This window comes from Mobula birostris, chromosome 32, assembly GCF_030028105.1.
Source record: "Mobula birostris isolate sMobBir1 chromosome 32, sMobBir1.hap1, whole genome shotgun sequence".
Lineage (NCBI taxonomy): Eukaryota > Metazoa > Chordata > Chondrichthyes > Myliobatiformes > Myliobatidae > Mobula > Mobula birostris.
Window position 1 is genome coordinate 14,434,484 of NC_092401.1, and position 569,988 is coordinate 15,004,471.

Below are 569,988 nucleotides of genomic sequence, written 5' to 3' on the forward strand. Positions count from 1 at the left end.
TATGTCTACTGGAGTTCTTAATACTACATTGACAAATGTCAGATAACCAGCCTTTCCAGTCTGTGTCAAAACTGACAGGTTCTGGAGAAATATCGTCAAACAGTTGCATTATTTTTATCTCCACAGATATTGCCTGACCTTGTACTTTCAGTTTTCACTTTTTCTTCAGAGCTCAAGTTTATTTGTCTTGTTTCTTCTCAAACACCTCCAGACAGGAAAGCGATGATTTCATAAGTCTTCACCATCCTATCTCAACTAGCATCCCTAATGTTTGCATAATTTGTTTTTTCTCTTATTCCCCACCATATTGTAGAAGTTACCATTGTTCCAGCCACCTCTTCTCTACAACTTTAGATTTTTCAAAACAAAAATATCTTTTTTCTAGTTCTGATGACAAGCCGTAGACAAGAAATATTAATTTTGCTTTCCATTGTTCTGTTTCAACATTATCTAACATAGATGGAGGGAACTTGTGGGAGCTCAGTCATCCTTTGCACCCTACAATAATTGGTTAAAACTAAAATTTCCCTTGTCCACTAGCTTAATAGGGGGCATTGAAGGAAGCCACCAGGTAGAGTTTAGATGACTTGATCACTGTATGAGTTTCGGTTCTGTGACCTAAACAACTACATGTGACCTGTATCGTCTAATTATAAGAATGCACAGTAAAGAGGAGAATTTTCTTGACCAATGTACAAACATTTATCTGCATCTTCTTGGCCAATCAATGAGCCTGTACTCGATGGAGTTTAGAAGAATGACTGATTGGATACTGGAAGGTCTAAGTTCAGAGGCCTCAGTCTCAATAGGGGGATATCCGTTTAGAACAGAGATGAGAAGGAATTTCTTTAGCCAGAGGGTGGTGAATCTGTAGCGTTCATTGCTGTGGAGGTCAAGTTATCGAGTATGTTTAAAACAGAAGTTGATATGTTCTTGGCTAGTCAGGGCATCAAAGGTTACAGGGAGTAGGTAGGAGAATGGGGATAATAAATCTGTCCTGATGTAATGGTGGAACAGACTTGATGGGCTGAGTGGCCTAATTTTGCTTTATGTCTTAGTCTTCTGCCCAACTGGTACTCAATCATAATGAAGCGTTAACTCTTGTTTTTTTTCCCCATAGATGTAGGTTAACGAGTGCTTCAAAATGTTTTTTGAAGTGTCGGATTATCAAATTTATTTTTCTTAATGGTAGGAAATGGGCATCAAAAAGAAATAATTGTATGTTATACTTTTGCAGACATTAACAATTAACATTTTGATTTCTGAGTTTGAATTTAACCCAGATATTTAGGTAATTTAATCCATTTATGGTTTTGATAATTTTACCATGTGTTTGGAAGTTAACATTTTTGGCTTATTCGGGAGCTGTGGAAAACTTACATATCCATTGCAGTATTTCCTATAAACCCTATTTACCTGTTAAATGTAGTCCAGGTGAAGGATCTTGACATGAAATGTTTACCACTCACTTGCCACAGTAGGTGTTGCCTGACCTGCTGAATTCCTCCAGCACCTTGTACGTTGTAGTATCTGCAGTCTGTCTCTGAATAGCACAATCTTATTTACTCATTTCAAAACATCCAGAAATATCCATACATGTTCATTTTTCACATTCTTAACAAGACAACTTTTTGATGAACTGACAGGTTTGGTTAAAGTTCAACTGGATCAATTCTTTATTCCTTTAACACGTAGCAAAGTGCCAGAAGGTGCTTCTCTTTTGTTTGAAGAAGAAAAAAAAGTTGCCATGAATATTTAAGTATTCCCCTAGAGTTAAGGTAAATTTTTTTATGCACCTGTCCCAGAAAATACGAATCACTAATGTAAGACAACTCTTGACTGGAAAAGTGTTAAATTTGATGTGCTGCAGTTTATCAGATTAAGTGCTCAAATTCTTAAAAACTGCCAGACCTTTAGCAATGCAAAGCTCATCCACTTCAGAAAAAAAAATCCATTGTGGTTCATTTTAACAGCCTAGGTTTTTTAGTCATCTAATTAAAATTAAATAACTTGAATAGAAGAACTGCACATGGAAAGAGTTATATTCTCCACAGGTTTATCATTTCTGGCAATATTTCAATTTTTGATTAAGATGACAATAAGCCCGTTGGTTGTAATCTCTTAAGAATTTGAAGAATTATACAAGGTCTATGTTAAGGATCTAAAATTGAATAGAACCTCTGAAACTACAATTAGTACCCTTGTTAATCCAATGGAAGAAAACCTTTTAATAAGGACAGTTCAAATTGTTCAAGTGCCAATTTCTTAATAGATGAATATCTACTTTCTGAAACAGACAATATTCAGATAACTCCCAACATTCACCTGGCCTGCATGTGACAATCATGGAATCTGGATTTTATTCTAATATTGATTTAAGTCTATAGTTACTAACTGAAAAGTCATGAAAGAAAGGTAGATAATGTGTTTGTGAATTAAAATGCAACTTGCTGTTCTTTCTTCAGTTAACTTGAATAAAACTAAATAACAATTAGAAAGAAACTATTAGCATCTCTGCATGAGAAAGGTATAATGAACACTTCCAACAAAAGTAACACGATAGAGGGCTGAGAGCTTTCAGCTCTCAACATAACAGTGAGCCAAGAAAGTCTCGTAACAGAGGGCACTGCCTCAGAATAGAGGCACATCCATTTAGAACAGAGGTGAGGAGGAATTTCTTTAACCAGAGGGTGATGATTCTGAAAATTCATTGCTACAGATGGCTGAAGAGGCTAAGTCATTGGGTGTATTGAAAGCCGACATTGATAGGTACTTGATTAGTCAGGGCATCAATGGTTACTGGGAGAAGGAAGAAGAATGTGGTTGAGAGGATGGAATGGTGGGGCAGACTTGGCTGAATGGCCTAATTCTGCACCTATGTTTTATGGTCACAAAAGTTAATTGGATAAAATGGCTTAAGTCAAACACTGCACATCATCAAAAACATACCAACCCCCCCCCACCCCCCCATGAAGCATGGTGGTGATTGCATCATGCTGTGGGGATGTTTCACTGCAACAGGCCCTGGAAGGTTGGTGAAGGTAGAGGATAAAATGAATGCAGCAAAATACAGGGAAATCCTGGAGGAAAACCTGATGCAGTCTGCAAAAGAACTGCGACTTGAGCAGAGATTTGTTTTCTCGCAAGATAATGACCTCAAGCATAAAGCCAAAGCCACACAGGAATGGCTTAAAAACAACAAATTTAATGTACTAGAATGACCAAGTCAGAGTCCAGACCTCAATTCAATTGAGAATTTGTGGCTGGACTTTAAAAAGGGCTGTTCCCTCATGATCCCCATGCAATTTGACAAAGCTTGAGCAGTTTTGTAAAGAAGAATGGTGAGAAATTGCAGTGTCCAAAGGTGCAAAGCTGCATCTGCTAAATACTGATTTGACGGGGCTGAATACTTAAGCAATCAGTTATTTTGTGTTTTACATTGGTAATGAATTTAGATCTGTTTTTACTTTGACACAAAAGATTCTTTTTCTGTTGACCAAAAAAAGCCAAATTAAACCCACTATGATTCATTGTTGTAAAACAATAAAATATGAAAACCTCAAAGGGGGGTGAATACTTTTTATAAGCACTATAACTCCCCTTCACACTGCTTGTTTTGACTTCAGGTTTGTAGAGCACTATTTCATATCATTAAACCATATTGACTCTGCCTAATCATGCTAGTTTTTTTAAATACCCAATTCTGATTATCTTGACAGATTATGACATTTTGGTCATAACATATAATCAGGTTAACTTGGTCCATAGTTCTCCAACTAAATGCACCTTCTTAGGGCATCATGGTAGTGCAGTGGTTGTTGTAAAATGCTCTTACAGTGCCAGTGATTCAGGTTCAGTTCTGCTGCTGTCTGCAAAGAGTTTATACGTTCTCCCTGTGACTGCATAGGTTTGCTCCCACGTTCCAAAGGTGTATGGGTTAGTAGGTTAATTGGTCACTTGGATATCACTGGGTGGTGTGGGCTCGTTGGGCCAGAAGGGCCTGTTACTATGTTGTATCTCTAAATAAACATGAACATATACATTTGTGACATTTGCAACCATTCAGTCTGCTGGTATTATTGTGGAATTTAGAAAACACTGGAAGACTTTCCAGTTTCTTCATACCCACCTGTTTAGAATGCAGAAGATGCTCTTAGTTTTTCCAGTACAGGTACTCCATTGAGGGGATATTGATTTAAGTTCCTCACTGTCATTACACCTTTGGCTACCATCCATTTCACTGTATCTATAGCGCCCTCTGCAGGCTCACTCTATTCCTGACTCTTATCACTAGCTTCAGGTTGCCGCCATAACAAAATAGCCAGATATGATACTGATAGCTGATCTCTAAACACCAGGTTATAATCAATTAAATTATTGATAAAAAGGTATGAAGTGAAAACGGACTTATTGTTTATTTAAGTTTTGCTCATCAAAGCATTCGTCACAAATTAGTGGTACAAATGCAGCTTCTGAGGTGGAGAAACAGGCACATTGGGAAAGGAGCCCACATGGGATAAGTGGAGGTAATGTTTATTCATTGGGTCTCCTCAGGGCACTGGTCAGGGTTGGTTGGAGAACACTTGCTGCACTTGATTTGTCAGGCAAGATTTTCCTTTGAGGAAAGCATGCTGACTATGGCCTATTTTATCATGTGCCTCCAAGTACCCCAAAGCCACATCCTTAGCAATTACCTCCAACATATTCCCAACCACTGAGGTCAGACTAATTGGCCTATAATTTCCTTTCTTCTGCCTCTCTCCCTCCTTCGAATGACATTTGTAATTTTCCAGTTTTCCAAACCATTCTGGAATCTACCGATTCTTGAAAGATCATTAATAATGTATTCAAAATATCTTCAGCCACCTCTTTCAGAACCCTGGTGTGTACACCATCTGCTCCACGTGTCTTATCTACCTTCAGACCTGTCAGTTTCCCAAGAACCTTCACACACTTCATGCCCCCTGACACCTGGAACTTCCACCATACAGCTAGTGTCTTCCACAGTGAAGACATGCAAATTACCTATTCAGTTTGTCCACGATTTCCTTGACCCCATTACCACCTCTCCAGCATCAATTTCCAGTGGTCCAATATGCACTCTCACCTCTCTTTTCCACTTTATGTATCTGAAGAAACGTTTGGACTCCTCTGTAATATTATTGGCTAGCATACCTTCATATTCCATCTTTACCTTCTTATTAACTTTTTTAGTTGCCTTGTAGGTTTTTAATAGCTCCCAATCCTCTAACTTCCCCATTAATCTTTGCTCTATTATATGCCCTCTCTTTGGCTTTTATGTTGGAGTAGAGTTCCCTTGTTAGCCACGGTTGAGTCATCTTGCCTTTAGGATATTTCTTCCTCTTTGGAATGTATATGTCCTGTGCTTTCCGAATTGCTTCCAGAAATTCCAGCCATTGCTGCTCTGCTTCCTTCCTGTCCATGTTCTTTTCCAATCAATTCTGGCTAACCCTTCTCTCATGCGTCTGTAATTCCCTTTACTCCACCGTAATACTGATACATCTGACTTTAGCTTCTCCTTCACAAATTTCAGGGTGAATTTGATCGTATTATAATCACATTCCCCTAAGAGTTCTTTTACGTTAATCTCTCTAATCAATTCCATCTCATTGCACAGCACCCAATTCAGAATAGCTGATCCCCCCGTGGGCTCAACCACAAGCTGCTCTAATATAGGCATTCTATACATTCCCTCTTTTGGAATCCCACACCCACCTGATTTTTCCAATCTACTTGCAATTGGAAATCCCCCATGCCCTTTTGGTATGCATTTTCTATCTCTTGTAATTTGCAGACCACATCCCGACTACTGTTTGGGGGTCTGTATACAACTCCCGTCAGGGTCTTTTTACCCTTGCAGTTCCTTAGCTCCATCCACAATGCCTTCTGACCCTATGTCACCTCTTTCCAATGATTTAATTTCATTTTTTACCAACAGAGCCGTGCCGCACCCTCTGCCTTTCTGCCTGTCCTTTGTACATCCTTGAACATTAAGCTCCCAAATATAGTCTTCTTTCAGCTATGATGCCCACAACATCAGACCTGCCAATCTGTAACTGTGCCTCAAGTCCATAATATATTTGTGAAGGAAGCACATCAGCCTCTCTACTTCCTCAGGAGTCTGCGGAGATTTGGCATGTCATTATAAAGCTTGGCAAACTTCTACAGATGCGTGGTGGAAAGCTGCATTACAGCCTGGTATGGGAACACTAATACCTTTGAGTGGAAAAGTAGTGGATTTGGCCCAGTACATCACAGGTAAAACCCTCCCAACCATTGAGCACATCTACATGAAACATTACCATAGAAAGCAGCACCCATCATCAAAGATACTCACCACCCAGGCCATGCTCTTTTCTCGCTGCTGCCATCAGGTAGAAGGTACAAGAGTCTCAGGACTCGCACCACCAGGTTCAAGAACAGTTACTACCCCTCAACCATCAGGCTCTTGAACAAAATGGGATAGCTATATTCACTTAAAGACTCTTTCATCTTCTTATTTCATGCTCATTGTTTATTGTTATTTATTTATCTGCACTTGCTCAGTTTGTGTCCATTGTTGACAGTTACTGTTCTATGGATTTGCTAAGTATGCCTGCAGAGAAAGAAACTCAGTGTTGGATATATTATCAGGTACTCTGATAATAAATTTTACTTTGAACTTTGATAGGTACAGGAGGTTTCTAATAAAGTGGCCACTGAATATATGATGCCATGTACCTGTGACGTTGCTGCAAGTATGGACACGTACTCTGGAAAATTCGATAAACTTGGCCTTGACGTTGACAGTAAGAGCCCAGATACCCAGCACATGCTAGTCAATGCAGACATTGTGTTAACCTGGGACCTTGCTGCACTTTCTTGGTATCATCATCTTGACTTCTACGGCAGGCCTAAGGTTCTGTCCTGAGAAAAATCACACTTATTCATCGCTGAGTTAAAGATTTTAAATTACATTATTAGTTACCAAAGCATGTCAATGGTGAAAGGCACCAGGCAATTTACATAATATTGTAAATAATTAGTGGACTGTATAACTTAACATCTGTAGCTGATGGTTTTATTTTATGCATATAATAGTTGTTAGTTTGTATGGGTTGGTTAGACTTTTTTTTGAATGAAGGAGTATCTATGAGGGTTTGTATGCCTTTGAGAATTTTGTGTGTCACATGGTGTAACTTTCCTTAAGTTGTTGTGCTGGCATTGCAAACTATGTGGGTATCTCCACCTGTTTCTTGTGTCTGTAAATAGCTGTACCACCGAGTCCAAGGACTTTACATAATCAAGAGCAAACTTGGTACCAACAGTGAAGCCAACTCCCATCTTACATTGTAATGCACTCATTGTAAATGGGGATATCTTTATTATTAATGAAAATATATCATACACACATTTACAACTACGGAAACCTGAAATACAACAATTCTCTCATCCATCAGGACAGTGCTTACAAAACATTGTTGCACTGAGCTCAGGACTGAGCTACAGACAAAATAATGTTTCCCTGTGAACAGACGTAGATCTTCGCCATTGTCCAATGAGGTTCAGAGAAAGCACTGATCAGTGTTCATTGGTATTCCAGGTTAAGGCACTATTTACATCTTAACATTTTTGGAAAATACGTTAAAAAGACATTGCAGGGAGGTTGGCCTTGTTCTGATGGTTTTCCATCTGGACCAGAATGAAAGAAGGAACAGCATTCCCGGTACAATGGCCAGTCAAGCTGCAAACCATTGGCAAACCATCCCTGTACCAATTCCAAAAACATCTAGAACAGCTCATCAATTCTGGTTGAGTGGCAACAATGCCACTTTGATTCAGTTAGAGAAGAGGTTAATGGTACGGTACTTGTGATTGATTGGACTGGAGAGCAAGGACGTTGCCCTTTGGCTGTCTTCGGGACCAGTTCGCCATTCACCAGCTTAATCTCAGAGCGGGATTCACTCATTGGTTGAGTTAGAGAGCTGGGTTGTTGCTTACTGTCTGAAACAGAGAACTAGGATGCCTCACATGGGCTCAATTGCAGGGAATACTCCATTTGAACTATAAACCAGCTGAATTAAAATCAATATGTGTCTCTTGATGCCTCCGCAAGTCGACTTTCCGCTGAAATCCTTTCCCACAGTTGGAACACATGAAAGGCTTGAAGCCTGTATGCTTCCTGCTGTGGGTGATCAGGTTGGAGCTCTGACTGAAGGCCTTTCCACACACCTGGCATTTGTGAGGCTTCTCACCTGGAACAGAACATCAATAGTAATACTAATCCTCTCACGGCAAAGCTTCCAATGACAGTGCCACCTCCAGCTCGACTCCTCTGGAGTCAGAGATGGGCAGCAGAGTGATGCAGTTATTACCACAGTTCTAGAAACACAAGTTCAATCCTGACCTCTGGTAATACCTATATATAGTTCACACATTCTCACTGTCACTGTTTTGATTTCTCCGGGATGCTCCAAGTCCCTACCAGATTGGTAGGTTAATGGGCTGCTCTATGTTACTCTGATTGTGCAGGCAGGCAATAGAATTAATGGAAATCTGAGTTGAATAGGTTATAGGGAAAGTTAATGGAGGGGGGGTTGAGATTGCTTTGTGAGCTGGCATAGACCCATTAGGCCGAACGGCCTCCCTTTATATCGTAAGAAAAGATGGAATGTGGGAATTGAAACACAGATGTAACAAGGATAAGAAAAGATCAATGAAGGGGGTTGAACTGTCGGTTGGAAAACAGTAGCTCACATCACATAGCTTGTTACCAGCCCCAAAAATGGCCCAGTGGTGATAGAAAAGCATATTCTGGGGCAGGCGTTGGAGAACTGCCAGAACAGGATGGTATATCTACCAGTGAGTAGACCAGAAATAGAACAAAGAGAGTGAAATTCTTAGAATGCAGTTGGTGGAACTTGTGAAATCCATGTGTAAACTTGACAGAAGGGATAGGTTTGAACATAGTTTTAGATGATGAGGTAAACCCTTCGACCCTGGTAAAATGTACCCCAGGTTGTCAGTCAGGGAAGAAATAGAAGAGGATCTGATGATCACTTTCTAATCTAAGATGTCTGGACGGTTGCTGATATGATCTCCGATCCCATATGATGAAAAGGGAGCAAAGGGACAAACTGACTACTTATAGCACAGACTTTCTCATTTGGGGGAGAGAATTGTAGGTGATCCTGAAAGCTTTTTAACCTGTGCCAGCATCCAAATTAGCTCATGGGAGAATTTCACATCAATACTCAACTGATTTGGAGCCCAAAAATCTATTCATCTCAGTTGTCACAGTTGGGGATTCTAACTTCCCCAGTATTAATTGGAATTTCCTTAAGACAGTGCATCCAGGAAGGGTTCTTGAAACAGTATATTGAGTACAGGTATCCTGGACCTCAATTTGGGAGACAGGCCGGGTAACAGACTTGGTAGTGGTGTAATATTTTGGGAATAGTGACCAAAACTCGTTATGTTTTATAAACACAAGAGATTCTGCAGTTGCTGGAAATCAAGAGTAACACACACAAAATGCTGGAGGAGCTCAGCAGGTCAGGCAGCGTCTACGGAAATGAATCAACAGTCGACGTTTCGGGTAGAGACACTTCAACAGGACTGGAAAGGAAGGGAGAGGAATGCCGGAATAAGAAGGTGGGGGGAGGGTAAGGAGGGCAAGCTAGAAGATGATAGGTGAGGCCAGGTGGGTGGGAGATGGGGGGGGGGGGGGCGAAGGAAGAAGCTGGAGATGATAGATGAAAAAGGCAAAAGGTTGGAGAAGAAGGAATCTGATAGGAGAGGAGAATGAACCACGAAAGGGAAAGAGGAGGGGCAGCAGTGGGAGTTGATAGGTAGGCAGAAGAGAAGAGTGGGAAAATGAAGAAACGAGAGAGAAAAAGATTGCCAGAATGAGAAATCGATGTGCATGCCATCAGGTTGGAGGCTACCCAGACAGGGCATGAGGTGCTTTTCCAACCTGAGAGCAGCATCATTGTGGCAGGAGGAGAGCACTGACCAACATGTCGGAATGGGAAATGGGGTTAGGATTTAAAACGGTTGGCCATTTTTTTGTGGATGGAATGGAGGTGCTCGAAAAGTGGCCCCCCCCCCCCCCAATTTATGCTGGGCCTCACCAGTGTAGAGGAGGCCGCATCGGGAGTACCGGATACAGTAGATGACCCCCAACAGGCTGCCTCACCTGGAAGGACAATTTGGGGACCTGAATGGAGCTGAGGGAGGAGGTGAATGGGAAAGTGTAGCATTTCTGACACAGAGATACGTGCCGGGCGGGAGATTAGTGGGGAGGGGCGAATGGACAAGGGAATCTAGGAGGGAGCAATCCCTATGGAAAGCGGGGAGTGGAAGGGGGAAGGGGAGGTAAAGATATGTTTGGTGTGAGGTCCCGTTGAAGATGGCAGGAGTTGCAGAGAATGATGTGTTAAATGCAGAGGCTCGTGGAATGGTAGGTGAGGACAAGAGGAGCTCCAGCCCTGATGGGGGGGATGTTTTATGATCGTTGCCAATAAGGATAACATCAGATCTTGCAGGTATATACTCAATTGGGTGGAGGTATGTTACAGCAGGATAAGACAGGAGCTAAGGGGAGTTGATTGGGAGCAGCTGCTGTCAGAGAAGTATGTGCCTAATATTTGTGAGTTGCTCAAATTCAGGAACGTTATGTTCCTGTAAGGAGGAAGGACAAGGATGGTAAAGGAACCTTGGGTGACCTGAAAAGTCCTAAATTTAGCCAGGAAGTAAAAAGGAAACATATATAAGTTTTAGAAAACTAAAATCAGACTGGAACACTGGGGAATGTAATGTGCTCAGGTGACTAGGAAGGCCAAAAAATCTCCTTGGCAGTAGGATCAAGGAGAATTCCTTCATAGCCAGGATGCTAGCTGAGTGCACTGTAGTTGATCCCAGTGGTGTGAAGTGTGTGCTGGAGCAGATCCCAGCAGCCAAGGGGAGTGTACTGGTGCAGATCCCAGTAGCCAAGGGGAGTGTACTGGTGCAGATCCCAGTAGCCAAGGGAGTGTGCTGGAACAGATCCCAGCAGCCAAGGGGAGCGTACTGGTGCAGATCCCAGTAGCCAAGGGGAGTGTGCTGGTGCAGGTGTGTACCTGTGTGGATGAAGGTGTGTTTCTTCATGTCGGATTTCTGATGGAAGCACTTCCCACAGTACTGGCACGGATATGGCCGGGTATCCGAGTGGATCAGTAGGTGCGTGGACAATGTGGAGGAGCGTTTGAAATTCTTCCCACAAATCTTGCAGTTGAAACTCTTTTCCTGTAGATACAGAAGGAAGACTGTGAAATTACTCGTCTGTCAGACAGCTCCTCTCCTGGAGGGACTGACTTCAGCTCAGTCACATTCCAGATCTCCGGAGACCAGTCCTCACCCAATTATCCCATGGGGATAAAAGAGGATTTCTAGAAACCATCACACTATCCAAGAACATCACATTGCGAGCCCACTGTGGTTAATGTCGTGCTCTCTCTCCAAAATTAAATATCAACCAGATAAAAAACACTGACAGGACTCTTCTCTCCCCAAACCCAGGACCAATCCAAAACAAATATATAAATCTATTCTCTCTATGGTTCTGACAACGCTAAACCAATTCTACTGCTCCATTCTCTCCTCTTGCCTCTTCAGTATTCTCAGATTAACTCACTACCTCTTCTCTTAGCAACCTGTAAATGATCCCATTGGCTAATCCCAAACAAATCCTACTGTCTGACCCTACCCCATTATCCCAAAGCACTCACAACTCTCCACAGACCTGAGTAAATCCAAACCACAGATAGACTCTGATAATCCAGCGTCCTTAGGCCTTTGGCAGTGCTGGACTGGTAGATTTTCCAGGGTACAGGATATTAGTCCGATTAATAGCATAACATACTTCTATTTCACTATTTTTTACGTTACATTTCCATTGACTTCAGTGAGTTTAAAGGGATCCATTAATATACTGTGACTGCAAACCTCCACATGTTTCTGACGACTTGTGTACTGGTCTGCAATGATACTCTGGACCCCAACCTCAGCCTCGTGGCCTGAAATACTACCTCTCATTCCAGACTAATGAGTGAGCCCGATGCCGAATATCAGGATTTTAATCTATCTATATTATGGAATCCCACTGGCTGACACCAGACAGTATGCTCTACATTCTGTTACAATAAGAGATGACCAGGTGGACGGAGAAAAGGATTCTGGCACGTTCACAGTCTTGTTGAAAAGGAGGAACCTCCCCCAGTGATTTCTGAGGATCCCACCAGGGCACTCAACCTGGAGAGCAAGAACATAGAACAGTACAGGAGTGCACAGGCCCTCCAGCCCATGATGGGCCACCCTCTTAATCTTCTCTAAGATCAATGCAACCCTTCCCTCCCACATAGCCCTGCATTTCTCTTTCATCCATATACCTATCTAAGAGCTTCTACTGGACACTGAAACCTACTGTGCACTGAAAGGCCTGGGTCGAGTGGATGTGGTGAGGATACTCCCATTAGTAGGTGAGGGCAGGATCCAAGGAGACAGCCTTAGAATAAAGGAATTTCTCTGCAGGATTGAGATGGGGAGCAATTTCTTCACCCAGAGGGTAGTGAATTTGGAACTCGTTGCCACAGAGACAAAGTCATTGGATTAAGGCAGTGATTGATGAGTTCTTGATTGGTAAGGGGGTTAAGATGACAGCAGAAGGCGTGAGAATGCGGTTAAAGAATAATCAGCCATGATTGAACGGCAGAGCGGAATCAATGGGCCAAGTTACCCGATTTTGCTTCTATATCTTACACTCTAAATTGGAGAGGCAACCATGGAAGAAATCTCCTGGGCTTGGCTTTGTAATTCACTTTTTGTTCTTGAATCTCTCCCAGCAGGTCACCCTGTCCCTTTCTTATCTTGTTGCTCCTCGGATGGACCCCGGTGGCTGGACCATTCATCAGTATTCTATCTGGATGTGGTGACTGCTGAGATATGTCACAATGGATGTTACAGCCTGAAAGCAGCACTGTAGCCCAACTTCTTAGCCTCACAGCCTGTATTGCAGTACCTTCAAACGGTGGGCCTGGTCTCTGCAGAGTATAGTCCCCAGCCAGGAGTGTGCAGAAACTGGGCCCTTACCTTGGTCTGGGTGTGTGTGGCTTGATGCTGTTCCAGACTGGCAGAGTGGCCAAAGGCTTTGCCACACATCTCACAGGTGAAGAGCTGGCTGCCACTGTGTGATCTTCGGACGTGAACCTCCAACCCATGTGGAGTTGAGAAGCCCTACGTAAGAAGTATTCATGGTGAAGACTGCTGTATGGTCGGACCGCATTCTAGTTATCTGGGGGCTGATCACTAGTTAAGATTTTGAGAGTTTTAGACACAAATATAACTCAACTCACCCTGGCCATTAAGCATCCAATTTATGCCAATCCTACCCTAATCCGATGTATTTGTCTCACATTCCCATCAAGGAGAAAGAGGGCGTGTGGCACGTCGAGCTGTTGGGTGAACAGTGGTTTATGCTGGACTCTTTGGGGACTCTGCATGGTGGGCGAAGGGGAGGCTGATGCTTTTGCTGGAATGTGGGGAGGGGGAAGGGGGCTGATTTGATGCTTTGCTACTGATTATATGTGGAAGGGGGGAAGGGGGGGCTTTGGGGTTCTAATGTTTTTCCTGTCCTTTATTCTTTGGGGCTTTTCTTCTGTTTCGTGGATGTCTGTGAAGAGTAAGAATTTCATGTTGTAAATTGTATACAATCTGTGATATGAAATGGAACCCTTGATTCTACCTACTCTCCCCCACTGATTCTACAATCCCAGGGAAATTTACAGTGGCTTATTAAACTATCAGCCAGCATGTGGGGAACACCCAGAGGGAACACACGCATTCACAGGGAGGACGTGCAAACCTGACCAACAAACAGTGCTGTTTGGATCAGGAGGCACAGTTCTGCCCTCAGTGCCTTGAGCTCAGTACATTTCTGAGTGGTGCTGGAACCCAGGAGACCAGTTGAATCTGTTAGTTAAATTTTCCAGCTGGTGGCGTGCTGGCGCTGAGTCTCAGACTTCGCTCAAACAGGCGGTGCGGCACTGGGCTCTGTCACAAAGCAGAGCCGGGCCACAGAAACCATGGGGTTACAGCCCTGGCAACGGTCCGTTCGGACCAGCAATTGCGCTGTTGGGGGTGGAGGAGACGTCAGGGGGAGACGAAGTGGAACCTTCTCACAGGGACCCAGCAGGAGGTGGCCGAGTCTGCTAAGCCCAAAACCTGCCCCCGAACCAGTGTCACCCTGTCAGGGCCAGACAGGGACGGGAGGGCGAAGCTGGAGGATTGCCCTGCTGGTGAGGGGTTGACGTGTGGCACTGGTGCTGCGCCCATTGATCAAAGTTCGGTCCAGCATCTTACAACGGAGCCTGTCAGTGACAAGGTCCATGGGTTTGGTGGGAGGAGGACCAGGCCCAAGGTCTGTGACTTTAGCTTGCCATGGAATACAAGGAGGGCAGTGCCACCCACAGTGGGCCAGACTGGGGAGGGGGGGGGCCCTACATCACAGTTATCATTCCCTTTATCCAACCACTGCACTAGTACCTGTCCCACCACACATATGTAGTCAACGTTCAACTGATCAAAGATCTGCTCTTCAACTATCCACTGACCCAATCCCTATAGACACTGACCACTCACGTCATTCAGCAGCAGTGCTCCCATTCATGGCCAAACACTCTTCACTAAACACATGACCAGTAATATCCCTGTCCTACTGGGAAAGGGAACGCCATATCTTTGTGGAGGGTATGCTAGATGCGTGTGTGGTAAAGCAGCCGCTTTCCTTGAGTGATTGCTCTTTCCTGCCTGTCTTTCTTCTCCCCAGGACTCTGGGAGATTTCACCAGCACTACCTCCCACCAAACCTCCAAGTCCACTGCGAGAGAAGTGCGCCAATGTCAGCGTTCTCTCCCAGAGCCACTCTTCCACCAGTGGAGGCCTCATTACATTCAGCTCACTCTGACAAGGCGGCCTGACAGCAGACGTCCCAGGCAAACACTCCACCCTGATCCCTGTCCTTGGAAGGGATGACCAGCTAGCAGTCCAAAGATGTTTGAAAACTGCCCCTCCCACCACTAACTCAGAGATTCCCTGACTTGTGATCAGACCTGTTGGAATGTCACCAAGGACCAAGTCTATGGGAAGTGTGTAGAGGTTCGGTGTAAATAGAAGGCGGAAGATATCACTTGTCAAACCACCAACTCCTACCCCACCCTCTATCACACACCTCCTGCCCCACCTCTCGATAAGTCTATGATCTCACATCGGCCTCATCAGTCACCCCAGAACCTGGGACATGAGAGTGGAAGTGAGTCCTCCTAGATTTCAAGGTCTATTGTCTCACTCGTGCTTTGTAATTACAATGGTGTCTGTTTAGATATGAGGGAAATCTTTCTGGGGTTCTCTCACCTCTCACTTGGTGTGACCATGGTGTGCATGTGTGTCTCTCTCTCTCTCTCTTTCTGATTCCCTGATTTTCTCTGGGTGTACCTTGGCATTTTTGTACATGGATGTGTCTGGGTTTGAGAACCTGTGTATACCAGTCGTAACCGAGTGCGTGTACTTGGATGTGTCTGGATGTACCCTGCTTTGTATACTGGAATATGTGTACCTGGGTGTGACTGCGTCTGTCCCTGGATGTGTGTGCTTGGCTGTGTCTGAGTGTGTACTGTACCTAGGTGAGTCTGGGTGTACCTGAGTGCACCTGGGTGTAGCTGGTGTGTGTACTGGGGTGTGTGTGTTTGGCTGTATCTGAGTGTATACCTGAATGTGTCTGGGTGTACTTCTGTGTACTTGGGGGTATCTATCCGAGTACTTCTGGGTGTAGCTGGTGTGTGTGCTTAGGTGTGTCTGAGTGTGTGTACCTGGATGCATGCACCTAGGTGTATCTGGGTGTGTATCTGGTTTGGTTCTTGGATTACCTGGGAACGTGTACCTGGGTGACTATCTGGGTGTGTGTAGGTGTGTGTACCTGTGTATCTATCTGTATGTGTATAATTGTATGTACCTGGGAGTGTGTACATGTGTGTGCATAGGTGTATGTAGCTGTGTGTGTAGGTGTGTGTACCTGGGTGTATAAGCATGTGTATCTGGGTGTGTACAGGTGTGTGTACCTGTGTGCACAGACGCATACAGATGTGTGTACCTATGTGTACAAATGTATACAGGTGTGTTACCTGTGTTACAGGTGTATATAGGTGTGTGTACTTGTGTATACAGGTGCGTGTATCTAGATATGCACAGGTGTGTGTACCTGGCGAGTCTCACTCCATGTGAGGTGGTTTACCTTATCACATTTGGTGCAGTCGTACGGAGCTCTGTATCGGCTTCTCCGAGTGAAGAGGATGTGTCCATTATCCTCAATGGCTTGTGTGTTGACCTGCTTTTCGACAGTGGCTCTGGATTCCAGCAGTGGTGACAGGTAATCCACAACCAGGTGTTTGAGTCTGCCTGTGGCGTATCCAGTCCAGGGATACGGCCTGCACCGTAATCCCGGTGTCCCGGCTTCCGAAGGGAGAAACACTTTATCTGAACCTGAAACACATCAAATCATTCAAATCAAAATGTCAACTTTCAAAGTTCATTTATTATCAAAGTATGGATATAGTATACAACCCTGAGATTTGTCCTGCTACAGGCAGACAGAAAAAAGAAAAAAATCAAACACCCATCCTGCCAAAAACAAAGAACAAATTGTGGCAACAGCAAAAAGTGGGCAATTAACACACAGATTATCAAACATCAAACCACAGAGTCCTCGAAACAGTCCAGGAGAGTCAGCTCAGTTTAGCGCTGTGTCAATAACAGCAGGCCTCAGCCGCAGACCCAGTTCCACATCAAAGCACCTCAATTAAATTGCACAATTAGTGAAAAAGAGTAACCAGAAACCCATGGAACATGAATCGCAGAGTCCTCCACAAACGAGTTCACAACCACAGCGCTGAGGACATTAAACATCAAACTGCAAAGTCCCCTGACAAGAGTCCCACAGCCCTGAGACACACCGCCAAGGAGATCGAAGCTGCACCTTCTCCCAGCAGCAGCGGGAGGAAGATGCAAACGCAAGCAGATGGCGCTGAACACCCGCTCAATCTCCACTTCTGTTCTTGTAGATTTTAATCTTGTTTTGACACTTTAATTGGCGGGGAGTAGTGGAGCCGAACATGGGCTCATGCTCTGCCGCCAAGAAGGAGGACTGTAGTTATAAGCAGAGATTTTATAGGCTGCACTTGTCCTCCCGAACGTAGGAGGCCGAGGGGTGAATATGCAGAAGTTTATAAAATTACAAGGGGTATAGGTTTAACAGATAGCCAGAGGCCTTTCAGAAGACAGGGGATTCTAGAACTCAAGGGCGTAGGTTTAAGGAGTAAGGGGAGAAATTTAAAGAGCATCCGATGGTATGGTTTTCACACAGAGAGTGGAGATTATATGTAAGAGGATGTGGTGGAGGAAAATACAATTACAGGATTCATAAATGCACTTGGATAGGAAAGGTACAGGAAGGAGTGAGCCTGGTGGGATTAGCGTTGAGAAGCATCATGGTTGGTATTGACAACGTGGAGCAAAAGGTCCACTTCTTTGCTGAACAATCTGACACCCTATGTTTCCATGATCCATTCCTCTAAGAGCCATCAATTTCACTCTTGCTACACAGGTCCTCATTCCTCCTGACACCCTTGACCAAACCTGACTCACATCCCCAACCACATCCACATCACCAACACCATCTACATCCCCATCCATCATCCACATCCATCATCCCCATCCATCATCCCCATCCATCATATACATCCATCATCCCCATCCATCATCCCCAACCACATCCACCTCCATCATCCCCATCCATCATCCACATCCATCATCCCCATCCATCATCCCCATCCATCATCCCCATCCATCATCCCCATCCATCATCCCCAACCACATCCACATCCATCATCCCCATCCATCATCCACATCCCCATCCATCATCCATCATCCCCATCCCCATCCATCATCCACATCCATCATCCCCATCCATCATCCCCAACCATCATCCCCATCCATCATCCCCAACCATCATCCCCAACCATCATCCCCATCCATCATCCCCAACCATCATCCCCAACCACATCCACATCCATCATCCCCATCCATCATCCACATCCACATCCCCATCCATCATCCATATCCATCATCCCCAACCATCATCCACATCCACATCCCCAACCACATCCCCATCCATCATCCCCATCCATCATCCACAACCATCATCCACATCCCCAACCACATCCCCATCCATCATCCACATCCATCATCCCCATCCATCATCCCCAACCATCATCCCCAACCACATCCCCATCCATCATCCACATCCACAACCACATCCCCATCCATCATCCACATCCATCATCCTCATCCATCATCCTCATCCATCATCCCCATCCATCATCCTCATCCATCATCCCCAACCATCATCCCCAACCACATCCACATCCATCATCCTCATCCATCATCCACATCCCCAACCACATCCCCATCCATCATCCACATCCACATCCATCATCCCCATCCATCATCCACATCCATCAAACACATCCATTATCTCCATCCATCATCCCCAACCATCATCCCCAACCACATCGACATCCATCATCCCCATCCATCATCCACATCCATCATCCCCAACCACATTGACATCCATCATCCCCATCCATCATCCACATCCCCAACCATCATCCCCATCCATCATCCCCATCCATCATCCCCATCCATCATCCCCATCCACCATCCCCATCCACCATCCCCATCCACCATCCCCATCCACCATCCCCATCCCCATCCACCATCCCCATCCACCATCCCCATCCCCATCCCCATCCCCATCCCCATCCCCATCCCCATCCCCATCCAGTCCCACAAGGCTGCCTTCAGTTCCAAAGCCCCAACATCACAACCCTAATTAACCCTAACCTAATTACAGGACAATTTACAATGGCCAATTAACCCTAACCTAATCACAGGACAATTTACAATGGCCAATTAACCCTAACCTAATCACAGGCCAATTTACAATGATCAATTAACCCTAACCTAGTCACAGGATAATTTACAATGGCCAATTAACCGTAACTTAATCACTGGAAAATTTACAATGACTAATTAGCCCTAACCTAATCACAGGACAATTTACAATGGCCTATTATATTAACCTACTTGGGACAGCTTTGGACTTTGGGAGGAAATGGGAGGACCCTGGGAAAACCGATGCATTTTTCAAGACAGACGTACAGAGATTCCTTACAGAACAGTACCATTCCAGCCCAGCTGGTGGCAGTAATGCACCTTAAACTGGACTGCCAACCGCCATTAAAAGTCAGAAGAACAACACCAGAATTGAACTCTGAACTCTGAAACAGCCTGAGCCATAATGGCATCATTCTAACCGCTCCGCCGCTGATGTAGGTTCTGTTGTGTACTGAGAATAAGAAATGGACATGGATTAGAGGTTGATGAAACACAAAATGACTGTGGACTATATGTTCCCTCTAAAGGCCAATTTATACTTGTGTGGCAAATCGACGCCGTAGGTACGGTGTAGCCGTGTACCCTACACCGTACCCTACGCCATACTCTACCCCGTAGCCTGATGCGCACCTCCCCAAAAGTGTAACTACGTGTTGTGGTGACGCAGACCACAACAACCGTGATTGGTCTGCTTGGTAGCTTCACATTTCCTCCTGCGCTGTAATAGCTTTCCATTGGGCGACTGAAGGGCAGGGAAGGAACTCTGGCTGCAATACTTTCCATAAAGCTTTACAAACCTCCGAAATTATGGAGGACCCTGTGCTTGATGCCAGTTTGTATCTAGTTGCTACAGTCTGTTGACTTCCACCCGAAGCTGAAACTCGAATGGTGATTGCCAGTCTCTGAGTATACTGTGCGTACACTGATGCAAAATAAATGGTTGGAGACGATGAACCAAATCATCAAATCTACCTGCTGATATTTGAAATGCATTTCCTCGTCCATGTCTCTCAGTGGCCGGGCAAGCATAGAAAATTCACCCTCCTTCAGTTTCAGTCGCCATTGTTTGAAGTTTGAGTTTCAACACGAATAAACTCAACACAGTGGCATAGAAACCCCACCGCCAACTAGCATTTTGGCGATGAATTGCAGAGCGACGCAGACACACCAACGCACAAGTATAAATGCACAGAACGGCGTAGCCCACTTGCGTAGGCTGCAGCATAAGCTAGTATGCACAAGTATAAATCAGCCTTAAGGTGTGCGTGCACACACATTTTTTGCTACTAGTGCACAAAGGAATTTAACCTGTGCACAAAAGGTTGTCACCCTCTACCTCATTGGCATATTAAGTGTTTTTCACAATCGTACACAACCACATTTCCTCTTCCAGGTTTCTGATGCAGACGGTGTTGACAACGTGAGCTTGTGATGATTTGTCTGCAGATTTTAGAACTGGCTTACTTATACAGTTTTCATTGAAGAAATTATTCAGTGCGCCCAAATTAGAGGGAACATTGCGTGAACTGAAAGGGAAGCAAACAGGAAATGCTGGAAACCCTCAGCAGGTCAGGCAGCATCTGCAGAAGGAGAAGCAGTTAATGTTCTGGTCCTTATCAGTGAATTGAAACATTAACTCTTGTCCCTCTCACACATATGCTGTCTGAGCCGCTGAGTATTTCCAGCATCTGCAGTTTTCTGGTCCCGGTAGATAGGTTAGACGTGTACCTATTTTGATCTTTGAACTTTGAACTTTGACCATCAGCACTGTAGCTCCCTCTCAATACGGCACTGAATGCCAGATTGGATTATTGGAACCAGCCTTCAGGCAGAGGGCCACAGAGTCCTTCTCCACATTTTGAGGGGAGGTTATAATTATTGACCAACCTATTCTTCTCTCACCAAATGTCTTTCCGGGTTTCGATGTCGTACCTGAAGGGGAGCAAGGTCCCCAGAGGTCCTCACATTTGGGACTTCTCTCGCATGCTTCCTCCTCCGTTCCTGGAGAAACTGAGTGGCCGTCCTTTGTGTCTCCTGAGCTGGTGTGCGTCTGAGGGGCTCTCCAGCACTTTGACTTGGAGCTGCAGACTGAGGTGGAGTTTTCGATGGGTTTGAGGCTCCGTGAGGACTCCTCTAACTTAATTACAAGAGACGGCATTTCCTGAGCTGTGGTCTCCACTTGTCTAGTCACTGCAGAGAGAAGAAAGTAAGTCAGCAGTGGGTCCACGGGCACATCTAGATCATTGCACAGGGAGCTCTCACATTAGCATTTAGAGTTGGAGACCATTCAGCCCACTGAATGATGCTAGCTGTCAGAGCATTCCTACCAATCTTATTGATCTAATCATAGTCACGGATCCATTCAGCTCAGAAACAGATCTTTGGTCCCAACTAATCTGTGACCAACATGTCAACCTGACCTAGTCTTGTGGGTCCACGTTTGACCAATCCTCCTCTCAATCCTTCCTGTCCAAATGTTGACATTATATCCACTTCAACCAGTTCCCCTGGCAGCTCCATCCACATACATCACACACTCTTTGAAACAAAAAACAAAGGCTCCTCATTTTCCTATTAAATCTTTGCCCTCTCTTCTGGAACCTATGGCCTCTAGTTCTTGATCCCCCGGACTCTGGGAAAAAGACTGTGTGCATTTACCCTATCTGTGCCCCTCTATAAGATCACCCCCCACCCCTTCAGTCTTCTTTGTACAAAGGAACAAAATCCTGGCCTACCTAACCTCTCCCTATAATCCAGCCCAGCACCAAGATGGGAATCACCCAGAGGGCATTGGATGTTCAGAATTCCCATCCCACCAGGGTGTGGAGACTGGGATGGGAATTCCGGGATGGCTTGCTGAGTATATTTAAGACAGAGTCGGTCCTTCATCAGCATTGATGAATTGGGCTTGAGGGTCTGTTTCTGTGCCGTATCACTCCCTGATTCTAATAGCGTTTGGATATTCAGGACACTGAGGCGGATGTGGTAGGTGCAGGAAAGATGGGCTGAATGGCCTGCTGACGTATGTACACCACACGGTCAGGCGAAGGTGACATTGTTGGTTGCTCCTTACCTGAAGGGTTTGCCAGGCTGATCGCGTAATCATCTTCAACGAACCGCTGGCCCTGATAACTGTTGAACCGCTTACTCCTCACCAGAAAAGAACGAGGCATCGTGAAAGTGTCGCGCCTCAGGTCACCGCGTCCTGTGAAGGGGAACCCATCAGGTTATTGTCAGCTTGAGCCGGAAATGGGCTGGATGAAAGGGAGCACTGGATGTAGAGTGGCAAGGTAGAGGAAGCGAGGAAACAAAATGGTGTCAAGCTCTCAGCAACAGAGTGAAGCACCAAACTCTAAACACTGGGCACAAGGCATTGACCACAGGGCACAGGGCATTGACCACAGGGCACAGGGCATTGACCACAGGGCACAAGGCATTGACCACTAGATACAGGGTATTGACCATTGGGCACAGATCACTGACCACTGGACACACAGTACCAAACACAGTACAATCTCCACACCCCACCCCCACACTCCCTGCACCCTGAGCCACACCCGTGACACGACAGAGACACACATGCCATATTTAGTAGGTGATGAACCCATGCAGAGTGACCAAACTGAGAAATGAACATATTGTGTGAGAACATTAGAATTTGGACCAGGAGTCGTCCACGCTGTCCCTTCGAACTTGCACATGCGTTTAAGTCACAGGAGATCTCCAGCTTCCACACCAGGTCCCTCCATTACCCTCCTATCCCTCTATTTCCTCAATGTCCAGAAACATGTCCACCTCTGTACAGAATGGACATGACTGATCTTCCTTGGCAGTCCGGGGTAGAGAGTTCTCAAGCTCCCCCACTTTTGAGACAAGGAATATTTTTTCTTCTACCCCTTACTCTGGGAAATGCCTCCGACAGGGAAACGTTCCCTCTGCATCCATCGGTAGAGCTTTGAAACAACTTTGTATATTTCAATGCCATCTGCTTTCATCCTAATCTTCCCAAGCAACCGGCCCCACTTCACACAGTTTCTCCTCATGGACCAAATCCAAAAACCCTGGAATCAATTTGATGAACCTACACTTTGCTCCCTTTGCGGCTTAAGTGAAGTGTCTATAACTGCATGCATTGTTTCAGGTGAGGCCTCGCTAAAGCCCCGTATAACCAAAACCCTTGTGGAAAAAAGGTGACCAGACCATTTGTCTCCAGCAACTCAGTGCATGCTGGCCTTCAGTGGCCTGTGTATAAGCACACCCAGATCCCTATGGACATCAGTGTTGCCTAGTCCTCATTATTTTACTGATGATTAACTTTACTGTGATGTGCACCAGAGTGTGCGATCTCACGTTTTTCCAAGTGATCTTCGGTCCGCCTTGCTCTCATCCATTGAGTCATCTTGGCTGCGCCATCCTAGAGTCACTTGACGCCCTCCTCTGTGTTCACAGTCTCCGCTAGGTTTGCATCATTGGTCCACCGCGAAGTGTATGGCAGCAGGTCAGCGTAGTGGTTAGTATAGCACTCTACAGCACCGGCGATCAGAGTTCAATTCCCGCGGCTGTCTGTAAGGAGTTTGTACGTTCTCCTCATGTGGGTTTCCTCAGTTTCCTCTCACATTCCGAAGGTGTACATGCGAGGGTTACTAACAAACACGAGGCACAAGAAAATCTGTAGATGCTGGAAATCCAAGCAATGCACACAAAGTGCTTCTACCCTCTCCTATCTGATTCCCCCTCCTCCAGCCCAATCAACTTGCCAGCTCTTTACTTCACCCCTTGCCCCCTCTCCGTTCACCTATCACCTCCCACCTTGTACTTCTCCTGTCCCCTCACCTTCTTACTCTGACTTCTCATCTTTTTTTCCCAGGCCTGATGAAGGGTCTCAGCCCGAAATGTTGACTGTTCACTCTTTTCCACTGATGCTACCTGGCCTGCTGAGTTCCTCCAGCATTTTGTGTGCGTTGCTCGGGGTTACCAAGCTGTGGATGTGCCACGTTGGCTCCCGAAGCACAATGACACTTGTGGGCTGCCCCAGCACATTCTTGGACTGTGTAGGTTAGAAACATAGAAACATAGAAAACCTACAGCACAATACAGGCCCTTCGACCCACAGGACTGTGCCGAACATGTCCTTACCTTAGTATTTACCTAGGGTTACCCATAGCCCTCTATTTTTCTAAGCTCCATGTACTCATCCAGGAGCCTCTTAAAAGACCCTATTGTATCTGCCTTCACCACCGTTGCTGGCAGCCCATTCCACGCACTCACCACTCTCTGCGTAAAAAACTTACCCCTGACATCTCCTCTGTACCCACTTCCAAGCACCTTAAAACTATGCCCTCTCGTGTCAGCCATTTCAGCCCTGGGTTAAAGCCTCTGACTATCCACACGATCGATGCCTCTCATCATCTTGTACACCTCTTTCAGGTCACCTCTCATCCTCCATCGCTCCAAGGAGAAAAGGCCGAGTTCACTCAACCCGTTCTCATAAGGCATGCTCCCCAATCCAGGCAACATCCTTGTAGATCTCCTCTGCACCCTTTCTATGGTTTCCACATCCTTCCTGTAGTGAGGCGACCAGGACCGAGCACAGGTCGTTGGCACGAGTGACACATTTTGATGTTTCGATGCACATGTTAATCTATAATCTCTGTTGATGTTGAGTAAGTGATGAATAGCCAGATTTCCAGCACCCATCCTCACCCACGACACCCACTAGACTAGTTTGAGGACTAATTCTAAAGCTGGTGGTGTGAGTCCTGAGGTTCCTGATGGCAGTGAGAAGAGACAGCATGTAGGATTCTATGGATTTACCAAGTATGCCCACAAGGAAATGAATCTCGGGGTTGTATATGGTGACATACATATACTTTGATAATACCTTTACTTTGAACTTTGTTTTCTTGTAAATTTCTATTGTATTGTATTTCTTTTTCTTGTAAATGCCTGCAAGGAAATGAATCTTAAGATAGTATATGGTAACAAATGCCCACTTTGATAATTAATTTACTTCTAAGTTTGAATTTTTAAATTTACCTTGCGTTTTGCATATGGACCATACTGGATACGGTATTCTTACTGTATTTAATTGAATTGAATTGACTTTATTTCTTACATCCTTCACATACATGAAGAGTAAAAATCTTTACGTTCTGTCTCCATCTAAATGTGCAACGTGCAATCATAGTAATTTATAATAAATAGAGCAGTCAATGTAATATAGAGTACACTCAAGTCAGCATGAGTTCATCAATCTGATGGCCTGGTGGAAGACGCTGTCCCGGAGCCTGTTAGTCCTGGCTTTTATGCTGCGGTACCATTTCCTGGATGGTAGCAGATGGAATAGATTGTGGTTGGGATGACTTGGGTCCCCAATGATCCTTTGGGCCCTTTTTATACACCTGTCCTTGTAAATGTCCTGAATCACGGGAAGTTTACAACTACAGATGTGCTGGGCTGTCTGTACCACTCTCTGCAGAGTCCTGCAATTGAGGGAGGTACAGTTCCCATTCTGGGCACTGATGCAGCTAGTCAGCTCTCAATTGTGCCCCTGTAGAAAGTTCTTAGGATTTGGGGGCCCATAACAAACTTCCTCAACCGTCTGAGGTGAAAGAGGAGCTGTTGTGCCTTTTTCACCACACAGCTGGTGTGTATCGACCAAGTGAGGCACTCGGTGATGCTGACGAACTTGAAGCTGTTTGCCCTCTCAACCCCAGATCCATTGATATCATTGGGGGTTAGCCCGTCTCCATTCCTCCTGTAATCCACAACCAGCTCCTTTGTTTTTGCGGCATTGAGGGAGAGGTTGTTTTCTTGACACCACTGTGTCAGAGAGATGACTTCTTTCCTGTAGGCCACCTCATTATTGTTTGAGATAAGGCCAATCAATGTAGTGTCCTCGGCAAAGTTAATTAGCAGATTGGAGCTGTGGGTGGCGATACAGTCATGGGTATACAGGGAGTAAAGGAGGGGACTCAGTACACAGCCCTGAGGGGCATCTGATCTTGTTATACTGTGATCATGATACTGTGATCACCTTGTCTTGTAACTGTTCACATAATCGATGGAGATGTGCATCTTAATTGAGTACAGTGACTGTACTGTGCTCGTACAGGGAAACAGATCCCTCAGCCCATTGATTCTGTGGTGGCCACCAAACACCATTTACACCAATTCTACGTTAATTTCATTCTCTGTTTCTCCTCCCATTATCATCAGCTCTGCCCTCCCATCCAACCGCTCACCTACACACAGCTTATTGCAGCCAAGTAATCTTCCTGTGACATAGCATACAGCAAAAGCCCACGTGGCGACAAGTGGAAAACACAGGTTCCACATAGGCAGCACCAGAGGTCAGGATTGAACCAGATTCTGTGAGGCAGCGGATCTAGTAGCCCGGGCCACAGTACTGTCCTCAGAGTGGGTTGTGACTGCTTTGTGTGCTGAGAGCATGTCGCCTGATTCCCAAGCTGTATAACAACTCTGTTATCTACAGCGACTACACGAACCACTAATATTATTGTCTGAGCTGCCCCCCCTGTTAGTGGGAGAGAGAGCCTGCAGCATGTTGAAATGCTGGGCTATGGACTGCAGATCCTGGGCTATTTGAGGGCTTTGCAACTGCTTGCTTGGTGGTTGGGCACTGGCGCTTCCTGCTGGAACGCAGGGGGAGGGTTGATACTTTGCTGTCGTTTGTTCATGGGAGGGGGATTTTGTGCTTCTAACGTTTTCCTGTCTTTCATTCTTTGGGTTTTTCCCCCCTGTTTCGTGGACGTCTGTGAAGAGTAAGAATTTCAGGTCGTGTACTGTATACATTCTCTGACATTAAACGGAACCTTTGCACTTTGTATGTGATGGCCATGCTGTCAAAATGGTTGCTTGATCAGAAAGGGTGCAGGGGCCATTGGGGTGTCGCGGTACACGGAGTGGTGACCTAGTTGTTAAGTGAACAGATTCACCAGTGGCTATTCATGGTCACTTTTAAAGAGGCGGTGAAGATGCTGCGTAAAGTGAATGGGTCTGCAGGCTGATACATTCAGTTACTGAGTGTAAGGATAGCAGCTTCTGCAAAAAAATGATGATATTGTGTATAACCACCGTGCAGTTGCAACACCACCAAGGCCATTTTGCTTAAAATAACTGTGCTGAAAAAAGAAATGAAGTTGTGATCTGCACTACCTTGTACATCCGATGAAGGGTCTCAGCCAAAATGAGACCTATCGTAGATGCTGCCTGACTTGCTGAGTCCCTCTAGCATCTTGCATGCATTGCTCAAGATTTCCAGTACCTGCAGAATCCCTCCTATTTATATCTTGTATGGTGACTGCTTTGTCTGTAGGACCACTCAGACAATGACTGCAGTGGAACACTCACAATGCGCTGGAAGAACTCAGCAGGTCAGTCAGCATCAGGTTGGAGGAGCAACACCTCATATACCGTCCAGGTAGTCTCCAGCCCCTTGGTATGAACATAGAATTCTCCAACTTCTGGTAATTCCCTCCCCCTCCCTTCCTCTATCCCTATTTCACATCACCTCCCTGATAGTTCCGCCTCCTTCTACTACTGCGCATTGTTCTCCTGCCAATCACCTCCCTGCTTCCCCTCTCCCACCCCTTTATCTTTCACATTACTGTTTTTTTCAACTACCAGCATTCTTCAAACCCTCCCCAAAGTTCTTCCTTCAGTCCTGACGAAGGGTTTCGGCCTGAAACGTTGACTAATCTTTTCAACTGATGCTGACTGACCTGCTGAGTTCCTCCAGCGCATTGTGAGTGTTCCTTTGACAACAGCATCTGCAGATTATTTTGTGATTACAATGACTGCAGTGACCGCCATTATAGTGAGTACACATTGGACGGGGTGTTAGAGGGCTACGTGACAGCTTGTGGAGTGAGGATATGGAGAGGGAATGATGGCGTTGTAGGGATTGGGAGACTACAGTGAAATTTGAGATCATACACTGGGCTTCGGCAGATCAGGCAGAGGACTGAGATACGGAGGGGGCAGTGACCGACAAGGGATTGGGATTTGGAGTGGGAATCTTCAGGGTGCAGGATGAAGGAAACATAGGAAATGGTATCCTGTGTCTCTGAGTATTTATTTAGCCTAGCAGTTTGGGAAAGGGAAAGTGAACATGACAGTTGGCTGGGAAGGAAGCAACGTTGGAGAATTAAATCACAAACACAAGGGATTCTGCAGATGCTGGAAATTCAGAGCAACAGAAACAAAGTGCTGGAGGAACTCAGCAGGTCAGGCAGCATCTATGGAAATTAATAAATAGCCAATGTTACAGGGCCAGGACACTTCTTCAGCACTGGGAAGGAAGGGGGAAGATGCCCTGGTAAAAATGTGGGGGGGAGGGGAAAGAGGCTATCTTGGTGGAGCCAGGTGGGTGGGAAAGGTCAAGGGCTGGAGGAGAAAGAATCTGATAGGAGACGAGAGTGGACAATAGGAGAAAGGGGAGGCGGAGGGGATTCGGGGGGAGTGATGGGCAGGTGAGAAGAAGTGAAGGGGAGGAAATGGTGGAAAAAGTGCCTTCCTGCAGCAAGGTAGACCGGGGACCTCTCAGGCCGAGCAATAATCAGAATCAGGCCACAGGCTGCCGCAAAGCAGCTCCAAGTCTAAGGCCCATTCTGTTGAAATCCTCATACATGATGGACGCCTGATGGTAAACATCTGATGGACACTGTGATCCAGTGTGTCACACGCACAGAAGAGGCAGAAAGTGGTAAACACCAGACATTCTTCATTTGATGGAAATCTGCAGCAACACACACAACATGCTGGAGGAACTCAACAAGTCAAGCGGCTTCTGACCCCTTCCTTTCCAGTCCCAATGAAGGCTCTAGGCCTGAAACGTCAACTGTTTATTCCTACCCACTAATACTGCCACGCTTGCTGAGTTCCTCCAGCATTTTGTGCGCTTTGAGAAGCGAGGGCAACAAGTTTGCCATATGACAAGTAACAGGCCTAAGTACAAAGTGTCCGTGTTGTAGCCCTAGTGCCCCGCAAGCACTGAAACCACAATTTCCCTTCTCAAGCAACAGAACTGCATTAAGCAGGGAGGGGCTGTATATTCAGTGAGACTCACCCCCACAAAATCAGAACCAAATTAGCACAGGGCTTGACATGTTGCAATCTGACCCTGTGCATTAAGTTGACATTTCGAGCAAGTTTATCTCACACCAAGAGGTGGGAAGCTGTTGAAGATTCTGCTGTTGTCAGAGTCAACCCACCTAACACCAAAACCCAGAGCTAGAGCGCTGGGGAAAATCTTGCCGGGAAAGTGTCAGTAAGTTCACAGCCCCACATCCCTGTCAGTGTTAATGTCACAGCAGCTTCCCCGTGAGATGAACTGAGAGTTGCGAATCTCTAGATCTCGTTGGCTAATTAACACCATTCTGCCCTTGGTCTCACAGAGAAAGCCTCCCTGTTATTTTTAGGAGCCTGCTGTAGAGGGTTACAGTTGGTAAGTAACAGCAACAGTGCAAAAACATTTTTTTTAAATACCTTCCAGTTAATGTAACATCAGTTAATTAACATGGCTATAAAAGGAACAAATTAAACTGTTTAATCATTCCTGATAGAACTAACACTTCTAAGTCTTTTTCTCTGCAGCTGTTAAGCCTATCTCTTTTCCCTTTTCTCCATTTGTTTTTCCAGTCCTTAATTATGTCCAATCACTCTGTTACCCCTACAGTTGCAGTTATCAACATCCATTACCTGGAAACTCTAAAGCACCATGTCCAGACTGCGACAAACTCCTAGGCTAAATAAATACTCAGGGACGCAGGACACCCAGCCAGGTTGCAGGATACACACGTACACGGATCCCCTGACATAATCACACCTGAGTCTTAGGATACATATTTCTGGGTCTCAGGATACACACGTACTGCGCCTGGGTCCCAGGAGACACACACACACACGCCTGGCTATCTATAACCGCTACAGATCATGCCACAAACCATTTTTGAGGTGCTGCCTCTAAAAGGTGACATCCATCATTAAGGACCCCCACCACGCGGGACATCCCCTCTTCCCATTGCTACTGTCAGGAAGGAGGAAGACACACACTCAACGGTTCAGGAACAGCTTCTTCCCATCTGCTATCCGATTTCAGAATGGACATTGAACCCATGAACGCTACCTCACTACTTTTTATTTCGATTTTTGCACCTCTTATTTAATTTAACTAAATATATATATATATTTACTGTAATTCCATTTTTTCTATTATTATGTATTGCATTGTACTGCTGTTGCAAAGTTAACAAATTTTACAACATATGCTGATAATACTAAACCTGATTCTGATTCTAATACCTCTACGAAGTTATGATCTGTACTTCATATCTTAATTATTACAGCTTTATTTGAAGCAGTACCACAGGTCCCCCTTTACGGAATCATTCTAAAAGATATCCACTTCAGAGATACCCTGTCAATTGTCAGACGCTTTGGAAACTGCTGAAAAATGTAACATATGTACAAATCCTTGTCCAAGTTGGTCTCTCTGTGGTGTACTCCGGGTGGTTGGCACCATAGCCCTGGTGTGGCATCCTGTTTATTGGTGAGACCTGGCGAGAACTGGGAGACTGCGCTCTGTCTCCCAGATCTCCTGGTGGCAACCCATTTTAATTCCACTTCCCATTCCCATCCCGACATGACAGTCTGTAGTTTCCTCTACTGTCGCGATGAGGCCACACTCAGGTTGGAGGAGCAACATCTTATATTCTGTCTGGGTAGCCTCCAACTTGATGGCCTGAACACCAATTTCTTGAACTTCTGGTAACTGCCCCCTCCCCCTTCACCATTCCCCATTCCCGTTTCCCTCTCTCACCTTATCTGCTTACCTGTCCATCAGCTCCCTTGGGTGCTCCTCCCCCTTCCCCTTCTTCCGTGGTCTTCTGCCCTCTCCTGTCAGATACCCCTGTCTCCAGTCCTTTATCTCTTCCAGCAACCGACTTCCCAGCTCTCTCCTTCATCCCTCCCCCCTCACCTGGTTTCACCAATCACCTACCGCCTTGTACTTCTTCCTCCCCTCCCCCCATCGTCTTGCCGTAACCTCTCATTATTTATTCTCCAGTCCTGGTGAAGAGTCTCAGTCTGAAACGTTGACTGTTTACTCTTTTCCATTGACCTGCTGAGTTGCTCCATCGTTCGGTGTGCATTGCTTGGATTCCCAGCACCTGCAGATTTTCAAAGTTGCTGGTGAACGCAGCAGGCCAGGCAGCATCTCTAGGAGAGGTACAGTCGACCTTTCAGGCCGAGACCCTTCGTCAGGACTGTACCTCTTCCTAGAGATGCTGCCTGGCCTGCTGCGTTCACCAGCAACTTTGATGTGTGTTTGAATTTCCAGCATCTGCAGAATTCCTGTTGTTACCTGCAGATTTTGTTTGTTCTGAAAAGACTCAAGTTTTCCTGTATTAACCTCCCACTATAATTCCTTGGAAGATATTTATAATGAGATCAATAACCCAACATGGGCCTAGTGTGGGAACCTTGTCCATCCCATTCTGACTGGCAGATACTGTATTAAATTATGAGGAAGCAAGGCAGATAAAAGTAATTTTTGTAAGGGTTGCATGCTGATTGTCATCACTGTGGAAGCTGTGAGTGTGCGCTGTCACGGAAATGGAATTGGTTTATTATTGTCCCATGTACCGAGATACGGTGAAACGCCTGTCTTGCATACTGTTCATACAGATCTGACCATTTCACAGCGCATTCAGGTAAATAGTAACGGAGGGTGGCCAGAGTGAGGGTAGGACCGACCCGTGATAGAAAAGGAAATTATGTCTGGAGTCGAAGGAGGTAGGTGAGGTCCTTTATGAATACTTTGCTTCAGTATTCACCTTGCCGAAACTGAGGACAGTATAAAGCAGGTTGATACGCTGGAATAGTTTGATGTCATGAAAGAGGATAGGCTAGAAATTTTGGAAAACATCTGGAAAGATAAGTTGCTGGGCCGGACAGGATATACCCCAAGTTACTATGGAACGCGAGGGAAGAGATTGCTGTGCCTTTGGCGCTGATCTTTGCATTCTCACTGGGAACAGGAATCGTATCAGATGATTGGAGGGTCGCAAACGCCATTCCATTGTTCAAGGAAGGGAGTAGGGATAAGCCTGGGTTTTATAGACCTGTGAGTCTTACTTCAGTGGAGGGCAAAATATTGGAGAGTATCCGTGGAGATGGGATTTACGAGTAGTTGAAGAAGCCTAGTTTGATTAGGGATAGTCAGCATGGCTTTGTGATGGGTAGGTCATGCCTCATGATCCTCACTGAATTCTTCGAGGATGTGACAAAGCACATTGATAAAGCTAGAGCACTGAATGTGGTGCTTATGGATTTTAGTAAATTTGATAAGTTTTTCCCCATGATACGCTCATTCAGAAAGTCAGGAGGCATGGGATCTTGGAAGACTTGGCTGTGTGGACACAGAATTGGCTTGCCGATGGAAAACAGACGGTGGTAGCGATGGAGAGTATTCTGCCTGGAGCTCAGTGACCAATGGTGGGTCTGCTCTGTAACCCCTGCTCTTCGTGATTTTTATAAATGACTTAGATGAGGAAGTGGAAGGATGAGTTAGTAGGTTTGCAGATGACATGAAGATTGGCAGAGTTGTGGATGATTTGGAGGAACGTTGTAGGCTTCAACAGGATACAGAACTGGGCTAAGAAGTGGCAGATGGATTTCAATCCGAAAAATTAGAAGTGATCCATTTTGGAAAGTCAAATTTTGAAGGCATAATACAGACTCAATGGCAGGATTCTAGGCAGTGTGGAGGAACAGAGGGATCTTAGAGTAAACATCTATAGATCTCCCGAAGTTGCTGCACAAGTTGATAGGGTTGTTAGGAAGGTGTGTGATGTGTTGATCTTCATTAGCCACACTTGAAATATTGTGTTCAAGTCTGGTCGCCTCATTAGGAGGAAGGGTGTGGAAGCTTTAGAGAGGGCGTGGAGGAGATTTACTGGGACTAGGGCACATGTCTTATGAAGATAGGCTGAGTGAGCCAGGACTTCTCTCTTTGGAGTGAAGGAGGATGAGAGGTGATTTGTTAAAGGTGTACAGCATGATATGAGGCATAGACAGAGTACGTAGCCAGAGGCCTTTTACCAGGGTGGACGTAGCTAATACAAGGGGATGTAATTTTAAAGTGATTGAAGTATGGGGGGGGCGTAGTTTCAGAGGTAGATTCTTTACATAGTGGTGTGGGTGTGTGGAACACAATTCCAGGGAAGATAGTAGGGGCAGATACATTCAGAGTATTTGAGGAACTCTTTGATAGGCATGTGCTTGATAGAAAAATGGAGGGCTATATAGAGGAAAGAGTTAGATTGGTCTAAGAGAAGGTTAAAATGTTGGCACAACATTGAGGTCCTGGGGTCCTGTACTATGCTCTAATGTTCCATGTTCTAATGCAGAATGACGTGTAACAGCTGTAGAGATAGTGCAGTGCAGGTTAACAACAAAGTGCGAGATCATAATGAGGTTGATTGTGAGGTCGAGAGACCATCCAGAGACCTCAGATAGTCTGAATACATAACCGCTCTTCCCTCCCCATCATCCTCCACACACGTGCCAAGTGCCAAGGGCCATGTGCCCAGCCCGTTTCTGTACACTCCGCTCACACATGGTTCCACGGCCAAACACCCGAGAACACACATCGTTCAGTTTGTGAGTGACAGGGGAATAGCGGCGGCTCATCACCCAGCAACAATGAGACGGCCTACATAGAGGTGGTGGAAGAGCTCGAGGCCTGGCGCCAGGCGAATAACCTCTTCCTCACTGTCAACCCGATAAAGGGGATGGTTATTGACGTTAGGAGAACTTACCTCCCCTTTACATCAACTGCACAGCAGTGGAAACTGAGGAGCTTCAAACTCCTGGGAGTGCACATATTGCACGTTCCTCATGGTCCCAAAGCACATTCGACACAATGAGGAAAGCTCACCAATGTCTCTTCTTTCCGATGAGGGTGAAGGGAGATGGACTATGCACATCTATGCTCACATACTTTTACAGACGCACTGTAGTGAGTATCCTAGCGTACGGCATCACTGAATGGTACAGAGACCTCACTATGATGGACTGGAGAACTCTAGAATGGGTAGTCAGAACTGTCCAAAGTACCACCAGCAACAGCCTATGTGCCATCAAAGACATATAAACAGAGAGGTGTCGGACAAGGGTCAGCAACATGAAGGATCTCACCCACTCTGCTCACGGATTGTTTGTCCCACTCCCATCAGGGAGGAGGCTATGTAGCATCCACGCCAGCACCACGAGACCGAAACAGTTACTCTCCCCGAGCAGTAAGGCTAAACAACACCTCCACCCACTAACCCACCCCTCCACATTCCCAACCACCACTGCTTTATCATTTCCTGTCAGAGTCACCTTATGTACAGACACACCTGCGCCTAGCGTCACTTTATGCACGTACGATCAATCTATGAATATAAGCTACATAATGTATTTATATTTATTGTGATTTTTAAAAAAAACATTGTGGTCCTTATCTTATTACATTTTTTTTGTGTTCACTCGATCCAGAGTAACAATTATTTCATTCACCTTTACACTTCTGTGCTGGAAATGAAGTTAAACAATGTTGAATCTTATTGTACTTGCCTTTTCGGGCTTTTGCATCCTCTGCCCAATGGAAGCGGGGAAAAGGTGAAACGTTCTGGATGGGCGGGGTTTTGATTATGTTGGGTGTTTTACTGAGGTACCAGCAGCCACCTTAGCTGGTGGCTCTCTACACATGGACCTGAGAGCATGAAGCTTGGGAATCTTGCAGAAAATGAACCATTTTGTGCAGTTACTGCAGCCAAAATGATGTGCGGTCACTGAGCTGTGTCGCCGACAGTGACTGTGCTGTGCTGACTGATGGGGAGACGCACAGAACTGCAGATGCTGGAACGTGGGGCGACAAACGATCTGCTGGAGCAACCCAGTGGGCCAGGCTGCATCATCTGTGGGCGTGGGAGGGCGGAGAAGCAACTGTTGATGCTTCAGGGAAAATCAGACCCCAGGCCCCCATTCGGGGTTTGGATCTGAAGTGTCGACAACTGCTTTCCTCCCACAGGAGCTGTTTGACCTTCTATTCGAACCAGGGGCAGGTGTCAGTTACCAGGCGCTCATCACGGTCACAGCTGCTTGTCCACCTCAGTGATATTTTCCTGCTATTTCCCCTTTTCCCTTGGTTCCCTTCATCTCCACAAACGTGTGCCTCACTGCTTTAAGTGAAGTCAATGGCTGAGCCTGCAAAGAGACAGGGAGCACTCCAGCGATTCAGCGTTTGTGAAGAAATTCTTTACCTTAATTCTAAACCCTTTCGTACAAAAAGATGACTTCTGCCTCAGTCAGTCCAGACACGGTCAAGTCCACCATGAAAACCAGCCACCCCTCCTTAACTCCATTTACACACCCCACTGCCTTGGGAAAGCGGAAGACATAATCAAGAACTGCTCCCACTCCCGGTCATTCTCTCTTCACCCTTGAGCTTTCCCACTCTGTCACCATGAATGAGACCCTTCGCTTTTCCGCTTCACTTTCCGAGTGGGTGAGCCCACATTCCCCGCCCTCTTTTCCATCTGCCATATTCTCATTTTACTTTCCCCTGTCTCCCTGAAGCCCCTTCACATCTACCCCAACACACACTCGCAATCCCACCTCAGTCTGGGGCTCTTCAAAGTCTGCAAGTCTTAAATAATACTGACCCAACCCAGAAGTGACATCTACAGGCCCCAAGAAAGATTGACACAAAACCTCAGTATCATTATTGCCGTGTACGTTCAGCTAAGTGGAAAGGGAACATACTGAGGTCTTGTGTCAATGCAGATGATTGGGGAACTGAGCAGTAATTTGAAGCATTGAGCCAACAATCTGCAAAACAAGAGATTCTGCAGATGGTGGAAATCCAGAACAACAACACAAAAAGCTGGAGGAACTCTGCAAGTCAGGCAGCATCAACGGAGAGAAATAAACAGTCGATATTTTAGGGCAAGACCTTGACTGGAGAAGGGTCTCAGCCCACAACACTGACTGTTTATTCCTCTCCATAGATGCTGCCTGACCTGCTGAGTTCCTCCAGCATTTTGTGTGCGTTAATCAGGAATCAAGCAGTGTGCTCATCTGAACCCTAGGGGGGGATGGAGAGCCAGTTCTGTTGTAGAGTGAAAGGACTATCTTCTGATGAACAAACTATTCCTGCAGATAATCAGTATTTATACGAAAAAAAAGCCTCTTTGAACAGCTTATAATGGCAAAAACTGTCAGTACAGCATTGTCTCAAGACAGTGTCTCACTGAGAGTCAATGCCAGTGTCTTGCCTTCCAGAATCAGAATCAGTTTTAATATCACCGGCATCTGTCGTGAAATTTGTTGACTTTGCGGTAGCAACACAATGCATACTGAACAATAGAAAAAAAACATGAATTACAGTAAGTGCGTATATATAATAGTTAAATTAAATAATACAGTAGTGGAAAAATGGAAATAAAAAGTAGCGAGGCAGTGTTCACGGGTTCAATGTCCATTCAGGAATTGGATGGCAGAGGGGAAGAAGCCGTTCCTGAATCGTTGAGCGTCTGCCTTCAGGCTTCAGTGAGGGTCAACACCAGTGTCCCACCTCTCAGTGAGGGACAGCTCTGAACTCTGCTCTAGTGAGAATCATTACCCTTTTTCTGTGTCCATGATGATGTTAGCCATTAAAGAGCATGTGGTAAATGTGCAATGTTGTAACTGGTACATATAATGCCAGCATAGCTGCATGCACCAAGGAACTCTGATATATATATATGCTTTGGGGCTGTAGGCTGTCCTGGTGCTGTATTTGACCAGGTTATGGTTGCATTGTTTAATAGGAAACATGAGTTGCATTGATTTCCCTTTAAGTCAGCAAACTAGCTTATGGGTACAATGAATGTAGGGAGAAGTGTACCAATTGCACTGCAGTTTCTGAATGTATTTCTAAAAATTATGTATGTCTTTTTAAACAAGAGTGAGTTGGTACTCATGAACATCACTGTCCGTTACCATATCAGTTTGAGTATGGACTTCAGAAAGGGTGAGAAGAGGGAACACCCGCCAGTCCTCATAGCGGGATCAGAAGTGGAAAGAGCGAGCAGTTTCAAGTTCCTGGGCGTGAACATCTCTGAGGATCTAACCTGGACCCAACATATCGATGCAGCGACAAAGAAGGCGCGACAGCGGCTATATTTCATGAGGAGTTTGAGGAGACTTGGTATGTCACCTAAAACACTCGCAAATTTCTACAGGTGTACTGCGGAGAGCATTCTAACTGGCCGTGTCACCCTCTGGCATGGAGACTGGCGGGGCTACTCCACAAGATTGAAGTAAGCTGCAGAGAGTTGTAAACAGTCAGCTCCATTCCGGACACTAGCCTCTATAGTATCCAGGACATCGTCAAGGAGTGATGTCTCAAAAAGCGCGGTCCATCATTAAGGACCCCAATCATCCAGGCCTTGCCTTGTTCTCATTGCTACCATCAGGAAGGAGGTACAGGACTCTGAAGGCACATACTCAATGATTCAGGAACGGCTCCTTCCCCTCCACCATCTGATTTCTGAATGGACAATGAACCCATGAACATTACCTCACTACTTTTTTATTTCCATTTTTGCACTACTAATTTAATTTAGCTGTATATGTATTTACTGTAATTCATGTTTTCTCTATATTATTACGTATTGCATTGTACTGCTGCTGTAAAGTCTACAAATTGCACGACGTACGCTGGTGATATTAAACCTGGTTCTGATTCTGACTCATTGCCAGAGTTCTTCCCCCAGAGTCATTGTTCCAGTGTTGTAAGCCCCAGTGAAAGTGAGTGTCTGCGACTCCGTTGGTCTCTGCTCGTGCACTGATCTCTTACAAGGCAGTGCCTGTGTGCCGTATCCAGTGGGGGGGTACACCACTTTCCATTTGGGACCAGTGCCTCTGTACTGTTTCCAGTGCGAGTCAGTACACGTGCACAGTATTCATGTGGGTAAACCATACTCTCATGATCCCCTCATAAACAAGGACAGTGACATGAGCTTCACTGCACAATGCATACAACAAAAGGTGGAGAGCAGCTCCTACCACTGGGGAAAGTGTTTACCCACCCCACCAAACTCCAGTGGGCTGGTGGGGAATTGTAATCGCGCTCTGGGCTGATTTCTGTTCCCATTCTGCTGCCACTAGGCTGTGATCCTCACCAGCGTGTCCACCACCGGTCCGGGCACCGGGGAGACTCAGATCGAACGAGGCTGTGTCTGTGCTCCCACCGTCTCCGCAGCTGTGCCCACCGCAGGTCTGCAGCCCAGCTCCCTCTTGCTTCACCAACAGCGTGGACAGGGAACTAACTGTTCACTCTCTGTTATATCCACCCTGGATCCCAGAGCACCTTGCCCCCAGAAAGAGACGCAGAAGCCAAACTCCAACATTGTTGACTCCTTCGCCAAAGACCAAGACTTGAAATGAGTGCCCAAAAGGCAAAAGGTTCTTTCCTCCCCTTCCTCACAACAGGAGCCCAAAGGTCGATTTCTGCACCACTCGTGGAGTTTAGAAGAATGAGTGGGAGATCTAAGTGAAAGATACCAAATATTGAACGTCTAGATAGAGTGGAAGTACAGCAGACATTTCTAATTATGGGAGTGTCTAGGAGCAGAGAGCACAGTCTCAGAATTGGACATTCCTCTAGAACACTGATGGGGAAGAATTTGTTTAGCCAGTGTCAAATCCATTGCCACAGATGCCTGTGGATCCCAAGTCATTGGGTATATTTAAAGTGGAGGGTGATAGGCTCTTGCTTAGTCATGGCAGCAAAGATTATGGGGTTGATAGGAAAATTAAATCCTAAATGGCAGAGACTTGATGGGCCAAATGGCCTAATTCTCATCCTATATCTTATGGTTTTATGGTCTTCCTGTCACCCCCAGAACCCATGAACTTCTTTCCATTCCTCAGGAGCTACCCTCAGCAAAACCAAAACCTTTCACAAACACAAGAAAATCTGCAGATGCTGGAAATCCACGCAACACACACAAAATGCTGGAGGAACTCAGCAGGTCAGGCAGCATCTATGGAAAAGAGCAATGTGTTGATGTTTCGGGCCGAGACCCTTCTTCATTTCTGACAAAAACCCGTCATTTGCCTTCCCTGCACCACACAGCCACCTGCTGGAGACGACTGAGTTCAAACACTAAGACCTCAAACTTAATGACAGACTCACGGTAGTGGAGGTCCCTGGTGAGCATTTCGAGACACTGGAGAAAAATGACCGAGATGAACTGCCCTGCACGCAGACCCAAATCCCGTGAATGGACCACCTTGTCAGTGTGCGCAGGAGAGCAGTCTATGCCAGTCTCTGTCACTGTGGGGAGTTTCCCACGGCTTCTTCTCCTCGGGAAACATGTAACGTCCTGACTTGCCAAGGAGAGTTTAGTGTGAGTCTGTGACTGTGTACAAAGTCAAAGTCAAAGTCGAGTTTATTTTGAAATGCACGCATACGCACAGGTGTAATGAAAAACATACGTGCACCAGCAAGCGTCCCAGAGAGAATTAATAACAGTGTACAGTGTTCTAGAGAGAGTCAATCCTTCAGTAAATGTCAGAGTCTACACACCATGTCTGTGGGCAGTCAGTGACTGTGCACTGTGCCCCAGTGACGGCCAGTGTTCGTGTATGTGTCCCAGTGAGAGACAATCCTCTAGTGAATTGTGAGAATCCACATACCATGCCCCTTTGAGGATCAGTGACTACGCGCTGTGTCCCCGTGAGGGTTAGTGTCTATGCATCGCGTTCCAGTGTGAGCCTCTGTCTTTGCGCCGTGCCTGTTCTCGCCTCTAGCCTGATCACCGAACGAGCAGGCTGAGCCAGAGCAGACCATAAATAACGCAGCCTGTCGCATGTACACCAGTTCTCAGAAATACCTCAGACGCCAAACAAATTTTCGCGTGTACGTCTACTTACAGTGAAAGTGAACACCGTTCATCCTGGGTGAGGGAGGGAGTCCAGTTGGAATATAACGGGCGTTGTTGAGCAGCCTGAGCTGAGCTCTGTGCATTGGCCGCCGAGCAGGGAGAGGGGAAGACTGTTGCTCCCAGCGCCGGCCCTCTCTGAAACCACAGTTTCCCTTCTCAGTCAGTCACAGTGGGCCAACGCCGAGCAGAGGAGGGGCTGTTTCTATAGTGAGACTCACGCTCAGAAAATCAGAACCAAATTAGCACAGGCCTCAACACTTTGCGACTATGGCCTTATGCGCTAAGTTGACATTTTGAGTAAGTTTTTCTCAGACCAGGAGGTGGGAAGCTGTTGCAGGTTTTGGCATCATGAGTCAGCTGACCTAACACTGAAACCCAGAGTGAACGTGCTGGGGAAAATCTTGCTGGGAAAAAGTCATGCTCCACACCCCTGTTAGTGTTAAAGTCTCTGCAGCTTCCAGTGAGACATTCTGAGAGCTGTGAATCTCTAGATCTTTCTGGCTGATTAACCTTAGTTTCACAGATTGAACACTGAAGGCAATCTCCCTATTATTTCTGAGTTCACGTTAAATTCACTGCACGAGGTTGTGGCTTGATGTTAGCAGAGCAAATACATTTCTTTAACCAGCTTAGTATTAATGCAACATCATTTATTAGTGTGGCCCTGTAACAAGTTAAACTTTTGAGTCATTCCTGCTAGATGTGTTAAATTTAATCTCAGTCTATAATCTCTTTTAGTTTTTTACCTGCTGGTACATTCCCTGCCACCCTCAAGGCGCACAGTTATCAGCAGCTACTCTCTGCAGGTTGTAGAATACATTGTAGAGGACTGGGGCAATTACATTAGAGACATCGGACACCCATCTTGACCCAGGACCCAGGACCAGGAGTTGGGAGGGGTGAGGTGTAGTTTCGCTGCCATCACTTCAGGCTATTGTGATTTATTCCACTTGAGAAGTGACCACTCTGTCTTCCTATACTCTCCATCGGCATCGACTTTTCCCCACATTTCTCTGATCTTCTGGCAGAAGGTCAGACAGAAACGTGGGGAAACGCTGAGCAGGGTAAAGAGTTTAGAGAGCAAATAAATTTGAGAAAATGCTAACAGTCCTAGAGCAGGCACTTGATCAGAATTATGTAGATAAGAGTTAATGAGGAGGCTGGCAGAGAATTTGATTAGATGTTCGAGGCAGATAGAGTGGATTAGAGGTTGGAGAGTGAAAGTAAGGAATTGATCAGGAGAACAGAGGGAGAATAGGGAATTGTGTTTGGAAATTTGGACAGATTGTAGAGAGTTGCTAGAAAAGAGAATGAAAATAAGTCAGTGATACCAGCGGGAAATTGATGAGGTCTTCGAGATGGGGTTTTGGGATTTGCTGAGGACATTGATCAAAGAAGGTGGGAAGCTGGATACAGGGGTAAGGAACTGGCAAGATCAGTAAAAGAGTGCTGCAGGCACAAAATTTGGTAACAAAGAAAATGTTCAGAACCTGCAGATGGCTGGTCTCTGCTGACACCATTTCCTGTTGACTTGTATTCAGTTAGAAACCAATCCGCTTTGACTCACTGTTGGTAGCTTCTCCAGCTCTGGAGGTACCACAGCTTGACTCTATCATCACAGACTCCTGTGTCTGACACTTTCCAGCCTATGATCTGTTTTTTGTGAGGGAGGGAAACAGCACAGTGACAGACAAAGCAGCCCCCACGTCTGGATCGAGCTGCTACAAGGTGATGTTGTCTGGTTACCACTGCGTCTTCGTAAACTCTCCACATCAGACGAGGGACAAAACACAATGGTTTTAGCTTAGACTGTGTCAAAATCAATGTCAAAATCAAAGTAAATTTATTAACCAAATATGTATTTGTCACCGCGTACTACCTTGAGATTCATTCTCTTGAACGCGTTTACAAGAAGATAAAGAAATACGATAGAATTTATGAAAAGCTTTCCATACAGTTTAACATGAGGCTAAGAGATTGGTGTAGGAGGGAGGGTATCAAATTTTTGGGTCACTGGGCTCTCTTCAAGGGAAGGTGGGGCATGTACAGAGGTCATGGTTTGTTACTGGACTGGAGGGGGACTAATAACCTAGGGGAAATATTCGCTGGTGCTGCATGGGTTTGGGAGGAGGAGGTGGGGTTTAAACTAAACTTGCTGGGGGATGGGAACCAGAGTGCCAGAACAAGTGAGACTTGGTGGCAGGAGGAGCAGGACTTGCAGCTCGATATTCTGAGGTTCCGCTGTTTTGGACGTGACAGAGCGGGAGGATTTAAAGGGCAGGGGTGGCATTACTAGACGGGGAACATGTCACAGCAGTGCTCAGTCTGGACATGTTGAAGAACTCATCTAGCGAGGCTTTATGGTTGGAACTGAGGAATAAGAATGGTATGACTACGTTAAGGAGCTATATTTATAGAGCAACCAAACGTCTGTGAGATTTTAGAAGATCTGATTTGTAGAGAAATCGCAGACTGTTGTAAGAAATATAAGACCGTTGTAGGTGATTTTAACTTTCCACATTTGACTGGAACACCCATACGAGATGGGATAGAGTTTGACTAATGTGTTCAGGAAAGTTTCCTTAGTCAGTCCATAGAAGTCCCAATGAGATAGCATGCAATACTGGATCTCCTTTTAGGGAATTAGACAGGGCAGGAGACTGAAGTTTGCGTAGGGAGATATTTTGCATCTAATGATCATGATTCCATTAGTTTCAAAGTAATTATGCAAAAAGACAGGTCTGGTCCATGGGTTGAGATTCTAAATTTGAGAAAGGCCAGTTCTTATGGTATCAGAAAGCATCTGGCAAGTGTGGATTGGGAATGGCTTTTTCAGGTAAAGGTGTACTTGGGAAGGCAAGGGCTTCAAAAGTGAAATTTTGAGAGTACAGATCTTGTATATGCCTGTCAGAATAAAAAGAAAAGATAATAGCCTCTGGTTAAGAAAAGAATATAGGAGATGCATAGCAGATATAGACAGGTATGAACAAAAGAATTTTTATGGAATATAAAAAATGCAAGAGAACACGTAAGAAATCAGGAGGGCTAAAAGGAGGCATGAGGTTGCTCTAGCAGACAAGGTGAAGGAGAATCCTAAGGGATTCTACAGATATATTAAGAGCAAAAGGATTGCAAGGGACATAATCGATCCTCTGGATAATCAGAATGGTGCTCTATGCATGGAGCCGAAAGAGGTAGGGGAGATCCTAAATGGATTTTTTGCATCTTTATTTACTCGGGAAAAGCAGCAGCGAGATCATGAACCCTATACAGATTACAGTGAAGGAGGTGTTTGGCGTCTTGAGGCAAATTAGGGTGGATAAATCCCTAGGGCCTGTAAAGACATTCCCTCGGACCTTGTGGGAGGCAAGTGCAGAAATTGCAGGGGCCCTGGCACAGATTTTAAATTGTCCTTGTCGACAGGTGAGGTACCAGAGGATTGGAAGATAGCTAATGTTGTTCCGTTGTTTAAGAAAAGCTCCAAATATAAGCCAGGAAATTATAGGTCAGTGAGCCTGACATCAGTAGTGGAAAACTTACTGGGAGGTACTCTAAGGGACCGGATATATGAGTATCTGTATAGACAGGGACTGATTAAGGATAGTCAGCGTGACTTCGTGCGTAGTAGGTCATGTCTAACCAACCTTACAGAATTTTTCAAGGAAGTTACTGACAAAGTTGATAAAGGCAAGGCATTGGAAGTTGTCTGCATGGATCTTAGCAATACATTTGATGAGGTTCTGCATGGGAGATTGGTCAGGAAGGTTCAGTCACTCAGCATTCAAGGTGAGACGGTAAATTGGATTAGACATTGGGTTTGTGGGAGAAACCAGATTGTGGTAGTAGATGGTTGCCTCTCTGACTGGAGGCCAGTGACTCGTGGAGTGCCACAGGGATCTGTGCTGGGTCCATTGTTGTCTGCCATCTATATCAATGAATCGGATGATAATGTGGTTAACTGGATCAGCAAATTTGTGGCTGACCCCAAGACTGGGGCAAGTAAGACTATCAGAGTCCGCAACAGAATCTGCACCAACTGGAAAAATGAGCAGAAAATGGCAGACGGAACTCAATGCAGACAGGTATGAGGTGCTGCATTTTGGTTGGACCAACCAGGATAGGTCTTACACAGTGAATAGTAGGGCACTGAGGAGTGTGGTGGAACAAAGGGATCTTGGAATAGAAATCCATAATTCGTTGAAAGTTGCGTCACATGTAGATAGGGTCATAAAGAAAGCTTTTAGTACACTGGCATTCATAGATCAATGTATTGAATACAGGAGATGGGATGTTATGTTGAAGTTGTATAAGACATTGGTGAGGCTTAATTAGGAGTATTGTGTGTAGTTTTGATCACCTACTTCCAAGAAAAATGTAAACAAGGTTGAAAGAGTACAGAGAAAACTTACGTTTGTACATGGATGTTGCCAGGTCTGGAGAACCTGAGTTATAAGGAAAGATTGAACACGTTAGCACTGTATTGTACTCTTTAGAATGTAGAAGATTGAGAGGAGATTTGTCAGAGGTTTACAAAATTATGAGGGGTATAGATAGGGTAAATGCAAGCATGCTTTTTCCATTAAGGTTGTGTGGTTTACAATTAGGGTTCATGGGTTAAGAGTGAAAGGTGAAATGTTTAAGCGGAATATAAGACCATAAGATAGAGAAGCAGAATTAGGCCATTTGGCCCATTGAGTCTGCTCCAATATTTCATCATGGCCGATCCAATTTTCCTCTCAGCCCCAATCTCTTGCCTTCTCCCCATATCCCTTCAAGTATCTATCAACCTCCACCTTAAGTATACGTAAAGACTTGGTCTGCACAGTTGCCTGTAGTAAATAATTCAACAGATTCACCAAATCTCTGGCTAAAGAAATTCTTCCTCATCCCCGTGCTAAAAGGACAGCCCTCTATTCTGAGGCTGCATACTCTGGCCTTAAAGTCTCCTGTCATAGGAAACATCCCCTCTGTGAAGGGAAACCTTCACTCTGCGGGTGGTGAGAGTGCAGAATAAACTGCCAGCGCAAGTGGTGCATGTGAGCTGGGTTTCAATGTTTAAGAGAAGTTTGGATCGGTACATGGATGGTAGGGGTATGGAGAGCTGTGGTCCTGGTTCAGGCCGATGGGCTAGGCAGTTTAAATGGTTTGGCATAGACTATTGGTCCAAAGGGTCTGTTCTATGATTCTACGACTCTATAAACAAAGACTGACAAACAACCAATGTGCAAAAGAAGACAAACAGCACAAAGAATACTCAGCACATGAGTTGCTGAGTCTTTGGAAGTGAGTTGGTAGTCGGTGGAATAACTTCAGCGTTGAGATGAGTGAAGTTATCTGCTGGTTCAGGAGCCTGACGGTTGTAGGGTGATAACCGTTCTTGAACCTGGTGGCGTGGGACCTCGGGCTCCTGTACATCCTGCCCGACGGTAATAGTGAGAAGAGAGGATGGTGGGGGTCCTTGGTGATGGATGTTGCTTTCTTGTGGGATCCTTGAAAATGTGCTCAATGGAGCTGACGGCTTTACCCTTGATGGTCTGGGCTGTATCCACTATATTTTTGTAGGATTTTCTATTCCTGGACATTGATGTTTCCATACCAGGCTGTAACGCAACCAGTCAGGATACTCTCCGCTGTTCACCTATAGAAGTTTGTCCAAGTTTGTCAAATCAATGAAAACTTCTCAGAAAATACAGGTGCTGCGGTGCCTTCCTTGTGACCCAGGGCAGATCCTCCGATATGATAACCCCAAAGAATTGATAGCTACTGACTCTCTCTATCCCTGATCCCTGAGCAGGATTGAGCTCACGGACCTCTGGTTTCTTCCTCCTGTATAATCGGCTCTTTAGTTTTGCCGACATTGAGTGAGAGGTTGTTGTTGTGGCACCATTGAACCAGATTTTTAATCTCCCTCCTCTATGCTGATTCATCACCACCTTTGATTCAGCCAACTGCAGCGGTGTCGTCAGCAAACTGAAATATGGCATTGGAGTTTAACAGTCGTAGGTGTAAAGTGAGTATCACAGTGGGCTCAGCACGCAGCCTGCGATGCACTTCTGCTGGTGGTGATTGCGGAGGAGACTGTCTTGCCACACCGATCTGACCGCGCTCTGCAGGTGACGAGTCTGACGATCCAGTTGCTCAAGGAGGGTGAATATGTGAGAAGGAACCATATTCCCAACCCATACCAGAGGGGGTCATATCTTGCACTCGGAGGCTGGTGTTTCACGTTCTGTGGATTCCCAGCTGTAGGGAAGGACATACCATGTGTATAGATGCATTGCCACCCCCCCAAATAATACACTGAGCCTCCACAATGCACTGACTAGGCCAGAACAAAACACCAATATCCCTCAACGTAGCAGTGAACTCACCCCAACACCGAATCCCTTGACACCCACGACCTGACATGAATTTCTGCATCAACACACCAACAACAGCCACACAGCCCATTTAACAGAACCTTCCCCACCCCACCTTTGCTCCCAGTCCATCCAGCGTTGCAGCAAACCTACAATGCTGTTCCAACAGCCCAGTGCTATACTGGCCCAATATATCAATCACGGGCACAGCCCCCAGCATCGGTGGTAAATACATGAGATGCTGCCTCAACAAGCTAATATTCATCATCAAATGTCCCCACCATTCAGATTATGCCATCTTCCTGCAGTTACCTTTGGGCAGAAGGTACAGAAGCTGGAAGTTCCACACTACCAAGGCCACTTGCCTTCACCTGTTCGGTTCGGGAACAACTGGCACGACCCCAACCATTATCTCAGTATAGCAACATTATGATCACTTTGCATTACAATGGACTTTGATGCTTTTTTGTCCTAATTATGCTCTTTCTTGTAAAAATAGTGTACGATTTATACTTATATTCTCTTAGGGAAGTTGCATATTTGATGCTGTGTACATGTGATGCTGCTGCATGTAAGTTTTTCACTACATCTCTGGGTACCTGTACTTGTGCATATGACAGTGAACTTGGCTTTGACTGTGAACTCTACCTGGACCTGTCCACAACACGCCTACGTCGTCCCACCAGAGAACTGGCCCAGCACCCTTCAACTCTGCACCAGCAAGGGACTGATCCTGCCCACGGTGCTCCCATCTGCTGCTGCTGTCCCAGCCTGATCTGACATGGGATGGCCTCGAAGTCCCAACCCGGCATGAGACTGATCTACATGTATTCCACCAGCAACACACAAACACTCCCCCGCTGCAACACTGTTCTGACACGCCCCCCCCCTCCAAAACGCCCTGTCTTGTCTTCAGTGTGACAGCAACACTTCTACTCTGCTTCAATCTCCCAAATCTATTTATTTCAATACAAACCTCCCACTGGATCAACTCTCCCAAAGCTGCCTTGCATAACAATAGTTGAACTGCATCTGGGGTACTGTGTGCAGTTCTGGTCACTGCGCTATAGAAAGAATGTTATGTTGCTGGAGAAGCTGTAGAGGGAATTCACCTGCATGGTGTATTTTGCTTAAGGGGAGAGATTGGATCGGCTGGGTTTGTTTTCCCTGGTGCATGGGAGGCTGATGACTGACCTGATAGAAGAATATTTTTTATTTACTTTCTTACTTAGAGATGCAGTGCAGAACAGGTACTTCTGGCCCTTTGAGTCATGCGGCCCAGTAACCCACCGAGTTAACCCTAACCTGATCATGGGACAATTTACAGTAACCTATTAACCTACTAAACGGTATGACTTTAGACTGTGGGAGGAAACCCACAGGCAAACAGGAAGGAACGTACGGGTTACAGATTAAGTAGAAGATTATGAGAGGTACAAGTAAGTGGGTAGTCAAAATTCTTTTCCCATGACAGAGGTGTCAAAATGAGAACTTAGAACTTTTGTTCTTTTGTGGCAGCAGTACCTTTCAACACACAATACATGTTATCTGAAAAGCTTGAGGCTGGAAACGCTTTGGATTTTGTAATTTTCAGATTTTGGAATATATAATAAAATAGCTTGGGAATGTCATCATTTCTGACTCTAAATTCATGTGCTACCGGTAAGCAGTCTTTTTCTTGCATTTGTTCATCACACATATGTACTTAACAGTAACAATTATTACATACCATTAACATAATGAGAATATAATACATGCAGAGTAACAAAACCAGTTTTGCAGCATCGGAGAATACCTGAATCAGCTGTTTAACAACAAACAAGGATTTCAGACTCCTCCTATGATGTCATGTTTAGATTAACAGGTTGCAGTATTTAAGTTTCACTTTTTTAAAGTTTTATGTAAGATATAAAAACAATCAGCATTGTAGACTTGTTCTGGTGCTAGCTTTTCATCAGCAAATGCTTTAAAAATTTAATACCATTATGTAAGCTATAAAAAACAATCATCATTGTAGACTTGTTCTGGAGCTAGTTTTTCATGATCAGCAGACACTTTAAAAATTAATGCAGTGCCTTTTCTTAAATTTATGCAAGCAGCCTGCTGAATATTCACAATTACCCTCAATTTTCGGTTTGTCGTGATAAATCTTAGCTTATTTCATGTTAGCGTATTGTGAGGCAGCATATGTTCACTCTGGCGCTGATGAAACGCGATTGAGATCTTCATCTTTCAGTTTATGCAGTGTTTTTTTCTATTTTTATTAACTTCTGTTGATTACATATGTGAGGTCACTTCTCAGAACTGTCTGCGGTGCGCAGGGAGCCGTGCATCCTCTGGGAACCTTCCCAGTGCCTTGTGGAATTTTTCATTGGCGACATCATGTCAGCACTCAAATAAAATTAAATTTCGGAGGTTTTCAGATTTTGGATTTTCGGATAAGGGGTACTTAACCCATAACTTAAGAAAAAGCTATTTTAAAATAAGAAATATATTTAAAAAAATGAAATAAAAAAAGAAGAAAAAATTATTGAGGTAGTATTCATGGGACGGTTCATTGTCCATTTAGAAAGCTGGTGGAAGATCTAATGATCAGAGAAAATTACAACATTTAAGAGGCATTTAAGACAGACACCTGATTAGGCAAGGCATGGAAGGATAGAGTCCAATTATGATTCGTGTTTAAAGCTCTAAGTTCAAAGTAAATTTAAATCAAATTAAATATATGAAACATATGCAACCCTGAGATTAATTTTCACTAAATGCAGACATTTAGAGTAAATACAATTAAAATAATAATTATAAATGAATAAGCAGTAAATAAATATCAAAAACATGAGATGAAGAGTCCTTGAAAGTGAGTGCATAGGTTGCGGGACAGTTCAGTGTTGAGGCGAGGGAGGTTGAGTGAGGTTATCCCCTCTGGATCAAGAGACTGATGCTTGAGGGGTAATAATTGTTCCTGAACTTGGCGGTGTGAGTGCAGCAAGAAGAGAGCATGGCCTGGTTGGTGGGCGTCTCTGATGATGGATGCTGCGTCCCCGCGACAGCGCTCCATGTAGATGTGCTCAATGGTGGGGAGGGCTTTACCCATGATGGGCTGGGCTCTGTCCACTATTTTTTGTAGGTTTTTCCATTCAAGGGCATTGGTGTTTCCAATCAGAATGTTCTTTGTGGTGTACCTGTACAAATTCGCCAGAGTCTTTAGTGACATACCAAATCTCCTTAAAGACCATAAGACCATAAGATATAGGAGCAGAAGTAGGTCATTCGGCCTATCAAGTCTGCTCCACCAGGAAATACGGCTCCTACTCCTAATGAAATATGGCAGCTGGCATTCCTTCTTTATAATTACATCAGTGTGTAAAATACCTCAATATTGTCTCCCAGCCTCCTGGTCCAAGGAGGTTAACCTCAGGCTCTCCACTCCATCCAGAGAACTGGTCCCCTACCACTGGACTCATTTCAGCAGCAGCTTTGAATCTGTTGCATCTTTCCTGACCAAGATTTAAAGACAGTACTTCAGTACCACATCTTCCTTGTTCTTGTACTCCTTGCCTGGATCCCACACAATATTTCATCCACAGTTGTACACTGTACTGGCATTTATATTGAAACACAAAAACACACACCCATTCAACACATGTGCATAAACACACGTACACGCACCAGACCCATACACACATGCAACACACTTGCACACAAATTCAGGCACACGCGCACTCACACGCATGCACACACACTAGATCTTTTTTCAAAAATTGAGTTTTGTTTAATCTCTTTTTAAACTACATTTGGCTTTTTTTTGTGTTTCGTGTTGTCCTTCCTGAAGGGCCCTTGAGCTGACTGACGTGCTCAGTCATTTCCTATGGTTCAATGGCTCTGAAGTCACAAACAGGCCAGAGAGAGCAAGGATGTTGGATTTCACCTCAAAAGCACATGAATAAACATTATGGGTTTTTCTAACAACCTGGTTGTTTTACAATCAACATTCCTAATAACCTTGACAAATTCCAAATTAACTGAATTTGCATTTAAGGTTGCTGTGGTGAGATTGGAACTTGGGTCTCTGAATTAGTCTGCTCCTCTGGGTTAACAGTTTGGTCATTTACCTTACCCATTCTTATGCTGGCCATCAGGGAATTAAAATATGGAAAAAAAACATTGAACTCAAATGGGTGAAGGACAGTGGAAGAAGACAAACCATTTGTCTTTGTTCTTGCTATGAGGTCAAAAGAATGGAGGCTGCCATTTTGTGAAGCTGCTCTGCATCCTCTATTTAGTGAACTTGGTTTTTCTTGGCTGAATCAGTGTTTTAAAATAGACACGATGATGTTCCAAATCTGCCAGACTGGAGATCATTTTCAAATAAGGAGTTATTTATGAGGTGTTCTTTGGTATGATATGACCTGCAGGTTTGTGAATGGTGATGTCTGTGTCTGCCCTGAGTGGTTCAGGCTGGTTACTGGTTTACAATAAAGACCCATAAATTACCAGTTCTCACTTGAGGAAGAGGGCAATAAATGAATGCTGGCTTGGACAAGAGCTAATGAGAAAGTGATATAATTTTGTTAGATGATCTTGAGCTAACAGGAATGAAGTGCATCATTTAAGCTGGTAAGAAGGGTTTAAAAAAAGGAGCTTCAAATGCAAAAGCACAACAGCTCTGTGGATTAACCATTGTAAGGAAGAATGCCCATGCCAGGGGCTTGGAGAAGAAAGGATGAATTGTCTAGTCAATGAGAGATACCCCATCTTGGTAGATTACCAGTTCTAAGTTGTTGGCCTAGGGTCTACATAGTTATGTTGTTGTTTGTGCAGAGACAATAAAGTGCGATCTTTGATTAATTAAGAGTTGTGTAGTGAGTTTCCTAACCTGGTTACATTGATGAATGGTCAACAATTGGGTCTGCAGCCCTGAAGATGACATCTTTTCAAGTACTTGTCCAGGCCCATGTCAAATGTGTTCAGGATTTCTCTTACACCCAATCAGATTTCCAGATCCCTGAGCCCCTCTCTAATCCTTATAAGAATTACCTTAAATCTTCACCCCTCTCTGCCAAAGGAAATAGTGAGTCCTGTTCAGTCGTTGGGGCCTGTTAGCATTTTCTACATGTCAATCAAATCTCCCATCAGCCTTGTGTGTATTTCAAAGTAAACCCCAGTCTGGATCGTTTTCCTCACAGCTAAAACTATGCAGAACTGGCAAACCATGGTAGCCCCCTCATACCTTCCCAGTGTGTTGTCACATCTTTCTTGGACTGTTCTCTACCCGTGGCCTGTGTTGTGTAAAGTCTCACTGCTCTTCCATTTCAGGCTTCACGTGATAAAGTCCAGCATTCTGAACCACTTTTGTGACCAGAGTGCTGCCTTCAGTCTGATTGATGGAAGGCGAGGAAGCAGGAAGGTGCCAGCTGGAACATAAAAATGTACCAGATGGAATTCAGTCCAAAAATGGTGCAAAACTCACCGAGATCATCTTCTTCCAACACACTTATTCTGTATTTCGTTGCCTTCTCCAAATGCACCATCTTTGGACTGAATTCCTTTTGGTGCTTCCATGGCCAGCTGACACCTTCCTGCAGGCGAGAGTTGCTTTATCGCTGCGAACCACTCTGCCAGTCCTGCAGCAGACATCTTCAGTGGGTTTTCTCAGCTGAGCCCAAATCGTTTGGACATTCCTTTGGAATCATGGAGACCAAAAATGAGTTCTGCAGAACCACACTGCTTATGCTACGAGGAGGGTTACCATTCATGGGCAGGTACTGAGGAGGGGGGTTATGTACAGAAACAGTGAACGAGTGGAGGGAGGGAGGGAAAGAGAGAAGAGAGAGAGAAAGAGGAGAGAGGGGGAGAGAGAGGGGAGAGAAAAGGTATGAGAGAGAGAAAAAGAGAGAAGAGAGAGAGAGGAAAGAGGGTGAGAGGGAAAGAGAGGGGAATGGAGTGAGAGTGAGAGAGAGAATGATGAGTATGCATAGATGGGTGAAAGAGTGGGGTGGTCAGTGATGGGGCAGGTGAGAGAGAGGGAGTATTGGGGAGAGCATTGGTCAGAGGGAGGGAGTGTACAAGACGTGGTCAGTGATGGGACAACGAGGTTAGGAGGAGCAAGGTTCAATCAGGAAAACAGGAAATGAGCTCTCGCGGTGGAGCCAGTGGCTATGAACCCCGGCGAGAATAATACAGGAAATCAGGTTTCAATCACAGATGGAAGACAATTGGGAAGTGTGTCAATGAGAGAGCAGTTTGAAATTAAAAATTTTCTGAACACAGGCTGTTGAAAGACGGGAAAGCTATAAATAAATCCTATGTGATCAGTCAAGGGGAGGATCAGGGACATTTCTGGAGGGGCCGTGACAAGCAGTGATGCTTGCCTTTTGGGACAGTGAGTCTGCAGGAAGTTTGTTTTTTTTTAACACTGCGAGCTAGCTCATTACCCATGACATTTTCTAAGGCTTCTATGTCTCACCAAGATATTCTCAGCACTCATCAATCCTCTTCAGCTTCCTGGGGCTTGTTTTTGCACAGATTCATGTTCGTGACACTGATTTATCAAAAATAAAATGAGGTGATTAAGATCGGTGAGATCTGTACACTGACATACCTCCCAATGACTCAACGCGTTTGATCTGTTTAGATATAGCTGTGGTAGGATGTAGGCAGACATAAAATCATCTGTGGTACACTCTAACCACAAAACAAAGCTCACAGATTAGCAGTGTTCATTCTTTCCCCTCACTCAGTCTCTCCACCTTGCCTCCTTCCTTTTAAAAAATTAAATTGTGGTTTCATTTGCATGAAATTGGCTTTAATGCTCGGCACGGAGAACCAATGCTTTGATACCCGCCGAGCAATGGCCCCCGTCCCACATCTGCGGGACTTCAAAATGAAGCTTAGAAATAGGAGTCCATTCAGCCCTTCAAGTTTGTTCCATCATGCAGTGAGATCACAGGTGATATCTAACTTGCTTTTCTTGGCCCTGGTCTTTTGATGAACTCATTCACCCAAAGTGCTGCCTTGATATTTCCCTGTGCCCACACCCACCTTAACAGCTTCAATATCTACCCCAGTCATCCTGCAACTTCTTGCTGCAACACACGGTTTTGACTGAGCCACCCACACTGACATCACCAGCAAATTGAGGTATCAGCCTCACCATACGTTAGGTCTCTGGACAAATCCTGCTGATTATCCTGGCTCCCAGCTCAACCCCCTATCCGATTCCAGTCTAATCAATCCCATCGTCCAATCTGATCAGTAACTTGAGTGCATTTGGAATGGTTTCCTTTAATATTATATTCCTGACCTGTTGTTAGATTTGGGAATGAGCAATAGTTCAGCTTGGTTCCTATACCCACTCTGTGCAGATCGCTCTCTGATAAGAAGCTCACTGAAGCCTGAAGGGGTAAAATTTGAACATCTCTATGTATGGTAAAGGCTGGCTGGTGGTGTCGCAGCATCCACACCGGACTTCAAGATGAGCAGTCCCGGGTTCGAATCCGGCCGGCTCCTTGCTCACTTTCCACCCGTGCTGCGTTGAGCGTGCTCGGCCTTGTAAGAAACAGACAGAAATGTGAAAGAGATGGCAAGGTTTCTGCCCGATGCAGCGCAAGGCGTGGAGAGGAGCACCAACAACCTGTGGTGAAGCAGCCTGCAGTGTAATGAATGGAGATTGTCCACAGGAAACTACATGGGACCTGATGGCATGAAAATCGACTTCTCTAACTTCCGCTAATGCCCCACCTCCCCCTCGTACCCCATCCATTATTTATTTTTATACACATATTCTTTCTCTCACTCTCCTTTTTCTCCCTCTGTCCCTCTGAATATACCCCTTGCCCATCCTCTGGGTCCCCCCCGCCTTGTCTTTCTTCCCGGACCTCCTGTCCCATGATCCTCTCGTATCCCTTTTGCCTATCACCTGTCCAGCTCTTGGCTCCATCCCTCCCCCTCCTGTCTTCTCCTATCATTTTGGATCTCCCCCTCCCCCTCCAACTTTCAAATCTCTTACTCACTCTTCCTTCAGTTAGTCCTGACGAAGGATCCTGGCCTGAAACGTCGACTGTACCTCTTCCTAGAGTTGCTGCCTGGCCTGCTGCGTTCACCAGCAACTTTGATGTGTGTTGCTTGAATTTCCAGCATCTGCAGAATTCCTGTTGTTTGGGACAGAAAATGATAGTTCTTTAGAGTCCGTGTTTTTCACCCAATCTTTCTTGTGTTTTTTTTTTGTGCGGGGAGGGGGATTTGGCGGTCAATGTGCCTGTTCAGTTTTGTTTGTTTTTTGTGTGGGAGATGTTATTTGGGGGATAAGGTGCCTGTTCCATTTTTGTTTATTTTTTTGTGCAGGAGGAGGGATTTTGGGGTTGATGATCGTGCTATCTTTCCTTTCTTTCTAGATTTCATGGTTACCTGGAAAAGAAGAATTTCAAGAGACAATAATGAAGCAATTATGGTGGGATTTATTGTTACAGTTTAACTCGTGTTATACAGTTATGCGCGTACGTGTTTGTGATTCATCCAGACTGTAACCGGGTGTGTAGTAATCACCTCTCCCACCTATATGTGACCGAGTCGGTTCTCTCCCCAAATCATTGCACTTGGACTCTTTCTGTGCTTGTCACAATAAAGACGCCAGTTGAGATAAACGATCTTTTCTCATCTGTCGTTATGGACCGAATGCTTGCCATACTGGTGTCAGGATTGGGATTAGAAATTGACGGCGCGGTTGAAGAGCTACGATGTTGGATGGAGCGCCCTAAAACCCAGGGAATAAGTCAAGGGGCCGAGCAGTACGCCTCCCCCTGAGCCGGCCTCCCCAAGACGTGACGCCAATCTGAAGGGAACAGCATCGTGCCTTCCCAGGGAACCCCAACGGAGCGAGCGTACCCGGGGGCACTGACTGCGGAGTGCATCACCCACCTCCCTCGTGGCCCACCCAAGATACCACAGCCATGGAGGGGATGGGCAACATGGCAGGCAACAGGAACACCAAGGGGCCTCGGCAATTCAGGCCATAAAGTCCACCCTGAAGCTCCCCAGGTACAATGGTGCCAGCTGCCTGGAGCCTTACCTGCCACAAGGCACAATGATGTGGGGGGTGAGGGAGCCCCACCGAGATGGCGGTGTACCTTGCCCGGCGCTGGAGGAGGATGCCCTGTGGGCCTCCCTCGATCTGAGCAGCGTGACTACAGGGCCCACATAGTGACGCTGGAGCAATGCTTCGGGCAGAGGCCACTGGAGGAAGTAACGAGGGAAGAACTGGGAAGTGGGTCTCGCTGTGTGGGAGAAAGCCTGGGGGCGTTCACAGCAGATCTTTGCCACTGTGCTCGGTGCAGCTGCCCCCAGTTCCCCTCTGCGGCCCAGGCAGAGCTTGCCCTTTACCCCTTTGTAAAGACACTGGTGCAGGAGCGCCTTCGGCAGCACGTTCGCCTGACATCACCGTCCTTGATGGTTGAGGTGCTGGCCGAGATGGAGAAGGCAGAAGCAATTTTAGCCCCCCCCAAGGAGTTCCAGCTCCGCCCTGCACACCGAGCCCGGGCTTGTGTCGCCGGGGCGGGGGAGGAAACTGACGAGGAGGAGCCCATGAGACAGGCCCGACCAGCACCTCATCCGCCCTGCTGCGGAGAAATCTTTGCTACTGGAGTGGCGAGGCAGGCCGCGAGGCCTGGGACTGCCCCGTACCAGTGCCATGTCACAGCCTGGCGCAGCCAGCGGGCAACACCAAGTGGGTGGCACCGTCGAAGACCTCCAACAGAATTCCTCCGTCCTCGCCTCTGCGGGTGGGTCATTTGAGCGAAGAGCAAGGCTTATGTGTAGATTGCATGGCGGAGGGCAATGGACACCGGGCATTGGTGGACAAGGGGGTCAGCCATCACCACCATCCATCCGGGTGTCCTTCCCAGCACAGACCAGTCTTCTCTGCCTTGGTGGAGACTGACAGCGGCCCAGCTGCTACGGTCACTGGCGATGAGAGGGAATAGGAGGCCGCGCATCCCAGTGGGCAGAAACACGGAGGATCACCAGGTGTGGCCAGCCGACATCTGGGAGTCCCGCATCACTCGCCTGGACCTGCTGTCTCGCTGGGGGGCCCGCGTGGATGTACCGGGGGCGCGACACTCTACCTCGGTGCTGAAGCCGTGGCTCTCGGCAGGGCAGCTCCAGCAGGCGGACCCGGCGGGGGTGGCAAGAGCCACCACCAGTCTCACGGAGGCCCGCCGAATGGCAGCACATCCTGCAGCGGCCCAACGCAATGCAGCGGAACCAGGGCCAGCGGCGGTGGAGTTGCTTCAGGTGGATTTCCCGCCATTGACCTTAACGGTGCAGCCAGCAGGTGGGCCGTCCCGCGCCGACCCGGGTGGGGGATCAGCGTTGACCCGGGTGGGGGGATCCCGCGCCGACCCGGGTGGGGGATCCGCACTGACCCGGGTGGGGGGATCAGCGTTGACCCGGGTGGGCCGTCCCGCGCCGACCCGGGTGGGGGATCAGCGTTGACCCAGGTGGGGGGATCCCGCGCCGACCCGGGTGGGGGATCCGCACTGACCCGGGTGGGGGGATCAGCGTTGACCCGGGTGGGCCGTCCCGCGCCGACCCGGGTGGGGGGGATCAGCGCCGACCCGGGTGGGGGGATCCCGCGCCGACCCGGGTGGGGGATCCGCACTGACCCGGGTGGGGGGATCAGCGTTGACCCGGGTGGGCCGTCCCGCGCCGACCCGGGTGGGGGATCAGCGCCGACCCGGGTGGGGGATCAGCGCCGACCCGGGTGGGGGGATCCCGCGCCGACCCGGGTGGGGGGATCCGCGCCGACCCGGGTGAGGGGATCCCGCGCTGACCCGGGTGAGGGGATCAGCGCTGACCCGGGTGGATGATACCGCGCTGATCCGGGTGGATGATCCGCGCTGACCCGAGTGAGGGGATTCGCGCTGACCCAGGTGGGGGGATTCGCGCTGACCCAGGTGGGGGGATCCGCGCTGACCCGGGTGAGGGGATTCGCGCTGACCCGAGTGAGGGGATTCGCGCTGACCCAGGTGGGGGGATCCGCGCTGACCCGGGTGGGGGATCCGCGCTGACCCAGGTGGGGGGATCAGCGCTGACCCGGGTGGATGATCCCGCGCCGACCTGGGTGGGGGATCCGCGCCGACCCGGGTGGGGGGATCAGCGCCGACCCGGGTGGGGGATCCGCGCTGACCCGGGTGGGGGGATCAGCGCTGACCCGGGTGGATGATCCCGCGCTGACCTGGGTGGGGGATCCGCGCTGACCCGGGTGGGGGGATCAGCGCCGACCCGGGTGGGGGATCAGCGCTGACCCGGGTGGGGGGATCTCGCGCTGACCCGGGTGGGCCGTCCCGCGCCGACCCAGGTTGGGGGATCAGCGCTGACCCGGTTGGGGGATCCGCGCTGACCCGGGTGGGGCATCCCGCGCCGATCCGGGTGGGGAGATCAGCGGTGACCCGGGTGGGTCCGCCCCGAATCCAGAGACCAAAGCCCTATACCCTCAGTGGGGCATGCTGGAGATACACGATGGGCTACTGTTCTGGCGGTGGCCATTTTCCAGCAATGACAGTCATCTCCTGCAGCTGCTGGTCACCCAGGGGCTGCTGTCGGTGCATGGGTTTTCGGGGGGCTGGCCTTTTTGGGGTCACAAAGAAGTCGGGCAAGCTGTGTGAACGCTTCTATTGGCCTGGGTACAGGTAGGGCATGGAGCTGTTCCTGAGCTGCCGCGACATTGGCACGCCCCAGAAGGGGCTGGGCCACCATTCTAGGGCACCAATACAGCAGTACCTGGTGGGGGCCCAGTATGGCTCTACTCCCCACCCCGAAGAAGGGACTATCCCCCAAGCTTGCAAGTCATTGGAAGGGGCTGGGAGAGGTGCTCCACCACACCTCTGATGTGGCATACTGGGTGCAGGAGGCAGTTGTGCTGCACTGTGACCAGCAGGCACTGTCTTGGCCCTCGACTATCGACCCAGCGAGGCTGTAGGAAGGAAGTGACACCCTGGCTGCCCTGCCTCCAGCCTCACTAAACAGTGCATCTCCCTGGAGGGGCTACAACACCCCACAGTGCCCCCAGGCAGCGGCATCGACCACCTCTGGGGCTTTTGGACCTTGTGTGGACTCTGGGGTTGCTGGGGATGGCTGACGCCGCAGGGTGGGGGTCGTGTGGTTCTCCAGGGGGGTGGGGATGGTGTGGTCGACAGTCCGTCCCAGCATTCCTAGTGGCCAGCGCTATTTATTGTTCTTGTTTTAAAGTGCTTTTGTGGGATTATGGTGGGATGTTCAAGTTCATTTATTGTTACACTTTAGCTCTGGTTATACAGTGATTTGCATGTTTGCTTGTGAGTCACTCTGACCGTAACCAGGGTGTGTAAAAATCATCTTCCCTGTCTGTAAATGATTGAGTGAGTTCTCTCCCTGGGTCATAACACTTGGTCTGTTTTTGTGCTTGTCGTAATAAAGATGTCAGTAGAGATAAACGAGCTTTTCTTGTCCATTTTCAAGGACCGAGTGCTCGCCACAATATTATCAGACTGGAAAGAGTGCAGAATCACTTTACAAAGATATTGTTGGGACTTGTGGGACTCAGTGATAGGGAGAGGTCGGGCAGTTAGGACTTTATTCCTTAGAGTACAGGAGACTGAGAGGTGATTTTACAGTGGTGTATAATACTGTGGACATGAGGCCAAGTGGTTAAGGCACTCGACTAGCGACCTGAAGGTCGTGAGTTCGAGCCCCAGCCAAGGCAGTGTGCTGTTATCTTGAGCAAGGCACTTAACCACACAGTGCCCTGCGACGACACTGGTGCCAAGCTGTATCGGCCCTTACCCTTCCCTTGGACAACATCGGTGGTGTGGAGAGGGGAGACTCGCAGCATGGGCCACTGCCGGTCTTCCATACAACCTTGCCCAGGCCTGTGCCCTGGAGAGTGAAGACTTTCCAGGCGCAGATCCATGGTTTCGCAAGACTAACGGATGCCTTAGTACCGTGAGCAGCATAGATAGGGAGAACACAATCAGTCTTTTTCCCAGGGTTGGCGAATCAAGGGCAGAGGTTCAGGGAGAGGGAAAAGATTTAAGAAGGAATTTTTTCTGGTGCCCATTTGAATCAAGAGAAGACACGAAAGATTTAAAAAGGAGCTTTTGTGGACTTTAGACTTTTTCTGACAGCACAAATCGAATTGAGAGAGGAGGCTACACGTAGGTTGGGGCAAGAGATTTAAAAAGGAGTGATCACGGGATTTCGGCTTTTTCTGGCGGCAGAGGAGGCTGCACACAAGTCAGGGTGAGAGATTTAAAAGGGAGTTTTCATGGGCTTTCAGCTTCATCATTCTTTGTCTGTTAGTGCAGTGAGAGTGGCTTTAGGGGGTTTGTGTGAGACGTAAGAATTCTGGGGGATCCCCAGCTTCCCGGATAACCATATCTGCACAAAATGCATCGAGCTGCAGCTCCCCAGAGGAGATGACAAGGAAATGGAGCTGCAGCTCGATATTGCTCGGCTCAAACGGAAAACTGAGCAGGTGATAGATAGGAGCTACAGGGAAATAGTTACCCCTAAGTTGCAGGAGGCAGGGAACTGGGTGACTGTCTGGAGAGGGAAAGGAAATGAGCAGCCAGGGAAACATAGAAACATAGAAAGTAGGTGCAGGAGTAGGCCATTCGGCCCTTCGAGCCTGCACCGCCACTCAGTATGATCGTGGCTGATTATCCAACTCAGAACCCTGTACCAGCCTTCTCTCCATACCCCCGATCCCTTTAGCCACAAGGGCCTTATCTAACTCCCTCTTAAATATAGCCAATGAACTGGCCTCAACTGTTTCCTGTGGCAGAGAATTCCACAGATTCACCACTCTCTGTGTGAAGAAGTTTTTTCCTAATCTCGGTCCTAAAAGGCTTCCCCTTTATCCTTAAACTGTGACCTCTCGTTCTGGACTTCCCCAACATTGGAAACAATCTTCCTGCATCTAGCCTGTCTAATCCCTTTAGAGTTTTATACGTTTCAATATGATCCCCCCTCAATCTTCTAAATTCCGGCGAGTATAAGCCTAGTCGATCCAGTCTTTCATCATATGAAAGTCCTGCCATGCCAGGAATCAATCTGGAGAACCTCTTTTGTACTCCCTCAGATGCAAGAATGTCTTTCCTCAGATTAGGGGACCAAAACTGCACACAATACTCCAGGTGTGGTCTCACCAAGGCCTTGTACAACTGCAGTAGTACCCCCCTGCTCCTGTACTTGAATCCTCTTGCTATAAATGCCATCATACCATTCGCCTTTTTCACCGCCTGCTGTACCTGCATGCCCACTTCCAATGACTGGTGTATAATGACACCCAGGTCTCGTTGCACCTCCCCTTTTCCTAATCGGCCACCATTTAGATAATAATCTGTTTTCCTATTTTTGCCACCAAAGTGGATAACTTCACATTTATCCACATTAAATTGCATCTGCCATGAATTTGCCCACTCACCCAACCTATCCAAGTCACCCTGCATCCTCTTAGCATCCGCCTCACGGCTAACACAGGAAGAGTAGCCCCTTGGCCGTTCCCCTCAATAACAAGTAGACCGCTTAGGACACTGTCGAGGGGACGGAGCTGCAGCGACTGGGTCTCTGCCTCTATGGCTCAGGAGGGAAGGGAGGAGAAGAGGGCTGCGACAGTGATAGGGGATTCCATGGGTGGAGTAGTAGACACGGGCCTCTGTGGATGGTATGCTGCTTCTCAAGTGCCAGGCTCAGGTGTGTTTCGGATCCACAGCATTCTAAAGGAGGGTGAGTAGCGAGAAGTCTTGGTACATATTGGCACCAATGATAGGGGTAGGAAAGAGGAGAAGGTCCTGAGGAGAGAATAGACAGAAAGCTGGAAAGCAGGACCTCTGGTGTGGTAATCTCTGGATTGCTGCCTGTGCCACGTGTCAGTAAGGGTAAGAATAGGATGAGTTGTCAGATGAATGTGCGGCTGAGGAACTGGTACCGGGGCGGGGGTTCAGATTTCTGGGTCAAAGGGATCTCTTCTGGATAGGTATGTCCAATACAAAAGGGATGGGTTACACCTGGAACCCAGGGGATCCAATATTCCTGTGGGTGGGGTTTTCTAGAGCTGTCGGGAGTGTTTAAGTTAATTTGGTAGGGGGTTGGGAACTGGAGGGCTGGGGCTGAGGATGGGGCAGTGCAGAAATAACTAGGTGTTGTATGAAGTGGGAGTCACAAAGGACAGGCAGATGATGGGGCAAAATTGCAGCCATTGGGATGAGTTGCAGTGTAACATGGGGGTAAAATCGAAAAGGGTGAAGAATACAGGCCTGAAGGTGTTATATCTGAATGTATGCAGCATCTGGAATAAGGAATAAGAATAAGGAGAGGGTACAGAGAAGATTCACTAGAATGATTCCGGGAATGAGACGGTTAACATTTGAGGAACGCTTGTCCGCTCTTGGACCGTATTCCTCGGAGTTTAGAAGAATGAGGGGGGACCTCAAAGAAACATTTCGAAAGTTGAAAGGCATGGACAGAGTGGATGTGGCAAAGTTGTTTCCCATGATGGGGGAGTCTAGTACGAGAGGGCATGACTTAAGGATTGAAGGGCGCCCATTCAGAACAGAGATGCGAAGAAATTTTTTTAGTTAGAGGGTGGTGAATCTATGGAATTTGTTGCCACGGGCGGCAGTGGAGGCCAAGTCATTGGGTGTATTTAAGGCAGAGATTGATAGGTATCTGAGTAGCCAGGACATCAAAGGTTATGGTGAGAAGGCAGGGGAGTGGGACTAAATGGGAGAATAAAATCTTGTAGCACAGTTAAAGACTGGTAGATATGATGTTGGGGGCATCACTGAGTCATGGCTGAAAGAAGGCCATAGATGGGAGCTTAACATCCAAGGATACACATTCTATCAAAGGGACAGGCAGGTAGGCAGAGGGGATGGACAGCTCAGTTGGTAAAAAATGAAATTAAATCCTTAGAAAGAGGTGACATAGGATCGAAAGTTGTAGAATCCTTGTGGGTAGAAGAGGCTACAAAATACCCAGGACATCTTCAAGGAGTGGTGTCTCAGAAAGGCAGCATCCATTATTAAGGACCTCCAGCACCCAGGGCATGCCCTTTCCTCACTGTTACCATCAGGTAGGAGATACAGAAGCCTGAAGGCACACACTCAGCGATTCAGGAACAGCTTCTTCTCCTCTGCCATCTGATTCCTAAATGGACACTGAACCACTACCTCACTTTTTAAATACATATATATTATTTCTGTTTTTTGGACAATTTTTAATCTATTCAATATGTGTACACAGTACTTTATTTATTTATTATTATTATAATAATATATTTTTTTCTTCTATATTATATATTGCATTGAACTGCTGCTGCTAAGTTAACAAATTTCATGCCACATGCTGACGTTAATAAACCTGATTCTGATAGAATTGAGAAACTGCAAGGGTAAAAAGACTCCGATGGGAGTTATTTACTGGCCTCCAAACAGTATCCAGGAAATAGGCCACAAATTACAATGGGAGGTAGAAAACACTTGTCAAAAGAGTAATGTTATGTTGGTCACGGGGGGTTTCAATATGCAGATGGATTGGGGAAATCAGGTTGGTGCTGGATCCCAAGAGAATTAATAGAATGCCTACAAGATGGCTTTTCAGAGCAGCTTGTGGTTAAGCCTTTATAGGGCCCCTGCCCCTTCCCTCTACAGTCTTGACGAAGGGTTCCGGCCCGAAATGTCAACTGATCTTTTCCACGGATACTGCCCGACCTGCTGAGTTCCTCCAGTGTGTTGTGAGTGTAGTTAAGCCCACCGGGGATCAGCTATTCTGGATTGGGTGTTGTATGATCAACCAGATTTGATTAGGGAGCTGAAGGTAAAGGAACCCTTAAGAAACAGTGATCATAATATGATGGACTTCACCCTGCAATTTGAAAGGGAGAAGCAAAAGTCAGATGTATCAGTTTTACAGTGGAGTAACGGGAATTACAGAGGCAAGCGAGAGCAGTTGGCCAGAATTAGCAGAGATAACGGCAAAACAGCAAGGGCTAGAGGGATTCAAAAGTTGCAGGATAGATACATCCCAAAGAAGAAGAATATTCAAAAGGCAGGACAACACAACCGTGGCTGACAAAAGAAGTCAAAAATAATGTAAAAGCTAAAGAGAGGGCATATAATAGAGCAAAAAAGAGTTGGAAGTTAAAGGTTTAAGACACTTTTAGAAACCAACAGAAGGCAACTAAAATAGCCGTAAGGAGGGAAAAGATGAAATATGAAAGTAAGCTAACCAATAATTTCAAAAAGGATATATAGAGGTTAGAGAGTAATAGAGGTGCTGGTAGATATCAGGTTGCTGGAAAATGACACTGGAGAGGTAGTAGTGGGGGGACAAGAAAATACTGGTTTAACTAAATAAGTATTTTGTATCCATCTTCACTTTGGAAAACACTAGTAGTATTGTATGCCAGAACTTCCAGAGTGTAAGGGGGCAGAAGTGAGCGCAATTGTTGTTACTAGTAAGAAGGTGCTTGGGAAACTGAAAGGTCTGAAGGCAGAAAAGTCACTTGGATGGAGTACACCCCAGGGTTCTGAAAGAGGTGACTGAAGAGATTGTGGAGGGATTAGTGCGTTGTCGATACTGGACTACCTGACTGGCAGACCACAGTCTGTGCAGCTTCAGAGTTGTGTGTCAGACATGGCTCTAGGCAGCACTGGGGTCCCACAGGGGACTGTATTGGCTCCCTTTCTGTTTACCCTGTATACCTCGAACTTTAGATACAATACTGAGTCATGTCATCTGCAGAAATTCTCTGATGTCTCAGCAATAGTTGGGTGTATAAGGGGAGGACAGGAGGATGAATACAGGGCCCTGGTGGAGGACTTTGTCAAATGGTGCAAGCTGAATCATCTGCAGCTCATCATCACTAAGACAAAGGAGATGGTGATGGACTTTAGGAAGACTAAACCTGCACTGCTCCCTGTTACTAGTGATGGTGAGGATGTTGAAGTAGTGAGGACCTACAAGTTCCTGGGGCTGCACCAGGGTGACAGACTTGAATGGAGCACCAATACAGAGGAGACTGAGGTCCTTTGGAGTATGCAGACCTCTCCTTCGCATGTTCCACCAGTCTGTTGTTACCAGTACAATTTTCTAAGCAGTGGTGCGCTGAGGCAATGGCATCAACATATGGGTGTTTCCAACAGACTCAATAAACTGATTAGAAACAGGAGAAATTCTGTAGATACTGGAAATCCGAGCAACACACACAAAATGTTGGAGGAACTCAGCAGGCCAGGCAGCATCTATGAAGAGCGTACAGTCGACATTTTGGGCTGCAACTCTTCGACAGGACGACTGATGAAAACTGATTAGAAAGGCTGGCTCTGTTATAGGAGTCAAACTGGCCACACTGGAGGTTGTGGTAGAACAAAGAACTCTCTGGAAAATCCTGGTAATTCTGAAAACTGTTTCTCACTCTCTGCATGTCTCTGTATGCCACCTTGGCTGAACATAGGAGCACTTTCAGTAACAGACTAAGACAACTGCACTGCTGCAAAGAGTGCTATATGAGGTCATTCTTACTCTCGGCCATTAGGCTCTATAATGAGTCAAGCTATAGCTGGCGAAGTGGTGACCCCCTCCTGTTAGACAATAATTAACATCTGGTTACCAGAGTTTTGTTTAAGCTCTGCTTACACATCCTGTTATCGCGGCACCCTGTGCAATACTATGCAATACTCCCATCACTTCTTATCTGGACAGTGTGAATGCACACCCATTACTGTATAATATTATGGTAATTCTTGCAACATCTTCTTATCACTGTGAGCTTGGAAATCTTGTAATCTTGCGCACCTTATTTTTAAGGTAACATTTTTTATTCTTCCTTACTTCTTTTCTAATATTTGTATACCCGCACTTGTAATGCTAGTGTGACACTGCAATTTCCTTTGGGATCAATAAAGTATCCATCTATCTATTACAAATGATCTTTCAAGAATCACTAGGTTCTGGGATAGTTCCAGAGGATTGGAAAATTGCAAATGTCACTCCACACTTCAAGAAGGGAGAAAGGTAGAAGTAAGGAAATTACAGGCCTGTTAGCCTGACCCCAGTGGTTGGGAAGATGTTCGAGTACGTTGTTAAAGATGAGGTCTCAGAGTACTTGGAGGCACATGATAAAATAGGCCAAGGACAGCATGGTTTCCTTAAGGAAAATCTTGTCTGAAAAATCTGCTGGAATTCTTTGAGAAAATAACAAGCAGGATAGACAAAGGAGAGTTATTGGATGTTGCTTACTTTGATTTTCAGAAGGCCTTCGACAAAGTGCCGCACATGAGGCTACTTAACACGATAAGAGTCATGGTATTTACATGGATGTAATGTTGAGGCTTTATAAGTGGCTTCATTGCCACTTACAGCTGTGGAGGCTGACACTGGGTATATTTAGAGCAGACGTTGATAGGTTGTTGATTAGTCAGGGTGTGAAAGATTATGGGGAGAAGTCTGGAGAGGCATAATAAATCAGCCATGATGAAATGGCAGAGCAAACTTGGTGGGCCACATGACCTAATTCTGCTCCTTTCTCTTGTAGTCTCGTGGAATTTAGGGGCAACTTTTTCACATGGTTGGGGAATCAAGAGCTAAAGCACATTGGTTAAATGAGATGGGAGGGATTTAACAGGAATTTAAGGGGTAACTTTTTTCTTACAAAGAGGATGGTGTCTATTTGGAATGAGCTGCCAGAGGAAGTGGTTGAGGCAGGTATAAAAATAACTTTTCAAAGACAGTTGGACTGACAGTTGGACAGTTGGACCGATTGTAAACATTTAGAAGGCTACGGGCCAAATACAGGCAAATGGGACTAGCTTGGATGGGGCATCTCGTTCAGCATGGAGCACTGGGCCAAGTAGTCTGTTTCTCTGCAGTGTAACTCCCCGACTCAATAACTTAATGAGAAGGCAGCAAAGTGCAGAGGAGGAGCTCAACAAAGAAGGGAACTCTGCATCAACCTCGCACATCGTAGCTCAGGACTGACGACCAGGCAGCAAAGTGAAAGCTGAGTATTTCACAAGGAGCACACCTGGCAATTCTGGGCTGCAGTTGTGCAAGCGATCAAGAAAAGCTGAGCGTGGATTGGGTGTGCAAGTGTATGAAAGCCATCAGGCAGGTCCAACTAGTAGTTAAGACAGCAAGTAGACTGGGCCGTGTTCAAGGACTCATCCGTGGGTCTGAATGGATACACCATGGTCGTAATGGACTTTATTGAAATAGCTATTGGTGAGTGTGTCCCCACAAAGTAATTCAGAGTTTTCCCCAGTAAGAAACTCTGGATGAACCACGAGATCCTCAATCTGCTAAGGGCCAGATCAGGAGCATTCACAGCTGGTAACCAAGAAAGTTACAAGAGGTCCAGGCACAATCTCCAGAATGCCATCTCATGAGCCAAGTGGCAATTAACTTGAATCCATGAAGGATGCTCAACAGTTGTGGCAAGGGCTTGAATTCTATCGCCCCTTACCAAGTAAAATCAAGCCACGTACAACAGGGCTTTGCTCCCAGATTCAATTTAATTGTCATTCTGGTATACATGAATACGCATGAATACAGCCAAACAAAATGGTGTTACCTTGGGGTTAAGGTGCAAAACACAGTACCGACAGTCACACACAGCACAAAGCGCGTGCGCATGCACACACACACACGCGCGAGAGCAAGGACAATTGGCATCAACTCACACAATAGCAGAGTCCCAAACTCCAGCCATCAATCCATAGTCGACCACAATAGAGCCAGTCTCCTGCCAAGTGAATACAGTGGGGCAGCACTGACCCCAGCTTGGATGCCACGCCACCCTGCTGCCAGTGGAGTTCACAGACCCCAACAACATCCCCCTCTCCCCCCACACACAGACCACACCACGGCTTGAAGCTCAGTCTTCGCACACACAACACAGTAAGCCCACATAGAATATTAGTAAGCTGTAACCACGCAAAATATACATGTACAGTACACAGTCCAGACCCTCCTGTACATTAAAATGTTCAGACCACCACAAAAGAGCTTGGGAGCACTGACTCCAGCTTGGATGTTGTGCAGCACCATACCCAATGGAGGGCACCGGCCCCAACATGCATCCCACCCCACCACTGCCCCAGGCGACACTGCATCGTGAGGTCCAGTCCTCGCATATCCAGGATAGCAATCACATATAGAATATTAGTAAAGTACAATCATGCAAAATATACACGTATATAGCCCAGACGCCTCAGTCCATTGAAATCTTCAGTTGAACACTGAGCTTGTCTTCTGCCCAGCAAACACCAAGGGGACAGTGCTGATTCCGCCCTGCACGCTGCGCCACGCCGCCTGCGGAGCAGCACACCAGCTTCGACGCCTCTCTCCCGGTGGCCGCAAACAGGCGGCACCGTGGCTGGAGGTCTAGTCCTTGCTATGACTGGGACCATCTTATTTCCAGTCAAGACGGTGCCAGCGAGCAATGATTCCTCAGACGATACCTTCCAGATAGCCAATTATTTCACCTTTTCCACACTTTCCCCTTATTCTTTTTATGTCAATTGTGTTTTGGAAACTGTTGGAGCGTGTGATTTGCACTTTGGAGTTCAGTTGACTGATCTATTGCTCTACCGTCTCCAGGAAAATTCCAGGAGAGGACCGTGAGCACGAGCTACCTCAAGCAGAAGACCAGACACGGGTTGCGGGGCCAGGATCGACTCCACCTCTTGCCAATTGAAGCGTTGAGAAAGATTCACACATCAAGGTGAATGCGGAGGAGGCTGGGTTGGCGGTAGGGAGTTGCACTCCATGAAGGCCACGTTGGGTCAGTGGTTCGGAGACTGCATGTGGGCGGTTGCTCCCCATGGAAGGACGGAGTTCGAGCAGTCACTCTCCTGCTGAAAGGATGTTTTCCAGATTCTGAGACTTATGTGATTATTGGTGTGGACTGTAGTTTATATGGTCTCCAGGTTAGTTAGTTTTTTTGTGAGGAAAGGGTTGGGGATTTGGGGTCTGATTTTCTTGTTGGCATTTTTCTGTGTGGGCGATCAATCTATTTTTTTGTGTGATAGAGAGGGGGTTGGGGATTTGATGTTATTGTCACTGTTTTTTTGTGTGGAGGGGGTTGGGGTTAGGGGTTTGATGTTCCAGCTACTGCTTTCTGGGTGGGTGATCTGATAGTTTTGGGGCGAGGGAGGGTTTGGGGGGTTCGAGGCTTGTGAATTTTGTTTATTTTTATTTTTGTGTGTGTGTGGGAGGTGTACTTTGATGTCTTTTCTGTCAACGACCACCATGGTTTTTCTGTATTTCATGGCCAGCTGGAGAAGGTGGATCTCAGAGTTGTGTTCTGTATACATACTTTGATAATAAAATGTACCTTTGAACCTTTGATCTTGACGTCTAAGCTTGCTTTGACTGTCAAAACATGGAGGACCCATCAGGAGCCCTCAACCGTTGATGATCCTGCGATTCCAGTCTCTGCGGCCAACGTGAGGGCAGCCTTCAGGAAGGTGAACCTGTGAGAAGCTTCTGGCCCAGACAGGCTACCTGACAACTTACTAAAGACCCATGCTGATCAATTGGCTGGATGCCTTTTATCTCTTGCTTTGGCAGTGTGTGGTGCCCACCTACTTCAGGATTAGAATCAGAATCAGGTTTAATATCACCAGCATATGTTGTGAAATTTGTTAACTTCAAGCGGGCTTTAATTATTCTGGTGCCCAAGAGGAGCGCGGTGACCTGCCTGAATGACTATTGCCCAGTCGTACTTACATCCACAGTGATAAATTGTTTTGAGAGGTTGGTGATGAAATGTATTAACTAATGTCTAAGATGCGACTTGGATCCACTTCAATTTGCCTACTGGAGCAACGGGTCCACAGTGGATGCCATCTCATTGGTTCTTCACCCAGTTCTGGAAGCATTTGGTCAGCAAAGATGCAAACATCAGGATGTTCTTTATCGACTACAGCTCAGCATTCAATACCATCGTCCTCCCAAAATTAATCAATAGGAAGACCTTGGCCTCAATACCTCCTTGTGTAATTGGATCCTGGATCTCCTCACTTGTAGACCCCTAGCAGTCCGGATTGGCCACAACATCTCCTCCAAGATCTCTATCAGTGCAGTTGCACCAGAAGACCGTGTGCTTTGACCCCTGGTCTATGACTGCGTGCTGAGCACAGCTTCAATGCTATACTCAGGTTCGCTGATGACACCACTGTTGTGGGCGGAATCAAAGGTAGTGGTGAATCAGCGTACAGGAGGGAGTTTGAAATTCTGACTGAGTGGTGTCATAACAACCACCTCTCACTCAACATCAGCAGGACTGATTATAGATCTCAGGGGAGAGAGAGAGACCAGAGGTCCATGAGTCAGTCCTCATCAGAGGATCAGAGTGAAGAGGATTAGCAACTTTAAATTCCTGGGTGGTACCATTTCAGAGGATCTCTCCTAGATGCAGTGCATAGGGCAATTGTGAAGGAAGCATGGCTATGCTTCTACTTCCCTAGCAGTCTGGGGAAATTTGGCATGACATCTAAAACTTTGACAAACTTTTATAGTGGAGTGGAGTGTAATGGAGAGTATATTGATTCACTGCATCACGGCCTGGTCTGGGAACACCAATCCCCTTGAATGGAAAATTCTACAAGAAGTAGTGGACTTGGCCCAGTACATCATGGGTAAAGCCCTCCCAACCCCTCACTCAATGTCACCTACGTGAAACATTGTCATAGGAAAGCCCCATCTCTCATCAGAGATCCCCACCGCCATGCTCTCTTCTCACTGCTGCCATCAGGTAGAAGGTATAAGTGCCTCAGGACTCACACCACCAGGTTCAAGAACAGTTACCACCCCTCAACCATCAGGCTCTTGAATAAAAGGGGATAACTACACTCAACTTCACTTGTCCCATCATTAATACGTTCCCTCAACCAAAGATATCATTGTCAAGAACAGTTTTATCTCATTACCTCATGATCACGTTATTTATTGCTATTTCTTTACATTTGCATTTGCACATTTCATTGTCTTCTGCACGCTGGTTGATCTTTCAGTGATCCTGTTATAGTTACTATTCTATAGATTTGCTGATTGTGCCCACAAGAATATGTATATGCTGACAAATATGTACTTTGATAACAATTTTCTTTGATCTTTGAAAAGACATTTAGGCCTTCATTGCAAGTGAGTAGAGTTTAAAAACAGGGGAATTTTGTCTTGCAGCCAGTTGGTGAGGCTTCAACTGGAAAAGATTTTTGGACCCCTTATCTCAAATAGAGCAATATTTGAGGCACCAAAGAGAAGATCCAAATTCTGGGATCAGAGAGTTGTCCCCACCAAGAGCGATCATACAGTTTAGGTCTGTATTCCGTGGAGTTTAGAAGAATGACTGGAGACCTTATTCAATCATAGCAGATCCTAAGCAGATTTGGGATGCTTTCACCACTGGGATACATAAACAAGGGGACATGCGCAGAAGGTAAGAGTGTAGATGTTCCTTCCTGCAGAGGATGGAGAACCTCTGGAATTCTCTGCCTTACTGGGTGGAGGAATCTGAATTATTACAAATTTTTAAAGTTGAGGTAAATAAATATTTGATAGAGGAATAGGGGTGCATGGAGAAATGGCACAGAGATGCACAGTTGAGGCCAGCGTAGATCAGCCATGATCATATTAAATGATAAGGGTAGGTTTGAGAGGCCGAGTGCACATCTCCTGCTCCTATTTACTTGTATTCTGGTAAACCCCTAGGTTTCCAACCTTTCATATTGCAGCGTTGTGCAGTATTGATAGAAGTCCTCACTGCTGCAGGTATCTTCAAGTGCTCTTGATGCAGCTGAAACCTTTGATTGCTCCATCCACCACCATTCAGGTAAATGGTCTGCACTCTCCCAACCCCACTTGCATCCACCCACAAATCAGCAAGGAAGTACTTTCACTGGACCTCCCATTGAGCCCCATATATTGGCTTTATACATTATCAAGGAAATCTCACACCCCAAAAAGCAAAGAAACTGCAAACGAAACAGGGAACATTGCTGACAGAGTGGACAGGGAGACAGAGTTCAACTGCCTCTCATTGGAACCTGCCATCTCTAGCTGCAGCCAGTTTGATTGAGAATTTCGAGCACTCTCTTGGTTTGACATGCACCTCACAATCCCCAGCTCCTCTTCCATCACACGGCTCTCTCTGGTTGGTAACACTGTCTCTTCCACACTCAGCTAAGCCAACAACTAAACGGTGGAAGACCATTCTTTGTCTAAGCTCCATTTCTAGTGCATCAACAATTTGTTCCCTGGCAAGTGACTGTAAGGCTGAACCAGACAATTCAGAACTGCGTTTGGAACTCTTAACGTGGCCTCCTCTGCATCGGCGAGTAGACCAAGTGGCCATTTCGCAGAGTACGTGCTCTGTCTGCAGTGGCCATCCCGTACTTCCAGTTGCTGCAGTGTCAACTCTTTTGCCATCCCCACACTGACCTGTCGGTCCTCAGCCTCCTTCACTGTCAGCATTCGGTCAACTGCAACAGAGAACAGCAGCTGCTTATGTTCTCCCTGGGTAGTCTATACCATGAATATTGACTTTTCCAACTTCAGTTAACCTCACAATCCCTGCATTGCCTTCCCTCTCTCTCCTCCCACCACCCAATTTCATTCCCATCCCCTGACTGGTTCCAACTGCCTGGCTTCCAGCCTTACCTGTGTCTTTTATGTTACTACGGACACTAATTAAAATGGCTTCTTTGTTATGTTATACTTAGGAATGCTTCTTTGTTATGTTAAATGCTGAGAAATTTCTTCCCGCCAGCAGTTTGTTGAATCACATTACTGATAAGAAGATGTTATGAACCAATTGGGATAGTTGTTACGGTTTTGGTGTAGTTGAAGATACTGTATGCACGGGGTTTTGGGGGAGAAGGCGGGAGAGCGAGACAGAGGATGGACCAGGTGCTGTGATGTCCGCTAACGGGGTTGGACCCCGAGGAGGGCGCTCGGCGAGGAGACGGAGACGGACTCGTGTGGAGCGTCTGGTCGACCACCGTTGTTGGTCCCAGGCGGCCGGTCGAGTTGGTCCGAGGGGGTCGCAGGGTGAAGAAGAAGGTCCTTGAGCTCCAATTGTTTTGTGCACGAAGAGATTGAACTTTGATGTGTGGTGCCTTTTATATTTTGTTCTCTATTACTTATATAGTTCCAGTAATATCTATAAACTGTAAATCATTTAATCGTATCTGGTGTATTGTCTGTTATTTGGGCGGGGTGGGGTACATCACACAGTATCCACACAAACTATTACCCAGATTGGAGGGGCCGAGGGCTGTTTCCCTGGACGACAGCGAGCTGAGGCTGGCCGGGGGGCTAAACCTGGTTCCACTATCCACCTTCCTTGCCTATTGGATTCCAGCCCCTACTGTCTCCTGCATCTCTACTAATCATCCTGCAGTTTGTCTTTACCTCACCCTTTTCTTCCCCCTGACCTGGGTCCACCTGCCCCCTTTTATTTCTTTCCTTGTCAATCTCCACATATCACTCGCCAGCTCCTGACTCTTGATTCCACACGACACCCACTTCTCCCCCACCTGAGTCCTTCTGCCCATCGTCTCCCTCCACAGGTGTTGCCTGCCGTACCATCCTCTTACCTCATTTCACCCTCTGCACGTTCAGTCCTGCTGCAGGCTCTTAACCCAAACCATCAACTATCCCTCAGCTTCCATAGCTGCAGCTCGATCCACTGAGCACCTTTGATGATTTGTTCCTCATTTTATGTCTAGTATTATTTCCCTTTTTTTCATTCTCTGAGGATCGTCACCTTGTCATGATGTGGAGGCTTGTGAATTCCTGAGATCTAGAGAGCAATGCTGCCCAGAATTCAGCCCTCTGGTACTCAGACATTGGTAGGGTTACCGATGGTGGTGATAAGGACAAAGGGGGAAGTTTCTAGACAATGAGGAATCGAAGCAAGAGCTCAGTGATGGAGCTGACAGGAGGTGATGACACATCACGATGGCGGTGAAGGTGGAGGAAGGCTGCAAGAGTGAGGGGTCCCCGGTCATCTTGCATTCCATGCCACTGGACCCTGATACCGATTGGTCAAGGACTGTGCAGTGGCTGCCTGTGCTTCAGTCTCCCCACGTTAAAGTCACACATAGACATCCTCCATTAAGGGAATCTGCCATAACATACTGGATTAAGGTGTTTGGCAACCCCAGATCAGCGTCTACAGGCAACTGAGGACCCACCAAAGGAAAGTAAGTAAGTACATAAATAAGTAAATTTATAATCGAAGTACATATACCTTATACACACCTTAGATTCATGTTCTTGTGGGCGTTCATAGTAAATTAACACAATAGAATCAAGGAAAAACTATACAAAACACAGATGGACAAATGACCAATGTGCAAATGACAAAGAATTATGCAAATACAAAAAAGAAAAGCTAAATAATAGATAAATAAGTAATAAATAATATTGAGAAGATGAGTTATAGAGTCCTTGAAAGTGAGTCCATAGGTTGTGGAATCAGTTCATTGTGGGGGTGAGTGAGGTTATCCTCTCTGGTTCAGGAGCCTGATGGTTGCGTGATTGTTTCTGAACCTGGTGAACCAGGTTCAACCTCCCAGGAGAACATCACACTCAGCTCGAGTGCTCACACATACCACTACTGTTTCTAACCTAGAGGTGAGCTTCATGTCACTGAGGCTGTCTGCTTCAGTAACTTCAGCTGTCTGACTGCACACCTCAGCTCATCTGTTTGTGGAACTCTCATCAGCACTGTTTCGAGCTTGAAAGCTTTCCTGTCTGGACTCCCAAACTGCACCTTTCCAAAATCCTGCTGTCTTTATCCTAACCGAAGGAAGTTCCCTTTCACCCATCATCCCTATATTAGCATTCATCGCCTAGATTACAGTTTAGAGCTTATTGTCATGTGTGCATGTACAGTGAGGTCCAGGCACAATGAAAAGCTTGCTTACAGCAGAATTACAGGTATATAGGTACATAGGTTCAGACAACACACAGAAAATATACCATACCAAGGAAAACATATACAAAAGCAAAACCTTAGGGGGAAAATCAAAACAAAGACATTCAGAGACAAGTCCATGGTAGTGCAAGAGTTGGACCATTGTGATTCATTGCAGAGATAGGGTTGAAGAACATGATGGTTGTAGAAAAATAACTGCTCCCGAACTTGGTGGTTTGGGACTTCAGGCATCTGTACCTCTTGCTGGATGGTAGCAGCCAGAAGAGAGCATGACATGCATGGTGAGGGTCCTTTTGGATAAATATCACTTTCTTGGAGCAGTGCCTCCACTAGATGCTGGCAGTGGTAGAAGAGCTATGCCTGTGATGGACTGGGCTGTGTCAACTGCTCACTGCAGCCTGTTGTATTCCTGTGCATTTAAATTGCCATACCACACCATGGTGTAACCAGTCAGGATACTTTCAACAGTTCACCTGCAGAAGTTAAGAGTATTTAGTTAAGCCAAACTTCCTTAAGCTTTTAAGAAAGTAGAGGCACTGGTGTGCCTTCATGCAGCTATGTGCTGGGTCCAGGTAAGGTCATTTGAGATGCTGAAGTCCAGGAATTTGAAGCTGATGACTCTCTGACCTCTGACCCACCACTAAGAATTGGCATGTCATCCCCTAACTTCCCCTTCCTGAAGTCATCAATTAGCTCCTTGGCTTTGTTCACATTGAGCAGGAGGTTGTTATTGTGGCAGCACTCAGCCAGAAGTTTTATCTCAATCCTGTGCACTGACTCATCACCACCCATGAGTTGGCTGAATTTGTCATTGGTGAGTGTTTTTGGAGCTGTGCACAGACACACAGATGTTGGTGTAAAGGGAGTAAGGAAAGGTAGTTTAAATGATTTGGCCCAGACTTAGAAGGGCCAAAGGGCCTGTTCCTGTGCCATAGTTTTCTATGACCCTGTATCAGTCAGCTAAGCGTGCATCCATGAGATACACCTGTGTTGATGAATATTGAGGAGGAGATTCAAGAGCTGTGAGGGTTATGCAGGAGTGTCGTTATTCTCCCTTTCGAAGTGCTCATAAAAGGGATTGAGCACAAGTGATGCGTTGTTGCCACTTACTTCCAGTTTGTCAGATGTCATTGGTTCCCAGTGGAAAACCACAACTTTACCATCATCATTCCTGTTTTCAATTCACTTCAGGGCTTCATCCTATCTCCTTCTCCTGCTCTATAAACCTTTAATATATCTGCTTATCTCTATTTCTGACACTCCAGCAGGGCTGTGGTCTGAATATGGCAATTCATTCCTGAACCACCCCACCTTCTTTCATCTTTTAAGATTTTTCCAAAACTCACATCTATAATGGCATTTTTAAATGACTCGTGTAGCTTGAGATCCTTAAACCAAGCACAACAGTAGGTGCATGGGGACACTACCATCAGCAGGACACCAATCCCCTCCCCTCAGTTCCACTTGGGCCTACTGTAGGAATATGTCACCATTTTTACTGATCACTGGTTCCAAACTTTGGAATTCTTGACCCTACAGCACTGATGATTTCTTCACCAGGAGCAGTGCTTTAATGTGGCTCTCTTTTCCAGGATAAAATAACCAGTCCCAGAGATACAGGTCTACAGGATCTAAACTCACTTTCTTGCACTACGACTTCACAGGATCTAAACACAAGAGATTCTGCAGATGCTGGAAATCTTGAGCATCAAACTCAAAAAGCTGGCAAAACTCAACAGATCAGACAGCTTCAAGGAAGGGGACTAAACAGTCAACATTTCAGGCCAGAACAAGCCTTTCCAGTCTCGATGAAGTGACTATGCCCGAAATGTCAACTCTTTATTTCCTTCATAGGTGTTGCCTGACTTACTGAGTTCCTCCAGAATTCTGAGATGTTGCACAGGATCCTTTCCGTTCCTTTCCCCAAGGGAGAGAACTGGTTGTGGAATTCCTTGTGGGTAACAATTCTGCAGAGTTTTGAATCTCTGCTGAAGGCACATTTCCACAGCGTCTGCCTTCTCCTGAGGGCACAGTTCAATACAGTATGGTATTCTCTCTTCTTCTGGGGTTATCACCTCACAGGCTTTCTCTATTCAGGGGTCAATAGTACATGTGTGAGCAGCTTTAATATCATAAGACCATAAGACATAGAAGCAGAAAGACCATTTGGCCTGTTGAGTCTGCTTCACCATTCAATAGGGGAATATTTATTTTCCCTCTCAACCCCATTCTCCTGCCGTCTCCCCATAACTGTTGATGCCCTTACTAATTAAGCACCTATCAACTTCCACTTTAAGTATACCTAATGACAGCCTCCACCACTGTCTTTGGCAATTAATTTGACAGGTTCACCATATTCTACCTAACGAAATTCCTCTTCATCGATATTCTGAAGGGATGTCCTTGTATGTTGTGATTGTGCCCTCTGATCTGACGCTTCGCTCTTGGAGACACCCTCTGTGCATCCATTCCGTCTCGGCCTTCAATATCCAATAGATGTCCATGAGATCCCTCCTTATTCTTCTAAACTCCACTGAGCCCAGAGCCATCAACTGTTCCTCAAATGTTAATCCTCATAAACTGCCTCTGGATCCTCTCCAATGCCAGCACGTCCTTTCCTCATGTCTATATCTACTGGTAAGCCCTTTTGTTGCAGTCATAGAGCTGTACAGCATGAAAACAGCCTTTTAACCCAACTCATGCATGCCAAACAAGGTGGCACATATCCATCAAAACCTTTTCTGTCCATGGAAGAATACTTCAGGATTATGAACTTCTACCAGTTTGAAACCTTAATGCTGAGGCACTGCCATGAAATACAGCCCCGAGGATCAGACCTGGGCACTCACTACTTGAGCCATCATTATTTCAGCAATGAATTGGATCACCTTAACTAAAATTAGGTTTAAGTGCCTTGTACAGAGTACAGCAAAGAACAATTCTTATGAGGAACATTTGTACTTGTAAAGAATGATTTCCTGAGCATTGAATAGGAGTTGACCTCACTGAAATATATAAAACTCAAGAAGACTTAATGATGTAGATGCTGTTAGACTGTTTCTTATGGATGGAATGTTGAGAAGTTGGGATTGTTGATTCCAAAACAAGTTAGCCAATGGGACCTTATACAAGGAAAATTTTATTTCCTCAGTGTGACGTGGACCTTTTATAATTCTCTGTATGGGAAGGGTAAGAATGGTAGAACATAGAACAGCAGAACACAGGAGCTGGCCCTTTTGCCCACAATGTCATTCTGATCTAATTACATTAGTGATCAAAAGTCCAACTAATCGCTTCTGCCTACCCAATGCCCACATCCTTGCATTTCTAGCACATTCATGTGCCCAAGAGCCTCTTGAATTCCTCGTTTGTATTTGCATCCACTACTACCCTAGGAAGAGCATTCCAGACACCCACCACTGTGTGAAAACTTGCCTTGTACATCTCCTTTAAACCTACTACCTCCCTATATTAAGTGCACTCCTGCTGGTATCAGATATTTCAACCCTGGGAAAAAGATACTGGCTGTCTCCTCTATCTATGCCAGCTGGTGGTGCAGTGGCATCTGCACCGGACTTCGAGTCGAGTGGTCCCAGGTTCAAATCCAGCTGGCTCCTTGCACACTTTCCATCCGTGCTGGGCTGAGCATCGAGCTAGCAACTCAGCCTCAAAAAAAACCAGAAATGCTAAAGAAACAGCAAGGTTGCCACCCAATATGCCACAAGGCGTGGAAAGGAAGAGCAACAACTCTATCTTATAAATCTTTATCAGGTCTCTCCTCAGCCTTCAGCAAGCCCTCCAACCTCCCTTCATGGTATATTCTCTCTAATTCAGGCAGCACCAACAGAGCTGTTCTGCACCCTCTCCAAAGCTTCAAAAGCCATCTTATAATAGGGCAACCAGAACTCCACTTTCAGCCTAGCTAGTTTTATAAAGCTACAACATAACTTCCTAACTCTGGAACTCAGTCCCTTGACTAATAATGATGTTGACATTTTTTTAGGCACTGAGATGAGCTTCCATCTCATTAAGTGAGTGAATAGAGGGAGACATGGTCTTCTGCGTATTTGACTGCATATAAAGAATGTGATTAGTGAAGCTGTGAGTAATTTACTGAACTCCTGTAGAGGACCAATAAATGATCAGCAACAGTCGCAATCTGTGAGTTACAACGAGGTGAAACACGAGTTGAAAGGGCCAAATCAAGCTCAAGGAAACCCGCTTCATTTCGTCAACGTGCACAAACGCTTCTTAAACTAACTGCGTTGTCAGAGCTCGTTGCATGAGAACATCCATAAGAAATTAGATCCACAGTAATCCGATTTAATATCTCTGTATCACACTCACATCTTTATCAGGAAATCCTTCATTTTTACACAGTACACAAAAAAAGCATGTGCTACTTGTGAAAATACAATTACGGTTCAGTGTGCATCTGTAGTTCTTATTTACACAACTAGCAGCTACAAAATGGTTATGATTCAAGCAGCCATCAGCTTTACAAAACGCACTGTAGTTTGAATGTGACAATACAGACACTTAAAAAAACACTGAATATTTGCAACAAAAATTCATTTATAAATGGTATGCTACACAGTTTTGGCAATACATCATAGCAGAATATGTACAGTTCAGTAACAGCTCTGGAATTCTACCTAATCTTCTAGACTTCTGCTCACTAGTCATGTGAGTTCTCACTTCAACACATTGCGTGACAAATAACCTTCATTGCTAATACCACATGTCATGGAGTGCATGAGGAAAACCACGTTCATACAAGTAAGTGAGCTGGGACCCTGTGAAGTGGGTGAGACACCAAATATGAGACACAATGAAAAGCACCGAGTGAGCCCAGAGCCGATATGCACTTAAATCCACCTGGAACGCCAGGGAAGGGGCCCTGCATGCGAACCCAGTGATTATTATTATTGCACATACACATTAGTGGCAGCTGCCATTAGAACTCTACACAATTTCAATCTCTAATTATTGAAATTTATTTTAGAAGGATGCATATAACAGATTTCTCTCACACCAGTTTCTTTAGTCTAAATTTGACCTCAGTGATTTTGAGTATGAGTATTGCTCCAGACGGCAACTGCTTTCACACACAATTACCCTCCTCCATTCTCCACAAAATCCAAACTTTAAGTAAATCTCTATAGAGTGGAGTTGCAGTCCCTGGAACATTTACTGATTAATCAGCTTGCCATGGTCTGAGACCTTGCTAAGCAGCTATTCTCTCCCTTGGGCTGGGCTAGGATGTGCAGCCAATAGTGTTGTGATTTCCAGATTTTAAACCCTACATGTGACAGGTGAGGTGATGAGTTGCAGTTATATTTAGTCACGTGTTTAATTCCATTCAAGCCCAGCTCAAAGTCAACCAGCACTGCAGCAATCTGAGTCTGCAGTGTGGAGTTGAGAGTGAGACCAAAGAGACCAAATTAAAATACATTCACTGTATAAACTGTTCACAAGTCATCCATATACGAGGAGCATACATTACATGAAACTTGCCCATCCGACTCAATGTAGATGTTATAAAATGGCCAATTATAGGTCTAGTCAATACTGGAGTGGCCTTCTGTCAGCTATAACACACAGTGTTAGTTTGCATCTGGGATAAATAAACCTGCAGCAAAAACAAACCGGTTGTCTCTGTATAAACGACATTCACTCCCTCTTGGGGTGTGATTAATGGCACCAAACCCCACTCCCAAGTACATGTATTATTATGATGTGTTCAGTTATTTGCCTCCTGGGAGCAGGTACACTTATTGGCAACATTAGACTCAAATCAGCTCACAGAACTATAAAGGAAAACTTTGGAAATGAGCACTCTCGACAGAGCTATAAAGATATTTTGTAAACACACAGAGCACAGCCACCAGCTTCATTTGACCTCAACAGCTGAAGTGTTGCTATGCTGAAGGATCAATTCTGGATTACTCAAGTATCTTTCTAATTTAATACTTTGCCTCATATGAAGAGAGATAAATTTAATTAAAGACATTCCCATTGGTAAGGTTAATGGAAATTTAAGGATCTCATGGAGAGGGGCCTTGAGAGCAAAACCAAATCAATCTGGAGCATTGCTCCCACCTTCCTTGAAGAAACAGTGTCTTCTTAAATAGACATAAACCTGATCTGTTCATTGCATTTACAGAACGCTTGCAAAAACATGCAAAGCTCAACAAAAACTAGATCTTCTATTGTTTGGATCTAACCTTCCAAGCAGTGGTCGTGATAAAGTGATGAGGCAATTTTAACTAATGTGCCTGGACTTCCTATGTTAACCACATTCATATCGATGCCATATGACACAAGATCAATGGGAATCCACTTGCAGTGTCTGGACCATGGCATAATATCACTAGACCTGTTGATATCAGGCCAAGGAAGCAGTGGTGCTGTAGCAGGAGCAGAAGATGCAGCAGTGTGAACATCAGCTCTCTGAGGAAGAACTTCACTTTGCATCATCAGTTTATTGACTACAACTATCAAAGGGCTTGCAAATTCAATAACATTACCTAGGAAAGGCGATTTTTATTACTGTGCATATATATTGGTGGTTCAAACCCTCAATCAGTTAATTGGAAGTCATTTCATCATCTAGCAATGGGTATTTACAGTTAGGTAATTCTCAACATCTTCCTTAGGGTACAGGGTATTAAGAGGCATATGCATTCGTCTGTAAATGAAGGTTCAGACACTTACAAAATTCTTCCTCTCCTCCCATGCTCCTTAAGCAACACCAATTCCAATTTCTGGACTGTTTTAATCCAGTGTTGAGCACAGAAGCTGAGGATTGAAAAACTCATCGTACTGCAAGAGGGTCATCGTATTGACAGGCCACTAATGAATGACACAGCGGTTTACCTCCTCTTTCCTCAGCAGTGTTGCTGAACCCACAAAAATGCCATTTCTAATAGAGGTGCTAAAGAAAAATGATGAGAGATTGGCTTTGCATAACTGAGCAGGAGGACTGTTGTACAATTAGTAACAAATAATTTACAGAAGCAGCAGAATGCTTTCCTTGTCTTTATAGGAGATAATTTAATTTAGTGAAACAAATGGCACATGGAAGTGGGGGAATCACTAATATCCATGGTGTGTGATGTGCATCTCCTGTCATAGAATCCGAACTTGCTACTACTTATACCAAGTGTACTTTTACTTTTACTCCACTGCTTTTTATGACTAACAGGGTTAAAGGGTACCCTGTTAGGAAATACTGAAACTCAGCTCTTTATGTTTGGGACAATATATTTGGAAACATTGTAAGCTTAAGGCTCTACTGCAGACAATAGGATTATGTGCCAAGCAACTCAAACATTTAAAAATGAGGCAACAGAATAGCACATAGATTAATGTTTAAAAATATTACAGAAAAATATGAACATTTTCATAACTTCAGACACTAAACCAAATGAACAGTTTCTGGTTTAATTAAATGGACATCCAAGCAGTGAGAGATGAGAAAATTCAAGAGTGTTGCTTAGTTAAAATAACTTTTTTTTAAAACTGCATTGTGTTGACCTTAATTCCAACTGGTTAACAGAAAGTCACCTCAACATCTTGTGATGGGAAGTTATTGCATCACCAAGGCATACTTTCAATCACGGTACTAACTAAGTTCTGCAACAACCAGATATGTTGTGGATAAGATTCTGAAGCAATCAGGGGATTGGTCAGACCCTTGCCATTGCCATTAGGCTCCAAGTCAATCTTGTACCCTGTTAGAGCATTAAGTGCTCTAGATCAAATGGGGTGCCATTAAATGTCTGCCTGGTGCATTTTATCGTTTGACTACCATGGTATGCAAGGAATGGTCAGTTACTGCTGCAGGGATTCCGGAGAAGTGCAGAGTCCACAGCAAGGCTGTGAGAGATGAGAACAGAGCTTCCACAAATACCAGGCTGGTATCTTTAACCTTTAAGTGCCAACATTAGGTTTTTTTTTTGTGCTGTACATGGGACACATACATGGAAGACTGGTGGTCACTCCACAGAAACCGAGCACCACAGTGGAGCTACATTTCATCTATCAGGCATCTGGATTTCAGAAAACATATACCAGAGAAACTCAACAACTCTTTTAGAATTACCCGATTCCAGACCTACTTCCTTCGCTGGGAAGAAATGGCAGATTCTACAGCTTGATTAGAGAGCAAGACAGCTGATTTAAAAAAAAACTCCCTTACAAATACCATATGCTGTTGGGAAGTGAGTAGAATTTAATGTTAGACCCAAATCAGAGAAGGAGGGAGCAGCTCAGGAAGGCCTCACACACAGTAAGTTTCACCTAGTGGAATGAAGGACAGCTTCGATTACTGGTTCCCTATTAGACTGTTGTGGAGATGGATGGTGCTTTATTCGGACTGTCGGTGCACATTACATGATTCGCCATGTCTGCTTCAAGCTCCAGTGCAGAATTCCTGTCTTCCTGATCGCTGTCGGTGCTTCCATCACTGTCCTTTCCCGAGATCTCCAGCCCTCTGAGGAAGTGGCTGTTTCCGCGGGGAATTGGGTACAGTTCTCCCTGCAGACCACTCACTCCCATGGGGCTCGGTAAGAGATCCTCGTCAGAGGAATGAATGAATTCATCATCCTCCACCATGTGGTTCACAATGTGAATGCCGTCAAAACTCATGGGGGGTTGAAAGTGCCCTTGACCTTTGAAAAGCTGGATCTGTGTTTGGAAAAATACAAGGACAATAAAATCAGCAAGTGCACCAATGCATTCCAGTAACATAGAATAAACTAAAGGTTATTATAAGTCTGCCCCTAATTCATCCACAGGAAATGTCTTCTTCTATTGGACAAATCCACATCTTTGATATCTCACAGAAATTATCTCTGCTTTTGGTACATTTCAACACTGAGTCTTATTTCCTCCATGCTTTACATCAACACCAAAGCATATTACAGAAGGAATCATTTCAAGATTTCTTTTCTGAGCTCCATAGGAGTTTTAAATTTTTCAATTTAAAGGTTCGATATTATGACTGAGAGCATTTTCAAAATGCTTTTATTCTTTGTGGATAACTATGTACAATTTGTTCAGCTCCGTCTTTGCAAAATGTCGTAGATCTCCCTTATTATGAACAGAGAGAAATTACATATTCATGCACACACAAGCTTTATTGCTTTAATTAATTTTTTAACTTGATGATAATTTTTGGTCTATTGTAGTCTAGTGACTGATCTACGGGGATCTGATAATAATGATGAAATTAAGTAGATGGAATTGCGGGAAAATATTACCCTGAGGGATACCTATCAGCTTATGTTTGCGTGTCTGCCAAAGGGGAGTTATCCAATCTAATCTTCCAAGCCCTGAGCTGTAGCTTTGTTCATTACAGATTCTTGCACACATCTCAGTAATCTTAAAAACAGTGACAGTTGCTGCCTTGACTAATCTTTTAGGCGATTTTTCAGACTCACTTGGTAAAAATAATTACCTTCTAACTTCTACAGGTAAACCCATGGTCCCCCTTAAAGGGAATAGATCTTTCTTAACCTTGTTTAGCCCCCATCTTTATAACTATACCCTTCACTTCAAGTAAATCTTCCTCAACTCTGTTTCAGAACAAAATCTCAAATAATCCAGTTTTTTTTCTCAAGGCTGTAATACCCAGAAATTCCCATATACTTTCTTGTATAATACCATTCCTGTAATGTGACAACCAGGACTACACACAGGACTCTGTTTATGGCTGACCCAGCATAATATATTGCTCCATTGTAATCTCCATGCTCTTATAGCACAGGAATAAAAGTGTTGCTTACTGATCTTCACTAACACTGGACAACAAATTTTTCAAAAGAGTTGCTTCCTCAGAATTTTTTTTGTTTATGATAGACTGCTTGAGGATGAACACAAATATAATTTTAGACTACTTGTACCATGTAGGAATTTGGAGAAACAACAAATTAACTTTTATTGAATATAATGTGTTTAATTGCATAATGGTGCTGATGCTTTGCAATAGCTCAACTAAGTTAAAAATATTTTGTTAATGATTTTCATCTGTACTCAGTGTCTGAGGCTTCTCGCTTAAGTGTCCAACAATGATTCGCCAGCATTGATGGATTCCTGTTGCCTTGGTATCTTTTCTCCATGACCGCAATGTCCTGGTGAAACCTTTCACCATGCTCGTCACTAACAGCACCAAGATTTGCAGGGAAGAAGTCTAAATGGGAATGCAGAAAATGAATCTTTAGTGATATGTTGCATTTCATGGTTTTATATGCTTGAAGCATGCTTTCAACCAGCTGCATGTAGTTTGGTCCTCTGTAGATGCCCAGAAAAATTTCAGCAACTTCCTTGAATGCCTTCTGTGTGATTTTCTCCGGTCCCACTAGAAATTCCTCAAATTGCCTGTCATTGATGACCTGTTTGATTGTGGACCAACAAAAATGCTTTCCTTAATCTTGGCATCAGTTATTCTGGGAAGCATGTGTCTCAAATATCAAAATCCTTCATAGAAACTTTTGTGCCTGGTGATAGCAAATTCCATCCTTACAGTCCTGAACCTAATAATTATTACTAAAACCTCTCCTGCCATGAAGCAGCCGTGCCGCCTAAGCATGCCCAAACACGCCTGGACAAGATAGGAAACTTTCCAGCTTACATTGTGGGCAACATTTTAATTGACTTGAATTATGAATTGAAATAATAAACATAAGTGATTTCAAAAAATGGTGCGTGATAGGGAAATTTCATGGTGTTTTTCATGATCAGTAGCCCAAAATTCATAAGATACACCTAAAGGTATTCAGGAAGCAAAATCTTTGTTGTCCAGTGTAATTGTCCTCCCTCATTGATGAATTGTCTGAAAGATCAGCAATGAAGACAAAGTGGAGAATACATCTGGAAGCGGAACTTGAATGCCCTTCTCCAAGAGTGGTTCAGCATCATCAATTTCCATTGAACAGTTGAATCTTCAAGGCCACATTCCCCAGACTAAACCAAATGACGAACTAACCTGAGGGAAGATGCAATTTGCCCATTTCTTCACTAATCTACCAACTGGAGAAACATTTTTCCAAGACAATTTGTTGCCATAGGGTTGCACGATGGTGCAGCTAGTAGATCTACTATCTCATAGCTCCAGATTTTGGCAGATTTCACCACTGAGTCTTAATTTGTCCACACCAATGAACTTCATAGAAAGAATCATTTCAAGATTTCTCGAGTTCCATCCTGATCTCTGGAGCTGTATGGAGTTTGTACACTTTCCCAAGACCATATAGGTTTCTGTTGCTTTTGTCTCACACCCTAAAGATGAGCAGGTTGGTAGGTTAATTGCCCATGATAATTTGCACTTAGTGCAGTGTGGGTGGTACAATTGACGAAAATCTAGGGAGAATAGATTACAAGAAGAATTAGTGGGAAAATGGGATTGCTGAAGAAAATGATAAAAAGCAACAGCAGAAGTAAATAATGAATGGTGTGAAACTTGCCAAAGGAGAGAAGCTAACCATAGATAAGCAAGTAAGTTGTCTGGATGGCCCTCCCTAAAATCAGGGAAATTGCTAGGAATATGACAAAAGTAATTTGCTTGTTTAAGAAGGGGATGAGGATATGCCAAGCAATCACATGAATCTTGTTGTGGGAGGCATTTAGTAACAATAAATAGTAAAATTCAGTAATGACATTGAATACCTGACGATCAAATGATGTCCGTTCTATTTACCTAGGGAGATCTCATCCGTGATCCTCACCAGAGATTACAAACCAGTGGCTGACTATAATGAAGCACTTGAGATACTGCACGATGCTGTCTTCACAAAACAAACAGATCATCCCAATGCATTTCAAATCATAGTTGAGGACTTCAACTAGATTAGTTTGAAGAAATCCCTGCCCAATTACCATCATCATATAACCTAAGGTACCAGATCACTGTTGTACTAAGATAAGGAATGCCCACCATTCCATGTCCAGACTGCATTTCAGGAAATCTGATCACTTGGCTGTCCCTCTCCTGCCTGTATACAGGTAGAGGCTAAAGAGGAAGGCTCCGGAGATTAGGACAACAAACGGGTGATCGCGGGAGGCAGAGGAGTACCTATGGGACTGTTTTGAATTGGTGGACTAGGCCATGTTCAAGGACTCATCTGTGGATCTGAATGAATACACCATTTAGCAAAGTTGTAGACAAGTATTTCCTCTCAAAATTATTCAGAGTCTTCTCCAACCAGAAGCCATGGATGAACCATGAGATTCGCAATCTGCTGAGGGCCAGATCAGGCTGATGACCAAAAAGGTTACAAGAGGTCAGGTACAATCGGCGGAAAGCCATCTCATGGGTGAAGTGGCAATTCAAGGATGCTTTCAGCTGTGGCAAGCTTGAATGCTGTCTCGTCTTATGAAGTAAAATCGAGTGATGTAGGTGACAAAAGGGTTTTGCTTCCTGATGAGCCCAGTGCTTTCTCTGCTTGCTTTGGCTGTCAAAACATGGTGGAACTATCACAAACTCCCACAGCTCTCAATGATCTTGTGATGTTAGTCTCTGAGGCTGACATGCGAGCAGCCTTCAGGAGGGAGAACCCACGAAAAGCACCCAACCCAGACAGGGTACCTGGCCAAGTACTAAAGACCTGTGCTGATCAACTGACTGGACAGGTCACTGAGATCTTTAACCTCTCACTTTGGCAGTCTGAAGTACCCACGAGCTTTAAGGAAGCTTCACTTATACTGGTGCCTAAGAAGAATGTGGTGACCTGCTTCGATGACTATCATCCAGTAGCACTTACATCCGCTGTGATGAAGTGTTTTGAGAGGTTGGTAGTGAGGCATATCAACTCCTGCCTGAGAAGTGCCTTGGATCTGTTCCAGTTTGCCTACTGCTGCAACAGGCCTACAGCAGATGCCATCTCATTAGCTCTTCACTCAACACTGGAACACCTGGACAACAGGATGCTTTTTCTCAACTACATTCAATATCATCTCCACCTCAAAACTAATCAATAAGCTTCAAGACCATGGCCTCAATACCTTCTTGTGCAATTGGATTCTCAGTCAGTTCAGACTGGCAACATCTCATCCACAATCTCCAAAAGCGCAGGTGCTCCACAAGGTTGTGTGCTTAGCCCCCTGCTCTACTTACTTTATACTTAAGACCATGAGGTTAAGTACAGCTCTAATGCCATATTCAAGTTTGCTGACGACACCACTGCTGTAGGCTGAATCAGCTGTGGTAATGAATCAGACTGAAAATCTGGCTGAGTGGTGCCACAACAACAACCTTGTACTCAGTGTCAGCAAGACCGAGGAACTGATTATTGACTTCAGGAGAAGGAAACCAAGAGGTCCATGAGCCAGTCCTCATCAGAGGATCAGAGATGGAGAGGGTCAACAACCATAAATTCCTTGGCACTATCATTTCAGAGGGCCTGTTCTGGGCCCAACACGCAAGTGCAATTATAAAGGAAACACAATAGTACCTCTACTTCCTTATAAGTTGGTGAAGATTCAACATGACATCTGAAACTTTGACAAACTTCTATAGATGTTCAGTGGAGAGTATACTGACTGGCTGTATCACAGCCTGGTACCAATCCACTTGAATGGAAAGTCCTGCAAAAAGTAGTAGATATGGCCCAGTCCGTCAAAGGTAAAGCTCTCCCCACCATTGAGCATATCTATACGGAGTGTTATTGCAGGAAGGCAGCATCCATCATCGGGGACCCCACGACCCAGGTCATGCTCTTATCTTGCTGGTGCAATCAGGAAGAAGGTATAGGAGCCTCAGGACTCAGACCACCAAGTTTCAGGAACAGTTATTACCCCTCAATAATCAGGCTCTTGAAATAAAGGGGATAACTTCTCTCAACTCCACTAGCCCATCACTGAACTGTTCCCACAACTTATGCAATCACTTTCAAGGACATCATCTCATGTTCCCAATATTTATTGCTTATTTATTTATTATTATTATTTCTTTACTTTTGTATTTGCACCGTTTGATGTTTTTTGCATAATGGTTGAACACCCAGCTGGTGTGGTCTTTCATTAATTCTATTTTAGTTATTATTCTATTCTGGATTTATTGAATTTGCCCACAAGACAATGAATCTCATGATTGTATATGGTACTTTGATAATAAATTTACCTTAAACTTAAACAGTGCACAATTGGCTTGCTAAAGGCAGATCATATCTTACTAAATTGACTAAATATTTGCTGGGTTAAGAAAGATAACATGATCAAATTACATGCTTTCTACTTAAGATTCAGATGTTTGATGTTCCATCCAAGAGCAGAATTGAGGCCATGGAGTAGAAACCCCAGGAATAGACTGGGTAAGTGTTGTCTTAAAAACAAGCAGTCAGGCGTGGAGGGGGGTGGGCAGGGAAGGGTTGCATTTCAGCCTGGAGTTTGGAAGACAGAACAGTGCTGATGTATATTATTGCCTCAGATCTGGATCTGAAACTTGCTTCAACATCAAAACATCGATGGTATTAAAGTTCCAGACAGTAACTATGTGCCAAACGAGATATTCTAACTAGCTTCCTTTGATGTTCAATGGCACTACTTTCATTGAGACTGAAGTCATTAATATTCTGGTGGCTCACCATTGACCAGAAACTACATGCACCTTCCACCTACCGTTGCTGTGAGAACAAGACAAACAGTGGGTATCACAAGACAAGTGACTCACCTTCATTTCACTCCAACAATACTCTCTAAAATACTTGCAGCTTGAACCCAAAACCAGAGAGAAACTGGGATAAAGAATGAAATGGTTTAAACCGAAGTGCACTTGAAGTGGTCAGTTTCCTTCATCTGACACTCTGGGTTGGTCTGGTGCTCACGCTGCAGGGAGGCATTGCATTCAACTACACCGTGCAAACAACAAATCATATCCTGGAAACCAGCCTCACCTCGAATAATGAAAGCTGCTGGTTCCTGTCAGGGATCGAGAGCAAAACATTCAACACTCTCGGTAAACTATGGTTTAAGTTTCAAGGTATAGCTGTATGGTGTTGCTTTCATGGTAGTAGCTATGTGATCCCACAAACTGCAGCTACTCCTGTGAGCTCTGAGTCTAGAAACCTCATGGTGCAGTTCCACGCTATCTCATCACACCACAGACTCCTACACTTTACCACAACCACTCGAAATCAGACTTCCATGTGAGGAGAGCGCCCCTAAACATGCTCTCAGTCTGAATAATCTTCAGAGATCACCAACATTGCGTGCAAAGGGGGAAAATAAGAGAAGTATTTGAGCAAGAATGAAAGAAAGACCCTGAATGAAAACAGCCCAGGTAATTTTACATGGATACAAGAAATAAATTTGGATAGATACCTTGAAGTTCAATTAAAAATTGCTGCTATCTAACTCATTTCTCATTCAGCATATTTCTTCAGTGTTCTAAACTTCACCTTGTTCTGCCCTTAAGCGAGGTTTCCTTAGGAGTTAGTTGGACCTAATTATTTTAAATGCATTTTTGACTGTCACTTAGAAGAGAGTGTTCCTGGCTACATGTAGTATTGTAGTCTGCATGATGAAGGTAACCTATTGTACTGTGAGGCAGGGAGTTCCAGGATTTTGAACCTGTGACTGCAAAATAATAGCAACACTTTTTCAAGGCAGGATAAGGAATTGAAGACGATTCAGCTCCAAAACTGAGCATTCTTATTTCTAACACTGTCTTAAAATAAAAGGTCATTGGAGAAGTTGAGAACAGTTTTGCTGAAGATAGTCTTTGCTTCACCTCACACAATGTACCAATTTAACACAATTAGCAGAAAGATATTACAAAGAGAGGGGAGAAAAAAAATATTTTAAGTCATTGCACTGGGAAATACATTTCCGTACCTGGGATGAACTTCCAGATCAGCGGTGCATTAAGTTACAGTTCAGACCGATGATTCAGGGTATGGAGTATTTAGAAGAAAGAGAGCTGGTGCTGTGTGAAGTTACAGAAATGGGAAGAAAAAACTAGTGAACATAAACATGAGAATTATTTTAATTGTGTGAAGTATCATGGAGTATGCCTGCTTATCACGGATGAATGCCTCACAAAGTGTCCTCAGCCAGCTTGATTTCATTCAAAGAAAGGCCCTCAAGGTTATAAGTGTAGATGAAGCATCAGCTCGTGAGAAGCTAGCCAGCAGTAGCTTACACCATAGTCGACAGGTTGCTGCAGCTACTCTGCTATACAAAGTGCACACCAGCCACAGCCCTGCAGACCTTCGCGCCATGCTGCCTTCATCTTATGAGCGACGGCGCACCACACGATCAAGTTTGTCTATGCCTGCTCATGCTGTTTCTATGCCTGATGCGAGAACCTACATACTGGATAGAAGCTTCCTTCACTGTGCTATCAGAATTTGGAACAGCCTGCCAGATGCTGCGGTTGGAAACATCTGCGACGATGGGGTCCAAGCCTTCAAGAGTTGAGTGCACAAACACCTATCATCTCTGGGAGGGAAGTCATGTGCTTCTTCATAAGCTATCATGAAGGGGACCAGGATGGCAATGCTTGGTTGTTGGTAGGTAGGGTTAATACCTGGCTTTCAAGAGCATTTGTGAGCTATGTTCCAGCTGGACTTAGTCCTTAAACTGCTGGAGAACAGTGCGGAAAGAACAGGTGCTGTTTTCTCCCGGTCGGGATTAGTTTTTAGTTCCAAGTGCTCCTGCCGTGTTTTGTCACCCTGCAACCTTATCCTTCAATCTCTTTGAATTATGGAGGACAGCATGTGTATAAATGTCTCTCTCCAGCAGACTTCATCATGATCATCATGACTCCAGTATTTCTACCATTTTTTAATGTTTCTTAATTGTACATAAGATTTTTTGTGTTCTATCGCTGAGCAGCAGTGAACCATCTGATTGGCCTATCAGAGTTCTCTTTGGGAACTAGTTGACTTGATCAGCATTTCTGATCTGGCTATTATTCACAGTTACATTTAATAAAAAAAACCTATGGTGTAAGTCATTCAATGAACAATGGGCGATGATAATATGTGGGGCATGGCTTGGGTTTAGGCTTAGGAAACTGAGCTTTGGGTAAGCTTGTTCAGAAGTTGGGACAGATGCCAGGAACATGCTGGAGTAACATAACAAAGACATGGTGGGCTTCAGTTCAAAATTGGAGGTGAAGCAGATGAATGGATAAAAATCAAGAAAATTGTCCCAATGCAGGGTCTTGATATGAAACTTTGACTGTCCCTTTGCCTCCACAAATCTGTCTGAACCGCTGGGTTCCTCCAGCAGTTTCTCCTCCCCAGTTGATTAGATGGCTAGAAACTCAGTTCAAGGTTGGACACAAGATAAAGTTCACAATCTCTGATTCTGCGTATATCATAGTTCGAAGGAATAAAATCAGTGGGAAGGGTCCTATTTGAACATAATCTCTCTTCCTCTCTCCTCCCCAAAGCATTTACAATGATTGAGTTCATCCACAATTCATGTTAATGTGTCTTACGTTTCCTCGGCATCAGGTGTACATCTAACAACAGCAAAATTTGAGTAACGCCATTTCAGCATGTGCTAACATAAAATGGGACACAAAACTCTGCATTATGATTACTATGGTACAATCTTGGTAGAATTAGCAGCACTCTGCAACAGTTAGTTGTTTACTTATTTAATGGACACTCTGCTACTCTGTTAATGTTGAGAGATTTTACAGAACACTTCCAGAAATGAAAGCAGATTACTCAAATTAAAAATTTCCTTAAATGTTTTACAACTACTCTATAAGTGTGTCCTTCATCTCTTAGCTGCTATGATATTTATTCAAAGGGTGTGTTTGAGTCTTCCAGCCAAGAAGGAAGGACTTGCTCTTTGGCGAAGAATTATTCCCAGCATTGTCAAAGACACTACACTCCAACCTTAACATCAATCAATAACGAAAACTCAAGTCTGTAAGCACAATGCTGTCATAATGGAGACAGGTATAATTCTGCAGCATGCCTTCACTTGAACTGTTCTTTCAAAAGACACTAAGGTTACATTGGCTTTCACCTTCCTTGCTGTAAGATCCCCTACAACATGCCACAAATCTAGAGCCAGCCTTGTACAGCACTGAGAAAAGCCCTTTCGCCCTTCGACACAAGTCATATTTGGTCACGTTAGATCCAAGATAACAATCACTGTGTCAAATAAAAACTTTCATCCAGATTCCTTTTGAAACACCTTTCTCTAACATCAAAATCAATGTCCTCTTGTATTTTTGTAGGTCATCCATCATCCTCCTTCACTCCAGCAGGTAAGAAGAAAAAAAAACAGCCTATTCAATCTCTCCCATAAAGTCCTTCAATCCAGCCAACACCCCAGTAAATTCCTCAGCACTCCAGCGCAACCGCATCCTTCCTATAGTGTGGCAACTAGACACATTGGTCCAAATACCCTCTAAGTACTACTTTGTAAAGTTGGAATACAACTTCCTAACTCTTACATGCCCCGATCGATGAAGACAAGCATTTCTTACAGTTCTTCACTGTCCTATCTACCTGCGCTGCCACTTTCAAGATCTTCAACACCAGGGTCAGAATGTTCATTAGCATTCTTTACTGCCTTAATATTTATTGTATAGGTACCACCACAATTTGACTTCCCTAAACCAAATACTTGACAATTGTCAGGATTCTATTTGCCAACACTTAGCCCATCTCTTCATTTGCTTCACATCCAACCATAATCTTATTCAACCTTCCTTACCACCCACACTACGACCAAACTTTGTGTCATCCACAAACATCACATCTCCCACTGTGATGCTCACTGCTGTAACCAAGCTCTCTCCTCCTGAAGAAATTATTTGATCTATGTTGAAGGGATGGCATCTCAAACACTAGGAGTCACCAGCTTTACTAGTTATTGATTTCCCACAAGTGCAGGCGGCCATTGCCTGCATGTGTGTATATTAAGGGCTTTCCCTAATATGGCTGGATTTCTACTCTCTCAACATACAGGTTATTATGGATTGCAAGATCTTTGGTGGAGTGTTGAGGAAATGGGTAGGATGCAGAAGGACAGACAGATCAGGAGAATGGGCAAGAAAGTGGCAAATCAAATACAATGTTGGAAAATGCATGGTCATGTACTTTGGTAGTAGAAATAAATGTATGGACTATTTTCTAAACGGGGAGATAATCCAAAAATCTGGGATGCAAAGGGACTTGGGAGTCCTTGTACAGAACACCCTAAAGGTTAACTTGCAGGTCAAGTCGGTGGTGAGGAAGGCAAATGCCATGTTAGCATTTCAAGAGGTCTAGAATACAAGAGCAAGGATGTGATGCTGAGGGTTTATACACTGGTGAAGCCTCACCTTGAGTATTGCGAACAGTTTTGGGCCTCTCATCTTAGAAAAGATGTGCTGGCATTGGAGAGGGTCCAGAGGAGGTTCACAAGGATGATTCCAGGAACGAAAGGGTTATCATATGAGGAACGTTTCATGGCTCTGGGTCTGTACTCACTGGAATTCAGAAGGATGAGGAATGATCTCATTGAAACCTTTCGAATGTTGAAAGGCCTAGACAGGGTAGATGTGGAAAGGATGTTTCGCATGATGGGAGAGTCTAGGACAAGGGGGCAAAGCCTCAGGATAGAGGGGCGCCCTTTCAAAACAGAGATGCAGAGAAATTTCTTTAGCCAAACGGTGGTAAATTTGTGGAATTTGTTGCCAAGTGCAGCTGTGGAGGCCAGGTCATTGGGTGTATTTAAGGTAGAGATTGATAGGTTCTTGATTGGACATGGCATCAAAGGTTATGGGGAGAAGGCCGGGAACTGGGGTTGAGGAGGAGGGGGAAAAAGGGGTGAGCCATGATTGAATGGCGCAGCAGACTTGATGGGCCAGATGGCCTAATTCTGCTCCTATGTCTCATGGTCTTATATAGTCTAATATGTATGGGATGCACTGAGGGAGTCAACATGTCATCTACATGCACTGCAGATCAGGATCAAAGAATCTTATCTACTCCCTTACCTGCTTACATCAGTGTGTTCTCCTGCCATGCCAGCATACTAGAAGAGCTATGCAAGTACCAGGATCATAGTGGAAATCATCTACTGAAAAGGAAATTCCACTGTCTCCATAATTCATGGGGCATTCTTCAGTTCATGCCACGTTAGTGCTGAAGATACAACTGCCATCAGTTTTGAAGACTTTTCAATCAACATATCTGGTGCAGATGGAGGATGAGCAAGGTCTCCCAGAGCCTGAGAGATGCAGGAGTGTGAGGAAGGAGGTGACTACTGGGAATGTCTTTGCTCAGCATCCAGAGCCTTCACTTCCAGCTGAGCAGAGGAGGTAAGACACTAACCACATGACTTTACAGGGGGGTTCTCTTTAAAAGAGATGGCTTTGATAAGGAGCTCAAAATAATATTCCATAATACAAACCAGGTGATTCCCCTACTACAATCCTTAACACTAACATAGATAACTTCCAGGAAATGTGGCTTAGGTGTCTACCTGTTCTGGATAACACATGAATGATTTGATTCCGTCCTCCAATTACTTTAATGGCTACTGAAAAATCTCTCCATTTTCTGTTGGAGCTGCACCCTTACTTAGTAACTTAGACCCCTGGAAGAAATATATTTTCTTTGAGCATCTCCAGTTCACAAGTATGAACAGTGTTGCACAGCTTGTCTGGATGCCCGTTACAAGATGAATTTCCTTTGTCCCACTATGTGAAGATTCTCACTCCTAAAGGAGACTACATCAGGCACCTCTAACCAGGCCCTTCTTTATGGTGAGTCTGATAGTGAGTTACAAACAAATTGCAGGGGCAGGCTCTCTTCAAAATCGAGCAAGGGATATTTTATACCTAGTAGAACAATTGCCTTGTAGCTCCAACCACAGCGTTCAGTCCTGACCTCTGATGCTGTCTGTGTAGAGTTTGCATGTTCCCCCTGTAAGCGTCCTCCAGGTGCCCCAATTTCCTTGCACATTCAGAAAATGTGTGGGTTGGTTGGCTAATTGGCCACTGTAAATTGCCCCAGTAGGGAAGTAAGTGGGTGAGGTGGAGTGAGGGGAGCTGTTGGGTATAAGAGCATAAAATGGGACTGGGGTGAGATTAGCATTTAAAAAAATAACAGGTATTTGATGATCAGCACAGCATGGAAATAGCTCCTTGAACCCACCAAGTCTGTGCTGCTATAATAACATCTGTTATTTATTTACCTATCCACATTATTTTCCCTCTCTCTTTTTTGTCCCTCTCACTATACCCCTTGCCCATCCTCTGGGCTTCCCCCCACCCTTGTCTTTCTCCCCGGACCTCCTGTCCTGTGATCCCCTCATATCCCTTTTGCCTATCACCTGTCCAGCTCTTGGCTCCATCCCTCCCCCTCCTGTCTTCTCCTATCATTTTGGATCTCCCCCTCCCCCTCCCACTTTCAAATCTCTTACTAGCTCTTCTTTCAGTTAGTCCTGATGAAGGGTCTCGGCCCCAAACGTCAACTGTACCTCTTCCTAGAGATGCTGCCTGGCCTGCTGCGTTCACCAGCAACTTTCATGTGTGTTGCTTGAAATTCCAGCATCTGCAGATTTCCTCGTGTTTGCAATAAATGGGTCCTATTTTGGCTAAAGGGGTGTAACTACTGGTGTACTCCAGGGATCGATACTTTGCCCTCAGTTACTTACTACTTGCTTTAATTACTGTGGGTGCTATGGTAGCGTAGCACGTAGCACAATGCTATTGCAGCTCAGGGTGTTCCGGAATTTGGGAGTCCAATTCTGGTGCTGTTCTGTAGGGAGACTTTGTACGTCCTCCCCATGGAATGCGTGTGTTTTCCCCAGTGCTCTGGTTTCTTCCCACAGTCCAAAGACACACCGCGTAGGTTAACTGGTCATTGTAAACTGTCCCGTGATTATGTTAGGGTTAATCAGAGTTGTAGGGTTCCTGTCACGGCATGGCTCGAAGGGCCGAAGGGCCTACTCTGCACTGTAGTGCTAAGTAAATAAAATAAGTAATAACTTGGAGGTGGGAACAAAATGTAAGGCTTCCAAATTTACTAATGACACTGAAAATAGGTGGAAGGGCATATTATGGTGAGGACAGTGTGATTCTGCATTGGGATCTACAACCTGGCAATGGAGTGTCATGAACAAAACAGTCAAGTTGTGCCCTTCAGTAAGAGGAATCAGAAAGGAGATTATTATTATTTACATGCAGAAAGATTGCACAGGTGGATCCAGGAGTTCTAGTGCATGAATCATAAGAAGGTAGCAGGCAAGTTGAGGAGGCAAACATGTTGGCTTTTATCATGAAGGTGTTGAAGTCTGCACATGGGGACGTTTTCATACTGTTGTACAGGGTGTTAATGAGGCCACAACTGGAATATTGTGCACACTTTTGGTTCACTTACCTAAAATAGGATATACAGTAGTAACATTAGAGGCAATCAACAAGAGATTTCCCAGGCTAATTCCTGGGATCAGAAGGTAGATAATTATTTGTATTCCTTGCAGTTTGGAAGAACAACAGGTGACCTTACTCATAAGATATCCTAAGTGGGCTTGATAGGGTAGATGTGGAAATGTTTTCACAGATGGAAGAGTCATGAACAAGGGGGCATAGTTACAAAAATAAGGGGCCAATCCTTCAAAACTGAGGTGTGAAGACAATTCTTCTCTCAGAAGAGAGTGAATCTCCGGAATTCTTGACCCTGAGGCTGGTGGACGATCACTAAATGTACTCATGATAAATATAATAGTGAAAATATTAAAGACAAATGCCTTTGAAGAATTAGGGACTGCATGGACCTTAGTTCAGTCATGTTCATAATAACGCATTGGTAATTTTTTTTCTAATTTATTACTTGCTGCAGGTTTGACTGGCAGAAGGTAAATTAAAAAATGGATCTGCAGCGATACAATTGCCCCTATACCAAAATACTTTATGCCTAATTCCCTTCAAGATCCTACAACCAGCAATATTATGTTTCTGGTTATATTAATTGAGAAGCTCTCCATGGAAGCTCACCATTTCTTCTCCATCCATGGCATGGTTTGGCCCCCATTCACTGAAAGCATTGGAACAAGTACGATGGACTCTCGTTAAAGTTCATCCAAGGTGCAGATGATGGGCAGTTTTCGTTGGCACTCTTGTACTTCAACTGTTGGAAGGACAGAGTCCCCTAAAAGACTGATTTCTGATTCATCTTTATTTATTACTCAGCTTGTGTTGGGCACGTGGCCAATTGGCTAAGGCATTCGTCTAGTGATCTGAAGGTCGCTAATTCGAGCCTCAGCTGTGGCAGTGTGTTTGTGTCCTTGTGCAAAGTACTTAATCACACATTGCTCTAGTGTCTGTGCGAGGAGTGACACCCCACACAGACTTCCAATCTGTACCTTGTAAGGCATGAAAATGCCCGACGCAGGCCTCTCATGGTCTGAGTCGACGTTCCCTCCCCCTCCCTCGTACCATGAAGATTTGCAAGAGCTTTGGTGGTAGGCACACACAAACAGACAAAGAGTTTCCACAATTTCATACATAATCCGACGATAACCTGGTTTCCTGCCACAAGAAAGTAAAAAGCCCACACAGAGCACAAAGCATTGCAGAACACTTACTGGAGTGTTGTTTTTAAAGAAACCGTTTCACTAGAGATATCATCAACACCAGCAAACTAGCTACATGGCACCACTACAAACTGCACTTAGTTCAGTTTGATGTGACATCTATTGACAGACATTTTCCTAGAAGTTGGTTAAACAGTGCTCCCTCACACATGTGGTTTGATGAGTTCGGCCATAACCATCTTCACTGATTGAAGTAGGAACCTATGAACAAAGTTACATTTTCCACCCTGTCTGTCCAGTTGGATCAGGATAGAGTTTTGCTTGTATTGCCGAGTCCTGAGTTGAAGATGTAATTCCTATGGCTTCATCGCCAAATAACCAGCACTGCTCACTCATACGGCAATATTTTTGCAAGAATTCACATTCACAGAGCATTGACAGTATACTGACTAAATGGCCTTCATGGCTCTCCCTGTACCATTCCCTGTTGAGTCCCAGCCTCTCTAATTGAAAAGGAGAGGTGTCCGAGTCCCTAGTCATCATTTTGCTCTTGATGGTACAGTACTGTGCAAAAGTCTTGGGCACATATATAGAGCTAGGATGCTTAAGACTTTTGCACAGTACTTAAATATGTCAATGTGGAGCAGAATGCCAGTTTGAGACACCAGGCAAGGTCACTTCATTCCAAACAATTGGTTTATTGATCATTATGGAATCTCTCTGGTGCTTCCTACACCCTTCCTTCCCCTTTCTCCAAGCATGATTCTCCTCTTCCTTCCCCTTTCCCATTCTCAGTCCACAACAGAGACTCATATCAGATTTATTATCACTCACATGTCATGAAATATGATTTTTTTGCAGCTGCAAAATTACTACAGTACTGTGCAAATGTCTTAGACACGCTAGCTATATCTATGTGCCGAAGACTTTTGCACAGTACTGTATATTCAAATACTTTGAGATTCTCTTTAATCTTACTTGCTAAAGACTCTTCAAGGCCTCACCTGTCTCTTGAAATTTCCTTCCTGAATTCTTTCTGGCTTCTCTATAATCTTAAAACCCTCTCTTGACATTAGCTTCCTAAACCTTACTTATGCTCCCTTTTCCTTCTTGACTAAATTCACAACCTTTCTTGACATCCAAGGTTTTCATATTTTGGTATGCCTTTCCTTCCTTCTTATTGGAACATACCTGCCTGTACTCTGTTGAATTTGGTCTTTAAATACCCTGATGTCAGATTGGACTTGCTCAAAAACAGCTGTATCCATTCCAATCCCAAACAAGAGAAAGTCTGCAGATGCTGGAAATCTGAGCAACACACGCAAAATGCTGGAGCAACTCAGCAGGCCAGGCAACATCTAGGAGAAGAGTACAGTCAATGTTTTGGGCCGAAAAGTTTCCATTTCCATTCCAGCCACCTCTCCCCAGAATTTGCCTAATATTCTTGTATTTGTCCTCTCTCCCACAAGGTATAACTCATCTATAGATATCTTAAAATATAGGGAGAAGAGATTCTGCAGATCCTGGTAATCCAGAGCAACACACACAAAATGCTGGAGGAACTCAGCAGGTCAGCCAGTATCTATGGAAATGAATAGACAGTCATAAAATATAGAGTTGTGATCATGTTTCCTAACTGTTTTCCCATTGAAAGGTCAGTCATTTCCCAACACTGGGTCTAGTATGGCCCCTCCCCTTGTTGGATTATCTACATATTGACTTAAGAAACCCTCCTGGATACACCTCACAATTCTGCTCCATCTAAACCTCTTGCACTAAGGAGATCCTCCGAAAGGCATTATTACACCAGATGAACTTATAGCAATCCAGTAGTTACTTAGATAAACTTTATCTTTTAACTGCCAGTTTATTAAACTTAATTAAAACTCTCCCTCTGCCTGTTGAGATTTAAATTGTTGTTTGAAGGTTTGGGATGGCCAGCTGTTATGATAGTAAGGTCCTTTGCAGACACATAATGGGTACGAGAGATTAGGGTGTCAGAGTGTGAGGCTCAAGGGATGGGACCTGGGCTGCAGTGGAGGACCGAGTGAGGGAGACCAAAATGAAACAAGAAAAGTTAGGGACATTAGATAGCAGCTCCAGTTCAGCAATACACTACAAAGAACAGATTCCTACTGAGGCAGCCCAATGATTATCACTCTCAGGATAACATGGTCAAAGTTGGAATACAGTACTCAAATGCTATGTACTGTCTGGCATAGAAATCATGTTGGGCCACAATAGTAGTTCATGCATTAGGGGTCTGGTCAAGTTTCTGCAGTGGTGGGGGTTTCAAATGATATGGAAAATATCACTATTGCTTTTCGCTCCCATATTAAAAAAAAATTGATTTTGCCTCTGTGCTCAAAACCTAAGTGGAAAATTCTGCTTACTGAACATTGAACAAGCAGTGTCATAATTATGAGAAGTGCAGTAGGATGCATAATACTTTAAAATAATAGAATGCAAAATGACAACAGAAAGTGCATGGTCCAACACCAACAACCTGACAAAGGTCTGTTCCAGCATTAACCGGAGCAGCACAATCTATATGAATGTAGGCTGCAGTCCTCAGCTCCAGAAACACCAGCATCGTGTATCTTACAGTAGGCCGATGTTTCTGGAGCTGAGTTGTGACATCAGCTGACAGCATCACACTAATAACACTATCTTATGCTACCAGTCATGCTTGCGTGACTTGAGATTCATCAAAATGCCTTCCTGCAAGTACTTGCATGATGTGTGGTGAGTGAGTAAATCAAGTACTCCTGATTAGCAACCAACTATAAATCTCAGACCTGTTCAGTTTCAAAACCCTTTGATAAATGCATCACCAGTAATACTGATTTAAAAAATACTCTTATAACCTAATACCCGGAAGTTTCCAGGGCTAGATTGTAAAGGCTGTATTTCTAAAAGGCATTTCATGAAATGACACATAATCCCTTAAATGCTCATGACATTAAAATAATTTATTAGGGTGAACAGAGAACCGCAGGACCGTGCAAAAGTCTTAGGCACCCTAGATTTTTTAAATATGGTTTCAGATGGTATGATGAACATCATCAAGGCTTTCTGGGATTATCTGGAGAGAAAGAAGCAAGGAAGACAGCCAAAATCTGCAGAAGAACTGTGGCAAGTTCTCCTTGATGCTTGGAACCACCTACCAGCCAATTTCTTATAAAATTGCACGACAGTGTACCTAAGAGAACTGATGCAGTTTTAAAGACAAAGGATGGGCACACCAAATGTTGATTTGATTTAGTTTTTTACTGCTTTCTGCTCCTTATAGTAATTTGTTTGATAATTAGAAACCTTTCATTTCATTTTTTTTTGAAAGCTTCTTCACTTTACAGAATTGTTTTACATATGCCTAAGTCTTTTGCACAGTACTGTAGGTCCTACAGGGATCACCACTGGCTGTAAGCCCAGAGATCAGTCCATGGTTTGCTGGCTTATGCTGCTTACATCACATATGGTTGCTGTTTTTGTTACTTAGTAGACATAACATCCTGTGCTCTAGTTTCATCGAGTTGATAACTTATCTTTAGGTAAGCCCAGGGCTGTTGCTGGCTTGTCATGTTGCACTCATTGAATCAGACTTGATCTTTTGGTTTGATAGTAAAAGGGCAGCAAAGATGTATCAGACCTTGACGATATAGAAACTGGTGCTACACATTTCTGCTGCCATTGTTGGTCCACACAGTTGCCCATGATTCCAAATATATTCTTAGCTTATTCCATTGAGCACAAGTGCAGTGCCACACTACATGGCAAAGGCTCCTTGGTGTTAAACTGGGATTTTATAGTCCTGCTGAAGCTCTCAGGTCTTCTTCCACCAGTCTCTTAAACAATTTCCCCTCAAAAGATAATTGGCAGATCAGCTTTTTAAATGGTAGAATTCAGTACCTAAAACTATGAGGGATACAGACTCAGCTGACACTTTAAAATTCCAGCTCAAAACCTATTTATTTAACCTTGTGTTCAACTAATATCTTTTTGTCTTCTATTTTCATGTTTATTTTTATTTTATTTTCATATTTTACTATTGTCCCATTGTAAAGCACTTTGAATTGCATCATCTGTATGAAAAATGTTCTATAAATGAAGTTATCATTATCTTCATATGTACCATGCAATGCTGAAGTCCACCATTCTGTCAAGCACAGTTGTGTGTGTCACAGACAGTGTGAACGAGCAGAGGCAGGTTTGCTGGGTTTTGACTGACACAGTATCTGCCACAGAAACAGACTGATAGATTTTTTGGGGTTCGGCCATCTCGGATAGTCCTGCTGCTAACAAACCACTCTTAGTGATAAACACTGAGGACTTCCGATCAGAGTACATTTAGTGCCCTTTCAGTGCTTGTTTCAAATGCTGTTCCACATGGAGGAACACTGAAAAAGGTCAGTAGTCGGGAGGTGGTTTCTGTAAAGTCCAGAGTTAATGAGGAGGACTCTCGGAACACTCCTTCCTAACCAGATACCACTGTACTGTTCAGTCTTGTTAGTGAAACAGGATGATGATGATGATGGAGGAACTGGGTACGTTTGCTGTAAGGTTCTCCTATCTCAGAAAGGATACAGCAGAATCACAAGTTAATTCCTGGAGTGAGGGGATTGACCTATCAAGAAAGGCAAAGCACTTTGAGTCTGTGTTCCTTGAACTTAGAATAGCAGTGATCATATTCAAATATAGAAGATATTGGAAGGTTTGAATGGAAGGATGTATCTGCTTGTGGGAGAGTCACAAATAAAGGGGCGCAGCTACAAGGGGCTGATCACTAGAAATCTCTTCTCTGAAGGGTAGTGAATCTTTGAACTTCTCCACCCCTTAGAATGATGGAGGCCAGATCATTGTCTATCTTTAAGGTGGAGGTACTGTAAATATTTGAAAGATCAAGAACTTGGGGATTATGGGGAAGTGGGACAGAAGAGAAGGTGAGAACAACATAGGGTAGCCTACTATTGCTCCAATTTTTGTGTGTTCTTATGCATTCTTGTCATGGAGTAGCTGGTGGGACAATTTTCAAGGTCACAACTTTCAAGATATTTCTGAGGGCTGGAAGCAGCTTTGTCATGTCTGTATATGTCGCCTAGGCCAACACTTTTTGGTCCTGCTGAAGGTTCTCGGCCCAAAATGTCAACTGTACTCTTTTTCCATAGATGCTACCTAACCTGCTGAGTTCCTCCAGCATTTTGTGTGTGTTGTTTGGATTTCTAGCATCTGCAGATTTTCTCTTGTTTACTTTTTGGTCCTTCTAGTTTTATTCTTCCACAGGTTCAATGTACAGTATTGTACATTTCAGTGCCTACTATGACCAGAAAATAATCAAGTACATTGCTGCAACCTTTTTAACCAATGATATAGCTTTTTTGTTGTAACATGTTCCCTGTTTAAGTGAAACTGGGTGTGAAACTATTTCTTCAAACCTCTTCCAAATACTGGTTTTAGAATTGCAGTTGCTTTTCCCCCTAAGAATTCAGAGAGATGAACAATAGGCAAAATCTACTTTTCATGGAGAAAGGCTTATGTTGTGAATTTAAAATTTGAAAAAAGAAAGTAGGCTAGATACAGTCTTTTTCAAACACTGCTGGGATGGGGATATACAGTATAATACAACTTAGCATTACCTTGGTTCAGGATTCAACTTACCTGAATCAAAAATTATCATTATCCACAAGGTGTAAGTTAACTGTGCCGGCTGTTTACTACATTACACTTTGGGCATCGGTCAAGGTTAACGTAAGCATAGACATGTCACGAGAACACACACATACACAATGGCTGCAGCAGTTGTGATTGACAGCAAAGTGACCTATTTTATGGTTAGTTAGCAACTCTAAAGGGAAATGTCAAAGCTGGTTACTGGCATTTGATACAGACCTTTGAAAGATCATGTGACAGACTAATTGGAGGGAGTTATTACACCAGACTGTCTTGAGTGGTGAGTCTCTTAAGCATCACTATCAAGAACAACAGGGCAAATGTAGCCTGTGAGGACCAGTCAGTGGGCATCTCCCATTGATCAAGGTCACATTAGATTTTCACTTTACTAGTTTACTTGAGTTGTCTAATTCATTCAGGCTTGCTGCACAAACAGGTCTGAATGAATTAGGCTGAGCAAGCCAGAATTCTGAATTAAATTCTCATAAAAGTGCCAGTATATTATTCTACAATGCAATTTTGATATTAGTCTAAACATAGGCACTTCCAGCTATCCTGGATATAGGTCTGCTCAACGTTTAAGGGCCAGGAAGGGAAAAGCTGTAGCTCCTGAACAGATGTGAGAGAGTGATCAGGAGGAGGAATGGATTGCTGAGAAGAGTGTTTCACTTGAAAGTTTTGCCCACTGGCTGTAATAATAACTGTAAAAAGAATGGCTGAATTGATCACAACCTGAAATGGAAGCAAAAGTTTCTAGTTCTAGTAAGAAAATTCAGTGGAGGGAGTCTCCATTATGGAGCAATTGGCCCTGCTGATTATCATGTTAAAGTTAGGTTCAATGCTGCAAGATAACAAAGCATTAGATCATAATTGTCAGTTTCATTAATGGACCCAGGTCCATGCAAATTTTGGTAAGATAATTGACTGGACACCGGCTTACTGTGGTCCTCACTGACCTTGTGGAAAATGGAAACAAGTTGATGTGGTGTCGCTATACTTCCAAACCCATCTGTTGTGTATTCAATATTTCAGTAATGTCTGAGAGTGATCAGAAATTTGGCCTTCGAGCCAATGCAGCAAGGTTGATGCCACTTCTTACTTATTTTGCCATTTTAAAAAATAAATTGGTGACATGGGTTATAAACCAGCAGGGGAGAGTATAGTCAAAATTCAGGGCATTTGATTTCTTTTTGAGGATATCCAAATGCTAATGAGATCTCGCCTTTCTGGATGTCAGTCTGATCTGGCTGGATCCTTTCCCTAACAGACTACTTCTCAGCTAGCACATTGAATGGGCTTTCCATAAAAAGAGGACAATTGATGAACTGATTTGGAAAGCCTGCAGCTTTGGTCACTGTTACAAAGGTCAGGTATCTATCCCCTGATGGCAACTTCCTACTTTTGGATGCTGTAGAGATACCTGCATACAAGACTACCTCCCAGGTGGCTTCTGATTGGCAACGTGCTTTTCCTTGAGATATCTGACTTCAGGATGAGATGTAGCTTCCCGAGGCAGAGATCAGATGCTCTGGGAGAGCTGTCTGATTTTTACTGGGATCTTTCTGAAGCATGTAGGCCTCCAATCAGAGTGATCTACAAATAGTGGCAGAGCTGTATGGTTGCCTGAACAGATAGACATAGGCTTAGTGGAAGTAAACCACTTAGGCCAAACACTCAGAACCAGGTTTAGTATCACTGCCACATGATGGGAAATATGTTGTGTTGCAGCTACAGCACATTACAACATATAATAAAAATAAGAAACATATATACAGGGGATTCTGCATCTCTTTTACCTTTCATATATCCAAAAATACTTTTGGCATCCTCTTTTATATTATTGGCTAGCTTACCTTCAGATTTATTTTTTTCTCTCTTTATAGCTTTTTTAGTTTGTTTTTAAAAGCTTCCCAATCCTCTAACTTTCCACTAATTTTTGCAATATTAATGCTATGACAAAACTTTGGTCAGCTCATCTCTCATGCCTCTTTAACTCCCTTTACTCCACTATAGCACTGATACATGTGACTTCATTTTCTCCTTCTCAAACTGCGGGATGAATTCTATCATATAATGATTACTGTTGCCTAAGTGTTCCTTTATTTTAAGCCCTCTAATCAAATCGAGTTTATTACACAACACTCAATCCAGAATTACCTTTCCCCTAGAGGGCTTGACCATAAGCTGCTCTAAAAAGTCATCTTGCAGGCATTGTACAAATTCCCTCTCTTGGAATCCAGCATCACCCAGATTTTCCAAATCTACCACATATTGGAATCTCCCATCTGTTCTAACATTGCCCTTCCTACATGCTTTTTCTTTCTCCTATTGTAATTTGTATCCCACATCCTGGCTGCTATTTGAAGGCCAATATAATCGACATCTACGGGCAAAATGGACAATAAAACACAAACACACACAACTGACACTATTTAAACATGGTTCACTTCATCGTGTCTAATTTCTGCTTCCGGCATCTCGAAGCCTGAATGCTTGAGACCGTGGTGAGCAAAACAGTTTTGAATTGTCTTACTGGTTATTTCTTGCTAACTATCAGTGACAAAAATCACTGTTTTTTGAACACAAACACACACAACTGATTGCTAATTAAAACCCGTGTGCTCTAAGCATGGTGTAGAGCCTAACACAAATGCACGTGACTGGCGCTAGTTAAAAACTGTTTAACAACAGACTTCTGTCCCAATTAAACAAACAGAGTTCTGGCTGTTTTCTTGAATACCTTTTGTTCATAAAGAGTTGTGACAAATAAGTAGCTTCCCCAACTAACCAATGGCCCAATTAACTAGAATCCACTGTATGTGTGTGTGTGTGTGTGTGTGTGTGTGTGTGTGTGTGTATATATATATATATATATATATATATATAAAATGTGCAAAAAAAGAAAAAAATGGTGAGGTAGTGTGCATGGGTTCATTGTCTATTCAGAAATCTAATGACGGTGGGGAAGAAGCTGTTCCTAAAATGGTGAGTATGTGTTTTCAGGCTTTTGTACCTTCTCCTTGATGGCAGCAATGAGAAGAGATTATGTCGAGAGTGATGGAGGCCCTTAATGATGGATGCCACCTTTTTGAGGCATCGCCTTTTGAAGATGCCCTTGATGCCGGGGAGTCTAGTGTCCATGATAGAGCTGGCTGAGTATGAAACTTTCTGCCACTTTTTCCAATCCAGTGCAGTGACCCCTCCATATCAGACCTTGATGCAACCAGTTGACATGCTCTGCACAGTACATCTTTAGAAATATGCATGAGTCTTTGGAAACATATCAAGTGTCCTCAAACTTCAAATGAAATATAGCCACTATCACGCCTTATTTGTAACTGCGTCATGATGTTGGGCCCTGGAAATATCTTGACATATTGGCACCCAGGAACTTGAAACTGCTCATCCTTTCCACTGTGGATCCCTTGATAAGGACTGGTGTGTGTTTACTGGACTTTCCCTTCCTGAAGTCCACAATCAATTCTTTGAAGTTTAGAGCAAGGTTGTTGTTACGACACCACTCAACCAGCTTTTCTGCAAATTGGCAAATTTATAAATGGTGTTTGAGCTGTGCCTAGCCAAATAATTGTGGGTGTAGAGAGAGAGTAGAACAGTGTGCTAAGCAGGCATGCTTGAGGTGTGCCTCTGAGGAGGAGATGTTAATTCTAATCCCCACAGACAATGGTCTCCTGTGAAGAATTCAAGGACCCAGTTGCAGAGGGAAGTGCAGAGGCCCAGATTTTGGAGATTGTTGATTAGAATTGAGGGTATGATTGTGAAGAAAGCTCAGCTGTAATCAATAAACAGCAGCCCAACGTAGGTAATGCAATTGTCCAGAGGATCCAAGACTGGGTGGAGAGCCAGTGACATTGCATTCATTGCAAGAACTATTGTGAAGATAGGCAAGTTGTAGTGGGTTCAGGTCCTTGCTTAGGCAGTTGATTCTGGCCATGACCAATCTCTCAAAGCCCTTCATTACAGTAGATGTGAGTGCTACTGCGCAACAGTCATTGCGGCAGGTCACCCTGCTCTTTCTGGGACTGGTATAATTGTTATTCTTTTGAAGCAGATGGGAACTGCAGCAGTCCCATCCTAATGAACATCGCAGGGACTCACTGGTGTGGGGCAAACCCAACCAAACTCAATGCATTTGTCCAAAATTGCTTATTGGACCTAAGAACTTATCCCATGTAACTCGAACTGATGCATGCTATTCCACACTGAACAGGGGCATTTTCCTGTAGTCTGTACTCCGTGTCCTCCACTGTCATCCAAACAACTTATGGAGGGTCCATTCTGGTATTTAATCACAAGGGGTGTCTTCAGGGTACTCTCTTTATAGTGTATTTCCCTTTTCTATTGGGAACCTGGCTGGGGATGAAGAATGCTACACACACCAGTCTTGTGCAGTATTTTAAAATTCCTGGCTCCCTGCAATTTCTTGGAGAAGTGTTGCTGGTGGATATGAAGTTTCAGCCCCTGCTCCTCAAAGTTTGACTGAATTTCAGCCAGATGCTCCTGATTTTTGGGTACTTGGTGAGTAAGGTGAGGGGGTGCAAAGCGAATCAGTCCTGGGGCTTCCTGATTGTTCTCCTCCATTCCCTGTCTGAAGAGGCCATTCACAGGTCCAAGAAGCAAGCTTTTGAGGGATGTCATCCAGATTGCATTTGAATGAGGATAAAGTTTTAACAGAGAAGATTTGATATTGTAATTAAAGTCTTAAGACAAAGAGTACAAACAGTAAAGCAAACATGGATTATGGGTTTCAGGATCCCTGCTACCATTGAAAAAAGAACATTGGCTTCACAGTGTACTTTTACACTGCTAGAGTTGGAATGCACAGTATAATGCAATTTATCCTTGGTTCAGGATTCAACTTGCCTGAATCAGTTCCTGTCCATAAACTGTCCCTGTCCACAGGGTATACTGATTTGGGAAATTGCTTCTTTTCTGAGGCACACCAGCATGAAGTTGAAATCTTTCCTGCATTAAATATATTTAACCAACTGAGAAAGTGACTGCTGTAAAAAATATGGTAACTTTAAGTCACTTTCATGGTTTGCTCACAGATTGAAGACTGGATATCCTTTGTCCATGGGAGTACCCATTTTCAGAGGTAATAATAAAACTGTATCAGCTACTAATTCCAGATACAACAGTGAGCATTCCTAGTGGGAAAAATATATTACATTATTATACACCCTGAAAGTTAGTGAATATTTGAGCTGTAATTGAATCCACACAATTTGTAAGAATTTTGGACACAATATTGGCATTGTTGCCAAGGCAGAAACTCTGGCCTACAAGTTCAGTGTCAATTAAGTGTTGGTAATTACTCTATATATCAGTAGTAACAGCAAGGTTTAAGAAACTTCCAGCTGCAAATAGAGGCAGAGGCCACTACTGCAAAATGAGTTTATGTTGAATGCTGAATTTTGGAACATCTGTTCTTTAGTGATTCATTTACTACTGATGCAGCTAATGGCAGCAGATATTTGCAATAGCTACTGCAGATTCATTTCTTTACCTCCGCTTTTAATTCTGTGATCTGTTCCTTTAGTTCTCGAATAATCTGATTAGAATCGGAGCTGTTCAGTTGACCCTGGATTCTTCCTTCTTCTCTCTGAAATGCAAAGCAAGCAAGCTATTAGAACAGATTAAAGGAAAAATACCTTTTAGAATGCAATTGCTTTTCGGAATACTCAAGTGCAGAATTAGCCAGACTACTCTCTGTTGGGCGGCAGGGTGGTGATACATCTCTACCAAAGGAGGTGCAAGGTGCTCCTTCCCTCCACTAGCCACTGAGCAAGGTGTATCACCTGTTTAGCCTCCCATTCAGGGTCATGTGAAGCCACGGGAGCAGGTGGTGGATGGTCATATAAGTAGCTACTGCATATCATGTCCTGGTTATGTGTCTACTCAAGCCAGGTAGACAATCGCTAAAGAGTATTGATAATGGCTGGGGTCACCCATTTTATAAAGACTCTACCCAAAAGAAGGCAACAACAAACCACTCCTGTAGAAAAATTTGCCAAGAATAATCATGGTCACGAAACCATGTTCACCTACATCATATGATATGCTCCTATATAACACTAAAAATGTCTCTTTGATGTAGACCATAAGACCATAAGACATAGAAGCGGAATAGGCCATTTGGTCCATTGAGTCTGCTCCGCCACTCAATCATTGCTGATCCCTTTTTTCCCCTCCTCAACTCCATTTCCCAGCCTTCTCCCCAAAACCTTTGATGCCATGTCCAATCAAGAACGTATCAATTTCTGCCTTCAATACACCCAACGACCTGGCCTTCACAGCTGCATGTGGCAACAAATTCCACAAATTCACCATCCTCTGATGAAAGAAATTTCTCTGTTTCTCTATTTTGAAAGGGCGTCCTCTATTCTGAGGCTTTGCCCTCTTGTCCTAGACTCTCCCACCATGGGAAACATTCTTTCCACATCTACTCTGTCTAGGCCTTTCAACATTCGAAAGGTTTCAATGCGATCACCCCTCATCCTTTTAAATTCCAGCGAGTACAGACCAAGAGCCATCAAACATTCTCCATATCATAACTGCTTCATTCATGGAATCATCCTTGTGAACCTCCTCTGGACCCTCTCTAATGCCAGTACATCTCTTCTAAGATGAGGAGCCCAAAACTGTTCACAAAACTGAAGGTGAGGCCTCTCCAGTGCCTTATAAAGCCTCAGCATCACATCCTTGCTCTTGTATTCTAGATTTCTTGAAATGAATGCTAACATTGCATTTGTCTTCCTCATCAATGACTCAATCTGCAAGTTAACCTTTAGAGTGTTCTGCACAAGGACTCCCAAGTCCCTCTGCATCTCAGAGTTTTGGATTTTCAACCCATTTAAAAATAGTCCGCATATGTATTTCTACTACTTAAGTGCGTGACCATGCATTTTCCAACATAATATTTCATCTGCCCATTCTCTGAATCTGTTTAAGTCCTTCTGCATCCTACCTGTTTCCTCAACACTACCTGCCCCTCCACCAATCTTCATATCACCTGTAAACTTGTCAACAAAGCCATCTATCTCATCATCTAAATCACTTATATAGAGCATAAAAAGAAGTGGTCCCAATGTCAACCCCTGCGGAACACCACGTCACTGGCAGCCAACCAGACAGGGATCCTTTTATTCCCACTTGCTGCCTCCTACCAATCAGCCAATGCCCTAACCATGTTAGTAACTTTCCTGCAATACCACGGGCTCCTGACTTGGTAAGCAGCCTCATGTGCGGCACCTTGTCAAAGGCCTTCTGAAAGTCCAAATACACAACATACACTGCATCCCCTTTATCTATCCTACTTATAATCTCCTCAAAGAATTCCAACAGATTTGTCAGGCAGGATTTCCCCTGAAGGAAACCACGCTGACTTTGTCCTATCTGGTCCTGTGTCACCAAGTACACCATCACCTTATCCTTAACAATTGACTCTAACATCTTTCCAAACACCGAGGTCAGGCTAACTGGTTTATAATTTCCTTTCTGCTGCCTTCCTCCTTTCTTAAAGAATGGAATGACATTTGCAATTTTCCAGTCCTCTGGCACGATGCCAGAGTCCAATGATTTAAATGTAATGTCCCTAATGAAAATCAGAATAAAATGTGTAAGAGGTAACTGCAATTAAAGCAGATGAAGTGAATTATCAACGAGGGCAATTATCATTCTTGATCTCTGCAAAAATGCTATTTTACAGTCTTGGTCTCAACACACTCATGATTTCTGATACAATAAACCACTGTGAAAACACCTCCTCTAACTTCCTTCTTCATTCTTCCAGCAATGATCTTTGGTTTATGCCTTTGTTTTACTGATTTACAACCAGTAGAAACAATCGCAAAATATGATATGAATTAAAAAAAACATCAGCTTTTAACTTTCTCCCCCCATACTGGCAAAACCCCCTCACTTCCTACATCATTTGAGTGAGCCTAAATTCCCTTTATTCCCTTTTCTACTCCAGTGTGACCCAAGTGTAGCTAACCAAATGTTTTCAACTGTATTAATCCCGATAGTGCAGAGTAGTTTAACCTCATATCAGGAATCCCTGATTCAAACCAATACCAAAGTCATATTCCAACAGAAGTCCTGACGAAGGGTCTCGGCCTGAAACGTCGACTGTACCTCTTCCTAGAGATGCTGCCTGGTCTGCTGCGTTCACCAGCAACTTTGATGTGTGTTGCTTCCAATAGAAGCTCATTGGATTAATTACTCAGAAGAAAAACTGCAGCTTTTCTAGTAACACTGTCAGTTATACTGCAGACAGTATGGAATAATTACATATTAAACAAACAAACATTAAAGTCAAAACATATTCTTAAAATCATGTCACATTCTGCAATTATTGTTAAACTTGCGCAGATAATAGAGTTAAGCGAGTTCACTTTGCAAGGTTTCTTCAAATTGATTCACTGACATACGAAGGAATTGACTGATTGTTTAAATTAGCAATCAATTGCCACACAAACCTGGTTTTGTACTTACCTGGCTGGGCTGATCAGCCTTCCATTACTGACAATGAGTTTCTCAGACACCTTAAGCAGGCTGTTCAGGCTTTCAGTAACCTTTTTCAAAAATCAACTTTTTGCTCATTTGCAACATTGACCAGACTTTAATATACTCAAATACCAAGGCCAAAATGCCGGAATTCAGTCTTTAGTCATGAGGAACAAACACAGACAATACTTGACATCATGGTATAGTGCTGATGACAGACACATGAAACTCGACTCATTAAGAGGAGGGCCTGATATGAGGGACTGCAGTTCCTGCAGGTAACTAAGGCACATGCAGCTGGCAAGCCAGCAGATTGTCCAGCACTCTGTTAGTAAAATGTGCGAATTTTGTGGTTATGCTTCAGTAGTTACTCTCAGTCCAGTCAATGTGGGAATTGTTGGCTGGCTACAAAAGAGAAGTAAATTTAATGGACAGAAACAGAAAAGCGCAAGAGATAGCAGGAGTTGGGGAAACAGCACTCGAATTTTATCTGCCTTTCTGCAAGACTATAATTGGACTAATCTGATCAGTTCCACAGAACCCACCCCCAGTGGCAGGCACCTCAAATCGCCTCTAACAACTAAGTCCAGCTCCCGGCCTTCACATGCGGCTTATCTACAAAGCCCAGTGGAACCATTTCTATTGACGGGAGAAAGGGCAAAGGCAGATTACTAGCACGTTAAAGCCAGTTGCTCTGGGCTGATGGGGCTCGTCAGTCGTGGTTGGCAGTTCATCTCGGAGGAGGAAAACTCTGATCTCCAACCTCTGCTGCCTTGCAGCTCTACCCACTCATGGGGGGAGGCTTCGGGAGTAAATGTCAAGGAAAAATCTGGAGCTGAAGTCCCAAAGCCAGTCCTGTATTGAGTTCAAAGCTGACTGGCAACTCCTGTGATGCCAAACTGTATAGATCGTTGCCGTTCCGTTGGATTCATTAGCTAAGTGGAAGGGGGGAGCTTGCTGCATGAATAACAGCTTGCTCTCCTGACTTGTCCTGACTTGCACAAGAAAACTCTGAAGGCTCTGTGGAAAGAAATTCATCCTCATCACTACTTATCTGGTAAACATTCTTCCTACAGATGGATCACCCCATAATCTATTCTGACTGTTCTGTATGGGCTTGACATATCGTCATTATGGGAGTGGAGGATGCCATTTGACCCAACTAGTGCACTCTGTTTCTCTATAGAACAATCTAGCCAGTCCATCCTCTTACTCTTTCACCATGGCTACGCAATTATTTAGCTCAAATGCCCATCCAATTCCCTTTTGCAGTCAGTGGTCATCTTTACTTATCCAACTTGTAGACAGAAAATTACAGGGCATTACCTCTGACTGCATGTTGCTCAAATTTCTTTGGCATCTCTTGACCAAACCCTTTAACCTTAGTCACCTATCCTTTAAAAAAAGCAAATCTTTCCTTTTCCATAGTCTACAGCATCTTAATCAACTTTCCCTCCATTTTGTTTTTAAAGTTGCGCGGACCAACTATTGTTCCGAACAGGAAACTTTGACGTATCCTGAAAACTGCACGGCACTTTAATTTTTTTTGTAATATGCATACTATAAATATTTAGAATGGAAATTGGAAAATCACATACTTTTGGCTCTATTTTTTCACTGAAGTGTACCATTCCTGTAACTATTCTAGGTAAACTTCTGCACTGTCTCACCTTCCCATCTTTCTAGGACATTTGACAGACCAAAGATTAGCTTCATTCTGTTCCTCTCCTTTTCTTCAACAGCAGTATTACAGCGGCAGCTTTCCAACAAATTTAAAAAAAACCCAACACATCAGCTTTTTCTCATTTGTGAGAAACAACAATTAAGAAACAAAAGCAGAGAGCAGCACAGCAAGAGAAACAAGAGCCATTGTTTAACAAAGGCTCTAATAAGCCAGGAAATTATCGGCCGGGGAGCCTGACATCAGAAGTAGGAAAGGTATTCTAAGGGACTAGATTTGGAGAGTATTTAGTATTTGGAGAGACAGAGACTGATTAGGGATGGCCAAAGTGGTTTTAACTGTGGCAAGTCATGTCTAACTAATCTTAGAGTTTTGAGAAAGTTACTACCACAGTTGATGAAGGCAAAGCAGTGGATGTTGTCAACATGAACTTCAGCAAAACCTTTGACAAAGTCCCGCTTGGCAGGTTGGTCAAGATGGTTCAGTTGCTTGGCATTCAAGATGAGGAAGTACACTGGAATTGGCTTTGCAGAAGAAGCCAGAGAGTGGGTATAGATGGTTGACTTTCTCACTGGAGGCCTGAGACTAGTGGTATTGCTGCAGGAATTGGTGCTGGGCCCAATGCTGTTTGTCAATTATGTAAATGATCTGGATCATAATGTGGTAAACTGGATCAGCAAATTTGTCAATAACAACAACATTGGAGATGTAGTGGATAGTGAGGAAGACTATCAAAGCTTGCAGCAACTTCTGGACCAGTTGGAAAAGTGGGCTGAAAATGGCAGATGGAATTTAATGCAGACAAATGTGAGGTGTTGCACTTTGTCGTCATTAGGTTGCATTTGGAATCTCCAGTTGGCAGACGATTTCCCTCCACGCGGTTCTGTCCCGATACTTGTCCACAATATCCCTAGTCTTGTCCAGCTTGGTCCAATCCTTGATGTTATCCAGCCACGTTGTTCTTTGCCTTCCTCTTCCTTTCTTTCCCTCCACCTTTCCATATAGCAAGTCCAACAAGCTGTTACCTGTCTGCGTAACATGTCCACAATAAGCAACTTTTAACTTCATAATCTTCTCCAGCAATATCTGTGGTCTATCAACTTCGGACAAAACCCTCTCATCTGAAACTTTCTCTACCCAGCTGATCTTAAACGTTAGTCGATTGCACCACATTTCAAAAGCATTAATTTATTTCACGTCATCCTTCTTCAGGGTCCATGTTTCTGATCCATACCTCAGCACTGACCATACATAACACTCGAGGAAGCAGATTCTACTTTGGACGTCTACCTTCCGATTGCATAGTAGATCTTTTAGCTTCATGAACTGGGTCTTAGCCATACCTATTCTCTTCTGATCTCAACTTCACATCCCCCGTCATCTGTCAGACAACTGCCAAGATATTCAAACTTTTGCACCTGTTCAATGTCTTGTCCATTCACTTGTAACGATACCATCATGAATGAGTCTTTAGTGTTTGTTTTGCTTACCACCATTGATTTTGTTTTCTTAGGGTTGGTTTTAAGTCTGTAGTCAAGGCTTTTCTCATTCACTTTATTCAGCATAATTTGCAGTTCGCATTCGCTGTCAGCTAACAACGCAGTGTCGTCCGCATACCTGATGTTATCCTTCTTCTGGCCTCCGATTGGAATACCTGTCTCCTGATGGTCGCATTCCCGAAAAATCCATTCTCCGTAGAGGTTGAACAAATCCGGTGAACCAACACAGCCTTGCCTTATGCCTGGTTTAATACATGCCCTTGGTGATAGCTCATTTTCTACCCTGACTGCCGCTTTCTGTTTCCAATACAAGTTCCTTATTATCTGCATATTCTCCCATCCCAGATCGTATTTGTTCAGCACCTCTATTACTTTCTCGTGTCTTACTTTATCAAAAGCCTTTTCATAGTCAATAAAGCATAAGTAGATAGTCTTTTGTGCCTCAATGAATCTCTTCATGATGTTTCTCATTGCCAAATTCCTTCCCTTGTTCCTGAGTCAAACTGTGTTTCTCCAATTTCATCGCTGATTGTACCTTTCACTCTGTCGAACACTATTTTCAACAGTAGCTTGACACAATGAGGCATTATGCTTATCGTCCTGTGTTCGTTACATTTTATCATCCTTGGCTTTTTTGGTAAGGCAATAAATACTGATTTGAAAAAGTCCTCCGGAAGATTTCCTGTCATATAACTGTTGTTTAATATCGCTAAAAGGTTCGTTTTTCCCTTCGGACCAAGTGATTTCAGAATTTCAGTGGAAATCTTATCTTCACCGGCCGCCTTTTTGACTTTTAGACTCCAAATCACCCTTTCCATCTCTGACATCAATATTTCAGGTTGCACTTTGGGAGGACTAAACAGGGTAGGTCTTACACGGTGAACGATAGGGCACTGAGGAGTGTGGGTGAACAGAGCGATCTGGGAATACAAATTTATAATTCTTTGGAAGTGGCATCACAAGTAGATAGGGTCGTAAAGAAAGCTTTTGATACATTGGTATTCATAAATCAATTTATTCAGTATAGGGGTTTATATGTTATTTTGAAATGGTATAAGATGTTGCTGAGGCCTATTTCAGAGTACTATATCCAGTTCCGGTCATCTACCTACAAGAAAGATGTAGGTTAATAAGATCGAAAGACTGCAAAGAAAATTTACAAGGACGCTGTTGAGTCTGAAAGACCTGAGTTATAGGGAAAGGTAGAATAGGTTAGGACCTTATTTCCTAGAATCTAGAAGATTGAGGAGAAACCGCAACTGGAGGTCATGGGTTAAGGGTGAAAGGTGAAATGTTTAAGGGTAACTTATTCAGTCAGAGGATGGTGGGAGTGTGCAATCAGCTGCCAGTACAAGTGGTGTGAAGTCAATTTCAACACTGAAGACAAACTTGGATAGGTACATAGATGGGAGGAGTATAGAAGGTTGTGGTCTGGGTGCATGTTGGTGGAACTAGGTAGATTAATGACTCAGGACAGTCTAGATATGACAAAGTGTGTGTTTCTGTGCTATGACCTCTATGAGAAAGAAAAAATGTGAGAAAGTGAAGGACAGTGCACATAATCTTACAAATTTATGACATAACATCCGTTCCCTGAGACTACATCAAATCTGAAATACAAATTACTTCTCTTCAATTAGAGTGTTGATTTATGAATATAAAATGTCTGCAGCTTAATTAGTTTGGTGGGGAATTACAAAGGGAAATTAGCAATGGTAAGATAAATCACATTGCAATTAAACTTCCTCAGTTGACAAACAATAATTGAAAATTGACTCCCATAATAATGCAATAAACACTCACTTTCAGAAATAGTTAAATAGTTTTTAAACTATTCTGACATGCCAAATATCCAAAGGATTTCTTAGCTGGTGAGGATGGATGGGAATGATTTTTCTAGATGAAACTTTGCTTGGAGTATCTGAAAGTTTAGCTTCCAAAGGCTTTAAAGAAAATTCTATCCCTCTATTCAGTTCCATGATTGTAAGCTTTTTTTTGCAGGAAAGGCCAGCTTTACTACGTACACAATCTCAGAATCTGCAGAAGACAATTTTACAGAAATTTCCATCCATGGCAATTGCACCACATACTTCAATGCAAGGCAGTAAAAACTGGGACCAGATACCAATCAAGATACTGGTTGTGGTGCAGTTCACCATCTCAGGATCTGCTAAAGGAACCTCCCAATCTTCTTGAACTGTAGGCACTGTAGAAATGTAGATTGTCCTCAACGACTTTGCAGCAAGTACCCACAAAGGCCTAAGTGATAATGATCAAATTATCTGTGTTAGTGATGTTGAAACAAATGATGGTAGCAATGTCAGGATATATTCTCAACATTTTTTAAAGAGTTCTGTTGGCCCATTTGTTCAATAAGGAGGCTGTGCACGGCCTCAGATTAATTTCTTCAATTGACTGGACCTGCTTTGCTCCTCCATATAGCAAGCCCAGAAATTTTCTCATCTCTCTTCTAAAACCTTGAATCAGTCTATAAAATGGAGCAGAAAAATCTTGACTGGTGTATTTCCTACTTTATACTGGGGACTACACTTCAGAAGGTGCTTTATTTTCTGCAAAAAAGCACACAGGGACCACGGGACCTTTGTACAGAAATACAAGTTCATTCTTTCCAGTGTATTACTTCTCAGATCAAGAATAAATATCATCTGGGGGCACATGATGCTCCAGAGAAACAGATTTAATGAGAATGTTAAACTACTGCAATTTTTTTGGTATTTGGGAAATATTCATCTCCTCTGATATTTCTTTCAATTTGACTGCACAGCTCAGAAAGTTTCAGTGTGGTTAAGTTAACAGCACATACCGTGAAGCCTTCTGAAACAATTTCACACAAAACTTTTATACTCATTGACATCCAGATTTTCAACTCTTTAAAAAAAAATTTTAGAAATAAGCTCAACGCTACTTATTTGTGTGATGATCTCACCAAACCAACGGAATGCATGAGGTTTGGTTCCCTAGATGTGCAGCACATGCAATGTGTGATAAGCTAAAAAGCCTGTTCACCAAATGCAGCAATGTGGCAAATGACTTAACAACTCACATTAGAGTCAGATATTACAGAGATTCTAAGATTGTGCAGTGAAATGAGGAAGTTCATAGCAAAAAATTTAGATTGCAAATGCTTGCCAGTATATTGGTTGACATTTGAGGAAGCACAAAGCCTTGTTGCTCCAACCATGAGCATTTCGCCTGTTTGCTCTACACAGTTTCTCTTTAAAACTCAACTTTGCAAAGATTCAGTATTTCTCAGCCTTTAAACCACATCTTACTTCTTTGACAAAACTTGTTAGAACTGCAGTTAGAACACTGCTGAGGTTTGAGCATCTTACTTCAGAGTATCTAGAGCAGAGAGAAGAAATTCAAAAATATATTGTGTCAGAGGGTTCAGTTATGGTAAGGGAAGAAGGATTACTTTGCAGAGATAGATATTCAAAGATGCGATAAGGATCTTCAAAATTATGATGGATTTTGACGAAGAAAACGAGAAAAAAATCATAGAAAAAACATAGAAAATATCCTTTTTTAAATCAGTGAGCAAACAATGGCGGAAGGCATACAGGTCACTACAAAAACTACAAGTGATATTAGAACATTAAAATCGGGTAATTAATATGTGGAACTTTCTACAAAAACAATGATGCATCTTGTATCTTTCAAAGCTTTTCATGATGGAAAAAGCAAATATTTTCAAAAGAAAAATTTTAAATATATTACAATATAAATCAGCTAAACAATTCAAATAGTCTGCTCTGCCAGTGAGGTGTTGTTGCTCTTATCTTTGACCTTCACCTATCTATTTGATGCCTATAAATTTCAACTGCACGATGGACCAGAAAACTCTCTTGACATTGGATAAATCAATTACTTTGTATCTACAGTTTGGGGCTTGAGAGTTTCAAAGAACCATTATGTTAAAAAAAAAATCTTCCCCCTATCCTGAAACAATGTCTTCTAGTTCTAAACTCCCCTATGAATGGAATTATTCTCACAGCATCTACTGTACCAAAGGACCCAAGATCTTATATATTTCAATGATAAATTATCTCTCATTCTTCCAAACTCCAGAGTATCAACACACTTAGTTTAATCTTTTAATTGACGATAATCCCCTATGAAGATTCTGGTGGGTTAGTTCATCAGTTCCAGCCTGCTCATTACACTGACACTATCATCCGTACAGTTAAATAGCTCTGTTAAAGAATGCCTGATAGAAATCTTCCCTTCTGTTATATAAGATATGTTGTATGTCATTTCCTTCTTTTGCTTTATTAATCATTCTGTCAGCTTCCGGCTGACTGGTTTACTTTTGGTACCTCTTTCTTTTCACATGGAGATTTGATTTCCATACACTTTCACAATGTCTGCTAGGGAACACTACAACGGCCTAAATTGTTAAGTGTCACGCAACTGAGGCTAAACCGGTTAAATGTCATGGAACACAGCATTCAGCACAAAAGTCAAGTATCACGTTACACACATCTAGAAAGGCAAGTATTGGGCAGCACATATATGCATACATCACCAGTTCAACTGGCTGATGGTAATTTATAGTCCTGGTTATGAGTTAAATAACCATGAGACCAGTACAGACACATTGCAAGGACTGTAACAGCATCGTGAATACATCAATATGGCTACCTTTAGTACAGTGTTCACATACATTAAAACAAATCAGTTGAATGGACCAATCAAGTGGCTTAAACTGGAAACTCCTAAAGGCCTGGAAGATTATGTACTGGCTTTTAAGTAGAATATTTAACTAATTGTTTGGTTTATGTACTATTCCTAATACTTACATTGGGCACAATAACCCCCTGCCAGCAACACTGCCAATACCACCTTGTTTCACTGATTATAAAGGAAAAAAAACGAGTATTTATCTTCACAGACATACTTTAAGTAGCAAGTGATTGACCAGATGTGGTGAGCTTTTTGGTTCACTTCCTTGTTGAGTTAAAATAAAAGAAACCTCACTGATCCAATGCTGATGTTGAACTTTGTCAGCAATTAACTAAAATATGAACATACATTGTTGTCTAAAACTATACAAGACTTCAGAACATGAATCTGCAGAGCATGAAGAGTTAAACAGAACTCTCATACTACAGAGGAGTGAAATATTTATTAAATGCTAGACAGGAGGTAGGTGGAAGTTTGGAACAAATTGAGGATTGTCCATCTTAATACCACTGGCATTTAGCTTACATTCAACTCTCTACATCAGCAGTGAAAGACAAGGTGGAAAGCCTGTATTATCATCAGATGTACAGAATGCAATTGTACCGGAAACAAGAGGTAACAACTGGGACAAAACAAGCAGGACAGATTGATGCAAGTTCACAAAGACTAACCAAGATGGGGCAACACTGATGATCGATGCCAAGGAGTGTTGCAGCATGTCTTTTGACAGATGCATGCTGGTGATAGTGACCACAAGGCGACAAGTAACAAGATGCAGTTCAGACAGAACAACAATGGTCACAACACACATATACAATCAATTGTACCTGGATTTCCAGTTCAGCAATACGCTGGCGGAGTTCAGCAATGGCTGCAATGCTATCTGCTTCCCGAAACCGTATGGCCATAACCTCCTCCTTGTTCTAGTGTGGGCAGTGAGATATCACAGATTATTCCAGTGACAAAGACAGGAGGTAGTGCCAGTGTTAAATTACAAGCCATTTAAAGTACAGAGGAGACATTGAAGATCTTTCCTTTAAACAAGGAGTTCCATTCTTCATTGTGCGCTTACTCTCGTGTTTAAAAGAAACATGGCAAAATTGGAAGAATATTGACAATGGAAGCAACTGTTGCTTTGTACAGCAATTCATTTCTCCCAATAATACATAAACAAACTGGGAACTTTTTCTTTAGAGATTATTACACACAGTAGCAGATAGAACTTATGAGTTCTGATATTCCAATCAACCTCTTTTCCCCTACATGAACCATGCCCTGTGAAAACTTCTTCATTTGAGATCAATAGCAGACAACTTTCCAAGCAGTGTTCAACCACAGACACCAAAAATCCACTTTAATTTCCCCACTGAACACCCTGCCTCAAAAGAAATATCCAGAAAATTCAGACTCAGAACAAGACAAGGGGTTTTAAGTCAAACCAGTGACAGACAAATATAGGAGCAACAGTGAGATACATTTGTCCAAGCAAAGGACAATACACTTAATACTTTAAAATGTGGAATTACAAGTTAAAATTTGTATTAATTTGAAGAATTAATTACCTGTAGTGATGAGAAACATTTTCTTAATTAACAAACTCAGAAATGGCAATGGCTGACCTCAACTAAATTTACCATTATATCAATGACTACTTTCCTTTAATTTCCTTATTGGTACATGTGGCAATGCCTGATCTATGAATACAAGATGCCAAACAATGTACTTGAGTAATCTTTGCTTTCAACAGAAGAGCTCCAGCAACATTAAAAAAATGTACTGACTCTAATCAATGACCATCATAGAATATGGTTTCCATAGAAAATGTCTAAATCATACACACAGATTGCAAAGCACTATAATTGAAATTTCTTTTGGTGGAGTGGCCTTTGAAAATATTAATAGATGTAATCAATATTCAGGATATCACAGTCTGTAAATACAGTGTTTTGTAAATTTGTGATGCTGTATCGACATTTTACCATTGTTCATATATTTTTTTAAAAATCAGGTGATGCCTGCGGTGTGTGCTTCCCTTTTCTGATCCAGTTGCCAGCAGGAATCAGTTTGAAAGGATCCTTGAAGTCAAAAGCTGTAATATTTCAAACTGGCTGAGCATTCAAGCACATCACAGGATTGTCAGGTAGCAAAGCAGACTCAGCACTATTTCTAGCTAATGTTTTAAACATTTTATTAAGAGTTTAATACAAATTCTATCTCAAGCACAAGATTAACCAAAGAATAGAGAGCATAACTTTTTCTTAAAATCAATTTAATGTTTTAAAGGACAAAACTGATGTACACATATTTTTGAAGGAAAGGAATGAGTTCTGCAGTCAGTCAACCATGATTACGGCTTACAAGAAATGTACTTAAATCTCATGCAACTGTGCATAACATTTTTTTTCATGATTTATGCCAGACTATCTCAAATTCCCAAATTTTCAGTCCGACCAATTTCTCTCCGCTGTTAAGAAGGCAACAAAGCAATACAGCCTGTAGGAGGTTTACTCAATAGCTACTACTGGGATTTCTGTGATAAACTATGCATGCGCAAAGTCCAATGTTACTATCAGCTGAATGTTATGGTAATGACAATTGCAGATAGTTATGATGCTATCAAAAATACAAGATCTAATCCAAATGCATTAGGATATCAGAAAAATAGTTGAAGATTATGCAAAAGGAATAAAACTGGTGGAATTAGTGGGAATATAGAAAACAATCAAGAATTATTTACAAGAAAGAAAACAAGTGAACAATTGTACCCTTGGTGCGTTAAACTGAAGAAAAACTTATTTGATGTTCACCAGATTGATTCCTGGGATGGCAGGACTTTCATATGAAGAAAGACTGGATGAAATAGGCTTGTACTCGTTGGAATTTAGAAGATTGAGGGGGGCAGCTGATTGAAACGTATAAAATCCTAAAGGGATTGGACAGGCTAGATGCAGGAAGATTGTTCCCAATGTTGGGGAAGTCCAGAACGAGGGGTCACAGTTTGAGGATAAAGGGGAAGCCTTTTAGGACTGAGATTAGGAAAAACTTCTTCACACAGAGAGTGGTGAATCTGTGGAATTCTCTGCCACAGGAAACAGTTGAGGCCAGTTCATTGGCTATATTTAAGAGGGAGTTAGATATGGCCCTTGTGGCTACGGGGATCAGGGGATATGGAGGGAAGGCTGGTGCAGGGTTCTGAGTTGGATGATCAGCCATGATCATAATAAATGGCGGTGCAGGCTCGAAGGGCCGAATGGCCTACTCCTACACTTATTTTCTATGTGTCTATGTCTCAAGTATCTCTGAAGTGTGGGGGCATAAAAAAGCAGATTCAGCACAGCCTCTCATCTCAGACCAACCAAATGAGTTTTATTAAAACACTCTCAGACTCTGTATGAACTGCTATGGTCTGTTTTTATAGGACAACTCAAATTACAAAGTTCAAAGTGAATTTATTATCAAAATCCATATATGTCACCATATACAACCCCGAGATTTATTTTCTTTTGGGCATTCACAGTAAATGCAAAGAAACATACTAAAAGGCCACACACAACAAGATGAACAAATAACCAATGTAACAAAGACAACAGACTATACAAATACAAAAAGAAAAATTTAGACAATAGATAGAGAACGTGAGATGAAACTTCTTTGAAAGTGAATCTAAAGGTTGCGGGAATAGTTCAATGTTGGGATGAGTGAAGTCAAGAGAAGTTATCCCCTCTAGTTCAAGAGCCTAACGGCTGAGAGGTAAGTAATAACTGTTCCTGGCTTTGTGGTGTGGAACCTGGGACCTCCTTTCCGAATAGCAGCAGTGAGAAGAGAGCACGACCTGGGTGGCAGAGATCCTTGAGGATGGATGCTGCTTTCTTGCGTAGATGAGCTCAATAGTGGGGAGGGCTTTACCCGTGATACACTGGCTGTATCCACTACTTTTTGCAGGTTTCGCCTATTCAAGAGCATTGGTGTTTTTATAGCAGCCGTCATTCAATCAGTCATTATAATCTCTATCACACATCTATGGAATTTTCTCAAAGTTTTAGATGACATGCTGAATCTTCGTAAACTTCTGAGAAAGCAGAGGCACTGTTGTATGGTTTTTGGAATGGCATTTAATGCGCTGGGCCCAGGCCACATCCTCTGACATGATAACACAGAGGTATTTAAAGTTGCTGACCCTCTCCATCACTGATTGGCCAATGACAACCGGCTCTTGGACCTCCAAACTCCTCCTCCTGAAGTCAATAATCAGCTCCTTGTTCTCGCTGATATTGAGTGAGAGGTTGTTGCTGTGGCATCGCTCAGCCAGATTTTCAATCTCCCTCCTATCTGCTAATGCATCACCACCTTTGATTTGGCCAACAAAAGTGTGTCATCAGGAAACTTAAATATGCCACTGGAACTGTGCTTAGCCTCATAGTCAAAGGAAAAAGGTGTGTAAAGCAGAGAGCTAAGCACACAGCCTTGTGGTGCACATGTGCAGAAGGAGATTGAGAAGGATATGTTGTTGCCAATCCAAACTGACTGGGGTTCTGCAAGGAGGTATTGAAGCATAGGTCTGAGGTGCCTTGTACCTTGGCATGGTACGCCACTTGTTGCAGGATACCTGACATGTGAATAGCTCTTCATGCCATGATCCAGTTGAGGTTCTGCTCACTGGTGATCTGAGGTTGCTGAAAGCTACTGTAACCTTCTCACTGGGCTCGTATGCAAACTTGGCTTGATAGCCAAATCTGCTAAAGCCATGTGACTCAGAGGTGCGAAGGCCACCTCTATAACAATATACATCTAGTGTCTGTATGATTTGGGGTTCAACCAAACAGGAAAGTTGGGATGTTCCAATTAACAAAACTTGATTTGAGAAAATGCTGTGTAAATACTGTCCATACAGGATTCGCTAAGAAATGACAAATCATATACCAACATAAGACTGTAAAAAAACTATATATGCCAGTTTCAGTTTTATCAAACAGCTAAGAGAAAGAAAAGAAAAGAAAAACAAAAGGGCCCATTAAAGTTTGAGTTTGACCAGTCTAAATGTGCACATGACTGTTGGAGCTCATCTCTTCCTAAAGCTAGGTATAACGTTACTCAAGGTGCTGAATTCTCATCACCAGTCACCAGCAGAACTTCCCACTTTGGACTCCTTCATCTTGCAAAGCATGCCTTGCAATAGCGCCTTCACATCGGATCAAATCAGGTATTCCCGATCTTCTCTTCTCCGCGTCTCCCGTCAAAAGACCACAAACCCCACCACCGTCTGTCACAAATCACTCTCCACCCAGCTCTCTTAAAGCCTTCTCCCAGTCCCACCATCCTGACTGGCTGACACAGTATTCCTAAACTGAACAACATGGCTCCATATCTTGAGCTGAAACCAAAACATTCTACCAGCAGGACACATTGCTTTTACAGAAAACAACTAAAATGAAATACCTCACAGCATAGCAGTAGAGATCTTAACCAGGGCAGTACACTATTTGTTCTTGTTACAGATGGTCTTTGTTTAGTACAGGTGAGAGGCAAATATAGTGCCACCTCACCTCTTCTCTGAAGATTGATTAGGTCTTGTTATTAATCAACATTGAATTGCCCCATCAATGACACAATAAAGTCAAAGTTTAATAAATGATTTAATATGCAATTTGTAGGCACTAAACACAGCCAGAAGAAACAGAAACAGGCCCTTCGGCCCATTCGGTCCATACCAACAAAGCTTCTCATCTAAGCTTAAGCACAAGACATTCTACAGATGCTGGAAATCCACAGTAACACACACAAAATGCTGGAGGAAATCAACAAGTCAGGCAGCATCTACAGAGGGGAATAAATAGTTGACATTTCAAGCCGAGACCGTTCATCAGGACTGGAAAGGAAGGGAGAGGAAGCCAGAGTAAGGTGGTAGGGGAAGGAGGTAGGTGGGAGAGGAAGGATGAAGTGAGAAGCTGGCAGGTGACAGTTGGAAAAGGAAAAGGGCTGAAGAAGAAGGAATTTGATAGGAAAGTGGATCATGGGAGAAAAGGGAAGTAGGAAAGGCATGAGAAGGAAGCGACAGGCAAGTGAGGAGAAGACAAGGGGTAGATGGGGATCCAGGTCAGGGAATGGAAAAAGAGATGGGGAAGCTAAAGAAATTGATGCTCATGCTATCGAGATGGAGGCTACTCAGACAAAATACGAGGTGTTGCTCCTCTAATCTGCGAGAGGGCTCATCATGGCAGTGAAGGAGGCCATGGAACAGCATCTCAGAATGGGAATGGGAAGTAGAATTAAAATGAGTGGCTACCAGGAAGTCCTACCTGTTGCAGATGGGGTGAAAGCACTCAACAAAGTGGTCCCCTAATTTATTTTGGGTCTCACTGACGTAGAGCAAGCCACACCAGAAGGTCCAGATACAGTAGATGACTCTAGCAGGTGAAATGATGCTCTCCTGGAAAGACTCTATGGGGCCCTGAATGGTCATAAGGGAGGAGGTGAACGGACAGATGTAGCACTTGTACTGCTTGCAGGGATAAGTTCCAGGAGGGATATCACAGGGGAGGGATGAAAGGTATGAATGGACAACAAAGAGCATGATCCCTGTAGCGTAGAAATTGGAGAGTGGTAGGGGTAGGGAAAAGTGTGTTTACTGGTAGCATCCTGTTCAAGATGGTGGAGATTACAAAAAATAATGTGCAGAATGTGGAAGCTCATGGGGTGATGGTATAAGAGGAAATCTACCCCTGTCATTTTGGTTTCAGGGTACTTAATAAAACAGTCTGTAGTCAGCATGGTTTCCTTAAGGGAAAATCTTGCTTGACAAATCTTTTGGAATTCCTTGAAGAAATAACAAGCAAGATAGACAAAGAAAAAGAATTGGTGTATGTTGTGTACTTAGATTTTCAGAAGGCCTTTGACATGAGGCTGCTTAACAAGAGGTCATGGTATTACGGGAAAACTACTAGCAGGGATAAAGCAGTGGCTGACTGGCAGGAGGCAAAGAGTGGGAATAAAGGAGCCTTTTATGGTTGGCTGCCGGTGACTAGTGGTGTTCCACAGGGGTCTGTGTGGGGACCGATTCTTTTTACGTTATATGTCAATGACTTGGATGATGGAATTGATGATGACTTAGTAGCAAGGCTCGAGGACAATACGAAGATAGGTGGAGGGGCAGGTACTTTTGAGAAAGTAGAGAAGCTACAGAATGACTTAGACAAATTAGAATGGACAAATATGTGGCAGATGGAATACAGTGCTGGGAATGGTACAATCATCACTTTGGTAGAAGAAATTAAAGTGTAAACAATTTTCTAGATGGAGGGAAAATACAAAGATCTGAGGTGCAATTGGGCACAGGAGTACTTGTGTAGGATTCCCTAAAGGTTAATTTGAAGGTTGAGTTGGTGATGAAGAGGCAAGTGCAATGTTAGCATTCATTTCAAGAGGACCAGAATATAGAAGCAAGGATGTAATGGTGAGGCCTCACTTGGAGTATTGTGAGAAGTTTTGGGACCCTATCTGAGAAAGGATGTGCAGACAAAGGAGGTCCACAAAAATGATTCTACAACTGAGAAGTTTGTCATATGAAGAGCACTTGATGTCAGTGAGGTGCAGATGTTATTTCCAATCTGCACTCAGTTTGTGATCTTCCGGTTAACCAGCTGCAGTGGGAGGTACAGAGGCCCAGGTTCTGGAGATTTTCAATCAGAACTGTAGGAATGATTGTGTTAAACACTCAGCTGTAGTCAATAACCAGCATCATGAGATAGGTATTTGTATTGTTCAGGTGATCCAAGAGCCAGTGAGACCACATCTGCTGTAGACCAGATCTGGCAATAGACGTATTGCAGTGGGTCCAGGTCCTTGCTGAGACAGGAGTTAACTCCAGCCATAACCAACTGCTCAAAGCACTTCATCATTGCAGAGATGAGTGCTACTGGATGATAGTCATTAAGGCAGCTCATCCTGCTCTTCTTGGGCAATGGTTTAATTGTTGCCCTTTTGAAGTAGGTGGGAAATTTCAACTATGGCAATGAGAGATTGATTATGTCTTTGAACACCCATGTCAATTGGTTGGCACTGGTTTTCAGAGCCCCACCAGGTACTCCATCAGGGCCTTTTACCTTGCGAGGGTTCACCCTCATGAAAGATCTGACGTTGCCTCCGAGACAGAGATCACAGAGTCACCAGGTGCTGCAGGGACCCTCAGATCTGTAATTTTATTCTCTCTTTCAAGGTGAGCATGAAAGGTGTTGAGGTCATCTGGGAGTGAAACATCACTGCCATTCATGATGTTAGGTTACGCTTTGTAGGAGGTAATGGCCTGCAAACCCTGCCAGAGTTAACGTGCATCTGATTCCACCTCCAACCTCATTTGGAATTCCTCCTTTGTTCTTGAGATAACCCTCTGCAAGTCCTTAACAAATGCAAGTAGATCCTGTCCCTATAAATCATCTGCAGTGATTGTCCTACCACTGATGTAAGGCTCACTGTCCTATAGTTTCCCTGTTTGTCCCTGTTCCCCTTCCTAAACAAAGGAACAATTTTGACTACTCTCGTCCTTTGCAACCTTGCCTATGGCTAAAGAGGTTATAAAATTTTTGTTGAAACACCAGCAATCTCCTCCCATGCCTACTTCAGAATTCTGGGACAGACCCAATCAGGTCCTTGGGACATATTCACTTTAATGTTTTCTAGAAATCCAGCCATCCTCCTCTTTAATATTGACATGCTCCAGAATATCATCATACCATTCCCTAAACTCACCATAATCCACCGTTTACTTCTCCTTGGTGAATATCAATGTAAAATACACATTTAGAACCCCATGCATTTCCTCTGGTTCCAGGCATGAATTCTCTCCTTTGCCCTTGAGTGCAGGGATGTATCTATGGAAAATAGCACTTATGACAAGCACTGAAATTGCGCCCCTGTCCAAACATCTGACACCCATCTTTTAGGTAATTTTTCAATAATATCGGTTCAAAAATACAAGTCAAGCTCATTAATCTTTTAATTAACAAATTATGGCACTACATGAAAATTATAACTGCACCTTCCTTGCTTTCACTGATGCAAATTGGTCTATGATGTGATCAAAGTCAGTTTTTTCAGTTTCTTCTCTTTCTACACTCAGCAGAGCAAGAGCACAGAGTCTGCCTTGACCCATGCAGGCTCTCAAAAACGAAAGCATTATTTTTAACTTGCTGAATGATCTCTCACAGCTGACGATGGAAACTGCGATGAATAGCAATGCGAAGATTGGGGAAGACGCTCTCATCTTCATACTGAACAACAAATTCAAGAAGCTCTTCAGGTCTTGATATTTTCATGTTGACCTGCTTTGATAGCAACATTCTGCAATCCAAATTTTTTTCATATAGCTGCTGTCCATCAACATCAGAGCTGTACAATTCGCCCAAATTTTCGCACTTCTTTAGATCGTTACTGTCAGCGCCGTAACACAGTTCCTCGACATCGAGAAGGAACCCAAACTGGGCGTCAGTGTCATGCAAACGAGCAAACCTTTCGTCCATTTATTTGTGAAGACGGTCGAGTGTTCCCTTCATGACTCTTTCCATTTCCTCCTTAGCTATTAACCCAGCGTCTCTCGAGTTCTCATCAGCCATTCGTTTCTTTCGTCTCTGACGTCTCTTAACTTCAATATTCCCTTCTTGACAGAGACGGACTCCTTCTTTGATGCCTCACTGACCAACACTTCTCTCTTATCATAAAAATGATCTCGGCGGGCTTTCAAATCCAGGGCAGCATCGTGGAAGTTCATGCTAGGATCCTGCAGCCTCTTTTGAATACGGTCAATGCAAATGAGTACTTTGTTCCAAAATCCTAGTAAAATCAGAAAATCATAACTCAACATGTGGTTGTACAGCTGCCTTGCATCACTTTTTGTTTTACTGGTCTCATTTTCATTGTCTATCATGTATCTCCTCAAGGTACTTGTTGACAGGCTTCACTGCTTCTGTCCTTGCACTCCACCTGGTTATTGGACTCCGACTTAACAACCACAGGCACGGCGTTTTTGAGTTTTTCCCAGCGCTGTGTTGAACAAGAGAAAAACAAGTAGAGAGCTTCGATGGTTCCAAAAAACATGACCATCATTGTATCCTGCTTGGCTGCATGTACACCCAACAAGTTGAGTGAGTGACTGTCGCAATTCACAAACACTGCCAGGTTGTTTTTCCTCACTTTTCTTTGATGAACACCACTTCTGTGTCCAACCATCACAGCAGCATTGTCATAGCACTGTGACCAACAATCTTGTAGCTCCATTTCGTCCTTCTCTAGCTGTTTCAAGATGTCTTCAACCAAGCTCTGACAATCCTTCTGGCTTACTTGGATAAAACCAAGGCAGGACTCTCTAATACGGACTGCTTTCCTTTCAAAATCAACTTCCACATACCTCAGTACTTCTGACATCTGCTCACAATGTGCCTGACCAAGAGTTGAGTCGAACATGAGACCATAGTACTTGGCTTTACGAATGCTTCTCAGTAAACTCTGGCGAACAGTGGATGCCATCATGTGGATGAATTTGTTCTGGACACCCAGTGAAAGATAAGATGTGGATCCAGGGTGCCTTTCCAAATGAGTGAGGTGTTCTTTTATGACAGGGTCAAAGATGGCCAGTAGTTTCGGTAAGCCAAGGAAATTTACACATTGGAGTCATCGTCTAGCTGAAGTGACTCCCTGTGTCCTCGCAAAGCCAGGTTCTGAGTCGCAAGGAATTTTATGCAGTGAAGGATCCTCATCAAGATATCACACCACTTCTGCTTTTCCTTCTCAATCTGTGACTGAAATACTGAATCAATAGCTCCTGTTTCCAGCTAAATTTCTTTCCATTTCTTTCCACCGTGTGAAGCATTCCCGATGATTCTTGGCATTTTCATGAACACTAATCCTTTCAGGTGCTTTCCACTGGTTGAATCCAATTTCCTGCTCCAATAAGGATTGATGGTTTGACCAGGAATGGAGAAGACAACGGATACAAAATGCAGACTTTTTAAAAGGGGAATAGACCAGCTATGAGCGAGTCACTTCCTCACCACGACCATTTCCCAATTTTGTCTTGAACCAAGTTTTGTTTATTGAGCGGTTACTTGTTGGTAGGAAAAGCCCCTCACTGATCTGGAAATACTTTGAACCCAGCTTTATTATTTCTGTTCTCAATGTTTCAGGCAGAATTGCTTTTTCAGTATCCTTGTTGGACTTCAGGAGTCCAATGTCATGCTGTTCAATCACCTCTGGTATGACAGTTTGAGGCTCTTTGACACCATCCAGTTCACTAGGTTCAGTGTTGTCAGGTTCAATCTCGTCAGGTAAAATCTCGTCAATAAACTCAACATCACCACCATCGTCTTCCCTTCCTGTCATGCCTATGTTCTCTGTGGCAGCCTCACTCTTAATCTTGTCATACTCGGATTTATCTGACTTGACTTCCTCCTTGGCTTGTGACACATTCGTACTTAATCCACCTTTGGATTCTAACAAACTTGTAGCAGGTGCAGGTGACTCCATGGAGCGTGTCAAACTACTTGTTCCAGTCTTTTCAAAGAAGGTCATGAAGAACTTGCTTGACTTCTTGGCTTCCTTCGCCTCCAGCTTTTGTCTCTTCTGTCCTTCAGCTCTACTTTCCTTCTTCCTCGTGACACAATGCTCTGAAATAAGGCCATCCTAGTGCTTCTCACCCATGATAATCAAAGACAGATCATATATCTGAAGAAAATTCTTTTTTCACTATCCGAGGATGGCTTGTCTGACTTTAATAGAAACCGCGAGAAACCTACTGGCTGTTGATGGAGTAGCAGCATTTTTATAGTGCTCCTACTTTACTTAATTTACTGTTTCCAACTTGTTTTGAAAACTTACTTTTAAATGCAATATTGTTTTCGATGAGCCGTGCCAAAGCTACTAAAAAAGAGGACCCTCCTGTAACTTTGGAATCTATTGTGGAGACACTTCGGAAGGATAAAAATGAACTTTCAGAGGAGTTCCAGCAGAAGTTCCAGCAACCCAGTGCTGAATTTAAATGAATGGATGTAAAATTGGATTCTATTCAAAAAACTTTAAGTGAACACGATAAACAGATAAAAGAGAACGAAGACAATTTGATGGTGTTGGATGCGAAGACTGATGACCTGGAAAAGATCTGTGAAAGTCAAAGGTTAATGAAACATTAAGAGAGAAGATTATCAACTTAGAAAACAGAAATAGAAGAAATAATTTATGTATTCTGGGTTTTAAAGAGTTAATGGAAGGCAATCAGCCTTCGGAATTTTTTGCAAACCTTTTGGCTGATTTATTTCCGAATATTTTAAAATCTCCACCTAAAATAGACCAAGCTCATAGATTGCTAGTATCGAGACCTCCTCTAGGAGAACAACCCCATTAGTGATAATTTGTCTTCATGACTTTCAAACAAAGGAACTTTTAATTCGCGAATCTCGTCGGAAAGGTATGATTGATTATGAAGGCCAGAAGATCAGAATTGTGGAGGATTTTTCACCCGAGGTGTTGAATGAACGCTTCAAGTTTAAAAAAGTTATGTCGAAGTTGTATAATAAAGGTTTTAAACCCTCTCTTCGTTAACCCGCTCGTCTTAGAATCATTTTGAAAGATGCCTCTCAGAAATGGTTCCGTTCGACTCAGGAAGTGCAGGATTTCTTAATTTCGGAATCAGTATCAGAAGTTGAACTATTCAATAATTCCCTACATAAATTTATGTTGCGTCTGCCTGATGGATCCTTTTTTAAAGAATCAGCAGTTTAACTGTTCATTACTTTCTTTTATGAATAATTTTTTTTTACTTTAGGTATTCCTTAGTATCTAATTTTTTTGTGTACTTTTATTTCTTTGCTTAGAAAATTAAGGATTTAATGTTAGTAAGTTTTCATTGAGTTAATACTTTCCAAATTAATATGTTCTGATTTATTTTAGTTCTTTTTAATATTTTATACTATATTTTTTCATGAGGTTTTTTTTTAATAAGCTTAATTTTGCTCTATTTTTTGTTGTGTCTTGTTGGAATGCAGCTAGCCTTGGATTTTTTGGAGCTCAGCCAGTAGATTGTTTTGGGAGGGTAATGTTGGTAGGTTTAGCTGTCGACTGTCCTTTGGTCAACTTTCTTTCTTTGGGTGGGGGCGGGTTTTTTCTTTTCTATCAGCTGTTTGGTTCTCTTAGCTTCATTTGTTGCTTGGTTACTTTATCTTAAAGCTCATTGTTTGGATTTAATATACATTCCAGCAGTTTTTATTCTAACCTCTCTTTTAAGCAGTATTTAAAATGGACCATACTATTAATTTTCTTAGTTTTAATGTGAAAGGATTAAACCATCCTGTGAAATGTAATAAGATATTTAATTATATTGAGAAATTGAATGTCTCAATTATTTTTTTTACAAGAAACACATGTTCGTAAATGTGATAATTTACGTCTTTTCAGCCGTTGGAAGGGCTTATGGTTTCACTCCTCCTTTCAGGTGAGGCTAGCAGTGTTTCGATTCTTATAGACAATTCATTTTCTTTTGTTCAACATAATATAGTGTCTGATACCAATGGGCGTTCTGTTATAGTGTCAGGGAAATTAGATAATAAATTAATAGTATTTGCTAATTTGTATGCTCCGAATATAGATGATCCAGGTTTTTTTGAATGCTTTTTTCCCCTTTTACCAGATTTAAGTCTGCATTCTCTGGTTTCAGAAGGAGACTTCAACTTTTGTTTAGGCCCTGTTTTAGATCGCTCATCTTTTAAATGATTAACTTTTAGTAGATCTGCCTCCTTTATCCAATCTTTTTTAATGAAATGTGATATTGTTGATGTTGGGCACTTTTTGCATCCAACAGATACAGAGTACTCATTTTTTCACATGTTCATCATACGTATTCCAGGATTGATTATTTTTTTGTTGATAGTCAATTGATTCCATTCATTCAATCCTGTGAATATAAAGGAATTGCTGTTTCAGAACATGCTCCTGTGTTTTTATCTTTAAATCTTCCAGGTGTCTCCCAAATAAACAGATTCTGGCGTTTTAATCCATCCTCTGATAACGATTTTTTAATGGCCGGCTGGTGGCGCAATGGCATCAGTGCTGGACTCCGGAGCCAAGGCTCCCGAGTTCGAATCCAAGTCAGGCCACCCCCCGAGCACGCTTTCCATCTGTGCCGGGTTGAGCGCCAAGCTAGCCACTCGGCCTCGTAAAACAAAAAGGGTTGAGTTAGGAACGTTCATTTCGTGACCCGGTTAATCCGAAAGGAGACCAATCCTGACACCATGCGCCAGACCAGAATGGCTGACTGTCTGGTGCGACATGCAAAAAAAAAAGGATTAAAAAAAATTTTTCGAGAGACAAATTACTGTTTTTTTTGAAGAGAATATGCTAGAAGAGACTTCTAGTCTTATTTTATGGGATGCTTTTAAGGCTTATATTAGAGGACAAATTATTTCTTTTACTGCAAGTGTTAAGGAAAAAGCTAATAAGGGGAGGATTGAATTAGCCAATCAGTTGAAACGATTAGACCAAAAACATGCTTTAGCTCTAGATCCTGCTTTATATAAAAGACGTGTTGAAATTAAAACTAAATACGATCTGCTTTTAACTTACCCAATTAACACTCAACTCTTAAAAGGTAAAAGTCAGTTTTATGTTCATGGAGATAAAACAGGTAAACTACCGGCTAACCAATTAAAGACCTCTTTTTTAAACGCCAAATTAAAAAAATTTGTAAAGCTTATGGTGATAAATCATCTCATCATTTAGAAATAAACAATACTTTTAGAGAATTCTATTCTAAGCTTTAGTTCTGATCCTTCTAAAGATAATACTGTAATGAATAATTTCTTAGATCGATTAAACATTCCTACACTTTCTGATGATAATTGAAAATTGCTGGATCAACCCATTTCTTATGAGGAAATTGCCGAGGTTGTTCACTCTTTGCACTCCGGGAAGGCTCCAGGTCCTGATGGATTTTCAGGAGAGTTTTATAAGGCCTTTTCCTCTTTTCTTATTCCTCACTTATATTCAGTCCTTTCGGACTCTTAAATTAGATAGGTTGCCACAATCTTTTTATGAAGCCTCTATTTCGCTTATTCTTAAAAAGAATAAGGATCCAACTGAATGTTCTTCTTATAGACCAATCTCCTTACTTAATGTTGATACTAAAATTTTATCTAAGCTTTTGGCTCATAGGATTGAAAATATTTTGCCATTTATTATTTCTGATGTTCAGACTGGATTTATCAAAAATCGATATTCCCACTTTAATATTCGTCATTTATTGAATGTTATTTATTCTCCTTCTAAAGAGATATCAGAATGTGTGATACCTTTCGATGCTGAGAAAGCCTTTGATCGGGTTGAATGGAATTATTTATCTAAAACTTCAGAGAAATTTAACTTTGGGCCCGATTTTATTCAATGGATTAAATTACTTTATTTATCTCTCTCCGCTCAGGTTCTTACTAACTCTCAGAATTCTAAACCATTTAAACTTCAACGTGGAACCAGACAAGGTTCTCCTTTGAGTCCTTTGTTTTCTGATTTGATCTTAGAACCCTTTGCTATTGCTTTCTGGGAACCTGATGATATCACTGGTGTTTTAAGGAGGGGTATTACTCACAAAGTGTCGCTTTATGCTGATGACCTTTTGCTCTACATTTCTAATGTGGAGTCATCTTCACCTTCTGTACTTTCTTTACTCTCCTGCTTTAGTCAGTTTTCAGGATTTAAACCTAACTTTCATAAGAGTGAACTTTTTCCTTTGAATAATTTGGTATTACTTAATATTAACTTTTCTTTCAAACTTGTAAGAAATCAATTTACTTATCTGGATGTAACAATTACTAGGAATTATAAATTCCTTTTTAAAGAAAATTTTTTTACTCTTCTGAATTATGTTAAGAAGGCACTATCAAATTGGTCACCCCTCTCTTTATCGTTAATTGGCTGAATTAATTCTATTAAAATGAATATTTTGCCTAAATTTTTATATTTATTTCAGGCCGTACCTGTTTTTATTCCTAAATCCTTTTTTGATTCTCTGGATTCTATCATATCTTCTTATATATGGAAAAATAAAATTTCTCGATTAAATAAAGTTTATCTTCAAAAAGCTAAAAAGAATGGAGATTTAGCCTTACCCAATTTTAGGTTTTATTACTGGGCAGTCAATATACAGAATCTTATGTTTTAGTTATATTATATTAATCGAAAGGACTGTCCAGTCTGGGTTTCTTTAGAAGCTAATTCTGTTAATAAATTTTCTATCATTTCTCTTCTCAGATTGTCAATTCCTTTATCTTTAAGTAATTTTGTAGTTAAACACACGTTGAGGATTTGGGTACAAGGGTTTTTCACTTTCAAGTCCCATTTTTTCTAACTTTCTTTAAACCTATGACTGATGTAGTTTTTAAAGAGTGGAATAGATTTGGTATTAAATGTTTTCAGGATTTGTTTGTTGGAGATAGTCTCTCTTCATCTGAACAATTGTCAGCTAAGTATAGCCTACCCAAAACCCACTTTTTGCGATATTTACGAATTAGAGACTTTTTGCGTTTTCAAGTACATACATTTCCTAAAAGTCCAGATAAGAGTTTACTTGATATAATTTTAAATTTGAAACCCTTCCATAATGGATCTATATCTAATATTTATGGTATGTTGTTGGGAATGAGAAATATTCCTTTAGATAAAATTAAAAATCTCTGGGAACAAGATTTACAGATTCCAATTTCTGAGGACACTTGGAATGAAATTTTTAAATTGGTTAATACCTCATTGCTATGTGCCCGTCATTCCCTTCTACAATTTAAAGTGGTTCATAGGGCACACGACTAAAGATAAGCTCTCTCGTTTTTATTCGACATATCTCCCTATTGTGATAGATGTAACAATGGAGAAGCTTCACTAATCCATATGTTTTGGACTTGTCCGAGTATTGAAAAAATATTGGAAGGAAGTATTCCAAACTTTCTTGGTGCTTTTTAAAGTAAATTTTAAACCTAATCCTTTGACTGCCTTATTTGCTATTGTTGGAGGAAATGATATTACTTTGGAGTCACATGATTTACATACTTTGGCCTTTATTTCTCTTATAGCCAGGAGGGCATTGTTGCTTAAGTGGAACGATGTCACTCTGCCTACTCGTACTCATTGGTTAAATGATGTTATGTCATGCTTAAATTTGGAGAAGATTCGCTGTTCAATTTCTGAACCTAGACAAGAATTTTTTAACATTGTGGGGACCTTTTTTGAATTATTTTCAAAATCTTTGATTTGTTATTAAGCACAGATGTCGGCTAACAATATGTTTTATTACATGATAAGGATTTTTTTTTTCCTTTTTTTAAAACCAAACAGCTGTTTTTTATCCTGGTAGTGGGTTTAGATTTTTTTTTGTATAATAAAATTATCTCTTTTCAATATTATGTTTAAATTTAATGTATATGGATGTGGGGTAATGAGACTATATTTGTGATTCCAATATATTGTAACCGATATCTATTATATATCCTACTGTACTCCGTATTCTTTTATGTAAGAAATCAATGAAAATATTGAAAAAGAAAAGAAAAAGCAACAGCTCAGTGGCACCTCCCCTTCAAGTGGCCCCCAGGGCACGTGCCATACCTACCATGCCTTAGATATACCACTGTTTGAGTGGATCTCCCCTTTCCCCAGCTACACTCTTGTAAATAAATATATAAAATACTTAGGCATTATCCATAATGCTACTTGAAAAGACATTTCATGGCCCTTTTCAACCAGCTTAAATCCTGCTTCTTTTATCTTTCTCAAGGGCTTTACTCAGTTTGGGCTTCCAACACTTGACATATTCTTGCTTAGTCAGTTGTGCCTGTCAGATGCCAGATTCCTGAAAATAGAGGCACTGATCTGAGTTCTGCAATGGCAGGTGAACAGAAGAAAAGATTCAATCTCCTTGGAAAAAGTGCAACCTCCTCACCATCTCCTGGAAATCACTCAGTGTGGGCATGGAACATGTGAGACTGAGATTAAGCCCATCTATTGGAAGCAGGCAGAAGGCCAAGATAAATGACAAAAGTTGCACCACATGTTCCAAACTATCCATCTGTCAGCATCTCCTGTACCACCTTCAGGTCTGATATTGGCCTCACCACTTACATCAGAATGGAATGGCAGTCATCAGTCCCAAAAGGGCCTCCTACAAAGACCAACAGATACCATAATGCAAACAGTGATGGTGCTATCTGAAAGGCAGCAGTGAACGTGTATCCATTGCAAATGATTTGGAGAAGATGTGACTAGCAAGAGATGGATGAAACAGAGAGAATGCAAATTCCAATGAATGAAAACTAGAGAAGCCAGCAACAGCAGAGGCAAAGGCTAGATAAAATGAAATTGCTTAATTGAGCACAGAGTCCAGAGGTCTGTGAAGAACCCAGTTGGAAGATTAGGTGATGTCTTTGAGCTCACATTGGACTCTACCGGAACATTTTTTTTCAAGCTAAAGGCAGTGAAGTCAAAGAGTGGACTAAATAACTCAAGTCACAGACATCTGGAAGTTCAGGTTCTCCCACGCAGACTGAACGCCTTCTGCAAAATGGTAGCCCAATCTGTATTTAGTTTCTCCGTTGTAGAAAAGACTTCCTACACTTATTCTTCTCTTCATAAATGCTGCCTAACCTATTCAGAATTACCAACATTTTCTGCTTCTGTTTCAGATTTCCAACATCTACACTTTGGTTTTAAACCCACACTGTGTCTGGAAAAGGTACGGTAGCAACAGACACTACAATTCTAAATTTTGAAGCAGTAAATATACAAATAGTCCAGTAAAATGCCAAATGAAATAAAGCATTTAAAAGCAATAAATAAGTAAATCTAGAGACAACAATCAAGTTTGGTGCTTTCAGTAGAGTCAGTTTTTCCATCTAGCACTTCTTATCTGACACACATCACTGTTGAATATGTTGCTATTCTGGTAGTTCTCGACTCTAAGAGTAAGCCTTCACATTAACCAATAACTAACCAAGCTCTAATCTGCTAAAATTTTGCCCCTTCTCCCCTGGATAAGTTGCTTAGAGATAAAAAAGTTGCAGCTGTAACGCCTTTAGGGTGCAAGGCTCACATTAGATTGCCATCTCTCACTTCAGCATTAATGCATTTGTATCCTTCAGCAAATCACCACACAAACAGATTTTAACCAAACTATGAACAACTTTCTGCCTCTTTAAATAAAGACTAAAAAAACTGTGAAAATACACAAATGTCTGTCTTTAAAAATAATCTTGACTATTTTTTCAAAGCAGTAATGCTTATACTGTTAAAATTAAACTGTTATTTTAATGAGTTTTACCAGATTTTAGCTACAAAATCAGAAAAAATGCCTCATTGACTCAGTTGACTGTTTAGTTACAGCTTACCAATAATTGTTTTATTTATAAACATGTAAAGGAGGTGATTCTTTTCCCTATCGCTATACTAAGTCTTTAACAATTTTAAGCAGATTTGCCTGGAAATTTAATTGCATTAATATCTTCCCCATAAAATTATTTTACCAACTGAAGCTAACAGTTCCAGGGAATTTTGAAGTGGAAAATACAAAAGGCCAATGATTGCTGCTGCAAGTTATCCTTGTGACTTCAGAAGCAACTTCTGAATTGAGGGCCAACGTTTCTTTTAGACCTTTAACAGGGACTATTAACCATGTTTCTTTGGGTGCCCTTGACATTGATTTGTATCTGCAGATAACTGAAATACTTATCAACATCCCTTAATCACACTCCAGCCTTTAACCTACTCCCCCAACAGCTCCCCTTCAGTTTTTCTCCCAGAGTCTTCCTGACCCTTGATCTACATCTCCAATTGTAGGTAACCTCTGGCCTCCAATTCCATCATATCACCTCCATCTCCCATAATTGTGCTGAAAATCAGCCCATTCCATCTTTTTACAATGACTGCCACATTGTTGTGTCTGGGGCTTATTAATGAACTAAATGATGCAGTGAGCAAATATGTTGCATTTTTCTGTTGCGAAAAAAAGGTGGATTCCAGTGAATTGGGCCATCAGGCCAGCTGCTTATTTGGGACAACTCTTAAAGAGCAAAACACTAATCAAGAAAATTGCCAGGATTCCCTTTATTTACTTGGGACCCTGCATCACTTAATTGGAGCAGAAGACTACTGCAGAACAGTTTCTAACAAGGGATAGTATCAATTCTAAAGAAGAAGCATACAAATTAGCCAGAAAAAGCGGCTCACCTGAGGACTGGGAGAAATTCAGAATCCAGCAGAGGAGGACAAAGGGCTTAATTAGGAAAGGGAAAAAAAGATTATGAGAGAAAACTGGCAGGGAACATAAAAACTGACTGTAAAAGCTTTTATAGATATGTGAAAAGAAAAAGATTGGTTAAGACAAATGTAGGTCCCCTACAGACAGAAACAGGTGAATTGATTATGGGGAACAAGGACATGGCAGACCAATTGAATAACTACTTTGGTTCTGTCTTCACTAAGGAGGACATAAATAATCTTCCGGAAATAATAGGGGACAGAGGGTCTAGTGAGATGGAGGAACTGAGGGAAATACATGTTAGTAGGGAAGTGGTGTTAGGTAAATTGAAGGGATTAAAGGCAGATAAATCTCCAGGGCCAGATGGTCTGCATCACAGAGTGCTTAAGGAAGTAGCCCAAGAAATAGTGGATGCATTAGTGATAATTTTTCAAAACTCTTTAGATTCTGGACTAGTTCTTGAGGATAGGAGGGTGACTAATGTAACCCGACTTTTTAAAAAAGGAGTGAGAGAAACCAGGGAATTATAGACCGGTTAGCCTAACATCGGTGGTGGGGAAAATGCTAGTGTCAGTTATCAAAGATGTGATAACAGCACATTTGGAAAGCGGTGAAATCATCGGACAAAGTCAGCATGGATTTCTGAAAGGAAAATCATGTCTGATGAATCTCATAGAATTTTTTGAGGATGTAACTAGTAGAGTGGATAGGGGAGAACCAGTGGATGTGGTATATTTGGATTTTCAAAAGGCTTTTGACAAGGTCCTGAGGTCCCACACAGGAGATTAGTGTGCAAACTTAAAGCACACGGTATTGGGGGTAAGGTATTGGTGTGGGTGGAGAGTTGGTTAGCAGACAGGAAGCAAAGAGTGGGAATAAACGGGACCTTTTCAGAATGGCAGGCAGTGACTAGTGGGGTACCGCAAGGCTCAGTGCTGGGACTCCAGTTGTTTACAATATATATTAATGACTTAGATGAGGGAATTAAATGCAGCATCTCCAAGTCTGCAGATGACACGAAGCTGGGCGGCAGTGTTAGCTGTGAGGAGGATGCTCAGAGGATGCAGGGAGACTTGGATAGGTTAGGTGATCGGACAAATTCATGGCAGATGCAATTTAACGTGGATAAATGTGAGGTTATCCACTTTGGTGGCAAAAACAGGAAAACAGATTATTATCTGAATGGTGGCCGATTAGGAAAAGGGGAGGTGCAACGAGACCTGGGTGTCATTATACACCAGTCATTAAAAGTGGGCATGCAGGTACAGCAGGCGGTGAAAAAGGCGAATGGTATGCTGGCATTTATAGCGAGAGGATTCGAGTACAGGAGCAGGGAGGTACTACTGCAGTTGTACAAGGCCTTGGTGAGACCACACCTGGAGTATTATGTGCAGTTTTGGTCCCCTAATCTGAGGAAAGACATTCTTGCCATAGAGGGAGTACAAAGAAGGTTCACCAGATTGATTCCTGGGATGGCAGGACTTTCAAATGATGAAAGACTGGATCGACTAGGGTTATACTCTCTGGAATTTAGAAGATTGGGGGGGATCTTATTGAAACGTATAAAACTCTAAAAGGATTGGACAGGCTAGATGCAGGAAGATTGTTCCCGATGTTGGGGAAGTCCAGAACAAGGGGTCACAGTTTGAGGATAAAGGGGAAGCCTTTTAGTACAGAGATTAGGAAAAACTTCTTCACACAGAGAGTGATGAATCTGTGGAATTCTCTGCCACAGGAAACAGTTGAGGCCAGTTCATTGGCTATATTTAAGAGGGAGTTAGATATGGCCCTTGTGGCTAAAGGGATCAGGGGGTATGGAGAGAAGGCAGGTACAGGGTTCTGAGTTGGATGATCAGCCATGATCATACTGAATGGCAGTGCAGGCTCCAAGGGCCGAATGGCCTACTCCTGCACCTATTTTCTATGTTTCTATGTAAGCCTCAACCATGTGCACTTGTGTGTCCATTAGACAATATGTGGTACTTAGAGCAAACAGGTTTTAAATAGTGTCACTTGCATGTGTTTTGTGTTCAAAAAGCAGTGAGACTTGTCCCTGATAGTTGGTGAGAAATAAGCTGTAAGACAATTCAGAATCAAGAGATAATCTGCAGATGCTGGATTTCAAAGAATTAGACACAAAATGCTGTCGGACTTAGCAGGCCAGGCAGCATCAATGGAAAGGAGTCAACAGCTGATGGCTTGGGCTGAAACCCTTCAATCAGGACTGGAAAAAGAGATGAGGTCAGAGTAAGAACGTGGCGGGAAGGGAGGAGAATGTACAAGGTAGCAGGTGATAGGTAAAACCAGGAAAGGGGGAAGGGTGAAGTAAAGAGCTAGGAAGTCGATGGGTGAAAGAGATAAAGGGCCGGAGAAGGGGGGATCTGATAGAAGACAGAAGGCCACAGAGAATAGGGAAGGGAGAGAAGCACCAGAGAGAGGTGAGGGGCAGGTAAGGAGACAAGATGAGAGAGGAAAATAGGAATGGAGAATGTGGAAGCGGGGGGCAATTACTGGAAGCTTGAGAAATCGATACTCACGCCATCAGGTTAGAGGCTACTCAGACAGAATGCAAGGTGTTGCTCCTCCAATCTGAGTTTGGTCTTCTTACAGCAGTAGAGGAGGTCATGGACTGACATGTCAGAATGGGAATGGTAAGTAGAACTGAAATGGGTGGCCACCAGGAGATCCTGCTTTCACTGGTGGACAGAGTGTAGATGCTCGACGAAGAATTTGAAGGTATCGCCAATCATCTTTCATGTTACAATGGAAATGAAGGTTTGGAGAATGTAATTATCGAAAGCAGACCAATATCTGTACAAGGTGTCTGCACTGATTTTGCTCATTTCAAAGGCTGATTTATTATCAAAGTATGTATGCAATATACAACTCTGAGATTCTTCTTCTCCAGATAGCCACGAAACAAAGAAAAAACCATGGAAGTTAAGTTCAAAGAGAATCAGAAAACCCACACCCTCACACAAAACAAAGAATGCCAACACAATCATCAACCGCCCCCCCCACCCCACTAAATCCCCTCTCCGGCACGAAGTGGAACAAGAACACTGGCACCCAAACCTCCCCCTCACTCCACAAAAACATCAGCCCCCAAACCTCCCACCCCTGCACAAAAGCATAATAAGAACATTGACCCCCAAATCCCCCTCCCCCCACAAAAAAACTAACAAAAGTGCAACAAGAACATCAACCCCTAACTCAACCTCCCGCACTAAAAAAAACAAGAAAGAACAGGTGAAAACACAGAATATAAAACCCATAAGACTGGAAAAGTCCGTAGTCCAAATCTATAAACACAGAGCCTTGGTAACATCCTCCAACACTATGAATTTTCAGTCAATCAATAGAAAATGGCACTGTAGACTGGATGAATTCCTCTGTTGAAAACAATTAGGAACTTATTGGCAGTTTTGTAGAAATGTAATTGCATTTGTACAGTTCTAATTTATTCTGCAATTCATTTAAATGCATAACTTGTTGTTCAGCTTGTCTTTCTTTAATACCTTTTTAACTATTTCCATGAAACTGGCTATTTGGAGCAGCTGTTTAATCGGGCCAAAACGTACTTGTCCCTTTGTGTCCCAATTAACTGAAATCCACTGTATTTTGCTCTTACACGTAATTCTAAACTTTTCTGCTTTTTGCTATTCTTGACAGAGTTACTGGGGATAATATAAAAATCCACAAATGACAACATATCTATGCAGAGAAGAGTGAGAAAGATGGTGACAGACTGTAGGAGAATGGAGCAGGATTGGTGGAATGAAATAACTACAGAAAACTGTACTAGACTACAATACAAGAATGAGTAAAGAGAACATACTACCCGATGACGGTGATACATAAGGTCCACTGGAATTAGTTATGCAGCAGCAGTGCACATGGAACAGTGCTGCATTGTCAAAGAACTTCAAACAGGAAGAAAGACATTCAAATGTTAAAATGATCTCAAGTGGTTAGTTACCCTCTGATTTTGTATTACAATGGTCAGTGGCATGGTCAAACATCAGGGACAATGTATTTTATACAGGATCATGTCATATTTTATATATAGCTATCCATCAGACATCAGTCAGAATTTCCCCAATCTGAATGACATATTCTTAAATGTCATTAAAGTTCAAGCTCCTCTTGGTGATCTGACAAAGGATTCATAATGACTAAGTCATTGGCTCTGGACGATTAGGTGGTTTGGTTCTTTCATGAGGTGAAGAAGCAGAGTGGGGCAGAGCAGGAATGATAGAGGACATTTGTGCCCAAGATCTAGCCTCCCATTTTGGATAACTGCGAATATGTTACTGCATGAGGCAGAAGTTATACTGTAGCCCAGTGTCTACATGAAGTAAGCACAAGCTGTACAGTCTGAGAACAGAACAAAAACTCTGTCAAGTCAAATATCCACTGAAGTCAGCAATTCCACCTCCCCCCCCCCCCCAATAACAAGCAGTGGCTATTTAATCTCTAGGAAGTGGTACAGTCGATGTTTCGGGCCGAGAAAGTCCTGATGAAGGGTCTCGGCCCGAAACGTCGACTGTTCCTCTTCCTAGAGACGCTGTATTCACCAGCAACTTTGATGTGTGTTGCTTGAATTTCCAGCATCTGCAGAATTCCTCGTGTTTAGTGGCTATTTAATGCTTTTTCTTCCGAATTAGGCTGGTGATGGGGGCGGGGGGTGTTAAGACATTTTTTTCTTCTGACTATAATCTTTAAAATAGGTGCTGCTTCTTTATGTTAGCTTCATCTTGTAGCTCTGTTCAATCTCAGCATATAACCTCACCAGAATCTCCACAGGCTCCATTCATTGCAGATTTTAGCGCAGGGGGCAGATGAATCAAATATTTGAAAATATTTATAATTCTAGAATTAAATGCATTGTCAGCTTGTATAATTAAACACATTGATAACAGTTCTTTCATTAAGAACCATACAAGTTCCTTACTGAGAATTGAACCTGCAATATTCAATGCTCTAAATGTGTACTGATGTCTATTCACTCCTACAATATTCAAAAAATTAAAGACATTGATATCACAATGATCAAAGCTGGCTGCATTAAATCAACAGGCTTATGAAAGCTCACACTTTTATGAAGCAAAATATCACTGGTTAAGAATGCCTGATGACTCCAAACGCAGAGTGGATCAAGAAACAAAGAAATATTTGAAATAGAAGAAAGCTGGCTACTTGAAGATGATTGAATATCTAAAGGGCAAAGATCCTCAGAAAGCACTTCAATGCAGACACTAAAACCAGCACCTGCTCTTATCCCTCCAATCAAATTATTAACCCAAGCTAATTTCCCTCTGATTCTTTCCCTTCTGTCAGGCCTTGCTTGTCCTAATGTTCTTTGTGAATTCATGTCATTAAGGGCGGTGAATTGAAAATCCAATATGATACCAAACAACATCAATTTGCACTTTGTGAAAGTAGGCAGCAGCTATAAACTTTGGAGATCAATTTATTTTCTGTTCTCTTCTTCAGCCGAAGGGATCCATCAGTTGGCACTTTGCAAGTACACTAAGGTCAAGGGACTACCCACACAGAGGTTGCTAGGTAGAACATGAGAATTGTTAAGTCTGCCCAGGCAGCATAAGGGCAACATTCAATACTTACAATGTTTTTCTGTCTTAATCTTTGCTTGATTAAAACAATTGTTTAGCACACTGTTTACTTAAAGAACAAATTCTGCTATGTCACTAGATAGCAAAGGTTGCTGCTGGAATACAGGAGGGGAAATTTCTAAAGTGCCTACAGCAGCTCATGATTGAGCCCAGTAGAGGGTCAGCTATTCTCGAATGGATGTTGCGTAATGAACCAAAATTGATCAGAGAGCTTAAAGTAAAGGGACCCTGAGGAACAAGTGATCTTAATATAATCCAATCACCCTGAAATATTTTTTTTCCCTTTTTCATGATTTTTGTCTAGTTATTTCTCTTTGTTCTGTATTATTCATTGATATCCTTTATGATTGGGAGTTTTGTCAATCGTTTTTTTAGTTTGATAACTACTCATGTTAATTATAACAATGTATTCCCAATAACTTTGTATTGCTACTATGTCATGTTTATATTTTGTGAAACTAATAAAAAGATTGAAAAAGAAAAAAAAAACAGCTGATCAATGGTCAATTCTCAATACATGCATCTTCAATTACAGAAACGGGGTACTTGTGTCAACTACTAGTACTGTCAGAATTTATATGTACACAAGCCTCTTCTCCACATTCTTCTAGCTTTTAATCCTTCTGAGTATATTTAGTTTTCTATTAATTGCAGTTTGTGCAGATGGGAAATGGTATTTCATGCATTTCTTGTCACTGACTAACACACACATGTGATTCACACTAGCACAAATCATATCATACAGTGAATGCAATTTGATCATGAACACATTGTGACTCTTCTACATATCAGTAACACTCAGAATTTTTAGGTAATGTGCAAAAGGTTACACCTGAACTCAAAGGGAGACAATTATCCTTGCAGACAGGTTTGCCAGAGTTGTTCAGGAGGGTTTAAACTAGTTTGGCAGGCAGAAGGGAACTGAAGTGATAAGGCTGAGGATGGGTAGTTAGTTTACACATGAAGGCAATGTGTAGTGAGACTGCCAGCATGGAGAGGCTGATGACAGGGCAAGACTGGATGAGTGGCAATATCAAAGGGGGACAAAATCAAAAAGGTAGACAAATACAGGATGAAGGTGTTATATTTGAATGCACACAGTATACGAAATAAGATAGATGAACTTGCAGCACAGTAACAGATTGGTATGTGTGAAGTTGTGAGCATCACTGAACCATGGCAGAAAGAAGATTAAAGCTGGGAGCTTGACATCCAAGGGTAAAGATTGTATTAAAAGGGCAGGCAGGCAGGCAGATGGGGTGGGTGGCTCTGTTGGTAAAAAAATAAAACAGAATCTTTGGAAAGAGGTGACATAGAATGATTGCAAGTTTAGCTAACAAAATGCAAGGGTGAAAAGAACCTTATAGGAGTTATATACAGACCACCATACAGTGGCAAACGTGATCTACAAACTACAAAAGCAGATAGAAAATGCATGTCAAAAGGGCAATGTTATGATAGTCATAGGGGATTTCAACATACAGGTAGATTGGGTAAATTCCCAAGAGAGGGAATTTGTAGAACGCCTACAAGACGGCTTTTTAGAGCAGCTCATGGTAGAGGCCACGAGGGGATTAGCTATTCTGGATTGGATGTTGTGCAATGAACTGGAATTGAATAGAGAGCTTAAGGTAAAGGAACCCTTAGGGATATGTGATCATAATATGACAGAATTCACCTTGCAATTTAAGGAAGAGAAGTTAAACTCAGATGTATCAATATTATGGTGATATAAAGGGAATTACAGAGACATGAGAGAGGAAATGGCCAAAATTGATAAGAAGTAAACAATAGCTGAGATGAAGGCACAGTCGCAACGGTTGGAGTTTCTGGCAGCAATTCAGAAGATGCAGGATATATACGGAGGAAGAAATATTCTAAAGGTAGGATGATGCAACCGTGGCTGACAAGAGAAGTCAAAGCCAACATAAAAACCAAAGAGAGGGTATATAATAGAGCAAAAATTAGCAGGAAGTTAGAGGATTGGGAAACTTAAAAACCAACAGAAGGCGACTAAAAAGTCATAAAGAAGGAAAAGATGGAATACGAAGGTAAGCCAGTCAATAATATTAAAGAGGATGCCGAAAGTTTCATCAATGTATAAAGTATAAAAGAGAGGCGAAAGTTGATATCGGACAGCTGGAAAATGATGCTGCAGAGGTAGTAATGAGGTCAAGGAAATAGCGGACGAACTGAATAAGTATTTTGCATCAGTCTTCACTGTGGAGGACTCTAGCAGGCTGTTGCAAGTTCGAGAGTGTCAGGGGGTAGAAGTGAGTGAAGTTGTCATTCTAGGGAGAATGTTCCTGAAATACAGTAAGGTCAGAAGGTAGATGTCACCTGGACCAGGTGGTCTACACCCAAGGTTCTGAAAGGGCTAGCTGAGGCGATTGTGGAGGCATTAGTAATAATCTTCCAAGAATCAGTGGATTCTGGTATGGTTCCAGAGGACTGAAAAAATTGCAAATGTCATTCCACTTTTCAAGAGGGGAAGAGAGGCAGAAGAAAGGAAATTATAGGCCAGTTAGTGTGACCTCAGTGGTTGAGATGATGTTGGAATTGAATGTTAAGGATGTGGTTTTGGGGATACTTAGAGGCACATGATAAAATAGGTTTTCTTAAGAGAAAAGCTTGCCTGACAAATGTGTTGGAACTCTTTGAAAATGTAACAAGTAGAATATACAAAGGAGGATCAGTGGATGTTGTGGACTTGGAATTTCATGAAGGGTCTGACAAGATGCCATAAATGAGGCTGCTTAAAAAAAAAAGGGCCCATGGTATAACAGGAAAGATCCAAACATGGATAAAGCAGTGGCTGATGGGCAGGAGGGAAAGGGTGGGAATATAGGTAGCCTTTTCTGGTTGATTGTGTTAGGACCACTCCTTTCTGTATGATTTGGATGATGGAATTGATAGCTTCGTGGCCAAGTTTGCAGATGATACAAGGACAGGTGGAGTGGCAGGTAGTGTTGAAGAAGCAGAGAGGCTATAGAAGATCTTTGACAGGTCAGAAGAGTGGGCAAAGAAGTGACAGTTGGAAAACAGTGTTGGGAAGTGCATGTTTATGCACTTTAGTAGAAGAAATAAAAGCGCAGACTATTTTCTAAACGGAGAGAAAATTCAAAAACTGAGGTGCAAAGCGACTTGGGAGTTGTGTAGGATTTGCTAAAGGTTGATTTGCAGGTTGAGTCACTGGTGAGGAAGGCAAATGCATTGGTTGCAATCATTTTCAGAGGACTGGAATCTAAAAGCAAGAATGTAATGTTGAAGCTTCACAAGGCCCTGGCGAGGCTCATTGAGTATTTTGAGCAGGTTTGGGCCCTTTATCGAAGAAAGGATGTGCTAACATTGGAGAGGGTTTAAAGGATGCTCACAAAAATAACTCTGGGAATGAAAGGCTTATCATATGAAGAGCTTTTGATGGCTCTGGGCCTGTGTTCACTGGAATTCGGAAGAATGAGGAGGGATCTCATTGAAACCTGTCGAATGTTGAAAGACCTTGATAGAGTGGATGTGGAAAGGATATTTTCTATGGTGGGGGAGTATAAGCCCAGATGACACAGCCTCAGAATAGAGGGACTTCCACTTAGAATGGAGATGAAGAGGAATTTCTTTAGCCAGGAAGCAGTGAATATGTGGAATTCATTGCCACAGGCAGCCATGGACGCTAAGTCATTGGGTATATTTAAGGCAGTGATATTGTGGGGATGGAACTGGACTCTCTGATGGTGGTGTCTGAAAAGAGGATGCTGTCCAAGTTGCATGCCATCTTGGACAATGTCTCCCATCCACTACATAATGGACTGGTTGGGCACAGGAGTACATTCAGCCAGAGACTCATTCCACCGAGATGCAACACGGAGCGTCATAGGAAGTCATTCCTGCCTGTGGCCATCAAACTTTACAACTCCTCCCTTGGAGGGTCAGACACCCTGAGCCAATAGGCTGGTCCTGCACTTATTTCCTGGCGTAATTTACATATTACTATTTAACCATTTATGGTTTTATTACTACTTAATTATTTATGGTGCAACTGTAACGAAAACCAATTTCCCTCGGGATCAATAAAGTAAGACTATGACTATAGATTCTTGAGTAGACAGGGCATGAAGGGGTATGGGGAGAAGGGAGGAGATTAGGGCTGAGTGCGAATTGCATCAGCCGTGATGAAATGGCAGAGCAGACTCGACAAGCCAAATGGCCTAATTCTGCTCCTATATCTTATGGTCTAAATTATGGGTTTAAAGGGAAGATGGTGAGCAGAAAGCCAGAAAGAAAGAGATATGCACATTAATCCTAGGGTTGTGATACAAAATATAGTGTCGCATTTTCTTTTAATATCATTATATTGAGCCTTTGGAATTTTCTATGCAAGGTGTGCCCACCATTAAAGATTAGCTTTATTTATCACTTTTATTTCTCAATTACATGCTGCCCTTTGATGACAATGAGTGAAAGCACACCAGGTTTCAGCCTGGCATAGTCAAATCAGGTATGCTGAAACTTTCTCCCATTAAGTAGGAGGGAACTGGTTCTTTGTCATTCTTGACATAAGCTTATAATCTTGATAATGCGTTTGACACTGAAATGAATTTTGAACAATTATTACCCTCACTCTACACCTGTATCACTGCCTAACTCTGGCTCGGCCCACAACCATGAGTTCTCTACACAAGTCTTTGTTCATCCAAAGCAAACTGCTCTGATCAACTCGCTCCCGCACCTGTTCATGCATTACACCTAGGGTTGCTGACTTATAGTTTTCATGTTTTCAAATTTTTCCATGTCTCTGTAACACCCTTCAACACATTACTAACTTGAAGCCTTTACACTCCTCCAACTACACACTCTTGTGCACCCTACTTTAAATGGCTCATCATAAGCAGCTTTGCCTTTAGTTGCCTTTGTAGCTCAACATCAAAAACGGTTTCAGGTTATTGTTTATTTTTAACTGTAAAACACTAAGAGGCACGACACAAGTATTCATTACATTTGGGGTGCTCCATAAGAGTGATTAATACTTGCAACTGACGAGTTGCTCCAATAGTCGTGGTACAATTTTTGATGATTAATTCAGCCACTAAAATATTCCCTATACTTTCCTGATATACTGAGTACTCAGCTCTTCCAAGATGCTCAGAATTTCTCTACATTCCTCTTACAGGTCACATTTGTAAATTGCCAGATAGCAAACCACCTTTCATTGAACAGGCTGAACTTGGCGGGCAATGTTTCAAAGGGAGTTCAACTGATGCTCACCTTGCAGTCCACCTCAGCTTGCTTGCGTCTGGTCTCACTGAGCTGAGTCTGCAGTCCTTTGTTCTGTGCTGTTACGTACTGCAACTTGTCCTGCAGACCAGTGCAAGCCTGCTCCGTTCGGTTCAGAAGGCTGCTGTTAACCTGGTTCTGAGAGAAAAAAAACAATATTTTTACATTTAAAACAGATTTAAGCAAAGTGCATAAACTTTGTGCATGTTGCAGATCAAAATACAGTGGATTCCCTATTAATAGGACCATCGGTTAATTGGGGCAGCCACTTATTTGGGAGAACACTTAAAGAACAAAAACTAATCAAGAAAATAGCCATGGTTCCCTTTGTTTGTTATGGGACACTCTACCACTTAATTGGAACAGAACATTGTTGCTGAACAGTTTCCAATTACTGTCAGTCATGTGCACCTGATTGGTCATTGGACACTGCACCTTACTTACAGTGAACAGGTTACAAATATCGTCAGCTGTGTACGTTTATGTTCAAAAAGCAGTGAGTTTTGTCACTGATAGTTGGTGAGAATTAAGTAATACAACTCCACTCCATCATGGGCACTTGCCTCCACAGTATCCAGGACATCTTCAAGCAGCGATGCCACCAAGAGGTGCAGTCCATCATTAAGGACCTCCGTCACCCTTGTTCTCATTGCTACCATCAGCAAGGAGGTACAGAAGCCTGAAGGCACATACTCAATGATTTAGCAACAGCGTTTTCCCTTCTGTCATCTAATTTCTAAAGGGATATTGAACCCATGAATGCTACCTCCCTATATAAAAGTTGCTGGTGAACGCAGCAGTCCAGGCAGCATCTCTAGGAAGAGGTACAGTTGACGTTTCGGGCCGAGACCCTTCGTCAGGACTAACTGAAGGAAGAGCTAGTAAGAGGTTTGAAAGTGGGAGGGGGAGGGGGAGATCCGAAATGATAGGAGAAGACAGGAGGGGGAGGGATGAAGCCAAGAGCGGAACAGTTGATTGGCAAAAGGGATATGACAGGATCATAGGACAGGAGGCCTAGGGAGAAAGAAAAGGGGGAGAGGGGGATAAAGCCCAGAGGATGGGGAGGGGGTATAGTGAGGGGGACAGAGGGAGAAAAAGAATGTTTGTATATAAATAAAGAGGGGGAGGTGGGGCATTAGCGGAAGTTTGAGAAGTTAATGTTCCCTTTTGCCAATCAACTGTCCAGCTCTTGGCTCCATCTCTCCCCCTCCTCTTGGGTCCTCTACCAGAGGCCTGGAAACTTGAGGGTTTGGTGCAGTATCCTTGCCGTTACATCCTTGCATGCAACGAGAGCTGTGTAACTCATCTCCTTCTACCTTAGGCCACAAACTTATCAATCACCCCTGCTGTGGACCAGCTAGAGGGCCAAGATGCTCTCGTTACATGCACGTGCAGTTCAACTCTTTGAGTGATAACGCAGAAATTTGAAGTTAATAACTCATCTCCTCCTACCTTAGGCCGCAAAGTTATCAATCACCCCTGCTGTGGACCACTTCTACAAAGAAGGGATCCATATGCTCCATGACCACTGGACTAAGTGTGCACATTTAGGAGGGGACTATGTTGAAAAATAAATGTGCTAGGTTTTCTAAAATTGACTCCTTCTACCCTAAGCTACGAACTTATCAATCACCCCTCGTACAGTTTGATAGTAATGCAGTAGTATTGGTAACGTTCTAATTTGTACTGCATTTCATTTAAATACATAATTTATTATTCAGTTAATCTTCTTCATACCTTTCTCACTCTTTCCATGAAAGTCTGGCTAATTGGGGCAGCAGTTTAACTGGACCGAGATATACCGGAGCTGATGTGTCCCAATTATCAGAATCCACTGTACTGCTAAAACCTCAACCGTAGCAACCTGTGGTCACTTTCGATGATAATTTTGTCAGCATCTTTAGTAAACACTGATACAAGGCACACATTAAATATTCTAGAGTTGGTCATCCTTCGAAGCACAATCATTCATTCTGTCCCACCCAATTTTTAACTATCTGCTAACTATAAATCTGCTAGTCAAAGTAGTTTGGGTTCCTTTTTATGTTAACTATGATTCTAATCTTATTTTCTCCCCCTATTTTCCCTCTTTAGTCCCCGCTCAGATTATGGTATTTATCTCAGTTCTTGCTGGAAGGATTCATCTGATGTGTATCCTAATTACATCCCTCCTGTGTCATTGACCTTTCTCTCTCTCCTAACATCGAAGTTGCTCCTACTTTGGTTCTTTCACATGTGGACTTTGCTTGTGGCTGAAAACTTTCTCCTTCAAGGATAAACTATTTCTGGCATGATGTGCTTGTTAAGTCCATAAATTCATCAAGTGTGTTGTAACAGCCCACTGTTAGACACACTGCACAGTATAGTTGCTGGGGGTGGGGAGACAATGCTGTGGGGGAACATTATTATTTAGTCATGATGAATAGTATACTCAAAATTCATGCACTGTTTATATGTTATCGTGACATTTAAAGTGTACATAAGGGTGTGCAACAAAATTGTCGAAGTATTTGAGGTTGGTGACCAGTGGTGTTCTGTAGGAATCTATTCTGGGACCCCTCCTCTGTGATTTTTATAAATGACCAGGATGAAGAAGGGTGGGTTATTAAGTTTGCTGATGACATAAAGGGTTGGGGCATTGTGGATAGTCTGGAGGGCTGTCAGAGGTTACGGGATATTGATAGGATACAGAGCTGGGCTGAGAAGTGGCAGGTGAGATCAACCCAGGTTAAGTGCTACTTATTGGAAGCAGTAGTATACAGGCCTCCAAACAGCAGCCACGGTGTAGATTACATATCACAGCAGGAGGTAGAAAAGGTGTGTCAGAAGGGCAATGTCATGATAATCGTTGGGGATTTTAACATAAAAGTGGATTGGGAAAACCAGGCTAGTACTGGACCTCAAGAGAGAGAATTTGTAGAATGTCTAAGGGATGGCTTTTTAGAACAGCTTGCTGTTGAACCTACTAGGGAATCAGCTATGCTGGATTGGGTGTTGTGCAATAATTCAGAGGTGATAAGAGAGCTTAAGGTTAAGGAACCCTTAGGGAACAGTGATCACAATATGATCGAGTTCACTTTGAAATTTGAATTTTGAGAAGGAGAAACTAAATTCCAATGTGTCGGTAATTCAGTGGAATAAAGGAAATTACAATGGCATGAGAGGGGAACTGACCAAAATTGACTGGAAAGGGACACCAGCAGGAAGGACAGCAGACCAGCAAAGGTTGAAGTTTCTGCAAAAAATGAGGGAAGTGTAAGACAAATATATTCCAAATAAGAAGAAATTTTCAAATGGAAGAAGGACACTACTGTGGCTGACAAGCCCAGAGCCAAAGTAAAAGCAAAAAAGAGAGCATACAAGAAAGCCAAAGCTAGTGGGAAGATAGAGGATTGGGAAGCTTTTAAAAACTTGCAGAAGGAAACTAAGGTCACTAGGAAGGAGAAGATGAATTATGAAATGAAGCTTGCGACTAATATCAAAGAAGATACTAAAAGCTTTTTTAAGTATATATGGGTAAAAGAGAGTTGAGGGTAAATATAGGACCAATAGAAAAAGGACGCTGGAGATATTGTAATGAGAGATGCAGAAATGGCAGAGGAACTGAATGCATATTTTGCATCAGCCTTCACAGTGGAAGACATCTGCAGTATACTGGACATTCAAGAGCGTCAGGAAAGTGAAGTAGGTGCAGTGAAAATTATGACTGAGAAGGTGCTTGGGAAGCTTAATGGTCTGAGGGTGGATAAATCTCCTGGACCTGATGGTATGCACCCTCTGGTTCTAAAGAAAGTAGCTGGGGAGATTGCAGAGGCATTAACAATGATCTTTCAAGAATCGATAGATTCTGGCATTGTACCGGATGACTAGAAAATTACAAACATTACTCCGCTTTTTAAGAAGGGTGGGAAGCAGTAGAAAGGAAAGTAAGGACCTGTTAACATCAGTGGTTGGGAAGTTGTTGGAATCGATCGTTAGGGATGAGATTACGGAGTACCTGGACGCACATGACAAGATAGGCCAAAGCCAGTATGGTTTCCTGAACGGAAGATTCTGTTTGACTAACCTACTGTAATTTTTTGAGGAAATTACAAGCAGAGTAGACAAAGGAGATGCAGTAGATGTGATGTACTTGGAGTTTCAGAAGGCCTTTGACATGGTGCCGCACATGAGGCTGCTTAGCAAGATAAAAGCTCATGGAATTACAGGGAAGTTACTAGCATGGGTGGAGCATTGGCTGATCGGCAGAAAACATAGAGTGGGAATAAAGGGATCCTATTCTGACTGGCTACTGGTTACCAGTGGAGTTCCACAGGGGTCGGTGTTGGGACCGCTGCTTTTTTACGATGTATGTCAATGATTTGGACTATGGGATTAATAGATTTGTGGCTGAATTTGCCAATGATACAAAGATAGGTGGAGGAGCGAGTGGTGTTGAGGAAACAGAGAACCTGCAGAGATGCTTAGATAGTTTAGGGGAATGGGCAAAGAAGTGGCAAATGAAATACAGTGTTGGAAAGTGTATGGTCATGCACTTTGTGGAAGAAATAAACAGGCAGACTATTACTTAGATGGGGAGAGAACTCAATATGCAGAGATGCAAAGGGACTTAGGAGTCCTTGTACAGGATAACTTAAAGGTTAATCTCCAGGTTGAGTTGGTGGTGAAGAAGGTGAATACAATGTTGGCATTCATTTCTAGAGGTATAGAATATAAGTGCAGGGATGTAATGTTGAGGCTCTATAAGGCACTCGTATTGTGTGCAGTTTTGGGCTCCTTATTTTAGAAAGGATATACTGACATTGGAGAGGGTTCAAAGAAGACTCACAAGAAAGATTCCAGGAATGAAAGGAATACCGTATGAGGAACGTCTGGCAGCTCTTGGGCTGTATTCCCTGGAGTTCAGGAGAATGAGGGTGTATCTCATGGAAACACTCCGAATGTTAAAAGGCCTGAACAGATTAGATATGGCAAAGTTATTTCCCATGGTAGGGGTGTCTTCGACAAGAGGGCACAACCTCAGGATTGAAGGATGTCCATTTAGAACAGAGATGCGGAGAAATTACTTTAGTCAGAGGGTAATAAAGCTGTGGAATTTGTTGCTGCGAGCGGCTATGGAGGATAAGCGAGATCTTGGGGTCCATGTCCATAGGATGCTCAAAGTTGCTGGGCAGGTTGACAGTATTGTTAAGAAGACATACGGTGTGATGGCATTCATCAGCCATAGGATTGAGTTCAAGAGCTGTGAGGTAATGTTACAGTTATGTAAGACCTTGGTCAGACCCCATTTGGACTAATGTGTTCAGTTGTGTTCACCTCACTACAGGAAGGATGTGGATAATATGGAAAAAGTTCAGAGGAGATTTACAAGGATGTTGTCTGGATTGGGGAGCATGCCTTCTGAGAATAGGTTGAATGAACTTGGCCTTTTCTACTTGGAGCGACAGAGAATGAGAGGTAACCTGATAGAGGTGTATAAGATGATGAAAGGAATTGATCCTGTGGATAGCCAGAGGCTTTTCCCAGGGTTGAAATGGCTAACATGAGGGGGCATAGTTTTAAGGTGCTTGGAAGTAGGTACAGAGGGGATGTCAGAGGCAAGTTTTTCAAACAGAGAGTGGTGGGTGTGTGGAATGCACTGCTGGCAATGGTGGTGGAGGCGAATACAATAGTGTCTTTTAAGAGCCTCTTAGAAAGGTACATGGAGCTTAGAAAAATCAACAGCTATGTGTCGGTAGTTTCTAAAGTAGGTTACATGGTCGGCACAAAATTGTGGGCTGAAGGGCCTGTAATGTGCTGTAGATTTCTATGTTCTATGTTTGAAATATCAGCTCTTGTGTACTTTAATTTCCTGTAGTGAGTTAATCAGGGAGAATAATTTATAAAAGCTGTAAATACAACCAAAACATCAATTTTAGCCAAAATTATATTTGCATTTTAATAGATGCACAATGAAAGGCGATTAACAAGATCAATTTTGAATGCGAGAAAGCCACTGCACAATTACAATTCTAGTAGTTGTCCATGGTATAAGCAAGTTCTTTTTCTGGAGTCCATTCTAGTCACTGTCTCTGCCATTGAAGACACCAAAAGCCTTCATTGCCTGTTCATTGTGAGGAGGGTACTTCTACCTAAAACCTTAAACTTTATTTCTCTTTCCTGTGATACTGCCTAAATTTCTAAGCATTTACAATCTTTCAAGTTTTAATCTGATGGTTAGTTCTCTGACTAGTTCTCCGTAGCCTTCAGAGATTACGCATATGGAAAAAAAAGTTGGGCACTTACTTTGGCTGCTTCTCAACACTCACAGCAGTAACCTGAAACATTGTGTGCGCTCAGATACATAAAAGCTTTGGTATATACAGTACAAGTTCCCTAACTTGCACTTGCATTGATTTGCAACATACACAACCTCTGAACTTCAACAGAGAGCTAATCAGAGGACGAGAGGCTCTTTAGCTCATTGCTACTTAAATAGTGATCAAAAGTGGCATTTGAATCTACCTTTGTAAGCCTTCTTTCTGATTTTAATGCATTTAAATCAGAAAGATGGCTAACAAAACATCGTTTAATATCACTGACGTAGAATGCAATCAGTCCCTTGACATTTTTAATTGGTAACAAATAATCAGTTTACAGGATGGATTTGACGAATCCAGTAATTTTTGGGTTACAGCTGCAATACCCAGTCAATAATCTAAGGAACTGATATACCAGCATACTGTCTTTTGCAGACCCTTATTGGATTTGACATTAGCATGTCACTGTTAAATTATATTGTCGGACCATACCCTGGCTATTGAACCACATGTATATTTTAGGACAGCCAACTTTAACATTAATCACGCTGTGATAAAATCAGTAACCTGCCATCGTAATAATGCTTTGACAACTTATTACAGATTAATAACTTGGAAATAGCTTCTTCTGGATGCTGTTTCTAATCAGTTAATGAGCATCCAGTGCCAGTGGACTGAATGCCCGAGGTAGTTTTGTCATGTTTATTTCAGGTACCTGTGTCTCCAGTTCCAGCACTCTATGCCTCAGCTCTCGCAGTTCAGCTTGTGCCTGGGCTTCACTAAATCGCACGGTCATCAGCTCATTGTGTAGCTCATTTGTGGCATTCTTCTTTGGAGAATCCTTCCACCGACCGCCAGTTCGTGCAAGGTGCCGCTGAAAGCATTTCAGTTCAACGTGAGTACTACTCCAGGGCACATTTTAATACAACATGTCCTGTTGGCCTGGTGCTGTTTAGATCATCTGATTTAGAAACGCCAATTACATGTTAATTACTCTAAAATGTGTAACGCAAGACACAGGATGTTGGAAGCTCCCACTAGTAGGACCAGACCTCGCTTACCTGCCAGTGTTCATCCAAATCTTTCACCTGCTGGTGCAGCTCTTTCATAGAATTCACTGCCTCTGCCTCACGTAGTTTCAGTGCCTTTAACTCCTCTTGCAAACGTACTATGTTATTTTCATCAGGAAGCAAATTGTTCCTCTGAAATAGATCAAAAGGGTGGCTTACAAACACATAGCCTGGGCCAACGATAACCAATATCTTACACATTTTTGATAGTTTTGTTGAATCTCTCCTCCTGACTTACATACCGTGTACCAAACAGATCGCCAATGCTCCCAGTCTTACATCCACAGACTCAGGATGGCGCGAGGGAGACCTAGGCTCAGTTCTGACCTCTGGTGCTGTCTGTGTGGAGCTTACACACTCTCCCTCCGTCAGCATGGATCACATACTGGAAGCTCTGATTTCCGTCCACATCCCAAAGATACGTGGGTTGGTAGGTTGATTTGCTACTGCAAATTGCCCCCAGTGCACAGGTGAGAGTAGAATCTGAAGGTGTAGTGGTGTGTGTGTGTGTGTGTGTGTGTGTGTATGTGTGTGTTTGTGTGTGTGCATGCGCGTGTGTATGTGTGTGTGTGTGCGGGGGGGGGGAACATGCGACTTCTCTCTGCGAGTGCCTAATTATCTGTTCACAGACCCACAAGCTGTAGAACATTCAGATTTGATCTTGTACAAGTTTCTGCTTTGTAGCAAGGACTATGTAATGGAGCACAGCAGTTAATAGGCCTTGTCAATATCATTACAAAAAAAGGTAGGTTTTCTCCAGTTTTGTATTGATTTGCAGTTCAGTACATTGAATCCCCATCACTTTCTCTGATAATACTGAAATCCAATCTACTCTAATTATTGGATGGGTTAGTATCTATTCTAATATCTGAAGATCAAACTCATAGACAGTTTAAAAACGCAAACAACAGGAATTCCGCAGATGCTGGAAATTCAAGCAACACACATAAAAGTTGCTGGTGAACGCAGCAGGCCAGGCAGCATCTCTAGGAAGAGGTGCAGTCGACGTTTCAGGCCGAGACACTTCGTCAAGACTAACTGAAGGAAGAATGAGTAAGGGATTTGAAAGTTGGAGGGGGAGGGGGAGATCCAAAATAATAGGAGAAGACAGGAGGGGGAGGGATGGAGCCAAGAGCTGGACAGGTGATAGGCAAAAGGGATACGAGAGGATCATGAGACCACCGCATCTGCTCTCAGGATGAGGCTTTTCATTCTAGAACGAGGGAGATGTCTTCCTTTTTTAAAGAAAGGAACTTCCCTTCCTCCACTATCAACTCTGCTCTTAAATGCATCTCCCCAATTTCACGTACATCTGCTCTCACTCCATCCTCCCGCCACCCACTAGGAATAGGGTTCCCCTGGTCCTCACCTACCACCCCACCAGCCTCCGGGTCCAACATATTATTCTCCGTAACTTCCGCCACCTCCAACGGGATCCCACCACTAAGCACATCTTTCCCTCCCCCCCCCTCTGCATTCCGCAGGGATCGCTCCCTACGCGACTCCCTTGTCCATTCATCCCCCCCATCCCTCCCCACTGATCTCCCTCCTGGCACTTATCCGTGTAAGCGGAACAAGTGCTACACATGCCCTTACACTTCCTCCCTTACCACCATTCAGGGCCCCAAACAGTCCTTCCAGGTGAGGCAACACTTCACCTGTGAGTTGGCTGGGGTGATATACTGCGTCCGGTGCTCCCGATGTGGCCTTTTACATATTGGCGAGACCCGACGCAGACTGGGAGACCGCTTTGCTGAACACCTACGCTCTGTCCGCCAGAGAAAGCAGGATCTCCCAGTGGCCACACATTTTAATTCCACATCCCATTCCCATTCTGACATGTCTATCCACGGCCTCCTCTACTGTAAAGATGAAGCCACACTCAGGTTGGAGGAACAACGCCTTATATTCCGTCTGGGTAGCCTCCAACCTGATGGCATGAACATCGACTTCTCTAACTTCTGCTAATGCCCCACCTCCCCCTCGTACCCCATCTGTTCCTTATTTTTATACACACATTCTTTCTCTCACTCTCCTTTTTCTCCCTCTGTCCCTCTGAATATACCCCTTGCCCATCCTCTGGGTCCCCCCCCCCAACTTTCTTCCAGGACCTCCTGTCCCATGATCCTCTCGTATCCCTTTTGCCAATCACCTGTCCAGCTCTTGGCTCCATCCCTCCCCCTCCTGTCTTCTCCTGTCATTTTGGATCTCCCCCTCCCCCTCCAACTTTCAAATCCCTTACTAACTCTTCCTTCAGTTAGTCCTGATGAAGGGTCTCGGCCTGAAACGTCGACTGCACCTCTTCCTAGAGATGCTGCCTGGCCTGCTGGGTTCACCAGCAACTTTTATGTGTGTTGCTCATAGTCAGTTTTCCTAGTATCTGCAGAGCTCCACTGGGCCCTTCACCTGGGGAATTCTGATCAACCTAATTGAGAATTTTTGTTTCTGAAGCACATACTTCTTTTTTTCACAGTAAACTGGGATAATTCTAAAGCATGAAAAACTAAAAAATGATAAACTGAAATGTCTCCAATTCAAAGTTTTCATCCCCCTTTGCTCAGTACTTAATTGAACCACCCCTCGCAACTTACCCGAAAAGCCAGTAGTCTTTTTGGGTAAGTCTCCATTAGCTTTGCACAACTTGATGGAGCAAAATTTGACCATTCTTACTTGCAGACTTGCTCAAGCAATGCCAGGTTAGTTGGGGATCAGCAGTGGACGGCAATTCTGAGATCCTGCCAGAGATGTTCAATTGGGTTAAGGTTAACACCCTCACTGGGCCACTCAAGGACATGAATTTTCTTCATTTGAAGCCACCTCATGGATGCTCTGGCAGTGTGCTTCCGGTCGTCATCCTGCTGAAAGACAAACCTTCCACGCACCCCCCCCCACCCCCAGATTAAGCTTTCTGGCACAAGCTGGCAGGTTTTTATCCAGCATCTCTCTGTATTCAGCAGCATTCATCTCCCCATCAATTGCGACCATATTTCCTGTCCCTGATGCTGAAAATTATCTCCGTAGCATGATACTAACCCCGCCATTCTTTAAAGTAGGAATGGTGTTACTAGGCTGATGTGCAGTATTAGATTTACGCCACGGGTACCACTTAGTGTTGAGGCCAAAAAATTTTACTTTAGTCTCATCCGACCACAAGACCTTCTTCCACATCTTTTCAGTGCATTCTAAGTGACACTTTGCAAAGTGTTTATGGGTAAGGATATGCCTTTTATTTTTAGCCAGGGCTTCTTCCTTAGCACTCTTCCATAAATACCCTTTTCGTGCAAAGCCTTGAACGTTGGAAGCCATGAACTTCATCTCCAGTTGCAGCCACTGACTTCTGCAGCACACTCAGACTGACTGTTGGTGTCACAGTGGTCTCCTTTACAAGTGACATTATTCTCTGGTGACTAAGTTGAGAGAGGCAACCTGACCTAGACAGTGTGGCTGTGGCTTCATATTTTTTCATGAAAGAATGCACTGATCTCTGGGGTATGATCAGGGCCTTTGAGATGGTCCTGTATCCTCCCCCAGATTTCTGCTTCTCAGTTATCATTTCCCTGACTTGTCTTGAATAGTCTTGTCTTCATTTTGGTTTGGTCTTTTGAAAATGTACCACACTATTGGATTTTACCGAGAAAGGGGGTATTTACTCTTATGAATTCATTGAAAACAGGTGATGCACCAATATTCTACATCAACAAATTGGGTGAGTTGGTAAGGTAATATACATTATTGCATCTGAAGGAAGTTACTGCAGTAATTACAAAGGTGATGAATACTTTCTTAGCCTTACAATTTGGTTTTAATTTTTTTTTGTAAATTGTTGAGATTTTAGAATTTTACATTGATTTCACATTATGCACCATATTTTGTAGATTAGCTCAAAAATCCTACTACAATTTATTTTCAATTTAGAAAATGAGACAGTAAAATGTGAAAATAGCTCTGGGGGTTGAATACTTTTCCCAAGCACTGCATTTATCCTGCCTTGAGGATCATGGTGCAAGTTAGCCGTCTCAAAGGGTAATTCCAGCGTGTTGGGGGTGGGGGATCTCACTTTTACAATACATACATACATACCGATAAACGGCTTCTATCAGTTCATTCTAGCAGTTGGCTGACCCTTACTGCCTTGTCCTTGCACAAGAATGAAGACACCACTCCGTTTCAAAACAATCCACTGAATAATCAAAGACTGCACCAAAAATAGACTTGGCTTCAATAGATTTTGTTTAGCCACAAGTGTGTGCAACTTGATAATAGCACTTCAAACTTTGGTCTGCTGTGAGTGGCAAAATGCAAGAAGCCTTTTGTAGGAAATGGGTGCTTTTTGACACAGCCACAGACCAAATCCTCCTTCACATTTCTGGCTAATATTAAGTACATTTAACTTATTTGGTAAGGGCCAAGATCTGCTGTTTTTTTTGTTATTCAAGAACACAATGATTCACATTCGCTGAATTGGTATATTTTGGAGTGAGCTAGAATTGGATTTATCAGTCTTTAGTTACAATTAATTCTGAGCCACAAATTTGTGGAATTGCAACAGGACACCTAGGGCCCTCGTGAAACCAGGGACCAATGCTTGACTTACTTCATCAATGAAATATGCTGCTGTGAACCTTTGGAAAAACACGTGCAACAACCTGAGCATCTCATAATTGAAACAAACCGACTATGTTGCAGGCAGAAACCATATGTTAAAAAGGCAGATTGATATTTAATTCCTGTTACTGATAACTGAGGGAAGTTTCGACAACTATTCATAATGTGTCATCAAAGTCAAAGTTATACAGCAGAGAAACATGGCCCTTCAGTCTATCACATCTATGCTAATCAAGCTGCCTCCCAGAACTACAGTCATTTGTCTGATTTCAGCATATAACCCTCTAAACTGTTCCTATCCATGTACCTGTCTAAATACCATTCAACCATTGTAATTGTTCCTGCCTCTATCACCTTCTGTATGATTAACTGCCTCTATTACTAATCTGCCAGATGTCCGTGCATTGTGAAACAACTATGCCAACTTTCTGTTTCCTTGCAAGTCGAACAAAATAACACAAGTCACTCAGAAATCCGAGGTGACTTACAACTCACTGATTTGGCTCCCTCGGATGTACTGCATATTAAGGTACATTACATATTGTCTCCCCAAATAGTTCTTGATATTTAGTAAGAGAACTGCAAGAAAAAAGTATTTGGGGAGACAAGCAAGGCAAAAGAAATCAAGATGAAAGTTGAAATGCAACATAATGTAGAGGAACAGAAGTCCTTGAAATGTATGTTCATACATCCCTTGAGAATGTGTGAAATAGCAAAGAAGATACGTAAACATGAGAAAATCTACAGATGCTGGAAATCCAAAGCAACACACACAAAATGCTGGAGGAACTCAGCCGATCAGGCAGCATCTCTGGAAATGAATAAACAGCTGATGCTTCAGGCCCAGACCCTTCTTCAGAACTGGAAAGGAAGGGGAAAGACACCGGAATGAAATGTGGAGCTGGGGGTGGGGGTGGGGAAGGAGGCTAGCTAGAAGGTGACAGGTGAAGCCATGTGGTAGGAAAGGCAAAGGGCTGGCGAGGAAGGAATCTGACAGGAGAGTGAACCATGTGAAAAGGAAGGAGGAGGGGACCCAGGGGGAGGTGGTAGGCAGATGAGGTAAGAGGCCAGAGAGAGAATAGAAAAAGAGAGAAGGGGAGTGATTAATTTTTAAAATTGGAAGAAGTCCTTGATTTTCATGCTATCAGGTTGGAGGTTACCCAAGGTAAGGTGTTGCACTTCACCCGGAGGGTGGCTTCATTGTGGAACAAGAGGACATGTCAGAATAGGAATGGGAATGGGAATCAGAACTAAAATATTTGGCTTTTGGCAGATGGAGTGGAGGTGTTCAAGGAAATGGTCCCCTAATTTATGACGAGTCTCACCAAAGTAGAGAAGGCTGCATCGGGAGCACCAGACGCAATAGACGACACCAGGGGATTTGCAAATGAAGTGTTGCTTCACTTGGAAGGACAGTTTGGGGCCCTGAATGGAGGTGAGGGATGAGATGAATGGGCAGGTGCGGCACTCTGTCCATTTACAGGGATAAATGCCAGGAGGGAAATTAGTGGGATAAATGGACAAGGAGATCATGGAGAGAGTGATCCCTGTGGAAAGTGGAGAGAGGCAGGAGGTAAAGATATGTTTGGTGGTAGGATCCCTCTGGAGATGGTAGAAGTTGCGGAAATTGATGTGTTGGATGCAGAGGCTCGTGGGGTGGTAGGTAAGGACAAGAGGAACTCTATCATTGTTAAGGCGGTGGGAAGATGGGGTGCGGGCAGACATTTGGGAAATGGAGAAGATGTGAGAGACAGTAGCATCAATGGTGGAGTAAGGAAAACTGTTCTCTGAAGGAGGAGGATTTCTCTGTCATCTAGAAAGGAAAGCTGCATCCTGGAACAGATGTGCCAGAGACAAAGGAACTGAGAAAATGGAACAGCATTTTAACAGGAGACAGGGTGGGAAGGGGTACAGTCAAGATAACCACACGAATTGGGAGGTTTATAAATGATGTCGGTTGACAGATTACCTCCAGAGATGAAGACAGAGATTGAGAAAAGTGTTAAGAGCAGGGGGTGTCAGAAATGGACCATGAAGTTAAGGGGAGGGAGGAAGTTGGAGGCAAAGTTGATGAAATTGACGAGCTGAGCATGGATGCCTGAAGCAGCATCAATGCAGTCATCAACACACTGGAGGAAGAGTTGGGGAGCATTTCCCGGGAAGGCTTGAAACATTGACTGTTCCACATAGCCAACGAAAATGCAGGATACTTGTCTTCATTGCCTGAGATGTGAAAACAGAAGTCGCAGGGTAGTCAAGCTACAACCATATAAAACACTAGTTAGGCCACAGCTACAGTGCTGCACAATGTTTTGTGCACAACATTACAGGAAGGATGTGACTGCACCAGAGATGAGATTTATCAAGATATTGCTCAGGCTAGTGAAGCTTAGACTTGAGGGAAATTTGGTTAGATCTGTATTGTTTTCTGAAGAGGCCAAGGGTTTTATTTTGATGTGTACACATATATAAAGCTGGGATGCCCAAGACCTTTGCACAGAACTGTATTTGTCAGTACCTGTAAAAAGTATTCATGCTCCTTGCAAGTTTTCATGTTTTATTGTTTTACAACTTTGAATCAGTGGATTTAATTTGGCTTTTTTGACACCGATTACAGAAAAAGACATTTCATGTCAAAGTGAAAACAGATCTCGACAAAGTGATCTAAATTAATTACAAATATAAAATAAAATAATTGATTGCATATATACTCACACCATTCAAATCAGCTACAGTAGATACACTTTTGGCAGCAATTACAGCCTTGAGTCTGTGTGAATAGGCCTCTATCAGCTTTGCACATCTGGACACTGCAATTTTCCCCATATTCTTCTTTACAAAAGCACTCAAGCTCTGTCAGACTACATGGGAATCATGAGTGAACAGCTCTTTTCAAGTCCAGACACAAATTCTCAATTGGATTGAGGTCTGGTCTCTGACTTGGCCTCTTTAGGACATTAACTTTGCTATTTTGAAGCCATTCCTGTGTAGATTTGGCTTTATGCTTGGGGTCATTGTCTTGCAGGAAAACAAATCTTCTCCCAAGTCACTGTTCTTTTACAGACTGCATCAGGTTTTCCTCCAGGATTTCCCTGTATTTTGTTGCATTCATTCTACCCTCTACTTTCACAAGCCTTCCAGGGCCTGCTGCAGTGAAGTATCCCCACAGCATGACACAGCCACCACCATGCTTCACAGTTGGCTGGGTGTGTTTTTGATGATTGTGCAGTGTCTGGTTTAAGCCAAACATCATGTTTAGTGTGATGATCAAAAAGCTCAATTTTGCTTTCATCAGACTCTTCTTAACAGCTGATTTCAGAGTCTCCCACATGACTTCTGGCAAACTCTGTCTGAGAATTCATGAGTTATTTTCAACCTTGGCTTTCTCTTTGCCCCTTTCCCATAAACTATGACTGGTGAAGCACCTGGGCAACAGTTGTTGTATACACGGTCTCTCCCATCTCAGGCACTGAAGCTTGTAACCCCTCCAGAGTTGTCCTAGGTCTCACTTCTTACACAGTCACTCAGTTTTTGATGGCCTGCTCTAGCAGTCCCATATTCTTTCCATTTCTTGACCACTGACTTAACTGCACTCCAAGGGATATTCAGTGACTTGGAAATTTTCTTGTATTTATCTCCTGATACTTTTCAATAAACTTTTCACAGAGTTGCTTGGAGGGTTCTTTTGTCTTCATGGTGTAGCATTTACCAGGATACCAACTCACCAGCAGTTGGACCTTCCAGTTGGAGGTGTATTTTTACTACAACCAATTGAAACACCTTGACTGCACACAGGTGATCTCCATTTAACTAATTATGTGACTTCTCAAACCAACTGGCTGCACCAGTGATAATTTGGTGTGTCATATTAAAGGGGGTGAATACTTACGCAATCAATAATTTTGTGTTTTATATTTGCAATTAATTTAGATCACTCTGTAGCGATCTGTTTTCACTTTGACATGAAAGAGTCTTCTTCTGTTGATCATATCCCAGATATTCAAGACCCCATATGAGGATCAGGTTTACTGTCAGTCACATATATGAAGCTACTCTCCACTGTTCATCAATAGAAGTTTGTCAAGGTGTTTGGTGCCATGCTGAATCTACACAAACTTCTAAGAAAGTAGAGGCGCTGTCAGAAGTCATCACCTGATCATCATCTAGTCTTCCATGTCTAAACTGTAACTCACACTGTTGAACAATTTTGGAAAAGCACTGAGAGAAGCAAGGGCCCGGGTGCAGAGAGGCATAGGGTGCTTCATTACTCCCTGAAGTGGTTGGTAGCAGCATCAATCACTGAGGTGGTCAGGTTCTGAGGGATAAATTGCTTGACTTCATCGAGTTACCAGCAGCAAACACACCTGTCTGCCTTGGTATTCGTGACCACCTTATAGTTCTTGCGAACCGTTTCTGTGTTCTTTGGTATGTTCCTCGTGTTCCCTGGGATGAGCACTGCACTGAATAGATTAACTCAAGCAGATTTGAGAGCTCAAAACTTGACACCTATGAGGTGCTCCTGGCTAGTGGAAGCACGAGAATTGTGTTCAACCTCAACCTGGAACCTCCAGCCAGGAGATCTAAATCAATGAGGAGTGCAGAGTACCACTCCTCAGAGTATTAGGAGCAGAACCAGGAGAAAGTAAAGACGTAATCTCAGGCAAACGAAATGCAACCTAGAAATGTGTGGCTAGACCTGGACCTTCTGGGCAGGGTCCTAGAGAATATTGATGCTGATGATCTCACCTTCAATCTACAAACATGTGAGTGGGCAAAAACGAAAATTAAATACCTTGGCTACCAGCTCAAAGTTCAAAGTAAAATTTATTGTCAGGGTACATACACTTCACCACATACAACCCTGAGATTCTTTTACTGCGGGCATACTTAGCAAATGTAAGAACAGTGTCTGTAAACAGGATGGAGTGGTTCAAGCACAGGTGGACAAAATGGAAGCAATCCTCAACAGTCTTCAAGCTTACAGCAAGAAGGAAATGCAGTCTGGCAGGCTGGTGCTGCAGGCTCATTCCATAATTCCTCCCTGGCTGCACCTCTGACTAACCTTGCTGGGAAGCTTGTTACCAGCCAAATGATGTGGACAATGAGTGTGACAATGCCTTTCAAGCCCTTAGAGCACACATGTGCTCTTCACTTGTTCTTCAGAGCCCAGACTTTGACAGATGGTTTCTTGTCCAGGTGTGTGCATCAGGAGCAGTGACGGCCTCAGGATAACCTAGAGAAGAGCGACCTGTCCTTTACCTGAGCTGAAAGCTCCTCCCAAGAGAAACCAGCTATTGCTCCATTGAAAGGGAGTGTCTGGCCATTAAGTGGGCCCTTGACAGTCTCTGGTACTACCTCCTTGGCAGAGAGTTTGACCTTTACACAGACCACAGAACATTGATATGGATCCAGACAATGAAGGACCATAACGCCAGGTGGTACCTGGAGCTCCAACCCTTCAAATTCAGTGTTCACCGTAAGGCAGGGAAAGGTAATGTTACTGCAGACTACCTGTCTTAGCTGCTGAACATCATCGCTGCAGGACAGGAGGTTGGTAATGTGATGGAGAGCGCTTGGTAAATGCACTACACACACACACACCCAACCACCCTTATCATTCTGCTGTTACTGCACTGACTGTGCAGAACTTCAGTATCTTCCCTGCTATATTTTCATAATGGGTTGGCTTTATATTGCCTTTCTCACCATACACCATTACATACCTCATTTCTTTAGTGATGGGGATGTGTGAATGTGTTTATGTTGTTTGTATACTGTATTTAAGGTAGATATTTGTTTATTTCGTAATATAATTGCAACTGCATTGTGGGGTGCATCGTATTTTAATTCATGTGTAGTCTTAAGTTAACTTTGTAGGTAATTAAAGATGGTATGTCCTAGTGCCTAATAAACGAGGCAATTCAGTGGCAGAGATAGAAGCAGCCAGGAGTTCACATTGGACAAAGTGTGGCACTATTACTGTGTTTTCTAGTAGATAACTTTTTGTTAATATTGGTAATTTTCTTTTTGCTATTTTCACTAATTTTTGGATGCCTCTAATAAACACCCTTAAACTAAAATGTTAATCGACTCTAGCCTTTACCCTTCAGTCGAAACCAATGTATCTAACACACTGCAACCTTCAGATTGCATTTCAGGTAGAAAATCATTCTGATTTTCTAGTTTAACACACTTCCCATTGTTGCTGTTTCCTATAAATCGTGGATCCTAACAGCATAATATGAATACCTTCAGCAGATGGAAAACACCAACCTCTTAAAAACATAGAAATGGACCCTTATAGTCCATGTCAACCATGCTAACTGTGATGCCTATTAATGCAAATCCATTTGCACACATTATGCCTGTATCCCTCAATTCCATCCAGATCCAGGTACCTATTCACACTCCTTTTAAACATTGTAATTTTATCTGTTTCCATCCCTCTGCTGGAAGATCATTCAGGATGTTCATCACTCAGGGTGAAAAATTTATCTCAGATCTGTTTTAAATTTCTCCCTTCCCTCTCATATGAAACCTGTCCCCCCACTAATTTTAGATTGTCCTGCTCTGGATAAAAGATTCTGACTAAATATCCAACTCATGCCCCTCAATTTTTAAACTTTTATGAAGCGACTTCAACCTCTTACATTCAGATGAGAATAAACCCAAACTATTCAATCTCTCCCCATAACGATAGCTCTCCATTCCAGACAACATATTGGTCAATCTCTTCTGTACTTTCTCTATTGCTGTCACATCATTCCCATAGTGTTTTGGCCAGAACTGTACACAATACTGTGTGTGTTTATCAATGAGTTATATTTTTGAGACAAAAAAAATTACCCTATTCACCTGAAAGATGATAGTACCCACTAAAAATTCGAGCCAGGCCTTTCAAAAGTGAATTCACAAATGATCTTCCATGCAAATCCTCATGAAATGTGGAAAGGTCCACCCTGGAAGTAGCTAATTGCTATTGGCTTAATTTAATTTTACAACCCCAGTATTTAACAACAGAAACTGCTGGAAGTATCCATCAGATTGCTCAGCTCTCAAAAAGAAAATTAAAGTGCTGTGAGCACTCTCGTACTCAGATCTCATTAATTCTTAGTTTAAATGCCTTCAATGTGATTAACAGTTCAAGATGCTGCATAGGACCACTTTACCCTAATTTACTGAAATGCATGAAGTCCGTTTACTGCAGAACATGACAAAACAGAGAATAGGTGGAGACTTTAATAATGAGGTGGAGAAACTTTATTTTTGCAGTGTCTTGAGCATTTGAAGAAAAGGCAGTAAGCACAGATGCAATAATAATTTATAAAAAGAGAAACCCTGAGATTTTTAAAGGAAAAATAATTATTTTGCCATGTAACAGGAGCATATGCATTGGGCAATGATTTCAAGAAGATGATGTTAGTGGTTTTTGCAAACCTAGGTGACTTCTTCCGGTTTGTCCACAAAACAGTTTATTCTTTTTTTCTTATATCTTTTTTCTCTTTTCAAGGTGGCTGGGGTTCTGTCGGAGTCCATGATCTACAGTTATGATTCTCTGCAAGCGGTGGTTTTTTTCACCGGTCGCACAACCTGATATCTCACTGTCTCTAGGGGTGGCTTGGAAAACGTGTGCCTTCAGGGAGAGGCACCGTAGAAGACCTGATTCCTCGCCAATTGAAGTGTTGCGGGACACTGAAACATCGGGATAAGAGGCGGGTTGTGCTGCAATCGGAAGAAGACCCTGTACTCGAGCGATGACTTTCCCTCTCTCTCTCTTTTGATGGTGAGTGAAAGCCTGTCGGTCCTCATGTTGGGGGACTTGCAGAAGGAACATGGAAGATTCTAATATTGAAACAGTGAGCTGCCAGCCTCCCCTCTTGTTGTAGTAGAAGCCATCACTCTCTCCCTCGATGGTGAGAGACAGCCTGTCTGAGATATTGAAGTGCTGGGTTATGAACTGGTTCCTAAGGTTGTCATAGCTGGGGTGGTAGTGGGGATAAGCTCTCACTACCTATAAAGTGCTCCAAATAGCATGAGACTCTTAGCAGCCTCTGACAACCAAGTCCAACTCTCAGCCTTCACGTGTAGCTTAGCTGCTAGACCTGGTGGAACTGTTTCTACTGACAAGAGAAGGGGCAAAGGTGGACCACTGGTGCCTCAAAACCAGTTGCTTCAGGCAGGTGGGGCTCATCAGCCTTGGACAGCAGCCCGCCTAGGAGAAGAAAAACTCTGATTTTAAACCTCTGCAGCCTTGCAGCTATACCCACCCATTGGAAAGGCTTTGAGAGTAAACCCGAAGGAAGAAATCCAGAGCTGGGATCCTTAGGTCGGTTTGATGTTATTTAGAACTTCACTCTGGCACCCTCTGTGACGACACTGGTGCAAAGCTGTATCAGCGATTGCCCTTCCCTTGGACTACATCAGTGATGTGGAAAGGGGGACTTGCTGCATGGGCTGCAGCTGGTTCTACAAATCTTCCCACCCACGCTTGCACCCTAGAGAGGACACAGTCCACCAGAGGCACAAACCCATGATCCCCTGGGATCGAAGGCTGCCTACTACTGGGTTATGGACTGTAGTTTTTGATGGACAAAGCTCAAGGTCTCCTTTGGGGTTTTGCTATTCCTTGCATGGTGGTGAGGGCGTTCAGTGCTTCTGCTGTTGCAAGTGGGAGAAGGGTTGATGCTTCTACAGATGCTTGTGCATGGCAAGGAGGGCTTTGAGGTTCTGATGTTCCTATCATTCATTCTTCTGGGTTCTTGTTTTGTGGATGTCTCTGCGAAGAGTAAGAATTTCAGGTTGTATACTGCATACATTCTCTGATATAGAATTGTACCAGTTGAAGTTGAAGATAGAATAATATGGCAATATTCTACAGAGCAAGAATGTTCTCATCTTCATTTGCCCTTTTATCACTCACCCCAAATGCTAAGTGGATTTGGGGGGGGGCAAGGTATGATGGAAGCAAATGGTATTTGAGAATGCTGGATAAAAGGCTCATAGAACAGTACAGCACAGTACGGTCCCTTTGGCCCACAATGTTGCACCCATCTACATAAACCTACTCCACAATCAATATAAACCTTCCTTCCATGATCCATAATCCACCATTTTTCTTATATCCATGTGCATATATAAAAGACTTTTAAAACAACATCCACCCCACCCCTGCATGCACTCTCCATTCTGTGTTAAAAAAACTTATCTCTGACATTTCCCTGAACCACTCAGCCCAATACAATTCACAAATTCATCTTCCACATTATTACTGCTACTTTGGTTTAGCCATATATAAAGTCCTCCACATCAGTAGCTTGTTACACGCAACTCTGATTATATGCCCTTCATTAGTACTACTGCCTTGTCAGAAGTCTTTATATTGTGCTGCACGGAACTGCAATCAGTTAGCCTTATGTGGGAAATCCAGGCCCAGAAGTACAAGTGGTTTCTGCAACTTTCCCACAAACCTGTAGCTTTAGATGTTGTGGCAACGAGAACTCCCAGGTTTCTAGCTTTGGCTGGTCATTTTGTTTTTATCCTGAAATCAGGTACAGACACAGGCAAATACCAACACTCATTAACCCTCATCTGAACTCCCCCATGGTCGTCTTCAACCTTATTGCCCAGAATTGGATTGTAAAGTACACAAACAGAAATTGAAAAAGGAAGTATTGTGACAAACACATTTCAAAATGCTCTGAAAAATTAAATGTGTGTTGCCATATTCAGTAATTGATGAATGGAAGTCTGCACCACTCTGCAAAGTTCACTGATGACTTCTCTTTGTTTATTCTACTTGCATATTGCACATGTGTATAGTATATATTGCCGTCAGTCTCTGTAGTAGGCAGAAGTCACATCACGGATAAAGCCTTTCCAACCACTGAGCACATCTACATGAAACACTGTTATAGGAAAGCAACATCCATGATCAGAGATCCTCACCATCCAGGCCATGCTCTGTTCTTGCTGCTGGCATCAGGTACAAGGTAGAAGAGCCCCAGGACTCGCAACACCAGGTTCAAGAACAGTTACTACCCCTCAACCATCAGGGTCTTGAACAAAGGGATTAATTACACTCACTTGCCATCCATCAATCTCACTCTAAGAACTCTTTATTGTGTTATTTCATGTCTCATTATTTATTGCTATTAATTAATACTTGCATTTGCATAGTTTGTTGTCTATCACCATCCTTAGCTCATTCCAAATCGTTCATTCACAATGCTACATCTGTCCCTTCAGCCCACTGACAAACCAAGTGCCTCCCCCAATGGTATCCCAATTCATGGGCTTCAACTCCTACTATGATGTTTTGACTCATACCCACCATTCTACAAAGTATTCACCAGTGTACATATTAGCTTGACATTTCTTAAAACAATTATGCTCCCACCAACAATGGCCTTTGTGCCAGCTTTTCTTTTAACAGTCTGCACTGGTACAACTTAAGGCCGATCCTCATGATGCTGTCTCAATAGCAGACTCAGGACATTATATTATTGTCCTCCTATTGTAGTATATTGTGCATAATACAGCCAATATTTCCCCATCACAGAGTATGACGGAAACTTAACATGTTCAAATAATAGGCTGTGATAAAATCCACAGCTCCATTTTGCAGGACTTTTTTAAAACCCACTGCTGCTCCATCACAGGCTTTGTAAAATGCATCTTCTCTCCAACACGTAACCCACCCTCTGCGATCACATGGATTTGTAAATCTTGTTCCCATTTATAGAGCAGAGGAGCAGGGTCAAATAAAAATCAAACTCATTACATGCAACATTCCTTCTGTCATCTGAAAGGACGATCAGAATGGATTGAGCAATGTAGACTGAGTCCAGTACCAGGGCTGCAAAACTTAGCTAAAGGAAGATTTAACATTATAAAACTACTTCCATGAGAGCACAGCAGTAAGAGAATCACATAAACTTTATCCAGCTCTTAGCAAAACTTCACAGCTGTAAAAATCTGTCAGATGTCTTTATGAAGTTCTAATTGACTGTTTCTACCATCCATACAAATAAAAAAAATTCCTGACCATAAACACCCTGCTTAACTGTTTGGCTTTTCCTCTCATCATCCTTCTACCTTCTCACAAAGGCTGTAGAGTTGGGCTCCCTGATCCACGTACCATTTGCTTATGCGGAACAGATTTCCTCATTTCATCTAAATCAGTCACAATCTTACACGTCTTGCAACTTCCAGTACTCCAAGAACAACAAACCCAGACTTTCCAGTCTAACTCTATTGCTGGATTTCCTTATCCAGATCAATACCCTCTTTATTACCTTCACATTCTTGGCAAGGGGTAGTGACCAGAACACTGCCTAATCAATGTTCAATAAAGATGCAATGGAGGCTTTTGTACTCAATGCCTCTATTCAGAAAGCTTAGGATTCCGCGTGCTTCACTGACCTTGCTTAGCTGGCCATACTACTCTTAATTGCGTATGAGCATAAAAGAATGAGGAGAAATTTAATAGAGGTGCACAAAATTATGAGGGTTATAGGTAGGGTAAATGCAAGCAGGCTTTTTCCATTAGATTGGGGAAGACTAAAAACTAGAGGTCATGGCTTCAGAGTAAAAGATAAAATGTTTAAAGGGAACACGAGGGGAAGCTTCACTCAGAGTGGTGAGTGCCAGCAGAAGTGGTGATACGGGTTTGACTTAAACATTTAAGAGAAATTTGGATTGGTACATGGATGGAAGGTGTTATGGAGAGAGCTGTCGTCCAGCAGCAGGTCAGTGGAACTAAATGGGCTAAAGAGCTTGTTTCTGTGCAGTTGTGTAGTGTTCTAAGTACCCAGAACCTCTCTTCCTGTACAGCGTTTGGAACTGTGCTATTTATATTGTTACTTCTTAGTAGTAGTAGTAGTAGTCATACTTTATTGATCCCGCGGGAAATTGGTTTTCATTACAGTTGCTCCACAAATAATAAATAGTAATAGAACCATAAATAGTTAAATAGTAATATGTAAGTTATGCCAGTAAATTATGAAATAAGTCCAGGACCAGCCTATTGGTTCAGGGTGTCTGACCCTCCAAGGGAGGAGTTGTAAAGTTTGATGGCCACAGGCAGGAATGACTTCCTATGACGCTTAGTGCTGCATCTCGGAGGAATGAGTCTCTGGCTGAATGTACTCCTGTGCCCACCCAGTACATTATGTAGTGGATGGGAGACATTGACCAAGATGGCATGCAACTTAGACAGCATCCTCTTTTCAGACACCACCGTGAGAGAGTCCAGTTCCATCCCCACAACATCACTGGCCTTACGAATGAGTTTGTTGATTCTGTTGGTGTCGGCCACCCTCAGCCTGCTGCCCCAGCACACAACAGCAAACATGATAGCACTGGCCACCACAGACTCGTAGAACATCCTCAGCATCATCCGGCAGATGTTAAAGGACCTCAGTCTCCTCAGGAAATACAGACGGCTCTGACCCTTCTTGTAGACAGCCTCAGTGTTCTTTGACCAGCCCAGTTTACTGTCAATTCGTATCCCCAGGTATTTGTAATCCTCCACCATGTCCACACTTCTTGTTCTTTCTTCACACTGTGCTAAATGCCATTTCCCTCTTATAAATCTATTCACTCACAGTGTCTATTGTATATCATCTTGCTAATTAAAAATGTGAAAATTAAAATCTGAAGTAAAAGCAGAACATGCAGGAAGCACACAGCAGGCCAGATCTGCTGAGGATTTTCAACATCTCTACTTTTCTTCGGTCTCTGTGCAGCTCTTTGCTGATATCCTCAGGTTTACCACATTTGCAAGCTTTATATCTCTATAGATTTGAAATCATTACCTCATACACCCATGCCCAAATAAGTTACATACGTAAAAATAAAATCAATGACCCCAGGGAAGACCACTTATTAACCATCCTCCAGGCAGAAAAATCAAATGGTAACCCCGACTGCTTTACTGCTATCCATGATGCTGGTGAACCTTTCTCCCATTCTTTCCTCTATCCCCCGCCCCACAACCACAGGCCTCAGTTTCGCCAACCAGTCTTTAGTGCGGGACTTTATCACACGTTTTCTGAACATCCATGCAGGCAACTCCACTTCCTTCCTTCCTCAGCCATTGCTGTTAGGAAATGATAACGAATCAGAATCCAGGCAGGTTTAGTATCACCGGCATGTGTCATGAAATTTGTTAACTTAACAGCAGCGGTACAATGCAATGCATGATAATATAGGGAAAAAAAACAAGTAAGTCAATTACAGTAAGTATATATATGTATATTAAATAGTTAAATTAAAAATAGTGCAAAAACAGAATTAATAACAATGAGGCAGTGTTCATGAGTTCAAAATCCATTTAGGGATCGATTGGCAGAGGGGAAGAAGACGTTTGTGAATTGCTGAGTGTGTGCTTTCAGGCTTTGTTCCTCCTTCCTGACAGTAACAATGAGAAGGGTTCATGTCCTGAGTGATGGGGGTCCTTAATAATGGACACTGTATTTCTGAGATGTCTTGGATACTACAGAGACTGGCATCCATGATGGAGCTGACCAATTTTACAACATTCTGTAGTTCCATTCGATCCAGTGCAGTAGCACCCCACCCCCTCTCCAGACAGTGATGCAGCCTTTCAGAATGCTCTCCACTGTACATCTGCACATCCGTTGAAGTTTTTGAGTGTCTTAGGTGACAAACCAAATCTCCTCAAAGTCGTAATGAAACATAGCCACATCATGCCTTCTTTATTGCTGCATTGATAAGTTGGGACCAGGTTAGGCCCTCAGAGATCTTGACACTCAAGAACTTGAAATTGCTCACTCTCTCCACTTTTGATCCTTATGTCAAGATTGGTTTGTGTTTCCCTGTACTACCCTTTCTGAAGTCCACAACCTGCTCTTAGATCTTACTGACTTTGAGTGCAAGGTTGTTGATGCGACACTATTCATCTCGCTGGGATATGTTGCTCCTGTACACCTTCTCATCTCCATCTGAGATTCTGCCAACAATGGTTGTATCATCAGCAACTTTATAGATGGCATTTGAGCTATGTCTAGCCACACAGTCATGGGCATAGAGCAGGGGTCCCCAACCTTTTTTGCACTGCGGATCGGTTTAATATTGACAATTTTCTTGCGGACCGGCCGACCGGTGGGGTGGGTGGGCGGGAGGTAGGGTTGCCAACTGACAAGAGTAGCAGTCAAATATGTTGGGTTCACCCTGAGAAAGACTACAATGACCATGAAGCCTTGCACGGGCACCAGTGTGCATGCGTGTTGGACATGCCGATTTTTCCTGCAAATCATTTTTGGCGATTCTGTTCGGGGGGGGGGGGGTGTTGATCACGACCGGAATATAGGTGATAAATGGCTAATACACTCAATTTCGTTTCTGAAAGTGTTTATCTAACGAATTTAATATTAAACACACAGCGCATATTTTCCTCGCATGAATATAGCGATAAGTCAATTATCAGGGGAGGACAGGGGAGCTTGAAATACGTGTTGAACGAACTTCCAGTAGAAGTGGTAGAGGCAGGTTCGATATTATCATTTAAAGAAAAATTGGATAGATATATGGACAAGAAAGAAATGGAGGGTTATGGGCTGAGTGCAGGTCGGCAGGACTAGGTGAGAATAGCGTTCAGCACAGACTAGAAGAGCCGAGATGGCCTGTTTCCGTGCTGTAATTGTTATATGGTTATATAAGTAAGTCAATAGCATCATAACATTTTAAGTAACGTTTGGATATTAAACACACAGCACATATTTTCCCCGTATGAACATATAAAATCATTGCAACGCACCAATATCGCTGAATCAGTGGGAGCCCTGGGCTTGTTTCGTTGCAACAAGATGGTGCCGTCGAGGGGCGACGGGAGACAGCGATACTCGAAGAGGGTTCCTTATGTTCAGTCTATTCCGCAATTTAGTTTTCGTTGCATTCATTGCAGAGATATGTTGGAAATGGAAGCAACGTTTTCAGTGCCTTCGTAGCTATCTCAGGATATTCAGCCTTGACTTTGATCCAGAATGCCGGCAGAGATGTTATGTCAAACATACTTTTCAGCCCGCCGTCATTTGCAAACTCGAGGAGTTGATCTCCTTCCCACGCTGACATGGATGACGCGCGGGTAATGACCTCGCATGCATTCAAGCTCAACAGTGGGCGTGACAGGGAATGAGAAAAGGTGCAGCTGACTCATATCGCCAAATCATATCTTTTCCTCGAGGCCCGGTAGCGCATGCCTTGCGGCCCGGTACCGGTCCGCGGCCTGGTGGTTGGGGACCGCTGGTATAGACAGAGTAGAGCAGTGGGCTAAGCACACATCCCTGAGGTGCGCTAGTGCTCATGTCCTCTAGCTGGGGATAAACATCGGGTAATCAAATAATTTTAAAAAGTAATTAAGAGGAAAGGATGATATGATAACTGTACTTGCACAATCAATTGGTAGGGAATAGCATGCTCCACAAAGTGATTGAGGCTATCACTGGAGGCCAGATATTCAAAGCAGAAAATAACAGTCATTGTGAGTGTAAAGACTGATTCTGAATACCTTCAAGAACAAGCCATTAACTGGCACTCTACAGAAAAATAGTGGTTCTACCTCTACAGGTGGTGCAGGACTTAAGGGAAGGGGTAGTCCAGTGGCTCAGAATGGGAATTAGAGTAGGTTGGGAAGTGTTAAGCGCAGGTTAATCACAACACTTCATATTATATTTCACTGCTCTGTTAGCAGTGGTACAAACATCAATATGCCTTGCATAATTAAAAAAAACGTTTTGCAAGGTTATTGAATTACAGAATAGTCACAGCACAAGTTGCCACTCAGGCAATTTACTGGCAAAGTGACCTACAAGCCTGCACATCTTTGGTATAGGGAAGGAAATCGTATTGCCAGGAGGAAACCCATGTGGTCAAAGGGAGAATGCTTAAACTCCATGGAGACAATCATTGGAAATTGGGATTATCACAGTGTGGCAATGGCCGATGTGGGCACAGGGACAATAACTTCGCCACCTCTCTCTAATGCGCTCATATCCTTCCTGCAGTGTGGAAACAACTCCTCTTCTGAAGCTGGAACAGAGTTTTATAAAAATTCAACATAATTTCCCAGCATTGATAATCTAGGGCTCTATAGATAAAGACCACATTGTGTGTTAGAATTGCTTTCTAAAGTACCCTACAACCTTTAATAACTTGTGCAGCACTATTAGCTATAAGGAGATGCTGGACAAAGTAGATTGCTTTCTCTGGAGTACTGGAGGTGGAGGGGTGATCTGATACAAGTATATTTAATGATGCAAAGCATAGATAAGGTAAAGTCAATATCTTTTACTCAGGGTGGAAATCAAATAGTGAAGTCATATATTTAAACTGAGAGGGGGGATATTTCAAGGAGATGTGTCAGAGGTTTTATTTTTACAGAGTGGCAGGTGCCTAGAATGTGCTGCCTGGGAGGTGGTAGAAGCAGATACCAATGTAATGTTTAAGCGGAATTTAGCCAGCCACATGGCCAGGCAGTGAATAGAGGATAAAAGATACGTACAACTAGATGGGTTTATCTTAGACTAACATCAGAGTCAGTGCCGACATAGTTTGTGAAGGGCCTCTACTGTGCCCTACATTTTCACAGTTCCCTGCATTAAACGTCATCTGCCACCCTTCTGCCCATTCCATGAGCCTGTAAATATCCTGCTGTAATCTATCACTGTTACAGTTCACAATGCTGCGAGGTTTTGTATTAGACACAAATTTAGAAATTGTGGCTTGCATCCACTAGTCTTGGTCATTTACTAAAGCTCAAAATAAAGCAATGGCACAGATCTCTGGTGATCACTACTTTCCTCTTTCCTCCTGTTTCAAAATAACTATTCACCACGATGATGTATCGCTTTTAATTTGCTAACTTAGGTTGGAATCTCACGAGTCAGCTTTGCTTATAAAGTCAATTACATTGCACCTTAAATGAAGTCTTCTTCAAGTCCACATACTTCACATCCAGTGTATTACCCTCATCAACTCTGTCCATTACCTTATCTAAACCTGCTATCAGGTTGATAAACAATATTTATCCTCAATAATCTGTGCTGGCTTGCCTTATTTAACCCATGGACTTATAACTCCATGGTAACATATATAATGCAACTTATATATCAACCACCTTATTCTTCACTATTACTTTAAAAGCACCCTTTTCCTTAGTGAAGAAAAGTACAAAGTACTCATTTGGTTCCTTAACACTGTTTTCAGCATCCATGCGTCAATTCCCATTTGGCCCCTCTCCTCTAGGTACTATTACGAGCTCATAGTAAACTCTTGGATTCCAACCCATGTTTGCAGCTAACACACATCAAAGTTGCTGGTGAACGCAGAAGGCCAGGCAGCATCTCTAGGAAGAGGTACAGTCGATGTTTCAGGCCGAGACCCTTCGTCAGGACTGATCTTCGTCCTGACGAAGGGTCTCGGCCTGAAATGTCCACTGTATCTCTTCCTAGAGATGCTGCCTGGCCTGCTGCGTTCACCAGCAACTTTGATGTGTGTTGCTTGAATTTCCAGCATCTGCAGTATTCCTGTTGTTTCCATGTTTGCAGCTATTCATTTGCACATTCTCCGAGCCTCCGTATTTTAGTTTTCTCCTCCCTTGATTTTTTTGGCGATCACCTGATTCTTGTTTGCATTTGCAAATAGACTGTTTTTTCTGCTCCACAAGCGATCTTTTTTGCTCGCCTCCCACTGCATTTTTTTCACCAACCAGGCAGCTCTGGAATTGTTTATTCTTTCTTTGCTTCACTTGGGAATGTGCCACAACTATACCTGAGCCACCTCTTCTATAATGGAAACCATTGTTTTACTACACTTTGCCTGCCCCCTTTTGGCTTTAGTTTACCTGGGTCGGTTCACTCTCAGGTTGTGGAATGTACTTCTTCTATAAACACATACATATATTCCCGAACAGTTTGCAACTCTGAAATGTGGGTGTTAACAGAGTTCCTACACTGCACAACATGCCTGGAGCTCTGTTCCTCTTATTCTGTTCTGACTTTCAGATTTACAGGACTGCAGAAGAGATGATGAAATCCCATTGCAAAACAAAGAGCACTTGCAGCTTTCAGAACTGAAACCCGCAGTTGCACCATGGTGTTCTCACCTTTTCCATTTCCAGGACCTTATCTTGCATCTCCTTGAGTGCAGTCAATGCCTCTGCTTCTCTCAATCGTGACTGTTCCAGTTCCATCACATATTCCTCTTTATTACGATGTTCACACTGTGACATGTAAAAGAGAACATACGCATATTTAAAAAGCAGGTTTTGAAAACTAATGCCCAATCAAATGGCATTGCAAAGCAATTCAACTTTTACTTTCTATCCAAAAGGGGAAAAATAAACTAATGATCAACACAAGTATATTGTATTAGATTCCCAGCCTTTTGCCTCATGTCAGGAGGAAGTAACAGAAAGTGTTTTGAAGAATAAAAAAAATTCTTTTTGATTCACCAAGGCAAAGAAGCTTATGGGCTAAGAGCTGGCCAACAGGACTACCATTGCTGAGGTACTCAATGGTGGCCCAAAGACCTTGTTTCTGTGCTGTATGACACAATGACAGTGCTGGCAGTGGCTGCAATCTTTATGATTACAAAACAGATAGCTGCTTAACAACCAATGAGTAGTAAATGCATATTTAGAATCTGTCTAGAACAAAGAAAGAAGAAAAAAACTGCATTTACATAGCACTTTTCATGTCATCACACCATCCCGAATGTGTACAAGTAATATGCAAGTTGTAAAAGCTTTGACGGACCTCAGCTGCAGGACTGCGTTCAGTTTTGGGCACTGTGTCCAGGTAAAAGAGAAGAGCATTAACTCACTGGACTGATACTAGGGTTTGCAGTATTAAATAATCTGGATAGATTGTGAATATTTCCTTTATATTCCGGTCCGGTCTAAGCATTGATTTAAAAAGCATAATAAGGGTTGGTCTGTGCTGGGTGATCAATGAGAAGAAACATTACCAAAGAGAGGGGTAGCTAGGAGGAGGGTAATTTTATATCCTGGGAAAAACCACGAACATAGATCACGGTAGATATCTTGAGCACTCCTAGACTCTGGGGATGGCTGATATTTTTCACATCAAAGAGATAAAGGATATCAAGGGAAAAGGTCCAAAGGCAGATGAATGGAATTGAGCCACGAAAAAACTCTGAATTCTGACAGAATGAAAGCAAATTCAAATGAGTGGAACGGTAAATCTCGTCACTGCAGAAGGTTCGATGTGACTCTTAAATTTTCTGCTCAGGTGAGATGAGGCACTGGATAAGAATGCCCTTGTTTGAATAGTTAATGACGGCACTTCTACAGTTCCTTTCACATTCCTTTTAGTAGATTCTAGTGTGCTTTGCTTGCTAATGATGAAATAATTTTAAAGTGAAGCCACTATTGCAACTCAGGAAATGCAGCAGTCAATTTGCACACAGGAATCCCACACAAACAGAAATAATCTGCCTCCAAATGTAAGGTCCAATAACCTTATATTTTTACAACCTCATATCTATTGCTCCTCTTCTTTTCCATAATCCACCAAGTCAAACTTCTATTCTCCCCTCTGTTCTAATCCTAAATTTACATCTTTACCATTCCTCATGCCTTTTCCTCCTGAACTGCTGGACACACAATTTCTCTTCATTACCCTAACTTTGGCAAAGAATTGTCTCTTCCCGACTTAAACACTTCTTAACCTCTTCGACTTGTAATTAGCACTCTCATGTCCAAACATACTGAGAAGCAACATCCCCAAGTCAGACACTTTTGCTTGAAATTGCCCAATTAGATATTCACATTGTACTGAAATATTTGAATCTCATTGTACATCAACCATATGACTGTAAAAGGGCAAGCTTGCCCTCTATGTATTTCTCAGTCTCTTTGCAGCATCTAACACAACTGTCCAAACTACCTAACTCAATTGGAACTACCATCTATAAACCCGAAAACAAGTTTCCCCTTGCAATGATACATCCTAGAGTAACAAACCTCCGGTGTAAGGCTTGATTGGAATCCTTAAAGTGCTTTATTTGTAGTCTTTGAAGTTCTACTCAGTTATGTCATCTGTAATGTTTGAAAAAACCAGAATGAATCCAGTAGTTTCTTTTTGTTTTCAATCTTTTATTTTACAGTTTCTAAATTTAAAAAATCACTTTCTGTTTTATGTTCACATCCTTTATTTGAATCCACATACAAAACACTGGAGAAACTCAGTAAGTCATGGAGAATTTATGGAGAGAAATGGATTTTTGAAGTTTCAAATACCTGAAACTTCACTGTACCTCCCTGTGTGACAATAATAAACCATTTCCAATTCCCTTCATAGACGATATCTGACCCACTGAGTTTCTCCAGCATTATGTGCTGCCCCAGATTTCAGCATCTACAGTCTCTTGTGTCTCTTCTTTATCTAAAGTCAGCCACAATAGGTATCACCATTTTTGCAAAACTTCTCAACAGTTTAATCCACTAGCTGGCCAGACACTTGTATGACAATGATTGAAATAATACAAGAATCTCAACATCATCCAGGACTGCGTGTACTGCTTGAATGGTACTCCATTCACATTCACTTCTTCTACTCCCAGTGTGCTGTGGTTAAAGTGTGGATCATTTACAATGTGCACTGCATTTACTTGCCAAGGAAGCTTAACAACACCTCCTAAACCTACTAGTCTACCACTGAGAAGTAGAAGGACAGTGGGTGCTTGGGATGGCAACACCTGCAGAGACCCACCAAATCTCTCAGCTTCTTGTGTTGGAAATATATTTTTCATAATCATTAGGTTTACACTCTGGATCTGCCGAATCAACAACAAAGTAGGAACATCAGTAGGACTGCAATAGTTCAAGAATGCAGCTTATTAATGACAATTAAGAATGGACAATAAATACTGAGCTTGCTAGTGATGACCCAACTGAAAAATTAATTAAAAAATAATATTCCTGCAAAGGCCTGTATTTATTATACAACTGTAATTGCCCTTAAATTAAATTCAACCATCGGGCAAGCAAACTGGGATAGGATGAGAGTCACATACAGGTAATCCATACAAGGTGATCAATTTTTCTTTCTTTTAAAAGGTGAAGAATCAACCAGATTTTTACAATTGGTAGATTCATAGAGAATATTACTGATTACTACTTTGTCTTATAGTTATAGATTTATTTAAATAAATTAATATAAATTTCTCAGGTGCCCTGCTAGTGCTTAACAAATTTCCAGATCATTAGTCATTCTTTGTAGATAACTGCACCCCACTCACAGAAAATACTGAGGATTTACAATCCTGTCCCCAGTTCCATGGGACACTCATCCTGCTCCTCACAGTCTTCGCTGCTGACACTCCTTGCTTTTAAGTTTATAACCATGGCCCACCCTACTGACGGGAACACTCTGTCATTCTCCCAGTGCCCGATACTTTCACATTGCGGTGTGATGCCTAATTTTATCTTTTTCTTCAGGTTTGCAACACTGTATAGGCCCTAGTATCTCCCAATCAACTTTGATGTCCATGATCTATTTAAAGGAAATATGGCCAAATGATTCTAATGAATCACAGGAGATTATTTGCCTGACTGCTGCTTAACTTCCAGTAAGATGGCACCATGCTGAGATGCAGCAGCCACTCCAGGTCCATTCAAAGTTGCATTTGTTCATCTTGTTTTGCTGGATACTGAGAACATCAAGTACTGTTTGATGTTACCAAGTTGCTATCCTATTACTGAGTTGCTTGATAGCGACGGGGCTGAACTTATTGCATACCATTGTTACGTTGTTGCCTGAACTTGTTGTGTACTGTTGCAAGATGCAGAGAGCGAGTGATTCTGTTGGACAGTTTTACTATGATCGTGAGGCCCTCTTGGACATTGGTAATATAGAATATTGCAAGTTCGAATCACTGGTGAGATCGATAGTGAGGGAGCTGCGTTGCCTTGGTTGTGGTGAGGATTAGGCCTAGACCGTGGCGCTGCCTGTTGCAGCTGACCAGGAGAGGAAGAACAAAAGCGGTATGGGAAAACCTCTGTGGAGCACCCTTGGATCCATAATAGGTTGGGGACTTGTCCCTCCTGTGGGTGCTGCCCTCCAGTGTTCCCTTGGTGGATGTACTTGCTGGACCACTTACTATCTGTCTCGTCATGCCACACAGGGCTACGTTACTATTATTTTCTCTTTGTGGCTCTATGGTTTTCTGAGATTGTAACCATATGCGCTATTTGTGCTACCTACTATGTGCAGTGTTCTATATGTAGTTTGGCCCTGGAGGAGTGCTTTTCGTTTGGCTATACTCATGTATGGTTGAATAATAATTAAACTTCAACTTGAACAGAGATGCTGTCCACCTCTGACTATGATGTGACTGATGTTAATCTGCCTGGGCACTCCATGTATTTGTTGATAATACCAACAATTAAAAGCTTCTAGCCCTGTCTCATCATACAATGCAGTCACTGAGGTCTGGGTTCTAGGTCAGATCTGAGAGACTCAGACAGTTATACGTTGTGCATTTGGTTCAGATTCTGAACTTATATCATGGCTATATATCTCTGCATCTCAGGCTGAAATAGTTGAATTGAGGTGGTCTTTAAATCTGTCTCATGTGTTAAGTCTGAAGTATTTGCATGGTGACAGATGCCAAAAACCTAGGAAAGACACTGAAGACATTCAGGTGTTACAACATCTGCTGAGGTAATTGTTGGAATACCCCTCGAGGCAATGTAACTCAGGGATGGGATGATCACCATGCCTTCATAAATGTGCCTTAGTTTGGTTGGATGTGTCCACAATTATGATAAAAGATTAACTTGAGAGATAAAGGTAGTGTAAGGTGGCTGAGGCAGATACAGCAACAAGAACATTTCCTCTTAGCCTCTGTTTAACAAGTGGTAAATGACACGTAGCACACAATAGAAAACAAAACTTATGATAGTTTATACATCAGTTTGAAAAAACCATTTCACAGTGGCATTAAATTCACACAGAGCATATATTTCAGAGAAACAATGTGGATTACATTAAACAAACATCCAAAAGAAACATAAAATAATAGAACTTCCTGTAAGAAAAGTTCTCTAATTATTAAGATAGAGGCAACATTTGATGGCTCGGGGCCTCTACTCACTGGAATTCAGGAAAATGAGGGGTGACCTATCAAATGTTGAAAGACCTCCATAGAGTAGATATGGAGAGGATATTTCCTATGGCGGGGAAGTCTAAGACCAGAGGACACAGCCTCAAAATAGAGGGGTGTCCTTTTACAACAGGGATAAGGAGGAACTTCTTTAATCAGAGAGTAGTGAATCTGTGGAATTTGTTGCCACAGGCAGCTGTGCAGGCCAAGTCACTGGGTATATTTAAGGCAGAGGTTGACAGATTCTTGACTAGTCATGGCATGAAAGGACATGGGGAGAAGACAAGATTTTCGGGCTGAGAGGGAAAATAGATCAGCCATGATGAAATGGTGGAGCAGACTCAATGGGCAAATGACCTAATTCTGCTCCAATATCTTATGGTAACACTGCATTGATGGGCACACAATCCTAGTTTGGAACGATATTTACCAGGGTGAAGTATACATGTCAAGCTAGCACTAAAGGAGATGAGCATCATGATTAGTAGTCATGAGACAGTGCACCCGGATGCCTTCCCATTCATCGCAGGGGACTTTAGTCAGACCAGTTTGAAAAAGTCTCTAATAAACTACCACCACCAAGCCACTTGGTGAACTAGAGGAGCCAACATGTTCAACCATTGCCTCACCACTATTAAAAATGTTTGCATGTAGTTCTGGCCTGTACTTTGTCCAGTCTGATCACCTGGTTGTACTGCTACTCCCCACATATAGACAGACTGAAGACTGCAGCACCACTGGAAAGGACTGTGGAGGCATAGTCAAGGGAGGTGGAGGACTATTTGCAGGACTGCTTTGAATCAGTGGACTGGACCACATTTAGGGGTTCATCTTCAGTTCTGAATGAATTCGCCACAATCATCACAGACTTCAAGGAGTGGATGAGTTTGTGCCTTCAAGAACATACCTAGTTTTCCTAAACCAGAAATCCTGGATGAACCAGGGAATTTGCAGTCTTCTTAGGGCCATCTCTGTGGCATTCAAGATGCTTACAAGAAGTTCATGTATAACCTCAGTAATGTCATTGTGAAAGCAAAAAGGCAATTCCCCGTGAAATTTGAGATATAATCAGATGCACAACAGCTGTGGCAGGGTGTGCAAGCCAATATTTCCTATCAGGTGAAACCTAACATATTAAATGGAAATGATGCTTTACTCCCTGATGAGTTCAATGATTTATATGCATACTTTGAAAGGAGGGGTAACTCTACATCTACAGTACATGGATACTCACACCTTGTGATCTCTGTCCCAGCGACCAATGTCAGACATCCTTCAAGAGGGTGAAAAAGGTGTCAGGCCCTGATGATGCATCTGGCTGGATAATGAAAATCTGTGCTAACCAACTGGCTGGAATGTTCACAGACATCTTTAACCTCTCACTGGTGGAGGTTCCCACCTGTTGCAAACGGGCAGCAATTGTACTGCTGCCCAAAAAGAACTGCCTCAATCAATAACAAATAGAACACTCACATCTAATATAATAAAGTGTTTTGAGAAGTTGGTTATGGCTAGGATATCTCATGCCTGAGAAAGCACCTGGATCTGCCACAATTTGCCTACTGCTACAACCAGTCAGCTGGTTGAATGGTCAACCTTGCACTCAATGTCAACAAGATCATGAAACTGATTGGGGGCTTCAGGAAGGGGAAGTTGGGAGAACAGCACTGTCTTCAGTTGACGAGTCAGTGGTGGAAACGGTAAGCAACTTCAAGATCCTGGGTGTCAACATCTCCGAGGACCTGTCCTGGGTTCAATGCATTGATGCAATCATGAAGATGGCATGCCAGTAGCTCTACTTCATTAGGAGCTTGAGAAGATTTGGTATGTCACCAAAAGAATCTTGCAAACTTCTGCAAATGCATGTTAGAGAGCATTCTCACTGTAGGCATCACCGCCTGCTACGAAGGTGCCAGTGCACAAGAAAGATTGCAAGCGACTGCAGAGGGTTGTGGACTCAGCCACCTCTATCAAAGGCACAACCCTCCCCAACATTAAGAACATCTTCTCAATATCTCAAGCTGGCAGATCATGGGCAGACCCCCATGATCTGGGACATACCCTCTTCTCGTTACTACCATCAGAGAGGAAGTATAGGTGCCTGAATACCCCAACTAAATGTTTCAGGAACAGCTACATTCATAAGATTTCTGAACATCTAAGAATCCATGAACACCACCTTATTATTCCTTTTTTTTTGCAGTACATATTTATTTTTGTAGTTTATAGTGATTTTATGTCTTTGCTCTGTCCTGCTGCAAAACAACAGATCTCATATCATACAAATCAATGATAATAAAACCTGATTCTGACATAATTTAACTTTGACTTTCAACATCCATGGATCCATGGCGAGGAAGATATTAGAGCTCATTATTTTATTTTCTTAATATATATCTAAGGCTTAGAGTTGGGAGTGCCTGGCATATTTCCAATTTGCACTTGACGCACAGTTTAAAAGTGGACCCTTAGGAGGAAGTGACGGTCTTCATTTGGATGTAGGCAGAGTGGTGAAATGAATGGACTTTTGGCAGATGAAATGTAAGACACATGCAACAGCCAGGATCTGTTTTCATTGTTTCCCACTCCTATCAGATTCCTTCTTCTTCAGCTCTTTGCCTTTTCCATTCAGCACACTCACATCATTCTCCTTCTTTATACCCTCTGCCCACCTGCCCCACCCACCTTCCCCGTCAGCAGGAGTCACCTATTTCCTGCAGCTTATGCTTCTCCCCCTCTCATTCCCTGTCTTCTGTTGCCTTGCTTTACAATTCCAAAGAGTCTTAGTCTGAAATGGCCACTGTTAATTTCCCTCCACAGATGCTCTCTGACCTGCTGAGTCCCTCCAGCATTTTGTGCGTGTTGCTCAAATGTGAAGTGTTATATATTGACAAAAACAAAGTATAAACTGGACCCTGTATTCAATTCCAAAATAGGTTCTCCAACAGAGATCTAGGATATTTATGCATTAATTGTTCAAGGTGGCTGAACATAATGAAAATGATGTTTAAATAGTTTCAGGATCACAGGTTTTATACACGTTTGTACACGTTTCTACAGAGTAGTTAAGCCTTGATAGAACATTATGGGGAAAATGGTGCTTTGTTAAATATTGAGTACTGGGTTCAGTTCTGCACAGGTATAGTGAAATTATTTCAGGGATTAAGAACTTTATGCGGAAAAATTAGCTGGAGTTGTTTAGTTGGAACTTGGGATAGTTTCCTTGGAGGCTGCAAAAGAATTTGATGAAAATACTTAAATTAAAAAGGGATTAGACAGAAGGGAGAGAAACAGTTCCCAATGGCAGAAGGGTTATGAAGGTAATTGGCAAAAGAGCCAAACTGGGCTGGAGGAAAATATTTTCTTAAGCAGCAGGTGGTTAGAACGTGGAATGTATTGTTCAGGGAGGCAGTGGAGCGTTATCATAAAAGGATTAAATGAATAATTGAAAATAAATTAAAAGTCAGGTTCACTGTCATATGTGGAAATAGTTGCTTTGCTATAAGCTATGGAAGAAAGTTGGGGGAGACTGGGAGCATCAGGATGATTCATTGTTTTCACAGTATTGAATGTGAACAGAACACTGCCCAGGCCCTACACCTTGGAAGGTGGAAATTTTTACTTAGGGCAAGCCACAAATTAGAAGATGGAATCTGCCACCCAGCCAAAAAAACATCGCCTGTTCCTAATGACAAATGATTTCCAAAGGTATACAGGGACGAGTGAGAAAAATACTTCCCTTGGCAGTAGGTGATAAGATGGGATCCAATTTGAGTTGGCACTACAAATGAGTTCCAATATTGAGGGTGAATGAGGTTAACGGCAGATTTTTCAATTTTCTTTCTCAAAATAATATTTCAGGATAAATGTTGCCAAGGAAACCATTTTATCAAAAATGTGGTCTATAGTTGTTCTAAATCAAAAGATAACAAAGCTTCCTACAGTTTTGAAATCAAAATGAAAATTGAATTCAGAAACTGTAAGGCAGCATGACGGAATTTAAGTAAGAAACGCTGGCAATTTGGAAAGTTGGATGACTGATTGAAATCTTGAGCTACCCATGAGTTGGAAATTTTTTACTTTAGAAAAGAAATCTCACCCACTCCACCCAATCTGAGTAAATACTTGGTGTGACAAAGGTTGACAACCACAAACTCTGATGCAAAATTGTCAGATATTTTCACAGCTTTTTAAAAAATATCTGACGAACTGTCTTTTACCATAGTTTTTAGCCAGCTGGTTCTCAGACATGGGTGCTTTCTTTATGACAGCGCAGCATCTTCACACAAACCTGACGTTGTGGCAAATCAGCTTTGGACTTCACATTTGTAAAGTGAGGCATGGCACAGAAAATGTAAACTCAGAAAAACCAAGAGGAAAACAGACAGGACGTATGTAGACCATGAGATAAACTCCAGCCCCTATGGCTGTCATACAACCATAACCACATCCTGCCACTAGAATCCCATCACCAGCGCCCATTAAACCACGCTTCTATTTCTCTATTTTAAAACAGAGGGGTTTATTGGCCAACTCTCAATATCAATGGTGTGTGCAACTCAATGGTAACTTTTGCCTTGCTGTAATAAAGCAGATAATGGCAATAAAGTTGCCTTTCACCCTTACATTTAGATGTTTTTTTGTGGATCAGACTGGAACTTCAATCTAATAATGTAATACTGAGTAAGTTTCAGTACTGGAATCCAAGTGAACACATGAACCAACTGTGTGTCTCCTGAACCAAGGGTAACACAGTAGTGGAGCAGGTAATGCTGTTGCACAGCTCCAGAGGTTGAATGCCAATTTCAGGTGTTGACTATGTAGGGTTTGCATGTTTGGCCTTACACCTACAGCCCAAGCATGTTTCTGTCATCTAATTGGCTGCAGTAAATTAGCTCTTAGTGTAGGCGACTGCTGAGAGAATTGGAGAGAATTGATGGACGTGAAATAAGTGGGGGCTGCTCGGATGGGTAATATACACTCAATGGGTTGAATGATCTCCCACGTTATAGAAACAGAAGAGAAAGTGAGTTCAATATCAAAGCAGAATGAATGGAAGCGAGGACCAAAAATAAGTGGGGACGCAGGGAGGATGGAATGTGGGAAAAATAACTGGTTGAGAAGAGGAAACTTGGAGGAAAAGGAGCAGTGCACAGCATTTACCTGAGCTGGAACACAAAAATTTGAAACTGTCGGCAGCATTTTGAGTGGTTTATAAACTTGCACAGGAAAGGCTAAAAAGCAGCGCGGTTTGGTGAGCTGGAAGGGCCTGTTCCGTGCTGGATTGTTTGGGATGGGATGGAAAAATAAAAATAAAATATAGGTGCACTGAAGGCAGAAAAACCATGATGTGGAGATTAACCTATGCAAAACCAGTGGTACTGGCACCACAGAAGAATAATGTAGAGGAACTGAATGCTGGAATGACAGAATCGTGGTGGGCAATTTATTGAATAATAATGGAATTAACTAAAGTTATGATAGAGTTAGTGAAAAAAATTGCTACTGCGCAGCAATTCATAATGAAGAGAAAGAGATTGAGAATAAGATAAAGCCAAAATGTGGTGTTCAGAACAATACTTCCTTGCTGGAGGATTGACAGAGTTGGGATATACTGTGTCAGGACACTAAATTCCTTAAGTGCACCCTCAGAATTCTGAACAACTATATCCCATCACTCTTCAGCCTTCTTTGCTCTCAAGAAAAACACAAAGTCCTGGGCTGATCATCCTTACCATTTCTGCTATTAGCCTTGTGTTCACAGCTGGAAGCCCTGCAGAGGTGCAGCGCCTCTGCACCTTCTCCAGAGTCACTGCATCCTTTTATGTAAATCAAATAACTAAGATTAGTAAACAAGCCCACAGTTTGTTAGCAACAATATTCAAGAATGAAGCAGCTCAGGTGATTTTAATAAAAGTCACTGAAATAAAAATACTATATGTTTTCCATTTCCAAAGCCACGGAATCATCCAGAATGACTGCCAACATTGGAAGAGCAACAGTCATTATTCTTAGTGGACGAGCCAACCCTGTCAGTTAACAACAATGTGATGATTCAAAATGCATTAGCATAAACGAACAGAGTATTAGTGGAGTCACACATTGTTAAGAGCTGCTATATTCCAAATGAGACATGAAACAGAGGTCTCATTTTTTTGCAATGAATCAGATGAATCTAATTGAAAGAGAACAGTGGACTTCTCAGAGAAGCCAGGCCAACTAATGTCAACAACCAAATTTCTCAACTATTTTCCTTATTAGAATTACTATAACTGCTCTTTTAACAAGATACCCATCCATTTTCCTGGACATTTATTATTGCTCTTCCATGTAACTCACTGGCAAGGATATAAAAAGGTTGCATAGGAATACGATTTATTTCAGAACTAACAGGTTACATGTTAGCAATTTTGATGCAAGTCAGAAATCACCCACATTTCCTTTTACCCATAAGGCTGACAGAGTTGATTTTTCAGTGAAAAGCTATTTCCTTACTGAATCACATTGTAAACAGTTTTCTTTAATTGATAACAAAAAGTAACCAGACAAAATTCTAGAGTTTACATATAAAGCAACATTCCAACACTTAAGAGTCCAGTAATCCCAGGCATCAGAGCCTGTTGCAATAGACATTTTTAATAAATGCTTTTGAAATGCAAGATTCTGAAAGGACTGACAATGTAGATGCTAAAGCAGAATGCTTCACACCTGAAACTAAGCCCAGAAGTTTGATGAATTAAAGTCACCTACTGGAGACTGACCTGAGGGAGAATTTCTTCTTGTACATTACAAATTTTGGAATTCTTTGACCTCAACCCAGATGGTGCCATCACCGATTATTTCCAAGGCTAAAAGAGTGCAAAAAATGTTTCTACAGAGAAAATCAAAGATTATGGGAAACAAGCAGAAAATGGAACCCATTGACAAGAACAGATCAGGTGGCATTTTATTGAGTGGCCGAGAAAGCCTGAGGAATAACATGCCATATCCTTGTTCTTCTTTCTCATGGTATGTTCTTAAATTTACAGATTAGAACAGCCTATAATCAAGGGAGAGATGAACAGGAAATTCAGTGGCTAAAGACACAAGACCAGAGACCCAATATATTTGAATGCATATTTACAATGATGAGCAAAACATAAGAATGAACTATGAGACAACTAGTTGGAAGTTCAAAGTGGAAATTAAAAGGGTAGCAGGTATTAGAATCCGACCTTCATTGGTTCAATCTCTGTGAAACTAAAATTGCTCAATTCTCATGGTTAAAGATAGCCACTCGACTAGTTTTAATAAATGTTTTAATTTCATGGTCCAATTGATTTCAAAGATACTAGGATTTCCAGTTCTATTATTCTTTCAGCAGGTATGCTGATCAGTTCATGAGAACTAATGTTATCAACTTCAAATTTGCTTTTTACTGGATTAAGTCTCTGCTCAGTGCCCTACATATAAGTCACAACAAAATTCCAAACAAACATTTCATTTCCTGAACTATATATTATTCAACAAGATCACTTCCTGGACATCTCTATTCCAGCCTATAAAGTACAAATTCTTCAACCATCCTTTTCAAGTCAGACAACAAAAATTTGTCCTCGACTTCTCTCTGCAATTCTTCCAATCCAAAGAGTGGTCATATCCTGTTAGATACTTATCACTTGAGCTTGGCCCCTTTCAGATGCTTAAAGTTCGGCTGCATTGAAAGCCCGACTGCAGATCCCCACTCCATTGACCTGACTGAAAGTTGGGTTGCATGGATAGTCACTTATAATGCTATCATCTAAGCCACGTAGAACTTGGAATTGTGTTTAAAGTAGTGACGAAGGCATGAGCTGGCTATATGCATTTTGTTATTTCATTCAAGGATGTGTGCTTCACACAGACTGAGACAGCATTTAATTGTCTACTTAATTAATCCTCCAGCATTTTGTGTGTGTTGCTTAAGATTTCCAGCATCTGCAGATTTTTCTTGTTTATGATTTAATTGTCCATTCCTGATGTCCTTGAGATGGTGCTGGTAATCTCTCTTCATAGACACTGAAATCCTTGAGGTGTAAACAAATTCATTCTGCTGTTATGGAGGTAGCACCAGGATTTTGATCCAGTCGCTTCAGATCAGGAAGGCATGTAGCTTGGAGGGCAAATTCCAGGTAGTGATGTTCCTCTTGTCCTAGCTGGTTGAGGTCATAGGTTTGGAAGATGTTTTCAATGGAGCTTTGGCTAGTTGCTACATTGCACCCTGCAGACGGTACAGACAGTGGCTTTGTGTTTTGGCAGTGGAGTGAGTGATTGGTAGTGAATAGGGAGCCAATCAGTCAGCTTCTATACCCTGTATGGTGTCGAGTTTCTTCAGTGTTGAGCTGCATTTATCTAGGCAAGTGGAAAGCATTTCATCTCTCTCCTCAATGTAGATACTTGACAGTTTCAGGAGTTAGGAGGCATGTTACTTGCCACAGGATTTCAATCCTCCTATTTGCACTTGTGCAACTTTGTGAACTTGGCTACTTTGGGATAGTTTCAGAATGAAACTATTGCTCCCTTGGTCTGCGACAAAAGAAGAGTTGTTCTGCTTAAGAATCCTACAGGTTTAGTCACGAAATAAATTTGATTTTATGAGGCCCACAGAAACACTTAATGGCAGCATTTATCTCCTACTCTTATTGCAAGGATGAACAAAACACTGAGCTTCCCACTGGTGTCTCCGAATCCTGTTTAATATCACTGGCATATGTCATGAAATTTGTTCTTTAGAGGCAGCTGTACATTGCAACACAGAATAATAAAAGCTAAAAATTACAAGAAGAAATATATATTAAAAAATAAATTAAATTCGTGGAAAAATAGAGGGGAAAATACTGAGGTAATGTTCATCGCTTCATTTTCCATTTAGAAATGTGATGGTGGAGGGGAAGACTCTGTTTCTCAAATGCTGACTGTGTGCCTTCAGTCTCCTGTAACCCCTCCTTGACAGTAGCAATATGAAGAGGACATGTCCTGGGTGACGGGAGCCCTTATTGACGGATGCTGCCTTTTTGAGGCACCTCCATTTGAAAGTGTCCTGGATTATGGGGAGGTTAGTGCCTACAGTGGAGCTGTTGAGTTTACAACTTTCTGTAGCTTTTACTGATCTTGTGTAGTGGCCCCACCATACCAAATGGTAATGCATCCAATAAGAAAGCTCTACATGCTACATCTGTAGAAATACGCAAGTGTCTTTGGTGACCTATCAGTTCTCCTCAAACTGCTAATGAAATATAGTCTTTGTCATGCCTTCTCTTTAATAACACCAATACGCTGGGCCCAGGATAGATCAAAACTGTTGACACCTAAAAACCAGAAATTGCTCACTCTTTCCACTTCTGCTCCTTCGATGTAGACTGGTATGTGTTCCCTCAACAACACACAACCAGCTGATCTCTTGCTCCTGTACGCCTCCTCATCACCATCTGAAATTCTGCCAACAACGGTTGGGTCATCATTAAATTTATAGATGGCGTTTGAGCAGTTGGCTAAGCACACATCACTGAGGTGCGCCAGTGTTGATCATCAAGTTTAGATTTTTTTTTGATCCACACAGACTGTGGTCTCCTGGTGATGAAGTCAAGGATTCAGTTGCAAAGGGAGGTACAGGGGCCCAGGTTTTGGAGCTTGTTGATTAGAACTGAGGGGATGATTGGGTTGAACACTGAGCTGTAGTCAATAAACTGCAGCCTGATGTAGGCATTCACGAGGTGATGGAAGGCTGAGTGGAGAGCTAGTGAGATTGCATCCACTGTAGACATGTTGTAGGGGTAGGCGAGTTGCAGTGGGTCCAGGTCCTTGCTTAGGCCAAAGTTGGTCTAGCCATGACCAACCTCTCAAAGCACTTCATAACAATAGATGCAAGTGCCTTGGGCAATAGTTGTTGAGGCAGCTCACCCTGGTCTTCTTGGGCATTTGATATGACTGTTGCCCTTTTGAAGCAGATGGCAACATCTGACTGCAGCAGTGAGACTGAAGATGTTCTTGAGCACTCTCTCCAGTTTGTTGGCACAGGTTTTCAGAGCTCTACCTGGGTCAGATGTCTTGAAAGATTTTGTGATGCAGTTTCCAAGACAGAGATCACAGGTCACCAGATGCTGCAGGAATTTACACATATGTAGTTTTATTCTCCCTTTCAAAGCATGTATAAAAGGCATTGAGCTCACCTGGGAGTGAACTATCATGAAGTTAGGTTTTGCTTTGGAGGAAGTAATGCAAACCCTCCCAGACCTGACGTGTATTTGACCCTGAATTGTTTTGTTTTGCCCTTAAAATAGCCTTATATAGTTTGTACCTGGATGTTTTGTATAATTCTGGATCACTGGTCTTGAATGACACAGATCTAGCCCTTTAATAATTCCATTTAGCTAACTCAATTGAAAATAACAATTTTAGTTGAAAGATTTATTTATACCAATAAAAATCAAGTTTTATTTTCTTGGCTCAAACTTCATGAAACTAAGTGTAGTAATCTTGCATCTAGATTTCCACAAACAGATATTTCTGATTTGAGACTGAAGACTTCATGTAACATTAATATAAAGTATACCGTAGCGATACTGGGAATATAAAGGCATAGTTATCCATTTGATCACATAGATTTAAAGACATTCACATTTATTTTAAACAAACTTACTACTAGAATCTACAAGCCTGATGTTGATTGCTAAGGAAAGTATCTGAAGAAAATAATACATTTGCTTCTCCCATAATAAGAAAAAGAAGTTTTAAACTTATACCACAAAACTATTAAGTGAAGGGTGAAATTCAATTTGGAATGGTTCAAAGGATCTCAATCTGAAACTTTATCTTTCTGTTCTTTCCACAGAAGCTGGCTGACCTGCTAAGTGCTTCCAGCCATCGTAGATTAAAAGACAAGTCCAGTGTTGTATTTGTTCATGATGTGATATGGGGCCGTGAAAAAATAAACTCAAGCATGTGGTATCCAAAATGATTCAGCCACTAATAAACTGAGTTCAAACTATATTATTGAAATGAATCACACTCACTATACAATCATTAAACCCACATTCAGTATCACTCCAAAGCAATCATACAATGGAGTCTGTATGAAGAGTTCAGGAGAATCTCCAAACTTTGGATAAAAATCTTCACCATAGATCATCTGAACTTGTAAATTCTGCTTTCAACTCCACATAACTACTAAAATTTTTGCTCCACAGTAAACCATTATCAGTGAAGAAAAAGAGAAGAAAAAGATTCTTATTTTTCAGTTCCATTTTGCAAAATAGTTTAGGAAAAGAGAGATCAACAGAATCAGATGTGGAGGCTGAATTCAGCAAAGATTTTCTGAACAAGAATTTTCTTTAACCAGAAGGACTGCAGGCCAATGTCCACATCAACAGTCAGATTATTCAACATGGTGAGTGGGATATGAGCAAAATGAAAAGGTGCAGGAAGTGGATTGTACCAGTATTAATCAGGCCACAAACAGAGAGGGGTGAACAACTCTACAAGGAGAATACTGCTGCACCTCCACTCCAAAGCAGATTGGGCAGAATTTAGAAATTGCTGTGCATTTTGAAAGCTGTGGCTAGATAAAGCCCCACACCTAACAAGGCATTCAGAAGAGAGTGGTGTCTGACCACAGCAGCAGCTTGCTGCTGGTGCATTTAACCTCTCCCTATATCTGAACTGATAAATTTCACAGTGCAGATGCTGGCAAGTGCTGCAAGCACCCTGGCACCTGTTTAATTAAACTAAGGCTGTTTGGTCCCCATGAAGAGTGTAATGAAGCACAGTTAAACCGTCTGACAAGGAACACCTGTGCTTCACCCCAGTACGTATTGTCCGTTAGCACATATCTCTGGTGCTTACTTCAACACAAAGTACAAGATACAGCATGATTTCTCCCTTTGCTCACACAATGGAAAAACAATGCTGGATAAGTTTGCACACCGAACTCAATAAAAAATTGGCTACATACGAAAGGCAAAGTTTTGGCAGCAGACAGCAACAATCAAGGTGCTAGAACGACGCAAGAACCCCATGCTTTGCTTTAGTTCTTAGAAACTATGATTTCAAACCCAATTCTTACTGGTTTGATCTGTTAAAAAGGCTCTAGTTACCCTAGTGACAGTCCACGATATAATTACAAAGAAAAATGGAAAACAACTTGGCAAGCCACTTAGAATTTCACCATTGAGAATAGATGCCAGCCCACAAGATTAACACAACTGATTTGCTTTTGCTAAATTATACCAATTGCTACCTATCAGTAACTGGCAACCCACACTAATTCAATCTGACTGGTGCTACTGAGAGTAGTATTTGGTATTATTTGCATTGGGCTAATAACCTGCTGTGAAGTACTACACACAAAACAGTCAGAGATTAGTTTCACAGGATTTGAGAGCCAGTGTCACATAGGATCATCCAGGGTACAATAGAACTCAGGATTGTTTTGGTTACAAATCCTTAAACCATTTGTCTCACACCTGCCTTTCCTTACCCTGAGCTCCTTCAGCTCCTGAATGGTGCTCTGTGCTTGTTCTAGTTTCTCACTGGCTGTATTGAACTGTTGTTTTGCTACAGCCAGCTCTCGCTTGATGATGTAGTTCTCCTCGGCTTCCTGCGCCCTGGTTACTTGTCCCTGAAGACAAATCCATGAGGGAGAGAAAGATTAGCGACACAGATGGGCTTCCAAATCCCTGAAGAACTAATTCCACTCTTAATTTACCATTAAAACTTCGGAAAACAAACAAGCTTGGTTCCTGTTCAGGCCATTCATATCCCAGAGTGTAAAAACTAAACCCGAATTCTCCCAGTCCTGAACTAAATTGCACAAAGAGCACTCCCAGAGAGATCAGAGATCTAATGAACTGAGCAGAGTCACACACAAGGAAAACCTTCTGTCTTTGCTCAGCTAAAATGCCAGCACATCAGTTGTACATAGGAAAGAATACAAAAGAATTAGGCTAGGCTGTGAGTCAATCCTGGTGTAACAGCTTACATCATTTCACCACTAAATCTGTAAATCACCAAATAAAGAGGCATCAGCAGAGATTCTGGGAGCGTTCCCAGGCAAGGGGTTCATGCCTTCAAGATGTGAGAAAATGGGGGCTGGGGGAAAAACTAGGAGACAAAGAAACATTAAAGGTGCTGAAGGATTCCAACAGCCCCTTCACACAAAACCCGGTCAGTAAGTTTATTCTGTTCTATGCCCATCTTTCTGAACAAATCCTTAAGTGCATGAACATACCCTCAACAAAACATCAACAATTGAGCAGCCAGTCATCAAGAAAAAAGGGATACAATGTAACCAGGGGTCTGAGGAGTTCTGACTAATGGTAGGAGCTGCATGGCTTCCCAAGACAATACACTGAGGTTAAACTCTTCAGTTAAAATGGAAATACATTACAAAATAAGCAGACTTAAGCCAATGAATGCAAAGTCAATGTGGGATAGTGGGTAGTGCTGGAAGAGAAGAGACAGACAGAGGCAATGGGATGTGGGGTGAGGAAAGGAGACCCAAGTGAGTAGAGGGGTAAGGGATGAGGCTAGGGCTAAGGAGGGGTCTGCACAAATGTGGGAACTGGGGATGGACAATAGGAATGAGGAGAAATGGTACCAGAAGGCAGGAAAACCTCAAATGTTGCACCTTTGTTCAAAAAATGGATAAATCTAGTAATGATAAACCAGTCGGTATAAACACAGTTTTGAGGAAAGTTCAAAAAATTAAAAATCAAGTTCAGAACAGATAGTGACTCGAATAAATGTAGACTCATTACAGAAGGCCAGTGACAATCTATTAGAAGCAACCATGCCGGACTAAACTGACAGAATAGTTAGGGGAAGCAACAGAGAGAGGGATGTGGAAAGTATAATTGGTATACAAGACCTTCCAGAAGATGTTTGTTATGTGTGAGCTTGTCCTCAAAAGAAAGGCTTTGCAGCAGCATGGAGAGAAAATTAACCAAGTAACAGGAGACAGCAGAAGTGACAGATTCTAAGTTTATGGTCAATGAAAACCTCCCCAAAGGTCAATACCCAACATGCTATCTGTTAGTGACTTGAATTGGACATACAGGCACAATTTTCTAATTTGCAGATTGCACTTAACTTGAAGATACAGACCTGGGAGAAGGATAGTATTACATCAAACAGAAACAGACTAATAGCAAGACAACATACTGAGGTTAAACCCCAATCAGTTAGGATGGAAATAGACTCTAAAACAACCAGGCCTGAGCCAATGGATGCGGAGACAAGAGGTGGGCAGAGCTAGAAGGGAAGAGACAGATAGAAATGGTGGAGGGGGCAGATTGAGGTGATAAATTGGATTAGGCATTGGCTTTGTGGGTGAAGCCAGAGGGTGACAGTAGAGGGTTGCCTCTCTTGCTGTTGGCTGTGACCGGTAATGTGCCGCAAGTATAGGTGCTGTGTCCTTTGTTGTTTGTCATCTATGATCTGGATGATAATGTGGTTAACTGGATCAGCAAATTTGCGGATGACAACATGACTGGGGTCCAGTGGACAGTAAGGAAGGTTATCATGGATTGCAGGGTGATCTGCGACATCTGGAAAAAATGGGTGAAAAATGGCAGATGGAACTTACTGCATACAAGTGCCAGGTTTTGCACTTTGGTAGGACCAACCAGGGTAGATCTTACAAAGTGAACAGTTTAACGGAAACAAGAAGGGAAACTTCTTCATTCAGAGGGTTGGAAGAGTGTGGAATGAGCTGCCAGCACAAGTAGTGCATGCAAGCTTGATTTCAACGTTTGAGAGCAGTTTAGATAGGTACATCGATGGTCGGGGTATGGAGGGCTACAGTCCCGGTGCAGGTGGATAGGAGTAGGCAGTTTAAATAGTTTTGACACGGACTAGATGGGCCGAATGGCCTGTTTCTGCACTGTACTTTTCTATGACTCTATGATTCTAAATGTGAGGTGCTACATTTAGGTAGGAAGCGTGAGAAAAGGGAATGAATTGGAGGGCAGAATTGCTAAAAAGGGAACGGGGAGAGGGTGTAAAATGACACAAATTAGAGTGATTCATTTCATATTTTGTTGACACCACAGATCATAGAGTATAAGAGCAGGAGTATAAATCTTTATAAAACACTGCTGGAGTAATTACAGCTTGAGAATTGTGTTCAGGTCTGAGCACCAAATTTTAAACAGATATAAAGGTATTAGGAGAAGCTCCAGAAAAGACATTAAAAGTGATTTCAGTTGCACGGATAGACTGGAGAAACTGACGTTATCCTCTTCAGAACAGAGGATTAGGTGAGAGGATCAGATCGTGGTTCATAAAATGATGAAGTGCATGGTTAAGCATGAGCAAATATAGACCAACATTTAACTTTTAAGACAGCAACTAACTAAGACTTGAATGCACTGTCAAGGGTGGAATTATTCAAAAAGAGATCTTTTAAATTTCTGCAAGAGTTTGCAGGGCCAAGGGCAACGTGTATATAAAGGGAAAAGTGTGTATGAAGAGTTGTTATTGAGGATTTCTGTTATAAAGAACTCAGTGTAAGCTCAGATGGCAAATGGCTTCCTCATTTGAGATGCAAAGGGACAAGGCAGTCAGGAAAACCATACAGGAAACCATTCGGTTGTTGGTAGGGTAGGAGTAGGTGGAATAAACTTGCCCGTAGACAGGTCCAGAAGTTGGGTGTGGGGGGTGGGGGATTCCACATGTCCCATAGGGCGACGTTTTTAGCCTTGCTCAAGGTGGGGGTACCAAAGGAGCAGGTAGATGGGGATTGTACTCCTATCTTCTGTGCCATGTGGAGGGAGCACCACCAGGGGATGTTGAGCAAGGGAAAGGATTCGTCTTGTAAGCCCTCCCTGGGTGAGGGTTCGTTTGATTTCTCATTTAATTTCCTGCCTTGAGGATTCACTTGAAACTTAAAGGGTGTCACACCCCAGGGTCAAATAAAATTCCATGTAGGTTAGATTGACTTTTCTGTCTGGTGCTAATTAAAGTGAAAATAAGCACACAAAATGTGCATAAATTCTCCATACTTCTCTGGACAGTTCACCAAATTTAAAAAGGGCCATCAACTCTCAGGAAGTCCTTAAAGCATTCCTCTCCAACATGTGGTGCGTAATGAACACTTTGTGAGCTAAAAGCAACAACTTGTCCTCTTTCAATGAAAACAAGAGTGGAAATTTTAAACTTTTGACATTGTAAATGTTGGTAGATTCTTAGTACTATTGTTAGCTCTGCCTCATCCAGGAAACGCCAACCTATTTGTGGTAACCTCTATTCATTCTTTCTATGACTTGCCTTTGCTAAAACATTCTCAGTTCTCAGAATCCCAGTACTGCTGAACTTTCTTTCCACAAAACCACTTCTGTCCTACTTGACTACTGAATACCCCAGAGTCTAGGACTGAATACAGATCCCACTGCTAACCTCCAGGGATAACCACAGATGGGCATTTTCCACCAGCAGCCCACCTTATCACAGGGAAGGAAATAAGGCAGAGCTCAAAAGCCTCTATGGCCATTTGTGTTGTCTCCACCCACAGAAATGGACCTAGGTACCAGCAGCATGCCCTGGTGTGTTGTAGACCAGAAATCATACGGTAGCTCTAAACACAAGACAACTCACAGAAAGCTAACCCTTAAGAGCTAGAGGCTTAAACCCCAAAACAGTAATAGCACCAAAGATTTTCAACTTGGCTATAACTATAGATCTGCTACTCACTTCTAACAGGGTAGACTCCTAAAATGCAACAAAAATTTCCTGCTCATATCCACGAAGGTCTTTAATACAAACCACCTTGAACGTGACACTTCAAAGCTGATTAAATAATTGTTTGCATCTGGCAGGTGCACTGTATTAATAAACAGCTAATTTCTCCTTGAAATCCAAAAGGGACGGCTTATCCACTGACCTAATTCACAACACACATTTTACTGTGCCCTCCGATTCCACTGGGAGTTTTTTTTTTCCATTACTGTTCCATTTGTGGTTCATTCGATTGTTTCCATGTCTCATCAAAGTAATTGAACATTTTTCTCGCCTGGTATCTTTTATTACTTTCCTTCCATAGCGTCCGTATCTCTGCTGATGCTAATCATTATCTCCAGTTGTTATGCACCATGTTCAGTCTTCTTATACAGACATATTCACAACCTTACACTTGACCTTGACAGTCCACTACTCCAACAGCCTCAATCATAGATTGGGCTAACACTGATCATTGCTCATTTCTCCCTTCTCCCCAACAGTTCTTTTACATAAACTTCACTTACCCTTTCAGACCACATTTGGATGTTTGTTAAAAGAGAACAAAAAAACTCCAATTCACTTGCAACAGCACTCCTTAAACTCAATTACTCAAACCACTTCAAAAGTAATGCTATCAAGGTGCTTCATTATACTCTCAAAATCTATCATGTTCTGATCTTCGTTTTCACCTTGCCCCCATCCCAGGTCCAGCTTTATCTCCACTGGAGTTCAGGGGTTGCATTAAGAATAAATATGGCATGCTTTCATCATTTTCCACCAAATATGACTGGAGAACATCAAGCACATTGGACCTTGTGTTTCTCTCTCCTTTCCAGGATTATCCTGGAATGTAAGAATAGCTATCCCTCTTTTCTTGACTATAGTCTCATTTTTCTGTCTGCTCTGCCTGCATTTCCAACAGGTTTAAGCAGTTCGTGGGCATGCTGTCTCAACAACTTCACTTGTCTTCCCTAACCAGCAAGCCAACATAACATTCTCTTCCCTCATCCCCAGTAATGCCACGACTGAGAGTTTGGTAACTGGAGGTCCATTAAATCAATGCTGTGGCCGGGAAATGGAAGAGGCAGGGTGAATGGACCAATAGAGCTTACCAAGCTGGAACATGATGATGGATCAATGGGAAGGATTGGAAATGACAGACGAGGAGGGACAAAATTGGGGGCAGGCAACTTCCACGGATTGGCAAGCTGCAGAGGAAAACTGATGGAAGAAGATTACAGAATTGTCAAGTGCAGGTGAGAGAGGTGGTGGAGCTGGCTCGTTGCAGAAGAAGATGTTAGTTGGGAGTTTGTGTATCTCCAGAATGAAATAATTCACTTGCCTGGCAATGGTCCAGGAGGACCACATTATCCACGTATGCTAAGTGTAAAACCATCAGGACAAGATAGTCCATGTTCAACTGCAATGCTCCAAAGAGTGTGTAGAAAGAATGATGTTATCCTCACTCAAAAGTCACGTGAGGGATGACCCATATTGGGAGATTCTAAGTTACATTTTTCCCATATGATACAAACAGAACCAGAATTGTTATGACATTTCACTCCAGGTTCCAAGTTGCAAAATGGTGAAAAACAAATAGTAATTTCCAAATTTCTATGTAGACAATGTTGTTGCATAAACCTGATGTCATCCAAAATCCTTCCAACTTGCAACAACTCCCATTCTTCTATCACTTCTGAGCTTTATGGAGCTATTTTAACATCAGAGTAAGCAATGATTAGTTTTAACATTTTTACCTTGGTTTTCACTCCACTCCTTCCTTCCTCATCTCTAACATCTTCCAACTCATCAAGACACCTGTGCTCTTTTGAATCATCCTAAAAATTAATCATTCCTTCAAGGAGAACTCTGCTTTCAGCTGTTGAAGTTATGTACTTTAAAATTTTTCCTCCAAACTTTTCATATATATTACTTTCTTTATCAAACTATTTTTTGACCAAGGGTTTGGGTTAACTACTCAAATGTCCTCTTACATTGTTTAAAAGATTGTTCTTTGTTGCTCCTTGAAGTGCTTTGTGATGTTTCTTACAATACAAATAAAAGCTGTTATTAAACCAGGCCTGCAGACATGATTAGAGGACATGCTCACATACACCTATCTATTTACCCTGTGCCTGACTTGTGATGTAGTCTGCCTACTGCATGTTACTATTGCAGCTTAATGTGAAAAAGACTAAGGAGCTGGTGATAGACCTGAGGAGAGTTAAGGTACTGGTGACCCTTGTTTCCATCCAGGGGGTCAGTGTAGACATGGTGGAGGATTACAAATACCTGGGGATACGAATTGACAATAAACTGGACTGGTCAAAGAACACTGAGGCTGTCTACAAGAAGGGTCAGCGCCGTCTCTATTTCCTGATGAGACTGCGGTCCTTTAACATCTGCCGGACGATGCTGAGGATGTTCTACGAGTCTGTGGTGGCCAGCGCTATCATGTTTGCTTTTGTGTGCTGGGGCAGCAGGCTGAGGGTGGCCGACACCAACAAAATCAACAAACTCATTCATAAGGCCAGTGATGTTGTGGGGATGGAACTGGACTCTCTCACGGTGGTGTCTGAAAAGAGAATGCTGTCTAAGTTGCATGTCATCTTGGTCAATGTCTCCCATCCACTACATAATGTACTGGGTGGGCACAGGAGTACATTCAGCCAGAGACTCATTCCACCGAGATGCAACACTGAGCATCACAGGAAGTCATTCCTGCCTGTGGCCATCAAACTTTATAACTCCTCCTTTGGAGGGTCAGACATCCTGAGCCAATAGGCTGGTCCTGGACATTTCATAATTTACTGGCATAATTTACATATTACTATTTAACTATTTATGGTTCTATTACTATTTATTATTTATGGAGCAACTGTAACGAAAACCAATTTCCCCCCGGATTAATAAAGTATGACTATGACTTATTAATTATAACCCACAGGTATTTGTTCCTTGACTGTAACCAAGGAAAATAGTTAGACAAACTATAACAAATACATTTAATAAATCCAAGAATTCCAGCCACATGCATAGACAATTGCAATGTAGCAGAAAGAAAACACCCAATGGCAGTCACACATAGTAACTTGAGACAAAAAGGAGGAGAAAATATAAAGATGTTTTTTGTGGTCTACCAAACAATGACTATCTACAAACATACATTACATAAGGGAAAACGAAGAAAAATCCCAGAATTATATCTCTGCCAATTTACTATTTAGAAATTTTCCAATCAAGTAAGGCTTTGAGAAGCTCTGGCTTGTGATCTGATCACCAATGGCTCAGTGAAGGGGAGAAGGGCATGGCAGAATATAGAGCTGGGTGTGGCAAGAAATGATGTGGGTGTAGACAACAAACAGGTCATGCCCAGAGAATCCCCACGAACATGGACCTCAGCTGCATCCTTAACACTTCTGCTGGGAACAATTTTAGAACTTAATAGATTAATGTACTCTACGACACTACTGGCCCAGTTACCTAATTGAGCTCTAGAATACATACTCAAATGCATTCAACTTGCTTTTATCCTCTTCGAATCAAAGCTACTACAACCAGCTTACCTTGCTTCTTCAAATGCAAACATTCATCATCAAATAATCCATGTAATTCTTGTCCCAGCCTATTTATAGCTATTCTAGCATCTCTTGTACGTAGCATCAAACGGGATCAGTAGAATCTACGATCCACTGTCCACTCAAATAGAAAAAGGAGTATAGATACACAAAGTAAAAATTAAGGATTGGCCTACAAATATGTAACATAATGTATGGAGTTAACAGCATTAGATTAAACTAGGAACAGAACTGACTTACAGAGCAACAGAACAGCATATTTAAAAAAAACTCAAAACAATATTGTGACCTCTTCTACCACCTGAACTGCAGCAATAAACACTGCTGGACTGCAGCATGAGGATCCTTCCAGTGTACCTCTCTGAACAATCCATCAAAAAACATGCTTTGGAGAATCTTTTGACAAAAGCTCCTCTCAAATCTGAACAAGTGTTTCTACATGGGGATGACACAATAAGGTCTTGAAATATTGTTTTAAAAACATAAAAATTCAAATATTAGTATTTATTGAATCGGAATATATCAGGGGTGATTGATAAGTTCGTGGCTTAAGGTAGAAGGGGTCAATTTTCGGAAACCTAGCACATTTATTTTTCAACATAGTCCCCTCCTACATTCACACACTTAGTCCAGCGGTCATGGAGCATACGGATCCCTTCTTTGTAGAAGTTGGTGACTTGGACCTCCAGAATGTGGTCCACAGCAGGGGTGATTGATAAGTTCGTGGCCGAAGCTAGAAGGAGATGAGTTATACAGCTCTCGTTACATGGACATGCAGTTCAACTCTTTGAGTGATTATGCAGAAAGTTTGAAGTTAATAACTCATCTCCTTCTACTTTAGGACAAAAACTTATCAATCACCTCTGCTGTGGACCACTTTCTGGAGGTCCAAGACGCTGACTTCTACAAAGAAGGGATCCGTATGCTCCACGACTGCTGAACTAAGTGTGTAAATGTAGGAGAGGACTACGTTGAAAAATAAATGTGCTAGGTTTTCTAAAATTGACTCCTTCTACCTCAGGCCACGAACTTATCAATCACCCCTCGTATACTTCCGAGCATAAGATCTTACTGGTGTTCATATCTGGGAACATAACAATGGCAGGTACTTAGAAGTGATTATAGGGGCATAAATCTTTTCAAGAGAACATGGTAAAAACAAATAACAGCACATAACATGAATTCCAAGTTTGCAAATAATTTGTACAAGTGATACATGGAAATTATGAGATATGTGGGCACACGCCCAATCTGACTGAATAAAATGTCATGCTCACATTAAGCCTAAACAATATTAATACGAATAGTGATATTGGCAATGTTTAAACACTGTCCAATTCTAAGTTTAATACATGATTATTAATAAGTATGCAGCCTCCCCAGCCATAACACTCCTGCTTGCTATTATCCCTGAAACAAAAAAGAAATAAAATGCATGAAAGATTAAAGAGTATTCCTTTATAAAAAACTGGTTTCCAGAATCAACGTTGCTTAAAACGGAATTGGGATGATAATCTCAATGCTCCAGTGTTACATTGAGGCATTCAACAAAAGCTATGACAAAAAAAAAGAGAACTTGTCTTCCCAGTTATTCCAGCACCATGCCGAATAAAGCAGCTTCAAGGAACAGTCTGCACACTATTGGCTCACTGTGGCATCACAATTGTTCAGTCTCTCTCTCTCTTCTTTTTCTCCCTCTGTCCCTGGCCCCTTGCCCATCCTCTGGGTTTTTTCCCCCCTCCCCCTTTTCCTTCTCCCTGGACCTCCTGTCCCATGATCCTCTCATATCCCTTTTGCCAATCACCTGTCCAGCTCTTGGCTCCATCCCTCCCCCTCCTGTCTTCTCTTACCATTTTGGATCTCCCCCTCCCCCTCCCACTTTCAAATCTCTTACTAGCTCTTCCTTCAGTTAGTCCTGACGAAGGGTCTCGGCGCGAAACGTCGACTGTACCTCTTCCTAGAGATGCTGCCTGGCCTGCTGCGTTCACCAGCAACTTTGATGTTCAGTTTTATGTCCAATTTCCAGTTCAAAAGAAATACAATGAGCAAAATAGACTATTTTACAAAATTCAGTGTGCTTCATTAAGCTGCTTTACATCAAAGTTAAAGTAAATCAATGGAATACTACATACCTGATGACACTAATCAATGTTACATAGTCCTCACAACCCTTAGAAACATGTGAAATACCAGATTATGCTGTAATAACCATGGGTCAAAAGTACCAAAACAGAGCACGTAATGAGACTGTGAAACCAAACATTGCATATATAACTGGTTTATTGTGCTTGATCCTGCGTACCTTACTGTTGCAAGGAATACTCTTACGCACTTTGCATGCTTTAGTGAAGAGCAGCATTAGTATAATTACCTGATGGTTATGGTGGACCCTGCAGCATGCATTCAGTAAAATTTACAGGGCAAACCCACCAAGGTTACATTAACAACCCTCTGGATCGAGGGGATTAAATGCTCTGATTTGTGATACACACGACTATTTATATTTTTAGGAAAAACTGTCAACCTTTTAATTATGCACGTTATAGAACAATGTAAAGATGGTACTGCTACATGTACATGTACACAAGACACAGAGGGTCAATGGTTTTGCAGATATGCCGGACTTTCATCCAGCTTCCTTTTAAGTGGTGGCAACGTAGTCCAATTCTTTAGGTCTATGCAATGCACTGAATATACTTCATGTACATGCAGAATGGAGCAGTACAATGCAAAGGGGAATTATCAAAGACTGTTGTAACGTTATGATCTTGGGTTGGTTGTACTATACCCCCACGCCCCCCAACCCACCTCCCCGACCCCCCCCCCTCCCCTGGTGCCATTCAATAGGCTGCCCACACACTCCAAGTCCAGGCAGCAGTTCCTGTGCATCACTCATCATCACATTCGCTTGCCTCAGACGCCCACGTGAGCTAGGCCTGAAGCGCGGATTACAGTGAGTGCTACCACAGGGATATCATGCAACATGCAGGGGTGAGTTTCGCAGGGGTGAGTTTCACAGGAGGTTACCTCACCAGATGAGACATGGACAATGGCATTGCCTTGGTAGAGTTAGCAAGTGTGTATTATTGCCATGGAGGTAAGTGGGAAGTCATACCTGGATCAATCTATCTGCCAAGGCAGCACTTTCCTACAGGGGGAAATCCACAGAAATGAAAGGAAGAAAGAGCATTTCACAGAGAGGCACTACTAGTACAGTAATAGAAAGCTTATCATACATACTTCACAATCTGACAAAAGTACAGTTACGGCAAAGAATTTTAAAAAGTTGCATTTCCTGTGTTCTCTGTATCATATCTTTGTGTGTGGAGGAAAAAGGGCATTGGGGTGAAGGAAGAAAGAAGGCCCATTCAAAAATCAGTTCCAATAGAGGTTTCTAATTATATAGGGTCACATCAGCAAACACAGCAAATCTTACCAACCTAAGAAATGGAAATAAAATCACAAGCACATTTCCCACATCCTCAAACAGTCCTTGTTCCAATTTCTTCTTATAGATCTTTCAAACAAAGCAAGGAATTGCACCTTTAAATAATAGAAAATATCAACATTGTTCCTTTAACTATTCTATTCCACATGCATTAGCCAACAGATATACTTGAGCTAGTTCAATAAAGGTTTTGTGGGTCATTTGAATCAAGCCCAATAGCATACCTAAGTTATGGAGGTAATGGTTTTGTACTGAAGTTCTTAGTTTACAGGGCAAATCCACCAGTAGCGTGCAACGGAACTACATCCACTCTCAACATAAAACCGAAGTATCAATACAACAAAAGCATATCAAATGTGCAGTGTGCTAGAGGAAGGAAGAGTCTTTAGTTATTATCAAACTCACATTAATGCATCTGTTGAAGTGATTTACTCTGATTATATAAAAAGCTTTAATTTCCAAACAAGTATCAGCGATAATTTCTTTAGCAAATGACATATAGCGTTAAAAGATATTAGTGAAATTCCATGCCAAGACTAAAAGATTCCATGTCATAAGCTGAACAGTTATTTTGTACAAGAGATTTCTAATTTTAGAATGGAGAAGAGGTGCTAAATTAGGATCACTGTCTCCAGATTAGCTCTACCTAACAACCGCTAGAGAAGGAACTTCAGTGAATGAGAAAGGTTCTGGGGTTTGCTCCCCAGCAATACGCTTTCAGCACACTTCTTGTTTTTGTGTGAAATCTGGATAAATGCTGAATAGTTCCATCTCTACCTTGGGGGAAAATCAATTTTCAGTTAATCCTAAACTAGATGACTTAATAAAATGAATTCTGTTTTGAAAATGAATCACTTAATAGGAAGATGCTAGTTAGACTGTCAGGTTCATGACTACTGCACTTTGCAATAGAATAGACCAGTTAATCTGACTTCAGTGGTTGGGAAGATGTTGGAGACCATTGTTAAGGATGTGGTGTTCGAGAACTTGAGGGCACATGATAAAATAAGCTAAAGGGAGAATCTTGTCTGACATATCTGTTGGAATTTGAAGAAATAACAAGCAGGATAAACAAAGGAGAATCAGTCGATGTTGTGTACTTAGATTTTCTGGAGGCCTTTGATGAGGCGCTACACATGAGGGTGTGTAACAAGTTAAGAGCCCTTGGTATTACTGGGAAGATACTACTATGAATAGAGCATTTGTTGATCGGCAGGAGGCAAAGACTGGGATAAAGGGAACCTTTTCTAGTTGCCTTCCAGTGACTAGTGGTTTTCCACAGAGCTTAGTGTGGGGCACACTTCTTTTTACATTATATGTCAATTATTTGGGTGATGGAATTGATGGCTTTGCGTCCAAGTTTGCCGATGATATGAAGATAGATGGACGGGCAGGTAGTGTTGAGGAAGCAGAGAGGCTGCAGAAGGACTGGGACGGATTAAGAGAATGGACAAAGAAGTGACAAATGGAGTACAGTGTCAGGAGGTGTATGGTCATGCACTTTGGTACAAGAAATTAAAGCACACACTGTTTTCTAAATGGTGAGAAAATCCAAAAATCTGAGGTGCAAAGGGACTTGGGAGTCCTTGTCAAGGATTCCCTAAAGGTTAATTTACAGGCTGAGTTGGTGGTGAGGAAGGCAAATGCAATGTTAGCATTCATTTCAAGAGGACTAGAATATAAAGCAAGGATATAATTTTGAGGCTTTATAAGGTCCTGGTGAGGCCTCATTCGGAGTATTGTGAGCAGTTTTGGCTCGCTTAACTAAGAAAGGGTGTGCTGACATTGGAAAGGGTTCATAGGAGGTTCATGAAAATGATTTCAGGATTGAAAAGTTATGAGGAGCGTTTCATGGCTTTGGGCCTGTACTCACTAGAATTCAGAAGGTTGAGGGAGGAATCTCACTGAAACCTACCGAATGTTGTAAGGTCTCAATAGAGTAGATCCAGAGAGGATGTTCCCTATGGTGGGGGAGTCTAAGACCAGAGGACTCAGCCTCAGAATAAAGGAACGTCCATTTAGAATGGAGATAAGGAGGAATTTCTTTAGCCAGATGTTGTGAATCCCTGGAATTCATTGCTACAAGCAGCTGTGGAGGACAAATCATTGGCTTTATTTAAGGCAAAGTTTGGTAGAAAGGTTATAGGGAGAAGGCCAGAAAATGGGACTGAGAAGGAAAGGATCAGCCATATTGACATGACAGACAGATTCAAATGGCCAAATAGCCTAATTCTGCTCCAACATTTATGGTCTTATGGTCTAAGTTATTTGGCTAGATACTGTGAAATGAAGAGAAGGTTTCTTCTCCCGTTCAGCTATATTTCAAGTTCACCATAAAGAAGATTTGATGGAATTTGTGCCGGGTAAATAAAATGCAGTCACATTACCCAAGTGCAGGCATCATAAAGTCAATAGTAAAATTTATGGGGATAGTAGTATGGTCTCCTATACATTCCCTACCAGCAGAGCTGTTTGGAGAGTCACTGCTGACCACTGCTAGTGATGTAGCATTCACATAACACTTGCTACACTAATACCTTCAGAGATTCATTTCTTCAAAATTTAATCTAGTAAAAAGCTCTGTAGAGAGTAGATCACACTTGCTAGAGGAGGAAATTGGACAAATATTTCAGCCTCTATAAATAAGGAAAATAGACACCATGACTTAGACAAGATGAAGACAAAAATTGGCAGCAACCTGCTTGCAAACACAGGTGTCTGGTGATTTGTTTTTAACCTAGCCTTGGCAAACAAAACCTGCCAGCTGAAGAATTGCTATATACTTTACTAAAGTCATAAAGAGTGAGGTTTGCTAAAACCTCAAATTGAAAGAAACTCGTTAGATTTTTTCTAACATGTATAAAAAAATGTATGTTTTAGAATTTGTACATGTCTTATGTTATGCAATACCTTTGGTGACCAGTTATGTGAACACAGCATCCTCACTGCTGTATTTCCAAACATTACATATGTCTTTTACTAAATGCTTTTTATTTGATTATTCCAAAAAGGAAGAATTTGGGGTAACAGTATGAATTTAGAAAATTCTAATTGTACCATTTGTAATGCCAGCATGATATTTAATTTAGGATACAGCAAAATACATCAATACATCTAAAGATAACTCAGTATTAATTCAGTAAATTAAAATAAAATTGAATTAAAAATAAAATTAATATTTTAATTAACTTAAAATGAACATATCTGATTATTTCTTTAGTATGGATTTTACAACATTATTAATCTTTAAATAACTTTATATAAAGTGAGGCAGATTATTTACGACTGAAATGAGGAGAAATTTCTTCACATAGGAGGTGAGTCTTTGGAATTTTCTACCCTGGAGAGCTGTGGTTGCTCAGTCATTCATTCAAAATAGAAGTCAATGGATTTCTGGAGATCAAGGGAACAAAGGATGCGCAGGAAAATGAAGGAAGGAAACCCATGTAGTCACAGAGACAACATACAAATTTCATAAAGACTACACTGAAGGTTAGAAATCCAACCTGCACAGCTTGAACCACCAGCTGCTATGCCATTATGCCACCATGATATGGTCTAATTGTGAACACTATTTGAAATGTACTGTAAATGTTCTGTATAAATATGATGCTCAGTTTTTATTCAGATCATGTTCTGTATTACAAATGCTCACATTTTGGAGGCATTTTGCCTTAACACAATGCAGTTATATTTTCAGTGAATTTGATGTTTTTTCAGCAGTATCGACTGATGTCATTAAAAGCTAATTGAAAAATTCTGTAAAAATCCAGGTTATTCGGGGAAGAGATGACTTAAACCTGCATTGAAACTATTAAACAAATATTGGTTAGGAACATACCCATGAGTAAGAAAACCTCAGTAACTTGCGCGAATTGTGTGTAAAATATAGGAGTGAAAAGGAGATAGATAGAGCAGATTGAACCTGGGTTGTTACAGCCTAACATTTGAATATTGAGTAGGATTATGCAGGTGAGAAAAAGAAGGTCAAGGACCACTTCTTGGAGATCATCTCAGAGCAACTGGATTGTAAATAAATGCAGACTGGAACCTATCTAAAGTTGGGATCATTAGATAGGGCAATTACTAACAACAACTCTTTTCCTAATGAATGATAAACATCAAATGTGATGGTTACACATCATACCTTCTCCAGGGTTTCAATCCGCTGCTTTAGAAGTCGATTTTCTGTTCTGAGTCTCTGCGGAACAACAAAAAAGGTCAGATTAATCTTTGGTTACAATTTACATATCTCAGCCAGACTGCTGCCTTGCACTTTCATATATCTTTCCAACTGCTCTTGTGCAATCTATATGTTCAGCATTAAATACTTAATTAGGAGCTAGAGCAAGACACACTATACATCTGAGGATAGATTCAGCATAAATTCCAAATGCTTGGAGGAGTTCGTAAAGTAATCTCACTGTATTTGAATAATGGTTCACAGGAGGTACCAGGAATAATGCTTTCAAGCTGCAAGGAGTTTACTTAAAAATCTTTTGTACAGCTGTTTCTAATAAAACGTGGCAGAGAACCTTGCACAACAGATGAAACCTATGTTTCCATCCAAAGTTCAGAGTAAATGTATATATCACCATATGCAACCCTGAGATTCATTTTCTTGCAATCATAGTAAATACAAGAAACAGAATAGAATGACTGCACCCAACTGGACAGACAACAACCAATGTGCACAAACAAAAAAAAACAAACTGTGCAAATACAAAATGAAAAAGAGAAAAAAAAAGAAATAATAATAATAAAAATACAAACTCATAATAGTCACCATACCTCTCTATAAATACAATCTAGATTCAGTTTTAGAGACAGAGTCATACAAATTATATTATGACCAATCCATTATTACAGATTGGACAATCCATAATAACCACCTGGATATAATATTACAGGACAAACAAGCAGGAACAACTTACTTAATAGATACAATTGAAGTCAGAAGTTTACATACACCTTAGCCAAATACATTTAAACTCAGTTTTTCACAATTCCTGACATTTAATCCTCAAAAACATTCCCTGTCTTAGGTCAGTTAGGATCACTTCTTTATTTTAAGAATGTGAAATGTCAGAATAATAGTAGAGAGAATGATTTATTTCAGCTTTTATTTCTTTCATCACTTTCCCAGTGGGTCAGAAGCTTATATACACTTTGTTAGTATTTGGTAGCATTGCCTTTAAATTGTTTAACTTGGGTCAAATGTTTCGGGTAGCCTTCCACAAGCTTCTCATGGTAAGTTGCTGGAATTTTGTTCCATTCCTGCAGACAGAACTGGTGTAACTGAGTCAGGTTTATAGGTCTCCTTGCTCACACACGCTTTATCAGTTCTGCCCACAAATTTTCTATCGGATTGAGGTCAGGGCTTTGTGATGGCCACTCCAATACCTTGACTTTGTTGTCCTTAAGCAATTTTGCCACAACTTTTGAGGTATGCTTAGGGTCATTGTCCATTTGGAAGACCCATTTGTGACCGAGCTTTAACTTCTTGGCTGATGTCTTGAGAGGTTGTTTCAATATATCCACATAATTTTCCTTCCTCATGATGCCATCTATTTTGTGAAGTGCACCAGTCCCTCCTGCAGCAAAGCACCTCCACAACATGATGCTGCCACCTCCATGCTTCACAGTTCCAATGGTGTTCTTCGGCTTGCAAGCCTCACCCCTTTCCCTCCAAACATAACGATGGTTATTATGGCCAAAGAGTTCAATTTTTATTTTATCAGACCAGAGGACATTCCTTCAGAAAGTAAGATCTCTGTCCCCAAGTGTACTTGCAAACTGTAGACTGGCTTCTTTATGGTGGTTTTGGAGCAGTGGCTTCTTCCTTGCTGAGCAGCCTTCAGGTTATGTCGATATAGGACTCGTTTTACTGTGGGTATTGATACTTGTCTACCTGTTTCCTCCAGCATCTTTACAAGGTCCTTTGCTGTTGTTCTGGGATTGATTTGCACTTTTCGCGCCAAAGTACATTCATCTCTAGGAGACAGAATGCGTCTCCTTCCTGAGTGGTATGACGGCTGCGTGGTCCCATGGTGTTTATACTTGCATACTATTGCTTGTACAGATGAACGTGGTACCTTTGGGTGTTCGGAAATTGCTCCCAAGGATGAACCAGACTCGATATCATTTTCTGACCTCAATCCAATAGAAAATTTGTGGGCAGAACTGAAAAAGCATGTGCAAGCAAGGAGGCCTACAAACCTGACTAAGTTACACCAGTTCTGTCTGGAGAAATGGAACAAAATTCCAGCAACTTACCGTGAGAAGCTTGTGGAAGGCTATCCAAAACATTTGACCCAAGTTAAACAACTTAAAGGCAATGCTACCAAATACTAACAAAGTGTATGTAAACTTCTGACCCACTGGGAAAGTGATGAAAGAAATAAAAGCTGAAATAAATCATTCTCTCTACTATTATTCTGATATTTCACATTCTTAAAATAAAGTAGTGATCCTAACTGACCTAAGACAGGGAATGCTTTTGAGGATTAAATGTCAGGAATTGTTAAAAACTGAGTTTAAGTGTATTTGGCTAAGGTGTATGTAAATTTCTGACTTCAACTGTATAGCCATTCCAAACACACACAACATACAAAAATCAAGTGAAAAACACCAGAAATATGCAGAATTAAAAACGGAAATTGAAAGACTATGGAACCTGAACATGGTATACATTGTCCCAATTGTAATATCTACAGCTGATACCATTCCAAATTCACTACACAACAGCATTAACCAATTAGGCCTGCATAGCAATATTTATGTAATTCTCCACAAAGCCACTTGAATTGTCCAAAAGTTCCTAGCAATTAAGAAATTAGTTTACTTGACTATGCCATACCTCAGGTTTTACAAGCTTCAGCTGAGAAAAAATAAAAATACAACAATAATAATATTAATAATAAAAAAAATAAACAATAAATAACAAGAACATAAGATGAAGATAGCAAACCAAGGATTACCAGCAGTTACAGAATTCTCTGGATAGTTGTCTCAGGGTCTCTATAGCTTTAGGTCCTAGTTAAGGAATGCCCTTTAAGGGGGTTAACAGCACCAGTTACTGAGAAATATGATGGTGTTTATGGCAGGGACTTCATTCTTCCCAACACAAAGTTCTAGAAAAGTCTTGTTTATTTAGTACTTGATATCAGAAAAAGAGCATGAAAAATACTCGCTGTAGAAGTGATGGTATCAGAGTTGGAAGAGAATTCATTGCCGGCAATTCACTAGTTGTGACTGTGTAACTCGTTGAGGATAGTCCCACAATGGAAAGCGTAATTGACAGAATCAAAGGTTACAGTGAGGTTGACAATGACAAGTTGATGCATACACACTTCAGTCATTGAACATGCCTTTGATGACATGGCAGATATGAAGCTAAATGGAGACGACAAGACTGACGGACGATGTATTAAAGGAGAGGAAAGAAAATTTGCAATTGCAAGTAAATTAGAAGGACAAAGCAGCCAAAGTTATATTTTTTTCTTGAGAGGACTGATGAAACATGTGCAAAGAAATTCCAAAGACAAGATGACAATGGGTACTCTTGACATCAAGGTAGCACTTGATCAAAAGCAGCATCAAGAAGCCCCAGTAAATTTTAGGTCAATCAGAACACCCTATACCTAGAAGCACATTTTACACAAAGGAAAACGATGCATTTTTCTTACTCTGACAAACCTTTAACATCTACAGAAGGACCACAGGCAAGAGGGGACACTGTCATTTGCAAGTTCCTTTCCAACACTATTACACAGGATCAACCACGTGGCCACAATCTTACCTAAAGCAACACATATAAAATGCTGGAAAACTCAGCAGGTCAGACAGCAGCTATGGAAATGGATAAAGAATCGATGTTTTGGGCTGAGACTCTTCTTCAGGACTGAACTGGAAGGGGGAAGAAGCCCTCTCACCCAACAGATGAGGAGAAAATCAGGACTATTTAAACCTTGGACCTCAAGGAGGTAGCTCAAAGCTTTATTTAAAAGTAAAATACTTCAATTTTTCAGATCTCCAGTAACAGAAAATGTTGTCCAGACCAAGGTCAGGTAGCATCTGTGTTTAGATGTTAATCTTCTGCCAGGTGTTCTTGCTACATGCATGTTTTATACTGAGAAGAGCAATCATGCAACCAGGTGTTTCCCCTCAGTTTGTTTCATTCATCACTATGGGGAAGTCTGCTTATATGTAGCTCTCAGTGGTGTCATAATCTAAAATCCAACACAGCTGCAAAAAGTAGAAATGTGCTCCTGGTGCTTTTGTATCCTCGAGTTCAGGAAACTCCTAAGTAATTGGCCTATTAACAATGAAACTTGTCCATGCCTTAAATAAGCATTTGGAGGTTACAGTTCTGGCACTTGACATAGATGATTGCACCTAAAATCTGACGACCAAACCAATGTGATATCAAGGTATGCTGCTATTTCTTCTCTGCCTATTTGCAAAGATGCTGAAGCAGAACAGGGTCTTCAAGAGAGTCTCTGAGCCATCAGACTTGGCCTGGCAGCCTGTCTAGTAAAGACCACTCTTTATACCCAGCTGTGGCATGTCCCACATCTGACTACAACTTGTCTTGATGGAGCACTAACTCCGAATCAAGATTACACAATGGTTAGACCATAGAAAATGTTGTAAGCAATAGGTAGGCTGGTCTGTAAGGTTAAATCACATGAGATCCACAGGGTTATCTAACCAAATAGATAAAAAATTGGCTTGGTGACAGGTTGTAGAGATGACAGTGGAGGGTTGTTATTCAGACTGGAGGTCGATTGCAAGTTATGTGTCACAGTAATCAGTGCTAGGTCTCCTGTTGTTTGACATATATATCTTAACAATTTGGAATGGAATGTTCATGGCATTATTACTATGTTGGCAGATGACACCAAAACTGGTGGTATAGTGGACAGTGAGGAAAGTTGTGTACAGATACAACAGGATCTAGATCAACTGAAAAAATCGATAAAGGAATGGCAGATGGAATTTAACTCAGACAACTCAGAGATGAGAAGGAATTTGTTAAGCCAGACGGTGGTGAGTCTGTGGAATTCATCGCCATTGACTGCTGTGGAGGCCAAGGCATTTAAAGCAAAGATTGATAGATTCTTGGTTGGTCAGGGCATCCAAAGGTTACAGGGAGAAGGCAGGAAAATAGGGTTGAGAGGGATAATAAATTAGCCATGATGTGATGGTGGAGCAGACTTAAATGGCTGAATGGCCTAATTCTGCTCCTATGTCTTATGGTCTAAGTGCAAAGTGACGTATTTTGGGAAGTTATATCAGGCAGGGCCCGGGAAAGAGTATTAGAGAAGAAAGTGAGCAGGGATACAAATACATAGTTCCCTGAAAATGTCATATTGGATATTCAGGGTACTGAAGACACAAGGCATATTTGGCATTATTACTAAGTGCACTGAAACAGGAGTTGGGACTGATGTTATACTTGTATAATACTTTTTCAGGACAGCAATTAGCAGATTTTGTACCTTAGTGGTTGCCAGCTACGGAAGAATGATATAAAGGTGGAAAAGGTGCAGAAAAAAACTCACCAGGATGTTCCCGGGACAGGAGAGCTTGAGTTATACGGAGACTTTAGATAGGTTAGGATTGCTTAAACTGGAGCAAACGAGGTCAAAAGGTGTACACATAGTCACAGTCTTTATCCTAAGGTGGGAGAGTCTAAACTTTGAGGGTATAGGTTAGGGGTTCCCACCTTGAGGTCCAAAGATCCCTTGGTTAATAGTGGGGGCCCATGGCATTAAAAAAAATTGGGAATTCCCAGTTTAAAGTGATATGGCAAAGATTTAAAGAAGATTCATGGGGTAAGTTTTTCCATACAGAATGAGTGGGTGCATGCAACAATTACAGTATTTAAAAGGCATTTGGAAAGCACATGGATAGGAAATGTTGGGAGGAATTTTGCCAAATGCAGGCAAATGGGACTAGTTTAAGGAATAATGCACTCCATGGAATAAAGAATGACACCATGTAATATCTTAGGTACTCTAGTCCAGGCAGCATCCTCATAATCTCTTTTGCATCCTTTCCAGTTTAACAATGTCTTTCCTATAACAGCATGACCAAACCTATTCACAATACTTCAAGAGTAGTCTCATCAATTACTGATATAACTGTATCATAATATCTGTACTCCTAATCTCAATGCCCTGACTAATGTACACTAGCATGCTAAACACCTTCATCACCACCCTGTCTACCTGCACTGTTGCTTTCAGAAAACTGTGCACGTACTCCCAAGTCCCTCTGTTCCATAACATTTATCAATATCCTGGCGTTCACCGTATAGATCCTAATCAGGCTTGACTATCCAAAATCCAGCACCTCACACTTATCCAAGTTGATATGCATTTGCTATTCCCCAGCCTAACTCCTAACTGACCAAGATCTCCTTGCAATTTATTGCAAACCACTTCACCATTAACACGAATCCCTAATTTAGTACCGTCAAAAAATTTGATCATCATGCCATGTGTATTCATATCCAAATCATTTATGTAAATAATGAATAATAGTCAATTTAAGAAAATTATTGTAGGAATACATTATCAGAGGACTGTCGGTCCATCTAATTTCTGACAGGCCTAAGATATCAACTTCCAACCTTTTAATTTCATTTAATGTGTTGTCCATCTGTTACATCTGGTCAATATTGCTGTATGCTTCCAAACATGGACTATAACACCAGAACTCCAAAGAAACTGAGAAGCAACAGAAATGTGGTTTCTTAGAAGAATATTGAAAATATCATATAGAGATAGGGTAACTAATGATACAGTACTCCAATGTGCTCATACAAAAAGATCTTTAATGAGAACATTAAATGAGAGGAAACAAATTCCTGGGCCATGTCATCAGAAAGGGAGAAATAGAATGCCTTACATTACCAGGTTGTATGCCTGGGAAACGCGGAAGAGGAAGGTAAAGAAGAAAACATATGGACACTGTGAAAGAACTAACAGATCTAAGTGTGCGAGATATTATTGACGCTGCATGGGATCGTTTGATGCGGAAAGCCATGATCGCCCAAGCGTGTAATGCACAAGGCACATGAAGAAGGAGAAGAAGTTGTGGGAGTGAAACCCTCAATCCTCTTTCGCTGGAATTTCTCTTGGTGCAAAGGGTGCAGAGGTATACTGGCATCTCTCGTGATTCACTCACGATGGCTTGTTAATGTAGGACTCTGCTCTTTGCTCTGTTCTGCTCAATATCCACTATTGTTCTAGAAGGAATTATCTCTGATTGTGAAGTTAACTAGCTTACTTGCAGATCTAGAATGGGTCTGCTCTGGGACCTATAATTGGCATTTTGAATTAGACTACTGTGTAATCCCACTCCCATCAAGTTTGCTTGAAACAAATTCATGAGAGAAAACAGTCCAAAGTGTATACTTTTAAAGCAGCTGTTACAGGTATAACTAGGAACATATACATTGCTTAACTGTAAAACATTACTTGATATTGCAAAAGCCATAGAGAAAAAAAATGTACAAAGTTTTTAAGTTTGTAAAATAAAAATGTGGTGCAGCAAAGGGTTACATAAATAGATTTTTGGATTTTAAAAAATGAAATGTAATCTCATTAAAGATCAAGATGAGATCAACGTTGTAAATACTTTGGGGGTATTTCCCTTTCTGATCAGATCTAGAACTTGGAGTATAAATTCAGAAAGTGGCTCAGAATAGAGATGAGAAATTTCTTGTCAGAGAAATGCAGATTTTCATTCGTGTCCTCTCCAAAGCATTGTCGACACCCATTCACTTAGTAAATTTATGACTGTGACAGATTTTTGGACTCCAGAGGAAATGAAGATTATGAGGGTCAGACAGGAAAGTGAAGTTGAAGCCAAAGATCCGCTCAAGCGTTAGTTTGCTGAATAGTACAGCAAACCAGAGGCGCCAAAATAGTCTAATCCTGCTCCTAGTATTTGCTTAGGGGCTAGAGGATGTAGTTATGAGTTCTTCTTTCACTCCTGCCTCTGGCTCCTCTATATTGTCTGCATGTCCTTCACTGGAACCCCTGTTTGTGCTGATTTATCATTAGGAATGGATCATTCAAGGCATTATATTGGTGTTCAGCTGCTGTAAGCCTCCAAACTTGGGTTAAGTGGTTGAACAACACAGATGCTGTACACAGGCAGCTGCGAAATGATGATTCCCTGTAAGGGGCCCAAGCTGCTTGTTAATCAGTGAAACATAATACAATTTCAAGAGCATCTTCAGAAAGGTCACGATTGAGGAGGAGTGCATCATAAACATGCAAATGCCAACAGGAACTTGAACGCCTGGCTAAGGATGCCATTTTACCACAAGTACAAAATGAAGAAATCTTATCGCTTAATTGCACAAAAATTTTCATGTTAAATGGTATAACAGAACTTTTATCATGTAAATGACCGCATTTGAATGTAGTGATAGAGCTTTACTTCCTTGAAGGAGAACTCATGCAGCGTAGCTCAAAGGATACAATTAAATATTCCCATTTCAGCCTGATACAGCTGAGAATGATAACTGCTTCCAAGGCCTATACAGTTAATAAAGATGTTTTAATGCAATTGATCAATCTATTGCTGCTTAAAACCAATGGCAACAATGCTGATTGTGACTGTACTTCTCGTCAGACTCCTTGGAGGAAATACGGCTGCTGATCAGGGATACAGATATGTTTAAGAAAACGGGATTTCGATTCCCAATACCGACTACCTTGCTGGTAAATGTACAGTCTCTATTAACTAAAACCGAAGATCTCAGAGTTAGGGTGCTACATGAGTGCGGCATTAGGACCGCTTGCTTCCTTTGTTTCATGGAATCCTGGCTACCCCTCCCATACCAGGCGCAGCGATTCAGATTGACGGGTTCACTAAACACCGTCAGGATAGGACTGTTGAGTCTCTCGCAAACAGAGGTGAAGGTGTATGCCTCATGGTCAACTCCTCTTGTTGCACAAATGTATCAGTGCTGTCCCAGTTCTGCTCACTAGACCTGGAATATCTCGCAATCAAGTGCCGTCCGCTTTACCTGCCGTGGGAGATTTCAGAGATCATTTTGATAGCGGTGTACAGGCCAATGTCAAACAGGCTCTAGACGATCCAAGCAATGGGATCAACCTGCATGTCTTAACCATCATTTTCGGGGACTTTAACTAGGCCAGCTTGAAAAAGTCACTAAATAATTATATCAACAAATCACTCATAGTACCAGAGGAAACAACACGCTGGACGACTGCTACACCACCACCAAGAATACCTACCATGCTATTCCACAACCACACTTTGGAAAGTCTAATCACCTGGCTGTATTTCTACTCCCTGATTATAGGCAGACACTGAAGACTCCAGCACCAGTAGTATGGACAAGGGAAACACAGGAGAACTTACAGGACTACTTTGAATTGGTGGACTAGACTGCATTCAGAGATTCACCTTTCAATCTGGATAAGTATGTCGCAGTTGCTACCGACTTCGTTAAAACCTGTGTGGATGAGTGTGTGCCTACGAAAACTTCTGTACGATCCCAAACCAAGAGCCGTGGATGAACCAGAAAGTTCTTTCTTGACAGTATTTATTTATTGACATACAGCGCGGGATAGGCCCTTCGATCCACTCTGCCCAGCAAACCCCCAATTTAATCCTAGCCAGCTTAATCATGGGACAATTTACAATGACCAAATATCCTACCAAGCAGTACGGGTTTGGAATGTGGGAGGAAACCGAAGCTCCTGGAGGAAACCCACACGGTCACGGGCAGAATGTACAAACTTCTTAAAGGCAGTGGCAGGATCATTGTCTACTGAGGGCTACATCTGTGGCATTTAAGACTGGCGACCCAGGTCTGTACAAGAAACCCAGGTATGACTTGTGGAGGGCTATTTCATGAGAGAAAATTCCAAGCCAGGTTGGAGGTGACATCGGATGCACGTTAACTCTGGCAAGGTATGCAGGGTATTACTTCCTACAAAGCGAAACCCAATAGCATGAATGACAGCAATGCTTCACTACTATATGAGCTCAATGCTTTCAATGCCCACTTTGGAAGGGAGAATATAACTACAGCTGTGAAGATCCCTGCCGCACATGGTGACCCTGTGATCTCTGTCTCAGAGGCCAATGTCAGGCTCTCTTTCAAAAGGATGAATCAAGGCGGCAGGCTCTGATGGAGTGCGCGGTAAGGCTCTGAAGTCTTGTGCCAACCAACTGACAGAAGTATTCATGGACATTTTGAACCTCTCACTGCTACAGTCGAAAGTGCACACCTGCTTCAAAAAGGCAACAATTACAAGTGCCTAAGAAGAGTAGCATGCCTTGCCTTGATGACTATCACCCAGTAGCATTCACATCTACAGTGATGAATTGCTTTGAGAGGTTGATCATGGCTAGAATGAACTCCTGCATCAAGCAAGGACATGGATCTACTGCAATTTGCCTATCGCCACAATAGGTCTACAGCCGATGCAATCCCAATGGCTCTTCACATGGCCTTAGATCACCTGGATAATACAAACACCTCTGCCAGGATGCTGTTCATTGACTATAGCTTAGAGTTTGACACCGTCATTTCCACAGTCCTGGATGATAAGCTACAGAACCTGAGCCTCTGTATCTCCCTTTGCAATTGGACCCTCGACTTCCTAACAGGAAGACCACATTCTGTGCGGATTAGTGATAATATCTCCTCCTCACTGACGATCAACACTGGTGCACCTCAGTAGTGTGTGCTTAGACCCTCTATGCCTATGAATGTGTGGTTAGGTATAGCTCAAATGCCATCTATAAATTTGCTGATGACACAACCATTGTTGGTAGAATCTCTGATGGAGATGAGAGGGCATACAGGAGCAAGATATACCAGCTAGTTAAGTGGTGTTACAGTAACAGCATTGCACACAATGTCAGTAAGACGAAAGAGCTGATTGTGGACTTCAGGAAGGGTAAGACGAGGTAACATGAACCAATCCTCATAAAGAGATCAGAAGTGGAGAGAGTGAGCAATCTTGAGTTCCTGGGTGTCAAGATCTCTGAGGATCCAACCTGATTTCAACATATCGATGCACCCACAAAGGCAGCAAATCGGTGGCTATAATTCATTAGGAGTTTGAAGAGATTTGGTTTGTTACCTAAAACACTCAAAAACTTCTATATATGTACCTGATGTACCATGGACAGCATTCTGACAGGCCGCATCACTGCCTGGTATGGGGGGGGGGGTGTACTGTACAAGACTGAAATAAGCTACAGAAAGTTGTAAGATTAGTCAGCCCCATATGGGTATTAGCCTTCGTAGCATCCAAGACATCTTCAAGGAGCGGTGCCTCAGGAAGACATCGTCCATTATAAGGACCCCCATCACCCGGGATATGCTCTTTTCTCATTGTTACATCAGGGAAGGCACACACTCAGCGATTCAGGAACAGCTTCTTCCCCTCTACCATCCAATTCTTAAATGGACATCCAACTCATGAACACTACATCACTTTTTAAAAATGATATATATTATTTCTGCTTTGCGCTATGTTTAATCTAACTATTTAATACACCTACATATACTTACTGTAATTGATCTACTTATTTATTTTTTTCTATGTTATCATGGATTGCATTGTACTGCTGCTGTTAAGTTAATAAATTTCATGACACATGCCGGTGATGAACGCGACTCTGATTCTGATACAGAAGAGCACTGCACCACCTGGTGGAAAGACTGCACATGCCGTTGTTAAGACGATTAAGCAGTGAGCAACAATGACATATCTCTACAGCAGCTCCAACAGAAGAATATTTCGGGCTCTCCAAGGGAGTATTCAGAAAATGGCAACACCACACCTATTAAGTTCATATGAGAGAAGGGGATCAAAAGCTTAATCAAGAAGGTAGGTATCAAGTGGAATATTGGAAAAAAATTGGAGAGAAGCAGAAGGGTTTAGGGAGGAAATTTCTGTGGTTAAGACATTGGCAGGTGACAGGGGAGCCTATAAGTAAGACCATAAGACATAGGAGCAGAATTAGGCCACCCGGCCCATCGAGTCTGCTCAGACATTCAATCATGGCTGATTCTTTTTTCACTCCCCTCCTCAACCCCAGTTCCCGGCCTCTGACCCGTACCTTTTGATGCCATGTCCAATCAAGAACCGATCAATCTCTGCCTTAAATACGCCCAATGACCTGGCCTCCACAGCTGCATGTGGCAACAAATTCCACAAATTCACCACCCTTTGGCTAAAGTAAGTACCTAAATTCAAACCTGCCAGTACAATGGCGGCATGCTTGGTCGCAGTGGCCTCTCTGGGTCCAAAGAATGGTGCAAATATTTGTTTTAAATGATTTTATTATGATTGTAAGATCCTGGTGGACACTGTTCATGCAAAACACTGCAATTCTAGTTTACTGTGAGACTGACTGTAGGGAGGGCTGCATGGCCTCCTCAGTGGTTGTGTGGACCAGGCCCTCATGCTGTGGTGTCGCCACCCGGGGAGGAGGTGCAGGAGGAAGTTTGTACAGAACAGAGGCATGGTGGGTCTTGGAATCCGTGCTAGGTTTGGTCGGCTCTCCTGATGGTGCTGGTGTTTGCTCTCTGGAAGACATACTGGATTGTTTTCATCTGCAGCTGACCTAGTGTGAGAGGCTGTGTGCTTGTTCTTGCAGAAACGTGGCTTCAGGCCAACATCCCATGCACCATCAAGCTTGGGGCATGCCACTCAGGAACTTGTGGTAACATTATTTGTAGCTGTATGTGTAATGATGTGTGTGATTGTACCATGCTTTGCACTTTGACCCTGGAGGAACACTGTTTTGTGCAGCTGTATACCTGTGTATGGCTGAATGACAATTAAAATTGAACTTGATGTGCTCAACAGACCAGACTTACAGAAGTGCAGATATCTGGCAAATATACTCTACAAGATTAGAAATCAGGAGGTTGCACTATTAACAAATTTGAAAGCAAGAAAAGGTATGGCTCAACTAGGACAGAGGGATGGAGGTTGTAACAGGTGCAAAGGATAGCTTTGGCCTTCCTTATTCTCTGTTCATCCAGTATTCAGTAGTCAGAAACTTAAGAGGCAGAAGAGGTCAAGAGCGATGGCAGTGATGAAATGCATTTGGCAGTCGATTCTGTATTTTTGGTACTAGTAAATTAGAAACAGAAGCTGGAACAACATAGATCTTCTAAAGATCCCCAAGATAGTAGCCTGAAAAAAGAAAGCAATTGCCCACAAAAGGGTAGAAGAGAATGGAAAAAGCCAAATGTAATGCTGTGCAGCTGGACAATAGTGTGAAGCACTAGAGATATTGATCAGGTGGATCATGTCAAAGATGCAGACAGTTCAAGGAGGGAATGACAGATGCATTTGCTAGGTATGTGATAAGTAGTTTTGACCAGAGCTGCTTCCATTGGTTGTACAGTACTGAGACCTACACAGAGGGATTCAAAGGAAGAACATCGGGTCAATTGGGATAGTTTTGGAAAGGACTTGAGGGAATGTGTCATTTGAGACAATTACATTCATTTTTTAAACAAAGACAGAAGAGCTAAACGGTTTGATGAGGAGTAATGATAACCAGTTGGGAAGTATTGATAATGAACACTGGGCCAGAAAAGGAAGTTGAATAATCAGCATTTTGGGAAGAAGAGGGTTGAAAGAACAGGAGATGGGACTTATTTACTAGAGTTTGCAAAGGATGTGAGGGGCAATTGAAGTGCGCTTGGGCAAGGAGAACATTTAGGTTTTGGCCTGATTGACTCTTGGGAAGTGAAGCAACAGATTGAATGGTCTACCTCAGTAACAGTGTTCTACGGGTTTATTGAAGTCAAGTGTGGGGAAAAATGGGGGAAGAGGATTTTAAAACAACTGCCCAAAGTAACAGTCACACAAGAGTGGTCATGGAGTTCTGAGCAGATTTAGTAGGTAAAAGAAGGTCCAATAGAGCTTTATGCAGCTAGGTTAGATCTGATAGTTCATAATCATTGAAATAAATAGCATAAAAGAGGCAATGACAGGTCCATCAAATTCAAAATATGGGCCAGATTAATGCCATTTTGTCCACAACCTTTAACAGAACATGGCAGCAGCCACCAGGGTCGGAATAATGTTTTCAATCCTTGTGTAAAACAAGTAAACTGGCCTTTCTAGAGCCTAAAATCTAAGATAATTCTGTGTCAATTGGACTTTCCATCCATTAGAGGATGGTGAGCTTTAAAAATGTACAACTGGAGGTTATGGTGGCTTTATAATCGGATTGGGTGGTGGTGTGGAGATATGTCTCCACCAAAGGAGGTGTAAAGTGCTCCTTCTCTCCACTAGCCTGCAGGTCACCCTTGGGCAAGGTGTAGCATCTGCTTAGCACCCTGATCAGGGACATGTGAAGCCATGGGAGCAGGTGGTGGATGAGCAACTGGTGCATATCACAACTCCTGGTTATGCCACCGCTAACGCCAGGCAAACAATTTCTGAAGAGTACTGATAAGAGTATTGACAGTATGTGGTATCCACCTGCTTTGAGCAGAGTCCATTTATACCAGTGCCCAAGAAGAGTGTGGTGACCTGCCACAGTGACTAACACCCAGTAGCACATACATCCACGGTGATAAAGTGTTTTGAGAGGTTGGTGATGAAACATATGAACTCCTTCCTGAAATGTGACTTAGATCCACTCCAATTTGCATACTGGAGCAACATGTCCACAACAGATGCAATCTCATTGGCTCTTCACTCAACCCTGGAGCATCGAGACAGCAAATATGTATAAATCGGGATGCTCCTTTTTTGACTACAGCTTAGCATTCAATACCATCATTCCCTCAAAATTAATAAATAGGCTCCAAGACTTTGGTCTCAACCTTGTTCAGTTGGATCCTGGATTTGCTCTGTTGCAGACCCCAGTCAGTTCAGATGGCAATAGTCCTCCTGCACAACCTCCATCATCACAGATGTACCACAAGGCTCTGTGCTGATGACAACTCTGTCATAGTTCAAAGCAAAGCTGGTGATGGATCAGCATACAGGACGGAGACTGAAAATGCGGTAGAGTTGTGTCATAACAACAACCTCTTAATCAATGTCAGCATGACCAAGGTACTGATTATAGACTTCAGGAGAAGAAAACTAGAGATCTAGTTTCTACGCATGTGTAGTGTAGAGTATATTGACTGGCTGGATCACTGCTTGGTAAGGAAATATCAATGCCCTTGAATGAAAAATCCTACAAAAAGTGGTGGATTCGGCCCAGTCCGTCATGGGTAAAGCATTCCCAACCGTTGTGCACACCTACATGAAGCGTTGTCACAGGAAAGAAGTGTCCATCATCAGAGACCTCCACCACCCAGGACGTGCTCTCTTCTCGCTGCTGCCACCAGGAAGAAGGTACAATAGCCTCAGTACTCACACCATCAGGTTCAGGAACAGTTACTATCTCTCATCCAGCAGGCTCTTAAACCAAAGGGATGACTTTACTTACCCCAGCATTAAAATGTTCCCACAACGAATGGACTCACTTTCATTGTTATATATTGTTTATTTATTATTATATCTTCTTTTTGTATTTGCACAATTTGTTGTCTTCTACACTCTGGTTGAATGCCTTGGTTGAGTGGTCTTTCATCGATTCTGTTATGGTTGTTATTCTATAGATTTATTGAGTATCCCCACAAGAAAATGAATCTCAGGGTTGTATATGGTGACATAAATGTACTTTGATAATAAAATTTCTTTTGAATTTACTTTGAACCTTAATGGTTGGAGTCACCCATCTTATAAACAGAATGTCCAGAAGAAGGTAATGGCAAATGACTTCCGTAGAAAAATTTGCCAAGAACAATCATGGTCATGGGAAGACCATGATAGCACATGTCATATGACATGGCACCTAATGAATGCATGGTAATGGAAACACAAGGAAATCTGCAAATGCTGGAATTAAAAGCAACATACATAAAAGTTGCTGGTGAACACAGCAGGCCAGGCAGCATCTCTTGGAAGAGGTACAGTCGACGTTTCGGGCTGAGACCCTTTGTCAGGACTCTGTCAGACTCAGGAGTCCTGACAAAGGGTCTCGGCCCGAAATGTCGACTGTACCTCTTCCTAGAGATGCTGCCTGGCCTGCTGCGTTCACCAGCAACTTTTATGTGTGTTGCATGGTAATGGATGTGGTTAAAGAGTTTATCTCTCCCCCTCTTTAAAGAAAGATCAGGAAACTCAGGGCCATGGAGAGTGGGTACAGAAGACTTGATAGCCAGAATGTGATTGTGGGCCAAGTAATTTGCTCCTGCTTCAATTTTCTTATGGCCTTATGCTTATGGTTTTCGGTCGGGCGCTGGACGCTCGGAGAGATTCGGAGGGGGTATGGGTGCCCGGCGACTTGGGCCGGCTCCCCCACCGGACTTAGTCTGGTGAGGAGGGTGTGAGGACACCCAGCAGGACTAAAAACAACAAGACCTGACAAAGGGTGGATGAGCTCCTTGTAAGCCAACGGCCATCTTCCGTGGAAGAGATTAAAGCCTCACCACGTATCAACGAATCGTATGTTATGCACCGAGTTAGAAGAGACATGATGAACTTGGGCGCTGCACCGTGTGCCTGGACCTGCCCAAGGCCTCCACCTAAGGAAGGGCCGAGCTCAAAGAGGCGGCCGCGGCTGGAGGCCGACACGGCCTCGGGCTCGAGTTCGGCAGGGGCAGTGGCGGGCAGTGCCAAGGCAGCCAGCGAGAACAACCTGGAGAAGAGGTTGTACTTGGTGCTGTCACAAGATCGAAGAAGATGAAGGTACATAGCCGCCAATTCCGGATTCGGGACGGCACCCACTGACTGACTGATTGATGTTTAAGGTAGGCTAATCAAAATAGGAAGTGGCAAGTTCAATCCAAAAATGGCCCAGAGGCTGGGAACACAAGTTTTTATTTGGCTTGGTCTTTCTTACTTTCAGTTATCACCAGTTGGATTCTTTAGCGATTAGCACTCAGTGCATTACTTTTATCATCGATATTAATCATATAGACAGGTTAATAAACAACCTTGCAGAGAAGACAATTAAAAAAAACTGAGAAACTGACAGTGAGGAGTAAGCACTGGACAACAGGAAGGTGTAAGGTAATGGATGGCCTGGTCAGTGACACAAAAAAAATGGAAAGTGAAATTTAATCCAAACTAGTGTGAGGAAATGCTTTTTGGAACGTACAACAAGGCAAGAGAACAGCAGGCTGCTGAATGGTGTGGAGGGACTCGGGGGTGGATGTACATGCTCAGATCCAAAGGAACCAAGACAGAAAATAAAGGCCATGACAAGGTAAACAGGATGCTACTCTTAATTAGAAGATCAAATAGATTATACTAGATTGCCTACAACAGGAGTAAGAGTTCAGCTTCAATACAGTATGCATTTCTGGTCACCATTTGATAGTAAAGATTTGATACTACTGGAAAGGATAGAGAGAAATATCTGAAGAAGCTGCTGGGATTAGAAAAAACAACCCGATAAGAAACAATAGCTGTTTTCTTTGGAATGTAACTGGCAGAGATGGGAACAATGACAGAAACTACAAATAACAGGCCACTTAACAGTCCACTATCATGAAGTGCTGTGAGGTTAATCATGGCACACATCAATTACAGCTCCCAGACAACCTCAACCAACTGCAATTTGTCTATTGCTAAAACAGGTCCATGGCAGATACAATCTCCCTGGCCCTACAATCATATCTGGGATATCTGGATAACAAAAACACATACATTAAACACCTATTCACTGACTATATCATCGCTTTCAATACCATAATTCCAAACAAACTCATCTCTAAACTCCTAGACCTAGGACTCTGCAGTTGGATTATCATCTTCCTGACCAGCAGACCATAATCGGTAAGAATAGGGAGAAGCACATCTGCAACAATTATCATCAACACCAGTACCAACCCCCCCACTCCTCCCCCCACCAAAGCTGCATCCTCAGCCTTATATTTTACTCCCCATACACTTATGACTGTGTAGCCCGATTCTGGTCTAACTCTACCTACAGGTTTGCAGATGACATCACCACAGTAGGCTGGGTTTCAAATATCAATGAGATGGAGTAGAACAAGAAGATTGAGAGCCTACGGGCATGGTTCAAGGCAACAGCATTACTCTCAATGTCAGGAAAACAAAAGAGCTGGTCATTGATATCAGGAAGCGGGGTGGAGTACACACTCTGCATGTATCAATGTTGCTGAGGTTGAGATGTTTGAGTGCTTCAAACTCCTGGTTGTTAAGTAGCACCAACTGATTATCCTGGTCAAACTACATAGAAAAAATGGCCAAGATCGCACACCTGCACCTTTACTTCCTCAGAAAGATAAGGAAATTTGGCATCTTCACCAATTTATATATGCATATAGAACAGATCCTACCCAGATGTATCACTGTCTGGTGTGGAGGGGCTATTGCACAGGACCAAAAGAAGCTGCAGAAAGTTGTAAATCTAGTCAGCTCCATCTTGGGCCTACAAAGTACCCAGGACATCTTTCGGGAGCAGTGTCTCAGAAAGGCAGCGTCCATTATTAAAGGCCTCCAGCACCCACGGCATGCCCTTTGTTAACTGTTACCATCAGGTAGGAGGTACAGAAGCCTGAAGGCACACACTCAGCAATTCAGGAACAGCTTCTTCCCTTCTGCCATCCGATTCCTAAATGGACATTGAAGCTTTGGACACTACCTCACTTTTTAAAATATACAGTATTTCTGTTTTTGCACATTTTTTAAATAATGTATTCAATATATGTAATTTACTTGTTTATTTATTATTATGTTATATTTTATTTATTATTATTTTTTTCTCTCTCTCTGCTATATTATGTATTGCATTGAACTACTGCTGCTAAGTTAACATATTTCACGTCACATGCCGGTGATAATAAACCTGATTCTGATTCTGAACTGCTCTGCCGAAGACTACAAGAAATTTCAGAGTTGTGGACTCAGCCCAGTCTATCACAACATTAGCTTCCCCCTGCTGACTCTGTCTAACCCTGGTCATTGTGACTTCTCCCTCCTCTTTCCATCAGGCAGAAGACATACAGCTTCAAAACATGTACTAAACTGGAGGACAGCTTCAATCCTGCTGTTGTGAAATTCTTGAATGGATGTCTTGTATGTTAAGTTGAACTCTTGATCTCTCAATCTACCTCACAGTGACCCTTGCATGTTATTTGTCAACCTGCACTATACTTTCCCCATAACTCTAACACTACATTTCTGCATTCTGTTCTTGATTTTCCATTTGTACTAACTTGATTTCCGAATGAGGTTGGAGGCGGAATCAGATACATGCTAACTCTGGCAGGGTTTGCAGGCCATCACTTCCTACAAAATGAAACCTAACATCATGAATGGCAATAGTGGTGATCCTTCACTCCCTGATGATCTCAATGTCTTTTATGCACACTTTGAAAGGGAGAATAAAACTACAGCTAAAGAGGATCCCTCCAGCACCCAGTGACCCTGTGACCTCTGTCTTGGAGGCCGACGTCCATTGTCTTTCAAGGGGATGAACCCTCGTAACGTGAAAGGCCCCAGTGCTAGGGCTCTTAAAACCTGTGCCTACCAACTGCTGGGTGTGTCAAAAGACATTTTCAATCGCTCATTGCTACAGTTGGAAGTTCCCACCTGCTTCTAAAGGGCAAGAACCGTACCAGTATCCAGAAGGGCAGGGTGAGCTGCCTTAACAACTATCACTCACATCTACAGTGATGAAGTGCTTTGAGTGGTTGGTTACAACTTAATCTGCTCCTGTCTTAGCAAGAACCTGGACTCACTGCAGTTTGCCAATAACCACAGTGGATGCAATCTCATTGGCTCTTCATGTGGTCTTGGATCACATGGACAACACTAATACCAATGTCAGGAAGTTGTTTATTGACAGCTCAGCACTTAACACAATTATTCCTATAGCTCTTATTGTCTCTCCCTCTGCAACTGGATCCTTGACCTCCTCACCGGAAGACCACAGTCTGTGTGGATTGGAAATAAAATCTCCACCTCACTGTTGGTGCACCTCAAAGATGTATGCTTAGCCTATTGCTCTATTTTCTCTCCACCCATCATTGTGTGGCTAGGCACAGCTCAAATGGCATCTAAAAATTTGTTGATGACACAACCATTGTTGGCAGAATTTCAGATGGTGACGAGGAGGCGTACAGGACTGAGATACACCAGCTAGTTGAGTGATGTCGCAGCAACAAACTTGCACTCAGTATCAGTAAGACCAAAGAACCGATTGTGGACTTCAGAAAAGGTAAGACAAGGGAACACACCAGTCCTCACTAAGGATCAGTAGAGGAAAGAGTAAGCAATTTCAAGATCGTGGGTGTAAACATCTGAGGATCTAGTCTGTGCCCAAGATTTGATGCAGTTACAAAGACAGTGGCTACATTTCATAAGGAGTTTGAGGAGATTTGGTATGTCACCAAAGACACTTGCAAATTTCTACAGATGTATGGTGGAGAGCACTCTAACTAGTTAACTAGTTGCATCATTGTCTGGTTTGGGGGGGGGGTGGGGGCTACTGCACAGGACCAAAATAAACAGTAGAAAGTTGTAAACTAAGTCAGTTCCATCATGGGCACACCTTCCATAACATCTAGGACATCTTCAAGGAACAATGCATCAAACATTAAAGACACCCATCACCCAGGAAGACCATAATCTGTGTGGATAGGTAATAACATCTCCTCCTTGCTGTCGATCAATACTAGTGCACCTCAGGGATATGTGCTTAGCCCATTGCTCTACTGTCTCCATACCCATGATTGTGTGGCTAGGCATAGCACAAATGCCATCTATAAATTTGCTGATGAATTTTGGCAGAATCTCAGATGGTGCCGAGAGGGTGTACAGGAGCAAGATATTTCAGCTAGTTGAGTGGCGTCGCAGCAACCACCTTGCACTCAGCTGCAGTAAGACCAAACAGATGATTGTGGACTTCTGAAAGGGTAAGATGAGGGAACAGAAAACAATCCTCAGAGAGAGAATGGAAGTGGACACGGTAAGCAATTCCGAGCTCCTGGGTGCCAAAATATCCAAGGATCTAACCTGATCCCAACATATCGATGCAGCTATAAAAGAAGGCAAGACAACAGCTATATTTCATTAGGACTTTGACGAGATTTGGTTTGTTCAACTAAAACAGTTAAAAACTTCTACAGATGTACGGATGTACCACGGAGAGCATTCTGACAGGCTGTATCACCGTCTGGTATGTGGGGGAGGGGTGATATTGCACAGGACATTATAGACATCTTCAAGGAGCGGTAGCTCAGAAAGGCGGTGTCCATTATTAAGGACCCCATCACCCAAGACATGCCCTCTTTCTCATTGTTACTGTCAGGAAGGAGATACAGAATCCTGAAGGCACCCATTCAGTGATTCAGGAACAGCTTCTTCCCCTCTGCCATCCAATTTCTAAACGGACATTGTGCCCATGAGCACTACCTCACATTTTTATTATTTCTGTTTCTGCACTATTATTTTAATTTAATTATTTAATATACATCCATATGTACATATTTCTGTTATGTGTGTATATCTATATCTATATATATATATGTGCTTTATTCTGGTTGTCGAAAGTTGCTTTGCTGTGATTGGTTAGTTTAGGAACTGCAGCTGTTTTCCCATTGGTTAGCCACCTGGTGTCCAGTTTCAACTATCCTGGGTATATAGAGAGCAAGTGTGGGAGGTTCTCTCTCTTCCTTTGTTTTAGGTAAGCCGTGCACAGGACTATTGGGAAGTTATGCTTTCGGCACACTTTTAACTCAGTATGTTTGTTGAATATTCAGCTTTGTAGTTTCTGTAATTTGGGGAACATGAATGTTGGGTCAAATTTTTATTATTTGTAAATAAATGATTAATATGCCTATTCACTGTCTCACTTGCTGGACCTGCGAACTGATTCAACGTTAGAATATTAAACCTGATTCTGATGTACTTATGTTTGACAGTATCTATATGCAAAACAGCCCTTTTCATTGTATCTTGTGACAATAATAGAACTATTACCAACTTATTCTGACATCAATTGATGGACAAAGACGATATGCACCATTAGGAAGAGGATACAATAAATTCAGCTTTGCAAAAAAAATACAAAGGATACATAAATGACTGTTACTCAAGTGTTCATGGAGGTTATATGCTGACACAAACTGAAGATTGGTTACTGGACTGATGGGTTATCATACTTGAAGGTAGTCAACAGAGAAACTCAGTTAATTTGGGAGACCAGTTTGGAAAATTATGTCCTAGAATTGGATCTATTGTGTAATATTTCAGGGTTAAATAGTAATTCCATAAGAAGTAACAGATCTCAACAGGACAGAATTTTGTATACACACAATCAGAAGCAATGGCCTCATTTTAAATAAGGGCATTTTGTTGGCAAGAAGGGGAGTACTGACAATTATATGGGTATGAAGGGTAGTTTAGGTTTAAAAACGAGCATAAAAGATATAATGGCTGGCACTAAAAGAATATTTAAAATTTTCAACATTAATGATCTTCCAAGAAGTCAAGATTATCTCCTCCATTTCCGCTCACCCCACCTTCCCGTCACCTTAATAGCGATAGCGTTCCTCTTATTTACCACCCCATTAGCCTCCCAACACATCATCCTCCGCAACTTCTGCCATCTCCAAAAGGGTCCTACCACTAAACATATCTTTATTTTCTATTCCCTCCACTTTTCGTATGGATCGCTCCCTCCGTGATTCCCTTGTCCATTCATCCCTCCCCACTCATCTCCCTCCAGGCACTTAACCCTGCAAGTGACCTAACTGCTACACCTGCCTGTACACCTCCTCCCTCACCTCCATTCAGGGTCCCAAACAGTACTTCCAGGTGAGGCAGCACCTCACCTGTGAATCTGCTGGCCTCCTCTACATTGGTGAGACCCATCGTAGATTGGGGGACAGCTTTATTGAGCACCTCCACACCACCCACCGCAAGCAGGACTTCCTGGTGGCCAAACACTGCATTCTCACTCCCATTCTCACTCTGATATCAGTTCATGGACTCCTCTTGTGCCAAACTGAGGCCACGCTCAGGGTGGAGGAACAATACCTTGTGTTCCGTCTGGATAGCCTCCAACCTGATGGCAGGAATTTTGATTTCTCCTTCTGGTAAACAAATCTCCAAATACACCCCCCCTCCATTTCCCATTCTGACCTTTTACTTCTTCTCACCTGTCTGTCACTTCTCCCTGGATCTCTTCCTCCTTTCCTTTCTCCTATGGTCCACTCTCCTCACCTATCAGATTCTTTCTTCTCCTGCCCTTGACCTTTCCCACCCACCTGGCCTCAATATCACCTCCAGCTAGCATCTTTCTCCTCCCCACCTTTTTATTTTGGCATCTTCTCCCTTTCTTCTCAATCCTGTAAGAAAGGTCTTGGTTCGAAATGTTGACTGTTTATTCATTTCCACAGATGCTGCCTGACCTGCTGAGTTTCTCCAGCATTTTGTTTGTGTTGCTTTGGATTTAGAGCATCTGCAGACTTTCTCATGTTTAAGATTATGTAGCCTACTGCTCACTTATTTAGATAGTTCAAGTTTCATTGTGTGTACATGAATAGAGTCAAATGAAACAGCTTTCCTCCAGGGTCAAGGTAAAAAAATGCATTAGAAACTGCACACTGCACATAGCTAAAAATATCACATATGGTTACAATTTCAAAAAAAACCCATTTAGTCACAAAGAGAAAAATACAGCCCAAGTCCTGAAGTTGTACTGGTTCAACTTGTTCTTCCATCGAGCGAGCACCACAGGGCAGCAACAACGCGAGGGACATCCCCCAGCCCAGTATGAATTCCAGCAGCACACAGCCAGCTCCTTCACCGGCATCTCAGCACAATGGTACACAAGTCCAGGTGACATCACAACAACAGTATGCAATAAGTTCAGCCCATCAATATCAAACAACTCACTGATGATATAGTGGTGCAGTAGTGGAGGCTCCTCTTATCCAGCAGTGACTCACAACCATAAAAGAAACATACAAGATGAACAAATACACCTTTGATTGGAGTCTGAGTGGCTGCTGCATCTGAGTGCTCCACCATCTGACTGGAAAGAATTCAACAAAATGCTGCAATTTTGCTGTTAGCAAAATGCTGCAATTTAATGCTCAGTAGTACAGGTTAAAACTCTCTAATTTAGTACTTTTGGGACATAACGAATGCCAGAATACAGAAATGTCCCACTAATTACCTTCCTCTATATATTTAAGAGATATTCCCAGGAGAGAGAAAACAGCAAAGACACCCATCACTAACTACACCCCTTCTTGCATCTTTCAACTTCTCTTCACTTCCACTGCATTCAATCATCCTCAGAAAACAAATCATTACGAACACATAAGGCTTGGGGTTAGTTACCTGAAAAAGCAAAACTGCTCCACAAATGACTGCACTGCTCAGAATGTCTTGAATAAACCTTTTATCTTAATTTAAGCACATAAGCCTGCAGTCATATTCATGCGACTCAGTCCATTTATTTCTGTCTGTTTTCTATTACACACGTGCATCCATCATTTGTTCATCTACCATACAGATGAACAAGTGTTGTTAAAGCTTGTCAAAGGGTTTTCCAGAAATCAGTTGGTAGAGTGTACACATTTGTTTCATAAAATGGACTTCCGATGTTTAAAATCAGTGCGCTCAGTATGTTGTGGGCTTATTTTATAAAAATAACAATTCAGCCAGTCACCTCTTATGCAATAACAATATTTCAGAGATTCTTTTTGGCTATACCTAGTTAGACCTCACTATCGTTGTGATGGAACCCATGAATCTGACATGTTTCCTACTACCTTGTTGAGCTCATTTCATTATTCCAAGCATAAATGAGACCAGAAGAACATAAGGCATGGGAGCAGAATTAAGCCCTTTGGACCACCAGGTCTGTTCCACCATTCCATCATGGCTGATTTATTACCCCTCTCAACCCAATTCTCCTGCCTTCTCCTTTTACGCTTTGACATTCTTACTGATAAAGAACCTATCATTCTCCACGACTCGGCTTTCACAGTTGACTGTGACAACGGATTCCACTGATCTACCACCCTTTGGCTAAAGAAATTTCTCCTCATCTCTGTTCTAAAGGGACGTCCTTCTATTCTGAGGCTGTGCCCTCTGGTCCTGGTCACAAAATACTGCAGATACTGGAAGTCTCAAATAATTCAGAGAATTCTGTCTAAAAGGTAACATATCAGCTAGTGCCTGTGGAGCAAGAAACAGAGTTCACTTTTCTAATCAAAGACCTGGCCAACTCACCCCAGGTACTGTCAGACCTGCAGAATGATTCAAGCATTTTCAAAATGAGACTCCACCTTTTTAAGTAATACAGATAGGTAAGCATTTGTATATTCCCATCTCAAGATGCCCTTCATCTCTTCACACCTCAGAATGTCACTAATTATTGTAACTTAAGGATCATAGCATCTATGTATTACATTACTTTCCATATGTTAAATTTATGAGAGTCGGGAAAAAAATCGATTGAGCTTCACTGCTCTAAACTAGTTGTTTATGAAACCAGATTTCATTTTGCCTTTGACCTTTGAGAACCCAGCTGAGATGGCTTTTGAAAGCATCTGTATACTGCAAAAAACTGAAGTATGACCCCAAGTTTCGCAAGGACTGATCCTGGTTTCTTGAAAAATGGAACTGATCTAGTTTACCCCAAGGAAGAAAGGGCTGAGGTATGCTGCACTTTTCATGTACCTCCTGGTATTGCACACACAAAATGCCGGAGGAACTCAGCAAGCCAGGCAGCATCTATGGAGGGGAATAAGCAGTTAATATTTCAGGCCAAGACCCTGCATCAGTACTGGAAAGGGCAGAAGCTAGAATGAGATGGGGGCAGTGGAAGGTGTGCAAGCTGACAGGTGGTAGGTGAGACCAGGTGAGGGGTAAGGTGGGTGGGTAGGAGGAATTGAAAGTACAGGCTGGCAGGTGGTAGGTGAGACCAGGTGAGGGGTAGGGTGGGTGGGTAGGGGGAATTAGAAGGAATACAAGCTGGCAGGTGGTAGGGAGACCAGGTGAGGGGTAAGGTGAGTGGGTGATGGAGAGGGGTGAAGTAAGAAGCTGGAAGGGTGTTGGACTCCTTCCCCTCAGCTTCTTATTCTGGCTTCTGCCCCCTTTCCTTTCAGTCCTGATGAATGGTCTCGGCTCAAAAAATTGATAGCTTATTCCCCTCCGTGGGTGTAGACTGACTCGCTTAGTTCCTGCAGCAGTTACCTGTGTTGCAGAAGATTTAACTCATCTGCAGAACCTCATGTTTATGACCTAATTTTAATTGGTTATTAAAGTGTTTCAGAAGAGAGGTATATATTGCATTTTATACCAAGAAATTTTGTAGGTTGTTTATGGATTTCTTTTGGTTATACCACAGAGAGCTGAAGTCAATTTTATGTCAAAAAGCAGTTAAATGCAGCCAAAAAAGGCAGAAAACTTTCCATAGCCAGAAGGTGAGGCTTGGAATATTGAGAATAAAATATTAAATTGCTTGTTAGTCAGAGCACTCTACTACTTACTACTTCCACTTGAGACAAGAAAAGCCAATTCAAAGATTCTAAAATAACTTTCCTGCACAAGATATTACAATGATATTTCCAACACATGCAAGAAGATTTGGAATTAACTGCCAGGCAGGAGATTTAGTAATTATGCTATTGTGTAAGATTTAGCAATTATGTATTGTGCCTATTGTCTTGTTTATTATTCATGGTAATGCCTGCTCTGTTTTGTGCATTTTATGCAAACCTGGATAGGTCTGTCATCTAGTGTAATTTTGTGTTGTCTTACATAGTTCAGTGCAGTTTTTGTATTGTTCATGTAGCACCATGGCCCTGAAAAATGTTGTCTCATTTTTACTGTGTACTGTACCAGCAGTTATGGTCGAAATGACAATAAAAGGTGACTTGACTTGACTTGACTTGATGCTGACATGGCTTCAATCCTTCCAAGTTTGCAGGGAAATTCTAGTTTAATCAACTCTGCTGGCCAATTCCTCGTGTGCAGGAGGTGGAAAGGATCAAAGGCATTACTTTTGACTGATGTTACTGTGTCCTTTAGCTTGCCAATTGTAAAATTTGTTCATTTACATTGACCCTCAAGGTACTGGAAGACTGTATGGAGGCTAACATTATTGATTTAAGGGCTGCAAGGACAAGCCAAGGTAATACAGGCTGGTGAGCCTAACACTGGTAGCGTGGCAGGAAAGTTGCTTAAGGGGATTCCAGTAGACAAGATCTATCTGCAGTTTGAAAGGCAAGGACTGACTAGGAATAGTTAGCATGACTTTCTGAATGGGAAAATGCATCTCATAAATTTCATAATCTTGTTTTCGAAGAGGTGACCAGGGAGATCATTGATGGCAGGGCAGTAGCTGTTGTCCACATGGACTTCAGTCGGGTCATTAAGAATATCCTCACAGTAGGCTGGTCTGGAAGGTTAGATCATATGGGATCACAGTGTGCCCAACAATCTGATACAAACTTGGTTTGGTAGAAGGGAGCAGAGGGTGATAGGCAGGGTTGCTTCTTGGAATGGAGACTAGTGATCACTGAACTGCCGCAGGGATTAGTGCTGGGTTGCTTTTGTTTATTTGGATGGGAAGGTAGGTGGTATGATTAGTAAGGTCGCGAATGACACCAAAATTGGTGGTAAAATGGACAGCGAAGAAGGTTACTAAAAGTTACAACAGGAACTAGATCAATGGAGAAAGTGGGTAAGGGAATAGTAAATTGAATTTATCTCAGCTAAGTGATCTATTTCAGGAGATTAAACTAGGGTAGGACATGCACAGTGAATGGCAAGACCCTGGAGAGACTGAGGGATACTAGTACATCTTCCAAGGTCTTCTGTCCTTTCGTATTAGATTCCCCCTTCTCCAGTCCTGTATCTCTTCCACCAATCAACATCCCAGCTCTTTATTTCACCCCTCACTTCCTCCCAGTTTCACCTATCAACTTGTGTTTCGTCCCCCTCCCCCCACCTTCTAACTCTGATTCCTCATTTTTTTCTCCAGTCCTGCTGAAGGGTCTCGGCCCGAAACATTGACTGTACTCTTTTCCATAGATGCTGCCTGGCCTGCTCAGTTCCTTCAGCATTTTGTGAGTATTGCTTGGATTTCCAGCATCTGCTGATTTTCTCTTGTTTGATACTGATACATTGTTCCCTGAAACTGATACGCAGTTAGACAAGATGATGAAGGGAATATATGACACGCTTGCTGTCATCAGGTGGGATTTTGAGTGCAAGAGTTGGAATGCCACAATGTTGAGTGTGAACTTGAAGGACTTTGTGCAATTCTGGTTAACATGCTAGAGGAAAGATGTAATTCAGCTCGAGAGTGTGCAGAAAAGATTCGCATGGATGTTGGCAGGACTGGGAGATTTTCAGTTATAACAACAGACTGAAAAGGCTGGGATTATTTTCCCTGGAGTGAAGGGGGCTGAAGAGTGAACTAACAATGGTATACACATTCAGTGGCCACTTTATTAGGTACAACCTGAATTGCTGCTCACTGGATGTTTATTTTTTGCTTTTCACACTATTCTCTGTAAACTCTAGAGACTGTTGTGCATGATAATTTCGAGAGATATGCAGTTTCTGAGATACTCAAACCATCCTGTCTGGCACTAACAATTATTCCACAGTCAATGTCACTTAGATCACATTTCTTTCCCATTCTGATATTTGATCTGAACAACAACTGAAGCACCTGACCGTGTCTGCATGCCTTTTTGCATTGAGTTGCTGCCACGTGATTGGCTGATTAGATATTTGCATTGATGAGAAGGTGTTGCTAATAAAATGGCCACTGAGTGTAAAATCATGAGGGGGACAGATAGATTGTCACAGCTTTTTTCAAGGATTGGGAATTCTAGTTTTAGAGGACATAAACTTAAGGTGAGAGAGAAAGTTTTAAATGGGAATCCAAACAGAGAATGGCAAGCATATGAAATAAGCGGTAGAGGCAGGTACAACTACAATGTTTAAAAGGCTTATAGACAGCTATTTAGATAGGAAAGGTTCAGAGAAATATGAGCCAAACGCAGGCAGGTGGAACTAGCTGAGATAGGCAATCTTGTTAGTAGGGATGAGTTGGTCTGAAGGTCCTGTTTCTGTGCTATTTAACCCTATGACTAAAATGTTAAGCCAGAAATTGGAGAATCATCCATGCAGACAAGTGTGAAATTGAAACTAGCTCATCTCACAAAGATTACTTGGGTCATGCTATTGGACAACCAAATGCAATTTTGTTAGCAGGGACGAGTTGGACCAAAGGGTCTGTTACTCTGCTATATAACCCTATGACTAAAATGTTAAGCCAGAAATTGGAGAATCATCCATGCAGACAAGTGCGAGATTGAAGCACTAGCTCATCTAGCAAAGATTACTTGGGCCATGCTATTGAACAACCAAATGTAGGGCAACACAAGATAAATGGTTAATTACATAGGGTCTATGCTGTCCATTTACAGGAAGATGCCAATGATACTTACAGTGCAACTGTGAGTGTCATACCTCAAAAAGTGCCTGTGCAAACCTACCAACAGATGCAGTTGAACATCAAGCACAAATTACATTCTCTGAAAATCACAATTAACTCTATATTCTTACACTATCATTTGAGGAAATAGCATTTAATTATCACACCAGATTTCCAGTAATTACATCTTTCACTTTTTCAAAAGAAAATAAGCTAGTTAATCACAGTAATCTTTAAATACAATTATACATTGTTGTCCCCAGAATTATATATGGAGATGACTAGAAATGACATAGGCAATTAAAGCTAATATCTTAGACATATTGTAAAACTTACCTTAATTTCAATCTGCTCCTCCATTTCTTTGTTTTTGATTGTAGTGTATTCCTTTTCAAGTCTGTGGGAGAAACAAGTCACAACAGAACCCTTAAACATACATCTTTCTTCAGTAAAATTACAAATCTCATCATTCTGTCCACATACCCAGTTATTTTAAGATGATACAAGGTCACAATAGTATGTGAATTAAAGCAAAAATTTAAAGCCAACAGGGGACTTTCATCACAAAGTTGCTCATTACAAAATTTAAACCACAGCCAATAGAATCAGAAGGAAAAGTCCTCTGCTCAGTTTTTCTTATTCTGGTAGTTAAATAATAAGAGTACCATCTCCGATTTTATTTTCCATTGCATCTCTTCCAAGTTTCTGATGCTCTTCCTTGCTGTCATTCTCACATCCTCCAAACATTTCATTGCACTTCTCTTGCACGGTTCCAAGGTACATCTCTCCCAGAGCCTTTCGACTTGATGGTTTGGTAATTGCCCTTCTCCAGAACGGCCTACTCCATTTTCTCTTTCTCTCTCACCCACATTCTGATGCAGGACGGCTCACACTCTCACAGAATTGACTTGATAATACAAATAATATTGGGAATTCACTGCAGGTAACATGCAGGTATAATGAATAAACTCTTTTTGAGGTTCCAGCTGGGTACAGGTATCAATTTTAACTGGCGTTTCAATGACAAACTCTGCCATCTTCAGTAGGGATAATGCCTAGGCACGTCTAGTCCAGTGGTATATTTATCCCCTGTCATCCATCTCTCCTGACTGGATGAGGGCTAAACAATCAAGTTTCTGCTGTCCCACTTTGTTTAAAATTCATCCCTATATTAAGCCGCTAGCCGAATCGAGGGTTACAATTACAACCAAATTCCAGTTCTTACTTAGTGAAAGACCTTTGTCTTTGTGAAAATTCTTTTTCTCTAGTTTTATTTCAATGGCTTCCTTCACCAGACAGTCCCAAAAGCTATTGGCACGGTTCTGCACCGTCGATTTCTCTGGGTAACCCGAACAGATACATCTCCTGTGCTCCTTGAAGCGGGTTTCCACTGTGCATCCTGTCTGGCTGATATACAGGACAAAGATGACCTGGAACTCAGGACAGTTGGCATTTATAGGGTTCCTTGTGAATGCGGAACAGCGTACATCAGCCAGAGAGGGCACATGAGGAAACCCATATCAAGCAGCACAGGAGATGCTTCCGTTTGGATTACCCAGAGAAACTGGCAGTAGCAGAACATTACATTCACAATGGCTACAGGATTGCCTGTGATGGCTCAAAACTACCATGCCACGCCAATGACTTTTGGGATTGCCTGGTGAAAGAAGCCTTTTGAGATAAAAATAGAGAAAAAGAATTTTAACAAAGACGAAGTTCTCACTCTAAGCAAGAACTGGAATTTGATTGTAATCAAGGTGGGACAGTAGAAACCTGATTGGATGAGAATCAACCAATCAGGTGGGATGAATAATGGGGGCATATATACTGACCAGACTAGACATGCCTAGGCATCATCCCTGATGAAGATGGCAGAGTTTGTCATTGAAGTGTCGGTTAAAATCGATACTTATACCCGAGAAGCCCGAGAAGAGTTTATTCGTCATTTATGCTGGGAACGCACTAGATGCCTTTTCAATGCAGAAACAATTTAAAAAATAAAGCTGTGATCACTTGTCCAACCTGAAAGAGCAGATGGAAGATTATAAGTTCATACTTAATTTAACGGCTGTTTAAAACCAGTGAATAATTAATTTGAAACATTTAAAGGAAGTGAAGAAGAATCAAAATGATATTTTCAAAAGTTATAAACAGCTGGTTTTACTCCCAAGTAAATTTTCAAATATCGGATCAGATTTTTCACAAATTGTCTGTCCCCATAGCAGAACTTCAAAGAACCTTTCTTCATTAGTTCCTGCTGAAAGATATGATTAATTTTATTGATTCTACAATAGGCACATAATTAATCAGCTTTACTCAAATAGTGTGTGGGGGGGAGGGATGGTGCATATATGCATTTGGACATTAGTGATGTTTGCCTAGGGTTATGAATTGCCTTTCAAATTCATTTAGAATGCTATCAATTTAATGGTCATATAAGAATCTACTCTGAACTACCTTACAGTTAACAGTGATTTCAGGAAGATATCCTTAAACAGTATTAAAGAGTCCTGGGCAGAGATTAATTGACATTGTCTTCTGAAAGTTTCAAGATCACTACCTTTCTCATTACATTTCCTCTCACTATAAAGTTCATGCAGAATCTTCAATGGCTCAGATACAGTACATAAACAACTGAGAAGATTGACAAAGTTGTGGACTTATGGCTTCCTTTAATCATATTCTTTCTTCACTATTCCAAACATTGGTCACGATCTGCCACTTTCCATTGTTAGTTTGAGGTAGCGAAAACATGTGCCCCAATGCCACTCGACCCTGTGTCAGCTCCTTAAGTAAGTCATCCATCTCCCTGCTCAGTAGCAGTTAGATTGTTTTGGTAAATCTGATCAAGAAATATTTAGTAAGGTACTTTGAAATGGTCCTATACATAGTGACAAATTCAGAGCCATATTGTATGGAAGCAATTTATTCAGTCTACGGTGTGTGCCAGCCATCAAACATCCACTTATACCAATCCTGCAATAACTGTAATTTATTCTCCCAACATTTCCATCAAATCTCACAGATTCTATCATCTACTAATATAGGGTGACTAGAGGCAATTGAAGTTGTATAATTAGCCTACTAACATATATCATTAGGATGTGGGTGAAACCAGAACACCCAAAGGAATGTGACAGCCTCAGGAGTATGTGAAAGTTCAGAAAATATCAGAGGTCAGAGTTGTATCTGATTCAATGAAGCTGTGAGGAACTAGTCTATTAGCTAGGCCACCAAGTCACTCTTATGGAAAATCTAATCCAACATTGGAAAACACCTGTACTTCTAGAAATAAAATTCTCTTCAATTTGGTATACTTTCATTCAGACCAAGGAAGTCAAACCTTATTCCTGGACCTGAGAATACACTAAAATTCAACACTCAGAGCTGCAATGTAGCTGGTGAGCCTTAGGCATAAGAAAACTCCAATTATGTACTATCCAGTCACTACTTTACAGGAATGAGATGAGACCAGAGAGGATAATGGCAGAGATCCAAGGATGCAGCCAAGATGGAGAGTTTTAGCTAAGAGGAACAATTAAATAGGCTGAGAGCATCTTCTTTACAATAGAGGAATCAAAATAACTTGGATAGAGAGAGACAGCGAACAATAACTAGAAGACATAGATTTAAGGTAGAAGGAGATGAGATTATTTTTCAGCCAAGAATGGTGAGATTGCAATAATTATTTTCAAAATAATCAGTAAATAGAATTTGGCTTAATAATTATTAATCATGAAAGACCAAATATCTCCTCCAAGGCTTTATGATTCTACTACTCAAAATAGAACTCATCTGCATATTCTGATGGACAAGGACTAGGAAGCACTCTCTAACATTCATACTACAGTTAATTTCAAAAGGTATGATGTATTGGTTACATACTTCTTCATTTTCTTTGGGTTGTACTTGACCTGGTAAGCCTTCAGGATCAATTTGTCAGGACAGCTATCAAACTGTTGTGGGATCACCTTTTGAAAGTGCTGTGGGGGAAAAAAAAAGAAACACATGTGTTGCTTCCATACACGAAGCATCACAGACTTGCAGAATGATTACCATGTGAAAGGAGGTTATTGGGTTTGTCAAGCACATACTGGTTCCATACAGGAGCAATACAACTATTAACAGTCACTTATCCTGTCTCTCTAACCATACAAATGGTGATTCTCAACCATTAACAGTCACTTATCCTGTCTCTCTAACCATACAAATGGTGATTCTCAACCATCTCCCTTTTCAATTATACATTAAATCTGCTTCTCTGACTGCACATTCCAGGTCCCAAGTACTTGCTGCATAAAGAAATGCTTTCTTGATTTTGAATTGGTTTGCCAAACATTTTCATCTTGGTTCTAGACCTCTCCCCCAGTGACAGAAGTTTCCCTCCATTTACTCTACATGATTTATTATCTTAAATATCTTGCCTCCTCACAACCTCTGCTGCTTCACGGAGAACGATTCCAACTTTCCTGTCTATTCACAGGACTGAAGACCCTCATCTCTGGAACGTGGAGAACAGTTTTGCTGCCACAGATCTTTGTAGGATACCACTGGTCAGATGCAACCCATATGAGAACAGCTGCTTCATATGCTGCTTCTAAGCAGGACAATACTTTATCTTCAATGAGTATCAGATCTCCTGTGAGACTTTACCAAACACGTTTTGAAGGTCCAAAGAAGTAATAGCCATTTTATACATAATTAATACATTATCAGTGACTGGGTATGATTAAGCAACATCAACAAACTTAAAATTACTGAAGAAAACAATAACCCAGTTGTTAAAAGGGAACCTTTTTCAGTACTAGGGCAAGTCTCAACGTGGCCCATTCCACAGAACATGGAATGACTGATCTTGTAGTTGTTCTTATTTGAAGACTCTGCAAAATACTAACACCACACAGAAGTTTGTTTCAAAATCTGTTATGTAAACCCTACATATACGTACAGCATTTCCTTAACACACACTTGAACTTTACATTCAATAGTGCCATCAAGTGGTCCCAGTTTTCAGATTCTACTCTTCAATTCTACTTTTATTAAACGTATCTTAAAATAAGCCATAATTAATGGGAAGTATTTTTTCTGAAACTTGTTTTATCTCATTCAAATTCATGTAAAGTTATTCAAATGTCTTGACAAGGATTGGGAGAAGGTGGAAGAGCAAAATTATTCTCTTAGTAGTAATGAGATAACTAGAAATCTAGATTAGAAATAGCATGAGAATGTGTTTTCAGAACAGTACTCTTCAGCTAACAAAATTGCTGTTCAGACGCAAAAATGATAAAAGCCCAGAAATGGAAAGTGAGGCCTTCACTATCAGTTAACACTCAAAAAACCTGCCCGTTGTAAGAGCAGCACACTCCACTGCCAGCTCTCATGATTCCATGCTGGAACAATAGCTGCTATGTAACTGACAGGAAATCTAGCTTCCTCTGCCTACCATTAGATATTCAATCGGGGAAGTAATCTATAAAAAAACTCCATTGACAGCCCTCTGAACAGCTCACTTGCTTTAACCCTTCCTTCTCCATATGCCACAGGATAGTGGACAAGTCGGGGGAAGGAAATGGAGCCTGCCGGAAAACGGGGAGAAGTTAATGACAATATTTCTTTCTGTGATCGAATTGTCAATTAAAAGATTTTAGGATCTTTCACTGTGACTGAGTAAGCAAAAAAACAATCTTGCCTTTGTCAACCCTGAAGCTGAAGCTTTCCAGCAAGATGGAACTATGACAGATATAAGTGATCCCAGGATCAGAGAAAGCACATGTTTTCTGTGATCACATTTACCTGTGACATTCCTTCCATGTCAAGTTGCATCAGTTCCACTTGATTAAACTGAAGGATAGCCATTCCAATGCGAAAGACTACTTCCAAACCCTGCCAATACAGATGCAATATTACGTGAAACAATGAATCAACCAACGATTAAACCGAAAGAACAAAATGCAAGATGGAAGTGCCAATAATTCTTATAAATGACCTCTTTCATCTACTCCTGTTTCAGCAATAATAAATTTTTAAATTAGTTTTTTAATATTATTAAGTTAGTCATTCTACTCTTTTCTCAACCAATATGAAGTGGTATTATACACCTGATACTGTGAATATATGATAGCTTAATCAAACAGTAAAGTGTATTCATAAGGTTTTAAACCACCAACATCTCTAAACCAAATGATCCTGTGTTGCTTTTTGCCTGACTGAAAAGCTGTCATGAAATTATTTTCATCCAAAAGAACAGCACATTTAAACTCCGGCTTCAGTGTTCAAAGTCCAGGCACAGTGAAACAGTGTCATGCCTCCGACAACACTAGTTACTATGCTGGAAGTTGGCTGCCTGGGCAAAGATGGATTAGTCACAGGGGCAAGATTCTATAACAATAGACAAAAAGTCTCAGAGTTCCTTGCTGCAATTGTTATCAAACCTTCAGATAAGGCCTGACATTTGATATCTCAGCTCCTGGGTTGAGGGTAGATCAGGTGGGATGAGGGGGGTTACTGAGCACTATCTGGTGGAGAAGCAAATAAGAATTATATTGACATTTTATATTTCAGGGAACCCTGGCCCCAACATCTGATTGAAGGATGGAGAAAATGATGAATAGAGGTCACTCCAGAAAGACAACACACAAATATTCTGGAGTGAGTTCTTTCAAATTTCCCAATTGTGCTGACTCCTTTTTTCTTCTTGGGGGGGGGGTGGAGAGACAGAGACAGAGATAGATAGATATGGTGCTTCCAAGGTATATACATTTGGGAGGTGAGGAGAACACTACAGCACAATTCGGGCCTTCAGCACAACATAGTGTGCCAACCTTTTAACCGACTCAAAGATCAATCTAATCCTTCCCTCCTTCATAACAGACCACTTTTCTATCATCCAATTGTCTATCTAAGAGTTTCTTAAATGCCCACATGTATCTGCCTCTACTACCACCCCAGCAAGGTGCTCCATGCACTCACCACTCTCTATACAAAGAACTTACCTTGGACATCTCCCCTCTAAGTTCCTCAAATCACCTTAAAGTTATGCCTCCTCATATTAACTATTTTCCAGCCTGGGAAAAAAATCTCTGGCTATCCACTTGATCTACACCTCTTACACCTCTGTCAAGTCACTTTTCATCTTCCTTCGCTCTAGAGAGAAAAGCCTACACTGTAGCGGGTAGGAATCCAAGAGAAATGATATGGCATTAGGAACATTGCAACGCGTGGAAGGCTGGTAAAAAGACAAGGAGATTGGAACAGTTGCAATTATACATTAGTAATTTGAAATTACCAGCAGTGACTGCTAGAAATATCGATTGTTGAGTTCAGTGCTGAGCATGGAAAGCCAATTTAAAACACAAGGTGCTATTGAAAAAAACTGTTTACTTTTGTTGGAAAAGTGTCGGGAGGTGAGCATGAAGGGATCAGAATAGGAGTGAAATAGAATTCAAGTAACGAATGACTGGAAGTTCAGGGTGTGCTTGTGGACTTAACAGTGGTGTTCTGCACTACGGTCATTCATTCTGCATCTGGTCTTCATGAAGTAAAGAAGACCGTATTGTGAAATTCCTTGCCATAGTGTATTTGAGGCTAAGGACAGTAGAGAGAAGAGGTAAAAGGTCAGGATTTCTGTATACTGCTGTTTTGTGGAAAGGTACCATTGCAGATGCAACAGTGATTTTGCGAGGGACCTGGTGTCGATATCACATCAGAACTGTACATTTGTAGATTGTTGTGTGTAAATTTGTAGATGATTGTGTGCAGTTTTGGTCCCCTAATCTGAGGAAAGACATCTTGCCATAGAGGGAGTACAAAGGAGGTTCACCAGATTGATTCCTGGGATGGCAGGACTTTCATATGAAGAAAGACTGGATGAACTAGGCTTGTACTCGTTGGAATTTAGAAGATTGAGGGGGGATCTGATTGAAACGTATAAAATCCTAAAGGGATTGGACAGGCTAGATGCAGGAAGATTGTTCCCGATGTTGGGGAAGTCCAGAACGAGGGGTCACAGTTTGAGGATAAAGGCGAAGCCTTTTAGGACTGAGATTAGGAAAAACTTCTTCACACAGAGAGTGGTGAATCTGTGGAATTCTCTGCCACAGGAAACAGTTGAGGCCAGTTCATTGGCTATATTTAAGAGGGAGTTAGATATGGCCCTTGTGGCTAGGGGGATCAGAGGGTATGGAGGGAAGGCTGGTGCAGGGTTCTGAGTTGGATGATCAGCCATGATCATAATAAATGGCGGTGCAGGCTCGAAGGGCCGAATGGCCTACTCCTGCACCTATTTTCTATGTTTTCTATGTCTATGTTTTCTAAAGGATATAGGGGTGAAGATTGATGTCAGGAAAAGCACTCTTTCTCCATCCTTCAATCAGATGTTGAAGCCAGAGTCCCCTGAAATGAAAAATGTCAATATAATTCTTCCTTGCTTCTCCACCAGATAGTGCTCAGTCCTTTCAACCCTCGGCACTTGTACCTCAAAGAAGAACAAAATTTACCCTATCTGTGTCAGTCATTGGTTGGGAAAATACATAGATACTTATCTCAGTAAGGATTGTCAGCAAAATTGACCAGACCAATCAATCATTTGTCAATTGATAATAGTTTGAGGTGCTTACCTCATACATAAATATGTCAAATATTCTAGTGGCTAAAGGCAGGGAAAACGTAGTGAGAAAAATAGTGAGGAACCATGAGGAGGCATACATTGACGTATGGAAGCTCTGCGACCGAAAATGTACATTCAATTCAGGCAATTGGTCCTGAAAAACAAAAGATAAAGCACAGTAAAGCTTACATACAGTACAGGACTAATCAGACATCTCAATGCTTTTTAATAAATCGGTCCAACTATCGTTGGTTACCATACTATATACTGCATGTATTTCAATCACAGTTCCTAGAATTTCACATGAGACTTCAAGGAAATTTATAAAAATAATTAAAATGCATCATAAATCCCATCTGCAAACTTTTGGAGAGCAATGAGGAGACATTCTGATTTGTACAATTATGTCTACCCTTGTGGGTAGATATAGTAGTAATAGTATTGCAAATCAGAGTACACTAATAGATCAGCACCCCACAGGTCATGGGCTCAAATCATAATATGAATTTAATAAAGATTTCTTTGTTTGTTGTGTAGCACCAGAAAGCAGCCATAAATCAGAGAAACAATGAAAGATCACTTCATCCCTTTTACTTGATTTCCAAAAGAGCAATTGGGCTGTGTCAAACAATCCATGTTTGCTGTTCCTCCCTAGAATATCACCCACAAGTCCAATTCCCCTTTAGAATACTTTGTGGAATCAATTATCAGCTTTGTTCAGCAAAAAGCATTCACGGAGCTGTACAGAATAGAAACAGACCCTTCAGCCCACTTTCTATGCCTACCATCATGCTCATTTATACCGACCCTACTTGCCTACATTAATTTCATATTCCTCTATGTCATGTTCATTCAAGGTACCAGTCTAGGTGTCTCTTTAATGTTATTACTGTTCCTAACTCTTCCACCTCCTCTGGCAATTTGTTCCAGATAACGACTACTATGTGTGGAAACGCTTACTCTCATATCCTCTTTAAACCACTTCCCTCTCACCTTAAACAATCCTCTATTTTAGGGACCTCCTACAATATACTCACTTCATCTCTTCTATCTACGCCTCTCATTATTTTATAAAATTCTGTTACCTCTAGGACTCTGCTGCTCAAGGAAAACAGATCAGCTTATCCAATTTCTCCTTACCACTCAAACCTCCAATCCAAATAACATTCTTGTGAATCTTTTCTGAACCCACTGAGGCTTAACCATATGCTTTTTATGGTGAGGTGATTAGAATTGCACACAATACTCCAAGTTCAGCCTGCATAACAAAAGGTGATGCACCAATTATCAGTATTCAATCTGAAAAATTGTGGAAATATTGGAAATAGTACACGAGATTTACTAGAATGTTGCCTTTATTAGAAGGAGAGTTTGGACAAACATGGGTTGTTTTTCTCGAGCAGGCATTCCCAACCTTTTTTATGCCATGGACCTATACCATTAAGCAAGCGGTCCGTGGACCCCAGGTTGGGAAGCCCTACTCTCGAGTGTTAGAAGCTGAGGGGAGACCTCAAGATGAAAGTTCATAAAATTATCAGAAGCATAGATAGAGTGAACAGTCAAGATCTGCCCCTCACAGTAGAAATATCAAATACTATAGGACAAGTATTTAAGTGAGGAGGAAATGTGCCTGGAATGTGCTACCAGGGGCCATGAACACTACCTCACTTTTGGCACTACTTATTTATTTTTAATATTTCTTAATTTATAGTCATTTATAGTATAGTATCATACTGCACTGCCAGGGGTAGTAGAGGAAGCAGTGGTATTTTAGATAGACACATGAATATGCAGAGAATGGAGAGATGCCGATCACGCACAAAGAGAGGAGAGGTAGTTTAATTTGGCATAGTGTTTAGCACAGATAAATGGGCCTGTGCTGAACTGTTTTGAATCTCAGGGTTGATTCTATCTGTTTTGAATCTCCATTTCCACCCACTGCCTCCTACTACCAAGCCAATTTTGTATCCAATTAGCTAGCTCATCTTAGATACCGTGTTTTCTCATTTCCTGGACGAGCTGAATCAAATTTGTGCGACATGATTTCCCACACATAAAGCCAAACTGACTATCTCTAATTCAGATCCTAACAACTAGAGTTTTGAAAATCCTCACCTCTCCTCGACACTTTGACAATTGGAACATGGGGAGGTGTGAGTGTGGTAGAGGGAAGAAAATGGAAAAATAAAGGAACAGCAGAAGGTGAGTTACCCTGAGCCTTTTCCATTACACAATGAGATGAAATCTAAATCATGCTCCAAGCCATCTTCAACTTATACAGTGATGTATGTAAGGCAACGTGTTCTCATCAATTACTGCAGAATCATTTTAGATGGAGCTTCCTAACCTGAAAATAATTCTTTTATGCCTGTTCTGTTTCCTGTCTATTAACAATTCTCTGTCCATGGCTCACTTTGACAGACTCTTCATCTCATGTCCTCGATACTTGTTCATTATTTATTTATTATTATTATTTTTGTATTTGAACAGTTTGTTATCTTTTGCAAATAAGTTGGTTGTTTGTCAATCCTGTTGGGTGCAGTCTTCATCGATTCTATTATGGTTCTTGGATTTACTAAGTATGCCTGTAAAAATGAATCTCAGGGTTGTATAAGGTGACATATATGTACTTTGATAATAAATTTACTTTGAACTTATTTACTCCCATTTTGCTTGATAACCAAATTTGGACTTCTGAAAGTCCATATATACCTATCTCTACTTCCCCCTTACCTGTTCTGCTTGCTACTGCTCAGAGGTTCCACCTTGTAGTTCCTCATTAATTCTGCCTAAACCTACAAACCTATTAATAATTTTTTAAATGCTGTGCTACCCCTTACTAAATAGATTCTAAGAATTTCTTTACTATTGGGTAAAGGTAGCTGTCCCATTTTCCCTGCCTTCTTTCTTAAACAATGGTACCTTTCTACCTGTGGGAATCCATTTTAGAATCTGTAGACTTTTATAAAATGGCAGGTACATAGATCATCTTTTTTCATGATATCTTTCAAAACATTGGGAGAAAGATCATCAGGTCTTGCAGATTTATTGGCTTTCTGTCTCATTGAATTTGCCAATTGCTTTTATTCACTAACACTAATTTCACAACTATTTCTAGTTTGCAAAAATATGACTATGGAAAATTGCCAAGAAAGCAGGCTTAAAATTCAACAGTTCCTTATTATGGGCATATTAATACCAATATACATCACCCTCCAATGACTTTAAGTCTTATCTCATTTAGTTCAGATCTGTGATACACAGCTTGAAACCACTTCAGGCATTTATTACACACCATTTTGTGGATGAGTAAGTTATTCCATTTATTTCAAGTACAAGGTCTGACTGAATAAGATTCACCAAGTTACCTGTATTAAATACTCAAACTGGTAGATGCAGAGTCCCAGCTCTGCCATAGTGGGCTTGAACAGCTCCCTTAACCGGTACTCTTGCATCAAACGCACAAACACACAAAAGGCTTCTTCCTCTGGCATCTGTAAAGAAAAGAAAATGCTATAAGTATGGCTCTGGAGAACAAAGGTCTTTGCTAGTTTGTATGTAGCATATGTGTTGTATATAGTAATGAAAATTGTGGCTGAGAAATATTATATAACAGAAGTACAGAGTCAGAATGTACAAAGGAAACACTTTCTGCTTTCTGCAGGGATCGGTCCCTACGCGACTCCCTCGTCCATTCATCCCTCTCCACTGATCTTCCTCCTGGCACTTAACCTTGCAAGCGGAACAAGAGCTACTACACCTCTTCCCTCACTACCATTCAGGGCCCCAAACAGTCTTTCCAGGTGAGGCAACACTTCACCTGTGAGTTTGTTGGGGTCATATACTGTGTCCGGTGCTCCTGGTGTGGCCTCGTGTATATTGGTGAGACCCAACGTAGACTGGGAGAGCGTTTCACTGAGCACTTATGCTCCATCCACCAGAAGAAGCAGGATCTCTGCATGGCCACCCATTTTAATTCCACTCCCCATTCCGATATGGCAATCGATGGCCTCCTCTACTGTCGCGATGAGGCCACACTCAGATCGGAGGAGCAACACCTTATATTCCAACTGGGTAGCCACCACCCTGATGGCATGAACATCGATTTCTTGAACTCTCAGTAATCCACCCCGCCCCAGCCCTCTCCTTCACCACTCCCCATTCCCTTTTCCCTCTCTCACCTTATATCCTTGCCTGCCCACTGCATCCCACTGGTGCCCCTCCCCTGTTTTCTTTCGTCCATGGCCTTCTATCCCCACCTGTCAGACTCCTCCGTCGCCAGCTCTTTATCTTTTTCAACATTCAACTTCCCAGCTATTTACTTCATTCCCCCACCCTCCCGGTATCACCTAGTGTTTCTCTCTCCCTTCGCCCAGCATTTGAATTTACTCCTCATCTTTTTTCTTCCAGTCCTGCCAAAGGGTCTCGGCCCGAAACATCGACTGTACTTTTTTTTCCCCATAGATGCTGCCTGGCCTGATGCGCTCCTCCAGCATTTTGTGTGTGTTGCTTGGACTTCCAGCATCTGCAGAACCCCTTTTGTTTGTGAAAGGAGAAAGCTTTCTGCTCTTTGCCCCATTTTGTCAAGCCAAGGAAAATGACATGGAGGATATGGAGAACAGTGCCCGTAGTTTCTTAAAGAGCATTAATATGGATGAGATCCCAGAACCTGATGAGATGTATCATAGGGCACCTTTCTCAGGGAACCCCTGCATAAAAATTATTATACCTACAGCTCATGGTATATTAGCGTGATCAGTAAGTTGTAGGTATAATAACCAAAATAATTGTCAGTGCTCTTTTGAGTAATGAATAAACTTTTAGCCAACCCTTTTTGAAATAAAAAACAGGTAGTTAAGTTTAGCTTACCTTTCTTGAAATTAATTTTTTTTCTTTCTCTTTCATAAATTTTAAAAACTCATAAGGCAAACTTAAATTTCTGTTCAGTGACTGGCTTTAGCCAAAATGGGATTTAATTTTTCTAAAGGTAGGCCCAGTAGATTCAATTTAAATAAAGGCTGTAATTTGATTTTAATTAAAGCTATTTACAACACAAAAATGTACTAATAATGTTCAATAGTAAGGTTACTAAAAACCATAAGCCAAAGCAACATGAATAAAAATATAGCCCAAGACAACATTTTATAAAATATAAAATAAAACAGCATAATAAATAATAAATGAGAAAACCACAAAAATATGAATACTTCTCAAGAAAATTCACTTCTAACCTACACAATCCACCTTTTGCAACGTTTACAACAGCAGCAAAACACCAGGCCAGCAGCTGAGTCGTGGTGCAGAAAAAATCCTTGTTTTGAATGAAATTTCTCTCCAATTTTCTACTACACTGGTAGAGTTTGTTTGCTGCCAAAAGTCAGTTGGCTTTGCATAAGGGGAAGTTGGTGGAGGTAATTCAGGAGGGAGAGGCCAAATTGGGCAAGCCCATTCAGTGCTCATAAAACACACTCCACACTCATCAGCCTACTGTCCTCCCCTCTGTGCAATCAGCACTCACCAAAAATCAAAGGCCTTCCCTATCTCACGTGAAAAACTGAGAATGGACCCAACTAAATAAACACAGTCCTACTGTGTTCTGCCATACTGGGCTGAGAGACCTCTAATGAGATTGCTAATTCGATTACTGCCCACCACTGCGAGCGCTAGCATTGTGCGTCGGGCAAAGCTCAAAAACAATATTTTTTTAAAAATCACCTTGCCCTTATTAGTTGAGGCATGGAGGTCAAAAAGCAAGAAGTTATGATCCAGCTTAACAAAACTCTAGCTAAGCTACATCTGGAGTATTGTGTGCTTTTCTGGTTCCCCTGTTATAGGAAGGATGTCGAGGTTTTGGAGAGGATGAAGAAGAGGACACTGCCAGAATTAAGGGGCATCTGCTATCATGAGAGGTTGGACAAACTTGGGGTGTTTTCTCCCGAGCGTTGGAGACTAAGCAGAGATCTGATAGAGGTCTATAATATTATGAGAGGCATAGATAGATTTAAAGTATCTTTTTCCCCCAGAGTTAAAATTCACAGTATTAGATTTACACCATACTAATTGCTAAAAAAAGACAGCTCATTGTCTGTAAAGACTTTGCAAATCATCACCTAGAGATAATGTAAAGATGCGGAAGAAGGTCTTGTGGTTGGATGAAACTAAAGTGGAACTATTTGGTCTCAATACTAAGCAGTACATATGGTGCAAGTCTAATTATGTGCATCAGCCAGGTAACATCATTCCTACTGTAAAGTGTGATGGAGATAGCATCGTGCTGTGTGGATGCTTTTCAGCAGGAGGGACTGGAAATCTGGTCAGGATTGATAGGAAGATGAATGCTGCTAAATATAGAGGTATTCCGGGATAAAAACTTGCTAGCCTTTGCCAGAAAGCTTAAGCTGTCAAGGAAGTTAGTCTTTCAGCAGGACAACAGCCCAAAACTTGAAATTCAGCTACAGATTGACAAGTATGACATTGTGGCCATCCCTGAAACTTGGCTAAAGGATGGCTGCCATTAGGAGCTGAACGTCCAAAGATAGGTGGTGTATTGGAAAGATAGATAATAGGCAGAGGGGGTGGTGTGGCCCTGTGTATAAGAAATAATATTAAATCATTAGAAAGGGATGACATAGGATTGGAAGGTATAGAGTCTCTATGGGTTGAGTTAAGAAATGGCAAGGGTAAAAGGACCCTAATGGCAGTAGTATACAGGCCTCCAAACAGCAACCGGGATGTGGATTACAAATTACAGCAGAAGATAGAAAAGGTGTGTCAGAAGGGCAATGTCATGATAATCGCTGGGGATTTTAACATGGAAGTGGATTGGGAAAACCAGTCTAGTACTGGACCTCAAGAGAGAGAATATGTAGAATGTCTAAGGGATGGCTTTTTAGAACAGCTTGTTGTTGAGCCCACTAGGAGATCGGTTGTGCTGGACTGGGTGCTGTGCAATGATCCGGAGGTGATAAGAGAGCTTAACGTTAAGGAACCCTTATAAACAGTGATCACAATATGATCAAGTTCACTTTGAAATTTGAGAAGGAGGAACTCAAGTTCAATGTGTTGGTATTCCAGTGGAATAGAGGAAATTACAATGGTATGAGAGAGGAACTGGCCAAGGATGACTGGAAAGGGACACTAGCAGAAAGGACAGTAGAGCACCAATGGCTGGAGTTTCTACGAAAAATGAGGGAAGTGCAAGATAGATATATTCCAAATAAGACAAAATTTTCGAATGAAAGAAGGATAGTGGCTGACAAGTGAAGTCAGAACCAAAGTAAAAGCAAAAGGGAAGGGATACAAGGAAGCCAAAGCTAGAGGGAAGATAAGAGGATTGGGAAGCTTTCAGAAACTTGCAGAAGGAAACTAAGACGATTATTAGGAAGGAAAAGATGAATTATGAAAGGAAGCTTGTGACTAATATCAAAGAAGATACTAAAAGCTTTTTTAAGTATATAAAGGGTAAAACAGAGTCAAGGGTAGACGTAGGACAAATAGAAAATTATGCTGGAGATATTGTAATGAGAGACGCAGAGATGGCAGAGGAACTGAATGTGTATTTTGGATCAGTCTTCACAGTGGAAGACATCTGCAGTATACCGGACATTTAACAGTGTCAGGGAAGTGAAGTATGTGCAGTGAAAATTACGACTGAGAAGGCGCTCGGGAAGCTGCATGGTCTGAGGGTGAATAAATCTCCTGGAGCTGATGGAATGCACCCTCGGGTTCTGAAGGAAGTAGCTGGAGAGATTGCAGAGGCGTTAACAATGATCCGTCAAGAATCGATAGATTCTTGCATTGTACTGGATGACTGGAAAATTGCAAATGTTGCTCTGGTATACAAGATGGGTGGGAGGCAGAAGAAGGGAAACTATCGACCCGTAGCCTGACATCAGTGGTTGGGAAGTTATTGGAATTGATTGTTAGGAATGAGATTACAGAGTATCTGGAGGCACATGACAAGACAGGCCAAAGCCAGCACGGTTTCCTGAAAAGAAAATCCTGCCTGACAAACCTACTGCAATTTTTTGAGGAAATTACAATCAGGGTAGACAAAGGAGATGCAGTAGATGTGGTGTGCTTGGATTTCCAGAACACCGTTGACAAGGTGCCACACATGAGGCTGCTTAGCTAGGTAAGAGCCTGTGAAATTACAGGGAAGTTACTAGCATGGGTGGAGCATTGGCGGATCAGCAGAAAACAGAGTGGAATAAAGGGATCCTATTCTGGCTGGCTGCCAGTTACCAGTGGAGTTTCACAGGGGTCGATGTTGGGACCGCTGCGTTTTATGATGTATGTCAATGATTTGGACTATGGGATTAATGGATTTGTGGCTAAATTTGCCGATGATACAAAGATAGGTGGAGGAGCAGATAATGTTAAGGAAACAGAGCGCCTGCAGGGAGGAATGAGCAAAGCGGCAAATGAAATAAAATGTTGGAAAGTGTATGGTCATGCACTTTGGTAGAAGAAATAAATGGGCAGGCTATTATTTGGATGGGGAGAGAATTCAAAATGCAGAGATGCAAAGGGACTTGGGAGTCCATGTGCAGGATACCCTAAAGGTTAACCTCCAGGTTGAGTCGATGCTGAAGGAGGCGAATGCAATGTTGGCATTCATTTTTAGAGGTATAGCATATAAGAGCAGGGATGTGATGTTGAGGCTCAATAAGGCACTCTTGAGACCACACTTGGAGTATTGTGTGCAGTTTTGGGTTCCTTATTTTAGAACGGATATACTAACATTGGAGAGGGTTCACAGAAAATTCACGAGAATGATTCCAGGAATGAAAGGGTTACCACATGAGGAACGTCTGGCAGCTCTTGGTCTGTATTCCCTGGAGTTCAGGAAAATGAGGGCATCTCACAGAAACATTCTGAATGTTAAATGGCCTGAACAGATTAGATATGGCAAAGTTATTTCCCGTCGTAGGGGATTCTAGGACAAGAGGGCACGACTTCAGGATTGAAGGACGACCATTTAGAAGTGAAGTGTGGAGAAATTACTTTAGTCAGAGGGTGGTAAATCTGTGGAATTTGTTGCCATGACCGGCTGTGGAGGCCAAGTCATTGGGTGTATTTAAGGCAGAGATACATAGGTTCTTGATTGGCCAGGGCATCAAACGGTATGGGGTGAAGGCAGGGGAATGAGGATGACTGGAAGAATTGGATTAGCCCATGATTGAATGCCAGAGCAGACTCGATGGGCCGATTGGCCTCCTTCTTCTGCTCCTATATCTTATGGTCTATGGTCTTAAAACACGTTGCCAGAGCAACCATGGAGGGCCTTTAAATAAAGAAATTTGAAGTCCTTGAGTGATCCAGAGTCCTGACCTTAATCCGATCTTACATCTCTGGCAAGGGCAAGATGTCAAGATTGCTGTCCATCGTGGCTCCCCAATTAACCTGGCACAGCTTGAGCAATTTTGCAAGGAGGAATGGGCAAATCTTGCTCGATCATATAATTCAAAGCTAATAGAGACTTATCCAAAAAAGAAAACCACTGACTGTTATACAGGTTGACTTTCACTAACCCGGCACCATCGGGACCTGAGGAGTGCCGGATTAGTGAAAATGCCGAATTACAGAAGGATCACATTAAGCATAATCAGTGCCGGATTATCGAAGGAACCGGATTACAGGTAGTCGGATTAGTGAAGGTTGACCTGTACCTGCAAGTGGTGGTTCACTACAGAGAAAAGGGTTTGAATACTTTTGAACTGTTGGCATTTCAGTTTTTGAATTTTTAGTTTTACATGCTTTACAATTTTCCCTGTTCACTGTGGGGAAAAGAAAGGAGTATGTGATTCACAAATAAAAAATATCAGTTAAATTGATCAAAATTCCTGATGGTAATACTCATTTATGTGAACAAAGGGTTCGGGGCTAAATACTTTTTCAAGGCACTGTACATTAGAGACATTTAATGTGAGGAAAATGGAACGATGTGGACATTGTTTGGGTCATAGGATTACCAATTTAATTGGTTCAGCACAGCATTATGAGTGTGAACCGAAGTGCCTATTCCTGTGCTACGTTGTTCTATGTTCGATGTTTTAAAAGTGCACTAGAAAAGCTTTCCCTTAAACAGTCAGAAAGGTAGAATCAAAACATTACATTAAAATACAAAATAATTTATATGGAAGTATCACACCACTGCAGTTCTTCATGACTTCTAACCACTAATGGTGAAGTTCTTCACACTGACCTGCAGGAGGAGGAGGCCCACAATGAATGCACTTCCTTGGCAATATCCAACTTCACGGTCAACCAGAGAGTATGCCTGTCATGTAAGAAACAGACTCTAAGGCAAACTGTTTGAGAAATTTTAGATGCACAAGGCAATTAGAAGTTCAGTGACTGAAGTACAGACAAGACTATGTTGTTATTTAATTAACATAGGAAAATTAAAATAAATAAATTCAGAACAAGACTGGAAATTTTTGCTCATCTCACCCGAATTGGAACATTTCAACACAGACAGTTCTCTAAAATAGGGATATTCCTAGAATTATAAGAGGATAGAACATTGCCAGGTGAAAGTATGAACTAAGTATTCTTATATTTTTGATGCTGTTTGAGGACTACCTGTGTGTGCATGCTGCAAACATCCAGTCAATTATTCTAAGCCAATTGATAGGATAATTTTCCAGCCACCATTTTAAGATATCCTCAGAAACATGAGAAATTCATTGACAGGGATCATAGAAAATCTTTTACTACTCAAAATGATATTTCAATTGCAATCTACTAAACAGCAGATAGACATACAATAGGAAAATAATAGATGCTGGAAATTTGAAAACAATCCATTGCTAACAACAGCATCTGTGGAGAAACAAAGGTTAACATTTCAAATTGATGACCTTTCATCAGAACAGACGTGCCTCCTTAATCATCTTTGATATAATCTTAAGTGGTTTTTACAAGCTGTTTTTCCTTGGTCTCTGTGCAAAGTGCTTATTTTGAACATTTTATATTCTTATAACTCGCTGCTTCATCAGATTTAGTCAATTATGTACATATATCTCTGTGAAGTATTGACCTATATGCATGTTCTCTCATGATTAAGACCAGCTGATGGCCACAGCCACTTTATGAATCTCATCTTCCCATATTTTGCAAGTCAGTAACTGAAAGCATTTAAGAGCATGGAGTCATCTTTTTGTTCCAGAAGTACTCTGGACTAGTGGGGATTGTAAATTGTGTAAAATTGTGTAAACTACTAGTCCAAGAAAGCTGCCTGTAAGTACGACTGACATTGTATCCAAGACAGAAAAGTGTTGTAGTAGGTTTCAGGAACAGAACTGCAAATTTCAGACTGGTGGATATTACTATGATCAGTTAAGAGATCACTAGGCTAAATGGAAGGGTAACGATGGAGGGACACTGACCACTTATTCTAGACTTACAACAGACAGGAGAATGGATGAATATGAAATGATACAAATGATGTGAACCGATGATGTTTGAGCTTGTTCAAAGCACTGCCTTTAACATTTTGCAGGGATAGCTTGATCTATTATTCAACCATTTTTTTGGGGACACTTATGTAACATATTTTATTTTCGTCTCAGCCATTTGGAAAAATGCATACATCCAAGAGGAAGTTTCTTTTAAAAAATTAATTGTTCATGTTTTCTCTTCCACCTGCTACGTCAAGAAGTTTTCCTTCCTGCATACTATAAATTACCATCACAATACTTAATATTCGTACATATTCCTGTCCCTAAGATTAAGATCGAGTGAAGAGGCCAGGGAAGGGATGGGAATTCAAGAACTCCTGCAGCTTATTGCGCCTGTAATAGGTATTAAAACACCTCTTAGAAATTATTATATACACTGTATTACAATGTTAGATGATAATCAACCTGTATTCAAATAAACTAGACAAGTGTTACATGGTAATAAATATGAACCCAAGAGTAGAGTGCCCTACTGTTATACAATGACACAACTATGGCTACCTGGATTGTACACATGCAATAGTGACTGTCCAATGTAAGGCAACAACCTTTACCGATTGGTAGTGTATCCAAATATTAAATAGTAACAGGCCTCTTCCCACCAGTACTTGTACTTGTATACTAAAATATCCTAAAACACTTCATATAATAGTCAGTAATCAAAAAAGGAATTACACTGAGCCAAATGTGTCATTTAAATTGAGGCCAAAAGCTCGGAAGACAAGGCAAACTCTAAGAATGAGAAGAATAGCTGGCAGATTTAGTGGTGGGGGGGATTTCAGAGCATGTGATCTAGGTAGCTGACAGCATAGTCACCAATTGTGCGATAAAGAAAGGGGAGTACATGAGGAGCGAATTGGAGGAGCCAAAGGTTTGTACAGAACTACAGGACTAAAAGAGGTTACGGAGACAGAAAGGGTGAGTAGAGTGAGATTTGAAAAATGCAGATTTTGTGGCATTGCTGAATCTTTAAAGTCAGCAAGCAGTGGCTTCTGAATGGACCATGAGATGACCGTTCTTGAGGTACCAATGTCGTCCACACACTAACAGATGAGGCATATTCCTTAACGTCTGGGTCTTTGTCTGTGGTGGCCTCCTTGAACATCTGCCAGTCAGTCCGTTCAAAATAATCCTGAAGTATAGAGATTGCCTCATTAGGTCATACAATGATGGTCCTCTTGACTGGTTTCTCCATTTTCAGCAGTGGTCAGTATGCTTGGATTAACATTATGGAGATATGGTCAGAGAAGCCAAGATGAGAATCAGAATTGGGTTTATTATCACTGGCATGTGTTGTGAAATTTGTTAACTTAGCAGCAGCAGTTCAATTCAATATACAATATAGAAGAAAAAAATAATAATAAATAAGTAATCAATTACAGTATACGCATATTGAATAGATTAAAAAACATGCAAAAAGCAGAAATAATACATATATAAAAAAATGAGGTAGTGTTCAAGGGTTCAATATCCATTTAGAAATCGGGTGGCAGAGGGGAAGAAGCTGTTCCTAAAACACTGAGTGTGTGCCTTCAGGCTTCTGTACCTCCGACCTGATGGTAACAGTGAGGAAAGGGCATGTCCTGGGGGCTGGAGGTCCATAATAATGGATGCTGACTTTCTGACACACCACTCCTTGAAGATGTCCTGGGTACTTTGTAGGCTAGTACCCAAGATGGAGCCAACTAAATTTACAACCCTCTGCAGCTTCTTTCCGTCCTACGCAGTAGCAACACCAGCCCCCCCCCCCCCCCCGCCATTCTAGACAGTGATGCAGCCTGTCAGAATGCTCTCCACGGTACATCCATAGAAGCTATTGAGTGTATTTGTTGACATACCAAATCTCTTCAAACTCCTAATGAAGTATAGTCGCTGTCTTGCCTTCTTTATAATTGCATCAATATGTTGGGACCAGGTTAGGTCTTCAGAGATCTTGACACCCAGGAACTTGAAACTGCTCACTCTCTCCACTTCTGATCCCTCAATGAGGATTGGTCTGTGTTCCTTCGTCTTACCCTTTGTGAAGTCCACAATCAGCTCTTTCATCTTACTGACGTTGAGTGCCAGGTTGTTGCTGCAACACTACTAGTTGGCATACCTCACTCCTGTACGCCTTCTCTTCACCATCTGAGATTCTACCAACAATGTTTGTATCATGAACAAATTTATAGATGGTATTTGAGTTATGCCTAGCCACACAGTCATGGGTATAGAGAGAGTAGAGCAGTGGGCTAAGCACAGACCTCTCAGGTGCACCAGTGTTGATTGTCAGCAAGGAGGAGATGTTATCAGCAATCCGCACAGATTGTGGTCTTCCAGTTAGGAAACAGAGGGAGCTACAGAGGCCCAAGTTCTGTAACTTCTCAATCAGGATTGTGGGAATGATGGTATTAAATGCTGAGCTATAGTCAATGAACAGCATCCTGACATAGGTGTTTGTGTTGTCCAGGGGTCTGAAGCCGTGTGAAGAGCCATTGAGATTGCATCTGCCATTGGCCTGTTGTGGCGATAGGCAAGTTGTAATAGTCATGACCAAACTCTCAAAGCATTTCATCACTGTAGATGTGAGTGCTACCAGGTGACAGTTATTAAGGCAGCTCATATTATTCTTCTTAGGCACTGGTATAATTGTTGCCTTTTTGAAGCAAGTGAGAACTTCCACCCATAGCAGTGAGAGGTTGAAAGTGTCCTTGAATATTCCCGCCAGTTGGATGGCACAGGTTTTCAGAGCCTTACCAGGTACTCCATCGGGACCTTCAGCCTTGCGAGGGTTCACTCCCTTTTAAAGACCGCCTAACATCGGCCTCTGTGACAGAGATCACAGGGTCATCAGGTGCAGCAGGGATCTTCACAGCTGTAGTTATATTCTCCCTTTCAAAGCAGGCATAGAAGGCGTTGAGTTCATCTGGAAGTGCAGCATCGCTACCATTTATGCTATTGGGTTTCACTTTGTAGGAAGTAAAGCAAATCCTGCCTGAGTTGTCGTACATTCGATGTCGCCTCCAACCTCATTCGAAATTGTCTGTTCGCGCTTGAAATAGCCCTCCGCAAATCATACCTGGTTTTCTGGTTCAGGCCTGGGTCACCAGACTTTGTATTTACCATGTTTATTTCTATGAATGTGGTCCAGTCTGTATGTTCCCCGAGTGACCATGGTGACACATGGTAAATTTGGGTAAAATGGCAGAATAAGTATCAGGTTTAATATCACCAGCATATACATGAAATTTGTGACTTTGTGGAGCAATGTAATGCAATACATGATAATAGAGAGAAAAACTGAATGACTACCTATTAGTGCAAAAATAGAAATTAAAAAGTAGTGAAGTAGTGTTCATGGGTTCAATGCCCATTGAGAAATCAGATGGCAAATGGGAAGAAGCTATTCCTGAATCATTGAGTGTGTGCCTTCAGGCCTCAGTATCTCCTTCCTGATGATAGCAATGAAAACAAGGCATGACCTGGGTGACAGGGGTCCTTAATGATGGATGCCACCTTTTTGAGGCATTGCTCCTTAAATATTTCTTGGATACTATGGAGGCTAGTGCCCATGATGGAGCTGAATAAATTTACAACTCTCTGCAGCTTACTTCAATCCTGTGCAGGAGCCCTACCTGCCCAGGAATACCAGAGAGTGATGCAGCCAGTTAGAATGCTCTCCACGGTTCATCTGTAGAAAATTCTGAGTGTTTTTGGTAACATACCAAATCTACTCAAACTCCTAATGAAATATAGCTGCTGTTGCATCTTCTTTGTAGCTGCACTGATTACAGTGGATCCAGGTTAGCACTTCAGAGATATTGACATCCAGGACTAACATGAGGCAATTCCTTAGGCAAGAACTGATTCTGGCCATGAGCAACCACTCAATGCACTTCATCACAGTAGATATGAGTGCAACTGGGCAATAGCTACTGAGCAATACACACAAAGTCCTGGAAGAACTCAGCAGGTCAGGCATCATCTATGGAAATGAATAAACAGTTGATGTTTCGAACAGAGACCCTTCATCTGGACTGGAAAGGAAGGGGGAAGATGCCTGAATGAGGTTGTGGGGGGAGGGGAAGGAGGACAAGCTAGAAAGTGATGGGTAAACATGGGTAAAGCTAGGTGGCTGCAGAAACAGGATGAAGTAGGAAGCTGGGGGGTGACAAGTGGAAAATACAAAGGGCTGGAGATAAAGGAATCTGATGAGAAAAAGGGAAGAAGATGGGGCATTAGGGGGATGTTATAGGCAGGTGAGGAGAAGTAGTAAGAAGCTGAAGTAGGAAATTGAAGAAGAGGGAAGGTGAGGGGAAAACTCCCAAAAGTTGGAGAGATCTATGTTTATCTCATCAGGTTGGAGTTTATCTGGATGGAATATGAGATGCTGCTCCTCCATCCTGAGAGTGGCCTCATCATGGCAGAAGAGGAGACCATGTACCAACATATTGGAAATGGAAGGGAAATAGGAATTAAAATGGTCGGCCACCAGGAAATTCTTTTTTTTTCTAGATGGAGATGCTTGACATAGTGGTCCAGTCATTAAGTCATTGAACCCTGCTATGTTTGGGCACTGGTCGTCACCCTTTTGAAGCAGGTGGGAACCTCCCACTGCAGCAGTGAGAGATTGAAGATGTGCTTGAACATTCCCACCTGTAGGTTGGAACGGGTTTTCAGTGCCCTACCAGGTATACCATCAGGGCCTGACGCCTTGCGAGGGTTCATCCTCTTGAAAGATGTTCTGAGATGTTCTGATGTCGACATCCAAGACAGAGATCACAGGGTCACCATATGTTGCACGAATTTGCACGTGTTATTTACCCTCCCAAAGCAGTTGATACTTTTCTGGATGGCTATTGTGTTATTCATTAGAACAACAAGGTTCCTGTAGCTGGCAATGTTTTTCATCTCTATCAGTCACGTTCTATTCCTAAATCATAGACAACTTTCTTAACTGTAATCCCTTTATTTTGTTACACTCTACTTCAGTTTTGGGGGCAGAGGGCATTATCAGAGATTAGGGATGCCATTGATTGCAGAAACCTAAGAAAATTTAAACTTTACTTGGATGAGTACGTTATACTGTAACTTATTAGGCTAAAGTCTTATTTGGTACATCAGATTAGAGGGGATTGTTCTGTATAAGACAATATAACAAGTGGACTAAATGGCTGTCATTTGTACCCAAAATTTATATGTACCTACAAGCGATCTAGAGTAAATCCTGTCTCTCACCTTCATAACATTGAATAGCACCTCCTGTCCAAGACTGTCTTGTCCTTTAAAGAATTCGTGCTCTGGGTAGGTCCGTGCAATGTCTCTCCGGATCAGCTTCTCACAAGGCGAGGTCATCTTTAGCAGCTCTGAATACTGGTTTTTCACAGGCATATCAGTTGCATTGCATAGCAACTGCCAAACGATCCCACGGAAATGGTGTGGAATACCTTTCCGAATCAGTTCCTGAAAATAAGTGAAAATCTTTTAACTTCTCTCATTTAATGTTTCCCAGTACCACTGGTAGTGACACAAATACCTAGTCATACACCTGAGAATCCCAGTCGGAAGCAGCCGGAAAGATGATCACAGTTAGGCAAAATGTCTCTCAACGCTGACAGCTTTTGCTAACTCCAGTACAGGTTATTGGTTGACTTCATGAAGCGGAAAGCGTAGCCAATTAACCACAGTCTTAGAAACTTGGAAGATAGCTGCAGCATTCCGTGTCTGAAGAAAAGAACATTGCCATCAACTTCAGGATCAAGTACCCTTCCTATTAAGCAATTACTTATTTATTTAGTGATACAGTGCGGAGTCAGCCCTTCTGACCCTTCGAACCACACAGATCCCCATTTGCACTCTCTCAGCAATGTTCCGTTTAGTAAGGATATTTTCCATGGCAAAATACAATTCAGAGCTAATAATCCAGTTACTGAGGCCTTTCAGGGAAGGCTGTAGGGTGTATAAACTGCCTGCAGGTTAAAGAGTCTGCACAACATCATGGGCTGAAGGGACTCTGCTATACTCTGCTATACTGTACTGTTCTATTTTCTTTGTTCTAATCATCTTTGACCCATATCACAAACAACACTCTCATGCCATTTACTCTCTTCAACTTCAGCTCTTCTTGTTGCTGTAGTATGCATCCATCTAGCCTCCCCTAGCACATTCCCTGTAAAACAGATCACCCGAAACTCTTTCCATGCCACATCTTAATACTCACAGGTTGCATTCTCCCATTATTTGTGCTTGATGACCTTCACTAGCTCTTTGGTTAACCAATGCACTTAATTTTAAAATTCTCAACTAGGTTTTCAAACCCTTCTGTGCTTCAGCTCTCCATTACCAATTCTCTTCAATTGACCAGGGAGAATAATAGCTTAGCATGGATTAGATGGGCCAAAGGGCACGTTTCTGAGCTGCAGTACTCTATGACTCCATCTTTGAGAGTTATCAAAACCCCATCCAATTCTAACCTCATAAAAATATTCATAACTCCACCAGCTTCAGGTGCTAAGACTCCAAGCTCTAGATCTCCTTTCCCTCCAAGATGCTGCTAAAAAGCTCTCCATCTTGAGGGCCTGAATGTGAAGTAATATTATAAAAAGAATATTAAATTATCAAAGGGATAGATAAGATAGAGGCAAGAAAGTTGTTAGCACTGGTAGGTAAGATTAGAAATAGGGAACATAGCCTCAAGATTCGGGGGAGTACATTTAGGATGGAGATGAGGAGGAACTGCTTTTCCCAGAGAGTGGTGAATCTGTGGAATTCTCTGCCCAGTGAAGCAGTGGAGACTACCTCAGTAAATATATTTAAGTTAGTTAGATTTTTGCATAGTAGGGGAATTAGGGGCTATAGAGAAAAGACAGTTAGGTGGAGATGAGTCCATGGCCAGATCAGCCATGATCTTACTGAATGGTGGAGCAGGCTCGATGAGCCAGATAGCCTATTCCTGCTCCTGTTTCTTATGTTCTATAGTATCCCTAGGACAGCACCGGCAGAGAAACAAGGGCTAGAGCCTGCTGAATTGCATGCAGCAAGTTAACAATGTTTTTGCAACTGAATGAGGTCACCTTAAGAAAGGTAACAGCATAAAGTTGAAGTGTTGACAGCTATCAGAGCATACTCTGTTTAAGCCAGCTGTTTTGATTGCTCGGCATCCAGAAGCATTGAAGCAATCCAAAAATATTTTTGAAACATTTAATGTCATTTAAAAAATTGAAACAAAAATGCATAAAAATAGTCAAACTGTAAGAAAATATGACATTTTTGAATAATTACCCTACCAGTCCTTTAAGAAGGACCTCTATTCATGTCGTAATTACCATGAAAGTTTGCAGGGAATTGCCACAATTTCTATAAATATTCTGAAATTCAGCATTGGAATGTGTTAGAACAAACTTTTGAACTTGAGCATTTTTAGGATATCTGCAACAATGCGTATGATTATACAGGGAAATGTAGCCGGCTGCAGAATTGCACAATGTGCCACTATCCCACCGTAATCAGGGCAATATCTTCTTGGTGATAGTCAGCTTTTAACGTTTAATTTCTTTGAACATTTTTGCAATGAGACTAGCATTACTTGGAAAGAATAAAAACAGAGAACGGTGGAAACACGAGTGGGCCAGGCAGCATCTGCTTAGAGTGAAACAGAGTTTATGACGCAGGTCATGGACTATTCATTGGAATTGAGAAAAAAGCAGCAGGAAAGGGTAGGGGTTAGAGAGAACAGAGGGAATATTCATGGTAGGGTGAAGACCAAGGTCATTCAGTGAACAATTATTTTTGGTGTTGTCTAGTTAATAGGCGAGGCAGACAAAACAAACATGTTCAGGAACTGAGGGATTTACAACACATCAGTTGTTGGATATCTGAAAAAAAAACGAGTTCTGGAAACAATCAGATCTGGCACCAGTTTGCAGAGAAAAATGTTCAAGTTAGTTGGCATCAAAACTAGGTAATGTTGGGACAAAGAGAAGAGGCTGCCTGACCCACTGAGTATTTTTAGCATTTTCCACTTTTGTTTTATGATTTTTAGCACCAACTGTTTTTTTGACTTTCTATTCCATAAATAGAAGCATTATAATGCAGAGATGCTTAGACTGGAATTCCTATCTGAATGTGGATGATGCAAAATCCTTCCCCTGGTGCTCAGCCTAAGATGGTGAGAAATGTCAAACTTTTAACATTCATGTGCACATATAAGCAAAGCAGAGAATATACCATTTGTGGCATTTGAGAATAATATGGGACTCTTGAACTTTCATAGAATTTGAATATAGAATGGTTATAGCAGAAGAGGAAATTCAGCCCTGTTGACAGATCACATCGCATATAAGTAAAGATGTTTTACCCCTGTCCTCCAGGCACCTTCTGTACACAATTTTAAGCTATGAACTAGTTACAGCTGATGCTGGAATTTGGAGCAACAGGTACTCTGCTGCAGGAATGTGGGGGAGGGTGGGGGAGTAACATTTGCTGAGAAAAGTGAAGGAATTTGTGATGTTTTGGGTTTCACATCTAAAAGGGCAGCGGGGAGATGACCAATATAAGAAGAAGAGGGTGAGGAGTGACTCAAGGCCTAGTGCTGATTGGTGAATTGTGGAAGGGTAATGGATGACAGACAGAACAAGCCAGGAGGGTGACGGGAGAGGGAGAGGTGGAGATGGGAGACGGAGGCAAGCGAGTGCAGGTAGATGATAGCTGGAGGCAGGGGAAAAAGAGAAGCAGACGGATCAAGGAGAGAATGGGAGGATGAAGGTGGGGTACAGCTGCTGGAGAGAGATAAGCAGGCATACAAAAAGCTGGAACCTCGTAAGCAAGAAAGGTGATAACGGGAAGCATTAGGGGGGAGCTGAAAGGCAGATAGAACCAGGATCAGATGGGGGGGAGGGAGAAGAGAGTCAGTGGGTAGAATGTGTGGGTAGTATGTGGAAGGAAACAATGAGGGAGGGCATGAAAATAGGTGATTAAAATGGAAGGAGGATCAGGAGGAGAGAAACTGCAGGTGTGGGTTATCGGAAATTTCATGCTCTTACCATTGGTTTGTAGACTACATACGCAGAACATGAAGTGTTGTTTCTCTCTTTTGTGGTGGCCCTCACCCTGGCGGTGGAGAAGGCTGAGGATGGATAGGATGATGTGGCAATGCGAAGAGGAAATTAAATGCCAGGCAGCTGGGAGCTGGGGATGGATACTGTAGACAGAATGTAGGTGTTCTGCAAAATGGTTGCCCAGCCTGCACTTGGTCTGATCAATGACTTGAAGGCCACATTGTGAGAACCTAATGCTGCAAACAAGGTTTGCGGAGGAGCACGTGAATCTTTGTCTCACCTGGAAGGGCTGTCTGGGACCCTAGATGGTGTTGAAAGAGGTGGTGCAAGGACAAATGTTGCACCTCCTGAGGTAAAAGATGAAGTGCCTGAGGTCAGGGAAGGGTGGATGGGGCAGGATGAGCGGACCTGAGTCATGGAGGGAGGGATACCTATGCAAGGTGGAATGGGTTGAGGAGGAGAAAGTAAGGCTGCTGGTGGGATTTCACTGCAGCTGGATAAAAAATTGCGATGGAGCGTAGGTGATGATTAGGGGAAATCTGTTGTGTCCAAAGCAGGGGTTCCCAATTTTTTTTATACCATGGAGCCTTACCATTAACCATGGGAACAGAAGTCTCAGAGATAGAGGAAATGTGAAAGAAAGCTCCGTTAACCATAGTAGAAGGAAAGCACTGCTCTCTGGGGAAAAAAAAAGGACATTTCAGATATCCTAGAATGGAAGCCTCATCATGAGAGTAGATGCAGTGAATTTGGAGAAATTGGTGTCCTTCCAAGAGCCAGGGCGGGAAGAGGTGTTGTGTAGGTAGTTGTGGGAGTCAGTAATTTGTGCACATTCATTAAGACCTCCCTTCAGCCATCTTTGTTCTAAGGAGAAGGGCCCTAGCTTCACCATTCTGAGATTATAGCTGAAATCAGGATCTTCAAATTCAAAAGCAAGCTGTCTCTTTACAGCATGTTGTACTTACAATTAAAGGTGATGTAAATCGGTACTTCATGACAGAGCCTGATTATCTAACCCATACTATATGTGGCAGAATTAGTTCAGGTCTGACAATATATTCACATAAAACATTTAGCTTCTGGTCAACTTAATCAGGTCATGATTTTTGCTTTGCATTACTATGTGTTCTCTGACCTTGAAGAGTATATGGGGTTCCATCCATAAGTAAGATCAACAGCTTGCTTGAGATAGAGTTAAGGTGATTTTCAGGTTGAGTCAGAAAATAAAATGCAGCTATGACTGGGGTTGGCTTTTGACTGGTCTTGGTGTAGTGTTAATATTATAGCCAAATACAACTCCATCTCACAGTCACAATTCTCAACCAGCGGCAGGATGTTTTCATCCCCAAGGGTCACAACTTTGTTCTTATTGTTGAGGACAACAGAATGCAGACATATCCCGGGATATAAATACCTGCATCTCTGGTCGAGAAACAAGAAAGAATAGTGTTGGAGTTTGACTTTGATCCAAATGACAAACGATTTTACTGTCAATTCCTCATTAGATTTGGCACAAGTTGATAATCATTAAGAACAGGGTCAAATAAAATGAGTTTAAGTAACAAAGCCCCTATATTTTTCCTTCCACTTGAGAAAGGTATTGTAAATATAAGTAAGAGTACTAATTCAGATTCAAGCACTAATGTAACATTATTTGAAAAGCCATGTCTTTCCAGTACCCCTATGTCACTTATGTTAAATTTACAAACCAGAAGCAGGCTCTAAGCTTTTATCTGTATGTTAATCACGTCTGTATTTTGGCATACATTTGTCTGTCAGTGTGACAACTATTGGAAAGTAAATCCCACAGATCATCCAATTGGCATTTTTACAGCAAAATGACTGTTGCAGGAGCAGAACGGAAGGGAACAAACTGGAGATTGCTATGTGAAGGCAGGAAGTAGTGCTGAAATTCTAAATGTTTATTGAGGAAGGTGAACGTGATGAAGCTGTGGTGAACAAGGGCTTGCCAAATTACTGTTCATCTATAATGTGATATGTAATAGATAAATAGGAAACCCTGGAAAGAATGGGAGGTGTTAAAATCAAACAGGTACAGCACCATGGCCATAGTTACTTTTGCAATGAAATGGAGTTGGAAGTAAGGCCAAAGAGGATGATGAGTGGCTACGAGGAACAATCTTGAAAGTTAATAGTTGACAAAATTTGTAAGTGTGGCAAACAACAAAGGTGCTCCAGCAGGCATCAGAAGTTAGACATACAGAAGAAAATAATCCAAATAGAAATCTGAAGACCATATATTCTGATATAAAGAAAGATGACATTCATGCTAAGTTGTACCATTTAAAGTGAGTGCAGAAAATACAAGACTGAGATCTTTGCAGATGCCAGGACTCGTCAACAAAACCCTTAATCAAGAGACCCTGATTTATGGTCATCTTGTACAATAGCAGGGGTTCACCTGCAGTACTCCACTTCTTGGAAGTACTCTTCAAAAGTGTAAGTAAATTAAGGTTGAAAAAATGATTTACTGGAATGGTTTCAAGAATGCAGGATTGGAGAGGTGAATGACTGAACACACTCTCCTTATAGCAGCAAGGTATAACAGTTGATTTTGTAGAAGTTGTAAGTTCAGGAAGATTTTAAGTGCACCATTTACAATTAAAGAGTTAATAATAGGACAGATTAAGGTGAGTGGCACAAAAAGCAGGTGACAGAACAACCTACTTCTGTAATCTACCATCACATGGCTAAATAATCACTGTTTAACGTAAAACTGTAAAGTCTGCAACTTCTGCATATTTCTTATCTCGAGTATTCCACTTGAAATGTGGTTAAGCTAGGTTCAGCCCCTACGTTACAAGGAGAACTTTAAGTTTAAAGAAAACATGTCTTTCCTTTGAATTAAAAGTATATCCAAACACTGACAACCTAAAAAATAGAAACAGAAAATATTAGGATTCGAAAGCAGGATGGATCAGCGTTCTGCTGGGACCCACTCAAACTTGTAAGCCATTTCCTCTTCCTTTAACTGGCCAATATTAACTCAGTGTTTCTACGCAAGAAAAATCTCAGATTTGATGGGTCCTTTGGAAATGATAACTGGCTTTAAAAAGACTTTTCAATACCCCACTGATAAACTGCAGCAGTAACAAGCCCTGTCCATGTTCCTCACCCTCAGCAGCTTCTCTTTCTTTTTGCGCACTTCCTCCCATTCATTGATCAACCGACCCCACAGAATCCATGTGTCTTCCTCCAAGTGGCTCAAGTTGCTCGAAGCGGAGGAGCTTGACACAAGCGAGCCGCTGCTGTTCCGCCGCGATCCATTCACAGACCGCAATGACTTGCTGTCCGCTTCCAGCAACCTGGTAAACGTTAGAGATTTATAATTGAATTCAAAACATAATGGAAATTTAATGCTTATTAAATATTCAGAATACATCAATAATTACTCACTGTATTAAGGATGGACAGTATTTCAATATGAATGCTGCTTTGCGTTAACAATAGCAATTAAAAGTCAACAGTTTAAGTAAATCACAAAAGGCAAGTATCAATAATACAGAATAATGTATGACAAGTCCTTCCCTACATTTCCATCCTAGCATATCCCAAACAAAAACCTCTGAAGACCATTTCACTGGAACTCAGGAAACAGCTATTTTTGTCTTCACATCCTAACATTAACTTTTTTCTACATCATCAGATCTGAGTACGGAAACATGCCTGCTCAGTGGATCAAAAATCAAACACTCAAATACATCAACACACATAAAATACTGGAGGAACGATGACTGTACTTTTTTCTAGAGATGCTGCCTAGCCTGCTGAGTTCCTCCAGCATTTTGTGTGTGTTGCTCGGATTTCCAGCATCTGCAGATTTTCTCTTGCTTGTGACCTAAATACATCTCTACACTTCTACCACAGTGGCCCAGACTAAAGCAAACCATTACAGCAAACTAGCTGCAGCCAGCCTGAAATAAGGCTTCAAAGCTCATAACCACAGAACATTTACGCAAATCTCCTATGTTTTCCTTCAGTACCTGTGTCCTTGTATTATCCATTTGAGGAGAATATTTCACAAAATTAGTGGATCAATGGTGACACTGGTGCCATATGGCAACCTTTTGCAGCCAGCTCACAAATCCACTTGGTATACATCTTCTAAACTGTTATTGAAGCAATCTTCATCTTGTAATTTCCCTTTAAGAAACATACTCCTGAAGGACTTGGCAAATTTTTCCTCAGAAATGCTGGTACGCACCTGGAAGTGGACAGATGTCTACTACTATAGGAAAAGATCATACCCTGGAGGACTTTAGGCCAGACTGAACTGACAGGGAACATGACCACCAGTCTCTATCATCCTCCTGACCAATGTTTAGTTACTGGGGAATAAGTCAAAGGAGCTACAGGTAAAATTAGTGTATGGGAGGGAAATGCGGAATTGCTGAGCTCTCTGTTCTGCTGAAACGTGGCTCACACCCCACACTCCGGACATGGTGCTCTAGCCTGAGAAGTTCTCAATCTACCAGATAGATTGGACAATAAACTTGCCATGGTGCTCAGACGTAGCAGTCTTGTCTCACTCTTTTCTTTCCAGCTGGAGCATCTAATGATTAAATGCCAACTGTTCTACCTACCAAGAGTTCTCCACTGTGATCCTGACTGTAGTTTATATACCACCTAAGACAAATGTCAAGCAAGCATTGAGTGCCATGACTAACAAGCAATTAAGGGCCTACCCTGATGCCTTTCACATTCTTGTTGGAAACTTGAATCAGGCTAGCTGAAGAAATCTCTGCACAACTACTATCAGCACATCACCTGTAGCACGAGAGGACCCAACACACTTGGCCACAGCTATACTACCGTCAAGAATGACTACCATTCAATCCCTCGACTGCCTTTCGAAGAATCTTATCATTTGGATGTTCTCCTCCTACCTGCATGCAGGCAGAGACGAAAGAAAAAGACACCAGAGGTAAGGGCAATAAAGAGGTGGTACGGGAGGCAAAGCAGTGGCTACAGGACTGCTTCAAGTCGGCAGACTGAGCAATATTCAAGAACTCAACAGGGGACCTGAATGAATACAACAAGGTTGTCACCAACTTTACAAAAATGCTCGTAGACAAGTGTGCCTCCATAAAATCATTCAGAATCTTCCCCAACCAGAACCCCTAGATAAACCAACAGTTATGAAAACTGCTTAGGGCTAGACCAGTGGTGTTCAGGACTGGCGAACCAGAAAAGATCAAAGAGTCTGGGTATGACCTCCAGAAAGCCAGCTCACATGCAGAGTGGCAATTCCAGACCAAACTTCAAAGATGTTCGAAGGGTTTGACTGCCATTAGCTCCTACAAAACAAAACCAAGCAGCATATATGAAAACAAAGTTTTGCTCCCAGATGAGCTCAAAGCCTTTTATGCTCAATTTGACTGACAGAACATGGAGACACCTTCACAAGCCATTACAGCCTCCGATGCCCGTGTTTTCGTTCTCTGAGACCAACGTGAGAGCATCCTTTAGCAGGATGAATCCACTGAAAGCCTCTGGCTCAGGTGGTGTATCTGGCTGAGTACTGAAGACCTATGCTAGTCAACTGGCTGGAGTGTTTACAGACAGCTTCAATTTTTCACTTTGGCATTTGGAGGTATCCACCTACTTTAAGGAGACTTCAATCGTACCAGTGCTGAAGAAGAATACAGTACACTGCCTCAGTGATTATCATCCCGTAGCACTTACATGCACTGTGATGAAGTTCATTGAGAGGCTTATCAACTCTTGTCTAAGGAGTGACTTAGATTCACTCCAATTTGCCTACCATCACAACAGCTCAGTAGGAGATCCCATTTCATTTGCTCTTCACTCAACCCTGGAACATCTGGACAATGAAGATGCATATATCAGGATGCTCATCATTAACTGCAGCTCAGCATTCAACACTAGCATCCCCTTAAAACTCATCACCAAGCTCCGAGACCTGGTCTTCATTGACTCCATATGCAACTGGATCCTCAATTTCCTCACTTGCAGACCTCAGAGAGTACACATTGGCAACAACAGCTCTTCCACAATCACCATCAGCATAGCCGCACCATAAGGTTGTGCGCTTAGACCCCTGCTCTACTCACTTCACACCTAAACTTATGGGGCTAAGTACAGTTCCAATGCCTTTTGGAAGTTTGCTGATGATGCCAGTCTTGTTGGCCAAATCAAAGAACGTGATGAATCAGTGCACAGGATATCAAAAAACTGTTTAATTAGTGCCAAGACAACAACCTCTCACTCAATGTCAGCAAAAGCAAAGACCTGATTAGTGACTATCAGTAGGAGAAGCTAGAGGTCAATGAGCTAATCCTTATTAATTGGAAGTGGAAAGAGTCAGTAACTTTAAAGTCCTTGACCTTAGCATATTAGAGGATCTGTATTGGGACCAACATTTATGTGCCATCGCAATGAAGGCACAATGGTGCTTTTTCTTTTTTAGAACTTTATGTAGATTTGGCATGTTATCTACAACTTTGGCAAACTCTATAGATACACAGTGAAGAGTATTCTAACTAGTTGCATCGTGGCCTGATATGGAAGCAGCAATAGTGAGGATTGGAAAGGTCTATAGAAAGTGGTGGCTACAGCCCAGTCCACCACAGGAAAAGCCCTCTCCACTATTGTGCAATTATTAATACAGCACCACCACAAGAAAGCAACATCCGTCATCAAGGATACTGACCATCCAGGCCATGCTCTCTTCTCACCACTACCGTTGGGCAGGAGGTACAAGAGGCCTTAGGTCTCACACCACCAGGTTCATGAACCGTTATTACCCTACACCATCGGGCTCCTAAACTGGCGTGGATAATTTCACTCACCACAACCTTGCACTGATTCGAGTTGACAACTCACGTTGTCAGTTATTAATTATTTTTTAAAAAGTTGTTTTTTTTATTTGTAAAATTTTGTCTTCTTTTGCACATTGGTTATTTTTCAGACTGTTTATGCACAGCTTTTCATAAATTCCAGTGTATTTCTTTGTTTTCCTGGGAAGGCCTACAAGAAAATGAATCTTAAGTTGTATTTGGTAACAGAATACATACTTTGACAATTACTACATTTTAACTTTGAATCCACAATGTGTACCTTTCTCCAAGTCAAACCCCCACCATTACTGATATGATCCATTGCCATGACTGCAATTCCATTCAAAATTACGTTTCCCCTTCTCCACACTGCCAGGTAACAATAACCTCAAACATTTTGCCTCTGCAGTACTCTGCAGTACATCACAACTCCTAACTCATCCATCCATATCCAACATGAGCCCCAGCACCCACCTCCACATGACCTGTCCTCATTCCACCTCCACCTCCTATTTCTGCTGCATGCACCTATCACTCATACACAGACCTCTATCCCCCACAATGTCCACCATCCTTCACACCAAGTGTCCTCCCAAAGGAAATGCTCAGCACAACATCCTTACACACCCATGCAGTCCTGCTGCACACAATCCCACTGTCACCATGCTGGTATGTACTCTCTACTCCCTCCTGCATTTCTTCTATGACTAATTATATGTTAAATCTAAATATACATGTACGCGGCTACTCTTGCTGAAGGATTATAAAATTCCATTAGTTGGTTATTTTTCGACATTAGGTGCATGCTGTTCGACTTTCAGAGAACTTTCTGTCAAATGATTTGAAGTAATACAGGCAGTGCAGGAACTGTGCAATATCAATTTATATTTAGATTAGATTATATTTATGTGCTATAACGTGTGGTTGGACAAACTTGTGTAGTTTTCCCTAGAGTAGTGGAGGGCAAGGGGAGATCTAACAAAGGTTTATAAGATTATGAGAGGCATAGATAGAGTAGAGAAACACAAAATAATCTGCAGATGCTGTGATCAAAGCAACACTTACAGTACGCTGGATGAACTCAGCAGGTCGGGCAGTATCAGTGGAAACGACAGATAGAACGAAGGGTTCGGGCTTGAAACGTCGACTCATCGTTTCCACTGATGCTGCCCGACCTGCTGAGTTCATCCAGCGTACTGTAAGTGTTCCCTAGAGTACAGAAACTATCCTTTTCCCAAGAGTTGCAATAGCTAATACCAGGGGGCATGTACTTAAGGCGAGATGGGGTAATTTCAATGGGAGTGTGAGGGGCAAGTTGTTTTTTTTTTTGTTTTTACAGTGAAATGCTCTGCCTGGGGTGATGGTAGAGGCCAAAGCAATCGAGACTTCTAAGAAACATTTAAATAGGCACATGAATGTGAGGAGATTGGAAGGCTATGGATATTATGCAGATTATCGAGATTAGTTTAGTTAACCACTTGATCACTAATTGATTCGGCAGACAACGGTGGGCCAACAGGCCTGTTCCTGTGCTGTACCGTTCAATATTCTATATTTCATTGCATCTAGTAATATAATTAAGCCCTCAAGCTAGTAAAGAGGCCTCAAAAATAACCCATATGCAGATATAACCTTTCACTTGAGAGATCAAAAAGAGGTCTTTTTATTCCTAAATAAAAACAGAAAATAGTGGACCATTCTGCAGCTCAGGCAGAATCTGTGGGAAAAAGAAAGATGGGTAACATTTCACGTTGAACACTGATTATTAAAATGGTTTTAATGCAGGGTATTCAGCCTGAAGCATAGTTACTCTTTTTATAGATGCTAATCACCTTGCTGAATGTTTCCAGTATTTTCAGCATTATTTCAGATATCTAGTGCCTGCATTTAGTGTTTTCCAATTAAAATCAGTTCTCAGGCCAAAGCAAGGAAGACTCAAGTCCCAGAATATTAAAGAGTCTGGCTTACCTATAACAAGAAAAAGTAGTTCCAAATAAAGCATGGTATTTTGTAAGATCCCTGCTATAGTATTGATAAAAAAAACATTGCTTTACATTATGTTAAATGTTGCCCTCACCTGTTTTGCTCTTCTAACTTTGCCAGTAGTTCCAATTCATCTGGACTGAGGTTATCAGAAGAGGAAGAGTCGGGGCTGACTGCAGGACTTGCCATGGGAACAAGGGTTTGCAGTGTTAGGGTCTTCATCCATCAGAAGGTAAAGAACTGTATGGCAGCAAGATTTGTATTATCTAGAAGAGAAAGGGGTGAATGTTGGCAACAAATTGATGAAATGCATACTCAGGGACCAGCGAGTTCATTAAACTAGATACAGTAAAAAATGACAAATTACTTGAATTGACCACCCAAGTACCAGAGAAAAAAATCTGCCTTTCTGTATTACAGCTAGCATCTCAGAATCCAGCACTACTTCTTTAATTACACACACCAATCATCAAGCCAATAACTTTCTGAATGCCTGCTCACTGCTGGAGCAGACCCTTCATATTAGGAGCTGGTTCTTCCTGTGATTTAGGTCCACCAATGTTTTTTCAGCACATTGGATTATGCATCACAGAAGTAATTGCAAAGAAAGCACGACAGTGCCTCTACTTCCTCACGAGCCTGCGGAGATTCGGCACGGCATCAAAAACCTTGGCAAACTTCCATTGATGTGGTGGAAAGTGTGCTGACTGGCTGCATCACAGCCTGGTATGTGAACACCAAACCCTTTGAGCAGAAAATCCTACAAAAGGTAGTGGATTGTGGCCCACTACACCACAGGTAAAATCCCAACCACTGAGCACATTGACATGAAAAATTGACGTAGAAAAGCAGCAGCCACATTCCAAGATCCTCACCACCCAGGCCATGCTCTTTTCTCACTCCTGCCATCAGGTAGAAGGTACAGGAGCCTCAGGACTCGCACCACCAGGTTCAAGAACAGTTCTTACTCCTCAACCATCAGGCTCTTGAACAAAAGGGGATAACAAGACTCATTCTACTTCCAGTGTTCCCACAACTGATGGTCTCACTTTAAGGGCTCTTTATCTTGTTACTTCATGCTTGTTATTTATTGCTATTTACTTATATCTGCATTTGCGCAGTTTGTTGTCCATCGATCCTAGTTACATTTACTGTTCTATAAATTTGGTAAGAAAGCCCACAGAAAAAGAAACTGAGGGTTGTATGTGGTGACAAGTATATACTCTGATGACAAATTTTACCTTGGATTTCAAAATTTTGAACTTTGAACTTTGGATGGAGACAGAGCTCTCTCGCTGAGAGACCAACTCTGGGAGGAAATGGAGTCTCTCTTCCTGATGGTTGGGGGAGGAAATGGGGTAGGTGGGTGGGTTTATTTTTAAATCACACTTTATTCGTGTTTTCTGGGAAGTTTTGCCTTAACGTTAATGCTGCACCAATAATCTCAAATATATTATTCCTGGTTCAGTTTATCATTTATGCATTTTGTAGTTATTTCTTACTGGCGAGGTTTATTGCACATATTGGCTTTTTAGCCCTAAAGAGGAATGCTGTATTCTTGGAGCTCATCAACAATTAATAACTCACTATGTCTTCACTGTCAAAAAATCTAAATTAATATAGCATTCTATCACTATTGGGATTTGTAATACAGTTAATACACTGAATTGGCAATTGAATAGGTTTTGCTCTGTGCACATGGCCAGAGTTGAAAATTAGCCAATTACTTGAGCCATAGTAGCGTAGTGGTTAGCACGAGGTGATTTGTAGTTCAGAGTTCAATTACGGTGCCATTCTGTTAGGAGTCTCTGTACATCCTCCCTCTGTAAAAGATGTGGGTTTTCTCTAGGTCCTCCAGTTTCTTCCCACAGTCCAAAGATGTACCAAGGTTGCTGAATTGGTCATTGTAAACTGTCCCGTGATTAGGTTACGGTTAAGTACAGTTATGGAGTTGCTGGGGCGGCGTAGCTCAAAGGGCTGGAAGGACCTACTCCATGTTGTATCAGTCAATAAACAAATTAAACAAAATGCAGTCCCTGACTTCACTGTAACTATTAGACTAATATGGTTATTCATTGCACTTCATATCATAACTGCCATGTTATTAGAAACAGGGGTCCAGAACCACGGCTAGCTGGTTTCAGGGATTTGAAAACTGCAGGGAGAGGAAGACCTCCAGTTATCAGAATAATAATTTTTGCTGGTTTAAATGTGATCATAAAGAACCCAGAGAAAACTAAAACAAACAAGAGAAAATCTGCAGATGCTGGAAATCAAAGCAACACACATAAAATGCTGGAGGAACTCAGCAGGCCAGGCACCATCCATGGAAAAAAATAATTACAGTTGACGTTTCAGGCCAAGATCCTGCGGCAGGACTGGAGAAAAAACAGCTGAGGAGTAGGTTCAAAAGGTGGGGGGAGGTGAGAGAGAAACACTAGGTGAAACCAGGAGAGACAGGGATGAAGTAAAGAGCTGGGAAGTAGATTGATGAAAGAGAAACAGGGCTGGAGAATGGGGAGTCTGACAGGAGAGGACAGAAGGCCGTGGCAGACAGAAAAGGTGGGAGGAGCACCACAGGAAGGCGATAAGGTGAGAGGGCATCATATTAATCATCTTGAATTCAATTAAATTGAATTGACTTTATTTCTCACATCCGTCATATACGAGGAGTAAAAACCTTTACGTTACATCTCTGTCTAAACGTGCAACGTGCAATTTATAGTAAATTATAATAAATAGTATGTTTAACAGGACAGTCAATATTTCACAGAAATACAGTTGTGTCAGCATGAGTTAAGCAGTCTGATGGCCTGGTGGAAGAAGCTGTCCCGGAACCTGTTGGTCCTGGCTTTTATGCTGCGGAACCGTTTCCTGGATGGTAGCAGCTGGAACAGTGTGTGGCTGGGGTGACTTGGGTCCCCAATTATTTTTTGGGTCCTTTTCACACACCTGTCACTGTAAATGTCCTGAATAGTGGGAAATTCACATCTACAGATGCGCTGGGCTGTCCGCACCACTCTCTGTGGAGTCCTGCGAATGAGGGAAGTACAATTCCTATACCAGGCAGTTATACAGCCAGTCAGGATGCTGTCAATTGTGTCCCTATAGAAAGTTCTTAGGATTTGGGGGCCCACACCAAACTTCTTCAACTGTCTGTGGTGAAAGAGGTGCTGTTGTGCCGGTATGTACAGACCATGTGAGATCCTCAGTGATGTTCATCCTCTCAACCCGAGATCCATTGATGTCAATAGGGGTGTTCTTAAGGGGAAATCTTACCTGACAAATCTTTTGGGATTCTTTGAGGGAAATAACAAGGAGGATAAACAAAGGATGTTATTTACTTGGATCTTCAGAAGGCCTTTGATAAGGGGGGGGGGGAGAGGAGCTTTTGATAAGGTGCCACATGAGGCTAATTAGCGAGATAAAAACTCATGGGAACCAGAAAGGAACTAGCATGGATAGAGGATTATCTGACTAGCAGAAGGCAAATAGGGGAATAAATATAGCCTTTTCTGGTTGGGTGCTGGTGGCAAGGATTCATTGTTGGGACTGCTTCTTTTCACTTTTATGTCAAAGATTTGGATGAAGGAATTGATGGCTTTGTAGCATGCTTGCAGACGATATGAAAATAGGTGGTGGGGCAGGTAGTGTTGAGGAATCTGCCAAAGAATTTAGACAGATTGGTGAAATGGGCAAAGAAGTGGCAGATGGAATATAATACAGGGACGTGCACTTTGGCAGAAGGAATAAAGACTTGGACTAGTTTTGAAATGGGGAGAAAATTCAAAAAGCAGAAGTCCTTGTGCAGGATTTTCTAAAGGTTAACTTGCAGATTGAGTTAGTGGTAAGGAAGGCGAATGCAATGTTAGCATTCATTTTGAGAGGACTAGAATACAGAAGCAATGATGTAATGATCAGACTTTATAAGGCACTGGTCAGGCTGTACTTGTGAAGTATTGTGAGCAGTCTTGGGCCCCTTATCTAACAAAAGATATGCTGGCATTGGAGAGTGTTCAGAGGAGGTTCATAGGAGTGATGCCAGGTATGAAAAGGTTAACATATGAGGAGTGTTTGATAGCTCTGAGCCTGTACTCATTGGAGGTTAGGAAAATGAGGGGGGGCAGATTTCATTACAACCTTTTGAATATTGAAAGGTATGGATAAAGTGGATGTGGAGAGCATGTTTCCTTTAGTGGGGGAATCTAGGACCAGACAGCACAGACTCAGAATTGAGGGACATCTATTTAGAACAAATGAGGAAAAATGTCTTTAGCCTAAGGGTGGTGAATCTGGGGAGATCAATGCCGGAGATGGCTGTGCAGGCTAAATCATAGGGTATATTTAAGGCGGAGGTTAAGAGTTCTTGATTAATCAGAGAGTCAAAGGTTACAGGAGAAGGCAGGAGAATGGGGTTGACAGGAATAATAAATCAACCATGATGGAATGACAGAGCAGTCTCGGCAGGCCAAATGGACTAATTCTGCTCCTGTGTCCTATGACTCACTTGTCATAGCCAAACTGTCAGAGAAAAAATGGATCAGATGCTTTGTCACAAAGCTCAAGTGCAGGAAATACTGTGTGCACAGTGGCTGCTGCAAACTTACAGAGTTATCAATTACTGACCAGATATTTGTTTCTCAAAGTTATGTATTGGCCTGAGCAGCATTAGGGACACAATTCACGTCTTCATTTCACCTGTATCCATAACTTTGTGAACTAAACTTTACAAATTCTAGGTTTATAGAAGAATTCCAAAGTCCTCTTGTGTTCTACCTGCAGCACACACAAAATATTGGAGGAACTCAGCATGCCAGGCAGCATCTATGGAAACAAGTATACAGTCGGCACTTCAGGCCAAGGTCCTTCATCCTGATGAAGGGTCTCAGCCCAAACTGTTGACTGTTAACTCCTTTGAACAGATGCTGCCTGGCCTGCTTAGTTCCTCAAGCATTTTGCGTGTGCTGCTTGGATTTCCTCTATCTGCAGATGTTCCCTTGTTTCGGATTCTACAGGCAGGACTGTTTGCTAACTTCACTTTCAAAATGTCTGATTTATTTACTATCCCAACCAGGCTTGAAGTCCCCAACAAATCACCATTCAGCTTCCAATTTATTCAGGTTATCCATTCAGCAAACCTACGTGCCAATACAGCCCTTCCAAAATTGGGGTACTTCAAGCTCTTGTAGTCCTCCAGGCATTGCTAAATGGGGATTGTGCCCGAACCTCCATATAGTCTGAACCTGAGTTGACTGGAAACTTAGTGGAACAGTCTGTGAACAGAGGTAATGAGCTGACATGAGATAGCTGGAAATAATTTGAATCAACTTGACTTTGGGTTAAACAAAAAAAAAAGAATGACATTATGCACAAGTCTATTTGGTGAAAAAGCAATAGGGCAATGCTGCCTGTAGCCTTGGGTTAAATCTAAGGCTGGCCAGATGGGACAGAAACAATAAAATTAAAACAACAATTCAAACCAATGAGGAAAGAGAATAAGAATGGAGAATTCTGCATGTAACATCAGCAGAAAACTCAGACAGTGATCATTGTGGAAGTGGATGAGCATGTATCAGACGTGTGGAGATTAAGCCAGGATCAAGGGGGCATCTGGCAAGCATGAACTCCTCAACTTTTCTATTTTGATTGATAGTTCAGGAGGCATTAGGTAAATCTCATGGGTGTGCATATGGCTAGTTAATTATATATAAATTGTATGCTTATTTTTAACCAAGCTACATGAATCGCATGCTTATTTTAAATTGAACCAACAAAGAAAACCATTAGTTAACACAGATTCTCTCCATACCTAATCAATCATTGTTGTTGAAGATGGGAATCAGCTATATCTCTAGATGCTGTCCAAATTTCCAATTGTTATTTTGACTTTCTGCAGGTTGAGGGTCTGTATCTATGGAGACCCAATTCCCTTTGAATGTTTAATACTTATCATGATAGAGAAAGAACCATGTTCTTTTCCTTTTAGACCCAATTTGGAGAATCTTACCTAGATTGAAAACTATTTGCCAAAATTTTCACCAATTTTAATGTCTCCTCGTAATTTAATGATTTCATTTTACTGCTCACAAATGGATTGCCAATTGCCATATCAGCAGCAAGCTTTTTAATCTGACACTTTCCGCTAACTCACACAGATTTCCACTAGGCACCACTCAACACATCCTGCTAATTCAAGTACATATCCATTATTCTCTGCCTTTTACTTCTCAGCCAATTTCCTACTTAGATCAATAACTTACATTCATTTCCATATGCTTCAGCTTTAGCTAACATCCAAAGAGGATTTTTTTTTCTCATCTCTTCCAAAGGTTCAATCACATTGTTAGGTTAAGTTGCTCTCTGACCTTGACAATCCATTTGCAATTATTTCATCACCATACGAGGTGACATCATCAGTGCGCTGTTCACCTGTGGTGTGTCCTCCGAATGCTTAGCTTTAATATAATTATCAATCAGTTGATTGCTTGTCTTCACAGAAACTTAATTGTGACATAATATTGGTGACGAGCAAGTTTTAAAACAAACCCAAGGTGACTACCACCTGCTGAAGCACAGCACAATGTTTTTTCTTCACAAGAGGGAGAGAGACGTTCAAGATTTTTTAAAAAAGCACAGCAGGATGATCCAGCTTAAAAAAAGTGGAAAATGGACGAAATTCACAGGTTCATAAGCAATAAGTACTGGGTGATGATGATGATAATAATAATTTTTATAAAAATGCAGAAATGGCCAGCTACATCAGAAAGATAGATGCATTTGATTGCACAACAGGTAATTGGATGTTGTATACTGAACAGATTGAGTAGTATTTTAAAGCAAATGGAATAGACAATGAGAAACAAGCGCCAGTTTTGCTGAGTGCAATTGGTGGAAGAACATCCAGTTTGACTGCTCCAACCAAACCAGCTGAAATGAGCTTTGCTGATATCATGAAAGTAATGCATGAACATTTAGAACCAAAACCATTTTTGATCGCACAACTCTTTAGGTTTCATACGTGGTGTCAAAAGGAAAGGGAGTCCATTTCAGCATACACAGCTGAATTGAAGAGATTGTCCAAGCATTATTGGTTCAGTGATGAGCTGAAGAATGGACTGAGAGATTGTTTAGTTTGTGGAATCATATAAGAAATCGTTCAAAAATGACTCCTAACTGAAGCACAACTCACATTTGGAACAGCACTTGAAACCACTGTATCACTGGAATCCACAGCCAGAGATGCAATTGAGTTGCAGTGAAGAATGAAAGTGAATGTGAACAAAATTACAGCATCTAAACAGAAACTTGCCTGGCTGAACAAACCGTGTTACCACTATTGCAGGGGCTGACATACACCAGACCAATTCAAGTTTGAAGCTGAAACTTGCAGAAAATGAAACAAAGTAGAACGTATACAAAGAGCAGACAAAAATAAATGGACTGCACAGGGACTTGTTCTGCAACCACATTCTCTGGTGACTATATACATCACCTTTTGTGGAAAATGAAACTGCCCCTCATGTTTCAAAATTATTCACCTCTCAACCTCAGCCTTCTAGTTTTCGCTCTCCTTCAAGCCCGAGCAGTATATTTGTAAATCTTCTCTGCACTCTTGCCAGTTAATGATGCCTTTCTTACAGGTATTACCAATACTCCACGTGAGTTCTCACCAATGTTTTAAATAGCTATAAAATTATGTCCTAGTGTCTTGACTGATGAACATAGTATGCTAGCACTTTCTTCACCACCCTGTCTATTTGTGACATCAACAATGTATATCTACTCGGGAGATCTGTTTCACAACATACCCCAAGGCCCAACCATCCTACTGTACAAGTCCTGCCCTGGTTTGATTTTCCAAAATGCAACTTTGCATTTTGCATTTATCCAAACTGAAAGCCATTTACCAATCCTCAGTCCACTTACATATTTGATTATGAGCCCCCCCGAGTAATGTTTAATAGCTTTCTTCAGTGTCAATGATCCCATCTACTTCAGTAGAATTCCACAAACTTACTAACAATTCCTTATGATACACTTGCATCCAGTTAATGAAAAATGAACAACAATGGTCCTAACACCAGCAGTGTGTGGGGGCCAAATCCAATTAGCAATCTGACCTTCCAGAATAGACTACCATGTGGTACTTTGTCAAAGGCTTTGTTAAAGTCATATAAACAACATCTGTTGTTCTTCATCTTCATCTATCCTCTTGGTTATCTCTTTAAAAAACTCAAAAGAGATTCATTAGACACAATTTCTCACACACAAAACTTTAATCAGGCCTTTTCAATTCAAATGTTGATAGATTTTCTCCCTCAGAATCTCTGCCAGATACTGACCTACCATTGATATTAAGACTCACCAGCCTGTACTTGTCTTTGCTGCCTTTCTTAAATAATGGTACATTAGCCACCCTCTGGTTTTCTGGAATTTCACCTGCGGCTAAAGATGAAGCAAATGTCTCTGCAAGATTCTCTGCAATTTCTTCTCAAGCTTCTCACAAGATCAGAAGACACACTCACTGCCCTTTGAGGGGAAATAAAAATATGCCCCATCTCTATTTTAAATATGTTATAATATATTTTTAAGTAGTGACTCTGTTGTTTGTCAACGGTTGATAACATCCTCTCCTTATCTACTCTGTCAGAATCTCTCAGGGTACTGGGTGTTCTCACACATTCAGAATCCAGTAGATTCAAACCTACTCTGCTTTACCTTTTCTCATCAGACAATCAACTCATTCTAGGTAATAGTCATATGTCTTCTCTGAACTACCATCAGCACATTTACCTCCTTCTATTAATAACAAGCCAACATTCTGCATTCCAGCTATGGTCTCACCAATATTCAAAAGTACTGTAAGTGACATCTAACCTCTTATTCAGTTCCCCAAGCAAAAAAAAAGGACATTTTGTTAGCTTTCCTAATTACTGTACACTTTCTCACCTACTGTGCAGTGCAATAACCAGATATTCTGTAATGCATTGACAGCAAATAACGACTTTTCAACTGAAAGCACAAATAGAGTGCTATTTCTTCAACACCAATTAACAGACTACACTCAATTTAATAAGGAAACCAGGTGTCATTTTTAGGTTTCTTCTGCAAACTAAGACTTTTTGGTCAAATTGTGCAATTGCTACTCTCCCATCATGTGGGGGTGGACAGTTTCATACTAAGGGCAAGTACACAGTGAAACTATTTTGAATACCGATGTACTAAAGATTACATCTTCCATAAAATAAAACATTGTGTGCATAGCCCCAGCCCCTGGATACAATGGAAATTGTTGTGATCTGGTCTATTATACAAACGGAGAACAAATTTTCCTGCATTAACTATTGTATTGCCATTAAAGGGATATTCATTTGTAGGCTCCAGCTTTTTTTTTGCCATATTACGCTTGGAATGCTTACTGCATTAATCAGATAACTGCATGCTGATGAAAGCAGGCATTCAACAAATACTGCAGGGTAAAGCATGGATTTAAATGGTCTCAGCACCCTCCTCTGTACTTCATACTGACTACCTTCCCACTGACATATTTTTTCATTCCTCACATATGTTGCTTAACCTGCTGAGTCCCTTCAGCAAGCAATTTGTTGCTCCAGATTACAGGATTTACAATTCCTTTTGTCTTCACACTGGATTTAGGCTGTCCTCTCTCCCACAGTTTCACACACAGTCTCTTGTGTTTCCTCTTAAATAATTATGTGGTGAATCAAATGCTACAGCAACTAAGCACAAAATGTAGACTGAGAGCTATTGTTACATATGAAAGCTCAGGAAGACAAACCATGTGAAAGAGGATTGATTTGTGGGCCTTTATGACTAGAAGGAAGCAAAGAACACAGGTAAAGCAGCACTGGGTCAACCAATTCTAATTGGATAGAGAGAAATTGGAATGTTTCACTAAAGACAAGAAATTAAAACCGTATAAACCAAAGGATTTTACATAATTGAACAATTGTTGGGAATAAGAGAATATCAAAAATGACTAATGGAATGTAGGCCTAAAGGAGGCCTGAAATTCCACCGAGAGGACATGATGTTTCAGATGACCTTCTGATGCCAACCCACCATCTGTGAGGATACAAGTCTGGAACGTGATGTGATCCACTTACTTGAAAATCACTCAGAGAGCACAATACTACCTAGAGCAAAGTCTGCTGCACTGGCACCATCCAACAACCTAAACATTCACTGCCTCCAGTACCAGTGCTCTGAAGTTTCAAAATCAGGTTTAATATCATTGGCATGTGTCCTGAATTTTGTTGTTTTGCATAGGCAGTAGTTCAATTATAAGTATACATTCTGTATATTAAAAATATATTAAATAAGTAGTTCAAAAAGAGAGGAAGTAAAGATACTGAGGTAGTGTTCGTGAGTTCATTGCCCATTCAGAAATCTTTTGTGGAGGAGAATAAGTTTCTCCTGAAACGTTGAGTGTCTGTCTTCAAACTTCTGGATCTCCTCCTTGATGGTTGCAATGAGAAGAGGGCATATCCCGAGTGTTGGCGGTCCTTAATGATGGATGCTGCTTTTTTTGAGGCTTCACCTTTTGACAGTGTCCTTGATGCTGGGGAAACTAGAGCCCACAATAGAGCTGGCTGTGTTTACAACTTCCGGCAGCTTTTTTGGATCCTGTACAGTGGTCCCTCCATACCAGATGATAATGCCCTCAATCTCATCTCTTCCACTTCACGCATATCTGCTCTTACCCCATCTTCTTGCCACCCTACTGGGGATAGGGTTCCTCTTGTTTCCCCAAGATTTGCAGGATTTCTTTTGACATTTCTAGTCTAACCCTACATCCCAAATGCATGTACAGATGAGTGTTGGAATCTAAGGGAGCTGCCTGTACATGGATAGAATAAAATAAGTGTAGGATTTGTGCAAATGTGGATATGTTTGGTGATAGGATCCCTTTGGAGATTATGGAAATTGTGGAGGATGATGTATTGGAGTGGAGGCTCATGAGATGATAGGTAAGGACAAGAGGAAATCTATCACTGTAAGGGTGGCAGGAAGATCGGGTGAGCGCGGATGTTTTAAGGGAACGGAGGAGATGTGGGCAAGGGTAGCATCTAACGTGGAGGAAGGGAAACCCTGTTCTTTGAAGAAGGAGATGTCCTGGAAAGGAAAACTGCATCCCAGAAACAGATGCAGCAGAGACGAAGGAACTGAGAAAAGATAATAGCATTTTTACAGGAGACAGGGTAGGAAGAGGTATAGTCAAGATAACTGTAGGAATCAGTTGACTTATAAAAGATGTCGTTGCTAAGTTTATAAAAAATGTTCAAGTTATAAGTCTTTTCACACATCCAATTAATAGAACCAAAAGAGCAGCTGTTCTAGAATGTGATGTACTGTACCTGTGATACAGTTTGTGAAATGCAAACAACAGACGTGCAAGAGTCACTGTTTCAAAGTAGCAAGCACAGAAGTAATCAGCACATGACAAGCTTCTGCAAAAAGCCAATGTGATAATGACCATATAATGTAAAGTGATATTTTATGAGTGAAGAGTATCGTGTGAACACTAAATGATAACTACACTGCTCCTCCCTGAAATATTGTTCTCTTATCGATCAAGAGAAATGGTTATACAAACGTGGAAGCACACCAGGTTTTTAATGAATCCTCAGGACAGGTAATGCAGATATTGTAATTGAAAAGTAAACATTAATACTAAAAGTAAATATTATGATGTATTAAATACATCATCCTCTACAAAGAAAGAAATATCAAGAATTTAGAAAGCCTGAATTACATATTTTGCAGATCATTAAGCGTGATATTGGAGAAAGAAAGCATAAGATCTGACCATTATATTCCAATCTTCATTGGCAAAAGACACATTGCCCACGGACTAGAAAGCAGTTAATGTGAAAGCTTTGTTTAACAACGGAGAAAGAGGATAGAATGAGTAATTACTGGGCAGTTGGCCTAACACTGAATGTGGATAAAGTACTGGAAACAATTCCAAGGGACAGTATATCTGTCATTTAGAAAAGGCACAAATCAAATGGATTTGTTAAAGCAAGGTTGCATTGAGTAAATTAATGATTTTAAGCCATTAAAAGCATAATGGATGAGAATCGTGTTTGTTGTACATTGTTTTATTCAACCCTTAGAGAATTCATATAGCTTCTGAGAAGTAAACTGAACACATATGAGATCCATTGAAGCGTGTCAAGATGCGGGGAAGTATATATTGGTCGGGAGGTATTTTAGTAACTTTAAGGTACAATGTTCAATAAACAAGGCTCTTGCTTTAAGTAGTCATACACATATATATAAAATCAATGTTTAAACTTAAATCCAAGGTTAAAAATTAGATGAAAAAATATTTTTAAGAAGTTAGCAGAAACATAAAACTGCCATTTGACTGAGAGGTTTAGGTTATTAGAGGACTGCAAAAAGGACAGAACAGTGGTGATGAATTCAATCCAGAGAAGCGCATAATAATGCCTCTGGGACAGCAAACAACAAAGGGAATACACAATAAATTACACTACATTGAGAACCATATTAATATAGGACTGTCTGAGTACATCGCCAGAAATCACCGAGGGTGGAGGCGATTCAGGTCCCAATCAGGATACTTCCCTATTTTGATCAAGGCAAAGCAGTTGTGTCAGAACATTAAGCAAAAATGCAGTTCAAAAAAGGATGCACAGCATTGGAAGGGGTTCAGAGGAGAGTACCGTGGATTTTGTCAGAACTGAGGACATTGGATAGGCAGACATTGTTTTCTTTGAAAGAGAGAAGGCTCAGGAGATCTATAACTGAGATTTATAATAAATTGATCAGAGGGAAAAAAAGAATAATTTCGATCCCTCCAATTGATAGATCAAATAGATAATTGAGGAGATTTTTTTTCCCACCCAAAGGAGAGTTTAGGGTCTGGAATTCACTACCTGAAAATGTGGCAGAGGATCATAAACTAGAATATCTATATGAGCTTGGACATATGCAAAATGATGCCCAACACAGTATATTTCTATGAATCAGAACTCAGAAGTAAGTTCAGTAAAATAAAACATCGACATCCTATGAATCAACCTTATGAAATCTGTCTCTAATGCATATATATCCCTGCAAATTTGCCCAGAGTACTGCAGACCTAGTCTTACCAACCATCTGCATACTTTGGGTCTTGGTTTCAAACTTCTGTTTCATAATGCTTTTGTGAAGTACGGCAACTACTGATGGGAGAGGGAGAAAGAGGACGTTTCCAATTCAAGACCTGCTATGGCTCGAATTCACATAGCTGAATGGTGGCAGCTTAAGGGATCATCATTTGTTGCCTGAGCTTGGCTTATCAGGTAGCTCCAACTAAACCCAAACTTCCAAGACCAACTTGAAACTGTACTACATTGTAATTAGTTTCAGCTCACAAATTCAAAGGCAACAATTAGAGATGCCGGGATGTCACAAAGTCTTTTGAATGTCAGAAGTTGACTACATCTGAGCCAGTATTTCAATTTCTTTTAAACAGATGACCAGGACATTTTCACATTACTGCTTGCCATTTTTTAAACTTTAAGGTACTTAAAACAGCAAAATACTCAGCTGTAAGCAAGACACACAAAATGTCATCAGGCAGCATCAGTGGAAATGAATAAACAGTTGATGTTTTGGGCCAGGACCCTTCTTAGCTGCAGAGTCCTGAGGGATACTCTGAAGGAATCCAAAACGCACTATAAAAAAAATGCAACTTCTCCTTTTTAAACTGGCGAAGCAGTAACATTGATATCAAGTGACTTTAAACGGAAACAGTGGGTCTAAAACCTACCTTATTTCTTGGAAATATTGGTGATATTTCTTTCCAAAAAAGATAAACAGTTAATTGAAATTATCTGACTTGAGGCAACCCACTCATATGGGTGGAGGCATTGCTGTGTTCCTAGAAAACAGACCACATTGTGTCCTTACACAATGCAAGGCCACATCGGCATCCGTTAGTCTCATGAGACCATGGATTTGCACCTTGGAAGGTTTCCAGGGCACAGGCCTGGGCAAGGTTGTATGGACGACCAGCGGTTGCCCATGCTGCAAGTCTCCCCTCTCCACGCCACCGATGTTGTCCAAGGAAAGGGCATTAGGACCCATACAGCTTGGCACCAGTATCATCGCAGAGCAATGTGTGGTTAAGTGCCTTCCTCAAGGACACGACACGCTGCCTCAGCCAAGGCTCGAACTAGCGACCTTCAAATCACTAGACGAACGCCTTAACCACTTGGCCACGTGCCAACATCTGCCACATCATCTGCACATATATCAAGGAATGCAAGATGGAAAAATATAGTGTTTATTTGTTAAGTTTTGAATACAAATTTTGAGTGTGAATTTTTATCCTATAGCTCAAATAATTTGGTAGTGACTTGCTGATTCTATAAGGATAGACTTATGTTACCTGAACAGCCATAAATGGGTGGGGGGGGGTGCCTATAATCAAATGTCTGTTCTGAATAGCCAAACCTGTAAAGGGAGTCCAGTGCTGTAAATATACTGAATTTTACTGACTTCTGAAATGTCAGAATTAAATGAATCATGAAAAGATGACAGCATCAAGATGAAAACTTCAAGTTATTACAATGGTTGAGCTGGGTACTGATTGACACATGATGCCAGCAGTAAATATGTCACTTAATTTTCTATACAGAAGGAACTACTCAATAAGATCTCCAACTTCATAGGTTGACAGCATCTCAGGGGCATAAACAAACAATAAATTCTTTATCCATACTCCACATCCAGTATTTACTTTACAGCTCTAAGATGTCTGTTTACATCTGATCAAATTAAACATAGTTTACACAGACTTTAAATCTATGCCGTTGGCCTGATTCGCCTGCTCACTGTAAAAGCTTTCCTGTGTGTATTTAAACTAATCACGATCATGGACAGTACATTTACTTCAAAACTCCACTCATCTGTTCTTTGCTACAAGGAAAACAACTGCAACTTTTCCAGTTTAATCTTGCACATAACATCTCGTATTTTTGTAACCATTCTGGTAAGTCTTGTTTCCTTCCTTTATCCTTCTGGGCGATGACCAGAATTGAACACAATATTCTGGTATTTTAAGAAGTTTCAGCATGAATTTCTCTATTTTTTGTATTTAAGTTTCTATTTTAAATCCCAGGATTCCATTTGCTCTAGTAACTGCTCTCATAAAATGTACTGCCACTTGCTTGGATTTATTTAAATAGTCACGCTCAGTCTATGTTGCGCCCCCCACATTCTTTTTGCCAAGTTTCTCTTTCTATGGATGGCTCTGTGTTGAACTCCCTTTGCTGCATCTCTACCTTTTCTGTCATCTTGCATCGTTTATCTTCTTGCAGATTATCCTCTTTATTCTCCTAGTTTGGTGTCAAATGTAAATTTGGAAACAGGACCTTGTATACCAATGTCCAAGTAACTAATGTACAGGTGACACCAGTACTGACTCCTGCACAGCATACTCTCAACCAATCTAAAAAACGTAATCATTCAAAAGCACTTGGCTTTTTGCCATTAAGAATGAGATGACATAAAGAGCAGGAGCTGTTAGTGGGCATTTAGTAAAAACAACTATTTTCCTTGACCCTTGACTCCCTATAGACCTAAAATGTATGGAGGCCTTGGACAGCTTCAGTTACGTCTCCAGAGTTGTACATGGCAGAACATTTCAAATTATTACAATCCACCAAACATGAAATTCCTCCCATCTTCATCTTGAACAGGAAATCTCTTCTGAAACTATTCTTTCCAATGTTAGCTTTGCTTGCCGGTGAAGTATCTTAAAACAAAATCTTGTCAATTTCAAAACCAATTTGCTATTCATCTACTGCTGAACCTTCAACTTCGTAAGTTTCAATACTTTGCAGAAGACTCAACCAAAGTCTTTCTAATCAATATTTACCACATGACCTTGATCAACATTTCATTCTCTTAAAAATCTAAATCTGACTAGTCAATCATTACTTGCTTAACAAAAGGCAGCTCTCCTAAATGAGTCAGTAATCTTCAAGTGCCTATCAATAATTCTCTCACCACTATTTCTAAGTTTTCTGACAGCCAATGTTACACAACGGCAATAATTATTGTTCTTGGGCATGTCCATGCACAACAAGCATGTTCAGATACAAAATTAAAGCACGATCTAACCACAGAAAGTTAAGAACTTATGACTTTATGTCTGAGCCAAACCCGAAACCTTGGTTCTATAAACACAAGGGATTACCCAGATGCTAGAAATCCTGAGCAACACATACAAAATGCTAGGATAACTCAAGTCAGGTATTTTGGGCCAAGACCCTTCAACAGGGCTGGAAAAAAAGGGGCTGAAGCCAGAATAAGGTGGGAGGGGGCAGAGGAAGGAGTGAGACGAGATGAAGGGGAAGGTGGATGGGTGGGAGAGGAGGGATGAAGTAAGAAGCTAGGAATTATAGACAAAAGAGGTAGAGAGCTGAAGAAAGAGAAATTTTATAGGACAGGACAAAAGACGATGGAAGAAAGGAAAGGAGGAAGGGCACCAGATGAAGGGCAAGTGAGAAGACAAGGGGTGAGAGGGGAACCAGAATGGGGAAAGGAAAAAGAAAGAAGGAGAAATAGAGATAGTGCTGGAAGTTAGAGAAATTAGTGCTCATGCCATCAGGCTAGAGGCTACCAATTCGTAATATGAGGTGTCCTCCAACCTGAGTGTGGCCTCATCACAGCAGTAGAGGATGCCATGGACTGACATGTTGGAATGGGAATAGGAAGTTGAATTCAAATTGGTGGCCACCGAGAAATCCTGACTTTTCTGGTGGACAGAGCAAAGGTACTCGACCATGCAATCCCCCAATCACTGTTAATATTTCTCTCACCATTGTTTCTGAAAGTGAGGAGGAGGCCATGTTGGTAGCACGGAACAGGAGGATAAGGTGAAGGCAGATGTGCGGAGAAGAATGGAGATATGGGTGAGGACATCATTGAAGGCTTCTACCCTCTTCCTTTCCAGTCCTGATGAAGGGTCTCTGCCCAAAATGTCAACCATTAATTCCCCTCTATAGATGCTGTCTGTTTTGCTGAGCTCCTCCAGGTAGCCAGGTTCTGCATAGTGAAGCAATGCATGGAAAAATGGTTACTGTTTCACATGCCATCTCCATTCTTACAGCTGTTCAGTTATTTATATTTAGAGATACAGAACAGCAAAAGGCCCTTCTGGCCCAACAAGCCCACACCACACCTGGCAGAAACCCGTAAGGTCACAGGGAGAATGTACAAACTTCTTACAGAGTATGATGGAATTGAACCCGAGTTGTTGGCTGGCGAAGAAATTGCGTTATACGAACCGCTACACTACCATGCATGCTGTACCAAGGACAGTTAATGACCATCTCCCATGGTAGTGAACCTTCATGCATTTATTTATAAAGGGCTGGCTCAATCCAAGGACATAATTCGTTTGTTATGTTTGATGTTTTGTAGTCACTTGGCAATGTTCCTGTGCCTAAGCAGCAATGAAACATTAAAGTTCTAAGTACAAAGAATGTATAATATATACAACCTTGAGATTCTCTCCTTACAGGCAGCCACAAACCAAAGAAACCCAATAGAACCCGTGAAAAAAAGGCCTTAACGCAACCATCCTGCACCTTCGAGACTTCATTTCTCACCACAAAAATGCAAGGTTGTACAGGTGGTTCAAAAGCTCGACTCCAAAAGGTAAGTTACAGACTACTGATTGCAGTGATTGCCAAACACCCGATGATCAGAAAGAAAAACAAATCACGCAAACGATAAAAATAAACAAATAATGTTCAGAACTGAAGCTCATGAAAATGAGTCCACAGCCACAAAGCCAGTCACAACCGATCCAGGAGCCAGTTAGTTGCAGGCTACAGCCTCAGTTCAGCACAGAGATGAGTAAGCTTTGCACAGCAGCAAGCTGAACATTGGCCCATCCCTAGCCTCCAGCCCCTACACCCTGACCTTTTCAATCTGGCCTGGTGCTAAAACTGGCCAAGCAATGGATTGTTCCTTGCTCTCAGTCCCAGGTCCTGCCGCTTTGAGACACACTCTGGCCCAGGCCCCACCACCTGAACTCTGACCCGCCTTGGTTCCGCTGCTTCGAATCAACTCCGCGGCCGATCCAACAGCCAAACACTGCTCTTGGGCCTGGACCCCGCTGCCTCGATTCAGCCTGCCTGCACCACACCACAACTGTCCTGTGCCTTTGAGACTTCGTTTCACACTGCAAAAGTGGCAGTTCCAAAGCTCCAAAAGGGAAATTATAGGCTATCGATCGCTGTGATCGTTTAAGAAAAAGTATGATCAATAAAGTAGTTAATAGTAGTTTTTATTGCCAGCAAGTTATCACTGTGCTTCACCAATGCCATCTTAAACTGGAAGCCCATCTTTTGCTGCATTATGAAACATCATGCAAGTTGTTTTACAACCACTCACTTTACTCCATCCTAGGATGCTGTCCTCCAGACCAGGTAGCTTGTTTCCTTAACCTTTAGCAACTGCTCTAACACTACCTCATCATCTCCATCCCGGCCATTATTGCCAACACTTAGGAGGGCTAACGGCGCCGAACGGCCACTCCTTTGCTTGCATCTACGGAAACAGCTCTATTTCCGTCTTTAATATCTCTATTTTTCCACTTCAGGGTCCTTTTGAAGACCCTGACCTGAAGTTACACGCTGACTACGGTTCTTCGCGGGAATGGGACCCGCTCTCGGGGTTCCACCATCAGCCATTGTTGTTTGGCACGCCAAAGGCTCAGCCTAAGAGTCCGGCTTGGATTTGGAAGCCTAGGATCTCGGGGCTCTTAGGACGGGCGGATTGAGGGTCGGTGTCACAACAGGAGACTCATGTGTCATCGGGGAGTCGGGTTATCTGCGACTGTGTGCCTGGAGACCTGGGATCTTTGCGATCTTCAGGCACAGAGCTCAAAAAAAGCGACCTTACAGACTTTTAACATCGTAAACCAGCAAGTTGTTTGTTATGTCTCCCCACTCACTGGGAAAATGGAGACATCCCTTCCTCCCTGATTGGGGAGAGAGAGAGAACCTGTGGTATGTCGAATACCAGGTGAAACGCGAAGTCCTTGGGGTATCTGCAAGTCTGTGTCTTTGGTACTGCTTTGCTTAAACTTGAGTGCTCTGTGGCAGTGCCGATGCTTTTTTTTGCCAGTGGGGGGAGGGGGGGATTGATGCTCACTGCCATTTACGGGCAGGAGGGGGGAGTTGGGGGGGACTTTGGGGTTCTAACATTTAACTGTTGTTCATTCTTTGGGGCACTCCTCTGTTTTTCGTGGATGGTTGCGAAGAAAAAGCATTTCAGGGTGTATATTGTATACATTTCTCTGACTGAACTGTGCCTTTGAACTTTTCCTTCCATTGGGGCTTTGCCATCATCACCTTTCACTGGAAAGATGGACATTTTTTAACATTATTAATTTTTGAGGCTCCAGGCATCACCGGTAATACAGGCATTAACTTCCCATTCCTATTTACCCTCAAAAAGCTGCTGACAAGCCAAACCCTGAGCTGCTGCACCCTTTCTATGAAAGGTATCCCAAGATGCTGTTGGACTTACAGGATTTACAATATTGATAATTAAGACCAGCAATATGTTACAAAGTTAGAATGATAACTGACAGAGTAGGATATGCAAGTGGTGGTGCACCTACTGCCTTTTCTTGTCTCGGTAGAGTCAGAGCAGCCTAGTCAAGCAACTGAGTAAGGTATTATGTGGATGCAACACACTACAGCTACAGTAAACTAGTATAAGGCAGTCATTTGGTATTCAGCCAGGCTTAAAGCACCATGCACTGATTACTTTTCACCTCTAGTTAACCCTACACTGACTATCAGCAATTTCACAAAGATGTAAATGCTTCATTATTCTCGTGACATGCTCTTCAATTCCACTCACCCCTACATTTTTTTTTTAACTTACGTACATTTTTTGGCCCAGACATATACATTAATGATTCCAATTCCTCAAAGTTTGTGATGTAGTTTATCCCGCTCACCTTCAGGATGATCTGTCTTTCTTCAAAAAGACAGGTCTCTATGCTTTGATTATCACTTCACACGTCCTTGACTTAGCAATGACAAGATTCGATCCATGGACTCCTTTTCTCAAATTAACATATGCCTACTTTCGTCTGACAACTTTTTCCCAAAAGCATTGAATTTGCTGGTTATCTCTCTGTTGTCTACTGCTACAGAAAAATTCTGTGATCACTACAGCGCAGTGAATGTTAAATCAAGGTTAAGAAAGATTTGTTCCCAGACTGGACCTCAGCAAAACGCACAAATTTCTCCATGGGAAGAAAAGAAACACACGGATGAGTAGGCCATTTGGCACCTCTTCACAGCTCTGCTATTCATTAAGCTTATGGCTTTTAGTTCACATGCCTGGACTAACCCCTTATCCTTTAATATACTGTAGAAAAATCTATTTATCTCCATCTTTACGACATCCCATTCCCAATATATTTGCCAGTTGCCTGCTCTCTATCATCAAGCCTCTTTAGCCTTTTTGGGAAAGCATTCCAAAGATTTATCATTCTCCAGGTGAAGAAATTTCTTCCCATTTCAACCTTGAAATTTACCCTCTATGGTGTGACACATTGCTGCTAGGAATGAGACAAACAGATGGAGTCTAGATGCAGTCACAAATGTGCCACATTACAACTGAACCATGTTTTTCTAGGGTAGGAATCCTAAATGCAGACAAATAGAATACAAATAAAATGCTTGTGTATTTTGTTGAAGACAATGTGTGTATATTGTTCATGATATGCATTATCAGTATGAATACTGAGATTCAAAAGGCTAAGTCACATTGAATACTCTTGTCAAGAATTTTACATCAATGGTCAATTTATAAATGTATCAATTTTCAATGAAATATCACCATTGTATTCAATAAACTCGACAGTGATAAGTACTGTAAAAGAAGCCATTTTCTTCAATTATCTGTAAGTAGTTGTTACCAATCTATAAATCAGTGCACTTAGAGAAATCACACATGGTCTCCAAATACAAAATGAATATACATCATCTGATAATCAGCCTCCAGCAGCCAAATAAGGAAGAGAATTATAATTCCGCATTAAATAGTTTCATAATTCATTATGTAACACAGTAGTTAATGTTGAAGCTTTCTGATCTCCAGCAACCCAGGTCAATCTCAATCTTAGGCACCATCTCTACGCAGTTGGCATACTTTCTCTGTGATGGAATGACCTTTCCCAGGTCTCTGGTTTTGTCCCACATTCCAAACATGTGCTGGTAGATTAATTGGCCATTGTGAATGACATTTCATGCATGTGAGTGGCAGGGTATCGAGGTGGAGTTAATGAGTGTGTAGGAGATGGTTGAGAATGCTCCAAGGGCTAGCACAGACTTGATGGAATGAACACCCTTCAATGCTGCACGGAAATAAGAGAAAGATATGAGGGTTCTTGTGAGCAAGGGGAAACAAGACCAGTAGAAAAGTGGATGGTAATTCTCCTGATAATGATTTACTTTAAAAATACCAGCTTAAAATGTGAGTAAAACTATGTGATCAATGGAGGATCTTTCAGAAATGCATAATCGTAAATAGATTCTTGTCACTTCTCAATCAGCAGACAGGATAACCCTTCCCAGTTCTTTGGACTATATTCAGCAAGCATGCTCTGGATACAAGACCAGTCTCATCTAGAGACTTCTCAGAAGAGAAAATGGCAACGCGACGCAGCACGCAATGGCCACTCCAGAATGAATATCGGTTATCTGTCAAGTAGGATGCCGTGCACAATCCTGATTTGATGGAGACGGGTGTGAGAAGCACGGAGGAACATCTGGTGAAACTTCTGAAATGCCTATTTTGCTGCTGCTGCTACTGTGCGATCCAGAATCTCTGGAGGTGAAGGCCCCGAATCTTTGGCTTTGCCTGTTACTTGGTGGCCGGGGTCGAAGCGTTCTGCAGAGATGGTGCTCGGTGTCTGAGGGCTATTCGGAGGCTCGTGGTTTTCGGACGGACTCAGAGTCGACTGTGATCCGGTGCTTCCAGGGTGCTGCATCGGCAAGTTTGTGGCACTGGAGGCTCACGGCAGGGAGAGTTTTTCTTCCTTCTACTGTCTGCGTGAGATGATGGGGCTATCGGACTTTGAGACTTTTTTTTTACCGTGCCCATGCTCTGTTCTTTATCAAATTACGGTATTGCTTTGCACTGTTGTAACAATATGTTATAATTATGTGGTTTTTATCAGTTTTAGTCTTGGTCTGTCTTGTGTTTCTGTGATATCATACTGGAGGAACATTGTATCATTTCTTAATGCATGCATTTCTAAATGACAATAAACAAGGACTGAGTGTCCTCGTAATCTAATCTAGCACTTTTTTTTATATTGTCATTTAGAAGCTACATAGCTTCTATTTTTCTTACACGGTCCCAATGGAATTGTGTTATTGCAACTTGGGTGTAAATAAAGTCGTACCGAATTATAATGTAAATGACAACTTTTATTTTAAACACAGTGGGTAAAAATCTAAAGTTTGAATTATCAGGATAAGTCTCAATGTTTTGTAAAAGGGAAATTGCATATGGTTAACTTATTGGATTGTGTGAAGGGATGAATATGGTGAAGAACTGAACTTGGATACTTAAAAGGCATTTGACAAGGTGCCACATCAAACATTATTTCAGGGAATAAAATTTCTTAGGTAGCATGGACAGCAGATCGGCTGGTTAAATTAAATTACAGTTGGCATAAATTGATCTTTTTCAGGTTGGCAAGACGTACTGAGTGAATTTTTAAAAGCTTAAGAAATGACTTGGATAAACACTTGGAAGGCATGCTAGCTAAATTTCTAACAATACCAACATGATAGAAAATGAAATTTTGAAGAAAAACTCTATGGTTACAAAGAGATACAGATGGATTGAGTCGGCAGAGATTTGGCAAATGAAAAATAATATGGGAACTGTTCATTTTGCCAAGAAAATTAAAAAAGAAGCACATAACCTGAATGGTAATGGATTTTAGCGGTCCAAGATACAATGAGATCTGGGTGCCCCAATGCATGATTTGAAAAGGCTAGTGCACATGTAATTAGGAAACCTAAAATAACGTTATTGTTTATTGCTAGAGAAATTGAACAGAAAAATAAGAGGGTGCTTCAGTTATGTAGGACACTAGCAAGGGCACATCTTGGAATATGGCACCTTGTCAGCATCAAAATGCCTACCATACTGTAATATTCAATTACTCAAAATAGAGATGAACAAGGTAAGTATTCTTGGATTCGGATTTAAGGTGAAAAAAAGGGTTTCCTTGAGACTGGACAAAAATTAAATGAGGCCAGAGGTAACTGAAGTGTCAGCAATTAAAGAAAGCAATTTTGCTACAATATTATACATCGAGACAAAACAAGCTAACAAGACCTACATCGGTGACTGCTGGAACTGACTTGGTTTGAATATCATTAAGTAATTAAGTACTCCAGTATTAGCAAAGACAGAACTGACAGTACACTCCCTAACATTGTAATTGAGGTTTCTATATAAAATATACCAAAGGAGGTGCAATGTTTATAACAAAATAGATACAAAGGAAAAGCAGAGAGCAGGACCACAAATGAACTACAAAGTCTCCGAGCAAAGGAACACAGTTCCGAGTTAATCAGAGAAGTTACCAGCACTCTATACACTCAGTAAAGAAGGCTGCAAAAGCTCAACTGGCTATGAATCTACAGATGCATGGGCACACTTCAAGAATGAAGTTCAGAAGTAATTAGACAGAAAGAACAGAAGAGTGCAGGGAGAATGCACAAAGGATAGTAAAAAACCTCCAGCTCTGAGGAACAAAGGACAACCAGGAAGGCATGTTAAGTGAGGTAAATAAGTTACTTCTTAAAAAAGTGTGACTGAAAAATGGAGCTAAATTTGGAAGGAGATGACCAAGATGCAAAAACTTTTATAGGAAGAAAAATTGTTCAGATGCTATTGGCTTTGGTTGAGAGTATTTGGCTTTAATTACGCACACATTTATCGTATTTGAGTCCAAAGCATTTTATTCAACACAAGAATTTCTTCCTTACCCAGGAAATCCAAATAAATTACATTTCCCTTTCTTGCGTTAATGTGAAGACCACAGAAATACCTACCTTGGGAATCTCACCCTCTGCCAAGTTAGTGAGTAACCAGAGTGCAGTGTGTATTCATACTGAACATCATTTGGATGGGAATTTCACCTGTTAAACTCTGTCATGCAAGCCTGAAAACAGAAAAATAAACATCAAGTGTCCATTCAATAGCACTGAATTAATTTATTCAGAACCTTTCATTAATCATAAATCTGAATTGAAACCAATTTAACAGTAAGTCAGATCAAATAATGTTCACATTAATATTTAAATACTCTGTAAGTTTGCATCAATAGCTCACTAAATTATTTAAAAAGAAGTAAGATTACAGTTTAATTATAGAGGGCAACCAGTATCCCGGAAAAGACTTGTGGAGGGAGATAATTGCAGATCTGCCATCAAAAGAACATAATTTATCTCACAAGCAGCTATATGCTGCTCATGAACACTTATCTTGAAGGAACAACCTGTGAATACATAAACTAGTATATAAATGCTATTTTTAAATCAGGAATGCTCATTTTCAGAAGTTTGTTCTTTCGAAAATTATCTTCCATCTCCTTTAAATAGAAGGACTGCCATGTATACCAAATACATACAAAAAGGGTGGACCCCCAAATGACACAATTTGCTACTTGTTCAATAGCCAATGGTCAGTCTGCTTTCCCATACTTTCTTACTACCATGCCCATGTATTAACTTGGGGTATATGCCTTTAAAATAGAATACAGAGTGTCTCAGGATACACAATCTCTTTTCAGTACAAATACCTAGTTGGATCATACATGGGTCAGCATAAGAAATCATGACTCTCGAAAATGCCCCCAGATTCAGAATTACAATAACAAATATGTGTTGAGATGACAAGCTGCAATCATGCAGTTAGAATCTGGAGGAATAAATTTGCTGCACAGTTGGACTGGATGGTTAGACAGAATACTTCACACCATCCTAGTCTCCAAACTACAAATAGACTAGTGTCACCAAAATTTACATCACAGGGCATCATCTGTCCTACCATTTAGAGGTGCCATAGAATGTGCTAATATGATGTACAAGGATGATGACAGAAAGGAGAGGAACTCCCCTATAGAAGATATGCTGAACAAGTGACCAAATAAAAGCCTTTAAAATAGGAAAGGAATTTAGAGGGAAGATGCTTCTAGTTGGAGAGATACCAAAACTAGGGAGCATAAATACTACTAGGGCAAACTACTCTGGATACCAGAAGTCTGAAATAAAGCAATAACCACTGTAAATAATACACAGGTCACAACGCAATAGCTCAGGTTTATGAATTTTCAAATGTTCTCTTAACTGCTTCCTTCCCCACGTGGTACCAAGCATTTAGCTACTTCATGACAACATTCAATATGCTAACGCAGGGAGTGGCTGAGGAAAATAATTTAAATTCACTTAAGGAGAAGCCAGACAAGCTTATTGATAATTCAACAGAAGAACACAACATCAGGGTTGAAAAAAAATGGAGATTCACAAGGACCAAAATGCTCGCTTTGATTATTTGGGTGAAATTGACTGTTCTTGTGCTGTATTGCTTAATATCGTCCTCACTGAAGAAAAGCCCACCAAGGGAATAAAATAATCATGATGGGGATAAAATAAGAACAATTACACAAGTACAAAGAAAGGCCATAAAGGGGTTCATGGAACTCCCAAAGGAAACAATGTATTAAACAGCAGTCTGTGATGGCAGAGGACAGGAAACAAGACACAGATCAATGAGATGTGCGAGGTACTTAACCATGTTGTTGTTTAGGCAGTGTCGCAGCAGACACGTATAGTAAATGACGGATAAGCAACTGCTGTGGAAAGAAGTGCACATGGAGGAAGTGAAGTATAATTTGGAGGAGGATGGCTGAAATACAAGTGTAAGGTTGGCAGCAAAATTGACACAGAGAAGATGAAGCACAGAAATAGCAAGGTGAAGATCAAAGAGATAAGTACAGAGTTTACTGATTCATCAAAGGTTATAAAGAGATAATGCAGACACAGGCGGAGTTTCCAAAGTGAAACAAAACTTGTTTTCTGAAAGAGATCAAATGTTGAAGCAAGTGATAACAATCGAAATACCATACTGAGATTATTGGAGAAGAGTTACAAGGCAAGAAAGGAGGACCTGATTGGGACCCTGAAAATGTAAATCTGTAAGTTGCTGGTGAACGCAGCAGGCGAGGCAGCATCTCTAGGAAGAGGTACAGTCGACATTTCAGGCTGAGACCCTTCGTCAGGACTAACTGAAAGAAGAGCTAGTAAGAGATTTGAAAGAGGGAGGGGTCGGGGGAGATCCAAAATGATAGGAGAAGACAGGAGGGGGAGGGATGGAGCCAAGAGCTGGACAGTTGATTGGCAAAAGGGATACGAGAGGATCATGGGACGGAGAGGCCTAGGGAGAAAAAAAGAGGGAGGGGGGAAGCCCAGAGGATGGGCAAGGAATATAGTGAGAGGGACAGAGTGAGAGAAAGGAGAGAGAGAAAAAGAATATATATAATAAATAAATAAATAACGGATGGGGTACAAGGGGGAGGTGGGGTGGAAGTTAGAGAAGTCAATGTTCATGCCATCAGGTTGGAGGCTACCCAGGTGGAATATAAGGTGTTGTTCCTCCAACCTGAGTGTGGCTTCATCTTTACAGTAGAGGAGGCCGTGGATAGACATATCAGAATGAAAAGGGACGTGGAATTAAAATGTGTGGTCACTGGGAGATCCTGCTTTCTCTGGCGGACAGATCCATATATCAGGGTTCTATCTATAACTTCATATTTGAATCTTTGACTCAAATTCAAAGGTTCTTTCTTACAGCACTATGCTGCACAAAGATTAAAAATAGCAGAAAATAAATAAATAGCTTTAAGGTACAATCCAATTGGCTGCTCAGAACGCAGAACAGAAATAAATAAGACATATAACATTGCCTTTGGCAAAATTATGAAAGGAAGTAGGACACCAAGGAGAGAGACTGGAAATACATAAGTGTCAATAATGTCAACAATGTCATCAGGAAACTGAGAAATCACAAAGAAATATCAACAGTCATGGGCTAAATCACAGCACGGGTCATCAACAGCATGGGTCATACAGTTTACCCTATAAGTAGGAGAGTATTTGGACTGCAAAACCCCACCAGAAAGTGTATGTGATACCTGTAGCACCAGAACAGCAAAGATTTGAGATAGCCAATAATGGCAAAATGTGGAAAGTTTTTTTTCAAATGGTTATGGAACTTTAGAGAAGGGGGATATCGTCAGATGTGCAAACAAATAGAGGGGTCAGGAGAAGTTGGTTGGAGGGCCTTCAACATTCATGGAAAATATAACCTACGATGTCTAAGGGATCGCTGGGAGGGGGAATAGAGGACAATTAGCAGCTGTTGTACATTTATTTTGGACCACAGGGGACAATATTTTCATTGTAAATGTGGTCTATAAGAGATTAAAACAGAAATCAAGCACTATCAGAAGAATAGCATAAAAATTAATTGTAGTGAGGAGCCAGAATTTGGAACAACTTCTGCTCACAGATAATTTTATATTTGAATGATTTTATATTTCAAAAGATTTAGCTAACCAAAGTAATTATTATAGCGTTCTGGTGATATGCAATAACTGAACTGCAAAGCCAGGCAACTACCAAGTGCACTCACATTTTCAGCCAACAGATTTTGAGAATATGGAAATCATCAGTTTATTGGGAACTGCAAAGACGTGAGAAAATGCGGAGTAAATGAGAAGGCTGAAGTTTGAGAAAATACTAGAAAGGAAACCTGGAAAGTATTTTTTAAATGAAATGGTAACATTTTCAATGAGTGCATTAAGGGCACATATACAAGCCTTATCCCTCAGATAAAACAGAATTTAGTCACAATTTTGTATTATGAAGCAGAATTCACCCTCGGTATCATGGAAAAACAAACCAAACTGCCAAATCAAATTCACTGCGAGACACCCGAATTGAAAGCAAGTTATTTAGTTAACAAATAAAGATGAAAGTATAACCCTCACGGATGGTTTGGATTATATAGTTCGACAATTTCTAATAGACACATTATATATATAGGCATTGCAGAGCAAAAAAATCACAGCAAATTCTTTCTGATGTTGACTTACTTTCAACAGACAACAGAAACTATTTTTAGCAGTATATCTTCAAAATATAATGTGACCAAAAAAAAACAAATTTGCATGGCTTTGTTGGTAGCAGGTTGCTTATGCAGCCATTAAAGAATACCAATGCAAATACAGAGCCTTATGATAGTATGTCATTGAGGAAGCTCAGCAGATGCAGTAAGCCATCCGTCACTCAGTGATGAACTTTTTGCAGTGTTTGCGGACAGTGAATGATCTTTAGTGGTTTCGGAATCGAGCTTTTCATCCAGGTTGTGTCATAAGCGCAGCAGTCCTGTGTTTCCAGAACCTGATTTTAGAAAAAGCCAAAACTTGGTCATTTAGCAACTGCTGGCCAGAATCCCACCTGCTCTCAAGTTAAATTGCTGCCTCAGTATAAACCTCAATCTTCCAGAGGACTGTGTGTTTCAAGGGTTTGTAGGTTGCACAAAAGACTGATATTGCTCTGTAATTTATCAAGTGTGAGAACAACAATGACCTGTGTCTCCTGTCATGCATATAGGATGCACCCTGATTCCATGACTGAAGGCAATGGTATTCTGTTACTTGAGAAATTCTGAGAGAAAGCCATATTTGGCTCCCTCTTTCTTCATTGTAGTTTCTTCTACTTCATATGTTCTATATTGTTAATGAAGTCATCTTGTGGAGGGATTGAGATCAGAGTTTGGTGCAGATGATAGCAGCATTTTTCTTCCACTGCACTGTCTGTTACGATGCTCTGGTTCCCATCTCCCTACAGCTCTAGTCTAACCACTCCCCCTCCCCCAGTGCAGCACTAACAAACCTTCCCACTAAGTTACTAGTCTCCCTCCAGTTCAGGTGCAAACCATCCCTTCTGTACAGGCTTTACCTTCCCTGGAGAGCTCAATGATCAAAAATCTGAAGTCTTCCCTCCTGCACCACCTTAATCTGTATGATCTTCTTATTTCTGGATTTACTAGCAATCTTGACATCACAACCCTGGAAGTCCTGTCCTTTAACTTAGCACCTAACTCGCCAAACTCACTTTGTAGAACTTTGTCACCCTTCCTATCCATGTCATTTGAACCAATGTGGACCACAACCTCTAGCTGTTCACCCTCCCATTTAAGAATGCTACGGACTTGATCTGAGATGTACCTGACCCTGGCACCTAGGAGCAACATACCATCTGGGAGTCTCATTTGCATCCACAGAATCTGCTTTCTGTTCCTTTAACCAACGAATTCCCTATCACTACAGCTCGCTTCTTCTCCTCATTTCCCTTCTGTGTCACAGAACCAGACTAAGTGCAAGAGACCTGACCACTGTGGTTTTCCTCCACTGGGTCTGCCCCGCAACAGTATCCAAAGCAGTATACCTGTTGTTGAGGGGAATGGCCACAGGGTACTCTGCACTGGCTGCCTATCCCCTTTCCCCCTGTCCTGACAGTCATCCAATTGCCCGTATCCAAATGATCTAGAATTCCAGTTCCAGCTCCAACTCCAACAATCTGTTAGAAGCTGCAGCTGGATGCACTTTGTGCAGTTGCAGTTGTCGGGGACATGGGAGGTCTTCCTGTCTTCCCACATCCTGCACAAGGAGTATTTCACTTTCCTGCCTGGCATCCTCACTGCTCCAAATGTGCAATGAGAATAAGGAAAGAATAAATATTGGAAAAAAATCTACCTACGGCCTATGCCCCTCCTTGCCAAAGTCTCAACTCCCCACTCTAACACAGGCCCACTCACACAATGGCCACTCCTCTCAAACCTAACTTTTTTTGGATCTTCCCAAGTGCCTAATTATGCACAATCTGATGTCTCCTTAAGAACTGTGCTAACTGCCCCCGCTTGCTTCTTTTGAACTCTTTATTAGGTGTACACCTTTATTGGATGTACCCAAGTGTAGATAGAATGGTTGGGAAAGCATCCAGGAAATTATGTTGGGAAATGAGGGAAAATGTGAGATTGTTCAATTTGGCAGGAATAAAAGCATATTATTTACATAGTAAGAGCCTATAGAAGTCTAAGATGTTAACAGATCTGGTTTATCTTAGTGCACAATTTGCAAAAGGCAAAAACACAAACAACAAGTAATTAGGAATGCTAACAGGATCTTATTTTTTTCAATAGAAAAATTAAAACTAAAGAGGTTATGCCTTACAATAGGGCATTTGTGAGACAACATCCAGATTACCAAGTACAGTACTAGATTTCTTTTTTAAGTTGGGATATCGGAAGCAGCTCAGGTAAAGTTACTAAAGTTTTATCTGAAATGAGAGAGTTGCCTTGCAAGGAAAGTTAAGACAGGTTGGGCTTGCTTCTACAGTTTGGAAGAGCAAGAAGGATGTTGACTGGAACATAAAAGATTCTGAGAGGTTTTACAAGATGGGTGTAGGGATGTTTCCTTATGGGAAATTACAACAATAAGGGCCATTTTTAAAAATTACTCATTTAAGTGAGATGATTTTCCCCCTCATACATTGTCTTCAGAATGTTTTGCCTCAAAGGGAAATTGAAGAATTATGAATATTGAAAGCAGAGGGAGATAGGTCTTGATAAACTAGGGGTGAGAGATGATGAGATTATGCTCAATAAACGGTTAAAATCAGATCACATTAAGTACCAGAGAAGCTTGAGTAGCCTGCTATTTCTCCTAATTTGTATTCCTGTAAGTATTTTCATCCACTAAAGTACATCACCTCTGCATTTTTGATCTGCTATACCAACCCATTCTACAAGCCTGTCTTCCCCTTGTGTTTAATACATTTCCAGGTTTTGTATCCTCTATAAATTAGGAAAATACGTGCTACAGTCCAAATATACATCTGAAATAGAAACCCTACAGCACAATATAGGCCCTTCGCCCCACAAAGAAATGATTGACCTTCTACAGAACACAAGGGAATTCATCCAGCTTTCCTCATTTATTCATGCAGCTGTTGTCTCTTTTATGCAATAGGCTTCAACTTCATTGCTAAACCCTACACCTAATGTTAAACACATGGACTTTCAGGACGTGCATCAACTGGACAGAGTTCTTCCCATTACATCAAAGAATTGTGTCAAACTACAAAATTTCTGCTCGTTCTGCATTATCAGTGCTCTACTGTAGAAGAGATCATAGCGCTGAGGGCAATAAATATATAGTATAAGAATGGATGAAGAATTGACTCAAAGAGTTCTGATAAAAGTTTATTCTCCTGAAACATTAACTGCTTTTCATTCCACACATGCTATCTGACCTGCTGAGCACTGAATTGGAATTTTCTATCATTAAAAAAATAGACAACCCAGGAAGTGGATAATTTTCACATTGCCAAACTGTATGCCTTAGGAATCAGTGTTTCATTCAGCAAAGTAACTCCTTAAAGAACACAGCTATATTAGTCACCAAAATTTTTTGCAAGACCTGTGCAATCACAGTGGCTGCATCCTCCAATGATTAAAGTAGTCTCACTGCAACATCTCATGCTGAGTTTTGGTGCAGCAACTCTTGTGAGCAGCAGCCAGCACACCCTCAGGTGTGTTGGTTTTTAAACACAAACATTGCATTTCAATGTATGTTTCAATGTACGCTTGACAAATAAACTTGAATCTTGAGTTCCTTCTACTTGAGAAACCTCCACTTTATTGATGAAATCTTGCAATCGCCCAGCTACTTTTTTTTTAAATATTGGGGTAGGAAACTGGATATTTCATATAATCCAAACAAGCAGGACCTTCCCTTCCAAATTCTGAGTACTGCTGATCTTCTACCATATTGGTTAACTACTCAAACTCAAGCTACTTTTCAAGGTCTGCTTGTCACTCCAGAACAGTACACACTGGAGTGCCTCCCTGGCTTTTGATTCTGCCTTTCCACCTCAGTAGCTCCACAGATTCTTTTGTCATGTACTCCTGCTGTCCAAGTATCTCATTGCCAACCTGTAAGTATTTGCTTTTCTTGCTGCTTTGTGGTTAAGTACACATGTGAGCAGCTCTTGCTGATCTGACATTTGCTGGGGTTTCGATAGCTAAAGGTGCATTTCTAGACTGATGTTATCAAACTACACTGACAACACTGCTGGGAACATTGTGCTTGTATTCACTGCTAAGCAATTTCAATGCAATCTTTAGCTCAGCAGTGCACAATTGTTTTTGTACAATCTCTTTGTCAGCCCAATTTCTGGTTTACATCCTCCCAAGAAAGTCTCAGGTTCGGCTGCTGACCTTGCCATTCAGACCAGACATTTCACTATATAGATGGGTATCCTCAGATTCCATCTAAAATGATGCCAGCACCTCACCAGCTGCACCTTGATCACTGCACCTACTTCCATGACAAGAGCCAAGTAACCTCACCACACCCAGACCCAAACTATGCTACTCTTCACTTTCTCACGTTTTCGGCATTTATTTTAGGACCAATACACATATTGATTGTGGCATTCTTAGTGATAGTATGTTAATACCCATATTATCAACTAACTTACTTTTTGGATGCAAGTGTAACAGAACCTCAGATTCCTTTTAAATTTCTCCCTCCCACTTTAAACCTATGCTCTCTAGTTCATGACTAGACAACGGGGTGACCTGTTGGGGCACCCTTTGAGAGAAGGGTGGTGCAGTCTGATGTGACCAGAATGTACATTAAATTTTCCTGAATGCTATTGGTATCGCTTTGCTTTGGAAACTGAAGTAGAAAACCTCAGTTTATTAAAGAAGAACAACACGTAGCAAAGCAAATATAGCTCTTCCTCGTTTAACGAAGGACACTTTTGACGGCATCATTTCTGGTTTATCTGCTGCCCTTGTATCTCTCGTTGTCATTCTGCAGACGTGCAGCCCTTTCATCCCCCTGTCTCTTCATCTCTTCTGCTGTTTGTTTTTTGTCTCTGATCCTGGAGATGTGCATTTCTCAGCTCCTTCGTCTCTTCATCTCTGCTGTATTGTCCCCTTTCTCTTTCCATGCAGCCTAATTAGGCTGACCTAATGCTGGATAGAAGATATGAAGCGGTAACATCAAAGGATGCTGACTATTCTTGATGATGTGGTTGGCGCTCTCCTAAATGGATGTGATATAGTCACCGCTGTCCTTTGACTGCGGCAAAGGGTTTTATGGGTGTCTCGAAGTACGTCATTACAATAAGATTTAATTATCTCTTATTGATGGGTGGCAGTTAGATCCGTCCCAATCCTGCACATGCTGATGGTGATTAGCAGAATGTGACCCCTCGAAATAGAGCTGCCCTGCCCTTTTGCTCTGGTAGGTGTCGCTGCTGAGGCTGGCTGTGCACATGATGGCAGATCGGCTCTCCGGTTAAAAGGGATCCTGTTGATTTTTGCAAATGTGCAATTTTATACGAATATATAACCTTGAATTTTGCCTGAATTCTGTAAGTTAGCGCATTTTAATTCGATTGAGCCAAAAAAAGTGCCACTGTAATGCACCATTTGCACTAATTGGAGGTCACAAACAGACAGACAGAGCATGAGAGTTTTAGTAGTATATAGATTCCACAGCCCTGGGAAAAAGACTGTGTACATTTATCCCATCTAGGTTTCGCTATCACTATCCAGGATATGTCCTCTTCTTACATCAGAGAGGAGTAGGAGCCTGAAGACACACACTCAATGTTTTAGGAACAGCTTAGACTACAAGACATAAGAGCAAAATTAAGCTATTAAGCCTATCAACACTGCTCCACCATTCAATCACGGCTGATGTAATTCCCCTTTCAATCTTATTCTACTACCATCTCCCCATATGCTTTGATACCCTTCCTAATTTAGAACCATTCAATCTCTGTTTTAATTATATGGCCAGTGGCCACTTTATTAGACACTTCCTGAACTTAATAAAGTGGTCACTGAGTGTACAGTGTGTATAAAAAGTATTCACCCCCCATGGAAGTTTTCATGTTTTACTGTTTTACAACATTGAATCACAATGGATTTAAATTTGGCTTTTTTTAAACACTGATCAACAGAAAGACATTTTTGTGTGAAAGTGAAAACAGATCTCTACAAAGTGATCTAAATTAATTACAAATAAAAACACAAAATAATTGATTAAGTATTCATCCCCCCTATAATATAACACATCAAATCATCACTGGTGCAGCCAATTGGTCTTAGAAGTCACATAATTAGTTAAATGGAGATCACCTGTGTGCAGTCAAGGTGTTTCAATTGATTATGGTTAAAATACACGTGTATCGGGAAGGTCCAACTGCTGGTGAATCAATATCCTGGCAAAAACTACATCATGAAGACAAAAAGGACACTCCAAGCAACTCCACAAAAAAGTTATTGAAAAGCACAAGTCAGGAGATGGAATCAAGACAATTTCCAAGTTACTGAATATTCCTTGGAGTACAGTTAAGTCAATCATCAAGAAATGGAAAGAATATGGCACAGCTGTAAGTCTGCCTAAAGCAGGCTGTCCTCAAAATCTGAGTGACCGTGCAAGAAGGGAACTACTGAGGCAGGCCACCAAGAGATCAATGACAACTCTGAAAGAGTTAAAAGCTTCAGTAGTTGAGACGGGAGAGACTGCGCATACAATAACTGTTGCCCGGGTGCTTCAACAGTCACAACTTTATGGGAGATGAAATCTCGGCTAGAGTTTGTCAGATGGCATGTAGAGAGTCTGAGGTCAGCTGAAAGAAGGTTCTATGGTTTGACCAAACCCAAATTGAGCTTTCTGGCCATAGACTAATTTCTATATTTGGTGTAAGCCAAACACTGCACATCATCAAAAACACAGCATCCCTAGCATGAAGGATGCATCATCTGTGGGGATGCTTCACTGCAACAGGCCCTGGAAGGCTTGTGAATGTATTTCGTAGCAAAATACAAGGAAGCCCTGGAGGAAAACCTGATGCAGTCTGCCAGAGAACTGCGACGAGGGAGATTTGTTTTCCAGCAAAGCAATGAACCCAAGTATAAAGCCAAAGTGACACAGGAATGGCTTAAAAATGACAAAGTTAATGTCCTGGAGAGGCCAAGTCAGAAACAGGACCTCAATCCAACTGGGAATTTGTGACTGGACTTGAAAAGGGCTGTTCACTCATGATTCCCATATAATCTGAAGCAGCTTGAGCACTTCTGTCAAGAATGGGGAAAAATTACAGTGTCCAGATGTGCAAAGCTAATAGAGACATATCCACACAGACTCAAGGCTGTAATTACTGCCAAAGGTGCTTCTACTGAATACTGACTTGAAGGGGTGAGTAATAATGCAAACAATTATTCTTGTGTTTCATAATTCTAATAAATTTAGACTAATTTGCAGAAATTTATCTTCACTTTGACACAAAAAGTCTTTTCTGTTGACGTATCAAAAAAGCCAAATTAAATCCACTGTGATTCAATGTCGTAAAACAAAAACATGCAAACTTTCAAGGGAGTGAATACTACTTATAGGCACTGTTATATTTGTGGTCTTCTGCTGTAGCCCATCCCATTTCAAGGCATGATGTTTTGTGGGATCTGCGCACCACTGTTGTAACACATTGTTAGTTGAGTTACTGACACCTTTCTGTCACTTCTAAGAGGACCACAACCTCGTCATAGTTTGGAGGCTTGCGTACCTCAATGCCCCTGAAAGCCACGTTGGCTGGAGTCAGAACTTTATGCTCTGGCTTTTAGTAGGGTCACCCATGCCCGACAGGTCAAAGGACAGAGGCCAGACTAAGAGTGGTCAACCAGTTCTCCAGTTCAGGAAGTTCAATCAGGATTAACAATCCTGACTGGTAAAACAAAATTGTTACAGAAACACAAACACGAGGAAATCTGCAGATGCTGGAATTTCAAGCAACACACATCAAAGTTACTGGTGAACGTAGCAGGCCAGGCAGCATCTCTAGGAAGAGGTACAGTTAACATTTCGGGCAGAGACCCTTTGTCAGGACTAACGAAGGGTCTCGGCCCGAAATGTCGACTGTACCTCTTCCTAGAGATGCTGCCTGGCCTGCTGCGTACCGGCAACTTTTATGTGTATTGCTTGTTACGGAAACAGCAATGTAGAATCCTACATCTGAGTGCGATGGTATTTCCGAGTTTCCATCCAGGAATTGCATGATTGACTATAGTGAAAACTGAGAGGAAGCTACTGACCTGATGAAGCAAGTCTTGAACACTGCGAGAGATAGAGAGAACCTTCATTGCTGTTCTAAATGCCAGTGGCATAATGGGCAAAAAGAAGGCAGCTTCCTTGACAGGTTGAACTAGTCTGGCCATTCTCCTCTGACCTCTCTCATTAACAAGATGTTTTTGCCCACAGAACTGCTATTCACTGGATTTTTTTTTCTGCTTTTCACACCATTCTATATCAACTCTAGAGACTATTGTGTATGGAAATCCCAGGAGATCAGCAGTTTCTGAGATAACCAAACCACACCATTTGACACCACTGTCAAACTCACTTAGATAACATTTCTTTCCCATTCTGATGTTTGGTCTCAACAACTAATGAACCTCGACCACATTTGCATGCTTTTAAGTACTGAGTTGCTTCCACCTAATTAGCTGATTAGATATTTGTATTACCAAGCTGGTGTACATGTGCATCTAATAAAGTGGCCACTGTGGGTACACAAAGTACCTTCCACAGCCATCTGCAGCAATGAATTCCACAGATTCACCACTCTTGGCTAATGAAATTCAACCTCATCAATGTCCAAAGGAACATTCTTCTATTCTGAGACTGTCTTGTGATTCTAAACTCTCCCAATATTGGGAACATCCTCTTCACATCCACTCTATCTAGGCCTTTCAGTATTCAGTAGCTTTCAAGGAAATCCCCCCTTATGCTTCTAAACTCCAGCGAATACAGCCCCAGAGCCATCAAATGCTCTACATATGTGAACCCTTGTATTCCCAGGATCATTCTCAATCTTCATCTGGACCCTCTCCAATGCCAGTTCATCCTTTTTTTTTTAAAAAAAAAATATGGGGCCCAAAACTACTCACAATACTCCTCCTTCCACTCTACCGTCGAATTTCTGACTGGTCTACTTCACTATTTTTCTCTTTTTGCACTATTCTTGCACATGTCTTACTGTAATATCATAATTCTTATGTATTGTGCTATACTACTGCCACAAAACAATAAATTTCATTAAATATATCTAGGGCAATGAATCCTGGTCTTACCAGAAATTGCTATATCACGTAAACTGAATAAAAAGAAGACATAAACAAGAGAATATCTGCAGATGTTGAGAATCCAAGCAACACACACAAAACGGTGGAGGAACTCAGCAGGACAGGTAGCATCTATGGAAAAGAGTAAAACAGTCGACATTCAGGCCAAGACCCTTCATCAGGACTGGAGAAAAAGATTAGACCAGAGTAAGGTGGTGTGGGGAGGGGAGGAAGACATTCAAGATAGGTGATAACTGAAACCAGGAGAGGGGGAGGGGTGAAGTAAAGAGCTGGGAAGTCGATTGGTGAAAGATATAAAAGGCTGAAGGGAGAACCTGGCAGGAGAGGATAAAAGGCCATGGAAGAAGGGGAAGGGGGGGAAGAGCACCAAAGGGAGCTGAAGGGTAGGTAAGGAGATGAGGTGAGAGAAGGATATGAGAATGGGGAAATGGTGAAAGAGAGGGGGGTGGCAATTATTGGAATTGTGAAAAATCAATGTTTATGCCATCAGGTTGGAGACTACCCAGACAGAATATAAGGTGCTGCTCCTCCAATCTGAGTGTGGCTTTATCGTGATTGTAGAGGAGGCCATGGACTGATATGTCGAAATGGGAAGTAGAATTAAAATTGCTAGCCACTGGAGATCCCAGTTTGTCTGGAAGACGGAGTGAAGGTGCTTGGCGAAGCAGTCCCGCAATCTCTGTCAGGTCTCACCGATGCACAGGATACAGTAGATGACACCAAAAGACTCTCGGGTGAAGTGTCGCCTCATCTGGAAGGACTGAATGCCAGTGAGGGAGGCGGTGCAGGGGAAGGTGTGGCACTCGTTCCACTTGCAAGGATAAGTATCAGGAGGGAGCTCAGTGGGGAGGGACGAATGGACAAGGAGGTCACGTAGGGAGCATAAAGTGTTGGGGAGAGGAAGGTGTGTTTGATGGTGGGATCCCATTGGAGATAGCAGAAGTTATGAAGAACGATGTGCTGCATGCAAAAGCTGGTGGGGTGGTAGGTGAGGAACCCTATTCCTGGTTGGGTGGTGGGTCGATGGGGTTGAGGGCAAATATGCGTGAATTGGAAGAGATGCGGGTGAGGGCTGCATTGATGATGGAGGAAGGAAAGCTCCTTTCTTTGAAGGAGGACATCTCATTAGTTCTGGAATTAAAAGCCTCATTCTGAGAACAGATGTGGTGTAGATTGAGGAATTAAGAGAAGAGGATGGCATTTTTATAACTGACAGAGTGGGAAGAGGTATAGTCCACGTAGCTGTGAAAATCAGTAGGTTCCTAAAAGATATCAGTCGATAAGCTGCCTCCAGACATAGAGACAGTGAGATCGAGAAAGGGGAGGGAAGTGTCAGAAATGGAACAGGGCAGCGTAGAAGTTAGAGGCAAAGTTGATGAAGAAGATAAGATAAGCTAAGCGTGCATACAGTTGTCGATGTAGGTAGGGAAAGTTGGGGAGTGATACCAGTGTAGGCTTGGGACATGCACTGTTCTATGTAATCAACAAAAAGGCAGGTATGGCTGGGACCCACATGATGAGCACCCATGGCTACACCTTTTGTTTGAAGGAAGTGGGAAGAGCCAAAGGAGAAATTATTGAGAGTGAGGACCAGTTCTGCTAGATGGAGGACAGTGGTGGTGGATGAGGACTGGTTGGGTCTGGTTGCACAGAAAGAAGTGGTGAGCTTTGAGGCCTTCCTGATGGGGTGGGGGGGGGGGAGGAATAGAGGTGTATAGGGACTGGACATCCAGAGTAAAAATGAGGATGATCGGGGCCAGGGAACTTTTACTCATGTATGTGAAGGATGTAAGAAATAAAGTCAATTCAATTCGGGTCATTGAAAAGGTCATGAGTGTGTGAAGTGTCGCGGAAGTAGCACAGGTACAACCATTTGCTATGAAATGTTCTAATATGACATTAGGAATTATGCCACTGAACAGTTTCCACACACAATTGTTCCTATGTAAATTGCTGAAGAAATTGGTTGTTTACTTCGGTAAATTCAAGTTTCAGTAGTAACCCCACAAGAAGGTTAAAAGCATGTGCTGCTCTTAAGATAGAATATGAACATGCTTAAAAAGCTATATTCACTCCTGGCATTCTCAATTAGCAATGTTAAAGCATTTGTACTTTAGTACAGAGCGAAAGAGTTTATCATACCTCCGTACTTTTTTCAATTCTGCCACTTTTTGAGGTAAAGATTACCAACTGACCTCAGAATCAGCTTGTTTTTACACAGATCTTACTATCTGGTATGCTTCAAAGAGATTAATATTGTCAGCTCACCAAAGAACTAAACTAGAATGAAAGGGTATCAAATCATTTAATCTAATCATTCAAGTATAATGTCACAACAAAAACTGAACAGCTAAATTGCAAAGATTCAAAAATTCAAAATTGAGTCTATACATTTAGTTGTGAATCTATTCATTGATTTATACACACACACTAAAAATTTCATCACAAACCTTCACTAATTGTATTTTAACCCAGGTACAGCCATTGAGAGGCAATCTTAATGGATGCAATTACTTTGTCAGGACAAAGTGGACATTTTAATAAATTATAGTTAGCCCAATAATATGGGAGTCATCACCAAGGTTTTTTTAATGCATTTATTCATCCCATTATATGCTTTGAGGTTTTGGTAACTGCTGGGAGTGTCTAATGTTGATTTTACAGCAGTTCAAACAGTTACATTTTCTCTGCAAATCTGGTAGAGCAGTATTTATATTGGTGGCACCTGAAAGGATTGAGTAACGTATAGAATGACTACACGCTTTTTTAAAAAAAAAATTAGGCAATACACATCAAAGTTGCTGGTGAACGCAGCAGGCCAGGCAGCATCTCTAGGAAGAGGTACAGTCGACGTTTCAGGCCAAGACCCTTCGTCAGGACTAACTGAAGGAAGAATTAGTAAGAGATTTGAAAGCGGGAGGGGGAGATCCAAAATGATAGGAGAAGACAGGAGGGGGAGGGATGGAGCCAAGAGCTTGACAGGTGATTGGCAAAGGGGATATGGGAGGATCATGGGACAGGAGGCCCAGGGAGAAAGACAAGGGCGGGGGGAACCCAGAGGATGGGCAAGGGGTATAGTCAGAGGGGCAAAGGGAGAAAAAGGAGAGTGAGAGAAAGAATGTGTGTATAAAAATAAATAATGGATGGGGTACGAGGGGGAGGTGGGGCATAAGCAGAAGTTAGAGAAGTCAATGTTCATGCCATCAGGTTGGAAGCTACCCAGACGGAATATAAGGTGTTGTTCCTCCAGCCTGAGTGTGGCTTCATCTTTACAGTAGAGGAGGCCGTGGATAGACATGTCAGAATGGGAATGGGATGTGGAATTAAAATGTGTGGCCACTGGGAGATCCTGCTTTCTCTGGCGGACAGAGCGTAGGTGTTCAGCAAAGTGGTCTCCCAGTCTGCGTCGGGCCTTGCCAATATATAGAAGGCCACATTGTGAGCACCGGACGCAGTATACCACCCCAGCTGACTCACAGGTGAAGTGTCGCCTCACCTGGAAGGACTGTCTGGGGCCCTGAATGGTGGTAAGAGAGGAAGTGTAAGGGCATATGTAGCACTTGTTCCGCTTACAAGGATAAGTGCCAGGAGGGAGATCAGTGGGGAGGGATGGGGGGGAACGAATGGACAAGGGAGTCGCGTAGGGAGCGATCCCTGCGAAAAGCGGGGGGGGGGGGGGAGGGAAAGATGTGCTTAGTGGTGGGATCCCGTTGGAGGTGGCGGAAGTTACGGAGAATAATATGTTGGTCCCAGAGGCTGGTGGGGTGGTAGGTGAGGACCAGGGGAACCCTATTCCTAGTGGGGTGGCAGGAGGATGGAGTGAGAGCAGATGTGCGTGAAATGGGGGAGATGCGTTTGAGAGCAGAGTTAATAGTGGAGGAAGGGAAGCCCCTTTCTTTAAAAAAGGACATCTCCCTCGTCCTGGAATGAAAAGCCTCATCCTGAGAGCAGATGCAGCAGAGACGGAGGAATTGCGAGAAGGGGATGGCATTTTTGCAAGAGACAGGGGAATAGTCCAGATAGCTGTGAGAGTCAGTAGGCTTATAGTAGACATCAGTGGATAAGCTGTCTCCAGAGATAGACAGAAAGATCTAGAAAGGGGAGGGAGGTGTTGGAAATGGAGCAGGTAAACTTGAGGGCAGGGTGAAAGTTGGAGGCAAAGTTAATAAAGTCAACGAGCTCAGCATGCGTGCAGGAAGCAGCGCCAATGTAGTCGTCGATGCAGTGAAGGAAAAGTGGGGGGACAGATACCAGAATAGGTACGGAACATAGATTGTTCCACAAAGCCAACAAAAAGGCAGGCACAGCTAGGACCCATACGGGTGCCCATACCTACACCTTTAGTTTGGAGGAAGTGGGAGGAGCCAAAGCAGAAATTATTAAGAGTAAGGACTAATTCCGCTAGACGGAGCAGAGAGGTGGTAGAGGGGAACTGATTAGGTCTGAAATCCAAAAAGAAGCGGAGAGCTTTGAGACCTTCCTGATGGGGGATGGAAGTATATAGGGACTGGACATCCATGGTGAAAATAAAGTGGTGGGGGCCAGGTAACTTAAAATCATCGAAAAGTTTAAGAGCGTGAGAAGTGCCACGAACATAGGAAGGGATTGAACAAGGGGGGATAAAACCGTGTCAAGGTATGCAGAAACGAGTTCGGTGGGACAGGAGCAAGCTGAGACAATAGGTCTGCCAGGACAGGCAGGTTTGTGGATCTTCGGTAGGAGGTAGAAACAGGAAGTGCGAGGTGTGGGAACTATAAGGTTGGTAGCAGTGGATGGGAGATCCCCTGAGCGGATAAAGTCGGTGATGGTGTGGGAGACAATGGCCTGGTGCTCCTTAGTGGGGTCATGATCGAGGGGTAAATAAGAGGAGGTATCCGCAAGTTGTCGCTGTGCCTCGGTAAGGTAGAGGTCAGTACGCCAGACTACAACAGCACCCCACTTATCGGCGGGTTTAATAGTAAGGTTAGGGTTAGTGCGGAGGGAGTGGAGAGCAGAGCGTTCGGAAGGAGTGAGGTTGGAATAGGAACAAGATGCGGTGAAGTCGAGACAGAACCCTAACCCATCCGTTATTTATTTTTACACATATTCTTTCTCTCACTCCTTTTTCTCCCTCTGTCCCTCTGACTATACCCCTTGCCCATCCTCTGGGTTCCTCCCCCCCCCTTGTCTTTCTCCCTGGGCCTCCTGTCCCATGATCCTCCCATATCCCCTTTGCCCATCACCTGTCCAGCTCTTGGCTCCATCCCTCCCCCTCCTGTCTTCTCCTATCATTTTGGATCTCCCCCTCCCCCTCTCAAATCTCTTACTAGCTCTTCCTTCAGTTAGTCCTGACGAAGGGTCTTGGCCTGAAACGTCGACTGCACCTCTTCCTAGAGATGCGGCCTGGCCTGCTGTGTTCACCAGCAACTTTGATGTGTATTGCTTGAATTTCCAGCATCTGCAGAATTCCTGTTGTTTGCGTTTTTAAATTCATTACTTTAAAAAAAAAATTAGCATTGTTTTTCAATTTAAATTGAGAAATATACACTTAGCACGTGAAATTGCCAGAAATATGAACAGCAAGCTGCAGGTGTCAATGGTAAAGCAAATGGTGTTAGATCCGGAATTTTTTTTCCAAAATACATTTGCAGAGTGTGGGAATGCTAAAAAGGCCCACTTTTTATTGTCAACTGCTGTATATCCTTTAGAAAGCAGCAAATACAAGACATTCTCGAATCAAAGCAAACCTATTGAAGGAAATCATACAGTGCCTTCAGATTAGTTGTAATAGGATTGACTAACATTTCTAAGTCAGGATGGTGCATGACTTATTGCAGAACCTGGTAGGTGTTGGTGTCTTCATATGCTGGTGTCCTTCTAAGTAAGTGAGATCACAATGTATGCAGACATCCCACCTCTCCCGGAAGTTCCAGGAGTCTCCTGCATATTAATAGTGGCTCCCTGATGCCTGCAAATTATACACAATATCCCGGAACTCGATGATTTTTTTTTGGCGAGAGAAAGAGCGAGAGAGAGAGATCCAAAAAAAGAAAATATAAGACGCATGTCACCCCAGACTAACCTAAAGTGTACCCTTGCCTAATAAGGGTCAAAAATAATGACAGTGTTGCTTGCTGCACTGTTTGCAACAGTGACTTTTCTATTGCCCATGGTGGGTTAAAACTGTAAAAGACATGTTGAGGTGAGTTTAACAGGTGTCATTCATTCATTAGCAAAGCTAACGTTATTTAAACTAGCTGGCTAGCTGCTAAGGAGCTACTCTATTGCAGACATCCCCCCTCTCCCGGAAGTTCCGGGAGTCTTCTGCAAATTGATGGTGCTACCTCCCTGAAATGAGTTTTTGCAGGGCGGGATGTCTGATGTATGGAAGTGTTAGTGAAAATACACAAGGAGGTTGTTAAGCTGGATCCACTGTTGAGATCCTGATGGGATTAATGCATGTCCTATCTTTCTCAGCAGAGGATCAAGCTGCCCGAGTGCTTTACTCCAATACGTTCATAATTTGAGCTTTGTGAACGGTGGAAAGATTTTGGGAGTCAACATGTGCATGATCTTTGAAACATATGAACTGTGTGCCGAGGATATGGGATCATTACTGAGCCTAATTTGTGCGCAGCACCAAGATGACTAACCCATGTCTACAGATGCTGCCAAAAGACCAAGGAAACATCTGGGAAAACTGTGGGGTTGGAAAGAGAAGCCAAACTTAAAGATGGCTTTATGTAAGTAATCAATGGATTTTCAACAAATTGGCAACAGAGAAACTCTCCTCTGGTCAACTCCCTCAAAAAAAAAAAAAAAAAAAAAAAAAAAAAAAAAAAAATTAGGTGAATAATAATGACTTACACAGAACATCACAGAAAAACACTGATTAGTTCTAGACCGAATAATTTGTTGCCTACTCAAAATGGTACATTAACTTCAGGAATCATTTATAATCCCCTATGCAGAGAATCTGCTCAAAAATCAAATGGATTGCCAAGTGAAGTAAAGGCAGCAAGTTGAAGGTCACCAATCTAAAAGTTAATTTCTGTTTTTCCCCCTCTGTAGTTGATGCCCAATCCATTAAGTATTTCCAGAGATTTGTTGTATTTGCAGAATTTTGCTTTAATTCAGGCAGGCATCACAATTACAGTTTATCCACTTAAAAAGGGACAAATTAGAAAGCGGGCCCTAACAACCAAATGCAACATGGTTTAAGACTCTTGCCCGTCTGAAACATTTCCGCTGACTGTGGAAAGTAACATCTTATTCCCAGATCTGTTTCTTAATTACAGTTTAAATTTGTGACTTGCATCATATTTATTTTCAGATTACAGGCCGCATCCGATGAGAAATACAATTGCGTATTTTCGATATAGAATATGGAGCACCAGTGAGTGATGTAGTACAGCAATACAAAATATATACTTGTTTCTTTAATAATATTGATTAGTGTTAAAGCCTTAAAGTAGAGAAGCAGAACCTTCAGCCCAGTATGTCTATTCTTATATCTAACTAACCCTATTTTGCTGGTAACCTATCCACTTGTGCTGATTTCAAGCATTTAGCTGATAACCTTTAAATGGTGTTTCAAGTGTTGATCTAAATGCATAAATGTTATGAGTACCTGTTTCCACAACCTTTCCCCTCAATTAGTGCATTCTAGATTCCAACTATTGTCCATGAACTACACCCTTCTAAATCTCTTAAACCTGTGTTAAACCTGTGTCTTCCGGTTCACAGATATCTCTGTTAAGGAAAAGAAGTTTTATTTAGTCCTCATTGATGTTCACTGTACAGAAAACAAACCTTGCCTTTCCAGTCTATCCTCAAAGCAGAATTCAATCTCGTGCAAAATCCTTGTGAAGTGTCTCTGCAGCCCCTCCAAATCATCTCCTCCCTATAGGGTAGTAACCAGAACAGCATTCGATATTCCATCTGTGGCCTAACTACACGTTGTAACAAATAAAGGGAAGTATCACATTTGCCTTCCTTAACAACCTTATCAACCTATGCTGCTGAATTCAGAGATGCTTGTTAATGCACACTAATGTCCCTGTTTTTCAGTGCTTCCTAGCATCCTAGCATTCATTATGTATATCATAGCCTCATCAGTCCTTACAAAAGATATCACTTTGCAATTTTGGTATTAAATTACATCTCCCAACTCAGCAGCTAGGTTAGACAGCCAGAGTACCTCTTTACTGTAAACATCACTGCCCATTTTCATGTTAGTAGTAATGTTACAGATAATGTTATACTAAAAATTGATTAGTCTGCACTTGGAAAATTGTGTGCAGTTCTGGTCGCCACACTATAGTAAAGTTATGATTAAGCTAGAAAAGATTCACAAGGATGTTGCTTGGACTGCAGAGCTTGAGTTATAAAGGAGAGACTGGATAGACTGGGTCTTTACCCTGGAGCAAAGGGGGATGAGAAGTTACATGAGAGAGGTACATAATTATGAGAGGCATAGATAACATAGATAGTCGGTATCTGTTTTCCATGGCTGGGGTGTTTAAAACAAAAGTGGCTGGGTTTAAAATGAAAGGAAGGAAGTTTAAAAGGGAATTTGGGGATATTTTTCACACAGTGTGTAGTTGATATCTGGAATCTGCTTCCAGAGGAGTGGTGGATTTAGCATAGTGGTTAGCACAATGCTTTACAGTACAGATGACCCGGGTTCAAATCTGCCACTGGCTGTAAGGAGTTTGTACATTTTTCCCATAACTGTGTGGGTGCTCTGGTTTCCTCCCACAGTCCAAAGACCTACCAGTTGGTAGATTAATGGTAAATTGTCCCATGAATAGGCTGGGATCAAATTGGGGGATTGCTTGGTGAACTGACTCAAAGGGCCAGGAGGGCTTATCCTGCACTGTATCTCAATAAACAAATTTAATGAAGACAGTAACAACATCTTAGAGCACCCAGACAGGTACCAGAATAAGGCATAGAGGGATATGGAATTAATTGCAGTCAGATGGGATTAGTATGGGTTGGCATACATACAATGAGCAGCAGAGCCTGTTTCAATGCTGTACAACTCTGTATCTCTCTGACTTAAACTGTGCTTACTTGCAACACTTTCTAAAAAGCATCATCCATAACACTGCTGAAGAGCGAAGATTCTGTGTCACCATTTCATGGATTCGGATGTCATCAGCCCTCAGCAATGAATTACCATAACTAAAATCTCTAGTCCTTGGAATAATTTTAATAAATCTCTTTTGCAACCTTTTCATCTCGCTAAATAGAAATGGTCCTATAACGGTTCATCGTTTCATTACATTTGTACTGTTGCCAGTTTTCAAAATTCAGGATACAGTATAAATTAGAATCAGGTTTATTATCACTGGCATATGACATGAAAGTTGTTAACTTAGCAGCAGTTCAATGCAATACATAATATAGAAGAAATAAAATAAAAATAATAATAAATAAATAAATGTTTCATTTACTTATTTCAAGGAAACGTAACTATTTCCTCAAATCAACCAGTGACTGAATCTACGTGACACCTTTTATTTTTGGACTTAATCCTGATGACAAATTTTCTATTTGGCACATCGTCAAATGCCTTTCAGAAGTTACAAAAGTTCACATCTCCTGCATTTTCCTCATTAAATAGTTTTTTTTAAATAACTAAGAGCTTCAATTAGTTGAACATGATTTGCCTTTCACAAGTCCATGCTTTCACTAATAATCTGTACATACCCAAGCGACTGCTAATTCTGTCCATGATTATGAATATAAATATTAAACCAATGATGTGTAGTCATATTTTGCGCAAAAGTGCAATATTTATAATTGTGCAGTTCTCAGGAACCACACCCAGAATCTGTAGATATTTTAAGAATCATGTCTCTACCCTCTACAAATTCCTTTCTATTTTTCTCAACAACCCTTGACATGTCCCATCTGTGTCCTTTCTGGTGCCTATTAATTAGATTTTGACCCGTACAGAATCTAAACCATCTCTTCCTTTGCTGAGACACAAGAAGCATTTTCCTTGGTAAGGACTGATGTAAAGAACTTGGCTTCAGCTTTGCCCAATCAACCCTACTTCTTCCTTACAACTCTTTCCTTGTTCAAAAGCCTACAGGATATTTCTGATTAAGATTAGTCTGTCACAAGCCTTGTGGCCTATCAGGCTGGTGCTTATGCCGGTTTCCGTGGCGTGAAGCGACTGAGAGTACAAGACTCCCACCCCCGGATAGGACGCCAGTTAACCCCCAGCGTTTTTTTGCCAGTACCCATTCTCAGCTGGGCAGACTGGAGCATTGTGTGGTTAAGTGCCTTGCTTAAGGACACACACGTTGCCTCGGCCGAGGCTTGAACCCACAACTTTCAGATCGCTAGTCCAACGCCCTAACCACTTGGCCACGCGCCACACACCCCACACAGGATATTTTTGGATTCTCTTTTATCCTTCTAAGTCTTCAATTATGCTTTCTTGCTACCTCCCATATTTCATTTTCTGGATCCAATCCGACTTTTTTCAAAATCAGCTTAGCTGTCAATGGCTGCTTGCGAAGCACATATTTGCATCTTGTCTCCCTAATGTGGAAACCCCATCATAAACTATGCTGAAGTTAAATAGCAAGTAAACTGCTCTATGGAAATACTTTGTTCGTTGGAACGTGGGGGATGAAGGAAGTAAATTGCCAGTGTTTTCATGTAAACCTCCTTGGGAAGGAATATTGGTGTAGGTGGAAGAGTGAAAAAAGAGCAAAGGGAATGATGAAAAAAGGACAAAGTTACCCAGTGATGGTAACCCACTAAACATGTCAGATAATATGTAAAGACAAATGTATAAGGCAGGTGACTGAAAAGGGCAAATTCCATCGCATTTTTAGTGAGGGGGATTGGATGTGGAGTCTGAATTTGAATCAACGAAGAATGCTTGACAGTTGTGGCAGGACTTGAATACTTTCACTTCGTATCAGGTTAAATCAAGTGGCATAGGCAGCCGCAGGGCTTTGCTTCCAGATGAGCTCAATGTCTTCTATGCTGGCTTTGACTGTTAAAATATGGAGGAACCATCGCCAACTCCCATAGCCCCCAATGATCCTCTTATTTCAGTCTCTGAGGACGACATGCAAACAGCTTTCAGGAGGGTGAACCCATAAATAGCAAGCAGCCCATATGGGGTATCTGGCCAAGTACTAAAGACCTGTGCTGATCAACTCGCTGGAGTGTTCACTGAGATCTTTAACTCTCTCTTTGGTAGTCTGAGGTACCTACCTGCTTCAAGCAGGCTTCAATAATACTGGTGCCAAAGAAGAACATGGTGACCTGCCTCAATGACTATTGTCCAGTAGCACTTGCATCTACAATGATGAGGTGTTTTGAGAAGTTGGTGATGAAATATACCAAGCCCTGCCTGAGAAGCAATTTGTATCTGTTCCATTTTACCTGCCGGCACAACAGGTCCATGTCACGTGCCATTTCATTGGCTCTTTGTTAAACCTTGGACATCTGGACAGCAAAGGTGCAAACATCAGGATGCTGTTTATCAACTACAGCCCAGGATTCAATACCATCATCCTCTCAGAACCAATCAATAAGCTCCTAGACCTAGGCCTCAATACCTCCTCGTGCAATTGGAACTTGATTTCCTCACTTGTAGACACAAATCAATTCAATTTGGCAACATTTCCTCTACGATCTCCAACAGTACAGGTGCACCAAAAGGAGATGTGCTTAGCCCCCTGCATTACTTATAACTGTATGGCTGCCATATTCAAGTTTGCTGATGACATGACAGTCGCAGACTGAATCAAAGGTGGTGAAGAATCAACATATAGGAGCAAAGTTGAAAATCTGACAGAGTGGTGTCATAACAATCTCAATGTTGAGATTGAAACTAGAAGCAGAAAGGAGAAGGAAACTAGAGGTCCATGAGCCAGTCCTCATCGAAGGATCAGAGGTGGAGAAGGTCAGCAACTTTAAAATAATAACACTAAGGAATATAGAGGACCCGTCCTGGGTCCACCACACGTGCAATTAAGAAGAAAGCACAGCAACACCTCTACTTTGAGTCCTGTCAAAGGGTCTCGGCCTGAAACGTCGACTGCACCTCTTCCTAGAGATGCTGCCTGGCCTGCTGCATTCACCAGCAACTTTGATGTGTGTTGCTCTCCTTTAAGAGTTCGTGGAGATTTGGCATGGTATCCAAAACATTAATAAATTTCTATAGATATGTACTGTTGAGTATATTGACTGGCTGCATCACAACCTGATATGGAAATACCATATCAGGTTGGAAATGGAATGGAAAAACCCTACAAAAATTAGTAGATATGGCTCAGCTAATCACAAGTAAAACCCTCTCCACCATTGGGCACATCTATGTATTGTCACAGGAAAGCAGTATCCATCATCAGTGATCCCCACCACCACCCAGGACATCCTCTGTTCTCGCTGCTGCCATTAGGAAGGTGGTACAGGAGCCTGAGGACTCTCACCATCAAGTTCAGGCAAAGTTACCACCCCTCAACCATCAGGCTCTTGAACGAAAGGTGATAATTTCATTCAACTTCACTTGCTCTATCACTGAACTGTTCCTACAACCAATGAGCTCACTTTCAAGGACTCTATCTCATGCTCTTGATATTTTGTGCTTATTTATTTATTATTATTATTATTTCTTCCTTTTTGTATTTGCATAGTTTGTTGTCTTTTGCACACTGGTTGAACACCCAACTTGGTGTGGTCTCTCATTAATTGTGTTATGATTATTATTCTATAGATTTATTGAGTATGCCCACAAGTAAATATATGGTGACCTATACGTACTTGGATAATAAATTTACTATGAGAAATGCAAAAAATGAAGAAACACACACAAAACATTAGACAATCAAGAAGTCAGGCAGCATTTATGGAGAAGAATAAACAGTCAACATCTTGACTGTAGTCTCTTCATCGGGACTGGAAAGGAGGGGACAGAAGCCAGTAAACAATACTGCCTTGGACTGCCAATGAGTCACTTAATTCTTTGAGATTAAACTAGCTACGTTGGATAGATTCAGTATTCAAAAGTGTAGTTGGATAAATTTTCAATACTGTCAGGAATTGACTTTTTTTGGAAGGTAGGCACTTCAGAGATGGATTACGTATGCAAGCATTGGCTAAAGACTGGCTTTTACACTTACAACGCGGGACTCCCAAGTGCAGCTGGATGTTCAAAACAAATCCTGTCACTTTGTGTTTAGTTCTCCCAAGTCCCTTGGCAGGACTATGGCACATGGATTAGATTCATCTGTTGTGGATTTAACTCTTTTAACTTGTTTGGCATCAACCATATTGTGGATTGGCACCTGACTTTTATTGACACTGTATACTGCTCCTGGCATGTTCTCTTCACACCTCTCAATGAACTGGGGTTAATACCCTTGCACAGAGACAATCACAGAGCAAGGGATTACATAGTTGTGTAAACTTCTTGCAAATGGCCTGCCCTACATTAGACAACAAGTTTTAAACTGCTGGATTGGATCTGAATTTATCCTACAGAGCACAGCATATGCCACGAAGCCTAGCGAAGAGTGTGTGCATTGTAAATAAATAACTCACTTTCCATTGTGGGATGACTGTGAAATGATTTCTCCAGCCAACATAGAAGCATCTGTGACAGGTACATTGGGGGGGGGGGGGGAAGAGGGAGTTGAGTCAGTGCTTTTGCCTGGTATTAGCGCTCATTAGCTGTTGCAGACCATCTGGCAGCTTGTGTCCTTTAGGACTCATCCAGCAGTGGTGCTGCCAAGTTAATTTTGATGAATCACAATGATGCTGCTTACCCAGAGTACATGTACTCTTGCTATCATCAAAACCACTTCCAAATAATGAGCAATAGAGAGAAATACTGATAGTATTTGAAATGGTGGACTAGTGATATTCACCATGGTGATTATGTTTCACATAGAACTGTAGATACCTCGAGAATAAATCTGATCAATGCTTGGGTACTGCTTCTGACCTTTTACTTCAAATAATAAAAGGTATAACATACAACTATCACAGAAGATACAAAGAGTTGCATTAATCATAAAACTAAAAGACTTCAGGGAATTAATAAGGATCACCCTGTTCTGCAGTACAGTCTGAAACATTTGTCAAATTGCACATGCTTGATATTCACAAAGCTGGGCTCTCTAACCAGTGAACCGAACTCCCAACTCAAAATCCAGCCTTGCAACAAAGCTGCAGAGTAATTATGAGTTTGAGGATGCATCAATAAAGATTTTAAACAATAATAGTAATTCATCACTTTATAAAAAGGGAAGTTTTATGGAAAAATGTTTCAAGAAATATGTCATAACTTGAATTGGCTTGCTGAAATGTACCTTGAGCAGGGAGTGACAAGCTATTCCATATAAGTGAAAGATAGACACGCCCCAATCAATGGCACTTCAGCAAAAAGTGAAATCAAGAAATGACTACTGTTTTATAGGCCTTATACAACAATCTTAAAGTTATAACAGCTGGGGTTAGTAGTGGGGATAAGTTCCCACTACCTATTAAATGCTCTTCAGTAGCCTCTAACTACCTAGTCCAGCTCCTGGCCTTGACGTGTGTCTTAGCTACACAACCCAGCAGAACTGTGTCTACTGACAGGAGAAAGGGGCAAACACAGGTTAATGGTATCTTAAAACAAGTCACTTCAGGCAGATGAGGCTCGTCAGTGTGGTTGCCAGCTCATTTAAAGGAAAACTTTGATGGCAAGCCTCCACTGTCTTGCAGCTATACCCATGCACTGGGAAATTTTCAGGAGTAAACCCCAAAGAAAAATCTGAAGCTAGAGTCTCTAGGGCAGTCCTACATTGAGTTCAATATTGACTGGCAGCTCCTGCAAACCCGCGGGTGCCAAACTGTATGGGTCCTTGCTGATCCTTTTGATTCATCAGCTGTGTGGAGAGGGCAGCCTGCCCCATGAGCAACAGTAAGCTTACCTCCACCTACTTTTGTCCGGCAAAAGAGTTTCCCTCCACTACCAACCTCCTCCATCTAACAAAACTGGTCCTCACCCTCTAGTTTCTCCTTCGGTTCCTCCCACTTTCTCCAGACCCGAGGAGCAGTCATGTGCTGCTGCATGAGCCCCACCTATGCCCACCTCTTTGAGACTATGTAGAAAAGACCATGTTCCAATGCTCCCCAACTCTTCCTCCGCTACATTGAGAGTTGTATTGGTGCTGCTTCAGGTACCCATGCTGAAGTCATCAATTTCATCAACTTTGCCTCGAACTTCCACCCTGACCTTAAATTTACTTCGTCTATTTCTGTACCTCCCTTCCCTATCTCACATCTCCATCTCTGGAGACAAACTGTCAACCGACATCTTTTATAAATCTACCGATTCCCACAGTTATCTTGACTATATGTCTTCTGACCCTCTCTCCTGTAAAAATGCTATTCTTTTTTCTCAGTTCCTTAATCTCCACCGCATCTATTTTCAGGATGAGGCTTTCTTTTCCAGGACACCAGAGATGTCCTCCTTCAATGAACTGGGTTCCCTTCGTCCACCATGCATGCTGCCTCATCCACTTCTTCACTATTTCCCGGACAGCCATGCTCACCTGATCTTCCTGTTGCTTTAACATGGATAGAGTTTCTCTTGCCCTTGCCTACCACCTCATGAGCCTCCACATCTAACATATTATTCTCTGCAACTTCCACCATCTCCAAAGGGGCCTACCACTAACCTCTCCTAGTCTCTCCAATTGGGGAACCCCTTCATTGAGCACCACTGCTCCATCTGCCAAAAGCAGAACTTCCCAGTGGCCAAATATTTTAATTCCAATTCCCATTACCACATGTTGTCAATGGTCTTATCTTGTGTCAAGATGAGGCCACCCTCAGGGTGGAGGAGCAACACCTTGTACTCTTGTCTGAGTAGCCTCCAATCTGATGGCATAAATATCGTTTTCTCTTTCCGGTTAAAAAAAAAATCCTCCCTACACCCCCCCCCCCATACACTCTGGCCTTTTACCTCTTCTCACCTGCCTATCACCACCTCTGGTTCCTCTCCTCCTTCTCTTTCTCCAATGGTCCACTCTCCTCTCCTAACAGATTTTTTCTTCTCCAGCCCTTGATCTTTTCTACCCACCTGGCTTAACCTATCACCTTTTAGCCATCTTTCTTCCCCTCCCCCTACCTTTTTATTCTGTATCTTCCCCCTTCCTTCTCAGTCCTGATTAAGGGTCTCGGCACGAAACATCAACTATTCATTCATTCGCAAAGGTGGCATAGGAGCTGCTGAGTTCCTGCAGCATTTTGCAAACAACAGGAATTCTGCAGATGCTGGAAATTCAAGCAACACACATCAAAGTTGCTGGTGAACGCAGCAGGCCAGGCAGCATCTGTAGGAAGAGGTGCAGTCGACGTTTCAGGCCGAGACCCTTCGTCAGGACTACGCTGACTTACAGGATGACCTCCTGGTTTATTGGGGGAATTTCCTATAAGGATCAATTGAGGAAGCTCAGACTACTGGAATTTTCAAGAATGAGGCATCAGATTCTGAGGGGAATGAACAGGATGGAGCTAAGAACCTAGAACGAGAAGGATGGTTGTAAGGCTGAGATGAGGAGAAATTTATTCTATCCAGGGGCTGTAAATCATTGAAATTCTCTACTTTATAATGGAATAGTTATGTTATGTAGCTCAATGTTGGACAATATCTAGTAACATGAGGAAACGAATTGTAGCAGCAGAGATGTGGTTTTTGAGGAGGATGCAAAGAATACCATGGACTAAACAAATATCTAACTAGGATGTCATGAACAGAGCAAACACAAAAAGAGAATGTATAAGATCATGAAAAGGCAATGTAACTTCATTGGACATGTGATTAGGAAAGAGGAGTTAGAATGCGCGGTAATTATGGGAAAGATTGAAGGGAAGAAAGCAAGAGGAAGACAAAGACAAATGATGATGGAGACAGCAGCCAGAGAACTGGAAATGAATACCAATGAATTGATCCACTTGACCCGAAACAGGAGTGTGTAGGCCATGGCGGTCAAAGCTGAAACTGGGCATGGCACCTGATAATGGAATGGATGCTCAACTACTAAGTATAATCGAGGCAGATATTGGTTGAAGGAATCAATTCAGCCATGGACCTCGGGTAAGATTAGTTATGCATGACAGAGCAGACCCTAAGGGCAACATGTTCCATAGAGGCCTTAATTTCTTACTGGTTAAAACAGTGCAATGCAGTTTTTTTAAAAAATTATGAATTAAAATGTAAAACAATTGCCGCTTAGCAGAATGCCATCCTCGTGCTTAATCAAGTTGCACATGATTATTGCTCCCAACCAACATTCATAAAATTAGATATCAAAAATAATGAGAATCCAATTGATCTGTCACCCTAGCAGAGCAAGCAAAATCATAGTGGAGCTATGGAACATGAAAAATTGGAATTAGTTATACCCTTTAATTATGATATTAATCCATAACTAGCCTATTCAGAGATACTGGAAGATGTGGAGAGCTGCCCAGAATCTACACAAATATTTCAAAAGCATTTTCTGTGGACACTGTATACAAGGACATTCTGAATATATTATACAAACGTCACATACTCTGTACAGAAGTCTTCTTTAAGTACCTAGAATATTTTGTTACACCACAAAGAGTTTTAAAGTGTAATGTAAAGGGGTTCATGTTCCCTCACCGACCCACCCTTTCGCAGTACATTTGGGGAAGAGATTCAAATGGAAGCCACATTGTTATGTATTCATGAAAAACTGTTTATTGTTCCTTTAACAATGTTTATCAACGTCACAGAGAAGATTAGGGTTTCAGCACCTCCTAACACAAATGCAAGCACAGCCCTGCCCCCAGCATCACATTTAAAGTTCAAAGTTCAAAAAAAAATTATTATCAAAGTGCATATCTGTTAGCATATACAACCCCGAGATTCATTTTCTTGCAGACGTTCACAGTAAATACAATCAATGAAAGACTGTACCCAATGCACGTCCAAACAACCAATATGCAAAAGACAACAAGCTATGCAAATATACACAAAAGAAATAATAAATAAACAAATACATACATACATAATAAATATTGAGAAAGTGAATACGTAGGTTATAGGAACAGTTCAATGATGGGGCAAGTGAAGTTGAGTGAAGTTATCCTCTCTGGTTCAAGACCTGGTGATTCAGGGTAGTAACTGTTTCTGAACCTGGTGGTGTGGGGCCTGAGGTCCTTGTACCTTTTTCCTGATGGCAGCAGCGAGAGAAGAGCATAACCACAATGAAACACAACTGCCAAGTTTAGCATTTTAACAGCAAAGGGGATTGTCTTCTTTTTATTTTGCTTTAATTCATTTTCAAGATCTCGGTATCACAGACAAGGCCAACATTATTGCCAATCCAAATTCTGATAAGATCACAGGAAGTCTTGAACCTCTACAGAGCTTCCGATGAAAGTGCTCCCAGAACACAGTGGGAGAGTTCCTAGATTTAGACCCAGTAATGAAGAAGGACACGAAGCCAGGGTGGTGGGCAACTTGCAAGTTGTAGATGGTGCATACTGCAATCATAATGCACTGGTAAAGGGAATAAACACTTAAAATGATTGATAGGGTACCAATCAAGCAGGCTAGATTTTATAGTGTTGAGATTCTTGAGAGTTGATAGATTTGCACACACAGGTGAGTGGAGTACTGCATCACACATCTGACACGTGCCTTGAAGATGGCGGAATGGCTATGAGTGAGAAGGAACAAGTCACTTGCCAGACTACCCAGTTTAGTGATCAATAGTATTTTTCAAGGTATCGATGGTGGGGGACCAAGGAACACTGTTTGTGAAAAATAATTGGACTCTATCTCTTGTTCGAAGTGGCCATTGCCTGGCTTGTTGTTTTTCCATTTATCTTCCCACAACTGAACATTGTCTAATTTTTACTGGAGGCAAGAATGGTCCACTTGATTTGCCCAGGAGCTGCAGCTTCTTCTCTTCCTCCACCGGATTCTTGAACGGTCTATGGAGATTACTTCTTTACTCCACTTTTAAACTATTTTTTTAATGCCGTACACTGTATTGTTGCTACAAACCAAAAAATTTCATGACCTATGTCAGGGATAAACCAAATTCTGATTCTGAATCAAGCATCTAAGGATAATTCATCTAGAATACAGCCCTGTCCTCAGGTCAAATTACCTGTCATTATGCTTTAGAAGTTAAAGGAAGAAAAAAGAAAATTACACCATACTTGGTTTCAAAAATTTGTAGTGTTCAAGCATTATGCTTTTGTACAGGACAAAAGCTTGAGTCATTCTTGTAACATTAAAACAACATTCCTTAAGGCAAACAACAGGAATTCTGCAGATGCTGGAAATTCAAGCAACACACATCAAAGTTGCTGGTTCACCAGCAACTTTGATGTGTGTTGCTTCCTTAAGGCAAAGCCCCTTTTAATATTGCCTGCATGCAAAAAAATCACCATGATTGAAGTAACCCCTCCTTTCCCCAAAATCTACTGAATACTCTAAAGTGAAAGCTGACACAAGATATTGAAAAAAAATTCACATAGGCGCCATTCACTGTTGATAATGGGGTATTTGTAACAAATTACTTTTCCACATAATTTATGCAACAATCTTCCTTCTCTCAGTGATAGTCTTGTTCTTGTTCTTTCCAACAGAATGGATTTATGTACTCCTCTCCTAAGCCTACTTCTAATGCAACCTACACGCTGCAAGTCAACACCAGCCTTATTATAGATCGGTACAAGTCATGGCTGCTCGCATGCCTTGCCTCTATATGCCAGCCCTGCTCCTCTCACACCATCAATTACATGTCATCCAATTCAAACACAAAACTAAACTAAAATGCAAGCCTGATAATATTTTAAAACAAATCATGGTTTCCCCGATGTCCCCCTGTTATTGGTACATCGAAGGAGCACAGATAATGACTTTGGCTGGAGAACTACAGCCGGACTTCAGATATTTCCTCCTTGTCTAGGACGCAGAAAAATAACTCTTCAACTGGAGCACTCATCTTGTGAAAGGCAAATTGACTGCTGGTGCTGCCTTAAGGCAACACTTAAAATACAACGGTGTCATAATTGTTTCCTATCCAATCCACCACACTAATATATTGCACTCCCACAACACGATGTTTATGTTCCTGTTGGTAAATAAGAAATGGCTTAAAAAGGGAATATCTTAACCCTGATAATTAATTATGTGTGTATATTTAAAAAATGCCCATTAAGGGTTGTCGAGATCAGGAGCATGAAGACATACTGTACTTTTCACAGAAGTAAATCATCAGTCAATGAGAGTCAAGATCTAAATTAAGTGGCTCAGTAGAATAAGTGCCAGCAAAATCAAACTCACTAATGCACTGAACTTGCCCATATCGAACTGGACCATCTGCTAGTGCTACTCACAATCAAAGCTACTGTCTTATGAAGTTTCACAAACATTCAGATCATTCACAACCATAAAGTGTTAACACACATTCCAGATCCCATTTATTCAGACCACTTCACTTACCTGCAAACTACTTAAACTGAATTCAAGACCACAAAATCAAAACTAAAATTTTAAGAAAATTAGTCAGATTGCAACACAAACTTGAATGAAGGTCTGACAGTCTATCTGCGATTCCCAACATCACAAGTATATTTAGATCCTATTAGCAATTTTTCAAGATTGCGTAAAAGTCTCATCTTGTAGCTAGCATCCAGAATGCCAGTCAAACAGTAGTGAGTTCAGTCACTGAATACAATGAGCCATGATGGTAGGGAAGGAATGTGCTGCCTAGCCCACAGGTGAATTTGCCTTCATCAGTTGGAAAAAATATATCCATCGCAAGACAGGTGGGAGGCTGCAATCTGCCAACATCAGATAACACAATTGTTGAAATGTTTTCTGAGAGAGATCCTGGAGGTCTGGACAAGGGCCCAGAGGAATGTTGATCGTCAACCGGGGAGCAACTCAGATTGGATGGCGTGTACACAGTAAAGTAACAGCTGAAACACCTGAGGTGAGGGAGGGAGGAAGACACAAGTCAGAGAGGCAGCTATATGGAGAAAGTAAGTTAAAGAGAGATAGTATCAGAGTGAAGAAGTGGGTACAATGGAGGGGTCCAAGGAAAAGAATATAGGCAAAATTACATCTATACCCTTATGTCTATTAAGTAGGCTGTTGAGACTACATAGGAACACACATTTAAGAGATTTAATTAGAGGCATCCTCTACCCCTGGAGTAGAGCAAATACAGTAATTTGGATGAACAAGAAACTCAACTTATAACAATGGCAAGATATAGAAATACAAGATTCTGCCCCCCAAAAAAGAGATGACAGATGTTATTTCAGGAATTTAAAAACATGGGCTTTATAAATTTAAGCAAAGCAATTCAAGTTAAGAGGAGATGAGCTTGAGCCACTAAAAAATTAAAGTAAGATTCCTGTCAGGAAATTGTGATGCACAGAGGGGAATCATTCTGTGAAACAGACAAGACACAGGAAAAAAAACTAAAAAAAAAGACAACACTGAAAAAAAACCTTTAAATATTGCTCCATTTCAAATAGGCTAAGTAAATAAATTAATTGGGCTAAATAGACTCTGCTATTTCTCCTCAGTATATAGCAACATCGTTGATATCATTGTTCCCCAGACCCTTCTAATTTCAATTGTTTTGTCAGTGATGTTCATTCCATCATATCGTCAGACTAGTGTTGTTGCTCTGTGCAGGTTCCCAGATAACAAATCAGTCCACAGCACACAGCATTCAGGCAAGGGTAGATAAGTGAGAAATAACCATTACATCACACAAGGGAATGATCACCTCCAACAAGTGACCAACTATTTTCTCTTGACATCCAATGTCACCGGGTCCCTAAATCACTGCCCAATGTGGGGATCACCACTGACCAAAAACTAAACTGCACAAACACACAGCACTGTTGCTACAGGAGAACACAGACATTCACTTGATTTCTCATCGCTTAAACTCTTTTATAGATTAACTATTAGCTTTATTTGTCACAGACATCAAAATATCAAAGCACGGTGAAATGCGCCGTATGCGCCAATGACCAAATCAATCTGAGTATGTGTTAGGGGCAGCCCACAAATGTCACCATACCTCTGCCGCAACGTACTAAATCTAACCTGTACACCTTTGGAATGTGCGGGGAAGCTGGAGTACCTGGAGAAAACCCAGAAGGTCATGGGGAGAACGCGCAGACTCCTTACAGATAGTGCAAGGAAATAAATCTAGATTGCGGGCGCTGTAAACTGTTACACCAACTGCTATGCTACCATGTCATCCACAGTTCCAGTAACATTGAAGGAATTCAACGGCCAGCAGCAGAAAGCAGACTGACTTCCAGCAACCACATAAAACTGTGATTCCCTCCACCACCAGGGCACTGTGCCAGAAGTCTAAATCATCGAATGCATGACGACTGCAACAAGATGGTATGGCTTCTTTCAAAGAGTTTTCCCATATAAATATAATTATATAAGACAGCAATGGTGGGGTATTCCACCTTATTGAAGATCCCTTAAAGATGATGCGGCATAAAAATAATCAGCCATTTCATCATGGGGATTGGGAAAAAATCCAAGAACTCACAGCCAAGTAACAGCAGACAAGTTCATCACACTATTTTTTTTAAAATGAGGAACAAATTCATAAATCAGAGATGCAAAGGGATTTGGGAGCCCTTGTTAAGCTTTCTTACAGGTTAACTTGCAGGTTGGGAGATGGTAAAGAAGGCAAATGTAATGATAGCATTAATTTTGAGAGGACTTAAATATAGGAGCAGGGATGTAATACTGAGGCTTTATAAGGCATCAAATTGCACTTTGAGTATTGTGAGCAGTTATGAACCCCTTATCTAAGAAAATATGTGTTGGCATTAGAGACAGTCCAGAGGAATAATAGAGGTAATGTATGAGGAGAGCTTGATGACTCTGGGCCTGTACTTGCTGGAGTTTAAAAGAATCAGGTGGGATCTTATTGAAACCCGCCAAATACTGAAAGGCCTAGATGACTTGAATGTGGAGAAGTGGTTTGCCATAGTAGGAGAGTGTACGACCAGAGGGCACAGTCTAGAATACAAGGACATACCTTTAGAACAGAGATAAGAAGGTGGTGAATCTGTAGAATTCATTACCACAGAGGCTGTGGAAGCCAAGTCATTTGGTATATGCAAAGCAGAGCGTGACAGATTCTTCTTTAGTAAGGACATCGAAGTTAGGGGTGAAGGTAGGAGAATACAGTTGAAATGGACAATAAATCAGCAGTGATGGAATGGCAAAGCAGACTCAATGGACCAAATGGTTTAATTCTGCTCTTATGTCAAGGTCATTGCCCTCTCTCCATCAACCACATCCAATCCATGAACCATAAAACAGCTCTGCTACCAGTCTCCTACACACCACCCCACTATCCATCCCTAACTGCCTGACTCTCCTTCCATTCTTCCACCCCACACTATCAACACTATTCATCCAGGTCTCCCAAATACCATATCTCCTATCCATCCCCTTCACACCCTGGCCCTTCATGCCCTGTCCTCCCTTCTTCAACACCCCCTGATCTCACCCACTTGGCTACCGACACCCCATCCACTTTCCATTCCCACAGTCCTCCAATACTTCCCTCCCCACTCTACTCCACCACACTCACCTCCTCACTCCATCCTCCCCTCCCTGCCTCCCTTGCTGTTCCTCCTTCTCTTCAGCTTTCCTTCCTTGCTCTTCTTTCTCTCCCTCCGTTCTTCCAACCTTACTCTCTCCCTCCGTTCTTTCTCTTTCATCCTTCCCCTTTCCTCTCTGACCTTCCCTCCCCCTCCATCCTTCCCTTCCCCTCTCTCAATCCTTCCTTTCCCCCATCCATCCTTCCCCTTCTCCTCTCTCCTTCCGTACTTCTGCTCCACCCCTCCTTTCCTCCATCCTTCCCTTTGTCGCTTCCCTCCATCCCTCTCCTTTCCCTTTCTCCATCCTTCCATCCCTGCATTCATCCACCTTCCTTCCCTCCCTCCTCTTTTCCCTCCATCCCTGCCCTCTCTTCCTCCATTCTTCCCCTCCATCCCTCCTCTTTCATTCCCTCCCTCACTCCTTCCCCTTTTCCTCCTTCCTGTGTCCTTCGCCATTCGCTCCCTCCATCTGCCCTATGCCCTTCCCTCCCTCTCTGCACCCTATCCCCTTCCCTCCTTCTCTGCCCTATCCCCTTCCCTCCCTCCACCTATCCCCTTCCTTCCCACCCTCCAGCTTACCCCTTTCCCTTCCACTCTACTACCCCGCTTTCCCTCCCTCCATTCTTCCCCTTCTCCTCCATCTCTCCATTGTTGCCCTTCAACTCCCTCATACCCCATCTCTCCCTCCTTCCCCGTCTCCACCTCCCCCATCCCCGTCCTTCCCACTTCCTCCGTCCATCCTCCATTCCCACTCCCGTCACCTTCCCCTCCCTCACTCCCTCCGTCTCCTAATCGATCTCTTGTTCATCTCTCTTCCCAGTTACCCACCGAGCTGTCAGCGTGCCCTGCGTCCGCCTCTACCAGGTTGTCACTTCTTTGCTTTTGCATCCCCTTCTTTCCTCCTTCGTGTTGCCACTCCCTGCCTTCTAATCTCTCCCTCCAACCTCCACGTCTGCCTGCCTGCCTACACTCTGGTCTGGCCCTCTTCGGACTCTGTATCCCTGCTCCCAGCACTGTCAAAGACTGCACAGCGCTGGGAATCGCCGCCTGGTCCGTTGACCCAACAACGGTTGCCTCTGTATTCCTTGGGATAACGCCCACCCTGCCGCCGCCATTTAACCTGCCCGTCGGAACGTTCATCACCGGGGACAGTGACGGGCTCCCGCTCATCGTCGAGCAACGAGCTGCTGTGTTCCGAGGCACAAGACGCCATCACCTTACCTGCCGGCTTGGAGATCAGCTGGCATCCGTGTGTCGCTGCCCCTCGGGCACAGACGCGGCCTCGATCCGGCGCGCACCACCGCTGCCTATTCCAGCGCTCGGCCCTTCACTGACAGCAAGGGGCGGGGCTCCAGCCTGATGACATCACTCAGTTCCCAGGCCATCGCCAATCACTGCGAATCGTCCGCCCCTTTTGTCGAACTGGAGCCAATCAAAAAGCAGGGAATTGCTCAGATTGACGGGAGTCGGCATCAATGGGTTTGCATGTTATCTCCACCAATGACAGATCGACGGCGCCGCTTTATCAAACGAACCAATGACGTGGTTTTAATTATTGAATGACAAGGAAAAAAGCCAATCGACCCTCCGACTAAGGATTTTGCCCCTCCTTTTCTGCCCATGGTGCTGATGTTGTAGACAGGTCGGATGGTGGGATGGATGTGCGCTGTGATCGACAAGGTGTACGGGTCTCACATGGAGGGTTAGTTTACTCAGCGTTCGGTAGTTTATTGACTACAAACGACGCAATATAAAATTGTATTAGATAACTCATGGCAGAGGGAGGGAAACCAATCAACCTACTGTTGACCTGTTCCACCGGATCCCATTTAATCTGGATACATCCTTGAAGAACCATCCATGGCCATTATTCACCACAATGGTGAATGTTGTCCTATTGCCCTCATGCCTTGACTTTTCAAGGACGTGTTCGGGTATAATATTCATCTGATGAGCCTTTCTCTCCACACTATTCTTTCAGGCAGCTTATCCTAGATTTACCTTGTTTATAAAATTCCATATTCTGCCTTTAATACTTGCACCAAATATCTAAGGTATTTTCGTTCTGGTTTTGACTTTCCCTGAAGGAGGTTGACCTTCATAATTTACTTATCCATGCCCTCCTTAACCTTCCAGCATTCTTTTCCACAGAAAACCATACCAACTAAGCCAATCTCTCTCTACATTTTATTTTTCTAGTGATTCTTTGGGCTACATTTGGAATATTGCTGCCATAGGAAGGATAAGGAGGTGTTGATTAAATGCAGAAGGGATTAATCAGCATGGAGCTATCAAGAAAGGTTGGACAAACTTGTTTTCTCTGACGTGTTGAAGACTGATGCGGCAACCCATTAGAAGTATGTAAAATACTGAGATCTTAGATATGGTAGCTAAACAGCCTTTATCCAGGTGGAACTATTAAATACCATTGTGCACAGGTTTCAGCTGCAAGGCGAAGGTTTAAAGGAGAGTTACATAGAGAATGCTAAGGTGTTTAGAATGCACTACCAGGAGAGATGATAAAAACAATACTTAAAATGTATTTGAACCGACGCATGACAGGCAGAGATAGAGCAATATGGAATATGTTCAGCCAGATTGGATCAGTTTAGTTTAATGGCGTGGTCATAACAGGCATGATGAGCCAAAGGGCCCATTCCTGCACTATACTGTTTTGTGTTCTATTGCCAGACATCTTTGCAAATCTTCTTTGTATTCTCTATCATGCAATTACGTCTTTCCAATAAAGCAGTGATCAGAACTGTGTACTGTATTCAATGTGGACTATTGTTATATAGAGTTCTAACATAAGTTACTGTATCTTAAAATCTGTACTCCAGCTAATAAAAAAAATGTGTACGGCTTTTAATTGTTTCATTGGTCTGTCCTCTTACCTTTAAGAATACAGAGTCATCATTTCCTGGTAAAAAATAAAGGTAGTAATTTTAAGGAATATTGATCAGGAAGAAGGACATTGATCAGGAAAAATAAGGAAGTGTATGTCAGATTTAGGAGACTGGTATTAAATGAATCCTTTGAGGTTTAGAAGAGATATTGCAAAGAACTGAAGAAAAGAAATTAGGAAGGCACACAGTGGCCAAGAAATGACCTTGGCCAAGAGGATAAAAGAGAATCCTAAAAGATTTGAGCTAGGGCTTTGCTAGGTTGGTTTCTAGCAGAATGTTTTGCATTTGTGTTAGCCATAGGTGAGGTACCTGAAGACTGGAGGATACCTAATTATTCTTAGGTTATTACTGCCACATGTACAGAGGTACAATGAAAGGTTGTATTGCATCCTGTTCATGCAGATCAAGTCAGTGCATTGAGGTAGTGTGAGTTAAGTCAATAAATAACTGCAGAACAAAGTACAACAGCTACAAATAAAATGTTGTGCAGGTAACCAATAAGGTCCAAGATTATGAGGTAGATTGTAAGGCCAAGGGCATCCCATCATACTGGGGAACCATTTAGTAGTCTTATATCTGTGGGATAGAAGCAGTTCTTGAACATGCTGGTAAATGCTATAAGGGTTTTGTAACTTCTGCCCAATGGAAGAGGGGAGAAGAGAGAATGTACAAGCTGGTAGGATCTTTCTCTGGAGAAGCCAACATGGTTCCTCCACTTGGCACATAATGAACGGCATATTCATTGAACCTTCTGCTCCTGCTTGCTGCTTAACAGTCTGTTTCCATTCAAAGGTAAATGTGATAAGATTGCAGAGCTTTGATCTAAGCTGCTGATTGTGGGGCCACTTAATTCCACCGGTGTGAACTGCTTTTTGTGCGTACACATTTAGTCCTGTGCTGCAGTTTCACAGATTGCCACCTCATTTTCAAGAAGGTCGATATGAACTTCTCACTGAACCAAGGTTCACAGTAATGGTGGAGTAAGAGATAAACCAGACCATAATTGTTGTGGAATATGTTTCTTCTGCTGCTAATAGACACCCTCATCTGTGAGTGCACAATTCTGAGCTTTAAGAACTGTTCTGTGGTTGCCTATTTAGTGCATTTGTAGTACCAAATGATATCATGAAGGGAACTCTTTATTTGAAAATGAAACTTTGTCTTCATAGATATTCCAATGAATATTATTGAAGGCAGAAACAGCTGCATTAGGCTAGGGTTAGCATGCTTGAGTTTGTCCTTTGTGTGAGAATAGTTTCTGTCTGCCGTGGACCTAATCTAAATGTTATCTCTCTCAATATTTGCTTGGCGTCACCAGTGGGGAACTTGCTGCTGGGTACTGAAGTTCCCCCACTGTGAGTACATTCTCTGCCTTTGCTACTTTAAATATTTCTTCCGAATAGTGTTTAACTTGGAGGAGCTTTCATTCAGCCCCTGTGGGTGGATTGTAGGGGGTAATCAGGAAAAGGTTGTCTTGCTGTGTTTAACCCGAAGCAAAGAGACTCCATTGATTTAATGAGTGAACCCAAATGCAAATCCCAAAGTGAAGAATACAACAGTGTGAATTTGACATCCTTTCTAAGACTGGCCCGCCAATGTTACTGAATTCCTTTCCCATGTTGCATTATTTTTTAGTCTCTGTGCTGATATAACGATTATTAAATTTCCACACCAACCACTTCCAGGCAGGGACCCACCCCCATCATTTACCACAATTAAATGTAAATGGTAACCAAAGTCAGGTCCTTTGCTACCTCAGCAGCACTACAAGTGATTATCAGTATTGATAAATAAATTTCAGCATGCTTGAAGTCAGTTGCCTCTGCTTTCAGACGCCTACGTTCTAAAGTTATGGGCAAAGCAACAGGGTTGGAGAAGAGTGGTGCTGATTGCGGACAGTCCCAGGGTTTGCAAAATGCCTATTATGATAAGCAACACACACAAAAGACTGGAGGAATTCAGCAGGTCAGGCAGAAATGAATAAACAGTCGATGTTTTGGGATGTAGCCCTTCTTCAGGACTGGAAGGGGGAAGATGCCAAAATAAAAAGGTGGTGGGGAAGGAAAGGAGGATAGCTAGAATGTGATAGGCGAAGCTTGGTGGGTAGGAAAAATAGTGGGCCGTAGAGGAAGGAATCCAACAGGATAGGAGAGTGGGCCGTGGGAGAAAGGGAAGGACGAGTGGACCCAGGGGGCAGTGATAACAGGCAAGAAGAAGTAAGAGGTCAGAGTGGGTAATAGAAGAAGAGGGGAGGGGAAGGGATTTTTTTTTAAACCGGAAGGAGAAATCAATATTCATGCCATCAGCTTGGAGGCTGCTTTTTATAATGCTTCTGAGTTCTCCTTTGTCATATATTCACTGATGATCCGTCTCGTCGCTTCATTAAAGCCTGAAATGCAGCATAATGGGAAATAGTCTGATAAAATCACTAAGAATGCACAATGACAAGTAACTAACAATAGCGTGGAAGCCATGCAAACACAGTGAGAAATGACCGGGATTATTCACTTCGTATGTTTGGAAGCATTTACAGAGAATGAAAAAAAAGCACCTGGAACATTAGTTCTCCAAAACTCTGCTACAAGGACTGTACCAAGCAATGTCTGCAGGGTGCTGTGCTGGGCTTAATGACCTGGGAAGAGAGGTGAACTTGTGATTCCTTCTAATGAGCAACAACACACTATCATGCCACCTTGGCCAACAGCAGGAGGTAATGTAGACTCCACTTTGTCCTTGCATGTTTCCTGAACAATAGATGTGGAAACTGATTACAGTAATTATACTCAAATGTGAATAACAAGCATTGTTTAAGGTATTTTTGAGGAGGACTTTCCAGACCGAACAATGCAGGAGGAAACATTGCATGCCTGTGTTGTGCAAATTTGCTTGGTCTGTCTGATTTTATTCTTACTGTATTTTAATGCAGTGATGATATAAGCTCCTTTTAGACCATCCAAGATAAGCATTTCTTGCATTGTGAGTCACAAACAGGTCTGACAGGATTTTCTTCCCTGTAATATATTTGCTGAGCTAATTAGGGATTTATAGTAATTCAATATGTTCATGGTCATTATTACTGAGAATAGCATTTACTGTATCAGTGGGTTGGAAGCAAGGTCTCCAGTTTATTAGAGCATTTCTCTTTAATACAAGTCCAATTCCTTAACCACTGTGCATTGTTTCTCCAAGAACTTGAAACAGTGTTATGTTTAAAATGAGCTGATATGGTATCTCTGTGATCTCTCCTGCAGAATAATTGATTGCTGTAAGAACTGTGTTCTAATTTACAATGAACCAGCACAGTATGATCATCTGTGCTTGCATCCCACACCCGGAAGAAGTATATGATGCCAAGGAGCAATCTTGAACATAATCACCTGTTTCCAGCAGGTGACAACTAATCCTTCTTTGGTGATCTCAGTGCCATAATCAGGAGGAATACAAACATCTGCAGTAATGTGATCAGCAAAGAAGGGTTGCGAAAGATTAACTGAGGGAGTCCTTCTGCCAAAGTGTTTTTGGAGCATGGGTTGCCAAAAACAGTACCCTTCTTTATCAGAACAATGTTGAATCATAAAATTGTACAGCATAGAAACAGGCCATTCAGCCCAACGTGTCCATTATTGTATTAATCCCATCTCAGAGCATTTGATCCACAGTCTTTTGGCCTGTGTGATTCCAGTACTCATTGAGACACTTCTTAATGCTGTCAAGGATACAGTTTCAACAACTCTTTCAGGTAGAGCTTTCCAGGTACTTGCCACTCTCTGTGTAACAAAGGTGCCCTCCTGTTGTATTGAAAGGGCAGGCAGGTAGGCAGAAGGAGAAGAGAGGCTCTGTTGGTAAAAAAAAATGAAATCAAATCCTTAGAAAGAGGTCACATAGGATTGGAAGGTGTAAAATCATTGTGGGTAGAGCTAAGGAACCACAAGGGTAAAAGGATCCTGCTGGGAGTTACACACAGACCTCTGAACAGTAGCGAAGATGTGGGCTACAAATTGCAGTGGGAGATAGAAAATGCATGTCAAATGTGCAATGTTACGATAGTCACGGGGTATTTCAATATGCAGGTAGATTGGAAAATCAGGTTGGTGCTGGATTCCAAGAGGAGGTATTTGGAGAAGACCTACAGATGACTTTCTAGAGCAGCTCATGGTTGAGCCCGTGAGAAGATCAGTTATTTTGGATTGAGTGTTGTACAGTGAACTGGATTTGATCAGAGAGCTTAAAGTAAAGGAACACTTAGGGAAAAGTGATCATAATATAGAATTTACCCTACAATTTGAGAAGGAGCAGCTAAATTTGGATGCATCGGTATTACAGTGGAGGAAAGGGAATTACAGAGACATGAGAGAGGAGCAGGCCAAAGTTGATTAGAAGGGAACACGAGCGGGGATGACGACAGAGCAGCAATGGCTGGAATTTCTTGGAGCAATTCGGAAGATACAGGACAGATACAACCCAGAGAAAAGGAAGTATTCTAAAGGCAAGATTATGCAACTGCGACTGATAGGAAAGTCAAAGCCAATATAACTGCCAAAGAAAGGGCAGATGATAGAGCAAAAATTAGTGGGAAGTTAAAGGATTGGGAAGCTTTTAAAAACCAACAGAAGGCAACTAAAAAGGTCATGAAGAGGGAAAATATGGAATATGAAGCTAGCCCATAATATTAAGGAGGATACCAAAGATTTCTTCAGATATATAAAGAGTAAAATGGAAGTGAGAGTAGATATCGGACTACTGGAAAATGGTACTGGAGAAGTAGTGAAGGAGATCAAGGAAATAGTGGACAAACTGATTAAGTATTCTACATCAGTCTTCACTGTGGAAGAGACTCGTAGTATGCCGACAGTTTAAGAATGTCAGGGGGCAGAGTGTATAAAGTAGTCATTACTAGGGAGATAGTTCTTGGGATACTGAATGGTCTAAAGGTAGATAAATCACCTGGTCTAAATGGTCCATACCCCAGGGTTGTGAAAAGAGTAGCTGAAGAGATTGTGGAGACATTAGTAATGATCTTTCAAAAATCAATAGATTCTGGAGGACTAGAAAATTGCAAACGTCACTTCAGTCTTCAAGAAGGGAAGGAGGGAGAAGAAAGGACATTATAGGCCAGTTAACCTGACTTTAGTGGTTGGGAAGATATTGAAGTCGATTGCCAGGGATGTGGTTTCGGGGTACTTGGAGGTACATGATAAAATAGGCCAAAATCAGAGTGGTTTCCTTAAGGGAAAATCTTGCCTGACAAGTCTGCTGGAATTATTTGAGGAGATAATAATCAGGATAGACAAAGGAGATGTGCTTGAATTTTCAGAAGGTCTTTGACAAGGTGCCACTCACGAGGCTGCTTAAGAAGTTAAGAACCCAGGGTATTGTAGGGAAGGTACTAGCATGGACAGAGCACTGGCTGATTGGCAGGAGGCAAACAATAGGAATAAAGCGAACCTTTTCTGATTGGCTGCTGGTGACTAATGGTGTTCCACAGGGGTAAGTGCTGGGCCTGCCTCTTTTAATATTATATGTCAATCATTTCAATGGAGGGATTGATGGCTTTGTGGCTAAGTTTGCAGACGATACAAAGATAGGTGCAGGGCCAGTTAGTATTGAGGAAGCAGGGAGGCTGCAGAAGGACCGAGATAGATTCGGGGAATAGGCAAAGAAGTGGCAGATGGAATACAGTGCAACACACAAAAAATGCTGGAGAAACTCAGCAGGCCCAGCAGCAACTATAGAAAAAAGTACAGTCAACATTTCGGGCCAAAACCGTTCAGCAGGACTGGAGAAAAATAGTTGAGGAGTAGATTTGAAAGGAGGGGGAAGGGGAGAGAGAAACACCAGGCAATAGGTGAAACTTGGAGGGGGGAGGGATGAAGCAAAGAGCTAGGACGTTGATTGGTGAAAGAGGCAGAAGGCCATGCAAGAAAGAAGAAAGGGGGAGGATCACCAGAGGGAGGTGATGGGTGGGCAAGGAGATAATATGAGAGAGGGAAAAGGGGATGGGATATAGCGAAGGGGGCGGGGTGGAGACATTACTGGAAGTTTGAGAAATCAATGTTCATGCCTTCGGGTTGGAAGCTACCCAAATGGAATATAAGGTGTTGTTACTCCAACCTAAGAGTGGCCTTATCCCGACGGTGGAGGAGGCCATGGATGGACTTTTCGGAATGGGAATGGGAAGCGGAATTAAAATGCTTGGAAAGATGTGTTTAGTGGTGGGATCCAGTTGAAGGTGGAAGAAGTTTTGGAGAATAAGGTGCTGGACGTGGAGGCTGGTGGGGTGGTAGGTGAGGACAAGAAGAACCCTATCCCTGTTAGCATGGCGGGAGGATGAGGCAAGAGCAGACGTGCATGAAATGGAAGAGTTGCGATTAAGGGCAGCATTGATGGTGGAGGAAAGGAAGCCTCTTTCTTTAAAAAAGGACATCTTCTTCATTCTAGTATGAAAAGCTTCATCCAGAGAACAGATGCGGTGGATACAGAGGAATTGAGAGAAAAGGATGGCGCTTTTACAAGTAGCAGGGTGGGACGAGATATATTCCAGGTAGCTATGAGAGTCTGTTTGTTTATTATAGACATCGGTGGATAAGCTGTCTCTGGAGGCAGAGACAGTGAGATCGAGAAAGGGAAGGGAAGTGTTGGAAATGGATCAGGTGAATTTGAGGGCCGGGTGAAAGTTGGAGGCAAAGTGGATGAAATCGACAAGTTCAGCACGGGCGCAGGAAGCAGCACCAATGCAGTCATTGATATTTCCAGTAATGCCTCCACCACCCCCCATCACCATTTCCCATCCCCTTGTCTCTGTCTCAAGTTATCGCCTTGCCCGCCCATCACCTCCCTCTGCTGCTCCTCCCTCCCCCCCTTTCTTCTTTCTTCCATGGCCTTCTGTCTCTTTCACCAATCAACTTCCTAGCTCTTTGCTTCACCCCTCCCTCTCTAAATTTCACCTATCGCCTGCCGTTTCTCTCTCCCCTCCCCCCGCCTTTCAAGTCTACTCCTCAGCTTTTTTTCTTCAAGGCTGCTGAAGGGTTTCGCCCCGAAATATCGGCTGTACTTTCTTCTGCAGACGCTGCCTGGCCTGCTGAGTTCCTCCAGCATTTTGTGTGTGTTGCTCGGATTTCCAGCATCTGCAGATTTTCTCTTGCTTGTGAGATCGAATACAGTATCGGGAAGTGTATGATCATGCACTTCAGTGAAGAAAAGAAATGTAGACTATTTTCTAATTGGAGAGAAAATTCAAAAGTCTGAAGTGCAAAGTGACTTGGGGATCCTTGTGCAGGATTCCCCAAAGATACATTTGCAGGTTGAGTCGGTGGTGAGGAAGGCAAATGCAATGTTAGCATTCATTTCGAGAGGGCTAGAATATAAAAGCAAGGCTAGAATATAAAAGCAATGTTGAGGCTTTATGAAGTACTGGTGAGGTCTCATTTGAAGTATTGTGAGCAGTCTGGGGCCCCTTATCAAACAAAGGATGTGCTGACATTGGAGACAGTTCAAAAGAGATTCATGAAAATAGTTCTGCGATTGAATTTGTCATACGAGGAACATTTGGTGGCTCTGGGCCTCTACTCACTGAAATTTAGGAGAATGAAGGGTGACCTCATTGAAACCTATCGAATATTGAAAGGCCATGATAGAGTGGATATGGAGATGATGTTTCCTATGATGGGGGAGTCCAGGACCAGAAGATGCAGCCTCAGATTAACCATAGAAACCATAGAAACTACAGCACAGAAACCGGCCTTTTGGCCCTTCTTGGCTGTGCCGAACCATTTTCTGCCTAGTCCCACTGACCTGCACACGGACCATATTCCTCCATACACCTCCCATCCATGTATCTGTCCAACTTATTCTTAAATGTTAAAAAAGAACCCGCATTTACCACCTCGTCTGGCAGCTCATTCCATACTCCCACCACTCTCTGTGTGAAGAAGCCCCCCCTCATGTTCCCTTTAAACTTTTCCCCCCTCACCCTTAACCCATGCCCTCTGGTTTTTTTCTCCCCTTGAGGGCTATCCATTTAGTATGGAGATGAGGAAAAATTCCTTCAGCCAGAGAGTTGTGAATCTGTGGAATTCATTGTCACGGGCAGCTACGGAGGGTATATTTAGGGCAGAAGTTGATAGATTCCTGATTAGTCAGGGTATGAATGGTTACGGGAAGAAGACGGGACATTGAGGCAGAACGCACAACCTTATGTTTGTCTGGATGAAAATCTATCTGCCATTTTTCAGCCCATTTCATCGACACATCAATATCTCTCTGTAGCTTAAGAGTACTCTCCACATCATAAACAGTCATCCCCTCATCTAGAGAGTTGTTGATCATGCCTCCTACATTCACATCTCAAAAGGGATGAGGTGCTGAAGTGAAAATACAGGGAGATTTCAAGGAATTGGGTGTAGGGGAAGGGTTTCAGATTTCTGGATCACTGGTTTCACTTTTGGGGAAGATATTACCTTTACAGAATCGACAGGTTACACCTGGACTTGAGGTGGGGCGGTGGGGGGGGGCAACGCACTTTTGTGCAGGTTTGTTAGAACTGTTGGGAAAGATTGAAGTTAATCTGGCGGGGGTGGGAACCAGAGTGATAGGGTAGAGGATGGAGCAGGTGGTGTATAAGTAGATGCAGTGTGTAGTGAGACTGTGAGGAAAGGGAGGCAAATGATACGGCAAAAATTGCAGTCAGTGGGATGGGGTGAATTATCTCTTTAAATTAAATAGTAGGTTCACCAGTTCAACAGTTTGGAAAATTGAAGATAAAGTAAAAGAAAAGGAGATTGCAGGAGAGATTACAGAAGTTTCCAGAATAAATAAAAAGTCAAAAAGCTTAGAAAGGGATAAGAAGTTATATTCTGTTAAGATGGTGGCATAATTGAAAAGGGTGATGAATAACAGAACAGGAGGTGTTATATTTGAATGCCTGCTGTTTACAGCATAAGGCAGATGATCTTGCAGCACAGTTAGAAATTGGCAGGTATGATGTGTAGGCATCATTGAGATCTGACTGAAAGATCATTGTTGGGAGCTGAACATCCAAGGATACACATCACATCGAAATTACAGACAGGTAGGCAGTGGGAGAGAGGGAGAGTGATTGAGGGTGGCTCCGTTGATTAAAAGTGAAGTGAAATCTTTAGAGGTGACATAGGTTCAGAAGGTTGAAGGAATAGAGGCAGCCATTTTGTGAGCTGCTCTGTATCCCCCATTTTGTGAACTAGTTTTGCTTGGCCGAACTAGTATTTTAAAGTAGAAATGATAATGTTCCAGATAATCAGTTGGACGAGAGATAATTTCAAATAATAATTTATTTGTAAGGTTTTTTTGGGTATGATATAACATGCAGGTTTGTGAATGGTAAGGTCTGTGTCTGTGATTCAAGCTGGTTACTGGGTTGGAAACTGATTTAGAACAAAGAGCTATAAATTCCCAGTTGTCACTTGTGGTAGAAGACAATAAATGGATGCTGGCTTGGACCAGAGCCAATAGGAAGGTGACATTGGTCAGTCAGATGACCTAGAGCCAAAGAGATTGAAACACAAAATTTAAACTGATAAGCAGTGTTTTAAAGGAAGGAGCATTGAATGCAAAGCAGCAATAGCTCTCCTGAGACAAACCATCATTGACATGGAGGACCCCATATCACAGCATAGACTACTTCCCCAGATATTAACTTTTCTATACTCCGTCTGTTCCTGGAAGTCAGGGAAACTTAGTTGGTGTGCACATAGGTACTTGGTTGTGTAAATTCACATGCTTTTTAGTTGAGACATTAGAGGTACTTGTTTGTAAATACAGATTCCCTCTGTGCCTAACTGATCATTATTACTAATCCTTGTAATACTTGTAACAAAGTTATATACAGGCCTCTGAACAATATCTAGGATGTGGGTTACAAATTACAATGGAAATTAGAAAGGGCATGTAAAAAAAAGGTAATGTTGCAATTGTCATGGGGGATGTCAATATGCAGGTAGGTTGGGAAAATCCAGTTGATGATGGCACCCAAGAGAGGGAATTTGTAGAATGCCTATGAGATGGCTTTCTCGAGCAGCTTGTGGTTGAGCACATTAAGTAAAAGACAGTGCTGGGTTGCCTGTTGTGTAATGATCCTGATTTGATTGGGACATTAAGGTAAAAGAACCCAGAGGAGACAGTGATCATAATATGACAAAATTCACCCCATAATTTGAGAAGGATAAGCTAAAATCGGATGTATCAGTATTACAGTGGTGTAGAAGTAATTGCATAGTCATGCGAGAGGAGCTGGCCAAAACTGACTGGAAGGGAACACTAGCAGGGATGATGGCAGAAAAGCATTAGTTTCTGCAAGTAATTCAGAAAGTGCAGGGTGGATACATCCCAAAGAAGAAGAAGTATTCAGTAGTGAGGATGAGGCAACCATGGCTGCAAAGGAAGTCAAAGATAGTACAAAAGAAAAAGAGAGAGCAAGCAAGATAGTAAACATTAGTGGGAAGCTAGAGGATTGGGAAGTTTCCTTTACTACCTTCCTTAGAAGCTTGTGAATATTCAGCATGATGTCTAAAACATTGACAAACTTCTACTGAATAAGTGGGGGAGAGTATATTGACTGGTTGCATCATGGCCTGGTACAGAAACATCAATGCCCTTGAATGGAAAATCCTACAAAAAAGTAGTGGATATCACCTGGTCCACACAGGTAAAGCCCTCTCCACTATTGAGCACATCTATATGGAATGTTGTTACAGGAAACCAGCATTCATCATCAAGGACTCCCATTACCCAGGTTGTGTAGAAGATATAGGTACCTCAGGACCCATACCGCCAGGTTCAGGAACAGTCAACCACCAGCTGTTTAACCAACAGGGGTAATTTCACTCAACTTTACTCGCACCATCATTGAATTGGTCTCCCAACCTATGGACTCAATTTCAAGGACTCTTCATCTCATGTCCTTAATATTTATTGCATATTTGTTTATTTATTTGCTTGTTTGTTTATTTATTTATTTATTATTCCTTTTGATTATTTTGCATTTGAACAGCAGTTATCTTCTGCACATTTATTGTTCATCTGCCCTGTTGGGTATGGATCTTAGAAAAATAGAGGGCTATGGGTAACCTTAGGTAATTTATTAAATAAGTACATGTTTGGCATGGCATTGTGGGCCAAAGGGCCTGTATTGTCCTGCAGGTTTTCTACGTTTCAATGATTCTATTAGGCTTCTTGGATTTACTGAGTATGCCCGCAAGGAAATGTATCTCATGGTTGTATATGATAACAGGTATATACTTTGATAATAAATTTACTTTGAACTTTGAACTTTTTAAGAGCAAAAGAAAAAGCAATAAGAAGAGAAAAGATGAAATATGAAGCTAAGCTAACCAAGAATATAAATTATATATTATTCAGATATATAAAGAGTGAAAGAGAGGTGATAGTGGATATCAAACCACTGGAAAGTGATGCTGGAGAGGTAGAAATGGGGGACAAAGAAATGGGATGAACTTAGTAAGTATTTTGTGTCAGTCTTCATCGTGGAAGGCACCAACAAGTATGCCAGAAATCCAAGAGTGTCAGATGGCTTAATGAGTGTAGCTACAATAGTAAGCAGAAAATGCTTGGGAAGCTAAAAGGTTTAAAGATAGATGAAATGGACTACACCCCAGGGCTTTGAAAGAGGTATTAAAGAAATTGTGGCATTATGGTGATGGTTGAAGAATCATTATATTTTGGAATGGTTCCAGAGGACTGGAAAATTGCAAATGTCTCTCTACTCTTTAAGAAGAGAGTGAAGCAAAGGACAGGAAATTATAGGCTAGTTAATCTGACTTCAGTGCTTTGTAAGATGTTAGAGTTCATTATTAAAGATGAGGTTTTGGGGTACTTGGAGGTACATGATAAAATAGGCCAAAATCAGCATTGTTTCCTTAAGATGAAATCTTGCCTGACAAACCTTTGGAATTCTTTGAGGAAATAAACAGGCATGACAGACAAATGAGTGAGTGAATGTTGTTAATTTTGATTTTCAGGAGACCTTTGATAAGGTGCTATACATGAAGTTGCTAAACAAGATAACATCCCAAGGTTATACAGCTATTTAAAAAAGAGGCTGATAGATTCTTGATTAGGAACACTGTCAAAGGTTACAAGGACAAGGCAGGCGAATGAGGATGAGAGCGATAATAAATTAGCCATGATAGAATTGGTGGAACAGACTTGAGGCTCAAGTGGCCTGATCCTGCTCCTATGTCTTATGTTTGAGTCACTTGTGTATATTACAGGAACAATGGTCCCAGCACCAATCTTTGCAGGCACAGGTGCTAGACACAGGCGTCCACTGTAAGAGCAACCCATTATCATTATTCTATGTTCCCTTTTGCCAAGCTATTCTAGATCCTTTAAGCCAGAAAACGCTCGACCCCCTAGGTCCTAACCTTTATAAAATTTCATTAGCCCACTTCAACTCTGCTTCCCATTCCCATTCAGATATGTCCACACATGGCCTCCTCTACTGCCATGATGAGGCTAAACTCAGGTTGGAGGATCAACACATCATATACCGTCTAGGTAGTCTCCAGCCCCTTGGTATGAACATAGAATTCTCCAACTTCCGGTAATCCCTTCCCCCTCCCTTCCTCTATCCCTATTTCACTCTGCCCCCTCCCCCAGCTGCCTATTACCTCCCTCATGGTTCCGCCTCCTTCTACTACCCATTGTGTTTTCCCCTATTCCTTCTTCACCTTTCCTGCCTATCACCTCCCTGCTTCCCCTCCCTCACCCCTTTGTCTTTCCCCTTACTGGTTTTTCACCTGGAACCTACCAGCCTTCTCCTTCACACCCTCCCCCCACCTTCTTTATAGGGCCTCTGCCCCTTCCCTCTTCAGTCCCGACGAAGGGTTCCGGCCCGCAACGTCGACTGATCGTTTCCACGGACGCTGCCTGACCTGCTGAGTTCCTCCAGCATATTGTGAATGTTGCTTTGATCCCAGCATCTGCAGAGTATTTTGTGTTTCATTGGCAGTGCCTCTGAACTGAGCACTGAATCTTGGTAGATTACAAAAACATCCATGTGATGGACTGCGTCAATGAACATATCACTTGGAGCATAACCAGTGTTAACAACTGCTGATTGACCACTGATCTATTGGATTTGTTAGCTCTATCAAACTGGCCCCTAAGGCAATACTTGTTGCTGGAGATTCAATGTCAATATCCACGATCCTGCAAGATAAGCTTTACCTAGGCAACCTTTAATGAACAACCTTGATAATTCCACTGAACCGATTTTGGAGAATGTCCTCAGTGTCCTTAGTTAGTACATTGATTAGTACAAGAATGCATTCAGATTGGTTGATGAGGATGACGAGAAAATCCAGGAGTTACTTAATTATGAGAAAGCAGCACCATTTTGAATGGAAGGGAAAATACGTGCACAAACATCTGAAGGATGGCTCAAGAAAATGCCTGTGATGTTGTGAAAAGAGAGCAACACCCAGATTGTAAAGAGAAGTACATGCCGGGGATCTGGGAGAATTAGAAGCAGAATCAGGTTTAACATCACCAGCGTAGAGACATATAGTTAAATTAACGAAGTAATGCAAAATTAGGAATTAAAAACAGAAGTAGTGAGGTGTGTCCATGGGTTCAATGTCCATTCAGAATTTGTTGACAGAAGGGAAAAAACTGCTCCTGAATCGTTGAGTATCTGCGTATAATCCCATAACTGTGGTGTGCTTCAAGTACGAGGGGTGATTGATAAGTTTGTGGCCTAAGGTAGAAGGAGTCAATTTCAGAAAACCTAGCACATTTATTTTTTCTACATCTACACACTTAGCCCAGCGGTCGTGGATCATACAGATCCCTTCTTTGTAGAAGTCGGCGTCTTGGACCTCCAGAAAGTAGTTCACAGCAGGGGCGTGATTGATAAGTTTGTGGCCTAAGGTAGAAGGCGATGAGTTATTAACTTCAAACTTTCTGCACTTTCACTCAGAGTTGAACTTCACCACCATGTAATGAGAACGGTATAACTCATCTCCTTCTACCTTAGGCCACAAACTTATCAATCACCCCCACTGTGGACCACTTCTACAAAGAAGGGATTCATATGCTCCACGACCACTGGACTCAGTGTGTACATGTAGGAGGGGACTATGTTGAAAAATAAATGTGCTAAGTCTTCTAAAGTTGACTCCTTCTACCTTAGGCCACAAACTTATCAATTACCCCTCATAAGCAGGCGAATCCAATTGCTCTGTCTGCCACCTGGAGAGTCATCACAACAGCACTTGGATAATTGCAATCAAACTTGCCTGGATAACACTGACGTATCTGGGGTGATAACGATATATGGTGTCATGGGCCGCTTCATTCTTTACCAGCATCATTCTCCCAAAATAGATACTGCTCTCCAAGCTCTAATATGACAAAAGATTAGCAGGTGGGATGAGGAAATAATTGAAGGATTTTCTCAAAGTTGCTTGAAAATGGTGTAACCTTCCCACTGACTCACGGAAATTCCTATCCTACGACCGCTCGGGATTGAGAAGGTGTGTTAGAACCTAAAGTCACAGAGCCCAACATAAATGATGGAAGAAGTTCATCATCTCCCAAGCCATCCATTCTGCTTCATCAAACAACTCCTATCCAACTTTATTATCCACATCAGCTTAGAACCTATAGAACTGGTGGAAGCTAATGCAAACAATATAAAACTGAAGGTAACTCGAATGTTAAAAGGGTTGGACAGAGCAGATGTGGAAAGGTTGTTTCCCTTGGTGGGTGAGTCCAGGACAAGAGGCCATAGTTTTAGTATTAGAGGGTACCCAGTTAAAACAGAGATGAGGAGAAATTTTTTTAGCCAGAGGGTCGTGGATTTGTGGAATTCATTGCCACATACAGCTGTGGAGGCCTGATCATTGAGGGTGTTTAAGGAAGAGATTGACAGGTATCTAATTAGTCAGGGTATCAAGGGATATGGGGGAAAAGCCGGAAACTGGAACTAGATGGGTGAATAGTTTAGCTCATGGGGGAGCTGTGGAACAGAATCGATGGGCCGAATGGCCTACTTCTGCTGCTTTGTCTTGTGATCTTGTGATACCTGACAGATATAATCCAATACACAAAATGTAAGAGGGAGGGGGAGAAACACAGCATATTTAAATTCACAATTCCAAAATGTATGCAAGAACATAGGGATCTGGGGATCTCCTGAAGATGGCAGGACATATTAAAAGAATAATCTCCAAAGCCTATGGAACCTTGGGTTTCATATGTAACCCCCCAGTTTAAGAGCATGCATTATTTTATTAATACGTTTATGCTGTTGGGTATATTTTGTAGATTTTCTCAAAATGTAACAAGTGCTCCTTTAACTATATCATACAATCAAGTATTTCAGTTATGCTGTTTAAAATAAAAAAAAATCAGTTGATTAGGTTAGGCTTGTTGAATTAGCCAATAGAGATAGTTAATATTTTTCCAGCATTTTTGGTGGCATTGTCTGTGATGGATGCTTGTATGATCTAGAGCTGTACTATGGATTATAATGATTGGATAATTTGTTTGTGTTCAGGCCAGTGTTTTATTAAAGAACAATTTAAACTGTGTCATAATTACGGTACCGTGATGCGGATGCTGCCAAGGGTAAAGATTTTCAGTTTAATTTGTCTCTTTTCTGAGGAATGAAGGGAAAGCTCTGACTGATGCTAAAAATGTAGTAAATCCTTCAGCCGTTTATCTAAATTCTGACCTGGTTTCTGCTATTGCATCGCTGGTTGATAAATGCCAAAGCATACCTGCTGAGATCCAAGGTTATCTTAAGCTAAGAACGTTCTCTGGAGTCAAGCCCACACTGGATGGAGAAGAAGAATATGAGGCTTGGGCTGAGTAGACATCCTGTTTACTAGACAAGTTGTAGTGCTGAGACAATATAAAGAAACAGAGACTGGTAGAGAGTTTAAAGGGTCCTGGCGCTGATTTAGTGAGCTTCTTGAAGGCAGAAAATCCTTCATGTAAGCTGACTACTGTACATGTAGACTCTGAAAAATATTTTTGGCAGTACTGAAAGTTCAGGTGATCTTACAGTGAAGTTCAGACACACATTCCAAGAGGAATTGGAGCCCCAGGTCAGTAAGGGAAGAATTGGACCAGAAGATAGATGTTAGGAAAAGTATTGAAAGGCAAAATTGAAATAACACCTGTGATGGGTCAGGTATTCGAAGTGTATATATTTTAGGGCATCGGCATTTTGGGCATCGAGGGAGAGAGGAAGAGGAGAGTCATCCGCAGTACCACCGATACGGCAGAGAGGGCCTCAAGATGGCTGTGGCTCAAAGAGGGGAGCCATGGAGTCATAAGTAGCTAGCCATCTGGACACAACCTGGGGTCTGATCAGCCCTGGCTGGGTCACCTGGAGGAGGTTGTATGACGTTGAAAGACCCGAAACACCTGATGATTCCAGGAACATCACTGACGATGTGTCCAGAAGCATCAATAAATGTATGTACACAGCAATACTTGAAATATTGTGGGTAAGGGTGATGAACTTAGAGCATGGATCAGTACATGGAACTACAGTGTTGTAGCCATTACTGAAACTTGAGTGGGAGAGGAGCAGTAGATCATGGACTCTGACAGGACCCCAGCCAACTTGGAAAGGGAAAAAACTGGACATTAAAGAGGGGAATATAATCAGTTTTACAGATGAGCTTGAAGAAGTTGCTCTCTGATGCCATCTTAGCTCCTCCTGAATGTAAACTGTGATCTTCTTAGTGTAAGGAGTTTAGATGGGGCGGAATTTGTTAAGTGTATCCAGGAAGATTTCTTAAATCAATATGTGCACGGTCCAATGAGAGGAGGGGCTATACTGGACCTGGTGTTGGGTAATGAGCCTGGCTAGGGGACTGACATTCCAGTGGGTGAACAATTAGGTAACAGTAAACACAACTCCTTAGCTTTCTGGATAGCTATAGATCGGGATAGGTATGGTCCCTTGGGGAAGTCTTAAATTGGAGTAGGAAAAATTTGGAGTGCATTAGGCAGGAACTAAGAAGCGTTAACTAGGAACACCTTTTATTTTTGACAAGTCCACATCAGACATGTGGAGGGTGTTTAAAGAACAATTGCACAGAGCACAGGAAAGGTATGTTCCTATTGGAAGGAAGGGCGGAGATAGAAAGAGAAGGGAGCTTTGGATGACCAGAGAGGTGATGAATTTAATCAAGAAGAAAAAGGAAAAGTATGTAAAGCTTTGGAAGTTAGGATGGAGCAAAGTACATGAGGAGTGTAAAGAAGCCAGAGAACAACTAAGCAAGGGAATTTGGATAACTATTACAGAAATATGGCTAAGACTTAAAGAAGCTGTAATTATCATTGAGTCAAGGAGTCCCTATGCATTGCTTATATCGTTAAAAGAATGGGAAAATGTGTGAAATGTGTGTTGATAATAGAACCCTGAACAAACAATCCCAGACCAATATACAATTCCAAGGATTGAGAATGCTCTGGGCTGCCGAAGTGGAAGCAAATGGTTCAATGTTTGCTTCTAAGAAGCGGGTATTGCCAAGTACCACTGAGTGAATCTAATAAAGAAAAGACAGGATTCATATGTCCTCTTGGATTTTTTTCAGTTTGAGAGGATGCCTCGGTGCTACTTTCCAATGTGTCGTGGAGCAGACTGTTGGAGACATGAACCTGCTTGAAATAGTTCTGTACTTGGATGATCTCACGGTGTTTAGGTCTGCACTGAAGGAGCATGAGTTGAGACGACTGAAGGTGCTAGAATGCCTGAAAGCTGAGAAGTTAAAACTCACTGGACAAGTGCCAGTCCTGCAAGATGTCAGTTAGCCAATATTAGACACATGGTCTCACAGGATGAAGTGGCTATGGATGAAGTGTCCAAGGTAGAGGTGGTAACTGCATGGCCAAGACCCAGAATTCGGAGTGCTGTGCGCTCATTACTTGTGTTCTATGGGTACCACCCAAGGTTTGTGAAGAACTACTCCAGAGCGAGTCACCATTTGGATCAACTCCTGTGTAGTTACTTTCCCTCGGTGAAGAAAGGGAGAAAGCCAAGGGGAGAAGATGCCAAGGCTTATCTTAACTCTTCAGAGAATTTCAGGGAAAGATGTGATGGGAAAGTGTGAAGAGGCATTTTAGACACTTAAAAAATTACTAAAGCATCCGGGCTGGCCTTTGCAAACCCGAGTTGCCGCATACAGATGCTAGCCGTAAAGGGTTAGGTGATGTTTTATATCAATGCCAAAGTGAAGGCCTGAGACCTGTTGCTCTCATTAGCCAGAGTTTGTCACTATCCGAACAAAACTATTCTGCTCACAAACTGGAGTTTCTGGCATTGTAAAGGGCAGTGGTAGACAAACTCAATGACTATCTATATGGTAAGCATACACAGGAAAATCTACAGATGCTGGAAATCCAAGGCAACACACTCAAAATGCTGGAGGAACCCAGCAGGCCAGGCAGCATCTATGGTAAAGAGTAAACTGCTCTGATGGAAGTTCTCAGCCCAAAACGTCGACTGTTTACTCTTTTCTATAGTTGCTGCCTAGCCTGCTGTGCTTCTCCAGCATTTTGTATGTTTACCATCTGTCTGGTGCCAAGTTTGAGGTGAGAACTGACAACAACCCACTAACTTATATTTTGACCTCAGCAGAATTGGATGTCACAGGTCATCGCTGGCTAGCGGTACTGTCTGTCTATGATTTCAGCTTGAATATAGGCCTGGAAGTCAGAACGGTAACACGAAAGTGTTATCACAGCACTCTTATGAGATGACCAAAAGCGGGGGACACACTCCTGCCTCAGGTGTTAATGCAATGTGCCAGTTTTCCGCAGTTGGTAAATCAGAGCAAAGATGACCTGATAGAGCTGTCGATTATTTGGACACTTCTAGCCCAATTCTCCAAACATATTGCAACCTGACCATGCTTAGCAATTGCCTGCCTGCCTTGAGCTCTGCTGAATTGCCCAGCAAGATGACCTTCGTATATGTGAGGTCTGGTCAGCCATTTTCAAGGGAGATATTTCAAAACTTGAGAAGACAAAACATCCTCCTGATAGGAGAATGGGAAAAACTGGAGTTGAGGAAAAAGTCTTATACAGGGCTACATCATCTCCAAACAGAACTCAACATTTTCAGCTGATTTTGCCTGGGATTTGAGAAGACTTACGGATTAGTCAGAGATCATTTCTATTGACCACAAATGAAGTCTGAAGTTGAAGATTACTGTAAGTCATGCATGTGTTATATTCAGACGTAATGCCCTGGTTCACATCTTCACTGTTATGCTGTAGGTATTTCATTTGGCAGCTCTGTTCTGCTTTCAGCCTGTCTGAGTTATTGTTGAAGATAAGGGATGATGTCGAATGTGTGCCATTCAATTAGCGGGAGGTTTTCTTGGGGAGAGACAATAAGATTGGTCTTGAGCTTTTGTTCGTCGGGAGATGAAGAGAGAAGATGCTGGGGAGAACCGGGTCATAGCATACGATCCAGTGGGAGACCCATTTGTTCAAAATGGACTGCGAGTGACATTTGGAAGGTGGTGTGGGCGTTCACGCTGACCGAGGGGCCCAGCGCATGAGTGACAGAATAGTTCAAGATGAGCTCCAACTTGTGCATATTTGAGTGTTTAATCAGAATGGGCCCTGTTCTTTTTGTTATTCTTTACTAACCCTTTAGTTAAATTAAGATTTATAAATGTAATTCCTTTAATCATATGCAGTGTATTGCCTGTTTTTTTGTGGTACTAATTTGTAACAGTGTAGAAAATTACACAGCATCCACACAAACTGAGTTTTGGGGTGGGACGACCGAGGTATGAGAGTTCATCATTAAGGATGTGTTTTCAGGGTACTTGGAGGCACACAATAAAATAGGCTAAAGTCAGTATAGAAGGATTTTCCCCCTCATGTTCCCCTTAAATATTTCACCTTTCCCCTTTAAGCAATTTCTACTAGTTCTAGTAGATTGGATGGCATAACCCAGGAAAAGATTGGTTGTTCTTATTTACTCATTTTTAGGCTATGTTTCTTAATGCCCCAAACTAGTAGCTTGGGCTCCTTTGAGTGCAGTGAATTTCTCCTGGAGCTGCACTGGTTCCATCAAATCAGGTTCTTCCAGTAGTGACTAGCAGCTGCTGCCGTCTGTAATTTCTGCAATCACTGCATTTCACAACAAACAATGATAGCTGCAAAAGTGTTCTGGGAGAAATACTTTATTCATGATGGCCTCCCGAGATACACAGTGATCAGGGAAGGGATTTTGAGAGCCGTGTCATTCATGAATTACTCGGCATGCTTGGAGTCGAGAAGTCAAGGACCATGCCATATCATCCTCAAGGCAATTCTCTGCCTCAGAGATTCAACAGGACATTGTTAGACATGCTAGAAGCTCTTGATGCCAAGAACGACAAGTGGAGTCAACATATTGGACATTTAGCATCCCTGTTACAATTGTACTCAGAATGAAGCTACTGGTTATTCACCATGCTATCTAATGGTCAGAGATGAAGCCAGATTATCTGTGGATCTTTGTTTAGGAACCCCTAATGAGAACTTGCCACTGAAAACTTACCGCAGGTACAGTAAGTACCTGATAGGAGAAAAGAACTGCAAAAAGCTTATGGTCTAGCAACTGTTTTCAGCTAGAAAACAAGACGAGATATAATCAAAAGATTAAAACTTTCTAAACTGATGCCTGGAGATAAGGTTCTAATAAGAAATTTAGGACAACAAGGGATGCATAAATTGGCCACAAACTCGGATTCTACACCTTACAGTATGTAGTGGAGAGTCAGATGCCAAACTTGCCACTTTTTCGATTGAAAATTTTCCTGTGAAAACTCTCCATCGGAACAACCTTTTACCTCTAGGGCAGAGAGTACATATTGACCCAGAGTCCGATGAAAAACCTACATCCAGTAAAACAACTCTGCAATGGAGAAGAAGAAAAGAAAAGAAACCAGCTGAAGATAAATCAGACAATAGTATGATTTCAGTGGAAGGCATAAAGAGGAAACTGTAAAAGAGAAACCAGACAAATCCATTGAATACTGTGCAGATTCAGAAGATGAGGAAATTGGAATATGGTATGACTTACTTAGGCCAACCTTCCAAGAGGACTTGATGAAGAGATAGTGGAACATTTCAGTCTAGACATAGGTATAGTGGAGAATACAGCCACCGAACAACAAAAAGCGATACTGGATAGTGAAAGGAAAATAAACTCCAATATAATTGAAGATGAAACCAAGTCTAATCAGAGGGCAGGGGAAACTGAGTTGTAGGAAGGAGTAAATGAGAGACTGGACAAGGCATTTCAAAGTAAACAGGAAAAGTCAGGAGCTTACGGTGAGAGGGTTACACACAAATAGAGGAAATGAGTAGAAAGGCGAAGGGTTGGGGTGGTGTTTTGGGAAACTCTGATTAAAGCATAATGAGAGCATCTTGTCCAGTTCTAGTCTCCACACGTAGGAAAGATATGAAGAGTGCAGGGAATTTTATCAAAATATTCTTCGAAACAGAAATATTAGCTACATGTTCTCTTTGTGTGGGGATTTGATAGTGTACAATTTCATACAAGTTGGATGTAATGGTGGTGATGAATGTGAGTGTTGACAGTGGAGAGACACAGACCACAGCTTTGGACAGAGCATGTGAGAAAGTACATTTTCAATGGCCGTGGATCATGTGGAAGCAGAGACAATAAATGGATTGAAAAAGAGATTGAAATGGTGCTTGAAGACTAGCAAGTGAATGGTTCCTCTGCACAAAGCCAGCATCAACCGTATAGGGCAATTGACCTCCTTCTGTATTGGAGTGATTGTAACTTTGGCTCTGTTAACTGACCTGAAGGGATTAATGAATCCCAACTGAAACTGAGTAAACAGCTTAATGATAATTCAGTCACCGATGTTTACCTGGGTAGAACTTTTCTCATATATTTTTCCCTTTCTATTCTTTATGGAAAAAAATAACTGGTAACTTGATAATTACCATTTAGCATTACGTTCTCAGCTAGAAGATCTCTGAGGAGGAGATGAGAGAGCAGTTATCTTTCATCTCACATCTGACATATCACATCACCCAGACACAGAACATCTTCAAGAAGCAGTGCCGCAAGAAGGCTGCATTCATAATTAAGGATGCTCACCATTTAGAACACACTATCTTCTCATGACAACCATAGGGGAAGAAGTACAGGAGCCTGAAGACCCACACTCAATGTTTTAAGAACAGTTTTTTCCTCTCTGCCACCAGATTCCTCACTGTTCCATGAACCCATGAACATTCCCTCGCAATTCCCCTTTCACACTATTTATTTACTTGTTTGTTTGTAACTTCTAGTAATTTTTAGGTCTTGCACTATACTGCTGCTACTAAACAACACTTCATGACATATCTGCGCTAATAAACACAATTCAAATATTTGAAGATACAAAGTAGATTTAATATCAAGGTATGTATACAAAATAGTACTCTGAGATTCATTCTCCCACAGACAGCATGAAAACAAGAAACGCCACGGAACCCCTTCAAGAAAAGATCAAAAACCCAACCCTCGAAGAAAAGACGGAAATGTGCAGATGGCAAAAAGCGAGCGAACAACACATAGAATATCAAACATCAAATCAGTAGTATTCAGCTTAGTTCTGGTCAGTGTTGCGCCTCTGACCAGGGCCATTCTTTGCTGAAGCGCAATTTAATTACTTCTGCTTTTTGTTTTTGGGCTGAAGTGGTAATGACCTGAGCTGTAAAAGCTGAGGAGTCATTCTGACAATATTGACCTAAATATCAGGGGCTTTCACATAGATATGACAGGGAGGGGGCAAAGCAGGTGCTACACCTTGCCCAAGGGTGACCAGCAGGCTCGCAGAGGGAAGGAGCACCTTTCACCTCCTTTGGTAGAGATGTATCTACACCCTGCCACCCATACCAAAAGTGGTAGCCTAACAAATGAGAAAGTTGAACCAAATACAGAAGTTAGAAAAAGCGAGTCCAGTAGGCGGGGCAGGCAGGAGAAGAGCAGGGAGTGAGGAATGACTGATAGTCAGATGTGAAATTTCCAGGAGACTTCCAGCCTTCTAGATGGCCACATCTGCATCAGGTGCAGTGAGATGCCACTCCTTAGAGACCAGGTTTGGGAACTGGAGCTGCAGCTTGATAACTTTTGGCTTGTTATGGAAAGAGAGGAGGTGATAGACAGGAGTTACAGGGAGGTAGTCACCCCAAGGCTGCAGATAAATGGATGACTGTCAAGCGAGGGAAGGGGAAACCTCAGATTGTGGACAGCACCCCGTGACTGTCCCCTCAACAATAAGAACTCCATTTTGAGTACTGTTGGTGGGCAGGCATGGACTTGGGAGAAGCAATGCCTCTGGCACTGACTCTGGCCCTATGGCTCAGAAGGGTAGTGAACTAAAGAAGATGGCAGCAATAATAGAGAACTCTATAGTTAGGTGGACAGATAGACCATTCTGAGGATGCAAAAAAAGAAACAAGGATGGTAGTTTCCCTCCTAAGTGCCAGGGTCTGTGATGTTTCTGAATGCCTCCACGATAGCCTGAAGAGGGAGGGTGAGCAGTCAGAGGTTGTGGTACATATTGGTGCCAACGACATAAGTAGAAAAATGGAGTGGTCCTGAAAACAGAATGCAGGGAGTTAGGAAGGAAGTTGTGAAGCAGGACTCAAGGGGATTTTCCCCCTGTGCCATGCGACAGTGAGGATAGGAATAGAATGGGGTGGCAGGTAAATGCACGGCTGAAGATTTAAGGCAGGAAGCAAGGATTCAGATTTCTGGATCATTGGAACCTCTTCTGGGGCAGGTGTGACCTGTACAAAAGGGATGGGTTGCACTTGCATCCGAAGGGGACCAATATCCTTGTGGGCAGGTTTGCTAAAGCTGTTGGGAGTGGTTTAAGCTAATATGGCAGGGGGCTGGGGACCGGTAAAATAGAGCTGAGGATGAGCCAGCAGGTTTAAAAGTAGATGATGGGTGTAATATGAATGTAAGGAAGGACAAGCCAGTAATTGGGTGCAAATGCAGACAGTTCAAAGTGTTAAATTATATCATAGAGGCAAAATTCAAAAGGGCAAAGAATGCAAAACTGAAGGTGCTGTATTTAAGTGCATGTAGTATTTGGAATCAGGTGGATGAACTCACAACACAGTTAGAGATTGGTCATATGGCATTGAGGGCATCACTGAGTCGTGGCTGAAAGAAGGTAATAGTTGGGAGCTTAATATCAGAGGGTATACTTTGTATTGAAAAGACAGACTGAAAGACATAGGCAGTGGTGTGGCTCTGTTGGTAAGAGATGGAATTACATGTTTACATAGAGGTGACATAGGGTCAGAGAATCTTTGTGTGTGGAGTTTAACAACTGCAAGGGTAAAATAAGCACATAATGGGAATCATATATAGGCCTCCAAATGATAGCCAAGATGTGGGATTGAGATTGCAAAGAGAGGTGGAAAGGGCATGTAATACGGGTAATGTTACAATTGTAATGGAGGACTTCAATATGCAAGGGGATTGAGAAAATTAGGTTGGTGTCAGATCGCAAGAGACGGGATTGGTTGAACGCCCAAGAGATGGCTTTTTAGAGCAACTGGTGCTTGAGTCAACTCAGGGAAAGGCTATCTTAGATTGAGTGTGGTGTAATTTCAGATTTTATTAGGGAGTTTAAGGTAAAGGAATCTTTAGAAGATGGTGATCATAATATGATTGAATTCATACTGCAATATGAGAGGGAGAAGCATACGTCAGATCTATCATTATTGCAATGGAATAAAGGGCATTACAGAGGCATGAGAGAGAAGCTTGCCCAGGTAGATTGGAGGTGGTTACAGGTGGGGATGACAGCAGATTAGAGGTGGCAAAGTTTCTGGGATAGTTCACAAGGTGCAGGATAGATATGTCCTACAGAAGAAGAAGTTCTCAAATGTCAGGAGTAGGTAGGGGTGGCTGACACGGGGAGTTGAGGACTGCATAAGAGCCAAGGAAAGGGCATATAATGTAGCAAAAGTGACTGGGGAGTTAGATGATTGGGAGGTTTCTAAAATCCAACAAAAGGCAACTAAAAAAGCCCTAAGAAGGGAAAAGATGAAATATGAGGACAAAGTAGCCAATAATATAAAGCAGGATACTGAAAGATTTTCTGGTTATCTAAAGAGTAAAAAGGAGGTGAGAGTTGATATTGGACCACTGGAAAATGATGCTGGTGAGGAAGTAATGGGGGCAAAAGAAAATTGTGGATGAACTTGGTAAGTACTTTGCATCAGTCTTCACTGTGGAAGACACCAGCAGTATGCTAGAGGTCCGTGAGTGTCAGGGAGCAAGAGTGAATGTGTTTACTATTACAAAGGAAAAAATGCTTGGCAAACTGGAAAGTCTTAAGATGGACAAGTCACTGGACCAGATGGGCTACATCTTAGAGTTATGAAAGAGGTTACTAAAGAGATAACAGATGCTTGGTCATGATCTTTCAAGAATCACTTGATTCTGGTATGGTTTAGGAGGACTGGAAAATTGCAAATGTCACTCCTCTCTTTAAGAAGGAAAGAAAGCAAAAAAAAAAAGAGAAAATTATAGCCCAGTTAGCCTAACCTCAGTCGTTGGAAAAGTGTTGGAGTCCGTTATTAAGGATGAGCTTTCAGGGCACTTGGAGACTAACGCTAAAGTAAGTCAAAGTCAGCATGGTATCTGTAAAGAGAAATCTTGCCTGACAAATCTGTTAGAGTTCTTGTAATAAGCAGGGTGGACAAAGGAGAGACAGTGGATATCATTTACTTGGATTTTCAGAAGGCATTTGATAAGTTGCCGCACATGAGGCTGCTTAACTAGATAAAATCCCATGGCATTACAGGAAAGGTACTGGCATGGATAGAGGAATGGCTGACAGGCAGGAGGCAGCGAGTGGGAATAAAAGGGGCCTTTTCTGGTTGGCTGCCAGTGACTAGTTGTGATCCTCAGGGGTCAGTATTGGGACTGGTTCTTTTCACATTGTTTATCAATAGTTTAGATAATGGAATTAATCGAACTTGTGGCAAAGTTTGCAGATGATATGAAGACAGGTGTAGGGTAGGTAGTGTTGAGGAAGCAATATGATTGCAGCAGGACTTTAGACAAATTAGAAGAATGGACAAAAAGTGGCAGATGCAATATAATGTTGGGAAATGTATGATAATGCATTTTGGGAAAAGGAACAGTAGTGCGGACTATTTTCTAACTGGAGAGAAAATTCAAACATCAGAGATGTAAAGGGACTTAGGATACTGCGTGAAAGGCTCCCAGAAGGTTAATTTATGGGTTGAGTCTGTGGTAAGGAAGGCAAATGCAATGTTGGCATTCATTTCAAGGGGAATGGAACATAAAAAAAAAGGAGATAATGCAGTGCCTTGACAAGACACTAATCAGGCTGCACTTGAAGTATTGTCAACAGTTTTGGGCCCCATATCTCAGAAAGCATGTGCTGTCATTGGGCAGAGTCTAGAGGAGGTTCACGAGGATGATTCTGGGAATGAAGGGGTTAACATATAAGGAGCGTTTGGCAGCTTTGGGTCTGTACTCACTGGAGTTTAGAAGAATGGGGGTTCTCATTGAAACCGACTGAATGTTGAAAGGACTAGATAATGTGGATGTGGAAAGGATGTTCCCTTTGGTGGGGGTGTCCAGAACTCGAAGACCCAGCCTCAAAATTGAGGGGCGACCCTTTAGAACTGAGGTAAGGAGGAATTTTTTAGCTAGGGAGTAGTGAATCAGTGGAATGCTCTGCCACAGACTGTGGTGGAGGCCAAGTCCGTGGGTATATTTAAAGCAAAAGTTGATCGTTTCCTGATTTGTCAGGGCATCAAAGACTATGATGAGAAGGCAGGTGTATGGGGTTGAGTGGGATCGTGGATCAGCCATGATGGAATTGTGGAGCAGACTAGGTGGGAGGAATGGCCTAAATCTGCTTCTATGTCTTATGGTCTTATTGTCTTGTGGTTGAGAATTTGACAGGATTGGCAGCTTAATATTCTGGGATATCCAGGAAACTGGTGTGACAGAGATGGAGATAGGAGAGGAAAAGAAGTTGCACTATTGGTTAGGTTGAACATCATGGCAGTACTTAGAGGGTCAAACAGTATTTATGGTGAGAGATGGACAGTCGACATTTCAGGTTGACACTCTCATCTAGACTGGAAAGACAGGTGGGAGGCAGCCCGTATGCAGTAAAAGGTTAGTGGGGGATCGGTGGTGGAGCAAAAGTGATAAGTGGATCTGGGTGATGGGGTGATAAGCTGATGTAAAAGTGAGGAAAGTGTTTTGTCGTCATTAGCAATTGAAGATAAGAAATTCTGAGTAACCATTTCTGAAATTATAGGTAACATCCAGAGAGACTAAGTATTGGAAAGAATCAATAAAAGGTGGTCAGAATTTGATCAGTGTGTTGTCAGGGAGCTGTGACATTTGAACAATAAATCCTCATATAAGCAGTTTGCATGATGGGGTCATACAATGATCATACCTACTACTTTGAGAGAACAGTGTGACAGAAATTTCATACCAAATAAATAGGAATAGGCAATAAAAAAGAAAGTGAAAGAAGGTTTGCTTACTGTCATACTTTGAATCAGTGGTAAGCAAATACAATACAGTGTGTTCCAGAACTAGGAACATACTTTCTTACTTATTTACTGCCTGTTATGCCACTGGCATTTAGGGCAGTAATGAAGGTCCTCCATCTCTGTTGTTGTTAGCCACTCAGAAGGATTTTTCATTGCTGTTTCTGTAACAATTTTGTTTTACGAATCAGCATTTTTAACCCTGAGCTGAAACCCGAAGTCTGGAGGACTGGTGGACCACTCTTGGTCTGGCCTCAATCCTTTGACCTGTTTGGCATGGGTGACCCTACTAGGAGCCAAAGTGTAAAATCCTGATTCCAGCCAACATAGCTTTCTGAGTCATTAAGGCAAGTGAGCCCCTCAACCACGACAAAGTTGTGGTCCTCTTGGAGAAGAACTGGGAAGGAACTTCAAACAATGACTTTGCAGTCAATACCTTGGCTCAGTGGACCTTATCATTAACTATTTTGGAAAGGAGACTGCTAATTAACTGGTACTAATCTATAACCACATAAAGTGGATAGAAGTAAGACATGGGTTCATGTATTATTATTTCTAGTATTATAGGTAAGATCTGTATCTACACATCATGGCTTACCTGAAGAGATCTCTTGTGAAAATGGTTTTCTTTCCATCATGAACATTGACTTCTCAAACTTCCGCTAATGCCCCACCACCCCCTCATACCCCATCCGTTATTTATTTATATACACACATTCTTTCTCTCTCTCTCCTTTTTCTCCCTCTGTCCCTCTCACTATACCCCTTGCCCATCCTCTGGGTTTTCCCCCCTAACTCTTTTCTTTCTCCCTAGGCCTCCTGTCCCATGATCCCCTCATCCCTTTTGCCAATCAACTGTCCAGCTCTTGGCTCCATCCTTCCCCCTCCTGTCTTCTCCTACCATTTTGGATCTCCCCCTCCCCCTCCCACTTTCAAATCTCTTACTAGCTCTTCTTTCAGTTAGTCCTGACGAAGGGTCTCGGCCCGAAACGTCGACTGTACCTCTTCCTAGAGATGCTGCCTGGCCCGCTGCGTTCACCAGCAACTTTTATGTGTGTTGCTTTCTTTCCGTTTACTTCGATTGTCAGTTTCATGAAATGAAATAAGATCAAACCCATCTTTATTTACTTGTGTTATTCATCATGAAATGGAGCAGCTCAAAGATAAATCAAAATTGTCAAAATGTCCTAATAATGTGCTGTAGGAATGCTGGAAGCTGAGACTGAGATGTCACAAGACAATTTCCTTGCTAAAGTAGAAAGCAACTCCAAACACCAGTAAAGGATGCAATAGGGCGTGCAACTATCTGAAAATGTGCTCGAATCTTGCTCAATCAAAATATTGTTTCTGGGGTGAAGAAAAAAGGAAAATGGAATGAAACAGTAAGAAATGAATTTCAAGCAAAATAGATACTTGCTGGTTCTTAGCCTCTCGCCACTCTCTCCTACACATGCTAGGAGGCTAAGCTCAATCAAGTGAGAGGTCAGAAACAAGGGTTTCTGGAATTATGGCACATCTGATTAAAATTAATGACAGAATCCAAATTACTCCTATGGATCAAATGATGTCTGCTACAGATTAATCAAATCCATTTGATGAACTAATTGATCATGAAGCTGGATCAGAGTTGGATCCAGGGCAGTCTTCATGAAGAGAAAGACAAATCCAAAGAAAATCCAACAAAGAAACAGAACATATTTTCTATTGAAATCCAGAAATGTATTGCCCAAAACTTGGTAATTTCGAGACAGATCAGAAAAGCTGCAAACCAGTCGCCAGACTAGATTTATATTAATAGGCATTGTGATTGCCAGTTATTATCACACGGAATGTGATTGGAAGACTAGCGCATCTTCAGGGCGCCAGGTTTTTGTGGCTCTGGAGATGGGCAGATTTGAGGCCGAGGCTGCCACCTGATGTGTCGTGGGAGTATACGGAAGATCGAAAGCAGTGAGCTGGCTGCTGGCCATGTGCCCAGAGACCCGAGTTTTTTAGGCACAGGGCTCGGAAAAAGCAATGCAACAGACTTTTAACACAATAAGTCAGCACGTTGTTTTGTTATGTCTCCTCTCTGGCTGTGAAACGGAGATATCTCTTTTCCCCTTATTAGAGAGAGAGAGAGAGAGCCTGTGGTATGTCGAATACCGGGTGAACTGGTAGTCATTGGGGTAAGGCAAGTCCGTGTCTTTATTGCACGCTTGAGTGCTTGGTGGGGGGTGCTGATGCTTTTTTGCTGGTGGGGGAGGGGGGGTCATCGCTTTGCTGCTGATGCATAGGAGGGGGAGTTGCAGGGGTTTGGGGTTCTAACATTTAACTGTCATTCATTCTTTGGGGCACTTCTCTGTTGTCATGGATGTTTGTGAAGAAAGAGAATTTCAGGATGTATATTGTACACATTTCTCTGACATGAAAAGTACATACTGAAACCTACTGAATGTATATGTTGTTATTTGTTCATCACTGTTGAATATGTAAAATGTGCATAAAACAAAACCTTAATTTATAAAATAATTAGGGACAATATATTGTCCTACAGTCCATGACTGTTAGTATGTGGATCTATAGTGATAATCTTAGATAGGGGAGTCATGTGGTGTGAATGGATTGTAACAACGTAACTGATCAAACAGTACATGTAAGGGTTAGAGTCATAGTCATACTATATAGAAAAGACCCTTTGGCCCATAGAATCTGTGCTGACAATCAACCACCCATTATTGAAGATCCAGTTGAGTGGTGCCACAACAGCCAAAGAGCTGATTAGGGAGGAAGAATGTGGAGGAGGTTCATGAGCCAGTCCTCATCAGGGGATTGAAGGTGGAGAGGGTCAGTAACTTTAAATTTCTTGATACTATCATATTACAGGATATGTTCTGTGACCTTCACTTCAGTGCCTCGAATTCCGAGAGGTAATGTTGCAGCTATATAGAACCCTGGTCAGACCCAACTTGAAGTACTCTGCTCATTCTGGTCGCCTCACTACAGGAAGGGTGTGGAAACCATAGAAAGGGTGCAGAGGAGATTTACGAGGATGTTGCCTGGATTGGGGAGCACGCCTTATGAGACTAGGTTGAGTGAACTCTGCCTTTTCTCCTTGGAGCGATGGAGGATGAGAGGTGACCTGATAGAGGTGTGCAAGATGATGAGGGGCATTGATCATGTGGATAGTCAGAGGCTTTTTCCCAGGGCTGAGATGACTAGCATGAGAGGGCACAGTTTTAGGGTGCCTGGAAGTAGGTACAGAGGAGATGTCAGAGATAAGTTTCTTACGCAGAGAGTGGTGAGTGCGAGGAAGGGGCTGCCAGCGACAGTGGTGGAGGTGGGTACGATAGGGTCTTTTAAGAGACTCCTGGATAGGTATATGGAGCTCAGAACAATAGAGGGCTATGGGTAACCCTAGGTAATTTCTAAGGTAAGGACATGTTCGGCACAGTTTTGTGGGCCGAAGGGCCTGCATTGTGCTGTAAGTTTTCTATCTTTTTATATTCTATGTTTCTATGGTTATTTGTATGTATTTGTTTATGTATTGTTGTTGTTCAGTTGTTCAGTCGAGTCTGACCCTTTGTGACCTGATAGGATTTTCATGGCAAGATATGGAAGTAGATTGCCAGGCCTTTCTTCCGTGCGAATACTGCTGCTGCCCAGGTTGGGACCTGGCTGGGTTTGAACTCAGGACCATCTGCCTTGAAGTCCAGTGCTGATGTCACTACACCATCAGCTGGTTTCTCGTAAATTCTACCGTATTTCTTTTTTCCCTGTAAATACCCGCATGAAAATTAATCTGAAGAGAGTTTATGGTAACATATACGTACTTCGATAATAAATTTTACTTTGACTTTGATGTACATAAACTTTACATTAATACTATTTTGTTTCCTTCCAGAGTCACAACAATTTCTGCCTTTTCCACCCCACCACACCCAAGCACACAAACTTTACCATTCACCTATAAAATCAGAAAAACTTACGACAGCCAACTCCCCTACCAACTTCCATTCCCTTGGGATGTGGATGTGGGAGGAACTGGGAAAACTCATGTGGTTATGGAAAATATGTAAATTCCCAACAAATAGCAGCAAAGGCCAGAACTGAATCGGGTCTCTGGAGTTATGAGCCAGTAGCAGCCCGATATTAGCCATTATGTTATCTTATCATGTGCCTCTTTTAATATATATGTCGTGATTTTTCAATGGATTTGTAAATACATTACTCAAAATACTCCAGAAAAGGCAGATTGATAAAGGAGTGAACTGTGAGAGATTTTCTGGGTGCCCCTCCAGTCTAAGCTGCTGCGTACTGATCCCCTGGTGCTCAGCTCAGTGTAGGCAGAAAGCCAAAGGACCATTGCAATAGACACAGGCAACAGCAGAAATCTATTTCTCCCAACTAATCCTACCAACTGTAGACAAGGAACACACCAAAACCACAAGTCTCTTAAATACCAAAGCAGGTTTATTAAGAGTTAGCAGAAACAAAGCAAAAGCAAATAGTGGTTTCATCAGATTATAAAACAGAAAACCATGGATTACATTTCTGCAATACCAGACCAGCCATATAAATAGGTATTTGAAAGTTACCAGATACCAGACTAACAGCTCACATACAGGACATTTATTGCATTCTTAATTGAATGATTACAGATGCTATGAAATTCACCTTGATTAAAGCTTTGTCCAGTGCTCAGTCTTAAATACTTCTTCAAAGGTGTTGTCAGTATTTGACAGGGGAGAGTATTGTTATCACCAATAACAAAATAAAATATCTGGACCCAGAATACATGCGTACTTATGACTTAAACATGTTTTTATTTCACTCGTGCCGAAGAAGAATGGCATGGCCCCCGTCACCCACAATTTTCAGAAGCTAGGACAGAAAACTGCTATTTTTTTTATACAGAATTGGTTTATCAATTATGGATATTGACCAGTTGGTAAATTGTATATGCCTTGAATTCCTTACTTGCAAGGTTAACTGCCATTCACAACAGACTGATAAAAGTCAACTGAAACTTCAAGCTGATATTTTGAAGTTAGTAAAGCAAATATCCCTTAGTTCTTGAGTGTGATTCACATCCTTCCATTATTCCTATCTCAACTGTCTCTGGCAGGTCCTGTTGTGTAAAGTGTTGCCAAGTTTTAGGAAAACTTTTCTAGAAAGGTCTCACTACAGAGTTTCGCTCATCTGACTTGAGTGCACACTGTCACAGTCACTACTGCCTAACTGTCTACAATGGGCAAGATGGGCTCTGGCTGTCTCACTTGACTCCAACTGCCCCACGCTGTTCTCACCTGGATGTTATTTTTAACCCTTGCCTTACTGCAACTTCCACAATATCATCTGTTAGTTGTATTTGCCTCGCGATATTCAGTTGTGCAGCAGGAAGTATAAGTGACAGGCATTTGTGGTAAAGGAAATTATCTTCCTGTGTGCCTTCAGTGTTTTCCTCAAGTGCACACGGAGTAAATGGGATGGAGAAATGAGGATGTGACTGAGAAAGGGATGGAGCAAGAGCAAAGGTGGAGATGGGCAAGAAGCTCCTGTGTCTCAGGACAGTTGTGAAAGAGCCTGATAATTAAGCAGTTCCAAGGAGGTTGTCTGGCTCTTTCTGCCTCTGTTAGCTCATAGATGCTGCCTGGCCTGCTGCGTTCGCCAGCAACTTTTATGTGTGTTGCTTGAAATTCCAGCATCTGCAGATTTCCTCGTGTTTGCATCAATGAAACTTCCTGTTTAATGCTACCCCTTCTTCCCTCTTTGCTGTTTTGTTCACTGCAGGCATTTCTGCAAGATTGTTTTGCATGCATTTTCTTAAATTACTTTTACTGTTCTCTCAACCAGTTTATCTAGTTCAGTACTAGCTGTGTCAAAAAGACTCTTTGCCTCCAGGTTTTTTGCGAGGGTGGAGACAATGATTGAATTAATTCTGGTAGCACCAGAGTTGACACATAGTATGGCTTCCAAAAGGCACTGCGGGTTTGAAACACCCAGGGTGTTTGGATCCACTGGGTCAGAGCTGGAGTGATGTGACAGAGCAAACGGCACTGGAGAATATATACTGCACTGGCACTTTGGAACATTCTAGAAAATTGCATTTAGGTCCCTACTGTGAAGGACAATGTGAATATTCTCCCATATGGGTCTTTACATTACTGAGTTAGGATAAAGCAGTAAATCTACATGTGAGTTTAGTCAGGGGAGAGGCAGGGAGTGAGAAAGGGCTTTGGCCATAGACCAGCCCCAACAATCCCCAGCTCAGGGCTACTTGCCAATGCATGTGCAGGGAACAAACAAAAGAGATTCACTTCCCACTCTGCTGCAACTGTAAGCTGGAGTGCTGTGTCAATCTTCTGGTTTTTCACAGATGGGATAATGCCAATAATTGCAATGCCATTCATACCACCCTCCAGTTCCAACGATGAGAGCACAATCTTGACCCCTCATACCCATATTATTGGGTTGACCAGGTGCCCAGTTCCTGAAGGAAGAGAGAGAAGTGTGGAATAAAATAAGCAGTTGATTGAGAAAAGGAAAATCATGTCAACAGCTCGGCACAAACCCATTCTATCCCCATTTATCCAGCACAATTCTGAACCACAGAACTGAGGACTGATTGATCTGAATTTGCGTTCTCGGGAAGTTTTACGGAGGCACTATCTAATATTGAGCAGCTTTCTAGGATATTCTGTGGATGCTGTAACAAGTAGTTGGGAGAGTCGCCTGTGGAAGTTCACCATTTGTGCCTTAAGCTCTAGAACTATGGGAACATCTGGACACCATAGTTCCCACTAATCACTGGAAATTCCCATGCCTTGTTCCGGCTCCTTGTGTGTATCAGCTCATAATCTAACACTTTCATCTACCACCTGTCCTCTTGCTTCCCTATACTCACCATTCCAGTCTCTGTTTCTCTCTCCACAGAGGCTACCCAGCCTGCTGTGTAATACTATTTCATATTTCCAGTATATATTGTACATTACTTTGGTTGAATGGCTACAAATCTTTCTCAGGGTTTATGCTGCTCTCTGCATTGTCCCCCTTCACCCATGTAACAGTTAAAATTACTTCGGGTCTTCTCAGTTCAACAGAGAACTCTGTAGGTATATTGCTGCGGATCAGCCTGGAGATAGAGATTTGTGAGGCTTTGGTTTTAACATCAATACAATCCAGGCTCTGGTAACACCCTCCTTACATCAATACTGAGTAACATTTGAACATTAAATGGAAAAGGTGCAAAGCAAATGCACCCAGTAATTGAACAGAGATGTGTGTGAAAGCTGAGCAACCGTGTCAGAGAGTGACATCAGACAGACTGCATAAAATGCCAATGTAAACTACAATAACAACAGATATCAGAATCTCTTGGTTGAAAGTTCCTCGCTGTGGGACATTAAGTACTCACTTGAAATTGGTAGCGTAATCTGTGTCATCCACCCAGTGCCACACCCCTTCTGCCTGAGTGTCATGGAGTCCAATCCAATGGCCACATTTTATATTCCGCTGTAAAAATTCCTGTTGGGCAAAACACAAAGTTCCATGTGAACAGATTTCCCTGCATCAGTGGCAAAGCTAAAGGTTGTTTGTCCAGCAACTGTTTGCCCAATACTGAATTACATACAAGGGTTTATTTATAAAACCATGTTTATTAAAGTGGCAGAATTGGTCTTCTTTCAGACCTGGGCATCTTTGGCAAGTCCCAAATTCCTGTTCACCCTTTAATACCCTTGCAGAATGGTAGTGAGATACCAATATCTTTCTGGGAAAGAGCTCCCATGGTGATGTTGGGGAGGGAGTTTCAGGGACAGGTTTCAAAGTTAGAATGGTGTACAACTTGGATGAGCTCCTGATGGTGGTTTTTCTCTGCACCTACTACTCCGACCCTTCCCCACATTAAAGGTTGCACGTTGAGGTGGTGCTGCCACAGTAGCCTAGGTGAGAAATTACAGTGATTTTGCAGGCGCTACACACTGCACCTAATGTGAGGCTGGCAGGGAAGGGACCTTTGCTACGTTGCAGTCTTCCCCAACGTGTAGCGTTCAGCACTTGTGTATGACTAAAAATTTTTAAAAAAACTTTAGATGCTGAAATCTAAAGCAAAAACATAATGATGGAAATACTCAGGTCAGGCTGCATCAGTGGGAAGAGAAACAATGTTGAAGACACTCTATCAGAGCTACCTCTGATTCTTTTCTCACTGATGTGGCCTGACTTGCTGAGTATTTCCAGGATTTTCTGTTTTTATCCCACATGATTATCAGTATCAAGAAGCTTTCTGACTGCAATACATGGCTGCAGCCTCAGAGGGCAGCATTGACTCAGAAAATGGTAACAGTGTGCATGTACTGGCACCCGTCAATTGCTCCATTAATTGCTAGATGCTTTAGTATGAAATAATAGTTCTTTGCTATTAAATTATCAATGTAGCGCAATTAATTCTGCTTCTTATGAACAAATACAAGCAGCAATTTGCCCTAGTAGACAAAAATATACACTCAGTGGCTATTTTATTAGGTGCACCTGTATATCAGCTTGTTAATGCAAATATCTAATTAGCCAATCATGTGGCAGCAACTAAGTGCATAAAAGCATGCAGACATGGTCAAGAGGATCATTTGTTGTTCTGACCAAATGTTAGAATGTGGAAGAAATGTGATCTAAGTGACTTTGATTGTGGCATGAATGTTGGTACCAGATGGAGTGGTTTGAGTATCTCAGAAACTGCTGATCTCCTGGGATTTTCATGCACCACTGTCTTGAGAGTTTACAGAGAATCATGCAAAAAAAAACAAACACATCCAGTGAGTGGCAGTTTTGTGTATGAAAATGCTTTGCCAATGAGAGAGGTCAGAGGAGAATGACCAGACTGGTTCAAGCTGACAGGAAGGCAACAGTAACTCAAATATCCACTTGCCACTACAGTCATGTGCAGAAGAGCATCTTTGAATGTGCATCATGTTGAGCCTTGAAGTAGATGGGCTACAGCAGCAGAAGACCATGAACATACACTCTTGACTACTTTATTACTTACAAGAGGTACCTAATAAAGTGGCTACAGAGTGTAAGAGAGTGTAATGAACACATGGACAGTACCTGCTCTGCTTTATTGTTAATGACCACAAGCAAGGACTTCATTGAGTCACAGAACTTCAGGGATTCGTTCCAGTTGTGTCTATTTGATGAGAAGTAGTACAGCTTATTATTGAAGCGTCTCCATTGGTTGAATGGTTGTCCATGTGATAGATCTGTGAAGATATTTAAATAAAAGTTTGAATAAGCTGTTGAACTAAGCTGTGCTCCCTGTTGCCCTAAAGCTCTGCCGCTAAAATATGCAGCAGCACATCCAGAATCCTGGACTGTGCAGGCAAACTGGCACTCTCTGGATGTTAGCATCAGCTCCTCTTTTACCCTGACAGTAGGGCAGCAAAACAGCAACGATGGTCAAACCAGTACAAATCTGTAGTGTTGAGTTTGGACTCACACACGTTGAGTCCCTGCAGCATTTTGTGTGTGTTGCTTTGATTTCCAGCATCATCAGATTTTCTCTTGTTTGGAATCATGACTTCCTATCACTGCTGACAATTGCTTATTAATCACGCCAATACAAATAGAATCACTGCCCAGTGCCCAGGATAATTTGCTGTGGCTGGATCAGCATGGGATCTCTGGCTTTTCTTTTCCTCCTATCCCAACCACACTCCTTCCACCTGGAGATTTCGTTGCTTCTTGTTAGAGTTGGGAACAGAGGAGGAAAAACTCTTTGTAGAGCCATAACCCAGGATAGTCAGCAGCGCAAGTTCAGTAGATTCCCCCCCCCCCCCATCTATTGTCACCAGTCAGAGAGTTTTCAGGATGGATTACTGGGAATGAAAGGCTTTTCTGGAAGTTATGAAACTTACTCTTAGCCAGCTCTGCAAGTTCAACCTGAAAGTTATCGAGGGAAGCTCTTGCCTTCATGGAATTTTCTGTAACTGAAAGAGGAAAAACACTTAGTTTGTAGATTCTGCTTGTGGTATTAAATAACTATTGTTTTGAAAATGAGATTTTCACAGGAGGGAAATTATCCAACTCCTTGCACTGGTTAGCAAGTTCTTCCTACGTACTGTCTTCTTCTGCTTTGTTAACCTGGAGTTTGCCACTTCTGTGAGTTTGTCTCGAGGAGAAAGTATTTATTTTGAGATAGAGAAGGGCAAGGGAAACAACAGAGACTGAGGGGACCATAAGCACTGGTCACTCTGAGAGGTGATGAACGTTTAGGGAGGAAGAGCAACAGTTATAAAGCCATGGAGTAGTAGAGACCAATGGATTGAAGGAGACAGCCTGAGAACAAAAGAGCGAAGGGCATCACATCAGCCCTGTGTCACATTCTGATGCTGGACCTGGGCAAGAAAGTTAAATTTATTTTTCAGTTACAAGAATTTTGTATAGTTCAATGTTGATCACTTTTCTTTCTTTTATAGAGAACAAAGGAGGGCCAGACTACTAAATCTATCAATTATTCCCATCTGTTCATGCACCACCCTTATCCCGATGTCCCCATAACCCTGAGCTCAAAATCAAATTACTGCCTATGGTTTATGTCATCTGTCATCCAAATACTCTGCTTCTAAATTTACACTGGTAGCCCTGCAACAGCAGAATGTACAAGCAAGGCAACATCCTCACTGCTCCAGCGTCAGCCCTTCTGCCACTCTGAGATGAAGAGAGCAACTGAAGTGATAAGAAAATATCTGCTGTGTCTGGATTTCAGGGTCTTTTTAAGGTATGAACGGTCAGGTGGTTACCTATACTAATAAAATACCTTGAAAAGAACTGAGCATTTCTACAGTGTGCTTATTTGCAGCACCGAAATGTTGATTGCATTGTAAAGTTAGCAACTGGTCATGGACTACACACACTAGTGAGTCCTATGGGAAGCAAAGCAAGTCATAACTATGGCTCTAATGGAGATTTTTACAGTTTTGTTATTCACTAGGGGTACAAGAAGACTAGAGGATAGCTAATGTTTATTTATTTAAGATAGGCAGCAAGAATAAGCCAGGTAACTACATGCTGGTGAGTCTTCACTCAATAGCAGAGAAATTAATGGAGGAAGTCCAAAGGGAATTTGTTCAGTTTTCCTCATTTTATTGATTTATATGGAGCAGGTTGAGAACATGCTGCATGCCTCTCTAGCATCATCACTCCTTCCCTAAATAAAAGAAGTGGAGAGAAAGGACACCTTCTAATAATATGACTGGAGTGGGGCAGTACCAGCAGCCAGTTCTCCCAGAACTCAGGGCCATTCGGCCAGGAGGGGGGCAAATCAGGCTTCATCCCCATATCCAGTATCACGGATGTAGATATTGAAACACGTAGATCTTCTCCTTCCTTCAATCCGCACTCTCCTTCCTTCCCAAACCTTCTTCCATGCAGTTTCTCTTTCCCTCTTCCAACTTAATTTCTTGCCTCCTTACTCTTTCTCGTATTTCTCCCCTCGCGTTCCTTTCTTCTTTCCTGTCTGTCTTCTTGACTTTCTCTTCACCCCTTCCCCTTAATTCTATTTCTTTATCCAATTCATCTTTTTCTCTTGACCCACCGACCATGTTCTCCCCACTCCCCCTTCCTCAGTTCATGCCCTGTGCGGCCATTGACACCATCTGTTGAAAGCTTTTCACAGAGGGAAGGACGCAAATGATTAACGCCGTTAGCAGTATGAGGGGAAGGGTTAGCAGTCTGGCGAATGTACAAGGGAAGAGGAGTTTGCCTCCAGTAGCTAAGGTCAGAAGGACTACTAGGCAGAGTAGGCTGTCCGGTGAGTGAAGTGGCAAGGTAGGTGTGTGCGAGGAAGCTGCTCTCGCTAGCCGAGTTTGTCTAAAGAGGGAGTGTGGAGCCGCCAGCTAAACTAATGTTCCTGGTTTTGCCAGAAAGACGCTCTTGTGTGTCATGGGTTTTCCATTAGGAAGGAGGAAGAAGAGTTTGTGCAGCGCTGGTCGGTGGAGCGAAAACAGTGAGAGACGGGCAGCCGGGGAGACGTGTGCTAAAGACTGTGCCAACCAGCCCGACGCTCGTCCCGGGCTGCCGAGTGGAGAAAGGGCAGGGCCGAATCAGTTGAAGACAGAGTCAGCCGCTCCCAGCTACAATATCCGGATTGTGACATTCATCCGCTGCGGAATCGCCCGTGGCGCTTCGCAACCTGAGGGAATGTTCGGCGTTGCCGAACTGTGTGTTGGGACGAGTGGTGCAGCATCGTAGCCTCGAAGCCCGTCCCTCGTGTGTGCCTGAGCATCGTGGTTTACTGCAGCTGCCATGTTCAGCCCGGGCGGGCGAGGCGTCTCCAGGAGCATTAAGAATGTCCGCGCGACTTTAATATCCCCACGGGACCCGAGATCTGAGAGTGAGGTTTGGAGAGAGCTCAGATCTGCAGAATAGAGTAGCGTGATGAGTCCGGGGCGGCAGTGCGCGGGAAGCTGCTGTGCAAACCGCGGCGAATGATGAGCGTGAATGGCGAGCGACGCATTCGGGCGCACAAGCAACCCGGAGAAGATCCGTAACATTTACTCTTCACATTCGCACCTGAGCCAGGCAGATGGCTCAAGCACGCAATGAAAGAGCGTGAGAGGACTGGGCTGACGGAGGAAAAGCGAAGAATTGCTACTGGGCTTTGAAGATCCCTCTCTTCAGTTCGCAGCAGACAGCATTAATCCCACCCCAACAGGGCAATGAAGTAGATGTTCCTGATAGAATGACTGAGGCGGGAATCACTGTGTGGTTTACTTACATCTGGCCTACACTTTTGATTTACTTTCACTGTTGCCAATCCACACTCTCCGAATGTTTATCTAACAATGTAATATCATAAAAAAAGTTGCAAAGTCAAAATTATGGTAAAACTTACTCAGGTGAATCACGGTGCCAAGAATCACAAAGGACATCAGGACAGAAAAGCCCAGAAGAAAGTAGATGATCCGAGGGGATAGCTTTCTTCCTGTAGCACCTCCTGTAAAATGCACAAGTCAAAGTTATCAGTGAAAACACATTAGGAAATGGTCTCCAAATTTACCAGAGTTACACTCGAAGAAGGCCAGACAAATGGAATATTGTGTCAAAATCGGAATATTTGAACATTTAGCCAAATACGTCTCCTGTGTCAGAACAGACACAGCAGGCGGGAGATCTAAGCTGGGCAAGGAGTGAAATGGTGTGTTGCATGCAATAGATCTGCTCAACTCAATGAACATGGGATAGAGAGAGTTCATCCAGCTCCCCTTTCCTCGTCGTATTACCATCCCCCTCTCAATGTCTTTACTCCAGCCTCTATGATATTAAATTGGAAGTAATTCCAAACCCCTCAATGGAACTGCACATCTACAATAACCTTATATGGAACCCGTTTCAGGAATACACGCTGATAGCCCTCTCCCTTTTGTTGATCAGTGTGAAACTCACCGGATACTTCATAACTGCCCTTTACATCCATGTTCTCAGCTGGACGATCTTCTGGCCTCTGAAGAATGCGTGAGGAGAACTTAAGATATAGTTTTTGGTTTTGCGCAGTTCCTCATGCTCAGCTACCTATTTTCCCCCTTTAGGAAACCCCCAGCTCCAAGTCTGTTCTGGACTTCTCAAAAAGAAATCACTTCTGCTTCTTGATTAACACACAATCTGCTGGAGGAATTTGACGGGTCCAGCAATATCAGTACTCGAGCTTCATGCCATTGCAGCTACCCAGGAAGAATGTGATTATATGGTATAGCATAACATTGTTTGCTCATTTTAGTCAAACATTCCTTCTGGCAGCCAAAAGCTCCCTTCTTTCTCCTCTCTGCTTCTCATTCTTCTGTACCCCAAACCTCCACCACCATTTTCACCCTTTCTCTCAGTCTGTCCATTAACTACTCATTTCAGTTAATTTCCTTTTCCCCGTGTTCCACTGGGCTCCTTGATTAGGGCACCTGATCTTCATTCGAACCAGCAGCATAAAAGCTTCAGCTTACATCTACTCGCTGCTGGTTCGTCACCGTAGCCAGTGCAGCTATGCTCGTCCAGGAATCGCTGTGAATTGTGGACTCTAAGTTGCTTCAGTGCCTATGGCTGCTTAGTGAATTCAGTTGTTTTCATGTCCAGCTGAGTTGCCGGCCGTTTTGCCGCTACTCGGAGTCAAGATGCGAATTCTGTTGTTTTCCTGTCTGGCTGAGTATTGCAGGCTGCTTGCCGCTGCTCCGGGCTGCGATACGAATTGTCTGTTGTTGTTTGGTTTTATCGCTCGGTGTCCAAGTCCAAGTCCAGGCTTGGTGACCAAGTCCAGTTCCAGGCTCTGTGTCCAGGTCAAGTCCAAGTCTATCTCCCTGTCCAAGTCATGTCCAAGTCCGTATCTGTGTCAAGTCTCCGTGCCTGTGTCCTGCACTTGGGTCGGCTTCCAGTCGCTTCCTTGCAACACAATCTCCTTGCCCTCCTGGTTCCATCCACCCACTACCCACATTTCAACATCAGCTCTGCCTCTCCATTGTCTGCTTCTGGTTCTATGTCACCTCCCCTCAAATGCTTCCGATTGTCACCTTCTTTGCATATAATTTCCAGAGCTGGTAGTCCTTTGGCGGGGTGGAGATACATCTCTCCAAAGGAAGTGTAAAGAACTCCTTCCCTCCGCTAGCCCACCAGTCTCCCTTGGGCAAGGCATAGCACCTGCTTAGCTCCCTTCCCATCCCCCACCCACTGATCAGGGTCGTGTTAAACCACGGGAGCAGTTGGTGCATATCAGAAGTCCTGGTTATCCAATCACGGACGCCAGGCAGACAATCTCTGAAGAGTATTGATAATGGCTGGGGTGATCCATCTTGTAAAGACACTGCTCAGAAGAAACCACTTCTGTAGAAAAAATTGCCAGGAACAGTTATGGTCATAGATCATGATCACCTATGTCATGTGACATGACACATGATGATTATGATGAGTACTTTCTGTTCCTGCTTATCTCCCTTCAGCTGTTATCATCAACTTTTACAGCACCCCTCCTCCAACTTCACCCCATCTGTACCTCCATCGTTCCAGGCCCCTGGATTTGCATCTTCATTCTGGAATCTAGCAGCAAAACTCTGAAGTGGCTGAAGTGGGGAGCCAAAGGAGTCAGTCTCCTCCGAGGAGGAAAGGGCAGCAGAAGCAAGAGAATGCCATCAACTGCAGGTCCCCCTCAAAGTTGCAAACTACCCTGACTTGAATCTTGTGGTCATGGGGTCTAAATCCTGGACCAGCCGCTCATCCCAATAGGGCCTGCAGCAGATTAAGAAGATGGCTCAGTAGTACTTCCCCAAGGACATTAAATTCTTACCCAGATTCCTCACAGAATATCATTTAACATGTGTGAATGAAACACGATTAGGACCTCACTGGAACTGAGTTTACATGTCGTGCTCAAGTGGACGTGCACACTGTGGCATTGCTGATATAGACATTATTGACGTTAGATTGGAGGTGCAGAGAGTGGAATAAACATCGGGATGCACATTCAATGGGATGGATTGTTTCACACTGCCAGTCTCTCCAGACATCCAAGCGCTTGGAAATAAGGGTTGCCCTTGAACAATGGCTCCTTACTGCTTTCTGGCTATAACCAACCAGGCTAGATTTCCATTAGGAACCAACAGTATTTTCACCAACCCAGGATTCACTGTAGTCTCCCTAGACCTGGAGTTGGAAGTGTTGCTGCCATGAACTTCACTCTTCACATTGGCCATGGATTTTCTCTGCTGGCTGACAAGAAGGTCCCACCAGTTCGATTCTGGCAAAAATGGACTAATTGTTCCCACAAAGGTCCAGGAAGAAGGTGGGCAAATTCTTTCACAATGCAGGCAGGCTGTACAACATGCCAGGGTATCCGTGTGTGCCCATTTGTGCTGTGGTGTTCTATGCATCCTGTTGTGGTGCAAATGGTCGAAGTGCATAACCTCCTGGGAGATAGAGAGAGAATTGGTGAGAGTGTTCAAGGACATTTTCAACCTCTCTCTGCTATGGGCAGAAGTTCCCACTTGCTTCAAAAGGCAGCAATTATACCAGTGCTTAAGAAGAATAACGTGAGCTGCCTTAATGACGATCACCCAATAGCACTCACATTGACGGTAATGGTTGATCATGACTAGACTGAACAAGGACCTGGACTCAGCAAGGACCTGGACACATTGCAATTTGCCTATCGCCACAATAGGTCAATGGCAAACACAATCTCAATGGCTCTTCACACGGCCTTAGACCACCTGGACAATACAAACACCTATGTCAGGATGTTGTTCATCGACTATAGCTCAGCATTTAACACCACCATTCCCATGATACTGATTGATAAATTACAGAACCTGGGCCTCTGTAACTCCCTCTGCAAATGGATCCTTGACCTCCTAACTGAAAGACTGCAATCTGTGTGGATTGGTGATAATACTGTATCTCTTTGCTACCGATCAACACTAGTGCACCTCAGGGGTGTGTGCTTAGCCTACTGCTCTGCACTCTCTATACCCATGACTGTGTGGCTAGGCATAGCTCAAATACCATCTATAAATCTGCTGATGACATAACCACTGTTGGCAGAATCTCAGATGGAGATGAGAGGGCGTACAGGAGTGAGATACACCAACCAGTAGAGTGGTGTCACAGCAACAAGCTTGCACTCAACGTCAGTAAAATGAAAGAGCTGATTGTGGACTTTGGGAAAGGTAAGACAAAGAAATCCTTGTAGAGGGATCAGAGGTCGAGAGAGAGAGCAGTTTCAGGTTCCTGGGTGTCAAGATCTCTGAGGCACTAACATGGTCCCAACATATCGATGCAGCTATAAACAAGGCAAGATAGCGACTATACTTCATTAGGAGTTTGAAGAGATTTGGTATGTCACCAAAAACACTCAAAAACCTCTATAGATGTACCGTGGAGAGCATTCTGACAGGCTGCATCACTGTCTGGTATGGGGGACTACTGCACAGGACCGAAAGAAGCTGCAGAGGGTTGTAAATTTAGTCGGCTCCATCTTGGGTATCAGCCTACAAAGGACCCAGGGTATCTTCAAAGAGCAGTGTCTCAGAAAGGCAGCGTCCATTATTAAGGACCCCCAGCACCCAGGGCATTCACTTTTCTCATTGTTACCATCAGGTAAGGGATATAGAAGCCTGAAGGCACACACTCAGGGATTCAGGAACAGCTTCTTCCCCTCTGCCATCGGATTCCTAAATGGACACTGAACCTGTGAACACTACCTCACTTTCTCAATATATATTATTTCTGTTTTTGCACAATTTTTAATCTCCAATATTTATTTTCTCTTCTATGTTTTGAATTGCATTGAACTGCTGCTGCTAAGTTAGCAAATTTCATGACACATGAAGGTGATAATAAACCTGATTCTGATTCTGATTGACTAGGAGGAGGTTAAGAGTGGACAGAAAGGAGGCCTTTTCTTGTCATCTGCTGGTAAGTGGTGCTGTTCAGTAGGGGAATGACTTCTTTTTACATTATATATCAATGATTTGGACAACAGATTTAATGGATTTGCAGCCATATTTGCATATGACATAAATATTGGTGGAGGATAGTTAATATTGAGGAATCAGGGAGTCTCCAGAAGGACATTAATTAGGACAATGGGCAAAGAAGTGGCAGATGGAATATAGTGTAGGGATATGTATAGTCATGCATTTTAGTAGGAGGAATAATGGTGTAGATTATTTTCTAAACAGGGAGAAATATTGCAAGTTGAAGGTCCACAGGGACTTAAGAGTCCTTATGCAGGATTCCATAAAGGTTAACTTCCAGGTTGAGTCAGTGAAAAGGAGGGCAAATGCAATGTTAGCATTCCTTTTCAGACGACTGGAATATAAAATCAAGGGTGTAATGCGGAGGCTTTAGAAGGCATTGGTCAGACTACACTTTTGAGTATGGTGAGCAATTTTTGAGCCCCTTATCTAAGAAATGATGTGGAATTGGGGAAGGTCTAGAGGAGGTTCAGGAGAAGGATACCAGGAATGAAAGGTTAACAAGGACAAGAACCCCTTTAAGGCCGGAGCTTCAACATTAATGATTGCAGGATGTAGTGGCATGTGTTCCAAAAATAGTGACATTCACTGCGGAAGTACAGAATACCCAATCAATAGAAAGTCTAGAAACGGGCACAACTGCTTGAAAGAGGAATGAGGGAAAATTGGGCTCTGGCAGGGTTGGAATGAACATGCACCATTTAACTGCCAGTTCATTTGTTTGTTCGGCACAATTATTGAATGGCCAGATTATTCCTGACATTTGGCACTTCCTTATTTTGTTTCCACAGTGGTTTCTCCTGGTCTACTTGCACTAAGCTTCCTCTCATCTCTCTCAGACCTCTTCTGCATACCAGCTGCTTTATATCAATGTATCAGAGTTTTTTTTATGTTAGTGTAAGTTTAAATCCGACAGCATGCATACAAAATAGAATGTGAGCATGCAGAATGTCAGAATTTGATATTAGGCTGATTTATCTACTGACTTTCCTTTATTCATAAGCTTGAAATTCAGGATGTTTGCTGGTGATTACAACCCCATTCACACTACTCAACAAATGCAGCCCATGCCTTCAGGCAGCACAATTTAGATAACATTTGGATCTGGGTTGGTAAGTGGAAAATAATTTATTTTAGCGCTAAAACAGCTCTGTACCTTCACAGGCATCCATCACCCTATATACAATACTCCACCTACCACAGGCACAAAGTGCCTGCAGTGTGTAGCAGCAAAAAATCACTGCAGTTTCTTGCCTCAGCTACTCTACTAGTCTCATCCAAAACCCATAGGGTCAGCTAGAGAAAAAAAAAGAAAGGAAATATGGAACACGTATCAAAGTTGCCGGTGAACGCAGCAGGCCAGGCAGCATCTCTAGGAAGAGGTACAGTCGACGTTTTGGGCCGAGACCCTTCGTCAGGACTCATCGTCAGGGAAATATGCATATGGAGCATGTAGCAAATCTCCATGTGAGCGTGCACACGCACATACACAAACACACAGACACACATACACACATACTTTGCACACAATTCAGTCTAGGAAATATATCACCAGTCACTTGGTATACGTATATGTCACTGCATACAACCCTGACATTCATTTGTTTGCAGGCATTTACAGTTGATTCAAATAAACATGATAGAATCAAAGAAAACTGCGCACAAGATGGACAACCAATGTGCAAAAGACAATAATCTGTGCAAACACAAAAATGAAACAAATAAATAAACAATAAATATTGAGAATGTGAGATGAAGAATCCTTGAAAGTGAGTCCATTGGCTTCTGGAGCAGTTCAGTGTTGGGGTGAGTGAAGTCGAGTGGAGTTACCCCTTTTGGTTCAAGAACCCGATGGTTGAGGAGTAATAACTGTTGCTGAACCTGGTGGTGTGAGCCCTGAGGCTCCTGTACTTTCTTCCTGATGGCAGCAGTGAGACGAGAGTTTGGGTAGCCATGTCAAAGTAGCCAGGCAAAAAAATACTGTGGTGGACTTTTCAGGTGGTGTTCAATGTCATTGAAAATAATTATGCACTGGGAATTAGTAGACTCAGGTAGGTATCCATTGGATTGGAAAGTACACGTAGCAGAATTGTATACATATTCAATGAAGTGGAACAATGATGCACACACATGTTAGATTGAGGTCCAAGGATGACCTCAACTGAATTAACTGCACACTTGCTGTACCTACAAGAGCTGGTCCGAGGCTAAGCCTCCTCTGAAGGCTCAGATTCTGCCAGATGTATGTGATGGAAATCTGTCCATTTGCCTGACTGAGTGCAGCTTCTTAGCCCTAAAACAGCTCCGTACCATCCCGGACAAAGCAATCCACTTGCCCGGCCCCTTGCATCCAGCCTATACACTTACGCCACCTACAGTTGGTGCATTACACTTGGTGCAAAGATGCACACACAGTAAATTGATGTATACATGGTGAAATAACAGACACAATTAATATAATAGCGTGCATTGTAGGATATTTTCTCATTCAGCGGAATGATACGCAAGTAATGGTATGGGGTGCACGGTATGGGATAGAGCACTCAGTGGAACTGAACAATAGTGGAACGGTGTCTGCACAGCGGAGTGGTACACATACAGTATGGTAGACTGTTGCACATGCAGTACAGGTTGAATACAAACTGGAAGGGTGTACACTTAGTGGAATATACATACATGGTGTTATGCTTTATTCACAATGGAATGGTGTACACACAGGGGAAATAGATGCACACAGTAGAATTGTGTCCTCACAATAGAAGGGCATACACAACAATGGAATACTTTATATACAGTAGAATAGTGTATGCAAAGTTGAATTGTGCATACAGTGGGCTGGTTTACACACAATGGAATGACGCATACACAGTTTAATGCTGTGCAAATGGACTGTTTAACATAGAGTGCATTGGTGCATACACAATTAAATGCTGTGCAAACAGTGAACTGTTTAACACAGTGAAATGAAGTTCCTACATTGGAATGGTGCACACACAGTAGAACAATATGCACACAGTGAATTGGTGTACAGATAGCGGAATGTTGCAGACACAGTGCTATGGTGTGTATTCAGTGGGATAATGTACACACAGTGGAATGGTTGACAAATATTGGAATGATATACTCACAATGGAATGATATACACACCTGTACATGCCAGAATATTTGACAGAGATTAAAACATTGGATCGGGGCACAAACATTGGATCGGTGTACACACAGTGGAATGTTATACTAGCAGTAGAAATGTGTCCTCATAATGGAAAGGTGTACTTAGTGTTGGATCTCTGTTTAATTTCTGATCTTCTGGGCTCTTCCGAGAGTCAAAAATGGTGAGCAGTCTTAATTCTAAAATTTCAGTTTATTTTGGAGCACAAACAATCATACAAATACTGAGCAAACTAAATAAAGAGTGGAGAAATGACACTAAGAGAGGAATTAAATGCCAAGGTGGGTAAGACAAAGAAATAAAGATGGCATTTTTGAAAAATCTATCACTTTTATAGACAAAGAACATTCGTTTGATAGGAATGAATGAATTAATAAGCTACATAATTAAAACAATTACATCACATGGGTAATGTGCTAATACGTAGCCAATGAAAAATGAGAAAGGTGATAAACTGTTAGTTTAGCTGCTATCACGCTTTCTGTCAGTGAGTGTGAAAAAATACATGAGTTTGTTAAAAGGTGCAGATCTTATAAAAAGTGCTATTTGAAAAAACAGTGGTTTTCAACATCAGACAGTGGGATGTTTTACATAGAGTAGAATGGCACACACACAGTGGAACGTTGTGCATGTAGTGGAATGCTACACATACATCGGAATGGTGCACACACATTGGAATGGTGTATAGACAGTGGGACGATGTGCACACAGTAGAATGGTCGAGAAACATTGAAACACTATACTCATAGTGGAATAGTGTACACACTCTGGAATATTTAACACCCATTAGAATTGTGTACATTTAGTGGAACTATCTAAACACATTCAAATGATGCACTAACATTGGAACAATGTTCACACAGTGAACTTGTATTTGCACAGTAGAAATGCATCCTTCCAGTAGAAAGGTGTGCAAGGACAGTGAAATATTTTATACACAGTAAAATGGTGTACAAGAAGTGAAATGGTGCCCACACAGTGAAGTGATGTGTGCACACACACTGAAATAGCGCATACACAGTTCAATATTTTATACTTAGTGGAGTGCTGTATACACTGTGGACTGTTTCATGAAGAAAGAAATGGTGCACACAGAGTGAAATGGTGGATGCATAATGGAAAGGTGTTTTGTTTACAGTGGAATGGTGTACACACACACTAGCATGTAGAAACAATGGAAAAGTACTCATTAATGTAATTGTATATCGTGAGGAGAAGATGACGGCACAACACAGCTTGCAGCGGTCGCTCCGGTGGTGATGTCATTTGTCAAGTAGGGTGCTGTGTACAATCCTGATTTGATGGAGATGGATGTGGGAGCACGGAGGAACATCTGGAGAAACTTCTGAAATGCCTGCTTCACTGCTGCTGCTACCGTGTGGTCCAGAATCTCCGGAGGAGAAGGCCCCGAGTCCTCGGCTTTGCTTGTTGCACAGTGGCCGGGGCGGGGTCGAAGCGCTTGGCAGAGGGTGGTGCTTGGAGAGGCTGTATCGGAGGGGCTGGTCAGAGGCTCGAAGTTTTCGGACGGACTCAGCTGGCTGCGGTTGGGTGCTTCCAATGCATCGGCAAGTTGTCAGTGCTTGGAGGTTCATGGCAGGGAGAGTTTCTCCCTTCTACTGTCTGCATGAGTCGATCGGGACTTTGAGACTTTTTTTTTACCGTGCCCATGGTCTGCTCTTTATCAAATTACGGTATTGCTTTGCATTGTTGTAACTATATGTTATAATTATGTGGTTTTGTCAGTTTTAGTCTTGGTTTGTCCTTTTTTTTGTGATATTCTGGAGGAACGTATCATTTTTTAATGCATGTATTTCTAAATGACAATAAATGAGGACTGAGTGTCCTCATAATCTAATCCAATCTAATATATATGTAGTAGAATTGTGAGCACAGAAGGGCGATGAAGACACTCAATAGATTTGTATAATCAGAGTAGAACTGTGCACCCTGCAGGATGGTATACAGAAATATATATGCAGAAATGTGTGACTGCACACACACAAGTATGCATGCACAAAGTGTTGGCATTGTGCACACTTGAATGGTACACACAAGGTAGAATGCTGTATACACCAAGTGAAATCAGGTACACCCTTCTTGTCACTGGAATCAGTGCTAAACCATTTAAACTATGTGAATGGACAGAAACATCTAGAGGTACAATTGGTAATATACCATTACCATGGTAATATATTAACTTTGAATATATTAAATCAAACCATGTAAAAAGACCAAGATTATATACGACCGGTTTATACAATGGGACACTTCTGCTGTGAGACTGGAACGGAAATTTCCTCTGGTCACTTAAAGTCTTCCATCATCAGCATTTGTGTAGCAACTTCTGTCCAAAAAAGTGCCAAGCCATGAAGGAATCAGGTGCAAGGGAATCAATGGATAAGAGTCAATGTATAAGGGGTCAATGTGCAATGGAATCAATGGATAAGGGGTCAATGTATAAGGGATAAGGGGCCATGGCGAAACTGGTGCTGAGTTAACAGTGAGGCAGGGATCACTTCAAATGGTCTGACCCTGATTCCATTCCTTATAAGCTGATGACTCGAATCCATTTTGAAAGTCACTTTTACACATGTGCTCCAACACACAGTGAATATTTACATGCTCACAAACCCCTCAGTTTGAGAGGACATTTAGGAACCCAGCAATCAGAAGCAGAAGTGATTACGCTTCATGTAATTCAGCAGAGCAGATTGGGAGTTGTTCTGTTTTACCATGAGGAAATCTGTTAGACAAGAAGCTGTGTCTCTCCAACTCCCTCGCATATTGTTGAAAGGTGAGAAGTATAGATGAAAATATGGAGTCGAATGGGAATGATCAAACTATCACCAAGATTTATCCCAAAACACTGAGGGAAGACTAAAGTGCTGAAGCTGGGTATGCTCAAATTAGGGATGCACACAAAATGTTGGAGGAACTCAGCAGGTCAGGCAGCACCTATGGAGGCAAATGTACAGTTGACATATTGAGCAGAGACCCTTCATCAGGACTCAAAAGGAAGATAAAAGAACCCAGAATAAATAAGATTGGGAGAGGGAAGGAACACCAGCTGACAGGTAATGAGTGACTCCAGATGAGAGTGGGAGGTAGATAGGTGGGAAAGGATGATGAAAGGGAATGATGTGAGAATATGGGAGGTGACAGGTGGAAAAAAGGGCTGAAGAAGAAGGAATTTGATAGAAGAGGGCAATGGGCCATGGAATACAAGGAAAGAAGTGGGGAATCAGAAGGAGGTAATGGGCAGGTCATGAGGGTAGAGGAGGGGAAGAGAAGGGATGATCAGTTAGGAGTGATGACTGGAAAAGGGAGTCAAGGAGAAAATGATTTCTGTGGAAAGTTGGGCTGGGGTGGGGGGTGTGGGAGGTTGACAGAAAGATGCATCCGGTGGTAGGTTCCTGTTGGAGGTGGCAGATGTTAGAAACATAGAAACAGAGAAGACCTACAGCACAATATAGGCTTTTCAGCCCACAAAGCTGTGCCAAACACGTCCTTATCTTAGAAATTACCTAGGATTATCCATAGCCCTCTATTTTTCGAAGCTGATGTTATCTACATGCTCAAGCTTTACAGTCCGCTGTAAGTCATTCTTACAATTGTCTTTTCCGTAGTGAATACTGAAGCAAAGTATTAATTAAGTACCTCTGCTATCTCCTCCAGTTCCATACAAACTTTTCCACTGCCACGCTTGATTGGTCCTAATCTCTCACATCTTATCCTCTTGCTCTTCACATACTTGTAGAATGCCTTGGGGTTTTCCTGAATCCTATCTGCCAAGGCCTTCTCTTGGCCCCTTTCTGGCTCTCCTAATTTCATTCTTAAGCTCCTTCCTGCTGGCTTTATAATCTTCTAGATACAAATCATTACCTAGTTTTTAGAACCTATCATAAGGTTTTCTTTTCTTCTTGACTAGATTTACAACAGCCTTTGTACACCACGGTTCCTGTACCCGCCAACCTTTCCCTGTCTCATTGGAACGTACCTATGCAGAACTCCACACAAATATTCCCTGAACATTTGCCACATTTCTTCCATACAGAACATCTGTTTCCAATTTATGCTTCCTAGTTCCTGCCTGATAGCCTCTTATTTCCCCTTACTCCAATTAAACACTTTCCTAACTTGTCTGTTCCTATCCCTCTCCAAAGCTATAATAAAAGAGATACAATTGTGATCACTATCTCCAAAATGCTCTCCCTCTGAGTGATCTGACACCTGACCAGGTTCATTTCCCAATACCAGATCAAGTACAGCCTCTCTTCTTGTAGCCTTATCTACATATCATGTCAAGAAACCTTTCTGAACACATCTAACAAACTCCACCCCATCTAGCCCTCTCACTTTAGGGACATGCCAATCAATATTTGGGAAATTAAAATCTCCCACCACAACAACTCTGTTATTATTACACCTTTCCAGTAACTGTCTCCCTATCAGCTCCTTGATGTCCCTGTTACTATTGGGTGGTCTATAAAAAACACCCAGTAGAGTTATTGACCTCTTCCTATTCCGAACTTCCACCCACAGAGACTCCATAGACAATCCCTCCACTACTTCCTCCTTTTCTGCAGCCGTGACACTATCTCTGATCAAGAGTGCCACATCCCCACCTCTTTTGCCTCCCTCCCTGTCCTTTCTGAAACATCTAAAGCCTGACACTCGAAGTAACCATTCCTGCCCCCGAGCCATCCAAATCTCTGTAATTGTCACAATGGGGGCATTGGGAATGGACCCAAATGCAAGACACAGACAGTGAAGTACAAGGAACGGGACTGGACTAAAGTAGGGATGTGACAGGATACAGACAAGGAGAAGGGACAAGAATGCAGACTTGGGCTTGGATCCCGAGCCAGAGACTGGACAAGGACCCAGAGCTTGGGTCTTGCCTCGGGCTCGGGCCCCAGAACTAGACAAGGACATGACATGACTGCAGTACTGGAGTCTGGGGTCTTGAGGCTTGAGCTTGGAGACAGGCTTGGGGTCTTGAGGCTTCTTGGAGACAGGCTTGGGGTCTTGAGGCTTGAGCTTGGAGACAGGCTTGGGGTCTTGAGGCTTCTTGGAGACAGGCTTGGGGTCTTAGTCTTGAGTCCAGGGTACTTCGAAGCTTGGGTATGGACTCTGAGCCAGAGACTGAACAAGGACCCAGAACCCGCGACTTGACTCGGGCTCAGACTCCAGAACTAGGCGAGGACTAGACGAGGCTACAGGACTGGACATAGCTTGGGTGTGGAACTCCTGGGTAGGGCGAGACACAAGGACAGGTAAAGGCACATGGACAGGACTCGGATAGGACTGGACTAGGCACGGACTGGGCGAGGGCTTTCAGGATCACCGAGCCTTGGACTAGAAGAGACAGGAGCACAGAACACATAGCCAGGACCCCTCCTTGGGACCAGGACATAAGGCCGAGACTCACACACATAACACAGAGCTGGGACCCCTCCTTGGGGACAGGACGTAGGGCCGGGACTCATACACAGAACACTGAACATGAAGAGACACATCCCAACACAAGGTGGCAGCACACAGCTGGACCCACCTAGCGAAGGCGTGGACACAGAGATAGATCCCAACACCAGGTAGCAGCAAACGGCCGGACCTACCTAGTGAATGCATGGAGACAGAGAGACAATTCCACACAACAAAAGACAGTTCCTTATCTTGACCTAACAAGGCTCCGGTCTTGCTCTGGCAGTAAGACTTCAGCAGTACAGGCAGGTATACAGGCAGGGTATCCAGGCTAGGTGAGTAGGCAGAAAGTCAGGTGAGGTATCCAGGCAGAGAGTCAGGTGAGGTTTCCAGGCAGAGAGTCAGGCGAGGGGGGAAAGACAGGGAGGGGAACAGAACAGTCCAGCAGGGAATCCCTGGTTTGCAGAGGTATTTATGTCTCAGCCCCAAAACGAGAAAAGTGCCCACAACAGAAACTGGGGAAAACCAGAAACCCCGGAACAAGGAACCATGGACCGGACCGTGAACCGGAACACGGACTTCATGGACCGGATTATGACAGTAATGTCCGCAACATCATAACTCCAAGTACTGATCCACACTCTAAGCTCATCCACTTTGTTCATAATATTCATTGCATTAAAATAGACATATCTCAAAGCATTGGTCTGAGCGTGTCCCTTCTCTGTCCCCTGCCTATCCTCCCTCTCACAGTGCCTCCAAGCTTTCTCTATTTGTGAGCCAACCACCTCTTCCTCTGTCTCTTCAGTTTGGTTCCCAGCCCCCAGCAATTCTAATTTAAACTCTCCCCATTAGCCTTTGAAGCCTCCCCACCAGGATATTGGTCCCCCTGGGATTCAAGTGCAACATCTCCTTTTTGTACAGGTCACACCTGCCCTAAAAGAGTTCCCAATGATCCAAAAATCTGAATCCCTGCCCTCTGCTCCAATCCCTCAGCCACACATCTATCCTCCACCTCAATCTGTTCCTATACTCACTGTCACGTGGCACAGTCAGTGATCCCAAGATTACTGCCTTTGATGTCCTGCTTCTCAACTTCCTTCCTAACTCTCTGTAGTCCACTTTCAGGACATCCTCCCTTTCCTACCTATGTCATTGGTACCAATATGTACCACGACCTCTGGCTGTTCTTCCACTTCAGGATATCGTGGATACGATCAGAAACATCCCGGACCCTGGCACCTGGGAGGCAAACTACCATCCATGTTTCTTTCCTGCGTCCACGGAATTGCCTGTCTGACCCCCTAACTATAGAGTCCCTTATCACTGCTGCCATCCTCTTCCTTTCTCTACTCTTCTGGGCCACAGAGGGGTAGGGAAAGGAACAGGTTGGCAGCAGTGACAGGAAAAGGACGACAGATGTTGTTGAGAATGATATGGTGGATGCAGAAGTTCATGAGATTGTAGCTGAGCACAAGGAGATCCTGAACTGTCTGTAAATCTGACTATTTGCAACATTACCTCTTCCTTTCTCTAACTTACTGCCTTCTCTGTCATCACAACTCCACGCTGTTCTTCAGCTGAAAATTTATCTGTAGCTCTACTTTCTACTGTCCTCTCCCAACAGATTTCTTCATCGTCAGCCATTTTCCTCTTCCAGCTATCACCACCTAGCTTCTCACATCATTCCATTTTACCTCCCCTCCCCTATCCACCTACCTCCCGCTCATATGGATTCACCTAACAGCTACTAACTTGTGCTCCACTCGTTCCCCTGACATTTTTATTTGGGCTTCTGCTCTCTTCCTTTCCAGTCTTGATAGAAGGTCTCTGCCTGAAGCAACAATAGTTCATTTCCCTCTATAGATGCTGCCCTTCCTGCTGAGTCCCTCTGGCATTTTGTGTGTGTTGTTCATGATTTCCAGCATCTGAAGAATCTCTTGTGTTTCTGTTGCCCTAATTATTCAATTCACTTAGGTACTCATCCCAACATGATTTGAGTGAAACTGGTCCAAATGAACAGCTTCCCTTTCCCCAGTTCTGGTGCCCATCCCTATGAATTGAAACCCAGTTCTCCTACATCAGTCCCTGAGTCATACACACACCTCTCTGAGCCTATTGACCAGCCTGCATGTAGGTATTCATTAATCCAGCTTCCTTAAGGTTGTCATAGCCAATGGAGGTAGTGGGAATAAGCTCCCATTATCTAGTAAATGCTCCCAATTGCGTGCACCTCCGATAGTCTCTGACAACCAAGTTAAACTCCTGGCCTTCACATGTAGATTAGTTACTAAGCCCAGAGGAAAATTTCTACTCTCAGGAGAAGGGGCAAAGGCGGGTTACTGGCACCTAAAAATCAGCTGATTCAGGCATATAGGGATTGTCATCCATGGTTGTCAGCTCATCTAGGACAAGGAGAACTCAGATCTCAAACTCTGCTGCCTTCTGGCTATACTCATTCATGGGGAAAACTTCCAGAGTAAACTCTAAGAAAAGATCCGGAGGTGGTCCCAAAGGCAGTTGGGTGTTGAGTTCAAGGCTGAGTGGCAACGTCTGTGACACTTCTGGTGCCAAACTGTATCAGTCGCTGCTGTTTCTTTGAATTCATTAGCAGGGTGGAGAGGGTGAGTCTGCTGCATGGGCAACAGCTTGCTCTACCAATCGTGCTGTCCTGACTTGTGCACTGACTTGCGTATCACACAGACAGCTAGGATGCGATATCTAGAAACACACATCAAAGTTGCTGGTGAACACAGCAGGCCAGGCAGCATCTCTAGGAAGAGGTACAGTCGACGTTTCAGGCTGAGACCCTTCGTCAGGACTCGGCCTGAAACGTCGACTGTACCTCTCCTTAGAGATGCTGCTTGGCCTGCTGCGTTCACCAGCAACTTTGATGTGTGTTGCTTGAATTTCCAGCATCTGCAGAATTCCTCATGTTTACGTTTTATCTAGAGTCGACCCTGACCAGCAGAGGTCTCAGATTCATAAATCCAGATATTATAAAATATTTTAGAGCATTTGATTGCTTTCCAATCTCTAAATTTATGTTTAGATGTTTAAGTGTTGAATATTTTAACAGATGTTAGATGTTTTTCTTGGTCTAAGATATTCAGAACCAAGATTAGGAAATGGTAGTGGGTTTTGCTCCCTTGAGCCACTGGAGGTTATTTTCAAGGAGGAGTGCAGTTAACTGTTAACCATGTTATCGTGAGCCTAGTGTCATGAATAAGTCAAGTAAGGAAAGTAGATTCCACTTCCCCCCACACTCCAAAGCAGATAAGTGAACTAATTGTGTCCCTCTGACCACCAATCCTCTACAAGTGGTTGTGCCTGAAAATGTTGAGCAATGGGGACTCTCTGAGAATGAGTGAGCAATTGAGAACCTTTGGGGAATCATCTGCACAGTTGCCTCCGGGTCTCTACTTGCGAAGAATTCAACGATTCCCTCATCTCCATCAACAGAGTGGTCAGCATTGTCTGCACTGGGGATTAATTCAATAGTGCACTCACCATGTCTGGATTGCTTCGGGGCTGATAGGTCAAGGTAACAGCCAACGGACTGAACAATCCTGACCGGAGTGTGTGAATGGAGCTCTGACTGGAGAGGTGCACCTGTCACAGATACACTGGAGAGTATAACACACTGTATTCCTCGCAATCTGCTGCATTTCTAGGCTTACCACTCTGTCCTCCAAGAATAAGTGTACGGAAAAGCTGCCTAAACACTTCCAGTGAGGAATGTTGAAGTTCCCATCTTGAGTAGGTCCTACACTTTTTCTACTATCAGTGACTCTTCCAAAAGTTGTTCATTACAGAGCAACTGAGAGAGGGCAATAAGTGGTAACCAGGAGTTTCCATTTTCAGTTTGATCTAATGCCATGAAGCTTTGGAATCAATTTTGAGAAGTCCTAAGGCTTTGTAACATTGGGTCACTAGCTCTTGTGGGTCTGTACTTTTGCAGGAGGAGGCATGTGGTGTTGGGCATGCATCCAAAGGCATGAGTCAAAAGCACATTGTTCTGTCTTGATGGCCTCCAGCCTCCTTAGTGCTGGTGAGTGACTTCAATTTGAGGAAGTTCTGAATACTTCATTAGCAACAGCTTTGGACACAAAGGTGCACCTTCAATGGGTAAAACCTTCTGAGGGTAACTTTTACATCTGTGCCCCATCTGATAGTGAACATCTATGTGCCCACAGGTGTAAAAGCCACCAGTCTGAAAGTATGTACAGGGCAGCATTTTCTGACTCCTCGAGTTTAAGTTATTGAGAAGCAAAAATGGTTTACTCTCATGAAATCCAGAACGTATTTGGAGGTATGTGGCTTTATCCAAAACTGCGGTTGAGCATGAGGAACTGAGACGAGAAGGTGCATATCACTAATTGCCACATATTCTCCAGTATGTTGCAGTTGAGAACATGGTGCTAAGGAGTTATCAAACTCAGAGAGAGTTTCATTCTGACGAACAGGATGGAGGTCACCATCAACTTGAAAAGTTGAATCCCATTTCACATCGATGGAGGAATGATTATTGAGTATTCTTTTAGTTCCATTAAAGGAGGAATTCACCCCACCTTCAGATGAAGAGAAATTAGGAGATGCTGTGATGGAGGTGATAAGATGTTGATGGGACGAGGGTGGGGGTGAAGGAACAGAGCAATGTTGTTCCTTACCCTGAACTTACCTGAGCAAATGATATTTGGGTCTGTTGTGTGTAACTGTCTAGAACTTGCAGGAGCTCCACTCCTTGTGCAATTTAATCTGCACCCTGCTGCGGATGAGGGTTGTTACTTTGAGGTGATATGTGTTGTTCAGTTTAAATATTCTGGTGTCCACAACAACATTCTGCTTCTCTGTCAGTGCTCCATGTGTAAACCGGGAAAGGATGATTCTGTATGAAATCTCTCTTGTGGTCTAAATGACATATTCCCTTACATTTTGTATGCGTCTTGTCCAATCAGAAGAGCACCTCAGAGGTAAAATCCCTGCCAGGTCATCGACAGTCTCCTGCTGTCCAGAAGATTGACTTTCAGCATAAGGTGTATTTATGTCACAAATTAAAAAGTAACCAGTGTAACACTACTGAGGCTTCGTATGTGATGAGACATGGGTGTGACAGGGAGTTCGATAGAGTCACGGCCGGTGGGAAGAAACTGTTTCTCTCCTAACAGTGCTTGGCCTAATGCTATGGTACCTGTTGCTTAATGGTAGGGGGGTCAAAGAGTTTGTGGGATGGATGGGAGAGATGCTTGACATTGCTAAAGGCAGCACCCCCGATAAATATCCTGGATGGGTGGAAGAGAGACCCTGCTGATTCTCTTAGGAGTCCTTGCAATCCCTTATAGGGCCTTACTAGGTCATATACCATAAATATCAGCATAGTATGTAGTATTGAGAAAGCGAGGAACTGTAGAATACAAGCCCACATTACCTTGAGTGTGGCAAATCAGGTAGGTGAGGTGATTTGGAAGGTGTATGGGATACTGGCCATTAATCAGGTCACTGAATACATAAGGACATAAGAAATAGGAGCAGGAGTAGGCCATCTGGCCTGTCAAAACTGCTCTGCCATTCAATAAGATCGTGGCTGATCTGGCCATGGACTCAACGCCAGCTACCTGCCTTTTCCCCATAACCCTTAATTCCCCTACTATGCAAAAATCTATTCAACTCTATCTTAAATTTATTTTCTGAGGTAGTCTTCACTGCTTCATTGGGCTGAGATTTCCGCAGATTTACCACTTTATGGGAAAAGCAGTTCCTCCTCATCTCCATCTTAAACCTACTCCCCTGAATCTTGAGGCTATGTACCCTAGTTCCAGTCTCATCTACTAGTGGAAGCAACATTCCTGCCTTTATCTTATCTACCCCTTTCATAATTTTATATGTTTCTATAAGATCTCCTCTCATTCTTTTGAATTCCAGCGAGTACCGTCCCAGGCAACTCAATCTGTCTTCATAGTCTAACCCCCTCATCTCTGGAATCAACCTGGTGAACCTCCTCTGCACCACCTTCAAAGCCAGTATATCCTCCCTCAAGTGAGACCAGAACTGCACGCAGTACTCCAGATGCAGCCTCACCAGTACCCTGTACAGTTGCAGCATAACCTCCCTGTTCTTAAATTTAATCCCTCTACCAATGGCCAGCATTCCATTTGCCTTTTTGATAGCCTGCTGCACCTGCAAAACAACTTTTTGTGATTCATGCACAAGAACTCCTAAGTCCCTCTGCACAGCAGCACGCTGCAATTTTTTACCAGTTAAAAATAATCTGTTCTCCAGTTTTTCCTTCCAAGGTGGATGACCTAATATTTACCAACATTTTACTCCATCTGCCAGACCCTTACCCACTCACCTAACCTATCTATATCTTTGCAGACTCTCTGCATCTTCTACACAATTTGCTTTTCCAATCAATTTAGTATCATCAGCACTTAGATACACTACACTTGGTCCCCTCTTCCAGATGGTTAATGTATATCAGTATATAATGTACAAGTGTGGGCTCAGCACTGAACCCTGGGTGGCATACCGCTCTCCACTGATTGCCAACCAGAGTAACACCCATTTATCTCAACTCTACTTTCTATTAGTTAATCAATCCTCCATCCATTCTAATACTTCACCTGCAACTCCATACATTCTTATCTTATGGATAAGTCTTTTATGTGGCACCTTATCGACCGCCTTCTGGAAACCCAAGTAAATAATGCCTATCTGTTCCCCTCTATCCACTGCACTCATTATATCCTTAAAGAACTCCAGTAAGTTTGTCAACCTGGTACAGGTTGGGGTGAGGCTTTATAAATCTTTGTTCAGATTTTATGTAATTATGGTCAGTATGTCACCATAAGCAGAGGTCGGCATGGTAGCCTAGTGGTCAGCACAACAGTTTACAGTAACAACGACCCGGGTTCAAATCCCGCAGCTGCCTATAAGGAGTTTGTACATTATCTCTATGTGTTACCTCCCACGATCCAAAGACCTACTGGTTGGTAGGTAAATTGGCCATTGTAAACATCCTGTGATTAGGCTAGGATGAAATCCGAGGATTACAACGTAGCATGGCTCAAAAGGCTGCTGCTATATCACAATAATAAAAGAAATGTTGCCTGGGTTAGAGCAATTCATTTATGAATAGAGACCTGAAGCAACATACATATTTTTCCTGGAGAAGATGAGGTTAAAGGATGCAGCACATAATGCTATGAACATATAGATAGGGCAGGCTTAGGAAATTTGTACCTATATCAGAGATAGCCCAAACTATATATCTAAGGTAAAGGAGAGGAAACGTAAGGTACATCTGTTGGGCACCTTTGTCAGAGAGTGGTGATTACCTGGAAAACACTGTCTGAGAAAGTTGTTGATGTTGGGCTGCTGACAGCATTTAAGAAATATCCAGATGAGCATTTGAATCACTAAGGCACAAAGATATTAATAAACCAAGTGCTGCTGGATGGCATTGGTATCTAAAGTCACAGGTCAAGTTGGTTCCATGCTGTATGGCTCCACGGTTCTAAGACAAGCAGCTCATTTACTGAAGTCCAGATTGAGCCCGCAAGGCTGCCCAAAAGGAAGTTCAATAAGCACCAGGGAGACTTGTCTGAAGGTTGACCCTGAGATAAATAGACTGCTGAACCTGCTCAGCTACATATCATGGCTTGTGACAACTAAGTGGGTGAGATTTGCTTCCTGACGAAGCTTAGGATAGGAGGAGGTGAAGGAGAAAATTTCTTATGTAGAGAATATTAGTGGGCAGGTGAATAGCATAGATCTGGGAGGGGGATCGGTCTACCACCATTTTGTATTTGATTGCTTCTGTGACCTCAGTTGTGTTCTCATTCTGAGAGGAATTTAAAGAGTAACACCTGTACCTGGCTGAGACACTCAGAGACCCATGTGGTCAATTTTCTTTATACCAGGTGCTTTGGCTCTCTGCTCAATTATCATGAGCTTACACTGCAGGACTGTGGACTGAACTGTTGGCCCTTAGCAGTGGCTAAGGATTCTCGTCTAAACTCTTAAGATGCTCTGCTGTCTCAGAGCAGGATCTGATTCAGAATGAAGTGAGGGGCTTCTGTAATTACCAATTCCCTCCATCACACTGAATCATGCCATTGCTAATTTCAAGCACTCATGATTCCAATGGGTTCAGAGCCTGGTGAATGACTATTGTCAATTATTCCTGGCAAAAGAAGTTCAGCGGATCTGCTCTTTAGCTGCATTTTCACAGCAGTATCATGGATTCTGGGTGCCACGGCTTTTAGCAAACCCCTTCAAGCTATGTACCATTTTACAGTGACCAGATACTCTGCGGTCATCATGGACCCGATGCCAGCCCCCAGGCCTGAGTTGACGTAGTAGTAGTAGTAGTAGTAGCATCATGGACACTGGTTAATCACCAAAAAATGGCTTTGACAAATCCCTGAGCAAACATGAAGGCTCTATTGAACAAAACTGTACTGTAGCAAGAAGAGGGCCTACTTATGTTGTTGGGCGTGCATCCAGAGGCAGGGCTTGAGTGCATTTTGTTCTGTCTCCTTAGTGCTGGTGAGTGACTTCATCTTGAGGAAGTTCGAATACTTCATTTGCACCAGCTTTGGACACAATGGTGCACCTTCAAAGGGTGAACCATTCCAAGGGTAACTTTTACATCTGTGCATCATCTGACAATGAGCATCGATGTGCCAACGGGTGTAAAGCCACCAATCAGAAAGTATGCGCCGAGCAGCATTTTCTGACTCTTTGGCCCCCATGATAAAGTTCTTGGGAAGCAAAAATTGTTTTCTCTCATGAACCCATTTGGAGTTTATGAGAGAAAACCAGAACCTATTTGGAGGTATGTTGGTTTATCCAAAACTGCGGTTGAACATGAGGAACTGAGGCTAGAAGGTGCATATCTCTGATTGCCACATGTCCTCCAATATGCTGCAGTTGAGAACATGGTGCTAAGAAATTATTATCAAACTCAGGGGGAGTTTCATTCTGATGAACAGAATAGAGATCACCATCAACTTGAAAAGCTGAATCCTGTTTCACATCAGTGGAGGGATGATTATTGAGTATTCTTTTAGTTCCTTGGAAGGAGGAATTAACCCCACCTTCAGATTAAGAGATGATATGATGGAAGTGATGAGATGTTGATGGGGCGGTGGGGGGAGGGAGTGGGGGGAAAGGGATAGGGCAATGTTGTTCCTTACCCTGAACTTACCTGAGCAAATGATATTTGGGTCTGTTGTGTGTAACTGTCTAAAACTTGCAGGAGCTCCACTCGCTGTGCCATTTTAATTTGCACCCTGCTGTGGTTGAGGGTTCTTTAATTGAAGTGATATGTGTTGTTTAGTTTAAGTATCCTAGTGTCCACAACAATATCCTGCTCCTCTGTCAGTTCTCCATGTGTAAATTGGGAAACGATGATTCTGGATCTGTCTTGCGGCCTGAATGACATTTTCCCTTAAATTTTTCATGTGCTCTATCCAATCAGAAGAGCACCTCAGAGATAAAATCCCCCATCAGGTCATCTACAGTCTCCTGCTGTCCCGATGATTGATTTTTACAGCATAAGGTGTATTTATGTCACAAATTAGAAAGTAACCAGCATAACACTACTGAGGCTTCGTATGTGATGAGACCTGGGTGTGGCAGGGAGCTCAACACAGTCATGGCCTGTGGGAAGAAACTGTTTCCCTCCTGACAATACTTGGCCTTATGCTATGGTACCTCTTGCTTAATGGTTAGGGGGTGAAAGAACCTATGGAATGAATGGGAGAGATGCTTGACATTGCTAAAGGCCCTGCATTTGCAGCACTCCTGATAAATAACTTGGATGGGTGGAAGAGAGACCGTAAATATCAGTATAGCATGTGGTATTGAGAAAAAGAGGGACTGTAAAATATAAGTCCACATATCCTTGAATGTGGCAATCAAGCAGGTGATGTGTTTTGGGAGGTGTATGGTATACTGGCCATTAATCAGGAAACTAAATACAGGTTGTGGTGAGCTTTTATAAAACTTTGTTCATATTTCATGCATTATTGTCACTATGTCAGTCTGCAGAGGGCAGCATTGTAGCGTAGTGGTGAGCACAATGGGTTTCTGTACCAACGACCCCGGTGCAATTCCTGCTGTTGCCTGTAGGGTATTTAGATGTTATCTCCATACATTTCATCTCACTGTACAAAGACATATGGGTTAGAAGGCGAATTGGTCACTGTTGGAACTGAAGGGAGGCAAGGCTCAAAGGCTTCTGTTGTATCTCAATAATAATAAAAAAGTTGCCTAGGAGAGAGTAATTCATTTGTGAATAGAGACCTGAAGCAACATACCTATTTTTCCTGGAGTACATGGTGTGAAAAGATAAGGTACATAATGTTATGAAGCCTATAGATAGGGCAGGCTGTAGAAAACTTACCTATATCAGAGAAAGAGAAAATTATATATTTAAGGTAAAGGAGAGGAAATGTAGGATGTATCTGTTGGCCATCTTTGTCATCCAGAGAGTACTGAGTGCCTGGAATTAACTGCCTGAGAAAGATGCTGATAGCATTTAAGAAATGTCTAGATGAGCATTTGAATCATGAAGGCACAAAGATGTCAGTGGAACAAGTGCTGCTGGATGGCATTGGTAGCTAAGGGCCACAGGTCACAGTTCAAGTTGGTTCCATGGTGTAGGGCTCCATGAATCCATGACAAGCAGCTCATTTCCTGAAGTCCGGATTGAGCTTGCATGGCTGGCCAAAAGGAAGTTCAATAAGCATCAGAGGGACTTATCTGAATGTTGACCCTGAGATAAATGGACTGCTAAAACTGCTCGGCTATGTATCCTGGCCTGTGTGCACTAAGTGGGTGAGATTTGCTTCCTCACGATGTTGGGATAGGAGGAGGTGAAGGAGCAAAGTTACTGTGTAGAGATTAGTTTTGGGCAATGCGATAAAACAGATTTGGGAGGGGGTGGGTCTAAAACCGTTTTGCATGTGATTGCCTCTGTGACCTCAGTTGTGTTCTCATTCTGAGAGGAGTTTAAAGAGTAACACCTGTACCTAGCTGAGATACTCAAGGCCCCACTTGGTCAATTTTCTTTATACCAGGTGCTTTGGCTCTCTGCTCAATTATCATGAGCTTACACTGCAGGACTGTGGACTGAGCTGTTGGCCCTCAGCAGTAGCTAAGGATTCTTGACCAACTTCTTGAAATGTTCTGCTATCTCAAATCAGGGCCTGATTCAGAGTGAGGTGAGGGGCTTCACTAACTACCAATTCTCTCCAACACACGGAGTCATGACCTTGCTAGTGACAAGCACTTATGATTCCAATGGGATCAGAGCCTACCTCATGACTATTGTCAATAATTCCTGGCAAATAAGTTTAGGGGATATGCTCTTTAGCTGCCTTTTCACAGCATGTCATGGTCCGGTCTGTCATTCTTTATTCCAGGTTTTCCAGTTTTCCCTTGTCCTGTTGTGTGCCTTAATTGAGACACATGATTCCCATTTTGGGCTGGCTATGTAAACAGCTCCTGGGTTCAGCTTCAGTTGCTGGACTGTTCCCTCCCCTTTCCCCTTCCTTCTGAAGCCTCGTTTGCTACCTTTGCCTGAAGCGTCGCCTGCTACCTTCGCCTGTGCCCTCGCCTGTAACACCATCAGGTTCAGCTGCCAGGGCACGATCGGGGCCTTGCTGTGTCTAGAGAAGGAACTGTCTTTCGTTATTTGGTACTGTCCCTTTGTGTCCTCACCTTTGCTAGGTAGGTCCGGCCATTTGCTGCTACCTTGAGTTGGGCACCGTCTCTGTGTCCACGCCTTCGCTAGGTAGGTCCGGCCATTTGCTACTCCCTTGTGTTGGGAACCATCTCTGGGTCCACACCTTCACTAGGTGGGTCCGGCCATTTGCCACTACCTTGTGTTGGGAACTGTCTCGTCATGTTTAGCTTTATCTGTATGAGTCCTGGCGCTACGTCCTGTTCCCAAGGACGTGTCCAGGTTATGTGTTCCATGTTCCTGTCTCTCAAGACCAAGGCTCTGTGTTCTGCGTTCCTGTCTCCCAAGATTACCAAGGCTCTGTGTTCCGTTTCCTGTTCTCCCAAGACCAAGTCAAGGCTTTGGGTTCTCGTCCTGTCCATGTGCCTCATCCTGTGCAGGAGTTCCACATCCAGTCCTGTAGCTACGTCCAGTCCTGGCTCTACGTTCCATGTTCCTGTCTCTCAAGACCAAGGCTCTGTGTTCTGCAATCCTGTCTTCCAAGATTACCAAGTTTCTGTGTTCTGCGTTCCTGTCTCCCAAGATTACCAAGGCTCTGCGTTCCTGTCTCCCTCCACCAAGGCTCTGCGTTCCTGTCTCCTCAGGACCAAGTCAAGGCTTTGTGTTCTCTTCCTGTCCATGTGCCTTGCCCAGCCCAGGAGTACCTCGCCCAGCCTGGTGCTGGAGTTCCCTCGTCTTTCCAGGAGTCTCACGTCCAGTCCTGTTGCTACTCCTCATCCTGTAGCCACATCTTTTCCTTGCCCAGATCCGGGGTCCAAGCCTGAGTCAAGACCCAGGTTCCGGGTCCCTGTCCAGTCTCTGGCTTGGAGTCCTTGTCCAGGTTCCAAGTTCCTAATTCTTCGTCCAGGTCCCACTTTCCAAGTCTAGTCCTAGTCCAGGCCCTGTATCCTAGCCACGTCCAGGGCCTGTGTCTTGTCCAGCGTCATTTCTTTCCCATTTCCCTTGCTTGCTTGACACACCTAGTACTGTTCCTAGTACGTCAGTGTCTGTGTCTTGCATTTGGATCCACTCCCAGTGCCCCCTGTATGACAGGACAGTCCAGTCCAATATAGATCCTGTGACACAGACACTGTCATTTTACTCTTGCCATCCTGGGTTCCTCCAGTTGAATGCCCCCCACCACCTGTCTGCGTTGTCCTTTGTCCTGGAGAACCTGTTAGGTCGCCAGGAGGCTCCCATAGAGGGAGGGGTGGGGTACTGTCATGGTCCGGTCCGTGAAGTCCACATTCTGGTTCACGGTCCAGTCCATTGTTCCTTATTCCAGGTTTTCCAGTTTTCCCTTGTCCTGTTGTGTGCCTTAATTGAGGCACATGGTTCCCATTTTGGTCTGGCTACATAAATAGCTCCTGGGTTCAGCTTCAGTTGCTGGACTGTTCCCTCCTCTTCCCCTTTGGCCTGAAACCTCGCCTGCTACCTTCTCCTGAAGCCTAGTCTGCTACCTTTGTCTGTGTCCTCGCCTGTAACACCGTGAGGTTCAACCACCAGGGCAAGATCGGGGCCTTGCTGTGTCTAGATAAGGAACTATTTTTTGTTGTTTGGAACTGTCCCTCTGTGTCTACGCCTTCACTAGGTAGGTCCAGCCGTTTGTTGCTACATTGAGTTGGAAACTGTCTCTGTGTACACGACTTCGCTAGGTAGGTCCAGCCATTTGCTGCTACCTTGAGTTAGGATTTGTCTCTGTGTCCACGCCTTCGCTAGGTAGGTCCAGCCGTTTGCTGCTACCTTGTTTTGGGGACTGTCTCGTTGTGTTCAGCATTCTGTGTATGAGTCCCGGCCCTATGTACTGTTCCTAAGGAGGGGTTCCGGCCCTACGTACTGTTCCTAAGGAGGGGTCCCGGCTCTGTGTTCTGCGTTCCTGTCTCCCAAGATTACCAAGGCTCTGTGTTCTGTGTTCCTGTCTCCCAAGATTACCAAGGCTCTGTGTTCTGTTTCCTGTTCTCCCAAGACCAAGTCAAAGCTTTGGTTTCTCATCCTGTCCATATGTCTCATCCTGTGCAGGAGTTCCACATCCAGTTCTGTAGCCACATCCAGTCCTGGCTCTGTGTTCCATGTTCCTGTCTCTCAAGACCAAGGCTCTGTGTTCTGCGTTCCTGTCTCCCAAGATTGCCAAGGCTCTGCGTTCCTGTCTCCCTTGACCAAGGCTCTGTGTTCCAGTCTTCACAAGACCAAGTCAAGGTTTCATGTTCTTGTCCTGTCCATGTGCCTCGTCCAGCCCAGGAGTACCTCGCCCAGCTGGAGTTCCCTCGTCCTGTGCTGGGTTTCCCTCGTCCTGTCCAGTCCTGTTGCCACTCCTCATCCAGTAGCCACGTCTTGTCCTCGCCTAGATCCGGGATCCGAGCCTGAGTCAAGACCCAGGTTCTGGGTCCCTGTCCAGTCTCTGGTTCAGAGTCCTTGTCCAGGTTCCAGGTTCTTAGATCCTCATCCAGGTCCCACTTTCCTAGTCTAGTCCTAGTCCAGGCCCTGTATCCTAGCCTCGTCCAGGGCCTGTGTCTTGTCCAGCGTCATTTCTTCCCCACTTCCCTTGCTTGTCTGACACACCTAGTCCTGTTCCCAGTGCTTCAGTGTCTGTGTCTTATATTTGTGTCCACTCCCAGTGTCCCCCTTATGACACAGCCGCATCATGGTTTCTGGGTGTCATGGCTTTTAGCAAGCCTCTTCAACTTATGTACTATTTTACAGTGACCAGATAGTCTGTGGTCATCATGGACACTGGTTAATCACAAGGAAACTGCTGTGACAAATCCTTGAGCAAGCATTAAGGCTCTATTGAACGAAACTGTGATGTTGCAAGAAACCGGCCTACCTATGTTGTTGAGCATGAATCCAGAGGCAGGGCTTGAATGTACATTGTTCTGTCTTGGTGGCCTCCAGCCTCTCTAGTGCTGGTGAGTGACTTCATTTTGAGGAAGTTCTGAATACTTCGTTAGTACTAGCTTTGGACAGAATGGTGCACCTTCTGAGGGTAGTTTTTACATCTGTGCTCCATCTGAGAACAAGTGTGAAGCTACCAGTCTGAAAGTATGTACTGGGCAGCACTTTCTGACTCCTGGTCAGAAAAATGGTTTTCTTTCATGAAATTCAAGACCTATTTGGAGGTATTTTGTTTTATCCAAAACTGCAGTTGAACATGAGGAACTGAGACTAGAAGGTGCATATCTCTGATTGCCACATATTCTCCAATATGTTCAAGTTGAGAACAGGGTGCTAGGGAGTTATCAAACTCAGAGAGAGTTTCATTCTGATAACAGGATGGAGATCACCAACAACTTGAAAAGCTAAATCCTGTTTCACATCAGTGGAGGGATGGTTATTGAATATTCTTTTAGTTCCACTGCAGGAGGAATTCACCCCACCTTCAGATTAAGAGATAATATGATGGAGGTGATGAGATGTTGATGGGGTGGTGGAGAGAAAGGAATAGGACAATGTTGTTCCATACCCTGAACTTACCTGAGCAAATGATACCTTGGGTCTGTTTTGTGTAACTGTCTAGAACTTGGAGGAGCTCCACTCCCAATGCAATTTTAATCTGCACCCTGATGTGGTTGAGGGTTGTTACTTTGAAGTGATATGTGTTATTTAGTTTAAATATTCTGGTGTCCACAACAATATCCTGCTCCTCAGTCAGTACTCCATGTGTAAAGTGGGAAACGATGATTCTGGATGACTCTGTCTTGCGGTCTGAATGGCATTTTCCCGTACATTTTGCATGTGTCACATCCAACCAGAAGAGCAATTTAGCGATAAAATCCCCGTTAGGTCATCTGCAGTCTCCTGCTTCCCTGAAGGTGGACTTTTTCAGCATAAGGGGTATTTATATCACAAATTAAAAAGTAACCAGTATAACACTACTGAAGCTTCATATGTGATGAGACCTGGGTCTGGCAGGGAGTTCAACAGAGTCACGGCCCGTGGGAAGAAATTGTTTCCCTCCTAACAGTGTTTGGCCTAATGTTATGGTACCTCCTGATTAATGGTAGGGGGTCAAAGTGTTTGTGGGATGGATGGGAGAGATGCTTGACATTGCCATTTGCAGCACCCCTGATAAATAACTTGGATGGGTGGAAGAGAGACCCTGCTGATCCTTCCAGCAAACCTCGCAATCTTTTTTAGGGCCTTACTCAGTCATATACCATAAATATCAGGATAATATGTAGTACTGAGGAACTGTAAAATATAAGTTCACATATCCTTGAATGTGGCAATCAAGCAGGTGATGTGGTCTGGGAGGTGTATGGAATACTGGCCATTAATCAGGAAACTGAATACAGTTTGTGGTGAGGTTTTATAAAACTTTGTTCATATTTCATGCATTATGGTCACTATGTCAACTGCAGAGGGCAGCATGGTAGCGTAGCGGTGAGCACAATGATTTTCAGTACCAACGACCCAGGTGCAATTCCTGCTGCCGCCTGTGAGCGGTTTGTATGTTATCTCCATTCGTTTCGTCTCACTGTCCAAAGACCTACAGGTGAGAAGGCTAATTGGTCATGGTTGGGATTGAAGGGAGGCAAGGCTCAAAGTCTGCTGTTGTATCTCAATAATAAAAAAACGTTGCCTGGGATAGAGCAATTTATTTGTGAATGGAGACCTGATGCAACATACCTATCTTCCCTGGAGTGGATGATGTGAAAAGATATGGTACATAAAGTTATGAAGCGTATAGATAGGGCAGGCTGTAGGAAACATGTACCTATGAGGGGTGATTGATAAGTTCATAGCCTAAGGTAGAAGGAGTCAATTTTAGAAAACCTAGCAAATTTATTTTTCAACATAGTCGCCTCCTACATGTACACACTTCGTCCAGCGGTCTTGGAGCATACGGATCCCTTCTTTGTAGAAGGGGTCCACAGCAGGGGTGATTCATAAGTTCGTGGCCGAAGGTAGAAGGAGATGAGTTATACAGCTCTTGTTATATGCACCTGCAGTTCAACTCTTTGAGTGAAAATGCAGAAAGTTTGGTTAATAACTCATCTCCTTCAAACTTAGGCAACAAACTTATCAATCACCCCTTGTATATCAGAGATAGAGAAAACTATATATTTAAGGTAAAGGAGAGGAAATGTAGGGTGTATCTGTTGGCCATCTTTGTCATCCAGAGAGTAGTGAGTACCTGGAATGCACTGCCTGAGATGGTTGTTGATGTTGGGCTGCTGACAGCATTAAGAAATGTCTACATGAGCATTTGAATCACTAAGGCACAAGATGTCAATGGAGCAAGTGCTACTGGATGGCATTGGTATCTAAGGGCCACAGGTCAAGTTGGTTCCATGCTGTATGGCTCCATGATTCTATGACAAGCAGCTCCTTTACTGAAGTCCAGACTGAGCTGCCCAAAAGGAAGTTCAATAAGCACCAGAGAGACTGATCAGAATGCTGATCCTGAGAGAAGTGGGCTGCTGAAACTGCTCAGCTATGCATCCAGACCTGTGTGCACTAAGTGGGTGAGATTTGTTTCCTCATGAGGCTTGGGATAGGATGAATTGAAGGAGCAAAGTTGCTGTGTAGAGAATAGTTGTGGCTAAACCAATAAAATAGATCTGGGAGGGGGATGGGTCTACCACCATTTTGCATGTGATTGCCTCTGTGACCTCAGTTGTGTTCTCATTCTGAGAGGAGTTTAAAGATTAACACCTGTACCTGGCTGAGACACTCAGAGACCCATGTGGTCAATTTTCTTTATACCAGGTACTTTGGCTCTCTGCTCAATTATCATGAGCTTACACTGCAGGACTGTGGACTGAGCTGTTAGCCCTCAGCAGTAGCTAAGGATTCTTGACCAACTTCTTGAAATGTTCTGCTATCTCAGATCAGGGCCTGATTCAGAGTGAGGTGAGGGGCTTCAGTAATTACCAGTTCCCTCCATCACACTGAGTCATGACCTTGCTAGTGACAAGCATTCAAGATTCCAATGGGATCAGAGCCTACCTAATGACTATTGTCAATAATTCCTGGCAAAAGAAGTTTAGGGGATCTGCTGTTCAGCTGCATTTTGATAGCAGTGTCATGTACTCTTGGTGTCATGGCTTCTAGCAAAACCCTTCAAACTATGTAACATTTTACAGTGACCAGATAGTCTGGGGTCATCATGGACACTGATTAATCACTAGGAAACTGCTGTGACAAATCTTGAGTAAACATGAAGGCTCTATTGAATGAAACTGTACTGTTGCAAGAAGAGTGCCTACCTATGGTATTGGGCATGCATGCAGAGGCAGGACTTAAGTGCATATTGGTCTGTACTGGTGGCCTCCAGCCTCCTTAGTGCTGGTGAGTGACTTCATTTTGAGGAAGTTCTGAATACTTCATTAGCACCACATTGGACACAATGGGGCACCTTCTGAGAGTAAATTTACATCTGTGCCCCATCTGTCAGTGAACATCTATGTGCCAACAGGTGTAAAGCCGCCAGTCTGAAAGTATGTACCAGGCATAATTTTCTGACTACTTTGGGCTTCCATGTTTAAGTTATTGGGAAACAATAATGTTTTTTATCATGAAATCCAGAACCTATCTGGAGGCATGTAGGTTTATCCAAAACTGCGGTTGAGCAAGAGGAACTGAGACTAGAAGGTGCATTATCTCTGATTGCCACATGTTCTCCACTATGTTCCAGTGGAGAACATGGTGCTAAAGAGTTATCAATCTCAGAGAGAGTTCCTTTCTGATAAACAGAATGGAGACAACCATCAACTCGAAAAGCTGAATCCTGTTTCACATCAGTAGAAGAATGGTTATTGAGTATTCTTCTAGTTCCACTGAAGGAGGAATTCATCCCACCCTCAGATTAAGAGATGCCATGATGAAAGTGATGAGACGGGTGGGGATGGGGTGATGGATAGGACAATGTTGTTCCTTACCCTGAACTTACCTGAGTAAATTATACTTTGGGTCTGTTGTGTGTAACTGTCTAGAACTTGCAGGAGCTCCACTCCCAGTGCAATTTTAATCTGCACTCTGCTGCGGTTGATGGTTCTTTCTTTGAAGTGATATGTGTCGTTTAGTTTCGATATCCTAGTGTCCACAGCAATGTCCTGCTCCTCTGCCAGTTCTCCATGTGTTAAGTGGGAAACGATTCTGGGTGATTCTCTCTTGTGGTCTGAATGACATTTTCTCTTGCATGTTGCATGTGTCGAGTCCGACCAGAAGTGAACTTCAGAGATAACATCCGGTCATCTACGGTCTCCTGCTGTCCAGAAGATTGACTCTTTCAGCACAAGGTGTATTTATGTCACAAATTAGAAAGTTACCAGTAACCAGAGGCTTCATATATGAGGAGATCTGGGTGTGGCAGGGAGTTCAATAGACCCACGGCTGGGGGGAAGAAACTGTTTCCCTCCTAGCAGTGCCTGTGTTAATGCTATGGTACCTGCTGTCTGATGGTAGGGGGTCAAAGAGTTTTCGGGTAGGATGGGAGGGATGCTTGACATTGCTAAAGGCCGTTTACTTGTAGCATCCCTGATAAATATCCTGAATGGGTGGAAGAGACCATAAATATCAGAACAGCATGTACTATTGAGAAACAGAGGAACTGTAAAATGTAAGTCCACATATCCGTGAATGTGGCAAACAAGCAGGTGATGTGGTTTGGGAGGTGTATGGGATACTGGCCATTAATCAAAAAACTGAATACAGGTTTAGTGAGGTTTTATAATACTTTGTTCATATTTCATGCATCGTGGTCACTGTCAGTGTGCAGAGGGCAGCATAGGAGCATAGTCGTTATCACAACGGTTTTCAGTACCAGTGACCCAGGACAATTCTGGCTGCTGCCTATTTGTATGTTATCTCCATACGTTTCATCTCACTGTCCAAAGGCATACGGGTTAAAAGGCTAATTGGTCATTGTTGGGAGGCAAGGCTCAAAGGCTGCCGTTGTATCTCAATAATAAAAAAAATGTTGCCTGGGATAGAGCAACTCATTTGTGAATAGAGATCTGGAACAACATATCTATTTTCCCTGGAGTAGATGATGTGAATAGATAAGGTGCATAAAGTTATGAAGCATATAGATAGGGCAGGCTGTAGGAAACATGTACCTATATCAGAGAGAGAGAGAGAAAACTATATATTTAAGGTAAAGGAGTGGAAATGTAGAGTGTAACTGTTGGACATGTTTGTCATCCAGGGAGTAGTGAGTACCTGGAATGCACTTACTGGGAAATTTGTTGATGTTGTTGTTGATGAGCATTTGAATCACTAAGGCACAAAGATCTCAATGGAACGAGTGCTGCTGGATGTCATTGGTATCTAAGGGCCACAGGTCAGAGGTCAAGTTGGTTCCATGGTGTACGGCTCCATGATTCTATGGCAAGCAGCTCAGCTACAGAAGTCCAGACTGAGCTTGTGTCGCTGCCCAAAAGGAAGTTCAATAAGCACCAGAGAGACTGATCTGAAGGTTGACCCTGAACATTTTTTTATTATTGAGATACAGCAGCAGCCTTTGAGACACTCAGGGCCCCATGTGGTCAATTTTCTTTATAGCAGGTCCTTTGGCTCTCCGCTCGATTATCATGAGGTTACACTGGTGGACTGTGGACTGAGCTGTTGGCCCTTAGCAGTGGCTAAGGATTCTCGACCAACCTCTTGAGATGTTCTGCTATCTCAGAGCAGGGCCTGTTTCAGAGTGAGGTGAGGGGCTTCATTAATTACCAGTTTCCTCCATCACACAGAGACTTGACCTTGCTAGCTTCAAGCACTCATGCGTCCATTGGATTCAGAGTCTACCTAATGACTATTGTCAATAATTCCTGGCAAATATGTTTAGGGAATCCGCTCTTTAGCTGCATTTTCATAGCAGTGTCATGGTTTCTGGGTGTCATGGCTTTTAGCAAACCCCTTCACTTGGAGTACTGTGGGCAGTTTTGGTCTCCTTATTTAAGAAAGGATGTGCTGACGTTAGAGAGGGTACAGAGAAGATTCACTAGAATGATTCCCGGAATGAGAGGGTTAACATATGAGGAATGTTTGTCCGCTCTTGGACTGTATTCCTTGGAGTTTAGAAGAATGAGGGGAGACCTTATAGAAACATTTCGAATGTTGAAAGGCATGGACAGAGTGGATGTGGCAAAGTTGTTTCCCATGATGGGGAGTCTAGTACGAGAGGGCATGACTTAAAGATTGAAGGGCGCCCATTCAGAACAGAAATGTGAAGAAATTTTTTTAGTCAGAGGGTGGTGAATCTATGGAATTTGTTGCCGCGGGCGGCAGTGGAGGCCAAGTCATTGGGTGTATTTAAGGCAGAGATTGATAGGTATCTGAGTAGCCAGAGCATCAAAGGTTATGGTGAGAAGGCGGGGGAGTGGGACAAAATGGGAGAATGGATCAGCTCATGATAAAGTGGCAGAGCAGACTTGACGGGTTGAATGGCCGACTTCTGCTCCTTTGTCTTATGGTCTTATGGTCTTCAACCTCTGCAACATTTTACAGTGACCAGATAGTCTGCAGTCATCATGGACACTGGTTAATCACCAGGAAACTGCTGTGACAAATCTTTGAGCAAGCATAAAGGCTCTATTGAACAAAACCGCTCTCCTGAAAGAAGAGGGCCTACCTGTGTTGTTGGACATGCATCTAGAGGCAGGGCTTGAATGTACATTGCTCTTTCTTGGTGGCCTCCAGTCCCCTTAGTGCTGGTGAGTGACCTCATTTTGAGGAAGTTCTGAACGCTTCATTAGCACCAGCTTTGGACACAATGGTGCATCTTCTTAGGGTGTGCCTCATCTGACAACGAGCATCTATGTGCCAACAGGTGTGAAGCCACCAGTCGGAAAGTATGTGCTGCGCAGCATTTTCTGACTCCTTGGTCCCCTGTTTAAGTTATTGGGAAGCAAAAATGGTTTTCTCTCATGAAATCCAGAAACTATTTGGAGGTATGTTGATTTATCCAAATCTGCGGCTGTGCATGAGGAACTGGGACTAGAAGGTGCATATCTCTGATTGCCACATGTTTTCCAATATGTTGCTGTTGAGAACATGGTGATAAGGAGTTATCAAACTCAGAGTTTCATTCTGAGGAACAGAATGGAGATCACCATCAACTTGAAAAGCTGAATCCTGTTTCACATTAGTGGAGGAATGGTTATTGAGTCTTCTTCTAGTTCCACTGAAGGAAGAATTCATCCCACCCTCAGATTAAGAGATGCCATGATGAAAGTGATGAGATTTTGATGGGGCAAGTGGGGATGGGGTGATGGATATGACAATGTTGTTCCTTACCCTGAACTTACCTGAGCAAATGATATTTTGGGTCTGTTGTGTGTAACTGTCTAGAACATGGAGGAGCTCCACTGCCTGTGCAGTTTTAATCCTCACCCTTCTGTGGTTGAAGGTTCTTTCTTTGAAGTGATATGAGTTGTTTTGTTTAAATACGTAGGTGTCCATAACAATATCCTACTCCTCTGTCAGTTCTCCATGTGTAAAGTAGGAAATGGTGAGCCTGGATGTTTCTGTCTTGTGGTCTAAATGACATTTCCTCTTAAATTTTTCATGTGTCATGTCCAACCAGAAGAGTACCTCAGAGATAAAATCCTCGTCAGGTCATGTACAGTCTCCTGATGTCCAGAAGATTGACTTTTTCAGCATGAAGTGTATTTATGTCACAAAGTAGAAAGTAACTACTATAACACTACTAAGGCTTCATACGTGATGAGACCTGGGTGTGGCAGGGTGTTCAATAGACTCACGGCCGGGGGAAAGAAACTGTTTCCCTCTTATCAGTGCCTGGGCTAATGGTATGGTACCTGCTGTCCGATGGTAGGGGGTCAAAGAGTTTGTGGGTGGGATGGGAGGGATGCTTGACATTGCTAAAGGCCCTGCATTTGTAGCACCCCTGATAAATATGCTGAATGGGTGGAAGAGGGACGTCGATGATCCTTCCAGCGGCCCTCGCAATCCTTTATAGGGCCTTACTAGGTCATAGACCATAAATGTCAGAACAGCATGTACTATTGAGAAACAGAGGATCTGTAAAATATAAGTCCACATATCCTTGAATGTAGCAAATCTTGTAGGTGTTGTGATTTTGGAGGCATATGGAATACTGGCCATTAATCAGGAAACTAAATACAGGCTATAGTGTGGTTTTATAAAACTTTGTTCTTATTTCATGCATTATGATCATGTTGTCACAGTGTGAAGAGGACACCATAGGGGCGTAGTAGTTAGCACAACAGTTTTCAGTACCAACAACCCAGGTGCAATTCCCACTACTGCCTGTAAGGAGTTTGTATGTTATCTCCATACGTTTCCTCTCACACAGTTCAAAGACCCTACTGGAGGTTAATTTATCATTGTAATTGTCCTGTCGTTAGGCTAAAATGAAATCCAAAGATTACTGGGTGGCTTAGCTCAAAGGCTGCTGCTATATTTGAATAATAAAAAAATGCTGCCTGTGATAGAGCAATTTATTTATCTATAGAGATGTGAAGCAACATACATATATCTGCTGGTGTAAATTAGGTTAAAAAATGAGGTATGCAATGCTATAAGGTATATAGATCAGGCAGGCTCAGGAATCTTGTACCTCTATCAGAGATAAACAAAATTATATATTTAGGGTAAAGGAGAGGAAACGTAAGGTACGTCTGTTGGGCACATTTGTCAGAGAGTAGTGATTACCTGGAATGCACTGTCTGAGAAAGTTGTTGAAGTTTGGCTGCTGACAGCATCTAAGAAATGTCTAGATGAACGTTTGAATCACTAAGGCACAAAGATATTAATGAACCAAGTGCTGCTGGATGGCATTTGGTATCTAAAGGCCACTGGTCACAGGTCAAGATGGTTCCATGCTGTACGGCTCCACGATTCTATGACAAGCAGTTCGTTTACTGAAGTCCAGACTGAGCTCATGTGGCTGCCCAAAAGGAAGTTCAATAAGCACCAGAGAGACTTATCTGAAGGTTGACTCTGAGATAAGTGGGCTGCTGAACCTGCTCAGCTATATATCCAGACCTGTGAGCACTTAGTGGGTGAGATTTGCTTCCTCACGAAGTTTGGCATAGGAGGAGGTGAAGGAAAAAAGTTCCTGTGTAGAGAATAGTTGTGGGCAATGCAATAATGCAGATCTGGGAGGGGGATGGGTCGACCACTATTTTCCATGTGATTGCCTCTGTGACCTCGGTTGTGTTCTCATTCTGTGAGGAGTACCTATACCTGACACCTGAGACACTCAGGGACCTGTGTGGTCAATTTTCTTTATAACAGGTCCTCTTGCTCTCTGATCGATTATCAGGAGGTTATACAGCCAGATTGTGGACTGAGCTGTTGGTCCTCAGCAGTGGCTAAGGATTCTCATCCAACCTCTTGGTTGCGATTCCATAGCCACCGCTCAGCCGGGCCTGATTCAGAGTGAGGTGAGGGGCTTCATTAATTACGAATTCCTTCCATCACACTGAGTATTGACAAGCACTCATAATTCCAATAGGTTGAGAGCCTGGCTAATGACTATTGTCAATAATTCCTGGCAAGAGAAGGTTAATGGATCTGCTCTTTAACTGCATTTTCATAGCAGTGTCATGGCTTTTAGCAAAACCCTTCAACTTATGTAGCATTTTACAGTGACCAGATAGTCTGCGGTCTTCAAGGACATTGGTTAATCACCAGGAAACTGCTTTGACCAATCCCTGAGGAACCGTGAAGAAAATTGTAGTGTTGGAAAAGAGGGCTTACCTATGGTGTTGGGTATGCATCCAGAGGCATGAGTCAAAAGCACATTGTTCTGTATTGGTGGCCTCCGGCCTCTTCAGAGCTGCTGAGTGACTATATTTTGAGGAAGTTCTGAATATTTCAGTAGCACCAGCTTTGTACACTATGGTGCACATTCGAGGGTGAATCCTTCTGAGGGTAACTTTTACATCTGTGCTGCGTCTGACAATGAACGTCTATGTACCAAACGGTGGGAAGCCACCAGTCTGAAAGTATGTGCTGGGCAGCATTTTCTGACTCCTTGGCCCCCCTGTTTAAGTTATTGGGAAGCAAATATTGTTTTATCTCATAAATTCCAGAACCTATTTGGAGGATATCCAAAACTGCGGCTGTGCATGAGGAACTGAGACTAGAAGGCGCATATCTCTGATTGCCACATATTCTCCAGTATGTTGCAGTTGAGAACATGGTGCTAAGGAGTTATCAAACTCTGAGAGAGTTTCATTCTGATGAACAGAATGCAGATCACCATTAACTTGAAAAGCTGAATCCTGTTTCACATCAGTGGAGGGATGGTTATTGAGTATTCTTTTAGTTCTACTGAAGGAAGAATTCACCCCACCTTCAGATTAAGAGATGATATGATAGAGGCTATGAGATGTTGATGGGGCGGTAGGCGTGGGTGAAAGGATAGGACAATGTTATTCCTTATCCTGAACTTACCTGAGCATATGATACTTTGGGTGTGCTCTGCATAACCGTCTAGAATTGCACTGATGTGCAATTTTATTCTGCTCCCTTCTGCAGTTGAACGTTCTCTCTTTGAAGTGATATGTATGGTTTACTTTAAATGTGCAGGTGTCCAGAACAATATCCTGCTCCTCTGTCAGTTCTCCATGTGTAAAGTGGGAAACAGTGAATCTGGATGATTCTGTCTTGCGGTTTAAATGACATTTTCTCTTAAATTTTTCATGTGTCATGTCCAATCAGAAGAGCACCTCAGAGATTAAATCCTCGTGAGGTCATCTAATTTCTCCTGATGTCCAGAAGATTGACTTTTTCAGCCTAAAGTGTTTTTATGTCACAAATTAGAAAGTAACTAGTACTGTATACCTCACGAAACCACCACGGTGGGCTTCACAGCTGAACAGGTGAGAAGACAGCTGAAACGTCTCAACCCAAGCAAGGCTACAGAACCGGATGGTGTCAGTACAAGGGTGCTCAAAGCCTGCGCCCCTCAGCTATGTGGAGTACTACGCCATGTATTCAACCTGAGCCTGAGGCTCCGGAGGGTTCCTGTACTGTGGAAGACGTCCTGCCTTGTCCCTGTGCTGAAGACGCCGCGCCCCAGTGGCCTCAATGACTACAGACCGGTGGCATTGACCTCCCACATCATGAAGACTCTGGAGAGACTTGTTCTGGAGCTGCTCCGGCCTATGGTCAGGCCACACTTAGATCCCCTCCGGTTCGCCTACCAGCCCCGACTAGGAGTTGAGGATGCCATCGTCTACCTGCTGAACCATGTCTATGCCCACCTGGACAAGTCAGCGAGCACTGTGAGGGTCATGTTTTTTGACTTCTCCAGTGCGTTCAACACCATCTGTCCTGCTCTGCTGGAGGAGAAGCTGACAGCGATGCAGGTGGATGCTTCCCTGGTATCATGGATTCTTGATTACCTGACTGGCAGACCACAGTACGTGTGCTTGCAACACTGTGTGTCCGACAGAGTGATCAGCAGCACTGGGGCTCCACAGGGGACTGTCTTGTCTCCCTTTCTCTTCACCATTTACACCTTGGACTTCAACTACTGCACAGAGTCTTGTTATCTTCAGAAGTTTTCTGATGACACTGCCATAGTTGGATGCATCAGCAAGGGAGATGAGGCTGAGTACAAGGCTATGGTAGGAAACTTTGTCACATGGTGTGAGCAGAATTATCTGCAGCTTAATGTGAAAAAGACTAAGGAGCTGGTGGTAGACCAGCGGAGAGCTAAGGTACCGGTGACCCCTGTTTCCATCCAGGGGGTCAGTGTGGACATGGTGGAGGATTACAAATACCTGGGGATACGAATTGACAATAAACTGGACTGGTCAAAGAACACTGAGGCTGTCTACAAGAAGGGTCAGAGCCGTCTCTATTTCCTGAGGAGACTGAAGTCCTTTAACATCTGCCGGACGATGCTGAGGATGTTCTATGAGTCTGTGGTGGCCAGTGCTATCATGTTTGCTGTTGTGTGCTGGGGCAGCAGGCTGAGGGTAGCAGACACCAACAGGATCAACAAACTCATTCGTAAGGCCAGTGATGTTGTGGGGATGGAACTGAACTCTCTGACGGTGGTGTCTGAAAAGAGGCTGCTGTCTAAGTTGCACGCCATCTTGGTCAATGTCTCCCATCCACTACATAATGTACTGGGTGGGCACAGGAGTACATTCAGCCAGAGACTCATTCCACCGAGATGCAGCACTGAGCGTCATAGGAAGTCATTCCTGCCCGTGGCCATCAAACTTTACAACTCCTCCTTTGGAGGGTCAGACACCCTGAGCCAATAGGCTGGTCCTGGACTTATTTCATAATTTACATACTACTATTTAACTATTTATGGTTCTATTACTATTTATTATTTATGATGCAACTGTAACGAAAACCAGTTTCGCCAGGTTTCAATAAAGTATGACTATGACTATGACTATAACACTACTGAGGGTTCGTATGTGATGAGACCTGGGTGTGTCAAGTGGGTTCAATAGTTTCACAGCCGGGGGAAGAAACTGCTTCCCTCCTAACATTGCCTGAGCTAATGCTATGGTACCTGCTGTCTGATGGTAGGGGGTCAAAGGGTTTGTAGGTGGGATGGGAGGGTTCTTGACATTGCTAAAGGTCCTGCATTTGTAGCACCCCTGATAAATATACTGAATGGGTGGAAGAGGGATGTTGCTGATCCTTCCAGCAGACCTCACAGTTCCTTTATAGGGCCTTACTAGGTCATATACCATAAATATCAGAACAGTATGTACTAAAGGAACTGTAAAATATAAATCCACATATCCTTAAATGTAGCAAATCTTGTAGGTGTCGTGATTGGGGGGCATATGGAATACTGATCATTAATCAGGAAATTGAATACAGGTTGTAGTGAGGTTTTATAAAACTTTTTTCAGATTTCATGCATTGTGGTCATTATGTCACAGTGTGCAGAGGGCAGCATAGTAGCATAGTGCTCAGCACAACAGTTTTCAGTACCAACGACCCAGGTCCAATTCCCACTACTGCTTATATGGAGTTTGTACGTTATCTCTGTATGCTCCCTCCCACAGTTCAAAGGCCTACTGGATGGTAGGTTAATTTGTTATTGTAAATTATCCTGTGATTAGGCTAAAATGAACTCCCAGGATTACAAGGTGGCTTGGCTCAAAGGCTGCTGCTATATCTCAAAAATAAGGAATAGTTGCCTGCGATAGTGCAATTCATTTGTGAATAGAGACCTGAAGCATTCATACGTGTATTTCCTGGAGTAAATGAGGTTAAAAGATGAGGTACATAATGCTATAAAGTATATAGATCGGGCTGGCTCAGGTAACTTGTACCTATATCAGAGATAGACAAAACTATATAATTAGGGTAAAGGAGAGGAAATGTAAGGTACATCTGTTGGGCACCTTTGTCAGAGAGTGGTGATTACTGGAATGCACTGTCTGACAAAGTTGTTGATGTTGGGCTGCTGACAGCAATTAAGAAATGTCTAGATGAGCATTTGAATCACTAAGGCACAAAGATATTAATGAACCAAGTGCTGCTGGATGGCACTGGTATCTAAAGGCCACTAGTCACAGGTCAAGTTGATTCCATGCTGTACAGCTCCACGATTCTATGACAAGCAGCTCATTTACTGAAGTCCAGACTGAGCTCGTGTGGCTGCCCAAAAGGAAGTTCAATAAGCACCAGAGAGACTTATCTGAAGGTTGACCCTGAGATAAGTGGGCTGCTGAACCTGCTCAGCTATGTATCCAGACCTATGAGCACTATGTGGGAGAGATTTGCTTCCTCACGAAGTTTGGGATAGGAGGAGGTGAAGGAGAAAAGTTCCTGTGTAGAGAATAGTTGTGGGCAATGCAATAACACAGATCTGGGAGGGGGATGGGTCGACCACCATTTTCCATGTGATTTCCTCTGTGACCTCAGTTGTGTTCTCATTCTGAGAGGAGTACCTATACTTAACACCCGAGACACTCAGGGACCTGTGTGGTCAATTTTCTTTATACCAGGTCCTCTTGCTCTCTGCTTGAATATCATGAGGTTATACAGCCAGATTGTGGACTGAGCTGTTGGTCTTCAGCAGTGGCTAAGGATTCTCATCCAACCTCTTGGTTGAAATTCCATAGCCACTGCTCAGCAGGGCCTGATTCAGAGTGGGGTGAGGGGCTTCACTAATTACCAAATCCCTGCATCACAATGAGTCATGACCTAGCTAGTGACAAGTACTACAAATTCCTATAGGTTCACAGCCTGGCTAATAACTATTGTAAATAATCCCTGGCCAGAGAAGTTTAATGAATCTGCTCTTTAGCTGCATTTTCACAGCAGTATCATGGTTTCTGAGTGTCATGGTTTTTAGCAAAACCCTCCAACTTATGTACCATTTTATAGTGACCAGATAGTCTGTGGTCATCATGGACACTAGTTAATCAGCAGGAAACTGCTTGACAAATCCCTGAGCAACCGTGAAGGCTCCATTGAACAAAATTCTACTGTTGGAAGAAGCAGGCCTACTTATGGTGTTGGGCATTTAACCAGAGGCAGGGCTTGAATACACATTGTTCTGTCTTGGTGGCCTCCAGCCTCCTTAGTGCTGGTGAGTGACTTCATTTTGACGAAGTTCTGAATACTTCATTAGCACCAGCTTTGGACACAATGGTGCATCTTCAATGGCTGAAACCTTCTGAGCTTAAGTTTTACATCAGTGCCCCATCTGACAATGAGCATCGATGTGTGAACAGGTGTAAAGCCACCAGTCTGAAAGTCTGTGTCGGGCAGCATTTTCTGACTCCTTGACAGCCCCCCCACCCCCGGTTCAAGTTATTCGGAAGCAAAAATGTTTTCTCTTCTGAAATCCAGAACCTATTTGGAGGCATGTTTGCTATCTAAATCTACGGTTGAGCATGAGGAACTGAGACTAGAAGGTGCATATCTCTGATTGCTAGATGTTCTCCACTATGTTCCCGTTGAGAACATGGTGTTGAGGAGTTATAAAACTCAGTTTCATTTTGTTTCATTTTTTTCACCATCAACTTGAAAAGCTGTATCCTGTTTCATATCAGTGGGGGAATTTTTATTGAGTACTCTTTTAGTTCCACTTTAGGAGGAATTCACTGCACCTTCAGGCTATTTGAATGGAAAAGATGACGTTTGAAAGCAAGCTAGCAAAGTATATTAATTTGGATTGTAAAAGCTTTGTCAAGTGTGTAATAACAAAAGAGACATAAGGGTGGATATTGGAAATGCTAGAAAATGAGGCCTGAGAAATAATAACTTGGCGCAAGTAGTGGCAGATATTTTGCATCAGACTTCACCGTGGAAGACATGAGCAGTGTGCCAGAGATTATAGTGTGTAAAGGAAGAGAATTGCAGTTGCTATTACAAGGGAAAACGTGCTCAAAAGTTGAAATACCTAAGGGTTCATAAGTCACCTGGACCAGGTGAACTGCACGCCAGGGTTCTGAAAGAATTAGTGTTAAAGATTGTGGAGGCATTACCAATGATCTTTCAAAAATCATTAGACTCTGGCTTGGTGCCACAGGACTGGAAAATTGCAAATCTCACTCCAGTCTTTAAAAAAAGAATGGAGGCAGCAGAAAGGAAATTGTAGATCAGTTTGTCTGACCTTAATGGTTGGGAAAATGTTGGAGCCAATTGTTAAGAATGAGGTTATGGATTACTTGGTGACTATCTTTTTTTTCAGTTTCCATGCCAGTATTTTCATAGATTTAGCTCTAATTTCATAGTGTCTCTGTTTCAGAAACATTAAATTTTTTTCAATTTCTTGTGTAGCCAAACTATTAATTTCATTCCTAATTTTTAAAATTTCCTCTGGTGTATCCTGTGCCAAACTCAATTTGTGTTTTTTTTTCAAGTTCCTTCAGCTTATTTTGTAATTCCTTTAATGTTTTATTCTTTATTTTTTTCTTATATGAAGATATCGCTATAATTTTCCCTCTTAAGACAGCCTTCATAGTATCCCATAGAATAGGAGGTGAAACCTCTCCATTATCATTGAATTCTAAGTAAAGACCAATTACTTTTTAAATTTGTTTCTAAAAATAGGAATCATTGAGTAGACTTAGTTTCCAAATAGTATTCTTTGGTGGTAGGTCAAAATCAACAGATAAATATATAGGTGCATGGTCACTTACAACTATTGTTCCAATTCCACAGGTGTGTGTTTTGTCTTTATCTTTTCCAAATGTGATGAAATAGTCTATTATTGCATATATGGAATGGGGGGCAGAATAATGAGTGTAATCCCTTCTGTCGGGGAGAAGATCCCTCCATATATCAATTAGACCACCATCCTCAACAGAGTGTTAACTATTTCCTGAGGAGACTGAGGTCCTTTAACATCTGCGGGATGATGCTGAGGATGTTCTACAAGTCTGTGGTGGCCAGTGCTATCATGTTTGCTGTTGTGTGCTGGGGCAGCAGGCTGAGGGTAGCAGACACCAACAGAATCAACAAATTCATTCGTAAGGCCAGTGATGTTGTGGGATGGAACTGTACTCTCTCACGGTGGCGTTTGAAAAGAGGATGCTGTCTAAGTTGCATGCCATCTTGGTCAATGTCTCACATCCACTACATAATGTACTGGGTGGGCACAGGAGTACATTCAGCCAGAGACTCATCCCACCGAGATGCAGTACTGAGCATCATAGGAAGTCATTCCTGCCTGTGGCCATCAAACTTTACAACTCCTCCCCTGGAGGGTCAGACACCCTGAGCCAATAGGCTGGTCCTGGACTTACTTAATAATTTACTGGATAATTTACATATTACTATTTAACTATTTATGGTTCTGTTATTATTTATTATTTATGGAGCAACTGTAACGAAAACCAATTTCCCCTGGGATTAATAAAGTATGACTATGACACGATAAAGTGCAGTGCAGTTAAATACTAAGGAGCAAGATCATAACGAGGTTGATTGTGAGGTCTGACTCCCGACTGGCAGTCAGTGTCTTCACTGAGGATGTGGAAACTATACAAAGGGTGCAGAGAAGATTTACTAGGATGCTGCCTGGATTGGGGAGTAGGCCTTATGAGAATAGTTTGAGTGTACATGGCCTTTTCTCCTTGGAGGAGCGGAGGATGAGAGGTGACCCGATGGAGGTGTATAAGATGATGAGAGGCACTGATCATGTGGGTAGTCAGAGGCTTTTCCCCAGGGCTGAAATGGCTATCATGAGAGTGCACAGTTTTAAGGTACTTGGAATTAGGCACAGAGGAGATGTCGGGGTAAGTTTTTTACGCAGAGTGTGATGACTGCATGGAATGGGCTGCCGGCGGTGGTGGAGGCGAATACGACAGCGTCATTTAAGAGACTTCTAGACTCATGGAGCTCAGAAAAATAGAGGGCTGTGGGTAACCGCAGGTAATTTCTAAGGTAAGGACATGTTTGGCACAGCTTTGTGAGCCGAAGGGCCTGTGTTGTGCTATAGGTTTTATATGTTTCTATGTCCTGATAGATGTTTGCAAAGACGCCGCTTTGAGTGAATATACACCTGAACCTGCGTTTCTTCAGACCAGGCCACCAGGAAGCAGAAGCGGTTACATTTTAGAATTCAGCAGAAAAAATGTTAAATTTCTACATACACGGAATAACGAAAGTTCGGTTTGAGGAAGTATAAGACTAAAAACTGCATTTCGTCTTCCAGTGTTCCTCAGTCACGTCGGCGCCGCTGCCAAGAGAATGGAGCAAAGTGCAGAAGGTCGTCAGCAGGACAAGCCGAAGGCAGGTTAGTAATAGTTCTTTCGTTGGAGCGAACGAGCTGGAATCAATTACACATTCAGAAACAAAATAACTACAATATTTGTAGCCTAAATGTCAAATGTTGACTGAGTGATGATGCGGGTTCGAGTAATAGTGGTGGCTATAGCAAGAAACTCTGTTCCTTCAACTTTGATCTTATCTGTGTGAGTGATATTGTGTGTTAATGTAGAGAACATTTAGAGCCTCGCCTCTGCGCAGTTTGGATTTTTCATCTGCTGTGAGTGAAGTTTCTTACCCTGACGACACGTTTATTGGGTAGTTTAGGAACTCTAGTGTTGTCAACAGCACCCAGTCTTCTGCACATTCTCCAGGTCTAACCCAGATAAGGTTTCGAGTCTCTCCACTGAACGATTCCCTCTCGTACTTCCAGTGACGGTACTTTCTTGTACTTTGCAGGATGTGGTGGTCCTCGAGCCGAGCTTATCCAAGGAAAATTCTTCTTCTGGATGAGCTGCACTCTCCTGATTGTCTCCATCCTGATATCCGCTGTGACTCTTGGCACTGTGGCAAATCTGAGTAAGTTTATAATGCTACCCAGGAGGAAATGTTATCGAATGTGTTCGAACAAACTCTGCATAAGGGGATCTTTCCCTTCTACCGATTGGTAATGGAAGGAGGAATAGTTAAGGTCCAGCAGCAAAGTCCTGGTCTCTATTCTGTTTCCCAGTCAGTTTGCTTCAGTTCCTTTGTACATTTGAGGTAGTTGATTAATTCCCAAGAAAACTTCATCAGGGGTGGAGCTGCTCTCGTGTTCTCCTGCGATCTCCCAATCCCGCCTCTTGTCTGTGTCCTCTCAGTACAACCCCCGCCTCGTTCTCTTAGAGTTACATTCACACTTTCTCCTCAATCCACTCCCCGTCTTCGGGTACTGCTGAAGTTCCGGAAATCGGATGGCGTAAAGATTAAAGCTGCAGTATAATTGGGACTCTGTTGCAATTCATCGTTTTTAATTACATGCATTTCAATGTACTGCTGCCGCTGCCATTAAACCTGATTGTGATTCTGATTACGACACTTGCTTTGCCTGGTTTGCGAATGTGGCGGGGAAATCTGCACCTCCCCACGGGTGCCTTCTTCTCCACAGGGATGATTTCTGCTCCATGAGCCCGTGGCATGCATACGGCAACTGCAAGAAACGATAACGCCGGGACACATATGTCCCTGACAAAGCTACCCTTACATTAACTAGGTCCAATTGCTCCACCCATAGTCCTTGAGCTAACCTCTCCATCCGTCAGCGCTGCCTGTCTAAATTTATATAATTTGCCCACATTGGGCATATATCACTTTGTGCCTTCTACTATAGGAATATCACTTAGTACTATTGATACTAATGCACCCTGGCACTGCCTGGACATCCGGTTACAACGGTCACAGACTATGGCATCGTGATTGATGAAGCCGGATGCTGCTGACAGGTTTACAATAAATCCACCTCTGTCAAATGTAAATAGCGGGGAAAGGAGGAAACACGACTCAGGCAAAATTAGAGAATGAATGGAGCCGCAAGAGAAGGTCAGAGAAAGGGGAATGCGAGACTACATTTTATTGAAGGTCCATTTGAGGATTGAGCTATGGAAACATGTATCTCAGCTCTATATCTACTGCTTTGGTACAAATACATTACCCAAGGGAGCAAATATCACCCTTGCCCGCCTGAACTTTGTCTCTGGTCCTAGAGTGAAGACAGCGAATAATAATTCAGCATATTCTCATTTACCATGGGAATTACTAAACAGGGCAACTTTTAACTGATTTACCAAGGTTGGCAATGGCCGTATATTTGCCCATGATATCGCCAGAGTGTCCGACATAAGTTCATTTTTTAATCCCTGACTGTCCTCCCAGAAGGGCAGAACCCCACAGGTGTCAGCCTGCACACTCCCACAAAGGATGTTTCGTATTTCTCATCTCTGAGTATGTCAGGAAGATGAAATCCGATGATGACCTGATAGAAGAATACATCCAACAGCAGTCAGGGGACATGGAAATGGAAGTGGGTGAAGCAGAGCCAGAGGACCAGAGGCCATGGCAAGTAAAGCCTCTGCATGGGATGTACCATCGCCAGATATCAGAGGTAGCTGGCATAAGAAAGACCTACCAATGGCTGGCAATGGCAGGGCTGAGACGAGGGACAACACAGAGTAGCTGTTCATGGTTGAACGAGAGCAGGTGCTGCACACAAGAGCAGTAGAAGCAGGGCTGTATCACACCAGACAGGACCCAAGATACAGTCTGTGCAAGGAGTACACTGAAAACATCCAACACATAGTAGCAGCGTGCACGATACAGGCAGGGACAACATACAATAAAGGCACAACCAAGTTGCAGGAAGTGTGTACACCTGTACTGATTATGGATTGAACACTCCCAGGTCCAAATGGGAAACACCCATAAGGCAGTGGATTAATAGGTACCAGCCATAGTAATTTGGACAAAGAACAGACAGAAGTAATAATAATAGTAATAATAGATATGGCAATCCTGAGTGACAGTAACATCAGGAAGAAGTAAAATGAGCAACTGGAGAAAATACCAGGGCATAAAGGAACAAATAAAAAGGATGTGGAATGTTAAAGCCAGAGTAATCCCGGTGGTGACAGCACCACTTGGTGTTGTGATACTAGGACTGGGAGATACTCCAACAAATCTCAGGAATAACATCTTTAATCTTGGTCCAGAAGGGTGCACTACAAGGGACTACAAGGACATTGTGCCAAGCCCTCATACTTCCAGGCCTTTCCCCACGATTGAGGGGAAAATGCACATTTACACCAGCCATAAGGGGTGAGAAAAAATATATACTAAGGAATGTATATCAAGACGCTGGAGCGGGGATCCGATCATAGTCGCAGTACCGTGCACACAATTAATTGAGTAACAAATCCCGAGGTGCAAACAAAGTCAGTGTCAAAGTTCGGGCAGAGATCAAAACATCCAGAGAAATCCAGAAACCAGAATTGGAAAACAGGCGGAGTCGATATTCAGACGGACAGAGTTCAGATAGGAATGCTAGAAAGCCTCAGGAAAATCCACTGACACAATTTGGCAACACACAGGTGAAAACACACGACTGAAATACACAGAACAATAAACAGAGAAGCAAATGATAGGTGGAGCACAATGAGACAGAAGTGGCAGCAAAACAGGTAATAATGAGAAACAGGTGAGAGGCAGAGTACTCAGTAATACAGGGGCTGGAGTAGAGCAGGAGTGGGGACATGAAAACAAACAAGAGCACATGGCAACACTAAATCCCAGATAGACGGCTAGGGGGAAAAGACACAGAAAGACAAAGCTCAACTGGAGGTACTGACAGTGTACGGGATTCATGAAGAGATGACCGGTGCTTTATCTACAGATTTCATGTTGATGTTGCAGGCAGATTTGAAGCATAGTTGCTCCAACACAAAGAACATGGCTTGATTTTAACTCCCATGATCACCTCCCCACTATTGTTCCCTGTAAGCTGCATGGGTGCACAGCAGTGCAGTAAAAATATACACCGAGTGGAAGTTGGTAGATCATTCTTAACGAACTACTGGCCTTCTGAATGCCGACGCTGTCTAGCCAAAAAAATTTACTTTTGTCATTGTAGTTGTCAGTTGTTTTGACAGCCTGACTCCATTTACTTGTGTTTGTTTGATGAATATTAAAACATTTAAAGTCCAGCGTAGTTTTCAGAATTTATGAAAGTTTCCTGCTTAGAGCAGTGATTGGTCCGCGCAACTGTAAAGGAAGTGGAGGGATCGTTTGCTCGCTGCCTGTCTTTTCTCCGCCAATGAAACCAGCAGTGAAAGCTTCGACCCAACATTGCTCCCAATGAACCATAATTAATATCAATTCCCTATCTCTATCCGAATTGAATTTATTTTTTTTACTCTGTTTCAGCTAGCGTTGAGAGAAACGGGGCAAGGATGGAGAGAACAAAGACAATATTTGTGGTGATGTGAGAGCGAAGCTTTGCCAATGTTTCCAAAGGTGTCTAGTTAAGGATTAATCTGGTCAATTAGATGGAAAACTATAATTGCGAGGAAAATGGCCCGATCGAAAATCAAACTCAGATCGCTGGGCTGAAACTCCAGCACCATGTAGCATTGACAATTTTAAGTGAATCCAATTACAGAACCCATGATGCAGACAGGGGTTAACGTGCAGAGCAGATTTAAAATCAAGTTTTACTTTATTTTAGCCAAGCTGGGCAAAACAAACAAACAAACGAACCCGGGAAAAAGCAGGTAACAATTGTAGTTCAAAAATGCAGTAATCCAAACACAGACTCACTAATCCAAGATCTTGATTCAAAATAAGATCCAGAAATGGTCGGCAGTTAGCAGACATCAAAAGCGCAGAAAAGAGCGAGAACACACCAGAGGCTCTTGCTGCTTACAGCATTACACTTTAAGTCTGAGGAAAATAAGGTTCAGGAATCAGGAAGTAAATACACAGACATTAATTTGGAACAGGGGCAGTCAATGATCAATCAGCTTCTTCCAAACGGTTCTGCAAAAAAAAAAGAAAAAATTTCCCTTACGCAACTATGCCTGCCCCTGCTGGCCAACCCCAGAATAGACGGAAGTCCGAACAATAATATTGCTGACTTCGCATGGTGGTGTCATAATAGAGTTATCGACCCAATTTAATCCTTCCTCCATTGCTGTATGCGTGGAGTTTATACGTTCTTTCTATGACTGTGAATTCTCCTGTGTCCGTCGTGTGTAATAAATGGAGAGACAATGTATAGGAAAGGATAACAAAAAAAAATCGGTTAGATTCTGAATAGTGTAAAAATCGGTGATTGGTATATTTGGAAAAAAGTTTGAAACAAGAAACATACCCAGTTGAATCTGATTTTGCGAAAGAAAGAGTGATACAGGCAGATAACTGTTTACTAGAACTGGTAAACAGAAAAATACCAGGCATCTGAAGTTATTCAGTAAATTATTCAGTGCCAGGGCTGAAGTTAGATAGAAAATGAGGTGGTGTTACTCGCACTTACATTCTCCTTCAGCAGAAGAGTGTGGGAGGTTAAAGACAAAAATAGCAAGGCGAGGAGTGGAACGGAAAATAAAAAATGACAGGTGGCTGGAGGATTTCCGTAAACCTCACCATCTTATTGCATATCCGTTGGATACAAATGACAATGGAGAAGTATGATTAAATATTTTAGTGAGTCATGCCAGTAACAGTAATCGTTGGGGCAACATACAGTGTGGGAGCTATGAACCAGGCCCGTACGAAAGACCTCTGCACTTGAAAGACTGCATTCAACAGAGAGTACTCTACACGTGTAAAAGTAGGACGATGAAATAGAGTAAATTTCGAAGTCGCTCCTTTCAGGAGCTAACTTGGATTTCAACTATTCATGTTTTCATTCTGCAGTACGAAAAACCAAGTCATAAAACTCCCCTACTTAGCCATCATTGTGCTAGGGGTGGAAGGAATATGAAGGGTGAAAGTTCCGAGATTAGTGAAAAAAAGCAACATATTGAACATCTGAAATTTGTTCTAATGCTTTGTTCCTCTTTCCGTAATAGAAAACTCTGAAATGACAAATGGCTCACTTGCCGGACTGGAGCATGAGGTTTTTCGACTGAGAGAGAGTAAGTTGAATAGTCTGAATACTTTCATGTTTTCATGGACTGGTCCATGAAGTCCGCATCCCGGTTCACGGTCCAGTCCATCAATTCCTATTTCTGGGTTTTCCTGTTTTCCCTTGTTCCTTTGAGTGCCTTAATTGAGGCACCTGATTCTCCTTTCGGGCTGGCACATAACTACCACTCAAACCAAGGATTCCCTGCCGGACAGTTCCCTTCCCCTTCCTCTGAATCCTTGCCTGCAACCTTCTTCTGCCTCTTTGTCAGAATTCTCCATCAAGTTAACCTGCCGGAGAGAGACTGGAGCCTTGTCGTGTCAAGATAAGGAATAATCTATCGTTGACTTCGGAGCTGTCTCTTCAAGTCCTCAAGTTTAGTGTTCTGTGTCTAGAAGAGTCCCGGCCCTATGTTCTGTTCGGCAGGAAAGGTCCTGACGCTGTGTAGTGCTCCAAACCTAAGTCCTGTACCCAAGGAGGGGTCCTGGCTTGGTGTTCCGTGCACGAGTCCCGGCCCTATGTCCTGTTCCCAAGAAGGGGTCCCAGCTCTGTTCTGTGTTCCTGTATTCCAAGATGCAGCCGCTGTGTTCCAGTCTTGTCCAAGACAAGGCTTCGTGTTCTCGTCCTGTGCTGGAGTTTCTCGTCCCTGTTCGAACCCTGGCAGTTTACCTCAGCAGGTATCCTCGGCAGTCATCCCGGCTCTGCGTCCAAGAAAGGGTCCCGGCCCTGCGCTCCAAGAAGGAGTCCCGGCTCCGTACCTAGAGCCTAACCAAGCCGTGTCCAAAAGCCGTGCCAAACCTAGTCCAAGAGCCACGTCCTGCCATGGGGTACTGTCGCCCGGCCCTGGTGTTCCCTCGCCTGGTCCCAGCCACGTCCAAGAACCTCGCCCGGTCCCAGCCATGGCTTTGTGTTCTCGTCCTATGTGCCTCATTTTGTGCAGGAGTTCCACGTCCAGAACTGTAGCCACATCCTGTCCTGTAGCCTAACCACGTCCAGTCCTGTAGCCAGGCCTTGTCTTCGCCTAGATCCGAGGTTCGAGCCCGAATCAAGACACAGGTTCCGGGTCCCTGTCCAGTCTCTGACTCGGAGTCCAAGCCGGGGCTCCTAGTTACAAGTTCCTTGTCCTGGTCCCGCTTTCCTAGTCTTAGTCCTAGCCCAGGCCCAGTGTCCTTGTCTCTTTCTTTACAAATCTTTTTATTGTTATATTATACAGGAAAAATAACATGAGTACATTGAAGTAACAACACTTTCAATGCCTCAAAAAAAACATTATCTTAAGATTGAAAAAAAATTTGTGATAACAAAAGAAAACCTACGAAGCAGAAAAGTGAGAAAAAAAAAGAACCCATTAGCTGTACAACCCTGGTGTCATGCGTCATACAAAAAGCTCCTAAAAATAAACATCAAACCGCCGGCAAGAAAAGAAAATATACTAAAAAATTTACAATTAGATCGTGGAAAAATTAGATCAATTAACTCAAATGATAATAACGAGCAAATGAGCCCCATCTTTTCTCAAAATCAAATAAAGGTTCAAAGGTTCGACTTCTAATTTTCTCCAAACTAAGACATAGCATCACTTGAGAGAACCATTGTGACAAAGTGGGAGCTGATGTATCCTTCCACTTCAACAAAATGGCCCTCCTAGCTATCAATGTAACAAAATGCAATAACATGTTGGTCAGACACGGAGACGTTGTCTCGTCCAGGGCCTGTGTCCATGTCCAGCGTCGTTTCTTTCTGACTCCCCTTGCTTTCTTGATAAACCTTCCTCTGGTACCTGATCGATCGCTAAAGCTGATTCAAATATCTCTGCTAGCACCTCAGCAATTTCTGCTCTTGCCTCCCGTAGGGTTCGAGGGAACAGTTTGTCAGGCCCTGTGAATTTATCCACCCGAATCAGCCTTGGGATAGCGAGCAGCACCTCCTCTGTACTCTGTATAGGTCTATGTCGTTGATGCTGCTTTGCGTCATTTCTATAGACATTGTCCGGCTCGGATGCATAAAAAAATTCACCATCACTATTGAATTCAATACATGTTTTCAACAAGTGGTTTATTTTTTCATCATCACTGCCACTTGCTATTTTATAGATTTTATCAAATTTTGAATTGAAACTCTCAGATACCGTGTCAGGATTGAAACTTTTTTTTAAAATTAGTAGCTTCTGGATCCTGCTGCACTCATAATCAATGCCAGCCTACTCGGAAATTTCGAAGTCGCTCCTTTCAGGATCTAGTTTGGCTTTCAACTATTCATGTTTTAATTCTACAGTATGAAAAACCAAGTCATAAAATTCCCCTACTGAAATTTGTTCTAATGCTTTGTTCCTCTTTCTGTAGTAGAAAACTCTGAAATGACAAACGGCTCACTTGCCAGACTGCAGCGTGAGATTTTTCGACTGAGACAGAGTAAGTTTAATAATCAGGATACTTTCATCCGCAGTTGTTCATTAAAAATTGAAGATTGCTAATTCCGCCCAGCTAATTTGTTTTGTGTTCTGACATTAAGTGAACCTTGGTTTAATTAAAAAGCAAACGCCTTCTATCTTCTCTGCACCCAGCTGGCTAGAGCATTTCAGTTGCCCCGCGAGAGGGGGAAATTGAGCGTGGAGTGGTGGTGGAGTCGTGGGTATAGTTACCACCACAAACTAAAAAGGTCCCTGAACTCTAAAAGAGCCTGGTCCACTGACTCGAGCTAATCCCATCGCTGCTATTTTGCCTCTCTGTGGATGAAAGATTTAATGTAGAGTAATTTGTGAAAGTCTTTGGCACATATATTGTATGAATTGCTTTTGTTGGTTCTTCACCTGTACGCACGGATGCTCAGACAAATGAAGGGGATCTAACTGAAACCTATCAAATATTGACAAGACTGGGAAGAGTGGATGTGGAGCAGATGTTCCCCCTCATGGATCAGTCCAGGACGAGAGCACATAGCTCTAGAACAGAGGGATGTCCTTTTAGAACAGAGATGATTTTTTTTAAGCTAGAGCGTGGTGAATCTGTGGATTGCCTTGCCACAGACGGCTGAGGAGGCCAAACCATTTGGAATAGTTAAAGCAGAGGGTGACAGGATATTGGTTAGTTAGGGTGTCAAAGGTTACGGGTAGAAGGCAGAAAGAGGACATTGAAAGTTATAATAAGCCAGTCATGGTGGAATGGCTGAGCAGACTCGATGGGCCTAGTGACCCAATTCTGCTTCTGTATATTATAGATCTATTGTCTTATCAGTTCAAATCCATTGACTTAAACTGATACCTGAGCCCTAATACTATTTGTATCCGTCATGGTGAAGAAAAAGTTCCCAACGATGATGGGGCCACGCAGACTCCCACAGATTTCATTCTGTGCAGTTGTTGACCTGCTGATTTCAAAGTTACAAAGAGCTGACATGAGACTCAGTAGCTGTCAGTTTGCCTTCTCTTTCCATGATTGTGGAACCACTGCTATGCAGTTCAGTAGCAGGATTCAAACGTGGAAAATGGCACAGTGACCAATAATGCAGTGGTTCTAGGGTCTATTCTGTTCGCTCCCAGATTGCTTTAGTTACCCGCAGGTCATTGGCTAGGGGCCTTTAAACTACTAAGGCTGAATAGTGGGCGGGTTGAGTTAGGATAGGTTAGCGAAAGGACTTGTAGCATGGAAGCCATTAATAGAGAAATGCCAACAATGATGGAGCCAACAGTAGTAGTTGTGGGGATAGAGGTGTCTCTTTTCAAACAGTCAATCTTCGTGATGGATGGCAACTGGAGGAAGGACTTGAAATCTGCTTGACCCTCTCCGTTAGAGAGAACTTTTGTCGTAGAACCAGATCATGGAGTGTTCACGGTCAAGACTTTAGGGTTTTCCAGGATCTGGGTTAGTGGACAAACTGACAGTGAAGACTGAGAATGTTATCGCCCATTCCTGTGCCTTGTTTTGATTTTACACTGTTAATGCTCATTACCAGCAGAGTGATAATTAGGGTTTCCCTGACGGTCTGGCAGAGTAACTGCTCATGCAAGTGGTAGCGCCTCTGAAGATACAATACTTACTCCGTCCTGCAAAACAAAGTCCTCCTAGATTTAATGCCCATCTCTCCTGTGGAGATGGATGCAAAATATTTTTTAATTTATAGGCGAGAATATTGTCCACAGAACAATAACGAAGTCCTAAGCTGCATCATGTATTTAGCGAGTATGAAAATTTCTTACAGGTGTGGCGGGCACCAGCGGTGTAATGTGGCATGGCTCCTACAAGGTTTGCAACATACTATAGATGAAACCTTCAACATGATATGGCATCGATGTTTGAACAAAAAGAAATCCATGTGTAAACGTGGGTAGGGACATACCCAAGCGTTTGCGGTGCCCAAAGTGTTCCTTATTTCTATTTCAATACCTTCATAGGTATAGATCCTGTCCAGTTATTAAACATATGGCGACCTTTCGAAGAAAGTGAGTATTATTTTTCGTCAAGTCGAGGCACTTGGGAAGAAGCGGAGCAACTCTGTGAGTCAATGAACTCAACCCTCGTGGTCATTAACAGTCAAGAAGAGCAGGTAGGAACCATCACATTCGTTCTATTTCTGCCTTATTCAGGGCATACTGTTCTTCACTGTCATTAAACCTACGTTACTGTACACAAAGTTTAACTGATACTGATGATATATTAAGGCAGGAACCATTATTCCAACTGGAGTAACTGAAGTTATTAGCAGGTTCAGGTCAACAAAAACATTCTAGATCAGTTCTTGCTGCTGCCATCGGAAAAAAGGTACAAGAGCCTCAGGACCCACATTACCAGGTTGAAGTACAGCTATTACCCCGATCCATCAGTCTCTTGAACTAGAGTATATAACTTCACTGAACCTCACTTGAACCACCAGCGAACTATTATCGAGACCTATGGACTGACTTACAAGGGCTCTGCACCTCATGTTGTTGATATTTGTTGTTTATTTATTATTATTGTTACTTTTACTTCTCTGCTCAATCTGGTAAATCTGAAGGCATTGGCAAGCACGGTCATTTCTCAATCGCTAGGAACTTGCGTATTATTATAGTTCTGCTGAGTATTGTGGCTTTTCTGAGAATTAACCATGATAGTGGCTATGTAATGATACCAGTTGTAGATACTAATATTAGGACAACAGTAACATTTATATCCTGGTCATGCTCAATAGCCTTTCAATTTCTTCTTTTAATTCAGCATAATTCTGGTGCTCTTCACATGTTGATTTCTGTATGTTACGTTTGTTTGGTATGACTGTATGTATTGAGTAAGTTTCATTTCATTTCATTTTAAAAATCTTTTTATTGATATATAATCTTCTACAGCTATAAAATACAAAAGTTCAACAAATTAGTATATATATAATTAATAAAACTGAAGGAAAAAAACTTGAATATGCTAATGAAAAAAATTATATAAGTAAAAGAAGGAAAAAAGAGAACCCCAACTAACTAAAAAAAAAACTACAAAAAAAAATTAGGAACCAACTCCTGGAGCAACACGTCTTACAATCATGTATGTATATACATAAACAGCAACAACCACCAAATCACATTTATATAACATAAAATTGGAAGGCAGCCATATAAATTAATTCAAATTAAATGATAATATTTGGCAAAAGAGCCCCACCTTCTCTCAAATTCAAATCGGGGATCAAAAATTCTACTAATTTTTTTCCAAACTAAGACATAACATTACTTGGGAAAACCATTGAATTAGTGTAGGAGCAGAGGTATCTTTCCACTTCAGTAACATAGCCCTTCTTCCCAACAATGTAATGAATGCAATTACATGTTGGTTTGAAAATGAAATACCCTGAATATGATGCAGAATTATTCCAAATAGAACAGTCAATGTTTCAGGTTGCAAACTAATTTTCAAAGCTTTAGAAATTGTAGAAAATAAAGATTTCCAAAAAGATTTCAATGAGGGACATGACCAGGACATATTTGACAAAGTAGCTACTTCATTTTTATACCTATCACAGTAATTATCTATACTAGGAAATATTTTGGATAGCCTCTCCTTTGTTAAATAATAGCAGTGAACAATTTTAAATTGAATTAAACAATGATTGACACATATCGAAGAAGAATTAACCATTTTCAGAAGTTGCAACCAATCTTCATTAACAAAAGTTATAAGTTCTCTCTCCCAGTCTCGTTTAGTCTTTAGTGAGCGGTTATCTTTTTGTAGTAAAAATAAATTATAAATTCTACCAATGGAACCTCTCACTAAAGGATTCATATTCAAAATAGTATCCAACAAATCAGACTCTTGCATATATGGAAACGTAGAAACATATTTTTGGAAAAAATGTCTAACGTGAAAATATTGCCAGAAATGTGTATGAGAATGTATATGTGTATTTGCTAATTAACTCTTCAAAAGTCACCAATCGACCATCACTAAATAAATCTGCAAAAAAAAACAGATCCACTTATTTCTCCATAAAAGAAAAATGGGATCAGTAATTGAAGGTTTAAATAGCAAATTTCAAAATACAGGGCTAGACAATTTAAATCGTTTAAAATTAAAAGAGTTGCGAAACTGAAACCAAATCCGTAAGGACTGTTTAATAACAGGGTAGAGATTTAAAATGGGAATTTTAGCAAGTTGTAAAGGTAATAGAGCTCCTAATAATGAAGTTAAATGAAATTGTTTAATAGCTTTTAATTCCAAATCAACCCAAGCTGGATTTTAGCTCTTATCAAGCCAATATACCCAAAAACATAGTTGTTGAATATTAACAGCCCAATAATACAATTTTATATTAGGTAGCGCAAGTCCACTATTTTGTATTTGGATTTTTGTAAGTGAAACTTATTAACTCTTGGTTTTTTATTATTCCAAATAAAGGACGAAATAGTAGAGTGAATTTGATCAAAAAATTTTTAGTTAGAAAAACAGGTATATTTTGAAAAAATATATAAAAATCTAGGTAAAATCATCATTTTCACGGTATGAGTACGACCTATTAAAGAAGGTGTAAGAGGATTCCATCTAGAAAATAATTGTTTCATTGAGTCCAATAAAGGAACTACATTAGCTTTATAAAGATCTTTATATATTTTTTGTAATGGTAATACCCAAATATTTAAAAAAAATTCACAATTCTAAATGGAATATCATTATATATAAAAAAACAGGAACATTTAAAGGGAACAATTCACTTTTGTTTAAATTAAGTTTATATCCTGAAAATTTTCCCAAATCATTTAATAATTCCAAAAGATTAGGAATAGATTCTTCAGGATTCAAAATATAAACCAAAAGATCATCTGCCTAAAGAGAGATCTTATGTATGGTCCCATTTATAGAAATACCATGAATGTTTTTAGCTTCACGAATTGTTATAGCCAAAGGCTCCAGTACAAGATTAGATAATAAAGGACTTAATGGACACCCTTGTCGAGTACCTCGTGAAAGTGAAAAAAGGGAGACCTAAGATTATTAGTAATAAAGGTAGCGATAGGGTTCTTATAGATCATTTGAATCCACTTATTAAAATTATTCCCACTGCCAAATTTGTCTAATACATTAAACAAGTAAGTCCATTCAACTCTATCAAATGTCTTTTCTGCATCCAGAGAAATAATACATTGGGGTATTTTGGATAATGGTGAATACATAATATTTATCAATCTCCGAACATTAGAAAAATAATAACGGCCTCTAATAAAGCCTGTTTGATCCATAGAGATAATTTTAGATAAAATGTTTTCCAAACGGTTAGCCATAATCTTAGAAAGAATTTTAGCATCCACATTAAATAACGAAATAGGTGTATAAGATGAAAATTCAGTACGATCTTTATCTTTCTTAAGGATTAATGAAAAAGAAGCCTCATAAAAAGAAGGTAAATTATCTTTCTCAAAAGATTCATGAAATATTTCCAAAAGGAATGGAGAAAGTAATTTTTCAATTTTTTTTTGTAAAATCCTACCGAATAACCATCGAGTCCAGGAGCTTTACCTGATTGCATTGACCATATAGCTTTCTGAATTTCATGCTCAACAATTGGAGCATGAAGGGTCTGTTGATCTTCAGCAGTAATTTGAAGATAACGCAAACTAACATGTCTATTTTTGCCTTGTCTCGAAGTTCCAGCTCTATGAGCTATTTCAATGTCGGGCAATTGTGGAAAATCCTCGGGAAATAGAGATTGAAACATTTTAGCAAAATAGTCCGGTGTGTCGGCTGATTCTGATTTCTCTTTCAATCCAAGAATTCGAATATTGTTCCGACGGGAACGAGCTTCCAAATCAACAATTCGTTTTTGAGCCTTTTCCGGACGAGAGGAAATATCAGCCGCATTGCGAGTTACTTCTTTAAGATCCAAGCTCATAGAATCAAGTTTTTCCTCCAAAGGGAGAAGATTTTCTTTTAGTTGAGTTAGTTCAGCGACGGTAGAGCTCATTTCAGTCTCTAATCTATTAACCCAGGCTGGCTCCTCTGCAGCTTCGTCACTTTTTTAGGTTTACCATTACCTGAATTGGGATTCCTTTTAGTGCTTCTCAAGGTAGCCATAACTATAACAATCATTTTGCAAGATCCAACAGAACGAAGTTAAAATTTCAAAGTTTAAGTCGGGAAAGAGAGAAATTAAAGGCAGACAGAGAGACACTGTCTTACATGTCCACAGGCGGAAGACAGAGTCCCTTCAGTAAGTTAATCTTGCGTGTACTATATCCTGTAACTTTTATCCGTACAGATTGTCCTATCTGTGATAATGGATCAACCGTAAAATCATTTGTAGGACTCTGACACTAAAACTGGATCAGACTTGTATTTATAGTAAAGTATAATGTCTTTTATGAGTCTGTATTTTGAAGCAAGATTTTGGTGAATGATGTTTGCCACTTAACTGTGCCTGTGTAACTAATCAGATTGAATTACACTGCGACAGGATCCTGTAATGTGCTGGATTTAATGTTTTGAATTTGTTGGTGTTTTATGATGTACATTTGAAAATCTTTTGTGTTAACCACCTGATCCTGTACTGCCACAAAGAAAGTCTCTGTTTCTGGGGCGAGGTCTCCAACTCTAACCCAGTAGTTCGACATTTCCTTGTCGACTTCAAGTCTATTCAGGCCGTGGGGATATCTTCCATGGAGGGTCCTGCTCTTCCATTGGTTAACGTTTTCTTCTGTAGTAATAATTTATTCACTTTTCTGTGTTGTGCTTGCAGTTCAGTCTAGTGGCCAGTACTTCGATACACAGGTACAGGTGGTTAGCAGAATGATTTACCGAAATATATGATAAAAGGACAACAAAGTCAAGATCATAAATGTAGGAAGTACCTAGAGAAGCTGGAAATAGTCAGAATACCACAAATTATGTTATGACTAATCAGTAATTACAGATAAGACAATCCATAATAACCATCTGCATATAATAATACAGTATAAACAAGCAAAAGCAACTTATTTCATAGACATAACCATTCCAAACACATATAACTTACAGAAAGCAACGTGAAAGACATGACAAATAAGCTGAATTAAAAGAGAAAATTTCAGAACATGAGCAAGATACACATTGTCCCAATAGTAATATCTATAATTGGTGTCATCCCAAAGGCACTACAGAATAGCATTAAACAATTATGCCTGCACAGTGATATCTATGTAAAATTTCAGAAAGCCACAATACTAGATACCGCTAGAACAGTCTGAAAGTTCCTGGCAATTGACAAATGAGCATGCTTGGCTGTGCCTGTATCTGAAGTTTTAACATCTTGAGCTGAGAAAAGAATATAATAATAATAATAAACTAAATAAACAAAGAACATTAAACTAAAGAAAGTTGCAATAGAGTTAATAGAATACAAAACAGAGTAGCAGGATACAATACAACCGATTGATAAATACGAAACATAAGTATCTGGGATATCACCAGGAAAGAAAATAGATTATTGTGTAATAAAGGAAAATCCTTTGAAAGAATCCACTTCAAAGCTTAGGAAAATCTGCCAAACAGTGTTCTACAGTAAAAATATAACCAAGGCAGAAAACACTTTCGCTATATCTATATTAATTTATTCTTTTGGCATATTACCTTGGTCCAAAACCAAACTGGAAAATTTACAAAGAAAAATAAGAACTGAAATGACAAATTTCAAAAAACAGTAAGTACATTCGAATGCATTTAGATTAAAACTATCTAGGCCAGAAGGGAGAAGAGGGATAACAAACATTACAGATCTGTGCAACAGTCAGAGAGAACTTCTGAAGGTATACATTTATAACGAAAACAGGAATCAGCTCTACATGCAAGCATATGCAATTCTGGTAAGAAGTATACATCACCAAAGTTAAATGAGGGCATAACCTAGAAAAATGAAGACATTATCACTACTGGAAAACAAAGTTAACCAATGGAAGGGTATTATCTACCATGGATGATAACTTCACAATCTGAGTCGACTAGGATGGGGGAGACTTTACCCAAAATAAAAGGGATCCTTGTAGAAATACAGAGCCAAGAGGTTCGTTCTTGTTCTCCCGTTCTCGCCCTTCCCCTCTCTCTCCCCCTCTCAAAATATATAATAAATACCAACAAATTCAAGATGTTAGATTTAGTAAATGCCTAGAAAAAACAGAAACAATCCAGCCCGTTATGGATCCTGTAGCAGCTTAACACAATCTAATTGCTCACACAGGCACAATCGTGGCAAACGTCATTTATCAAAATCTTGCTTTAAAATACAAACTCATAAAAGAAATCACACATTACTATAAATACACTCCAGTTCCAGTTTTAGGGTCAGAACACCACAAATTATATTACGACTGTTCCATTATTATAGAAAAGACAATCCATAATAACTATTCGGATATAATAATACAGGATAAACAACAAGAACAACTTACTTAATAAAACTAGCCATCCCCAGCATACATAACATACAGAAATCAGTAAGTCAAAACACCAGAAATATGCTGAACTAAAAGAGGGAACTGATAGACTTTGGAACATAAACACGGTGTACATTGTGCCAATAGTAATATCCACAACTGCTGTCATCCCAAGCTCACTGCACAATACGATAAACTATTAGGGCTACACTGTAATATCTATGTAAAACTTAAGAAAGCCACAAAACTGAATACCACTGGAATAGACCGGAATGTCCTAGCAATTGACATACGAGTGTGCTTGGGTACGACAGACCCAAGGTTTTACCAGCTTGAGTGGAGAAAAAATAATAATAATAATATTTTAAAAAGTTTGTATTTGCACATCTTGCTGTCTTTTGTACAATGATTGTTCATCCGTTCTGTTGTGAGCTGTGTTTCATTGATTTAATTGTGTTTCTTGTATTTACTATGAATGTATGCAAGAAAATGAATCCCCAGGTTGTATATGGTGACACCTATGTACTTTGATGATTTAATGCTGCACACGACCCACTTCCCACTTACACTACCCACCCTAATCCCTACCCTAATTCTCGCTCCTCTGGGCTAGAGGAAAAGCAGATAAATTTTCCTGTAAGTAAATGTGTTGGTGTTTGGATGGCATCCAAAACCCTGCAGTGAGCAGAAAACTGTGAGATGAAACTGAGCTCAACAGCAGCATCTTCGATTGACCTCGTGACTGGGAAATCAGAATGAACGTGATAGTAACCCTAATCTGCAGAGGCGAAGCAGCCCCGAACACACGAGGTTCATTCTGATACTACAGTGAATGAGGGGAATATTGTTTGAATATTGCAGAGGAAACACACTGTGTGGAATACGGTTGTTCTTCAGCAAATATGCATCATCGGACTTTCTTTTTAAACCCATGAGAGTGAAAATTGCAAAAGCAAATCTGAGGTTAAACTTAGGATGTTGCTCTGGGGTTAATCTTTCTCGTGAGAGTTTCCAAGCCAAGGCTGGAGCTCAGTGAAATTCCTCGCCAAGGCATACACCTATAGTATTAATTTCCCCGCCATTAGTTCCTCTGTGTCCCAGAAAAATGAAGAACATGAGGAAAATCTCACTGTCTGTAATATCGCAGTGTCTAATTCCCATCCATTCTGATATCCGCCTCCCCATACCACCCAAATCCCACTCTTCATCTGTAGTCTGATGCTGCAGGTTTTTTCAGTCGCCCATTCAGCCTGGCAGCCTGGAGTTGGCAGGAGGAGACATCCAAATCCTTTTCACAGATAGGGACAAAATAGGCCAAAATATAGTGGAAGAATTTCGTAACTGCCTGATCACCTATCACTGCTCAGTGATAACCCCAATAATCATGATTGGTAAAAAACTAAATTTGTAGTTTGGAATAACTTTGCCATCTCCCTTAATGTGCAGACTGAAAGTTCTTTCAAGAACATTGTTTCATCCTCAGGGATGATCCGACAGTCTGGCAGAGATTTGAAGACAATAACCTTATGACCATATAACCATATAACAATTACAGCACGGAAGCAGGCCATCTCGGCCCTTCTAGTCTGTGCCGAACGCTTACTCTCACCTCGTCCCATCTACCTGCGCTCAGCCCATAACCCTCCATTCCTTTCCTGTCCATATACCTATCCAATGTTTTAAAAAATGACAAAATCGAACCTGCCTCTACCACTTCCACTGGAAGCTCGTTCCACACAGCTACCACTCTCTGAGTAAAGAAGTTCTCCCTCATGTTACCCCTAAACTTTTGCCCCTTAACTCTCAACTCATGACCTCTTGTTTGAATCTCCCCTACTCTCAATGGAAAAAGCCTATCCACGTCAACTCTATCCCCCTCATAATTTTAAATATCTCTATCAAGTCCCCCCTCAACCTTCTATGCTCCAAAGAATAAAGACCTAACTTGTTCAACCTTTTTCTGTAAATTAGGTGCCGAAACCCAGCTAATATTCTCGTAAATGATGAATAGCAGTGATGTCAATGTTGTTCAGAATTATGTATTAAAACTTGGATCAGTTAGCTGCTGCAGCAATTCCTGGAAACACGCAGAGTGTATTCTTACTGAGTAGATGTTTATGGGTTCATTAATTGCCTTTAACTTTCCCATCTGAATGTTCTCCTGGGACTGAGGTAAAATCTGAGTTTCGGGATAGGCATTCATTTATGTAACTTGTCACACATCATGAGGGTGATGTAAGATACCAGCCCCTCCTAGCACACTATTCCACCTGAACCATTTGCAGTTCGTTATCTACGACAGAAAGGAAAATCTTAATCTTGTCTCTCGGTGTCAATAACGTGCAGGATTTTATTAATTGTAGGTCTTTTTACATTGGCGGAACACAAGATCCTGTGCTATAACAAGGCATTAGTCTAATAAACAAACTTTTGTGTGTGACTCCCGACTGGATTGACGACTCTGAGCAAGTAAATTAGTCATGCCACAAACACCGGCAAATCTAATTATGTGAATATATTGCTATGTATCTGGCAGAAATATATCCGGCTGAATGTGAAATGTGAGCATTGGATTGGGCTCCATGACAGAGCCAAAGAAGGGAAATGGCGCTGGGTAGATGGCACTGATTATGAATCCAATGTCAAGTGAGTATATTTTTACCTCGCACAGTGAAAAACCTTCACCCGCAGTGTCCTGAAGTATGCTATTGTCCCCCTTTATTACATAATTTTGTGCAGTGTGAATAATGTTGTCCTCTGCCCCAGCTCGCAGTTTCAAGTCACCTTCCCTTTTACTTTCCCGGACACATTCTTTTTATACCCTTTCCCTCTCTTGCTGACATACACTCAGTGGTCACTTTATTAGGCAGCACCTGCACGCGATAGAGTGACCACTGAGTGTATCTTTATGATCTATTGCTGCGATAGTCTATCTATTGCAATGTTCGATATGTTGTGCATTCAGACATTCTATTGTGCACACCGCTATTGTTCACATGGCTATTTGAGTTATTATCGTCTTCTTGTCTGCTTGAACCTGTCTATCCTTTCTCCTCTGATATCTCCCATTAAAAAGGCATTTTCGCCCACAGAACTGCCGCTCACTGGATCTGTGTTGTTTGTTTCTAGCACGATCACGTCACTTAGATCACATTTCTCTCTTCTTTCTGATGATTGATCTGAATAACAACTGAACTTCTTGGTCACGTATGCATGCCTTTATGCGTTGAGGTGCTATTATATGATTACAGATTAGTGATATTTGTATTAACAAGCAGGTGTACAGGTGTATCTAATAATGTCTTCTGTGTATATACGGGTTTATATTTAAGCAGAGTATTATATAACAGTTCCCTTCAGCTACCATATCGTACCGCAGTTAAATTCAAAGCAGAGTTCTTACCATAGCTTTTCGCCTCATGGATTTTTCAATAAGATCAAAAAATCATTAGATATAGGAGCAGAATCAGGCCATTTGGCTCATCGAGCCTGCTCCACCATTTCATCATAGTTGATCCAATTTTCTTCTCAGCCGCAATGCAATCTCCTGCCTTCTCCCAGTATCCCTTCATGCCCTGACCAATCAAGAATATATCAGCTTCTGCGTTAAAAACACATAAAAACTTAACCTCTACAGATTCCACAGATTCATCACTCTCCGGCTAAAGGAATTCCTCTTCATCTCCGTTCTAAGAAGACGACCCTCTAATCTGAGACTCTCCCACCATAGGAAACATCATCTCCACATGCACTCTATGAAAACCTTTCACCACTCGATAGGTTTCAATGAGATCCACCCCCCCGCCCCGCCCCGGCCCCATTCTTCTGAATTCTAGTGAATACAGGCTCAGAGCCATGAGACGCTGTTCATGTGATAAGCCAATAAGCGACTGAGGTGTCATGTCTGAGCCATGCTGAACCACAGTAATACGCCCATGTCATTTGCTATTGCACTGAGAAGATCAAAGGCAATCCAGACTTTAAACAGGAAGAACGGGAACAGTGCTTCTGGGGACACAAAGCTGTCAGACAGGTAAAACGCAAAGATTGATAAGGCATACAAGAACACAATTAAAACCAAGTACCAAAAGCGTAGGAAATTATAAAGTTAAAGAGAAATACTCAAAACAGCCTCAAACAGCCTCACCACCACTCAAAAACGCAGACGGGAACAGAGATTTTAGTGAAAGTAGGAGATGAAATGATAAGTGATGAAATATGAGGTCATAGACCAGAGAAACAGGAATATATAAGAAACATTTATATTCAGTAAGTTGGTATAAAAGCCTAGGTATTCCAGAGTGTATGGCAGAAAGCAGAATTTAAGCTGGAGATCTGCTCTATTATTTGTGGAGGAATTGGAAGAAACTTCATCAAAATAGCAGAATTTTGGATGCTCCTCTGGATGCTTCACTTTCAAAATTCTGAAAAAAAAATCAAGTGCAGGAACTTAAATATTTGCAAGAGGAATGGAGACATTACTGCTTTGTTCACAGCTGCTGGGCCTTACTCTCCCTTCTGAGTGGTATTGAAGCTGTTTGAGACAATTATGCATATCACCATTGCTTGCACACTCACTTGACCACTGTTGTGATGGTGTAGGAATAAAGTCAATCCTTACTGGATCTCCACAAGAAAATAAGAGATAGGAACCATCCTACATACAGAGGCATGCAAAAGTTTGGGCAGCCCTGGTCAAAATTTCTGTTACTGTGAATAGTTAAGTAAGTAGAAGATGAACTGATCTCCAAAAGTCATAAAGTTTAAGATGAAGCATTCTTTTCAACATTCTAAGCAAGATCAGTGTATTATTTTTGTTTTGTACAATTTTAGAGCAGAAAAAAGGAAAGGAGCACCATGCAAAAGTTTGGGCACCTCAAGAGATTTGAGCTCTCAGGTAACTTTTACCAAGGTCTCAGACCTTAATTAGCTTGTTAGGGCTATGGCTTGTTCACAGTCATCGTTAGGAAAGGCCATGTGATGCAAATTTCAAAGCTTTATAAATACCCTGACTCCTCAAACCTTGTCCCAACAATCAGCAGCCATAGGCTCCTCTAAGCAGCTGTCCAGCACTCTGAAAGTTTCAATAAAAGATGCCCACAAATTGGGAGAAGGCTATAAGAAGATAGGAAAGCGTTTTTAGGTAGCAGTTTCCTCAGTTCGTAATGTAAATAAAGAAATAGCAGTTAACAGGAAAGGTGGAGGTCAAGTTGAGGTCTGGAAGACCAAGAAAACTTTCTGAGAGAACTGCTTGTAGGATTGCGAGAAAGGCAAACCAAAACCGCCGTTTGACTGCAAAGGACCTTCAGGAAGATTTAGCAGACTCTGGAGTGGTGGTGCACTGTTCTACTGTGCAGTGACACCTGCACAAATATGACCTTCCTGGAAGAGTCACCGGAAGAAAACCTTTCCTGCATCCTCACCACAAAATTCAACGTCAGAAGTTTGCAAAGGAACTTCTAAACAAGCCTGATGCATTTTGGAAACAAATCCTATGGACTGATGAAGTTAAAGTAGAACTTTTTGGCCGCAATGAGCAAAGACATGTTTGGAGAAATAAAGGTGCAGAATTTCATGAAAAAACCACCTCTCCAACTGTTAAGCACAGGGGTGGATCGATCATGCTTTGGGCTTGTGTTGCAGACAGTGGCACGGGGAACATTTCACTAGTAGAGGGAAGAATGAATTCAATTAAATACCAGCAAATTCTGGAAACAAACATCACACTGTCTGTAAAAAAGCTGAAGATGAAAAGAGGATGGCTTCTACAACAGGATAATGATCCTAAACACACCTCAAAATCCACAATGGACTACCTCAAGAGGAGCAAGCTGCAGGTTTTGACATGGCCCTGACGATCCCACGACTTAAACATAATCGAAAATCTGTGGATAGACCTCAGAAGAGCAGTGCATGCAAGACGGCCCAAGAATCTCACAGAACTAGAAGTCCTTTGCAAGGAGGAATGGGCGAAAATCCCCCAAACAAGAATTGAAAAACTCTTAGCTGGCTACAGAAAGCGTTTACAAGCTGCGATACTTGCCAAAGGGCATGTTACTAAATACTGATCATGCAAGGTGCCCAAACTTTTGCTTCGGGCCCTTTTCCTCTTTTGTTATTTTGAAACTGTAAAATATGGAAATAAAAAAGTAATCTTGCTTAAAATATTAAAGAAATGTGTCATCTTTAACTTTATGCCTTTTGGAAATCAGGTCATCTTTTACTCGCCTGACTATTCACAGTAACAGAAATTTTGACCAGGGGTGCCCAAACCTTTGCATGCCACTGTATATAGGAGATGTATAGGTGAAATATAGGAGAAATAGGCTATCTGGCCAGTCGAGCATGTTCCGCCATTGAATAAGATCATGGCTGATCTTACCATGGTTCTATCTCCACCTACCTGCCTTATCTACATAATGCTTAATTTCACTACTATGCAAAAATCTGTCCAATCTTGTTATAAGTATACTTACTGAGGTAGCCTCCACTGCTTCATGGGGTAGCGAACTCCACGGATTCACCACTCTTCTGGAAAAGGAGTTGCTCCTCATCTCCATCCTAAATTTAGTCCCCCGAATCTTGAGGCTATGTCATCTACTTCTGGTCTCACCTACCAGTGGAAACAACTTCCCTGTCTCTATTATATATATTCCTTTCATAACTTTAAATGTTTCTATAAGATCTCCTCTCATCCTTCTCAATGCTAGTGAGTAAAGTCCCAGGCAATTCAATCTCTTCTCATAGTCTAACCCACTCAGCTCTGGAATTAACTGGTGTAACCTCCTCTAAACAGTCTCCAAGCCAGTTTCTCCTTCCTCAAGTACGGAGACTAGAACTGCACTCAGTACTGTAGATGCGCCATCACCAGTACCCTACCGAGTTGCAGTATAACCTTCCAGCAGAAAACCAAATGATTATGAATGTAATATACTTCTGGATGTTCCCGTGTCGAAACATTGCTGAATTATCGAGTGGGTGGTGGCAAGGAGATATAGAAGGTGGGACATTACAGCACACGAACAGGCCTTTCGGTATTGCACATTTTGATCCTGCGAAAAATAACATCTGTCCATCTATGCCTTTCGTAACTTTATATTCTACAATTACGTCTCCACTCAGCCACTGTTGCTGCAAGAGAACACCTCAGGTTTGCCCAACCACTTATTGCACATACATCAACCAGGGAGCATCCTGGTAAACATTTTCTGCACCATCTCCAAAGCCTCTATATCCTTGGGCAAAAAGAATAGAATACAATAATTCAGGTGCGACCTAACAAGAGCCTTGTAAAGCTACAGCATTACTTCCTGATTCTTGAACTCAATGCCTAGACAAACAAATGCAGGCAACCCTTCGCTTCTCTCCCACCGTCAAACAGAGCGGCCACATCCAGGGAGCTATGAATTTGGACGCCAAGTTCTGTCAAGGCACTTGTCACTAACTGTACTTTTTCTTTAAACTTTATCTCCCAAACTGCCACATCTCACACCTATCAGGTTGAAATCAATCTTCCACCTGTCTGTCTGTATCTGCTACTGATCGACAACCCGCCGTACCCTTCGGTAATCCTCTACACTGATAACAATGCCACCGATTTTCGTGACATCTGCAAAGGTAATAACCCACCCATCCAAGTGTTTATTCCACCCAGGTGTAGATATATATACAATCATCAGAGACCCCAGTCCCTATCCGTGTGGAACATTACGAGTAATAGACCTGCAAGCTGAGTAAGAGCGGTTACCAAACCTCTCTGTCTTCAGTGGACAAGCCAACGCCAAATCCAAACAGCCAAGTTCACAACTTTCTCATCCAGGGATCAATTACTTCGATGTTCTTGTCCTTACGTCTTCCTGGCTCTTCTTGTACTCACCTCTTAATGGCTCATATCAGTCCTAAACTCCTCAAGCAACTTTTACAAATCGGCCTGCACTCAAAATCAACTAGTTTCAATTAACTATCGATAGATCCTGCCTCATAATCTCGGTATTTGCACTACCCAAATTTAATACTTTTTGTTATGTTCCTATTTATCTTTATCTATATCCATCTTAAAACTTAAGGAGTTTTGATCACTATATGTTCCTCCACCGGAAGTTCAATTACCTTGTCAAGCTCATTTCCCAATTTAAAATGCAGTGTGGCTGATCTGTAAATCGGCGATTCACCCTGTTAGCGCTTTTGCATTAAGGAGGACCTAGATTACGCCGTGGAAGTTGAAGTGGCGCACTACGTCAAACAGGTCGGGTTTTCACCTTATCATCTGATCCCCAAAGTCCTGGTGTCTATTGGAAGTTTGGATGGAGATGGGGGATCGGCGTCTGTGTATACATGATAAGCGCTGCATAAATATATATTCAGGAACAAAGAACGGATTGTACAAGTATAATGACGAATCACAATTATGGGGTCACTGTTGTTGCCGCTTTATGTGTAACATTCCGTCGGCGGTGGAACCTCCGGCTGCCGGTGCACGACAATTGTTTTTAATGAGTTATCAAACTGTCCATTGTGTTTATCCACATCTTCCTTTCCACTCAGGTTCTGGGATAGAGGTCAACCCAATGGTCGAAAAGATTTCGATGAAGATTGTGCCGTGACCAGCGGAAACGGAATGTGGCACGATTGGCCATGCAGTTCTATTCATTTCGCTATCTGTGAAAAACGAGCGGACTAGCGTTCCTTCACGCTACTGTATACTCAGGGGAATGTGGGCGGTGTCTACGTTTGTAAACTTTATTCCTCTTCACCAGACGAGCAGCTCGAAGCTGGGATTGGCGTGGTGGGTGCGTGGCCAGATCTCTCTTACCCTTCACCTGGCGGTCCCAAAAGCCATCGGCGCGGCACAGTAGTTCTGTGCCTTCGAAGTCAATCCTATGGCTATTACAAATGCGATGTTTTGCTACCCCCGATTTCTTCGGGTAACCCTGTCTCGTTCACCTATTTTTTTCGTTAAACCGAGCTCCCAACCTCTCTGTGCATCTTTCATCTGTCCATCCGAATCCTGGAAGACTTACCAGAACTTGTTAAGTTTTAATGGTCAGGCCTGTAACCGCTGGATTATTTTCCAGGCGTTGACTTTTTCTTTAATTGTAACTTGCCAAAACCGCCAATAAACTGGGCCTAATTCGAATCAAACCTGATGTTAGAAAGATGGGCTGCAAGCTCTACCTTCTACGAGGCAGGTGGATGGAATTGATCCGAGTGTTGCCAAGGCTACTCATTGTCTGCCAGTCCCACACACGCCTCTCCTTTCCTATTTTCTTTCCATTCGTTGACAAAACCACCCTTTCTTTTTCCACGCCAACCATACCATTTCTGGATATCAAGTCAGTATCAGGATCTAACCTACAACATTATGCTCAAGGATCTGCCGCTTTATAATAATTAATAACCCGTAAAATTTGTTGGTTACTTGTATCTTAATACTAACAACTTAATCCGGAATAAAGCAGATATGCACCTGGGCGTATTGTGGTATCGGTGGTTTCCTTATCTACATTCAGAGGGCTCAGACGCCTTCGGAGGGACTGCGATAGCACTATTTACTTATGAAATCCAAGATCCTATATGCTTCACTAGCTCTTTCGGTATGTTCTGCCAACTACGATGAACTATGCAATCCACTCTTGTTTCCGTCGTGGCTTTGAAAATGTAGAGTTCACTCAATGTTTCCTTGCCCCGTTCCTTCTGCTTCTCACAATTCTCTGCATTAACTTCAATTCTCCGAATTAATTTCCATTCTCCAATCTACCTGCATTCTTCCTCTTCTACGAAAGCCCCTTGGAGGTTGTCTGAGAGGTTTTCTTTCTTCCACTCCATATCTGCGAAATTGGGGGGTAAATGAGGTCAACGTATACCTCTCATAGGTTTGGAAATAGGTTAAACGCATTGCCGGGTAGTTTGGGACGTTGAGCTCCCCTTTCCGGTACTTATGCTGTGCTTCATCGTGCTGTAAATAAATGGGCAAAACCTTTCTACTGTCAACATGAACATTTCTCTATTTTGTTCGATCAAACACTGTAGAGGCCGACGAGTCAGTTGGTCTACTATAAATTACAAGAAAAAAATGAAATTATCCCTGAATGATGTGCACTCTCTAGCTGTTCATATCCTGACATATGGAGTTTGGTGTAGGTTTTCTGTCGCCGACTCTTCTGTAGGATATATAACCGATTTCTGCCAATGCAGACTCTCAAGCTTTGATTCGGATAAGACAAAATTGTTCGCAACCAATCAGTTTTGGATTTATTTGGAGACCGTTCTCTCAATTCAGAAATGTATATCACTGATTAGTCAAGCAGTAGGTTGCGGATATGTTACATATAATACATTGTGCACCTCATTATCATCCATAAATATGTTTCGTTTCACCAACGAAACAGACCCAGCAGCATCCGTGATACACTGGCACAGACTGGGAGTGCCCAATACTGACTCCGCACTCGAGGAACTCTAATGGAATTAAGTTAAAAAGGTTAAGGAAACTTATTCCCGAAGTCATCTACTGTTATGTTTTACTGATGAACTAGTGCGCTCTATTTTGAACTAAGCCGGAAGATGTACTGACGGTAGAAAAGGAGGTAATCGGCAAACAGCCAAACCTGCTTAAAGTGGCTTAGATATGAAATTAATGGTTGCCACAATGGGGTATTAACATGTTCTGATGGAAACAATGAGTGAACTTATTTGATCAAATTCTAAACAATTTCTCAGTGAGAGTATCATACTATTCTAGTAAACTTAGAACATTAACGGCCACCTAATAATTCATATAATTTCACGACTATATACTTAGGATAGAAAAAAAGTGCAAATTAATTTTGGCTAATGACCACGCTGTCAGTTTAGTTATGGTCAAATTATAGAAAAATTAATTAATATGCAATAATGAAATGGAGCAAACTATGCCTGCTATGGTCATACAATATTTTTAAGTCAGGTAATAATAATTTCCATGCATTGTACCCTCTGGAGTCATTTTAAGTCCGATATTTTAACGATCTTCAGACGAGCGGACCTAGGTGCGGAGTAAAATCAGGACTCAGCAGTAGAAATTAAGGATGAAAATGTTTTTCGGAAATTAATTCGGGGTATAGGAGCTCAGCTACTCGCGACTTCAGCACACAGAACGGTAGTTCACATGGAACTCGATCCGGGAATCAGCGATGAACTCTGGTCCAGAATAACCTGAAATTGAACAGAAATCCCAGGAACCTCGTGCGGCTCGAAACCAAAAACTAGTCACTTTAGGGCGAGAAGAATTAGGAAACCGTGTTCAAATAACAAGCGTGAAATGCAGTGAAAATCTAATGATAAAAGTTGCAGGTAAACAACTCTAATAAACTCAAATAAATAACTTTCAGATACGTTGAGAGCTGCCGGTACCCGGCGCACCTCGCTGGTCCGAAGGGTCCATGACTGCTGATCAGTACGTGTTCATTGAACACTTTCTCAGACCGTACCGGTACATCCAGCAATGGATGCACAAACCCTCCATAGCTCTCTGTTCCCATATCCCATTTGGACTCATGTCTCGTTTTTTTTTTAACATTTCTATTCTGCTTTTCTTTCCAATACACCGTAATACTGCGTTGCCCAGTTTATATTTCGTCTGCAATGCAGCGCTATTCTACCAATCTGCGGACATTATCTCAAAAGCTATAGTTAAATACGCTTCTGAAATTGTCACTATCTGCAACCTTATGACTTCAGAATCAGGTTTATTATCACTGACAGGTGACCTGACATTTGTTAACTTAACAGCAACAGAGCAATGCAAAACATAATCTAGCAAAGAGAGAGGAAAATAATAATAATAATGATAATAATAAATAAAATAAAACATAATAATAAACAAGCAAATCGATTGATATTGAATAGACTATAAAACTATATAAGCACAGAAATACTATATATTATAAGAGTGAGGTAGTGTCCAAAGCTTCAAAGTCCATTCAGGAATCGGATGGCAGAGGGGAAGAAGTTGTTCCTGAATCACTGAATGTGTGCCACAGTGAGAAAAGGAATTGAAATCGAAATCGAAATTTTGGGAAACGTTTGGTAAATACCAATGGTCCTAACGCTGAGTTTCGGAGATTGAACCATGAGACTTACACGGTAAACCTAATTCCTGAACTGCTCTAATCTTTCTGACAAAGTAACACCCATAATTATATTGAGGGAAAAAGTGATGCTCCAGATTTAGGACAGGCGGTGACGAAGAAACAGTAATTTCATTATGAACCGTTTCTCATGTTTTGGTGCATTGAAATCCTGTAATTGTACTACAGCCGCTTACTCACAGAAGCAATAAGCATTGAAAAGTGGGTCCTACTCTCATCAATCTGTTGTCTGGTCCTATCAATTTCACCGTTCCCTGGTCTCCAACATTTCTTCATCGCATAATGCCTGGCAATCTTCTGATGAGAAATCTCAGCCCGCAGTTGCGATGGAACGCCCACTCAGCATTCGCTCTGAACAGCTTCGGCCGTGTCTGTAGCACACACCTTTGGAAGCCACTATCGTCGATGTAAGAATGATGCTGGACTGCAGTCGTTTACTGAGGTGTTTAATTTCTCGCCCGGTTTCACAACTAGATGTGACAGGGTTGCGGGGTTTTAGAAACATACAAAACCTACAGCACAATACAGACCCTTCGGCCCTCAAAGCTGTGCCGAGCATGTCCGTACCTTAGAAATTACCCAGGGTTACGTCTAATTTTCTAAGCTCCATGTATCACGGTCCCGATCATTAATTCCCCATTTTCTCCTAATTTCCTATGATGGCGGCACTCCTGGTTTCCATCAAGACCTGCAGTACAAGAACCCCGGTTTTGCACCCACTAGCTGCCAGATCCTTGGCTTTGCCAGTGTGGTAATTAACGTTTCCCGGCCACATAGGATTGTGTGTTTTAAGTTTTGCTTCAGTACCGAGATTTACCTGTACAACTCAGTCTCTCCGAGTCAAGATAATTTTTCTAAGTTCAACTCCAGTTCCGAGGTTTATCTGTGAAACTCTGTCTCTCCGTGTCAAGATAAGGATTCAAAATTTACTCCAGTACCGAGGTTTACCTGTGTAACTCCGTCTCTCCGTCCTAAGAAACGTGCTGTCTGCGCTTCCCTTTCTACACTGCGTGTCAAGATAAGTTCTGCCTGCCTCCTGCTTTCCTGCACTCCCTCCTGTTTGCCGTTCAACGCTCACGCCCATGTCTGCATCCTAACTCAATGTCCGTGCCTGTGTCCTGCGTTTGGGTTCGCCTCGTTCGTTGCAACACCATGTACCTATCCAGGAGTCTCTTAAAAGACGCTATCGTATCCGTCTCCACGACCTTCGCCGGCAGCCCATTCCACGCACTAATCAATCTCTGTGTAAAAAAACTTACACCTGACATTTCCTCTGTACCTGCTTCCAAGCAACTTTAAATTATGTCCGCTTGTGCTAGCTATTTCAGCCCGGAGGAAAAGCCTCTGACTAACCGCACGGTCAATGCTTTTCATCATCTTACACATCTCTATCAGGTCACCGCTCATTCTCTGTCGCTCCAAGGAGAAAAGGCCGCGTTCATTCAACTTATTCTCAAAAGGCATGCTCCCCAATCCAGGCAACATCCTTGTAAATCTCTTCTGCAACCTTTCTATGGTTTCCACATCCTTCCTGTAGTGAGGCGACCAGAACTGAGCAGAGTACTCGAAGTGAGGTCTGACCAATTTCCTATACATCCTGCAACATTACCTCTCGGCTCCGAAACTGAATCCCACGTATGATGAAGGCTATTGCACCATACGCCTTCTTAAACACAGAGTCAACCTGCGGAGCAGCTTTGAGTGTCCTAAGGAATCGGACCCCAAGATCCCTCTGATCTTCTACACTGCCATGAGTCTTACCATTAATACTACATTTGACCTACCAAAATGAACCAACTTCACACTTATCTGGGTTCAATTCCATCTGCCACTTCTCAGCCCAGTTTTGCATCCTATCAATGTCCTGCGGTAACCTCTGACAGCCCTCCACACTATCTACAACACCCCCAACCTTTGTGTCATCAGCAAATTTACTAACCCCTCCCTCCACTTCCTCATCCAAGTCATTTATAAAAATGACAAAAGGTAGGGGTCCCAGAACAGATCCCTGAGGCACACCACTGGTCATCGACCTCCATGCAGAATATGACCCGTCTACACCCACTCTTTGTCCTCTGTAGGCAAGCCATTTCTGGATCCACAAAGCAATGTCCCCTGGGATCCCATGCCTCCTTACTTTCTCAATAAGCCTCGCATGGGGTACCTTATCAAATGCCTTGCTGAAATCCATATACACTACATCTACTGCTCTACCTTCATCAATGTGTTTAGTCATATCTTCAAAACGTTGAATCAGGCTCGTGAGGCACGACCTGTCTTTGACAAAACCATGGTGACTATTCCTAATCATATTATGCCTCTCCAAATGTTCATAAACCCTGCCTCTCAAGATCTTTTCCATCAACTTACCAACCACTGAAGTAAGACTCACTGGTCTATAATTTCCGGGGCCATCTCTACTCCCTTTCTTGAATAATGGAACAACATCCACAAACCTCCAAACCTCCAGGACCTCTTCCGTCCCCATTGATAATGCAAAAATCATGGCCAGAAGCTCAGCAATCTCCTCCCTCGCCTCCCACAGTAGGCTGGGGTACATCTTGTCCGGTCCCAGTGACTTATCCAATGTGATACTTTTCAACAGCTACAGCACATCCTCTTTCTTAATATCTACATGCTCAAGCTTTTCAGTCTGCTGTAAGTCATCCCTACAATCGCCAAGATCCTTTTCTCTAGTGAACACTGAAGCAAAGCATTCATTAAGAACCTCTGCTATCTCCTCCGGTTCCAAACACACTTTTCTAATGTCCCACTTGATTGGTACTATTCTCTTAAGTCTTATCCTCTTGCTCTTCATATACTTATAGAATGCCTTGGGGTCTTTCATAATCCTGTCCGCCAAGGCTTTCTCATGGCCCTTTCTGGCTCTCCTAATATCTTTCTTAAGTTCCTTCCTGCTAGCCTTATAATCTTCTAGATCTCTGTCATTACTTAGTTTTTTGTAACTTTCGTAAGCTTTTCTTTTCTCCTTGACTAGATTCACAACAGCCTTTGCACACCATGGTTCCTGTAACCTACTATCCTTTCTCTGTCTTATTGGAACTTACCTTTGCATTTTATGCGATCTTGGGATTTCGTAGCTCTTCATTTAGAACTTTCTGCATATAGTACGTAGTGTAACTGCTATATGCAGTTGATTAGTTTATATTCAGCAATATACATCTCATCTTGAAGCTTCAATGTGTTGGCACCTCACTTTCAGGTACATATGCCCTTTTGTACTACAGAGAACCAGGGATAAATTGATGGGTACGCAAATTCGAGTTGTCATATCTGCTTAGACAATACTGTGTTGTACAATAATGTTGTTGCAGAACACAGAGATAGGACTCCATCTCCATAAGGACTGGGTGGTTTCATTTATTTATTCATTTGGAGATATAGTCAGTGCGACGCTACTTTTGGTTCCATGTAGTTCCTCATATACACTCTGATAAAGCAATCCCTTACTGGCCAATTACACCCATATGGTCAACGAACCAATCAACCTGTACCTCTATGGGAATGTGGATGGAAACCGGTGTTCTTGAATGAAACCCATCCAATCGCGTGGAGAACGTACCAAGTCCTCAGAGACAGAAGTGGAATTGACCCAGGTCACTGACACTGTAAACTTATTGTGCCTCACCTGCGGCGTTTATTGCGTTCAGATTAAAAAGAGCAATTGCATGTGTCTGGGTAGATTGATGAGAAAGAGTCGAAAGAGGGCAACCAGTTATACCTTCTCTGTGGCAGACTTTGTACTTCAGGTCTGAGGTATTTTATTTTCGGCAGATTTTCTCTAAATGCAATGTGGCCCTTTAATTACATTTCACAATTGAGCAATTCAATTTAAGTGGCTGAAGTGTGTTCTTCGTGCCGGATGCTGCAGAACTGGGAGGCCCAGAGTCTCCCAGGGAACTATATCTGCATGAAGTGCATCTGGCTGCAGCTCCTTGAAGACTGTGTTAACGATCTGGAGTAGCAGCTGGATGACCTTTGGCGTGTATGGGAGAGTGAGGATATAATTGATCAAATTTACAAGCAGGTAGCCACCTCGAAGTTGCAGGAGGTGAGTAGCTGATTGACCGTCAGGAGAAATGGAAATAGGCAGTAGAGCAGCGTACCCCTGTGGTGATTCCCCCCAAAGACAAGTATACCGCTTTGGATACTTTTGTGGGGGATGACATCCCAGGAGAATGCCACAGCGACTGGATTAGAGGCTCTGAGCATGGGTGCGTGGTGCAGAAGGGAAAGAGAGAAACAAAGGGAGCAGTATTGATAAGGGGCTGGATAGTGGGGGGGAGGGGGAACAGCCAGGAGATTCTGTGGGCATGAACGGGATAGCCGGATGGTAAGTTAGACTGATCAGCTGGACTGTATTGGGTATTTAGTAATGAACTGGAGGCGATTAGGGAGCTTAAGGTATAATAATGCTTAGGAACCAGTAATCACAGTGATTGAGTTCAACTTGAAATTTTAATAAGGAGAAAGTAAAGTCTGACATAGCAGCATTTCAGTGGAATAAGGGACATTACAGTTTTTTGAGAGAGGAGTTGGCCATAGTAAATTGGAAGGAGCTGCTGGCAGGGATGTCAGCAGAGCGGCAATGGCGTGTGTTTCTGGAAGGTGCAGGATTATAATCTAAAAATGAAGAAATTCTCAAATGGTAAAATAGTACAATCATGACTATCAAGGGAAGTCAACGCTATTGTAAAAGAAAAAGAAAGGGCATACAACAAAGCAAAATTAGTGGGAAGATAGACAATTGGACGGATTTTTAAAACCTACAGAGAGCAACTAAAAATCAGAAGGGAAAAGAAATCTGAAAGCAAACTAGCAAATAATATCAAAGTAGACAGTAACATTTTTTTGAAGTATGTAAAAAAATAAAAGATGATATGAGAGTGGACACAGTACCACTAGAATTGAGGCACGAGAAATAATAACGGGAGAAAAGGAGATGGCTGATGAAGTAAAGGAGTATTTTGCATCAACCTTTACTATGGCAGGCACTAGCAGTATGCTTGGTGTTGTGGTGCGTGAATGAAGAGATGTGGGTGCAGTTACTATTACAAGAGAGAAGGTGGTCAAAAAGGGATGTCATTACAGCTACAGAAAGGGTGGGTAATGTAGCAGGATCCTCTTTTGAGTCAGTATAGATGGAAGGCAGGAACAGCAAGGGAGCAGTTACTCTAATGGGAGTATTCTATAGGCCCCCTTGTAGCAGCAGAGATACCGAGGAACAGATTGGAAGGCATATTTTGGAAAGGTGCAAAAAATAACAGGGTTGTTGTCATGGGTGACTTTAACTTCCCTGATATTGATTGACACCTAATCAGTACCAAGGGTTTGGACGGGGCAGAGTTTGTTAAGTGTGTCCAGGACAGATTCCTGTCACAGTATGTTGACAGGCCGACTAGGGGGAATACCATACTACATCTAGTATTAGGTAACGAACCAGGTCAGGTCACAAATCTCTCAGTGGGTGAGCACCTGGGGGACAGTGACCACCACTTGCTGGCCTTCAGCATTATCATGGAAAAGGTTAGAATCAGAGAGGACAGGAAAATTTTTAATTGGGAAAGAGCAAATTATGAGGCTTAAGGTTAGAAATTGCAGGTGTGAATTGGGAAGATGCATGTGCAGGGAAATGTACTATGGACATGTGGTCGATGTTTAGAGATCTCTTGCAGGATGTTAAGGATAAATTTGTCCCAGTGAGGAAGATAAAGAATGGTAGGGTGAAGGAACCATGGGTGACAAGTGAGGCGGAAAATCTAGTCAGGTGGAAGGCTGCAGCATACATGAGGTTTAGGAAGCAAGGATCAGATGGGTCTATTGAGGAATATAGCGAAGCAAGAAAGGAGCTCAAGAAGGGGCCGAGAAGAGCAAGAAAGGGGCATGAGAAGGCCTTAGCGAGTAGGGTAAAGGAAAACCTCAAGGGATTCTTCACTTATGTGAAGAACAAAAGGATGACAGGAGTGAAGGTAGGACCGAATAGAGATAAAGGTGGGAAGATCTGCCTGGAGGCTGTGGAAGTGAGTGAGGTCCGCAATGAATACTTCTCTTCGGTACTCACCAACGAGAGGAAACTTGATGACGGTGAGGACAGTATGAGTGAGGTTGATGTTCTGGAGCATGTTGACATTAAGGCAGGGGAGGTATTGGATTATTAATATAGTTTAAGATGGATAAGTCCCCGGGCCAGACGGAATATTCCCCAGGCTGCTTCACGAAGCGAGGGAAGAGATTACTGAGCCTCTGGTTAGGATCTTTACGTCCTCGTTGTCTATGGGAATGGTACCAGAGGATTAGAGGGAGGCGAATATTGTGCCCTTGTTCAAAAAAGGTAGTAGGGATAGTCCGGGTAATTATAGACCAGTGAGCCTTACGTCCGTGGTGGGAAAGCTGTTGGAAAAGATTCTTAGAGATAGGATCTATGGGCATTTAGAGAATCATGGTCTGATCAGGGACAGTCAGCATGGCTTTGTGAAGGGCAGATCCTGTCTAGCAAGCTTGACTGAGTTCTTTGAGGAGGTGACAAGGCATATAGATGAGGGAAGTGCAGTGGAAGTGATCTATTTGGATTTTAATTTTAATAAGGCATTTGACAAGGTTCCACATGGTAGGCTTATTCAGAAAGTCAGAAGGCATGGGATCCATAGAAGTTTGGCCAGGTAGATTCAGAATTGGCTCACCTGCAGAAAGCATAGGGTCACGGTGGAGGGAGTACATTCGGATTGGAGTGTTGTGACTAGTGGTATCCCACAAGGACCGGTTATGAGACCTCTATTTTTCGTGATTTTTGTTAACAACCTGGATTTGAGGGTAGAAGGGTGAGTTGGCAAGTTTGCAGACAACACAAAGGTTGGTGGTGCTGTAGATAGTGTAGAGGATTGTCGAAGATTGCAGAGGGACATTGATAGGTTGCAGAAGTGGCTGAGAAGTGGCAGATGGAGTTCAACCCGGAGAAGTGTGAGGTGTGTTACGTAACCGGCAACAATGAATATCAATCGAGACAGGTTATATAAAAACAACCAAACATTTATTAAACACAGAAATAAAAAAAAAACTGGACACCTTAACCAGAAGTTAACCACTATGCAGCCGTTCAACAAATCGTCACTCGGCACTGGTTCTGAAAGCGTTAAATGCAAAAACTGTTCTTAAAGCGGTAAAGTCAGATATAGTTCTTAAAATGGTAAATGCCAAAGTCCAACAGATTTATACTTTCAATTAGGAGAGACTTCTCTGGAGAAGGATTTCTTCATAGACGCGACTTTCCTGCTGGTTCTGTCCACAGGATTCACGATGCAGAAAATAAACAGTTTAAAACAACTGACCTTAAATTCTAGAGAGCACCTTGCATGAATTCTTTCCTCTTTTGGTAAGAGTTATCTTTGATGCAGGTCACTACTCCTTCAACGAAGACTCAATAAGGTCGATCCTTTGTTAAACTGCTGAACGAAACCGACTCCTCACAATCCTTTGGGTTTTGAACTTTGATAAAGTCTTCACTCCCCCGTACTACTGCTGGAATAAGGTACAACAACTCATCTAGCAAAAATTGCCAATCCAGCACTATTGTACCTTGCACAGAACGTACACTCCATTTTAAAATGAAACTGCATCATAAAAACAAATACGCAACAGAAATAGAGACACAGTACGTTCTAGCTGGAAATCTAAACTAAAAATTAACTGCGTCATCTGGGGTCTTTACTTATATACCCGTGGTGCACATGTCATCACATGACCTCACATCGCCAGGAAAATTACATCGTGACCTCCAAAAGACCATTATATCATTCTCACAAAAAAAATCAGATCTCCTTGAGGCATGTAACACCTCCCTCCAAAAAAAAAAATTGATCTCTTAAAGAACAAAATTTTAACAATTAACAATTTACAAAAAAATACAAAAGTATAAAATTTACAACACAATATATACAATCTTTCAGCACTTTACAAACTAATATACAGTAGGAGTGTTACAAATGTTAAAATACCACTGCATAAAAACAAATTTTCATTGTACATTTAACATCTAGATAGTCAATCAGCGATCACATTATCTTTACCCTTAATATGAGTGATCAAAATATTGTACTCCTGTAACATTAGACTCCAATTTAATAATCTTCTATTTTTTGTTTTTCATCTTGCTCAAAAATACTAACAGATTGTGATCGGTATAAACTGTGAGTGGTTTGTGAGTAGTACCAACATACACTTCAAAATTTTGTAAAGCCAAAACAAGAGATAACATTTCTTTTTCTATTGTTGAATAATTTCTTTGGTGGGCATTAAATTTCTTAGAAAAATAAGCCACCGGACGATCATCTTCATCACCATAATCTCTTTGAAGTAACACTGCTCCTGCAGCTTCATCACTAACACCTATGGCTAACGAAAATGGTTTTTCAATGTTAGGAGATTTAAGTACAGGTTGACTACATATTATAGTTTTCAATTTCTCGAATGCCTCCTGACAAGATTCTGTCCAAACAAACTTTTCATTTTTCTTCAAGAGGTTAGTTAATGGAAGAGTAATGTTCGCAAAATTCTTAAATTTTTCTGTAATATCCTACCATACCCAAGAATCTTCTGAGAGTTTTTCTACCAGTTGGAGTGGGTACTTCTAAAATTGCCTGAACTTTCGCTTGAACAGCTGCGAACTTTCCCTGACCCACAACATAACCCAGGTGAGTCACTGTGGCATGACCAAATTCACTTTTAGCTAAGTTAATAGTTAAGTTAGCTTTTGAAAGTCTCTCAAATAGTTTCTCCACCGCAGTAAGATGTGCTTTCCATGTATTATTTCCTGTAACTAAATCATCAATATAGGCATCTGTATCTTTTAATCCCTGAATCATGCTATTAATCATTCTCTGAAAAGTACCTGGTGCATTCTTCATCCTAAGTGGAAGAACATTATATTCATATAACCCAAATGGGGTTACAAATGCTGAAATCTCTCTACCTCTATCCGTCAATGGAACACACCAATAACCTTTTAATAAATCAATTTTTGTAAGAAATTTGGCTTGTTCAACTTTATCCACACAATCATCTACTCTTGTGATTGGATATGCATCAGTTTTTGTCACAGCATTTACCTTCCTGAAATCTGTACAAAATCTAATACTATTGTCTGGCTTAGGCACCATAACATAAGATGAACTCCAATTCGAATTAGAATGTGTAGTAATATCATTGTCTAACTTAATTTCTTGTTCAGCAAGTTCACATTTTTCACTGTTCATTCGATACGGATGTTATTTTATGGGTTTTGCTTTTCCAACATCTATATCATGTGTAGCTACGGTGGTTCTTCTAGGAACATCTGGAAATAAATCTCTATATTTGAAAAATAACTGTTTCATCTGCTTTCTCTGCTCAGGCTGTAAATGAGCTAATTTTCATCAATATTTTCTAGAATTTTTGAACTTGGTAACCGGGCTGAAATAATGTTGGGTTTAAAAATGAGTTTCAGATGAATCCTCCATTAAGTTTTTATAAAGATCAGACTCATTATTGATCACAACAGTCATAGTAGCAGCTTCTCTCTCATAATACAGCTTTATCATATTTATATGACACAGCTGTGTTGTCTTTCTCCGATCTGGGGTTTTTAGCAGATAATCTACATCATTTACCTTATTTCATAAGGACCATGAAATTTAGCTTGTAATGGGTTTGTTTGCACTGGGAAAAGAACCAACACCTTATCTCCAGGCTTAAATGAACTCATCCTAGCTTCCTTATCATACCAAGTCTTCATCTTCTCTTGAGCTAACTTTAAATTTTCCTTGGCCAAGCTACAAGCTTTATACAATCTTTCTTTAAATTTTAAAACCTAATCTAGCAAATTAGTGTGTACCTCTTTATTAATCCACTGTTCCTTCAACAAGGCCAAAGGTCCTCGAACTCTATGCCCAAACACAAGTTCAAAAGGACTAAAACCTAATGATTCCTGTACTGCCTCCCTTACTGCAAAAAGTAGTAAATGTATACCATCATCCCAGTCCTTTTCATTTTCCACACAATATGTCCTAATCATAGTTTTAAGTGTAGAATGAAATCTCTCCAAGGCTTCTTGTGATTCTGGATGATAGGTTGAGGAAATAATCTGTTTTGCTCCCAGTTTATAAACAATCTGCTGAAACAATCCCGACATAAAGTTACTACCTTGATCCGATTATATTTCATTAGGCAACCCAAAATAAGTAAAGAATTTTATAAGAGCCTTTGTCATAGTTTTAGCTGTTATATTCCTAAGAGGTACTGCCTCTGGAAACCTAGATGCTGTGCACATAATAGTTAATAAATATTGATGTCCAGTTTTAGTTTTTGGCAAAGGACCTATACAGTCTACAAAGATTTTTGAGAACGGCTCACCAAATACAGGAATTGGTTGCAGTGGGGCCACTGGAGTAACCTGATTAGGTTTACCCACAATTTGACACGTATGACACGTTCTACAAAATGTCACCACATCTTGTCTTAAATTAGGCCAATAAAAATGTTTAGAAACTTTGTTCATAGTTTTCTTTACACCTAAATGACCATCCAAAGGAATACTATGAGCCATAGTTAAAATCTCATTTCAGTAAATTTTAGGAACTACTACCTGATGATTAACTTCCCATTCCTCACCAGCAGGAATGGTAGGCGATCTCCACTTTCTCATTAATACCCCCTTTTCAAAATAATATCCTACTGGTAATTTTTCCAATTTCACTATCTGGAAGAGTTTGTTCTTTTAATTTAACTATCTCAGGATCTCTATCCTGCTCTCCTATCATCTCCTTCTGAGATAAAGACAAATCTTCCTGGTCAGACTTACCACCAAAATCCCAATCAAATAATGTAGGTAAGAAAGTTTCTGACACATCCCCAAAATTCAAATCTTGATTTGAACTGTAATGGGTAACAACCTCATCCTATACATCAGTCTTTTTAGCCATAGCTCTTGTTACAACACAGGAAGAATCTGTGTTAGAATCCTTCTGTGATTCCTCAGAATCTGAATTTATTGTCAAATGCACTTCAGGAAAAACTTGTCCACCTGCTAAATCATTCTCTAATAAAAGAGAAACATCATTCACAGTTAAACTGGATTGTAGTCCTAGTTTAACAACCCCTGTAACTAATCCTGACCTTAAATTTGCTCTATGTAAATGTACTGGCATAAGGGCAGTCCCAACTCCTCTTATATAATTTACCTCATTGATGTCAGACTCATCACTAAACTTTAGCACACTGTCAAATATTAGTGATTGAGACGCTCCAGTATCTCTAAGTATTTTTATTGATACGGAATTGGATCATTCTTTCAAGGATACAAATCCTTCTGTTATAAAAGTTTCATATCCCTTCTTAGCTTGATCAGACTCTGACACATCTTCATTAGTATTTTCTGAACCCTGTGGCTTTACAGGTTTTTCAATATGCTGCAAACAAGCATCTGGGATGGCTTCTTTCTCTTTCTTTTTCAATCGAAAGCAATTAGCTACTATATGTTCAGGTTTCTTACAATAATTACAAATAACACCAAAATGTCTTTCCTTTACCTGTCTCCCTTCATCTTTACTTTTCTTACTAACTTCAAGTTTAATTTCTGGTTTACCTTGACTCTGTGCTATTTTTCCTTTTAAAAATTTTACCTGAAGAAATTTATTCTTGTGGATTAAACATACTCATCAGCTAATTTAGCAATCTCTTGCAATGTAGCAGAGTCCCGTTCATTTAAATATGTTCTCACCTCAACAGGAATGCTTCTTTTAAATTCCTCCTGCAAAATCAACTCTTAATTTATTTTACTCCCCACTCACATTTTTAGAGGAAACCCATCTCTCAAAACACACAGAATTCTCATAGGCAAATTCTACGTAAGTTTTTTCCACTGATTTCTTCAAATTTCTGAATCTTTCTCTATGCGCTTCCAGAACCAACTCATATGCCTCTAATATATGCTGTTTAGCAATATCATAATCCAGTGTTTGCTCAGCATTTAAAGCTGTATAAACTTGTTGTGCCTTGCCTTTAATTACACTTTGGAACATCACTGGCCATTGCTCTTTCGGCCACTTTAATCTCAGAGCAACAATTTCAAAATGCTGGAAATACTCGTCCACTTCAGCTTCATTAAATGAAGGAGCCAAAGTAACCTCACGACTAGCAATAAACTGTTTTGCAGAACCAGAAGACTGATTCCCGGACTTTAATTTCTGCATCTCTAGCTCAAATTTCCTCTGGTTTTCAGCTTCTCTTTCTTCAAGTTCCCTTTTTTTAAATGGGCCTCTTTCTTCAAATTCCCTTTTTTTATTAGCCTCTCTTTCGGCCATTTCCGCTTTAAATCTTTCAAACTTTAACTGCTCATAATGTAACTGCATTTCCAGATCACTCATTGGAAACCTATCTAACACGTCCTCATCAAACAATTTCAAAGTAATATAATGCTCAGCAATTTTTCTTTGCATGAAAGCCTTGGTGTTTCTTCATAATTCCTTTAATATCTAACCTCCTAGCAATCTCCAATACCTCAGGATAGCCTATGGTTGTGAGAAACAGATGGACTGTCAAGTATAGGTCCACATATTCTTGAATGTGGTAATCAAGCAGGTGACGGGGTTTGGGAGGTATACGGTATACTGGCCATTAATCAGGAAACTAAATACAGCCTGTGCTGCACTTTTATAAAACATCGTTCATACAGGGAGACTGCACCTGTGTGCAAATGGAGTAGCAGCAGTTTTGTGCTGCTCTTAGTGTTACATAGGGTGCTGGTAACAGACCCATATGCAAGACACAGACACTGAAGTACAAGGAAGAGGACTTGACTAGAGTAGAAATGTGACAGGATTCAGACCAGTAGCAGGGACAAGAATACATACTTGGGCTAGGGAAAGCAGGACCAGGAGTAGAAACCATGGACTAGGAGGCAGGGCTTCTACTCCAAGCCCAAGACTAGACAAGGACCAAGAACCTGAGTCTTGCCTTGGGCTCGGACACCAGAAGGCGGCAAGGACATGGCATAGCTTCAGGCTGGGGTCTTGGGTCTTGAGCTTGGAGGCTGGGGACTTTAGGCTTGTGTTCTTGGAGCTTGGCTTGGGATCTTCAACACTTGGGTTCTTGGAGCTTGGTTTTGGATCTTCGTCTTGAAATGCAGAGGCTGATAACTCAAGGCTGGAGCTGAGGGACTGACTGGGAACTGAACATCAACACAGAGCCGGGACTTGTCCTTCGAAAAGCTGCAACTCATCATTAAGACGACACCAACATGAGACAGGACAGTACATAGACATAGAACCGGGACATATATTTAGACAAGCCGGGACTCAACCTCTGCACACCAAGGTGGAACAAGTCCACCTGCTGGGTAATGGCAGAACGGCCAGACTTACCCAACAGAGGCAAAAGCAAGACAAGGCATGTCCCCCCCTGCAGGGCAACAGCAAAACAGCCTGACTTACCCCACAGAGGCAAGCACAAGGCAAGACAAGACATGACCCTCGCAGGGCAACAGCAGAACAGCCTGACTTACCCCACGGAGGCAAGGACAAGGCAAGACAGTTTTCCCCACAGGGCAACAGCAAAACAGCCTGACGTATCCCACAGAGGCAAGTTCAAGAAGAGACAAACACCAAAGAACAACAGATAGTTCCATCTCTGCTGCAGGGTTGCTCCAAGTCACAGTTACAGCCAGCAACCCCTGATGAATACAGAAACAGCCGAATCCCTACCTAGCTCAGAGTGGCTGCAGGCCACTCAGTTCACCCTGGAAACAGCCAAATCCATACCTCAAAGACTACTCCAACAAGTGGCAGCAAGGCTCCATGAAGCAGTGGTCCTCCAACCAGGCCTAGAGGTCACAAATGGTTTCACTAGACTTCCATTAGCAGGTTGCTCAAAGGGGGACTGACAAGGCAAACCAGCAGCCCACATTCAACCCCAAGGCCACTTATATTCCAAGCCCCAAGATGTGAATCAGGTGCCTATGATTAACTTACCCAAATGAGGGACAGCTGGAAGACCCGGACTCCTGAGTCCACGGACCGGAACTGAACCGGAACACAGACTTCACGGACCGGACCATGACACTTAGTTTTGTTCTACTCCCTCTGGTTCAAACTTCGAACTTAAACATTTTATTTGCGGTTTCTTGCGGGGGAACAATATGTTTCTGTCTACGAGAAGTGGGAAGAACTTGTCTGAACCTAGTGACAAAGGTAATGGAAAAGGAAAGATGCAAAAGGAAAGATCTGATGAAATGCAGCCATGGGCTGAAGATATGGCACTGACACTGAATTCAGTTAAAGATCAGAATGGGTCAGTTAAAGACCAAATGGAAAAGCATAGTAATGAAATGAAGTCATTTCTGGGAAAACTTAAAGACTTGGAAATTCCGGTTATTACACACGAAGAGGAATTGAAGATAACTAATCAAAAATTGTTTGAAGCTACAACTCGTTTGGTAAAATATCAAATTAGATTATAGACCTGGAAACTAGGTCCCACCGAAGGAATATACAAATTGTTGGGCTGCAAGAAGGAGCTGAAGATGGAGATTTAACTGCTTACTTTGGTAAGCTTTTTCATACCTTATTTCCTACCATATTATCACTGCCGCCGACTACAGAAAGAGCACACAGAGCTTTTACTTCGAAATTTAAAGATCCAAAATAAACCAAGGTCTGTTTTTTGTTTTCATCACTTTAAAATTAAGGATCAAATAATGCGACAGACAAGAAAACAGAGAGTTTTTAGGTTTAAGGAATCTGAGCTCTGTTTGTATGAGGATTATCAGAAGGAGGTAATGGAACAAAGATTAAGTCTTGCTCTGGTAATCAAACAGGCATATGATAAGAAACTGTTTCCTTCTTTGCGATACCCAACAAGAATTAATGTTTTCCCTCCTAACTCTCCTCCTCGTAGATTTTTTGATCCGAAAGCTGCACTGGAGTTCGTTCAAACTATACCTGCCGCCGCTACCGAATGAACTGTCTGAAAGGTTGTTTGGTTTTCTGTATATTATTGGCATTTCAGAAAGAAGATTTATGAAGGTTATTTGGATGTTTCCTTGAGAGACTAATAAAAGAAAATAAGGAGATTTGCTCATTATTGCATATTATTGGGTTTTTTTGGAAAGAAAATCTACAGTTCAAGTATGACTGTTTAAATGGTTACTCGGACATTCGATTAAGAAAAAGAAGATAAAGGGACTTGTTCCTTTAACCTAATATCTGGTTTGATGTATTTTTTTGTTTCGTTCTTAATTAATTAATTAATTGGTAGTTTTTCCTACGAATGGGGTTTCTTTTATATATATATAGGGGAGGGTTTAATTACTTCTGATATTATTAATTGGTATTTTTGAAAATTTAGTTGGGTTAAATATGCTATTAGCTTTTTTCTGTTTTATTATAGCATCTTATAACCGAATTTAAAGTCTTCTTTAGGGATTTAACATTAAATTTCAAAATGGCACTGATTTTTCTTTTTAAGAAATAACATTATTTTGTTTTGTTCTTGTTTAAAAAGAATGAAATATAGATATGGGATAGCTTGTAGATGGTGGAATGTAAACATTTTCCTTTGTTGAGACTTTATCGCTCCTCTTACAAGGTCAATCGTGTTTTTTTTTTAGCTAGGGATAGGGATAGAGAATTTTATTTTTTTCTCTCTGTAAAGACAGAGCGGTCCCTGGCTTCGTACTCTATCAAAGGGTGCCTGCTTTTTTTCGGGCTTTGGGGTTGGAGCGTGTTTTCTATGTGGTTGTATTATTCATCACTACCATTTTTGATAATCCTGTATTGTTCTGTGCTCTGTGCATATGTAAAGTAGAATAAAATTATAGTATGGTATTTAAACGGATTAATATAATAAGTTGGAATGTAGGTGGTTGGAATCATCCTATCAAATGAAAAAATTACTTTTAAAATCATCAACAGTTTCCAACCTGATATAATTTTTGCTCAAGAGACACATATCAGGGCGGGATATCAAAATAGATTTTTTGGATCGTGGCGGGGTTTGCAGTTTCACTCCACTTCTCAGAGTAAAGCTAAGGGCGTGTCCATCTTTATTAAATCTAATATATTTACTAAAGATGATATTGGGTCATATTTTAATGGTAGATTTTTAATTGTTAAAGGAGTGATCTGAAACAGAAAAGTTGTTTTTGTCAATTTGTACGGTCATAACTTAGACGATCCTTCTTCTTTTAAAAAGGTATTTGCTTTACTGTCTGATTTAAATGAATAAATGTTGATAATGGGTGGAGATTTTAACTGTTGTTTAAATCCTTTGATTGACAAGAGCTCAACCAATCAGTGAATTCCAAATCGCTCCGCGTCACTTATTAACTCCTTTTTGACCAATTTTGGATTGATTGAATTATGGAGGTATCTGCACCCTGATAACAGAGAGTATTCTTTCTTTTCACGTGTTTCTAAAAATATTCGAGGATCGATTATATTATAATCGATCCTCGCTTCTTACCTAGTGTTAAAAATTGTGAATATGACGCTATTGCTATATCTGATCATGCGGCTCTGAGTTTGTCTTTTGAATTTGATGATGTCATTCTTGCCTGTCTGCCATGGCACATGTCTCAGACGGTATTGCAAAACTCTGACTTCGTCAGTTTCATTGAAAGCCAGATAAAAGATTTTTTCTTTTTAATGATATAGGGGTACATCCAAATTAATTATATGGGATGCATTTAAAGCATGTTTACGTGGTCAGATCATTTCTTATTCAGCTAAGCTTCAAAAACAGACTGAAGTAGAATTAGATAAGATTTCAAAACCAGTTAAAAACTTCGATAATATTTATGCAATTTCCCCTAATATTGATTTATTCAAACAAAGGGTGGAACTTCAGTCACAATATAACCTATTACTAACTCATCCTATTGAATGCTATTTGCTTAAGTTAAAGAGCCAATTTTATATGTTTGGAGATAAAAATAATAAACTGCTTGCATCTCAATTATAAACAGTTAGAGCCAAAATGCAAATTTTGAAAATTCGTAGGAAAGATGGTACCCTGGCTTGGGAATATGAAGAAATTAGTAAGATTTTCAAGATTTTTATACTGAACTTTATAAATCACAATGTCCAGTAGATTCTTCTAAAATGAATGCATTCTTAAAAAATTGCTTTTCCTAAAATTTCTGTTGAGGATCAAAAAACTCTTGATGCCCAAATTACTGAAGCCTAAATATATAAAGCTATTTTTTTCAATGCAGTCTGGTAAGGCCCCTAGACTTGATAGCTATCCTGTAGAATTTTATTAAAAAATTGGAAAATTGCTTTCTCCGTATATGTTGGAAAAAGTTTAAGGATTCTTTTGTGAAAGGTGATTTACCCTCCACTTTCTAAGAGGCTTCTATTTCTTTAATTCTTAAAAAGGATAAAGATCATACTGATTGTGCCTCATATAGACCTATTTCATTATTGAATGTTGATACTAAGATTCTGTCGAAGATAATGGACAATCGGTTGCAGAATATTTTGTGTAAAATTATTTTTAAAGATCAAACAGGCTTTATAAAGGGTCATTATTCTTTTTCAGATGTTCGGAGACTATTTAACATTATATATTCGTCCTCTTCTAAAACTCCACAATGCGCCGTCTCTTTAGATGCTGAAAAAAGCATTCGATCGAGTCGAAAGGAAATATTTATTTAATGTTTTAGAGAAATTTGGCTTTAGTGTTAATTTTAATAATTGGATTACAATGATAAATAAAGCTCCTGTTGCTACTGTTATTATTAATAACTGTAGGTCTCTCTTTTTCAGCTTTCACGGGGGGACAAGGCAAGGTTGTCCATTAAGTCTTTTGTTATTTAATTTAATATTAGAACCCCTTGCGATTGCTCTTAGTGAAGGTAAAAATATTTATGGGATTTTTGTGAATGAGGCCATGCATAAGACTTCTCTTTATGCTGATGACTTATTGGTTAATATATCTAATCCCGAGGAATCTATTCCTGCCTTGCTAAAATTATTCAATGAATTTGGAGATTTTTCAGGATGTAAAGTACACTTTAGTAAAAGTGAATTGTTTCCTTTAAATGAATCTGCTTCTATATATGATAATACTCTTTTTAAAGTCACGGATTCTTTTAGATATTTAGGTGTTATAATCACTAAAAAAATTAAGGATCTTTAGAAAGCCAATTTTTTTCCCTTGGTAGACTCTATGAAGTATTTATTTAGTAGATGGAGACCACTTACATTTTCACTTGTCGGTCGCATCCATATAGTAAAAATGATGATTTTACCAAAATGTTTATATTTATTTTAGAATATCCCTGTGTTTTTGAGTAAAAAGTTTTTTGATTGGATTGATTCTATTATCTTCTCTTTTATTTGGAATAACAAAAGACCAAGAATTAGTAACTGTCACTGACAAAAGTAGAGAAAGGATAGAGGTCTTGCTTTGCCTAATTTAATAATGAATTACTGGGCCGTTAATGTGTGTTACATGTCCTTTTGGTTATATTGGGTTGATAAGAACGATCGGTGAATTTGGGCAGACTTGGAATTGAAAGCTGTGAAACAGTTAATTTAACCACATTATTGGGAAAGGCTTTACCTAGACAATTAGCTAAAGTTCTAATTTGAACTTATACCTTTTGATAAAGCATTCTTTACAAACATGGCTCCAATTCTGCAATTTTTTTAATCTTTAAAAAAAGTTAACTTTGTAGTTTAAGTTATCTAAATTACATTTTTAAGCCTTCTTTGAGTGATCCAATATTTTTACTTTGGAAAAATAAAGATATTAATTCTTTTTTGGACTTATTTAAAGAAGATAGACTGATGTCTATTGAACAATTAGTTGATAAATATTCTCGTTCATACTCACACGTTTTTACAATACCTTTAAGTTAGACATTTCTTACAAAAACTATTTAAGTAATTTTCCTTACATATTGGAGGCTGACCTGTTAGATACTATTACGAGTATGAACCCTTTGATGAAGGGTTCCATTGGAAGAATTTATAATTTACTATTACAATGGGATGTGTCCTTTGTTTCGGATTAAACAAGATTGGGAAAAGGAACTCAATTTGACTTTTATGACGGAGGATTGCACGTGGATTCTGACGTTGGTTAACTCTTCTTCGATCTGTGATAGTCATTCACTGATTCAATTTAAAATTGTACATTTGAATTACTATTTGAATGTCTAAAATACTCCCTAATGTTGATAGTTATTGTGATAGATATAAAACTGAGACAGCTACAGTGACACATATGTTTTGATCTTGTTCTGTACTGGAACTTGTTCTGGAAGTCAGTTTTTTCTACAATTTCTAAAGCACTTAAAATTAATTTACAACCTAACAATTAACTGTGCTTTTTGGAATTATTCCCCAAAATATCCGTGGTATCTCTGTGTCTGACCAACATGTTATTGCATTTGTTACATTGATAGCTAGGAAGGCCATTTTGTTGAAGTGGAAGGATACATCAGCTCTCACTTTGTCACAATGGTTCTCTCAAGTGATGCTAATTCTTAGTTTGGAGAAAATTAGAAGTCGAACCTTTGAACCTATGTTTGAGTTTGAGAAAAGATGCGGTTCATTTGCTGGTTATTATCATTTGATTTAATTGATAGATTTCCTCCATGATCTAATTGTAAATTTTTGGTATATCTTTTTTTCTTGCTGGCTGTTTGATGTTTATTTTTAAAAGCTTTTTGTATGACGCATGACTCCGGGGTTGAACAGCTAATGGGGGTTCCCCCCCCCCCCCACTTTTTCTTGCTTAGTAGGATGTTTTTTAATCACCGAAAATTTTTTTGAATCATTACAATAATGTTTTTTTTGAGACATTGTAAGTGTTGCTTACTTTGATGTACTTACGTTAATTTTGGATAATAATAATAAAAAGATCTGGAAAAAAGAAAAAAAACTTCATTCATATTTCATGCATTATCTGCACTACATTACAGTCTGCAGAGGGCAGCATAGTACCATAGTGGTGAGCACAACGGTTTTCAGTACCAGCAACCCAGGTCCAATTCCCGCTATTCCCTGTAAGGAGTTTATATGTTATCTCCATGTCTCACTGTCCAAAGACCTACGGGTTAGAAGACGAATTGGTCATCGTTGGGATTGTTGGGAGGCAAGGCTCAAAGGCTGCTGCTGTATCTCAATAATATAAAAAATGTTGCCTGGGGTAGAGCAATTCATTTGTGAATAGAGACCTGAAGCAACATACCTATTTTCCTTGGAGTAGACGATATGAAAGGATAAGGTACTTAAAGTTATGAAGCATATAGATAGGGCAGGCTGCACGAAACATGAACCTATATCAGAGATAGACAAAACTATATACTTAAGGGAATGAGGATGAAATGTAGGGTGTATCTGTTGGCCATCTTTGTTACCCAGAGTGTAGGGAGTACCTGGAAAGCACTGCCTGAGAAAGTTGTTGATGTTGGGCTACTGACACCCTTTAAGAAATGTCTAGATGAACATTTGAATCATGAAGGCACAAAGATGTCAATGGAACAAGTGCTGCTGGATGGCATTGGTAGTTAAGGGCCACAGGTCACAGTTCAAGTTGGTTCCATACTGTACGGCTCCAAGATTCTGTGACAAGCAGCTCATTCACTGAAGTCCAGACTGAGCTTGCGTGGGTGCCAAAAGGAAGTTGAATAAGCACCAGAGAGACTTATCTGAAGATTGACCATGAGATAAGTGGACTGCTAAACCTGCTCAGCTATGTATCTCACAATGTGTGCACTAAGTGGGTGAGATTAGCTTCCTGACGAAACTTGCGATAGGAGGAGGTGAAGGAGCAAAATTCATGTGTAGCGAATAGTTGTGGGCAATTGAATAACACAGATCTGGGGGGGGGGCAGGTTACCACCATTTTGCATGTGATTTCCTCTGTGACCTCTGTTGTGTTCTCATTCTGAGAAGAGTTTAAAGAGTAACACTTAGCTGAGACACTCAGGGCCCCATGTGGTCAATTTTCTTTATACCAGGTCCTTTGGCTCTCTGCTTGACTATCATGAGGTTACACTGCAGGACTGTGGTCTGAGCTGTAGGCCCTTAGCAGTAGCTAAGGATTCTCAGCCAACTTCTTGAGATGCTCTGCCATCTCAGAGCAGGGCCTGATTCAGAATGAGGTGACGGGCTTCACTAATTACCAATTCCCTCCATCACAATGAGACATAACCTTGCTAGTGACAAGCACTTATGATTCCAATTGGTTCAGAGCCTATCTAATGACTATTGTCAATTATTCCTGGCAAGAGAAGTTTCGGGGATCTGCTATTTACCTGCATTTTCGCAGCAGTGTCATGGTTTCTGGGTGTCATGGCTTTTAGCAATGTTTTACAGTGACTAGATAGTCTGCAGTCATCATGGACACTGGTTAATCACCAGGAAACTGCTGTGACAAATCCCTGAGCAAACATGAAGGCTCTGTTGAACAAAACTGTACTGTTGCAAGAGGAGGGCATACTTATGGTGCTGGGACTGCATTGAGAGGCACGAGTCAAAAGCACATTGTTCTGACTTGGTGGCTTCCAGCCTCCTTAGTGCTGCTGAGTGACTTCTTTTTGAGGAAGTTCTGAATACTTCATTAGCACCAGCTTTGGACACAATGGGGCACCTTCTGAGGGTAATTGTTACATCTGTGCTCCATCTGACAATGAACATCTACGTGCCAACAGGCGTGAAGCCACCAATCTGAGAATATGTACCGGGTAGCATTTCCTTAGTCCTTAGTCCCCCGTTTAGGATATTGGGAAGCAAGAATAGCTTTCTTTCATCAAATCCAAGGCCAACCTGGAGGTATATTTGTTTATCAAAAACTGCGGTTGAACATGAGAAACTGAGAATAGAAGGTGCATATCTCTGTTTGACACATGTTCTCCAATATGTTCCAGTTGAGAACATGGTGATAAAGAGTTTTCAAACTCAGAGGGAGTTTCATTCTGATGAACAGAATGGAGATCACCATCAACTTGAAAAGCTGAATCCTGTTTCACATCAGTGGAGGAATGGTTATTGAGTATTCTTTAAGAGTCACTGAAGGAAGAATTCACCCCACCATCAGATTAAGAGATGCTACGATGGAGGTGAGGAGATGTTGATGGGTCAGTGTGGGGAGGTGGGGTGAAGGGATAGGACAATGTTGTTCCTTACGCTGAACTTACCTGAGCAAACGATACTTTATGTCTATTGTGTGTAACTGTCTAGAACTTGCAGGAGCTCCACTCCCAGTGCAATTTTAATCTGCACTCTGCTGCGGATGGAGGTTCTTTCTTTGAAGTGGTAAGTATTGTTTAGTTTAACTATCATAGTGTCCACAGCAATATCCTGCTCCTCTGTCAGTTCTCTGTGTGCAAAGTAGGAAACAATGATTCCGGATATTCTGTCTTGCGGTCTGAATGATATTTTCCCTTACATTTTGCATGTGTCATGTCCAACCAGAAGAGCACTTTAGAGATAAAATCCCCCTTAGGTCGTCTGCGGTCTCCTGCTGTCCCGAAGATTGACTTTTTCAGCATAAGGTGTATTTTTGACATAATTTAAAAAGCAACCAGTATAACACTACTGAAGCTTCATATGTGATGAGACCTGGGTCTGGCAGGGAGATCAATAGAGTCACGGCTGGTGGGAAGAAATGTTTCCCTCCTAACAGTGCTTGGTTTAATGCTATGGTACCTCCTGATTAATGGTAGGGGCTCAAAGAGTTTGTGGGATGGTTGGGAGAGATGCTTGACATTGCTGAAGGTCCTGCATTTGCAGCACCCCTGATAAGTAACTTGGATGAGTGGAAGAGAGACCCTGCTGATCCATCCAGCAGCCCTCTGTGAAGGGATCCTGAATTATCCCTTATGAACTGTGCTTTTAAAAAGAGAGAGAGAGCTGTACAGCAGAAACACCTTGTTATTAAGAGAGAGAGAGGCGAAGAGTGCTCACGGTTTGTTTGGAATTTCTACAAGGACACTGCCAGCTTCTGAGTTCCTACAGAAGGAGAAAGGAGGAGCTAGTTGATGGATAGCTGGTGTTCAGCATGGTGAGATAAATGCAAGGTCAGCTGGTAGACAGACAGGCACATGATTTTAGACACTGGATGAGCTTTGTTGTGCCCACAGAAAAGTGGAATTTTAGAGGATCGATCAGGAGAATCGATCAGTGGCTCTCGCAGTGTGGAAAAGGAGTGACTGATGGGAAGTTATTAGTGTGTCCAACCCTGGCCTGGGTTGATAACTCCACTACATAGAATAATCACCTTGTTGTGGTCACATTGCGTGACTTCTAAAGGATTTTGGAGGACAACGGGAAGATTGACAGCATCGGCTTATTCGGACAACTGCAACACCTCTCTCTCTCCATCACTACTCAACTGAATACCACGAACTGAACTGAACTTTATTCATCATCGTAAGACTGTATCCATTTACCCCTGGGCTTGAAGAACCTTGGTTTTTATATTTCCACACACAGACACACACACATTGCTAACCTGTTTGATTGGTCTGAATTTATATTACTGTATTGCTTAGTTACTAATAAAATAGCGTTAGTTAACAGCAATAATTTCTGCTGTAACCCGACATGGGGTACGTGACACCTCACAATCCTTTTTTAGGGCCTTACTAGGTCATATACCATAAATATCAGGATAATATGTAGTATTGAGAATCAGATGAACTGTAAAATATAAGTCCACATATAGTTCAATGTGGCAAACAAGCAGGTAATGTGGTTTGGGAGGTTCATGGGATACTGACCATTAATCAGGTAATTGAATACAGATTGTATTGAGGTTTTATAACACTTTGTTCATATTTCATGCATTATGACCACTATGTCACAGTCTAGAGGGCAGCATGGTAGCATAGTGGTTAGCACAACTATTTTCAGTACCAACGACCAAAGTCCAATTCCCGCTGCTGCCTATAAGGAGTTTGTATGTTATCTCCATACTTTTCATCTCACTGTCCAAAGGCATACGGGTTAGAAAGCTAATTGGTCATGGTTGGGATTGAAGCGAGGCAAGGCTCAAAGTCTGCTGTTGTATCTCAATAATAAAAAAACGTTGCCTGGGATAGAGTAATTCATTTGTGAATAGAGACCTGATGCAACACATTTATTTTCCTTGGAGTTGATGAGGTGAAAAGGTAAGGTGCATAAAGTAATGGAGCATACAGCTACAGCAGGGGTGATTGATAAGTCCTTGGCCTAAGGTAGAAGGAGATGAGTTATACCGCTCTCATTTCATGCACGTGCAGTTCAACTCTTTGAGTGAAAATGCAGAAAGTTTGAAGTTAATAACTCATGTCCTTCTTCCTTAGGCCACAGAGTTGTCAATCACCCCCGCTGTGGACCACTCTGGAGGTCCAAGACACTGACTTCTACAAAGAAAGGATCAGTATGCTCCATGACCGCTAGACTAAGTATGTAAATGTAGGAAAAATAAATGCGCCAGGTTTTCAAAAATTGACTCGTTTTACCTTAGGCCACAAACTTATCAATCACCGCTCACGTATCAGACAAAGAGAAAACTATATATTTAAGGTAAAGGAGAGGAACTGTAGGGTGTATCTGTTGTCCATCTTTGTCATCCAGAGAGCAGTGAGTATCTGGAATGCACTGCCTGAGATAAGTGTTGATGTTGGGCTTTTGACAGCATTTAAGAAATGTCTAGATGAACGTTTGAATCACTAAGGCACAAAGAAGTCAATGGAGCAAGTGCTACTGGATGGCATTGGTATCTATGGGCCACAGGTCAAGTTTGTTCCATGCTGTAGGGCTCCATGATTCTATGACAAGCAGCTCATTCACCGAAGTCCAGACTGAGCTTGCGTTGGTGCCCAAAAGGAAGTTGAATAAGCACCAGAGAGACTGATCTGAATGTTGACCCTGAGAGAAGTGGGCGGCTGAACCTGCTCAGATATGTATCTAGACCTGTGTGCACTAAGTGGGTGAGATTTGCTTCCTCACGAGGCTTGGTATAGGATGAGGTGAAGGAGAAATGCTGCTGTGTAGAGAATAGTTGTGGCTAAACCAATAAAACAGATCTGGGAGGGGGATGGGTCTACCAGCATTTTGCATGTGATTGCCTCTGTAACCTCAGTTGTATTCTCATTCTGAGAGGAGGTTAAAGAGTAACACCTGTACCTGGTTGAGACACTCAGAGACCCATGTGGTCAATTTTCTTTTTAACAGGTGCTTTGGCTCTCTGCTCGATTATCACGAGGTTACACTGGTGGATTGTGGACTGAGCGGTTGGCCTTTAGCAGTGGCTAAGGATTCTCATTCAACCCCTTGAGATGCTCTGCTGTCTCAGATCAGGGCCCGATTCAGAATGAGGTGAGGGGCTTCAGTAATTACCAATTCCCTCCACCACACTGAGTCATGACCTTGCTAGTTTCAAGCACTCATACGTCCATTGGGTTCAGAGCCTACCTAATGACTAATGTCAATAATTCCTGCCAAAAGAAGTTTAGGGGATCTGCTCTTTAGCTGTATTTTCACAGCAGTGTCATGTTTCTGGGTGTCATGGCTTTCAGAAAACCTCTTCAACTTATGTACCATTTCACAGTAACCAGATAGTCTGTGGTCATCATGGGCACTGGTTAAACACCAGGAAATTGCAGTTACAAAACCCTGAGCAAACCTGAAGGGTCTATTGAACAAAACCGTTCTGTTGCAAGAAGAGGGCCTACCTATGTTGCTCGGCATGCATCCAAAGGCAGGGCTTGAATACACATTGTTCTGTCTTGGTGGCCTCCAGAGTGCTGGCGACTGACTTCATTTTGAGGAAGTTCTGAATACTTCATTAGCATCAGCTTTGGACACAATGGGGCACCTCTGAAGGGTGTGCCTCATCTGACAATGAGCATCCATGTGCCAGCAGGTGTAAAGCCACCAGTCTGAAAGTATGTGCTAGGCAGCACTTTCTGTCTCCTTGGCCCCCCTGTTTAAGTTATTGGGAAGTAAAAATGGTTTTCTGTCATGAAATCCAGAACCTATTTGGAGGTATGTTGGTTTATCTAAAACTGCAGTTGAGCATGAGGAACTGAGACTAGAAGGTGCATATCTCTGATTGCCACATGTGCTCCAATACATTGCAGTTGAGAACATAGTGCTAAGGAGTTATCAAACTCAGAACGAGTTTCATTCTGATGAACAGAATGGAGAGCACCATCAATTTGAAAAGCTGAATCCTGTTTCACATTAGTGGAGGAATGGTTATTGAGTATTCTTTTAGTTCCACTGAAGGAAGAATTCCCCCCCACCCTCAGATTAAGAGATGTTATGATGGAAGTGATGAGATGTTGATGGGGCCGGGGGTGTGGGTGAAGAACTGGTAGAGGGAAGACTGAATTCAATTAATACCAGCAAATTCTGGAAGCAAACATCACACCGTTTGTAAAAAAGCCAAAGATGAAAAGAGGATGGCTTCTACAACAGGATAATGATCCTAAACACAACTCAAAATCCACAATGGATTACCTCAAGAGGCACAAGGTGAATGTTTTGCCATGGCCCTCACAGTCCTCTGACCTAAACATCATCGAGAATCTGTGGATAGACCTCAAAAGATCAGTGCATGCAAGACGGCCCAAGAATCTCACAGAACTAGAAGCTTTTGCAAGGAAGAATTGGCGAAAATCCCCCAAACAAGAATTGAAAGACTATTAGCTGGCTACAGAAAGTGTTTACAAGCTGTGATATTGCCAAAGGGGGTGTTACTAAGTACTGACCATGCAGGGTGCCCAAACTTTCCCTTTTTTGTTACTTTGAAACTGTAAAAGATGGAAATTAATATTTCTTCTTGTTTAAATATTAAAGAAATGTGTTATCTTTAACTTTATGCCTCTTGGAAATCAGTTCATTTTTACTCACTGAGCTATTCACAGGAACAGAAATTTTGACCGGGGTGCCCAAACTTTTGCATGCCACTGTAAGTTCTCATATCCTTAAATGTAGCAAATCTTGTAGGTGTCGTGATTTGGGAGGCATATGTAATACTGGCCTTTAATCAGGAAACTGAATACAGGTTGTAGTGAGGTTTTATAAAACTCTGTTCATATTTCATGCATCATGGTCATTATGTCACAGTGCGCAGAGGGCATCATAGGAGAGCAGTGGTTAGCACAACGGTTTTCAGTACCAGCGACACAGGTCCAATTCCCACCACTGCCTATGAGGAGTTTGTGCGTTACCTCTGTATTTTCCCTCTCACAGTTCAAAAGTCTACTGGTTGGTAAGTTAATTTGTCATTGTAAATTATCCTGTGATTAGGATAAAATAAAATCCAAGGCTTACAGCATGGTTTGGCACAAAGGCTGCTGCTATATCTCAATAACAAAAAAAATGCTGCCTGGGATACAAAAATTCATTTATGAATGGAGACTTGAAGAAACAAACATATATTTCCTGGAGTAAATGCGGTTAAAAGATGAGGTACATAATGCTACAAAGCATATAGATAGGGCAGGCTCAAGACTCTCTACCCATATCAGAGATAGACAAAACTATATATTTAGAGTAAAGAGAGAAAATGTAAGGTACATCTGTTCGGCACCTTCGTCAGAGAGTGGTGAGTACCTGGAATGCACTGTCTGAGAAAGTTGTTGATATTGGTCTGCTGACAGCATTTAAGAAATGTCTAGATGAGCATTTGAATCACTAAGGGACAAAGATATTAATGAACCAAGTGCTGCTGGAAGGCATTGGTATCTAAAAGCCAATCATCACTGGCCAATTTGGTTCCTTGCTGTACAGCTCCATGAATCTAAGACAAGCAACTCATTTACTGAGGTCCAGATTGAGCCTGTGTGGCTACCCAAAAGTAAGTTTAATAAGCACCAGAGAGACTTATCTGAAGGTTGACTCTGAGATAAGTGGGCTGCTGAACCTGCTCAGCTATATATCCAGACCTGTATACACTAAGTGGGCGAGATTTGTTTCTTCACGAAGTTTGGGATAGGAGGATGTGAAGGAGAAAAGTTCCTGTGTAGAGAATAGTTGTGGGCAATGCAATAATGCAGATCTGGGAGGGGGATGGGTCGACCACTATTTTCCATGTCATTGCCTCTGTGACCTCAGTTGTGTTCTCATTCCGTGAGGAGTACCTATACCTAACACCTGTGACACTCAGGGACCCGTGTGGTCAATTTTCTTTATACCAGGTCCTCTTGCTCTCTGATCGATGATAGGAGTTTACGCAGCCAGATTGTGGACTGAGCTGTTGGTCTTCAGCAGTGGCTAAGGAATCTCATCCAACCTCTTAGTTGAGGCTCCATAGCCACTGCTCAGCAGGGCCTGATTCAGAGTGGGGTGAGGGCCTTCACTAATTACCAAATCCCTGCATCACAATGAGTCATGACCTAGCTAGTGACAAGCACTCATAATTCCAATAGGTTCAGAGCCTGGCTAATGACTATTGTCAGTAATTCCTGGTTACAGAATGTTAATGGATGTGATCTTTAGCTGCATTTTCACAGCAATGTCATGGTTTCTGGGTGTCATTGCCTTTAGCAAAACCTTTCAATTTATGTACCATTTTACAGTGACCAGATTGTCTGCAGTCATCAAGCACACTGCTTAATCACCAGGAAACTGACAAATCCCTGAGCAACCATGAAGGCTCCACTGAACAAAATTGTAGTGTTGAAAAAAGAGGGCCTACTTATTGTGCTAGGCCTGCAACCAGAGGCAGGGCTTGAAATCACATTGTTTTGTCTTCATGGGCTCCAGCCTCCTCAGCGCTGGTGAGTGACTTCATTTTGAGGAACTTCTGAATACCTTATTAACACCAGCTTTGGACACAATGGTGCACCTTCGAAGAGTGAACCCTTCTGAGGGTAGCTTTTACATCTGTGTCCCATCTGACAATGAGTATCGATGTGCCAACAGGTGGGAAGCCACCAGTCTGAAAGTATGTGCCAGGCAGCATTTTCTGACTGCTCCCCGCACCCCCCCCCCCCCGGTTAAGTTATTGGGAAGCGAAAATGGCTTTTTTCATGAAATCTAGAAGCTATTTGGAGGCATGTGGGCTATCCAAAGCTGTGGTTGAGCATGAGGAACTGAGACTAGAAGGTGCATATCTCTGATTGCCAGATGTTCTTCAATATGTTGCAGTTGAAAACATGGTGCTAAGGAATTATCAAACTCTAAGAGAGTTTCATTCTGATGAACAGAATGGAGATCCCCGTCAACTTGAAAAGCTGAATCCTGTTTCACATCAGTGGAGAAATGGTTATTGCGTATTCTTTTAGTTCCACTGAAGGAAGAATTCACCCCACCATCAGATTAAGAGATGCTCTGATGGAAGCGATGAGATGTTGATGGGGCAGAGTGGAAGGTGGTGAAGGGATAAGACAATATTGTTCCTTACCCTGGTCTTACCTGAGCATATGATACTTTGGGTGTGTTGTGTGTAACTGTCTAGAACTTGCACGAGCTCCATTTGTGCAATTTTAATCTGCTCCCTTCTGTGGTTGAAGGTTCTTTCTTTGAAGTGATATGTGTTGTTTAGTTTAAATATGCAGGTGTCCAGAAAAATATCCTGCTCCTCTGTCAGTTCTCCATGTGCAAAGTGGGAGACAGTGATTCTGGATGATTCTGTCTTGTTTTCTAAATGGCATTTTCTCTTAAATTTTTCATGTGTCATGTCCAATCAGAAGAGCACCTCAGAGATTTAATCCTGGTGCTGTCTCCTGATGTCCAGAAGATTGACATGTTCAGCATGAGGTGTATTTATGTCACAAATTAGAATGTAACAAGTAGAGCACTACTGAGGCTTCGTATGTGATGAGACCTGGGTGTGTCAGGGAGTTCAGTAGTTTCACAGCCGGGGTAAAGAAACTGTTTCGCTCCTAACAGTGCCTGCGCTAATGTTATGGTACCTGCTGTCTAATGGTATGACGCCAAAGCATTTATGGGTGGGCTGGGAGGTGTGCTTGAATTTGCTAAAGGCCCTGCATTTCTCGTACCCCTGATAAATATCCTGAATGGGTGGACGACAGATCTTGCTGATCCTTCCAGAAGCCCTCACAATCCTTTATGGTGCCTTCCTAGGTCATATACCATAAATATCAGAACAGTATGTACTATTGAGAAACAGAAGAACTGTAAAATATAAGTCCACATATACTTAAATGTAGCAATTCTTGTAGGTGTTGTTATTTGGGAGGCATATGGAATACTGGCCATTAATCGGGAAACTGAATTCAGGTTGTAGTGAGGTTTTATAAAACTTTGTTCATATTTTATGCATCATGGTCACTATGTTGCAGTGTGCAGAGGACATCATAGGAGTGTAGCGGTCAGCACAATGGTTTTCAGTACCAACAACCCAGGTGCAATTCCGGCTACTGCCTATATGGAGTTTGTATGTTATCTCTGTATATTCCCTCCCACAGTTCAAAGGCCTACTGGTTGGTAGGTTAATTTATCATTGTAAGTTATTCTGTTATTAGGCTAAAATGAAATTCGAGGATTACAAGGTGGTTTGGCTTAAAGGCTGCTGCTATGTCACAATAATAAAAAAATAGTTGCCTGGGAGAAAACTATTCATTTATGAATGGAGACCTGAAGCAGTATAAATATATTTCCTGGAGTAAATGAGGTTAAAAGAACCTATATGAATCATATAGATAGGGCAGGCTCAGGAAACTTGTAGCTATATCAGAGATAGACAAAACTGTATAATTAGGGTAAAGGAGAGGAAAAGTAAAGTACATCTGTTGGGCACCTTTCTCTGCGAGTGGTGAGTACCTGGAATGCACTGTCTGAGAAAGTTGTTGACGTTGCTCTGCTGACAGCATTTAAGAAATGTCTAGCTGAGCATTTGATTCACTAAGGCACAAAGATATTAATGGACCAAGTGCTGCTGGATGGCATTAGTATCTAAAGGCCACTGGTCACAGGTCAAGTTGATTCCATGCTGTATGGCTCCTTGATTCTATGACAAGCAGCTCATTTACTGAAGTCCAGCTTGTGTGGCTGCCCAAAAGGAAATTCAATAAGCACCAGAGAGACTTATTTAAAAGTTGACCCTGAGTTAAGTGGGCTGCTGAACCTGCTCAGCTATGTACACAGACCTGTGAGCACTTAGTGGGCGAGATTTGCTTCCTCACGAAGTTTAGGATAGGAGGAGGTGAAGGAGAAAAGTTCCTGTGTAGAGAATAGTTGTGGGCAATGCAATAACACACATCTGGGAAGGGGATGGGTCAACCACCATTTTCTATGTGATTGCCCCTGTGACCTCAGTTGGGTTCTCATTCTGAGAGGTGTACCTATACCTAACACCTGTACTTGGCTGAGACACTCAGGGACCTGTATGGTCAATTTTCTTTATACCAGGTCCTCTTGCTCTCCGATTGATTATCATGAGGTTACATAGTCAGATTGTGGACTGAGCTGTTGGTCCTCAGCATTGGCTAAGGATTCTCATCCAACCTCTTGGTTGAGATTCCATAGCCACTGCTCAGTAGGGCCTGATTCAGAGTCAGGTGAGGGGCTTCACTAGTTACCAAATCCCTGCATCACACCGAGTCATGATCTAGCTAGTGACAAGTACTCCAAATCCCTATAGGTTCGAGCCCGGCTAATAACTATCGTAAATAATCCTTGGCCAGAGAAGTTCAATGGATCTGCTTTTCGTTGCATTTTCACAGCAGTGTCATGTTTGTCATTGTTTTTAGCAAAACCCTTCAAATTATGGACCATTTTACAGTGACCAGATAGTCTGTGGTCATCAAGGACACTGGATAATCACCAGGAAACTGCATTGACAAATCCCTGAGCAACCATGAAGGCTCCATTGAACAAAATTGTACTGTTGGAAGAAGAGGGCATGGTGTTGGGCATGCAACCAGAGACAGGGCTTAAATACACATTGTTCTGACTTGGTGGCCTCCAGCCACCTTAGTGCTGGTGAGTGACTTCATTTTGAGGAAGTTCTGGCTACTTTATTAGCACCAGCTTTGGACACAATGGTGCAGCTTCGAAGGGTGAAAACTTCTGAGGCTAATTTTTACATCTGTACCCCATCTGACAATGAGCATCGATGTGCCAACAGGTGGGAAGCCACCAGTCTGAAAGTATGTGCTGGGCAGCATCTTCTGACTCCTTGGCCCCCATGTTTAAGTTATTGGGAAGAAAAAATGGTTTTCTCTCTTGAAATCTGGAACTTATTTGGAGGCACGTGGGCTATCCAAAACTGCGGTTGAGCATGAGGAACTGAGACTAGAAGGTGCATAATCTCTGATTGCCAGATATTCTTCAATACGTTGCAGTTGAGTACATGGTGATAAGGAGTTATGAAACTCAGACTGTGTTTCATTCTTTTGAACAGAATGGAAATCACCTACAACTTGAAAAGCTGTATCCTGTTTCATATCAGTGGGGGAATTTTTATTGAGTACTCTTTTAGTTCTACTGAAGGAGGAATTCACTGTACCTTCAGACTATTAGAATGGCAAAGGTGGCATTTGAAAACAAGCTAGCAAAGTATATTAAATTGGATAGTAAAAGATTTCTCAAGTATGGAAAAACAAAAGAGAGATAAAGGTGGATATTGGAAATGCTATGAAAGGAGGCCTGAGAAATAATAACTTGGCACAAGTAGTGGCAGATATTTTGCATCGGTCTTCACTGTGGAGGACGCAAGCAGTGTGCCAGAGATTGTAGTGTGTGAAGGAAGAGGAGTGCAGTTAGTATTACAAGGGAAAAAGTGCTCAAAAGTTGAAATACTAAAGGGTTCATAAGTCACCTGGACCAGGTGAACTGCACACCAGGGTTCTGAAAGAATTAGTGGTAAAGATTGTGGAGGCATTACCAATGATCTTTCAAAAATCATTAGACTCTGGCTTGGTGCCACAGGACTAGAAAATTGCAAATATCACTCCAGTCTTTAAAAAAGAATGGAGGCAGCAGAAAGGAAATTGTAGGTCAATTCGTCTGACCTTAATGGATTGGAAAATATTGGAGTCAATTGTTAAGAATGAGGTTATGGAGTACTTGGTGACACAGGACAAGATAGGACAAAGTCAGCATGGTTTCCTTCAGGGAAAATCCTGCCTGACGAACCTGTTGGAATTCTTTGAGGAGATTACAAGTAGGATAGATAAAAATTATGCAGTCGATAATGTATAATTGGACCTTCAGAAAGCCTTTGACAAGGTGCCACACATAAGGTTGCTTACCAAGTTAAGAGCTCATGGTATTGCAATAAAGTTACTAACATGGTTAGAGCCTTCGCTGATTGGTAGGAGGTAGTGAGTGGGAATAAAAGGATCATTGTCTGGTTGGCTGCCAGTGCCTAGTCATGTTCCACAGTGGTCGTTGTTGGGACTGCTTTTTATCTGTATTTCAACAATTTAGATGATGGAATAGATGACTTTGTTGCCAAGTTTGCAGATGATACAAAGATTGGTGGAGGGGCAGGTAGCTTTGAGGGAACAGGTAGGCTGCAGAAGGACTTAGACAGATGAGGAGAATGGGCAAGAACAAGGCAAATGAAATACAATGTTGGAAAATGCATGGACATACATTTTGATAGTAGAAACTAATGTGTGGACTATTGTCTAAACGGGGAGAAAATCCAAAAATCTGAGATGCAAAGAGGCTTGGGAGTTCTTGTGAAGAACACCATAAATGTTAACTTGCAGGTACAGTCAGTTGTGAGGAAGGCAAGTGCAATGTTAGCATTTATCTCAAGAGGTCTAGAGTGCAAGAGTAGAGAGGAGTTGCTGAGGGTTTATAAGGCACTGTTGAGGCCTCACCTTGAGTATTGTAACAGTTTTGGGCTCATCGTCTATGATTAAATGTGTCGGTGTTGGAGAGAGTCCAGAGGAGGTTCACAAGGATGATTCCAGGAACAAAAGGTTTATCATACGAGGAACGTTTGATGGCTCTGCGTCTGTACTCTCTGGAATTTAGAAAGATAAAGGGGGTGGCATCTCATTGAAACATTTCAAATATTGAAAGGCCTAGAGGGAGTAGAAGTAGAAGGGATGTTTCCCATATTCGGGAGTCTAGGACAAGAGGGCACAGCTTCAGGATAGAGGGGTATCCATTTAAAACAGAGATGCAGAGAAATTCCTTTAGCTGGAAGGTGGTGAATTTGTGGAATTTCTTACCAGAGGCAACTGTAGAGGGCAGATCATTGGGTATTTTTAAGGCAGCGATTGATAGTTCATGAGTAGACATGGCATTAAAGATTACAAAGAGAAGTCTAGGGAATGGGGTTGAGGAGTTGAAAAAGGACAAACAATGAGTAGGGGAACAGAATCGATGGGCTATATGGCTTCATAATTCTGCTCAAATGTCTTATGGCCTTAAGATCTAAAATGCTGAAAAAGGAGAGGAAACATTTTCTATCAGTGGTACGTTGCTAAAATTGGCTGAAATTGTGCAGGACAATGAGGTGGTAGTAATGATGAAGGAAATTTGTTCGATCTCTGTTCAGGAGGAGAGGAGATTTAGCACAGAGGGGCCGGAAACAAATGGAATAGGAAGTTATATTTCCATTTCATCAACAATGGAGCTGCTTTAATTCTCCACCAAAATTGTGGATCAAACCTTATGAAGCAATATGATCAGTGACCTTCCGCAGCATAGGGTAGCAGAGAAGACTAGATAGGCAAAACAGTCTAATGCTTCTCCTGTATATAATGAACGCTACAGCACCCACCACTGGAGTTCGATTCCCACTGCAGCCTTTAAGGAGCTTTGATATATGGGGTTAAATTACTTGTCGGTCAAAGGCTTCTTCTGCCATACTAGTCATCGATTAGCCCAATTGAAGTGTGCAGCAGCTCTTTCCCGTTGGTTGGATAGTGTGCCACGACACGAGTGTCTGGTCTCAATCACCTATCTAATAGAGGGATGGATGCTTTAGGTAGCCTATCATCTCAGAACATGATGAGTAACACCCTGAGAATGCTACTTGCTTCCTCTGAGCATAATTCATCACTATAGGATCGGGTGGCAGTGGTGGTCAGATTCAGATATCCTTCTCTCTTTGAATGAGGTTTCAAACCTCAAGCGGAATGGAGCACAGTAGGAGGCATTAAAGGGCTTTGCCTGTGGGCTCTTATTACAAAATTTACTGCAATAGTGATATCCCGCATGAGGATGGTGAACTTCCCTCTGCTATGATAGCACATCCGGTTATAGCAATGGCTCACCATTTAAAATTAGTGCTGTCTTGAACAGGGCCAGTAGTATTCTGTCCTTAAGCACAGCCACTCAGTTATTCCAGAGTGTGGAGTAAGTGGAAGAGGGTGCGTGGAACCAGGTACGGAAGTTGGATATGCAGATGGGGAGTAGAGGAATTCGCATGCCTCATAAGGAAATGTTTTTCCTCAAAGCCGGGGTGCAGAAAGACCAGAAAAAAGGGGTTCACTCCTCTGCATTCAATGAATGTGGAGGGAGTACTGCAAGAGGGAGAGAAACATAGCAACATAGAAAACCTACAGCACAATACAGGCCCTTTGGCCCACAAAGCTGTGTCGAACATATCCCTACCTTAGAACCACCTAGGCTTTATCCATAGCCCTCTATTTTTCTAAGTTCCATGTAGCCATCCAGGAGTCTCTTAAAAGAACCTATCGTTTCTGCCTACAGCACCACCAGTGGCAGCCCATTCCATTCACTCACCACTCTCTGCGTAAAAAATATACCCCGGCATCTCCTCTGTACCTACTTCCAAGCACCTTAAACCTGTGCCCTCTCGTGTTAGCCATTTCAGCCCTGAGGAAAAACCTCTGACTATCCCCACGATCACTGCCTCTCATTATCTTGTACACCTCTAACAGGTCACGTTTCATCCTCCGTCACTCCAAGGAGAAAAGGCCGAGATCACTCAACCTATTCTCATAAGGCATGCTCCCCAATCCAAGCAACATCCTTGTAAATCTCCTCTGCATCCCTTCTGTGGTTTCCACGTCCTTCCAGTGGTGAGGCGACCAGAATTGTGCATGGTACTCCATGTGGGGTCTGACCAGAGTCCTATACAGCTGCAGCATTACCTCGGCTCTTAAACTCAATATCACGACTGATGAAGGCCAATGCATCGTATGCCTTCATTAACAACAGACTCATCCTGCGTAGCAACTTTGTGTGTCTTATGGACTCGGACCCCAAGATCCCTCTGATCCTGGACACTGTCAAGAGTCTTACCATTAATGCTATATTCTGCCATCATATTTGACCTAGCAGATTAGAGAGGTCAAGAGGGTGTTAACAGGATTGGCTACTTCTATCTGCTTTCCTCATATCCTATTCCGGATTCCTTAAATCTCTTGCTGGAGGCTCTGCAAAAGTTACTGACAGACTTTCAGCTGCAGCAGGAGTAAGAGGGTGGGTGTGTATGGGGATTGGTTAGCGTTAGTTAGTGCCTTCATGCTTCATCTCATAGGGCGGGGGTCATTCGGTAAACCTCTTCCCTAAAAACAGAGCGTGAATGGTTTGAGTATGGAGAAAAGTGAGGTGTAGCCACACATTAGTTTGCTTAATTATGCGTGTGAGTGAGGGTTTTGCCTTTAAGAGACTTTGTGAATAAGTTAACATGTCGGCCCCCACCCATATTTTTCCAAACCAGGGGAAATCTACAGCTACTGGAAATCCAAGTAACATGCATAAATTGACCGAGGAACTCAGCAAGCCAGGCAATATCTATCGAAAAGAGTAAACAGTCGACGTTTCATGCCGAGACCCCATATAAGGACTGAAAAATAAGATGAGGCATCAAAGTAAGAAGGTGGGTATAGGTTAGGAAGAAATACAAGGTGATAGTTGAAACAGGGAGAGTGGGAGGGGTGAAGTAAAGAGCTGGGAAGACGATTGGTGAAAGAGATAAAGGGCTGGAGACAAGGGAAAATGTTAGGAGAGGACAGAAGTCCATGAAGGAAGGGAAGGAGGAGGAGCACCAGAGGGAGGTGTTGGGCAGGTAAGGAGGTAAGATGAGAAAGAGAAATGGGAATGGGGAATGGTGACGAAGAAGATGGGGCATTAGCAAAACTTCGAAAAATCAGTGTTCATGCCATCAAGTTGGAGGCTACCCAGGCAAAATATAAGATGTTGCTCCTCCAACCCGAGTGTGGCCACATTGGTGATGCAGAGGAGGCCATGGGCTGACATGTCGGAATGGGAATGCGAAGTGGAATTAAACTTGGTGGCCACTGGGAGATCACACTTTTTTTTGGCGGATGGAGCATAGAGTGCTTTGCCATGCGGTCTCCCAATCTATGTCAGGTTTCACTGATATAAGGAGGCCACACCAGGAGCACCAGATACAACATATGGCCCCAGCAGACTCACAGGTGAAGTTTCACCTCACCTGGAAAGACTGTTTGGGGACCTGAATAGTAGTGATGGAGGAGATGTAGGGGCAGGTGTAGCACTTGTCCCATCTGCAAGAAGAAGGATCAGGAGGGAGGAATGGATAAGGGAGTTGTGTTGAGAACGATCCCTGCGGAGAGCAGGAAGTGGGGTGGGAAAAGGGAATGATGTGCTAAGTGGGGGGATCCTGTTAGAAATGGCGGAAGTTATCATCTATTGGGTGAATACGCTGATGGGGTGGTAGGTGAGGACAAGAGGAACCCTATCCTTGGTAGGGAGATGGGAGGACAGGGTGAGGGAAAGCATGTGTGAAATGCTTGAGGGCAGCATTGATGGTGGGGGAAGTGAAGCCCCTTTCTTCGAAGAAGAAGGATATCTCATTAGTCCTGGAATGAAAAGCCTCATCCTGAGAGCAGATGGTGTGGAGCCGGAGGAATTGAAAGAAGGGGATGGTATTTTTACAAGTAACAAAGTGGGAAGAGGTATAGTTCAGGTAGCTGTGAGGGTCAGTGGATTATAAAAGGCATTGATAGATTAACTGTCTCCACTGATAGAGTCAGAGAGATCGATAAAGGGGAGGGAGGTGTGAGAAATGGATCAGGTGAATTTGAGGGCAGGGTGGAAGTTGGAGGCAAACTTGATGAAGTCAATGAGCTCTACATGTGTTTTTTACTTTTCTTTTTTTTTCTTTGGAAAGTGTGTCAATTATTTCCCTATGGGAAGTATGCAGCAGTTCTTTCCCATTGGTTGCATTGTTTGCCAAGGCACCAATGTTCAGTTTGAAGCACCTCAGAGTTATAAGAATCGTACATGTTGGAGGCATGCCACCTTTCCCTTGTCCGCAGGGCACGCTTCAGTGAACCATTGGGAAGGTATTCTCCAGAGTCAGAAGGCACGCACACTCTTAGTTAAGTATCTGTTGAATATTAGTTTTGTAGTTTGTGTAACTTGGGAGAACTTAGGTGATTGGTGAACCTTTTATTGTTTGCAAATGAAGGGTCTATGCTGATTAGTGGTAAATGTTTTCTGTCTAACTCAGCAAACCTATGAACTTGCTTCCATGTTACAAGCTTGTAAGTGTTTTCTGTAACCACATGGGTTTACTCCCGGTTCTCTGCTTTCCTCACACATTACAAAGCTGTATAGGTTGGTTGAGTGAGTTTTGACCATGCTGTGTTGGTGCTGGATGGATGCCTACATTTGCAGGCTGCCTTCAGCTTATCTGCGGACAGTGTTTGTTTTTGAAACAAGCATCACACTTCACTGTTTGCTTTCTTGTTTTGATATACATGTGATAAATCAGGCCAATAATTTCTTTTGAATCAGTGAATCAGATCGGATCACCCTGTGCCATTCCCACAACAATCTTATTAGCCAATACAAGGAATAAACTTTGTGACTCTATCATCAAATTGTCTTCTGAAATTGCAGCTGTCCAGGACTCTATTGATGGGACTGATACTCTGGATTCTTTCTGGAGCAGGGTTCTATCATCACACTGAAGAAAAACACATTGGTTTCTCTATATGCACTGGAGTATATTCGCTCTGGATACGCTGACAGATGTTTCGAAACGCATGGTACTGGCTAGCATAAAAGGCAAAGGGAACTGTTGCAGAATAGCTCTTTCAGCTCCCCATCCAAGTCACACACAATCCAGATTTGGAAATTTAAAGCTATTTCTTCCTCTAAACCCTGAAAATTCCCTCTGAAGACCTTGTAGGAGCATCTTTATCTGAAGAATTGCAGACGCTTGAGATAGCTGTTCACCTTTACCTTCTCCACGTCATATAGGGATGGGCAGTAAGTACTGGTCTTGCTATTGTAACTTATGTCGTGTAAAGTTAATACAAATTCGAGGAGAAAATCGAGTTTAATTAGAATCCTAATTAAATATTTAATTTGACATTTTCTTTTCAGATTTTGCAATAAAGAGGAATTCAAAAGCGAAAATGATGAAGGTTCTGGGGAGATGCCAAGAGATAGACATTGGGATTGCATACCACGTGACAGTATTCAACCGTGCATCTGTAGGAAACCAGCACAATTAACCCCTTCTTAAAGTTAGTCTTCAAAACGAATTTGTTTGTGAATATTCAGGGCTTTATCGCCCAGAAGGAGGTCACTGGCTCCTGAATCAAATCTATTTAGTTTTGAAGAGTAACCCCAAGAATATCAGCTCACTTGTTTGTCGTGGGCCAGTGAAGGAGACAGTGGGAGTCCATGCAGTAAAGTTCCAACCACTTGTGTCTGAGACGGAGTGAAATGAGAAATCCTTCATTACTACTTTCCAGCGTGGGCTGAGCGCAGGTCTTCGGCATCAGATCGCAGTGCGTGACGAATAGAGTTTATAAACCTCACCAAGTTCTGGAATCAGAGTCCTACAATTTCTAGTACGAACGATTTACTATTACAGATAGGACAACCCATTATGAATGACAGGATATAACATTAAAGGACAAAGAAGCAAGAACAATTTACCTAATAGATGTAGCCATTATAAACACAGATGACAAATAGAAATTAATAACTGAAAATAGCCAGTAATATTCTGATTAAAGGAGGAATTTGGAAGACTATAGAACATGAACAGGGCACACATTGTCGCAATAGTAATATTTACAACTGGTATCATCTCAACATCACTACACAACAGCATTAAACAACGAGATGCACACAGCAATGCTTATGGAAATCTGCAGAAAACCACAACACTAAAGACTACTAGGCAAGTCGGAAAGTTCCTCGCAATTGACAAATGAGTATACTTTGCTGTGCCCATATCTCAGCTTGAACTGAGCACAAAAATAAAAAAAAATAAGCAATAGATATTGAGAATATGACATAAATACCTCTTGAAAGTTATCCCATAGTCTGTGAGAAAAGTTTATTGACGATGTAAGTAAAGTTGTGTGAAGTAATGCCTTGTGATTCAAGAGCCTGATGGTTGAGAGGTAATTGTCCCAAGCACAGACTCTGCCATGGAACCTTAACCAAAGCACAGCGACGGGAACGTTTCTGCTTACCTTAGCCTTCGTTCTAGGAAAGAAAACGAATTTAAATGTATTTAATTTATTTAGTATTGCTACTGCTTCCAAGACGCAGTGTCGGCGTCAGCTCTTAGCTTGAGAACTTTAATTAACAGCCCTGCACAATTCTTATTCCCTCTGCATTTGGGTTATCACCGCACACCGTGCCATCCGTCTCTTGAATACAACGGCTTCTATGAACGAGGTGAATAATCAATTAGCTTGGACATCGTAGTGAGATTTTAACAAACGAGTATCTTGACAGGTTGGATTGGTTTATTACTGTCACATTTACCGGGATAAAGTAAAAAGCTTGCCCTGTGTTCTGTTCATGAAGATCAAATTATTGCAAAATGCACTGAGAGAGAGCAAGGTAAACGAACAATAATAAGGAATAAAGTTTAACAGCTGTCGATAAAGCGCAGTGCAGTTAAATACTAAGGTGCAAGTTCATAAACAGGTTGATTGTGAGGTCTGACTTCCGTTCCTTCACTTAGGATGTGGAAACTATACAAAGGGTGCAGAGCAGATTTACAATGATGTTGCCTGGATTGGGGAGAATACCTTATGAGAGTAGTCTGAGTGTACATGGCCTTTTCTCCTTGGAGCAGCGGAGGATGAGAGGTGACCCGATGGAGGTGTATAAGATGATGAGAGGCATTGATCGCGTGGATACTCAGAGGCTTTTTCCCAGGGCTGAAATGGCTATCATGAAAGGACATAGCTTAAAGGTACTTGGAATTAGGTACAGAACAGATGTCGGGGTAAAGTTTTTACGCAGAGTGTGGTGAGTGCATGGACTGGGCTGCCGGCGGTGGTGGAGGCGAATACGACAGCGTCATTTAAGAGACTGCTGGACTCATGGAGCTCAGAAAAATAGAGGGCTGTGGGTAACCCTAGGTGATTTCTAAGGTAAGGACATGTTCGGCACAGATTTGTGGGCCGAGGGGTCTGTATTGTGCTGTAGGTTTTCTATGTTTCTATGTCCTGATAGATGTTTGCAAAGACGCCGCTTTGAGTGAATATACACCTGAACCTGCGTTTCTTCAGACCAGGCCACCAGGAAGCAGAAGCGGTTACATTTAATAGAATTCAGCAGAAAAATGTTAATTTTCTACATACACGGAATAACGAAAGTTCGGTTTGAGGAAGTAAAAGACTAAAAACTGCATTTCGTCTTCCAGCGTTCCTCAGTCACGCAGGCGCCGCTGCCAAGAGAATGGAGCAAAGTGCTAAATTTGAATTCACTATAGAAGAGCATCAGCAGGAGAAGCCAAAGGCAGGTTCGTAATAGTTCTTTCGTTGTAGCGAATGAGCTGGAATCAATTACACACTCAGAAACAAAATAACCACAATATTTGGAGCCTTAAGTGTCAAATGTTGACTGCGTGGTGATGCGGGTTCGAGTAATAGTGGTGGCTGTAGCAATAAACTCTGTTCCTTCAACTTTGATCTTATGTGTGCGAGTGATATTGTGTGTTAATGTAGAGAACATTTAGAGCCTCGCCTCTGCGCAGTCCGGATTTTTCATCTGCTGTGAGTGAAGTTTCTTACCCTGACGACACGTTTATTGGGTAGTTTAGAACCCTAGTGTTGTCAACAGTACCCAGTCTTCTGCACATTCTCCAGGTCTAACCCAGATAAGCTTCCGGGTCTCGAAGCTGAACGATTCATAGTCATAGTCATACTTTATTGATCCCGAGGGAAATTGGGTTTCGTTACAGTTACACCACCCAAGAATAGAATATAAATATAGCAATATAAAACCATAAAAAATTAAATAATAATATGTAAATTATGTCAGGAGATAAGTCCAGGACCAGCCTATTGGCTCAGGGTGTCTGACCCTCCAGGGAGGAATTGTAAAGTTTGATGGCTACAGGCAGGAATGACTTCCTATGACGCGCAGTGTTGCATTTCAGTGGAATGAGTCTCTGGCTGAATGTACTCCTGTGCCCAACCAGTACATTATGTAGTGGATGGGATACATTGTCCAAGATGGCATGCAACTTAGACAGCATCCTCTTTTCAGACAACACCGTCAGAGAGTCCAGTTCCATCCCCACAACATCACTGGCCTTACGAATGAGTTTGTTGATTCTGTTGGTGTCTGCTACCGTCAGCCTGCTGCCCCAGCACACAACAGCAAACATGATAGCACTCCCTCACGTACTTCCAGTGACGGTACTTTCTTGTACTTTGCAGGATGTGGTGGTCCACGAGCCGAGCTTATCCGAGGAAAACTCTTCCCCTGGATGGTCTGCACTCTCCTGATCGTCTCCATCCTGATGTCCGCTGTGACTCTTGGCACTGTGGCAAATCTGAGTAAGTTTATAATGCTACCGAGGAGGAAATGTTATCGAATGTGTTCGAACAAACTCTGCATAAGAGGATCTTTCCCTTCTACCGATTGGTAACGGGAGGAGGAATAGTTAAGTTCCAACAGCAAAGTCCTGGTCTCTATTCTGTTTCCCAGTCAGTTTGCTTCAGTTCCCTTGTCCATTTGAGGTAGTTGATCGATTCCCAAGAAAGCTTCATCAGGGGTAGAGGTGCTCTCGTGTTCTCCTGCGTTCTCCCAATCGCGCTTCTTGTCTCTGTCCTCTCAGTACAACCCCTGCCTCGTTCTCTTAGAGTTACATCCACACGTTCTCCTCAATTCACTCCCCGTCTTCGGGTACTGCTGAAGTTCCGGAAATTGGATGGCGTAAAGATTAAAGCTGCGGTATAATTGGGACTGTATTGCAATTCATTGTTTTTATTTCCATGTATTTCAACGTACTGCTGCCGCTGCTATTAAAATTGATTGTGATTCTGATTCTGGCACTTGCTTTGACTGGTTTGCGAATGTGGCGGGGAAGCCTGCACCTCCCCACGGGTGCCTGCTTCTCCACAGGGATGACTTCTGCTCCACGAGCTGTGGCATGCATACGGCAACTGCAAGAAACTATAACGCCGGGACACATATGTCCTTGACAAAGCTGCCTTTACATTAACTAGGTCCAATTGCTCCACCCATAGTCCTTGAGCTAACCTCTCCATCCATCAGTGCTGCCTGTCTAAATTTATATAATTTGCCCACATTGGGCATATATCACTTTGTGCCTTCTACCATAGGAATATCACTTAGTACTATTGATACTAACGCACCCTAGCGCTGCCTGGATATACGGTTACAATGGTCACAGACCATGGAAGCGTGATTGATGGAGCTGGATACTGCTGACAGGTCTACAATAGATCTAACTTTGCCCAATGTAAATAGCAGGGAAAGGAGGAAACACGATTCAGGTAAAATTAAAGAATGAATCGAATCGCAAGAGAAGGTCAGAGAAACGGGTATGCAAGGCTACATTCTATTGAAGCTCCATTTGAGGAATCAGCTGTGGAAACATCTGTCTCAGCTCTATATCTACTGCCTTGGTACAAATACAGTACCCGAAGGAGCAAAAATCACCCTCACCCGCCTGAACTTTGTCTCTGTGCCAAGAGTGATGACAGTGAAGAAGTATTCAGCATATTCTCATTTACTATGAGAATATGCTGAATACTTTGGGAATTACTAAACAGGGCAATTTTTAGCCGATTTACCAAGGTTAGCAATGACCGTATATTTGCCCATGATGTCGCAAGATTGTCCAACATAAATTCATTTTTTAATCCCTGTCTGTCCTCCCAGAAGGGCAGAACCCCACAGGTGTCAGCCTGCACACTCCCACAAAGGATGTTTCGTATTTTTCATCCATGAGTATGTCAGGAAGATGACCTCCGATGATAATCTGATAGAAGAATACCTCCGACAACAGTCAGGGGCTATGGAAATGGAAGTGGGTGAAGCAGAGCCAGAGGACCAGAGGCCATGGCAATAAAAGGCTCTGCATGGCATGTACCATCGCCAGATATCAGAGCTTTCTGGCATAAGAAAGTCCTACCAATGGCTGGAAATGGCAGGGCTGAGACGAGGGACAACACAGAGAAGCTGTTCATGGTTGAATGAGAGCAGGCACTGCACACAAGAGCAGTAGAAGCAGGGGTGTATCACATCAAACAGGACCCAAGATACAGTCTGTGCAAGGAGTACACTGAAAACATCCAACACATAGTAGCAGCGTGCACGATACAGGCAGGGACAACATACAATAAAGGTACAACCAAGTTGCAGGAAGTGTGTACATCTGTACGGAGTATGGATTGAAAACTCCCAGGTCCAAATGGGAAACAGCCATAAAGCAGTGGATTAGTCAGATTATAATCAGATTAGCAGGTACTAGCCATAGCAATTTGGACAAGAAACAGATGGAATTAATAATAATAATAATAGATATGGCAATCCTGAGTGAAAGTATCATCAGGAAGAAATAAAAAGAGCGACTGGAGAAAATACCGGGGCATGAAGGAACAGATGTAAAGGATGTGAGATGTAAAAGCCAGAGTAATTCCGGTGGTGATAGCAGCACTTGGTGTTGTGACATCAGGACTGGGAGAGTAGCTCTAACAAATCTCAGGAACAACATCTGTGATCTTGTTCCAGAAGAGTGTACTACAAGGGATTACAAGGATACTGTGCCAAACTCTCAAACTTCTAGGCCTTTGGTAGAGGACCCATGATTGAGGGGAAAATGCACATACACGCTAGCCATACAGGTGAGAAAAATATATATACTATGGAGAGTGTGTCAGAATGCTGGAGTGAGGATCGAATCGCAGACCCAGTACCGTGCACAGAATGATATTAATTGGGTAACAATTCCCAAGGTGCAAACAAAGTCGGTGTTAAAGTTCAGGCAGAGATCAAAACATCCAGAGAAATCCAAAAACCAGAATCAGGAAACAAGCAGTGTCGATATTCAGACAGAGAAATTACAATCCTGAGGTGCAAACAAAGTCGGCGTCAAAATGCAGGCAGAAATCAAAACATCCAGAGAAATCCTGAAACCAGAATTGAAAAACAGGAAAAGTCGATATTCAGATGGATAGAGTTCAGCTACGAATGCTGGGAAGGCTCTGGAAAATTCACTGGCACATTCTGGCAACAAACAGGTGAAAACACAGGATTGAAATACACAGAGCAATAAACAGAGAGGCAAATGATAAGTGGAGCACAATGAGACAGAAGTGGCAGCAAAACAGATAATAATGAGAAACAGGTGAGAGGCAGAGTACTCAGTAATACAGGGGCTGGAGTAGACCAGGAGTGGGGACAGAAGAACATGGGGCACGAAAACAAACAAGAGCACATTGCAACACAAAGCACAGAATGACAGCCAGTGGGGAAATGCATAAAAAGACAAAGTTCAACTGCAGGTACTGACAGTGTACAAGATTCATGAAGAGATTACCCAATCATTATCTACAGATTTCATATCTGCGTTGATGCTGCAGGCAGATTTGAAGCATAGTGCTCCAACACAAAGAACATGGTTTGATAGTAACTCCCATAATCACCTCCCCAATATTGTCCCCGGTAAGCTGCATGGGTGCACAGCAATGCAGTAAAAATATACACAGAATGGAAGTTGGTAGATCATTCTTAATAAACTATTGGCTTTCTGAATGCCGACGCCATCTAGCCAAAAAAATTTACTTTTGTCATTGTACTTGTCAGTTGTTTTGACAGCCTGACTCCATTTACTTGTGTTTGTTTGATGCATATATTATATTAAAACATTTAAAGTCCAGCGTAGTTTTCAGAATTTGTGAAAGTTTCCTGCTTAGAACAGTGATTGGTCTGCGCAACTGTAAAGGAAGTGGAGGGATCATTTGCTCGCTGCCTGTCTTTTCTCCGCCAATGAAACCAGCAGTGAAAGCTTCGACCCAACATTGCTCCCAATGAACCATAATTAATATCAATTCCCTATCTCTAACCGAATTGAATTTAATTTTTTTACTCTGTTTCAGCTAGTGTTGAGAGAAATTGGGTAAGGATGGAGAGAACAAAGACAATATTTGTGGTGATGTGAGGGCAAAGCTTTGCCAATGTTTCCAAAGGTGTCTAGTTAAGGATTAATCTGGTCAAATAGATGGAAAACTATAATTGTGAGGAAAATGGCCCAATCGAAAATCAAACTCAGATCGCTGGGCTGAAACTCCAGCACCATGTAGCATTGACAATTTTAAGTGAATCCAATTACAGGACCCGTGATGCAGACAGGGGTTAATGTGCAGAGCAGATTCGAAATCAAGTTTTACTTTATTTTAGCAAAGCTGGGCAAAAAAAAAACAATAAACAAACAAACCTGGGAAAAAGTAGGCAGCCATTCCATTTCAAAAATGCAGTAATCCAAACACAGACTCACTAATCCAAGATCTTGATTCAAAATAAGATCCAGAAATGTTAGGCGGTAAGCAGACATCAAAAACACAGAAAAGACTGAGAACACACCAGAGGCTCTTGCTGCTTACAGCATCACACTTGAAGTCTGAGGAAAATAAGTTTCAGGAATCAGGAAGTAAATACACAGACGTTAATTTGGAACAGGCGCAGTCAATGATCAATCGGCTTCGTCCAATCGGTTCTGCAAAAAAAAAATAAAATCCCTTACGAAACTATGCCTGCCCCTGCTGGCCAACCCCAGAATAGATGGAAGTCCGAACAATAATATTGCTGACTTCGCATGGTGGCACCATAATAGTTATTGACCCAATTTAATCCTTCCTCCATTGCTGTATGCATGGAGTTTATACGTTCTCTTTATGAGTGTGAATTCTCCTGTGTCTGTCGTGTGTAATAAATGGAAAAGACAATGTATAGGAAAGGATAACAAAAAAAAATCGGTTAGATTCTGATTAGTGTAAAAATCGGATATTGGTATATTTGGAAAAAAAAATTGAAACAAGAAACATACCCAGTTGATTCAGATTTTGTGGAGAAAGAGTGATACAGGCAGATAACTGTTTACTAGAATTGGTAAACAGAAAAATACCAGGCATCTGAAGTTATTCAGTAAATTGTTCAGTGTCAGGGCTGAAGTTAGATAGAAAATGAGGTGGTGTTACTCGCACTTATATTCTCCTTCAGCAGAAGAGTGTGGGAGGTTAAAGACAAAAATAGCAAGGCGAGGAGTGGAACGGAAAATAAAAAATGACAGGCGGCTGGAGGATTTCCGTAAACCTCACCATCTTATTGCATATCCGTGGGATACAAATGACAATGGAGAAGAATGATTAAGTGTTTTAGTGAGTCATGCCAGTAACAGTAATCGTTGGGGCAACATACAGTGTGGGAGCTATGAACCAGGCCCGTACGAAAGACCTCTGCACTTGAAAGACTGCATTCAACAGAGAGTACTCTACACGTGTAAAAGTAGGAAGATGAAATAGAGTAAATTTCGAAGTCGCTCCTTTCAGGAGCTAACTTGGATTTCAACTATTCATGTTTTCATTCTCCAGTATGAAAAACCAAGTCATAAAATTCCCCTACTTAGCCACCATTGTGCTAGGGATGGAAGGAATATGAAGCGCGAAAATTCTGAGATTTGTAAAAAAAAAAAAAATCATATTGAATATCTGAAATTTGTTTTAATGCTTTGTTCCTCTTTCTGTAATAGAAAACTGTGAAATGACAAACGTCTCACTTGCCAACCTGCAGCGTGAGGTTTCTCGACTGAGAAACAGTAAGTTGAATAATCCGAATACTTTCATCTTGTCATGGTCTGGTCCGTGAAGTCCACATTCTGGTTCCCGGTCCGGTCCGTCGATTCCTATTTCCGGGTTTTCCTGTTTTCCCTTGTTCCATTCGGTGCCTTAACTGAGGCACCTGATTCTCATTTTGGGCTGGCGTATAAATACTTCCAAACCAAGGATTCCATGCCGGACTGTTCCCTTCCCCTTCCTCTGAATCCTTGCCTGCTACCTTCGTCTGCCTCTTTGTCAGAATTCCCCATCAAGTTATCCGCTGGAGAGATAAGGAACAATCTATCGTTGACTTTGGAGCTGTCTTTCCTGTCCTCCTGTTTAGTGTTCTGTGTCTAGAAGAGTCCCTGCCCTATGTCCTGTTCCCAAGGAGAAGTCCTGACTCTGTGTAGAGCACCGGCTCTAAGTCCTGTACCCAAGGAGGGGTCCTAGCTTGGTGTTCCATGTACAAGTCCCGGCCCTATGTCCTGTTCCCAAGGAGGGGTCCCGGCTCTGTGTTCTGTGTTGCTGTATCCCAAGTTGCAGGCGTCGTGTTCCACCCCTGTCCAAGCCAAAGTTTCGTGTTCTCGTCCTGTGCTGGTGTTTCTCGTCCCCATCCGAATCCCCGGCAATTACCTCGGCAGTCATCCTGGCCCTGCGTCCAATAAGGTGTCCCGGCTCTGCGCTCCAAGGAGGAGTCCTGGCTCTGTACCCAAGAGCCTAACCAAGCCGAGTCGAAGAGCCGAGCTAAACCTAGTCCAAGAGCCACGCCCAGCCCTATGGTACCGTCGCTCAGCCCTGGCGTTCCCCAGCCCGGTCCAAGCCACCTCCATGAACCTCGCCCGGTCCAAACCACATCCAAGAACATCGTCCTGTCCAAGCTAGGGCTTTGTGTTCTCCTCCTGTGCATGTGCCTCCTCCTGTGCAGGAGTTCCACGTCCAATCCTGCAGCCACGTCTTGTCCTCGCCTAGATCCGGGGTTCGAACCCGAGTCAAGACCCATGTTCCGGGTTCCTGTCCAGACTCTAGTTCCTAGTTCCAAGTTCCTTGTCCTGGATCCACTTTCGTAGTCTTCGTCCTAGCCCAGGCCCGCTGTCCTTGTCTCGACCACGGCCTGTGTCCATGTTCAGCGTCGTTTCTTCCCGAATCCCCTTGCATTCTTTATAAACCTTGTCCTGTTCCAAGTACTTCAGTCTCTGTGTCTTGCAGTTGGGTCCGCTCCCAACGCGCCCCCTTATAACAGATTGGCAGTTGTTCATTAAAAATTGAAGATTGCAAATTCCGCCCAGCTAATTTATTTTGTGTTCTGACATCACATGGTCCTCTGGTACCTGATCAATCGCTAATGATGATTCAAATATCTCTGCTAGCTCCCCAGCAATTTCTGCTCTTGCCTTCCGTAGGGTTCGAGGGAACAACCTAACAGGCCCTTTGATTTATCCACCCGAATCAGCCTTGGGATAGTGAGCAGCACCTCCTCTGTACTCCGTATAGGTCCATGTCGTTGATGCTGCTTTGCCTCACTTCTATAGACACTGTCCGGCTCGGATGCATAAAAAAAATCACCATCACTATTGAATTCAACACGTTTCCAGCAAGTGGTTTATTTTTTCATCATCACTGCGACTTGCTATTTTATAGATTTAATCAAATTTTGATTTAAAAATCTCAGATACCATGTCAGGATTGAAACTTTTTTTTTCTAAATTAGCAGCTTCTGAATCCTGCTGCACTCAGAATCAATGCCAGCCTACTCGGAAATTTTGAAGTCGCTCCTTGCAGGATCTAACTTGGATTTCAACTATTCATGTTTTAAGTCTACAGTATGAAAAACCAAATCACAAAACTCCCCTACTTCGCCATCATTGTGCTAGAGATGGAAGGAATATGAAGCGCGAAAATTCCGAGATTTGCAAAAAAAAACCCAACATATTGAATATCTGAAATTTCTTCTAATGCTTTGTTCCTCTTTCTGTAATAGAGAGCTCTGAAATGACAAACGACTCACTTGCCGAACTGCAGCGTGAGATTTCTCGATTGAGAAAGAGTAAGTTGAATAATCTAAATACTCTCATCTGCAGTTCTTCATTAAACATTGGAGATTGCTAATTCTGCTCAACTAATTTATTTTGTGTTCTAACATTAACTGGTCCTTGGTTTAATTAAAAAGCAAACGCCTTCTATCTTCTCTGCACCCAACTGGCTAGAGTATTTCAGTTGCCCTGCGAGAGGGGTTATTGAGCGTGGGGTGGTGTTGGAGTCGTGAGTATAGTTGCTACTACAAAGGAAAAGGGTCCCTGAACACGGCCTGGTCCACTGATTCGAGCTAATCCCATCACCGCTCTTCTGCCTCTCTGTGAATGAAAGATTTAATGTAGAGTAATTTGCGAAAGTCTTTGGCACATATACTCTATGAACTGCATTTGATGGTTCTTCACCTGTGTGCACGGATGCTCAGACAAATAAAGGGGATCTATTTGAAACCTACCAAATATTGACAAGACTGGGAAGAGTGGATGTGGAGCAGATGTTCCCCCTCATGGATCAGTCCAGGACGAGAGTACACAGCTCTAGAACAGAGGGATGTCCTTTTAGAACAGAGATGATTTTTTTTTATCCAGAGTGTGGCAAATCTGTGGATTGCCTTGCCACGGACGGCTGAGGAGGCCAAACCATTTGGAATAGTTAAAGCAGAGGGTGACAGACTATTGGGTAGTTAGGGTGTCAAAGGTTACGTGTAGAAAGCAGAAAGAGGGCATTGAAAGTTATAATAAGCCAGCCATGGTGGAATGGCTGAGCAGACTCGATGGGCCGAGTGACCCAACTCTGCTCATGTATATTATAGGTTTATTGTCTTATCAGTTCAAATCCATTGACTTAAACCGATATCTGAGCCCTAATTCTATTTGTATTTGTCATGGTGAAGAAAAAGTTCCCAACAATGATGGGGCCACGCAGACTCCCACAGATTTCATTCTGTACAGTTGTTGCTCTCCTGATTTCAAAGTTACAAAGAGCTGACATGAGACACAGTAGCTGTCATTTTGCCTTCTCTTTCCATGATTGTGGAACCACTGCTATGCAGTTCAGTAGCAGGGTTCAAGGGCGGACAAAGACACAGTTACAGGACCAACAATGCTCCCAGATTGCTTCAGTTACATACGACTCATTGGCCTGCGGCCTTTACATTACCAAGGCTGAATAGTGGGCGGGTTGGGTTAGGATGGGTGAGGGAATTGGCTTGTAGCATGGAAGCCATTACTAGAGAAATGCCAATAATGATGGAGCCAACAGTAGTAGTTGTGGGGATAGAAGTGTCTCTTTTCAAACAGTCAATCTTCGTGATGGATGGCAACTGGAGGAAGGACTTGAAATCTGCTTGACCCTCTTTGTTTGAGAGAACTTTAGTCATAGAACCAGATCATGGAGTGTTCACAGTCTAGGTTTTAGGGTTTTCCAGGATCTGGGTTAGTGGACAAACCGACAGTGAAGACTGAGGACGTTATTGCTCATTTCTGTGCCTTTTTTGATTTTACACTGTTAATGCTCATTACCATCAGCGTTATAATTAGATTTTCCCTGGCGCTCAGGGAGAGTAATTGCTCATGCAAGCGCTAGTGTCTCTGAAGATACAATACTTATTGTCTACAGAACAATAAGTCGTGCTCTGCATGATCTATTTAGTGAGTATGACAATTTCTGACAAGTGTGGCCGACACCAGAAATGTAATATGTGTGGCTCCTACAAAGTTTGCAACATGCTATAGATGAGAACTTCAACATGATATGGCATCGATGCTTGAACAAAAAAAAAATCCATGTGTAAACGTGGGTAGGGACGTACCCAAGCTTTCGCGGTGCCCCAAATGTTTCTTATTTCTATTTCAATACCTTCATAGGTATAAGACCTGTCCGGTTAGTAAACACATGGCGACCTTTCAAAGAAAATGAGTATTATTTTTCGTCAATTCGATGCCCTTGGAAAGACGCGGAACGACTCTGTGGTTCAATGAACTCCACCCTCGTGGTCATTAACAGTCAAGAAGAGCAGGTAGGAACCATCACGTTCGTTCTATTTCTACCTTATTTAGGGCATACTGTTCTTCACTGTCATTAAACTTACATTACTGTATGCAAAAGTTTGACTGATACTGATACTGATGATGTGTTAAGGCAGGAACCATTATTCCAATTGGAGTAACTGAAAGCTATTAGCAAGTTCAGGTCAACAAAAACATTCTAGGTCAGTGCTCGCTGTTGCCATCGGAAAAAAAAGGTACAAGAGCCTCAGGACCCACATTACCAGGTTGAAGCACAGCTATTACCCCGATCCATCAGTCTCTTGAACCAGAGGGTATAACTTCACTGAACCTCACTTGAACCACCAGCGAACTATTATCGAAACCTATGGATTGACTTACAAGGGCTCTGCACCTCATGTTGTTGATATTTGTTGCTTATTTATTATTATTGTTACTTTTACTTCTCTGCTCAATCTGGTAAATTTGAGGGCGTAGCCACACACGGTCATTTCTCAATCGCTAGGAACTTTCAGATTATTATAGTTCTGCTTAGTATTGTGGCTTTTCTGAGAATTAAATAAATATTTATATTGCCGTGTAGGCCTAATTGTTTGATACTATTGCGTAGTGAGTTTGTAATAATACCAGTTGTAGATATTACTATTGGGACAACAGTAATATTTATATTCTGGTCATTCTCAATAGTCTTTCAATTTCTTCTTTTAATTCAGCATAATTTTGGTGTTTTTCACATGTTGATTTCTGTACGTTACATTTGTTTGGAATGGTTGTATGCATTAGGTAAGTTGTTCTTGCTTGTATATCCTGTAATATTTTATCTGTACAGATTGTCTTATCTGTAATAATGGATCAGCCATAATATTATTTGCAGGACTCTTACACTAAAACTGGATCAGACTTGTAATTATAGTAAGGTATAGTGTCTTTTATGAGTCTGTATGTTGAAGCAAGATTTTGGTGAATGATGTTTGCCACTTAACTGTGCCTGTGCAGCTAATCAGATTGAATTACACTGTTACAGGATCCTGTAATGTGCTGGATTTAACGTTTTGAATTTGTTAATATTTTATGATGTACATTTGATAATCTTTTGTGTTAACCACCTGATCCTGTACTGCCGCAAGGAACGTCTCTGTTTCTGGTGCGAGGTATCCAACTCTAACCCAGTAGTTCGACATTTCCTTGTCGACTTCAAGTCTATTCAGGTCGTGCGGATATCTTCCATGAAGGGTCCTGCTCTTCCATTGGTTAATATTTTCTTCTGTAGCAATAATTTATTCATGTTTCTGTGTTGTGCTTGCAGTTAAGTCTAGTGGCCTGTACTTCCACACACAGGAACAGGTGGTTAGCACAACGAATTACCGAATTTGTTTATAAATGGATAACAAAGTCAAGATCATAATTGTAGAAAATGCTTCGAGAAACTGGAAGTAGAGTCAGAATACCACAAATTATGCTATGACCGATCAGTAATTACAGATAAGACAATCCATAATAACCGTCTGGATATAATGATACAGTATAAACAAGCAAAAACAATTTATTTGATAGACAGAGCCATTCCAAACAAATATAACTTACAGAAATCAATGTGAAAGACATCACAAATATACTGAATTAAAAGAGAAAATTGAAAACCTTTAGAACATGAACAAGATACACATCGTCCCGATAGTAATATCTACAATTGCTGTCATCCCAAAGGCACTACACAATAGCATTAAACAATTATGCCTGCACAGTAATATCTACGGAATTTTCAGAAAGCCACAATACTAAGTACCACTAGAATAGCCTGAAAGTTCCTAACTCTTAGCAATTAAAAAATGAGCATGCTTAGCTATGCCCAATTCTGAGGTTTTAATATCTTGAGCTGAGAAAAGAATATAATAATAATAATAATAATAGACTAAATAAATAAAGAACATTAAACATAAACAAAGTTGCAATACAGCTAATAGAATACAAAACAGAGTAGCAGGATATAATACAACCAATTGATAAATACGAAACATAAGTATCTGGGATATCACCAGGAAAGAAAATAGATCATAGTGTGATAAAGAAAAATCCTTTGAAAGAATTCACTTCAAAGCTTAAGAAAATCTGCCAAACAGAGCTCTTCAGTAAAAATATAACCAAGGCAGAAAACACTTTTGCTATATCTATCAAAGTTGCTGGTGAATGCAGCAGGCCAGGCAGCGTCTCTAGGAAGATGTACAGTCGACGTTTCAGGCCGAGACCCTTCGTCAGGACTAACTGAAGGAAGAGTTAGTAAGAGATTTGAAAGTAGGAGGGGGAGGGGGAGATCCAAAATGATAAGAGAAGACAGGAGAGGGAGGGATGGAGCCAAGAGCTGGACAGGTGATGGGCAAAGGGGATATGGAAGGATCATGGGACTGAAGGTCCGGGGAGAAAGACAAGTGGGGGGGACACCAGAGGATGGGGAGGGGGTATAGTCAGAGGGACAGAGGGAGAAAAAGGAGAGTGAGAGAAAGAAGGTGTGTATAAAAATAAATAATGGATGGGGTACGAGGGGGAGGTGGGGCATTAGCAGAAGTTAGAGAAGTCAATGTTCATGCCATCAGGTTGGAGGCTACCCAGACGGAATATAAGGTGTTGCTCCTCCACCCTGAGTGTGGCTTCATCTTTACAGTAGAGGAGGCCGTGGATAGACATGTCGGAATAGGAACGGGATGTGGAATTAAAATGTGTGGCCACTGGGAGATCTTGCTTTCTCTGGCAGGCGGAGCGTAGGTGTTCAGCAAAGCGCTCTCCCAGTCTGTGTCGGGTCTCGCCAATATATAGAAGGCCACATCGGGAGCACCGGACACAGTATATCACCCCAGCCGACTCACAGGTGAAGGCCACCTCCCGATGTGCCCTTCTATATATTGGCGAGACCCGACGCAGGCTGGGAGACTGCTTTGCTGAACACCTACACTCCGTCTGCCAGAGAAAGCAGGATCTTCCAGTGCCACACATTTTAATTCCACATCCCATTCCCATTCTGACATGTCTATCCACGGCCTCCTCTAATGTAAAGATGAAGCCACACTCAGGTTGGAGGAACAACACCTTATATTCCGTCTGGGTAGCCTCCAACCTGATGGCATGAACATTGATTTCTCTAACTTCCGTTAAAGCCCCACCTTCCCCTCGTACCCCATCCATTATTTATTTATATACACACATTCGTTCTCTCTCTCTCTCCCTTTTCTCCCTCTGTCCCTCTGGCTATATCCCTTGCCCATCCTCTGGGTTCCCCCTGCCTTGTCTTTCTCCCCGGACCTCCAGTCCCATGATCCTCTCATATCCCCTTTACCAATCACCTGTCCAGCTCTTGGCTCCATCCCTCCCCCTTCTGTCTTCTCCTATCATTTTGGATCTCCCCTCCCCCTCCAACTTTCAAATCTCTTACTAACTCTTCCTTCAGTTTGTCCTGACGAAGGGCCTCGGACTGAAACGTCGACTGTACCTCTTCCTAGAGATGCTGCCTGGCCTGCTGCGTTCACCAGCAACATTGATGTGTGTTGCTTGAATTTCCAGCATCTGCAGCATTCCTGTTATTTACGCTATATCTATATTAATGTATTCTTTTGGCATAATACCTTGGTCTGAAACCAATCTGGAAACTTTACAAAGAAAGATAAGAAATGAAATGATAAATTTCAGAAAACATTAAGTACATTCGAATGCGATTACATTAAAACTATCTAGGCCAGAAGGGAGAAGTGGAATAACAAACATTATAGATCTGTGTAACAGTCAGATAGAACTTCTAAGGGTATACATTTATAATGAAAACAGGAATCTGCTTTACATGCAAGCATATGCAATTCTGGTAAGAAGTATACATCACCAAAGTTAAATGACAGCACAACCTAGAAAAATGAAGATATTATCACCATTGAAACAATAAGTTAACCAATGGAAGGGTATTAACTACCATGGATGATAACTCCACGATCTGAGCGGACTAGATGTCGATGAGGGAACATCAAAAGCCTGGCTCTGAGTTGGAGACTTCTACTCAAAGAAAGAGTTTCTTGTAGAAATACAGAGCCAGGAGGTTAACTAACACACACACACACACACACACACACACACACACACACACACACACACACACACACACGCACACACACGCACACACACACACCGCAAAAGTATATATTAAAATACCAACAAATTCAAGATGTTAGATGTAGTAAATGCAAAGAAGAAACAGAAACAATTCAGCACATTACAGGATCCTCTAGCAGTTTAACACAATCTGATTACATACACAGGCATAATAGTGGTAAATATAATTTATCAAAATCTTGCTTTAAAATACAAACTCATAAACGATATCACACATTACTTTTGATACACTTCAGTTCCAGTTTTAGAGTCAGAATACCACAAATTATATTATGACTGATCCATTATTATAGATAAGACAACCTATAATAACTGTTCAGATATAATAATACAGGATAAATAAGCAAGAACAAGTTATTTTATAGAAATAGCCAGCCCCAGCACACATAATGTACAGAAATTAATAAGTGAAAACACCAGAAATTTGCTAATTAAAAGTGGGAATTGATGACTTTGGAACATAAACAGGGTGTACATTGTGCCAATAGTAATATCCACAACTGCTGTCATCCCAAGCTCACTGCACAATACGATAAACTATTAGGACTACACTGTAATATCTATGTAAAACTTAAGAAAGCCACAAAACTGAATACCACTGGAATAGACCGGAATGTCCTAGCAATTGACATACGAGTGTGCTTGGGTCTGTCTTACCCCAGATTTTACCAGCTTGAGTGGAGAAAAAATAATAATAATAATATTTTAAAAAGTTTGTATTTGCACATCTTGCTGTCTTTTGTACAATGATTGTTCGTCCGTTCTGTTGTGAGCTGTGTTTCATTGATTTAATTGTGTTTCTTGTATTTACTATGAATGTCCGCCAGAAAATGAATCCCCAGGTTGTATATAGTGACACCTGTGTACTTTGATAATTTAATGCTGCACATGACCCACTTCCCGCTTACACTACCCACCCTAATCCCTACTCTAATTCTCGCTCCTCTGGGCTAGAGGAAAAGCAGATAAATTTTCCTGCAAGTAAATGTGTTGGTGTTTGGATGGCATCCAAAACCCTGCAGTGAGCAGAAAACTGTGAGATGAAACTGAGCTCAACAGCAGCATCCTCGATTGATCTCATGAACGGGAAATGAGAATGAATGTGATAATAACCCTAATCTGCACAGGCAAAACATCCCCGAACATACATGAGGTTCTTTCTGATATTACAGACAATGAGGAGAATATTGTTTGAATATTGCAGGGGAAACAGACTGTGTGAAATCCTGCTGTTCTTTGGTAAATATGCATCATCGGACTTTTTTTTAAACCCATGGAGTGAAGATTGCAAAAGCTAATCTGAAGTTAAACTTTGGACATTGCTATGGGTTTAATCTTTCTCGTGAGGGTTTCCAAGCCAAGGCTAGAACTCAGTGAAGTTCTCGCCACGGCCCACACCTATAGTATTAATTTTCCCTCTGTCACGTACCCCGTGACGGAGATAAAGAACCAGCAGAGATGGAAAACACTTTGGAGTCTCATATTGCTATAAACTACTAATATTTATTAGTATTATGCAATACAGTAATATAAATGTAAATAAATCAAACAGGTTAGCAAGGGTTATATATAAAAGTAAGTGTGGAATATATATATATATTGTTACGTACCCCGTAACTGGGTTGCCAAACCAGCAGAAATGGATCACTCAGTTGGAGTCTGGATTACTAGAACTAAGAAAGTTTTATTAAAGAAACAAGCAACACAGTACTCTAATCAAAAGGATAATAAATGCAACAGTTCAGCAATGATAAACACACATGTACACAGAATTAAGATAACAGGATCAATCAAGCTCTATCGTTGTCTAGGAGTAAATGACCAGTTTCAAAGTGATGCAGCGTTCAGTTCAATTTAGTTCAGTTCAGTTCGCAGTAATCGCTGCCATGGGAGATGGACAGCGGGGGGAAGGAGAGAGAGAGCAAAACGAATGAATATTCAAACGGCTTCAACACAGACCTTCGATATTCTTCGCAGTCAGCTTTCGTGCAAGCCCTTTGTGATGTCATCTGAGGTCACCGACCGTGACCCCTCCGTTTCCAGATACGATCGTTTCTCTGTGGTGAACCTGGCACCCAGGCAAGGGTGGACACACACCAGGTTCCCACCGATCGTGCCTTTCCACCCTGTGCGTCTATGGCTTGATCCCATGACCAGCCGTCCAAAACTTTCCACCGACTTGTGGGAGACACACCGAATCCAGGGTCTCGTTACCTCGGGGTGTCATGTGTGTCTTGCCTTAGCGAACCTGTCCCTTTTTATCCCCCTTCTGGGGTATCGCCTGTCCATCACTTCAAACAGTTCAGGGTTCAAAGGGGGAGCCGATCTTGACAGCTCTCCTTCTGTTAAACTCTCCCGTCCCTTTATTAACATCTCTCGATGCTGCTCCATTGTTTTCCTTATCTCTCTCTCTCCTGAAGACAGGTGGCAGACCAACTGCTCATCCCACTGGTGCCAGCACAGGACAGCTAAAATCTTAATCTATGTGTATTCTCGTCACAATATGAAAAACCAAGCTTCTTTAAGTCTAGAGGTAAAAAGCTACAGTCTTACGATGTTAAGTAAAGTTCAGTTCAGTTTGTGGTATTTAGTTGAGTAGTGATGGAGAGAGAGAGAGAGAGAGAGAGAGAGAGAGAAAGAGAGAGAGAGAGAGATTGAGTTGAGTCTTCAGGTGAGCTGATACTGTCGATCTTCTCGTCGTCCTCCGAAATCCTTCACAAGTCACCGACTGTCACTCTAATCAGGGGGACCGGTCTTCCTGTGGTGGAGCTATCACCCCGGCAAGGGTGGACACATAGACCACTCCCCACCAGTCAACCACTTCTCCTCTGTTGGAATAGCAAATTGGATCGATCCACCTGATCGATACTCCTGATCGATACTTCAAAACCCACTTTCTCTGCGGCACAACAATGCTCATTCAGTGTCTAGATCATGTGTCCTGAGGTCTGTATCATCTGACCTCCCATTTATTTCACCAGGCTGAGCATCACCTGTCATTCAAAGAGTCCCTCCCTCTTTTGTCTGTAAAGGAGTACAAGCAGGCAACAAGTCTTGGAAGTAACATCAACAACCTGCTGAAAATCATAACATCAAGTGTCCACCACCTTCGGTCACCATAGCAACCTTCGAGCTACTTGGTGCTGTCTCCAACTCCCAACTCAGTAAAAATCCAAAGTTACTTCCAATGCCTTAAAGTGACAGTCCAACTGTTAATCTTCGTCTCTCTCTCTCTTCAAAAGCAACATATCGGTGGTAAATAACTCTGTCTCTCTCTCCTTTCCAAACAAACCATCAGTGATAAATGTCTCTCTCCAAACAGTTAATAGGGGCACTCCTGGATCCCCTCATACCTCTAACAGGTCCTCCATGTCCCAGAAAAATGAAGAAAAACTCACTGTCTGTAATATCGCAGCGTCTAATTCCCATCTCTTCTGATACTCGCCTCCCCGTACCACCCAAGTCCCACTCTTCATCTGTAGTCTGATGCTGCAGGTTTTCCCAGATGGCCATTCAGACTGGCAGCCTGTGGTCGGGAGAAGGAGACCTCCAAATTATTTCTCCAGATAGGGAGAAAATAGGACTAAACATAGTGGAAAGATTTCGTAACTGCCTGACCATCTATCACTGCTCAGTGATAACCCCAATAATCATTATTTGTAAACAACCAGATTTGTTGTTTGGGATAACTTTGCCATCTCCCTTAATGTGCAGACCGAAATTTCTTACAAGAACATTGTTGTATCCTCGGGGATCATCCGACAGTCTTGCAGACACTTGAAGACAATGATGTCAATCCTGTTCACAACTATGTTTCAAAACTTGGATCAGTTAGCTGCTGCAGCATTTCCTAGAAACACGCAGAGTCTATTCTTACTGAGTAGATGCTCGTTGATTTATTAATTGCCTTTAACTTTGGCATCTGAATGTTCTCCTGGGACTGCGGTAAAATCTGAGTTTCGGGATAGGTATTCATTTATGTAGCTGATCACATATTATGAGGGTGATTTAAGATACCAGCCCCTCCCAGCACACTATAGCTCCTGAACCGTTTGTGGTTGATTATCCACGAGAGAAAGGAAAATCTTAATCTGGTCTCTCAGTGTGAATAACGTGCAGGTTGGACAAGGGCTGAACGACAGACAATACAAGGAAATATTTGACTTGAGCTCATACTGCCTCGCCATGGGCAAATTTGAGGTTGAAACCAGTCTTAGGTGAATATGAAAAACACTTGTCAATCCCTATATAAGCTTGGTATTGTCCAGCATCCTGGGATGGACAAAGGACACATGAGTGTTCCCCATGAACAGAAGTGAAAAAATCACGAGTGTTTGGAGGGAGGGAGCTGGTTCACTCACTGACTGGTCTCTGATTGGTAGGAGAATACCAGAGCCCAGGAAAGCTTTGCATTAACTGTAGGTCTTTTTACATTAAAAGAACACAAGATCTTGCACTGTAACAAGGCATTAGTCTAATAAAGAAACGTTCGTGTGTGATCCCTACTGGATTGACAACTCTGAGCAAATAAATTAGTCATGCCGCGAAGACTGGCAAATCTAATCATGTGAATATATTGCTATGTATCTGGCAGGAATATATTCGGCTGAATGTGAATTGTGACCATTGGATTGGACTCCATGACAGCGCCGAAGAAGGGAAATGGCGCTGGGTAGATGGCACTGATTATGAATCCAGTGTCAAGTGAGTATATTTTTACCTCGCACAGTGAAAAACCTTCACCTGCAGTCTCCTGAAGTATGCTGTTATCCCCCTTTATTACAGAATTTCGTGCAGTGTGAATAATGTTGTCCTCTGCCCCAACTCGCAGTTTCAAGTCACCTTCCCTTTTCCTTTCACGGACATATTCTTTTTATATCCCTTCCCTCTCTTGCTGACACACACTCAGTCGTCACTTTATTAGGCAGCACCTGCACCCGATAGAGTGGCCACTGAGGTATATCTTTATGGTCTATTGCTGCGATAGTCTGTCTACTTCAATGTCAGATATGTTGTGCATTGAAACATTCTATTGTGCACACCGCTATTGTTCACATGGCTACTTGAGTTATTGTCGTCTTCCTGTCTGCTTGAACCAGTCTATCCTTTCTCCTCTGATATCTCCCATTAAAAAGGCATTTTCGCCCACAGAACTGCCGCTCACTGGATCTGTGTTGTTTGCTTCTTGCTCGATCACGTCGCTTAGATCACATTTCTTTCCTCTTTCGGATGTTTGATCTGAATAACAACTAATCTTCTTGGTCACGTATGCATGCTTTTATGCATTGAGGTGCTACCATATGATTACAGATTAGAGATATTTGTATTAACAAGCAGGTGTACTGGTGTATCTAATAATCTCGTCCCTAGTGTATATTACGCGTTTATACATAAGCAAAGTAGTATACAATATTTCCCTTCAGCTACTAGACCGTACTGCAGTTAAACTCAAAGCAAGATTCTTACCATAACTTTGCGCCTCATGGATTTTTCCAATAAAATCAAAAAGAAAACATAAGATATAGGAGCAGAATCAGGCCATTTGCTCCATCGAGCCTGCTCCGCCATTTCATCATAGCCGTTCCAATTTTCCTCTCAGCCGCAATGCAATCTCCTGCCTTCTCCCCGCGTCCCTTCATGCCCTGACCAATCAAGAATATATCAGCTTCTGCGTTAAAAATACATAAAGAGTTATCCTCTACAGATTCCACAGATTCATCGCTCACCGGCTAAAGGAATTCGTCTTCATCTCCGTTCTAATCTGAGACTCTCCCACCATAGGAAACATTATCTCTACATGCACTCTATGAAAGCCTTTTCACCACTCGATAGGTTTCAATGAGATCACCCCCTCATTCTTCTGAATTCTAGTGAATACAGACCCAGAGCCAAGAGACGCTGTTCAGATGATAAACCAAAAAGCGCCTGAGCTGTCGTGTCTGAGCCATGCTGAACCATAGTAATACGCCCTTGTTGTTTGCTATTGCACTGGAAAGATCAAAGGCGATCCAAACTTTATACAGGAAGAACAGGAACAGTGCTTCTGGGGACACAAAGCTGTCAGGCGGACAAAACGCAAAGATTGAAAAGGCATACAAGAACACAATCAAAGCCAAGTACCAAAAGCGTAGGAAATTATAACGGTAAACAGAAATACTCAAAACAGCCTTAAACAGCCTCGACAACACTCAAAAACGCAGACCAGAACAGAGAGTTAGTGAAAGAAGGAGATGAAATGATAAGTGATGAAATATGAGGTTGTAAGCCAGAGAAACAGGGATATGCGAGAAACATTTATATTCAGTAGGAGGGTATGGAGGCAATGATATTCCAGGGTGTATGACACAAAGCAGAGATTAAACGGGAGATCAGCCTCACTATTTGATGAGGAATTGGAAGAAACTCCATCAAAATAGCGGAATTTTGGAGGTAGAACTTTTTTTTCAGAATTTTGAAAAAAAAAACAAGTGCAGGAAATTAAATGTTTGTAAGATGAATGGAGACATTGCTGCTTTGTTCACAGCTGTCGGGTCCTGCTCTTCTTTCTGAGTGGTATTGAAGCATTTTGAGGCCACTATGCACCTTACCATTGCTTCCACACTCACTTGACCACTGTTTTGATGGTGTAGGAATAAGGTGTATCCTCCTTGCCACCTGCCTTCAGGAATCCAAATGATTATGAATGTAGTTTAGTTCAGGATTTTCCCGTGTCGAGACATCCTGCTCCCTGTTGAATTTTCGAGTGGGAGGTGGGAAGGAGATTTCGAAGGTGGAACATTACAGCACATGAACAGGTCTTTTGGCCCATGATGCTGTACTTAACTAATGAAGCTAATGGTGCCTAATTTCACTAATACCTTCCTCAGAATGAACATATTCAAAATCTCTAATTCCGTATAAATTCACACGCCTATCCCATCATCCTCATTAACCGGCCCTGGCAGAATATTCCAAGAACCTACCACTCTTTGTGAAGCACTCCGTCGAGTTTCTTCCTCCTACAATAAATGCATACTCCCCAGAATTGCACGTTTTGATCCTGCGAAAAATAACCTAATTGTCTATCTATGCCTTTTGTAATTTTATATTCTACAATCACGTCTCCACTCAGTCTCCGTTGCTGCAAGAGAACACCTCAGGTTTGCCCAACCTCTTATTGCACATACCTCAACCAGGGAGCATCCTGGTAAACACTTTTGCACCCTTTCCAAAGCCTCTACGTCCTTCCCGAAATAGGGCAAAAAGAATTGAATACAATAATTAAAGTGCGACCAAACGAAAGTCTTGTAAAGCTACAGCATTACTTCCTGATTCTTGAACTCAGTGCCTAGACTAACAAATGCAGGCAACCCTTCGCTTCTTTCCCACTGTGAAACAGAGCGGCCACATCCAGGGAGCTATGAAATTGGACGCCAGGGTCTGTCAGGGCACATATCACTAACTCTCTACTTTTTCTTTACACTTGATCTCCCAAACTGCCACATCTCACATCTATCAGGTTGAAATCAATCTTCCACTTGTGTCTCTGTACCTGCAACTGATCTATATCCCGCCGTACACTTTGCTAATCATCTACACTAATAACAATGCTGGCGATTTTTGTGACATCTACAAAGATAATAACCCACCCTTCCAAGTGTTTATTCCAGCCAGGTATAAATATATGAATACAATCATCAGAGACCCCAGTCCCTACCCGTGAGGAACATTACGAGTAATAGACTTGCAAGCTGAGTAAGAGCGGTTACCAAACCTCTCTGTCTTCAGTGGACAAGCCAACGCCAAATCCAAACAGCCAAGTTCACAACTTTCTCATCCAGGGATCAATTACTTCGATGTTCTTGTCCTTACTTCTTCCTGTCTTCTCTTGTACTTACCTCTTAATGGCTCATATCAGTCCTAAACTCCTCACGCAACTTTTACAAATCGGCCTGGACTTACTCAAAATCAGCTACATTCAATTAACTATCGATAGATCCTGCCTCACACTCTCGGCATTTGCACTACCCCAATTTAATGCTTTTTGTAATGTTCCTATTTATCTTTATCTATATCCATCTTAAAACTTAAGGAGTTTTGATCACTATATGTTCCTCCACTGGAGGATCAATTACCTTTACAAGCTCATTTCCCAATTTAAAATGCAGTGCGGCTGTTCTGTGAGTCGGCGATCCACTCAGTTAGCTCTTTTGCTCTAAGGAGGACCTAGTGGAAGTTCAAGTGGCGCACTACTTCAAACCAGTCGGGTTTTCACTTTAACCTCTCATCCCCAATGTCCCGGTGTTTATTGGAAGTTTGGATGGAGTAGAGGAATCGGCGCCTGTATATAAATGATAAGCGCTAAACAAATAAACGTTCAGGAACAAACAACGGATTCTAAAATATGGTGGCGAATCATGAAAAGCATTGATCGTGTGGAGAGTCAGAGGCTTTTTTTCCCCAGGGCTGAAATGGTTGACACAAGAGGACACAGGTTTAAGGTGCTGGGGAGATGGTACGGACGAAATGTCAGTGCGTGGAATGGGTTGCGGCAACAGTGGTGGAGGCGGATACGACAGGGTCTTTTAACAGACATTTAGATAGGTACATGGAGTTTAGTAAAATAGAGGGCTATAGGTAAGCCTAGTAATTTCTAAGGTAGGGACATGTTCGGCACAACTTTGTGGGCCGAAGAGCCTGTATTGTGCTGTAGGTTCTCTATGTTATATGTTTCTATGTTTCTAATCAAAATTATGGGGTCAGTGTTGTCGCCGCTAAATGTGTACCATCCGTCGGCAGTGGAAACTCCGGCTGCCGGTGTAAGGTAATTGCTTTTAATAAGTTATCTAAATGTCTATTGTCTTTCACCACATCTCCCTTTCCACTCAGATTCTGGGCAAGCGGTCAACCCAGTGGTAATGCAACATCAGATGAAGATTGTGCCCTGGTCAGCGAAAACGGATTGTGGCACGATCGGCCATGCAATACTTGGCTTTTCCTTATCTGTGAAAGACGAGCAGACGACATACCGCCAACAGACTGGGACATATCCGGATCAAACCTGATCCCAGGAGGATGGGGTGCCGGCTCTAGCATCTACCAGTCAAGTGGATGGAGTTGATCCGAGTGTTGCCAAGGCTATTCATTGTCTGCCCACCCAGCACACGCCTCTTCTTTCCTATTTTCTTACTATACGTTGACAAAGCCAGCCTTTCTTTTTCCACGCCACCTATATTACTTCTGGACATCATATCAGTATCAGGATCTAACGTACAAGATTAGGCTCAAGTATCTGCCGCTTTATAATTATTAATATCCAGTAAAATTTGTTGGTTACTTATATCTCAATACTAACAACTTAATCCTGAATAAAGTAAATATGCATTTGGGAGTATTGTGGAATCGATGGTTTCCTTATCTGCATTCAGATGGCTCAGACTCCTTCGGAGGGATTGTGCTAGCACTGTTTAGTTATGAAATCTAAGATCCTATATGCTTCACCAACTCTTTCGGTATATTCTGCCAAATACGAGGAATTATGTAATCCACTGTTATTTCCGTCGTGGCTTTGAAAATGTACGGTTCACTCAATGTTTCCTTGCCCCATTCCTTCTGCTTCTCACAATTCTCTGCATTAACTTCAATTCTCTAATCTGCCTGCATTCTTCCTCTGCTATGACAGCCCTTTGGAGAATGCATGAGAGGGCTTCTTCCTTCCATTCCATATCTATGCATTTGGGGGGAAAATGAGGTCAATGTATCCCTCTCATAGGTTTGGAAATATGTTAAACACATTGCCGGGTAGTTTGGGACGTTGAGCTCCCCTTCTGTTACATATGCTGTACTTCATCGTGCTTTAAGTTAATGGGAGAAAAGCATTTCTCCATTTTGTTCGATCAATCTCTGTAGAGGCCGACGAGTCAGTTGGCCTATTATAAATTCTAAGAAAGAAAAGAAATTATCCCTGAATAATTTGCGCTCTCTAGCTGTTCATATCTTGCCACATGGAGCTCGGGGTACGATTTCTGTCGTCGTCTCTTCTGTAGGATATATAACCGATTTCTGCCAATGCAGGCTCTCAAGCTTTGGATCGGATAAGACAAAATTGTTTGCAACTAATCAGTCGTGGATTTATTTGGAGACCGTCCTCTGAATTCAGAAAACTGTATCACTGATTAGTCAAGCAGTAGGCTGTGAATATGTCACATATAATACATTGTGCACCTCATTATCATCCATAAATCTGTTTCGTTTCACCAGCGAAACAGACCCAGCAGCATCCGTGATACACTGGCACAGACTGGCAGTGCCCAATGCTGACTCCACACTTGAGGAATTTTGATAGCATTAAGTTAAAAAGGTTAAGGGAACTGTTTCCCGAATTCAGCCACAGTACTGGTATGTTTTGCTGATGAATCAGTGCGCTCTATTTTGAACAAAGCGGGAAGGTGTACTGAAGTTAGAACAGGAAGCAATCGGCTGGTCTTCAAGAGTTATCTGTTAGAAAAGCCAACACTGCTTAAAGTGGCTCAGATATGAAATTCATGGTTGCCAGATAACCTGTTCTGATGGAACCAATGAGTGAACTTATTTGACCAATTTCTGAACAATTCCGCGGTGACAGTAACATACTATTCTAGTAAATTTGGAACATTAGCATCCACGTAATAATTAATATAGATTAGATTGGACTTTATTGTCATTGTGCCGAGTACAGATGCAAAGCCAATGAAATGCAATTAGCATCGAACCAGAAGTGCAAAAGAATAGTATTATTTACAAAATAACTGCGGATAAAAAGTAAGTACTACAACATACAAATATAAAAGTACTGAGACAGTCCAATATGCGTGTAATACTGCTTATAATTTCACGACTATATACTTAGAACAGAAAAAAGTACAAGTTCATCCTGGCTAATGACCACGCTCTCAGTTCAGTTATGGCCATATTATGGAAGAATTAATCAATATGCAGTAATGAAATGGAGCCAACTGTACCTGCTATGGTCCATACAATATTTTTAAATAAGTTAATAATCATTTCCATGCATTGTGCAGTCGGGACTAATTTTAAGTCCGACATTTTAACGGTCTTCAGACGAGCGGACCTAGGTGCGGAGAAAACTCAGGATTCAGCAGTAGAAATAAAGGATGAAAATGTTTTTCGGAATATAATTCGGAGTTTCGGAGCTCACCTACTCGCGACTTCAGCACGTAGAACGGTAGTTCACACGGAACTCGATCCGGGAATCAGCGATGAACGCTGGTCCAGAATAACCTCAAATAGAACATAAAGCACAGGAACCTCGGGCGGCTTGAAATAAAAAAAATAGTAACTTTAGGGCGAAAAGCATTAGGAAACCGTCTTCAAATAACAAGCGTGAAATGCAGTAAAATCTAATGATAAAAGTTACAGGTAAACGACTCTAATAAACTCAAATAAATAACTTTCATATGCGTTGAGACCTGCCGGTACCCTGCTCACATCGCTGGTCCGAATGGTTCATGACTGGTGATCACTTTCTTACACCGTACTGGTCCATCCAGCAATGGATGCACAAACTCCCATAGCTCTCTGTTACCATATACCGTTTGGACTCAAGTCTCGTTGTTTTTAACATTTCTATTCTGCTTTTCTTTCCAATACACCGTATTACTACGTTGCCCAGTTTATATTTCGTCTGCAAAGCAGTGCTATTCTACCAATCTGCGGACATTATCTCAAAAGCTATAGTTAAATACGCTTCTGAAATTGTCACTATCTGCAACCTTACGACTTGAGAATCAGGGTTATTATCACCGGCATGTGATGTAAAATTTGTTAACTTAACAGCAACAGAGCAATGCAATACACAGTCTAGCAGAAAGTGAGAGGAAAATGATAATATTAATAATAATAAATAAGACAAAACATAATAATAAATAAACAAGTAAATCGATTACGTATATTGACTAGACCATGAAAATGTGCAAAAACAGAAGCACTGTACTTTAAAAGTGAGAGGTAGTGTCAAAAGCTTCAAAGTCCATTCAGGAATCAGATGGCAGAGGGGAAGAAGCTGATCCCGAATCGCTGAGTGTGTGCCTTCAGCCTTCTGTATATCCTACCTGATGGTAAGAGTGAAAAAAGGAATCGAAATCGAAATCGAAGTTTTGGGAAACGTTTGGTAAATACCAATGGTCCTAACGCTGAGTTTTGGAGACTGCACCATACCACAAGATAAGTTTAATTCCTGAGCTGCTCTAATCTTTCTGACGAAGTAACACTGATAATTATATTGAGGTGAGAAGTGATGCTCCAGATTTAGGCCAAGCTATAACGAAGACACGGTAATTTCATTATGAAGCGTTTCTCATGTTTTGGTGCATTGAAATCCCGTAATTGTACTACAGCCGCTTACTCAAAGATGCCATAAGCTCTGAAAAGTGGGCCCTACTATAATCAATCTGTTATCTGGTCCTATCAATTTCACTGTTCCCTGGTCCCCTTTATTTCTTCATTGCATAATGACTGACTATCCTCTGATGAGAAATCTCAGCCCACCATCGCGATGGAATGTCCACTCAGCATTCACTCTGTAGAGCTTCGGCTATGCCTGTAGCACTCAAATTTGGGATCCACTATCACCGATGTAAGAATGATTCTGGACTGTAGTCGTTTATTAAGGTGTTTAATTTCTCGCCCATTTTCACAACTAGATGTGAGAGGGTTGCGGGGTTTTAGAAACATAGAAACCCTACAATGCAATTCCGGCCATTCGGCCCTGAAAGCTTTGCAGAGCATGTCCTCAATTTAGAAATTACATAGGATTACCTCTAATCTTCTAAGCTCCACGTACCTATCCAGGAGTCTCTTAACAGATCCTATGGTATCCGCCTCCCCCACTTTCGCCGGCAGCCCATTCCACGCACTCATCACTCTCTGCGTAAAAAACTTACACCCGACATCTCTTCTGTACCTACTTCCAAGCACCTTAAAACTGTGCCCTCTTGTGCTAGCTATTTCAGCCCTGGGAAAAATCATCTGACTAACCGCACGGTCAATGCCTTTCATGATCTTATACATCTCTATCAGGTCACCTCTGATTCTCCGTTGCTCCGATGAGAAAAGGCCGAGCTCATTCAACCTATTCTCATAAGGCATGACCCCCAATCCAGGCAACATCCTTGTAAGTCTCCTCTGTACCAGAACAGATCCCTGAGGCACAGCACTGGTCATCGACCTCCATGCAGAATATGACCCGTCTACAACCACTCTTTGTCCTCCGTGGGCAAGTCAGTTCTGGATCCACAAAGCAATGTACCCTTGGATCCCATGCCTCCTTACTTTCTCAAGAAGCCTTGCATGGGGTACCTTATCAAATGCTTTGCTTAAATCCATATACAGTACATCTGCTGCTCTACGTTCATCAATATGTTTAGTCACATCCTCAAAAAATTCAATCAGGCTCGTGAGGCGAGACCTGTCTTTGACAAAGCCATGCTGACTATTTCTAATTATATTATGCCTCTCGAAATGTTCATAAATCCTGCCTCTCAGGATTTTTTCCCATGAATTTACCAACCACTGAAGTAAGACTCACTGGTCTATAATTTCCGGGGCTATCTCTACTCCCTTTCTTAAATACTGGAACAACATCTGCAACCCTCCAATCCTCCGGAACCTCTCCCGTCCCCATTGATGATGCAAAGATCATCGCCAGAGGCTCAGCAATCTCCTCCCTTGCCTCCCACAGTAGCCTGGAGTATATCTCTTCTGGTCCCGGTGACTTATGCAACTTGATGCTTTCCAACAGCTACAGCACGTCTTCTTTCTTAATATGTCTATATGCTCAAGCTTTTCAGTCTGCTGTAAGTCATCCTTACAATCGCCAGGATCCTTTTCCATAGTGAATACTGAAGCCAACAGCAATACTGTGTAGCCAACAACAGCTCGAGTGCGTACAGGAGCCAGATAGAATGACTGCTTGAGTAATGTTGCAGGAAAACCTCGTGCCCAGTGTCAGCAGGACCAAGGAATTAATTGTGGATTGTAGAAACGGAGAGTCGGGAAAAAGTACATCAGCCCTGTAAGAAAAATCAGTGGTGGAAAGAGTCAACAGCTTCTAATTCTTGGGTGCAGTATTTTCAAGGATCTGTCCTGGACTTAACTTCTCAGAACCAGAACAAGATACTGTCCCCAGTGTGTATGTGGATTACATTTTCGCGAGAAGCCCCGTGGGTATGCAATGTCCCTTAGATTGTTTACATATTATCATGGGTGATTGATAAGCTCGTGGCCTAAGGAAGAAGCAGTCAATTTTAGAAAACCTAGCACATTTATTTTTTAACATAGTCCTCTCCTACATTTACACACACAGTCCAGCCGTCGTGGAGCATACGGATCTGGGACCTCCAGAAAGTGTCCACAGTAGAGGTAATTGATATGTTCGTGGCCTGTGGTCTCCATAACCACTCAAAGAGTTGATCTGCATGTGCATGTAACGAGAGCTGTATAACTCAGCTCTTTCTACGTTAGGCCATGAACCTATCAATCACTCATGCTGTGGACACTTGCTGGAGGTCCAAGATCCGTATGCTCCACGACCGCTGGACTACGTGTGTAAACGTAGAAGGGGACTATGCTGAAAAATAAATGTGCTAGATTTTCTAAAATTGACTCATTCTACTTTAGGCCACGATTTTATCAATCACCCCTCGTATGTTGAATTGTTTGCCTTTGGACCAGCTCTGGTTTGCCACTTTGTTTCGCAGTTGTCTCATTTGGTATCATGAGCATTTTAAAACTCTTTTAGTCGCGATCACTTTTATTCAAATTTGGGGCTATTAAATTAACACGGGATTCTCAAGGTCTTGCATTTAGTTGTTGTCTTTCGGGTTGTTGTTTTGTCTGGACACCGGGGCTGTCTGATTGTTCCTACGTTCCTACGTGCTCCAGGGTGCATATCGGGGGGCGGGGGGGGGGGGGGGGTGGTTGTGGGGATGCCAACTCCTCTTTGCTCCGTCGTTGTGGATCATTTTCTGGTGAAACTCTGACCGAGTTCTTCTTCGTAGCGTAAGTGTTTTCAGTTCAAGATTCTGTATAACTTGCTTGATTTCTTACTAGCTTTGCTGGTTAATTCCTATAATAAATCTTCTGTTTTGTTTGAATTGCCGACGTCTCTGTTATTCCCAACTTGAGTTCGTTCGTACGACCTGACAGTACGACCGAGCGGAGAATGAACTCAGCAGGATACCACATCCGATCAGATCTGACAAAGCAGAGTGCGATGGTTGGTAGGCACGAGCTGCAGCAGCAGGAAATGGCCATGTCTCTCTCGGCAATCAAGGAAAAAACTCTATCTCAAGGAATCAGATACACCTGAATCGTGGATGAGCGGGGTGGGGGGTGGTGGGAAGTAGTGCTGATTGCTCCCTAAATCTGCCTAATGCCGGTTGCTTTGATGACAGTCCCGGGCCGTGCTGGGAATATAGCCCAGCGTTGTATGTTGTTGGGACTGATGCATTACAGGTTTCCAACTGAACGAAGTAAAGTAGCTTACATTATGCCACCACCCCGTCCTGTAAAGCTCTGGAATGGGCAACAGCTAACTGGGAAAAGAAGGAGAACCAAGACTTCTTTATTGCTCCATTTTTATTCCATCGTGTTGCCTTTCATTATTTTCTTAGTTTCATGGCCACCCGGAAAAGAAGTAATTCAGAGCTCTATACGTTGATAATGCAATCTTGAACCTTTGGACCTATCAAGCTTTTAACATTTGAAACATTTATCGGTACCCGAATGAGAGCGTATACTTACCCCACTAGCGGGCAGCAGGCGGCTGCAAGACTTCTTGGCATAAGGCAGTGATCGAGGTGCGTGTCTCCCTGTTCAATCGAATTTTGAACTTTGCTTCCAGGGAGTGGTTAGGGTGGCGCAGGTCCTGTGGCTATGTACTATATGTGGGACAACGGCAATCTTAAAGATGAACTGGCAGCTCGCGATTATGTACGGACATTAATGGCCCAATTGATTTAGCCACTCGTCTCGATACCCGTCTGTGAGAACGGCGGCGAGATCAGTGCCTAGAGTTCCTCAGCTTCTATACTACCTACCCTCGCCATCCACCTGATCATTTCCTGCTACACATACTTCGGCGACCTACTCGCTGGATGCCATGGAGTCCCTGCTGTTGGGCAGTGCACTCCTCTCGGTTGCTGAACACCACAGTAGATTTAAAAGAGGACTTTGAGTGTAGCGTGGCCAACTAGAGCATTATCTTCCCAAGTGCCTCAGAGTTCGGGAAATTCCAGAGACCTTTCAGTGAGGAGAGATCTGTGACGTTCCCTGGGGCTTCTCCCATAAGTACTTCCTCGCGATTACATTTACCTTCTTGTTTGATACGTTATCGAAAAGGAGTTTCCCATTCTGGCATTTGTTAACTCAGGTTCAGCGGGCAACTTTTTAGATGTAGTAGTGTATTGACAAATTGGGGTTCCAATCACTAAGCTTGGTCATCTCCTTACTGTCCTGATGTGTCCTGAACCGAGTAAACTTTGATCCATTTCCAGAATGTTAGGCTTTCGGATTGGGAACCACGATCAAACACTAAACTTCCACTTGATTTGTTCGACAGAGATCCCTCTTATTCTTTGGTACCCCTGGATGTATCAGCATGTCCCTGTAATTGACTGGTCCAGAGGAATTATTACAGATTCGTTCCCTAACTGCTAGAATATCTGCCCACCTTCAGTTTCCCAGAATCACCATTCCATGTCCCAAGCGCCCAAGATCAAAACGAAGATCTCTGAACCTGTATCCGACCTTCCTGGGTTCGAAAATATAAATGAAATTAAGAGCGTCCCCTTTCTACTCAGATATCCTCGCGATTATCAGCAAGAAAAAGGCTACCTCGTGCCGTTCGGGACTGGCCCATCTCACTTCTGTCAAGCAGATTCAGAGACTTCTGGAGTTTGCTAACTTTTATATTAGATTTATTAAGGGTTTTAGCATCGGGCCTGCTTCCCTGATTAATCGTACAAAGTAAAGGTAGGGTCGTTTCTGATGGATGGCAGAGGCCGAGTCCGACTTTAATGATCAGCAGAATCATTTTGTGAATGCTCTCATATTGCTCAACCAATCCTGATCTCTCGTTTGTTGTTGAGGTAGACGCTTCCGGCATCGGAGTAAAGGGAACTTGTCCAACTGTTTTACCACCGATAAAAAATTGCATCCCTGAAATTATTTTTCCAAATTATTATCATCAGCCGAGTCCAACTATTATATAGGTAACCGGGAGTTATTGGTTGTTAAACTGGTCCTAGAAGAATAGTGGAACTGGTTAGAAGATACTGTGCATTCATTTTGTTGTATGGACGCAACATAAAACAATAGCTTATATCCAGAGCGCCAAACAGACTTAACTCACGACGAGACTTTTTGATATTTTTTTAGCCGTTTTAATTTTGTCATTACTTATCGTCCGGGTTCCGATAACCGAAAGCCTGACTCTCTATCAAGGCACTATCCTCCTCCTGATTCAATAGATAGGTCAGAACCAACACTTTCAGAGCACTGTTTCTGAAGTCAGATGCGCACTAGATGGGAGTAATCTAGTTCTCAGTTACGTTCCTCCAGGACTCCTTTTTGTGCAACCCGAACTTATGTGGGTGGTTTCTCAGATCGACGCAGGCATCCAAGATAACAGCCCACCCTGGGATTTCACGCAGCCTAGAATTCATTAAAAGACGTTATTGGTAGACGTGAAGACGTTTGTCGAAGCCTGTGACATTTGCTCCCTTTCCCTAAGACTCTGATCCTCCTCTTTAGAGTCTCCTTCGTCCTCTCTCCATTCCCTCCCACCTGTGGTCCCATCTCATGGTGGATTTTATCACTGGCCTCTCTAGTCGTTTTTGATCGATTTTTAAGCTCGCCTTGTATTGATCACTTTTATTGAATTTGGGGTAATTTAATTAACGCAGGAGTTTCAACAACTTGCATTGCAATTGTTGACTTTTGGGGTAAATACTTCGTATGGACACCGGGACTGGCAGATCGGTCCTGAATTTCGCCGTGCTCCAGGTTGCATTTCAGGGATAAGTGACAACCAGTGACATAGGAAGGGAAAACAAAGAGGTCCTGAACAGAGAATTTAGAGACCTAGGCAGAAAGCTGAGAAGTAGGGTAGTCATTTCTGGACAGCTACCTGTGACATGCGCTATTGAAGGTAGAAACATGTTAATTTGGCCGATAAATGTTTGGCTGAGAGGCTGGTTCAGGGGGCATGACTTCAGGTTCTTGGATCATTGGGATCACTTCCGGGAAGTTTATGACCTGTACGAATGGCACGGGTTGAACCTGAACCCGAGGGGGACGAATATTGTCGCGGACAGGTTTGTTAGAGTTGTTGGGAAGGGTTTAAACTAATTTGGTAGGGGGATGGGAACGGGAGTGCAGTGAGTCAGGACAGGACTAATGGGGAAAAAAGCGATATTTTCATTCTAAGTATTCATAGCATGCAGATTGTTACATAAACAAACAAAGAAAAACAAAGTGCCGCACAGTTTTTTGGCCGTCAGTAAGGTCCCTTTCGGAGCAATGGTATCGCGCAGCGGTTAATAAAATTCAGAGGCAACGTTGTCCCAGAAACACGCCGCTGATAGCAAAGTCACGTCTGAGCAACGAATGAATCTCGTGGAAATAATGCACCCGTGTTCCTGTGTGTTTTTTTTTTATCGCTGCTTGGAAGATCCCTTTTTAATTCAGTCTCGGAGTGTATTTGTAACACTGGAGCTTTGGAAGCATGCGCGATTGGGAGATTATCCCATCAAATCAGACAAAATAGTAGTTCTGCTCCATCAGAGTGTATGTCAAATGACTACAAAGGATGTACGTTAAAATTATCAACAAAATTTGCAGCAGGTAGGAAACCTCAAACCACGGTCTACAAGCAGAGCCTCCGTTGCCTTCATCTGTCGGAACTGTAGGAAGTCAGGAGACTCCAGCTGTCTAGTCAGATGGATGTAACCATCTACTGTTACCCAGAAGATCTTTCCTTTTTTTTCCTTTTTCAATCTTTTTATTAGTTTCAACAACCAAAACATTACAATTAGTACATAGCAATGGGCTTATATTAATTAATAAAAAATGTTGAAGTTTACAGTCAGGTAACACATAGTTAGAAACTTCCCAAAATCACACAGATTAGCAACAAAATATATAAGGAGTATACATAAAATATAAAATATCGTGAAAAAAAAACAGTAAAGGAAAAAAAACCTTTAAAAAAACTAATCTACCCACACTAAAGAAAACGAAGGAAAAAAATAGATACCAAAGGGCTATTGTGATACCTCAGATAGAACCAATAGTGTCGCCACTTCCGCTCCTCTCCCCATATATTGAAATGACAAAATAGAGTCAAATTACATCATGTGGAAGTATTGAATAAATGGTCTCCAAGTCTCATCAAATTTAATAGATGGGTCAAAAATAACAGTTCTTATTTTTTCTAGATTTAAACAAGATATAGTTTGAGAAAACCAATGAAATGTTGTAGCAGGATTAATCTCTTTCCAATTCAATAGTATTGATCTTCTAGCCATTAAAGCAACAAAAGCAAGCACCTGACAAACTGAAGAGGTCAAATGTTTTTCAATCATTGGTAAACCAAAAATGGCAGTAATAGGGTGAGGTTGTAAATAAATGTTCAAGACAGTGGAAAAAGTATCAAAAATATCGTCCCAATATTTCTTCAATGAAGGACAAGACTAAAACATATGAGTTAAGGAAGCTATCTCAGAATGACATCTATCACATACAGGGTTTATATGAGAGTAATAACGAGCTAATTTATCCTTAGACATAAAAGCCCTATGTACAACTTTAAACTGTATCAACGCATGTTTAGCACAAATAGAGGAGAGTTAACTAATTGAAATTTTTTTTTGCCATTTCTCAGTAGGTAAGTTTAAGTTCCCTTTCCCAGTCATTCTTAATCGTATTGGAAACATCTGGATTTATTTTCCTTATCACATTATAAATAATTACTATTGAACTTCTCTGAAAAAGGTTTAAATCCAAAGTTTTTCTAATATGTTAGTGGAATATGAAATCGGAAACGTAGTAAAAACAGTATTTAAAATGTTTCTGATTTGTAAATATCTAAAAAAAGTGATCTAGGTAAATTATGTTTATGAGATAATTGTTCAAAAGACATAAAACAATTATCTGAAACTAAATCAGAAAAACGTATTGTACCCTTTGTTTTCCAAAGCAGATATGCTTGATCCAAAAAAGCAGGTTGAAAAAGGTTAGATATCATAGGGCTAGATAAAATAAATTGATTCAGTCCAAAAAAATTTTCGAAACTGAAACCATATTCGAAGAGTATATTTAACCATTGTGTTATCCATATGTTTGTCCAGTTTAGAAAAGACAAAAGGAAGTGGAGTCCCTAAAATAGAACCCAATGAAAATCCTGAAACTGAATTACGTTCATGATTGACCCATTGTGGACTTGAAACTGTATCCCAATTCCATGTCCAAAATTTTAAATAACGAATATTAATCGCCCAATAGTAGAATCTAACGTTTGGCAATGCTAAGCCACCCTCCTTTTTGGGCTTCTGTAAGTGTCTTTTACCTAATCTAGGATTTTTATTCTGCCATATATATGTGGAAATTTTTGAATCAACATTATCAAAAAAGGATTTTGGAATAAAATTTGGCAATACCTGAAATAAATATGGAAACTTAGGTAGAATAATCATCCTAACAGCGTTGATCCGACAAATTAATGACAAAAACATTGGTGACCATTTAGTTATCAAACCTTTAATTTGATCAAGTAAGGGTAAAAAATTAACCTTAAATAAATCCTTGCGCTTCTTAGTAATTTTAATTCCTAAATAAGTAAATTGATCAGTAACAAACCTAAATGGTAAATATTTATAAATTGGAACCATCATATTTAACGGAAAAAGTTCACTCTTAGTAAGATTCAGTTTGTAACCAGAAAATTTACTGAACTTGTCCAACAAGGATAAAGTTGCAGGGATGGATTTTTCTGGGTCAGACATATATAATAGTAAATCATCTGCATATAATGATAACTTATGTATCTCCTTCCCACGAGTAATACCAAAATTGCTTGGTGAATCTCGAATTGCAATTGCTAAAGGTTCTAAAGCAATATCAAGTAATAAAGAACTTAAAGGACAACCCTGTCTAGTGCCACGAAATAATCAAAAAAAGGGAGATCTTTGATTGTTAGTCAATACCAAAACTAAGGGAGTATGATATATCAATTTAATCCAGGATATAAATATCGGGCTAAAATTAAACTTCTCCAGCGTAGTAAATAAATATGGCCATTCAATTCTGTCAAAAGCTTTCTCAGCATCTTATGAGATAACACATTCTCAAGTTCTGAGTGAAGGAGTACAAATAATATTTATTAATCTCCTAATATTAAAAGATGAATAGCGATTTTTGATAAATCCAGTTTGATCCACAGAAATAATTTGAGGTAATACCTTTTCTAACCTAGATGATAGTATTTTAGAAAAAAATTTGGATGAAACATTCAATAAAAATATCGATCTATATGATGCACATTCAGTAGGATCCTTATCGTTTTTTAATTAAGGAAATGGAAGCTCCATAAAATGATTGTGGCAGTTTACCTATAATAATTGCATCTTTAAAAACTCTGCACAACTGGGGAGAAAGAATAGAAGAGAAAAACTTAAAAAATTCTGTTGTATAACCATCTGGGTCAGGTGATTTACCAGAATTCATTGAAGAAATAGCACCTATTAATTCTTCATCTGTAATAGGTGTTTCTAACTTTAAACTTTCGTCGGGTGTTATTTTCGAAAAGTTCAAATTCCTAAAAAATCTTCCATCTTCCCTGATCATGAGGAAATTCTGACTGATATAAAGATGTATAAAATTCTTGAAAAGATTTATTATCTCATCATGATCAACTGTTGAAATATCATTAGGTTTACAAGTTTTATTAAATTGACATTTAACTGAGGCTGTTTTTAATTGTTTAGCTAATAATTTACCAGATTTATCACTATGTATATAAATCTCACTTCTTGTTTTCATTAATTGATTTTCTATTCACAATGGTAGAAGTAAATTATGTTCCATTTGAAGTTCAAGTCTCTGTTTGTAAAGCTCCTCATTAGGAGCAATGGCATATTATTATCGATGTCTTTAATCTTGTCAATCAACACCAAATTTTCATTCCTATTGCGTTTTTTCAATCTAGCTGAGTAAGAAATGATCTGACCGCGGATATAAGCTTTAAAAGTATCCCGTATAACCCCGCTGGAAATTTCATCCGTAGTATTAGTTAAAAAGAAGTCAATCTGATCCTTGATAAATTTTACAAAATCAAAGAGTCTTGAAGTAAGTTGGAATTAAAATGCCATTGTCTAGTATTAGAAGGTATATTCCATAACTTAATAGATTCAATTGTGCATGATCAGATATAGCAATGACATCATAGTTACCCTCAATTACAGATGGACCTAAATGAGAGTCTATTAAAAAATAGTCAATCCTAGAATAAGTATGACATACGTGTGAAAAGAAAGAAAATTCTTTATCCTTGGGATGTAGAAATCTCCAAATCTCGGAGATTCCAGAATCGATCAAAAACGAATTGATAAGAGAGGCCGACTTATTCGGTAGTGCCCAAGTTTGTACAGTTTATCCATCGAAGGACTTAAGCAACAATTAAAGTCACCCCCATTATCAACATATAATCACTTAATTTAGGAAAAGAGGTAAATAATTGTTTAAAAATTAAGGGTAATCCACATTCGGGGCATAAACATTAACCATAACAACTTTCTTATTAAAAAGTAAACCAGTAACTATCAAGAATCTACTATTCGGGTCTGAGAAGGTGTTGTGATTTACAAATACAATTGAAGTATTATGAAAATTGAAACTCCTCTCACTTTAGCTTTGGAGTTTGAGTGAAACTCTTGCTCCTTCCAAACCTTAAAAAAATGCCGATTATCCTCTTTCCTCACATGAGTTTCCTGGGCAAAAATAATATGGGCATTCATTCTATGGAATACTTTAAAAATCTTTTTTCATTTTAATCGGATGGTTTAGTCCAATTCTATTTCAAGAAACAAAGTTAATCCTCTGAGCCATGTTAACCATAAATCACTCCTTTTGTATATAAAGGGTCAACCAGAGTATAAACTCATGTAACCGGAAGAGGAACCAGCATTTAGAAAGGAAACGGAAGTTGCGACAAAGCAGAAATTGTTGTAGTTCATAATTAGCCCGATGAATAAAAAGAAAAAGCCCGCCCAAGAACCCTAACACGAAGCCAAGAGAGGACAGAAAGCTAGCTAAAACTAAATCTACCCCCATTTCTCCAGAAGGCAGCTCCCAAATATATCTTGGTAAAAAGACCACCTAAAAAAAATCTACACTATAACAGCGAAAAAAACCCAATAAACTTATCAAATGCAGTAAAATAAAATACCTTAACGTTATAATCACTAACATGCTAATAAAATAAAAAGAAAAGAGATACCAATACATAATATTCAGTGTAAAATATTTGTAAGGGAAAAATTAAGTATAAAAAAAAGGCGTATCCGGCAAGAAAATTATTATGGGAGGTGGAACCCAAAAAGATGGTGCGGTAAAAAAAAAGGTACAATGGAAAGAAGAAAAACAAAACGCCATCTTGATTATGCCACGGGGAGAAAAACATAATTTCCCCCCACAAACAATATTAAAAATATTTAAAAAATAACCGACAATAAGGGTAAAATTAAGTATAACGAATACCAACACTACCGATCAAAACTGGAAGTCTTACAATTATAAAAGTCAATTTTCAAAAAGGAATCGTATGATTCATCGAATTTGAAAAAAAACCGAAAAGCCAAAGCCAATATCAGAAGGATCGTATATTAATTAAACCGTGGCGGCTGATTCAAGTTCTTCCAGAAAGCTTCGAGCAGCGCTTGTAGAGTTGAAAAAAAGTCGGGAGCTGTTCCGAGGAGAAATTCTTAAGCGGGCAGGATACAGCAACTTTGGTTTAAGATCTTTTTGGTAGCATTCCATCATCAGAGGTTTGAAAGCTAATCGCGCTCTCATCAATTCGGGACTGAAGTCCTCATACGGTCGGAATTGATGGTTTTCAAATTTAATCATTCCCTGCCGTCGGGTTACTCGTATGAGTTGCTCTTTAACATGAACATAATGAAATGGATAATTACTAGTCTCGGTTTAGCTTGAGAATCTGATTTATTCCGAAAAGTACGCTGAGTCCGGTCAAGCAATGGCGGATCATCTGGGAATTCAGAGCTAAACGCAGTCTTTAAAAGTTTCGAGAGGAATACTGAAGGGTCTCCTGTCTCAACTCCCTCGGGGAGACCAATTAAATGTAAGTACCTTCTTCTGGATCGGTTTTCCAGGTCAGTAATCTTAAATTTAAGACAGTCCAGCTGTTTATCTGTCGAAGAAACTTTTTGTTCCAAACTCTCGTTTTTTTTTTCATTTTTGATTGTGCATCTTCCTTCAGTTCGGTGATAGTGTTTTGTTGCTGTTGAACTTGATGGTCAAGCGCACCAAAAGTTTGCATAATTGCCGTAATCTCTTCTCTGAAGCTTCGGCGTATCTCATCAGCATGATTCCGAAACAGATTTATTAACAATTCATAAGTTATCTCAGGATGTTTAGGATCGGGTTTCTTTTTTTCCGTCGCCATCGGCGTCTTTTGCAGGTTTAGCGTCTCGAACTTTAGGTTTTGTAGCTGGTTCTTTACTCATCCTTTCAAAGTTCAGAATCCAGACTTAAAAGTAAAATTAAATAAAGGTGATCATAGATATAAAATGAAAACGTAACGGAGCGAAGCCGAGAAGTGACCTCACTGCGTGAGCGCCATCTCGAGAATCTGATGTTACCCAGAAGATCTACGCATTGTTGGGCTCATTAGGATAGGGAACAATGCTGGTGGCAACCACTAAAACAAACTAAATGTGACCGAGGTGCAACAAAACACAAATTTTGGGGGAAAACAAAAAAATGTGAGAAATGCAAAAACAAACCACAAAGATTTCAAAGGGAGCTGGTAAAGACATGTAGTAAGGGTAATGACAAAATTGTAATGGGGACCAATATGCAAACGAATTGGGAAAATCAGGTTGGTGTCACATTGCAGGAGAAGGAATTTGTTGAATGCCTACGAGGTGGCTTCTTGGATCAGCATGTACTTGAGTCTACTATGGAAAAGGGTGTCTTCGATTGTGTGTTCTTGTCACACTGGCGGGGCATTGGGAGCAAGGGTGGACCCAAATGCAAGACACATCTTGTGAGGTTAATTAAATTTAGTTTATTGTTCGATATCAGGAGAACTAGGCAGGAGCAGGAGCAGCGAACTGGACAAGGACTGAGGACTATGACTAGGCTGGGACCAAAAGTCTGGGCTAGACTCGGAATCGGCTCCCAGAACTAGAAGAGACATGAAGAGGCTACGGTAGGGATTCGAGCCCGAGACTGGGCAAGGACGCAGTACCTGGGTCTTGCCTCGGGCTCGGACCCCAGAACCAGGCATGGACATGACATTGGCTAGGGAGAGGAGGAACATGGAAAACAGAGCCTCGGTCTCAGGAGAACAGGTACATGGAACCATGGACACATACACAGAACACAGAGTCGGGCCCCTCCTTGGGTACAGGACAAAGGGCCGAGACTCACACACAGTACAGAGAGGTGGGACCCCTCCTTGGGTGCAGGACATAGGGCCGGGAATCATGACCCTCCGCGGGGCAACGGCAAGACGGCCTGACTTACCTCACGGAGGTGAGGACAAGACAAGACAAGACCAACACGAATGAACACCAGACAGTACCTATCTAGCTCCGGTGATGGAACTAGACCAGGGGCTGCAGACGAGGGGTAGAAGCGAGAGGGGCAGAGAAAGGATTCAGACAGGGGGGTAGGACAGGAATCACAGACCGCCAGGGCTAGGACTTGACTCAGAGCTAGGAAGCCGCCAGGGAAAGCACTTGACTTGGTGCTTGAATGCTGCTAGGGAGAGGACTTGACTTGGTGCTTGAATGCTGTTAGGACCAGGACTTGACTTGGTGCTTGAATCCCGCCAGGGCCCGGACTTGACTTGACTTGGTGCTTGAATGCCACTAGGGACAGGACTTGACTTGACCTGACCTGGTGCTTGAATGCTGCCAGGACCACGACTCGACTCGGTACGTGGATGCCACCAGGACCAGGACTCGACTCGGTACTTGAATGCCGCCAGGAGCAGGACTTGACTTGGAACTTGAATACCGCTGGAGCCAGGACTTGACTTGAAGCCTCCGGGTAGTGCTGAGCTCTCGACTCGGCCCAGGAACAGTAGACAGTGGTTCATGATCACCTCCGGCGTGTTAACCGACGGACCCACCTTGATGAGGAAACTTTGCAGGCTCGCTTCGGTGAGGTAACTGGACAGGGTTGCTCCCGTGAGGAAGGGCGAATTACCGGCACTCGCTTCGGCAGAGACTAGGCTTGCTCCGGCCAGATGACATCGGCACACGGTACCTTTGATGACTTTGCAGACGCTCTCACGCCGAACGGCTGAAAACCGGAGACTATAAACTACCGGTTCAGCCGAGTGTCAATTGCCTCTAATCACCAAAGTCGAGGGACGGGAAAACAGGGAATCAATGGTCCGGATCGTAACATAAACAAGGTAAATTTAAAGGGACCCTGATCCGGACCATGACAGTTCTGTAACAACCCAGATCTTATTTGGGAGCTTAACATAAAGGAACCCCAAGGAGACAATCATCATAATATGAGAGAATTCTTACTGCAGTTTGAGAGGGAGAACCATAGCTCACATATATCTGTGCCGCACTGCAATAAAAGCAATTGCAGAGACAGAAGAGAGGAGCTTACCCAGGTGGATTGGAGAGTGATACTGGCGTGGATGACGGCAGAGCAGGGATGGCTGAACTTTCTGGTAATAATTCACAAGGCACAGGATAGATACGTCCCAGAGAGGTGGTAGTACTCAAATGCCAGGGGTAGGCAACCGTGGCTCACAAAGGAAGTTAAGGACTGCATAAAAGCCGGTGAAAGGGTATAAGAGATGGTGCAAGTGAGTGGGAAGTTGGATGATTGTGATCCTTTTAAAATCTAACAAAAGGTAACTAAAAGAACTATTCAAGGAAAAGGCAGACGAGACAATAACATAAAGCAGGATACGAAAATGTTTTTTTTTTATTTATATAAAGAATAAAAGGGAAATGAGAGTTGATATTGGACCACTGGAAAATGATGGCAGTAATGGAGGACAAAGAAATAGCAGATGAACGTAATGGGTCTTTGCATCTGTCCTCACTGTGGAAGACACTAGCAGTTTGCCAGAAGGCTGTGAATGTCAGGGAGCAGGAGTGAGTGCCATTGCTATTACAAAGGAAAAAGTGCTAGACAATTAAAAGGTCTTAGGTGGATAAGTCACCTGGACCAGATGGACTACATCCCAGAGTCCTGAGAGAGGTTACTGAAGAGATAACGGATGCATTGGTCATGATCTTCCAAGAATCTCATAATTCTGGCGTGGACCCGCAGGAGTGGAAGATTGCAAATGCCACTTCACTCTTGAATAAAGGAGGAAGGCAAAACCAAGGGAATTATCAGTGGTTTGGAAAGTGTTTGAGTCTAATATGAAAGATGAGTTTTTTAGCTATTTGGAGACTAATGATAAAAAAGTCAAAGTCAGCATGGTTTCTGTGAAGGGAAATCTTGCCTGGCACATCGGTTCGAGATTTTCGAAGAAGTAACAGGTAGGGCGGACAAAGGAGAGGCAGTGGATACCATCTACTTGGATTTTCAGAAGGCTTTTGATATGGTGCCACATATGAGGTTGCTTAACAAGTTAAAATCTTATGGTGTGACAGGAAAGATACTGGCATGGATAACTGAATGGCTGACAGACAGGAGTCAGCAAATGGGATTAAAATGGGCCTTTTCTGGTTGAATGCCAGCGACTAGTGACGTTCATCAGGGGTCAGTATTAGGGCCGCTGCTTTTCACATTGTTTGTCAATGATTTAGATAATATAATAGATGGCTTTGTGGAAAGTTTGCGGTACGAAGATAGGTGAGTAGGTAGGTAGTAACTGCGAAGCAATGCGATGGTAGTAGGACTTAGACAAGTTGCAAGAATGCGCAAAAATGGCAAATATAGTATTGGGAAATGTATGATAATGTATTTTCGTAAAAGGAAAAATAGTGCAGATGATTATCTAAATGGGGAGAAGGTTCAAACATCAGAGGTGCAGAGGGACTTAGGAGTCCTCGTGCAAGGCTTCCAGAAGGTTACTTTACAGGTTGAGTCTGTGGTAAAGAAGGCAAAGGCAATGTTGGTGTTTATTTCAACGGGAATAGAACATAAAAACAAGGTGGTGGTGCTGAGCCTTTATAAGAATCTAGTGAGGCCGCACTAGAGTATTGTCAACAGTTTTGTGCCCCATATCTCAGTAATGATCAGTGGTCATTGTAGACAGTCCACAGGAGGTTCACGAGGATGATTCCCGGGAATAATGGGATTAATTTATGAGGAGCGTTTGGCAGCTTTGGGCCTGTATTCACTGGAATTTAGAAGAATGAGTGGGTACCTTATTGACCTCTACCGAAAGTTGAAAGGACTAGATAAGTTAATTTGGTGAGGATGTTTCCTATGGTGGGAGTATGCAGAACTAGAGGGCAACGCCTCATAATTGAGGGGCGAACCTTTAGAACAGTTGGTTAAGAGTTTTTTTTTAAGCCAAGGAGTTGTAAATCCGTGGATTGCTCTGCCACAGATTGTGGTAGTGGGGAAGTCCGTGCATATATTTAAGACTGAAATTGACAGTTCCCTGATCGATCGGGGCATTTTAAGATATGGTGAGAAGGCGTTCCTAGCCGGATACCACCTTCTGTAATGCGTTAACAAAATATATCACTTCAAGTACCAGACAGAGATTATAAACTCCGAATATGTCCTGGTTTATGCCTGCGGAAGGGCTAGAAAATCAATTGGTCTTTTCGATAGTGTTCAGCGTACAATTATTCAGTTTAAACACTTTCACTCACTGCAGCCCAGATATCAAAACGCTCGGAAACTGAGGTGCATCATATTCTAGAACAGAGAATTGACCCAAAACATCATTGAGTCCGGTTAAATCAGAATATAAGCAAGAAAGAGCGTTCATATATCTGCCCTTCATTGTCATCCTATTACCACCCCTCATGCCCTAGATTTACTTTCAGCTTCCGTTGATAACTAATCTGAAAGTGTAATGAATTCTAGCTTGTTTACCCATCAGAGAAGAGAAAATTAAAAATATTACTATTTTTTGCAGATTTGAAGACGTTCGTGTTTCACCGTATCACCAGTCCACTTGTCAGACGTTCGTGTTTCACCGTATCACCAGTCCACTTGTCTGACTGATACTTTCATAATCTCTTAGTTCCATATTTTCAGCTAGAACGTTCATGTTTTTGAAACTATAGCATTTATAAGCTTTAGTTTTTGAAAAGGCTCAGTTCCTCGTGCAATACTTTTGGTATTTCGGAGCAGTTGTGTGATTATGCTGACATAGACGAAACTCAGACTCAACCGCATGATGTTTTCTTCCAGTGGCAACGTTCTGAGCTGAAGAACTTCTGGCGGCAGACAGACATTTCTGCTCCAGTTATGCTCTCAGAATGTAGACTCTTGTTCAGATCTCTCTGTGTAGATAGACGTTTACTATCAGATAGAGCCCTCTTCTGAGAATGACCTTCAGATGTGGTCGAGCTGTTGGTCTGTTAAAGATTCAGGAAAAGATCCAACACTTAGGTTGGAAACTTTGTTTCTAATATTCTTTCAGATGGGAACCATTTCATCAGTCAGACTATTGAGACTGCTGCCCTATCATTACACCACTTCAATAGCCTTTGACACATGATATAATGGTTCCTGAAATTTAGATGGGGCAGTATCTAAACCCAGCAGTCGATCATTGCAACTTGTAATAAAGAATACTTTGGGATAATAGTAGGTGGAATTCAAAGAATTCTATGGAGCAACTGAACATCGATATATATTTGAGTATTTAAAATGTACTGAAATGCATTAACTATTAATTGGTGCATATATTAGTCAGACGCCACCTGACTCACTATGGAGTCAAAGAGAAGAACATTTTGGCGTCTCTGTGTGAGAATCTTTTCGTGATTGTTTGGCAATCACACAAAATCCTAAACACAGGTTTCTTTGGCAAAACGGCACAGGCACCATTTATTGACCAAGAGTGTTCTGACAGCATCTTAAGAAAAAGAACCGTTGTAACTGACGGGCGAAAGTCTATAAGACCATACCAGCATAAGATATAGGAACAGAAGCAGGCCATTCAGTCCATCGAATCAGCTCCGCTCTTCAATCATGGGCTGATCCAATTCTTCCAGTCATTCACACTCCGCTGCCTTCTCCCTATACCCTTTGATGCCCTGCCGAATGAAGAACCTATCAATTCCTGCCTTAAATGCACCCAATGACATGGCCTCCACAGCCACCCATGGCAACAAATTGCAACATTTACCACCCTCTGACTAAAGTAATTTCTCCGCATCTCTGTTCTAAGTGGACATCCTTCAATCCTGAGGTCGTGCCCTCTTGTGCTAGACTCCCCTACCATGGAAAATAGCTTTGACATATCTAATCTGTTCAGGCCATTTAACATTCGGAGTGTTTCTATGATATCCCCTCTTATTCTCCTGCACTCCAGGAAATACAGCCCAAGAGTTGCCAGACGTTTCTTATATGGTAACTCTTTCATTCCTGGAATCATTCTTGTGAACTGTTCTGAACCCTCTCCAATGTCAGTATATCCCTTCTAAAATAAGGTACCCAAAACTGCACACAATACTCCAAGTGTGGTCTCACGAGTGTCTTATAGAACCTCAACATCACACCCCTGCTCTTATATTCTATACCCCTCGAAATGAATGCCTTTTGTACCACCGATTCAACCTGGAGGTTAACCTTTGGCGTATTGCGCACAAGGGCTCACAAGTCCCTTTGCTCTCTGCATTTTGAATTCTCTCCCATCTAAACAATAGTCATCCCATTAATTTCTTCCACGAGCGTGCATGAGCATACACTTTCCAGCAATGTGTATCATTTGCCACTTTTTTGCCCATCCCCCTAAACTATCTGCAAGGCGCTCTGTTTCCTTGTATTCCATTTCTTTTGTTTTCACTTTGCCTCTGTCTTCACTTGTCAGCCACTGTCGAGTCCTTCTTCCATTTGACAATTTATTCTCATTTAGAATATATCCGTCTTGCTCTTCCCTCATTTTTCGTAGAAACTTCAGCCATTGCTGCTCTGCTGTCCTTCCTGCTAGTGCCCCTTTCCAGTCAACTTCAGCTACTTCCCCTCTAATGTCATTGTAATTGCGTTATTCCACTGAATTACACACACATCTGAATTTAGTTTCTCCTTCTCAAGTTTCAAAGCACACTCGATCATATTGTGATCATTGTTCCCTAAGGGTTCCTTTAACCTTAAGTTCCCTTATCACTTCCGGATCATTGCACAACACCCGATCCAGCACAGCCGATTCCCTAGTGGGCTCAACAACAAGCTGTTCTGCAAAGCCGTCCCTTAGACATTCTACAAATTCTCTCTCTTGAGGTCCAGTACTGGCCTAGTTTTCCCAATCCATTTTTATGTTAAAATCCCTAACGTTTATCATGACGTTGCCCTTCTGACATGTCTTTTCTAAATCCTGTTGTAATTTGTAATCTCCATCCTGGCTGCTGTTTGGAGGCCTGTATACAACTGCCTTTAGGGTCCTTGTACCCTTGCCATTCTTCACTGAACCCAGATACACACTACAACTTCCGATCCTACATCATCCCTTTCTAATAATTTAATACTATCTCTTATACACAGGGCACACCTCCCCCTCTGCCTACTAGCCTATCTTTCTCATACACCGTATATCCTTCGACGTTCAGTTCCCAATGACAGCTATCCTTTAGCCAAGTTTCAGAGATAGCCACAAGGTCATACTGAGCTGAATTTCATGATTGTTCATTTTATTTCCTAAGCTGCGTGCATTCAAATATATCACTTTCAGTTCAGTATTTCACCTACGCTCTGTATGCCAGAGAAAGCAGGAACTTCCACTGGCCACTCATTTTAATTCCACGTCCCATTCCCATTCTGATATGTCTATCCACAGCCTCCTCTACTGTAAAGATGAAGCCACACTCAGGTTGGAGGAACAACATCTTATATTCCGTCTGGGTAGCCTCCAACCTGTGGGCATGAACATTGACTTCTCAGACTTCCACTAATGCCCCAACTCCCCCTCGTACCGCATCCGTTATTTATTTATATACACACATTCTTTTTCTCTCTCTCCTTTTTCTCCCTTCTGTCCCCCTCACTATACCCCTTGCCCATCCTCTGGTTCCCCCCTCCCCCTTTTCCTTCTCCCTGGGCCTCCTGTCCCACGATCCTCTCATATCCCTTTTGCCAATCAATTGTCCAGCTGTTGGCTCCATCCCTCCCCCTCCTGTCTTCTCCTATCATTTCAGATCTCCCCCTCTCACTCCCACTTTCAAATTTCTTACTAGTTCTTCTTTCAGTTAGTCCTGATGAAGGGTCTGGGCCCGAAACGTCGACTGTACCTCTTCCTACAGATGCTGCCTGGCCTGCTGCGTTCACCAACAATTTTTATGTGTGTTGCAGTCCAGTATTTGTTGCTTTCTGTTTTAACTGCACCACGACTCTATTGCCCTGTAAATCACCCCACATGCTGTGCTTGTGCCTCATCTCCTGCCTGTCCTTTCTATCATCTCTGTTGCACGCTATCTGTGATGTATTTTTGTTTTCCCCTTCTTCAGCCCTATCACACCGGTTTCCTTTCCCATGCCAAATTAGTTTAAACCCTCCCTAACGGCTGTATTAATTAACCTACGTGCTAAAGAGGCTCTGAGTAAAACATATCCCGACGACCCAAGCACCCCCACCCGCTGCGTCTGGAAACAAGAATCCGGTTGACTTCGAGGCATTTCCAATTAAACTTAAAACTATTTGCAACCAGTGCTCCAAAACTACTCCAATCGAAAGAGGTCCAACTGGATCAAATATGCTGTAAAATGAAGTGGTAGGTACTCACTGGAGATTACTAGTATGATAGATAAAGGGAATGCAGTGGATGTTGCAGTTTTCTACTTTCAGCCGGCCTTTGACAAGGTGCCATACAGAATGCTGCTTACCAAGGTAAGAACACATGAGATTACAGAAGAGTTACTGACGTGGTTAGGGCATTGGCTGCTTGTCTGGTTGGCTGCCATTAACTAGTGGTGTTACACAGCTGTCGTTGTTGGGACCTCTTCTTTTTATGTTGTATATCGATGATTTCGATGATAGAATAGGTGAGTCTGTTGCCAAGTTTTCAGATAATACGACGATTGGTGAAAGGGCAGGTAGCTTTGAGGAAATAGGTAGGCTGCAGATGGACCTGGACAGAATAGGAGAAAGGGCAAGAAAGTGGCAAATGAAACACAATGTTTGCAAATGTATGCCATACCTTGATAGTAGATATCAATGTGCAGACCTTTCTGTAAATGGGGAGAAAATACAAAAATCTGAGATGCAAAGGGACTTGGGAGTGCTTGTGCATAACACCCTAGCGATTAACTTGCAGGTAGAGTCGGTTGTGAGGAATGCAAATGCAATGCTAGCATTCATTTCAACAGATCTACAGTTTGTAGAATCAAGAGTAGGGAGGTGAGGCTATGGCACTGGCGAGGCCTCACCTTGAGTATTGTGAACAATTTTGGGCTCCATATCGAAGAAAAGATGTGATGGCGTTGGAAAGGGTCTAGAGGCCGTCCACAAGGATGATTTCAGAAATGAAAAGGTTATCATATGAGGAACTTTTGAGTTCTCTGGTTCTGGAATTTAGAAGGATGAGGGGGTATATCATTGAAACCTTGCGAATATTGAAAGGCCTAGACAGAGTAGATGTAGAAAGGATGTTTCCACGGTGGGGGAGTCTACGACAGGAGGGAACAGCCTCGGGAAAGAGGGGCATCCATTTAAAACAGAGATGCAGAGAAATTCCTTTAGCCTGAAGGTGGCGAATTTGAGGATTTTTTTTTTACCAGAGGCGTATTGGGTATATTTAAGGCAGCGAATGATAGGTTCTTGATTGGACATGACATCATTCCAATCCGGATTGGAAGAAGGCCGGGGAATGGGGTTGAGTAGGGGATAAAGTTTCAGCCATGACTGAATGACGGAGCAGACTCGATGGGCTAAATGGCTTCCTGAGTCTTCTCCTATATCTTATGCTCTTATGGTGTTATGCTCTAAAATGCTGAAAAGGAGAGAAAATGTTTTCTGATCAGGGGTGCATTTGAAAGAAAATTTCCAATTCATCCACTGCTTGTTTAAAAATGGAGCTGCTTAAATTCCCCACGGAAATTGTGGATCCGCCCTCCGGAGGAAATAGATCAGTCAGCTTCAACAGCACGGTAGGTAGCGGAGGGGAGCGGAAAAGCCTTGATGCGCCCAATTCTGCTCCTATATATCATGAGCATTACAATGCGCGCGAATGGAGTTCGATTCTCACCACAAGTCCAAGGAACCTTGTTATATGGGGTTAAATTACTTGTCGGGCAAACGTTGTTTCTATCGTGCCAGTCAGTGATTGGCCCGTTGGAGTGTGCTGCAGCTCGTGCCCATTGGTTCGATTGTGTGCCACGGCACCAGTGTCCGGTCTCAAGCTCCTCAGAGGGACAGGAAAATGATTAGGACTATTCAGCATGGCTTTGTGAAAGGCAGGTACATTTTGCTGGGTGAAATATGATGACAGAATATAATATTAATAGTAATACTAGTGGCAGTGTGGAGGATCAGATGGATCTTGGGTTCTGAGTCCATAGGACACTCAAAGCTGCTGCGGATGTTGACTCTGTGTTTAAGGGAGCATACGGTCCAATGGCCTTCATCAATCGTGGTATTGAGTTTAGGAGCCGAGAGGTAATCTTGCAGCTATATAGGTCCCTGATCAGACCCCGCTTGGAGTACTGTGCTTAGTTCTGGTCGCCTCACTATCGGAAGGATGTGGAAACCATAGCAAAGGTGCAGAGGAAATTTAGAGGATGTTCCCTGGATTGGGAATAGGTTGAGTGAACTTGGACTTCTCTCCTTGGAGCTACGGAGGATGAAAGGTGACCTGATAGAGGCGTACAAGATGATGAGAGGAATTGATCGTGTGGATAGTCAGAGGCTTTTTCCCAGGGCTGAAACGGCTGGCAGGAGAGGGCACAGTTTTAAGTGCTTGGAAGTAGGCACAGAGGAGATGGCAGGGGTATGTTTTTTACGCAGTCAGTGGCGGGTGCGTGGAATGGGGTGCCGTTGACCGTGGTGGATCTTTTTAGAAACTCCTGAACAGGTATATGGAGCTCAGAAAAATAGAGGGCTATGGGTAACCCAAGGAAAGTTCTCAGGTAGGGACACGTTTGGTACACCTTTGTGGGCCGAAGGGCCTGTATTGTGCTATTGGTTTTGTATGTTTCTATGTTTCTAGAATGGGACAAGCGGGCGATTGCACTCTGTTCCCAGAACATGCTTCACTAACCATTGGGAAGATATTCTCCAGTGTTGGAAGGTTCACATACTCTTGGCTCTGTATACGTTGAATGATCTGTTTCGTACTGTGTGTAACTTGGGGGAACTTAGATGTTTGCCTGAGTCTTTTACTCTTTCAGATAAATGATTAATACGCTTATTATTAATCAATGCTTTGTGTCTCACTCACCAAACTCGTAAACCTGTTTCCACGTTACATTAGGCGCTCCAGGCTGGGTTTACTGTTTGAGCCAAAAATTAGTATCTTTAAAAATTAGCTTACTAGAGATTTCGCCCCGCTCCCCCCTCCCCACCCCACCACCAGTACATATGAGCAACGCCGACTTCCGAGTTGGAATGACAAACCGGTGTGCGGGGTATGAAGTCTGCCGACTTACTCATGGGTTATGGGATCTTTGTAGATTGCTCAGACCAGCTAGATATCGCTGGGGTGAAGGTGGGCACCTCATCGTGTCCATACTTAAAACATTGTTTTTTCGCAGGAAAAATGATAGCTAGAGGCATTATTTCTGGCTGTTTACAGGCATTGTACGACACGCGTGTTTTAAAAATGAGCTGGAAGGGCTAAATCAGCTTTGTTTCATTATGGAAGAAGTGGGGCGGTTGGCATAAACGGGTCGCAAAGTTAAAAGATAACAATACTGAGATAGCCTGCGGTTTAATAAAGGTACAGTAGTTAGACGCTGGCCGCTGGTTAATTGGTGATCCAGTTAAAGTCGAAGCCTTAATGTGGCAGGGTGATAATTCCACTGCATAAAAGGGAGATGGGGGTGTCTGGTTGGATGGTGAAAATGGGGAAGAAAGGGTAAAGTTGACTCCTCGTAGTATGCCCTGAAATGATCGTCTTCCCCCTTCCATATCCGAAACATTATGGACCAGGCCAGAGATCATGCGTTCCCATACCCGCATTGGTGGGCATCCGTCCGCGGCTTCTTCTTCCCGGGAGGGAGAGGAGGCAGAGGACCCGGAATGTGTAGGTAGTTGTAGGATTGGCCCTTTTCAAGACATCAAGAATTTTCAAATATTGGCGAGGTTAGAGGGTAGTTACAGACAGAAGCATAGAGAGCCTCTGTCCGCGTGTTTGTTGAGGATACCGGATGAGGGAATACTGAAGTGACCCGATCTAACAGAGAGATGGATGCTTTAGGGAGCCTATCGTCCCAGCAGGTGCGGAAGCTGGACAGACAGATGGGGAGTGGAGGATCCCGCATGACTCATAAGGATAAGCTTTTGTTGAATGTCGGGGTACCGAAAGAGCAGGTAAGTGAGGTTCACTCCTCCATCCGCAGTGCAATGTGGAGGGAGTAGTACAAGAGGGAGAGAAGTCAAGAAGCCAATAAAGAGAAGGGCTCCTTTTATCTTCTTCTAGTTTCATTGTATTCCATTCAGGATTCCTGAATTCTCTCGCTAGAGGCTCTGCAAAAGTCACTGGCAGACTTTCAGCGGCATCAGGAGTCGGGGCGGGGGGGCGGGGGACGCTGGGGTGGGGTTAGTGGTGTGCGCAGGGATTGGTCAGTTAGCGCCTTCGTGCCTCATCTCATTGGGAGGGAGTCATTCGGACTACAATCCCCTTCTGTAAAAATAGAGGTGAACAGTTTGAGTGCGTAGAAGTGCGACGTGTAGCCACACATCAGTTTGTTTAGGTATGCGTGTGTGTGTGAAGGTTTTGACTTTAAGAGACTTTGTGAATGAGTTAAAATGTCTGGCCCCAGCCAGTTGTTATTTTTTTCCAAACAAGAGGAACTCTACAGCAACTGGAAATACAAGCAACATACACAAAGTGCCCGAGGAAATCAGCCGACCAGGCAACGTCTATCGAAAACAGTAAACAGTCGATGTTTCGGACCGAGACTCTTCATTAGAACTCGAAAAAAAGATGAGAAGTCAGAGTAAGTAGGTAGGTATAGGTAGGAAGAAATGCAAGGTGATTTGTGATACAGGGAGAGTGGGAGGGGTGAAGTAAAGAGCTGGGAAATCGATGGTGAAAGAGATAAAGTGTTGGAGAGATAGGTAGATGTTAGGACAGGACAGAAGTCCATGGAGGAAGGGAAGGAGGAGGAGCACCAGGAGGAGGTGATGGGCACGTAAGGAGTTGAGATGAGAGAGGGAAATGGAAATGGGGAATAGTGATGAAGAAGGGGGGCATTAGCGAAACTTTGAAAAATCGATGTTCATGCCATCAGGTTGGAGGGTACTCGGGCAGAATATAAGGTGCTGCTCCTCCAACCTGATTGTGGCCTTAGAAGGGCTGTAGAGGAGGCCATGGACTGATATGTCAAAATGGGAGTGCAAAGTGGTTTTACAATTGGTGGCCACTGGGAAATTCCGCTTTTTTTTCTGGCAGATGGAGCATAGAGCGCTCGAGCATGAGGTCTCCCAATCTATGTCAGGTTTCCCTGATATACAGAGGCCACAGCAGGAGCACCAGATGCAATAGATAGCACCAGCAGACTCACCAGTGTAGTGTCACCTCACCTGGAAGGACTGTTTGGGGCGCTGAATGGTAATGATGGAGGAGGTGTAGGGGTAGGTGCAGCACTTGTTCCGCTTGCAAGGAGAAGGAACAGGAGTGAGGAATGGACAAGGGAGTCACGTAGGAGCGATCCCTGTGGAGAGCAGGAGGTGGGGGTGGGGAAAGGGATTTGATGTGCTTGGTGGTGGCATCCTGTTAGAGGTGGCGGAAGCTATCATCTGTTGGGTGCACAGGCTGGTGGGGTGGTAGGTAAGAACAAGAGGAACCGTATCCTCAGTAGGGAAGCTGGAGGATGGGGTAAGAGAAGACGTGTGCAACCGGGTTGAGGGCAGTAATAAGGTTGGGGGAAGGGAAGCCTCTTTCTTCGAAGAAGGAGGATATCTTCTTCGCTCTGCAATGAAAAGCCTCATCCTAAGTGCAGATGGTGTGGAGACGGAGGAATTGAGAAAAGTGAATGGTGTTTTTACAAGTATCAGGGTGGGAAGAGGTATAGTCCAGGTAGCTGTGAGAGTCGGTGGAACGTATCGATAGATAAGTTGTCTCTTGTGAAAGAGACAGCTAGATCTAGAAAGGGGAGGGAGATGTCGGAAATGGTCCAGGTAAATTTGAGGGTAGGGTGGAAGTTGGATGCAAAGTAGATCAGTTCCGCATGGGTGCATATAAAATATATCAGCAGACAAACTTTATCCAGAGATAGAGACAGAAAGATCGAGAAAGGAGAGGATGTCTGCGCACATCAAATCCCGGACAAACAATCATATTGGCGCTAGTTTGGAGCTTTAATAACGGAACCCAGCCAGAACGATTCTATCCGTTACAATCAACTGAGAATATTGGTAATATCACAATATCCAAACAATCAATATCTTGAGTGTTATTGTTGACCATAAATATAACTGTTGACATGTAATATAAAGACTATAGCTACACGAGGACTACAGAGGTATGGATCCTTGCTCATCTTCTCTTCTAACAATTTGAAATGGTAAAGGTCAGAATCATGAAGGAGAACTCTCGACTTAGCTGGAGACATGCAGTTCCAAAAATACTCAAGGAGTTCGATTCATTTGTGGACAACCTCGCCCACTTCAAGGGAAGCCATTCGAGTATTCGTTTCCCCCGTCACTGGTACACAGCAATTGCATTGTGTACCATCCACTATATGAACTGAATTCGCTCAGGATATTCTGACAGATGATTCGACACTGACTACTCTGACTAGCGGAAAAGGCAAAGGCAACTGTCGTAGAATAGCACTTGCAGATCTCCATCCAAGTCAAACACAATCCAGATTTGGAAATTTAAAACTGTTTCTTCTTCTAAACCCTGAAACTTCCTACTGAATAAACTTGTTGGACCATCTTTATCCGAAGAATTGCAACTGCTTGAGATAGCTGCACACCATTACCTTCTCCATGTCATATAGGGATGGGCAGTAAAATCGTGTAAAGTTAATATAAATTCAAGGAAAAAAAATCAAGTTTAATTAGAATCTTAATTAAATATTTAAGTTGACACTTGTAGTTTTTAGATTTCGCAGTAAAGAGGAACTCAAAAACGAAAACGATGAAGATTCTGGGGAGATGCCATGAGATAGATATTGGGATTACATACCACGTGACAGTCCTCAACCGTACATCCGTGGGAAGCCAGCACAATCAACTCCTTCTTAAAGTTCGTCGGCAAAATGCGAAATGAATTTTTTTCTGAATATTGATTTCTTCATAGAAATGCCCAGATGGAGGTCATTGGCTCCTGAATCAGGCTGTTTTTTTTAGAGTAATGCAAGAATTTCAGCTCACTTGCTTGTCTTGGTATTCCGATTTGTTTTCAGTCACGCTCTTTTCAAAGGTTTTTATGGGAAATCTGTTTCTGCCATTCCTACAGCAGGGACCTTTAGATCAGGAATACATCCAGCGAGCGTATAGAATCTATTTTTTGTCCATTTGCTCCCTCTCGTTCCCCACTCCTTGATCCGTCCATTATCTTTACATCATTTACCCAGGTAAACCCAGCAGAACCATACAGTTCAAAATATAACTGCTCCCTGCAGATCATCAGTGGTCAGAGATTGCACCCGGAAAAACAGCCCTTGACCGTTAACTTCTACCTCTTATTACCAAATCGATTTTGTTTTTTTGTAGAATTAGACGAGTTACTTCGGATTCATTGACTCTCAACTTCTGGACCTGTATGCTATGTGAGACCCCACCAAAGACATTACTGATGTTTACGGACACACACATTAAGGGATCTGTCTTGACAGCACATTTTACTATCCAGAACAAACAATTAAATCGGTCAAGCACATCAACTCCAAAATTGCCATGCTCACTTTCATTGCTTAAATGCTACTCTTCCATATGGTGATTAACCCAGTCCCTCAGGATGTTTTCAAATAAACTTTAAACACCTACATTGTACAAATGAACGTAGTCTTTACTGACCTTGAAGAAAGGTATCACATTCATTGTTCTTTGGTTATCACCTATGATGAATGAAAGACTAAATATTGTGGTTAGTTCCCAGTAATCTCCTGTCTTACCTCCCATAAAAATCTGTGATAAGTCGCGTTCAATACTAAGGATTTTTCTATCGTTAGACCCACGAAAGCACGCGTTATGTTATCCTGAAATGCTAACCCATTCCGAAATTTTATCGTTGCCCTCCAGAGTTCGCCAGCTACATCGAATTTTTCCTTAGTAGAATGCGAAACATTCAATTAAGACCTCACGTCTGTCCTCTGGCTCCATTCTAGTCTCTGAATGGGCCCCACTCATTCTCTGTTGTTCTCTGCCTTCAAAGTATTGATAAAACTTTGGGATTTCCCCTGGTCCACACCAGTGATACAGTAATTCATGCTCCCTTTTTGTCCAAGAACAACATCTCCAACACAATAACATTTTCTTAATCAATATTGTCATTTTGATCCCACTTTTTCCGGCACTATCAAACTGAACTCCACAAGAGTGCGAAAAATATCCCCTTTAAACTTCCTCTAATCTTCTTGTTCCCACCTTACATCAACGCTTTCTGGTTGTGGACTGTTTACAAATGGGAACCGCTTCTCACGATGTACTCCAAGTCCCACACGATGTTGTACACCACAGACAAGACGACATTCAGTCTTCTCTGTTCCACAGAGAAAAGAATCTCACAAGCCGCTCATCGTAATTGAGACTTTTTAACCCTTTATAACATTACCTCTGCTGCAATCATAATCCTTCATGTAATGTGACTTTCTGAAATGCATAGAGCGTTGCAACAGTAGACGAACTACTTATGGTATACTATATATGTTAAACTTAACCTGTCCATATGCTCTAATATTCTGTGTTCCGACTCATGAAAAAATAAATATCCTGTACACATCATCAACCCTCTTAACCATCTTATATTACTTCAGGAATCCTTGGACATTTACAACAACATGTTTCTGCTTCTTAGTACGTCCTGCAGTCTTACCCTTGATTGATCATATACCAACCCCATTAATCCTGTAAAATACACTTCCAATCCTATAAAATACCTTTCACTTTCCAAGATTACATTTCATGTGCTACTGTTTTGCCCATCTTCAAGACAATTCATTTTATCCTGAAACTCGAGAGATTTTGTTTTTACTGTGAATAATTCCCCTAATTTCCGGAAGATATGAAAACCTCCAAATCCTAATTTTACCATCACATCCAGATACCATTTCTGCATTTCGTATTTTCTCTCTTTAGCTCCATTCTCTACCATTTCTGAAATTATATCTCCTTGCTAGTTTATGTTCTAGTGTATGCGAGTGTTTATTCCGCGCTACCTTTCTCCGCGTTTCTCATTCCCACTTTCTTTGGCACCTGCGTCTGTATTCAGCTTTACGAAATATGCTGTCTGTTCCCTTCTCTGTCCCTCCGTTCTTTCCTTTGCCTTTCTTCTAGGTCTCCTTAATTTTGCTTCATCTTTATCTGATCACCGATATAATCACAATTTTCTACTCTGCCCTCTCGTCTTATTTTACTTGCATCAGCACTGCTCGCTCACCCCTATATTTTATATCCAATACATCTAGATAACCAATGGTGATCATTTGGCCATATAATTAATGATTGACACGTTAATGTACAATTGAATATCAATGGAACACGCACAAAATGCTTTAGGAACTCAGCAGACCTTCAGCAGAACCGTTTCGGATTTTGGCCCATAGCGTCGACTGTGCTTTTTTCCATAGATGCTGCTGACCTGTTGAGTTCCTTCAGCATTTTGTGAGTGTTGCTCGGATTTCTAGCATCTGCAGATTTCTGCTGTTTGTGATTTCAATATCGATGGACTCATCATGGAACACAGATAACAGAAATTTAATGTGGGTTTAAAGACAAGATTGATCATCTTGGGACATTTTGTAAACTCAGTGGATCATAGTTAAAGAACTGAAAGACAAAAACAATTATAAACATTAACCATGAAGAGGTGAAAATAGACTTGAATATTTCCTAGACATGTATAAAATACAGGACTCGATTTAATCCTCCCCACCCCACTCTCTGCTCAATAATCTCTCTACTCTCTGCTCCCTGACATACTCCTCTTCGATGACCCACCACACTCTGCTTCAAATATATTCTCTTTGGAAACAAATTGGCTCGTTCGCCAATGCCCTCAGTCCACATTCCTTGCTCATTTTCATTATTAAGTCCAATCTGTACTCATTACCCTTTTGCATCGCATTGTGTCCAGACATCTTGTCCCTGTTATCACCGATTTTGCAGCTTGTAGTCGCCGGTGCAGAGGCTGCTTTCACAAACTAACATCTGCATCGCCAGGACTGCACCAAATCGTAGTGCCCCCCTCGGGTTATAATTAGTTTCGGTTAATCTGTTCCCATGTACTGGCGTTCCTGAGATCGGCATCCAAAGCTTGAAAAAAAACACTTTAACCACCTTGCTTCGCTATTCAATAGGATGCTCTGAGAACTTCCAGAAAACAATTCGTCGTGTTAATTAGAAGGGGAATCTCACGCTTTCCACCTTAACACTTGAACAACAATTGTTCATCCCAGTTTGGCAAAAGAATAAACCAGGGAAGGTAGTGCACCCTTGGCTGACAAGGGAAATTAGGGATAGTATCAATTCCAAAGAAGAAACATACAAATTAGCCAGAAAAACCGGCTCACCTGAGGACTGGGAGAAATTCAGAGTCCAGTAGAAGAAGACGTGTTTTCTATAACATGTGTATAGTTCTGTACAAGAATTGCAGGAAATCCAAGTCTCATCGTAACTTCCAGACTTCTGACCACCGACACAAAAATTGCATCGTCTTTATACCCTGGGACGTATAATTCATCACTTTGATCGCTTTCTGACTGAACGTTTCATCGCAAAACAAATTTCCACACATTTATGTTCCCCTTACACTCTCTGCTTGCCAGGGACATAATTTCAGCGTTCAGTCTTTAGTTCTTCTGCTACAGCATCAACCCCATTGCCCAGAAACTAATGTCTACTCATAAGTATTAAAGTTGTATCTTTATAACCGTAATTATACATATTTCACGATATAACATAAATTACACTAGGAACCGCATGTTTCCAGGTTTAATACAGCAAAACGTACTGTACTACTGCCGTGTAATAAAACTAGTCACTGTTGCTTTGTTGTCCAGATAGGGAAGGAGCAGAAGATGGCGGTGCGACGCAGCGCACGCGGCCGTTCCGAATGATATCGTATCTGTGATGTAGGATGCCGTGTACAATCCTGATTTGATAGAGACAGACGTGAAGAAGCACGGAGAAACATCTGGAAAAAGTTATGAAATACTTGCTTCGCTCCCGTTGCTACTGTGTGATCGCGAATCTCCGGAGGGGAAGGCCCCAAATCCTCGGCTTTGCCTATCGCCTGTTGCCGGAGCCGGGGTCGAAGCACTCGGCAGAGATGGTGCTCTGTGCTCGGTGACGGAGAGTTGGTTCGAGGCTCGGAGTTTTCGGACGGACTCGGAGACGGACTGTGGTCGGATGTTTCCGAGATGGGGCATCGGCAAGTTGGCGGCGCTGGAGGTTTACCGTCTGCGTAATGTGATGGGACTTCAGAGAAACTTTGAGATTTTTACCGTGCCCATGGTCTGTTCTTATCAAATTACGGTATTGCTTTGCACTGTTGTAACAATATGTTATAATTATGCCGGTTTTTCAGTCTTGGTTTGTCATGTGTTTCTGTGATATTCTGGAAAAACATTGTATCATTTCTTAATGCATGCATTACTTAATGACAATAAAAGAGGACTGAGTTTCCTCATATCTAATCTAATCTATTCTAATTGGACTTTGGTGGGTCTACGCTTTAAATGATTTGTTTGTAACTGTTGCAATAAAACTAAAGGTTGATAATTATGTTACAGTATAACAAAGGTAAATTCATTGCCTATGGTATATCGCGTCACCTCCGCTTTCGCCGCTTTTCATGTGTAACCTCCGGTTCGGGAAGGTGGTTGCCATGCGTGCAGCATGATCGTGAAGAGCTCCGTTTCTACCCACAGAGAAACAGTACAGAAGCAACGCCGTAAGTTCCTATGAAAGTATTTGAAGTAAAAATATTAACGCGGTTTCCGTTAAGGAAGCGGCGGTTGGGGTGGCGCGCGTGTCGGCGTTTTAATTTCAAACGCGGGGGCGGGGGGGCGGGGTCGGGCCCGGCGGCGGTTTGACACGACCCCCTGGCTCCCTACTCTGGGCCTGTCTGTCTGTATCTTGTTTTACGGCGGTTGGCATGCAGCTTAATGGTGCATTACCGCCACCCTCTGCTCCAGGATGTGCACTAGACATACATTCTAAATCCCTTCACCCAATCTCTCTCTCTCTCTCTCTCTCTCACACACACACACACACACACACAAACCTACACTTCACCCTCCCATTTTTGACCATCCTAGTATCCTATTCCTGTTTATTCGTCATATTCTATAAAAACCCCTGTACCCCTTAAAAACGCTAAAAATACCCGGACTTGTGCTCTCTCACCCATTCCCAGCAACCCTTTTAATGTGAATTCCTGCATCCCCAATTCCCTTAATTTACTTCTCATCATCTCTCTATGTATCCCATACTTCCTGCAACACAAAACTACATGTTCTACTGACTCCTCTTCCTGACATTCCTCACACAATCCTGTCTGGTGTTTTCCTATCATTTTCAATGTTTTGTTTAATGCACAATGCCCCAGCCTTAACCTAGTCCACACAATTTCCTCTCTTCTGTTTCCATTACCTACCCTAGTAACTGCAACACTCTTTTGTATTTGATATAAATGCCTCCCTTTCCCCTCCCTGTCCCATCTTTCTTGCCACATTCGGTTGACTTTTTCCCAGATTACACACTTAACCTCTGCTTTACTGATACTAATGTGCATTTCCACATTTACTTACTTTAACGCCCTCTTTGCCAACTCATCCACCCTCTCATTCCCCTTCACCCCTACATGTGCTGGAACCCATAGAAATTTTACCTGACCTCCCTGATTTGCAATTCTTGTAACTAACTGAAGGACTTCATAAAGTACATCTTGCCGACTGTTTGTGTGAAAAGACCTTAAACTTGCTAGAACTGAGGATGAATCTGAACATATCAATGCTTTGACTTGTCTGGCTTTCTGCACCCATTGCAACGCAACCAACACTGCCAGCATCTCCACTGTAAACACCCCTAACTTATTAGATATTCTTCTGCTGATTCCATTTTCTTTTGCTGGTATTACCACCCCAAACCCTGTCACTCCTGTTTCAGGTTCCTTCGCACCATCTGTATAAATGTGAGTATAATCACTATACTTTTCCATCACATGACAGTTAAATGCATTTACCAAATCTGTTTTATATCTTTCTTTCCTTTTTACTTCTAACAAATGCCAGTCTATGTCAGGCCATACAAGCTTCCATGGAGCTACAACTGGATAAACTACTGAAGGACTTATCCTCAGATCAAATACTCCACATTCTTTTGCGATATCATTCCCTACCCGATTAAAGGTATCCCTCCGAAACCTCCCATTTTCCCAGCACTCCTGCAACACTCCTTTAGGAGGGTGAGAATCATTGTGCCCCTGCAAGTTAGCCCAGTAGTTTGCCATCAGTTGCATCCTTCTTAGTTCCAAAGGCATTATTCCCATTTCTACCTGTAGGGCTGACACTGGTGACATTTTAAAAGCCCCACTGCACACTCTCAAGGCCTGAGCCTGAATCACATCCAGTTTCCTTATAAGAGACCTAGCTGCTGATCCATATACTATATTTCCATAATCCAATACAGATCTTACTAAAGCCACATACATTCTCTTCAAAGCTGAACAACTTGCTCCCCATTCCCTACCAGTCAAACATCTCATCACATTTATTACTTTTTTACATTTCTCCTGAACTTTCCTGATATGGTCTGCCCATGTTAATCGTGAATCAAATACAACTCCCAGAAATTTAAATGATGCAACCCTTTCTAATTCAACCACCATACATCCTTAACTTCTTCCCTACCTCAACCCTTTTCCTGGTAAAAAATACAGTTTGAGTTTTGTCTACTGAAAATCTACATCCCCAATCATAACCCCACTCCACCACTTCATCAATTGCTTCTTGTAGTTTCCTGATTATATGGTCCATGTTCCTGCCTCTTTTCCACAAGGCCCCATCATCTGCAAACAGTGACCTACCTATATCCACTGGTACCTTTGTGAAGACATCATTGATCATAATCATGAAAAGTAATGGGCTAATCACACTACCTTGAGGTGTGCCATTTTCCACTATGTACTGTTTTGATAATTCTGATCCAATCCGAACTTGAATTTTTCTACCAAACAAAAAATATGTAATCCAATTATAAACTCCACCACCAACCCCCATCTTGTGCAGTTTAATTAATAATCCTTCCTTCCACATCATATCATAGGCTTTTTCAATGTCAAAGAACACGGCCACTACTGACTATCTATTTGCCTGGGCCTTCCTTATTTCAGTCTCTAACGTAATCACTGAGTCCATGGAATTCCTTCCCTTTCTAAAACCACTCTGATAACTTGCCAGCATTCCCCTTTTCTCAAGCTCATATGATAACCTTTCTGTTATCATCCTTTCCATTATCTTACATATACTTGATGTTAATGCAATTGGTCTGTAGCTAGTGGGTTTTGACAGATCTTGCCAGGCTTCCTTATTGGAAATACTACTGCTTCTTTCCATGCACTTGGTAATCTTCCCTCCTCCCACACTCTGTTATAAAAATGCAGCAACTTCAAGAGCGCTCCTTCTCCTAGATTTTTTAGCATCACAGAGCATATCAGATCTTTCCCTGGGGAGGTTGGTCTCGATCTCTTTATTGCTCTCACCATTTCTGCTAATGTAAATGGATCATCAATTATATCATCTGTTCCTTCCCTCCTGCTTAACACACCTGGGTGTTGGCTCATCATTCTTTCCCTTCTTCTTCTCCCTTCTTCAGACAAATTTTCTGAACTGTGTATCAGTACAAATGACTTGGCCATGACCTCAGCCTTATCCCTACTGGAGACTGCAGTTTCCTCCTCAGATATCATTACTGGATATTCCCATTCCCTTCTATCTCCTCCCATCCTCTTAATCATTCCCCATATCTCTCCCACAGGTGTTGTTCTTCCTACCTTGTCACAAAAACTCCTCCAACTTGCCCTTTTAGCAAAACGTATAGTTCTTCTCACCACTGCCTGTGCTTTCTTATATTGAACCAAATGGTGCATATTATGGGTTCTTTTAACTAGCCTGAATGCTCTATTTCTGTTTTTTGCAGCCTGACAACATTCCTCTGTCCACCATGGTATCAGTTTTCTATTCATCCTATTTTTACTCCTAGGTATAGATCCTTCTGCTGCCATGATAATTGCTGAAGTCACCTGACTGTTTAATTCATCTAAATTTCCAGAAATATCAATCTTTGCCCTACTCTGGGCGGCTGGAGACACTCGCTAAAAGGAGAGAGCGCACGTGGTCTCCAGAATGAAGCAGACGCTGTATATGTTTGCATTTTTTTGTCAACAGTTTTCACCATACGATGTTAATGTGGAAGAGTGAACAGTAAATGGTTAACCTTACCACGACTGTGTCTTCATTGGCTCCGGTTTAACTTCGTGTTTAGTCAGTTTTCAACACACTGCACGAGAACACCACAGTTGCACAAAAAAAATATTTGGACAGCTGAATGCCTGATCGGTGAGGTGTATTTCATGCAGATTTGGGGAGAAGTTTCGTTCACGCCTGTTTAAGACACGTGCCCGAGATGAGTGATTCGGTTAGCACAAATCCCTCAGAGGGCCATACATCTTGAGGGTACTCGGGGGGGGGGGCAAGGATAGAGTTCGTGAGATGTATTGAATGCAGGAATATAACTGATTAGAAAAAAAAAACACCACGATTTTGGCATTTAATTATGCCATCCAAAATCTCTGTCACCAGTGTTGGTTAGGATTTGCTGCGTGAATGTTAACATCTTGCCGTTTCAAGTTTGTTCCTCCCCGCCCTCCCCCCCCAACATATCATGTATATCCCGATTGGTATAATACAACGAATACGGATAAAATGTTAATAAGGTTAATTTGTGTCTTAGCCTGAGCAGAAAAAAAAACAGTGAAGGTACACGACTATAGTATGAGCGGGTCAAGTCACCATTCTCAATGAAACATCAATACTACAACAGAGTAATCACACTGCATGCTAAATAGACTGTGACTATATAGTGCACGCCAAATATGGCAATTTTGTAGTTCAAAGTGAAGATCTGGCCAGTAAAACTCGATGGCTTTTTGGGTCACGTCTTTCAGAAGGGAAGTTTAGGCCAAAGATAGTGCAATAATCCGCTGTTTTCCATTCTCTCTTCACTCATCTCTGTCACTGGGAAATGCGAACCAATCGTCAATGTTACTTAGCACATCGAAGCTGATGGCATTGGCAGACTTGGACAGATCTCTCACTAAATCAGATGCTTTTGTGACAATATTTGTCACGGAATTTCAATTCAAGTACCGATCTATTATTCTCTATTCTGCCATCCAATACGTCTCTGAAAATGTAATTACGATGAGAGTATATATTAAATATCAGTGTATTGTTCAAACATTAATGACAGCGTCCAACATTTACTATAACCTCCAGACAGTAACTCTCCATCTATCAATTCGTTATCTTAATCGGTGATATTAATTATGTTTCATAGACTGTGCACTCCATAATGAAATACTAACTGGCTGCAATGCGTATACTCATGAGCATGTTGCCACCCGGTTCAGCTGCCCGCCGGCGAAAATGTTCTATCACCACGGCAAAATCTGGTGTCTACTCAGAATTTCCCCAACAACTCAGTTTATTTACTATATTGTTCTTACACTCCGTCCAAAGCAGTAAAGCGCAACGCCTTCACAATTGCAAGCATTCTTTGAACGACTTCTGTCATATTTCGTATTCCTCTCTCATCACTTTTTGTACGAAACTACAAACGTTTGTACATTGATATTCCGACTATGTCATCCTGGACATATTGACCTCCCACCACTATTAATCCTCCTCGGATCCGTTTCTTTCCACTCTCTCGGCTTGAAACAGTGGCCTAGGAATAATAAACCATGGAGGCATTGTTCTTATAGTTTATGCGTCCGTCAACCTCGCCAGCAGGGTGGGTTTCGTATTCGTGAGCAAGAATGATGGCAAACTCCGCCCCTGCATTGATTAACGGCTCTTCAACAATGACATGGTGAAGAACTGCAACCCTCTCGATCTGCTTGCCTCTGCGTTTGAACATCTCCGCGGAAAACTCACACCTTCAAAGATAGATATGTGCAATGCGCATCTGATTCGTACCCGGTTCAATTGCACCCCACCTACCGTTCTGGCAGCAGCAATACAAGCGCCGTTGCTGTTCCCCACCAGTTTGGCAGCTCTGAGGAAAAGGCTACTCCAGTGCTCATACTTCCCCGCTCAGGAACTGCTGCGCCGGTGATCTGGGGAATAGACGCAGAGGTGAGGGGCGGTCTGATAGTTATCCAGGACGAGTTGGGGGTCCTCCCAGCCAGCTATTTGTTCCGGTCACTGTGAGCCCCAGGATTCTGGCGTAGATAACTCTTCCACTTTTGTTGGTACCCGGGAATTCCACGGACCCTGGAATTTATAAAGAGAGGATTTTGGTGGCCATCTACATCCCAGGATGTATACAACTTCATCTCTGCATATCCCAGTTGTGACCAGTACACGACATCACGTCAGCGCACTACTGGTCCACTCTACTTGCTGCCTCTGCATTACAGCCCCTGGTTCCACCTCTCGGCAGATTTTGTCACCGGTCTGCCCTTCAGATAGAAGTACTATGGTGTTTGCGATGATTATGCTCCAGTTCTCTAAAGCCGCTGACTTCATTGCTCTCCCCAAGCTCCCGTCGTCTCGAAGTTCAAGATGTGTTTAGGATGCATGGCTTCTTCTCTCAAGACATTGTTCCTGATTGAAAATCGCAGATCACGTTCCGTTCTTGGAAGGATTTCTGTTCTGTTTTGGGAGCCAAAGCCAGCTTCTCATCAGGCCATACTGAGAGAGTGAATGAGGATCTGGACACAACCCTGCGTTGCCTTGTCTCTTCCAAATCTGCGAACTAGACCTTCAACTGATTTATCAAGAGGATGCCTACAATAACCTCTAGTCGTCCTCCATTATCATGCCTTCCGTTGAATGCCTCAAGGAATTCCAGTCACCCCACTTCCTGTCTAAGGGATTGACGTGGGAAGGTTTGTTGCTGAACAGTTGGCCCAACGCTACAAGCTCAAGTGGAGACAGGGCAGGGTTCACTAAAGAAGAAAAAGTCAACCTATTGAAGAGTATGAACCCGCAATGGAACGCATGCCCACGTTCCGTGCAGACTATATTTCGGAAAAGAAGCTCAAGTTTGGAGAACTCTGACCAGAAACAGAGACGTTTCTTGTGTCAATACCGGAGCAGGTGAATAACACAAACACACACACGCACACACACACTTCAAAATAGTCAATAAAAGACCACTAAATTCAAGATTATAGATGTTAAGAGAAACCAGAAACATTCGAAGACATTACATTCCTGCAAAATATTGATTTAATCTGATTACTTACATGTGCACAATCAACAAGCAAACATTACTCACCAAAATTTTGCATTAAAATACAAACTCACAAATTATATTACGACGGATCCATTGTTACAGGTAGGATAATCCATAATACCTGTCCAGGTATTATATTACACCATAAGCAGGCAACAATTTATTTAATGTAAAAAGCCATTCGAAGCACACACACAACATACAGAAATCAATAAGCGAAAAGACCAGAAATATGCTGACATAAAAGAGGAGTTACGTACATGCAACGGTTTAAAATAACCAGCAGCAATAGAACACACCTAGAGTATGGTTTTGATGTTAAAAACCACTATTTATTGTTAACTACTTAATATAGTAATTTAAACCAGGTAACTCAAAAGTTAGCAGTGTTATGCACATATATAGGTTTTTTTTTCTGTACAAGAGCATTGGCATTTCCATACCAAGCTGTTATACAACCACGTGTATAGAAGTTTTTCAAAGTTTTAGATCTCACTCCAAATCTTCGCAAATGTCTATGGAAGCAGAGGCCCGCCGTACTACTAGCCTCCAACCTGATGGCATGAACATCGACTTCTCTAACTTCCGTTAAGGCCCCACCTCCCCCTCGTACCCCATCTGTTACTTATTTTTATGTACACATTCTTTCTCTCACTCTCCTTTTTCTCCCTCTGTCCCTCTGAATATACCCCTTGCCCATCCTCTGGGCCCACCCCCATGTCTTTCTTCCCGGACCTCCTGTCCCATGATCCTCTCGTATCCCCTTTTGCCTGTCATCTGTCCAGCTCTTGGCTCTATCCCTCCCCCTCCTGTCTTCTCCTATCATTTTGGATCTCCCCCTCCCCCTCCAACTTTCAAATCCCTTACTCACTCTTCCTTCAGTTAGTCCTGACGAAGGGTCTCGGCCTGAAACGTCGACTGCACCTCTTCCTACAGATGCTGCTTGGCCTACTGCGTTCACCAGCAACTTTGATGTGTGTTGCTTGAATTTCCAACATCTGCAGAATTCCTGTTGTTTGCGTTTAAATTCACTACTGCGAAGCCTCTTCCGGTGATGCCTACACCGAAGAAGTTTAGATCCTCTCTTCGACGGGAGTTCAGTGAAACCATCTCTCACTGCTCCCCATCTGTAATTTCTTCGGCTCTTCAACTTTTCGACCACACTTTGACTCAGACTCGCTATCACAGCCATATATCCTTTCTTGGAACGTGCCTCCGTCGCCAACTTACTCCAGTTGGCTTTAGGATTCGTTTCCAAGCCTCTCAATTTGGACCTTCTGAGGATCCCAGGTACTCACATTTTATTGACTCTGCCTCTCGCCGCTTCTCCCGTCAAGCTCTGAAGGCGACTCTCTCCACCATGAGGGGTACTTGGTGTCCCTATCCCAGACCCTTCCACACCTTCGGGACACTTTCTTCGCCGTCTGTAATGGTCCTACCCGTTATTTCATCCTCCGTCGGATTCACGCCTGCAATCGCCGTTTTTTTGACTTTGTCATGTTAGGCAAAGATTGCAAGATCCTACATCTACGGACTTCAGAGCCTGCCGGCCCCGACGAGCCTGTCCAGCTCTTGGCTCTATCCCTCCCCCTCTTGTCTTCCCCTATCATTTTGAATCTCCCCCTCCCCCTCCAACTTTCAAATCCCTTACTCACTCTTCTTTCAGTTAGTCCTGACGAAGGGTCTCGGCCTGAAACGTCGACTGCACCTCTTCCCGCAGATGCAGCTTGGCCTGCTGGGTTCACCAGCAACTTTGATGTGTGGTACTGCCTTTACAATTTCTCTTACGTGTTGAGCCCAAAAAGTTTCACTAAAATGATAATGATAAAATAATAAAATGAGGATCTTACTTCGAAATTTACGAGCTGCAAGTTGGTCCCACGTTTTGTGGGGCAAGTTATAGTGGAGGAGGCGACCAACACATCTTTATATTGATTCGCCTGTTGCAGATACACCCAGTGTTCCATCTGTCACAATTTAAGTCAATGACTTAATTTGGGACAATGATTGGGACAGGATTTGCCCCTAGGGGCGCGGTGGTGGTGGTGGTGGTGGGGGGGGGGGGTGGGTTCCTTGCCACAACCACGGACTCTGCCATGAAGTCTTAACCAAAGCACAGTGACAGGAAATTTTCTGGTTACGTCAACCTTCGTTCTGTGAAAGAAAACGGATTGAAATTTATTCAATATTGCTACTGCTTCCGAGACGCAGTGTCGGTGTCAGTTCTTAGTTTGAGGACTTTAGTTAAAGTTGGTGCACAGTTCTTTTCCAAGTTCAATCTGATCAATCTGCTTCAGTGTCTCTCCCTCTGCATTTGGGTTCTCACCGCGCATCGTACCATCCGTCTCTTGAATGCGACGGCTTCTATGAACGAGGTGAATAATCAATTAGCTTAGAAATCGTTATGAGATTTTAATAAACGAATATTTTGGCACGTTGGATTGGTTTAT

The 569,988-nt window shown here is 42.3% G+C and overlaps 4 protein-coding genes and 1 long non-coding RNA gene across 15 annotated transcripts; 2 read left to right on the forward strand and 3 right to left on the reverse strand.

Moving 5' to 3' along the window:
* Window positions 1–7,361: 7,361 nt before the first annotated feature.
* On the reverse strand, window positions 7,362–40,154 carry LOC140191249 (zinc finger protein Gfi-1-like). 2 transcript variants are annotated; one of them, XM_072248483.1, is made up of 7 exons: window positions 40,035–40,154; window positions 22,117–22,248; window positions 20,976–21,233; window positions 16,324–16,571; window positions 13,129–13,272; window positions 11,121–11,286; window positions 7,362–8,255 (listed from the first exon to the last, which is right to left on the reverse strand). In XM_072248483.1, the coding sequence occupies exons 2-7, from the start codon at window positions 22,214–22,216 to the stop codon at window positions 8,065–8,067; spliced, it is 1,107 nt and encodes a 368-aa protein (XP_072104584.1). In that variant the 5' UTR covers window positions 22,217–22,248; window positions 40,035–40,154; the 3' UTR covers window positions 7,362–8,064. The 2 variants fall into 2 exon arrangements, with proteins under 2 accessions (XP_072104584.1, XP_072104585.1); XM_072248484.1 differs by lacking the exon at window positions 13,129–13,272 and having other exon boundaries at window positions 40,035–40,151.
* A 38,551-nt stretch (window positions 40,155–78,705) lies between these two features.
* Window positions 78,706–343,835, reverse strand: LOC140191247 (EVI5-like protein). 10 transcript variants are annotated; one of them, XM_072248472.1, is made up of 22 exons: window positions 343,732–343,835; window positions 305,616–305,725; window positions 281,558–281,729; window positions 275,796–275,985; window positions 268,842–269,066; window positions 262,367–262,441; window positions 255,528–255,653; window positions 252,170–252,313; window positions 249,348–249,437; window positions 247,440–247,537; window positions 243,891–243,951; window positions 214,159–214,212; window positions 209,679–209,711; window positions 198,748–198,888; window positions 191,990–192,073; window positions 181,231–181,347; window positions 158,493–158,633; window positions 158,147–158,305; window positions 151,124–151,270; window positions 120,787–120,882; window positions 109,074–109,169; window positions 78,706–83,074 (listed from the first exon to the last, which is right to left on the reverse strand). In XM_072248472.1, exons 3-22 carry the CDS (start codon window positions 281,683–281,685, stop codon window positions 82,727–82,729), a joined length of 2,553 nt encoding a protein of 850 aa, XP_072104573.1. In that variant the 5' UTR covers window positions 281,686–281,729; window positions 305,616–305,725; window positions 343,732–343,835; the 3' UTR covers window positions 78,706–82,726. The 10 variants fall into 10 exon arrangements, with proteins under 10 accessions (XP_072104573.1, XP_072104574.1, XP_072104576.1 ...); XM_072248473.1 differs by lacking the exon at window positions 305,616–305,725; XM_072248475.1 differs by lacking the exon at window positions 209,679–209,711.
* Window positions 343,836–379,358: 35,523 nt separating this feature from the next.
* LOC140191066 (C-type lectin domain family 4 member E-like) lies at window positions 379,359–386,472 on the reverse strand. Its single transcript, XM_072248142.1, has 7 exons — window positions 386,442–386,472; window positions 385,891–385,992; window positions 385,189–385,383; window positions 382,913–382,984; window positions 382,107–382,258; window positions 380,419–380,528; window positions 379,359–379,494 (listed from the first exon to the last, which is right to left on the reverse strand). The coding sequence occupies exons 1-7, from the start codon at window positions 386,470–386,472 to the stop codon at window positions 379,359–379,361; spliced, it is 798 nt and encodes a 265-aa protein (XP_072104243.1).
* A 44,966-nt stretch (window positions 386,473–431,438) lies between these two features.
* Window positions 431,439–457,954, forward strand: LOC140191113 (hepatic lectin-like). Its single transcript, XM_072248217.1, has 7 exons — window positions 431,439–431,503; window positions 431,935–432,054; window positions 437,076–437,141; window positions 439,474–439,542; window positions 441,522–441,673; window positions 450,526–450,635; window positions 456,534–457,954. The coding sequence occupies exons 1-7, from the start codon at window positions 431,458–431,460 to the stop codon at window positions 456,667–456,669; spliced, it is 699 nt and encodes a 232-aa protein (XP_072104318.1). The 5' UTR covers window positions 431,439–431,457; the 3' UTR covers window positions 456,670–457,954.
* A 102,121-nt stretch (window positions 457,955–560,075) lies between these two features.
* On the forward strand, window positions 560,076–564,486 carry LOC140191166 (uncharacterized). Its single transcript, XR_011883766.1, has 3 exons — window positions 560,076–560,527; window positions 560,806–560,966; window positions 564,278–564,486. It is a non-coding gene; the product is annotated as an uncharacterized lncRNA (long non-coding RNA).
* Window positions 564,487–569,988: the final 5,502 nt, after the last annotated feature.

Excerpts from the sequence above, each read along its gene's own strand:
- LOC140191249 (XM_072248483.1), bottom strand. The coding sequence starts at position 22,216 with ATGCCTCGTTCTTTTCTGGTGAGGAGTAAGCGGTTCAACAGTTATCAG. Across the intron at positions 11,287-13,128 it reads CCACACACACCCAGACCAAG|GAAAAGAGTTTCAACTGCAA; the intron begins GTAAGGGCCCAG and ends CTGTATCTACAG. Across the intron at positions 8,256-11,120 it reads ACACACCTTCATCCACACAG|GTGAGAAGCCTCACAAATGC; the intron begins GTACACACCTGC and ends GTTCTGTTCCAG.
- LOC140191247 (XM_072248473.1), bottom strand. The coding sequence starts at position 281,685 with ATGAAGACCCTAACACTGCAAACCCTTGTTCCCATGGCAAGTCCTGCA. Across the intron at positions 158,306-158,492 it reads ATTTGGATGAACACTGGCAG|CGGCACCTTGCACGAACTGG; the intron begins GTAAGCGAGGTC and ends AAATGCTTTCAG. Across the intron at positions 109,170-120,786 it reads TTGCTGAACTGGAAATCCAG|AGAGAAGAAGGAAGAATCCA; the intron begins GTACAATTGATT and ends TTTGCATTTCAG.
- LOC140191066 (XM_072248142.1), bottom strand. The coding sequence starts at position 386,472 with ATGGATGTAAAGGGCAGTTATGAAGTATCCG. Across the intron at positions 385,384-385,890 it reads TGGCACCGTGATTCACCTGA|ATCTCGGGTCCCGTGGGGAT; the intron begins GTAAGTTTTACC and ends CCTCACTCTCAG. Across the intron at positions 382,259-382,912 it reads ACTTGCAGAGCTGGCTAAGA|ATCTATCACATGGACAACCA; the intron begins GTAAGTTTCATA and ends ATATCTTCACAG.
- LOC140191113 (XM_072248217.1), top strand. The coding sequence starts at position 431,458 with ATGGAGCAAAGTGCAGAAGGTCGTCAGCAGGACAAGCCGAAGGCAG. Across the intron at positions 431,504-431,934 it reads GCAGGACAAGCCGAAGGCAG|GATGTGGTGGTCCTCGAGCC; the intron begins GTTAGTAATAGT and ends TGTACTTTGCAG. Across the intron at positions 439,543-441,521 it reads GATTTTTCGACTGAGACAGA|GTATAGATCCTGTCCAGTTA; the intron begins GTAAGTTTAATA and ends ATACCTTCATAG.